Genomic DNA, 576716 nt, shown 5'->3' on the forward strand with positions numbered 1-576716 from the left:
TATACTTTGAAAGTCTACATCCTTGCTGCCCCAAGCGTCCACAACACAACTCCTCTCTGCTTTTCTCTTTCCATGTCTTCTTGCTTCAAACAACTCTGGTGCCTTTTCCTTGTCCTCACCCCATCCCCCCTAAGTCTCCAGGGAGGGCCGGTCTCTCCTCATTCCCACGGCTGCACTTCCATCTTGTCTACCTGCTTCCCCGTGTCTTCTTGCCCTCTGCCCCAGGACAATCACTCAGGCTGTGCAGAGACACCTCATTAGACCCTCCAAGGGTGGGTGTCAGGGAATCCCTTGAAGCCTAGAAGCACCATATGTAATTCTAATACGCGGTTGGGCTGCAAAACACTGTTCTAAGCTGGGATGGCAGCACTGGCCATTTCAGAAACAAAAATCTCCCACTCAGTCTCCCTCTCTGCCCTTCCTTCCCGCAGTCCATCCCCCAAAGTTCCTGAAAGACGCATCCTGCACAGTGTTTCTGACTTCTCTGGGTGTGAGGTCATTTGAGACTCTGCCATTCAGGGGCAGGGTCTGATTCCGTCTATCAGCACCCAGGTGACACTGGTGCAGGCCGAGCACTGTCCGTAAAGTGGCTGCACATCTGTGCCACTGTCCCACAGTATCGAGGAAAGTACCCGTGCCAGTGATCGATTGCTCTCCTGTGAGCAGCCGATTTGCCGTGGGAATTCATCCTCAACAAAACCCTTCTCAAGATTGCTACTGTGGAAGTGCGGGTGGGTGAGGCCCATGAAAAGTGAGTGGGTCTTTATGGGACATTTCTTTTGAGTATGTGATGGTGGGGGCTGGGGTAGAGCTCAGCACTCCCATATGCTGGATTCAGCCACTCCGGTCCTTATTAAGTTTTGAGACAAGGTCTCTTTAAGTTACTCAGGCAGGTCTTGGACTCAGCAAAGTCCTCCTGGCTCAGCCTTTCTGGTAGCTGGGATGACAGGGTTATGCCACCATGTCCAGCTATTGGGAGGGATGGGTGCCTGTCTATTTTAAGTGAGTTTGTGTCTCAGAGAGAAGCTACATGACACACTTTCCTTCTGATGGTGCTCACTAGCCCTTCTGCTTTCCCCCGTGAGTTGGAAGAGCAGTACATCACAGTAGATCAGTGGTTTGCAGCCTGTGGCTTGTGACCTCTTCGAGGAGTTGAATGTCTCTTTCACAGGGTCATCTAAGACCATCTGCGGATCAGGTGTTTACATTATGATTCATAACGGTAGCAAAATTGCAGTTATGAAGTGGCAACAGAAACAGTTTGGGGGTCAGCACAGCATGAGAAATTATATTAAAGGGTCATAGTGGAGGCTGAAGAGGTGGCTCAGTGGTTAAGAGCACTGACTGCTCTTCCAGAGGTCCTGAGTTCAAGTCCCAGCAACCACATGGTGGCTCACAACCATCTGAAATGGGATGTGATGCCCTCTTCTGGTGTGTCTGAAGACAGATACAGTGTACTTATATAGAATAAATAAATATTTTTTTTTAAAAAAAGGGGGGGTCACAGAATTAGGAAGGGTGAGACACACCTCACCCTGGTCTCTCAAGCCTTTAGAATGGAGCCCAAACAAACTGTTTCCACCAGGTATGGTGGTGGGCCAGCCCTCATAGGCAGAGACAAGTGGCTTTTTGTGAGCTCAAGCCCAGAATGGTCTATATAGCAAGTTCCAGACCAGCCAGGGCTCCACATTGAGATGCTGTTTCAGAAAAGAAAAACACAAAAAAAAAAAATTCCACTTGCTTTCCTGCATAAATTGCCCAGGGTTGGGTATCCTGTGCCAGCCACAGATGTCCTTAGGAGGATATGTCCTGGTGGGGAGCCCACACCCCACTCACCACAGAGCCCAGGTTCACAATACTGCCCTTTCACGAAGCACCATGGCTTCTCTGTGTTCTGTTAGGGAAGGCCTGGTGTCGATGCTGCTGATGATAATAATGGTGATGGTGCCCAGAGATGCTGTGAGCGTTCAGCTTCTCAGAGATGCTGTGAGCGTTCAGCTTCTCAGAGATGCTGTGAGCGTTCAGTTGGTTTATACAGAGTTCCTAGTTATATGCTTCAGAATCAGCAGCGTTCATTGTCTATCAAGTCCTGGCAGCACTGGACGCCACAGACTTTCCTGTCTGTGAAGCTCTCTCCTCCCCTCTGTAAACACATCATCTCTTAGTTCGATGGTTGCTTCCCTAGTACCGCTCTTCTTCACAGCCCTTTCCCCGAAGCTCAGACTTGGGTCTTGGCTTTCTCAACTCACCTCCCCCACGGTTCTCTGGATGTGGCCGTGACCAGCGTGTCAGCTCTCCAGAACTAGCACTGTCACTGTCACACAGTGGCTCCTCCCTGTCATCTCCTGTCCCTGTAGTAATTGGCCACTGCGATGCTCTCAGTGGATTGGTCGGCTTGCTCATCACATGTGCTACTGACCCAGATGTTGGGGCCACATAGCCATGAGGTGGTCAGGCCTGGGCCATGTCTCCCTACTCCCCCCAGCTTGCCACCCAAAGCAGAGATTCCACCCTAACTATTGATTTAATTGCAACTGGGAACGGTGAGCAGGCTGCTGGATACAAAACAGGAACAGTGTGAAGGAACAACTTGGCCCTGGACTTTTCAAATGGGGTCTTTCATCTCCCCTACAGTCTGCACCCCTGCCCCAACTTGGGAGAACAGAGAATGAGCGTACGTCACTTCTTTTATTGACGTTGCCCCAGTGAAAAGTATCCTTGAATCCCCATCGTGTGAGATGAGATTCCTTTTCCCCAAAGTGAGAGCCTCCCCCGTTATAAAAGCCATCTTTGCTTGCAATGATTATTGGTTTGTAGACCAGCTGTGGAGACTGTATTACACAAAGGCATGGGTATGAAATGCCTCTGAAGTTTCCCCACACTGGAACATCCTTCTTGTTCCCCAGAACCTTCACTGTACATTTGGGGAAACCCACACAAAAGCACCGGAATCTTACTGCAAGAACACCCAGGAGCTGCTGAGTCAGGGGACCCTGCCCAGAAAGCTGACTCGGAGTGACAAAAAGACCGTAGAAAATATTTTTTAAGGCAGTGTGGGCTTGAGAGACCCAGCTGCAGCTGGGGGCCAGCTCACCTGACAGTCTCCTAACCAACTTGTCTCTGAGATCAGACCTTGCCTCTCCCCTCCAGCTGAACTTCCTTTAGCTTCCTGTACTCTGCAGGCTGCGGAGAGTGCCTGGTGTACTTACCACAAACCCTCTGCCCCAGGCAGCCAGAGTCTGATTGTTTATTTATAACCAAGATGTGATGACTGACATTGGAAAATTCCAAAATGTAGAATGAAAAGAAATCATCTACACTCAGAAAACAAAATGTCCACTAACGCTTTCTCATAGTCTTTTACCTTTTACATATTCTAATATTGTTGTAGTTATATAATTATATAAAAGATGAATGGTAACCTTTTATTTAGTGTGTGTGTGGAGAGAGAGAAGAGAGAGAGAGAGAGAGAGAGAGAGAGAGAGAGAGAGAGAGAGAGAGAGAAGAAGAAGAAGAAGAAGAAGAAGAAGAAGAAGAAGAAGAAGAAGAAGAAGGAGGAGGAGGAGGAGGAGGGGGGGGAGCACAACCAGCTAGAGTCAGTTCTTTCTTTCCACCTTTTGAATCTTGGGAACTGAACTCAGGTTAGAAGCTAGGTACTTACCCAGATGAGCCATCTGTAAGATCCTAGAGCTTTTGACATTGCAATACATTGTTGCAAAATTCCCTCGGAGAATTAGGCAACAATCCATTTAAAAGTGTTTTTAATACATAGTGTTTAATGAGTTTGTTCTGGGCGGCATTCACGGCTCTCCCCAGCCCCACACTGGACATACCTAGTAGCCAGTTGTTATCCACTACCCTGAGCCTCCATGGAGGACTGAGCCGGCTCCTGGGAGTTCTCAGTCTACTTGGCTGGAGTTTCTGGGGTAATTTTTGGGGCAGGTCACTTTCCAAGTACTTTGTCCAGGTAGAGAACATTGTATACTCAACCGATTTCACATTTTTGCCTGGTTTAAATAATGGCATATATTCATCCCAGAAAATCCGAGAATGCAGAAAAAGCTCCAGTCAGTAATCACTGTTGTTAAAAACTTGGGATAGTTCCTAAAAATGATAGCTGAGGATACACTGATTGTTCCCAGTTTTTATGCATAATTAACTGAGAAACTGCCAATTTAAGATGGGGAAAAAAAAGACATGAAGAGGTGTTAGGGGTAATATCTTCCATTTGCATAATGTATTATTCTTTGTCAATTAAGAAGCCCTAGTGGGTTTGGGTTTAAGATGCAGAAAATCATTCTACTTATGTCTTGGCAGCGGAAAAGCCTATTGTGCTGTCTGTCTGTCTGTACTCCGACCCCCCCCCCCCCCCCCCGCTAAATAAAAGCCTCTGCTTTCGGCTTTTTTCCTAGCCCAGTATCCCAAGTTCTTGAAATTCTTGTGCCTTAATGGCAAGTTCTGAACACAATAGGAGTTGTTAGTGTCTTTTGTACCATCAAAGCGGTGCTGATGGGAATATTCGAAAGTGCGGCTGGAGAAAAGCTTTTCCAGGAACTGAGAAATGAGGGGAGCAGAGAAGCAGCAGCTGACAGGATGACTCAGTGGGGTGGCAAAGAACATGAGTCCTCACCAACCTGCTGAGACATGACTCTAGGTTCTAGCTCTTCAGCAAATTGTGTTCTGACCTCAGCTAACTCATATTAAAGTTCCCGCCCCCCCCCTCCACCTCTGGTTTCCTCATCTGCAAAATGAGTAATATCATTTGCAAATGGTTTCTTCAAAATGGGCAGGATAGTGACTAGGGAGATTGCTCAACGGGTAAAGTGCTTAATGCACTTTCATCCCAAAACCTCTGTGAAAAAGCCAGGAGCTGCAGGTAGAGACTCCCAGAGCTGGGCATCAGGAGACAGGAGGCTTGCTGGCTAGCCAGCCAGTCTAGCTGAATTGGTGAGTTCCAGGTTCACTGAGAGACTCTGCCTCAAAAACTAAGGTGGAAAGTGATTGAGGAACAAGCCCCACATTGATGTCGGACCTCTGATGGCACAAGCTCACTCTCTGTGTGAGCACACATGGTCTTAGTTTTCTATTGTTTTGCTAAGACAACATGACCATAAACAACCTGGGGAGGTGTCTTAGTTAGGGTTTCTATTGTTGTGAAGAGACACCACAACCAAGGCAACTCTTATAAAGGAAAACATTTAATTGTGGCTAGCTTTTAGGTTCGGAGGTTCAGTCCATTATTATCAAGGAAGGAAGCATGGCAGTGTCCAGGCAGGCATGCATGGCTCTGGAGAAGGAACTGAAAGTTTTACATCTTGTTCCCAAGGCAAACAGAAGACTGAATCACTCAGGCAGCTAGGAGGAGGGTCTCAGAGCCCACCCCAATAGTGACAAACTTCCTCCAGTAAGGCCACACCCACTTCATCGAGGCCACACCCACTCCAACAAGGCCACACTCACCCCAAGAAGGACATACCTCCTAATAGTGCTATTCCTTGTGCCAAGCATATTCAAACCACCACAGGAAGAAAGGCTTATTTCAGTTTATAACCCTCAAGTTATCACTTGTTATCACTGTGGGAATGCAGGCAGTAACTTGATGCAGGAGCTGATGCAGAGGCCATGGAGAGGGGTGCTCCTTACTGGCTTGCTTGTTATGGTTTGCTCAGCCTGCTTTCTTACAGTATCTAGGACCACCAGCCCAGGGATGGCACTGCCAACAGTGAGCTGGACCTACCCACACCAATCATAAATCAAGAAACTGTACCACAGGCTTGACCACAGGTCAATCTCATGGTGGCATTTTCTCAACTGAGGTCCCCCTGTTCCCAGATGTTTATAGATTGTGCCAAGTTTACATAAAACTACCCAGCACCTATGTGTGTGTATGCAAACAGGCATATAAAAAATCAAGTGAGCTAGGCATGGTGCCGCATACACATAATTCCAAGTACCCACAGAGGGAATCAAGCGTTCCCTGCCAGTCTGGGCAACTGGGTGAGAACCAATCTCAAAAGGACAATGGGTATGGTTATAGTTCACTGGAGACCCCAAATTTAACCTCCAGTATCCCCCAAAAGAAAAGGGGTTATAGTGACAAGAATAATACATATTTCACACAGAACCATTCAATTAAAGAGAACTAAATATATAAAAGTTCTCAGTGCCTCAGAGTAGGAGTCACCCATGACCTAGTAGTATTCAACAGGGACACTGAGTCTGAAGTCTTTATATCAGAAATCCTCACTGACAAATTTCTCAGCAAAAAAAAAAAAAAAAAAAATTATTAAATGTAATGCATTCAGAAAAGTATATGAACCGTAAGCCCGCCGCTTACTCTCTTTTCACTTTTTATTGGTTCTTTGTAATTTTACACCATGCACCCAAATCCCACTCACCTCCCCGTCCCTCCATATCCAACTTTCCACCCTTGCAAGCACCCTCCCTCCCAAAAGAAAATGAAAAAGAAAACAAAACTAAAAACAAAGAAATGCTCCTCCTAACCAGCTATATGCAATTCTGCCCTGCCTGTGGGTGGCCTCCAGTAGAGGCTAGAGTATATAGGCAGGAAAGGCCGGAGGAAGGGGGTTCATCTACGGAGCCACAGGGGAGTTATCCTCAGTGCTTTCTCCTATGGTTGCTTAAGGCCATCCATTGTCTGTAAGAAAGCCTAAGAAACTCTCTGGCTCCCCAGAGTGAGTTCTGAAGGGCTTAGAACTCTCTCTTTTTTTTTTTTTTAAACTGGCACTTCAGGAGGAGGGGGTGACATAGGTTTTAAGTCAGCAGCAGCCTCTCCCTGATCTGATTCAGTAGAGTAGCTGATTTGTAGGCCTCGGGGACCCTCCAGGCTCCACCTCTCCGCTGCAGAGATCACAGGTGCATGCCGCTGCACCCAGCTTTTCACGTGGGTCCTGGGGATCCGAACTCGGGTCCTCATGCTTGTGTGCTCAGCGCCGTCTCCCAGACTCAGCTTCTGACTCTCTAGAAATGAAACCAGCAATGAGCCAGATACTCCTCTTCTGTGGTTCGCTTCTATTGTGTTTCACCACGTTCATGAGGCTCATTTACACGCTGCATGTTTGCAGTATGCTGGTTCTTGTGAATGTTCACATCCAGTTGTATGATTACATCACATGGAATGCTATAGATGAGGAACTGTGGGACTGTGTCTGGCTTTTAGACTAACGGGTAGACTGACGAATGGACATTCTGTGTCCTTCAACCAAGAACATGGTATACCCTTCTAAAGTTAGGACTTTTAAAATGTCCCTCAGTAACAAAATGTATCTGCTCATACAATTTCCATTAGACTTATTCTTAGATACAATTTTAAATTCTAAAGCTGGGACCATTACAGTAACAGAAAGCTATAGTTATCTGGTTAGTAGAAATATTTTTTTTGTATATGTATAGACAATATCCAGAGACATTTGCTAAATTTTACTGATTTTAAAAGTTTTCATTCTGTTCTTAAATTTTCTTTCCTTTTTTAAAAATTGTACAGAGAGACAAAGCCATTTTTGGGCGATGTAATTATGTGCATAGAAAATGAAACACTGTGGCTGGAGAGAGAGCTCAGTTGGTGAAGGCACCTTCTGCCAAGCATGAGATTCCCAGGACCCACGTGGAACAAGTTGCCCTCTGACCTACAAGTGTGCAGAAGCACATTTATTATCAGGAAGACTTTACGTAAGATGCTTCCTTTAAAGCAGGGTGTTACATTGCAGCACATGCCTATAATCCCAGCACTTGGGAGGCAGAGGCAGGAGAATCCCTGTGAGTTTGAGGCCAGCCTGGCCTCACCGTGAGTTCTAAGACAGCAAGAGCTACATAATGAGACCCTGTCTCACAACACAACAAAACAAACACTTCTTTAGTGTTTGGAAAATCTCACTGATTAAATCACATGACCTCATTTTCTTTTCATAAACATTTTAAATAATAAATACATGTTCCTTAACAATTACAGGACCGGGCTCAGCAGTTAAGAGCACTGGCTGTTCTTCCAAAGGTCCTGAGTTCAAGTCCCAGCAACCATGGTGGCTCACAACCATCCGATGCCCTCTTCTGGTGTGTCTGAAGATAGCTACAGTGTACTCATATACATGAAAGAATAAATAAATCTAAGAAAGAAAACAATGACAGGACCATTCATACTTTCCGTTCGTCAGTGTTGGCTTTGATAAGCGCTATTTTTTTTTTCCTTTTAACTTCTTATTGATTCTTTGTGAGTCTCACATCATGCACTCCTCCCTCTCATCTCTCCATCCCTCCATATCTGCCCTTCTACCGTTGCAAACCCCCATGCCACAAAAAGAAAACAAACAAATAAATAAATAAAATAATATCTCGTCATGGAAGCTGCAGTGTGTCACAGTGTGTCACACAGAACACCCTTTTGCCAGTTCTTCACTGGCTTCCTTCTATTTTTTTAATCTTAATTACACACAGACACACACACACAGAGACACACAGACAGAAACACACACACAGACACACAGACAGAAACACACACACAGACACACACACACAGACACACACAGACACACACACAGATACAGACACAGATACACAGACACACACACAGAGAAACACACACAGACAGACAGACACACAAACACACACACACACACACACACACACACACACACACATTTTGCTCTGTAGAAGGCATCCCCTTCTGCTCCCGTTACATAGTCTCTGCAGTGGAGTGGACAGAAAGCTGTACACCACATATGCTATCTCTTTTTAAAATAAAGTGTTTGAATGTCCCCTGTACCTTCTGATTGTCATATCCTTTTCCTCCTCCCAGTCCTTAGTAACCACCATCCTATTTCTAGCTCAGTGGCCTGTTTTAGGTTCACATACAAATAATAGTTACAGTATTTGTCTTTTGTGATTATTTTGTTTATCAGTGGCTCTCTGATTCTTTCCAGTTGAATATATGTCATTTCTTTACCCATTCCTATTAGCTAGTTCTCAGGCTGGTTTTATTTTATTTTTTTTTTATTTCTTTAGTATGGATACTTTGCTTGCATGTATTTCTATGCACATATATGCACATATATGCATATAGAGGCCAGAAAGAGGGTGTTGAGTTCCCTGGAATTACAGACAGCTGTGAGTTGAAGTTATAGACAGTTATAAGCTGTCATGTGGTTGCTTGGAATTAAACTCAAGTCCTCTGAAAAAGCAGCTGGTGTGTGTGTGTGTGTGTGTGTGTGTGTGAGTGTGTGTGTGTGTGTGTGTGTGTGTGGTCCATGCAAGCAGCAGGGAAGCAAACCACAAAGAGGTAAGAAAGGACATTCAATTCAGTTCACCTTAAGCTGGATCAACTTCTAGAGAGTCTGATGCTGGGTGGTTTATTGTAAGCATATTGAAACACAGTACAATTTGGGGAAAAAGTTTCTAGACGACAGCCTTGCCAGTTCCAGATACAGAATAAAGCTCTTGGCGTACTACATAGAAACTTTTTAAAAGTATATATGACCACAAATGTGGTTTCTATGTTATTGCTAAGGGTCCTAGGATCTGGTGTGGTCTCTGGCCAAGACAGCATGGAGATCATTAAGCTATTGCGTATGTGTGACATCTCTTGTAAGGATAGGGTTATTGATAAAGATAGAGATCTGGGATAGAGAGTCTAGGATAAACATTCTGGCTCTACAATAACAAAGGTCACTAACAACATTCACTCCCAGCCTTCTGGGTGGAAAATAGGTACTCTCTCCTTTTAGGAGACATCCATCCCTGCACGTATAACATTCCTGGTTTCCTCAGGGATTTGAGGGCACATGAACCTTTGTGTTTCTAACCACTGAGCCATCTCTACAACCCCAGTTTCATAGCGATGACTAATATGAAGGTTGCCACAGGGGACACTGATTTCAAATCTATGGGTAAGCGCTCAGAACTGGAGTTGCTAGGTCATATGGCAATGGTGATTTTTGTGTTTTGAGGAACCCCTGTTCTCTTCAACAACAACCGTGTATGCCTACCCTCCTACCAACAGCATGCAGGGTCCCCTTCTGTCCTGTATTGTAACGAGTGCCTCCCCAAGTCTCTGGACATGTGTATCTCCAGTTCCCCAGCAGCCCCATCCTCTCTCACCTACAGCCTTTGAACGTGATTCACTCTTGGGCTGGCGAGTTTTAACCATCAACTTGACATGACCTAGAGTCAACTAGTAAGAGAGTTTTAGTGGGGAATGTATCTAGATCAGGCTGGCCTGTGGGCATATATGAGGGGGACTATCTTAATTTTTAATTGAGGTAGGATGACTAGTCTGAAGACAGGCGGCACCACCATATCATGCTGAGTTTTGTGAGGGAAAGCTAGCTCGGCAGGGCGAATGATTAAGCATGCAAGGGCTCCCTCTTCTCTCCCTGCTATGGATGTGCTGTGACTGGGTGCTTAAGTTCCTGCCTTGACTTGCCCTCAAAGATGGGGTACAACCTGGAGGTGCCCTAGTGATGGACTATAAACCTGCGAGTGATCTCAGTAATGAGCTGGAAACCTGAGGGTGACCTCGGTGATGAACTGTAACCTTCCAGTGACATCAGTGATGGAATATAACCTGCGAGTGACCTTAATGGTGGGGAGTATAACCTGGACTTGCCCTCAGTGATGAACTATAACCTAGAAATGCAAACCAAGTCAACTCCTTCCACCCAGAACGTTGCTTTTGGTCAGGGTATGTCTCACAGCAGTAATAATGAATCTAGGACAGCTTGGTAAGCCTGCTCCTTACTGTTCATTCTGCATCTCCAGGAAGCATCCCCACCTCCTTCCGAAAGCTGGGGATCCTAGGGTCCATCAAACCAGTTACCCCACTCTGTGAGCACTTCTGGAGGAAGGCTGTTTTCAAGAGTCTCTCTCTGCCAAGCTGTACCCCGCTAACCGCGTCCATATCTCCATGTGAAAACAGACACTATACCCCACGCCTCACTCTCTTCTGCTGTTCAGGTCTGGCTCTGCTGCACTGAAAATGACAGGAAGTCCTGGCACAGTACCCCTGGGAAATCTGACCCTTGGCTCTGTTGGAGCTGAAAGACATCCTCGTCATCTATGGAAGCAAGCACCTGACCTTGGTATCAGGCTTCCCTGGAATCAAAAGGTGGCTCCACACTTACTGCAGGACCCTATTCCATTACACAATCTCTCCAGACCTCACTTTCCTCCACCGGGAGATGAGAACCAGTAACTTGAATGACAGTGTTGAGAATGAAAAGAGGCAACAAAGTATCAACACGATGCCTGGCACATAATAGACGCTCAAAGACGGCTCTTAAAGTTCTCAACAGAAGTAGGTCATAAATCTCTGAGGAGGTAAATTTAACCTGAATTAATTAGTAACAACTGAGTAAATTAGTAAAAAAAACAAAAACAAAAAACCTGTCTTTGTTTTTGTTTTCCAAGGCACAGTTTCTCTGTGTAGCCCTGGCTACCCTGGAACTCACTCTGTAGACCAGGATGGCCTCAAACTTGGAGACCTGCCTCCTCTGCTTCCAAGTGCTGGGATTAAAAGTGAACCACCATTGCCTGGCGTTCATATGTAGTTTTTATATATTAGCAGAAAAAAAAAAATAGGTTTGAGTGGGTGAGATGGCTCAGAAGCCAAGCCCGATGTGAGTTCAGCTGCCGTGACTCACATTCTGGAGGGAGAGCACTGACTCTCAGTGTTGTCCTTTGATCTTCATGTGTGTGTGCTTGCACGTATACACACACTGAGAAAGAAGGACAAAGCAATAAAATGTTTTCAAATTAGCAATTCGAAGGGCCTGGGAAGATGGCTCAGTGGTAAGGCACTTGCTAAACAAGCATGAAGACTCGAGTTCAGATCCCCAGTGCCCAGGTAAAATTAGCCCAGGCACTGAGGTATGTGTATTTAACCCCAGATGTTATGGGGCACAGGCATGCTGATTTCCAGGGCTTTCTGGCAGAATGATGGGCTCCAGGTTCAGTGAGAGACACTGTCAGAAAATAGTGTTGGATACAATAGAAGAAGGTACGTATCTAAAGTCTGGTCTCCAACACGTGCACACACAGGTGAGTGTACCCAGAACACACATGCACATGCATACACAGACAAGCTTGAACAATACTTACAGTTAATTTAGAAAGTTCCACAAGCAACTTAGGCAGTGAAGGGCTGGGGCTGTGTAGCTCACGATACAGCACTTGCCTCCTATGCATGTCACTTTGGGTTCAGCCCTGGTACTGAAAACTTATCCTTGATCCTGACCTTTCAAATATATGTGTCTATGGTAGGCATTCTCATTCAAGACACCAAACCTCCCTACATCCTGTTTGCAGTGGTTGTCTTGGCACGGAAGTTAAAATATGGCTCTCAGGGAGGCTCAAGGGAGCAGGACACAGCCTCCTGACATAGAAGAAGCAGCTTCCTTCTCAGGATCAAGGCCTCGGGTGCTACCGAGATCCCTCTGACCATGGGTATATGGAGGATCTTTGGCACAAGGGGGCTCAGCCCCTGGGGTACAAGGGAGATTCTGAAAGCTCGTGTTTTCACAGTCATCAACCAAGAAGGGGCAACAATTGCCGAGAGAAGCAAAATTAGCTACACGGCCAGCAGGGCTGTGGCCAGCAGGGTTGAGAAGCCATTGTCAAGCTGAGCTTCCTCGGAAGCCTGGGTAGAGACCAGCATGTTCCAGCCCAGGTTCATGGCTCGGGCTCATGTGGACCCGGGGGAAGCCTGTTTCTTCTGTGTTCCTGCAGAGGGTCTAGAACCATCTTGGCTGGTGCTGCTGTTCAGTGGTAGAATGCCTGCCTTGTACAGAAGACCCTGGGCCCAATGCCTAGCACGATGCGCACAAAACAAATGTCCGATGCAGCTGTGCACAGGTGACCCAGCCTCATGGGCTGTGGGCCCCACACTAGCTTCCGAGGCATTGGCAGTTTTTGGCCCCAGGGTTCTCAGAAAACAGACCCCCACACATACACTTGGGGTTTATACTAAGTAGCCCCTCTCCTTTCTCCAAGGCTTTAAGCCCAAAGGGCCGTGAGGCTTCATACATTCAGTTAAACACATGTGAGGAGCTTGCTACAGCCCAGGCAGGCCCCTAGCTTGCTCTCCTGCCTCTGCCTCCAGGATACTGTGATTGTGAGCACTCTGTGCCTGGGCTTTTGCCCTATCTGTACACAGGGTCACAGTCACCTCACTTTCTTTCTCCTCTCAGCCCCAGGAGACTCTGCCCGTGCTCACAGACAACTAGACGTCTGACCTCTGGGCACTGTTGTTCAGCAGAAATGAAGACTTCTGGGGATGAGGAAAAACTACCATTTCCTAAGAAATTCTGACTCTTTAGCCCATGGAGTCTCCGTGATAGAGAGCCCAGGACATCATGATTGACGTGGGATTTAAAAATGCCTCCTGTCATGTTCTGGGAAGATCTCCAGTTTGGTTAAATGGCTTTGCAAGGAAGTTCCTGGTGGGCGAAAAGGAGGAAAGATGGGGCTGGAGAGGTGGCTCAGAGGTTAAGATTTCAGCTCACAATTGTCTGCTACCTCAGTTCCAGAGGATCCAGTGCCCTTTCTGGCCTCCACAGGCACTATATGCACACGGTGCACAGACATACATGTAGGCAAAACAACTACACACATTAAAAAAGAGCAAGGGGTAAGGATATATATCTATTTCTGACCCAAATAATACTGGAAAAATATACAAGAAATGGATGAAAGTGGTTTTCTGCTTAGAAATGAGGGATGGGGGCATGGGACAGGAGTGCGGTGAGACTTTTGTTTTGATAAGTGAACCTTATGCATGGCTTTAAAAATTATTCTACAGTATCTAGATTGCAGAGGACAAAAGCTGACTCAAGAAACATGTTAACACAAAGATGAGTTAGAAAGTCCAGAGGGTAGTATCTGTTAGGGCTCAGGGGATGGAAGGACAGTGCCCTGGGTTCTAGTCTGTGCATCTGACCCTCTGTCAGCAGGCTCTGCTGCCTCAGCAGGTCTGGGCTTGCCGCTGACTCCAGCCCTGGGGCCAGTAACTCATTCCCCATCAGCAGGACTCTGGTTGGGACAGTCTCACAGAAGAGGACTCAGTGCAGGAAGATTGCAGTTGACTTGCTCGGCTGGGCTGCTGCAAGATGGGTTACTTAAAAGTGGGGACAAAACCTAGTTCGCAATGGGGATCCTTGGGCTTGGGGGAGCAGTCTGAAGACACCCAAGAAAGAGAAAAAGGATGATGAGACCAAGCTCTGGGGTCGGGAGATTTCTCATCTTCTGTTCTCTGGGTGTTAGTTTCCTATCTGTGTGGCAAAGGGTTTGGGCAGTCGGTACTCTGAGATCCCAATCTCTGTGCCAGCCAGCTTCCCATGGCAAATGGTGCGGACTCCATGAAGGCTTAGCATGTAGCTAAACTCATTTACAAGAGCCTGTCACTTTTCCTGTGGTGTAGGCAGTAAGGGTGATGATGGTCAGACAGACAGACAGACAGACATGATGCTGGAGAAGGAGCTGAGAGTTCTACATCTTGATCTGTAGGCAACAGGAAGTGAACTGGAATGAACTTCTAAGACCTCAGAGCCCATCCCTACAGTGACATACTTCTTCCAGCAAGACCACACCTACTTCAACAAAGTCATATCTCCTACTTGTGCCACTCCCTATGGGCCAAGCATTCAAACACGTGAGACTATATGGGCCATTCCTATTCAAACCACCACAGTGTGTATGTCTATCTCGTTGGCTAAAAGACCAACGCTGGTGTTGCTCTTGGCCTGTGATCTTGATTAAGGATCATTGTTTACCACCACTGTGTATACCAGGCTAGCAGGCCCATGAGTTTTCAGGAATTCTCTTCTCTCCTTGGCCCACCTTACCGTAGGAATACTGGAACTGCTGCACCCAACTTAATATGGACTCTGGGGATTTGAACTCAGGTCCTCAGACTTCTATAGCAAGTGCTTTACCCACTGACCCATCTCCATCGCAGCCAGGCAGTTAAATTATTGTTGGCCATTCTGGTTTGGGGAGTTGTTCCTGGTACATCCCATCCACCAGTATCCGCCAAACCACAATGTAATGGCGCACAAAGGGAGCACAGTAAAAATACATCTGTGGCAATGCCCAGCACTGGCAGCTGTGGAGGAGAAACTAGGCTTGAAAAGAGCTAGAAGATAGTCTATGAAAAATTCTTCCTTAAGATTCTCTTCTCACGAACGACCTGTCAAATCCGAGCTCTCTCCTGTCAACAACACATGTAGCAGTGGAGACCAGGCAGTTATAAATGTATCATACTTTTTGGTCCTTTGTAATGGGATTCATCCTGTCAGTGCTCCAGGGTCTAGGGCTAGGGTATGAGAGCTCTCCTATAGCCGGTAAGCGCTCCTGTGTGTGTGAAGGTGGATGCTTTATGCATCTCAATGTATGGAGCCATTTCTTGGGGTCAGTGATGCGTCTTGTCCCGATGGCAGTTTCAGATGAAATGGCACACGAAATTGCCACCAACACAGCAAGATTGCTTGGAGAAAGAAGTGCCCTCGTGGTGAGACTCCCACGTGCACCCGTCAATAAGTACAGCGTGTGTAACATAAGAGAGACTTTATTACACAATTATGTGGCTCAGAGCAATGTGGTAGCAATTTAAGAATGCGTCTGAATTGCCCTGCTTAACGAGCACTATCAATTTAGGGTATTTAAGATTGATCCTTTGCAAGTGAAAACTTGAAACACTCTCAAGTATTATAGTTCACTTATACAAGAAACTTGATGAGGATTCACCCTAATTTGACAATCCTAACAATGTTTATGACTTTACTAATTAGTCATAAAGACAAAAATATTTTTTCTAAATAATTTATAAAAATAACGAATGGAGGCTGGAGAGATGGCTCAGCACGTAAGAGCACTGACTGCTCTCCCAGAGGTTCTGAGTTCAATTCCCAGCAACTACATGGTGGCTCACAACCATCTGTAATGAGATCCGATGCCCTCTTCTGATGTGTCTGAAGATAGCAACAGTGTACTCATATATATACAATAAATAAATCTTTAAAAAAATAACCAATGGCTAATCCAGCTATACTAAGGGAAGGCTTAATTTATCTTTCTATAGTTTCTCTAGAGGACACATCAGTATAAAAAGTTGTATCAGATAATGAGATGACCAAAAGTGCATAGTAAAAAACCATGCTGATTTGAGTTCTGCACAGCTGCTGAGTGTCTCCATTTTGAGGCTTTGATCTCTTAGCTATCAAAACATCTTATAGGTTGATGTCAAGGCAATACATGCATGATTGGACAGTAGAGAGTGGGTGGGGAGAAAGTTTTGGTAAGGAGAAAGAGGAGGAGAAAGTGGGAGATTCAAGGGGGGGGCGCAACATGGAAGCAGATGTGGATGTTTCTCTTGGCGCATCTCTATATGGACGAAGATGTTATGAATATTTATAAGGGAGGAATTGTACAGTATTATTTGACATATCTAGGTGGGCAAATTGAATTATGCCAATTGGATCATTTGGTGTGTTCTTTGATGTGGTGACTTAATTGTGTTCAAAGAGGGGTAGTGGAGGACGCACAAAGCCTGCCATGGAGTTGGGATGTGTGTGTGTGTGCAAGGCTTGGCGACAACACGCCAAGGGAAACTGAGTGAAAACAACATGGTGGGGTGGTCGTGGACCACCCGGGACAGAAGCAGCCGGGATCTATGAGTACTTAGAGGCGGCATGGAGCTGCTAAGATAGAGGTGCCCCACAGTGCCATGTGGCTCTACAGATGCCGGCACTAGTACAGGATAAAAGGTTACCACAACACTCTTTCAAGAAAATTTGGGGTGTCTGGCAAGTTGGCTCAGTGGGTTAAAGTGCTCATGGTCAAGCTGGATAAACCAAATTGTATCTCTGGGACCCTCGTGGAGAAAGGAGATACCTAGTTCTTGTACTTTATCTTCTGATTAATGCCCACCCATAGCAAATAAGTAAATGTAAAAAACCCAAAAACTTTGAGGATTAATTGATTTAATAGAGAAGGGAACAGGCCATAGGTGTGGCCAGTGGCAAAGAACTTACCTAGCATGTACAAGGTCCTGGATGTAAGCCCCAACACTTGGTGGGGGGTGGTGGTCTTGCACTGAACTCACACCTTGGTGCCAGGGTTGAGTTCATGTGCCTTACCACAGAGGACAGTGTCCCAAGTTCATGAAATGTCATCCACTAGGATGCTACATATGGCTCCTCATCAGGTTGTTCTACCTCAGATGACAGGACAGCAAACCCTAGAACCATCACTGGCCTCTCCTGAGCCTGTGAGTTGGGTTCTTGGGGCGGAACAGTGCTGTGTGGGTTGCTAAGATGGTGTGAGGCGTATTTGTTTGCTTCCTTGATGGAGGTGCTATGAGAAGCCCGATGGAGAAAGACGTCGAATTCTACTCCAGTGTATCTATCCCAGGAAAGATAAATTCTGCCCCGCAGTGCAGAAGAGAATTCTGTGTAACTGACTTCCATCAACTAGGCTGGTCCTGCCCATGGCAGCATGATTTCAGATATGCAGAAGGAACTCCATGACTAGAAAGTGAGGCACTTCCTGCTGGCAGTGGCAGCTTCAGCTCTACAGAAACTGGCTAGTCCATCCTTGGATAGATGGTCTCTGTCGCTACCTCTTGCTCTGTACAGCCAGAGAATAATTTAGCTATTATTTTAGTTTCAAACGGGTGTGCCCATTATGCACATGGTAAGCAGAGTATAAGAGATAAACAGTAAGACATGGTAGACAGAAACAGGTAACAGACACTGTGGTGGTGTGAATAAGTATGCCCCCCATAGGCTCATGTATTTGAAAGCTTAGCCATAAGGTAGTGGCACTATTTGAAAGGATTAAAAGGATTATGAGCTGTGACCTTGTTGGAGGAAGTGTGTGAGGTTTCAAAAGCCTGGGCCAAGCCCAGAGTCTCTTTCTCTCTATCTGTCTGTCTCTCTCTCTCTCTCTGTCTCTCTCTGTCTGTCTGTCTCTCTCTCTCTGTCTGTCTGTCTGTCTCTCTCTGTCTCTCTCTCTGTCTGTCTGTCTCTCTGTCTCTCTGACTCTCTCTGTCTGTCTGTCTGTCTGTCTGTCTCTCTGTCTGTCTATGTATCAGGAATTAGGTCTCAGCTACTTCTCCAGCATGCCATGTCTACCTGCTGACATGGAGCCTGATGTGATGATAATGGACCAAGCCTCTGAAAGTGTAAGCAAGCTCCTAATTAGATGCTTTCTTGTATAGGAGTTGCCTTGGTGATGGTGTCTCTTCACAGCAACAGAACAGTGACTAAGACAAGTAGGAAACTCATCAAACCAGGCATTTAAGCAGAGATGACTGGGGTGTTCCGACTGAGTCAATGAGCAAGAGAAACATCAGATAAAAAGTACTTACAACATCCAGCAGAGACCAACTGGGGAGGAAGCAGCCATACTGGAATTCCCAACCATAATCCCTCCATCCACCTGGCTGGTGCCGCAGGACTTTAATCTCAGCACTTGGGAGGCCAAGTCTAGAGCTCTGAATTTGAAGCCAGCCTGGTCTATAGAGCAGTGAATTCCAGGAGAGCCAGGGCTATAAAGAGAAACCCTGTCTCAAAAAACCAAAACAACTCCCTGTCCCCCACCAGCGCAAGAATCTTTCTATGCATGAGCTTTGGGCCTCCCGTTCTCACACTGTGAGATATGAGATAAATGTTTCTATGTCACGAGATAAACATTAGTGATGTCTCTTGGAAAGGCTTATTTCCTCTTGCTGTTAAGTGCACGATATTTTTGTGCATTGGGGCTGTTTTCCTTTCTCCCTGTCATAGGGTTAGGGGACAAACAATGGACTTTGGGGAGCATTTTAAGACAAACATGTTGGTTCTGAAATGGGGTTGTCACTCTGCTGCTAGAGATAATGTCTTAGATTTGAGCAGAATGTGACAATTTACTAGCACAGCGTGTCTTATGCCTGCCACAAGCTCTTTATTCCTGAGGCTGACAGATACCAGCTCAGGATCTGGGTGGGTCATCTCCCTGTTACTGAGACTGCTCCCACACTAGGGTCTATATGTATTTATTTTCTTGTTGCTGGAACATATATATTTTGGCATGCTAGCCCTGCATATAGATCTATCCATCTTTATGTTCCTCATAACTTATCTAACATTCATACCTAACAACTTAAATGTTAGGGTCTGAACACAGGGACTTCCTTATACCAAACCAGTTCTCTATCACTGAGCTACACCCCAGCCAAGATCTGATTTTAAATCATCTGGCATTTATGTTTTGATGGGTTTATCCTGAATAATCTTTTTTTTTTTTAATTTCATTGTATGTGAGTACACTGTCGCTGTCTTTAGACACACCAGAACAGGGTGTCAGATCCCATTACAGATGGTTGTGAGCTACCACATAGTTGCTGGGATTTGAACTCAGGACCTCTGGAAGAGCAGTCAGTGCTCTTAACTACTGAGCATCTCTCCAGTCCCAACAATCTTTTTTTAGTTACTGAACTTTCAGTTCCTTTCTTCCTTCCTTCCTTCCTTCCTTCATTTCTTTCTTTCTTTCTTTCTTTCTTTCTTTCTTTCTTTCTTTCATTCTTTCTTCCTTCCTTCCTTCCTTCCTCCCTTCCTTCCTTCCTTCCTTCCTTTCTTTCTTTCTTTCTTTCTTTCTTTCTTCCTTCCTTCCTTCCTTCCTTTTTTAAAAGATTTATTTCTTTTTATTTTATGTGAGTGTTTTTGCTGCATGTGTGTCTGGGCACCGTGTGCATGCCTGGTACCTAGAGCCAGAAAACGGCGTTTGGATCCCCTGGAATTAGAGTTATCAGACAGCCGTGAGCTGTTATGTGGCTGCTGGACACTGAACCTGGGTCCTCAGCAAGAACAGTAAGAGTTCTTAACCACCAAGCCGTGTCTGCAGCCCTCACCGTTCCACCTTCTTTCTTTTAAATTTTACGTGTATAAGTGTTTGCCTGCATATCTGTCTGTGTACATGTCTGGTGTCCACAGAGGCCAAAAACAGGAATCAGATTCCTGTGACCAGGGCTACAGTTGTGAGCCATCTGAGATAGGTGCTGGGGGCCACCCAAGCCCCCGTCCCAAGGTCCCAGACAGCAAGTGACTGTCTGTCTGTCTGTCTGTTTGCTGACTGTCTCTCCAGCCCACCAATTGCTCTGCTTTCTTGTTTATGAGTCGGGCTCTCATTACCCGTGGCTGGCTTAGAGCTCTATGTAGACCAAGCTGGCCTCAAACTCACAGAGATCTGTGTCTGATTTGGCTGGGAATGGTAGCATACACGTTTCATCCCAGCACTCAAGAGGCCAAAGCAGGTGGGTTCAAGGCCAGCCTGGTCTAAATAGTAAGTTCTAGGATGGCCAGAGGTAAATAGTGAGACTCTGTGTATAAGGGCCTGTGTTTGTGAGACTAAGGCAAGAGACCCTGTGTATAAGGGCCTGTGTTTGTGAGACTGAGGCGAGGGCTCAGTGGTTTGGAGCACTTGTTGGTCTTTCAGAAGACCCAGGGTTGATTCCTGACATCCATACAATAGTTCACAACCACCCTAACTCCAGTTCCAGGGGATCTGTTACCCTCTTCCGATCTCCACCAACACCAAGAATGCACACGATACACACGCACACACGTAGGCAAAACATTCATACACATAAGTTAAATAAATTAGAAAATTAGAATCATAGCTATGCATGGTGACACACTCCTTTGATTCCAGCACTTGGGAGGCAGAGGTAGGTTCATTTCTGTGAGTGTGAGGCCCGCCTGGTTGACAAAGGGAGTTCAAGCACAGCCAGGGCTGATACACGGAGAAACACTGTCCTGAAATACCAATGAATGAATGAATGAATGAATGAATGAATGAGTGAGTGAATAAGTGGATGAACAAACGGACTATCGAATAGAATTCTAAGCAGGATTGGCAGTGGTGGTGAGAAGGCATACGTCTCATCCCAGAGGCTGCTGCTCTGACCACTCTGCTTCCCTGCTGTTCTGGGCTTCCTTCTTACTGCCCAGATTCAGTGTAACTTATGTTTTGCCTTCTCCCTACTCTCCAAAGTAATGAATAAACTAATAATAATATAAATTCTATAGCCTACTAACTCCATGAGATGTTACATAGATGTGTGTGTCCACACAAACATAAAAAAAAAAAAAAAATCAGTGGCTCAGTAAGTTTGTGAAGTGCTGAGTTAAACCAATTACATTTTTTTTGATAGAAGTAACACTAAGTAATAATGAGGCTGTGCAAGAACAAACTGCTGGGGAGAGCATAAACATGTGAACACATACGTGTATGAGTCTGAAAAGTCCTCTTCTAAGTCAATCTTCTCAGGATAGAAGCATGCTCATGACAAATGCGTACACGTTCTTAGTCCTTTTGTGCAAAACAAAACCTGGGAAAGCTCGGATGTTTACCAGCAGCAAAATAAACCAACAGATTCTATTTTCACAAATTATCCTCACAATAATAAAAGTAATGAACTCCTGACATATGGAAAATGAATGGCTTTCCCAAATATTATGCTTGAGAGAAAGAGGCCAGACCTGAAAGATGGCGTATTACTGCAGAATCCATTAGCAAGATGCTCTAGGGAAGAAGGAGTCAGCTGCTGTTTCTGTAGTCAAGGGTATTGGGTGATGGGTTGGGGGATGTTTGTGGGGGGATGGGAAGGAGACAGAGAGGCATGAGGGCTGAGGTGAGCGCCCCACATCTACATGCAGGAGTGAGTTCCATGCTGTAACTTTTTGTCCAAAGTTGTTAAACTGAACGTTTGAGATGTGTAACTGCACTGGGTGCAAATCATACAATGGAAGTTACATCAGGAGCCCTGGGAGTGATTGGCAAATGGACTTACTAGGGCTTTGATTTATGTTTATCAGCAATGCTTCCCAGCCGAATCTGAGCCCTGTTGGCAGGGCATGAGTAGGGCAATCCCTCCTCGGGCACAAACTGAAACCAGTGGCTGCTTGTTCTTATGTGTCATGTGTGTTCCCAGAGACGTGGGGTAAGATGGTCTGTTCTGGCCCAGCTGCTCATCACCCGCCTCCAGCATCTGCTGATGGGGTTTTGGGGTGTCTGTATAGGGGCTGGGCTGAGATCGTCAATATTAGGGGACGTTTCTGGCATCATAGGCTCTGCCTCTGCTGGGCCAAGGCCTCCCTCTGCTTCCCTGTGCAGACTGCCAGACCCCTCACTGCCTCACACAGATGTGCTGGCTGCAGCTGGACTGCCAGACCCCTCACTGCCTCACACAGATGTGCTGGCTGCAGCTGGACTGCCCAGACCCCTCACTGCCTCACACAGATGTGCTGGCTGCAGCTGGACTGCCCAGACCCCTCACTGCCTCACACAGATGTGCTGGCTGCAGCTGGACTGCCCAGACCCCTCACTGCCTCACACAGATGTGCTGGCTGCAGCTGGACTGCCCAGACTGGCCCTACTTAGGGATGCAGTGGTCAGAGTGGCTCTCAGGCTGTGCAGCACCAATGGAGTCTCATTCTCTCTTTTGAAACCCGCTGCAGAACAGATGTTCTCTTGGAGATTTCCTCCTGTTTCCCAGCACTGCCAAAGGGGTGTTCGTATTTGCTCTTTCTTCAGTTAATGGAACTGGTGCATAGAGGCTCTTTATGAATGAACTAGGGTGTGGGTAGGAATGAAAGGTGTGTGTGTGTGTGTGTGTGTGTGTGTGTGTGTGTGTGCGTGCGCGCACGCCTGTACAGCCTGAGACCAGGCAATGGGAAGGGGCTGGATGAGATGGGTATGGACAGCCAAGCAGGCAGTTGACAGTCGCCCCATGAAAGGCCCTTGCTGGCACAGGAATGACATTGCTGTGTGGCGGGGCTGACAGACGCTCCATAGGAGATTAGGAAATAAGTCTGCATCTCCCCTGGGCCCTGATAGCATCAGCGGTTAAGAGGCCTGTCTGATTTCATTACAAATCTCTGGTTCCTAACACCGTGAGCTCAGCTTCCAGCCTCCCAGGTGTGGGAGGACAGCAGGCCACCGCAAGGGCATTTTGCCTTTAATTGTGGCCATTAATCTGACACCAACAGCTGGTCTTTCCTGCAGGAGAAGGGGAGGGTGACAGGAAACCTGTCAGTTAGGAGTCAGTAGACCCTTCTGACTTGTTCTACGGAGAGGAAGTGGCCCTGGGCTCTCCAGGGCCCACGGTCTGGCCTCACTGGCAGGATCTGGGCTTTGGCTCCTTCTGGGATATGTAGGAATCTCATGAAGTAGCAGTTGACAGCTGTTCTCACCTGTCTTTTTTTCCCTGGGACCAGCCAGTGTGGAGTAGCATCTTATCTAGAGCCAGCCGCTGCCCCAGTGTCAAGGGTGGCCCTGTTGAAAGGCAGGTATGTGAGGGACAGGGCACAGGAAGGTGAGAGCCAGAGAGAGCTATGGTGGTGACATGAGGACATGAGGTGACAGACAGGGTTGCCTGTGTGTGTACCTGTGAGGAAGGGTATAACTCTTTCCTTTTCTGAAACCTATAGGCCTTCACCTTGGCAGGGTTGGGCTCCGTCCATGGTGTGGACCTGCCCAAAAGCTCTTTAGCCTCAAGCAGACGTCCAGGGACAGGGTGGAGGCAGATGTCCACAGGAGACACCCAGAGATCTGGCCAGAGGACAGGTAAGTCAGATGGGGCCAGAGAGGAGGTAGCTGAATACAGGCCATGGAGGCGGGGATAGGTCTCTTCTAGAGAAAGGGTGGGCGTGTGGATGAGGAAGGTGTGGGCCCCTGAAGATGCCACAATGGACCTTTCTGGGACCTGAAAATGGACAGGAATTATTCGGGGGTCACACAATGAGTCTGTGTGTTGGAACTGGGCCCTTCATGCTGTACTGGGGCCTTCAGGACAAAGAAGCCCAACCAGGACCCTGTTTAATCCTCCAGCATCAATAAGGAGAGAAGAGATCAGCTCTGAGGGACTCAGACCTAGGAGGATGTTTGGTGCTGGGGAGACTCTTATTTTATCAAAGGATAACCAAGGCCTCTCTCCCAACTGCTCATTCGGGGTAAGAGTCAGGTGAGGCCAATGTGAATGTGCAGCATTGGTTGATTTAGGGTGGATCAGAGGGACCTGGACTCAGCTGGGAGAACCACTGTTTTCCCTTTTCCTAAGCAGGGTGATCTCAGGCAAATCATGAGAGCTGCCAGCCTGGCTTTCCTCACTGGTGTGGTGGGTGGGAGAGGGCGGTCTCATGGAGCTGACCAGACACAAGGTGCTCCCCCCAACCCCTGGAATGAGACCTGGCTGCAGGAAGCTGCCAGAAAAAGCCGTTCTGGCTGTTGCAGGTCTTACCACCTGTAACAGCAACCAGTGTGGGGGTGTGCGCGCGGGGGGGGGGGCATGAGACACAAATCAGGCAGCTAGCTACCTGGGAGCTTGTCCAAGAGAAAGGCCCACCCTTCCCACCCCCCCACTGCTCCCTCTCATGGGTTCCTTGGGACTCCTGGCCAGGGACTGATGACTACTTCCTAGATGTTTTCCATCTCCCCGGGAAGGAGCTGAGGGTGGAGGCTCTCACCTGACAACCCTGCGGGACTCCCCTCTGCTTCTGTGGCCAGAGGGATCGTTCCTATAGTCAAATCTGATCCTGTCTTGTCTCTGCTCAGAGCCTCTGGGGCGCACAGAATTCCAGAACATACTGCTGCCTCTGTCTGGAATGTTCTCCACGTTTTGTCCACCTGGGGAACTTTTGTTTTTCCTTCAAACTCAGCATGACACGTCACCCCTCAGACGTCTCTTCAGGCTGTTCTTCCTCTCCATAGTTTCGAAGTACTGTCCCTGGCCCCTGTGCTGTCCTCTCCCTCATGTCAACAGCTAACATGAGCATCTCTGTCATTTCTTGCAACCTTCTTGAGGACTAGTCTCAGACCTGCCCATAGTCTCATACCTAAGATCTGGCTCTTGTCATAGTTGGTTAACTCAACCTTAATTTGCTTCTATTCGCAGATGCCATGGAACGCAGGTGTTAATGTACCAGGGCTGTGTGGTCCTGGGTACGCTCATCCCCTCTCTGAGCTATGGTTTCCATATCTCTACAGTGAGGAAGCAGCCAAGGACCCCTGACCTGAGTTTTGGTCACTGCCCAGGGCAGCTTGTCTGAGAGTCTCGGTTACCTTGCAGCCCCTCTCAGGTCAGCAGAGCCTGTGGACCCATGGGACCCAGCAGCTTCGCCTCCCTCTGTGACCTACTCTTGGAAGGTTGAGAATTTAAGGCTTCTTCTTTTTCCAAAGAACTGCCACGACTTTACTGAGCCAGGTTGGGAGACCTGGGTCATGCTTTGATGGTGCCAAGCAGGGGCTCCCTTTGGCTCTGAACAAAGCAGTTGCTACATTTGATGTAACAAATGATAGTGCTAGGCATGGTGACATAAACCAGTAAGTCCAGATCTTGGGAAGTAGAGGCAGAAGGATTCCTGTGAGTATGAGACAAGCCTGTTCTACAGAGTGAGTTCCAGGGCAGCCGCAGCTGCATAGCAATACTCTGTCAAAAATGTTTTGTTTGCTGCATTTGCAAGATCACATTATTTGCACAAAAGACCACAGACTCTTGTAAGATGTAAGTCCACATTTAACCTCCCAACTAAGGCAGAGAGAAGCCAACCAGGTCCAAGGACATCCAGCCTACTCAATTAATTAGCATTTATTACAACCAGAAAACAATCTAATTCAATTAAAATGTTTCCACAAAAGTAGTTTAATGGCTTCCCCCTGAAACAAAGCACATTCAACCATGGGGTTTATTATGTCAAGGCAGCGCCACAAGGGGGCTGGAGCGCTAGCCTTTATGTGGGCAGTGCTCACTAAGGCAGGGCCAGGAAGGCAGCCGGTGGGTGAGGGGCCTGGCTGAGCCCTTTTCATAGAAGCAAGATGGGGGGTGTTTGGTAGAATGCTTCTGGATTTAATGACCCTCTAACAACCAAAAAAAAAAAAAAAAAAAAAAAAGACCCTGAGAGCTGCCTTCTCCTTCAGCTCCCCACCATGCCTGATACCCCTCAGGGAAGGGTCTGGGTCCATCCCTGCCTCTGCTGCTCTGTGGCACCTTGAGCAGGAGGGCAGTTGACCTGGCTTTCTGAAACCCAGTGGGGAGGCAACTTGGCAAGCTTGAGAAAGTGCCATTCAAAAGCCACAGTTCTCTCTTCTCCCACGAGGCAGAGATTTGATTCACACTGCCTGCTTCAAAAATCCCTCGTTGGTTATAAAAACAGAAAGCCAAGCCCACTTGGTTCATCCAGCCCTCACATATTTACTTGAACAATTCACCTCTGCCAAGGACTAAACATTGCTGGACCCTGTTTTTCATCCTTATGAAACCCTGAGATAATCCCATTCAAACAAGGATTGGAGGGTGCCTGGGGACACAGGGTTAGGGGAAATTGGACCCCAGGTCCAAACCTGGGCATCTGGCAGCTGCCCTTGGAAACTCATCTCCCAGCACAAAAAAGCTAGCAGGGGCTGGGAACCTTCGAAGAGGGGCTTCGGCAGTCACTGGCTGGTGTGGCCACAGAGGCCCTCTTTTGGAAATGATGTGTGGGGTTCTGGTGTTTGGCTCTGAAAGATGTGACGTCTTTGTGCCATGCTCTCTTGGGGTCAGCATCAGAAGCCGAATTAGGAGACTTCATCCTGTTTAACTGCCCAGATATAAGCTTAACATGGTCACCAGTGTTGAGCGCCAGTCTTAAAATGAGTGCTGTCTATCTGATAGGTGATGGGAGGCCAGCAATCTGATCCTCATTAAAAAGGAGGCAGAGCCTGGGACATGGGCTGTGGATGGTCACTTCTGAACAGGCAGGTCAGCTGTTCTCCCAACTGTCTAGCCGAGCTGACATTTGACTGTTAAGGCGTGCCATCCCAACACCACCATAGCTTTTCATTTCTCCCACTTCTGGGAAGGTTAAACTTGGATTTTCCTGACTTGTCTACCCTGCCTCCTGGTATCTTGCAATCATAATAATTTACATGAGCTCTTTACAACTCCGGATTTCAAGCCTGTGACTTCCGAGTCTGTTCAAACAGCTTTCCTGGCTATTTACTTTTCAGTTTGCCTTCTAATGTTTTCAGTGGGCAGAGGTTTATCATCTTCAGTCAGACCCATTGATCTCCTTTCAGATGCCTCCCATTGCTTTTTAGCTTAGGAAAGAAAAAAATTCCTGTTTTGACCTGAGATGAAACACGTATTGACTTAGAATTCTTTGTAGTTCTTTGTACAAAGTGGTGTGCATTCTGTTTGATGTGTTTGGGTTTATATGGGTCTACAGTATGCAGAATAATTACGTTCTGAACGGCATGTGGCTGCAAATGGCATATCAGAGACTTTCTTTCCTATATTTCGTTTGACCGACCCTTCATTCTAGGTTGCCTATGCTGTTCTGCATGTTTTGTTTCTTCTGCATGCATGTGCCGGCTGGTTTTACGTCACTGTGACACAAACGACAGTCATCTGAGAGGTGGGAGCTTCAACTGAGAAAATGGTTTCATGATATTGGGCTGCAGACAGGCTGACAGGGCATTTTCTTAATTAATGATTGAAATGGGTGGGCCCAGCCCATTGTAGGTGGGGCCACCCCTGGGCTGGTGGTCCTGCGTTCTGTAAGAACAGGTCAGTAAGTGACACTCCTTGTGGCCTCTGCATCAGCTCCTGCCTCCAGGTTCCTGCCCTCATTGCTTTTGATGATAAGTTGTTATGGAGTTGTGAGTCAAATAAGCCCTTTCCTTCCCAAGTTGCTTTTGGTCATGGTGTTTGACCGCAGACATAGTCACCTTAGCTAAGACACTGTACCATAGGGTTTTAGTCTCGAAATCATTTCTGAGCTTCTTGAGTGTCTTCACTGCGACACAATTTCTACGAATCTTCTACTCTCTCTTTCAAGTGATTTGGAGAGCCATTTTGTAATTTCTACTCCTAGCCAGAAACTGATATTCTAAATTTCATCAAGATACTTGAGAGGAAATCTGCTGGCTCATCTCTACAGTTCTCATGTTACAGATCTCGCCAGGTCTCTCATATTTTATTTCTTCATGTCCAACTTTTGAATTTCACTTAAAAAGTGGTGCTAGAAACCAAATACTGGGCCTTGAACATGCCAGGTAAGCGCTGTGCCTGAGCTGTTCTTCCAGGCCCCCTCCTGTTTAACTGTTCAGTCATCAGTCAGCTTGTAGCTGGATGCCCAGGGCAGAAGTGTTAATACAATTCTTCTTTAATAAGGATTTATTTACCTTATTTATATCTTACTTTATTTTTATGTATAGGTAGTATTCTGTAGCTGTCTTCAGACACACCAGAAGAGGGCATTAGATCCCATTACAGATGGTTGTGAACCACCATGTGGTTGCTGGGAATTGAACTCAGGACCTCTGGAAGAGCAGTTAGTGCTCTTAACCACTGAGCCATCTCTCCAGCCCATTAATACAATTCCTATGTGTTATACATATTACTATTTGTAGTAAGAAGGCTGCCTTTCAAGAAGCCTGACATACTGTCAGCAAGCAAAGCACTAGGCAGAGACCTGGCCACAGAAATATTACTGTGTTGTAAGTGGAACCCTACAAGGGTGTAAGGAACTGTGTGTGTGTGTGTGTGTGTGTGTGTGTGTGTGTGTGTGTGTGTGTGTGTATGGGGGGAAGTAGGTGAATTACCCCACAACTACAGAAAGGAAAAACAGAACAATTGGCTACCTGTTTTTTCCTTAGTTGTTACTTGGGTGCAGAAGCCGGGGGTCCCCTGTAGGGAAAACTGAAAGCAACAGATTCCTTCTAGGTTAATGATTGGGATTTCTTTGTGACAAACGAGGCACTTCCCACATGTGGGTCCCTTGCCAGTGCCTGGGTCCTGGCTGGCCGAATTTCAGTCGGGCTGCCCCTCTACCTTCCCTCTCTCACCACCATGCCAAGAAGCCTTGGTTGCCAATTCATCGCTGGTGGAGTGTGAATACCTAACCACTGGAACAAAACCAGGCTACAAGATGAAGGCTTATAACACACTGGTTAACAAGCTGGTCAAGCTTTGACCCTGTCAGAGCTGGGGTCAGCACATAGCACCAATAAACAGAAAACCAAAAACAAACAAAAGAAGTCTCCTTTAAAGCCTCTACAATGCCCTCAGGGCACCTTCCCGGTGTTTCCTGTTCTTGTGTCCTGGATGGCATCTGGCAGCACTGAGGTGGGTGACAAAGTGCCACACACGAGATCTAGGTTCAAATCACCACTTTAACAGAAAAAAGGGGCATTTGCCTCATTTGAGAAGTGATGGAGCCATCATACGGGTGGCTGAGTAAACTTGAGAGCACTTTTGAGAACGCACGTTGGGCTGGAGAGATGGCTCAGCCGTTAAAGGCTAGGCTCACAGCCAAAACCAGCAGGTGTGTGCATACGTGTGAAGCACTTGCATGAAACTGTTAACTCTGGGCTGCAGTGTGCCTCTGTACCCTGTTCTTGGAAGTGGCTACTTGTCGTTGGGAGGCCAAAGAGTGAGAAGAGTCTGTGGGGGAGGCCAAGCTCAGACCCTCCTGCTGTGGAGACAGAGGTGCCCATGGCCAGACTCTGTGCCAGCATCAGGTGGTATCTGTCAGGATGGGTCAAGATGGGATGGGGGTGGGAGGGTTTGTGGCTCAAGAGCTGAGTGCTTACCCAGCATCATAAGGCCTGTGAGAGGCAGGAGAGGAAGAGGAGGGAAAGGAAAGGGGAAAGAGAGAACAGGAGAGGAGAGGAAAGGGTAGAAACCAGGTCTGGAGACACGGGGAGGGAGACGTTAGACATCCACATCCTACCGCCTCACAGTGGTGTGAGGGAGGCTTTTCCTGAGTGGGGAAGACTGGAGAGATGACAAGGCGTGTGTGGGATGCCCTTTCGTCTTCATTGCTTTAAAAGACTTTAAATTATGTGCATCTGTGCACAATGTGAAGGCAGAGGTCTTGGATCCGGAGCTGGAGTTACAGGTAGTTGTGAGCCAACCATCCTGGGCACTAGGAACCAAATTTGGGTTCTCTGCAAGAGCAGTGAATGCTCTTAACCGATTGTCATTTCTCCAGCCCTGCCTGAAGGGTTTTGGCTCTCCCTTTGATTCTGGCTCAAGCACAGATTGCTGAGCAGTGGGTGGTGGGGACTGACCTACCGGTCCCTGTAATCCTCCTCCCCACCCCCACCGATTGAGTTTCTTCTTACAGGTTCCTAGATGCTTTTGCCCATTGATTTCCCAGAGCCCCTGGGTTTGCTCATTTTAAAAGATGAAATTCCATTCTTCTTGTGTTATTGTCATGCAACCCCGAAGCTTTTGTTTTTAATTTTTAACTTTAAATTTTAAATCATACGCCTGTGTGTGGGTGCTCCAGGCAGTTGTGAACCACCTGACATGGGCGCTGGGAACCGAACTCTGGTTCTCCACAATATTACCTGGAGAGTATTCTTCACTGTGGAGTCATCTTTTCATTCCCAACCCCCTGGTTCTTAAGCAGAGACTTAAGGCCACTATGCTTTCTAGCAGCTGGACCGTGGGTGCAAACCGAGGGTTATCTGGTACCAAGAAGTCCTGTCATACCCAGATAACCTGCTTCCTCTTAAAAGTGTTTTGCACATTTGAGTTGGAGCTTAGCAACCAGTCCCTCTCCAGGCCCCACCCAGTGTGAAATTCAATTTTTGAGTTTTAGCTGTAATTGCTATGAGCTGCCTTTAATGACAACTTGTGATCTGCCAAGTGCTGCTCTTGGCTCCTAAGGTGCTAATGAAGCTCCTTCCCTGGAGCAGTGCAGACTCACTTAGAAGGAAGCCTCGTGGTGGGCTGGAGAGAGCACCAGCACACACGTAGTAGAGTCCCCAGAGCTTCAGAGACCTGCGTATTCCAGGCAGGAAATGAGCTTCTTGTAGCATGGGTTGAAAAGTGACTCTGCGGGGATGCTAATGACAAGGGTCCATCTCCCCAGCTGCCTCTCTGGACTCAGGTTAAGCCAACTACAACTGGCCTACCACCTCCAGAGCCTGTATCCTTTTAAGTCCCTGGGGTAGCTGCTTATAGCACAACTAGTGTTAAGCAGTTACCCAATCACTGCACCACATTCTCTGTGACCTATGCTGCTCAAGAACGTACTGTGTGCAAAGCCTGTGTCCCGGGCAGTGTCTGGTCAGTTTGTTGACTCTTCCCCCTGGGTGCAGGGAACACAGGTTATAGTGCACATTCATATGGAGTCTGAATGGCAGCAACATAAAAGCCAAGCCTAGAAGCTCCCTTTCTGGGATAAATCTTAAGACCAATGTTAGCAGCAACAGTTACCGTCACTGCTGTCTTTTTGCCTAAACCACGTGGGCTCCTTTTTTGTTACCTGTCGGCTGCCTCTGGAATGTTGTCTCCTGTGACAATGTACCTTAAGGACAGGCCTGCTTTTGTAGATGATGGTGTACAGGCTTGTCCCTGGAGGAGTCAGCCAAATCTACTGTTAGCCAAGCCTTTCTAACCAGGCAGCCTGTAGTGTCTGGACACCAGGGGGTGATCTCACCCAGCAAACCGAGGAGTTCGCCACTAGCTCTTGGAGACGCCTTTTCTCAAATTACAGAGGCACTGAAGAGAAAAAAAGTCTGTCAGTAAGAAATGGAGTCCAGAGGGCATGCTGGCCAAAAGCTGTCTGACTACTGTTGCCTGTTTTAAGGACAGGAAGCCATCTTGGGAATGAGTAGGAGAGCCACATATGCAGGCAGAGCCACACTAGCATGTCACTGTGGATAAGTCACTGGAAGGACATGGACGCCAAGTCTGTTTTTTAGTGCATATTAAACGGAATTTATTTACACAGTAACGTGAGGCCACAGAGTACACAGCAAAGTACCACAGCAAACCAAAGGGAGGCGCCCTGGTGACATAGGGGCCTGTTGTTGATTTACACAATTGGAAAATATGAAGGGAGATGGGTAAAAGCGCTGGAGGAAGAGAAATAAGATTTTCCAGAACAGAATGTGGGCGTTGCCATGGAGAATTAGAGATATTAGAATAAGGACTGCCATGGTTCAGTTCATTGAGACAGGTGACATCATGCTCTGCCTCCACCTCCCAACAAAATGCCCTCTGTGTCATGAACAGAAAACCCAGCCCAGTGTGTCTACATACACTGCTCTCCAGAACAGATAAGGGACGGGCAATAAGGAAGGAGCAACGTGAGTAGGCTTCCTGAAGCCGTGTGGTTTAATCCTTCAACAACACTACACTGAAGTCACAGGGCTGGCTCAACATTCAAGTTCCCAAGAGTGCAGACACACACTAGCTACAAACCAACAGGCAAAGTGGACTTTTTCTTTGTACCACAATATTCATAGCAAAATATATAACTCTGTGATTCTGCTGGGTTTAAGAAAAAAAAAAATCCCAACTTCTTTTGATTCCCTGAAACTTTCTTGATTAAAAAAAACCCTGGGATGGGTGGGATGGGAAGCAGGACAGGGACGGGGACAGACATGGAGGCTCCTGATGGGGGAATGTATGAAGGATGCTCAGAATGCAGACCCCTGTGGCCCATCTGCATGGGCAAAATGTCCAGTGGCAGCTGATGCTGAAGTCTCTAATTTAAAACAGCTGCAGGGGGTGGGTGTAAAACAGCTGTATAGCACCTTGGACAGTCTGGGTACTTACACACGTTAGATGATGGTGGTGCTGAGAGTCACGACTGTGAGAAGGTTCATAAAATGGTACAGTGGGTTAAGAAATTTCCCAAGAGTTCTTTAAACAAATCTTTTGACAGCACCTCTTTTTAAGAAAAAAAAATCACCGTAAGCCCACACTTAGATGTTACAGATGTGGTGCTCCCAACGCTTAAGGTTTGGGCAACAGCCAGGCAGGGTGAGAGTAGGCTGGTTAAAAGTTCCTTCTTAGATATCAGAGAATTTCGCTGTCTTCTCTGGCTGCTGCCACCCCCTTCACCTTTTCTTCTGGTGTACAAAATGGCCTGCTTGAAACTATCAGGGTGCTTTGTTCTTTCTTTCTGGTTTGGGGATGGACTTACCAGTTGAACACCTTGAACATGGAATGTTTGCAAAGCCCCTTCCTCCTGCATCTGTCACGGCTCACCCCATAATCTGAGAAGCATCAGGGTGAGGAAGGCTTGATTTCTTTGGTATAACCTGTCTAGGATTTTGCATTATGGCTCTTCTGACTTCCCTTGGGGCACTGGTTTTTTGGTCCACGGCGTCCCCCACCTGTGCACAGCTTTGAACGTTAGCAGACGGACTTCAGCAGGAGTAGCACTTGGATTTGTCTCAGCGAAGCACTTTGTGCCTCTGAGAAAATGAGCTTCAATGAGGTAAATCTAATAACCCAGTTTTATGGGCAGCCATCCTGTTCACTTACTAGGCTGGACCAGAATCCCGAAATCCTTATCCACAAGAGGAATGACAAGCATGCCAGAGGTGGCCCAGAGAGCTGAGTTCTTGTCCTGTTCCAAGTGTGTGTATGCTTTATATATCCAGAATTACTGAGACTGCAATGAGGCCTCCTAAATCCACCCCGTTTTTGAGACTAGCCTGTATCTTTTCCGATCACTCTAGGCAAAGGCTACGGGAAATCCTCACTACAGGTTACCAGTTGATATCTGCGGATTTTCCAGTACTGGGTAAATCAAACTTGGAAAGCTTGCATGACCTACTACTGAGTGGGCTTCAAGACCATGCATGGGGATTTTGTGGTAGCAGAGGCTTTACTCCTAGACACATGCCTTCCTAGAGCTTCAGAGTCCCATCTTCATGAACACCCCTGAGCTCAGAGGCAGAATGGGCTCCGCTAAGGAAGGAAGGCTGTGCTGACTGGCTCCTGGGAACTCTCTTCTTGGCCCTCAGCACCAGCAGCTGGGGAGCACTCCCTCCCCATGGCCTCACCCACCTCCTGAGAACAATCCTGAGGCCCATGCAATCGATGTGCCCTCCGACCTAACTCAGCCTTGGAGTTGGGGATTTCATGAATGTCATTCCTTTCCCACATGTCTGTTTTGATTGTTCATGGCTCATCCGGATGCTGTCCTTTGTGGTGAACTTTTGCACACCATGTGGTTGTGTGCATTCCCGAGGAGCTCTGTTGTGCCACGGGAGGCTATTCTCTCCATGGTGAGGTTACTACGAAACAAGGCACTCTGAGGGACACTGACTCTTGCTCTTGCCTGCTCTAGCCACAGTCCTCTTTCTCTAGCACCCACACGTGCCAAGAGACTGTTCATGTGGCTTAGGGAAAAGAAGTTCCAATGGGGCTTAGTTGTTCAGACGCTCAATTTCAATGGAAGAATCTATGGCATAGACTTTAATAGAAAAGAAAAAAAAATCTAGTCAATACAGATGTTACTTGTGAAAAAACTCCAAGTGCTATACTAGTAACACTCCAAAATTCATAATATATGTATATATAAAATGTGCCTGTGTGACTGCAGAAGGAAGAAGTTCCTTCCAGCTAGTGACTGAATCAAGATGAAAGTGTAAAGTTACCTATGATGATGTTATATGGACTGAATGTCATTATTTTGAGAGATGCTAAGAGGACCACCTGATGGACTTCTTGCCTAGAAATGTAGTTCTTGTCTCTGCTCTGACCTAACCTGGACACCTTCTTCCCCGCCCCCACTCCGTGGCCATCCCCCAGACAGAATTAGCTCCTGTCTCTGGAAAGACGTAGGCCCTTTTCCATTAGCTGGCTTTCATCTCTGTCCTTCACTGGTGTGGCCGTAAGAAGAGTGAGAGATGGGGAGGGAAGGGCGCTCGGTTTACCAATTCCCGGAGACACTGGTGGCAGAGGTGTGCGCACTTTTTCTATTACAGCATGGAAGAAAGCTTGATCTAAGAGAAGAGAAAAAAAGATCTCTACAGACGACAGACAGAGGGGACTAGGGAACATTCTGCATTAAGTATGTAACCTCATTAAATAGTCAACATTCAGGTTTACATGGGAAGGCACCACGAGAGCAACGTGGAGAAGGTATGTCTCAGTCTGCAAGCACTGTGGGAAGGGAAGGGCTGGGTCAGCTGACATGGTCACTGGTCTTTCTGCTGCCGGCTCAGTGCATAATTGGGCAGGGAGTTATGTGCGCATGGCTATGTAAGATGATGTAAGATGACTCAAACCCTAGCCTGCTGAGGATGGCGCAGCCATGACTCACGGCTGCCCACTCCATAGTCCTGTCTAGGAGAGACAAGATTCTGTGGACCAACTAGCCCTCTTTCCTGGGAGTCCGGGGCACTAGCCAGGAGCACAAAGCCATCCTCCATATGCAGTCTCACACATCGTTCTCTTTAAAAAATGCGTAATAAAATACATTCTCCTTTTTTTTTTTGATTCTCTTTGATAAAGGCGAATCACGCGAAAGGCTGTTAAAAATGTTAAAAGTCTAGAAATTTCCAAGGCCACTAAGGTGCCACCCAAATAATACTGCACAATCAATCTTGGGTTTAAGACAACTTGGAGATGGTGGATGAGGGCTTCCTGGGTCTCCTCACTGTCAAGGTGCACAGAGCAGGTCTGTCCACCCCACTGCAGGTTGCTTTCCCAGAGGCCTATCCCCGGCATGTGCATGCACACGGTTGCACATACACATACACTTACCATTCAAGTGACTCTTGGGATTTCAAGGCTGAAGTAAACAGAGACTCACAGTTTTGAATAAAACAAGTGTATGAGCGGACATACACACATGGGCGGAAAGGACACGCGCCTCTTAGCACGAATATGTGCCAAGGGAAGACAGGAAGGTTTCTGCAGTCCTCACTCAGGTAAAGTTGCAACATAAACACTGTAATATACAGCTTAAAAATAACATACAAAAATTGCACATAATTCACGGGAGAGCGCAGGCTCCATGGGGAACAACTCTCAGCCGTCTACTGCAGCCATCAGCCTTCCTGTGAGCTGAGCTCCAGACCCAGAGTCCTAGGAGCAATGGCCACTCACTCTGGGAGGCAGTCTTTCTTTCTGGAAGAGGATGGCCCTCCAAGGAACAGGTCAGCCATCTTTGCGGCCTCTCCCACTTCTTCCTTTGCCCTCCGGCCATTCTAATAACCAGCTCTGAATTGCTTTCTAAGGTGATGGTAATGCTAAGTTGACAACCATTTCTTTCAGGGCTGTGGCTGACAGCATTTGGCAGACTAGTTAATACTGGCTACTGACGAAGGAAGCTGGCCAATTACTGCTTGCGGGAGATGGGGGAGGGGTAACTGACTCCAGCACCACCAGCCCTGGCTGCCATGCTGATAGGTCTGACAGTAATCAAAGAACAGTACTTGAAAGTCTGTTTCCTGAGGGCCCCCTGGAGAATTGCACACACAAGGACATTATTTCTTCATATCCTGCCAAACTATTCATAATCTCTGGACTGTATTCCATCCTGTGGAGGCGTTGGTGACACCACCTCCAGTCGGCTTTGTAATGGGCCACAGAACGTGGATGAAAACCCCAAAGTTCAGCAGGTGGGACAGGGTGAAGGTAAAGGACAGACAAGCAGTAGCAGCAGTGGCAGCGGGGCTGTGGCTGCCGGGCCTCTCTCTATGCAGCGTCCAACCTTTGCCAGGAACAAAAATGGAGACGGACCCATGATCCGACGGACGGCAATCCCGTTCCTCCTTTCTCTGTATGCCAGAACAAAGGCTAGCCCCCCAGTGACTAACACTGAACCGAGAAGGATAATGGCGTGTCCTCCTGGGAAAGAGTCTGTCACTGACACCTTGAAGGAAGAGGAATCTGCAGCGAGAGCATTACTGGGTGACAGCGGAGCGTGGTGACATGTGTACTGCTAACTAGTTAGCGCAGGCGAGCTTCAGAGTGATGGAGGAGGTGGACGCAGCTCGCTGAGATCATTCCACAGGAGCCGGTCCTTCATGGATGTGCATTTTCATTTTTTTACCACACATCTGTGAGCCTATTGGGATGACAAATGCTCTGAGGGAAGGTGACTGCGAGTCTGTGCGGCTGAATTGCTGTACAGTAGAGAGACGCTCAGCCGTTCACTCTGAGGAAAGCTGTAGGGGACCTTGCTGAATGGAGCCCTATGTGCCTGGACAAGGGCGGCAGTTGGCTTCTTTCCTTTCCTTGAATTCTGAGTGAGTACCAGGACAGGGAGTGAGGACAACATGAAGGTGGAGATACTTTAACAACAGAAGCAATGCCCAGGCCACATTAACGATACTGCAGGATTTTTACAATATGGCTCAGGGAGTCTGTAGTGGCAAAGGCCAGATACTGAGCACAAAGCCAATCCTCGAGGCTGATGCCCCCCTCCCTGTCCAGGGACTTCTCGGCAAACTTGATCATCAGCAGTGTTCGCTTGATGTCCAGCCAGTTTTGAAGCAGAGCGTTCTTCTGTACTAGGGTTGCAGAGGTGGTGAAGATTTGGAAGAGATCTTCTCGGGGTCCCCAGAGCAGACACTGGAGGATGCCTTTGGCGTCAGAAATGAGGATGCGCTCAGAAGGGTTGGGGTTCAGGAGGCAGCTGGCAAGCTGCTGCAGGCCCCAAGAGTACGGGGAGCGGAGAGGGATCCGAGGCAGGTCTGTGTGCGTGTAATCCTTCTCCTTCAGCTCTGGGTTCTCGTCAAAAGGGTTGGGCAGGTGCAGCATCTCGTAGATGAGGATGCCTGTCTGGAATTCATCACACTTTTTATACTGGGTGGCCGTGATGATCTCTGGGGCAAGGCGGGACTGGTCTCGGAGGATCTGGGGGTCCACCAGATGGCTCTTCTGCTTGGCCTGGGAGAAGTTACTCACAATGAGCCTTGTGGGACAAGCTGAGGCAGGACAGGGGTCTGTAGGTGAAGGACTTTGGGCAGCTCCCCCAGGTTGGTGCTGGACAAGCAGCAAGTTCTCCAGGCGAAGATCGCAGTGAGTGACGTGGTAGGGCTTGAGGTGCTCAAGACCAGAGCACAGCTGTAAGAGCAGCAGACACACTTGCCTCTCATACAAGTCAGGGCTTTTCCCATGATGGGCCAAAGACTCTCGCACGAAGTCGGCCACAGTGAGATGGGGAACCTCCCTGGTGATGACCACCACATGGCTTCTTTGCTTCCTGTTTGTGACGCGTTGGTTTTCTTTCTGGGATGGTTCTGTTTCAGAGCAGGTCTCAGGATTCCCCCCCGCAGTTTCTGCTTTCACCTCTTCCTCGCTGTCTTCAGTGCCATCCTCTGCTTTATCAGGAGCATCAGGATCCTCCCAGGGAAGCAGACGATTAGGGACTTCAGCAAGGAAATGGCCACAATCCTGCTGGATGTTAAAATGCACAGGCAGACTCTGCCGGACAGCCAGGCTGTGGTAATACTGCTGTGACTCCTTAGCTTTGCTCTTACAGATCTGAAAGAGAGCAGGAGGCACACTTAGACTTCCTGTAAGCAGACACATGAAGTACAGAGGATGATTAACTGAAAGGTGACTCATTAGGAACAACAAATACACAGTACGTCTTCAGAAAGGGTCTGGGCAGCCAGCCCATGTAGAGTGACTACTGCTGGTCAAAATCGTTTCTCACATTCAAGGCTGTGCTCAGTGGCTTATGTGCACCTCCTCTAGTCTGCTCAGTGCCTTATGTGCACCTCCTCTAGTCTGTGCTCAGTGCCTTATGTGCACCTCCTCTAGTCTGTGCTCAGTGCCTTATGTGCACCTCTAGTCTGTGCTCAGTGCCTTATGTGCACCTCCTCTAGTCTGTGCTCAGTGCCTTATGTGCACCTCCTCTAGTCTGTGCTCAGTGCCTTATGTGCACCTCCTCTAGTCTGCTCAGTGCCTTATGTGCACTTCCTCTAGTCTGTGCTCAGTGCCTTATGTGCACCTCCTCTAGTCTGTGCTCAGTGGCTTATGTGCACCTCTAGTCTGTGCTCAGTGCCTTATGTGCACCTCCTCTAGTCTGCTCAGTGCCTTATGTGCACTTCCTCTAGTCTGTGCTCAGTGCCTTATGTGCACCTCCTCTAGTCTGCTCAGTGCCTTATGTGCACACCTCCGGCTTTCCGGCTTTCATACAAGCCTCTTAGACTATGGGTTCTGATGAACAGTGCTGGAAAAGTGGATGCACACATGCTGAAGAAGGAAACTGGACCTCACGCTCGCAGCAGCTACAAAACCAAATCAAGATGAATTTGAGACTTAACCCCAAGATGTAAAGTTTATAACAATATGAAGTTATATGTTCTCAGCAGGAGAAACAGGGAAAAGACTTTAGGACACTGGGACAGGAAAGAAATTTGTGTACAAGACTCCAAAAGGATAAGCAATAAAAGCATACATAGACATATGCGACTACATCTAACTAAAAAAATTCTATATCACAAAAAAAACAAACTGAAGACTTAATGGGCGATACATTGGAAACTATACACCTGATTCAGAATACATAAGACATTCAAAATAAAAAACACGAACCCACCCAGTAACCAACCAAAAAACACTAACAATAACAAAAACCACTAAAACTCAAATGATTCAATTAAAAGTAATTAGCACAAGGCATACATACAATGGAACTCTCTCTCTCTCTCTCTCTCTCTCTCTCTCTCTCTCTCTCTCTCTCAGGGAAAGGCAAATCAAAACCGTATACCTCACTTCCATTAGAATGGCTGTTCCTGCTGCTGGCGAGATTGCTCACCAGTTAGGAATACTAGCTCCTCCTGAGTTTGGTTCCTAGCACCCATGCCACAAAGATCACAAGCACATGTAACTCCAGCTTCAGGAGAACTGGATGCCTCTGGGCTCTGAGGGTGCTTTCACTCACTCACTCACACACACACACACACACACACTGGGAAAAAAGCCCTTATGCACACTGCTGGTGGGAATAGAGAGAACAGTCCCTGTGAGGAACAGCAGAGCGGAGCATCAAAGAATGAGACACAGAACCACCATGTGATCTCTCAAGGTCACTGCATAGGCACAGGGAGCGGGAGCAGGACTGTGGAGGAACATCTGCATGCCAATGTTTACTATGGCAAGAAATGGGAATTATGTTAACTGCTGACTGGATAAATAAAATATGGTATGTATACATAAAAAATGACAGTCTGTGCTTGGTGAGGACTCGGATGGGCGTGGAGATCATTTGCTAAGTGAAATAAACCAGGCTCATACAAACAACAGTATGATCTCAGTCAGATGTGGATCCCAAAGAATGGTTTCACAGAAGTTGGGAGTGAGCTAGTGGCTATCGAAGGCCGGGTAGGAAGAGGCTGGGGATGGCTGAGCAGTAGATGTAAACAAGAGGTTGGAGGAATCAATTCAGAAGTTCTGTCTGGCATGATTATAGATAATATACTATTTAATTCAAAGGGCCAGAAGGAAGGATTTTGTTTTACTCCCAAGAAGGCTGCTGGTCCAGTTTATGTTTTTCCAATTAAGAAAGGATAAGCATCCAGACAAATGTTAGCAGTTCGCAGAGTGAGTGCATTGTAATGCCAAAGCTGGTTCTGTTCTACCTTTCGTATACCTAGAAGAAAACAAAACTAGCAAAATAAACCTTTACTTCCTTTCTGTAGGAGTTTCTAGCCTGGTGCTCTTTCTCATCCCTCGCTGTAGTACTAGGGATTGAAGCCAGGGTCTTGTTAGGCTATCTCCCTTAAGAATACTTACATTCATGAACAGGCCTCTTATACCAACGTCAAGCACTAAGACCTCCCAGGAGGAAGTCTATGGAAAGTAGGCATGGTTCAAGGAGGAAGCTCTGAGCTCAAGGGGACATAAAAGCCATACACACATGAAATCACCCCCGAGGGGTCTGGAGGTGCACACAATACAGATGCAGTCCATCCCTAGTTCACAGACCAGCATGGCCTACTCAGCAGGGACAGCACACACCTCAGGCACCACAGACTCCGGGAATAGGTGCTCTTGGGAGTATGGATGCAGCCTGTTTGTTACCGTGATACGGAAAAGAACAAGCTTTAAAAAATGTATCTTATTCATTTTACTTACAAAGAAAACTGCAATTCTCTTGGGAAATGCAGACAGATCTCCAGCTTGGGGAAACAGCACACACAGATGCCTATTCATTAGGATATTAAAAATAAAAGGAAAAAGGACCAGGAGGTCCTGGGGGAAAAGAGCATCTTTCTCATCGCCTGTGTTTATGACAACTGGAGAGTGATAGCCCTGTCCACACGGTGGAAATAAGTCCACATGTGTGTCCTGAGACATCTGAAAACCAGCTCTCAAGTCTTCTGCCACATACTTACCTAATCAGTTTGAAAAAATGCGTTATATTTATTTTTAAAGCAAACTTCTCCTCTTGAAATAGACGTCCTCAGGCGGAGTTCAAGTTCAAACATCTATCTTTCAGAAAAGACTATCTTTGGAAAGCCCTCAAAGTCTGGAGCACACACAGTGCAATATATCCTGTATCCTCATCAATCACAGGAGTCCCTTCTATAATGCGCCAATGGCAATACTTCATGTTTATGTGTCACCAGGTATTTAAAATCCTATACGAGCCATAATTTAGTTGTATGGGGGTTGGAGCTGGCACATGGTGCCATTAAACTCATTGGCAGTTTATAATTTGTTCAATATCATATTACCTGCTGAAATGGAGGTTCCAGGGTCCCAACTCCTCAGTCTTTGAAAAGTCTATCAAATATCATAGAGCTTGGTTGAATGAGACTGAAAATTAAACTCAGTTGACATGTTACAGAAAGGACACTCCCAAGGACTCAGGCCCAGGATTTAGCCTTGTCAATAGCTGAGTCTCCCTGAGCATGCTCATTCAACTCCTCGGGTCTCAGCTTATCTAATAAAGCAAACAGCATAAAGAATATGGAAACCCTACCTCACAGGCAGCTGGAGAGATGAAACGGAATCAAGTATATTGAGGAAATCTCCACATGATTGAGATACACTAATGCAATGTTCACAGCCAATCAGACTACTTGGACGTGTTGAAGAGTCCAGTCTGGCCTGGAGCTCACTACGGAGCTTGAAGTAAGCCTCCCTTATTGATTACATACAGCTACATAAAGTCCTGGGGTTACATATACCCGTGGAAACCACACCTAGCTGAGGTCACCACCATTGATGCCAAGATCAGCACTATGTTCTAATCCAAGGAAGCTATCCTACTTAAGATAAAATGGTTTATCCAAGTTTTTACCCTTTACTATGCCAAGTTACATTGGGAAGAAAACCCTCCACCACCAGGCGTTTCCACATCAAATGTTGAGGAGGCATCCTACCCTAACTGATATTTTAAGTTTATCTGCATGTGCACACAGAGGTAGTCATACATATTCTTATAAGGTTCTCCAGAGTTTTGGGAGCAGATAAGAACATGGGTTCTACAACTAGAATTTATGTTCGGCTTCATAGATCAACTTGAGATAAAGGGTAGGGGTGACTCACAAAGAAGACGTGATAAATTGTTCCACTAGTTTGGATGCTTGGGAGGAAAATGGCCTGCCCAGAGAGCAAGCTGAGGAGGTAGCACTTCCTTATCTCTGTATTTACACAGACAGGCTGAAGAGTAATGGGTCAATCTGGTTTAAGGGCGAATGAAAAGGAGAGAGTGAGTGGAAGAGAGGAGAGCAGTGCGCTTTTAATTGGTTTATAACCGTGAAGCCGGTTACAACCCAAATATGGACTTGTGGAGATTTCCATAATAGGATTTCACATGATAGGTAGCTCATAAATCTTCATTATAGAGGCTGCAATGATGCTAATTTAGGCAGGAATATTGTATCATTCTATGTACTACATAGTAGCCATTTTTCAAATATTAATAACTTGACTCCTTTAGATTAGAAAAATACCTCAAAATAGTCTGACTTCAGATGATAAATTTCTAGTCCAAAAGTTATTTTGGAGAACAAACCACTCTCTCCAGAATAAATGGACAAAGTTCTTACTGCCAGTTTTTTTTTTTAAACTCCTTTACCCGATATTTTCTCAACTTGGGATCCAAGTAAAGTTTCCAGCTTCTCGTTTTCATTTGTCTCTTTTGAACAGAATTCACACTCTTTCCTTATAAGGCTAGATGGCCTGAACAGGGCATCTCAAGGGGCCCTCACAAGAACGATTCCCACAGGGACCCTGGTCTCATCCCCCACACTCTGAAACAGAAACACAGCAGGATGAGGAAAAGTTCACATTCCTAACAAGAGAAAACTGTATGGGAAAGCCTTCTTAAATTGCTGCTAATTTTGGCAGATTCTGTGTTTGTCTACATTTTCTCCAACGGAAGGAGAAATGAGTGACTGTACCCCAGAGACACTAGAGGGAGCTACAGTATCAGCATCCAGGCACCACAGCACACTGCAGCAGGACAAAATTCAGCTGCTGAAGGGTAAGCACATGTGGGAAAAATACCATGGTCTGTCTGTCTGTCTGTCTGTCTGTGGTTCATCAGTGTTAGTGATGCTGAGCTCACTCAGTAAAGGCAGCACTTGATGGAAAGAGCAGATGCAGGTCAGGAGTTCTCCCTGGGTGCAGGGGTTTCATGCTCACCAGCTCACAGGGCATGCCTGCTTGAGCCCTATACTCTCTAGAGGGGGCAGGGGACCATCACAAAGGGCAGCCAGCTGGTCTCTCCATGACCCCTGATCCCAGCAATGATAGTGTACAGGTGCAAAACCAGGGGCTTGAAGGGAAAATGGGTACATGTTTGAGCTGACAAAATACACAGGGGAGGAGCAGAGTCTTGTTGCTATGACTAAGGAGGCCAACAAGACTGACGCTTCTTCAGCAATTACCACCACAGCATCCTGAAGCAATGTGACAAGATTTCCAAATACAAGATGGGGACACTTTAGCCACTGACAAGTTATCTGCTGGGAAATGGAAAAACCAAACCAAACCAAACCAAACCAGAATCAGGGTCAAATTATCCTCTCTCAAGACTTTCTTAAACCAGGTCCAACACACCACCAGGACACAGCCTGGGCTCAGCAGGGGATCTGAACTGGACAATGATTCCTCACACATAATCTGAAAAGTTTAATTCCAAACATTCATTTCAGTCCAGGGGCTCATTTTATGTGTTGCCCATGGCAACTGCTCTGCATACCTTTGAGGCAAATTTGTCATTATAAAGCATTTATGTTTGTAATAAGAACGTCAACCCAGACAGCTAACTTTTATAAAGTAGACTGTGGGGGGCCGTGACTGCAAAGCCCCAGTATGAGCAGCTGGGACAGGAAAGACGGCACATGTCTGTCATTACTGGCCCCTCCAGAACGCCCTCACTGTCTATTACCTAGAAGACCGTCCAGCCTGCTGCCCTTTGGATTTAAGGCACAAGTCAGAAACACGGCGGTGGGTATGGGTGGGTGGGCGGTTGGCGTGCGTATGACATGGAACTGGTCACTTACTAGTATCTCTTGATTCTTTGTCCCCAAGGTGGCATAATGAATAATTTTGTGTTGCCTTATCCTATGAATTCCTAATATTCAGCACAACCGAACCTGAGCTCTTCCCACCCTCATGCTCTGGCCTTTTCTGTTCCTGGTGAGTGACTCCAATATCTGGCTCAGTTTCCCGTTTTCCAGCATCAAGTTCACTCTGGATTTCTTTCCCATCTTTACTCCCTACGTCCAACTGATTTATAGCTCCGACTGATTTTATTCCTAAACAATCTTTTGAATTATCCTTTCTTCATCTCTACTGTTATCACTGCTGTCTTCTTAGACGACCACAGAGGCTTTCCAATGGGACTCCTTGCGTCATCTCCTATGAATTCCCTTAAAAATAACTTTCACAGGGAGCAGAGCCATCTTTAAAAATGGATTACCTGGCAATCTGATACCCTAGGGGTCTCTTCACAACCGTATTTCCAGCCCCTTTCCCATTTGTCCTTACCACTTAGGTCTGTCTGTAGCCAGTCTTCCTTCCTGTCGTACCCTTTTCCGTCTGCAGCCCTGTCTTCATCCCTTAGGTGCAAAGGGATTCCTACCTTTGCTTTTACAGGCTTTCTCAGGTGTTACTTCTGACAGAGATAACGTGCTAACCACTCTAAACCTCTTCTGTACCTGGGCATCTCTCTTACTATAGTTAGCTCACTTTTTTTTCTTTTTTCTTTTGGTCTACTTTAAGAACAGACACTTGTATCTTAGGGCCTAACAGAGAACATGGCACGCAGAACATGTTCAATTTACCCATACAAAACACCAAGAGAAAGCTGCATTGGATCCGGTGTGGTTACCTTGTTTGTTTGCCCAGAGCAGCTAGAGTACACGAGCAGCTTTCATGAAGCAGATGGAGGTTGGCGAAATGATGGGGAGTGGGCAACAGCAGACAGACCCGAGTAATCAATGCTCATGACTGACCTGACTACACAACTGAAGGGAACTGGATCAATGCTAGCTGTCTGCTGAGTCCAGTCTGCCCCAGAGGCTCACCAGCTTTGTGAACAGAGCCACACTGAGCGACAAGGTCCTTCGTCAGTCCCAATTTTCTATTCTCCTCCCCAAAGAAAGTAATAATTACAAAATGCAGGACTCTTCAAAAATAGCCTGCATTAGCTTTTATTTTCCCATTATGGGCCCAGTGCGCCTTCAGCCTACTTCCACTTTATCAGCAGGGGATCTCATTTCCTTCTCACACTCCGAGGTTTCCAGTGCCTCAGTGAGCCTTAAGTGAGGTGGATATTGTAGGGAGTGAATGGCAGACGGACACAGGGAGAAACACTGATGATCACGCACATTCCCCTCTGTGCTGTTCGGCTGCAGCACACAGAAGCACAGCTGCAGTGGGGGTGCAGAATGAAGCCTCAGCCTCCAAACGGATTCCCAGTGATCGGTACTCTAAGGATATGTATAGGTCAATTACTGCTTGACAGTAACTCCTCGGCCTGCTGAATAGTTTCCTTTCCTTCTAGTTACAGAGGTGAGACCCCACACCCCGACCCCGGTAGGCAATGTTGTTAGGACAACCTTCAAAATAGATGAAATGGTAATTTATGAATGTTGTCTGGGCCTCCACACTGTAAATGCTGAGGACTCCACAATCTAGGAATCTGCTATGAGACTTGTCAGGCTGGCTATTTTACTACAAAAATGTTCACATGGCTAAGAAACTCATTTAGAACCTAGGAGATATTTGAGAAGGCAGTGTGTAAGTCTTTACCATTTGATTTGTGACTTAGAGCTCAGGATTCAGATTAGGAATTCAATGAATATGAACCCCAATACGAACCCACTATGTCCTCTCACCTCATCAATATTAAAGCTCTGACTTTTCTCATATTAGGCGATCTATTTTGATTCCAAGTTCATAGAAACTCTAACCTCTCTCTTCTAAGCAAGTCCACAGTTGGGCCTCTGACACTTCTGTATGCATCGAGCCAGGAAGTCAGGTGCCCACTAACCCAGAATGGCCATGTATGTGTAGCTGGCTACTGGTCACCCACTTTGTTATGTTTCAATGTTGGACACATTTGTGTTGAATTAGGAAAGTGGGAATGGTTTCCCATCTAGATTTTTTCCTTCTTACTAAGGTAGTAATTAACTGCCTGTGTAGATAGTGTGAGCTCATTGTAAATTCCTACCAATAACAGCTATTCCCCTTAATGCTTTTTCATTTAGTGTCTTGCTTTCTCAGCATCTACCCAAATAAGACAAATTGGGATTTGAGTAAAAAGTGCAATAAAAGGTGCTGGTCTCCACAATTCACCACAATTTTATTACAAGCTTTTAACAAGGCTGTAGTGCAGGCAGAAAAGTGAGTAGCCCCGCTGGTATTACAGGGAAGTTCCTGTGTCTACTGAGGTGTGAATCACCTGACACTGAGAACAAAGACCTGTCCTATCAAAAGAGAAGATACCCACAGTCTCAACTTTGGACTTCTTGTGGGGGAGGGGGCATTCAGAAAGTTAGTTCTTTATATATGTGAAGCATTAAGCATCTTCTTTAAATTAACTTCATCCAAATTTAACAGTCTTTCATGGCAGCATTTCTTCAGAGATAATCTCATTGAGATAAATGGGGGAAAAAAAAGCCTTAATGAGACCAAGCAATAATCTACCAGGTATCTACCCAATCTCTTCTAGGCAAAGGCACTGCACGAGGGGCTAGCTTACTGACTCAAGTACAACAATGAGAGAGGAGTCAGTCGGCCATTGAAACTGGTGTCTCTGTAAAACTGGGCATCCTCTCTGGCCTCTGTCGCCTTCAGTGAAGGATGACGAAGGCCTTTCTAAAACCGATTTTAGACTACTAGGGTGACTGGCTAGTAGCTACTATGATTCTTTAAAAGACAAAGAAGGCAACAGAGATTTTACTTGGATAGCAGGGAGGTTTAGTTCAAGTTTAATCTTAAGTTTAGTTTTATCTAGAGACTAGGAAGTTAGGGGCTGGAGTCCAGCCAATGTGCAGTTCGCCCAGACAGTCTGGCCGGCTGGGTGGTAGTCTGCCAAAATGAGGGAATAAGAGAAAACATGGAGGAGGAACAAAGAAACATGGGAACTGAAGGGAATCAACTTTGCTTTTCCTTTACTAAAACACTTACTTTATTAAAAGTTAACTATGCTCACTGCCTCCCCATTTCTTATGTCTCTACCTTGCTGAGTTGGTGTCCAACCCCACTATTACACATGGTCTTGTCTTGAAATAGGCTCAAGCTCTGGGCCTGGGGACTTTGCCTTTTGTGACTGGGTTACCAATTGCTTCTGCTTTGAGTCACATCTCTGTGTAGGCTTTCCTTCACATTACAGACCCTTCACTAACAGTCTCATACACCTCTTTTAATCTGAATTAAATCACGATACTGGAGGGATGAGAAAACTCTTTCTAGGCTTCACGTTTTTTATGAGGCGCAAGCCCCTGTGTTTAGCGGTTGAGCCTCTCTACCTTGGCTGTTATTTGCATGTTTCATAGACATCTCATGTTTCGGTGTTTCACAGAATGGCACTGCCATCCCTTTGGGGTTGTCCTTCCTAGAGGTTTATGACTGCTGCCTCCATTTTACATCTGCCACTTACCACACAAGGCTCACACCTTCGGCAGCTCTGAACCACACGCCCTTCCTTTCCTTTGTCCTGTTGCAGTGTGGGTGGATCATTGTAAAAACATACTAGTGACCTCCCAGCTTTCAGTCTTTTGGGTCCCTCCCACTATGATTTTCACCAAAATCATTAATTTTGTGTTAACCCCCATTTGAACCTTCATTATAATGCCTTATAAGAGCTATATTTTTGGCTTTCTCATTGCATTATAAGCTCCATGAAGGCAAAGCTTTTGCCTTATGCATATGTATTGATATAAACCCACAAAATACCATAATGTTTCGTATTATTCTTTGAAAGGCCACCAAATATTTTACACAAGGCTCACTATTATCCCTATCATATATTGTGCTAGGTTCTAAGCACGTAAGAATTAAAAAGACACGGTCCTTGCAGTAGATGTCAAAAGGAATGTTGGGTAAGAGACACAAGAATGTTTCTATATTGTAAAATGGAATTACTGCTTATTTGTACAACATGATAATATCATGCATATATTAAGTCCGGTGGTTTGTTTGTTTGTTTGTTTATTTATTTATTTATTTATTTATTTATTTATTTATTTATTTATTTTAAAGACAGAGTCTAGCTGTGTACTCTAGGCTGGCCTGAAAGCCAAGACCTTTCTGTTACAGCTTCTCAAGTGCTGGAACCACAGGCATCTGACAACCATGCCCAGATATCCTGTGACCCTTTTTTCTCACTATGGCTTTTTTATGGCTTGACTATGAAATGTTCCCATGGGCTCATGCATTTGAACATGGGGTCTCCAGCTAATGGAGCTGTTTGGGAAGCTGTAGAACTTTTGTGGGGCCTCAGTGGAGGAAGGGGTCATTGCGGGGAAGACAGTGAAGTTTACAGCCTGGCCCTGTTTCTGCTTCTCATTGCTCTGTTAATCTAACAAGATATAAACAGGCAACCTCATATTCCTGCTGCCACTGCTGCAGGCCACTCCTATTGCTAACGTGTCTTCCAGTCAACCTGTGAGCTGAAAAAAAACCCCTTTCCCTTTAAGTTCCCTCTGGCTAAGTAGTTGATTCTAACAATGGGAAAAAGTAACTGAAAGAAAGAAAAATAAAACAAAACACCAAATAAACAGTGAGAAGTAGCTTCTGGGAGGAAGCTGACCTCTTCAATTCATTGGAACAGGTCTGGGAGGAACGTGAAAGTTTGGAGCTGCAGGCTATAGAAACCCACGATTCTGTAAGCAGAGGTCAATAGGAGGGTAATATACAGAATTTAGTGAGTCAGTGTGGTTGGGAGTTCAGGAGACCAGAGTGTCAATAAAAATGTGGCAAGGCTCACGGAGTTGCAGAGGAAAACATTCTCTATTGGGAACAGAACAAGACGCCATTTATGTCACATGCCAGCAAAGAATCTGGCTGTATTCTGCCTGTGCCCCAACAATTTGAGTGAAGATAAATTTAAAAGTAACAAAACCAATTTGATTGGAGATTTCAAGACAGCATAGCCCGTGGCCTATGACACGTATATTTGGTCTCTGTCTGGAAGTGGTTAGAGCTGCATAAAGGACAGGTAAGGAGGCCAGGACAAGAGCAGCTCTCGTGGCTAAGGAGATGAGCAGTGAGCCTCGGTTCTCTGCGCTGGCACACGGCATTAGTTGGGAAGTTGCAGACCTTGTAGCGTGAGGACCTCACTGCAGGACGTGTGTCACGAGGGGATGGGTCTGGAGGGTTATAGCAGTCTTGTTTCTAGCCCTAGCCTCTCTCTTCTGGTTCAGTGAGATGTGAGCAGGTAGTATCATATTTCTGCCACCAGAGCCACACGCTGCTCTAGCCATAAAGCCTTCCCTCCATGATACACTGAAATCTCAGACAGTGAGTCAAAATAAATCCTTCCCCACTTAAGCTTAAGGAGCTTCTTGTTATATACTAGGCTATAGTGACAGGGGAAGATATGTAAGTCTTAAATATAAGTCTTCAGAATAAACTGTTTTCTACTTTACAGAGACACTAGACTTAGAAAATACATGTACAAGGCTAAAGAAACATAGCCAGTATGCAACTAGACGCTAAGTTAAACCCAGTGCTTCTGACTTTAAAAGCTAATTCTTAACCGCTTTGTCAAAAGGCCTCAAAAATCCTCTATGGAAGCCACCGTGGAGGTTGCTGCCACAAATTCGGTTTCCCAGAGCTCACTGCCAGCAATTGGAATTCTGTAGGTGAGGAGATGGTCCTGCTAGTGAGGGTCCCTCAGGTGGTTATGGAATAGGTCATCGGTCGATCAGAAGGCTGAAATTCTTCAGTGAGTCACACTGTCTCCCAGGGGACGGGCAGTGCAGACAGAAGAACCAGCATGTGCAAAAGCTGAGGACACGAAATGAGAGCTATTTCTGAGTTATGTGAGAGGTCAGGCCCACAGAGGTGAGTGATCAAGGACAAACTACAGGTACCTGAGCTTTTAGGACCCTCGATGTGATGAGGCCCCTACAACCTCAAATGCTCTAATCTGCCCTCCACTGAATAATCACAACGTTATCTTTTAACAAAATCAAAGTCACCTATAATGAGCGTCGCTCTCACACTGGCTTTGACTGCACACTTCCATTTTAAAGGTCATTTAAACAAAGGTGTGCTCCTAATGTTTGGTATCCTAGGACATATTAAAACCAACATTATTCATCTTACGTAGTCTTTCTAGTCACCAATTTTAATGGTTACAAACATTTAATTGAGATAATGTGCTTTCATTTATTAAACTGTTTACTTAATATCAGGAGCTTAATTTGTTTCTAATTTTGACATCAATGAAATTCTTGAAGTTGCTATGTTCTGTAGCATTCTCTTATAATCTTAAGAAAAAAAAAGATGTTTGCATCTTTGAAGTAATGAGAAAGAAAATATCTAAGTACAGAACCTATGCAAATATGCTGAGGCTGATGGCTGGATTAAAGAATACTAATGAGTAACCCACACGGTGCGGGCTGCTTTTCCTATACACGAACAACACACCATCTCAGTGTATTCTGCGCGCACTCTATAGTTCACGAAAGCAGTTTCTCTACACAGCCATGTGCATTAGAACAACTTCATGATGTAGGCATGGCAGCCGGTTTCTGCCAGTTTCTTTTAGTAAAAACTAAATGAAGTAGTTCCTTGACCTGTTTAATAATAGAGATAAATTTCAGAAGGTGGGACCAGATGACTTCAAAGCTCTTTATTATGTATAAAAAATGCCTTTTAGTTCAAGATAAATCCAAATAAAGTTATTCATGCTGAAGAAAAATTATAATAAATGATAGGAAAGTTTTCAAATTCAGTAAAGTTCCAAATTGAAGACACTCATTTTAGAACACAGGCCAGTATCAGCACTGTTATGAATGGTACTGTTTCCCAGAGGACAAGTCTCCCAGAGACAAGGGCTATAAGGAGGCAGTTATGGTTAAGGTAGTTATGAGCAGGAGCCTGATATGATGTCAGGAATGTCCTCGAAGCAGGGAGACACCTGAGGGCTCAGCTGCTTTCTCTGTGATGTCAGATGCATTGAAAAGGTGGCGGTCTCTAACGCCTATGAAAACCTCACCAGAAACCTAGGCAGCAACAACTCTGACCTTGGGTTTTCCAGACGCTAGAATTTGGAGAATTAAATTATGAAGTCTATGACAGGTTTTCTATCAGCTTAAGTGAACAAAAACCATAAAAGTGCCATTCCAACGATAGTTAAGAATGTTCCAGAAGCAGCCTTAGGACTAAGTAGATGCTGAAAGCATTTAAAATGCACGTTAGAAAAATGCCTGGATAAGTGGGAAGTGACAGGTACAGAAAACTGGGACATTAAAGATGGTGCTGCGGCCTCCGATGGAGACAAGGAGCCCATTATTAGGAACTCCCAGGACGGTGACCCATGCCATAAAGTGGCAGAGAATTGGAGACTGCACTGTGTTCTTGTGGTCTGTCAAGGAAAGCATGCTTGAGAGATAAAATTGGACATTTAGTTGGGATGTTCAAGTCAGGTGGTGAAGAAACACCTTGGTTTCTCCTGACTGCTTACAGGACAGTGGGAAAGGGGATGCAGACTATTTGGTCTGCTCACAGTGTAACAAGGCATGCATGTTTAATCTTATATTTTGTTTCAGACAAGATCTCATGCAGCCTCAGACTCTATGTAGCTGAGCTGAGAAAGACTTGAACTACTGATTCTCCTGCCTCTGCTACTGGAGTGCTAGGACCGCAGCTGTGAACCACCGCACCAGGCTTGAAAACTTGTTCTTTACAGGGCACTGAGGGTGTGTGTGGGCTAGACAGCCATTTGATACAGAGGTCTCAGCAGAAGTCAGGGATGAGGACAAGGTCGTATGAGTGGAGACAGCCAGTTTGGGTGCAGTTTTTGTCTAAAGTGGATTCAGGGAGTAGAAGGGGTAGAAAGACTCCCAGCTATTCTGAATTCTATGGGCCTGGCCCATTGGTAGCCCATGAGCATTATTCTGTAAAGAAGAGGAAAAACATCATGGGGGAGATAAAGAGGTCAACACTTGCTGTAGAGACGGCTCAGAGGTTAGCAGCATTTACTGTTCCCAGCACTCACATCAGCCAGCTCACAGCCACCTGTAACTCTCTGGTTGCAGGGAATCCAGTGCCTTCTGGCTTCTGCAGGCACTCACACACACCGACTGCACATATACTCATGTGGGAATGTAAACATGGCACATATACATTAGAAAAAAAACTTAAAAAAAAATCAATGTTGTTCTTACTAAGGGTCTAGTGGATAGAGTTATTTCCTTTTCGGTGTCAAGAAAGGATGAGCCCGTTTTCTGGATTTAGAGAGCTAGGGGGGGAAAGTGTCTTGGGGGTGGAGAACCTTTTCAAGGAGCTATGAGTGACAGAATATCAGATGAGAACATCTTTATGAGTTACGGGCACTTGAGACTTGTAGATTTGGACTTTGGTACCCATCTCTCCCTTCTCTTTTGCCTCTGATTTCTCACTTTTCAGGATGAAATGTCTATCCTCTGCCAGTGCACAACTGTATTTGGAAAGCAAGTAAGTAGTCTAGCTTTACCAGGATCACAGACAGCAATGCTGCATTAAGTTGAATTATACCTTAAGTTTCGTGCATATCTCATTTAGAGAACACGGAGATGAGATTTTAAATAAGGGCTTTAGAGTTGGTCTTTAGGAATAAGACTTTTATGGCAATTGGGGTGTATTTGCCTGTGATAGAGACATGAGGGAGGAATGAAGGATAGAATCCCATGGACTAAATTGTGTCTCCTTCTAATGTATATGCAGAAGCTCCTAAGTGCAATGAGACCACATCTGAAGAGAGAACCCACAAAGAAAGAGATACTTAGGTAAGTCATATGGTTGAGACCTGGATACAATAGGACCAGCGTCATAAGAAAAGATACCTCTCATTATATGTGAGGACTCAGAATAGTCCTTACCAGAAAATAACCAATTAGAACTCCGACTTTGGACTTCTCGGCTTCAAAAACAAGACTCAATTTCTATTGTTGGGCTATGGGTTTCAATTGGTAGTCAGGTGTTTGCCCAGCACACACAAGACCCTAAGTTCAATTCCCAGACACACACACACACACACACACACACACACACACACACACACACACACACACACACACACGTTTATTTAAGCCACCTAATTAAATCTATAATATTCTATTATGGCAGCCTAAAAAAAAAATGACAGAAAGTAAATATTTTACAGTTTACCACTGCAGAGACCAATGACTCATCTCTGCAAATGGACTTGCTTTGCAATATTTTAAGAGAGAAGCCCTAACTATTGGTATGCTCTAAATCCACTACTATGGGAAGGGAAACTTTAAGAAGACAAACAGTAAAGCGGGTTGTTTGGGCCAACCCTTGGTTTCATTTACTCATCTCTGCAAATGCAGGGGTCTCAGAGTTCTTAGAATTTATCGCTTTAAGATTGTAAATCAATTAGGTACTTCTGGAAATGCCCAGAAAGGCTTCAAAGAGACATTTATATTCAGTGTTTAGTGCAAAACACCCTTTCCCAAACCTGCCAACAACTACCAGTATATAATCACTTGCCACCTGTTCTTTTGAGATTGCTTTTGTATTATTACAAGCAAAGAAATCAATACTACACCATTGATTTAGGAAAGAGACAAGACGGTGTGGCGATAACACATAAAGTTAGTCAAGCCCCACTTCTCAATTGTTTTGAAAGAACAGATAGTTTTATGCCCCTTTCTGAAATAGGTACTCATTCTGTACTGGTGATCTTGTAGCAATAAAGACCCAAGATAGATAAGGTACTATAACCCCAATTGATATAATAGCTCTTGAGAGATACACAGAATCTCAAAATGTCTTTTTATACTCAACAATAATATATTAACTTGGGTCCACATCTTCTCTCCACAGTTTATCCTTTGGTTTAATTTTAAAAGTGTGGGCTGCTGCTGCATCAGGTCAAGACAGTTAGAGGTGGAGGAGAGACTGCAGAATACAGCTGCAGAGCTGGTGGGAATGTGTGTCTAGATAGGGAGGTATGGCCAATTGTTTACCTTACCCATTCATTTACTAAGAAACCATCTGGTCTTTGTAAGCTAAATTAACATGTAAAAGTCATTTAGATTATGTTAATTGGTTTTGAACCAGTGAATAGAATCAGTGAAAGGAGGCAGTGGGAACGGAGGGCATTGTAGGAGCCTGTGCTCTTAGCACCTTTCACTTGTCTCAGCTCACTGGTCACCACTGGAGTCCCACGAAGCACACGGCTTACCACTTCAACATCCAAAGAAGCCCCAAAGACAGCTGTTGTTATTGACAAAGCTAAGATGGTAAGGTCAGGATCAGAAGGCGAGTATTTGGGAGCTCATAGTCCACACCACAGTGGTTACTCTCATGGGACTTGTGGGTGGCTGTTACAGTGAGTATAACTGAACAAGAGTCATGTGGCCTGGGTATCTCAAAGTAGTGGGTTGTCCAGAATGGTTTAAAGAGTAATAACATGGCAAAGTATAGGCTGCACAGTCAGAAATATCTGAGGTGTGTGTGTGTGTGTGTGTGTGTGTGTGTGTGTGTGTATGAGAGAAAGAGAGAGAGAGAGAGAGAGAGAGAGAGAGAGAGAGCGCATGAGTTGGAGTCCATATTCTCCTTCCACTCTTTGGGTCCCGGGGACTGAACTCACCAGACTCAGTTATCAGGCCTGGTAGCCTGGTAGCAAGTATCTTTGCTCAACGAGCCGTTTTGCAGGCCTGATACCTATGTCTAAATCCTCGCTCTACTCCTTGCTGTGACCTCAAGCAAGTTAGTTACTTCACTGAGCAAAACTTACCTCATGTGTCCCTCCATCCATTAAGTTGCTTCTTATTTGGTATTTGGTCTCAGTCCTTCTAAACGCCCATAGAATGTTAGCTTCCCTGTATTTCCTTAGTGTCTGTTTTTCCTTCCAGAACTAAACCTGCTAATATATGAGGCTCACTCACTTTCACACAGTGGAGGAGAGAAAGTGGGAAGAATGGATCTGCTTTGGCAACAAGGTAACAGGAAGAAAACATTTGGGTGAAATTTTCAATATTTTCCTACCTTGACTGCATAGTTACTAAGTGGATCTTTTGCATACGAGGCAGTGTAGTAAACCGCATCTCCAGCTTCGCAGCACGGCTTGTCACTGGTTAACCTGAAGTCTGACCAGCTGTCCACTCCAAAGCGGAGTTGGTCTTTCTGCCCAGCCATGAAGAGGTCTTCACATTTAACTGCCAGTCTCTTCAAGGCGTCTGTATGAAGGCTTCGGAGCTTCCCCACTACTTCCTCCCGATTGTCAAGTCCTCGATAAAGTGCTTGTCTCTGTGGCTTCTGGATGCTTCGAGCTTGTCTACAGGAGAGACCACGTCGGCTAGAGAGTGACTCCATACTGTTGGAAAACCTGTCCTTAACACTGAGAGTAGCTAAGCTGGAGATACTGTTTGCTGCTGAAGGAACAGGTCTCTCCTTATGCAAAGGTCTCTCCAAGGATCCGTAAGACTCAACGTCCAGTCCCTTGAGTTCATAGCTAATTGAAGACCCAGCACTGCTGGCATCCCAGTTGGGATCAATATCATAGGTGGGATTAGCCACGACGCAAAGACTACTCTCCATGGATTTCTGAAGGTCTTTGGAGATTGGCTCTGTATTGGCTCGTATCATTTTCTTTGGCAGTGGGGGTGGTGTGGGTTGGGAAGCATTCAATACTTCTTGGTCTGTCTTCTCTCCAAAGGCAATGGCATCATCCAATACTCCCTTGGGATGCCGTGGATGCTTGGGAGGTATCATAGCTGCTCTAGATTGTCCTGCATTGTTTTTAAAGAAAGAAGAAGAGAATGAATCAAAAACATTGACCTCATTTCATAATCGAAACAGTTAGAAATTCATGATGTAGGCATGGGGAATCTAGTGATCATCAATGCTTTCTCCGACATGAAGTATGAAACCAAGGAACAAGCGCCTGGACACTGAGGGTATTGAATCCAAAGCTTGACTGGAGTAACAAAGATGAATTATGTCTCAGCAGTTCTCTGGCAGAGTTTAGGTGGTGAGCTTTGTTTTCAAAAGGAATCTAGATTCTCCAGTCCTGTCTCCAATAATATTGTTAGCTGTCACCACACTACAGCGCTAGAAAGGAGAGACACTAGAAACATCTGCATGTGACAGCAGAGATGACAGCACTTGTGGATCAGGAAAATACCTGGGAATCCCACTGAAAACAGAAGTGAGACTAGCAATGAGACCACTGCACAGAGCCTGACAAAAAAATTCTTCTGTTTCTTGTCATATCATTCCAACTTTACATTGTATATAGCACCTGCCATTACATAGATGGACATGTAATTTATGGATCTAATAGCTATGTTTAGAGGGCAAACATGCAAGGGTTCAGTGATGCTGTTTCTCACATAAAGACAGAAATATATTATTAAAGTCTATAAGAGCTACTAAAATTAGTCATGCTATTAAAATGAGCCCTTTGCTTGAGAGATAGAGGGAGAATATAATGTCTGGTTATGGACTGTGTTATGTTGCTGTCCTAACCCCTGGTATCTATGAATAGGTCCTCGTTTGGAAATAGAGTCTTTGCTAATATGATAAGGTTGAGGTTAGGGAAGGCTCCAATTCAATATGGCTGGCATCCTAATAAGAAGGAAACACAGTGTGAAGACAAACAAGGAGATCACTATGTGATGACAGGGTCAGAGACAGAAACGATTCAACTGTAAGCCAGGAATGCCAAAGATGGATGGCCATCATTAAATGCCGGGCAGAGGCAAGAACAGATTCTACTCAGTGTCTCAAAAGAAGCAGGTTTTGTGGACAGAAGTTTCAGTTCAGGTCCCTAGACTTTATTAAGTTTCTGTTGTATTCAGCAACCTATTTAAGATGCTTTATTATGACAGTCCTAGGAAAAAATACATTTTCCATTTCTAATCATACAGACTTCAGGTAAGTGGATGGTGTGATGGTTAATATTATCAACCTGACGTGATCTAGAATCACCCAGGAAACCTATGGATACATCTGTGAATGTCTGTATTAGGCTAACTGAGGTGGGAAGAGACACTCCAAATGTGAGCAGCACCATGCCTTGGGCTGTGATCCTGAACTGAATAAAAGAAAAGAAAGTGAGCTGAACACCAGCATTCAACTCTCTCTACTTCCTGGCTGCAGGTGCAAAGCTGCCTCATAGCTCTACTGCCATGACTTCCCCACCAAGCTGGACTGTCCTCTAGACCGTGAGCCAAAACGAAGCTGTCGTCCATGATCTGCTTTTGTCACAGCAGTGAGGGAAGTCACGGATATAGATGCTTCGGAGGATGATAAGGTGTGCTGGCTTGTTTTGCTAAAACCATATCCTTGAAGAAATACCAATGGTGAGAATCAATATAAGCTGTGATAGTCAATTCCACTTCTTATATATAGTATCTTGATAAAGATACCCAGGAGTTTAAATAAACTACTAACTACCACATATATACAGCAAACTGAAGGATCTCCTCTTTCCATTAATAGCACATGACAGTGTTTTTATTAAGGAAGAGAGCGGCATTAAACACAGACATAAATATACAGAGAGAATGCATGGTGGGGGTGGGGAAGAGGAGGGGGAGAATAAAGGGAAAATACATAGCTCTAAGGGAGTGAGGGTTTTTTTAAAGACTTTCTGATTGGGATGTGGCTTAATGCAGTGCTTGCCCAGAATGTGTCAGCCCTTGGGTTTAAACTTTATTAGCATACAACTAACTAACAAACAAACAAACTAACAAACTAACTAACTAACTAGCTTCCTTTTAATGAAGAAAAACTCAGGACTAGATGGAAACACTGATGAATTCTACCAAATGCTTAATATTAATTAATCCGAAGTATTATTACCAATCCTTTGTAAGCTCTTCCAAAAAGTAGAAGGGAAGAGCTTGAATTCTGTAGGAGCAATGTTACCTAGACAACCAAACCAAAGACATCCAAAAACCCTAGAGACTAATGTTACTCATGGATATAAGTGAAAAAACCCTACGACATTAGCAATTGAATCTGGCAACACTTTAAACATCATAAACACAATAATGTGCCAGAACAAATTGGGTTTGTCCAAAGAATGCATGGTTGGTTTAATACCTTATAATTGATCAGTATCTTATACTAACAAAGTAAAGGAAAAAAGCAATCTTATATCATCTTTTCAAAATTGTAAAAAGATAACTGATAAAATCTAATGCCTTCCCATGACAACACTTAACAAATCTGGGGCAGAAAGGAACAATTGACAGCTTCTTTTGTTTTTTTCTCCTGTTTTGTTTTGTTTTGTTTTTTTTTTTTGAGACAGGGTTTCTGTGTAGCATTAGCTGTCCTGGAACTCACACTGTAGAGACCCACTCACACAGTAGCCTCAAACTCAGGGAGATCCACCTGCCTCTGCCCCCCAAGTGCTGGAATTGTCAGTAATACAAGGACTTTGCTATCACCGTCTTTACTCTATACTCTCCTCAAGCATTTGCCATGGGAACAGCAAATAAAAACATCCAGGTTAGGAAGAAGTAAAGCTATTTTATGTATAGATATAACCTTGTGTTTTGAAAAGCACAAGGAACCATACGAATATCTATTAGAAATAACATGCCAGGGCTGGGACTCTAGCCCAGATGGTGGAGCACTTGCCTAGCGTGAACGGTGCCTTGGGTTCAATTCCCAGCATGTTCCTAAATTGAATGAGGTGAAGTGTACATATATAATTTCAGCACTCAAGACATGAAGGCAGGAGGAGCAAGAGGGCAAAGCTATCTTTAGCTACACAGTAAATTTGAGGCATGTGTGAACTATGTGAGAAACTGTCATAAACAATGAAAAGGGAGAAAAAAAATATAACAGTTTAGTGAGACCACAAGCAAATAATAATCAGTATACAAAAATTAATTGTAATGACTAATCTAAAACTGACATTAAGAAAATAACCCTATTTGCAACAGAGACTAAAGTATTAAGGGATAAATTTAATTAAGCAAAAGTTGCATGTTGAAAACTATAAAACATCGTTGAAAGAAATTAAAAAGTACCAGGATAAATGGAAATTAGTCATGTTATTAAAAAATCAGTCACATTATTAAAATGACTAATTTTATGCAGTCTATTTAAACTCATGGATCAGAGACCTTAATATTGTTAAGATGGAAATACTCCCCATATTGACCTACAGATTGAATGTAATCCTCATTAAAATCTCAGTTGGACTGTTTGCAGAGTTGATGTGGGGACCCTAAAATTCATGTGGAAACATAAGCAGCTTAAGGCCAAAATAGTTTAGCTCATTACAAAATTATAGTGATCAAGATGGCGTGGCACCTTGTAGAGGAATGTAATCGGTTTTCAAGGTTAGAAAGAAACCTTTATATTAAGGGGTCAATTATATTGACAAAGGTTGTCCAAACAATTCAGCTGAGGGCAGAACAAATGGGGCTTTGAAAGTGATCACACATATGCAGAAAACAAGACAAAAACAAAACCTAAGTTGGAGCCCTATCTCACACCGTACAGAAAGATAAATTAAAATGCACAAGAGATGTAAATGGAAGAGATAAAACTACAAAACTCTGTATTATTCAGTGCTGGGGATCAAACCCAGCCTCAGGCTTGCTCAACCATTGAGCTATAGCCTCACTCCAGAAATGTGACAAAGCACAGAAATAATTGGTCATGTCCTCGAGTTGGGCAATGGTTAGTTCTGAAGCCCAGTGAAAAATGACAACAGTGTCCTACAAGAGACAAGGAAAACAAAACTTGTATCCTTGAAGGGCATCTTTAAGAAAGCAAAGAGAAAGTTTCAGACATGGTCACACATCCCTGTAAACCTGGTACCTGGAGGCTGAGAGAAGCTTTGCTACATAGCAAGGTCTTGGACAGACACCAGAGGGAGAAAGAAGAGGGAGGGAGGGAGGGAGGGGAGAAAGAGAGATGAAAGGCAAGACGAGATAGGGAAGAAAAAAACACACTGAGAATACATACGCTCACACTGCATATTTGGTAAAAAGCCTGCAACTAGAATATATAAAGAACTCTCTGAAGAGAGCAAGAAACTCACAGACATTTCTCCAAAGATACTATATGAATGAACAATACATATATGACAGGTGTTCAACATTACCACTCATTAAATAATGACACAAAACCACAGTGCTTCATATGTACGAGGATCATCATAATAAGAATAAAATAATAATATCCGTAGGTAACTGGTGAAGATGTGGAGAAATCTGGATGATCTAAGATAAAATAGCTACCTTGGAAAGCGGCCTGAGCATTTCACAAAGAGTAAAACACAGAGTCATCCTCACATGAGCCAGCATATGCACTCCTACAGAGACATCCAATGGAAAGAAAATCTATGTCTACACAGAAACCAGAATACATGCTTATACTGTATTATTCATAACAGCTCCAAAGTGGAAACATCACAAATGTTTATCACCCAATGAACGGCACACAAGATGTGGTCTAGTCACACAACTGAATGTTTTGAGCTTGTTTCATTTTGGTTATCTGTTCCTCTCTGTAGTTCAAATCCAGGGTCTCATACATGCTGGAATACTCTGAATTATAACTGCTGAGTTATATCCCTGGCTGTCCTCACTCACCTTCAAACATTCTGCCTCTGGGGAGTGTTAATTCCATCACCCCCAAACTGACTGATCTTTCCTTTGGAACTCTGATATGCCGTGTATGCTTTATATATATATTGCTCTTGGGTCACAGTCTTGAATTTTCTACTGAATTTGCTCGCTGATGGCAGGGACTGTGTCCTGTTTTTTATACATAAGACCAAGTACGAATCTGGCTGGGAATGGGTGGCTAGGAAAGTAGAGACAGATATAGATAGAAAACATCCCCCAGTTTTTGTCCAGGTCCTAGAAAAGGTCTTATGAGCTGCCTTTTCCAACCACTTCTCCAAATACAGAAAAACAGAATTACTTGTGGCTATGAGAGTAGGATTGTGAGTTCCAGAAGGGCCTTTCTTCTTCTTAAAAGTTCTCTGTGGATTAGGAAGTGCGGCACAGCCTACTGCGTGCAGTTCTTCAGTGCTTATCGGCAGGGCTGAGGGTGGGCCGGCCACTACTTTCAGAATACAGTTCAGACTTTGTACAAGCTAGTCAAGGTTCTTTGTCTTATCTACCACTAATTCTTAGTGACTCTTCAACATGAAGTACTCCTGTCATTGTGCCTTAGAACTGGAGTCACAGATGTCTGTGAAGTGCCGTGTGTGCTGAGAACCAAACCTGGGTTCTCTGAGAGGAGCAAATGCTCTTAACTGCTGAGTTATCCCTCTAGTCCACATTGTCTGTTATTTAGTCAATCATCAATCTCCCCCCCCCCCATCTTTAGTTGTGTGTGTATACATGAGTGTAGTGCCTGCAGAGCTCAAAGACATCAAATTCTCCTTGGAGCAGGAATGACAGGTGGTTACGAGCCACTTGATGTGGATGCTGGGAGCTGAACTCAGGTCCTCTACAAAAGCAATACACATTGTTAACCCCTATTCCAGTGCCCCTACTATTGTATTTTTGCCTTAGTAAGGGTGTATTCTGTCTTTGGCCCAGCCCAACCCTTCTCTGATGTCCTCTACTTTTCACTTCAAAATGGAAGCCATCACTTCTTTCTGTGTTCTCTTGGCTCTCTTGCTTTATTATTTTGTGCCCAGTTTTTTTTTTTTTTTTTTTTTTTTTAAATACATCCTTCCAGAATCTCCTGTGGTACCAGAGAAGCAGCATGTGTACAGTAAATGTCTGCTGAACTGAAGGACAGAAAACCAGCAGGACTGGTCATTATTCCAAATGGAAAGAGACAGCCCAAGTAGCCAGATATAAAAATAATTACACAGCCCTCTACCCCAACAGCAGTCAGGCTCTCATGGGAGCCATGGGCATTTCACAGGAGAATCAGAAACTTGTTCTAAGTGAAGCCAGGAGCATCCCACAGTCCCTGCAAGTAGGTCAAGCTAGCTTCTAAATCTGAGAGTGTTTTGTGTTTTTGTGCTTTATTTCCCCCCCCCCCCAGAGAGAGAGAGAGAGAGAGAGAGAGAGAGAGAGAGAGAGAGAGAGAGAGAGAAAGAGAGACACAGAGAGAGACAGAGAGAGAGACAGAGAGAGACAGAGAGAGGACATCACAAATTCTGATCATTTGGGTCAATGCCCTAAAAGTCTGGTGTCTTAGCTGCGTTTATTTTAAACTTTTAATCCGGCACATTCTTCTGAAGTCTCTGGGATCCAGACACCAAAGCTCAGTTTTCAGCAGCAGATAGAACATCACATACTCTGCATTTTTGTGGCATGCCAGCTTTCTAAATAGAAAGGGAAGGGGAAGAGAGAGATTGATTCTAAGCCTTGCCCTGTTCTGAGTTAAAACGGCCCTCTGGACAATGTTTGTATTGAACCAGCCTCAAGACTTTCTGTCTTCTCCAGCCTCTGCACTCTACTGTAACTTCTTCCCACTTACACACGCCTTCAGGTCGGCAGACAAAGACAGTCCTGCATCTCATCATCTCCCGAAGCAAAGGATGGAAACTCGATGGGAAGGGAAAATGTGATGAGACTAATTCCAAGTGTGTTTAAAACTCACTGAGAATGAAAATGGTTAATACACGGCTCTTATAACTTACAAGGTTGGTATAAATACACAAGAAATGGGGGTATTTCTACAATAAATATCTTAAAAGATGACTGCATACTGAAAAGCTTAAAATAGTGATTACATCATTATAGTGATGGAAATTTAAAGACACGTTAAAAACAAACCATAAGTGTTTGCTTGTGATCTGGTAGCATTAAAGTTTTAAGGCCCTAAATAATGACACATTTAAACAGGAGCTGTCCTTTGATCACAGGTCACTCCTTATTCTCACAAGATATGGAGGCGTGGTTTCCTGACCAATCACACTGCTTCCAGTCAATCCACACGGGGCTCCCAGGATGAGCTTTAATCCTGAGTATGCCTCTTCTAAAAAGGCCTCAGTGCTCTCCGGTTTCTATTAGTAAAAGATGCAGTGTTCTGCCCTAGATTCCTCTAGAAAGAAGCTTTCACGACTTTGCAGCACAGAGCAATTATCACAGGGACTCTGAAAGACAGTAGCCTCATGTCTTCCTCTTCAAAGATCAGGCTATGCGAGTGTTCCCAGACCCTTACCTGGAACCACAGCCTTTGGTCGTAAACAATTGTGTGCTAAATTGAAGTATTAACGCTCCAATTAACAGATCATATCTCCCTATCTAAAATACAGTTTCAATCTTCATAACTAATCTGCACCCCTATCTCAAAGCAAGTAACATACATTCATGTCCAACCATGGAAGCATATACTGCACTTTATATAGATGCTACAGGCTGCTACTGTTCACTGGCTTTGTCAAATGAATAGAGCCTCTCGCTGGCTGGGCCAGCACTCTGTCCCCAGCAGCAGGCTTCTGATGCTTAGGAGAAAAGGCTCTCCTCTGCCAAGCGTTCTGTTCTTACTGTGCTGGGGGCACTGGGCACAGTGAAATAGAAGCAGCAACTGGCAAGTCATGGGGTGCAACAACCTCCTGTCAAATAATAAAACTGGCTGCCTTCCAGAGATCCCTCGCATGCATCTTCAAATAGACCACTGTTAAAGGATGTCAATGGTGTAGCAGCTGACAGGTCCAGTGTTTACCCAGTCCTGTTACAGAAAACCTCCTCAAAGTGACAGATCATTGATTCAGGGGTAAGTTATCTATGCAATTTGAATACTGTACTCTATTAATTAATTCTCAAATATAGAAAGTATTTTAAAATAGGAACGCAACTAACTTAGGAGCAAAAATTCCATTCCTTTTAATAGAAATAATTACAATTATAGGAGGTATAACACATGCTTAAACAAATGTTCAAAACTGCCAACTTCAGCTAGTTTTTTTTTAAAAGTCCAGATAATCTGAACTGCAATTCTTAAAATGTCTTATTGTATTTATTATTTATTTGTTTTGTGTGTGTTTGTGTGCGCCTGTGCGTGCACACCCATGTGCACGGGTTTGGGGCTCAGGAGACAACTGTGGGGAGCTGGTTCTCTTCACCCATCATGTGGGTTCCAGGGATTTGACTCAGAATTGTCTGGCTTGGTGGCAAGTGCCTCTCTGTGCTGAGCCATCCTGACAGCCCCTCACCATCATCTTTGGTTCGCATAACTAACACTCTAGTGTATGGAATGCTTTCTGCTCAGTAATCATTGCGCACATTTGTGAATTGTAAGGTGCTCCTCAGAATGGCTTCTTAGGGCATTTCTAATGGCACTCCAAACTCACACTGAGACCAGCAGTATAAGGCAGGCCTTCATGTATGCTTGTTCACCTCACTTTTGACAAACAATGTGCCACAGGTGCTTCACTTTGGTGTTTAGGGGAAGCTTTATGGATTTGCTTAAATTACCTGAAATGAAGTTTGTGGTCAGACTCTTATGGAGACCCATAGGAGACAGAGGCAAAGTTCATACAGTTCCTTAACTAGGAGATGTATGCATTACGTCCAATAGTAGAAAAAAATAAGCCAGTTCAATGGATTAATAGAGCATGTAAACCATGACATGAAAGTCTCTTACGTGAACTTTCCTGGGAACAGTCAGAATTCTTTCATCTGAAATCTTCAAAAGTCAAACCCAGCAGTCATTCTTAGCTCATTTATTCAATCACATTCTTAGCACCTCCTGTGTGTTTTAGATAATGTGCTAGGCTGTAAGGATACAGAGAGACGAGGAAGCAAAAAATATGTGAAGAGGGACTTGATTGAGCTTTTAAGAAAGCAATGCTGGGTCCTTAGTTACACAGTGAATGGAGGGGGCCTAAAGTTATCAGCTGGGTTTCCACAGAGTAGAACTCCTCACATGCTTCTGATTCCAGCCGGATAACAAAGGAGTCAGACGCACTGCATAAAAGACAACCAGTGGCCCTTCTTCAAGACATTTTAAGATGGGCATAAGAAAGAAAGAATGCCAACAGTTTAATAAAAAGGGATATTTATTCTATTACTTCTTCTGGGAATTGCTTAGGGTGCAGACACGCCCTAAAATCAGATTGAGCCTGATTAAGAAGTCACCAGGTCAAGGCCAGCTCTCCCGTGGTCCTTGCTATCACCATCCACAGTGAAGTCACCAGCCTGTTGGATGGCCTGCTCTAATGACCTACTTTGTTTCCATCACATAGGATCAAACACAAAACCCAGGGTGAGGCTGGCAGCCAGCAGGCCCCGGCAAGCTTCCTGCCCCCATAGAGCTGGGGTTACAGGCATGTGTGGCCCGACTTGGCTTATGTGGGTACCAGGGACTTAAACAAAGGTCTTAATGTCTGCATAGCATTTGCACATATTTTCACTTTCCTGGTCCCCAACCCCTTTTTGTTTTTAAGATAGGGCCCCATGTTTCTGAGCATGGCCTTGAATTCCATACCCACTTTCCAAGTGCCAGGATTACAGGTATGGGTTACCATGTCCAGCTCAATGATATCATTAAAAACAAAGTTACTGGAGCTTTAAAGAACAAATAATTACCCAATGGGGGAGTTTAAAACTGCATGGAGATGATTTGCTGAATGTTTTAAAAAACAGAGTTCCAAATGCTACCTACGTACTTGATCCACCAGGGAAAATGGCAATCAATCCAAACCCTCAGCTTCTAGAACCGACGGAATCAGCCTTAACTATTCCTCCTCCTGAGCAGAATGAAGCACGCACCAGGTTTGCTGCAAGGTCAAGCACAGAGCTGCTGCTGCACTTAAAGAAGGCTTGAAGCGAGTTATTCTTCTAGGTCTAACTTTGCCGCAGATTGTTCGAGTTTTGGTGGTTGATGAGTGCCTCAAAACGTATTTGATGGTTAAGGTGCAAAATCCACCATGAAGCTGGACAGCTTCAGAACAGCTGTAAGTTCCATGAGACGACTAGACTTTAGGTCTGGTTAATTTTGGAGCATGATATTTTTTACCTGCAAGATTTTTGTTTGCTTTTAAAATAAGAATAACAAAAAAAAAAAAAAAAAAATCCCAATGGAAGACAGGATAACATAGGATCATGTAATTATGAATAAAGAAAGTGGTCTGTGCTTCTCCTTTGTTCTGGTGCCGGGCATCAACCCATCAGGGCTTGATGAGAATGTAATGACGGAGAGTGTGAGAGCTGTGAGAGCCTAAGACTCTCCAGGTTCAACCGTCTCTGCTTTGCTTTCTTCACCGAGCAGCGAGAAAACATCTAAGCTTACAGTTAAGCTTGTAAGGATTCCTTTTTTGTCCTTCCTTCCTTCCTTCCTTCCTTCCTTCCTTCCTTCCTTCCTTCCTTCCTTCCTTCCTTCTGAGATAGAGTCTCCTGTAGCTCAGCCTGGCCTGGAAGTCACTACTTAGCAGCTGAGGGTGACACGGAATTCCGGAGCTTTCTACCTCCATTTCCAAAGTGCTGGGATTAAGGCATGTGCCGCCATGCCCCACTTTCTTTTATTCTTCTTTATTTCTTTGGAGGGACAAAGCCTTATTATGAACCCGAGGTTAGTCTCAAGGTCACGATTCTCCTGACTTAGGGTCCCAAGTGCCGGGATTATAGGTGTAAGATGTCACACACCCAGTAGCCAATAGAGAATTTAAAAAAGAGATGTGGTATAGTATTAACTCCTAACAATTGTGATACATGTTACTGAGGCAGTGATGAAAGAAATTTTGGCATAGCAAAGATATCTACTCATATAATTCCTGATATGCTATTTTAGGGCATGAAGTAAGTAAAAACTTCATCTCATAATGTACTTCTAAAAATATAAAGGAATGAGAAAAGCCCAACAAACCATTCAACTATAAAGTTTACAGAAATTAAAGTTAAGTGTTTTCTTTTTAAAAAGATTTGTTGTACCATCTGTACTCATAAAATAAATAAATCTTTTTTTAACATTTATTATTTATTTATTTTATGTATGCGAGTACACTGTAGCTGTCTTCAGACACACCAGAAGAGGGCATCAGATCCCATTACAAATGGTTGTGTGCCACCATGTGGTTGCTGGGAATTGAACTCAGGACCTCTGGAAAAGCAGCTACTGCTCTTAACCACTGAGCTGTCTCTCCAGCCCTAGAAGTCTTGTAGAATATAATTTCAAGTATTCGAGGGTGGTTCTGACTGACTCTCAGACATTAGAGCATTTCTCCTATGGCTTCAATCTTTGGGACTTATAAATTAAGAAACCTGTTTTTCCAGTTTTCGAGTATACTAGTTGGTTCTGATATCACTTTTCCTTAAAATAACATGAAGGAGGAAAAAGACAAAGAAGGGAGATGAAAAATGGGGTCCTTCAGAGGCACACTGAAGGTTTCCACACAGGCCCAGTGGTTCATGCGGATCTTTCTGGCATAGTCCTTGCTGAACACGTCTTCCCTACAGGTGATAAACACCAACCCTCCTCATGTTCTTCCGGGTTTTCCCTTTCAGAAGGAAACTGTGTGATACTCAGAGGAGGGCGATAACTCAGAAGTCACTGGAATCCCAGAAAAATCAGTGAGGAAAGTAGAGACCTGAGAAAGCTCTCAGACACTTGTGATGCAAGCCTGTTTACTCCCTTGCATGTTCTCATTACAGGTCTGTGACCCTACCCGTCAGCCCCTGCCTCAGCACCTCCAATGATAGGACTCATACTTCGAGTCTGCGATACAAGCCAGAAATCCCACCCTTCACGTTATTCAATCCTGTGTATATTTTGCCCTGAAATACACCTTCAGTTTGCCCACTGTTCTCCCAACCTGGACTGAGGCCCCTGTCCCTCATCCTCTCACGTAGTCCTGCAGCAATGGTGCCTGCTACCAAACACCATAGCCTACGAGCAACCATTTTCATTCACGTCAGTCTGTCTTCTTGAAGCCCTTTTATGGGTCACTATAACAAATAACAAAAGGTCTCAGATTTTAACCTGAAATACATCTTATCTAATGCTCCACATTGCAGCAGCCTCAACGGCTGTGACAACGAGCTATTCTGTACCTCATGACCTTGTTCACTCGTTGCCTTTGTCTGGAACATTCTTTCTTCTGAGGGTGAGTTGAATCAGCTCAGGAATGATGTCTGGGAAGGCTTCCTTTGGCACCCTCCTTTGTATACATGAACAATATCCCACGTGTGTTGTCACATTGTATTTAACACATTACCCTCAATTCAAGTTCCCTTCCTTTCTTCAGGTTGAATCCTTCAAGGCAAGGTCTACACCAGCACCTTTAACACATGGCACAGGGCTCATGGCAGCAGGCATTTAAAATCAGCCCGGCAAAAACCTGAATATTGTGTTTTGAAGCAAATGTAGGTTTATAACTCTAATGGTGTGGCTTTTGATCCTCCATGGAAATAGAACATTTAGCCAGTACATAAAAAAAAGACTAGGCTTAGGCACTGTCTAGAGAACCTTTGTACTTACCTAAGTTGCTGTATGTTGCGCTGCAGGGACTCACGTCTATAGGCTCCGAAGTATCATCCTTTTCTCCTTCCCTTTCCAGGCCCGGTGCAGGCAACGTTGGCGTGACTGAAGTGCCATCTGGCCTCCCAGCAGGAGTTCTTGGATCCTGAGGAGAAGGTTCCTCTGCCGCTTCATGGGTCACGCGACTGAAACAAATCAGACAGGCCATCAGATTTGTATTCCAAAGTTCTATTAACATTTAGATTCATGTAGCAGGGTGTAGTGGCATATGTCTTTAATCCCAGCACTCGGGAGGCAGATGCAGGTGTGTATCTCTGTGAGTTCCAGGCCAGCCTGGTGTATCTAGTGTGTTAGCTAACTAAAAAGAATCTGAGACCTTCATACATGATCATTAAGTCTACATTTTTTTTAAAGGGAGAAGAGGTAACAATAAAAGCTTATGAAAACTCAACTGACTAAAGAGGAAAATACTCAAGAATTTATTAAATCAATTGGTATATTTACTATATTTATTAGATTCCTTAATAGTTCTCTACTACTGCAGTAAGGGCCGTGCTTTATTTACTTAGCACATAGTATTTGTTACATGTTCAAATATTTACTGAGGTATTTAGAAAGAACTAGGTGTAAGACTGTGATTATACTATGTGACTGTAAGGATGAGTTAATGGTTTGGTAAGTTAATGGCAGGTAGGCTGAAGATTGGAATAGGAGGAGAGGGAAATGGGAGAGTTTAACCCTTCGGTGAATCTCCTTTAAGAAAACAAGTCTGAAGCATCCTGCTGGCCACAAAGCAGTTAGAGAACAAGCTTTCTCTTTCCCACCACCACTTACTTTTAGCCAACTCTTCCCTGTCTCCCCACTCCCGATATGAAACACATCAATTCTATGTTCACGAAGTACAGGGGGATCAAATTGTCACTAATTGTTGGGGAATAAAACAGCCAGGCCAGCAAATCTCAAGTTGCTGGCCAATGAAATATATTTAAAATCGGATGTCTTTAAAGGTTCCAGGGTCTGAGAAGTGTTCTGAGGCCACCAAATCTCACCATATTCTTTCTGACTTCTTTATGGGCAAAGAGAAAAGAGGATAAGAAATTTTTTGGGAGGCAGGGCCACTACATGTGTGGATGTGTCTTCAGGTCAGAGGATGATACCAACGGTCCTCAATGACTTCTCTTACTTTTTTGAGGCAGGGTCTCTCACTGAACCTAGAGCTCACCGACTGGCTAGCCTGGCTGTCCCTCTAGGAAACACTACACCGAACTGTGGAAGTACAGTGTTGAAGCTTTAACATTTTTTTATTCCTCTCAAAGATGAAAAGGTATTTTCTAGATACACAAATTATGCTGCCTTGAAATTAGAAGTAGTTTGTGTTAACATTCGCACAGCAAAGAGAATTTTCTTTTTCCTTTGGTATGTGCATAACAACACGGTAACATCCAATCTTGATGCGAAGTGTCCCTTGGAGTGGCTCCCAAGTGTCACTTCACTTTGGTTTTACTGAGGCGAGGAAACCAAGCTCCTTGTTATCATGTCCTTACGATGTCCCCTCTCTTGAGAAACCAGCTACGTGTGGAAGCCTCTTTTTGGCTTTGATTACTCCAGTAGCCCAATGAGAAGAGGCAGCATGTTCGCACTGACTGCCGTGCTGACTGCCGGAGGAGAAATTCCTTCCCACGTCTCCCAGCCCCATGAGCCAGAGCCCATGATGGAACTTTCAGTTCACTCTACATTGCCTACACTGCCGCTGTAAAGAAAGACCTCAGGCTCTCTTGGCTTGGAAAACAGTATTACTGAAGTTGTGTAGCCAGTGGATTTCTAGACTTGCGTTTCTGTCCAAATAAAATAAAATTTAAAATAAAAGACTCGTAAGAAGGTGTCCTCAGATTACCTCCTTAAATCTTCACTTGATGTATGTTTTAATGACACAGAAGTAAAACCTCTTACAGAAACTTGTGGGCTGGAGAGAATACTCAGCTGATAAAGTACCTACTGTGTAAGGAAAGGACATGCATTTAGATCCTCAGAACTCATAAAATATTCTGGTGGAATGTCCCAGCACAGGGAAGGCAGAGAAAACCACTGGGACTTGCTGGCCACCCTGGGTTTGGTGGTACGAGTCCAAATTCTCAGCGATTCTGCAGGCTAAAACAAAAGGACTTTAACACCAGGCCTGCCTGGGCTCCGCTGGGACTACAAGAGCAGCCCGGGCAATGGAGCAAGGCAGTCTCGGATTAAAGGAAGTTTATAACGGGCTGAGACTAGCTTGAGAGAAAGTGCTTGTCTAGTCTATGCTAGGTCCTGGATTCAACGTCAGACAGGTTGTTAGGGACCCCAAATCTCTGAACTTGCTCTTGGTTCTTTTCCTTCATTTTAAAGTTAGCTTATTTATATATTTCACATGAATGCAGGTATGTACTTGCATGTGCAGGTAGGTGTCTTTGGGGGACAGAGGTTGATATCAGCTGCCTCTTTCTGCTGTTCTCTACCATAGGTTTTTATTTTTGAGACAGGGTCTCTCACTGAGCTTGGAGCTCACTCTTTAGTCCAGATGTGCTCCAGAGCTGAGGTTACAGTTGTGTGCCTGCCACACCTGCTTTTCTACCTTGGTGCTGGGGATAAACTACCGTGAAAACCACTGTGATAGCAGCTGTCCTTAACCTCTGGAATCCCTGCGTCTGCTCCACACACGTAACACGGAACTCTGCTCTAAGGCTGTGGACAAACAACGCATGGAAGCAAAAAACCGAGAAATATCACAGACTCACCCACTGTGCTCACTCACACAGCTCCCCATCGAAGGGCATTTTCACAGGGTCTCCTCAAACCTGTTAGCCATGTCCTAAAACCGTCCGAGCAGAGGCCACTGAGCTCCGAAGAGGTCCCAACTGTACAAGCTCTGCCGAGACACTCGGATCCTGAGCCTTGGTCACACCCTCTGCACCTCGACCTTTCCTACAGGGGCTTGGTCTTGGAAATGTGCCCAGGTACCTTTGGGGAGCTAAGCATGAATGCTAGACTTATTAACCCTTTGAGGACCAGGGCAGCATAGACTATATAACAGGTCAGAATGCACTGGTATACAAGGTTACCCGTTAAAGTGTCTGTCAACTATAGGAATCTATGCAACAGTTTTATGAATTTGCAGATGTATGCTGAAATGTTTAACCTGCATTTACAGTGACCATCTTAAAAGGAGTAAGGACTTTAAAAATGCATCTACGCTATGTCATGTCTTAAGGCTTGAAAATGAACAGAAGAGCTCTTTGTATTCTTAAAGTAGTAAGAGAGGAAAAAGAGAGAGGATCTAAGAGTTGAAATGTAGGTAGTGCCACAGAGCCTAAAGGCTGAAGAACTGAGGCTTCGAGAGCAAGAGCAACTCATTTCTAAGTACGAATATTAGAAAGAGACAGGGCTGCCAGAAGAAGGGAAAACCTGCCTCTTAGTGTCAGAGTGGGCACATTAATTGCATAAAGGAGTTTGGATCATTTCTTAAGAAAACAAATGATCAAAATAATCAGAAAATCTTCCCAAATTCTAAAGTGATCCTTTATACAGGCTTTATCTCCTGACCGAATGCCACACCGCCGTCTCACTGGGAAGTGTTTAATGTGATGGAACACTTGTGTGGAAATGAGACGCTGGTAGTTGTTTGCTTAGCGCTTTGATCTTCTGAACTAATGGCACTATGAGGAAGGAGATAACAGAGATGACGAGAACTCGCCGTCTTTCTAGAGATGAGTGGGCAAAGTCCTACAAAATGAAAATCATGAAGAATATAATTTGAAAGTCTTATTATAGGTTGACACACATTGAAATCACAAAATAATGACCAACTAGGTATCTTTTCAAGGTAAGTAAATTTCATATTCATTTTTATAAAACAAGACTATGTTTAAGTAATGAATAGCCTGTGAGCTTTTTATAGTTCTGCTATTTAAATTCTTTTCAAAGAGTCTCTAGTCTGTAACAGAAGGTGGGAAGTTTGTAATATGCTGATGATGTCTAAGTCCTTAATCTTTGGGTTCTGTCAAACTGGCTTAGCCTGTCTGTCACCCATCAGTGATCATTCTGTCTTCATGATGGAAGGTGATATAGGTCCGACTGCACAGCTGGCTCTTGGGATCCCTGGGTTCTATATGCTCAGGAAGAAAACATCCAGGAAAAGAGAAGTGGACCACTACTGAACATACACACTTTATTTCTTCCCATCATTCCCCAAACAAATCAGAAAAATACCAGTCACACTGCATTTACACTGCAGTAGGTTACGATAAGTGATCGAGAAAGAAGTTAAAGTCTATGAAGAGACATGCATGGTGGGACACCCGGGTAAGATCAGGCCTTGAACTGAGAGCTCAAGGCCAGATTATGTTACACAGTGAGTGTGAGGGTCACCTAGGCTAGGTGACCAGATTCTGTCTTTAGAAATAAAACAAAATGTCTACAAGAGGTTATATAAAGAGTAAACCCCACATCATTTTTACAGAGAGACTCAGACATCCAAAGACTTTGTTGTGGTATCCAAGAAAACCTTGAAACCAAACCCCAGCAGACCCTGAGGGGTGACTGCACCTAAAATCTTTAACCAACTTTTCTTTTTTTTCCTTCTCTATAGTTCCAACTTTTCATTAAAGAGTGTTTTTTTTTTTTTTTTTTAAATTGCAGTTTGATATGTTTGACCTAACACTTAAAAAACTCATATTTGCTACAGAGATTATTCTTCTGAACTTGTAGGATGGATGTAAGGTGTTCAAAAGCAACAGACACACAGATCTGTCTGTTATCTAATAAATCCCTTGAAGGTTAAATCTCATCAGCCTGCAATATTCATACATAATTCAAAGTTATGGAAACAATCTCTCATGTGAAAGCTCACTTGCTTTACCCAGGTGGTAGGATTAATCATTATAGCATCAAATGAAATAATCTTTTTTTTCCTGGAAAATTTGTTCAAGACAGGTTTTTTGTAAGAATTCTGTTAAATGTCTGAATGTACCTTTTAACACGCAAATCAAATTTCCCATCAGTACAGATTAAAGGCCTTTCTGTATCTAAATATTTCCATAATTTTAGCTCAACTTTAAGTTTCAAATTCAACCATCTTTGTTCAGCTTCAGAGGGGGCAGTTAATGGAACCAGAATTCTTTAGAGACCATCTGTCTCTAGGGAAACAACATTTTACATTTTTCCTGTCATCTCTTTTCAGCTGCTACAGACGTCTCTACATGCTCAAAACCACCAATAAACTAGTGAGATATTTAAAGTGCATTATTCCTAAAATTCAAACATCAGAGGGATGTTCTATGGTTTTGATTTTGGTCTCTTGGGCTGTTTACTTCTAGGGTTTCGAGGGACAACGGCCTTTGCAGAAGTGGGATCAGCTGTCAAGCCTCTAAGGGGAGTCATCATGACCCACACCTGTAAAACCTGTTGGTAGGGAAGAGATGGGGAAAATCCAACCAAAGTTGAACTCCATTTCTTTTAGTATCTCTACTTCTAGGACCCCCATCATGGTGACATTTCTTAATGCTACCTTGGTCTCTAAGTCATCAACTTGATTTTGCCACATTTTCCAATCACTGGCATTCTCAGGTGGGAAAATGTATCTATTGATCACTATCTAGTACATCCAATTTCCCACTAAGCTTCCATAGCCTTTGAAACCGTCAAACTTCTTATCCTTAACTGAGATTAACCTTTAACTGAGATTAGATGAGGTCCTGCTACTGTCTAACAGAATATCGTCAAACTCAAGGAGTCCTGTGTATAAGCCAAGTGCACACAGGATATTGCAGGCAGGTGCAAAGTCTTGAAATAGGCTCTTATTCCTTGACACTCTATGGGGGTCCCTGTAAAAAAAATAAAAACAGATGTGACAGCCATTTGAAGTGTTTTCAAGGCACCGGATTGCATGCCAGCAAAGCAAGGAAGAACACAGGCCAGCGGCGGATCCCTGTCACCTGCATACAGCTAAGAAAAGTTACAGTCTTAAAAGCCCATGACATACAAAGTCAGGATGGCATCTGTGCAAATTAACAGCAGATGAGTCCATTTTGGGAAAGATCACTAAAAGAAGGTTGCCATTCTCAATGGCTATCAAAATGACTCAGCCTTGGCTTGCTTTTGAAGAGTTTGGTGAGAGAGATGCATTTCCCAACGAGACAAACTCTTACAAGAAAATGCCGAGTTCTCACCAAGGATACTAGCCTGGGGGGACATGGGGAATCTCCACGTCTCCATAGGCCAGGAAGCACCAGGGATGGCTCTCCTCTCACTCTTACCTTCCTTTGCTCCACGAGTCAGAGCAGAGAAGAGTTTGTCCACATACCGACTGCAACGGGAATGAGTACTGACTGAGACGAAGCTCTTGGGACAGCCTACTCAGTGCAGTATATGCTGTGCGCGTCCCACGTGAGGCACCATAGTATCAAGACATAGAAGCAAGTCTTTCCATTTCACAGAGGAGAAAACTGAGGCCCAAAGAAGCAAATGACCAGCCTGAGACCACCTGAGCACAGGGGCTGCAGTGTGGGAATGTGAAGTGATGCTGTCCAACTCTGGTGCCCACATTCCTTCTACCCGCTGGGAACATAAGGCAGGGGAGACACACCGTATAGACACAGTAAACGCCTGACTGTGAGAGTGTTTTAAAAGGAAAATTGCTTTCGAAACAGAAGGAGGAGTGGTGTAGTTTGTGGAACAAGAAGGAAGGCCATGGGGTGGGGCAAAGATGTCAAGAGGGAAGAGGAGAAAGAGGGTAATAGAAGACACGTGACATCAATGTAGAGGGGGGGAACACTGTGGGGAAGAGGGGCCAGCTGGGGAGTCCAGGAGAGCTGGAGATGAAGACCCACAAGAGCAAACGGTGTGAAAATGTCCTCATGAAATCCATTACTCTGTATGTTAATTAAAAAAACTAATAAAAATAATAGATAAATTAAAAAATGAAATATGAAGCAATAATGAATACAGATGTGTTCTATTTTTGAAAAGCCCTAAACAAGCCAAAAGAGTAATTATTTACATTGCAAAAGTATTTCTTTCAAATAGGAGCTGCTCTTGCAGAGAATGTTCATAGATAATTGTCCTTCTAATAGTAACCCACACTTGCTGAGTGCTAGGCACAGCACTTAAATACACGTCTAACAACGGCACCTGAGGCAGGTTTATTCTTATAACAGCAACAACTGTAATAACAGTAGCCAAAGCATATTTAGTATTCATCATGTGCCTTTTTAAAGCCATGTTTCTCAGAAGTGGCATTACTAACATTTTTGAGCAAGAGAATTCTGTTGTCAAGAGCCATCCACACACTAGGAGCATTCCAGTATTTTCTGCTTTCTTGGCTGTGATAACCAAAAAATGTCTCCAGACTTTGCCAACTGTCCCAAGAAAGTAGTTATTCCCCCTGAGCCCTTTATATAAACTCAGTCATGTTATACAACAACCTACAAGGTAGGCTATCCTCTGATAAAGGGGCTCACCAAGGATCATGTTCGGCATGCCCAAGAAACAGGAAGCTTAAAACTCTTGAGAATACCGTGGAAAAGGTGAGAAACTGGAGATAGACCAAGCTGGCAGGTGGAGGTCTTAAGCAGAGACCTTGTTACTGTGGATAAACAATGGGATTTAGCCTTTTGGAGTGCTGGGCTATTCTAAAGAGTAAAAGGAGAAGAGACTGGGTAGGAAGAATTAGCAAAATACTTCAGGAAATAAGGTGAAAGACGTTGTAACGCAGACCAGGTAGATGTAAACGAGGGCACAGATGTGGTGTGTACTTTGGAAGTTTAGTCAACAGGATTTAATATTTTGAATCCCTAGAGTTAGGGCCAAGAGAAGAACCACGGACAATCCAGTTTTCTGGCATGAACAAATGGATGGATGGTGGGCCATTTACAAGAAGGGAAGGCTTGAGACAGGACGTATGCCTAGGGAATAATCAAATTCTGTCTTGGACATGTTTCATTGAAAATACACCTTTCAAGTGCATGTAAGTCAAGGGGAAAATGTGATGGGTGAAGATATCCATTTAAGAGTCATCAGACTGTATATGTAAAATTTGATGCCAATGATGTTAAGCCAGTAAGACTTAAAGAATCTTGTTTCAGTATATGGTTAAGATTTTGAGCAACACACTGAAATAAAGATGAAGTGACTCCTGGAATTTGCTTCAATCATGGCATATGGGAAAAGATGAGACGTGAAGGAAACATGATATGTAAACTGATTTATTAAAATTTCCATTTGTATGGATGTTTTGACTGCTTGTCTGTCTACTGCATGTATGCCTGGTGTCCTTGGGGGCCAGAAGAGGGAGTGAGATCTCCTGGGACTGGAGTTGATGATGGTTGTGAGCTGCTGTGTCAGGTGTTGGGGATGGAACCTGAGTCCTCCAAAAGAGCTGTCAGTTTTCTGAACCATTGAGCCATCTATCTAATCCCTACAGTGATTATTTAAAAAACAAAACTGTCTCTCTAGATAGCCCAGGTTAGCTTAGGACTCATGATTCCATTACCCTCCTGATTCAGCTTTCCTGAGTGCTGGGAATAGAAACTGTACTACACCCAGAAGATGGAAAACGTGGCTTTGTGGCTGTAGAAACCATATTGGCTTAGGACCTCCAAGACAAGTTCTGAGCACAAAGAGTAGGGAATAAGAGACAGACAGGAGATGGAGGTTGAGGAAGAAGGGAAGGGGACAAGGGAGAGGGGACACAGGTATTTTTCCTACAGTAGGACAAAGGATTGCCTCTGGATAGAGAGGAGACAGACATGGCCCATAGGCAAATGGCAGTTTATAAAGGTTTAAGAGGGGCTGGAGAGAGATGGATCAGCTGTTGAAGGTAATGGTCACAACCAAAAATAAAAAGGAACAAGAAACCTTGTCATGGGATGAGGTGTTTAATTTTAATTGGGCAGGTTAATTAGGTAAGCCAAAGGTGTCTTCTCATTGCTGGACTTCAACACTGTGATAGCTGGATCTTGGTGGCCAGCCCTAGCCAGAGAAAGGACAAATGAGGGAACAGACCTTGGTGGCTGTAGGGATGCAATTGAATGCCTTTTAGCAAGGCAGAGGGGAATGGGGAGAAAGGCAAAGCCTATCAGAGCCATGCTCATGAACTGGCTAGAGTCCCTTCAGTGGTAAATATCTTTCTATCTAGCTCTCTCTCTCTCTCTCTCTCTCTCTCTCTCTCTCTCTCTCTCTCTCTGTATTTACTTTTATATATGGTTAAAATCTCTCTACTCTAAAAAGTTTTTTCAAAGATAACATGGCCCTTTCAGAGATGGGTTTCACTAGAAGGTAATCCTGTACCGTCAATGCTAAGGAAGCAATATGAAGGCCTTACATGGAAAGAAAGGCTGAGTACCCGGAGGCCTGTGAACAAGAGGGCCCGGCTGAAGAGGTAGGAGGATGGCACGCACGGAGAAAATCTCTGCCATAAAGATCTATATGACTCCTCAAAACAGGCTGCAGGGATGCTCTTCTGTCTGGTTACTTAAGTGTAAACGGGAAAAGAGGCAACTCTCACTATCTATCCAACCAGGTGCTTTCGTGATATCCATTTTGTCTGTGGACCATCTCTGTAAAGTAGTTGTCATTTTCCCTGTTGAATACAAAAAAAAAAAAAAAAAAAAAACTTAGCTCAAAAGTGAAATCAGGCCAGTGGTAAAGTGGGAAGCCAGATCTTTGTCAACTCCAGTGCCTGCATTTTCCTCTGCCACGTTATTCCCTATGTTATGAATGCTGAGTTCAGGAAGAGTCAGGCACGCCAGCTCGAGGGGAAAGATGTGTAAGGAACAATACTGAATCAAGATCCCATTACCGTCACCAGCACCACTGATGAGAACGTTTGTCTTTTAATGTAAAGCTGTTCTGGTATCCAGCTTAATAGATGGCAGGCTGATTTCCCTATCTGCTTCTGCATTTAACCTGTGGAGACACGCTGCTTAGTTAAGGAACATACAGGGAAGCAGTCTCATTAGGCTACAGGTGGGGAGTGGGTACCTCTGAGAACTTCAGCCACTTGCTGGCACTGTGTTAGAGCGCCAAATGGCACTTCATAAACGTTAGTTGAAGTGTGGGGTCTACCAAAGAACTTTCTGTTCTCAGTTATATCAAAATCCATTTGCATAATTTCATAAGGTCACAGGGGCAGTCATTTGGAACTATCCTTCAAATGTAGATGTACCCCACCATAGGACAGTGATAAACAAGCCAGGGCACTGCCAATCTCACCTAGAAAATGCTTAAGGATTAGGAAGCTGAAAGGTCAGTGCTGTAGAGAGGTGTCTGAAAGCTTGAGTTTTATCACAAACAAACATAGCTGGTCTCCTTAAAGTGGTTTTCCATTTGTCCTTTCCCTGGTCAGTAAAAAGGTGCTACTGCGCCTAACTGAGGTAACCCACTTTCCTTTAGGATCTCTGGTCTGCACCTGAAATGAACATGTGTGTTTTCAGTTCAGCACAATTAAACCTAAACGGCAAGTAATCAAAGGTTGAGATTTAATACAGATTTACTACTTAATCTTAAATAAAACTGATTTTTTCCCTTTTAAATTCCCAGTACAATTTGAATTGATGGCCTTGTTTGGGCTTCATAGTAATTACCTTTACCCAGATGTTTCTAAACTGTCAGTACAAAGGTCAACAGAGGGAAAAGAAAATATCAGCGTCTGTGTTGGTTAGTTTTTCCTCCCGTGACAAAATAATCAAGATCATCAACTTGAGGAGGAGAGATTTCTCATGGCTTACAACTTCAGTCCACGATGCCAAGGCAGTATCACTGAGGGTGTATGTGGAGAAAGCTGCTTATGAGAGCAATGGCTAAGGAAGAGATGAGGGGACACAGGAGAAGAGCCAGGATGAAAAATAGAGAAATTGAGACCGGAGTCCCAAGATTCTTTTTAAAGCCATGAAGTTCAGGGACTCCCTTCAAATGAGCCCCACTTCATCATCATTACATCACCATCATCATCATCAATCATTTTACTCATTTACATTTCAAAATGATATCCCCCTTCCCGGTTACCCCTCCACCCATTCACTCACTCCCACCTCACCCCTCTAGTATCCCCCTACACAGGGGCATCAAGCCTCCCTCTCCTCCCATTGATGTCAGATAAGGCCGTCCTCCGCTCCATATGTATCTATAATCCCAGCTCCCTCCATGTGTACTTTGTGGTTGGTGGTTTAGTCCCTGGGAGCTCTGGGCGGTACAGTTAGCTATTGTTCTTCCTACGGGGTTACAATCCCCATCAACTCCTTCAGTCTCTCCATGGACTGTTTCCTTAGATCTAACACAGGGCCTTTTGGGATAGACTCAAGACAGTCTCTGTTTGATCCTACATGGATTGCAGGAGATGAACCACTGAACTACTCTGGTTTTTTATTTTTGATTTTTTAAAAAATATTGACGATAATTTATGGAGTGCAATGTGATATACCAATACATGTGTAAAACACAGATTAGACAAAATTAATATGTCACTCGATACATCATTTTGTGATAAGGCTTAAAATATGTTCTTTTAGAATGTTTGAAATACTGACTGTACTACTGTTGTCATGCAGAAGAATGGGCCACCAAAGCTCATCCTAATGGGAAACCTGTACCCCTAACATCTCCCCAGTTTATGGTACCATCTCCCTTCCCCACTACCCTAACTTCTGGCAAGCGACTCCTCTCCTCTTTGAGTTCCACTTGTGAACATGTCCGGTGCACTCTCCTTTCCAGCTACACTTCCTGCTTCTGTTTCCCTCCTCCTTTAGCCTGCACAGTTGTTACCTGGCTGATAAGTGCCTGTGGGGGAATCGTGTCCAGGTTGGCCTTGAACTCACAATCCTGCTGTCCCAGCCCCCTTACTGATGGAATTACAGATATATGCTGCCCACACTCAGCCTTCTTATTTGTCTTTTAAGACCTGGTTCCAATTTAACTTCAGAGAAGTTGATTTCGGCTGATTTAATCACTTAGGTGTTCTGAGCTACTTTATCATTTCGTGCACGGAGCACTTACCACTTTGAGGACCAAGGGGCTACTAACACTTTTCAGCCTCTAATATGCCAGACCCTGGACAGCCTATTTTATGTCTTCCCATAAAATGTTCAAATTAATTCTATGCGATAAGTATCACTATAGCCCCACGGACTGAAGGAGCAGAGAGTCAACGCTAAAGTCAAACCCAAGTTCATTACCACAGCAACGTCTTCCTCGTTTGTTCTAAGGCTAATGGCACACATTCAATTTATGTCTTTGGAAAGTCAAATGTTAGAAATCGTTAATGCCAGCACAAGGCTCCACCAGGCTCTCATCCTCCAGGCCCCGCAGCACAGCCATCACAAGGGCATTTTCATTCCTCATTCTTTACAGACAGGTTAGATTTGGCATCTTCATTTACTTATGGGAAAAGCGTATTTTCATTTCTCTTAGCTGTGTGTTCTCAGGCACGAGATGATAATTTAATGATCACGCTGCCATCAAACCAGAAACACAAATGTTGACATTTGATTGTAATGTTTTTCCTCTCAAAGTTGCTTCAAGTAAATATCAATGACAATCCAAGTAAATGAGGTAATTATTTAAAAAGCAAATGGAGTATAGTTTTCACTATACATATTCATGCTTTAAACTTTCCACAAGGCTAAAAATAACCTATCGAATGCTTCTTTTTCTACCACTCTGGGACATTCTGAAATGAGAAAATTTAAATGTTCCTCTACAAACTGTTCAGTAGCCCAATCATGGCTTTATTTATGTACCTTTAGAACAGAGTTCAGACTAATGATTCTAAAGTGTGGCTCAACAACTTCAGCCTGCTGAATGTGCAAAGTCAGGATGTACCTCAGATCCAAGAGAATTAGAAACCCTGGGAATTACTAGGTGGTGGTGGTGCACACTCTATCTTCCAGAACTAGGAGGGCAGAGGCAGGTAGATCTCTGAGTTCAGGGACCGCTAGAGTTACACAGAAAAACTCTGTCTCAAAATACAAAAATACAAAAACAGTAAAGTAAAAGAAAGAAAGAAACAAACAAACTCTTGGAGTAGAACCTGGCAGTGTGTTTTAACATTCTTTTGGAGAACTATGAAACAGTCAAATCTTAGTATCAGTGAAGAAATTAACTGTGTCATTTGAATTCATAGACAGTTCTATAAAAAAGTAAAAATTCAGTAGGAAGGGGTCTGCCATGCCCAAGGCTTGGGCTGCCTCATGTCCACACAAAGTGTAGTATAGCCACAGGAAAGAGTCACAAAAGAAAAGCTAAACCGTTATTTGGCTGTTCTCCAGGGCCTGGATCCATCTACCACAGCCATACTTGAACAGGAGAAAAGTCATTTATTGATCTGTAAGAGCTATATGCTATTCCCTCTCCGGTAATGCGGGCTGTGTGCTATGTAATGGCTTCCTTCCTAAATGAAACAGGAATCTGAAGTCTAGCATTGTATTACTACTGGAGCATGCCTGTCTATCACCGAGGATGTAAAAGGGAGCCTAAGATTCAACTGATGCGAAGGCTGTTCTCTGGAATGCACTGCCTTTATTTCAGTTGCTTTGTTAGTAAGTGAATTTAAAGAAAACTGAGACGTGCTAGCATTTTGACAACTATGTGGAAATAAGATCATTTTGAGAGAACACGCAGAAAACTTCCTGGCATTTTGCTAGGAAAACTGAAGAAATTAATGTTCATTTTTCACATATATATATTTTTTACAGAAAAATGGTGAGAAAAATCTGTCCTCTCAATCAGAAGTTGTTATCTTTGCCAGAGAGAAGGCCAGGCTGGGTAGAGAAAGTTTACTGTATGCCAGCAGGAAAGATGACTCAGAAGAATCAAGTATTTGGAGCACTTGCTTAAGACAAAAGTGAATAAGGATTAAGAAGAAATCCTTTTTGTTACAAACTTTGGATAAAGTTACTTGCTGAACTGAGAGTTAATTAACTTTGTTTATTATAGTTATGAGAAGGAAAAACAGGGTTCCTACACATGAACATTTGTATAAATAAAAGAAGACTATATATACATATAGATGTGTGTGTGTTTGTTCCTGTGAGTGTGTACAGTTCTGGGATTGAAGCCAGATTCTTATACATGCTAAGCAAGCACTCTACTACTGCTGGGATACTCTTCTAGTCTTTTGTTGGACCTCATGTTCATTAATAACATAGCATTTTAGGAGGAAAAAATGTTTTAGACTGAGGCAGATCAGGATGTAAATCACAGCTCTAATAAACACTAATTTAGGATTCTGGTCAATTCTCCAATTCTCAGTTCCTCGTCTGATGAACACAATCAATTTATAAGGCTTTAGTAGGATTTCAGAAAAATATTTGGTTGTGCCATGCAGAGAATATGTGATCAAAAACTAGTAACTGAAGTATTTAAGAGGACTGATCATCACCGAGAGAACTTACAGCTGCCTGGGTGGGCTGGGATGCAACCCTTGATCTCAGCTTCAATAGACAACTTTTCTTGTTTCTTATTTCTTCTACATGTTCAAAAAAACAAAAACCCATAAATGGTTTACTCTCTGCTCCATTCTTTCTCTACAACATTAGGAAAGAGACACCAATTTAAAAAAAAAAAAAAAAAACAAAAAACTAAATAATCACTCAAAGATTACATGAGAATAGCAACTTAGTAAAAAAAAAAAAAAAAAAAGAATTTCTTGGAGTTTTATTTCATGTATGAGAGGGAAGGAGCATTCATTTTGCTTCTTCCTTATTCTGTCTCAGCATCCGGAACATATTATGCGTCGGTATTACAGTGCTGTGAATTTGCTTTTCTGTGTTAAAGCCCCTGCATTTACTGGAATGTGATGTACTACTTTAGCTAGGGACTCAGGGCCATAAGCCTTGTTCGTGCAATGAGATGACTTTAATAATATTCTAATCTTGGGATGTAGTTATCAAGATGGATAATGACCAAGCAGTGCTTCCTACAAACGGAAATGGCTGTTGTGCAATCTTAAAGGATATAAAGGAAAACTTAGCACTTGAAAATGTATTTAAAGTCTTTTTCTGCTGGTTTAGTTTACATACCTGCAAGCTCTGTCAGGCATCTGAGATGGGGGTTGGCTACTTTTCTTTTCTTCTGAGTTCCGAAGTAACACATCCTCTGGCCTTCCATTCTCTGCTCCAGCCTTGCTTTGATCCACACTGCGCTGGCCTTGGTCAGGGTCACACCTGTACATGAAGACAATAGCAGGCTTCTCACTGGACTCTCCTTTTGCCTCTGCGAACCAGTGATGGCGCTGCACTGGAGGGGGTGGCAGCATGTGAATGACCGTTCCGTCCAGGCCCACCAGCTTCCCTTTCTCTCGCTCTTTCTCCTTCTCTTCTTCCTCATCGGTTTTTCGGCGGCGGAAGAAGCTTTTAAATGATATCCAACGTTTAGGCTTTGCATCGGCTGCTCGTCTGCTCCCTTCAGAGTGCAGAATTGACTCAGCTTCGGTTGATCTGCTGGGACTGGTTGGCTTCGTCCAGTTGGTGAAATGCCTCTGCAACAGGTTACTCGCATGGTAAGGGGAGGAAGTAGACCGTGGTGGGGGGAAGGGAGGGGGTGGTTCACCCTGGGTGCTGGTCACTAATTTGGAGGGAGCAGATGTCACTGGCTTTGCGGATGGATCTTTCTGAATTTTGGTAGAAGGGTTTTCTGTGGTTTGATGGGCCTCACCTTCGCCACTAGACTGAGATGTAAAGAGAGATTTGGGTCTGACTGGTGTGTTTTTAGGAATACTTTTTGTAGTATCTGCATCTGGAGGAATGGCATAAAGCTCTTCCACACTGCAAGCCTTAGGGCTAGGTTGAGGTGCTTCTGGAGGAGTCTGGGGAGGTTGGATAGATGCCACAATCTGACACAGGACAGCACTTGCTTTCTCCCTGGTGCTGCCGCTGTTGCCCGGTACCTGAGACCCTTGCACACCTTCTGTTTTGCCCACAGGCTCTTGTGTGGGCCTCTGGATTTTTGCTGGGGAGCTGTGGGTGGAACTGTAGCTTCTTTGTGGAGAAGACTGACTTCTGTTGAGACAATTGTTAAACTCCTGAACCTTCTGCGCTACTGAGCCTCTTTTGCGCTCTGTGCTGTTGGAAAACCCTTTAGCTTGGGGACAGTCTGTGAGCTTGCTGGGGGTGCTGTCAGACACTTTGCTTTCAGTTTCTATTTCTTCGTAAGTATGACTTATTACGCTTGTGGTTTTTTCCTTCACAGAGAGTTCTCCACTTGTCCCCAGGAAACTCTTGTAGGTGGCGAGATTGTCATACGCATTTGGATTAATAACAATAGGAACTTTAATGGCGTTTTTGGAACTCCGGGCATAGGATGGCTCGTCATGGATGATAATGGGAAAAGGTGGCATCCCAGCATTGTTGTAACTATTAAATTTTATTTCAGACAAATTAGGTGACTTAACAGGGATGGTTTTGGAGGAGACGTTTGTAGCTGTGGGTGAAGTAGGTGCTGATTTATGACAGTTTTTCCTTGGAGGGACATTCGGCCCAGTTCCTCCACCACTTAATTCTATTTTAGGGATCTTCTGTCGTGGACTGGTGCTGGAAGTCCACACTTCCTGGTACCGGATTGCACTGGATTTTTTGAGATGGGCATTTATTTGTCCTGGTGTCAAGGCAGGTGATGTAACCGGAGAGTTTGGGGTAGAAGACGAACCTTTTACCTTGGGGCGCCCCAGGTGCTCGCTGGCCATGGCTGCCGACACATCCACAACTGTATATGGCTTACACAGCGGCTGTTCCAGATTTACCACGCGGTAGGGCTTTGTCTGTTCTTCTACTGGGACGAGGCTGATGGTGACTGCCTGGCCAGCGATGTCTGGGGAAGCTTTGCTCTCTGGCTTCTCGGTTTGCACTGCAATCTTGCCGTCCTTCTCCTGTAAGCGGAGAGCGAGGACGGCTTTGTGCGTCTCTGGAACTTTCACTGGGCTTTTGGAGGTCAGCGACGAGTCCTCCTCTTCCTTACCAGAAGGACTTTCAGAATTAGTCTCAGCTTCTGCCACACCTTTAGAATTTCCCAGGTTACCAGGAGATACCCCCCCATTACAAACCTTCTGGGATGAGCTGCTGGCTGTTTCAGAACGTGACTCCTCAGTAAAGGAGGAATCTGGGGATGTGCAATCAGATGATACTGTGCTCTGAATGCTTCCTTGGCCATAGGACACCCCAGAATTTTCGTCGTAACCGTTCAGGATTTCATCATAGCTGTCGTCATAGTCTACAGCACAGATCCTCTGCAGAGACTTATTCCGTAAGGGGATTGTATTCCACTTTTTGCTCACAAAGAATCGAACGGGAGAGAGGGTGTTTGCCCTGAAGTTGGCAAAGCGGGGTTGCCCTCTCATGCGGATCTCCATGGCTAAGAGTTCCTCGTCGCTCTCGCCCCAGCTCTCCTGCTCTTCTCCCATGTTACTGAAAAGCACTTCCTCCTCACTCTCTTCCCCACTGGAGAACTCTGGGTAGCAGAACCTGCCCCCTTCATTGCTGATGACCTCGGTGCTCCCACTCAGAATGACGCGCTTGCCCTGGGAGTCCTTCATGGTCCCTGTCATGCAACTGGGTGGGATCTTCCTTTCCAGTGAGCGTTTGTAGCAATCATTTATTCTTCCCAAGAACGTTTCTCTGGACTTGGCTTCGCTTCCTCTTGTTGGAGGGCTGGCATCCAGACCCGCCATCTCCTTCAGCATGTCGGCCAGCCCGTTGTTGTTACTGGGGATCTTTTTCGCACCGTCATTATTGGCACACTGCCGAGGAGCACTGCCAAAGCCTTCAGCATCACCTTCGGAATTGTTGTTGAGTGCTTTCTGGCTCAGAGAAGTCTTGTTTTGGTTCCACCCCAGGGTGACAGGTTTGTTCTCACAGGGTTCCTGGATGCTTAGCTCACCGCACACACTTTGTCCATCTGCCACCATCATAGTGGGCTTCACAGCTATGGTGGGCTTTTTAGCCACAGGGGGCCGGAAATTGCCAGTGTTCCTGACTCGGTGGTTGTTACTTTGATTGGCATTGGTTTTCACGCTGCCATGGGTGATGGGCGTCTTCTCGGAGTCTGGCGGAAGCTGGTGCAAGCTTTTAGGTTTAAAGCAATTCTTGCATTCGCCAGGTTTCCAAACGTGTTCGGTGAAGGTGTTACAAGCAGACATTTTTAAAAATAGAACTTCCCAGACAATGCTTTTCCTTCAGTGCATAGCAAGACTTGCATTTGCATCTGTGAGTTCTCACCTCCTTCTGTTGTCATAGCAGCTCCTCTAGGTACATCAAGTCTGTGGGGAAAAGGAGAGGAAAAAATCTGAATGCGAAACACACCCTGAGAGTTACCACTACGAATGAGATGGAAAAGAATTAGCTTTAATGTCTCCACTTTTTCTTCAAAGGGTTGAGAAAATAATAAACATTTCGGGGCGGGGGTATAATTTTCTATAGTTAATCAGCATCTTGAAAACTTACTCTTAGGCAGTTTCCATGTATATGTAATTTCCAGTTTGATGTGTCTATGGAAATAATAGTGTGACCTCCTCTCCTGGGAAGGTGTGTGTGTGTGTGTGTGTGTGTGTGTGTGTGTGTGGGCGCGCGCTATGGAGTCAGGGATGGTGTGCTGAGAGGGGACCCAGTACCTCAAGTACGCTGAGCTGTACTCTTACCCCCTGTGTTGGCCTTTGATACTGATCTTTGAGTATCAATCAATCTCTGCATGACATACCTTGGTCCCTATGAAGTTCTTCTTTCATTCACCCTTAAAATGTTAGCTGCTTAATAGCCTCTTCTGATCCTGCACTAAAATAAATCCCTCTTTTCTCTAAGTTGCTTTTTCCAAGTTTTGCTCCTTACACCTCACTGGACCCCGTTCTTGCCATCACCAGTCACTGCCAGCTGTTCGGATGCTCATCACCTCTTCTCCAGATTACTGGGACAGGTGACGGTGACTAAGTGAGGCTGTGGTCTCATCCGTTCTAGGCCATCTTGGTTTTGTTTGTTTGTTTGCTGCTACTTCAGGTGTGGTTTTCAGAGAAGCACACCAGCCTCACCGGAACCTGTTAGAACTGAAGTTACTTTAGGTCCAACCCCAGACCTATTACACTTGCAGTTTAATCTCCGCTGAGCGCACTGCTCTCCTACATTGGCAGATGTCACTGCATCACCTTCTTACTAATTAGCTTGAAACTAGATATTCTCTGTCAGTCTTACCTAACGCAGCGCTTCCTAATGTTAGTGTGCACACTGATGAATGCTGCCAGGTGAATAAAGACCACTTGGGGAACACCCCAGGCCTTTCCTAAGTCAAATGTTAGGGAAGAATAGCAAATCTGAATTTTCAACAAAGTATTAGAACCCCTGAGCTGTCAGAGGAGGTCTATGCCTCTTAGCATCTCCCTTCTTCTTGACAATCAACTCTTGCTGTACTATCCAACTGGGCCATTCATTTCTTCTAGGTGTGGAGAAGCCCTTCTGTGTCCACAAACAAGGACCTCCCTCCCTCCCTTCCTGTGCATGTGCATGCAAGCAATTGTGTTGGGTGTGTGCACACGTGCATTCAGAGGCCAGAGGATGACACTGGGTGTCTTTCTCAGTTGTTCTCCGTCTTGTATTTCTGAGCTCACCGATTTGGCTAGGCTGATTGGTCAGCAAGCTCCTGGCATCTGTCTGCCTATGTTCCTAACAGCACTGGGATGATTAAATGCTCTGTCCTTTAAAGTTCTGTGCCGCTCACCCCTGAGCACTGCAGACCTTCTCCGAGAGGGCCACCACAGTCCTATGCTTCCACAAGGAATGGCAATGAAATGTGTTGGAAGAGCCAAAGCTCCTGAGTTTAAGACTTAGAATAAAGCTAAGTACTCCTAATCTTAGGACAGACAAAAGTGTAGGGATTTAATATGGAAAATATTAAAAAAAAAATCCAACTGATTACTTGGGACTCCCTCAAAATAAAAAATGTTGAGTTGGGAATGTAACTCTTGATAGAATGGTTGTCTAGCACACACAATGGTCTGGCTTTAGTGTTCACGTGTGTGTGTGTGTGTGTGTGTGTGTGTGTGTGTGTGTGTGTGTGCACATACACATGCACACAAAGAGGATCTTTTCCTAAATTAAAAAAACTTTCAAAACAGAGGCTATTTGAGAGTGTGAATGCAAAGCCAATGAAAACAAAAGATGGATTTCAGTAGAAACACTGCCACATACTATGTTCATATACAGGTCATATATACTGTACAGCTATGTAATACTGCCTGTCATATAGACAAGCAAATGAGAACCACAGTGGGGCACCACTGTGAACGTCCTGGAATGATTAGTGAATGTATGTTTGGGAGGAAGTTGAACATGTGGAGCACTTTATACTAAAACCAGTATACAGAGATTTACAGAGAAAGACCTGGAGTCAACCCTACACAACTGCACATATTTGTCAAAACTCATAAAACTTGAACACTAAAAGAGGTGAATTATATGTAAATTAAGCTTTAATAAATACAAAAGACAATTTGGGTTGGACAGAAAATAGACTTTGGAGGGAGGACTAAAAGACAAGACATGCTGAAAAGGCTGTGATAGGCATGCTAAGATCTGGTGAGAATCCGGCCTAGGGCGTGGCATCCTATCTGGGCAGGCACGGCAAGCTCAGTGAAAGAATGACTGGACTTTGGAGAGAGTTAAGAGGTGCTGTGGTGGAGGTTATTCCAGCAATGTGCAAGGATATTTACCAAGACAGGAATAGTGGAGAGACATTACTTATGCAGGGAAGATGATCAGAGCATGCTCTGTGAGCCCACATACAAAGGCTGTTGGTGCTCACCAGTCTAGAACACGGGAGAGAACTGTGTGGATCTCATGCGCTTGGGGATTATAGTCTGGAAGTATTTTCTAGGTTAGGATGAAAACAGAGAATGGTAGAGAACACGCTGGGGTATGGCTGGGTCCTGTCACACTTGACAGAACGCATGTAGGATGTACTCTTCTCTGTGCGCTGGTGTAGCAGTGAGGAAGGAATTCAGACTGTGGTCTGAACGGCAAAGTGACAGGACACTGGTGGGTGGCTCTTTGGAAAGTATCTGGGTGGGAAGACTTTAGAGATTCTGAAAGGACTTTTTGATTTTAAGATGGAGAAAGTAGATAAAGCTGCTTGGTGATTGGGGGACAGAGAAGAACAGGAGAGGCAGAAGAGGCCTGGGAAGAGAGCTCAATTCAAATCTGAGAATGCTAAAACTGACAGAGCTCCCATTTTGTCTGATGAACCAGGGTTCTGAAAACCAGAAAAACAAAACAAAACAAAACAAACAAACAAACAAACAAAAACCCCTCTCCTACATTTACAGTAAATGCCAGAGAAGAACTGAGACACAAGGCTACCCTATCTATGTTTTGCTTATAAAATGTATTTTTATGATGAATGTGTATATGCCTGCAGAAGTCAGTTTTTCTTCCTACCCATGCAGGCTGAATCAAGTCATCAGGCTTAGTGTAAGCAAATTTACCTGCTAAGTCATCTGCTGGCCCTAATATATGTTTAAAACTGCTATTTTTTTTTTTTTTTTTTTTGCCCTTTTTGTGTAGGATAGCCTTCCTGAAGTAACCAAAAAAAAAAAAAAAAAAAAAAAAAAAAAAAAAAAAAAAAAAAAATCCAATACAAACATAAAGTAAAAAGAAAACAGAGAAATTGTATAATCCTACTATTCAGAATTAATTTCTATTAGCAACTTGAGGCATTTCCTGTGAATCAGCAAGTCTTCCATTTTAAAAAGCATGTCCTGTAAACTAAACATCATATGACACTGAACAGAAAGGAGTAAGACATCCTGCCTACTAGCTTGTTAACCAAGCTGACCTATTCCTCGTAAGGCACTATAGGCTTTCTTTGTTAGTAGTACAGTATGTTTTATTTTTCCCCAAGATAAAAAATATGAGAAATTATTTCCCATTCTGAGTATGTTAGTTAAACCAAATGACGGCTGTTGAATTGATTAGCAGCTATCACATTAACATGACTGTCAAACGAGATTCGTCAAGAACACGATTAACTCGTCAGCAACAGAAGCCGATCTTAGAGTTGCTGTTTCCTTGAAAGGCCTGTGTACATCTGAATCTATGCTGCCGTGGAAGCCAGAGATGAGAGGAGCACACACCTCCAGTAAGCACCAGATGGAGCTGCTGTCTAAGCCACAAAGCCTGGACTTTGAGGCCTTCGATTTTAAACACTAATTATGTTTGGAGACAAAGATGTTCAGTTAAAGATGCTGTCAAAACTACTTTAACTTAACGTGGGCCCTTAGAGAAAGAAGCTATCTCATACATGGGTCCATCAGAAGCCTAACCTTCTGGCTTTCCTGCCTTTGCAGAATCACTTAAGGGCCGGTGATAGTACCTGAGGCTTTCCCTCTCAACGACAGCACTGTCCAAACAGGAAGCTTGAGTCACTGAAGTTAAGTTACAGGAAAAGTGTCTCCTGAAGTGTGTGTAGAGACACAGCAGTCTGCACCCATGTGCTGTTTGTCAGAACAGGTCTGATAAGGAGTATCAAAATACAGTGTTTCGTTTTACACAAAAGCTCATTTGCTTATGTATTCTTTATCATCTTTTTATTTAAAAAAATTCACAATTTTGATCATGGTTTCCCTTTGCCCAAATCCACCGCAGCCTCTACCTATCCAACCTGATAGTTTTTCCCCTGCCCCCCTCTCTTTCCAAAACAAAACAAAAAACAAAAAACAAAAAAAGAAAAAGAAAAAAAGAAAATCAAATAAAACACACATAAAAAAAAAAAACCTAAATAAAACATAAAAAAGCATCCTTTTAAAAACTCCAGGTCCCATGGAGTCTTTTTTACACTGACTTCCTTAGGGTGTGGTTGATACACCTCGAAACACTGAGCTGGGGAAAACTGACTTTCCCTTTCCTAGCAAGTCTCGACTGCAGATACCATCTTAGGGGTGGGACTTGTGTCCACTCCTTGTCATCGCTGGGATGACTCAAAGGAAACAGTGTCCAGACACAAGAGGACTGAAACACATTTGAACTAACATGGGACCAGCACAGGGTCAAACGAAATAAAATTCCTCATATCCCTAAAGCGAATTCTCCTGGTGAAATGGTTGATGGGAAAATTTAATGGCTGAAGCCGCTCCCAGAAGCTAGCCAGGACCCCATGATCTAAAATTCTATTTCCCAACTGCAAGAGGAAGTCCCTCTGAGCTATGGATAAGGTTTGTTCTAGAGTGGCCGATCTCACCGTGAGTCATGAAGGCCTTTCGAGAAACCACTGTTGCTCTTGGCCCTCTGCTCTACAATGGCTATAATTAATTTGCCGTTTGCCCGACTGTTTCAAGTAGATCTGACACAAAACAAAAAATTCACCCTGGATTTCAGTCTTGGCTAAACCGTCAGCATCTGAGCTCACCAAGAGAGACACAGTTCCTTAAAGAGGGACTATGTGTGTGGGTGGGTCTATTAAACACCACACGCAGCATGCATTCCTTAAAGGTAACCAAAGAAAAGCTGATAATCGTAAAGGAGTATGGGAATAGACTGCTAAGGTCCTCGCCCAGTACTTGAACTCCTAAAGGCCATCACTTCTCCCGATATGTCTCATTTCCACAGTGGCAGAGCCAAAAATCCTTACTGTTGTCCATAGGCTTTTAAGGACATGCTTTGAGGAGCTCAGCCACATGGCATCCCACAGTAGCCAGTCTCTATGATTCCTAAGTAAAATTTATAAAACAAGGTTTTCATTAGGAGTGGTAATGGAATATGTGATCCGCTTATATAGATTTTAAAAAGCAAAGGAAAATGTGACAAATACCCCACGTCATTGTTCCCAACTTTTCCTTTTCCACAGTGAAAAATGCTGACCTGACATGCCAAAGCCTTTAGTACATGACTAAATGGGTGGAGAGGAAGTGGAAGCAAAGCTGCAGGAAGAGGTTTGCAGGAGATAAAAGACAGCTTCACCGTGGATTGCAGATAGAACCTCTGAAAGGAGGCTCTTAAGACCCGATGATGATGATGACGGTAATAATAATAGTATCACTTTCCTGACCACCACAAGAATAGTGAAACTCTAAAGTTCTCTTATTGAAAGAACAGAACAAAGTAGAATATGCTTAATTTGCATGTCCCAAAGTTCTATTATGTGCCAGAAGCCCGTTCACCTTTAGCTGTTCTACGGCCGTTACTATGGCAGCCACCCCAGGTAAGAACACAGCAATTCTGCTTGGTTCTCAGCTCGGTGTCAAAGTTACCCAGCACACACCAGCCAACTATGATTAATATTACTCCTAGTTACAACTAGATGGCAACTACTTTTAATACTAAAGTACTAACATATTCTCTGAACTTCTGCCAAACCTATTCTTAGGCCATTTACCAGAGAAGCTCAAACGTTATCTAATACTACCTAAGGGCTTCTTAAGTTTATTTCGTTCATGCTCTGTCTCTTTTGCCTGGGTCAGATGTCCCCTCTAAACTGTTCACCTGCCCAGACTATTTACCCTTCACCATCTTGTTCAGGGGTTACCCCTGTGATGACCTTTTCTTCTGATTCCCTAAATACCACTATTATTATATTGCTCCATACTATAAAATACAGGTCCCAAGAAGACAGGACTGTGCTACATCCTTTTCTTCTTTGTATCAGTGGATTGTCTAAAAAACTAGATTCTAAGTAAGAGCATGCTGAAGAAATTCTAGCAAGTCCTAGACACAGGGTCACTTTGCCCGTGAAGACTCACAGTTTTAAAAAAGCCTGTGACATATATGATACTATAGGTCCTGCTCTTTGAATGAAGAAACAGGGGTTTTCCAAGGCCACACGAAGCCTGTGAAGGCCAGAGCCAGGGTAAGTGAATGCACACTGTATGTTCAAATGCTCAGGTTCAGCTCCGACCGCTATCCCATGGCCGGTGGAGAAGACACGTGCACAACAAAAGAAAAGGAACGAGGAGAGGAGAGATGTGGGAGACAAGAGGCAGAGGGAAAGGAAAACTGGGAAGAGAAACAAGTTTATTATTCTATGATTTTCACAACATAACCATTCTGAAAACTTGGTTATCTAGTGTGACCTGTACTTTGCTAAGAGATATTATAACTTCAACTGCACTAAAATTTCCTTCTTCAGCTAGAGAAAAGTAAACAATCTTCTGTAAAACATTTATAAGTTAAGCTTTTAAAGAAGAAAATGCTAAATTAATCAACGTCTGAATTATAGACTACTTTGAGAAATACAGATTGATTGCTTCAAGAAACTACTGCAATGTAACAAGTTTTAATTAAAATTATACTGAAAGAGTATTTCCTAAACTGGGATCCAGGGTGTAGTTTTCAAGGGTCTGTGGGTTCTCAAAATAGGTTAGTATCGATCGAAAAACAGTCTCTGTCTAAAAGAAGTTAATACAGGGACGTTGGGGGGGTGGCTCAGAGGGTAAAGTGCTTGTTGTGTGAGCATGTGGACCTGAGCTCAGATCTGCAGCACCCACACACAAGGCGGGGGTAGCACATGCGCATGCGTGTGATCTCAGAACTGATTGATTAGCTGAGCGTTGGAACTTGCTGGCTAGCCAGCCTAGCAGACACAGCAAGCTCAGTCTCAAAGCATACATCATAATACATATATACATTCATACATACATACATATGATGGTGACCAGTAGAGGGTCAGACCTACAGTCAACCTCTGGCATCCATATGCATGCCAAGGTGCACACTCACCTTCATACACGAGTGTATCCACACTTAACACCATACCCTCACTAAATACATTAACATAAACATTCTGGGCTGTTACAAAATGGCCGATTACAACTAATAAGCACATAAAGATTATTTCTAGGTCTGTGTGTACATTTCGTGCTTATAATCTGAGCTGGCACCAAGGACACTATTAATATAAGAAATAACGAGGGGACAAACAAACTCAATTCTTATGTAAATGATTTTAGTATTTCCAAGTGAGGACGAAATTGACACCATGACATAAGCTGTATTTACTGTGCCAATGTCGGATTTTCAGTGTGTTAGAAAGGGGCTGGAGAGATGGCTCAGCGGTTAAAGGCACTTGCTGCTCTTCAGAGGACCCAAGATCTATCCTCAGCACCCAGCACCCATGTAGGGCAGGTCACAACTACCTCTAAGTTCAGCTGGCCTGCAAGGGCACCTATACCCACACTGCACATACCTATACAGACAGTAACACGTAACTACGGATAAAATAGGCCCTGAGAAAGGAACGAAAGACATGGTGCAAGAAGAGCACTCGGGACATGGTGTCACATACCTACAGTTCCAACACTTAGGGGATAGAGGCCTTAGGGTTAGACTTTAGGGTAATCCTTAAATACATTGTGAATTTGAGCAAAACCCTGTGTCAACAAAGAAACATGCCAGTGGTAATGAAAACCGGGGTAAAAGGCAGTTTGTATTCAGTATGAATAACAATTCAGTTTCAATAAAGCATTACCTATCATAAAATATTATCGATAATTTGCATTTCACCGGGTGTTTTGCATGTAATTTTAATCTGTTTGGCTTATAATTAAATAAAAAAATATAGAGAATTTATACCTAATTCTATATTTACATTTAGGTAAAATTTTACAATGTACAAACACTGAAATACTATAGTTACTAATTTTTCTTCAGTTCAAGGAGATTTCTAAGTTACTGAAGTTTAAAAAAGAGCAGTGCCTTAAAAACAATCGTCCTTTATTTTAGGTAAGTATTCCTCTTGTGATCTTATTCACAATACTGACCTGCTAAGCATCTGTTAAGGGGACGTAATTATTTACAGTCTTTATGAGAATGAATTAAAATAACATAAAGTGCTCATTTCTTTGGCTGACTGGTAAACGTGAGTTATTTCCTGTTATTAACTCCGTATCCAGTGGATATATGGAGAGTGGTCTCTTCCAGTCCCTTCTAAGTGTAACTGTGCTCCCCATCTCGACTTAAGGCATTTGGGGAGCTGAATTTGCAGAAATACGGTTAGCTATTGCTCAGGCTTCAGTGATGGTTTCAAGTTCCAACCGGGAAGAGAGACTGAAGATGGCTCTAAGCCCCTTCTTGGGCCCATCCCAGGATGACTTAACAAGATGCAAAATAAAGATGTGGACAATCAAGCTCACACCAGTGACACTCCTTTAAGTGTCACTACAATTTAAGTGGAGCGCACAGTGGGAAAGACAAAGTCAAACGACACAGCAGCAAGACTGAATGGATGCTCTGAAGGAAGACATCAAACACATCCCAAAGCCAGGCAAGTGATTAGGATTACCCATATCTTTAATTTATGTGCTTTTCACACAGACTTGACTCTTAACCTTGAGTCAAAATAATACAGCAGGAGTGATAGGAAACGTACAGGCAGCCAAAGTGGACAGGGAGACAACGGAGGTGAAATAGTGGTAACCCTCTAGTTAGCTTTATTCTACCATAGAGTAAAAGTAGAAGGAGCTGAAGGTGTTTGCAACCCCACAGGAAGAACAACAATATCAACCAACCAGACACCCCCCCCCCAGAGCTCCCAGGGACTAAACCACCAACCAAAGAGTTCACATGGAGGGACCCATGGCTCCAGCCACACATGTAGCAGAGGATGGCCTTGTTGGGCATCAATGGGAGGAGAGGCCCTTGGTCCTGTGAAGGCTCAATGCCCCAGTGCAGGGAAATTCCAGGGCAGGGAGGCAGGAGCAGGGAGTGGGTGGGGAGATACTTTAACAGAGGCAGGGGGAAGAAGGATGGGACAGGGGGATTCCAGAGAGGAAGCCGGGAAAGGTGATAACATTTGAAATAGAAAAGTAGAAAAACAAAACTGGGCAGAGTAAGCGCAGTTATGCGGTCAGTGATGGTAAGAAAGACAGAGGATTCAAACACTCCATATCCTTAAGAAAAACAGCCACAGCCTGGACTTTGGGGGACACATTGGATTTTAATAGAAAAGGAGACAGTCAGAGAAGAGACAGCTAAACCATCTTCAACAAAGTGTGCTGGTCTTCATTCCCATCTCTGAAGATAAATGCTGGTGGTCTATGCCCCTGACCGGGGAGGGCGATGCCTCCAGCCAGTCAGGTGGATGTCTGCCAGCCCTGAATAAGTGCTAGGCTCACGGCTCTTATGGTTAGCAGAGCACTTGGTATTTTTTTCTGTACTTGTTTTAACAACCCATCACCACAAGAACATTTGGAAGCACAAATAACAAAGACTCAAAGATATTCCTAACTACCTATGTAAGGTTATCCAAGTTTCTCAAACAGTTTATGTCTTATGGACCTTATCTTTTTTTTTTTTTTCAACAGGAAGATCATTTATTGTTATCTGGCAAAGAATACCTTTATTATCAATAATAAAGAGGCCCCTGAAGGTGATACCTTCATCAGCCTTTAAGACTCCATAATCCTAAGCAATGTTGCACTTGGGATCTGATACCAAGGGAATGTTCATGAGTCCCAACCCTCCTTGTTTCTTGAGTGTGTTAATCCATGCCAGATGACAGAGGTGAGAATCTACAGAAGCTACAATCACTTGGCAGTTGAGTTTCTTAAAGTCTTCTGCTCTACCTTATCTTTTTTTTAACTAAGAGAAACTTAATTCTTTATAATATAAAAAAATCTGAAAATGAAAATGAAGATATATAGCAACCCTTGCCACTCAAAAAAGAAAAAAAACCAAAACCAGAATCTTGCTATTTGCCCCTTTGGGTCTTTTTCTAATATTCAGACCAAGCAGCACATGTACACAGAAAAATAGATAAATTTCATACAACCAATAGGCTGTTTGGGAACACAAACGCTTTTAAAATATTTTCTAAAATCTGCAATCTATTCTAAATATTACATAAATGCAAATTTGGGTTAAATACAATTTTTAATTATTCAAATAAAATTAAGGCAAAAAATGAAGTTGCATTTAGAGTCCTTTATTAACTTGAGACAATAAAAAACAATTTCTCATGTGTAAAAGCACTTCTGGCATAGAAATTTATCTAGTACCAAAAGTCAACCTTTGACCACCACAAAAAGTGTACCCACCACATGCACACATGTGGATTATATATGCATGCATCACATACACATATAGAAGAAATAAAAAGGCTATGGCATGTGGCTCTGAGGTAAACCGATTACCAAACCTGAATGTGTGATGCCCCAGGCTTGATTCCCAACACTGAAATAAAAAAGAAAGGGAGGGCCTCTAATAATTTTTTCCATTGTTTTGACCATTAGCAAATATTTAAGGATTCGATGGTGCCAGAGTCTACACCCCGTGCTCTTGTCTTCTGGAGCACTGGACATCAGCTTCTAGTTACCTGTAGACCTTTCTTGATAGACAACCGATTAGCTTCCCTCCATGATACACTCAGTCCTTGGCAGTTTCACAACACTGGGAAACTCTCAGGCTGGGTCAACTCCGAATGGTCCATTCATGCAATATCCAAATCTTATTTCAACAGCCGAAGTTAGGTTTTCCAATCTACCCTCTCCTGACTCACCTCCTGCAAACCACATGAAAGGGTTCCAGATTTGCTTTCTGGAATACTGAGATGACATATTGCTGGTTTGTTTCCTAATTTTCCTAAAGAAAAAAAAAAGTCCATTCTGTACCTTATTTCTCCGTAAAATCACAAAGGTCTCAGCTGTCTATATAATGCCCTTGAACTCCAGAGAATAAAAGTTAATGCATGTTCCTGAAACTATGCTATCTTTCATCTTTAAAAAGCATCCTTTCCTACAAATCCACTCCTGTAACAGTTGCTCAGAATTCTACAGCCCGAGTCAAAGTGAACTCCCCTGTGAAGTTGCTCATCTTAAGTTAACTGACGCTTCCCCAAATCCCCATCACGTGCCACTCACAGCTATTTGTTTACTTCCTCCCCTCATCCATTTTGGGTACTTGAAGGCAGAGACATCCCCAGTCTGCTCTAGCGCTGTTAGGCTTCTTGAATAGATAAGTAAGTGGTGCAGTGCCGTCTAGTTTTACTGAAGACAGGAACATTCATACGCTGACAAGGGACTCCCAACAGCAGATGGGGAGATAAAACATGGAAAAGCAAGCTTGAAAACCCAAAAGCATTTCAGTGCAGGGCAAACAGCCCTGTATAAACCTTAATGGTACTACCATACTCTAGCATAGCATTGTGTTGATGTTGACACTAATTACAGCAGACCAGCAAGAAAGGTTAAAATGTTTGCTATGCTATGTTTAATAAGAAACAAAGCAACCAAACTGTGAATATGTTTTGGAAACATTTTCATACAAATGGTTTTTATTATTTATATTTATTAGATTAGAAAATAAACTCATTAGAACAACTTTAAAAAAATAAGAGGAAAAAGCATTCCAAATTGTATTTTGCATAAAAATCAGGCCACAGCAGCACTAAGTGATTATCTAATTAAAATGGTTTAATATTAAATATTTCAAACTCACAAAAGTTAGCCAAAAAATATTGGTAACTGATGCTCAAATCTCTCCAAAGGCAGAGATGGGTGGGGTGCTGGGTTTTTACTGAGCTGACACAAAGGTATTCATTCATTCTCATGGCTTAATGTGTGAATGGGTTAGGGAGGAGATGAAGATGTGGGGAACCCCAGCCACAAAAGGAAGGTAAAAATGGAGAGTGAGAGACAGGACCTCCCAGACAAAACTGTGGGAGGACAACCAGGAGAAGTGAGAGGAGAAACAAGCAAAGCCCAGCACAGGAGCAGACACATCTACAAAACGGCCAGCGCTCCCTTCATTTTCCCCTCTCTTGACTTTCTTTGTTCTAATTGACTTCAGGCTGATGCATGCACCCTGAGATGCGTGCTGAATCCCAATGAAGTCCTCCTACACCTATACTTTATACCAACACAATCCAGTTAAAAGGATTTTAATTGGTGTGCACCATTCCCTGCAATTTCAACATTTAAAAAATGAATAGTCTCACTAAGTACCAGATGGTGACATGTACTAATTAATCAGGACTATTCAATGAATGAGCATATTAAAATGAATGTACCTATTAGACATGTGTTGCCGACGCTCTATCCCGAGGAAGCAGCTCCGTAAATGAGCGCCCACAGAAGGTGAAGCTCTCCAGTATCTCCCACAATGATCTGCAGCAGTAATACCATCACACTTGTGTTTCCCTCTAGATCACTCGATATTTCACGTTAAGCAGTCATGAGCCCTGCCATCCCTCCATGGCAACTCAACCTCCTTCAGCCAGAGCTACCGAAACACCGAGTCTGCAGTTTCTCTGCTGTAGGGAAAGCTCTCGAGAACGTATCAAGGTTGGGTTTGAAGGGACAGTGGGTGGAAGATCAAATAGTGTTCTTGAGTCAATGCCCTTCCTCCTCAATTTGTCTGCTGGGCCGTGGGAGCCAGAGCTCCGCTAACTGAAGGGGTAACAAAGTACGGCAGAATCCTGCCTGACAGTGGACAGATACTTAACCCATCGGTAGGTCTCAGCAGAGGAAGAAATCTTGCAACTCCTTGGTTTTCTGATCTCACATTCACGACTCTTCTGTTTTATCCTTTGCCACCATCATTTCAAACATATTCTAACAGAAAATTGCTCGAATCTCTCTAGATTTATAGGAAGCAATGTTTTCTGATCTGCTGAAAGCACTAAAAATCCAGAGCAGCAGATGAAGAAGGAGGAAGTGAGGCATGGACAGAACCACGGACAAGGTAGCTTGAGGCGAGCTTACTGTCTGGTAAACAGCAAGCAATGACAAATATTGGTCATCTCCCACAGAAACTAAGGAAATGGTGGCAAAAACCTGCTCCTTGAAAAAACTCAAAGAGGAATCTAACTCTAAAAGAAATCTAAATATGATCCCTTTGGGGAATTTAGGGATTATGATAAAAAGTGTGATTTACAATATACCTTCAAAGTTGCAAACAATATACGCTGCCTTCTAAAAGAAGTCCACAAGACAGAACTTTGAGGAACTGGTTCTTGTTTATAACGTGTGGCAATGTTGCTACTTAAAATGGAAGCTATACCCCAAAGAATCCTTAGGAGAGCACAAGCCAATAACAGAAAGAACAAAATTTGTAGTTATAGACCAGAAAAAATCTCCCTAGTGGCAAAGGCAATTTTTATTTTATTTTTTCCCTTGGGCTCTTGCTTAAAATCAAGAGGTAGAGTTTATACAACATTTAAGAAGAATTTAATTAGTTTGAATGTAATTAAAAGTAAAATGACATGAACATTTTCATGATGAGGTTTCTGTGCAATGACTGAATAATCTTTAAAAATTCCATTACTATGGTTTAATAATTTCTGATAGACCTACTGCTCGCAAAGTTTTGGTCATACTAGACAATTTAAATGAAGACTATTTTGGGGTAGCATTCAGTGTAGAGTAGGTTTTCTAAGACTTCTATGTTCTGGGGCTGCAGAAATAGCTCTGCAGTTAAGAACATGGCTGTGCACACCATCTGTAACTCCAGTTCCAGGACATCTGACTCTTCTTGGCCTCTGTGGGCACCGGGCATGCATATGGTGCATAAAACCAAACCCATAAACACTAAAACAAAACAAAAAAACTTCCACAAACCTCATATTTTAAGATAACACCCAGTAAGACAAGATATCAAAACCAATCATAGGTCAATTCAAACGCAAAACCTAACTATGCTAAGGAAACAGACCCCTGACTCAGTGAAATTTCGGAAAGCAATGTCTAAGACAACCTAAGGAGACTAGACAACTTCCAAACTGTTCTGAACAACTAGTCTATTGCATAACTGTGAGCAGTGCAATTGATTAATGCACCATAAATCTACAAAGGAGGGAGGGGGGAGGGAGGGGGGAGGGAGGAAGGAACGAGTGAGCACATCATGGTCCTTGATAGGAAGGACGGAACTGACTTAATGTGAAGAACAGTGTGCTGAGCACACCACCACTCTCGGGTCACAGCCAGCTCTAACCGGAAGACTGCAGTAACAGTTAATACTAAAGCTTTGTCTGGCTTCAAGCAACCCAGAAGACAAAAATAAACACCAACTCCTACAAAAGGCAGATGAATCAGATGCATACGGGGGACCAGTGTGGTCTAAGTGTGACATTTAACATAGTTGTGGTTGGGAATCCAACTCCTGTTTCTGTCTTTAAGATGCAACTCTGAATTAGTCATTCACGCCTTTGGCTAAATGTCAAGCTACTGCCAAGGTACTTGAAATTCTTGGAAAAAGGCCATGAATATATTAAGATAAAAATGGACACCGAATTAAGTTTTTTCTGATGATAAAATAAAACACTGAAGAGACAATATTCAGGATATAATGTGTTCCTTGCTGCTCTCTCAATCCAGAAAGAGGTAGGAATGATTTTCTTCTTATGGCAGAGGCTGGGGATGATGTTTGGAAATGGAGAAGCAATAGAATTAAGACGTGAAGCTTATAAGGTATATAAAAAATTAGAAAATTTGGTGTTACTATATAGACTTTAAAGTTTAATAGATAGTGGTGAAACTTCTTTTAAGAATCTGTCCTTTGAGCAAGAGATCATGATGTTGAAGAAAGGGAAGAAAAAAAAAAAAAAAAGGCAGACACAATAGACAACTATTCCATTTCCTCTCTTGTGGTATTTGGATGAGAATGTCCCCAGGAGGCTCAGATGCTTGAACATATACTCCCCAGTTGATGGAGCTATTTGGGGGATGATGAGGAAGTGTAACCTTGCTGACAAAAGTGTATCTCTGGTATTAGGTTTTGAGAGTTTAAATCCTCAAGCTACTTCCATTTTGCCACCTCTCTGCTTCATGATTTCAGCTCCAGCTATGCCTGCTGCTTGCTGACATGCCTCCCCAGTATCACAGACTCTAACCCCGGGAGCCATACGCCTAAATAAACTCACCTCCTTAATCTGCATTGGCTATGGTGTGTTACCATAGCCACAGAGAAGTAATTAATACACCTCTTGCAGGCAGAATCTCTACAACAATGAAAGGTGATGAAGAGAGAGGAGGGACTATTCAGTAAGAGGAAGGACTAGAGCAGAGGACAACCAAAGCAACACGAAACTAAAGATAGCACAAAAATCTGCTACTTCTGTTCTTTCTTCCTCCCTCTTTTTTTCAATGGAAATAGACTTTTCATACACTATATTCTGACTATGGTTTCCCCTCTGTCATTCCTCTGAGATCTATCTCAGCTCCCCTTCCATCCAAATTCACATTCTTTCTGCCTCTAAAAACAAACAGGATTATACAGGATAATAAAATTAATAATAATTAAAAAAAAGAAAACCAAATGGGAATAGCACAAAATGTTCAAACAGAAGAAAAAAGCCAAAGAGAAAGCACAAGAAACACATATAGACACAGACACACACACACACACACACACACACACACACACACACACACACACAGAGAGAGAGAGTCATGCAGACAGGAATCCCATAAAAACACAAAACTAGAAGCCATAATATATATACAAAGAGCCTGTAAGGTTTAAAAAAGAAAAAAAGCCCTGATCAAACATTATGAAACTAGGAATGCGACTACTGTGTTGGTTTTGCATTGGCCATCTGGGCACGAGGCCTGCCCTAAAGAGTGGTTTTTATCCCTGATGAGGCTTCACTGGAGAGAACTCATGTTTTCATTTGCCAGTGGTTATCAAGTGAAGATAGCTCCTGGGTTAGGAATGTGGGCTTGCGTCCACTTCTCTGTGCTAGGACCCCATCTGCTGGAGAGCTGTGCAGGCGTGTGGATGCTGCCACCGTCTGTGAGTTCGTCTGTCAGTCAATCCTGCATGTTCCCTTGCTGTCCTCCATTTCTCTTGGCTCTTACACCCCTTCTGCCTCCTCTTCCACAGTGTTCTGAGCCTCTCACTCTCGGCACATTTTCTGGCTCTGGGTCTCTGTATTTTTCCCATCTAAATATTTTAAATAAAAAAAAATTAAAGCTTTTATTTCTCTTAAAGAAAAGGAGGAGAATCTGTTCCCAGACACTTCTAACAATAATTTTGAGTTGCTTGGATTTGATACATTTGTTAGTAACTACATAGTTGCTAAGTACATAGTTTCTAACAATGGAGCACCAGTAGCTAAGTACTTGTATAGGGGAATTTTAATTGGACTTTTGGGAGTGGAGGGAAAAGAAGCTAATGCTGAGACAATACAGTTGCTATGCTGAAAACTATGCTAACTCATCTATCCTTCTGACAACCTGTATCACTTTTCTAATTTATCGATGAGCAAAGGGATCCTAAGGTATAATACCAGGAGACAGGAGCTACTATGAGAACCCAGGCCTGGGTGACTATAAACCCCATGCTTTATACAATAATGGCATTTGCAAAATGTGCCACACCAGATGTAACTTGTATGAGTCTTTATAATAACCCCCTTAACATTGGCAGAAAGGGAAAAGTAAAAAGAAACAAGACATGAAGCCATTTCAATACCAAGCGGAATAACATGAACTACACTGAACCCTACCAGAAAACCTTTAGGGTATGAACTGGCGGCCTGGTAATCCAAGCTGCTACTGAGCATGCCTTTTCTCCTCTATTGTCGACCCTCCAACTGTCTGAACAGTACTTCTAAAGGGAGCAGATTCTCAAAACAGGTAAAACTTGGTGCTATTTTTTTTTTTTTTTTTTTTTTTTAGTGGAGGGCCTTCTAAACTTCAGGGTATCTAAATACCCAAGTATCTTGTAAAATGCAGTTTCTGATTCAGTAGGTCTGGGGTAACAGACCATACACACTTGGGAGTAGCAGTTTTTAGAATATACAACATATGGAGTTGATAGAAGTCTGGGAAACAGTAGTGGTAGGAATTTTTAAAATCACCTTTCTTGGGGCCAAGCATTTCTAGTTCAGTGGTAGAGGGACTGCTTGCCAGGAATAAGCTTCACCCTGGGTCTTATAATAGCACTGGGGAAAAAAGATTCTACCAATCGCTAGCTATGTGCTAAAGGCACAGCACAAGGGGAGCTTCATTCTAGTACATAGCCTACTCTCTGGAACAGACCAATGGAAAAGCACAGGGTCCAGAAACAGATGCATATGAACACAGCCAGGACATCGTCGACAAGGAAGCAAAGGGACTACAATGGAGAAAGGATATTCTTCAACAAATGGTGCTGGAATAACTGTATATTCTCATGCAGAAATCTCGACACAGACTATATAACCTTCACAAAGATTAAGCCCAAAGGAGTAATGGATGTTAATGTAAAATGCAAAAGTATTAAAATATCTAGACAATAACAGGAGAAATCTAGTTAGCCCTGGGTTTAATGACAATTTAGATACAAAGCCAAAAGCATGGGCCATGAATGAAAGACCCAACAAACTGGACTCAGTATACACTTGATCGCGTGCGCGCGCACACACACACACACACACACACACACACACACACACACACACACACAGATAATCCACTGCTCAGAGAAAGCTACCATAAAGAGAATTCAAACATAAAGCCATGCACTGCTAGGAACTATCTACAAAGGACACATGAAAAGAGCTATTGCCCAGAGTTTATAAAGAACTCTTACTTGTCAACAATAAAAACAAATAACCCAATTTAAAAATGAGCAAAGGTTCTGAAGAGATGAAAAGATACACAGGGAGTGAGTAAGCCTATAGACGTGCTACGGGGCTTAGTGCAAAGCGCTTGGACAGCACCACCTGCTTATTAAACTGGTTAATGCTCAACGTACTGACAAAGCCAAACACAAGGCAAGAATGGAAAACAGTGGAATGGAGGTCACATTGACAGACAGACTGTTAACAAAAGAAACATAGCCTTATATATTAATCCCCGATGTTTACCGAGTGGAGTTGAAAACTCAGGTTTAAAGGAGCTGCACACAAACAGTTACGGTAGCGATATTCCCAATGGCCCAGACATCCTTCAGCGGGTGAATGGATGAGTACATTTTGTTACACCCACTTTCGAAGTCCACTTCCTATTGCTATAACAGAACACCCAAGAATGGCTGGTTTATATATGTATTTAAGGAAGTTGTCGATTCAGCTCCAAGTTCTGAGAAGTTCAGCATCTGTGGCTACATCTGGTGAGAGCTCCACACTGCTCCATAATGTAGCAGACATAACACAAGACAGGAGGAATGTAGGAAAGAGCTCCAAGCAGAAGGACTTAGAAGACAGAGAGGGAACAAAGGAGCTGACTCACGCCCAACAACATACTTGAGAATTAATCCACTGTCAGAAGAATAACATTAATCCGTCTTAATGATACCACTTCTGGACATCAGTCCTGGCAACCAACTTTTAACATGGGCTTTGGTAGAAGCAAAACCACATTCAAATCATAGCATCCATGTAATACAATACCAGTGGCAAATATACTTAAAATACCAAGCCAAAAATTAAAATAAAGATATGGAGGAATTTCAGATGTATACTATGAGGTAAAAGAAGCCAATCTCCCAGGACCATATACTGTGATTATATCCCTACGACATTATAGAATGAATATACACAATTATGGAGAAGATGCAAGGATCAGTGAAAGAAGAATTGAAAGATAAAATGCAAGTCAGCTTTAGTGCTTTTAAAGACTCTTCTACCTAGTACCGTGATGCTGAGTACATGTCATCACGCAGTTATCAAACCCTCAGAATATATAACACACAGTAAGTCATGAGTCGGGCGATGGTGTATTGATGCCGCTTCCCTTGTATCACACCAGTGCAGGATGCCGACTGTGCAGGCGACAGTATGTGTGTGTCAACGAGGTTTGGTGGCACAGAGAAAAATCTCTGTGTCTTCAACTTGGCAAATAACTGAGAGCTACTGGAAGAAACTATGTGTCTGTATGGCACGCTCGGGGAAGAAGATGTGGAAAGACTGTAACCAACAGAGGCAATGGGTGGCTACAGTAAGAGTTTTCTCCACACAACAGAGGAGCTGCACACGGAAACAGAGCAGCCATGACTGTATGTACAAGACCTGCATGAGAGAGACCCAGGCAGACAAAGTCCCACCCTTAGCAGAGGAGCTTCAGAGGTGACTGAAGACTGCTGGGAGAGGGACACTTTTCTTTCAGGGAGGCAGTCTCTGAGGCTACTGATGTTCCAATGGACACACACTAGAAACATCTATTAAAGTCTCAATCAATAGAAAAGAAAAAAAAAGCACCTATCTAAAACAAAGAAAGTGATGGACTCTAGAGAGGTTAAAACCGAGTACACTAAAATAACTCATTTTGGTAAGATGGAAGGATCTGCTTGTGAAATCTAATTAGTAAAAACAGAAGGAATGGCCTTTAAAACGCCACAACAATTACTCAATTACACACGCCTTTGACCTTCTGCATCACTACCCTGTACAGAGACAGGAAGCACACAAATCACCACCTGAGTGTGGCAGGCCCCACCCCTAGTCCTAATGAGGTGATGAATTCTAGGACTGTCGAAGTTATAATGAGACGTTGTCTCAAAAAACAACCAACCAAATCAATGTAGGCTATCTAAAATTTCATTTTTAGTTACGATTCCTTCTGAAGGGCAGTATCGATTGTTACCAATTTAAAAGCAATTTAATTACTAATTAATTAATTTCTCTGTATTGTGCCTCCCATCATTTATGAAAATAAGAGCAAATTGTCTATAGGCTAGCAAGGACATTCATATTTCAAATCCAATTACTTATTCACTTAATAGAAAGGCAAAAAATTAAGTGTTGAAAAAGATAAAAAGGGGGGATAATAAATTGAAATCAGTTCTAAAAGGAAGATATAGGTTAAGATCACAGTTTAATGTCTTTTAATATGTGGAATTAAACTGTTTGTAACAGAAGAGATACAAAGATTCCATGATTTCCTTATTCCTTGGTCTGCTGAGCTGAGAGGTTTTCCATGATACCTAACTGATGTCCAGACACTATATGCATTTTGTCCTGAATGTGTGTGTGTGTGTGTGTGTGTGTGTGTGTGTGTGTATATATATATATATATATATATATATATATATATATATATATATATATATATATATATATATATATATATATTACCCTTCAGGAAAAGACATCTTTTCTAACAAAAACTATGAAATACCCTAACAGATGGTGAGGGCACTGAACCAAGTCTAATTTGAGTTGAATTCAAAGTCTGCTCATCTGGAGTTGTAGAGACAATGTACCTATCTAACACTGATACAAATGTTATAGAAGCATCCTCTACCAGTTTCAGATTCTGGTGAGGTTGCACACTCTTAATCTTCAACGATAACCAGTCCTTTTAAAGGATAAAAGCACAACATTTGTTTAATTTTTCCTTCTACTCAGCATGATATACAGATCACCAGCCCACACCTTAAAGCCAGAACGTGTGAAGTCATCATCTTCTTCATATTCTTCTTCTTCAGCACCTGCAAAGGCAAACAAGGCTCCTAACCTCTATTCTAGCCCACTGGGACTTGATTCGGATTTCTGATGTCTATGACTGCAGGATAATATACTCGTCTATGGCAGTTTTTTGGGAGCAGAAATGAGAAGCTAATAATACACAAGGCTCAGTCTCCACTTGGATACTCACTGTGCCAATTCGTTCCTTAGCCTGATCTGATGTTTGCATTTCTACTGTTTTCTCATAGAGCAAACAAGGTTTACTGACAGTAATTTATGTGGCACTGAGTAAGTCACAGTGTAAGTATAGTTAGTTGTCCTTATACAACTTTCTTACATTATACCGCAGCAAAATAATGCAATTATGTTTCAAAGCTGACATTCAACTTTTCACACACAGGAGGAATGCTCATTAGTACATCCCTCATTAAAGTTATAGGTAACAGACTGATGTAGAAGGCAGTGGTTTGGTCTTGCCGATTGTAAGATCAAAGATGTTTAGGATCTTAATGTTCCAAAGAAGTACTATGTGTGTAATGATTTTTAAACTCATGCCAGTCTACCATGTCGTGATTTTATACTGATCCTATCCTTGGATTATGTCTTTATCTCCCAGGAGAAGGTACCTTTAAACTGTGGCAAGATGGAGACACACAGGCAATTAAGGGACCCGGGATCTTGTTTGTATTTCCCACTAGCAGAAACAACTGTTTTTGACACAAGGACAAAGTAGGAACTTCTGTAACAATTGTCAGCATTGAGACAATACTTCTTTTTCTGAGAGTCATCTCAAAGACTGTTAAAACAGTTAATGACCTATGCTTAAAGACATACAGCATGTGACCTGAGTGTAACCTTAATAGTACCCATGCCCCCATCCCTACACCACAAAAGGAAATTCTCCAGGACAAGAGAAATAAGTATACCAGCTTATACTGTTCTCCATAATTCAACACTTGGCTTTACTCTTTCAACCCAGTTATAAATTACATCCTTTGAGCAATGTAATTTCGAAACCACAAAATCACATACACATGCCTGGCTCTTGAGAAGCCCACGTGGGAGCTTCTACACTAATTTGCTCAACAAACTCCAATTTTGTTTCACAACTGCTGACTCTTTTCTGTCAAGGTGGTAAGTAGCCACACCTAAGTCTACAGCCAACAGCGTTGCGGTGCCTTCCCCTGCCTGCTACAGAACTAAAACACTTCGGAGACCAAAAGTATTAAAGCTTAAAATAAGAAGGCAAATCATAGATGGACTTCTTTACTTTAGTAATAAGAAAAACTAAAAAAGATGTGTGAAATTGTTTGGTTAGCCATCAAAATAAACATAGTTTATGTCAGAGATGGGGTACTTTTGTGCTGTCTACCTTCAGGAAATATTATAAAAGATCAAGAGTCTCAGCTGGTTGGTCACTTGCTTCCCATTCAATATTGTCTAGAGATGTTTATATGGCACAGAGGTAGAGTTCAGTAGCCAAACAGATTGTGTATGGTATGAGAGCTCTAACATGCTTTAAGTCTGTGAGTTCAGTGACTCTAGTATAATAGCATGTTTTCAAGGTATGTATATTTCATTCATATTAAAACTTACTAAAATAACATCAAACAGAATTTCTCTAGTCATAGTCATAACATTTTTATTAATATTTACCCAATTCCTCATTCTTGCAGGATTAAATACATACGGGGGTTGGGCAACTGGTCGAGCCAGGGTCTCACTGTAGCCCAGGTAGTCCTGACACTTGCTGTGTGGTCCAGGCTGGCCTCGACCTACTGAGTGCTGAGGTTACAGGAGTGTATCATCACCCCAGGCAGGGTTAAGATATTTTCTTTAAGACGAATATTGTTTTACAATCAAGGATGAAGAACTAAGAATTATGAGGTATGAAAATAGCATATGAACTAAAATATATGATTTAAAAATTAAGTGTATGAAGAGACGTTTTTTATTTTCATGTTACAGATAAACAGATCAGGCAGGTGGACACTCCTAAGGCTGTGTTTTTTCATCTGTTAGGTGATTGCCCTGGTACTGTAGCCCCAGATTTGCAGTCCCCAAAGTTCTCTTTGTACTATTTTTCCACTTTATAATTTCTTTAGATTTCTTTGGTATAAAATTTTAAGGTCTTGATCAACTACTACTCAAATCCTCTGGATTCAAAGCTTCTTTTGAAAAAATATGAAAATTGATCTTAGTTACAGAAACCTTTTGGGGACACTGTAGAGGTCCACGTGGACCAAAAGACAAATCAGGCTTCTAAATTTTAAAATAAATTCAATTTTACGTCTGTGTAATTTTGTCTCTTCTGGATTCAATAACACAGAATATATATTTATTCAGAGAGCCTCCTGAGATGATTTTATTTAAAATCTTCATCAACCCCCCCCCCCTTATTCTAAGCTAGGGTATCCAACCCGTGGCTCCCAACAGTTATGGATATCGCCTGATACAAAACTGTAAATCATTTAAAACATCGTTGAGATACTTTCTTTTTACTGTTTGTGTTTCTTTTGTGTGTAACTCAGTTGTGTGGTTCTCTAGGGTAAAGTTTGTAGGTGACGCTGCAATGCTGCAATGTCACACAAAATAAATGTATATGTGCTCTTGCATATATGTGGCATCTATTTGCAGGTGCAGAGAGCTGAGCTGGAGCTATCAGGTATTACAAGTACTTTTGCAGAACTGGCAATTCAACAGTTATTAATAATGTTTAATTACGATGGTAAGCAATAGAGTTTTTTATTTGGAAGACAAGTAAGTACTCTTAGTTGACTGCACCTTAGCTATGTCTCATGCCTGCCCACCAGGCTTTACAAGTGGTTCTCATTGGCAGCTATGTAGAGGGCCCAAGATGTGCTATTTGTGGTCAATTAATTTTCACAATAGTCACTTGTAAATTATTATATTTACATAATATAATATGGCTAGAATGGCTTCTCCAATACTGCAAATAAAACAGGACCCCCCCAAAAGAAAAATTGTGAATGAAGAGCAGAAGGTCAGTGAAAAGAAGACAGAAGACTACCTAATAAATAAGGCACTATTTCATTTGTAAGGAATGTGCTCAGGTTTTCAAAGACTGTAATTTGAAAGGCACTGTATACAAAACATGCTGTCAGATTTAGTGTGCGTCAAGGACTGTATCCTAAGTACAAAAGAGTAAAACTGAAAAAAAAAAAGTCTTCTCAAGAAACTGTCTTTTAAAATTTACACAGAAACAGATTCTATAGCTAAATGATCACGTCTTTAAAGCAAAATAACTAAGATCACTTACTGCTGACTTTATTAAGATTATACATGAAGATCATGGCTCAGTTATATGAATTTTCTAAAACGAGGCATGTTTCAGACTGTGGCCAGAGGAACTGAAGAGACTGGAAAAGCGAACAAAGAAGTTTAGCAAGTGTGAAGCAGTTAAAAAGAGTTTTCTTGGTTCATTGGAATCATTACCAACAGTGCTTTAGAAGCAAGGGAGGGACTAATATATTGAAAACAAAGAAATTCCTGTCCAAAACCTCATGTTTAATGAAGTATTATCACATAGTACATTGAGAAAATTTATGCACAGAAGCATTAAAAATGGATGACATCCATGGAGACAGAATTTCACAGGAGCCAAGAGACTAAACCACTGCTAATGCCAGGGATGCCTTAAAAGTCGTAATGCTGACAATGGCTACTTTTACTCTATGAAGAATGGCTGAATCAAGGACAAACAGTAAGAATTTATGGTTTATGACATGTTATCATATATATATATTTTTTTTCATTCCCAGGACTTGATGATAAAAAAAAACCACCTTACAATTACAAATTTAGGAATTTTAGTGGAGTTAACCACTCATTTAAATGAGCAAACAGAAGTCTCTACGGTGAATACCAAATGGTGAATATGGTGCTTCCAGCCCTAGCAGCATTGAAAAACTGACAGGCTCAAGTCAAGGCGAGTAGTTTTATGTCTTTTGACACATGAAATTAAACGCTGTCCAGGGAATAGCAAAAAAAAAAAAAAAAAAAAAAAAAAAAAAAATCACACAGCTTTGTTTTTTAATTTGATACAAAAATTTCAGACTTTAAATACCTAAGATAACAGACTTCAAGATTCCTGTGAAAACAATGAGTATTTTGGTGTATTTCTGGCTCCAGTTTCAGTTACCTGTCCATTTTTGAGCAAAAATGCAGAGGGCTGGGGTCTGGCATTTAACTTAACGTTTTCTTTAAGTTGATGGTATCTTTACTAGACGCCGGTAGGCTCTATCTTCCCAGAGACAGACGGCCTCACTTCACAACCACCGGATTCATGTCACCACATAAAGCAGCACACATGTAGCATGAGGAGAGAATTTCCAGAGTGAGGCACGTGAAGAGTAAACCGGGAACCCAAATATCTGATGAGCATGTTCAGAACTCATTGAGAATTACAGCTTACTGTCATAAGCCTGATGCCGACGCACTAGTTTCTCAAACACAGTGTCAAGTGTCCGGCTGACTTCATGGCGCCTTCTTTAACTTTTATAATTAAAAACACTTTAAAAAAAACTCATGAAGTTCTATCACTTAGACACGCCCACGCTCATCTTCCTCATTAGTGATCTCAACCTTAGCATCTGCTTAACAATTTAAAGGACTCTCCAAAGGGGACGCAGCTTAATTAAATAAGCATGCGAGGATGTTTTTGCTTATCTGTGGTAGGAGATCATGAAACTTGTATACAGACCTTCTTGTCTTCCTCACGAACATTCATTATTTTGTATTTTTAATGTTACCTGAAGAAAACTCTTTGTCTAATGTGGGCCAGAGAAGCCAAAAAAGTAGGAATGCCCCTGTTCTAAATACAGCATGCTCTACCCAGTGGAGGCTAAACTGGCGCCATCTTATGTATCAGTTCCTTTCTCTGACCTTAACACTAGCAAAGAGACCAACTACAAGCAACAAACCAGGGCAAGGTTATCTGAAAACTCCCTGTGAAAAGCAATCCATCAACTCAGACTTAATGCCACAAACCTATCATTTTAATATTTGTGTGTATGAGCATATGCGCATGAATACATTTGTGTGTATGTGCAAGTGCTCATGAATAAATTTCTGTGCATGTATATGTGCGCATGAATACATTTGTGTGTATGTGCATGTGCGCATGAATGCTGTAGCCCAGTGTGAAGATTAGAGGATGAAATGTGGGAGGCAGTTCTCTCTGTCCACCATGTGAGCTCTAGAAATAGAACTTAGGTCACCGTTCTTGGCTAGAAGCGACTTACCTGCTGAGTCTGGCTTCCTATAGATAGCTTATGTAAGAAACAGTTAATCAGAGAACATTTTGAGCTCTTTTTAAAACCCCAGCCTTAGCTATTACCCAAATGATCCCTTCACAAACACCCACATATTTTCTAGACTTTAGCAGCAGAAAAAAAAAATCTGGCAGTTTTGGAGGTAGAGGGGTGTGTGTATATGTGTGTGTGTGTGTGTGTGTGTGTGTGTGTGTGTGTGTGTAAATCTATAAAGAAACTGTGTTGAGAGATCACAATTCTTTGTATTTAATACATTTTGATATCGGTACATTTTTAAGGCTTATTTGTTTATTTTATGTATGAGTGCTCTATTTGCATGTACACCTGCATGCCAGACAGAAGAGAGCATCAGATCCCATTACAGATGGTTGTGAGCCACCATGTCATTGCTGGGAACTGAACTCAGGACCAATGGAAGAGTACCCAGTGCTCTTAACCACCAAACCATTTTCTCCAGCAGTATATTTTCATTCATTAAAAACCTGGAATGAACTAGAAACTTGTCAGGTACAGTGATTTCGATCCTACGTATTTGAGTGAGAGAAGACATGAGAGCTGGGGAAATGACTTTTGATCAATAAAGTCCCAGCTATGTAAGCACAAGGACCTGAGTTCAGATCTCTGTCATCCATGTAAAACACCCATAACCTCAGTACAGGTGGGGGTGGCGGGGGCAGAGACAGGAACACCCCAGGAGCTTACCAGCCAGCCAACTGGTGAACTCTGGGTTCAGTGTGGGCTATTGTTTTAAACAAAAAAAAAAAAAAAAAAAAAAAAAAAAAAAGAAAGGAAAAAAATGGTGGACAGTGACACAGGAAGAAACTTGACAAATATGCAAACCCCCCTCTCCCCCAAGGAAACCACAATAAAATAAGACTTATATACATCAAGGTTTGGGGGAGGCCAGGGTAAAATAAGAAAAAATAAGACTAGAGGGGACCAGTATACACATGGCAAAGCAGAGGGAATGGTGGCATTTTTACAACAGAGTTCAGAGAAATGAAACTTTGCTCTCAGCAGAAAGAATAAAGGTGGGTTTTATAAATAACACGAGTCCCAGCAACCTTTAGGCCACCCACACTAGTCTATATTTTTAAAGATTAAGCTCTGATATTTAGAATTAATGATTTGGGGGCTGGAGAGATGGCTCAGCCATTAAGAGCACTGACTGTTCTTCCACAGGTCCTGAGTTCAATTCCCAGCAACTACACGGTAGCTCACAACCATCTATCTGTAATGGGATCTGATGCCCTCTTCTGGTGTGTCTCAAGACAACAACAGTGTATTCACATACATAAAATAAATACACACCTAAAAAAATAGGATTAATGATTTACTTTGTGTTACTTTGTTTACTGTGAGGTAAAAGAAAAGGTTGTGTCTTCCTCTGCGCTCCATATAGTCAATTATCCCAGCACCATTCACTGAAGAGATGGCCACCACCCAGGGGCTGGCCTTGGTGTGCTCGTTTAGGAAATGAGTGGCTGGCCACACAGGCTGCTCCTAGTTCTAGACTCTCTATTTCTTTTCTTCTCATCTTTTCTTTCTGTTACACTGCATGGCACTGTCAGGGTTACAGCCACCTTCCAGTGTTAAAAGAAGGTTGCACATGTCCTCTGGTTTTGTTTGCAATGTTGCATTTCTTTACAAACTTTACAGCCAGCTTATTAATTAGACCATTATATTGAAACATTCCTCTTATGTAACACAGGAATATAAAGACACAGTTTTTTCTAGATAAAAACTTTAATACAGTCTACAATTTTGGTATGCTCTCGTTTCATTATCATTTTAAAATATTTTAATTAGCCTATGATTTCTCTTTACCTGACAATTTATACCCTTCAAGTATCACCTTGCTGATCACCTCTACTTTGATTTCACTGGGGTCAGAAAAGAACCTTTAAGGTTTATTCTTTTAAACGTTGAGGCTTGTTTTTTGGCCCATAGTAGATTATATTCTGGTAAGCACACCATGTACATATAAAAAGAATGTGCACTGTGTCATGACTCGATGTTAAATGAGCATCAGCTAAGGCTAGCTGCTGAAATACTCCCATAATTCATATATGCGTTTGGTTGGTAAAATGATGCTAAAATGAAGTATGATCATGAGTCTATTTTGCTTTTTAGTTTTGGCAAGTTGGGCTGCATGCTTTCTGAAGCGATGGCGATGTTAATGATACACTCACACATACTGTTTTAGGCTCCAGTTGAATGCCAATTTAATGCTTTGGATTAAATTATTTGGCTGTTCCTTTAATATTTTTAAATTACATATGTGTGTCTGTGCGTATGTGAAATGAAATGCACATGTGGTAGAAGCTAGAGGCACTGGATCCTCTGTGAGCCACTTCATAGAGTGGCTGGGAACTGAACTAGCACCCTCTTCAAAAGAAGTGTGCACCTTTGACTGCTGAGCATTCTCTCCAGATCCTTTTATATCTATTGTATTTTGTATTCCTTATATAAGTTGTCCAGAGGGATCACAGAAAATTTCCTTAAGCTTTCTAAGTCTATTGTACTTAATAATAGATTACTTTCCCATAAAGTATAGGTATGTAATTACACAGGGCCATAGGATTTCGCCCACAGCATAAATCTCACAATAAGATACAATTTTGTGGTTTAAAATTATATAGACCATCAAGGAATTAAAAGAAGGTTTAAAAAGAGGTCCTTGCCTTTTACCCATATATCTAGTATTTTGCATGTTCTTCATTCAAGATTCAAGTTTCTGTCTAGAATCATCTTCATCTTGGATAAATTTTAACGTTTTTGCAGGGTGAAGGGCTGATGCAGGTCTAATGGGACTGAATTTTCGTGGCTTTCCTGGACCTGAAAATTGTCACTTTGCTTCTATTCTTGAATACTTCCACCAACTATAGAGTTCTAGGCTGACTGTTTTGCTCAGTGGTTTAAGGAAGCTGCTTTCTCTTCCAACCTCAGCGAGCCTCTGATTAGAAGCCAAGCATTCACTACTCACAGTGCACAGTCCCTGTATACAGAGCGTGCCATTCCTTGCTCACTGCATTTCAGATCTGCTGCCTTTTTGCTGCTCAGCACCTGAGTATGATGCAGCTCAGGTAGGCCCCTTGTGTGTATTTGTCTTGGCTTGATTAACATTTTGTCACTGAGAGTTGTCTACTTTCGTCAGATATCTGAGTTCCCACCACTGGGTAGTTAATTCTTTTGTTCCATTTTCTCCCTCCTTTCACAGACACTCCAATTCATGTACATTTGGTCAGAGTTCCATCTGACAGACTTTGAGGATTTGTAGATTTCCCCTTGTTTTGAAGTTTTTTTGTTTTGTTTTTACTTGGATAATTCAAAATCCTTTCTCTGTCCTCTATTGTCCTATTCAGCTGGTGAGCCCACCCAGTGAAAATTTCTGTTCTGTTGAAATTTCCATGCACTGAAACATTTGCTGTTGTTTTACCTTGCTGACAATAACTCTAATAGCTACGTTAAAACCCTGGTTTAATTCCAACATCTGGCTCATTTGGGGGCTTGAGCTAACTGATCATCTTTCAACAGCTCCATTTCCCCAGCTCTTTGTACATCAAGTAATTCTGAGTTTTATCCCAAGCTTCCTGATTCTGTCATTTTTCTCTATTGAGTAGTTTTCTTTGTTTCAGCAGATGACTATAAATCTCACTGCCAATGTTTCTTTTTCCTCACAGAGCAGATGTTTTGCTTTTAGCCAGACAGATCTGAGTCTATTCTGAGCTTGTAAGTTCAAGACTCAGTCAATAACACAGGCAGAAAAAGAAAAGAAAAATAAGCATTAGTTTATTGTCTTTCAGGGTGCATTTTTCTCAGACCTCATAGGTTCCTAGTTCCTCCTTTGGTTCACAAAACCAGGTTCTACCACGGCCCACTGCTGCTCAGATTCCCTGTGGTGACGGATGTAGAAATGAACAAGGTTATTCACGGGGAGGTCTAAAGGTGAGGAGTCGCATGAATGCATCAAATAATGCTGGAACACAAGAGCAGGCTTGAATTATTTAAATTGTTGAGTGGCAGCTAGATCTAGGAACAAAGCCAATCAAATGTATAGTTTAGGCAGAAGGGTAATATAATTATATCTATTATTTTAGAATCAGATTAATATATCTGTATGATATAAATGAACTGCAATATGGAAGATGACTATATTTAGGAGATTAATAGGGAAGAAGTTCTAAAATTGCAGGTGGAAGGTAATAAAATCTTAATTAGGCCACTGGCAGAGAAGAAAATAATGGAAATGAGATGATCCAACAAATGACGGGATGATAGTCCTAAAATTTTTCAATAATCTTTCAACAGAAGATTAAACTTTGCTATTACTATACAGGGAGTATACTCGTCTGTTTAGATACTGAGGGCTATTTTAAAAGCAAGCCAGTATAAAATTTTCTTTGTAAGCCAGTGAGAATTATGGATTGTGGTTATAGGGTTTGGTATCAGATAAATGCTGGTTAATAGGTGACAGAGCTGTATATGATAAACGAATATATGATAGAGCAAATTGAAATGGATCTCTTTTCCCAAGTTGTCTTACATATTGTGAATATAGGTATCAACATTCTCTCCCTCCTCCACAAAACAGTGAATGCATTCAAAGAGATTAACAATTGAAATATGATAAAAGCGAAATATAATTGGATTTTTTCCAAAGGAGGAAAGGGTTCAATAGTCACTTTTACTGTTACCACAACCGCCACCACCACAACCGCCACCACCACAACCGCCACTACCACAACCACTAGTACCACTGTTGCTGGTGCCGCCGCCACTACCACCACCACCACCGCCACCACCAGGGCTCTGATGCTGTTGTTGATTACTACTTAGAATATCTAACTCAAAAGAAGATATAACCCATTGCTTCTGTATTATAGGAGCTGAAGAAATTATGAGAGATTTACCAAAGTATCTCAGCAAAAGCAAAAACCTTACTGAAAACTCACAGAGGTCAAGGCAACAGTGAGAGCCAGTGAGTCAGCTACCAAACTTCACTGAAACTTCTACAAAGGAGTCCACACATGACTGCTGGCCAGGCTGTAAGGTTTTCCACACACTCATAGAACTACAAAACAAATCAGGTTACAGGGGGACAGGTTTTGTTTTGTTTTTCTCCTAGATGCCATGGTGATATGTGTCCAAATAACACCCTTCCCTGTCTGAAAAACAAAAGCAAACAAAGCTCACTGGAAGTTTTCATGCCTTTTGATGTTGCAATCAACTCCCAGGCATTTAGCTTAGAAGGCAAAGATCTGTTCCAAGATTAATCTGCATGCACAAATGTGTCTCCTAATGTTCCTACCGTGCTACTTATGACAGAAAAAGAGAGAAATGTGTCCCATAACGCGTGATATTGTTAAATGTGTCCATATAACAAGATGATAGTATAACATGCCAGAGCATTAAAGTTATTATATCATAACTTTATATTTTACAGTTATTAGTACTATACAGTGGAAGTGATTACTTAATTGAAAACTTCATAAATTATTATTTAGAGTAAAAAAAGACTATACATATTTGTAATTCCAACTTTGCTAAAAATAATAAAAGTAAACTTTTAATTTTAAAGATTAAGAGTAACAAATAATAAAATGTTAAACAGAAATGTATATTTTCACCATAAATATTTTACTCACTATTTCTTGCTTTAATAATTAAAAAAGCACTAAGTTATTAAAAACAGTTGTATATGCCCTTTATCTACAGGCAATGACTTTATATATTCTAGGTCAAATGGTCAAGTATCAACCTTGCTCTGTCTTTCCAATTCTGAATGGATACAGCAAAGATCATTTTGAATGTCCATCAGATAGTCAGTCATGCGGGATAGACTGCATTAAACTGTTATGAGTTTGGGGACTCTGATGACCACTCTGTTGCAAACAGATACTAGAGTAAGACTATGTGTGTCCTATATAGGATTTGTTCTCTAGGGGAGAGAGGGTAGGACATTATCCGGCTTTGATATTAAATGTCTCCATTATTTGTGAACAGCCAGATGGTTGGTAATATGCACAGATATCTTTAGACATAGGCTGACTGATTTCAATTAGCATTGAAGTGAGACAGATGATATCGAGGATCTGCACTGCTAAGCCCAGGGGCACCGAGACTGTATTCTTACAGATGAGGATTCCATCGGCTAGAATACATATGATGTACTATAGCTAACAGATTATTCTGAAATGCATGTGCTACTGAAGACAATCTCTGCTATGAAGCATCTATCTAACTGGATACGCATTTTATGCTCACTATAAGAAACTAGCTAACATAACAGAACAATGGAAATTTCATAAAACAGATTTCAGCTTATGCATGTATGTTTCAGAACGCACTAGGAAATAGCATGAAGGATTTGGGAAACAACTGAAATACCTATTTGAACACCTTCAGTATGTTTGGACCAGATCAAAGAGCTGCTTAAGAGCATCAGCTGATGAGCAGACATTGTCTTCCAAGCATGCCAGCGTGATGTCAGCTCTATGTCACTGCGACATGCAGCTGTGTTGCTCCTGATGACTGCCCCTGACTAGAGCACTCTGGGACAAAGCAACAGTGGCACTGTTGGGGCTGTCAGCCTAACAAATCCAGGGAGAGTAGCATGAACCCAGTGTTCTTTAGAAGAATATGGCTGGGCATGTGAGTGCGTTCTCTTCCTAACACAACAATCCTAGCAGACTTTGAGAAGGCGGGTTGGCTCTAAGTCCTCCAAAGTCACTGAATTACCTGTGTAAATATGGAATAAAGCAAAGTGAAAACATAAATGTAGTCTTTGATTATTTTTAACAGATATCAATTCTCTAGTGCTAGCAGAGGGCGAGGCAGAAAGACTGTGAATTTTAACCTAACCTGAGCAATACATAAAGATTCCATATCAAAAACTGAAACAAACACCCCCCCCCAAAAAAAAATCAACTCACATTTTTTAGTGCCAGACGCCAAGAAAATTAAATCATTACTAATGCTTACTTCATCCCAGTGTTTAACTATAAGCTGTCAAATATTTGCTATTCTGTAGGTCTATATGACACTAGGTATTTAATACATACTGTTTGTCAATCACTAGTTATTCCAGTTATCTTGCTATTTTACAGACTAACAACATTTTCATTTCATTTTGGTTTTACAGAAGAAAAAAATTGAAATGTCAAAGAAATCAAGTTACTTTTCCAAGGTCACAGAGCTCAGGTCTTACTCTGTAGCCTGTGTTTACCAATAAAAGGGGAGAAATCTCTTCTAATCAACTGGTTTGGGTGATTTGATTTTCTTACCCAGGGAAGTGTGAAAGGTACCTTTGGGGCATACCACTGAAGCCCTAAAGCAAAGCACAGAGTTCTCACAAAAAGGAGGTGTAGCTTGCAGATGCAGCAGAAAGAATAAATATTATGAAATAGTTTGAAATGGCAAGCTGAATGCCATAAACAGCTAATACATTAGGAAAGAATAATTCAGAATAAGAAGATGAGAGATATGTGTAACAAAACTAACTGTTTAGCTGGGCACAGCAGCAAACTCCTGCAATCACAGCCAGTTCAACAGTGTTGTGGACGACAGGAGACCCTGTCCTATTAATACTCCACTCAGCCCAGCTGTGCCCATTTAGCCAAAAGAACGGCTAGCCAGACTTCTGGTGGCACCTTTAAGCACTTAGAAATGTCATTTTCTCTTCTCGGGTCGTTCCATGCATCCTCCTTGAGGCCTCCTTGTTACTTAGCCTCTCTGGGTCTGTAAATTGTAGCATGATTATCCTTTACTTTTCAGTTAATATTCACTTGTAAGTGAGAACATACCATGATTGTCTTTCTGGGTCACCTCACTCAGGATGATTATTTCTAGTTCCATCTGTCTGCAAATTTCAAGATATTATTTTTTTAACAGCTGAGTAATATTCCATTGTGCTGATGTACCATCTTTTTTTCTTTAACTGCTCTTTAGTTGAGGGACATCTAGGTTGTTTCTAGTTTCTGGCTATTATAAATAAAGCTGCTAAGAAACATAGTTGAGCAAGTGTCATTTGGTACGATGGAGTGTCCTTTAGGTATATGCCCAGGAGTGGTGTAGCTGGGTCTTGACACAGATCAATTCTCAACTATCAATCATATTGGTTTCCAAAGTGTCTATACAAGTTTGCACTTCCACCACAGGTATTTCAGTAGATGGGGGGTCGGGGGGTTGGGACAGAAGAAACGGGAACAACCAGGCAGGAAAGGATGGAGGAAGAGAGCACTGGGGTAGTCAAGTGAAACTGTAGGGCAATTCTGAGGCAGGGCAGAAACCTAGTGCAATGGAAACTCCCAGGACTCTACTAGGGTGACCCTAGCTAAGACTCCTAGTAACGGGAGGACACGGAGCCTGAACCAGCCACTTCCAGTGGAGGGTTTGGTGCACCATAAAACCCTTGACCTACAATTTGTCCTACCAGCATGGAAATACAATATGATATGCTGGGGTAATGGTAGAACAGAAATTGTGAAAGTGTCTAACCAGTAACAGGTCCAGCTTGAGACCCATGTCATGAGAGGGAGCCCAGCCCTGACACTGCCTGGAGAAACCAGAGGCCAGATGGTCCAGAGACCTAGGATAGAACCAAACATGACTAGCACACGCATGCACGCATGCACGCATCACGCACACACACACAACATCAATGAATAATGATATTTTTCTGCTGTACTCATAGATTGGTGCCTAACCCATTTTGTCATTAGAGTGGTTTCATCCCATACCGGATGGAAACAGATGCAGACACCCACAGTCAAACATTAGGTGTAGTTCAGAGAATCCTGCTGAAGAAGGGGAAGGACGATTGTAGGAGCCAGATGGGTCAAGGACGCAAGAAAACCCATACTATTAACAAATCGGATGCACTGGGACTCACAGAGACTGACCTGACAATCAGGAAGTCTACATAACACAGATCCTCTGTGTGTATTTTATAGTTGGGTAACTTGATGCTTTTGTGGAGCTCCTAACAGAGAGAGCAGGGGCTTTTTCTGATGCCTTTGCCTGCTTTTGGAACCCTTATTCTCCTACTGGGTTGCTTCATGCAGCCATAATAGGAGAGGAGGTGCCTAGTCTTATTGCAAATTGATATGCCATGTTTGGTTAATATCCCTTGGATGCCTGTCCTTTTCTGAAGGGAAAAGGGGTGAATGGGGAAAGAAGAGGTTGGGGGTGGAGGGAGGGAGGGGAACTGCAGTCAGGATATAATATATGAGAGAATCAATTAATAAAATAAACAACAACAACAATGATGATGAAATGTCACTTTTCTTCAGTGCTGCTGATCTAGTCTGGGCTTTTTTGTATGTATACCAAAGACTGAAAAGCAGAGGATGGAGAGATGCCTCAGAGTACTTGCTACTTTGGCAGAGGACCCAAGTTCAGTTTCAAGCACTCAGATGACAGTTCACATCTATCCCTAACTGCTGTTCCAGGGGACCTGATGCCCTCTTCTGGCATCTTGCAGGCACAAGACATGCTTAATGTGCACATACATACATGTCGGTACACACTCATATACATAAAAACAAATTTTAGAGAGCTGTTTTAAAAATTGAAAGCGATTTTTAAATGTAATCTGTTTATTTTTGGTATAGAAGATTAAGCAGAGTCTTGCCCATGCTAAGCACTTTACCACCTGTTTATACTCCTTGAGCCAATGACCTTCACTGTAATGAAGCTGACAGTCACTAAAGGACGCCCAATACTGGCCTAAAGAGATAGAAATTGGTCTACAGCCAACAAAGCCTATGGGAAGAACAAGTATTTTTATTCTCTTCTATTATTTGACTAGTATTATAACTTGTTGCAGCTGGAGCTGTGGCTCAGCAGGGACAGCAGGCACTGTTCTTGTAGAGGACTAAAGTTGGTAGTTCCTAACAGCCATACAGGTCGCACAACTGCCTGGGAAGCCCCAGAAGACCGCACACTATCACCTAACAGTTTCCGGTACTTGTGCTCATGTGACTTTAGTGATGGCTTTTACTACACTTGCTAAATAAACATTCAAGTCGCTGCCCCATTCTTTAAATCCAGTTTGGAAAGAACTTGGTCTCACCTCCTACCTCTTGTTGTCTCTGCTTTAACTTCTACCCAAGTATCAACAGATTAACTCTAGCACATGCCTACTCTTGGTTGATCAGGCCCCAAGCAAGATATGTTCCCTTGGAATAAAATACATTCGTAAGGGTAAGTTTTCTTTGTAATTTAACCACTTAAACATGGGGTCTGGATATTACCACTGAAATATGTATGTGCATGTGTGCATTATGCCCAGTGGCCTCTAACACTATGGTTAAAGAAAGCATTTATGGCTGGGTATAGTAGTGTGTAGAAAGAATATCTTATCTGTATGGATGTGGTACCCGCCAAAAATAAGTCTCATGACCTGTGGCTTAGGCAGGAAATGGAAGGCATCATTCTGGGATAGATCGAGGTGGGGAGATCCAACTGGGAAAATAAAAGGAGACAGACTCATGGTACCTGAACACAGGTAGCCAACCATGTGGCAGAATGTGTGTTAAAATAATTGGGTTATTTTAGTTATGATCTAATAAGAGAAGAGGCTAGTTATATAGTCAAAATAACTGTCAATATATTTTACGTTCGAGTCTTATTTCTGTGAGCATGGGGCTGGGAGGCAGAACCAGACCGATCGTTTACAGTAGTACACATCTTTAATCCCAGAACTCAGGAGGCGCAGACTGGTGGATTTCTAGCAGTTCAAAGTCAGACTGGTTTACATAGTAAAGTTCAGGACAGCCAAACTCAAATACCAAGTCCCCGTGTCTTAGGGTTTCCATGGCTGTGAAGAGACACCACAGCCAAGGCAACTCTTACAAAGGACAACATTTAGTTGGGTCTGGCTTACAGGTTCTGAGGTTTAGTCCACTATCATAACAGGAAGCATGGCAGTTTCCAGGCAGGTACTGGAGGAGCTGAGAGCTCTACATCTTGTTCCAAAGACAGACAGAGGACTAAGATCCAGGTGGCTAGGAGAAAGGTCTCTCAAAGCCCACCCTAACAGTGCCATACTTCCTCCAACAAGGCCACACCTCCTAATAGTGTCACTCCCTGGGCCAACATAGTCAAACTAGCACATCCTGTCTCAAAAACCAAACCAAATCAAACAAACAAAGGAAAAAACCCAATTAAATAAAACATAACCAAACAAGAAAGCATTTATGAATTGTTTTGTCAAGAAAAAGACATAAATGTAACTTACTTGTCTTATGTAGCCAGTACTCAAGCAAGACTAGGGTTTTTGGGGGGCAGGGGTGGGGAAAAGAAGTAATGTATTTGGTCATAGAGAAAATACTTCGATTTATTAAGTAATTGTCACTACTACTGTGCTACTGCATACAAACATAACATGCAGACTGACATGTCCTACATACATGCACAAAACACATAACTAACACATCCTTCAGTGAGAACGACAATTCTAAACGAAGGCTCTGATGGGGTGACAATGGGTGTAGTTTCAGGAGAAATTGAGTCTTACTTTAGAGATTTATAGGCTTGCTTATATTAATTTATTATTTATATTTGTTATTCCTCTCAAAGCTGCTAATTCTGAGAAACAGTGAAGACAGAGTCAAAACTACATCCCTTGGAATATACTTTAACTACACGCAAACCAACTTTAATTTCAGTGTTGCCTTATTTCTGAAGTAGCCTTTTATTTACAACATTAATATCAAAAATGTAACCAAAGTAAAATTCAGTCCCATAGACTGAGACAGTACCTGGTTTCTAACCCTGCTTTCCCACGTTTTAACTGTCAACTAGACGGTCCTGCACTCCTACAAAAAGCACTGAGATCACACCGGCTGACCCAGCTAACACAATGCAGGAAGTGGTTATGATCCAACTCAATGTCCAAATTGTTCAATAAACAGTCTTAATTGCCCCCTCCCCCAGCCCACAGCAGCTCTTTTAGAGCAGCATGGCTGTTGACCTTGATTTATCTCTGACTTCCCAGATGGGCAAAGTCTGATTAAATTGAATAAGCTCTTTAAAAAATAGTGCTGTTTTAGAAGGGTCAGTTGGTTTCAAACAAAGGCTTTTCGTTCAGTAAGCAAGTCCCATAGAGCTATTTCCTCCAGGGATAAGCCAGTGTTTCCTGCTAGGTTCCAGCATACAAAGGGGCAAAGGAAGTGGTTGGTGGGTTAATGCACACACTACCCACTTTAGTCCCCGGGTGTCGGACAGAACATGCAGATCTCCAGCTACGCCAGCGTGTTTTTTGTAGAGCAATATATTTAGGAACACACAGTGAAATCCAGCTGATTTCTCTCTTTTGTCTCCACAGCCATTTGTCTGGTCGTGTCCTTGGTCACCTTCCACACTCTGGTCTCCCTGGCAGTCCACCTGCTGCGTCTTTGCCTGGGGGCCCTCTCCAACTCTATCTATATGTGGTCGCCAAAATAATTTTTCTACATTCATTTCACAAGAGAATTTGCTTTTCAGGAAGCTCACAGTGACTCCCCATTTATCAAAGGCCCGAACACCTTAGGTTGTGTGTCTCCTACAGAGAGCTGACAGTGTGACAGACTGTCCTACAGCAGCACAGTTGTGTAGATAAGTCTCAAGGCCAAGACTCTTGTAGTTTGGAGAGATCTCTTAGGACGGGTGATTATCCATTAGTGCAGACTCTCCTGCTGTGGGTTCTGGTACTGGCATTTTCTACAAGGTATCCCAGCCCATAAATGCTGGCACAGAGGCTTGCAGAAATACACATTTTTATAATCAGTAACCCTTTTCAAAAATAATTTGAAAGGGTTTCAAATGTTAGACGGGGGTGAGGGGGATGTTGAGAAAGTCTGGGATATTTGTAGATATGTAAGATAACTTGAGACTAGGACCCAAGTTTAAGCACAAAATTCACTGATGCTTCTTTTATACCTCATATCTATAGCCTAAAGGTTATGATATTTGGTACTTAAATAACTTCACACACACACACACACACACACACACACACACACACACACACTACTCCAAAGGATACTGGGATACTGAGAACCAAATGACATCTACTCTCTCTGCCCCTTTTTTCCTAAGTAGCCCAAATATAAAGCGATGGGAAAGTTCAAAGGCCAGAGTAAATTAGTCTAATTAAAAGGCATCATGGCTCATGGGGGAGGTTCTGCATAGATACTCTGTGGGATGTGGAAAGGGTACTGTATGGAGCGTCTCACTTCTTTTTTCCTTCAGTTTTTTGAGAGAGTTTCTCTGCATAGCCCTGGCTGTCCTGGGACTAACTCTGTAGATCAAGCTGGCCTTAAATTTGGGGATCCACCTGCCTCTGCCTCCCAAGTGCAATGTGTAGGCCATGCTGGTCTACCACCACCAACAACATGGCGAGCACTTACCACTGCTATCTTTCTGATTCCCACTACTTTATAAAGAAACGCCATTTCTACTCTACAGACCAGGGCAGTGACCTTCCGTCTTGCTCTTGACCTACGCCATACTCTTCCTTACGTTGTGAAAGATCTGAACTTGGACTCATCAATGGCTAACAGAAAAATCTGTTTCCTTCTATTTTATCTTCTTCAGAAGTTCTCGATTTTTAATGATTTTTACTATGATTTGGGATAAACTTTCAAATCAGAGACACGTGAGTTACAGTCCTATCCATGCTAGCAAATGTGAGCTAGAACACAAACACCTCCATTTTTAAGGGGCAGTTTAGAGGGCTGGAGTCTCGACACTGCTCGACTGTCTGCCTAGCATGAGTAATGCACTGAGTTAGATCTCTACCACTGCAACAATGAAAAGGAGGTGGAGGTGGGGGAAGAGGAAGGGAGGGGAGAGGGAAGGAGATAACAACAACAGAATAGTTTAGGTGCTTCTGATGAGCACGAAGAAGGAAACACGTACTTAGAATTAGATTAGGAGAGGGGGTAGCAGGGAAGGGCAGCATAATGTTTTAGAAACAGCACTGTGCAGAATGGCTATGCTTGGCTTAATAACAGGTCTTCTTTCTAATAAGTGTGTGGGAAAGGCTTTCACTGTGTGAGCATCACAGCTTCCATCATAGTGTACTTACATAAACAGACTCCCTAAACAATGCCAATTTATATGGACTGCTACTAAGTATCTGTCATTGACAGAAAACATTAGGCACCATTACTGAACCTGTTCTTCAGCAAATGTCTTCCTACTGTATTTTGCTGGCACACATTACACATACCCATTCTCTATTGGTGAAATCCCTGAGTGTATGGAAGGCTTGGTCTAGTGTAAGAAATACAAAAGCACCCTGACTCCTGAGAAACATCAGAGGACTGACAATATTCCACTGATAATCACAAAAACAGACAATTCATACACAGACACATAGACACACAGACACACACATTCATGTATACGTGCATAAATAACACATATACTTTAAAAAATTGTTGATGATTTTTAAGTTTTTGAGACAGGGTTTCACATAGCCCAGGCTGGCCTTGAACTCTCTATGCAGCTAATGATGACCTTGACTTGATCTTAGTGTCTCTGCTTCTAACATGCTGGGACTGTAGGCACGTGCCACCATGCTTGAGTTATATGGTGCTGGGGACTGAACTCGGGGCTTTAGTGATGCTAACCAAACAATCTACCTGCCTAGCTACTTCCAAAGCCCAGTGTTTCCAAAACTGAATCTCTACTCCAAATTTAACCCCTCCTTCATTTCCCACATGGCTCCAACTGCAGTACTAAATGAAAGCTGGGAAATTTTACCACACATTTAGAAAAATTTACAACAGTTCTGGAAATCTATTCCAAAAAATATGGACAGAAGAAAAAACTTGCAATACATTTGATGAGACCTGCTTTATCCTGTTTTGTCAAGTTTTAAAAAGCCTGCATGAATATACAGGCAGCACCTCTGTGCCTGGTGCTCCCAGAGGCCAGAGGGGGGCACTGGATTCCCCTGGACTGGAGGTACAGCCAGTTGTGATCTTCCATGTAGGAGCTGGGAATTGAACCTGGGTCCTCCAAGAGCAACAAGTATTCTTACTGGATACACTCTCCGGGGGGTGGGGTGGCGGGAGGAACTATTAAAAAAAACCAAATTAATCAAAAGTATAGACTACATCCCACAATATAAACACAAAATTTTCCTAAGAGGACAGTCCAGTGATATACAAAAGGAATCACACATCACAGATAAGTGAGATTCATCTTAGTAATAAAAATTAGATATTAAATTATTATTCTATGTAACCTACCATATGAAATGCTCAAAATGAAAACCTATGATATAGACTTATAAAAAATCATTTCATAAAACACAATATCCATCAAAATGAAATGTCCCCTACCCCACCAGTACCACACATACCCCACTGGGAAAGCCTGTCTTCACCCTGCTGAGAGTAAGGCAATGGTGTTCTTACTCTTGTGGCCATTAAATGTCTGACAGTGCAAAAAAAAAAAAAAACTATTAAAAAACAAGAAAGATGATATTTGTATGAGGCATGACTATATATGTCAACATTTTTCATAATTCTATTAAAAACATTTAAAATTACTAACTGAAGACTTTAGGATACAAAGGCAGGACACAAAAGCCAACTGTATTTCTCCATACAGGTAATACACTAAAGGAAAGTAAAAGTACCTTTGCAAACCTATAATCCCAGGCAGGACCTTTGTAAGTTCAAAGTCAGCCTGGGTGACACAGAGAGACCCTCTGTCAAAAGAACATACAATAACTCCAAGCCAAAGCTGGTGAGGGGGAGCACCTTTTAGATTTTCTTTAGAAAACATGAAAAATAAATAAAGAGTAACTCCTTGGATATACATCAGAAACTCAAGTCCAGGAGCTGCATGCTGAGAAGAGCACACTGCTGAGGCAGGCACCGTGCATGTACCTGGAAAGCTGCCGTTTGATAGGCAGAGAAGGACACACTGTGGGTTCATGGACAGACTAACATAAAAAGATCTGCATCAGTAAATGTGCCATGCATGGAAACACACCACACATAGGCACACACACACACACACACACACACACACACACACACACACACACACATCATCCCTCACACTTCACACACAACACAGTCCCCCACATGTAACACTCCCCCACAAACACACACATGCACACCTGCGCACTACTGAAACATTAATAGAAGTTTAACAACCCAAATAGATGGAAAAACATACTATGTTTTTCAATTAGGAGACTCAACAAAGATGTCAGTGTTCTTCAAAATGATTCATAGATGTGATGGAATACCAATGAAACTTCTGCCTTTTATTACACAATACATCACAGGGGTTATTCCATATGAACAAATATTCTATAGCATCAATCAATTTATATAGGTCTATACCCTTTCATTTCCCAGATTTACCCTAAGATTATATTCACCCATATGTTTAAAGTGTTTCCAATATTTCTCTGTCATAAACAGGGTGTAGTACACATTTTTCTAATTTAATCTTTGTACATATCTTTGTTTTTCTTAAGAAAAACTGTTGGAAGTACAACTTTTGATTTAAGGGATATTTATGTTACATATGGATAATATGTATTTCCATTTTTTCAATATATATTGTCAAAATATGACCTAGAAGGATTTTATTTCCCAGTTTTGACTTAAACCTTATTTTCTCTTAAAAGCTTTCTTCAACTAGAGCCTTCTCATTGTTCAATCTGTACAGCTATTTGGCCTCATTAAATTATTATTATATTTATGGACTATATAGGCAATTACTGCTTTAATAAGATATCATGCCTGTAAGCGATCCACTAACTATGTCTCTGAGAAAATCGTAGAGAGGAAACGCCACCGAGTAGTAACCGACAGGCTGTAAGGCTGGCGTGAACGGCTGAGGTAAGAGACAGCGGGTAATCATCGCTCCCACGGAAAGCAGCCCACGCAGCGTTCTTTGTGTGCCCGTTAAGAGGCATTGGTCGCTGCATTTTCTGTATTATCTTTGGAATTAGTCACAAAACAAGGTTTCTGAAGTTTTTTCCAAATTCTGAAAATCATTTCTCCATTTAGAAAGCATGAAATTTAAGACAATCATCTGGTGAACAAAGGGTCTATCAGTCATTTAGGATTATCTATTGAGCCTCGTTCCCCTGGAGACAGGAAATCATACACATTAATTAAGAATTAACCAAATTATGCTTTTCTGCATTTGAAATTACCAAAAAATAATTAGCTAGTATCAGTCATGTCTAACACTGTGAAGATATTTCAATTAAGAAAAAAAATTAATTAGCTCTGTTAATGATGAAACTCATAGGACAGACAGCAGTGAGCACTGTAACTGTGCGGGTACTTGATTTAGGAATTACCTAATGCTTATTGCCCAAATTTTAATTTCTATACCTCAAGTATGTGATTTCTAAAACACGGCAGTCCGTGTATTTCTAGGCCCCTGCAAACATCAAGCAAATGCAATAAAGTAGGAGCATATTTTACATAAGCATGTGTCAGACTAAATTTAGGCTCAGACAGAATAAACACAACCCATATCTGATTTATATTTGACAAATACATGAATATAAGCTCCTGTTTTGAATGCCTACATGCTGTTTCCATGGCAACCGCATAAACACTCTCACAGCACACAGTCATCTTCATTCTTTACATCCCATTATTTCCTTTTTTTTTTTCAATCTCAAGGGAAAGCCCGATTACTCCCTATGAGAAAAATCAATCAATGGTTTTCTTAATCGGTGGCATTTGAAGAGTAGGTGGCACAGATCTTTTTATGGAAAAGCAGTTTCTACCGATGCTCTGGCTATGTGACAGAAGACAGGGAGTAGAGCACTAGCTGTAGGAAAAGGACGCATGCCCATTACAGTGAGTAACTCTGCAGAGTGTACCCTGGAAATGCACCGCAGGCTGGCCCAATGGGTCACACACGGCTCCCATTTCTGTTTCTCATGTGCTCACTAAATACTGGAGACTGCTTTGGGGGAAATGTCTTTCCTTCTTATGAGTTTTGGTGGTCACAGAAGACATTCTTTCTCCCATTTTCTAATCTGATGTGATTTATATAAAACGGCTAGCAGCTAGAGGCAAGGGAAAGACAGAAGGACAACTGGGGAAGGACAGAGGGATAGATATTGCAGGGCTTCCTGTTTTCTTTGGTAAGCTGGCTGTGGCATCCTTGCCTTGTTTCAAGTCTTAGGAAAGAAGTATGTTCACAGATGCTCATCTTTAAGTATGGCGGCTCTGAATGTGTGCGTGTCCTTTGCCAGGTTAAGGAAATTCTTTTAGTCCTGGTTTTCTGAGGTTTTCTTTTTATTTATTTATTTTTAACAAACTGACCTGACAGCGGATCTAATTATCATTGTTATTGTTATTTAAGACAGGGTCTCATTCTGTATCTCAGGCTGGCTTTGAACTTGTAACAATCCGCCTGCCTAGTCCTTCTAAGTATCTGGATTATAGACATATGAGAAACCATGCCCAGAAATACCTAATTAATTTTTCGAGATAGAGAATTATATTGATTTTTTTTCTCTGAAGATTAAAGGAACCTATATTCTTGGGATAAAGCCCACTTAGCCACAAAGTATTATCAGTTTTACTTATTGTTTGGTTAGATTATTTTTTTAACATTTTCTTGAGGATTTCCTGTTCCTGTGTCCTTAGTTGTTTTTCTAGTAATCTATTTAACATGTTTAGTACAATACCAACTTCATAAAGCGAGTTGGAAACTGGGGCTGGAGAAATGGCTTGGTGGTTAACTACAATGGCAGAGGACCAGGGTTCAGTTCTCAGGACACACAGGGAACTGACAGCAAGTAGTAGCTGTAGCTTCAGGGAAACAATCACTCTCTTCTGTCCACTATGGGCACCAGACATACATGTAATATACTTATATATACTCATGTAATATATATATAATATATATTTTGCCTGTATATATTATATATATATAGGCAAAACAATTTATATACCTAAAATACATTTTAAAAATGATTAAAAAGTGTTTTGTCTTCTCTTGTTAGCAAAATGTGCATAGAGCTGATAGTTTATTAAATATTTTATTGATTTAGATTTCTACTAAAAGGCATTTAAGCCTGGAATTGTCTTTAATAAAACCTTAATGTCAATTTTAATTTCTTCAATACCTATAAGACTTCTTAGAGTCTATCATGAAGTGCTTCTTTTTAAGACTATTAATTTTCTTTTCTTTTTATATGTGTAAGAGCTGCAATAATATTTCCCTATTCATCCTTTCAGTAATTTACGGCTTCCTTTTCTCATCAGTTGGGCAAAAGAGACAGTTTACTCATCTTCCCAAAGAATCATCTTTTGGCTAATTGTACTGTTTTTGTTTTCTACTAATTTCAGTAATTTTTGTTCTTTATTAATTTCTTCTTTTGCTCTAGGTGTAGTTTATTCAGCTTTTTCTATTTTCATAACATAAACACTTAAGTTCTTGGTTTGGTCCCCCCCTTTCTCTCTGCTAATTAGGCACTCAAAGCTTGAAATCTCACACTGCTTCAGCAATATCCTACAATTCTAAGATGCTTAGGTTTCATTTTCATAGAATTAAAAATATTGTGTAATTTCCCTTTTGAGTTCCTCTTAGACCCATGAGCCATTTAGAAGTGCATTGCTAGGGCTGGAAAAATAGCTGAGTTGGTAGAGGGCTAATTTAGGTTGCATGAGGCTCTGGGTTTGGTTACCAGCACTGAAGAAGGCGAATTGTACATGCCTCGAATTCCAACACTTAGGTAGAGGCAGGAGTATTAGAAGTTCAAGGTCGTCTTTCCCAAGAATAAGGCAGGGAAGCTCTAGGCCAATCTGGATTACATGAGACTTTATTTTTCAGATACTGATTTACCATTGGTTAATGCAGTTATCTGCTGATAGACACTAAGATAGTTTCCTTTTTTTTTTGTTTTTGTTTTGTTTTTTTTTTTGATTTGATGAATACTGCTTCTATGAACATTTGTGTAAAATGTTTGAGACCAGTTTTCTTTTTTTTTTTTTTTTTTTTTTTTTTTGATGTATACCAAACATTAAACAAGCTGTGTCGCATGGTAGCATGGTAACTCCATACTTACCTTTCTGATAAAACACCAACCCTTTACATAATAACAAACATTTCATGTTCCCATTAGCAATGCAAGAGTCTTCAGCATCTTTATGTTCTTGCCAAAGCTTATCTTCTTTTGTCTTCTTTCATCGAACATCAAAACCAGTGAGAACTGGTCTTTGTTATTATAGCTATTCTCACCAGTGAGAGGTAGAATCTCACTCTGGCTGTCTCAGGTTTTGAATACCTGCCGGATAGTTGAGGGCTCGGGAATTGCGTAAGTGTCCAGGAGACTTGGTGCCTTTGCATTCTTGGCAGATGTTCGGTGGAATACAGAAGAAACCAATCTGCAAATAAAGATACTGATGGCATTTCCTCCTCTTTGCATCAAAACAAAGGCTCTGTGTCTGGTTTCCCTTTTGGCAAAAGGTGTACACTGACCTATAATACAACACTAGCGCCTAAATGGGTTTTCTCTTTCATATGGCAAACCAATAGAAGGAAACAAAAGTCAGGCCTGACTCCAAGAAAAACAAGTTTCTTTAGTGATAAGCCTTTCATTTTATAATCGGCATTTCTATATGGGTTTGTTGTGATGACCAAGTACCAAACTGTTATTCTTTAAAAGGTGCAGTCCAGAATGAGAATGAGATTTTTTTCCCTTCCTTTATTCAGCTGCTGATACCCATACTATTAGGGTTAGAAGTGAAAAGATTGCCTAACTGCAAGCACTTCTGCAGATTTGCAGTTTTTCACCATTTAAAAGCATGAAAGAGTTCCTCAGAAAATTGGACATAGTAATAGCTGAAGACCCAGTTATTCCACTCCTGGGCATATACCCCAAAGATGCTCCAACATACAATAAGGACACATGCTCCATCATGTTCATAGCAGCCTTATTTAAAGTAGCCAGAAGCTGGAAAGAACCCAGATGTCCTTCAGTAGATGAATGGATACAAAAATTGTGATATATTTACACAATGGAGTACTACTCAGCTATTAGAAACAATGACTTTATGAAATTCCTAGGAAAATGGATTTATCTAGAGAATATCATCCTGAGTGAGATAACCCAGTCACAAAAGAACAGACATAATATGCAGTCACTGATAATTGGATACTACCCCCAGAAAGCTCCGAATACCCAAAAAATAACTCACAGACCATATGAAGCTCAAAAAAAAAAAAAAAAAAAAAAAAAAGGCCAAAAAGTAGAAGCCTCAGTCCTTCTTAGAAAAAACTAACAAACTAACTAATAAGTGTCTAGCACCCTCTCAGAGTGGGGTACATCTAGACCTTAAATCATAAATAACTCAAGAGTTAAGAAGATAGCCTTGTAGCAATTTTTGGTATTTAAAAATCATTATGCTAAATCTATACACACCAAGAAAACTTTGACTATTTCCATGTTATGTTTTGTTTTACATGTACTTTATGCTCATTGTAACTAGTAAGATTTCAATGCATACTACCAAATCTTTAAAAAAAAAATCAAGTACTGACAAAAATATATTCATATAGTTTTATGCCAAAATGCCTTTAAAAATCTGTACATGTATCTCTGTGTTTTTAAATAAAGTTTGTTTTTTTTTTTTTGTTTTTTTTTTTTAATGAAGCATAGAAGATGGAGTAGAGAAATGGCTCACTGGGTACAAGAGCTGGGTGTTTCCCCAGAGTACCTGGGTTCACTTCCCACAACTGTATAGTATAGTGACTTACAACCATCAGTAACTCCAGTTCCAGATGCTCCCTCTGCCCCACACAGGCATTAGGCATGGACATGGTGTGCAGACATACATGCAGGGAAAACACCGTATGCATAAAACAGTAGAGAAACATTTCAAAATGGAGACTGGCCTTCCCTTGCAGGCAGAGATGAAGCAGGCTCTGCACTTACTGTGCTGTTCTAACACGCGAATGTTTACACGTATTCCGACTGTAATCAACATTTGCTCCTTGTTACAGTTGGCACAGTGACTCCAACGGTGAACATGTGCCCTCCACATCCACACTAATCATCTCAGCCACACTGTCCCCGTCACTGTCCCTGTCCCGCCCTCCTCCAGCACTCACCTGAGAGTGAGGCGCGAAGTGAAGACGTCACCTCTAAAGACAACTAAGGACAAGAAGACACCAGACCTAACCAAACGTGGCCAAACATCAAACTGAACCTAACCCACAGAACCTGTCCAGAGAAACCTGACCAATTTCAGGTCATTTTACTATGTTGTTCTGAGAGGGGGAACTGTCCCCCCATAGCATGAGGAGAGTGTTAACGCACAGGACTATTCTGCACGGCCTTGCTGGGCATGCAGGCAGGGAGGCAGGCTTTCTCCCTGATACATCCGTTTCCCAGTAATTTACACTATTGTGAAGGATTTCCGTAGCAATTATCCCAAATTGAAGAGTAGCTACATGTCAACACAAGTGTAGAAAAACACATCTGAAACTAAAGAATGACAGTCACATTCTTCTAAAACATGGGATTTAGGGTACCAGTGGCACACCAGCCTGCAGGAACAAAAACAGAGAATTTCCAATACATGATGCTTCAGAAAAACCAAGTATACATTTTTCTAGCCTGTTTGTGACAAGAATGCTGCTAAGGGTGACACTGCCTCACATGCCAGCTTGGTACAACAGAAGCAAGTCCAGGTTGTGCTTAAATCTTTACAAAGTACAGATGGCTAAGGGTTCAGGGTACAGATTCAGGCAGACCTCACTCTATCTTTAGCTAGTCATTTGATAATGATCAATTTAATTAACTTCTTGAGGAGAAGTTTCCCATAAAAGCAGAATGGCACTCTTCAATAAAACCTAGGTCAAGCAGGGTCAGGATTGTTAGGCATAATGTACACACCACAGAATCAACACTTAGATCTCTCCCACATTCTAAGTTGACAATGTTTTAGTACTTGGAAGAGAGAGGCCTTTGACAGGTAATTAGGTCAAGAGGGTAGCATCCCGATTAATAGATTAGTGCCTCAGCCAAGGAAGGCTAGAAACCTGTTTGTGCCTTCTGTAAGGATACAGAACCAAGATACATGCTCTCACAAGGCTCTAGTGAGTGCCTTTATTACAGACGCTAGCCTTCAAAAGCACGAGAGACAAATTTCTGTTGTTTCTAAGTCATCTAGAGAAAGGCATTTTCTTTTAAAACAACCCAAATGGTCCAAAGCAGCATATGCTGGTTTGAATAAAATGTCCTCAATGTGCAAAGAGCGAACGATCTTGGAACACTCAGTACTAAATGGGATGTCTTCATCAAATTCCTTCCCTTGGGGCTCAGGGAGCTATGCAGAAGAGGACTAAGAAAGATTCTGAGCAACAGAGAAAGGACAACTCCAAGCGACCAATGTGTTCCAGATACCACAGGACTGGTGCACATATGAACCCACAGACTGCGGCAGCAGGAACAGAATCTGCACAGCTTCGAGCCAGATGGGGTCCTGGTACTGAGAGGGGGAAGTGGACACAAGCTCTTACCCCTAAAACAAAAAGCTATCCCCAGCTGACATCCACAAGGGAAGGAAAGGAAACATTAGTTTTCTCCAGTAGAGGCTCAGCAGGCAGATTAGCCATGTTTAAGAGTAGGCTCCATGCCTAGAAGTAGGTAGCCAGTACCAACCAACTTTGGTATTTGTAGACTTGTTTCACACTGCTGTGTTTGGGCAAATTTTTTTTTTAAAACTGGTATTGTGCTTGTATAATATGGTTTCTGATTTTCTGTTGTTAAAGTCTTTGGGGTGTGTGTGTGTGTGTGTGTGTGTGTGTGTTTATTACAATTATTCTGATTTTTGTTTATTTGCCTGTTTGTTTTCTAAAGAGAAGGAGGAAGATATGTCATGGAGTTGGGAGATGGGGAGGTGGCAAATATCTGGGAGCATTTGGTGGAGAGGGAACTATGATCAGAATATATTGTATAAAGATTTTTTTATTTAAAAATATATCTCCCATTGTCTCTGGCATTTGAATATTTGGTCCCTATTGATGCTGCTGCTTGGGGACAGGGGGTATGGCTTTGCTGGAGGCAGCATCTCATGGAGGCAGGCTTTGAGGATTTAAAGACTACCATTTCAAGTCTGTTCTCAAGGATTCCTATTTGTGGTTCAAGATACAAGCCCTCAGCTTCCTCCTCCTGCTGCCACGCCCATGCTCTGGAACCAGAAGCCTAAACAAACTCTCTGTGTATGAATTGCCTTTGACATGGTGCTGTATCGTAGCAATGGCGAAGAAGCGAACACACAGCATGTTCAATGCATGCCGTACAGTAAGCAGTCGATAATACTAATTACTATTATTGTTTAAGTTGTTTTGATGGGACAAATTAAACATGGGCTTCCCTTCACATGGATGATTTTCTGATTTTATGCATTGCAACGGATGTTTCTGAAGCCTATTAAACTTTACAAGTCTAAGGTGCTAAAAGATAGTTTTTCAGTGCGCTCCTTTTCCACCCACAGCTTGCAGCTATGAACTTGAAACTGGATGCTGGACTTAAGCATTAAAGTTAAGCTTGACTTAACCTTAATATTACATAGCTAGAAAGTCACTCTTCATATTTTATCTTCTTTACACAGGCCATGATAGTTTGGTGAACTGAAAAAAAAAATCTAAATTTTTTGTAATTCTTTGATTCTAAGTTTGAACAACTAAATCTTGTTCGTATCTTTTTCGATTTCAATTTCAATTCGTATGATCATTTGGCTTAGATGATTACATATACATGTAGTTTGTTTTAACTCTATGTACCTCCTGGACATCGTACAACTTCAGAGCTGGGCGAGGAGGAAGAAAGAGCACCGTTCTTTCACTTCTTCTGTAAAGAAGTAATGTTTTAAACGCTTTCCTGTTAATACTTTAACTGATAGTGAATTTAGTACCTAAAGCATGCCAGTTAACAATTAGGAAAGCATTATTGGTACTGTGAATTTAGTGATCCCACCCAAAGTTACTGAAAAACATTGAGAAAGATTTAAATGACATTAGGAATTCCAAAAAAAAAAAAAAAAAGAAGAAAGAAAGAAAGAAAGAAAAAGGTAAACATACTACAATAAAACTTGACAACACTGTATAGTTAAAGGTTGAAAATAAAAATTATTAAAGATTATAGAAGTAGATACACTAAAAATATAATAAGCTTATTTTATTAGTGGAGACTTCATTGCTTTCTATGTATTGTTACACCTGAATGAGTGAACGCTGAGTGCTTCAATTTCTGTTGCGTTTGAAAGGCTGCTCTCTAGAACTTAACGTTTGTTTGTTTGTTTTGTTCTGACTAGTGGCTGAAGAGCAGAAAGAGTTAACTGAGCATTTACAAAGCCATGAATGTGACTATGTGGCCATGAAAGACAAGGTCACAGAAAAGCTTTCATTTTAAGTAGAATTGGAGAATGTTTTTAAATCTTTTTTAAGTCAGTGCAGGAAATAGTAATTAGAACACCTATTCGTGCTTTGGTGCATTATTCATGAACTTAAATGATTTCCTTAAATAATCCTACATTTCTTAGAATCATCAGGACTAGTACATAATATTGCCCATTGACAAGCTTTTCACATCCCCCACGTTCCACCACAGGGAAATAGATGTGTCAATTACCCTCATTTACTAATACTCAGTACTCACGCAAGCAAATGGTTACCACTCAAAAGCAAATGACAGCCGGTGACATTAAATGACAGTAAAAGTTACAGTTAGGGGTTAGAGAGATAGCTGAGTTGATAAAGCATTTGCCTTGTAAGCATGAATGTAATACATTCAAATTCAGAGTGCCTGCATAAATGCTACATACGTGTAATGCCAGGCTTGGGAGAGAAACAGAAGGCAAATGGCTAGCCTAGTTAAACTGGCTAGATCTGGATTTAACTGAGAACCTCTGCTTCTGGTGGTTAATTTTAACTACCAACTACAACACAGCCTAGAATCACCTGGAAAGACAGTTTCTGGAACTGTGTAGATCAGGCTAGCCTGTGGTCCTATCTTTGGGGCATTATCTTGACTACATTAAGTGAGCTAGAAGACAGCCCTTCCCACTATGGCATAGCACTATTCCCTAGGCAGAGAGACCCTGACTATGGAGAATGTAAGCTGAGCTGAGCATATGAGTGTGTGCATTCATTTCCTGCGTGCTCTTACTGTGGGTGTGATTAGCTACTCCAGGTTCCTGCAATGAGAGACTACCCTGAAACTGAGAGCTGGAAATAAACCATTTCTTCCTGAGTTGCTTTTGCAAAAGAAATAAAACACACACACACATACACACCCCACACATACACCACACACACACACACACACACACACACACACACACACACACACACACACACACACACACACATACAAAGTATGATTAGGATACCAGAAAGAGCTGCAAACATCAATCTTCATAAACACACATTCAAACAATCTTGGCCCAAGATCAAGAGTTAAGCAACTAATTATCCCAAGTCTTTCCAAATGTGTTCTCAGCCATGCTTGCCACCTAACAGGGTTTTAAATATCAAGAGAAGAAAAATGTTCATAGTATCTTCAAAAAAATTTTTTTTTCTATTCCGGATGCTCATATGCCTTTCCCATTCACTTCCTCTTTTTTTTTTCTTTTAAGGTAGAAGGGGCCAAAAATGAAACTAAATATGAACTTAAAATGTTAAATATAAAAGAACAAATCTGATATCAAGTAAGGAAACTAAAATGTAACTCAGAAAACAACAGTGTATGAAAAAAACTCCTACACCCTTAGGGCATTGAGCTTACTTTTTGGAAAGGGAGAACATGCTTGGCGAAGGGTGGGTGACAGACAGTATAGACCATATATTGTATATATACAGTATAGACAGTATAGACAGTATAGACCATATTGCTTTTCAAATAAGCTTCTGTTGCTTACTGAGAAGCAGGAGGAATAAGGCCCAGCAGTTCTTCTACACAAGCAGTAAGGACCAAAGGAGACAGACACGTTAATCTGTACAATTAACAGGTTCTTCCACAGTAGTGTATGACCATCAGCTAAACTTGGAAAGGCGGCCTTTCAAGTGCACTAAACCATCTGTGGAGCTGCGTGACAGGAGGATTATGGGTACCGTTTAACACTGCAGCACTTCCTTCATCCTGGTGACCAAGGTGGTTCCGCAGCAAGTGCTACATTCCTTTACAATCTCAAAGTGATTCAAATCTTCTTATGATGACTGTCCTTTCTTCCTTCCCTCTCATTCTATAGTCTGAAGGTGCCAAGGTTTACTGCAGGAGAGAGAGAAAAGACTTGTTAGATAAAAGGCAGAGTAATTTAAATTACACTGCATTTGTTTCTTTGTCCTTGGATATTCCCTTATTCAGAGTTATGAGTGATCTAATTAACTTAAGATGTAGCCTCTTTATTCAAGAGGAGACAAACCCAACCTCATACACCTGAGAACTCCACTATCATACTTACAAAAAACAAGTTAACTTGTGGAAGATGACTATTATTACTCTAAAATCATTCCTGGGGCTGGAGAGATGGCTCAGGCATCAACGGATAGGCTCACAACCAAAATATAAAATGATTTCTGATTCTGCTTACTTAGTATGAAATTAAATCCTCCAATACATTTTTAAAATTTAAAAAGTACTTTAAAGAAAAGAGAGGCTTTGGAACATAAGCTCTATCAGAATTTATCTAAATTGAACACAGCTGTGGCATTCTTAATGTTCTTACAGTGTTTAAACATTAATGTAACAATATTAAGCAGGATGTAGGGATTACCAAAATATGTAAGTCTTGAAGAAAGGTGGCAAAATTATTTAGCTGTCTTTCACTATAAGTCCTTAGAAAAGAAAATGTACTTTAAGCAACTTTTAGTTTTAAAATAGAGTATAAAAAGTTCTCAGTGACAGACAAGTAACTTCCCAAGGGCAGGTGTTGATTACTCCTACCGTATCTGCCTGTAAGCCCCCCCACATTATTTTTGCTGAGTACCTTATTTTTGGACTTGCAGATGACCAAGTATAATAGACATAAAATGAAAACAAAGTGGAAAGTGATACAAATTGTGTTTAATTCAACCTTCTCATTTTAAATGTCTGGTCTGTAGATATGACGTAGCCAGGGCCTTAAATCTTTATTTGACTCTTAATGGAGAGTTTAGTCCATTTATACTTAATGTAAATTCTGAAATGCTTGGGTGTAAAATGTTTTTCCATTTAAATGTTTCCTATTCCTACTGTTTCTGTCCCTTTCTAGTTCTGTTTATTTTGTATTGCCTTAATTTCAGTAAAATATTTTTCAGTGCTTTAATTTAACAACTTAGAGATTACTATATGCATTCTCAAATTACCACAACTTAAAGTTAACAAGCAAATAAGAATCTTGAAATATCACCCATATTCTGTAATTCTCCCATTGTATATTGTAATCACAGATTAAACCACTATATACATTATAAAACCACTGTCAACTACCTTTTAACAAAACAAAAGAGATGTTTTATATGTATTACTTGAGAGGTTTCATCTCTTTTATAGAACCAACTTTCTATCAAATACTACAGTCTCTTAGTTTAAAAATTCTCAGCATTTTGATAGCGGATTTATATTGACGAGGAACTACCTAACTACCTAATTTTTCATTTGTCTAAATCTGAATTTGTTTTACCTTTATTTTCAAAGAATACATGTATTGCAAACAGATTTCTGAGGTGAGAGCCTTTTAAAGCTGGGTGGTGCTACTAAAGATGCTGGGATAGACTTTAAGGCTTGAGTCTGAGTCTTGTCCTGGTAACATAGTGAAACCCTGTGTCAAAATAAAGGGCTGCGGGATGCAGCTGCACAGTAGAAGTCAGAGAACATGTTTGTGGGACTGGTTCCATTCCTTTCATCTTTATCGGAGAGTTTGTGTGTGGAGGTCAGAGAAGAACATACAGGACTTCCTTCCTTCCTTCCTTCCTTCCTTCCTTCCTTCCTTCCTTCGTTCTTCATGGGTTCTGGGGATTAAATGCAACACAAGTCTTCAGGACTGGCAGCAAGTTTCTTTAACAACTGAGATATCCCACAGGCCTATTTCAAGTTTCTTAACCACACTTAAAACAGCTGATGTTTATGTTACTGTTTACTGACCTCAACATCTAGATGTTTTCCCTCTTATATGGTAACCTATCTATCTGTCTCGTCACATGCGACATGGAACAGTATGGAGAGTGCGCTGCTGTCAGTAGAGACTCCATCTTTCCTGAATGATGCCCATTTCTCTGCTAATGTGCAGTTAAATGCTGCCTGACACCCTGAGCTTCTGCAAAGTTGAGCTTTATTTTATCAGGGAGGCCATGTTTAAGTTTTCCCCTTAATTCTAGGATAAATCTTTAATGCCTTGGACATTTAGTACTTACTACTAAAGCAGACCATTTTTGAGCTTGAATTGAAAAATACGTTGTTTTTTTAAAAAAACAAAAATCAATCAATCAAACAAACAAGCAAACTCTATCTTCGAATCCCAAACTCCAAATCTGACCAGAAATATCTACTCAACAGCTTCCACTGTAGATCTTATTTCCCGTTAGATCCCAGGAGTGTCCTCTATTACCTGTGAAGGTAAGGGCCAGCCTATGAATTAAAATGAGTATATATGCAGGGTTTTATTTGTTTGTTTTGTTGGGTTTTTTTTTTTTTTTTTGAGACTCCCTGCTTCAAATTCCAGACCTTGCAGAGAGTTGTACAGGAGTAACCTACCAATGTAGGGTTAAACCTTTTTATTGTGTATTGTGTATGTGTGATAACACCTTTTTAGAAAATACACTCTGAAGCAGTGGTTCTCAACCTTCCAAAGGCTGAGAACCTTTAATACAGCTTCACATTTGTGGTGATCCCCCAAACCAAACTTTCCTACTGTTAGGAATTGTAATATAAGAAGTTCTGGAGATAAAAGTTTGCCAAAGGAATTGTGACCCACAGATTCTGAGGTAGTGCCACAAAGTTAGTAAGTTACTCTTAAATCATTCAGGAAATAAATTATTAGTATAACTTGTTTATGAAAGTATATATATATTCATTTCTAAAATGACTGAAAAATAAGTATTGCTGTGGACAGTTATTTACACTGGTAATATCTGATGATTTATATGTTATATTAGATGTCGGCACAAATTATTCAACAGATTCCTTTTACTTACTCATCTTTTAGCCAACCACATATAAGTAAATTATATATTTAGGACTTGCTATGGTTAAAGTCAATATAAAGACAAGAACTAATTCTGTTTGAAACATATTGAAAACCAGGTGGTAGGGGCACACACCTTTAATCCCAGCACTCTAGAGGCAAAGGCAGAGGCAGGCAGATTTCTTAGTTTGAGGCTAGCCTGGTCCACAAAGTGAGTAGTGAGTTCAGGACAGCCAAGGCTTTCAAATACATTTTCTATTCTAATGAGCCAACTGAGATATGTGGAAGGCATCCCAGAGGAGCAGGCAACGATGAAAGTAAGCTTTGGTCCAGGATGGAAAACTAGGAGTAGAAAATCCACAATCTTGTAAGTTGAAATATAACATGAAGCTAAAAATCATAAATGATAGAGATCTTTTTGTTCATTAGGACAAAATCAACTTAATCACAAAATAACGGTGATGGTTAACAGTGACTGTCACGTCAACTGGACAGGTCTAGATTCACCTTGGAGACAAAACTGTAAGGAAATTTCTAGACTCTAAATGTCTGTGTCATCATTTTAAAGACTGGGGTCCAGAACTAAAAGTGAACTGAACACCAGAATTCAATTCTCTCTCCTTCCTAAAAGAGCAGGCCAGCTGCCTTTGTCACCATGCCTTCCTGCTACAGTGGATGACACCTTCAGAAGTGAGACAAAGTAAGTTTGGCCTTCCTTAGGTAGCTTTCATTGGGCATCTTGTATTGATAAAAGTAACTGATATGGTAAGTAAATTTGGAGGAAGTATATGTGCTAATTTCAGCACACTAACAGGCAGCACAGAGGAGAGAGACAAGGTGCATGCTGGTGACTAGATGAACTAGATGTCACTACCCACTCTCTAGCTGGCTGAGAATGCACAGGTGTAATGTTTTTGTCTGGGTTGTGTGTGTTTGTGCACACACAAATGTATGCATGCTTGAGTGCATGGGGGGGTGAGTCAGGGAGACAGACAGATGTGAGAATTTTGGTTTCTTTAAAAACACAGAAATATTGTAAGAATAGGTTTTTCACTTTAACCCCAGGTGTGGGATGTAAGGCTGCGTCAGTGTGCCTAGCAGCTGGCTATGATTTGCCTTGTGCTCTAGCAGAGTCATGGTTTTGCAATATTATTTATATTGCAAATAACTGCAGATAGTTTCTGCAATTATGTGGCATTTGGAATTCTGGGGACTTTTCAGAGGGCATAAAAAGGCTAGGGCCCCAGAGAGGCAGTGCTGGTCATTACTCATTTAGGAGGTTTGGTTTCTGGTTGGTAGTAGTCATAGTGGAAGAGAAAACAAAGAGAAAGAAATTAGATTCAGGGATCTCTTTCTCTCCTACTTAGTGTTAGGGAGTTGAAAGGGTGGAATAAGGGTGAAGGGTAGAAGAAAGAAGAACCCACAAAGTAGCAAAAGACAGCTACTGACAGGGACAAGAGAAGAGAGAAAGAGGGACAGACACGCTGACTGGTTCACTATGTGGCTCAGGTTGATATCAAACTCTACAGCTCAACCTGAGTAGCTGAGAATAGGACACATGCCTGAGAATAGGACACATGCCTTCGTGTCCAGCTTCTCACATAGCTTTTGCTACTATAGTATCTCAAAGGCGTGTTTACTTTACTGTCAAACTTGATAGTAGGGGATAGTTTTAAATAAAAATACCAAAACTGAAACACAATGTATCCAACATCTGGGGAATCCAACATCTCACTGGGAACTTTCATCACACAGAGCAGACATAGTCAAAGCCATGAGCTAGGAGCCAACCAGAACTTACCACCTATTTATTTATAGTCTACAAGCTAAAAATAGCTTTTATATTTTAAAACAATTGAAAAAAATCAAAAGGAGAGTATTTTGAGCATAAAAATTATATGAGATTTAAAGTCCATTATCTATAAATAAGGTTTCCTAAGGACACAGCCAGTTCTTTTGTTTATGTTTCGTCTACAGTTGCTTTTGAACTCTATAAGGACAAGGGTCAGCAGTGATCAGAACACAGTAAGTTAACTGCCTACAAAATCTCCCTTTATAATTAGTGTTTGCCAATTCCTGACATAATCTAAGTTCAGTTCAGTATCACGTATCAAGACCCTCTAATTTAAGAGGAAATATGCTTTAAAATGCTAATGCCCTTTGTGGTTTTTATTTGTTTTGTTTTTTTGTGGGCTCTTTTTTTTTTGTTTGTTTTCTTTATTTTGTTCTGTGTTCTTTGGATAGCATAAGAGAGTGAGAGTGAGAGACAGAGACATTGCAGGGAGGAGGGGAGAGTGTATGAGGAGGGAGGGGACATGGTCATAATACATTCTGAGAAAAGAATTAAACTCTAGGTCAAATAGTTTACTTTAGTCCTTACCCACAGTCACTCTATTCCTTTATACGTCTAAGGAAACATTAAATAGTATTTTTTATATTTACAGTTATTATCCAATAATAGTAAGTCAGTTTTGTACTCAAGAAAACCTTTTTGTTGATTTATAAAATTTATTAGGCATGATACATCATTTTCTACTGACCAGTTCTGATTTAAAGTTGTAATGGGCTCTGAGTTGAAATGTAAATAATATTTCCCATAGCAGAATCAAGATTATTCATAACAATAGCGTGTAAAAAATAGCTTTGGAACTTGAGAGCTTTGGAATTTTGCAAAGGTGTTATAACTCGGTCTAGAATGATTGCACATCTGCTTTCGACCACGAGGGAGTAAACATGTCTGGAATGATCTTCCCACTGCAAACAAGCACCACATGTTAAAGCAAACAGGAAAAGACCATTTCAGACACAGGCGTGGGCACCACGCATGCTAAGAAGGAACAGGTTCCCCCGCAGGAAGTGGTTTCCACTGCGGCGCAGTGAGGAAGAACCAAACAGAGCCTTTCAATCCTGCCGACCTGAACTGAACATGAGAGAAGGCCGATGTGGCTGAAGATCAGGTAGCAGAGCTGCTGGGCGGGCGAACGGGTTCCTGAGTGTCAACTACACAAATACCCGTATACAAGGATAGTGTTTCCAAAAGGATGAGAGTCCATGGAAAAAAGTTACCAAGGAATAAAAACATAGATTCTCAAAGCTGGCACTGGGCAGAAAATTAACAAATTTCCTCTAGTATGAAGGGAATACAAAACAACCAGGAGAACCACAGATGGGCCACATCACAGGCAAAAGTAGCCTTGGGGGTGAGGGGTGGGGTTAGACCACTCCAAACACGTATGGAAGGCATCTGGGCGTAGGGAGTCTACAAAGGAACAGACTAGTGTGCAATTAGCAAGTTGTCTTCTAGGGCAGTCCAATGTTCTTTAAAGAAACAAAATTTAAAACCTATGAATATAAAATTCACAGCTATTTGTCATTATGAAACTACTGGATATTTTAAGAGGCTGTAAAACTGTGATTCATAACTAGAAAAATATCAATCTGGAGACACTAAGAAATGAGAGAATTAGCAGGCAACAACAAATAAAGTCATTCTTCACTTCTGTTCTTTCTGTAGCCTGGGATATAAGCGAAAACAGGAGTATGGTGAGTGTAGGTGAATTTGAGGATTTTCAAAGCAAAACTTATAAATAAAAATGTAAGGTTTAAGAGGAAATTGCACGGAATGGACAAAGAATAGTTTCTATTCTGAAGGAAAGAGACACCCATGAACTTACAAGCAGGACAACAAAATGTATCCAGAGGGAAGTGCAGAGATAAAGAGGGGAGAAAGACTTTACAGACAGAGATGGCTCAGGGAGTGAAGGAACTTGTCACCAAGCTTGATGAGTTTGATGATCAGGACTCACATGAAAGAGGACTCCATAAAGTTACAGTTATCCTTTAACCTTAACAAGTATACTGTAGCGCGCGCGCGCGCGCGCACACACACACACACACACACACACACACCCCAAAATCAAAAGAAAACCCCCAAATTAACATAGTAAAAAAGACCACTCTTGTAAAAACTGTCATGAGGAACGATGTGATGTCACGTGAAGGAAAGAGATGCGCTGTATTCATAGAGCAAGAACCAGAACAACAAGAGCCAAGTGTGTAGAATAGAAAAGAAACTGATGGTGCCCAAATGAGCCACGAGAGAAACCAAATGGAATCTAAAAGCAGTTATTTCAAAGGGATGATTAACAGCAAGCAAACTAGGAAGGGGCCAGATTCAATACAAATCCTATTAATGTACTAAATATAAATTACATGTATTATCTTTAAATAATGTGTATTTATATAAATTAAATAAGTTAATATATAAGTATATTAAATAAGTTGATATTTTTATATAAATTGAATATTTTTATTGAGCTAGAACTAAATCCAAAGCCTTTTACATGTTAGGCAAGTGCTCTACCACAGCTTAGATTTCCATCTCTAAATATTTCACTTAAAAGGCACAGAAGTGGGTCCTGGTGATGCATGTAAGAGGAATGGGCAGTAGAATCTTGAGTTTGGGGCTTGCCTGAGCTACAAAGCAAGATCATGCCGTTACACAAAACAACAACAAAATCCCCAAGTAAATAAATAAGACATATAAAAAGTTTAAGATCCAAATATATGTTATCCTCCTTCCCCCACACCAAAAATAAAGCAGGTTTAACTTAGAAAGACAAAAACCCTTCAGCGTTAATATGCAACAGCCCCATTTATATCAAATATAGTAGAATACAATCACTTATTGTCAGAGATTGAAAGGCATTTTAGAGTCTACAAGAAAATGTATTTTAAAGGTGAGAAAATCCTAAGTATGCCGGCTATAATTCCAGAGGTGCAGAATGAGAGAAGCAAAGCTCTCAGAAGCCACGGACAGACTCCAGGACAGCGAGGACACTGCATTCCCCATGAACTGAAAGAACGAGAGCTCTGAACGCACAGGGGGAGATTCGAGCAAAGCCAGCATCACCAAACACGATCCACAGCAGCACAATGACCTTATGATGACCAAGGCTCAACAAGAACAAGGCTGTACAAAACAGAAGCTCCCCAAAGTCAAGTCAGAAAACAACAAAAGAAAGATTCTACAAACCTCTAAACATTCAGAAATCGAGCACAGACTTCCAAAGTAATCTATCTATACAGTAAATGAGAAAATCATAGGAAATTATAAAATTATTTGAGTCAAATAAAAGTGAAAATCTAAAACCAAAATCTGCAAGATACTTCTTAAAAGATGTTCTGAGCACATTTCTAGTTTTTTCTACTTTTATTAAGGGGTTAAAAGCCTAAAAGCAATTATCTAAGATTCTATGTGGGTGGGAGAGAACTAATTAAATCAAAGTGAATGGACAATAACAAAAAATAAACAAATAGAATAGCCAGCTGAAAACCAGACAAAAATCCATGAAACTAAAGACGAGTGTGAGAATTCACGACACTATAAATCTGTGGCCAGACTGAACAAAAGACAGACATCCTTACAGGAGCGAAGGATAAAAAAGAATCCATTAACAATAATGAGGCTGACACTCCAGGAGCACCACAGAGAAGCCCTAAGAGAACTTCAAGTGAGAATGTAAGCCCGGGATTTAACAGAGGAAGTGTTCCATGCTGAGTTCCTGAGATCTGCACTAGGGATAGAAGATGGTTTATTTACAGTTTGGCAAGCGCTTTGTTTACAGCTACTCACTGGAGGTTCCACAGGCTGCCCCCCCACCCCCAGCAGACAGGGGTAAGGGGCAGTGCTACATAAAGGGATAACAGGACAGTGACAGGATAGGTCTACAGCAGTGTTGGCTCCAGGAATCCAGGCATGAGGAAATGCCACAGAGCTATATACTCATTTATACCAGTATTAGCTTTTTGCCTTTGATATTAAGTCGGATGAGCTGTAACATATGAAGTGTCAATGCGCCTCTATGCATTATGTAACTTCCTAATGTGTGAACTGGTTTACTTACATTATCTACAAGTAAAAATCTTTCTACCCCTCCACCCTCCAAGGCAGGGTTCCAAGACAGGGTTTCTCTGTGTGGCTGGTCTCTAACTCAGAGATCCACCTGCCTCTGCCTCCTCAGTGCTGGGATTAAAGGCGTGTGCCTCTACAGCCCACTAAACATCTTTTTCTAAAAAAGAAAGTCACAGGAAAAAACAAATCAAACTGAACTGACTACATATTGTTTGAATCCAACTACATAACCTAGAAAGGTGTAACTATGGAAACAGAAAAAACAAAACTAAACAATGGGAGAGACCAGAGGGATGACTAAACAGGACACTGAAGATCTCAGGTCATGAAAGCGCTGTCTGACATTATAATAAAATACACATTACAATGTGTCATTATATATTTGTCCAAGCTAATGGAATCTATGGTAAGAATGAATCCTAATAAAACCAGGGATTTGGACTCCCTGATCTTTTTAATAGTCTTTCATTGTCCTTGTAGATCTGCAGAACAGCCACATTTCAGAATACCTAATTTTGAATCAAAATGTTCTGATCATGTATAAAAACAAGCAAAGCTGGAAAGATAATTTATATAATTTCAATGCAAATGTATTCATATGTGGGAAAAACAAACTGTAGTTAATAGCCTTAGGGGGTTTTGTTTGTTTGTTTATATTTGGAGTTGGAGCTACATTTTTCATTTTTAAAAGGCCCAAGAGCAAATGATTATCTATTTCAATAACTTTCAATTGTATGCAGCAGAATAATCTTTTAAGTATTTGTGAAAATAATCTAATTTCACAATGAGAATTAAAAAAATAATGTGGCATAGATGGTACCCAAATGCTGAATTATTATTTTGAATATTTATACTTGATACTTTTTCCTCTGATAAATTCAAGTAACAGAGCAACTGTTTATAAAATAAGCTGCAAAATATAGGTCAAGAGATCCTGCAATTCTTGTTTATTACCTATCTTTCTATTTCTGAAAACAGGACTCAACCCTTTAAATTCTTCCAACAATAGTAAGATGTGGATGATGTCCTCAGTAATACTGAATGGCTTAGCTGTTAAGTGCATCTGAAAGAGGGGAACCAATAAAGATCTTTCTCTAACTCCCACTGCCAAAAATCTCTTCACCATGGGATCAGGGAGCTTCAAAAACTATGGCTATCACTCGTTATAAGGAAGATTATATTAGGATGATGTAAATATTATACTAGTGATGCAATTCAACTACTAATGGTTAAGAATGTTTAAAAGTCACAAACACTAAAGGGCACATACAGAGATGCTTGGACTCAACTGCCAGATCCTGGGCTCATGTGATGTGAAATCTTAATCAAACAGGGATGATGTAACCTGACTAATACTTCCCAGGACAGAGCTTTAATTGTGCCTTTATTACAAATTAACTATATAATCTAGGATAACTTGCTTTATTTTATATCTTAAAGATAAAGCCTAATATGAAGCATGTCACTTGGCTAGTATGATATGAACATGCTGGCCATGTTAAATGGCACAACTGAGTTTAGCACTTAATAAGTACTTATGAGCACCGGCTTGCCTCACTAGCCTTCTAAACTTTCAGAGAACAGAGGACGTTTTTCTCTCTTTGTAACTCCAAAAAAAGCTTCCTTAAATAAAATGTCCTATCTCTCTATCTTGGCCGCAGCCCAGTCAACACATCTGTCTGAATCCTATTGTGACTAAGAGCTTTTGACTTTAAGCAATTTGCCAAACCTTACAAAACTCCCATCATAGAATGAAGACTTTATCTAGCTTTCTTATCATCCTGTCTGTCCTAGTCACAGGTCTCCCACAGACACTGTGAAAAGGGCACGCCTCTTTATCTTTGTCCTTTCCCTGTTACCATGGTAAGGCTTGAAATTAGAAGATTTAATGTTAGGATAAAGCAGAAAACTGATAAAAAGTGATTCGAGACAGGAAGAAAAATGCTACATTATGGAAAGGGGGAAAAAAAGCATATTTGAGTGGCTCTAACTTCTTGCTTCGAACTCTTTTGTAAACCAGCAGAACTCACATTCTTTTCCCACAAGAAGATGAACTGAGAAATACACATAAGTGAAAGATGGGTGACTTACTCTTCTTTAATTTATTATAGGCATAATCAAACCTTTGCTTCCTCTACTTGAGAGACAATTGATTTTGGTTTTGGGTTTGGAGATAAAGATCAAACTCAGTACACACTGTGCAAGTGCTTTCTTGTGGAATTGGTTGGCTTTTCTGCATCCATTTGCCTTGAAAGCCAGGTTGGCCTCAAACTCAAAGACGTGCTTGTCTTTGCTTTCTGAATGCTGAGATTAAAGATGTGGACTAAAGATGCCTGGCTGGTCCAGTTTCTGAAGCAATAAAATAGTCAAGAGGTATTTTAGTTGGTTAATAAAACAAACACCCGAAGAAACTAAATGATATAGGCTAGGTAACTAGTAAGTAATCATTTTCTTTAATGTAAATAAAAATTGCTCTTTACTTTAAAAAATACATTCAAAGAATAATGTACCTTTGCTAAAGATTATTGAAGTATCCAGAGGCTGCACGTAATAAATTGTAGATTTTACAAAAATCTTTCTAAGACTAACTTACAGAAACAAAGAATGAATGTTAAATTTTTTGGAACCAGGAGAAATCAGGGATGGGTCCACCAAGAAGGACAACTATGGACCACATATCTTAAAATGCACAAACATAAACCAAGTTTCACATAATTTTATTTGAGTCATGAAACCCTAGGTGTATATGTTGTATATCTCTAAAACATTTTAGTAGATACCAGGTAAGCATATCGAATTTACGTTATAGTATTTGGGAGCTCTTAAGCAACTTTGGAAACATGAAATACAAATTGTGAATTGAATAATGAAGAAACTAACCAAGAAAGGTGAACAGAAACATGGAAAGCCCCTTTGCATTCAAGACAGAAACACCTAGTACCCATGCTTAGTCATGAAATGACCACACAGAATTTGCCATCAATCTGGGCTTTGGGAACAAAGTACCTTTTATAACCGAACAAACTAAGAGGCTCTAATGTAATTTGGTAAGTGGGTGATTAAGGGGAATCTAAACATATAGATATTCAGTGGCTAACAGAAAAAAGTTATACAGCTATGTAAATATGTGAAAAGTCATACAAATTTCATCTTTCTTATCTACCGGCTGTATAAATACAAAATAGAAAAAAAAATCCACCCGACTTATAGGGTTGTTTTAAGAATGAAATGATAAGAACTAAGTATTTGATGGTGTCTACCTACCAGTTCGCACTTCTAGGTGCTTATGAAAGTATATAAACAGTCCTTATCAAACTTAGAAAGCAACATCCTGTCTAGTATGTAGTACCAAGCAATCACATGCTATTCACAGTGTTGTCAAACATACTAACCAGGAACCCACATCTCCCCATCTCATCCCGAATGCACCATGAAGCTGTAAAAAATTGGTATTTTTAAATGAACTGTTTTATTGTGTCAAGCATCGGCACACGTCAAAGCCTTTGGTGATAACCAGTCACACACAGAACAAGCCAAGGTTCAACCCCAGAGTAGACACTGATGCACTGTAAATTTCTCCACCACCTCGCTCATGCCTTCATGCTCAGTCTCATGGTCCCTCTCCTTCACCAGGCACGTCAGTCACAGCGAACCACGGATGCACCGCAAGCACTACGTCCACTGAGCCATTTCTCTAGTTTTCCCACCCCCTTAAAACCTTAATATGATGAAATTAGGGACTTGAAATCAGCAGCAAACAGGAAAAATATGGCAAGCTTAATTGTAGGTTTATTTGGGGCCTTAACTACAAATCGTTTGCATTCTAAATGCAGTATAAATAAAGTATATCAATCTTTAAGCATGCTACCCAGAGTACAGAAGAAAAACCTATGGGACATTTGCCATGAGAGGTAAAGATTAAAGCCGTTTATCAAAAAATTAGGAAAAGAAATAAATGCTTTCACAGAAGAATTTACTGCTTGCAGTGAAAAGATACTATTTACCATAGCCTAAAGGCAGACATGTAAATCAACTATGTCAAGTTGAACCATCTCCAAATGCTATAAATAAAAATCTCTTATTTTTTATTTTAAACATAGCTCGATAAGGTACAAAGTTCATATCTTCTACACAAAGGATAAAGGGGATAAACATATGCTGGGCGTCATGGTCAGATTTCTAATGCTGTTATAAAAATAGTATGGCCAAAAGCAACTTGAGGAGAAAAAGGTTTATTTCAGCCTACAGCTTGTAGTAGGAAGCCAGAGCAGGAACTCAAGGTAGGAACCTTGAGGAAGAAGCTGATGCAGAAGCCTGGTGGAAGTGGAGGAAGAAGGCTGGAGAAATGCTGGAGGAATGCTGCTTACTGGCTTGATCATTTTGAATTCTTCTAGGAACCTAGCTGCATGGAGTGGGATGAGGGTGATACCACCCAAAATGGACTGTGCCCTCCCCTATCAATCACTAATTTAAAAAATATCCTACTAGCTGGCCTATCTATATTCTAAGAGAATTGCCTCTCCCCAAATGACTCTAACATGTGCCAGATTGACATAAAACTAGTGACCATACTGGGCCAATATGACCCAGCAGGTAAAGGTGTATGCCAAGCCCAGTTACCTGAGTTAGACCTAAGGGACCCACACAGTGAAAAGAACCAGTTCCAAGTGGTCCATTGACCTACATGTATGTGGTGTGACCCTGCCCCACCTCCAATAAATGTAATAAACTTTAAACACAATTTTAAAGAAACACAAATACCAATAGCTACAAAATTATTTTGAGAGGAAAATTCAGGTGGGTTTTTGTCTTCTTACTTTTGACACTGCAGATGCCATTTTTTTCAGCTTTGCAGAAAATTCTTTTAAAAAGATATAAAACTGAATGACACTTTCAGTGTAACACCCTATGTCAGAATAGATGGGTAATTCTCATCTTTATTAAAAACACCTCTACTCATATGAAACAGAAATCACTGAATGAGGTTAAAAATCTTTTTGAGCAATTGCATTCAAGTATGATAAAACATGTATGCTTTCATCCAAGTTTTCAATTATGAGATTTCCTTGCACATAAATACCATTATAAAACAAATCTCAGCAAGGGAGTGGGGCATAAGAAGAAAGTGGCAGTCCACCAGCGCGACACTGACAGCTGGCTCTGCAAGCTCACTGTGGATGGCCGTCGTCCAGATGCTGCCAGTCAACGTCACGTGCGTTGCTTCAGTGTCCTATGATATGAACAGCCTCCTCCTGACTCAGGTTATATGAAATTGTTCACAGAGGTGAAACTGGAAGTTATTAGGAAATGAGCCACACATTTCTTATGGACACAATCTTGAGTGTAAGCCAGGACTGATGTGAGGATAATTTATTTAAAAGGTACATTTTATGTACATACACAGCTACCTCGTGTTATTACGATACTAATAACAACTCCATGCTCCTGCGAAATGGGGAGATGGCTAGTTTCCTACGAGCTGCTGATCTTATGTGTGTGTCTGTCCAAAGATGTGTTCGTCCATACACACTGCTGATTCACTAACACCAAACCCATAGCCAGAGCAGACCGCATGTCCGAGCAAAGGTGACACAATCCACCTTTCTTCCATAAGGCCTGTCAGAGTTTTCTTCAGTAAAGGATACTAGGTAATACTCCACCACATCCCTCAGGAACATTTTAAACAGAAAATGATGAACAAAAAGCACAGAAAAAAATTTTTTTGACTACATGGCATTAGTAGATGGTAAAAAGAATAGTTGTTTACTGTGTGGGAACTAAAACAGAAGACAGAATACCACCTTGTTTGATCTCAGCTCAGAATTAACCACTCTAGGTGATTCAAAGTCTTTCTCAACATGTACATGAATACCTCCAAAAACACTGTAAGTACCTATTTGAGAACTACCGGTACATTTTAGTACATAGATGGAAACAGAATCTGAGAGAGAACTGGCTGTGCATGGACATGTAGCCATATGTGAGCATTTGCCATATCTTCATTCTGGCGTATGGAGTACCTCTACCTGAAGGCCTCAATTACAAATCAAACTTAACCAAATTTATCACCTACCCTTACCCAGATAAATTTTCTGCCACTTTTCTTCTTCATTGACATTGCTATACTCCCTTGGGCTATTCTGTGGGTTACCCCCCTTCTCCATATCCGTATTGGGCACCAAATCATGGATTCGTACTGTAAAATATCTCCTAAGGCTTTCTGACATACTAAAACGATCAAGGGTTTCATTATCATACGCACCATTGCTATGACTCTGGCTTCATGCGCTCTCTAATGCTCTAAAATCACAGGCTGTAATATTGTTAGCACTTTCTTTCTTTTTTTTTAATTTGTGCATTTAAAGTGTTATTTATTTATTTGTTTGTTTATTTATTTATATTCGAAATTTTCTTTAGTTATATTTCAAATGTTAGCCCCTTTCCTGGTTTCCCCTCTGGAATCCCCCTATCACATTCCCCCTCCCCCTGCCTCTATGATAGTGTTCCCCAACCACCCACTCCCTCCCATCTCCCCGCCCTGGCATCCCCCTACAATAGGGCATTGAGCCTTCATGAGGCCAAGGGCCTCTCCTCTCCTTGATACCCGGTAAGGCCATCCTCTGCTACATATGTGACTGGAGCCATGGGTCCCTCTGGTGGGTCTGGTTGGTTGATATTGTTGTTCATCCTATGGGTTTGAAAACCCCTTCAGCTCCTTCAGTCCTTTTTCTAACACCTTTATAAGTTCATTGGAAACCCCATTTTCAGTCCAATGGTTGGTTAAGAGCATCTGTTTCTGTATTTCTCAGGCTCTGGCAGAGCTTTCAGGAGACAGCTATATCCGGCTCCTGTCAGCATGCACTTCTTAGCATCCAGAATAATGTCTGGGTTTGGTGTCTGCATGTGGAATAGATCCTTAGGTAGGGCAGTCTCTGGATGGCCTTTCCTTCAGGCTCTGTTCTACACTTTGCCTCTGTATTTCCTCCTGTGAATATTTTGTTCCCTCCTCTAAGAAGGACTGAAGCATCTACTCTTTGGTCTTCCAATTTCTTGAGCTTCATGTGGTCTGTGGATTATTGTATCTTGGGTATTCTGGGCTTTTGGGCTAATATCCACTTATCAGTGAGTGCATACCATGTGTGTTCTTTTGTGCTTTGGTTACCTTACTCAGGATGATATTTTCTTTTATTTTCCTCTTTCTTTCTTCCTTGTTTTCCTGATTTTATTGGATGTATTTATTTACATTTAAATGTTATCCCCTTTCCCAGATTCTCCTCCATATCCCTTATCCCATACCTCTCCCCATGCTTCTATGAGGGAGTTCACCTACCCCCCCCACCCCTTCCCACGTCCTCACCCTGATATTACCCTACACTGCGGCATTGAGCCTTAGCAGGACCAAGGGCTTCTCCTCCCATTAATTCACAAAAAGGCCATCCTCTGCTACATGTGCAGCTGGAGCCATGGGTCTGTCCATATCTACTCTTTGGATAGTGGTTTAGTCCCTGGGAACTCTGGTTGGTTGGTATTGTTCTTATGGGGCTGCAAGCCCTTTAACTCCTTCAATTCTTTCTCTAACTCCTCCATTAAGGACCCCATTCTCAGTTCTATGGTTGGCTGTGAGCATCCGCCTCTCTATTTGTCAAGTTCTGGGACAGCTATATCAGGCTCCTGTCAGCATGCACTTCTTGACATCAGCAGTATTGTCTGGGTTTGGTGGCTGTATATGGGCAATGTCTAGCATGAATTCTGGACACTCCCAGATGAGTTCTGAGCTTTCGTCTTCATTGTTTCATGCCACAGGAAATGAAACCAGCTATACCTTATACCCACACTTCATTACGGAAAAGACTGCTTCCCAAAATAAAGTCAGTGTTTTGTTGCAGTCACATGTGAAGCCACAGCTCGATTTCAGAGTAGGATATGAAAAACAAAATAAGTAGGTTAATAGGGAACTGTTAAGTTCCCAGTTATCAGTTAACAATGAATGAACAGTGTTAAAGCAGACCAAGGTTCTGAAGCACTCCTTGGTTTCATGATGACAAGGGAAACAGCAAAACCACCAAGTACAAGATTCCCTGAACACCTTGGCCGGCTTATGAAGAACAACTCTCAGAGTGACCTCCTGACTCATCTGCACGGGTCACAGGGGAAGTCACAACTAGTCCTATAAATAACTATCTCAATGGTATATTCTCCAGGTTTTAACTAAGCTCTACACCTCTTCAACTAAAAGAATGTTACATTAAAATAAGCATACGGTGTGTAACATAAACAAGAACTGATGCTAAAGGGGGAAAGAAAAAAAAACATCGACAGCTGGAAACCACTACATTCTCTCTGGAGGTCTCTAGTGAGAACCGGGAGAGCCTCACAGGATTTGGAGACAAGTGGTTTCTAGAAGAGCATTGTCCTCTCAGTCCTCTGAAACTCAAGAACTTTAACTTATTAAAGACTCACCATATTTTCTGACTCATCTGTGTAGGCTACCCTGGCATTATGCATTGAAATGAACTCATCACAATACAGAACACAGCCCTGAGACAGACTGTAAACCAGCACAGCGTATAAAGCATCGTGAGGTTACAGCAGGGAGCTACAGAGATGACTTAGAGGGTAAGGGCACCGATTACTCTTCCTGAGGATCCTGGTTCAATTCCTAGCACTCACCTGATAGGTCACAACTGTCTGCAGCTCCAGTTCCAGGGGATCTAACTAACATCTTTACACAAGCATACACGAAAGCAAAAATACCAACGCACCAAGGGGGGAAATAAAGGAATGAGAGAACTTAGTCTCCAAACCCTGGATGAGACGTATCTGACAGTTGTATCTGAAAGATGAACCAATATTTCAGTGAGTCAAAACTGTCAGGAAGGTACAAGGAAGCTCATGTCTCACATCCATAGCCACCCAGGCCATAGGCGTTTACTTTTAAAACAGGACAAATCTATCTGCGGGATGGGAAGGAAACAATAAGTCTTTCTCCACAATGAAAATTTGGAGAACCTGGAGTAAATACTACAAAGATAACTTGTAAATGTGTTGTCAACATTTACAAATGTTGCTACATTTAGCATAAAAGTGAAACATTTAGCATGAGGTTTATTTTAGTATTTAATTTTATAGATAAAAGGGGAAGTATACAAACTTAAAGACACTGGTTTTTTGAAATACTTTTTACTTTCTGATTTAAAAACTAAAGAGTGGAGGCTGGAGAGTTGGCTTAGAAGCTGAGGGTGCTCTGCTCTTGCAGAGAACAGGGTTCAGTTCTCAGCATCCACATGGTGGCTCAGACCATCTGGTAATTCCAGCCAACCTGGGTTCTAGTCCTCTGCAAGAGCAGTTTGTACTCTTTAATTGCTAAGTCGTCTCTCCCGTCTCTCTACTAGGTTTTTAACCTAGAAAGTCCTAGAGGAATTTTTTTTTTTGCAGAATTCAAAATGTACAGAATTCTCAGACATCATACTTTGTAAACTGTAACAAGACAATAAACAGTAGCAGGTATTCATTATGACCAAGTATGTTGACAAAACAAATGTTCCACACATTGCAATTACTACTGGTCCTCACTTTCTGCATGTGACAAATTCCACGAAATTATTAACTAAAAAGAAAATAAATAGGACGAATCTAGATTAGTAAAGTAAGGGGACTGTAGAGGGGCGAGTCAGATGTTTAAAAAAACTCTACAGTTTGTTTGTTTCAGAAAGGGTCTTAGCATGTAGGCCTGGAACTCATTATGTAGACCAGGCCAGCACTGAACTTAGATGTGCCTGCCTCTGTCTCTAATGTAGAATTATTTCATCGCACACGTGGTAGCACATGCCTTTAATTCCAGCACTAGGAAGGCAGAGGCAGGTGGGTATCTGAATTACAGGCCAACCTGGTCTACAGAGCAAGTTTCAGGACAGCCAGGGACACACAGAGAAAACCCTTTCTCAAACAAAACAAAACAAAACGATTTCTCCTATGACAGTTAAGTATAAATGAGGTAATATAGCAAGTCAATCGCTTTGCACTTGGTAAGCACACTGTGACAGCTTCGTAAATGACAACAGGCTTAAGATGGGAGGCAGGTACCGCAATGACGTATGCCACATTGTCTTAAACTGTGCCGAAGAAAAATGAGTCGTCAGTATTGAACGATTGTTATGTTCTTTCCCTCCTTCATGTGGCTTCTAGATTAATTTGACTTTTGTGCTGTATTCATACACTTTGCTGCGTAGAGAATAAGACTGGAACAGTGCGGGCAAGAAAGTTACTTCTCTCTCAACATTTCACAGGGATACTTCCATTTTTGTTACTATAGTTTAGGCTTCCTGATTTTAAATATTAAAAACAGCCATCCTGGCATGGAGGTGCAAGCCTGGAATTCTGGGACTGGAAAGGAGGAAGTAGGAGGATCATAAAGTCATGTCGGCCTAGACAACACAGCAAATTCCAGGCCAACCTGAGCTACACAACGAGACCGCGTGGCCACAAAACAAAGTAATAAAAATGTCAGCCATTTTAAATAGGAAACGCTTGTGCTACTATTTGGTTCGCTCAGTTCCAGCTGAGCAAAGCTCATGTACAGCAAGATATATTCTTGGTTCAACAGTGATCAGAAGAGAACAGTCATTATCGTTTGTTTTTCTAGTATGAGAAACATAATAACCTCAACAGTATTCACCTCGACTTGTCTTCCTGTCATATTTATTGTCTCTGAAAAGTGTCATATCTCTTGTTTAGCATCCTTAATTCCAACTTCAAAGAGAACCAGTAAACTGTCCTTTATCATGACTCCTACCAGACTCCTAGCTGCCAGATGAAATATAGTGGCTTAAATGGTCCTTTAACGATATCTCCTCTACGTGGTTATAGAGAAGATGTGTCAGCAGGCAAGAACACATACTGCCTTTACGGATGACCTGAGCTCAGTTCTCAACATCCACACCAGGTAGCTCATGGTTGCCTGTGACTCCAGCTCCAAGGGGGAATCTGAAGCATCTATAACATCCTTTCTAAGATAAGCACTATGCTTCCTCTCACTGGTGGTTCCTAGGTTGTAGACAGTCAGAGAAAACCATGCATGTGTATATAAAATGAAAGCAAATGAAAGTGTATGCTTTTGAACTTCCATGTATTTTTTAAAGTTATTTTTAAGGTTTTCAATAAAAGTCCTTGTGAGTTGGGAATGAGAGGAAGAAATGATTAAACATTCGATTATATAAAGAACACACAGGAGGGAGGACGGTGAGAAACGGGAGATTGGGATGGTTATGTTCAATATCCAACCTGTATGAACAATTCTAAATTCAAACTTTTAAATCTGCAGCCACTGAGAAATGAATGGGAGCAGATAAATGGTATACATAAAGTTTTAAGAAATTTATTCAATACTGGGCACTGTCTTCAATTAATGAGGTCAAATTTCAGTTCTTTCCATGCCTCCAAAACCTCTCTCCTGAATGGTTTTTGGTGTTATCAGGCTATGAGAACTATACCTTCAGGGCACTGGGCATCAGCATCTAAGGCAGAACAACCAGATGAAGAAGGTGCTGGTTGACACCTGCATCCCTTTGCACATTCCCTCCGATTCCTCAAGGAGCCGCCAAACTTTCAAAAACTCAAATACAAAGTTCCAAAGGTTGTCTGCATAATTTCTCTCTCTCTCTCTTTCTCTCTCACACACACAAATCTGTCACAATCTCTTCTAAATTGATCTTTTTATTATCTTAGTACTTCCCTGTATAAACCTTCCACTTTCATCAAAGTCTGGGGATCTTTACATAATCATATATTTAATGATTTCTTCCTCTCATCCACAACTCATAAGGGCTTTTATTGAAAACTTTAAAAATAATTTAAAAAATACATGAAGTTCAAAAGCATCAAGAATCCACACGAAGTATGAAGAAGACTGATCCATTTGATAGCACACTGCTGATACTACATCACATCACCATAGAAGCTTAGGTTTCTCATTTTTCCAATAAAGATGCCAATAGCACAGTCAAAGTCAACACATTAACCTGCCCTGTAACTGATATGCCCACTCAAGTTTCACTAACGTCTTCAGTAACAATGGGATCTGGTCAGTCATTATGGGCTGCAATTATCTGTCGTGTTTCTGTAGTCTCCTTATACCTGGAATAGTTCTTAAAGTTATACTGTATCTTCGAAATCTTTTAAGTTGGAAGGCTACTCACCCCCAGCCCCCTACCCCCACTCCAGCTTTCCAGACAAACGCATTTTCTCAATAATACCATTTGCCTTCACTGGCAAAGCTGGGCTCTCAAAGGAAGAGAGGGGCACTAATAATGGGCAGACTTTCCCAGAACACGCTGTCAAGGTAAGGAAATTTTAGTGTATCATATTTGGATCCTTTTATTCCCAAGAAAAGTATTTTTCTTTTTTTTTCCAGATATAATTGAGTCGCTTTAGATATAGTAGTAATTAAATGTGAAATAACCTAAACTTCCTCAGGTTTCCCCCTGATACCCCCCCCTTTCCTGTTTAAGATCTTAGCCAGAGGTACTAATATATTTAGTAAATACATTTTGGACTCTTTGGGTTACTATTGGCTGTGACAGTTTCTCAGATCTTTATTTTTTTTCCCCTTGTGTCTGTGGATGTGTGTGTGTGTGTGTGTGTGTGTGTGTGTGTGTGTGTGTGTGTCCATGTGTATATAGCGGTGTGTATGCTGTACATGTACACTTGTGTACACATAAGGCAAAGGTCATCATTGGCTGTTTTCCTTGGAAGCAAGGTCTCTTACTGAAACCTGAAGCTTACAAATTAGGTCCCTACATCCTGAGAATGAGGATCACAGCACATACCATGACCCCAGATGTTCGCACGGGTGCTGCGGCCAAACTCGGCACCACACACACAAGGACCTGACCAACTGAGCCATCTCCCAGTTTCCGTTCTTGAACTTCATGACTATAGTACTTCCCTGTGCCTATTGAAAGGCATTACCAAAGATGTAATATCTTAGAAAAATAGAAATTTATCCTGAGACAATAAAAGTGGATTCTTCTCCTAGAAAATATGGTCTAGGATCTCTCAGAAGTCTCACGGGAAGAATCAGTCCTTGATCTTCTAACAGTAGCTAGAAACAGGATCAGACCTTGGCATCACTAGAAGTTCCTGACAAGGACAAAGAGGTTGTAGCCAGAGTTTTATGGAAATTAATTTGAATATGGATAGGGTAGAGAAGGATCAGATTGCAGGGAAAAGGCTTTTAGAACAAGACAGGGACTCAAATACTCTAACCTAACCACCTCGCTGTATACAGACTATTAATAATTTTTAATGTAACAACGGAATTAAAGCTACTTTTAACTTGCCTTTTCTGCCAACCATAAGCGATGGACATTGTGCCGGGCTGGTACTGCAGATACACTCCTCAAAGATGCATCTCAGTCAGTATGGGTGCACATGGCTTACAAAGAGGCTCACCTAGGTCAACTGATAGGGACCATAGTTTCACTCCTGAACCTCAATGAAGCAGGAGACATTTTCATGAGACTTGGTGTATGGGCCTTTGTGTGGGCCCAGCCTTAGAAACAGAACTGGTAAGTCCCACACATCTGCCCGTTCCTGGATATCCAGGCCAGGCCGGTGTGCCGGTGTACATGCAGTAGCAGCTTTATCAACATTGATGGATGGGATGAACGGATGGTGCCAGCTCACCTGCCAACAGTGTCAAAGGGTTGCAGAGCAGATAGAAGTAGTCATTTCAGTCACTAGGTTCCACACCACGGTTATTGTGGAAAAGTTAAAAATCCCTATGCCATCTTTAATGACCAGCAGGTGACATGCAGGCTGAGGGTCATGTGACCTCTCCCCTCTTCAGAACTCTGAATCCCACTGCTTTACCTTATCCTCCAGAGGAAAGGGTGACTCCAGCTTGGGACTTACCTAATAAGAGTCACACACACACACACACACACACACACACACACACACACACACACACACACATACACACACACACACACACACACACACACACACACACACACACACCTTCTATAATCCTTTCACCAACCCTGAACTGCTAGGAGATTTCCACTTACTTCTTTCCCTGCCACCTCTAGCACCACCACGTCCACACCCACTCCTCTTTCTCAGGGGAGAATTCTGGTTCTATGACCTGCCTGAGTCCTGATGCCCCAGGGTGGGAGGAAGGGCCGCATTTCCATCTAGTCCTCTGAGGAGATTTGGCAGTGTCATCACAGTGTCCTGTGTCTGGAGGAGACTGTCCTAGTGTACACTGAGGCACACACAGTGAGAAGAGGATCCAGTGGGTGTACCAACTGCCCAGATGAACCCACCAGGAACCCCCACATTCCTGGCCTTGAACCAAGTGCCTAACTGCGAGCTCTACTGCAGGCCCAGCAGGAACTGAGCTGAGTAAGGTTGGTGCCCTGCCACAGGACTGCATCTTCTTCTCTCAAGGCCTAACTACCTACTGTGAATGGTGCTGAGCTAGTGTCTTGGACCCAGGCTAGACAGAAAGAGCAACGTGTCTGCCATCTCTCCCCATCCAGGAGATTGCTGAGAAAAAAAAAAATCTCAGACTTAAGCACTCTGGTTAGACCCCACTCCACAGATGTCCCTTATCCTCGCCTCTCTTCAGCCTCCCTTCTTTTCCTGAGAGGCTATTTCCAGGCCTGTGTCTCCCTCGTGGTTACTAGCTGGCCAAGCTCTGGTCTCCCAGAGAATACAAGGCAGAGTGAGGTTGAGGCCCGAGAGTTCCTGTCCTCAGGCATTTGCACCCCGGATGCTCGGGAATCTCGGGCTGATAAACAATGAATGCACTTAGTCACCAGTAGTGGGAGTTTTGCACAATGTCCCCTTTGTCCCGGAGCTCATCCCTACTACCTCTTCTCAGCCAGAGGCGACTCCGGCCCTCAGTGAACTTTAATCAGTACACATACTGTGGAGGCACAATGGAGCCTTCTCTGTACAGGCAGAGTCAGGAGGCTCGGAGTCCATGCGGCACGAGCTCCGATCTTCTATGGGCACGGAAGTGCTTCTGTGCTATGACAGAGCACGCTGTCAAGCCAAAGCCTGCACTCCTCCAGCCACGGAGCTCCATGTCCCACAGCAGCTACCCCAACTCTGAACACTTTCCTCCTTCACAACCTTTAGAGTTGGGACAGAAATTATAGAATCAACTCAGCCCTCAGGGCAAAAAGCAACTGGGGAGAACGGGGGGGGGGGGCAGAAAAAGGCAGGAAGCTAAATCTAAGAAGGACCAGAGGCATAGCAAAATGGTGAGAGACATCCCAGAGCTCCTGGAGTCCTAGACTTGATCCAGGAGGCAGGTGGGTGAAGATGGGGTTAGGGTTGTCTCCCAGCTCACCAGCATGATTCTCAGGCCTGAGATTGTAGTGAGGCGTGGCTCTGTTACTGCGAGTGGGCTTATGACAGTCCAGACCCTCTCTAAAGGGACACTGGAGAGGAGTTGGTGAAGTCTCTGATAATCCATGAAGTATCCCTGCTCTGGCTCTCTGGACCTGTGACAAGAGCTTGACCAGGCCATAGATGCACAAGAGGGACACTATGACCATAAAGATAAATGACAAAATTCCTTAAGGGGGTCATTCCTAAAATTCCCTTAAAGTCCCATAGGTTTTAAAGGGGGAAAAATAGTGTTATCAATAGATTTCAAGTATTTCAAGCCTAACCTCTTTGGACTTCCTGGGAATTCTAATGATATCTCACTGTCTTTCATATGTCATTTGGTTTATCTGCAAATAGACTACGTGGCCTGTGAGGAAGAGAAGGCACCAAATACTTTCCTGTGCCATCAGGAATACATCCAGAAAGAGAATGGTTATGGCCATTTAAAATCATAGGAAATGGCTGAGTGATAGAATTTGGTATTTGCATTTTGAACCGCTTTATCATCCCTTTATAGACTAGTGAAGGTTATTCTGCCTTACTGGCATTTTCTTACACCCTAGCTGCTTTCCTCTGACATCTGGAACTCGGTTTCAAGGTTGAAATACATTACTGTAATCACGGCCAACCGAAGGCATCCCAATTCAAACTCTCCATAACTCTGCCTGTCCATTGCACTTCAGTTAACAGGCAGTTAAAAGGAGAGCCTGTCAATAAATCCAAGCTTACAAATTCTATGGCCACTACAACCTCACAGTGTAGAGCTTTTTGTTACATTTTCTGCCTTCACACTATATTATACACCATAAAGGTGACATACACACAAGTGTCTTCAGAAATTAAGTGACAGCACATGTTTCTGATGTAGAGGTCCATACTCCACCATCCCCACAGTCCATCTTATTTTTATTATCATTAGGCCCCCGCTGACCTTCATGCCTTTTCCAATAGTGCTGGAGGACAAATAGCCAGCCAAGCCCCTGTCTGACACTCAGTCTTGGCACTGACTACATCATCATGACTTACTTGGGCCTTAGCTTCTTTGCGAACTGAAACCTGACAGCATAATCAATAAATTGGCTTAACTACGTATCAACAATCAAAATGTTTTAGCTTCTAAAATTGATATTTTCACAAAGCACAAAGGACATTTATAAAAGCATTGCCAAAATAAAAGACCTGCACAGGAAGTCATGAAGGAAACTGAAGTAAGTAACCTGTGCACATAAATACTTGAGTTAATAAATGTTAGCACCATAATAAAAGTATTCCTTCGGACTCTGGGCTACACAGCTTCCCTTCCCCTCAGCCCAAATATCACTTTATCTGAGGAAGTCAATTACTAACTATGTCTTCTACATTATGGCTGCACAAAATACACTCTCCATAAAGCATTTCACAGAGCTGGAAAGATGTCTTAGCAGAGAAAAGTGTGTACTGCTCTTCCAGAGGACCAGTGTTCAATGCCCAGCAAACACAATGGACAAGTCAAAACTGCCTGTACCTACCTTCAGCTCCAGGGAAATCCAAAACCTCTACATTCATTCACAGGTACCCGATTCATGTGTGAATATAAAGGTATAAACACATACACGTGGTTTTAAAAAGATAAAACATTTAAAAAGTATTTTGAAAAGACAGTGAAATTTGTTCTATTTGTATTTCTGAATTCCTAAGTCAGGAACATAGGAAATGTCAACTGACTGTGCCTTTTAGCCTTTATCCAAACTTCCTTATCTCAAAAGAAGGGACATAATTAGTCAAGGGTTTATGTATAAAAAATGTGGACGTTCTAGTATTTGGCACTTACATTTTGTATACATAAGACTAAAGCATTGCATTAAAAGTTCCTAATGTAACACATTAGACTTCATTTTACTATATCCTTTATAATACATACTTAAGTAACAAATGGTAGCATGCAAAACAAAATATATTCTAAAAATGTAAAGTTAGCACAGTATAATTTAACTTTTCAAAGTATGCTAACTTTTAAAATGTCTCTTTTAATGCAAGCTTTCATCTGACAAATGGTTGAAAGTATCAGGAAAAAGAACAGAAGCATAATAAACAGGCTGGTGTGACAATGTCTCTGAGGCTCGGTGACCTCGTTTGTAAAGCTGAAACCAACTTCACAGGGTTGCTCTAAATAATACTGGCGTGGAGAGCATTCACCACCCATGCGACCTATTATTCCTTGGTGTAACTTCAGACTTATTAGATAAGGCCTTTTCCACCTTGTTTCCTTTTCAACATATTCCTCGCCTGTATTTAACTCCCTGATCACATGCCAGTTAATAATGTATGCTCTCTCAAATATCAGCTTCACTAGAAGTGGTAAGAGAGAGAAACCTTCAGTATTTTGAGGATAGGGAAAAACTAGTTTTGATAGTTCATTGCTTTTCTAATGACACTATTTATGACAGTGAGCACCACGGTTTATGAAGCAGTAAATAGTTTCCGTGACTGATCAAGTATTTCTGTTTCCCTTCACATGATCTGGTACCAATGACAGTACCCCTAAATTAAATGCTTGTCTATGCTACATTAGGCCTTTTCTAGTCCTGTACCTGACAACAAATATTGCAATGCAGGGAAAGCCGAACTATTGAAGGAGATGTTGTTAATGTTGAAGTTTCTGCTCAAAGCCAAGACAAGATTAGACCATGGGGATGTTTTACATTTTAAGAAATGAAAATATCAAACCAAAAAAAAAAAAAAAGCCCATTAAAAACTCTCCTTTGAAAAGGTAATGAATTATGACTTACATGTTTAAGTTTTAGCACAATCAAAACCACAAATATCAGATAAAAGAACACTCCTTTTTAATGTAGGTGTGTGTGTGTGTGTGTGTGATGTAGTCACATGATTGTGTAGGTATGTGTATGTGTGAGTGTAGGTACACATGTGAGCATGCATGTGGAGGCCAGAGGTTAACATCAGGTTCATTTTACAATCAAGACAGTGTCCCACTGACACGTCGCTCATACATGTCCTAGTAAGCATCAGGGATTTGCCTGTCTGTGTCCTGCATCTCCAAAGGATTACAGGCACGTGCTGACACACCCAGCTTTTATGTGGGTGCTGAAGATCTCAACTTAGGTCCTCGTGTTTGTGTGGCAAGCACATCATCGAATACTGTGTCGCCAACCCCTCAATTTCTTTCTTTTGACTGTCTTTCTCTGTTTCTTTTTGCAACAGTGGTGACAGAACCTAGGGCCTCGAACGTCAGACAGGCACCTCAGAGCCTCATACCCATCTCATTTTCTCATTTTTGCTAGAAATACACTAAATATTTACAAATTGCGTATAATTTTAACTTTAGACTAATATAGGACTTGACTAGAAAAAGGCCATAATAGCAAAAAATTATCACAATAAAGACAGACTATATCTTGTCTTAGCACGGGGGTTTACCCCGGAGTATCACAAAAGTTAAGAGAAAGGTTGAAAAGCCTTCATGATTATCCTCAAGTCTGTGGTTCATACAAAGTTCAGCTGCCACCATTGGTTTTGACTTTTGTAATTCAAAAGAAGCAAAAATTTTTTGCTTTGGCAGAGACAGGAAGATTGACATATAACAATGCCATAAAATATAATTCATACAGAAACTATGCTTTCTAGTAAGAAAACCCTCACCTCTACAGTTCCAAAAACTCAACACTCTACATGAAGTGGGTAGGGAATGTTAAATATATTGCATGTATAAATAGGCTCACATGCTGCCATGTGGCGTGGGTGGGCAGAACATAGCTAGGGGCCGCCTGAAGCATGGCCAGCCAGCCAGGGAGCCAGTAAGGTATGCAAGTATGGTGGGAGAGGTGGGAGAGAAAGGAGAGCTGCATGGCTTGGACACTATGAAGAGATGGAACTGGAGACACAGAGTGGAGAGGGGCAGCCTGGTGTGAGTAGCCTGGCCTGCCACCTCAGGCCATGGTAAAGTCCCGGTCACCGAGGCAGCACAGTAGAGCTGGCCCTTGCTACTTGTGTGTTGTGCGGTAGTGTTGTCAAAGTAAAATCCTACCTGAGGCAAGAAGGAGAGCTGGCCCCAAGTCATGAGAGGGGACAGCTGGTTCTGTCCCTCACCAGCTGCAACAGTCAGGAAAACAGGCTATGCACCTTGCCTGGGTGGCTCAGTAGAGCAGTCCCTCCCCTTACTGGCTGTGGCACTGGGTGAGCTGCTGGGGCGGTGCTGGAGAACCTACACTGGAGGTGAGGCACAGGAGAGCTGACCAACTCAGTCACCTCCTAATCCCAAATCCAGGCTTAGAGGTGGCTCACCCCAACATCTACCCCATCTATGATCTATCACATAAAAGGCCAGTCCTGCAGATCCAAGGCTGCAGGATCTCCTTGACACAGGGCAACAACAGGATATCTGAGAGGAGTCCGGTGAGGATCCAGTACTGATAGTGTAGCAGAAGTCAGAGGCCTCAGACCAGACCGATGACTCATTGCAATGAACATTTGCAAGTAAAGATGTGTGGACAAAAGGGTGTGCTGCGTGACACACTGTGACACACCACAGCTTCCGTGGCTAGACGATTTTGTTTGTCTGCTTTTGTTGTTGTTTTTTGTTTTTCTTCTTTTGGGAGGAAGCAAAAGGGCGGAGATGATGAGACAAGGAAATGAGTGGGGTTGGGGTACATGATGTGAAATTCAAAGAATCAATAAAAATTTTTTTTTAATTAGTAGCTGATCAGATTGAAAATGATGATAAATATGCCAATTTAATAATGTAATGAAAAGAAGTGGTCATGTGGGTGATAAGTCATTACACACCAGTTCCTGTCACCCATGTATTCCCCATTTAAGTCACCAAAAAACTTAGTTTGGTGTTTTTTTGTTTTTTTTTTTTTTTTTTTTTCATGAGCAAGATATAAAACAGTATCTGAATTAGCTATTTAGTTAAAGGAAACAAAGTAATGCCTGCTGATGTTAAGATAAAGTCTCCTTCTTGTTCAGTCTTTCAGTCCCAAACCAAAGTCAACAAAAGTGTTACCTCCATTTAGGGAGACTCTTCCCACTACAATTAGTGCTATTTAGAAATTCTTTCACAGACAAACCCAGAGTTTTGTCTCCTAGATGGCTCTAGATTCTGTCAAGTTGACATTAAGCAGCATAGAATGTAATAGGTTTTCTCGGATAGTTTGCTCTTGCATATTTTTGATTTGCCATTCAAATTTATTAATGTTCTTGATATAAATTCAGTATTATTTGTACTAAGGCAAGAGGACATAGTAATAATCCAAATTATTTAAAAAAAACAACTTTGGAGGGGTTAAAAAAAGGCAAGATAGAGGAATAAGATGAATGTACGTAAAATAAAATCTATGCATGTACAATGCTTTAAAATATAGTTTAAATTTTCAGTCATATATGCATGCATAAATGTATGCAGAATGATTAAAGAATGTAAGCCATGATCTATGAGTAACTAGATCTATTCTACATGGCAAAAATCTACTTACTTAGTGAGGAGAAAACAGTGGCTCTCTTCAAATATGTAAGTTCTTATTTCATACAATGCAGAGAAACCAGAGCATAAAAGTTGTCAGCAGGCTAGGGTTGGTTCAATATATGGAAGACTATTCGGTTATAATGATACCACAGTACTAACACCTGAGGTATATTTAATCTATCTTATTTTCTCCTAAGGACGTGTATAATCAGATATCCAATACGTGTGTGTATTTTAGCAATTGCATAATCAGTGTACAAAAATTAATACAGATAAATGTGTGTGTTGTCATGTCCCATATATAAAGATGCTGCCTTTCATCAGTACACAACCCTTTCATCAATACTTCCTAATGCACATATACACATGCTTAGATTTCAACTCAAAACATACTATCTCTGGGGGCTAAGGTTATGGCTCAATGAGTAAAAGACTTGCCATGCAAGCCCGAGGGACCAGAGTTTGGACCCCCAGAGCTCACATAAAAATGGCAGGGTACAGTGGCCCACCTGTAATCCCAACAGACACCAGACAGAGGGATGCCAGAGCAAGCTTACCAGCCAGACTAGCCATAACAGGAGTTCTGGGTTCAGGAGACCCCTACCTAAATACATAAAGCAGAGAACAATCAAGGAAAATATGCACTGTTAACCTCAGGCCCACACCCACACTAGCACACAAGTGCACACATACCTATACATATGCATAGTTATGGTGGCCAGAGGTTCCCTGGAGTTGAGTTACATATAGGCAGTTGTAAGCCATCTGATATGGGTACTAGGAACCAAACTTTACAAGAGCAGTACCCACTCGTAATCACTAAGCCATCCCTCCAAGTCTCCCTTTAACCATTTTCATAGCACGTCAAACATTGTTCATGTAGACATAGGCAAATGTCTCTGTGGTTTTAAGGGGGAAAGGGAAGTACTTTAGCTATGATCTAAAACAAACAATAGAGTCCCACAGTATGACTAAAGATACATGTAACAACTTGGTTACTATATAACCACCTTTATATTGTTCCATTCTCAAAATCATAAAAGTTCAGAAGGGCACAATAATGACAAGAATTTCCCATAATTTATCCTTGCTTTTGTATTTGGAAACCTTATATTGGGGTTTCACAAGTGTTTAATACAAAATATTAACTCGTGAAAAGGAAAGCAAGAGAATTTATAACACAGATGTTCACCAGTGGAATGATGTCTTAGACAGTAAGCGAAGTGTCTGAACAGGAAAGGTGGTTTTCCAAAGTACAATATGGTTATAAATGGGCTGTGGTTTATTTCTAGACGACTTTCTGACTATACCAAACTTAGGTCATTATACAGACTCCATTCCCTTCCTTCCGAATGTGGAGTGTAGCAACTTCTTCCCAAATGTTCCCTGGAAATTTCCTTTCTGTCCACAGTACTTCAGGCAGCACTATTCATCGGAGCTGGGATTTGGTTTCCTGAACTAGAAAGTACCTAACAATGTAGCCGATATTTCTCTGAAGATAGCAAAACTATCAACCTTAATTCAAAAGGTGGGGCTTTGCCAAAGCTTGATCTTGAACCAAGACTAATAACTAATGGCTCTGGATATGATTCCCTTTAGTCGTGATAACAATCCTGATCATTACACTCGAACACTCCAACACTGACCAAACATCCTGACCCAATGACCTCCTCTCACCTTCTCTCTAAAGTTACTAACCCTTAACCTTCCTCCTGCCTCCCTAGAACCTCACACATTAGACAAGAAAATATGTGTTGTGTAGAGGGGGCAATGTTGAATTCTAGTAAATTGAAAGTAAGAAATCATTTACCCCAAATAGATTTTTCAAAACAAATCACATCCATGTACTTACTTCCTGTCCGTAAACTCAAGGCTTTGATTTTTTTTTTTTTGGTGATCTAAAATTATTTCCATTTCAAAAGAAACAAATTTGTTGAAGAAATTGGTAAAGTAAGATTATACTTAGCAACACAATCATTAGTCCTGAAGTAACTAAAGAGTTCATTGTTCATTGTTGAAAGTTCCTAAATACAAGAAAGTAAAGGAAACTAAAAGTGGCTGCATCTGCCAGACAAGGAACTCTGGATGAGTATTCAGAAAACTCTAGGAGGGCCTATGATACAATGGGAAAGCATACTTCACTTGAGAATGCAGAGATAAAAGGTTCTTTGAGGTAGTTCACCTTCTAAGATGTTTGAGAGAATAAAGGACAATATCAACCACTTCAACCAGCCAACATACAAAATAAGGACTCTGGATAGAAACGGCAATTCAATCTCCCTCAGATGATTACTTCCACCCACATTCTGTCTTGTCTGTCTTGAGATCCCAGGCCTCTCTATAGCAGGTCACAGATGCATTCGAGCCAGAGCAGAGCAACGTGGTCGCCTACTGCTGGCTGGTCACTGTCATTGGTGACCGTTACTATTTCTTATTGGTTTGGTTTGCTTTCTTCATTTGTAAACAAAACTATCACTAAAGGTCAACAAAAAAAAAAGCAGGGCAGATATAAGGTTTTATTAAGAATACCAAATTACCTTTTTCTAACAAAATATACACTACCTCCTCCACCCATTTTAAAAGACGTGCTTATGTTTATTTGTGATTGGTTAGTGTGTTTGTGTGTGGGTATGTATGCAACAGTGTGATAAAACTTGTGTACATGAAAGGCACTCTCATGAAAGTGTCAGAGGCCTAGAGCTAGAGTTACAGACATGTGAGCCATGTGACATGGGTGCTAGGAAATGACATCAGGTCCCTGGAAGGGACCATGTGCTCTAACCCTCTCAGCCCCACAGAATAGGTTTCTGTGTTTTCTAGAGTATGCATACTTTTTCCTTGCCACTGGAATTATTAATACATAAATTTAATATAAAAAAAGGAGCTCATGAAAGATCCTGAATGGCAGGACTGGCCCTCTGTCGTTATCCATGAATTTGGCTTCATAATTTTAGATTCCTCTTCATTTGCCCTTGGTATCACTGCTACCAAGAAAACTCTTGAGTCTCTATGTACACCCTAGGGTCGCTGCTAGGAAGAGAAATTACTTGGAACAGAATTCAACAATAAAATCCATGGCTATTACCAGCGCAGTGCAATTATTTTATATATAGCTCTTTTTAGTACTGGCATCTTAAAGAATAAAATGCATGGCCTCATACATTTCAAATCCCCGGTGCTGAGCATGAGGCTTGCATGTAGTTGGCCCCTAGAGAAATGGTCACAAAAACATTCAATAACCATTACAAAATCGTCCAGAGGAACAATTCCACTGTTTACTACAATTTTATTTCCCAGGGTTTTTTTTGGGGAGGGGGAGGAAGAACGAAATAGACCATCAACACGGACAACTGATGATCTGCCTGTTCAGTTCACTGGTTTTCATAGCTGGGAGTTAAACCATCTCGTTTAGAAGCTGGTTCAGCCTCTTATTTTTCTGTACCAAATTTTAAAGCTTAAAAAGTAGACAATGATATTCTTAGAAGCGGGAATCAAATCTTATTCACCTCCACGCTCCTAGCATCTACTTATGGAATAGGAGTGCAATACATTTTTGTTCAGTAAATGCATTATCAAATTGATCCACAGCATATTTTTCATACTGTTTTTCACAGTGGCTAAGAATAATTTCTAATATTGTATCCACAATCTCTGTTAAAAAAAAAAATCTCTGAACTATGTATCTGCTAGTGTCTGTGAGACAACTTGGTGCAGGGCAATGATGTATCAAATTGAATTCAATTCCTGCGCCCCACACATAGTGAAATCTGAAGACAACACGAAGCAGGGACAGCCACTCACAGCCAGTTCTCTTGAAATACTTTCTCAGTGTGGCCACAGCATGCAGGTGGAGCTGAACAGGCAAGCACATTTATACAGAAGAGACAAGCCAGAAGCAGTAACTTTCCTCCTAACGTTCACATTTTCTTGGCAAGCTAAGGTCCCCAGGGAGAAATGCTACCTTTCAATTTTAGCACTAATGAGAAAATGAAGTTTCTAAGATTTTTCATGTACTTTCCCTCAATAATGCACAAATCAATCTCAACCTATAAGATGAAGGATGTTTTTTCCAACTGGAATCTCATAATCCACTTCCATCTTACCCACTGCTTTTTTTATACCTCTCTCCCTCATACTAAGATTGCTTGATACAATGTATTCATCCTGAAACATATTCAACTTAAATTTTACTTATGCTACATAAATATAAATTAGTTTGAAAGAATAGAGTAAGGTGGGGGAAAATATAAGGTCATTCAGTACAAACAATAGAACAACCACCACCTTTAACAGCATGAAACCTAATATTATATAATTTCAATTTGTTTGCTAAATGTTCTAAATTATAAGAAATCTTGTCTCAAAATACTCCCCACAACTACAGGTAACACAGTTAGATCGCTCCACTCCTAAGCCATTCCCGCCTGCTTTCCTGACGCGCTTCACCACCCCACAAGCCTCCCTCTCACTCCTAGTGGAGATTTTACAGAGTGACATAATGAATTCCAACGTGGCGAGATGTGGAGACAGAGGAACAAACATTCCAACTTCTCTCTCATGTTGACAGGCTGCAAAACCTCGGGTCCTAAAGAGTAAACAAGCAGACTTGAAATCAGGACAAGTCAAAGGCCCAAAATGTCTCCAAAAACTCCAGAAAGCCTAGGAATTGCTTAAAAAGTGAGGCTCACTTCCTAAAAATGAAAAAAATTCAACCTGCATTTCCTCCTGCGATAAACAAAGCGAAGGGATGAAAGCTGCCCTGAGATCCCTCTTTGTTCAGCCCGCCTTCATCTGATAACAGGAGTCGGGATGCAGACTGAGTCCCTTCATCCCTTCATCACAAAAGCCTCCCTTTTGGATCTAGATCCAACAGTCTTCGGAAGCACTCGTGCCTGTGATGTTGAAGAGAGCTCTGAAACTGACATTCAGTTCCCTCCAACACGGGCTCTATTCCTAATTCTATTCTATTGGAAACTGATGTAACATGTGAAATGCATAAAAAAGTGACTGATGACAAATGACCTCACACTATAGGCAGACAGAACAAAGCCTATTTCGTGTTCCATATTTGGAAGGCTTCAGAAACCGATCCTACTGTCTCAACTAAACATAGTCAACAACAAAGCATGTTCACATCTACTTTTACCAAGTATGTTACCTGAATATCATATCATTTAAAGTTTGAAGAAAGCCTTTAGGTACTTAAAGAAAATCCAAACATTCTTAACGAGCCCCTGTGTTTTCCATGGTAATAAACCCAGATTTTAAAAACCAGAAAACAAAGCTTCAGGCTGTACTGTACACAGCGGTCCCCAGTTCTAAGGTAGATCAGATGTTAGAGCGGGAGTTCAATTAGTCTGAACCCAGCTGCTCAAAGAACCCAACAATCATTCTACATTCCAGCCCCAATAAGATAACTCAAACCTGATTTTAATAGATTCTAATTATCAGTCTGAATTTCTTTATCAACGTATTTTATATAAATAAGGAGCAGACAATTATGAGGCAAACTAATTTTTGTAATGTATATAAGTATATGACAGTAATATTCAATATTAGTGGAACTTCATACTAAAAATACTGAAGTACACCAACACCACGATGAAATATTTTCATTTAACAGAAAAGCTATAGATGGGTATTGGGTTGTTTTATGCAAACCCTGAGAAGCAACATCTTACACCAATGGGGGAAAAATCTACGCAAATGCTAGATTATTCTGTTGAAAATAAAAATCAGCCATTAAACATTGCTTAAGAATAGACAGTGTTACAAAAATCCAAAGATAAAATGATTAAAGTTTTTTGAAAAGGTATTCATACTCATACTTTGAAGTCTGAAAATCGATAGGAATGTTATGAAGAAAGAAACTCACCTTGGACACAGTAGCCCAAAAGAGCAATAGCTCACACTGCCTTCAAGATGCTCTGATATCACAAACACGGCTCAGCTCCCTCACAGCTGCTCCAAGACCACTAACGACTCTCTCGTCCCAGTGGGGATGAGTCTAATCGGATAATGCAGCCTTGATTCTCCAATGACAGGCCCGAGATCACTTTACATACACCACATGGACGTTAACCCACTGATTGGCCCATTAGTACATTCACATGTTTGAAAAGCTTTCCCAGTATGACCCCCAATTTCTTTTTCAATGGGGGAAAAAAAAGCACATGCATCATATCCAGACATGTAAGGAGTTGTTAGCTGTACTGAAATGACGTTGCAGAATTTCTGGTACAGTTTTATACTTTAATTTACTATCAAGCTATATGATGAATTTGAGCATTTTGTTTGTTTATGTTTTGTTATTGTTGTGTTTTCTTTTTGTTTTTTTGGGGGGGGCAGGGTTTCTCTTTGTAGCCTTGGCTGTCCCAGAACTCAGTATGCAAACCTCGAACTCAAGAGACCTACCTATCTCTGCCTCCCCAGTGCTGGGATAAAGGCCACCACCGTCAGGCTTGATAAACGTATTTTTAAAGTAGTTTCAAAAATAAGACATAATTATATAAAAAATGATGAGAAAAGGAGAACTGGCGACAGATACATTAAAAAAAAAAACAAACAAACAAGCTCAACTGGAGGTCTGGCATGCTACAGCTACCATCTTCATTCACTATCCAAAGTGCTCACCTTAAACTGAAACAAGTCACCCAAGCAGCCAAACTAAAATACGAATAAAAAAAGTAGAAAAACATCTGTTGTATGGTAGGCATATTGCTGGAGATACAACGCTGTAAGTCTGGCGGTAGGTAGGTAGCTTCACTGATAGGACAACTAAGGTACTGACAGCCAGTCCTGAGACCCTCTCTGTCTGCTTGGTACCAAAACCTGCTCTTACTGGAGCTGAAGAAATGTCTCAGCGGTTACGAGCACTGGCTGCTCTTTCAAAGGACCTGGTTTGATCCCAAGCACCGACATGGTGGGTCACAACAGTCGGTAACTCCGGTTCCAAAAGACCCTCTGACCACTCCTGGCCCCAGACACCAGTCACATAAGAGTTAAATACATGCAATGCAGACAAAATGCTCATTCCTGGGCCGGGGAGATGGCTGCTTCTGTGGTGCCACACCTAGTCTGTGGCTGGTAACGAAGACACTCAGAAAGCATCAACACTACAGACTGGGAACTCGGGAGTTGTGTTCACTTAAATGTTTGTGTAAAAACAACAGAAGCACCTCTTCGGCATCACCAGACAACTGCCAACTAGTCAAAGAAAGACAAGTAAGTCAAACTTAAAAAATATGTAGCCATGACAAGGTGCAGCAACACAGGGGGCACACAAAGAGAAAGACAATGAGGAAAATATTAAGCTGCAAAACAGCCCATGCATTTAAAGCTCTTCAGAATCGGAAGTGTAAAATGAGATATTGTTTTATAAAACAAATTACATTTTTTTATTAATGGACTAAAGTATATCCAACAAGCCATGAAATGATGTTTCTGTTTATAAAACAACTGCCACTGTGAATCTGTAATTCATCTGAAAATGATTTGGAAACAAAATGCAAAGTAAACTTGGCTGGCACAGTCTCCAACTATCCCGGGAGAGGGTCCCGTCTGAGCAAAGCACCACAATCTCCATTTGCTTTCTCACTTGCTGAGTAGGTCCCAAGTCCAATTAGAGAGCTGCTGGCTACCCACAGCGCACCACGCATGCCACTACTGAGCCATCCAAGCTTGCCACCAGGGCTCAGGCGTCATCACTGGGTAGAACTGTTGGTTGCTTTCTTCCTTTGGAAGCTGGCCTGGCTCCTCCATGTACCAGAAAAACTACTCCCCCCTCAGTGAAGAGGCTCCCGGGTCAGTTCCAGGGCAGGAGTGTGTGGCGTTTTCAATGGGTACTTACTTCCACTTCTCAGGGACAACCAGGGGTGAAAGCACAGCCTGTAATTTTTTATTGTCTTTTATTGTGAATTTAGTGATTGGAAAGCACACTCTTCCCAACAATATTTTCTACATTCTTAGCACTATCTATTGTAAAGCTTATTGCTTTGAATGACTTCATGCTTCTAGGTAGATTTTTTTCCCCATGTCTACTTTGCCGATGCAAAGGGACTTGCAAGCATGTTATACCTCCCACTCCAATCAACACACTGTAAGAAGAAATAAACACCACACCCAGTCTTATCCCTTCCTGGGAAATCTTTCACTAGGCTAGAGATGATGGCTGTGGGATCCCGAATGTTCAGTTAATACGGATCTTAATTTAAGAAAGAAAAATAGGAAGAAGAGCGGTGACACAGGCTGGCTGCCATCAAACATGACACAGCGAGAGTGAACTTTGCAGAATGAAAGGATGGCTTTCCAGAAGAGCAGATGAGGCTCAAGTCTTGTACCCACTTGTCTGTACCCACAAGGCTCCTGGGGCGGAGAGTCAATTTCATTGATGTTTCCAAGAACCAGAATGAGCACACACGGAAACCCATTTACAGCTCCAGAGCTAAACGGTCCACATGGCTGGTGGGCAGGCCTTATTTGTCCAGGAGGGCTTGCCCTCATATTTTCTAACCACAAAGTGCCCTTTAGGAAAAATTTAAGACCCAAGGCTTTTGTATTTTATTAGTCGCTTCTGGATGAAGGATTCATCCTAACCTACTCTTTCTTTATCTTATTCATTACAATTAGGCATCTTACCCCAAATCAATACACTCATCTTCCCCTTCCTCCGTATGTTCTGCCAGCTACTATCCGAGAGCCGAGATCACGGGTATGAGTCTATGACACCAGGCTTATGAATACAAGCTCTCCATTCAATTTTGGCTAAATTTCATGAAAAGTGGATTTGTAGCCTAGAAATCCTTAAGTTGTGCTCAAAGGAATAGAAACTATATGGTCATTCTAAAGGAAAACCGGGCAATTCTTAGTGAACTTTATTATGGACATCCAAAAACCTTCCAATTGTACTTTTAAATATGTATCTCTTTAAGGAAAAAAAAAAAAAAAAGACCATTGCAGTGTTGATAAAGTATAGTTGAGGTGTGATAAAGAAACCCAAGAGTCTGCCTGAAGTCTCGCCAGCACAGAATAAAAAATGCCAATGTAATTAACAAAATTTGCTTTTATGGCTGTCTACAAAGAGACCCTAATCCTTTTCAGCAGAGACATTTGGAATGAGAATGTCAAGGCAGTAAGGAAGCATGGGTAAGGTCTCAGTACACACAACCTTGAGTTTGGCCTTGGTCTTTTCCCAGCTGTAATCTACAATTTTCTGGAAGTCTTACAAACGAGACAATAAAGTCAATTACAATAAAACCATAGCTCACTTCCCTGTACAGTTTATGACCTACTGTTGTGCCCCACCAGCCCGTAGTCCCTCCCACCTGCTGCACCTCAGGAACCACCCTACAATCTCACTTACAGAAAAATAGAAAAGGGGAGAGGGTCCCTTAGGAACCCTTTGAAAGACGGAATTTTAGAATCTGCAAAATCATGCATATGAATATCGAAAAGCTCACACCTATACTTAGATGTGTTCTATTCTTCCCTAAACACCTTTCTTTCTTTTCTTTTTTCTTTTATTTATTTATTTTTTACTAACTCTCATGCTTAAATCTACTTAAAGCTATTCCTTAGCAACTCCAGCTTTGCTTCTCCAAGTCCCTCCTCAGTGTAATGGAGAATTCAGCTCCACCTAAGTAGAGGTCTCTGAGAGAACTCGGGCAGCTCCGGGCAGCAGCATGAAGCAAGCTGTCTGTGTCACCTGGTCACAGCACTCCTGGCACATAGAATGTGCAGACAAGAGCCGTGTGTGGAAACCGGAAGCACATATATAGGAAACACTGCCCATTTTCCAATGTTAATATTCAAACACATCAACTGGATCAGAGCTGATGCTTAGAGGAGGAAAACAAAGACAAGGGAATGAGTGAGAAAAAGGACTACAAATGCAGACAGGGCAGCCAGCAGTACAGGACAACCTAAAGTCTGAGGTACCCCAAAGTCCTGGGTACCCCTAAAACCTGAGAAACAAAAAGTAGAAGTCCATTTAAACTAAACTGAGATAAGATAATGGAGTCATGAAAGCAGCAAGAAAAATTAATATTTCTTTGGAAAGGAATCAAAATGACGTAACACAAAATAAAGGAAATGTCTAAGAAAGACAAGTAAAAAGAGTTAGTGAATAGCCACCTTAATATCAAGAAGAATGATCACTGAAACTTATAATCAATAATGGACAGGGCATGACCATGGTGAGAATACTATTGCTTTATTATTATTATTATTATTATTGTTGTTGTTGTTCAATTAGCCTGTTAACATCATCCTGACACCTAAAAATCCAAACATAAAATATCACACAAGAGACAAACACAGTCTGGAGTAGATTCTATACCAACTCAATAGTTTATCATTTTATGTACTTGAGTATTTCACTGCGCCTATGTCTGTGCACCAAATGCATGCCTGGTGCCTATGGATGCTAGACAGCCTGTCAAGAGCCCTGGGAACTGGAATTACAGTTTAAGCCACCACACATAGCTAAGGAATTGAACCTGGATCCTCTGAAAAAACAGCCAGTGTTCTTAAACACTGAGCCTCTCTCCAGCTCCCCATCTCAGTGAATAGGCAGTGGGAGTGATGACGGGGTCTCCCTATGGAGCCCCTGCTAGCCCAGAACTCAAGAGTTCTTCTGCATCTTGCTGGAACTAATGCTAAAACTAAAGATGTATGTTAACATGTCTCCCCCGCCCCCATCTCAAAGTTTAATTTCTGTACTTTCGGCTTTTCATTGTGCTGTATATACATGTTCAAGTCCCCGTCAATTTATCTCGGAAAAAAAGGATGGAGAACAATCCAGGAAGACACCCGAAGCCACTCCTGTTCTCTCAACAACTAAGGTTGTGGAAAAGAATCATTGTAACTTAAAAGTACCACTTATAAAGAAGTCTACAAAAGGTAGGCTTTCCAACTAGAGATACATGTGATATTTAGTCTCCCTAAGCTTCTGCTGATGAGCCTTAAAAGGTGTAGCTACGTAACATCACATACTTAATAATCTATTATCAACTGTGAATGCAAAAAATATGTGTCCACATACATACATGTACACAATTCCAAAAATTAGTATTATTGATGGAATCAGTTTAATAAGGCCTCCTTTTAAATATCCTGTAATAGCTGGGCAGGGAAGTGCACTCTCTAACCCCAGCAGAAGCAGATTTCTGTGAGTTCCAGCCAGACAGACCTACACAGTGAAACACTATCTCAAAATAAAGAAGCAACTAGATTAGTTAATTTGTAAAATTCCATAAAGAAAATATAGATGCTAGTGAGAAGGCTCAGCAGGTAAAGATGCTTGTTACCAAATGGGATAATGACCTGAGTTCGTCCCTGGAACCCACAGTGGAAGGAAAGAACAGACTTCTCAAGCTGACCTCTGATTACAACATGCACACTGAATAGATGAATGTAAAAGAGACTTAATAAAACATTTAGGTCATAAATAAATCATAGATTCCAGAGAAAAACATAAAAAATTTATCTCTTAAGAAAATTGACACTATGGGGCTGGAGAGATGGCTCAACAATTATGAACACTGGCTGCTCTTCCAGAGGTCCTGAGTTCGATTCCTAGCAACCACATGGCCACTTGGCAGCTGTCTGTACCTCTAGTTCTGATGGATCTACCACATGGTCAGACATACAAGCAAAAGAAATCGATACGCATAAAATAAAAACAAGCAATAAAATTATTTTTTAAAAAGAAAAATATTAACACTTATGTAAATTAAACTATGTTAAAACATGCATTTTATGCTTTGAAAACCCTCTAGATCTCAAAACTAATGCTGTTTTAAAAAGCAAACTATCTGCAAAGATCATTGTGTGTTACAGACAGATCTCAACTTATGATGGGCAGATCGTAAGTTTTTAAGCCTTACAGTGGTGTAATGATATATATCCCGCAGCCAGCTGGCACGGCATTCTCTCAGTGAGCCACAGCCCCTCCAACCAGGGGTTTACAATGTTCCCTCGCTGTGCTTTCGTTAATGTTTCCCTATCGTGAATGAGCACCCGTCTGCGCACGACAGTCAACAGTGTTATAAGATTCCTGTTCTATGCTTTTGCCCGACTGTAAACTGATGAGCATTCTGAACATATTTCAGATTCTTTATGCGTTCTAGATATCGATTCCTTATTAAATCTATGATTTGCAAACATTCTGCCTCCTCTTTAGCATGCCTTTTTACTCTGTTGGTCATTTAATTTGAAATAAAAGCTTTTAATTTTAATGAAGTCCAACTTACCCTGATTTCTTTTACTGCCTATGTTTTTGGGATTATAAAATAACTGTCCAAGCTGATGACATGAGGCTTTTCATCTGCAGCTTCTAAAACTTATGTTAGCTCTTACATCCTGGTCTTGAAGCTGTGTTGGGCTATTTTTTAATATAAGGTAAAGTTCCAACTTCAAATTTTATGTTTGGATGTCCAGTTTTCTCAACATCATTTGTTGAAAACATGAACAAATGCTCCTGACATATACCACACTGTTTGGATTATTATAGCTCTGTTGTAGTGTTTAAAATGTATTGTGAATATGTGTGGAACTGTGTCTGAGTGCAGCCGTGTATCTCTCCTTCACTTGTTGATGCAGGGTCTCTCTGGTTTCTGCTGCTCTGCACACTCCAGGCTGTCTGACCTGTCAGCTTCCAGGGAAGTCTGTGTCCACCTCCCATCTCCCTACATGAGAGCCAGGATTAGAGGTATGTACCACAGCATCTAACTTTTTAAAATGGGCTTTAAGGATGCCTTAGTTGGGGTCACTGCTGCTGTGGTAAAACACCACGACCAAGGCAACTTGGGAAGAAGAGGGTTTGTTTTGCTTATGTTTCCACATCACTGATCATCATCAGAGGTAGAGCTCAAAGAGGCTAGGAACCTGGAGGCAAGAGCTGATGCAGAGGCCATGGAGGAGGGTTGCTTCCTGGCTTGTTCCTTGTGGTTTGATCAGCTTGCTTGCTTGCTTTCTTTCTTTCTTTCTTTCTTTCTTTCTTTCTTTCTTTCTTTCTCTCTTTCTTCTTTCTTTCTTCCTTTCTTTCTTTCTTTCTTCCTTTCTTTCTTTCTTTTATTTAACTTTTTATTGGATATTCTCTGTATTTACATTTCAAATGTTATCCCCTTTCCCTCCACTCCCATCCTCCCTCCCCCTCCACTTGCTTCCATGAAGGTGCTCCCTCTCCACCTCAGTGCCTTGGCATTTCCCCACACTGGGAAACACGCCTTCACTGGACCAAAGGCCTCTTCTCCCACTGATGTCAGACAATGTTATCCTCTGCTACAAATGCAACTGGAGCCATGGGTCTCTCCATGTGTGCTCAATGGTTGGTGTTTTAGTTCTAGAGGGTTTGGATCAGCTTGCTTTCTTATAGAACTCAGGACCACCAACTGAGGGTAGCCCCACTCACCATGGGATGGGCTAGCCTCCATCAATCACTAATTAAGAAAATACCCTATGGTCTTGCCCATAGCCCAGTTTTCTGGAAGTATTCTCTCAAGCGAGGCGCCCTTCTCTCTGATGACTCTAGCTTGTTCCAAGCTGGTATAAAACTCGTCAGCACAGGGCACCGAAGTCAGGTTTTCAGGCTTGCACAGGCTCGCACAGGAAATGCTAACGGTACCCGCTTCATCATCCTGCTTACCCAGTCTTAAGTTTTTAATTAGAAAGTGTGAGACTCATTAGTTATTTTCATGAGATTATATTTCAGAATCTTTGAGATTCAATGATCTTAAGATGAATTTTAGTTTCAGGAAAGAAGTCCACAGGGACTTTGATAGGTATTACATTATATTACAATATATAATGTAAAATATACAGAATTATAAGTTCTATAAATTATTTTGTGTAGTATCAATGCCTTCGGATCCATGAATAGGTAATATGTCTCCATTACATAAACAGAAGATATAAATTATGTCTTTTGACAGTACTTGGTGATTTTTAGTGTTTAAAATTTTTTCCTCATTAGTAAAATTTACTCATAATGTTGCACTGCTAATATACAGAAATATATTATTCTGTAGCTAATATGGTATCCAACAAACTGCTGGATTCATGAGTTCTAACAATTTTTTGCATAATCTTAGAATTTTCTATCTATAATAATGTTAAGTCCTCTGAAAATAGATAATGTTACTTTTCCCTCTCCATCTTGGATCAATTTTATTTACTTTTTGTGATTCCCTCTGGTTAGGATTCAGAATACAGTGTCCTTGCTTTGCCCATGATATCAAAGGGAAAGCTCGCAGCTAAAGAGTAGCTGCGAGCACTTCAGAAATGGACTTTATTAGGTGAAATCATTTCTATTTTTAGTGTAATGATAACTTTTTATCATAAAAGAGTATTAAATCTTGACAATTTTTTTCGATTAACTGAGATGATGTGTGAGTCTGGTCATTCATTAGGCAACTGGACAGCTTCTTACCATGCATCTCACAAAGGAAAAGTTATTTAGTGTCCTCATTTTGCAGGGGAAAAAAATTAAAGCAGAATTTAATGACATAAATTTGAGCTTCAAGAAAGGATTTTTAAAAGAGGATATTGAATGGATGACAATCTTTAAAAGAAGCATATTTCAAAACTTGAGAATCATTTCAAGTAAAGTCTATTAAAATGGATCAAAGCAAACCAGCACGTCTGATATCACTGAGGCATGCCAGAACTGATATACTAGTACTGTATAATTTATTTGAATACATTTTAAAAGCCTGTATGTATACATTAATAATGGCATACATCGTGATGGAGACATAACATTTCAAAGGAAACCATGAGGCTGGGAAGATGGCTCAGTAGGAAAGAGAGCTGGCTCTGTAAACCTGACAACCTGAGCCCAAAATCCCAAGCACTCGGGTAAAACGTTGGGCAGAGCGGTGCACACCTGCCAGATCAGGGAGCAAAGACAGAGGGTCCAGAGAACTTGCTAGCCAGCCAGCCCAACGAAAACTCAACGAGATCTGTCTTGAGGTGATACAGTAAAAACGACAGAGGATGACTCCACGTGAGTGCTCATGGACACAAGCATTTACACACATGCGTGCAACACATATGGGGGGGAGAGAAGGAAAGAGAAAGGGGGTAGAGTGTTATTGAATGAAATAACAGCTGCAAGAATGAAATGGCACAGAAACCAAATGGCTTCCAATCAAAACTGCCTTCTCTTTTCCATAAAGTTAACTTAAGGAACAGAAGGACTATAACATGAACAGAAGCTCAGAGAACCACAGTTCGATTCTGCGTGTTGTCACTCTCCTGACCAATACTGAGAAATACCTTAAAGCTAAGCTTTTTGACCTAACAAAAGCTTCAGTGGCATCTCCCAAGAAAATGCACGCTGCTGTCTTGACTGGGAATTCAAGTTGGAGCAGCAGGAATTGTTCTCCTTTATTCTGGTGGTACATTAGCTTACGTTATAAACCTGGAATCATTTCTGTCCCACAGTCCTGGAGAAAGGTGTTGTGAGGAGACAGTTTCATTTTGCTGAACTGACAGGGATAAGCCCTTGGGGGAAAGGCCAACTCTAGCAGGAGGGAAGCAGATGTGACCAGTCAGTTTTCTTGCCTGCTCGGTGCTTTTTTGACTACACTGTACCCGTTCTGACACCACCCAGAAAGCAGTGGACAGACTGAACCTGTCATTTCTCAAGAGTTTGAGAACGATGGGTTTTCCCTTCCTCCAAAATAACCCTACTAAGGACAGAATAACAAACAACAAGAAAAAAAAAGTCAACGATACAGAAGCATTAGTTGAAGAAACCATTAATAGATTTTACTTTCCTAGAAAAAAAGAGACAAAGACACATAGAAATGAAAAGAAGAGAGTGTCCATACAGAACAAATAGAAAATGCATTCATTATTTGGCTACTTAAAAATCATTTACTAGGTTCACTATTATGTCAGATACTGTTTCAGATCCTAGGAATAAGGCAGTAAGGCACACTGTCCCTTGTGCCCATGAGAGATAAATGCAAAATAAATGACAATCAGTGATTAAATGCTAAGAAAATACACAAGACAGAAAACAAACCAGGGTGGGTACACTAATCTCTTGTGAGCAGACAAGGATATCTCATTGAAGAACAGACATTAAACAATGGGAAAGATCCAGCAAATCAGCAGGCTGGAGAAAAACTATTGCCTACAAGGGATAGGTAATATATGACTCTAAAGCTGGATTAAGCTTTCTATATTCACAGGACAGAAAGACAGCTCTGTTCAAGTCTTGTGAATCCTTGTGTTTTTAAGAACAGTACCAACTAAGACCTCAAAGTACCACAACCATCTCAAAGTCATCACTTGGGGGAAAAACTAAAACTATGAGAGCTCAGCTCCTGATACAGAATTTTACACAGTAATGACCACTGGGGAATTTTTAACAGAAATAAAAGAGGACCAGACCCCTCAGAGCTCCCAGGGACTAAACCACCAACCAAAGAGTACAGACAGAGGGACCCATGGCTCCAGCCACATATGTAGCAGAGGGCTGGGGGATGGAAGAGGGAGGTAACATTTGAAATGTAAATAAAGAAAATACCAAAAAAAAAAAAAAAAAATATCAAAAACAAACAAACAAACAAAACCCAGTGATTCAAAGGCAGAGAGAGGTCTGTGGGCCAGAAAAGATCAGTGTGAGGGTCCAGTGAGGGTTGTGCTAAGTCAGTACTGTCATTCACCATAAAAGGAACAGCTAATCTTCTAAGTAAGATTAGTGTCTAGAGCCTGTGTCTAAATGGGGAAGCTTGTGAGCTTCAAGAGCAGCATCAGGATAAGATCTAGACTGAAGCCAACACTCCTGTCTACTTTGTCTTAATTCTTCTTGACAACTACCTCTTAGGTACTGCAGAGGGCTTTTTTTTTTTTAATGTAAACCAGAGATCTATAAAAACACACCAACATAACTGTTTAGATAATGTAGAAAAGTTTCCCCTGTTTAACACATTTCCTAAATGAAATAAATTGAAATATTTCTTTCAGACAAGTTTGCCTCCAACTCAGGTCCCTCTGGTCTCAGCCTTCAGAGTTGAGGATTATAGGCATGAGCCATCACATCTGGACAAACTAAGACCACTATTCACCCATCTTCCTGGTAGAACAGTGGTTCTCAACCTTCCTAATGCTGCAACCATTTAACAATTTCTTCATCTTGTAGTGACCTCCAACTTTAAAATTATTTTCCTTGGTACTTTATAATTGTAATTTTGCTACAGTTATTCATTATAATAAAAGTATCTGATATGCAGGTATCTGATAAGCTACCCTTGTGAAAAAAAAATAATTTGAACACACACACACACACACACACACACATACACAAAGGGGTCGTGACTCACAGGTTGAGAACCATTGTGCTTGGACCATTTGGCTTAGACCCATGCTCCAGCTGCATGTGCAACAGAAGACGGCCTTATCGGGCATCAGTAGAGGAGAGGTCCTTGGTCCTGTGAAGGCTTGATGCCCCAGTGTAGGGGAATGACAGGGCAGGGAGGTGGAAGGGAGGGAGTGGGGGGGTGGGAGAGTACCCTCATAGAAGCAGGCGGATGGGGATTAAACAGGGGGTCTGTGGAGGGAAAAACTAGGAAAGGAGGATAAGATTTGGAATGTAAATAAATAGAATATCCAATTTAATAAAAAGGAAAAAAGAGTATTTGCATAAAAAACATATTTGGCTTATAAGTATATATAATAAAGAGCTCTGTACCTTAAAAATAAACTATACCTATTAGAAACATTAGCTTGGGGATTAATTTAAACAAAGTACAATGACATATATGTATAAAATGCCAGTGTACAACCTATTAATTTGTTATGCTGATTTTAAAACTTAATAAAAATATAAAAGAAAAAAAAACTAGCTCATTTTACCTGAAAGACAACTGTATCTTACAGCACTGAAGGACCCCCATACATACACTCTATGTTATATACTATCAAGACATTTTAATGGTGTTGTAATGTTAAAATTCCCAAGTTATGCTATCAAACATACATTTTTCTGTAATCCCATTTTGTTTAGACACTAACCATGACTGAGAACAAGCAAAGGGGGAGAATGGAGGTCAAAGCTTGCCTTAGATGAGGTACATGGCAATGAGTCTTCACCTATGCCATACGTTTATAAAAATGAAAACTGACTGGCATCATACCTCTAGCATGGGTGGATCGGTAATCTCCTTCACGTTTCCCTCAGTAGGAAAATGAGGCACAACCACCCACCACATTAGACTCATTGTAATTATTAAATAAAACAAAACAGGTGAAAATTAGTGGGACCTGGGCTTAGCATCTGACAACATGTGTAAGAGCAAGAGAAATGAGAATGAGCAGAAGACAAGAGGAAACATGATTCTAAGTTCTACGTTACAAGAACTGAACATAATGTTACCTGTGCTTGGCCAGCCTAGAGCTAAAAGGCTGGCAGAGAAGGAGCTAAGAGCTTGCTTCAGCTCTGAATCTCAAGTCCCCTTATACGGCAGCACTTGTCACGTGCACACAGACTGGTCTTCAGAATGCGACTGACTCAGGAGGTCACGGAAGTCACCAGTGTCAGCTGGACTGGAATCCTGACTGAAGCAGTGACTGAAGGCCTTTCTCACACATAACTGAGTACACAAAGAAATGTGCTTCAGCAAGCAGTCGCTTATTCAATCGATAATCGAGTCACACTCCAGGATACAGTCCCATGCTGTGTTTAGCAGAATCAATCAGCTTCTCAATATGAAAATGTTCATCATAAAAATAAATTACCAAGCTGGGCTGTGGTGGCACATGCCTTTAATCCCAACACTCTGGAAACAGAGGCAGGCAGAGCTGGTCTACAAGTTAGGTTCAGGACAACCAGGACTATACAGAAAACCCTGTCTTGAAACACCTCCCCTGCCAAAAAAAGAATAATTTTCCAAAGACGAGTTTTTTAAGAACATTTTCCAAAGTGAAACTTTAATTAATATTAGCCCAAGACAAGGGAGACAATCATTTTTATTTGTTTACTCATAGATTTCAATCTTATAGATGGGTACTGGGTTTCTGGGTATTTTATTATATTCAGAAAGTTTGCCCATTTCCAGCATTAATGGCTCTACTATTCATGTACTTTAAGTCTCTTAATCAACTCTTTAAATTGCCCTTCCATTATTTCATACTCAGAATTCAAACTAATTCTTCTGCAAATAGGTCAATCAGTTCCTGTACTTAGCCAAGATGATTTACTTTCACACAAGAATCATTTTATAAATACGGCACTATTAGGCAGCTGGGAAACTGATTAGAAGAAAATCTGGAGGCCAGCCAACTAAAGAGGACAGCACCTTAAGTCACATTTCATGAGGAGTGTCTAAATGTCACTAGGAAAACAGACGCCTGCCTGGTGCCAGTGTGCAAAGCTGTACAGGTAGAAAGGGTACCTACCAGCAAAAGGAAGACTTGGTAGGAAGGAAAGGTGAGTGGTGGTCAAAGAGATGCTGCACAGGTGACACAGGAGACTTGAACATAATCTCCAAGGAAAGATGACACACTGAAAGGTTCTAGGTACAAGTAGGAAAGCTACACCAACTTAAGTCTTTTTGGACAGACAACAAAAGGATAGACTCAAAAGACTAAAAGCTCAGACCAGAAAGCTGGCAAGCCTACTGAAAGATTCTGAGCCCACTACTTCCTTTGGACTACGGGAGTAGAACTTGTACTTCCACGGCCACATCTCTTCCTAAGTAGTGAGCAGTACTGAGCACCGAAGGGAGTGCTACTGAGTCTCACTCCCAGAGACTATCCTCCACCTCCCTGGAATCCCAGAATGCCCTGGGTCCACTTCCGAGACAGGATACAAACCTCTAAGGGGAGAGGAATGGCAGGTACTGAGGCATAGTAAGGGGCTGTGCAGACAGCCCTGACATTTGGCCACAGGATACTTGCTCTTTCCACCAGACTTGACCACAGTCAGCAGGCTGCAGCATCTGAAGAGAACTGCAGGGGAGATGACCCACCCCCACCCACCACACGACCCACAGTGACCACACTGTGAAGCATGGCTGCACTCCTGGATCAGGGGCCATCATTCAGAAACCCCTCTGTGGGAGTATGAAAGACTTGGTTCCAAGTCTCCCTCGGCCCCTCCACTCTTATCTCCTGTATCTATCCTTAGCCTGCCCTGGAGCCATGAGACTTCCTAAGGGCCACCACCTCTACGCTGAGCTGCCTGACAGCAGGAACTAATCATAGGTTCAGCCTCTTGGTATAGCCTAATTCAGCCAAAAGGTTAAAGAATTTTATTTTAACCCTTTTAAAAAAGTTAATACTCAGAAAGTCTCTAGTCCAGGGTCTAATATAAACAACAGAATATCACTCTGCTACAAAAGGTAACGGGGTCTGACACATGCTGCAACATGAATGAACCTTGAAATGTTAAGGAATGTGAAAGAAACATCCAGAATGGATCAGCAGCCAGCATGCACATCAACGGCCAACAGAAATGACAAATGACTGTGAATTAGTTCAAGAGGATTGAAATCTTTCAAAATCAGACTGTGGTGATGGCTGTACATTTCTGTAAATATAACAAGAAGTATTTAATTGCATGCTTTAAGTGGGTCAGTTTAATAACATGTAAATTATTTCTCAATAAAGATGTGTTGTGAACTAAACAATCACAATACTCTCTGAAAAGAGTCTAAAACATTATGTAATCCAAAGACACTGAAGGACTCCAAGAATCAGATGGGCAAGATGGCATTTACATTTTAGGAAAAAAATATCATGTTGACAGTGACAAAAATGGCTTAGAGCAGCTGGACTCCAGGTAGAAAGTCTAGACTAGAGATTTAATGGTCTACTTAAATGAAGGAGAAAAGAATTTTGGAGACCAGGTTTCATGCGTTAATCTATCTAGCCTCAAGCTCTCAAGGTAGGGGACCTCGAACTTCTGGTCCTCCTGTCTCCTACTCCAGGTGCTGGTATTGCAGGCATGATCTACCATGCCAGGTTAATGTTGTGCTGGGAAGCAACCTAGGGCTTTGTGAGCATTAGGTAAGTACTATACCAGCTGAGCCTGCCATCTGCAGCCTGCAACCAACCTTTTCTTTTTTTCTCAATAGAAAATCTGGAAATGAACAGGACTAGAGAGAGCCAAGACAGGTAAGAAAACAGACAAGATGTTAGTATTACCTTTAGAGTAGAACGTTATCTACAGAAGCTTCCAGTAAAAAAAAAAACTGTGTGTGGAAACCAATCAGCACACTAATGGATGCACCTTATTACATAAGGCCAATACAGGGAATAACAGAAAGTAATTGAGTCTAAGGGCTAGAGCCGTATGAAACCCTTTAGTAACTGGCCTTTAAAAATAGCAACGGTCTCAATCTGACTTAACTAACAGAGGGTTTGTCTTGAAACATATCAGATTAGGTGTGATGGTGCACGCTTTCGATTCCAGCACTATAGAAGCAAGAAGCAGGTGGATAGCCCTGTCTGAATTCAGGTCATATTGGCCTACAAAGGAAGTTCCAGGCCAACCAGATCTATATATATATATATTGAAACTGTCTATAAATCAATATATAACTATAAATTAAAATTTAAAAACCATCTATTGCCTTTGATTATTTAATGTTACATTAATGCCAAAACTTTCCATACGTGTGTCAGCTCAGCAGCATATACTTAACTCCGTTTCCAAGCAGAAAAAGCAGTGAAACAATACTCCAAAGTATCTTAGCGATGGAGTCAGTTTATTTCTCAGACTAACCCATGAACTGTTAAGTATTCAGACTGCAACATAGCATTACAAAAAAGGTTTGCTTAGAAAAAGATATCATCACCTTTAATTTTCAGGAGCAACTTATTCTCGTTATAAACTATATATAAAGTGCAGACACATTCATAAATATCTCACCTTAGGTTTTCTAGGCAAGTCACCAGGAAATATCTAGAGCATGAGTCCTGGGTTGGACAGACACCTGAAATAAAGAGGGGAAAAAAGACATGGTCAGTAAAACTAAATTGGAGCTGTCATCTGACTTCCTCACAGAAGGAAACCTTAACTTGATTATTTACTCCCTCATTCTTTTGTGATCACAATGTTCTTTAGAAGACTGAACCACGTCCAAAATTAAAAGCCCTTGGGTCTGGTGAGATGAGTCAGAGCATGTGCTGGCTAGTTTTATATCAACTTGACATAATTCACGCTCATTTGGGAAGAGGAAACTTCTGATTGAGAAAGTGTCCCACCAGACTGGTCTGAGGGCAAGCCTGTGGTACATTTTCATTATTGATAATTGATGTGAGAGGGCCCAGACACCTGTGAGTGCTGTGACACTAGCTGGTGACCCTGAAGCTATGAGAAAGCAAGCTTGAGCAAGCTATGGGGAGTTAGTAAGTGTCACTCTTCCATGGCTTTCTATCCAGCTCCTGCGTCCAAGCTCCTGTCCCGGATTCTCTCAGCAGTGGATTTATAAGATGTAAGTTTAAAAGCTATAAAAGACCCTCCCTCAAAATAAAACAAGAAAGGAATGTCAGCCCTTCTATTGCCTTTGATTATTTACTGTTACATTTCTGCTGGGAATGGAAAAGAGCCTCACACATGCTGAAGCCAGCACTCTACCTCTGAGCTACAGTTCCCACTTGTTAATTTCATGTTAATGATAATCCCCGCCATTAAAGCTGTGAGTGCACACGCGTGTGCATGCTGGTATAGTTTAAGAAGTATGTTGTGTGCTCTTATGAGAGGGTCTCTCACAGGACTTGAAGCTCACAGGAAGCTGGCCAGTGAGCTCCAGGGACGCACATGCTTTTGCCTGCATGCTGGGGTCACAGGTATGCTTGTGGCCCTGATCTGCTCTTTTATGTGGGTGCCAGGGATACAAATTAGGGTTTTTGCATTAGTGCAGCAAGTGCTTTCTTTGTCTTTGTGTTTCTATTGCTAGGATAAAACTGTATCAGCTCAGTCCTCAAAAGAAATTCAGCAGTTACCTCTGTACTAGCATCACCGTGGCCATCTCCACGGAAACAAACAACAACAGAAGCAATGTGAAAACGATGAAGTGTAAAAGTAACCCAATAGCATCTTATTTATAATATTAAATAAAAAAGGACATAAACATCTTATAAATATGAAACACAATTCTATTTTATACTGACAAAAAAAAAAAAAAACAAATTAAAGTGAGCTAGCATCATCTTTCTGGAGTTAGAGTGGTTTTTAAAATGCTGGCCACTTATGTAGCTCCAGCCCATCTTACACTTCAAGACAAGATGGCTTGATGGCTGCCAAGCCTGTACCTGAGTTCAGTCCCTGGGACCTCCACGGAGGAAGAAATGACCCCTTTAAGTTGTCCTTGACTATACACATCCACTATGGCATGCTTGAGCTCCCTACCACAAACAAATAAATGTAAAACAAAACAAAACAAAACAAAAAAACGCTTTTTTTTAGCTCACAGTAAGACTGCACTTCAGGACCTTCTTTCTTGTTCGGTATGTCTATGTTACTACCAAATGGTATGGACCTGAGGCATCGCTAGGTAGAAACTTTAAGCCACTATACAACTAGAAGAGCAACACATTTCCACAGGGATTACAGAAGCAACTGACGGTATACATGAAATCTGTGGAGATGACGGTTACCTAAATGACTCCATAAATAAATAAATAAATAAATAAATAAATAAATAAATAAATAAACAAAAATAAATAGCAAGTACAAAAAATAATAAAATCTGTTGTAATAAGTCACAGAGATTGGGGGGGGTTGCTTGCTACTATAGCATAATACAGGCTGTTCTGACTGCTATGGAATTAAATAATGTAATATACCGTAATATATATTAGAATAATACATTTAATGGCTATCTTTGCGTACTGTTGTTGATCATGTAAAGTAGTAAAAGTCTTTCTGGAAAGCAATTTGTAATAGTTAACAAGAACCTTAAAAAGCTCAAGCCCTGGGGCTCGGAAGCCGGCTAGTGAGTCCTTACCCGCTAGCTCTGCACGTGCTCTGCAGGCATGAGGCCGCAAGTTAGAATCCTCAGCACCACACAAGGCTGACATGTGCCCATGACCCTGGTATATAAGGGCAGAAAAGGCAAATTCAGAGCCCACTGCCTCGAGGTAACAAGGCCAACAGCAACTCAGAGGCACCGATCTCCCGCTCTAGCCTCCCCATGCACACGCATTGGCACAAACACCTGCACGCTCATGTGCATTCGCTGTATATACAGACGACGCTCTAAATTCAATCCTTTGAACCAGTGACTTCTCTCCCAGCTTCTCTTTTAAATAAGCAGTAGGGTGGGAGCTAGGAAAAGGGATGGGGTAAGGGGAAGACTTAATCAATATTGAGGATGTATTAAAAAAAAAATCCTATGGTGACCTACTGCTTCATAAGCTAATTTAAAAATATTAAAAAGAAAATGGAAGTATCCCACATGGACAGATAATGTTGCTTCCAGAAGCTGAAGGTTATTAGATAGAAATCCCAATGCTGGGTATGAGAACTTTCCTGAGTTGTCAGTCAGGGAGGTTCATGAGGGTCCTAAACAATACAGGCTCTTGGTTACCATTGCTCTTACTTCCCCACCGGAAATAGATGATAAGGCCATACTGATGAACCACGACACCACACACTACTTTTGCAAGACAGAGACACTGAGCTGGAGCTGAGATGGAGGCCTCTTCCCTGCTGGCCAGCTTTCGAGATATCAGTGGGCTGTTGGGGGTGGGGGGTGGGGGAGCCATCAAGTCTTGCCCAGACGAGAAGTGTGTGCTACAGTACCAACCTGTCAGACAAGATGTACCTACTGGTACAAGAGGTATGACTGTCATCAACCTTCTGATCGGATCTGAGGCCCACTCTGTGGGGAGGAATTCATATCTGACACTAAATATGGTCAAAAGCCCATAGCTGGGAAGGAAGTGGGCCCTATGAGAAAGCAGCTACACACGTTTGGCTGAGTAATATTTATCAAGCTGCCCTCTAAATGTTTATGTTTATGCACACAGGTTAGTGCTGAGCTCAGCCTTGGCCAGAGAAAGTTCTTTTTGCACTGAGGAGTAGTGAATACAAAGACTCAAAGTGATGGGGATATATGGCTGTTGAACGGTCAGCCCGGGACAGGACATCTATGGGCTTAGAGACATCGCAGAAAGAGCAGAAGGGATGGAGGCTGGGGAGGAAGGAGTGCTGGGAAACTCTATCTCCTGGATATGGTAGAGCTATTGAGCACGAGAACTAACACGCTTTTAGACCTGTCAAACACTCCTTTAAGCCTAGGTGAAGAGCTTATCAGGTTCCATCCCTCCTTAAAAAGCTACAGGCATTTAATAGTAGCTGAGGGAAGGGAAGGCAATTCCTCAGTGGTGAGTGTAGCCACTGGTAAGTTGCCTTTGCTCAAATAAATGGTCTCATCCACCCATGAAAGTAGGAAGGGGTATGTTGGGAAAAGGAGGGGTTCAATAGGAAGGAGATGAGAGGATAATGTGGGAGGGAGGAAATAATCAAAACTTTAAGCAAAGATTTATATTAGAACTCACTTATATCTATAAGGAGCTAGAAGCCACTCAATGATTAAGGTATTATTTAAATTATGCATCAAAAAAAAAAAAAGCTTAATGGTACAACAGCAACAACACCTGTGTGAAGAAGAGAGTTTGTGAATTCATGATCAACCAAGTTTTGGTTTCTAAATTCTGTAGGAGTTAAGTTCAGTAATAAATACCACAAGCAACTAAATCAGAACTCAAACGACAGACAACTTGGGAGTCCAAACCCATCCCATGGGCTGCTTTGTCAGGATCTTGAGAGAAGGATGATTTTAACATTTTTAAAATGTTAACAAATAAGAATATAAAAAAGAGGAACTGGAGAGGTGGCTCAACAATTATGAGCATTTGCTGTTGTTGCAGAGGCTCAGAGTTTGATTCCCAGAACACACACAACAGCTCCTAACTGCCATTAACACGAATTGCAGGGTATCTGGTTCTCCTTCCTGGCTTCTGTGGGCAGCAGGCATATTCATGGTGCACATTCATGCCACTCCATGTCTGCTTCTTTCGCTTGAGGTAGCCAGGCTAGTTGCACACAGGCTGAACTGGAGGGAGAAAAGCTTAGCTGAGACCAGTGGGTGCAGGCAGGATCCTGGAACACACACCCAGGAACAGCTTCAGAGACCTGGTTCAGTTTAGTCATGGGACAGGGAGAGAAAGGCAAGTATGCCCTTGGGGAGGAAGACAGGATCTCTGGAACAAGGTTTGTGTGGTCATGTACAACTGGCCAGAACAGGGGTGTCAGAAGATGCTTCATCTGCATACTCAGGGGCTGTAGGCTGGGTGTGTTAACTTTATATGGTCAAACGAGTGAAGCCTGATGCTGTCAGAATAGTAAATTCTGACTAGGGCTGATGGTGGGGCAGCTGGCTTCATGGTGCCAGTTTGGGGGTGGGGGTCAACTCCTGCCGTCCTCATCTGAGGTATCAAAGGTTGAAGCTCTCCTTGACCCTTCTTCCTGGACCAATGCAGCCCCATACATACATACATACATACATATATATATATATGTAGGTAAAAGATACATTAAAAACAAAAGAAAAAAGAATATGTAATATAGATATTCTGTGCCCAGAAAGCTTCAAATTCTATCTGATCCTTTTCCAAAAGAATTTGCTGCCTTCGGAACTATTTCATAAAGAGATGAAACAGGAGCTAGAGAGATGGCATAGCAGTCAATAACACTAGCTGCTTTTTCAGAGATCCCAGCACCCTCATAGTAGGTCACAACCATCTGTAACGCCTGTCCCAAGGGAATATGGCACTCTCTTCTGGTGCTGCATGTATGTGGTGCAAATACATAGAAGCAGGCAAAACACCCACATATAAATAAAAATTTTCATGTAAAGTAGGCAAGTTCCCAGCTAATGTACACACAAGCAAGGTTATCTGTGAGTTAGTTAACACAGGAGCAAATAGGTACCGTGGGACTGAATATCAAGGAGAGAACACCAAGACAGAGGCCCTGGGCTGACGCTGCTTACTCACAGTGGGGCTGATTACAAAGAAAGTCTTCAACAATTCTACTGTTTCACTGATGTCAGAGGACAAGACAAAAAGAACCAGAACCAGATTCTATGACATTTTGACTATTGCTGTTTTGCACGCAAACACAAATTTCTGGACATTCTAGTAATACTGGGCAGAAGCAGTAAACCCACAGCCACCACACTTTCCTAAGACCAAGAAAGTAGCACAGCAACCAAGGAGTGGAAACCCACCCAACAAAGGCAAGACCAGATATCAACACCTACAGACACTCAATCATAATGACTCCAGAAGCCCAGACATCAGCACAAACACAACCACGAACAGCTAAGACCTTACACTTCCACCACAACCCAGTAACCTCACTACGGTAGCCTGGAAAATACAATCTAGCTGAAGGGTAAGACAAGAACTTCAAAATACCAATGATGGATCTGCTCAAGGATCTTCAAGAGTATACAAACAAACTACTCGCTGAAATGTGTGAAAACACAAAGAAACGATGGAACAAAATAACAAAAACAGTCGAGTACAAGAAAGTGGGAAATTGAATCACTAAGGAAAACCCAAACTGCAATAAAACTGAAAATGAAAATTTCAAAATCAAACGAAAACCTATTAAGCTCCCAACAGAGTAAAAAACATAAAAGAGAGAATCCAAACATGGAAGCCAAGGTAGAAGAAATGAAAACCTCAGTCAAAAATGTGTTGAAGCTAAAACTCCCGACAGGTGGAGTGTACTTCTTTACACCAGCACTCAGGAGGCAGAGTTAAGTGGATCTCTCCAAGTTCCAGGACAGCCATGACTACCCAGAGAAACCCTGTCCTGAAAAGCAAACCAAGAGTCTAAGAACTCCAGGGATAGTATGCAAAGAACAAATCCAAATAACAAGAACAGAGGGAGGAGAAAAAAAAATCCAGGCCAAAGACACAGAAAATATTTTTAACAAAAGAAGCAGGTGTCTCTTGAGCTACATAGAGTATAACAGAATGTACGGAACAAAAGGAAGTCAGTAAAGGCTTCGAGGAAAGAAGAGCAAGTGACAAATGATCCATACAATAACACCCGACTTCAGTGGAGTCTCTAAAAGCCAGGATGGAGAACAGCAGAAGTCCTCTCTCCCAGCCATAAACCAGTAAAGACATTGTGGAAAAGTGGGTGGGGTCATCCCCAGACCCCCACTTTTGAGTATATTAAAACCAAACGCACATTTTCCTAGACATTGAATTGTATGTTAACTAGCAAAAATAATCGTTTGAAAATAGCAGTAGGTAAGCGTGGGCGTTTGGATGAAAGTGGCCTCTGCAGAGTCATAGGGAGTCGTACTATTAGGTGTGGCCTTGCTAGAGTAGGTGTACCCTTGTTGTAAGAAGTGTGTCACTGAGGTTTCAAACACTACAGCCAGGCCCAGTGTCTGTCTGTCTCTCTTTGACTCTGTTTCTCTTTGTCTCTGTGTGTATGTGTGTCTGCCTCTCTCTGACTCTCTCTCTCTCAGCTGCTCACACACTCTCTCTCACCCCGTCCCTGCTGCCTGCTGAAATGTAGAACTCTCTTGAGCACCTCTTGAGCACCATGTGTGTCACCATGCTTTCCACCATGCAATAAACTCAACTTCTGAACTGTAAGCCAACCCCTATTAAATGTTGTCCTTTGTAAGAGTTGCTGTGGTCATGGTGCCTCTTCACAGCAATAGAAACCCTAACTAAGTTCAATGATATAGCAGGTTCTAAGTTGAAAGTCTTGAAGACACTCCTCATCAGTGGGCTTTGGTTTCCATGGAATTACATTAAGAACCATATCATCATCACCATCATCATCATCATCATCACCATCATCATCATCATCATCATCATCATTATCATCATCATCATCATCATCATCATCATCATCGTCGTCCTGCTACCAACAATGACAATGGCCCTGATCCTGATCACATCATTTTGCAGTTCTTCCACCAATACCTTTTCTTCAGTTTGACAGCACATGTTCAAAATGACAAGTACCTGCATGTGCATCTGCATGGCCATCTGACTGAGATCTCTGTCCTCTTCCTGACCCCTTATCTACACTGACTCTCATGCCAACCAGCTCTTTACTTGCGTGTGCCTGCTGAAGTCTTCCATTACTGCCAGTAACAGCACTTGAACCTGCATGCATACCTGCAGACATTCAGGCCATGGAGGTTGGCAAGGGTCCAAAATAAATACTTTTTAAAGTTATCAAAACCCTTAGATTTAATATGCAAATTACCAGGATTCAAAGAAGCTAAACCACTTCTGCTTGAGTTCTGAGCCTTTATTAAGATACAAATGCAATGCACCTGCAAAATCAAACAAACCCTGTGTGTTTAAGGTTGAACTATTCCTTTTATAGCATTAAGCACATTAAAAGAGCTAAGACTTTTTCACACGCTGAGTACTTTGGTTTCCTTTTCACTGACTAAATTTATTCTACAAATAGTAACAACTGATATTCCATTCAATCTAATCTAATTCAATGCTATCTAAATATGTGCCCAATAATATTAGGATATGATACACATTTCATTAGGAACAGTCTTTACTAATTAGACTATTGGGAAATAAATGATAAGTAATGTTGATGAATAAAAACGAAGCTATCAGAAAACCTAAAACCAACCACTCCTATTCAAAATCATCTTTGAAACAAACCATTAGCAACTCAAATCTTTACTGTCACCTTTAAGACTCTAGATATAAACACACAAAGACAACCGTTTTCACTCCATAGTTTCAAAGGAGAAAATTCCAGAGAAAATTCCTAATTAGGTACTTAGAAAACCATCACTTGCTTGGTGCTGTACACCTTTAATTCTAGCACTCGGGCAAAGGCGGGTGAACCTCTGTGAGTTCCAGGCCAGACTGCTCTACATAGTGAGCTCTGGGACAGGAGGACCACACAGAGAGACACTGTCTCAAAATAAAACAGAGAGAGAGAGAGAGAGAGAGAGAGAGAGAGAGAGAGAGAGAGAGAGAGAGAGAGAGAGAGAGAGAGACAGACAGACAGACAGACAGACAGACAGACGGACGAACATCACTTGCTCTTGTTCACCTTTGTATTCCGCACACATTCTATCACAGAAAAGATGCTTGCAGATGACTCAGTAAGCTCAGTGTCTTATAGGGTTATCATTGAAACACAATGACTAAAGCATCTTGGGGGGAGAAAATGATTTATTTAGCTTAACGCCCACATCACTGTTCGTCAATGAAGGAAGTCAGGACAGGAACTCACAGGACAGAAACCTGGGGGCAGGAGCTGATGCAGAGGCCATGGAGGGACGCTGCTTCCTAGCTTGCTCCTCAGGGCTTGCTCCATCTGCTTTCTTATAGAAACCAGGGATGGTAGCACCCACAATGGGTGGGCTCTTCTATATCAATCATTAAGTTTAAAAAAGGCATTTTTCAATCTGTGGGTCACTACTCCTTTGGAGGAAAAAGGCCCTTTCATGGGAATCACTTAAGACCATCAAAAACCAAAGATATTTACATCGCAAGTTATAACAGTAGCAAAATTACAGTTACAAAGTAGCAATGAAACTAATTTTATAATGGGGGGTACTGCAACCTGAGGAACTGTATGAAAGGCTACAGTATTAGGAAGATTGACAACCACTGCCCTACAGGCTCACCTACAGCCTGATCTTATGGAAGCCTTTTCTCAGTCGGGGATACCTCCTCTCCAGTGACTCCTCTACTTTGTGTAAATTGGCATATAGAGTCATAGAGAAAACATTTTCTTTTCCCATGACATTACTGCTGTGGTTCTCAACCTGTGGGTCATTACCCCACTGGGAAAGGTCAAGCAACCTTTTCATGTGGGTCTGCATATCAAATATTTGAATAACAATTCATAGCAAAATTAAGATTATGAAGTAGCAGCAATCATAATTTTATGGCTGGAGTCACCACAAACACGAGGAACTGTATTAAAGGGCCGCAGCATTAGGAAGGTTGAGAAGCACTGCTTTACTGTATCTCAAGGAGCCGAGTCATGCTGGCAGTGAAACCAGAACCTGCACGCTACAGATGTCTGACATTTTCCGAGGGTTCTCCGAAATAAAAGAGATGTGCAGAGATGTGTTCCCCAGTCCCTAAAGTGGATGATGCCGTGTTTTGCTGTTGCCGTCTGCTATATTTAGATGGCTTTGAATTAAATTATACAGCATATACAAATGCAGTCTTGAAGGGGTCCACATAATTGCTTCTGACAATCTGGAAACAAAAGCGGCTATTCATAGAAAAGATGACAGGCAACTGGAATCTGACAGGCGAGTTATTTACTGCATTTTCTGCACATTTGAATTTGTAGGCCTCTATAGCCATTAAGCAAAATTAGCTTCATGATGTCAGCCAAAAAGCCTTACAGGCAACAGTTTGATGTCATTAAAAAACTAGCATCCTCAATCTGTTTGCTCATTAGAAGCCTCTTGGTAAACCAAAGAGATCGTAATTGCCCTCTTGCTCTATCAGTGCTCAGCACAGCCCAGACCTCTAACAAATCCCTGTAGTCCCTCCTTTTCCGAGGTAAAGAGAACTTGGATACAGTTGAAGAAACTCCTACATCAAACACTCCAGTAGTTCTCTAAGCAAAAGAAAGCAATTTCTTTTTCTTTTTCTTTTTTTTTTTTAAAAAGATGTATTTATTTTATGGATGCGAATACACTGTCGCTGTCTTCAGACACACCAGAAGAGGGCATCAGATCCCGTTAGAGATGATTGTGAACCACCATGTGGTTGCTGAGAATTGAACTCAGGACCTCTGGAAGAGCAGTTCGTGCTGTTAAGTGCTGAGCCATCTTTCCAGCCCAGGAAGCAATTTCAAAAGTACTAATGCAGTGCCATTTATCTAACTTAAAAAGCAAGTGCCCAAAAGTGTGTTGACCTTTGTGATGGACTGAAATGAGAACAGACCCCAGACTCATATATTTCAATGTTTGTTTCCCAATTAGTGGACTGTTTAGGATGGATTAAAAGGTGTGGTGGCCTTGTGGGAGGAAGTGTGTCCCTGAGGTGGGCTTCAAGGCTTCAAAAGCCCACACGTCCAGTCCCTCTTATTCTGTCACGGGCTTGTGAGTGGAATGTAAAGTCTCAGGTACTGCTCCAACACTGTGCCTGCCTGCCGACATGTTTCCCTCCATGAAAACCAGGAACTAAGCTTCTGAAACTGTGGCACATTCCTATTCAAATGCTTCCTTTATAAGCTGCCTTATTCACAGTGTCTTTTCAAAACACAGCAATAACTAAGATAACCTTCTACTGTCCCTATCATCTCTTAATTCACGGCACATTTTCATGTCCTTAGGCCTTTACCTTTCTACCTTCTACCCCAATTCATTTAGAATCTCCTCAAACATACTTGACAGAATTTTAGTGGTCACTACCCCCTCAAAAAAGTTCTCATAATTCTTGCCCTATATATTTATCTAATTTTTGCTTATTAATGTCATTGGTGTTTTCAAAAAGTTACAAACTCAATTACAGGAATCTGCAGGCAGAGGCAGATAATTCTCTTTGAGTTTGAAGCCAACCTGGTCTCCACAAGTTCCAGGCCAAACAGGATGAACAGTGAGACCCCATCTAAATAGATAGATGGGAGATAAAGATAGATAGGTAGATAGATAGGTAGGTAGATAGATAGATAGAGAGAAAGAGAGAGAGAGAGAGAGAGAGAGAGAGAGAGAGAGAGAGAGAGAGAGAGAGAGAGAGAGAGAGATTAGATAGATAGATATGGGGGGAGAGAGACTGACCAACTGTTCTCTGTAACATTTTCATACATGTATGTTAACATTTTTTGATCATGTTTAGATCCCTCATTACCTTTATTTTCCCTGCCTGCACCTTGTTCATTTCCTCTTAGATAGTCTCCTTTCTACTCTCATGCAAAATGAAAAGCAAACAACAACAACCAAAAAAAAAAAAAAAAAAAAAAAAAGTGCAATGTGTGCTTTCCTGAAGCTGGCTTACTTCATCTAAAACAATGATCAAGATCTACCCATTTTAAAGATTTTAAGCCTCATCTGCCCTGTGTACTTTTTACAGACCTCCATTAAGTACTTCACAAACTAGTTGTGATTGTCTCTTGATAGAAGGCACACTCTCTGTAGATAGTATCTGAACTCCTCCTGACAACGCTAGCATTTAGATGATATGCTACCACATATCTCAAAGAGATGGCCCCAAGTACCTAAATACTTCATAATGTGGTCTGGTCCTGTCATGCCCTCATGTCCCACCAGCTCTAAGGTATATGATCTACAGCCACAGCAACCCAGGAACCAAACAGGAAAGCCTGACATAGAATAAAGATTGGAAAACTTTGACTTCTTCAAAACCGTGATGAAGTGCTAGGGCCATCTTGGCTAGGTGATGCCTCTGTTGTGCTGACTGGTAAGTACTCTAAATTCTACTCCTGTTCCAATGCAAAGAGCACTGCCGTCCTCATAGTCTACTCTAGTAGATTTTTTAGTTCTTTGCCATGATAAATGAGGACATACCAGACCTATCGATGACTCAAGAACCATTGGAACCCTGCCAAACTTGTGTAGACACTAGCCAAATGTGCAAGAAAACTACAGATCCTTAAAAACTACAGAAGAGAATAGCCATGTCTACCTGTTTTCCTTGTGGCCTTTAGCTTCTGGTGAAATAAGTTCTTATTTCACTTAATTTGATAACAAGGACAAAAATCTTCAATATGCTACTTCATAGAGTATATAACTCTAATTTTTTAATGTTGTTAAGCAAAGTTTAATTTTCTTTTTCTTTTTAAGTTTTTTCGAGAAAGGGTTTCCCTGTGTAGCCCTTGGTTGTCCTGAAACTTGCTCTGTAGACCGGCTGACCTGAAACTCAGAGATCCACTTGCCTCTGTCTCCTGAGAGCTAGGATTAAGGGCATGAGCCACCACTGCCCAGACTTTAAATATTCTTTATACCATCTGCAGGGATCACAGAATTCTCATCAGTGCCTCAGTCAAGAAGACAAGTATAACTAAAGAAGAACAGAAGTGATTAATTCAGGAGAAGGAAAAGGTAATAATGAGAAGAGTCAATTAATTATAAACAGCAGGCCTAATTACAGATTTTGCTAGGGGCTCCAAATACTTTCAATTAGTTTTACCTAGTATATTAATTATAAAATAGAACACCACAAGAGAATTTTCTAATCACAAAAATTTACTGAGTATATAAAATCAGAATTTAGGTTATCTTTATAATTTAATAATTAAATGTTCAATAATATAGGATAATTATTTGAAAGTCACTGATTAAATATGTATTACATTATATTCAAGTTAGGACATTACTAAAGAAACAATAGAATCACTTAAAAAGCCATAAGGGAACAAGTGTGCAGCTGAAACATAAATAAATATGTAGCTTCCGTAAGAATTTTATATTGTTCTCTTTCTTTGTTCTTGTTATTTTTGTTCTGTTTATTAATTTATAGACAGGATCTCTCTATGTAGCCCTGGCTGTCCTGGATCTCACCACATAGACCAGACTGGCCTCAGACTCACAGAGATCCGTTTGCCTCTGCCTCTGGAGTACTGGAATCAATGTGTGTATGCCATCACATCAGGTCAATAATAAGAATTTTGAATTTAAAAAATGGTAATAGAACATTTTTAAGCTATTTACTTTCCAGGAGGGAAATAACCTTTCAGATATCCTGTATGCAGTTGCAGAGATCCGTAAGACTGAAGTGTTGTCCCTTTTTAATTTTAAATTAATGAGTGTATCTGCCTATGTGACTTTATGAGCATCATGTGCCTGCAGATGTTTGCAGGGGCCAGAGGGTATCAGACGCCCTGGAACTGAGTTACAGGTAACTATGACCCACTTGGTATAGATGCTAGAAATTAGACCTGGGTTCTCTGTAAAAATAATAAGCATTCTTAAACACTGAGCCATCTCTCCAACCCTACTAAGTACCTATTGAAAAAGTCTTATGAAAATCTATTATCCAGAAGGTTCATACACACACACACACACACACACACACACACACACACACACACACACACACATATATTTTAAACTCTCTATTTAAACAGGACAGTAATGCTCACAATATGCTAACAAAAAGCTCGAGACCAGAAAGGGGTTATTTCTGAGTTATTGGTCAGTGAGGTCACATAGATACCCCCAAAACACTAAGGGCTGTTGCCATTGCTTTGTTTATGCTCTAGAACTTGATGGTAAGAACCTTCTGCTGAAAACACCTTAACCTTGAGTCACAGAACATGGAAAAATCAAGCTGCTACTGACCTGGAAGTTCCATCCTTATTAGCTAGCATTTATAGCATATGGACTACTAGACATGCTAGAGAGGCAAAAGTAATCATCAGCTATGACCTCTGCAACCTACAGTAAATAACTGACTTGGCACAATAGTGGTGCTAATGGAATAGGAGTAACCAACCACTCTCTAGCTGGATTTCAGGCCCACTCCATAACATGGCACCTCTATCAGAGCACTTTATCAGAACACAAAGATTATGATTTTCAATGCTGGAAAGAATAGGAACGACAAAAGCTTACCTAACTTCAACTCTGTCCCATTAATCTAACATTATAATCTTTAAATAATGTGTTATACCCTACATAAAGTATGATATTGACAAATCTCAAGCATGAAGAACCATGTATTTATTTAGGGAAATTAAGAAAGACCATCCAGATTTGAAGGAAGGAATAATGATTGCTTTTGTTTGGCTGGTGTGTTTTGAGACAGGGTCTCTCTACATAGCCCTGGCTGTCCTAGAACTCACTGTGTAGACCAGGCTGGCCTCAAACTCACAAAGATCAACCTGCCTTTGCTTCCAAGTGCTGGGGTTAAAAGAGTGTGCCACTATGCCCAGTTTAGAATAGTTGTTAAATCAGAAACATTAACTCACAGTGTATCTTAGTTGTAAGAAGGGTTTCTGAATTCCTTTAAAAAAATCAATTTTTAGATTTTTATGAATTTTTATTTTGGGAAGGAGGCAGTACTGTGGTACATATGTAGAAACCGGAGGACAACATGCAGGAGTGAGTTGCCTCCTTCCACTACGTGGATCCCAAGGATCAACTAAGGTGGTCAGTCTTGGAGACAAGTGTCTTTACATCCTGGGCCATCTTGCTGGCGCAAAAGTCAGACTCAATTACGGAGCACATTCTGAACCTCCAGCTCTCTCCCTTTTCTGAGAGAGGTTCCCTGAGAGACAGAAGAATGCTACTGTGCGTTTTTAAGTAAGGGACTCACAGTGAAAATCATGCTTTAAGATTAATAACATTTGGAGCTGGAGATGGCCCAGTGGTTATTAAGAGAGCTTATTGCTCTGGAAGAGGACCTACACGGCAACTCACAACTGGTTGTAACTCCAGTTCCCCGGGACCCAGTGCCCACTTCTGACCTCTGCAGGCACCCGCATGCATGTGATGCACATAAACTCACACAGGCACACGCATAAGTAAAAAAGAAAAAAAAATGAAAAATGAAAAAACCAAACCTTTTTAAAAAGATCAAAACCACCACACAATCTAGGAGCACAGCTAGAAAAGAATAGAAGCAAGGAAAGCAATGGGCTACGAGACCGAGGCAGATCCAAATAGAACAGGGGAGAACAGCTGTAAGAACTGTAAAGAAGAACTGAATCTGATCTTTCCAAAGAACTCCCCATTTTGATTACCAATTCAGTTTATACTGGAAATAGGTATATAAAGGTACAGTAATTACTTTTCTAATTTGTCTGATGGAAGAAAGGGAACCTTAAGAGTTCACTTGTGAAGCATAGATCAACTTCTTCATCCAGGTTACAGAGTGTCTCAAATTCAATCACTGGGAAAATTATCTTCTTCAATTACACTAATTCTCCTGGCATTTTCTCCCCAAATACCTTAAGAGCAGATTAAAGGCACTCATTTTGTCTTTACTGCTGCTCTGATGGCAATTAGCTTGCCTCCTCACCTCTGGGTGCACTTACCTCTACCCTGTCTCCAGCCCCCTACCCCTCCCTTCATTAACAGAGGCAGAGCAAAACACAACCAAAAGGTCTAATTCCTTCTGACCTGGAAGTGACACTGAGAGAGGTCACACACTCCTGCCAAAATGACTGAAACTAGAATAAGAACTTCTGAGTGTTGAATTCCTAACATCAGGGGACTGCTGTGTGTTTGACACTCCTCTATGGCCTCTGCTTCAGTTCCTGCCTCTAGGTTCCTGCCCTGACTGCCACTGATGATGAACTGTGAACTGGAAGAGTAGGCGAAATAAATCCTTTCCTCCCCAAGCTGTTTTTGCTCAAAGTGTTTCATGACATCAATAGCAACCCTAACTAGACACTGCCTATGGTTGCTTTTGATCTACATCAGCAGTTGGGCAATCATAGCACACTACCTGGCTCTTTACCAAACTACTTGCCAACTCCTGAACTGCTCAAAATAAATTGGATAAAACTTCCTTACCTATTCATCTGAAAATGAAGTTGACAGAGCTTAGAGAATTCCTTACAGACTTGTATCCAATCAAACTTCTCAATATTTACAATATTTGAACCAGCGTAGATATTTCGTGAACTACTAAACAAAGCAGCGCTAACTCAGCAACCCAGGTGGAGTAAACCGTGGGACTTACAGTGCAGTCGTGTGTAACTCGGCAGCACTCTGATTTAGTCACTCAGCACGGCACTGCCAGAGGCTGGACCATGACAGAAGCCTCTGTGTGTGCCATTGTTGGGACTACAGGATTTTCAAGTAAGAGAAAATGGCTGGAGGTGATTAAAACAAATATACATTAATGTCTTATAATAGAAAACAATTGTTTTTTGTCTCAAGGAGCAAATCAAAGAACTAGGTTCCAAATTAAAGTGTTGATGTACCTAGTCAATAAGTATCCAATGAATTAAATGGGGCGTAGCAATTATTTTGTTAACTCTTTCCACACTCTAAAGTTAAAGTTAAAGAAAAGTAGATCTGTTAAACATTTCCTCTTCAACCTCACCACCACTGTTCTCCCAGCCAAGCCCAACACTTCTCAAGCCCATGTTACAAAAAAAACTATATCAGAACTGGATGCCAGGCTGCTTTGTTTTGTGGAGGAAATGGTCACAAGAGAGGTCACATGGTATAACTATAATCCATACAAAACCCTGAAGCCTGAAAGGCACATCTATAAAAGGGTAGTGGTGATGGCGGGTCAGATCACTTTAACCTGATAGTGGTAGAAACGTTTACTTAGCTATTATCTGGGACTTGAGATTTCTCACACTAACTGCCTCAGATGAGCAGCATTTCAAGTTTCCAAAGGACCAGGCTTTGAGTAGCACAAATGTAAGAGGTTCTGGAGTAAGTCAGAAACATCTAATTTGAGCCATAATTCCAGCACTTATTTCCTATGTGATCTTGTGCCAATTAGTTTACCTCTTTGAGCCTCGGTCTCTCCAGTGAGCATTATGATGGAGTTATGTTCACAGACCATGGCAATTAAAGTTCACATCATAGGTGCATCTGGCCCTCAAATGTAAAATATCAGCCAACTGTAACAGGACCACAGGCCAGAAATATAGTCCTCAGACTTCACTGTCTGATGGGAACTGTCCTTCTAACTTCCAAAGCCAGCTGCAGTTAATAAGGAGCCTGTATCTAAGCTCTTAACTACCACATTGTATAGTAGAAGAAGCATCTCAGGAGTTCCTATGAATGGCTCCATGTAATAGAAAGTATTTTAAAGCCTTCGTCAATAGATATTGATTCCAATAGATATTGACTGCAAAAGGCTAATAACATTAGGGTTATAAATTCAAATTCTGTTTAGGACACTGAATTTCAATCATAGAAGAAAAATAATCCAAGTTCAAGAACATTTAGTCTGGCTTTACTCACACCCATCAAAAGTGGAACTACGTAAGGAAAGCAAAATGTTATAGAACAAAAGCATCTTTTATCCGAGAAGACAACAAAGACCTTTGGTGGCATCATAACACTGAGCCTCTAAGCCAGAAGAGCTATTGGTCAAACTCTCTTAGTCTATAGAGTAGAAACTGAAACCACAAGCTGAGTGTACTATCCAGAGCTAGTTAAGCCAGCATATCTCACCAGGTGGAAGAAGACATTCCACCACACCTGATTCTGGTAGACACCTCTCAACGGTAAACTTGGCACCTCATTAAAGTCACAACTCAGTTAAAAGCCAATGTAAAAGGTCTAGTTACTATGCAGTAGAAACCCAGGAAAGAAGCAGGTGGGAAGGGAGTTCTACCAAATTTTTGCTTTGGTTTGAGTGTTTTGAGACACTTTTGATGGGTGTGAGTAAAGCTGGGCTAAATGTTCTTGAACTTGGATTACTGTTAACCACTGAGCCATCTCTCTAGCCCCTTCTGAGATTTCAATATAAAATAATTCTGTAAGAGAAATTAATTCCCTCTTCCTATATATTCTTTTCGTTTTAAAGATGTGTTTATTTTATGTATATGAGTACACTGTCACTATCTTCAGACACACCAGGAGAGGGCATCAGATCCCATTACAGATGGTTTTGAGCCACCATGTGGTTGCTGGGGATTGAACTTAGGACCTCTAGAGGAACAGTCAGTGCTCTTAACCACTGAGCCATATCTCCATACCCTAAAAATTCTTAAAAACAAAAACAAAAAAACAAAACTGCCTGTAAGGACTTACTAAATTTCTGGTGATCTTTTTCTACAAAAATACCTGTCCTGTTCCTTTAAGTAATATTAATAAATTATAAAAATGTTCTCTTCCTTGGGGGGGAAAATCAATAAGCAACACTTTCAAAATGCTGACTTACTGTCTATGTATAAAACAGAATTAGTGTGCTCCTAAACTCTGTTTCAAAGAATGGGAATTCCTTACATTAGGTTACAAATATTTGTATTCAAATATACCTTTTGTTTAAGGCAAAACAGATGGGTTTATTGTTCAAATTCAAAATGATCACATATGGAAAGTGATTTTATCTCTGTTTAACAGCTAATGCTTTTGACTCCTGCCAACCTTGCTTAATGTGCACAATTTCCTAGAAATGAACTATGGTGCCAGGTGTAGTGGTTTATATCTGTAATCCATTTGGGATCAGAAATTTAGATCCATCCTGGGTTATACTGCAAGTTCCAGCCTAGCCTGAGCTACATGAAGCCCTGTCTAGGAAAAAATAAAAAACAAGAAGAACAGAACAGAGCTGTACCATGGTTACAACAGAGCTGAATCTGCTGGCGCTGCACAAACCTACTAGCAAAATTAAGTCAGATAACTAACCTAAGTAGAAGTCAAAGAGAGGGTGGAGAAGAAACTCAGCTAGTGAGGCGCTTGCCGGATGCCATCCAGCCTGAGAACCTGAGTTCAGACTCCAGAACTCTTAGAAAAGCAAGCTGGGTCTAGGGAGGCGGAGACAGGCAGATCCAGGGGGCTCAGTGCCAGCCAGCCATATCAGTGAACTGTGTCAAAAGTGAACCCAGCCAACGTCAGTCTGCGGCCTGCCCCCACCCCCACGCACATACCTACACAAAATCATATCCACCACACAGATGCATAGATGAAAGAAAAAAACCAAGGACTTATGAGAATTCTTCCCCAAAGCAAACAATTATCTTCTTCTCTGTAGCAAAAATAAATAAAAATAAATGTGTAGTTCTGAAGAGAAAGGAACGATTTTTCCAAAGAGCTACCAGACTTGGCAAGATACAAATAGGAGAGAAGCACTGAATCTAACAGCCACAGTGCTTTGGAGAGAGGACAACTGCACGGGTGGCAGGCAGCTTTCCTGACAAGACAGTAAGTCAGAGGAGAGCTAGCGGAACAAAGGAGAGGACAAGGGGAAAGGTGGGAATCCTACTCAGACCGATTTACACGTGGGTGTGGTTAACATGTATTGAGTATAAACTAAATCCTAAGTAAAACAAAGGTACATAATCTCAGCCCCTTGTAGGGGGCTCACACATAAAATGTTGAAACACTAGGTAGATATGTTAGAAACAAAATGAAGGCCTCAGGGTAATGCAGGTGACATACCAGTATATAACTAAAGAAATGTATGCTACAGACACCTTCCTCCCTGCCACACCCTCTACACATTCCAAATAAAAGTTGGAAGCTTCACACTGGAACCTATTTCTAGACAGACATAATTTAATACTATGGCAACCACTCCAGAAATTGCTCTCCTGCATCGAGGAACACTCACAGTTAACCTTCTCTCTGCATCTGCATAAAGCAGCACTTAGCACACACACCTCTAATGCTCCATCTGATCACTGTTTTGTTAAATACCCTGACAGCTCTGTCTCCCACTCTTAATATCCTTTCTCCTCTATCTTCTAGGCATAATTGTAGTATGAGTTTTCTGAGTTAGCAAGTGTGATCTTATTGTCACCTGGCTCGATTTACAATGACCTAACATATGCTTCTGGGTGTCTCTATGAGGCTATTCTGAGACAGTTGGGGGGGGGGGGGCTTTTGTTGTTGTTGTTGTTTCTTCATTGGTTTTTGTTTGTTGGGGGTAGGGTTAGTGGTGGTTGTTTTTGAGACAGTGTGACTATGTGACTCTGGCTGGCTTGGCACTCCTGTGTAGATCAGGCTGGCCTCAAACTCAGAGATGATCCTCCTGCCTCTGCCTCCAAAGTGCTAGGATTAAGGGCCCATGCCATCATGCCTGGCCCAATCTAGAAACATTAAAGAAGGAAAGAAGATCCACCCTGAATGTGGATGACACGACCCCAAAGGCTAGCACCAGGCTGGAGCTGTAGACTGAATAAAAGGGAGACAGCCAGCTGAGCCTCAGCATCCCCCTCTCTACTTCCCTCGGTGGACACAATGTATCTTCCTCACATTCTTGTTGCTATGACTCCCCCAAATGATGGACTGAGCCTTCAAACTGTGAGCCAAACAAACCCTTCTTAAGCTGCTAGGTACTTTGTCACAACAGTGGAAAATAAATAGTATACGAAGTTAAACGCCACATGCTACCCAAACTAACCATCATTCATCTGATAGGTCAGATCTTCTCAGGACAGTTTCAATACCCAAGTTACCTGAATGATATTTTCTGCTGTTTCAATTAATTTTTAAATATTTATTTTTTATGTGTACTAGTGTTATGCCTCCATTATATATGTGTGCAGTGCCCATAACAGCCAGAAGAGGGCATCAAACCACCTGGAGTTAGAGTTCTAACAGTGCATGCTCTATGAACAGAAGCCAGGTCCTCAGCAAGAATAGCTAGTGCTAGAGAGCAGGACATCTGGCTAAGAGTCTGAGCGGTTGTGCTGTTGACCAGCCCGGATTGATTTTAAAATGGGTGATGTTGAAAAAGGCAAGAAGATTTTTGTTCGAAGTGTGCCCAGTGCCACACTGTGGAAAAGGGAGGCAAGCATAAGATTGAACCACATCTCCACGGTCTGTTTGGGCAGAAGACAGGTCAGGCTGTTGGATTCTCTTACACAGATGCTAACAAGAACAAAGGCATCACCTGGGGAGAGGATACCCTGATGGAGTATTTGGAGAATCCTAAAAAGTACAGCCCTGGAACAAAAATGATCTTCGCTGTAATTAAGAAGAAGGGAGAAAGGGCAGACCTAATAGCTTATCTTAAGAAGGCTACAAATGAGTAATTTCACTGCCTTATTTATTACAAAACAAATGTTTCATGACTTTTAATGTGTACCATAATTTAATTCATACACCAAATTCAGATCATGAATGGCTAACAATGTTTTTGTTGGACAGTCCTGATTTAGGTAAAACTGACTTGTGATGATGTGAATATGGTCTCTTTTAAAGCAACATTCCGGCTGTATGCATGCTAACACTGCTCTTCCTCAAAATAAGATTGGACTTAATTATAATTCACTTTCCATAATATGGGGTCTAGCCCCAAACCTACTGGATGGTTTTATACTTAGATTTATATAACTGAGTATGCGAATGTGTTTAAACACTGGGAAGATTCTATCACTGTCTCAGAAACAAGAAGACTCACCTGTCTCAGTTTGTGCTCACTGGCCTCTCACAGGCCGTGCTAAACACCAGGAAGTAACTAGTGACAATGATGTTTAATTAGGATTCCCTACGTCAGTGATGCTGCCTTTTTCCACTGGAAGGTATTTACTGTGGTTTATGTATGATATCAAAAAATAAGTATTTAACACTTACAAAAAAAAAAAAAAAATAGCTAGCGCTCTTAAGCGCGGAGTCATCTCTCCAGCCCCAAAGTTCCATTCATTGATAGTTGGTACAAATTAACCAATTTAGCCAATTTTCTTTCTTTCTACTTATGTGACTTCTTTTACCTATTCTATTTTAGTCATACCATATATGGTATTTTCTAAAGAAAAACTTAACCTAATCTTGCAATTCAAATATTTGTTGTTTTGTAGAGCAGAGGATCAAACCAGGGCCTTATACGTGCTAGTCAAGGGCTCTACCAGTAAGCCACACCATGAATGTGTATGTGTGTGTACATTTGTGGAGGTTAGTGAACATTTTTAGGAGTTGTTTCGCTCCTTCCTCCATGTAAATCCCAAGGATTAAACTCAGGTCATTGGCCTTGGCAGCAAGCACTTCACTTATGGAGACATCTCATCAACCTAAGTGAATCCCTATGATGTCATTAATATACAGGCAAATTCAGGTAAATTATTTAACCATCTGAGCCCCAATTTCTTCATCTGTAATAGGATAAAATATGATCCTACCATGTACTCTATTGCCCCTTCCAAATTAAAGGGAAAGAAACAGAACTCTAGAGAACTGGTAAACAGTATCTACAACCAATGACTACATAATAAAATGTTTCATTTAAACATTTCCTACTTTTTACTTTAATTATTAAGCTGAGTGGGATGGTGCTTAATTCCAGGATTGGGACACAGAGGCAGATGCAGCATTGTGAGTTCCAGGCTAGCAAGGGCGATCTGGTGAGTCTTCTGCCTCAAAAACAAAATTAAGCAACCACTGAAGGTACTTCCCAAGTCTTCGGTTAAAGAACACGGTAAGTCACATTTTTCCAGTTTTATCTCAGGAGGAATTGATAATGGAAATCTGACCTACAATATCTAGGCAGAGACCGGGTAGGAAAGTCAGATCTTAGATCGCACTGTATTAGAGCATCCTTGTTTGCTGGAGAAGACAGAGGACTTGGAGGTGGCTCAGTCAGTAAAGCACATAAGCATGAGGATCCAAATTCAGAGTCCCAGAACCAACAGAAAAGGCTGAGGGCAGCAGCCAGATCTTTAATCTCAGTGCTGAGAAGCAGAGAGAAGACCCTTGGGCCTGCTAGCCAGTTGTTTTAGCTGAGTCACTGAGCTCCAGGTTCAATGGATGACTGTCTCTGAAGTAAGGTGGGAGGTACCAACATAGACCTCTGACCTCCTAACACATGTGTTCACTAGTGTGTACCTGCAACACACATACACAATCTTGACTATAAAAGAAAGGCTATGGTATATTCCAGCCAAGTAATTATTGCATTCTGTTTAGACTCACAGATCCATGAGATAAATTAATGTTGTCTGTCTGTCTGCCTTTTTTAGGGGGGAGGAGTAAGAAAGTAGAATGGAGGTGTTGAAATAGGGCTCTCACACTGTAGCTCAGGCTAGCCTAGAATTCATTATGTAGCCCAGCCTGGGTCAAATTCATACATAACAATCCTCCTGGCTCAGCTCCTAGCTGGAACTGAGGGTGTGTCCCACCACTCCTGTTCATGTACTATTTCTCACTGATTTGAAACCTAGGCTAAATTCATGGTGATGATAGGTGTATCACCCTCTCAATACTGGCAACTTATTAGGTGTGAGGCACTGTGCTGACAGTTTTATACTCATTACTAATCCTTGCAATACCCTTATGAAATCGATGCTTTTATTCCAATTGAAAAAGAAAAGCAATTCTCGCTCCCTAAATAAGACCTGAAGCTTAGCAAAGGTGGGATTCAAACCCAGATAATTACAAAAACTGTCTAATATGGAAGCGCACAGCAACAAGTTATATGCTGGCAGTAAGGTATCTAATATTCCTGCAGTCAGAGCTATGCTGGTATCTGTGTGGGAAGCGGAGCATCACATCTGCTCAACTGTACAAGCAGAAGCAAGAAAGGGGCAAGAGAAAAAAAAAGGTTGTGCTTCATAGCAGAAAGTTCTAGAACCTTCAAATATTAAAAATTGTGACACCATCAAATTTAGCATGACTTTGGAGTTATCCATCTGTTTTCCACCAGGAATACGGTGATAGGTCGGAGCATTTGAAGCGGATGCCATGTACCACTGGATACACAAGTTACCATGGACACAGGCGGGTCTAGATAGGATTCCCAGCCCGTCGGCCATACCCTCAGCATCTTCAGCTTGCTTAGGGTAGCAAATCAGAATGAAAGTGAAAAATAAAAGAATGAGCTTATTAACTCGAGAGCACGTGCCTCATATGTGCAAGGCCCCGGGTTCAGTCTCCAGCATCACAACAAAGAAAAATAGGAACTTTCTCTGTATCTGGAAAATCTTAATATTAACTAAGCAACTGTGTCACACGTGTTCTGAGCCCTTTGCCTATACTAGTACAAAAATGACTATTAATTAGGTGCTGCGCTTGCTGCATTTTATACATCAGGTAGCCGAGACACAAATAAGCAACTTGCTCAAGACCACACATAATGAAATGGCAGTGCCAAGACTCCAACAGGGAGGTTTCGGTGCAGATCCAAAACTCTTCAACAGGCCAATGACTGCCTCTCTGCTTTTCCTGAGACATGACAGGTAAATTCCAGCAAGTTCCTCCAAGATGCTATAACCAAAAGAATAATTTTGCCTCTGTGAGGGTAAGCTCAAAATGTTTGCTAGAGCTGGATATGGTAGGACGGCCTTTCGTCCCAGCATGCCAGAGCACAGGTAAATGGATCTCTGTAAATCTGAGGCCAGACTGGTCTATATAGCAAGTTCCAGAGCAGACAGATGTACATCCTAAGACACTTCTGCCCCGGCTTCCAGCAGCAGCCTATATAAAGTTCTTGCTATTTTCCTGCCTGCCCTCACTCTCGCTGTCAAGTTCATCCCCTCGGTGCATGAGAGCCTGCTTCTCCAGGATTCTGGCATGTCCTTAAATTAAGATCAGTTGAGACATCCAGACTGTGCCCCGAGGAACCAATGGATTCTTGAATTTGATGTAACTATGGCCACTGCCTGTGACTCTAATAAAGTCATACGTAGATAGATAGGAAGTAGGAAGGTAGACGGACAGACAGACAGACACTCTAGCAGTTCCGTATATCAGGGAGACAGACCTCTAGTCATGTATGTAGAATCTCTAGATTAGAAAAATCAGAGTGAAGAGATTCAGGCTAAATGCAGGGGTGGGGACTAGACTGAATAAAAAGAAAACACACTAAACCCAGCATTCCTTCTCTCTATCTATTTTCTCAATTAGACACAATGACACACTATTTTATGAGGCTTACTTCATCTAAGACAGATAAAAGCAAGTTCCTTTATTAAAAGAAGAAAAAAAAACCCTAACAAATGAAAAATATCCGAATTTTCAATTGCTGCAGATGAGTCAGTGAGTAGGCAGTTATAAAGCCTTAGCTGATGCTAGAAAAAGCTAATGTTTTCATGAACACTGTCAAATGATGGTCTGGATGCATACTGTTACTCACTCTGCATGATGCTGTTGTTTGACTCTGAAGCACTTCTGAAGCACTGCATATCTCACAGCGGGAGAAGATGGCATCGCAGAAAAAAAAGGAAGCCAGTTTATATGCGGCCTTTTCCGAAAATGTGAGCTGTATTCCAAGTACTTTAAATATTGCTACTCCAATGCCACCATTTTGGTATCCCAGGAGTTTGTATGTGCCTCTTAAGTACTGTTGATTTTAGATGGATAAAGATCAACTATAGTAGAAAGCAGTCAAGTTTATTAACTCACTCCAACGGGTACTTTAAGAAACGTTCCGGTGGTGGGGGGGAGATGTTTATGTGCTGGCTATACTTTAAACAAACATAATGTAGGCAGGGTGTGCGCATATATGCTCGGGGGCAGAGACAAGAGGAGGGTGCCAGGCACCCGCTCTTGCACACTGAGACCCTCACTCACCCAGCCTGGAGCTTTCTGTTTCCAGCTAGAATGGTTGGCTGACAAGCCCCAGAAGTTCTCTGGGCTTCACACCCTCCCCTTCACCCTAGCACTAGGGCTACGAAAGGCTGCCTGGCTTTTACACCGCGTTCATGCTTTCAAAGCAAGTGCATCTACCAACTAAGCCATTTTTGACCCTGAAAAGTACTGTCAAAAACACTACAAAAACTCACTTCACGGCCCAGGCCCTCTGAACCCACAATCCTCCTGCCTCACTCAGGCTCTCATGTACTTGGAATTACAGGTTCATGACAGTAGACCTCTCCATGCTCAGCTTCTGAATCCAATGTGGATCTGAGAGCCTTATTCCAGTGAAGCAGTTCCTGATAACTGAAAAAGACAGGGTTGTCTCTAATAGAACCTAAATGCCGTTTTATCAGTGCTACAGAATTTTTTTCACGACTCGAAATAGAAATTAAATTAAAAGCAAAAATTGCTTTTAATATTTCTCTGTTGCTGGGCATAGTGATGCATGCCTGTGATTTCAACACTTAGAAAACTGAGGGGTTTGCAAAAACTCAAGGGCAGCCTGGGCTACATGGTAAGACTGTATCTAAGATAAGAAAATAGATTTTTAAAAAGCCTACTATCCCATTATACAATATAACAGACAACAAATTTCTTAATTGCCAACACATCTCTTTAAATTTTTTCAGGTTTATTTTACTTTTGTTTTGGGTGGTTGTTCTGGTGGTTTAGGTGGATGGGTGTTCTGCCTATATGCACGTCTGGGCTTTGTGCACATGCCTGGTAGCTTCACAGGCCAGAAGACAGGGTTGGATCCCCTGAAAATGGAGTTACACAGAGATGATTATGAACCACCATGTTGTTCATACTGGATCATGTGGAAATTGAACTTGGTCCTCCGGAACAGCGGTCAGTGCTCTTAACTGCTGAGCCTCACCCAATTCATTCTTTTAAAGGACTGCTTTAATTTTTGCCTTTTTTTGAGACAAGGTCTCAACGTAGCAAGGCACGGCTTGAGCAACTGGTGTGGCCTCCACCGTGAGTGCTGAGCTCGCAGACATGCGCACTGCAGGAGCTCCCACCTGGCAGGGACTCTCCCATCTGACCTACATCCCAGATCTAGCTGTTCTTCTTATGATTAATAAGATTATAACGTATGTGCACATCGAACCATAAAGCGTGTGTAGTATGTATATTATGCATTTACTACTTACTCCATGAAGGCTTCCCCTCAAGGAAAGAGCCACAGCACTTTGTGTTCCGCAGGCATCAGTGGTAGGTATACTTGCAAACTCATAGCTATGTGACTTCCTAGAAGATGGGATTCTTCTCAGAGAACATTCTGAGAATTGTACGTAGAATGTCCAACTGGTTTTTAGACAACTGCAACTTTAACACAGATGTGGGACACGAAAGTCTACAAATATGAGGCACAAAAATGAGCATTAAGCATCCATGGGGCAGCTTGGCTTTGCTGTTTGATTCGCATACAGTCCTCCAGAATACCTATGGAGTGATGGTTTACTGTATATCGTAGAGAAAATTATTTGTTCTAGAACTGTGCTAACAGGACCCGAACGTGGCTGAGCACTTGAAACGCAGTTAGCCTGTACTGGGATGGGCTGTATCTGAAAAGCATGTGTCAGATTTTGAAGACAAAACAAAAAATTAAAATCAAAACGTGGTAAATTTTTTATTCAATTAAGATACATTATAAAGATTTGTTTCATCAACACGTACTATTCAAAATGTCAGCCCGAGAAATTAGAAATTACTTATGTGGCTGATATCGGTTCTACTAGACAGCACTGGTTAGAGATTTGAGACAAATATTTTCAAACTATCTATACTAATATATCCTATATGATTGTCAGTCCTTAATATCAGAGAGGTGGAATTTTTTTTAATAATATATTCTCCCAAGGGAAAAAAATTGATAAGGTTATGAAAAGGGGGAGCTACTTCAAGTATTCATTTGACTCTAGCTAAAGTATAATTTATTGAATATTGCTAAAGTATAGTTTAGCAACATAAAAGAATAAAAGAGAAAAAACAAATTATCTAAATGAAAAGAATTCTCCCCAATAAGCATAAATTCATAACTCCTAAATCACTCCAGCTCCCACATCTGTCCCTCAGGGTGGCGAGCTCTTTCCACTGATAATACTGACACATAAACCATGTTCCTTCTTTACATCGTATAATATCAATTAGACATATTGTATTGTATATATGCACTAAAACAAATGAAACAAAACAAAACAAAAACCCTGGGTGGAGAAAGGCACCAAATTATGAACATTAGTTACCTGTAAATGAAAGGACAGATTTACCTCTAAATGCAGGGACAGATTTACCTCTAAATGGAAGGACAGATTTTCCTTATACTCTATATTCTGTTTTACTCTGTAATTTTTCTACAGCAGAAACTTTTCCTGCCTTAAATGCTATTTATTGGGGTAGGGGTTGTAGAAGGGACAGCTCAGCAGTTAAGAGCACATACTGCTCTTCTGACCTCTGTAGGTAACTGAATCCAAGTGCACACACCATCTCCTTGTTCTCCATGTACAGTAGGCTGGCCTCAAACTCTTGGAAATCTCCCTGCCTCAGCCATTGGAGTGCTGAGAGCACATCTGGCTTTTCAAAAGCTATTAATATGCTGGATGGTGGTAGAGGCACACTCCTTTAATCCCAGCATTCAGGAGGCAAAGGTAAGTGGATCTCTGAGTTCAAAGCCAGCTCCAGTCCCAGGACAGTCAGCGTTACAGGGTATCAAAAGAAACTGTGTCTTTAAAAGAAAAAACAGAAAATAATAATTATAATTAATAATAACAATAATAAAAGCTATAATTTTTAATGTGTGGTATAATCTATAATGTCAAACTACATTTCAGATCTTCAGCTAAAAAGGATGCAGAAGATTAGAGGGAAGTTGTTGTGTACAGCAGGACTTGTCTAGCCTGGTCAGATAGCAAGCCCATAAAAACACAGACCACGCAGACCCAGGGGAGATAAGAGAGGATTAGCATTCAGTCCTTTGTAAAGCTCTACAGTTGCCTCTGCAGAGGAATATAAAACATGGTGCTTCCCCCGTGACAAGATTCGTTGCTAGACATTTGGAACACAGAACTGGGGGGGTAGAACTACTGCTCGCATTTATAATAGGAGTCAGATGCCGCTTACTTGTGTTTCATTTAAAAATACATAAAATAAAATGAAAGAATTCAAAAGTTCAACTCCCTAAATTAGAAATTACTGTATTTATAGACTAGGTCTGCTGCTGGTGATGTGGTTTACAGAGTCACAGATGCTACCATTCCTCAAGCTTCATCTGTATGGAAAGGAGCAGGAAAGGAGCGTTTTAAACGTGTTCTTACACGGCATGGATGGGAAAAGGTTATCAAATGACAGGACTCTCCTCCGTCCCTCATCGCTCATTGCACTGACTTCCTAGTGCCATCTGGAAACCAACAAGCTCTTTTAACTTCAAGATGAACCATTCATTTATAATCCAGAAGTGTTTTGTTTTGTTTTTCTTTTTAAATACTTGGTTGTAAAGTTTACCGCTGTGGTTACCACTGACTCCAAAATATAGAGATTATTAATGGGTGGCATTAGCAAGATGCTTTCCACTGCTTTGCCAATACCTTAAGTCTTTCTTTTCACACAAACTCCCACCATTCCGCCTACTGCCTACCCAATAAAGTCCCAAGCACGGCCCCACCTGTGAGCAAGGCAGGCTTGCATCCTTTCAGATGTCTGTTACTGCACCATTTAAGAACTGGATCATCCATCTCTTCCTGTGTGATAAGGTAACCAAATCCACTCCAAAAACTAAAGTGGAAGCCCTAACTTTAAACAATGAAAGAGTGCTACAGCCAACAGGTGGTGGATAAAAATGTAAATGTATACTGGAAAACTACAAAGTAGCATTTCCTTATAACATTGACAAACATGATACTAACTACACTCCTCTTGGCTCTTGAGTAGCTATGGCAAAAAAAAAAAAAAAAAAAAAAAAAAAAAAAAAAATCAGGAAAGAGAAGAAAACTAAGCAAACGATTTTCCCAAGGACACAGCTTACAAATGGCAGATGTGAGAATCGGGGCCCTGTATTCTTCCAGCTTGTAGGCACAATGCTATGCTCCCAGAGGACTCAGAGCAGTGCATTCACCAAAGCCCAGGGAAGCATTTAGTAACAATCTGCTAAGCCCATGAGAGGGGGAAAATGGCAAACACCCCGAAATTCTAGCACACCTCTGTAACTGTGTGACCGTTCCTGTCAGTGGTTTTCAGTGGGTTTTTTTTTTTTTTTTTCTGGCCCACAAATAGGGTCTCTTCTATAATTAACACTCAGCATGGGTGATTTTTAAAGTTCTAAAAAAGCTTAAAATATTAGTCTCAGTATTTTAGAGTAACAGCTTAAGTAACTTCTATTTCAAGTATTTGTTTCTATGTATGACACATATGCTAATTTTCTCTCGACCCCGATAACACAAATGTGAACACTACCACCATCTTACAAATAAGGAGACTGAAGCATTGTTAGGAAACCAAGTTAAAGTCACACAGCTAGCAAAGAGCTAAGCCAAGACAGGTTGACCTCAGAAATTAGAATCCTTTACTACTCCTGGAGGGTGGGTTTATGAGCTACTTGAAAGATAGTAATTGTGTGTTTACAGAGCCTAAAATGAGGGAGTTAGCACGCAGATTAATTTTACTTTGACCAAAGTCTGACTTGGACAACTACAGCTTTTAGTATCTAATACTGTCTCAAACATGCTAATCAAATCTTCAGATCTTACCACATAAGGGCCGAGCATCTATGAGATCCCTTCATTCAACAAGTCTTTATCTATAAGTGCCAGGGACTGAGCTACCTGCATATCACATAGAGTGTTCATTCCAGTCAGCACAGAAGTATGTTTAGGTTTCTCACAACTAATGCATCCAACAAAGCAGGACCTAGAGGTGAGTACCAGCTTTGCCAGCATTGGTGGTAGAACTACGAATGCAGTCCTGTGATTTCCTGCCCCTATCCTACAACCTACTCAAAGCCCTTGTTTTTCTTATAGTTCCTGAAGAGTGGCAGACACCTAAACAATTACCAGATAGGTGGTATTACCCTGCTTCAGACAATACCTCCTTTTAATAACTGTCAATGAATACCTACCCATTTTTACTACAAAGGAACTGAAAGATGTTTTGCAAAAAACCTCAGTTTACTAGGCTGTATGTTTGAATTATTTTCACATTTATAAATTTGTATTTTACACTGACTTTAACAATCCAATGGTAAATGTGAATGACTAAGACCATCTGTGAAAGAAGTTGACAATTTTATCAATAAGCATATCCAATGAAGTATTATTAAACATATTAGTAATTATTAATGTTGAATATTTAATAATTAAATATTAAAGCATATCCAGATATGATATTTAATAAATAAGCATATCCAGAAGATGGTTAATGTTTATGTGGAAATATTTGATTTTATTCAGTGTTAGGTCAAATCTTATTGATTGTGAAAATGTGGCAGAGATCCAACAGTTAGAGTCAAGTGCAAGGGCTGGAGAGAAGGCTCAGAAATCAAGAGCACCTCCTGCTTGCTCTTCCAGAGAACTCAGGTTCGAGTCCCAGAGCCCACATGGAAGCTCACAACCATCTTTAACTTCTGTTCCAGAGAATCTGACGTCCACCTCTAGCCTCCAGCACCAAGCACACGAGGTGCACAAAGATAAATGCAAACAAGATGCTCACACACATCAAACTAAAAAGAAAATGGAAGTCAAGTGCAGCAGAAACCAACACAGTACAATGAGCCTCTTGACTGAAAGCCTCTGAAGATAGGATGGTTATCCAACCAAAGGCCTCATAACAGAATCAGAGATGAGAGAAGAACCCAGAAAGCCAAAACCAAAACACAATCAACGTTTTGCTGGCTGATAATTACTAGTGCATACCTGAAACCAAGGTACATTTCAGAACTGACACACATTTACACTCACTGTCTCACTATGTAGCCCTGGCTGGCCTAGAACTCACAATGTAAACCAGAATGGCGTCAGATTCACACGCCCACCTGTCTCTGTCTCCTGAGGGCTAGGATTAAAGGAGTCCATTGTTCCTTCCGTACTTTACCCTACCAAGCTCCAGCAGTATTTGAAGTCTATGCCATTGTCTGGTATTTTCCTCCTACTGCTATTCTTTGTAAACCCATAGTCTATCTTTTCCTAGATTGTAAATTATGGAGGGAGGAAGCAATGTTAACCCCAAACATACCTCAGTATCTTTGAGATATTAAGTACTGAATAAATGTTTAGTAATGATGGATCAAGCATTCATCTTGTTTGAGACATGCGGCCAAATGGCTTCTCCTCATCTCTCTGACTGAAACAAATCATCGGTACGTCTTTGGATTTCATCTCTTCTTTAGCTACACAAGTCTCGAGATCTCATCTGCACTGAGAACTCCCAAGTATCATTGGCCTGGAACAGGCTACTGTGAATTCTAGCTTGAGAAGTTCAACTGCTGAATCTCCATCTCTAATAGGATGCCTATTAAGCATTCCAAACACTTAACTAGTGTGTGGTAATGCATGCCTTTTATCCCGGCACTGGGAAGGCAGACACAAACAGATCTTTAGGAGTAAGAAGCCAGCCTGGCCTACATAGAAGTTCCAGATGGCCCAGGATACATAATGAGACCTTATCTCAAAAACAAAACAAAACAGCAAAACCTTTAGCTAATCTGCAACAGAATTCCTGGGTTCTCCACAGAAACCTCCTCTGTTCTGCTCTGGACTATTTTCCACTCCAACCTTCTAGGTGCTTAAGACAAAAGTCCTGAGTTATCTCTATCTTTTCACTCTCTGTCCAAAATCATCAGCCAACCTTTTGCATCAAACTATACCTACTCTGAGTCAGTATGCTCACGTGCAAGTTTCTATAGAGAGATTAAAACCAGACGTGAGATTTCACGTGCATTTCTGAGAAAGCCTAGAAGCAGTGACAGGACAGCAGTGACTAGCACACCTACCACTCAGAGCTTCCAAATACCAATCTCCAATGGAGAACTAGGCTCACTGAACAAATGGCTGATCCTGAGCCTAGGGAGGGAGGAACCAAATGAGAGTGGATGCACAGACATTCACAAAGGTCGGGAGCATTAAAGGATACACAGGTCAACCTAAAAGAGCCCCCAAAGGCCAGAGCCAGAATAACTTGAATAATGACAGTATTAAATTATAACTGTAAGTATAAGATACTCATGAATTTAAGCTGATCTACATGATTAGAGACAGATGGGGCAAACAACTGTTACAGAATGACGGCTCAGCAATTAAGAACACTCCCTGGCTGCTCTTCCAGAGGACCCAGCCTTAATTCCCAGCACCCGAATGGTAGCTGTGTACTCCAGGCCCAGGGATCCAGTACCCTCTTCTGGCCTCTCTGCAGACACCAGGTACACGCATGATGCACAGACATACATACAGACAAAACATGCATACACATAAAATAGATAAAATTACTTAAGAGTAATAAATAAATGTAGAAGAAAAAAATCAAAGAAATACAATAGTATCTTCAAGACAGCACAACAATAACTATTCCAAGCAAGGTAGACTGCTGAATGGTAGAATCAGTGGGCAGAAATAAGACAGTGGCAAAGTTTCCAGTCTAATCACGAACCCTGAGCATGGTGGTACACACCTTTAATCCCAACTACTGGGAGGCAGAAGCAGAGTCTGAAGCTAGTTTGGCCTACATAATGAGTTACAGGCCACCCATGCACAAAGCTATAGTAAGTCCCTATCATAAATTAATTAACTAAGTAATCAATTACTATTGTAAGTATGGTAGGAGGTATCACAATTCAGAGCCAGCTGCCTCATGAGGTAAGGCTCTTGGGGCCATGCTTTATAACCTCAGTTTAATGCCAGGATCCCACCTGGTGGAAGGAAAGAACCAACTCTCGAAAGTTGTCCTCTAAGGCTGGAGAGGTGGATCAGTGGTTTAGAGCACTTGTCACTCTTGCAGAGAACCCATGTTCGATTCTCAGCATCCACATGGTGGCTCACAACCATCCAGAACTTCAATCCCCCGTGCCTTCTTCTGGCCTTCGTAGGCACCAGACACATTCATAGTACACATATATTTACGTAGGCAAAACACATGTATAAAATAAACTAAATCTAGGAAAGAAAAATAAAAAGTTGTCCTCTGACTTCCACATGCATGTTGTGGAATATGCCGTGGTATGCACACACAAAATAAATTAAAACAAAAAATAATAAAAATGTAAAAAGAGAAAACACAAAGCAGTCCTCAATTGTAGAAAATCTATTAAACTGCTTGACCAATATTCTTTGTGAATATTCATACATGCAGGTGCACATATGTACATGCAGGTGCACATATGTACATGCAGGTGCACATATGTACATGCAGGTGCACATATGTACATGCAGGTGCACATATGTACATGCAGGTGCACATATGTACATAGAACCCAGAATTCAACATCATTGTCATCCTCCATTGCTTCTCTGCTTATTTTTTTAAATAATAATAAATGTATGATTTCATAAAAGTAATAATATCTGGGAAAAAACATTAATGAGATATATCTACTGAAAGTAGCAAATGGGAAAAAATTTGCTCAGACTATTCAGCGAAGGTGATGCCTTGTTTTTTTGTGAGACAGAGTCTCTCACTGAACCTGGAGTTCATCAGTTGAAAGAGGCTGGCTTTCAGTAAGCCAGTAAGCCCCAGAAGTCTGTTCCCCCCTGCCCCCACCCTCTTTGCTGGGCCTGCAAAGCCACATGCACACTGGATATGCCTGCCTTTTACTTTACATGGGTTCTGGAGATCCAAGCTCAGGTCCTCACACTTACACAACAAACATTTCACCAACCATGCCAGCTCCTCAGTCCCCTCATTGGTACTCTTTAAAAGACCAAGAAACTGCCACACAATAGACAAGATAAAGAACTGACAACCACACAAGATGTGGTGTGAAAAACAGAATGCAAAAAGAAAAACACATGTTGGTGCATCATTCCAGCTAATTTCTTGGCTTGATAAGCTATTCTGACTGGTTAAGATGCTAGCTTCAGAGCATCTGAAGTCGGTGATACCTATTTGTCAATGGTTCATAATGAGAACAATTTTGACCACTGTCTAGAGATATTTCTGATTGTCACAAGCTGGAGAGATGATACTAACATTTAGTGGAAAGAAACCCAAGCAAGATGTTGCTTAACTCCTAGAGTATCCAAGACAACACCCACAACAAAGAATTATCCAGTCCAAAATATCAGTAGTGCTTAGGGTAGCAAACACTGATATAAGGGAACTCTGGGATTTAGGCAACTTCTCTATGATTCTAAATTTTTCTCAAAATAAAAAGCTTTAAAAAAAAAAGAAAGAAAAAAAGGAAGAAAGAAAATAAGAAAAAGAAAAGTCCAGTTCTAATCACTTTTCATTAATTCCCTGGTTGCTCCAAGACACCACAATCTCTTAATTAGATTCTTTTTTTAGCAGTGCTAGAAATCAAACCTAGGGCCTTGAATATGCTAAGCAAGCATGCTACTGCTGAGCTATACCCCAAGCCCCAGTTTAACTAAAATTTCTATTAGTGAGTTTCTGAGACAGGCTCTCACTATGTAACCCTGGTGGCCTAGAACTCTCCAGGCTGACCTGAAACTCACAGAGATCCCCCTGCCTCTGTCTTAGGAGTGTACTGGGATTAAAGGTTTGTGCCACCATAACCAGTTCAATAAGTAGTTTTTAAGAAAGTCTTCTTGCTGGTTTTGTTTCTATTTTTTTTTTTCTTTCTAGATGACAATCACTATAGTAGTGGAAAAGAAGAAAAACCAAAACCAAAAACCTTCACAAACACAGTAAGTTTAGTCACATCAATCCTCTGCTGAGAACCATGTAAGAATCCTAAACTCTTTAGCCCTCAAAGCAAAAGCTGCTCTCAGGCAAGTGAGATGGCTCAGTGTGTAAAGGTGCTTTGTTGCCATAACTGACAACCCCATTTCAGTCCTTAGACCCACATGGCAGGATAATACCAGCCCCCATATGCATACCACTACACACACACACACACACACACACACACACACACACACACACACAAGCACAGCTAATTAGTTAATTAATTAGAAGATTTAAAATGTATCCAGGCATGGTAGTTGCATGCCTTCAGTCCCAACAGCCAAGAGGTTGAGGCAGGAAAATTTCCATGAGTTTAAAGACAGTTGACACTACCTATCAATACCTTTCTCAAGAAAAAAAGTACAAGTCTGCTCTCTTTGGCATCCCTAAGGACTTTTCTTGCTTTATTCTTCTCTCTAGCACAACCATCTTCTAATATAACAATTTTTGGTTAGTTCATTATTAAGACCTTTGTCTCTGAAGCAGTACCAGGGACAAACACTTAATGCTTCACAAACATTTTCTAATGATATACCTCAGAAGTTCCAAATTAAATATGTCAATGTTTTTCCTTCTACTTCCTAAGCTATATAGTTTGGAAAGTCACGATGGGGCTTTGAATACTGGTTCGTTATTTATTTAACCTCTCAAATCCTCAGCTTCCTCATCTAAGGGAATGGCAAAGGCAAGCATGTTAGGATAATAACACACTGTTCTTCAGGTTTAGAAGCAGAATATAGTGCTCAAGTGTACAGCAGATAGCAGGTACTCTGACCACGCCCACCACTAGCTCGGCAGCTTTACGCTCCTTCCATGCTTTCCAAGGGCGGAGTTATAATGGTACCCATATCCTCTCATGCCCTCCAATCAGAAAATCCCTCCAGCTTATCTGCTCATTCTTCATACAAGTCACAATTCAGGGTATCCTTAATCCCCTATCTTTTGGTATCTCTATTAAACTGATACCTAGAAAGCAGTTGGTAGTGACCTAAGCTCTGAAATTTACCGGTAAGATTTGAACTCCCAATGTTCATCTTATGAACAAAGGGTCTCATGAATGCTGAATAGATTCTCCAGATATAATCAGCCTTAATACAACCGAGAAAAATCAAACAGCCACGTCAATAAACCAGGTCTACAACCTCAAAACAGATCCTCGATATTCTGCAGATCCCTGGCCACCATCTGCCTCTCGGCTCTCCAGTCTCTCCTGTAAGTTGTTTCAAACTCACATACTCTTTTCAAGCTCTGCTCCACCCCATCCGTTCTTAGTGGCTAATCACAAATCACCAAGACATGCTACCAAGTCTTTCTCTTCTCTCTCCCTAGGAGTCTCAAACGGACCCCACCTATCAGCCGTTACCTCCTCTCCTGCTCACTAAAAAGTAATACTTCCCATTTGTGATGGTTATTCCTGGTTGTCAATTTGACTCCATCTGGAATTAACTAAAACCCAAACAGGCTGTACAAGCCATGAAGAGGAAGCCAGTAAACACCCCTCGGTGGCTTCTGTGGCAGCTTCCAGCCTTCAGGTCCTGCCCTGTTTGAGTTCCACTCCAGACTTCCTCCAATGATGAACAACAAGGTGATAAAGCCCCCTGCCCCCAAATAAAAGAAAGAAAACCCCTTTCCTCCCCAAGTTGCTTTTGGCCATGGTGTTTAACACAGTGGTAGAAACCTTCACTAGAACTCCCAGGGCCAAATTCTCTACGTCTGCCCAGGATATTCATGTTCATATCTTTCCTTCCCCTCCCCTGCTCACACCTTCCTCCCTATTCCTTTGTGCTCTCCTCCCCCCCCCCCCCTTTTCTATCTCCTTTGATCCTTTCCAGTTCCAAGCATGTCCAAGACACTCTTAATTTATAAGAGCTTTTTTTTCCCAACAAAGTTCTCTTCCTTATACTTTCTGAGTCCTTGGTTAAAAGCATTACTCTGGCTTGAGCCCAGTGATACACACTGGGAAATAGAGGCAGGAAGATCAGCAGTTCAAAGTCAGCTGTGGCAACGGCTAGTTTTAAAAAGCCAGCCAGGGATCCAGGACATTCCCAGTCAGGAAAACCCAAAAAGAAAAACACTGTATCCTTCCCCAGGAGCAACACTGTATCCTTCCCCAGGAGCTGAACTCCCTCCCAGCTGAATTGAACTCTTCACACCTCCCCTATACATTACAATGTAGCTAACTGCTCTAAAGGATTTCAGACAACTTAATCGCCAAGTCTCAGAGAATTCTTTCAAACTTTATCTTACTTGCCCTTTCACTGTAGGTCACAGGTTGATAGTTCCTAGTCCTTGAAACATTCTCCTTCAGCTTCCAGATAAACACTCTCAACCATTCTGGTTGTTTGGTTGGTTAGTTGGTTGGTTTGGTTTTTCCATCCTTGGTCTATCTGGCATAGGTGGCTGTCTCTCTCCCTTAGCTATTGGCTCTATCTACCTAGCAGTTTCCAACACAAACACGGGAATCATGCTTAATCTTCAGTCTTCCTCTATTCATTCATTCATTCATTCATTCATCCATCCATCCATCCATCATTTATTCATTGTGGAGGGAAGTATGTGTTATGTGTGCATTTGGAAGCTAGAGGATAATTTGGAGAAGTGGGTTCACCCCCACCATGTGCATCCCAAGGATGAAAATGTGATGTCCGGATTGACCTTCACCCACTAAGCCATCTCACCAGAACCAATCTTTTCTAGCCTATAACCTATTTGTCCAAATTACTGATAATACTTCAGAAATCTCTCCTACATCTACTCTTCCTCTATACTCCATGTCACTTCTCACCAGGACTGGCTTTTTCACAGCTCTGGCTTCTAATTGTACCCCTTTTTAAATTCAGCTTTCATTTCTCTGTCAAAATGATAGGCCTAAACCAGCTCTGATTTCATTGCAGGATGGCTTGGGAGTGGGAGGGTGTATTTTGGTTTTGTTGTTTATGTGCTTTGCCTGCAGTGTCCTCTGACACCAGAAGAGGGTGTCAGATCCCCTGGAACTAGAACCAGAGATGTTTGTAAGCTACCATGTAGGTGCCCAGAACTGAACCCAGGTCCTCTGAAAAAGCCATCTTTCCAGCCCTATTTTTGCTTTTCAACTAAAACCTCCAGCCTTCAAGGTGAAGCTAAAATTCCTAAGATTGGTTTATAGTCAGTGGTTTTTACTTCATTTGCCTCTGTTCTAAAGCTGTGCTGTCAATGTATAGAAAGGGAGTGTAAGACTATAGCTAGTCTTAATTGAATGTGCTAAAGTGTTAAAAGGCCACCAAATTCTTAAGACTCTGTATGAAAAGGAGAATATTATATATCTTAGTATACCGCTTTACACTGATCTCAATTTTATTTTTTAAAACACAGCTACTAGACATTTCAAATTACATGGATGGCATACGTTTCCTTTTGTTTTTTAATATCATAGCATAAGGATAAATGTTTCCTCTTTCTGAGCATAGTTGATTCATATATTATTCAAGATTAGCTTGAATAACTCACTAAGATTCCAGAACTTCCCCCACAGTCAAGAATCCAAGTGTGAGTCAACAAGCCTTCCTCTGTACCTTCATTCACAGACACCTGTGCACACACCTGTCATATACCTCACCATATCATAATTACCGGTTACCAGCTAGCTCTCCTGCTAAGTATAAACTCCCAGCAAAAACAGCATCATTCCATAGATTCAGGTCCTACCACCAGGCCTAACACTTTAAGAAGACACTCAGATACTTGTCTTTTGTCAGACAAATGTGGATTTAGCCTGAATGTTACTAAAATATTTGAATTCTCCAAGGAAAACCAGCCAGCAGGGAGGAAGCCTGTACTGGAAGTTCTAGACTGGGGAATAGGAATGAATCACAGTAAAAGACAAATGAGAAAATAAAGTTCACATCCACACTTACCTCTTACAGTGGAAGAAAAAAATGGGGATTTGCAAAAGTGATATGGAACCTCAAACTCACACTTGGCATGCCAGGGGCCACAGTGTGTTTCCTAAATTGCTTTAACAACCCATCCAACAAAGGAGTATGATCTGGCAGGTTACAACACAAACAGCTAGAGCCCAGCACCTGTTCCCCTTAAATAGCACATCATTACAGTTAAAAACAACAACAAATCTCTCTCATGAAGCAAATGCTAATCTCATGATGCTTCACCATGGAGCAATTTGGGAGAGTTATTATATGAAATGTGCCAAAACCTGAATTTATGGCTGATACTTCTTTGGCAAATATGGCTAGCACTGTTGGCTGTTAAAAGGCATGTATGCAAATAAGCAAATAAAAGTTTTTAAGCTCTCAGACTTAAATATTTACATTACCATAAATGTACAAAGATAAATGTTTATATGCATTCACATATAATGCATTTCAGGAACGCACTTTTTAATGTGACTGTCAGAAAACAGTTATAAAGTGGCATTATTTCTTTATGGGCCTCAGGACAGACTCTTAAAAATAAATTCTGACAGAATGTTAATGGGGTACAAACACTACTGTGGAAGTTTTCTGCACTATTACTAGACAAAATGAATAGGCAGTACCCTAACAACTCAAACAAGCTTATCTTTTCCTCTCACCAAAACACTTCTTACACCCCTGGAAACCAGCCAAACATAAATGGCAATCCCTAAACAGAGGGTGGGAGAAAGGAGGGCCACAAATCAGAAAGCTTTAAAGAAAATAATTTGCCATTATTCCCACATAATATAGTCATACTACTCTCTCCCAAATAGACAGATGATAAAATATTTTCTCTTCTTCCCCTTTGGCCTCTATGGGAAGGGGATCTTTGTTTTTGCACATAGTTTGTGAGCTGGTCGCTGCCAAAACTCACTGGCTATGGTATGAACTCTGCTTACATTGTTAACTGTTCATCTCTGTGATAAGGCTATTAACGCCTAACTAGGAAGCCAAGAAAATGTACCTCACCTGCAATTATAGTTTACTGGAAAAGTCACCAAAAGCAAGTGCCAGGCACTTTGGAAAGTAACGAGGGGAATCAGTGAATTGAAAGATCTAAACTGCTCTGAGATTACAAAAGAAGCCATCATGAAGTGAGTATCCAAGATTGCTCATGGAAAGTTTTACCCTTGTGGATAATTCAAGTTTGGGCTTTCTGGGTTTTGCCTCCCCCCCCCCCACACACACACACTTTGCAGAGAGCAATGTGTTCTCTTGACTACATACTTAATTTGCTAAGGTAGACAACGGGAGAACACTGGATTTAAAAAAAAAAAAAAAAAAAAAAAAAAAAAAACGAAAGAAAGAAAAGAAAAAGAAGAAAATCAAATCATCAAATAGGCCGCCCCAAACAGAATACTCAAAGCAATTCCGATTCAGGTGAAAAAGCTGTTCGTGTACATCATCCAATGACCTAAAAATAGTCTTTTATGTAAGTCACCAAGTATTTAATTGAGAGTGTACTCTTACCACATTCAACAGAGGCAAAGAAAAATGTACTGGTTTTCTATAGTAAGGCCAATAAAGATGAAATCATAGTTTTCCTCTAACTCATCCCCATCCTTCAGCGCCAGCCATCCAATAACTCCATTCCACAGCTCTGATTCCTAAATTTGGGTCCTTAAAAATTGGACTACAGACACGGGATCTGGGGGAGGGGGACAGGAAGGCGGACTATTCTTTGATATTGCTCTCAGTAGTCGTTAATGTAGTCCAAGAACAAAATCAAGCTCTCCAACGGATGGAGCATAAGATGGGGGATAACGAGAAGGGGACCCAGTTCAGATGACAAGTCCTCTTCGAAGGAGGAAAGGAAATTCACAAGAACCCATAAGTCAAAGGGCAAAGAAAAACAAATGTCTAACCTAGCCTCTCAAAATCCCAAACCCCTGAGCAACCTAGGAAGCCAGAGCGCATTAGGGGCTCACTGGCCAGAGCGCGAAGTGAGCAGGCACAGAGCCACCGGTTCCGTCCTGACTGCTGCTGCAAGGCTGAGCCCAATCCTCCCAGGTCTGGGAATGGGGCGACCATACAGACTTAGGCAGAAGAAGCCCTTCCTGCCCCAGCCTCCGCGTTCCCAGCTCCTCTAAGGCTTCACTTTCCTCTGGAGCCTCGCAGCCCAGCCCCGGGAAGTCCCTAGCCGCCAGGTTCCAACTTTCCCTCCTCTGGGGGGCGCCGCGCTACCGGGACCATCGCAGCCAGGGTAACGAGGCCTGGGCCGGCGGGGGGCATGAGAGGGCTCGCGGCGCCCGCGGGGCGCGTGGGTGGCCGGGGCGCTGCAGCCGGCGCCCCGCAGGACGCACCGGCTGCCGAGCCCGTGCGGCGCCACCCAGTCCCGACTCCCCTAGGTCCGCGTCCTCACCTCTTGGCGACCCTGGCCCCATAAGCCAGCGCGCGTGGGAAAGGGACCTGAGGGTACGTGGGCAACCCTGCCCCCGTTACCTGAGAAGAGCACACGCCGTCGCGATATTCACCATTGCCGCCTGTCCCGTCCCCTTTCTGGTGATCGCGGACGCTTCCACCGAGCAACTGACACAACTAACTAACTACTCGCGGCCGCGGAGTCCACAGCGCGCTCCCGGCCGCTCTCCGTCCGCCCAGCCCACCAGTCCGCTTGCTCCTCCCAACCCTGCACGCCGCCCCGCCGCGCGCACCCTTGCCGCTTCACTTCTTGAGACCGCGCGCGCGTGCCCGAACCAAACCTCGGCGGTCTCCGAGCTCTCTACTCAGCCCCATGGGAGGAGTTGACAAGAGGCCACGCCTCTCTGAGTGCCAATATCCGGAGAACCAGACCTAGAGAAGGTCTGATTGGCTAAGGGGTGGAGCCAAGGATAGAGGGCGGGGCGACCGGGACCTTGCGTCCATGTGACGGGGAATTTGGGTTCTATTAAATGCCAGTAGAAACCAACAGCGCAGATTTGGACTTTTTCAGGGCCGATTCACCTTAAGTCAGCCAGTCGTCAAGTACACAATAACTATTCTCTAAGACTCCAGTATAAAATAATTACTAATTTAAGTCCCACTATTTTTTTTTTGAGCGCCTGAGCAATGAAAATGAAAACTACATTTCCCGGGAACCTTCGCGAAAGTGAGTCTCACCTTGCGTAGTCACGTAGTCCTTCGCCGCATTGGGCAAAATAATCCCTTCATTTCTCTGAAAGTATCGGGTATAACATTTCACGTCTCTCCTCACCGGAACAATTCTCAGTATTACCACGATAAAAGAAGTTACCTATCTGCAGGTGACTAAGTGATTAGGTGACAGAGTAAGAAAAGACACCCAAATAAAGTACTGCGGAGGAATTTCTGTCAAGCTGTGAGACGACGGAGTGAAGAGTGAAGGCGATTGCGAGGGGCTGAGGGAATTGTCCTCTGTGCAAGGGACTTTCATTAGTCCCCAGGCCCCTGCCTGCCCATACCGTCAGCAGGTTAGTAAGCAAGACGAGCATGGGGGTGGCCACAGTCGAGATGTCCTTCCCCTTTGAAGATCATCCCTCTTTTGCTGCTGCTGTTATTGGTTTGTCTTGGTTTAAGGCCCACTGAATGGGGGCGCCTCACTTCCGGTTGGGGGAAGGGAGACATGCTGTCATAGGGGAGGGGGAACTATAACTCACTTCCTGTGGGGGTAGGATGATGTTTGGGGGGTGTCCAAGCCACTTCCCGTGTTGATGAGAGCCAGAAAAGGTGTTGGTTTGTGCCATTCTCAGAGAGAGTTCCTACAGCCTTGGGGTTGTGTTTTCAATTCACAAGCTCGGTTATTCCCCCAAATTATAATAATCGCCAGGCCACGATCAGAATTTATGTATTTTGTTTTTGTGTGTAAACTGAAAATTTCTCCTCAGCAAGATTATCTAATGCTTTTTCCAAAGAATTCAAAACACCTTGTTAAACTTCTCTACAAGACTACTTTGCTTTGTGACTTGAGACTTGCACCCAAGCCAAGTTTGTCCTTAACTGAGTGAAGTAGGATCGTCTCTACTAGACATGGAACAGAAAATCCTTATCCACTCTTATAAGGAGGTAGTTTATTAGCTAGAGGACCTCATAGTTCACATAAACGATGGGACATTTTCATGTTTGCAAAGGGAGAGAGTATCACACCGCAGTACTCCCATTTGATGTTACCTAAGTAGAGGTCATTAATATGTTACATACTTAGAACTATTGCTTAAAGATTGAAGGTTTCAACCTATATGTTCTCCATAAAGTCGAGAACAGCATCATCCACTTTTAACATTGTTTTCATGTAGCTTATGTGTGGTGTTTATGAAAGATGCATTTTATGGCGTTTCCCTGTTTGTAATTTAATTGAGTTTGTCACTGACTTTAAAATGAGATGTATTCATGGTTTTAAAACATGGCAAAACGTTGGCGAGTTCAACTCACATACTGAGTAAGAGGAAAATATCTTGGGAAGAACTCAAGATGAGTAAGAACTTTCTCTTTTTCTCTATTCTGCTTAAAACAAACAAAACCAAGAACCTGTATCTGAAGTAATAAGCAACAATTTTCATCCCTTGGCATCTCTTGTCCAGCAACACAGTATACAAGTCTATGTTTGTTAGCAGAATCAGTCTATTTGAAAGACTTTTTAAAAACTTAAGCTATCAGGTAAACCCAAAATGCATTGTCTTCCAATATTAGGGTGCATGTATTTCTGATTTCATAGTTTGTACTTACAGTAGAAAATGTTTTAAACTAAATGTGAAAATAAAAATATTTTAACCTTAATATGAACATTAAAAAGTATTCTTGGTCATTCTAGAAACACCAGGACTGGCACACATATGCACTCACAGAGACTAAGGCAGCGTGCACAGGGTCTGCACAGGTCTACACCACATGGGATCCTAGAGCAGAAAAGAGAAGTGGACACATGTGCCCATCCCTAATCCAGAAGCTATCTCTAATTCATAGCCACTTACAAGTGAAAAATTAGTTTTCTCCAATGTAGTCTCACAGAAGAAACAAACTACTCTAAAGAGTAGGCCCCGTGTCCAGATGACCATCACAGACTGAATTCAGCAACTCTTAGGAGATTCAGGTTTTTTTTAACCTTATGGGTTCTTGTAAATGTGATGACTTCCAATTTGGGTTCTGTGGAATTCTTCTGTGTGTGCCAGGGTGTGTGTCTGTCTATATGAGTTTACTGTGCTTTTGACTTTTTCCCTTGTTTGTTTTGTCCTTTTCCAATATTGTATTTTATGGTTTTATTCCTTAGATGCCTGTTTTTGTTTTTTCTAATAAAGACAGAAAGGGGGTGAATTCAAATAGGAAAGGAGGAAGAGTCAGAGGCAAGGAAACTGATCAAAATATGTTGTTTGAAAAAAAAAATCTACTTTCAATAACAGGAAAAAATACTCTTGGGCTGGGAGTATAGCTAAGTGGTAGAGCACTTGCCTTCTGTATATATTATGAGTCTCTGGATTTGGAGTTTGATCACCAGTACTGACAGGAAAAAAAAAAAATCAGTGGTGCATGTGTTTAATCCCAGCACTTGGGAGGCAGAGACAAGCAGATCTTAGTATGGTCCAGACTAGCCTAGTTCACATAGCAAGTTCCAGGCCCGTCAGACGTACATAGTAAGACCCTTTCTTAAAAACAAATACCAAATCGCTCTGACAGGATTGGACTGGAGCTGAGTACCGGAGCATCTGCCTCGTCTGAAGGGGCTTCCATTTCAGCACCACCACCATTTCCGAGATGCTAAAAATCGGTATTTGAAAGGCTACAAAATCGCTGCGGTACTGAATTTTTAAAAGAAACAAGAAAAATATTGCCTATGGTTATTGATAGAGGTTAGGGACATGTACACTGCACCACGTGGATATGAATTGAGAAGGAAGTATTCAGTGTCTTCTCCATTAAGGTGACATGCTAGGTGGAGTCACCCTGAGCAGTTAACTCTAGTGTAAGGAACTGAATCACAGAAGATTGGAGAACTAAGCGAGAGAACTAGGAAACCATGCCACAGTGCTGGTTGAGGCACAGTGGTACTGCCTTTTGGGGACAGTTTTGGAAAGCAAGAGTTTATTAAATTGATCCTGAAGATATTCTGTGGAAGACGTGCAGTGTGATAGCAGTAAGACAAATTGCAGTGGCAAAGCTTGTGCAGCTTGAAGAACTATCTGTGGAGAAGAAAGCAATATAGAAAGTGAGTATCAGGAAGATGTTTTGTGATAAGTGACGGTTATTCATTGGTCCCATCAAAGAAGAATTATTAACTACGCTGCTGAAAAGGAGCGAAGCAAAGCCTGTGTGGCCTATTTCTCTTCCTCTCTAAAGAAGCACTCTGTGGAAAGGCTTATCTCCTCCCAGGGGATTTTCCCCTTAATGCCCCTGTCTTGCTTTTTTTTTTTTTTTTTTTTTTTTTTTTAATCTAATAGTGTCAAAATTAGGAAAAGAGAAACCATTTGCAAACATACTGTTATTTCTTTAAGTTAATACATTTCAGATTTTCCTTTCACTCCTTGTCATCTATGGTAGAGAGGTTGTTGATTATTTTTAGAGTATTTGGACTAAGTAAGTATTTTCTTTTCCTTAAAGTAGTCTTGGCATACACTGCTCAGAGCAGTTTGAAATGTCAGAACAATAGGACAGACTCCTGGAGCCAATCTCACTGGGACTTGATTATCTGCACAGATGCTACATAATTCAAAAGCCACTCTGTATCCTTTTGTTTACCCTGTCCTGTAGAGCTGACACTTCACTTGGTGCGCCCATGATGGTGGTTTTGGTTTCTGCTTTGTAATTGAGGGTTAAAAGGCGTGTTCTTGCAGCTTAATGGCTTTACCTATTTCTTTGCTGTCCTTTATTTCTGTACTTTCATATGTATTCAAATGAAAATTTAGCTTACATGGTTTTTCACTATCTCAACAAACACTGAATACTGCTCCGTATCAGTCATGATCTCGCTACAAGTACAGGAAATACAAATACCCTTATTGTCGGGGGCTTACTTCCTAGTTGATAGATGAAAGCTAGAATTGTGCTTACTTGGCGTTTTTAAATGAGATGTTCTCATCTCTATTCAAGCTGGACTAAGATGCATCCCTAAATTTGATATCTCTTGATTTCCGAGCCATTCTAAAACTTGTTTTGAATGTTTCCTTTACTGTTACATGTTTCGTGGGTTTACTGTTTGCCTCGTACTGTGTGTGAGTGAACAGTGGGGAAAACTGGCTCAGACAGGCCTAGATTCAAAGCTTGTCTTTGTGTTTCATTGGCCTCATCAGCCTGAGCCGTTAGCCTCCATGCACCTCAGTTTTCCTGATCTGAATGTGACTCCTTGGTGAAAGGGAATCACATGGGAATCACTTTGGGTAGTCCTGGGGCTTGAAGCTTAATGAATGCTGTTATTTAACCCCAGGCTTGCCTCAGCTTTTCAGGCTGTTGGGATCTGCTCCGTTTACCTCGTTTAAGCCACACGTAGAGTACAGTAGTAGATTCATTGACATCCTGCCTTCTGCCTTCTGTCAGCATGCTCACTCAGTAGTCAGAATTTTGTTTCTTCTGAGAAAGGAAAAAAAAATCACTAATCCCAATTGTTTTACTAATTACACTTAATAGAAACGTTTCCAGGAAAAAAAAATTAGAGTCACCAAAGTAAGTTGTTTTAGGAAGACCTTCAACTCATTTTGCTACCTACTAAAGCCTCTCATACCATGAGCAGGTCTTTCCTTATCTGTCTGTACATTCCAGACTGGATGATGGCTGAGGAGAAGCTCTGTCCCCTACCTGGCCTGTCTCACTTTGCTCCTGTTGACCTCTGACATAATTTCACTTTTCCTGGACATTCCAGCTATCAGTGTTCTGCCCTAGTGCCTTCCTTCTTCAAGAAATGTGTTCTGATGTCCATTTGCAAACTACTTATGTTCTGTCTGTGGGTCCTCGGGAATCTCCTGTGCCTTTATTGTTACATTTATTAATGCATTTTATTAATCCTCGGGCTCCTATTGCTAATTTTTGTTGTTATTATTATGTAGAGACAATGTCCTCCTGGAAAAGCTGTACAAACTACAACCTGTTCATCTCTAGGTTTGTTCTCATCCCTGGAACCATGTTGCTCATGGGCATTGACTTAATATTTAGAGTTTAATTGATACCAGGGTTGTAATGAAATTCATATGTAACTTGTATCTACTATTTATGCTCAGCATGAAGGGCAATGGTCAGTATATAGTAGGTACTCATGTATCTGTAGTATGTGAAGTCCCCCTTTTATTCATGAGGGAATCATGTATTCTCCCTCACCTAAAATTCACATATGAGAAAAATGTGTCATACTTGCCTTTCTGAGTCTGGTTTATTTTGCTTAACATAATAATCTTAAGTGAAAACAACTTCTGTTCTTCCTTATTGATGAGTAATATTTAATGTAGATAGACAGTAGTATGGCTGGATCATGTGATAGTTCTGTTTAGGGGTGGTTGTTTGTTTTATTGTAGGTTTTGAGCCAGGATCTCACTATATGGCCCTGGCTAGCCTAGGGCTCTCTATGTAAACCAGGCCTCAAACTCTTGCAAATCTACCTGTCTCTGGCTTCCAAGTGCTGGGATTGAAGCGTTCGCCACCTTGTGAAGTTGTCTTTGCTTGTTTGCTTTTTGTTTTTGCTTTCTTGATGATAGGCTTGCTGCCAAAGAAAACATGGAATTTCATTTATATTTCCCTGGTGACTGAGAGTTGGCCGTTTTTCAGCATTGCTCACTTCTTTCTTCATGCCTGAATAGAATCCCATCATGTATATGTACCATGTTTTCTTTGTCCGTTCATCAGTTGATGAAGTAGATTGGTTCCATTGCTTAGCCATTGTACAGTGTATATTGTATAGTGTAGCAGTAAACATGTATATGCAAGTAGTTTTAGTTACGTACCCAGGATTGGTATGGCCAAGTCATGTGGAAATTTTGTTTTTGTTTTGTTTAGCTTTGTGTGTGTGTCCATGTGTCCCATGCATGTTTGCAGAGCCAGAGGTCAAAATTAGATGACCACTTCTACCACTCTCTCTCCATCTTTTTTAACTTGTACTTTGTTTGAAAAGGTCTCTCGTCATATCTAGAGCCAGCTCACAATTGCAGGTGGTCAGCAGGCCCCTGAGATCCACTGATTTCTGTTCCTACCGTAAGGCCACCACACTGGGCTTTTTTGTGGTGCTGGGATACAAACTACCTCCTTGTGCTCCCATATCAAGTGCTTTATCCACTGAGCTATATCTTTTAGCCCCTGTGTCTTGGTTTCATTTCCTGTTGTGGTAAATGCTGACAAAAACGATGGTGTGCCAGGTCACAGTTCCAGATACGCCCATCATGGCAGGGAAGTCTTAGTAGCGGAAACTTGAGAAAACCGTTCATACCCTATCCATAAAAAGTAGAGAACAATAGATTACACCTGCATGTGTTTACCTTTTTCACTCATATACAACCAAGAAACTCCTGCTCCGGAATGATGCAGCAAATACCCATAGTGGGTGAGTCCATGGTGTTTACCCTGGGCAAGGTAAACACCATGGACTTGTCCAATGTGAACCTGATCTAGACAGGCCTTCCACGGGGCTCCCTTTCCAGGTTGAGTCTAACTTGTGTCAAGCTGATTATTAAAACTAGCCATCCTGGCCCAGGTTTATTTGTTTGAAGGCCCTCCACCACTGACTTCCATGATGGCTGCACTAGTTTACATACTCACCAGCCCTGTGCCTGGCTCCTTTCCTCACATCCTTGCCAACACCGGTTGATGTTGTCTTGGATGATAGCAATTCCAATGGTGGTGAAATGGAATCTCAAAAGAGATCGCTTTCGTTGTTGTTGTTGTTGTTGTTGTTGTTGTTGTTGTTCTTGTGTGTCTGAATATTTTGCTTGCATACTGGAACTAGGGATACAGACAATTGTAAGCCACCATTAAGTGCTATGAATTGATCCCAGATCTTCTGAAGAGAGTGACCAGTGTTCATAATCACTGACTCATCTCTCTAGTCCCTCAACACAAGTTTGTGTTTTTCTGAAAGCCCAAGATATTGAATTTTTTTCAATTTATGGACCATTCGTATTTCTTTTTAGAAATATCTACTCAGTTTATTGGTTTATTTATTGATTGGATGATTTTATTTTACATTGTTCAATTTTTATAGTTCTTTATATATTCTATGTATTAATTTCCTGTCTGATGTATACTTGATAAATATTTTCCCCATTCTGTAGTCTGTTTTCTTTGCTATACAAAAGCTTTGACTTCTTCCTTTCTTACTTGTATCTCTTCTATTTATTTCTCTTGTCTACTGCTCAAGCTAAGGCTTTGAGTTCAGTATTGAAAAAAAATCAGTAGAAGGGGCCATTCTGTCTCATTCTCCATTTTAAAGAAAGTTCTCTTGGTTTTTCTTTATTTAGCATAATGGTGGCTATAGGTTGAAATATGTTGTTTTGCTGGGGGAGGGGCTTGGTTGGTTTCGTTTGGTTTGGCTTTTTGAGACAAGGTTTCTCTATCTCACCCTGGTTGCCCTAGAACTTGCTCTGTAGAACAGGCTAGCTTTGAATTCAGAGATCCACCTCTCTCTGCCTCTCCAGTGATGAGATTAAATTTCTACTTTGCCGAAATACTGTTTCTTCTATTCCTAGATTATTTGCAGCTTTTATTAAACCTTGTTTAACAGGCCTTTCTTGTGTCTATTGAGATAATCATGTTATTTCTGTCAAGTCTAATTATGTATTACATATGCTAATTTGAATATGTAGAACCAGTTTATATCTCTGGGATTGAACAAAGCTGATCATGATCTGTGGTCCTTTTGCCCATGAACTTATTTGTTTGAGGATAACACAGATGAAGAAGTCAGAAGACATTTTGGAGGAGTTGGTTCTCTCCTTCCACAATATAGGTTCCAGGATTGACTTTGTGATGCCAGGTTTTGTCCTCAAGCATCCTTATCAGTTGGACCTCTTCTGGCCTGTGTATGATCTTCCTACTGTGTTCTTTAATTCAGTACACAGGTATTTTATTGAGAAACCCAGGAACCTTTTGTCTTTGTTGTTGTATACTTACCCTACATTGGCATCAGAACAATGAGAATTTAAAATAAGTTTGGCAGTGTTCCCTACCTTTCTGGTTTGTAGGAAAGTTTAAGCAGTGTTCCTGTGGGAAGTTTGGTGGTGTTGGTACTACCTTACAGGTTTGGTAGAATTTGGTGGTGAATCTCTCCACTGTTGTTCCCTTGTAAGACTTTTTAGTCTTTGGTTATTGTGTGCCCCTCTACTTGTTTGTAACTTCTTGATTTAATTTTGGCATTTCAAATGTGTTTGTGAGTTTATTCATTTCTTCTGGATTCCCTAGTTATATGGAATCTTAGTTTTCGAACTGTGTCGTAATGATCCTCAGGGTTTCACTGGAGTCTGTTTCAGTTCCTCTTTTTCATATCTAACCTTGTTGAGTTTTCTCTTTTGATTAGTTTAGCTATGGATATGTAAATGTTTATCTTTTCAAAGAACTACCTTTTTTTTTGTTTAATACTTGGAATTTTTAAAATTTCTTCCCTGGTTTCTTCAGTGGCCCACTGGCCTTTTAAGAGTGTATTGTTCAGATGTGCTTGTATAGTTTCCAAAGTTTTTACTTCCTATTGATTTTAGTTTTACTCTACTATAATACGATCCCTCAAAATGTTTTCTTTTTCTATTTGTTTAGGTTTGTTTTATGACTCAAGAGGCAGAGGCAGGCAGGTCTCTGAGTTTGAGGCTATTTGGGTTCACAGAACAAGTTCCAGGATGGCAAGGGCCACACAGAGAAACCCTCTCTCAAAAAGAAAAAAAGAAAATCTAGAGTGAAGTAAATTTAGAGAAGGTCCCATGAGCTGCTGAGAAATATGTACATTGTATATGTTTTTGATGGAATATTTTGCATATTTTCTGTTGAGTCCATTTGATCTATGCTGGAAGGGTTTTTGTTTGAGTGTTGGTTAATTGGCTAATTTTTTTTTCTTGAAATAGTTTCATGTATCCCAGGCTTACCTAAGACTCTCTATGTAGATGAGGATGGCTTTGTATTCCTGATCTTACTGCCTATCCCTTCTAATTGCTGGAGTCATAAGCATGCATTCCCATACCTGTTTTATCAAATGATATAACTAGGACCTTCCTTCATTCATTTTGAGTTCAGGTGACCTATCTAAAGATGAGAGTTAGAAGCCAGACAAAATGGAACCTACCTGTATATCAGCCTCCAAGAGCTGAGGCACAGGGATTGCTTTAAGATTGAGTCAGTAGGATATTAAAAGCCACTATTTTTGTATTAGGAACTATGTGATCTTATTGAGCTTTGGACTTTTAACATTTTTGAGACTGCTATAGACTATGAGGATTTTCAAAGTTGGACTAAAACAGTAATAAAGGTCCACAAAACACATTACTAAATGTTCGGCAGTAGGTTAGAATGGCAGCTGGTAACTGAAAATTAGGTTGAACCCTGATGTACCAGATAGGTCTATGTTGCCTGCACATAAATATTTGTGTCCAAGATTTTATTGTTGGGGAGTAGGGAACATAGACCTTTGAAACTATTTATGAAATATATTCCTTGATGATAATGGTATATATTTGTGTTTTATTTAAACATTTAAATTTTCAGTAAAACTAGGCCTCTTCTGTCTCTTCCCCTTCAATTGAAATATTCTGCTTCACAAAAAAAGATATCCAACTACTTCACACTTTTCTTTCTTTACCTCAGGATTCATTTCTCCAACCACTGTATCATTTCCATGTATCCTTTACTTTTATACTTTATAGTTTTAATTTCTGTTCTCTTAATTAAACATTAAATTATCGTTTTTGGAAACATCACAACTACTACAGCTTTTTTTGGGAAGCAGTGTAACTGAGGTATCAGCATTAATAAAATGTCCATACTATTAAGCCAGTAATTCCATTTATACTTTATTCTGTAAAAATATTGCAACAAAAGATGGAAGGCATAAAATGTTAGCGCTGATATACTGTCTTTGAGAAAGAGAGAGAGAGAGAGAGAGAGAGAGAGAGAGAGGCAGAGGCTGAGAAGGAAACAGTAGAGTTCTTTCACACCTAAGTAAAGGCTGGGTGTGTCAGTGCAAACCTGCAGTCCCAGATTCCAGCCTGGGGAAGGAGATAGGAATCCTGGGACATTTTAACTGACTGGATAAACTTCAGCTTGCAAGAGAGACCCTGTCTCAAAATCTTATGTGAAAAGAAATTGAAGAAAATTATTGTCAACCTCTGGCCTCCCTCCATGTGGCTACACATGTTCATGTACCCATTCCTATATACACACACAAATAACAATGAATCCATTTTAAAAGTAAAAACACTTAGGTACAACAAATAGTTAAGTAAATGTCATGCATCTTCTTATTTTCCCCAGTGATTTCTTCTGAAGTACATCAAAGGTGTTAATAAGACATTTTACAAAAGGAGAAAATTAAATATAGAGGATAACAAAATTTTTTTTAAAATGGGCTTAGCATATATTTCTGGAAGTTATATTTTCATATTATAATTAAATACTGGTGTCAGGGAATACTGAAACAACATTACAGAAAGCATTGTTACTGAGAAATCCTGCTCTAGAGTCACATGCTAGCTGTATGTCACTTACTAGTATGTGATCTTGTGAAGGAAAGAGGCGGGGGTGGGCGCTGGCTCAGTATAAAGGTATTTATGGCTAAGCCTGGTGATCAAGATAGTTCCCGGGACTCAGCTGGTGGAGAGTGAGAATTGACTCCTGAAAGTTGTTCTCTTACCTCTACGAATGTGTATAACACACCACACACACACCACACACACACACACACACACACACACACACACACACATATGCACACGAGAGAGAGAGAGAGAGAGAGAGAGAGAGAGAGAGAGAGAGAGAATAAATGAAAACAATGAAATTTTAAGAAAAGTAAAGAGGTAATGCTATTCATTAGATTAATCTGAAATGTCTACTCATCGTAAGCCTTCAATGGTTTTGCTATCAGACATCTTACATTTATTTTTTCATGTTCTCACAAGAAATTTGTGAGGCTGCTATTTTTCATCTTTCATAAGAGAAAAAATTGGAAAGGATGTTTAAATGCCTTGCTTAAACAATCGTTTTGGTTCACAGGGCCCTCTGTAGAAGCAGGGCTTCCTAGGTCCTGTGGACCTGGTATGTTTGCTATTCTTGTTGCTACATCAAAACTCCTGACCAAAGCAGCTTAAGGAAGGGAGGCTTTGGTGCTCACAGCTCCCGGATATGGTCCAACATTTCAGAGAAGGCCTGGCAGCAAGAGCTTGTACCCTCAGATTGCATCCACATCAGGAAGCCAAGAGAGAAAAACTAGTCTGGGATCATGCAGTGGAATTTTGCCTCCAGCATTTGAGTAGGTCTTTCCAACTCAATTAACCTAATCCAGAAATTCCTTCAGGGGCATGCTAGAGATTTGTCCCAGGTGATTCTAGAGCTGATAAACATTCGTCTTACCCATCATAGATGAACAAATACTGGACTGTGGGGAAGGAACCCACAAAAGCAAGGACATAAGAGGTTCGTTTTCCACAGAGAAGAATAAGAAGCCAGTGTTTTCTAAATTTATTTTCTCCTCAAAGCTTTTGTTTTGTTTTGCTTTGCTTTGTTTTTGCTGCACAGGGTCCAGAAATATAAGAAAATAAATCTATGGTTATTTGAGCTAATAGTCTTAAATGATTTGTTAAAGTAGCAATACAAACTATTGCAGAGGATGGGGAACAATGGGAAGTTTAGAATAAATATAAGAGAAAATTAGAGGCACACTTGTAAAGACAGTGAAGACACACCCCTCAAGCAACATGTGAGTTAGTCAGAGCTATTAGTAGGAATTGACGGCCTTGAATGTATATATTAGAGAAGAAAAATGTCAAAAATTAGTGCTTTAACTATGTCATTGGGGAAAGTAGCAAATCAAACCCAAACAAGTTGAAGAGATGAAGTAGTAAAAAGTACAAATAAATTAAATAGAAGGTAAACAAACCAAAAATTTGTTCTTTGAAAGCTTTCAGAAAATGTATAGGTCGCTAGCAATACCAGTCAAGGTGAGGCGGGGGTTGCTTAAATTTCCATTATCAAGAATGAAAAAGGAAACTTACCTTGTTTTCAGTTGTTGAGACAAGTATCTAACCGTGGTTCCCAGAATTATAGACAGGAGCCATGAGCCACCATATGTAGCTGAAAAGAGGATGGTCTTTTACACTTACTACATGTTTCAAAGGTAAAAGATAGGAACAACCTCATATGAATAGATTAGAATTTTTTGGTGTAATGTACAACTTGTTAAACATATGTCTCCAAAATTAGAATATCTGAATACTTGTTTTTAATCTGTTAATTAAATTAAGACATTTAAAATCTTCCTGAAGAAACTACAGCCTAGATGACTTTATCAGTGAGTTCTTAAACTGTCTAGGTCACCCATGGCAGCACAGGCCTTGAGCCCCAGCACTTTGGAGGACAGGTGCAGACAGAGTTCTGTGTGTTTGAAGCCAGCAAACCAAAAATGTTTAAAGAGAATGACTTTGGCTTTACTCTCCTGTGGAATATAACTTGTTTTATTGGATTGACAAAACCTTGAGCCTAAACTACACAGTGATTTGTCTGGTTTTTTTTTTTTTTTTTTTTTTTTTTTTGGTTTGGGGTGGGTGTCGGTTTTTCAAAACAGGGTTTCTCTGTGTAGCCTGGCTGTCCTGGAAATCAGTTTGTAGACCAGACTGGCCTCAAACTCAAGAGATCCACATGCATTTGCCTCCCAAATGCTGAAATTAAAGGCGTTTTTAAAGATTAAATGTTTTTAAGGCCAGTCTTTCTGTAAGTTATGTGACAAGTGGTCAAATGAAGGGTTTGTAAGAATCTCACAAGTAGGTATGAAAAGACAATCAAATTTTAAAATAGGCAAAATATTTAGCCAGGTACTTCACAGAAACTATTCAAAGGCTTATAGTGATCATATCTGTATAAGAAATGCAGTTGTGTGCCACAGTGAGGAACCGTTGCGTACTCATCATAATGTCTAAAATTAAAACGTGTGTCAATGGCTCAAGGCAATGGGGATCTTTCCAAATTTAGAACCAGACTTGTCTGTATGGTGAATTTCAGGCATGCTATGGCTATAAAATACAAAATGAGACTGACAATATCAAAATGATATAGATCAAATGCAACTCGTGCTTCTGGGAAGGTTCATGACGTGTTCCAACTGTTATGGAAATCAGTTTGGCTATGTGCTCTAAAAGTTGGAGCTGTCCTCCAGCTTCACTGTTTCTCAGCGTACTTGTTGGGATTCTGTAAACCCCACCCCTCAGTTACCTAGCAACAGCCAGGTATACCCCACCCCTCAATTACCCAGCAGTGGCCAGGTATGCTCCGCCCCAGTGACCTGACACTATAAAGGAGCTGCTTGACCCCTCCTCTCTCTCTTGGCCTCTCTTGCCCTTGTGCTCCTGCAGCCTTGCTCTCCCCTCTCTCCCACGTGCTCATGGCCGGCCTCTACTCCTCTACTTCTCACTCTCTCTCTCTGCCTCTACCACCCTCTTAACTCTCCCATGACCTGAATAAACTCTATTCTGTACTATACTGTTGTGTGGCTGGTGCCTCAGGGAAGGGATTCCCAACATGGGCCCCTCAGAGGCATTTCCCTTGCCCCCAGGCCTCGCCGCACCTCCATGGGCCATATGCCCCCTACTCTCTTCATCCTTCCCCTAACATTGGTGCCGTGACTCGGATCGTTATCCTCTCACAACATTGGTGCCCTGTGACCTTTCCTTTCATTGGTGCCCCGTCATCTTTTCCTTACAGTACTAGTCTACAGAAACCTATCTCATTCATTCACCGAAACACAGGAATGGACAGGAATGCTCATAGCAGCAGCCTAAATGCCCACCAAGCTAGAATGGGTTAACAAATGCCTCCTGTAATAAAATAGATAACCATCATGTGTATATGTGAACAAAAGAACCCAGACCAAAAAAAAAAAAATGCATACTGTATGAACTCAGTTCAAAAACAAACAAAACAAATCTATAGTGTAAGGCATCATAAGTTTTACTTTTGCAGGAATAATGCATAGGAAGGGCGTAAGCTGGCGCAATCCGCCTTGTAATATTCTCTTTTTCCTGATGTGGCTATGGTTGATACTGTGTGGACTTCATGAAAAACCATCAGGTTAGTACTTATGATGTCAATTGTTTACATTTATATTGTCTTACTTGAACCTCACTGCTCACGTGACTTTAAAGATGATCTCGCTGTGCGTTCCCGACTCCAGAACAAGAGGGGTGATGCGCTTCTGCCCCCATTGCCCCATCGGCAGGTTCTGCTCTTAGAACTCCAGGAACTTCTGAGCTGCCCACCAACAGTCTTTCAGTCTCCTTTACTTAATCCAAAACATGTGGGTGTCTCTGCTTTTCTCCATTGAAATTGTGTAACGCCATTTGCTGTTCAAATACCAACCTCTGTTCATGTCATCTGGGTCAGTCACCTTGTGAACTCCTTATTTGTCTAACTCATGAGTTCCTTAAAACATAATCCTCTTCTTATCTACCTATCCTAGGTCACGCCTCAAAATCATGTAAAGTTTTACCTGTCACACTTAGTAAAATGCCTAAACTATCTTTATCTCAAACATTTCTTCTGAGCTCTGATATATGGCCTCCAACTTGACTTTGGTCGCAAAGTCATCTTAAAATGAATATGTCAGATCTTAAACTGATTTTTTTTTCCTTCTAACAATGCAAACATCTAATTTCTCAGTTAGAAATCTTGGCATCAGAGCTGGGCTTATCAGGATAGGTGTTTGCTACCAAACCTGACAACCTGAGTTCACTCTCTGAGACTCGAATTGTGGAAGGAGAAAACCAGCTTCCACAAGCTGCTGTTTGACCTTCACATGCATGTTGTCACAAACTACACACACACACACACACACACACACACACACACACACACAAATGTAATTTTGATTTTTTTTTGTTTTATTTTATGTGTATGGGTGTTTTGCCTGTGTGTCTGTTCACCAGTTGAGTGGCTGGTACTCATGGAAGCCAGAAGAGAGCACTGAGTCCTCTGGGCAGAGTTGCAAACAGTTGTGAACTGCTATGCCAGTTGCTCCAGGTTGTCTGGGAGAACAGCCAGTGCTCTTCACCAATTGCCTGTCCCTCCAGCCCCAAATGTAATTTTAAAAAAGAAAAAGAAAGAAATCTTGGTTTCATTCCTGAGTCTTCACAAGCACATCTGTGCACACACCCCATCCTGACTGCTGTGGTGTTATGTCACCTCTGCGACATTATCCGCTGTCCCAGTCCTAGTCTAAGCCACTATCATGCTGTGGTAGCTACTGCAGCAGCTTCCTGGCGGTTTGTCTATCATGGGACCCTTGAGGTGGCTCGGGGTAGAGGTGCCTGCCACCAAGCCGATAACTTGAGGTTGGTCCCCAGAACCAACATAGTGGAAGAAGAGAAACCAATACAGATCTTTAACGTAGCTCCATGTGTGTGATTTGGTTCCTGATCTGTCTTTGCTACTTGCCTCTCCTGTTCATTTTTCTCGAGAGTACCAAATTACCCCCCCCCCACTTAAGATTTTCTGGGGTGTGTGTATGTGTGTGTGTGTGTTTAATATTGTGTCTAATAAGCTTGTTCCTCAGTGTGGAAAAATACCTACTTCAGCATTTGGCTCTCCGTGATGTGTTACTTCTTCAGATGGGTTTCATCTAAATGACATCTTCTGCTACTACTGTGGAGCTTCCTATTCTTTTTCTGAATAGGATTTTCACAATTTTAAAATTGTTTATTGACATATGCATTCAGTATCTTGCACCTAAAGGTGAAATTTGTCCTGAAGGCAAGAACTGCCTGTTACTATTGTATTCCTGGCATCTTACTCATGATCTGATATAAATTATGTGTTAGGAAACATATGGTAAGCAAGAAAATGTATCACGGCACATTAAACTGCACTTTGGGGAGCATTTTGTAGTTGTGTCCTGTGCTCTGATCATAAAGAGATCATTTCCTCTGGCCCAGCCCTCCTCAGCAGTGTCCTCTGAAACAGGCACTGGGTAAGCATTGTGATGCCTGGAGACGGTTTGAGATGGTAAACTAGTCTTACCAGTACTGAACTGAACTGGAAGCGTGGGCAGGTTTCGTTTAAGCCTCCACCAAGGAATATGTACTTGCTCACATTGCGTAGATTGGAACTCTTCAAGGGCAGAGTTGAATTCTCAGTGGAAGAATTGGCTCAGGAATTTGTCTTCTTTTTCTAGAATGCAGTTCTTTAGAAAGCCTAACAGCCCCAGAAAGGAAAGATGATCTAGTATATTTGCTTACTACTAATAGACAGTATTGTTTATGTTGGTATCATTATAAGTACATGACACATCCCTTCATGAAAATACAGCGGAAAATGGCCCCATTTCACAGTGCTGATGTCTTCACCTATTTGTAAGACCCAAAGATTTTTTAAAATAGTCTGCATTTTCTTAGACACTTTGTGTTTTGACTCATTCCTTTTACGTTAGAGATTATTTTTCATCATCTTAATTAATTTTCTTAATATACAAAGTAATGATTCCATTGCTGTATTCATGTATTATGTCTTTATTGTTCACATGCACACCGCCCACCCCACCCCCATTTTTCTCGTTTGTTGGTGCCCTTTCTTAACCCAAAATATGTTCCTTTTCTGCTTTCCTGTCATATATATTGTTTTTCTCTTTCTCTCTTGCTCCTCTCTCATATCCCTTTCTCTCATGTGCTGCACATATATGTGCATGCAGGTGTTTATAAATTTCGGTCTGGATTCTTATGAGAGAATGTGTGCAGTTCTTCTGAGTCTGACTTGCTTAATGACCTCCGCTGAGCTGAAAGTGATTTTGTTCTTACCAGCTGAAGAAAATTCCACTGTGTGTATGTACCACATTCTCTTTACCCACTGCCCTGCTGGCGGGTGTCGAAGCTGGTTCCTCTTCTTGCTGTTGTGAATAGTGCAGAAATAATCACGGGTGTGCAAGTGCCTTTGTGGTGTGCTGACTTAGAGTTCTTTGAGCATAGAGCCAGATCGTATGGTAGTTCTATTTCGGGTTGTTTGGAGTTGGGGATGGAGCTTGGGGGAGCTCCATCCTGATTTCCATAGTAGCTGGACCAGATGACATCCCCAGCAGTGCAGAAGTGTTTCTTCCTCCACAGCAGCAGTTGTTACTGTTTCTTGATGATACCCCTGACTGGGGGGAGATAGAATCTCAAACAAGTTTTCATTTGCAATTCCCTAGTGGCTAAGGTTGTTGAACACTTTCAAATATTTAATGACCATTTGTATTTCTTCCTTTGAGAACCACTAGACCTAGTTTTTAATTAAATTCTATTTTTAAAACTGTTTTTCAGTAAAACAGAATGCTTAATTTTACATGTGATAAGAAATTATAAAAGTTTGAAGTAGTTTTAGGACTACTAGCATTTCTTAAAACCCTTAGTAGGGGTTTGGACAGTTTACTACCAGAATAATGGTGTTGGTTTTGTTTCAGATGTATTCGTTTTGTTTCCGTGTATTTTGCATTCATATCTGAAAGCTCACCAATGCTTGCTTGGTGCCGTGGGAGGTCAGGAGAGAGCATTAGATCTCTTGAAAGTGGAGATGCAGATAGTTGTGAACCATCAGTGGGGGCTAGGAATGGAACCTAGGTCCTCTGCAGGACAGCAAGTGCGCTAACCACTGAGCCGTCTCTGTAAGCCCTGCTGCCAATCTTCAATCAAGCAAAGTTCATTCCAAGAAGAAATGTTTGTTTTATTATATGCTTATTATCTGTAGTGGAGTTTTAGAAGCTTTGTTTAAAGAGAGAAACAGTATTTCTGCGGCTGTGAACAGGGTTAGGGCTGTACTGGGGGAGGAGGCAGGGTAACAAGATTATCAATTTTGAGTACCTAGAAAAAAACCCACATTTCTAACTTTAATATTATTTATCCTACCTTTAACAAAATTATTCTTCTCTGTGAATGAAATACTTTTCTAAAACTTCATGTACTTATTGATATTTTCAAATTTACAAGAGATTCATAACTATTCTCAGGTAAGTAAAATTGGAAGCCCCTGAGTTCATAAATATCTGCTGCTGGATATGACTAAATGAGTTTCTGAACTCATAATCCCCTGACTGCTACTGCAGGCTTTTTCTTTGGGTGTTTAAGGTGTGAAATATTGGCTCTGGAGCTGGTGAAGTTATGTCTTTAATACTGTAGTATTATGCAAATGTGATACATTTAGACTGCAGAGTGAGTAGGGGGCTTAAGTCAGAAGCACTCGGCCATGTTTTTAATGTCTTCTTAAGAGGGTTGCCAATTTAAGCAATGTGATGGAGTACTTTTTGTCTCCATTTCCAAAAGGGGGGAACGGGTGGGAAGCAGTTTTATTTTGTCAAAAATGCAGTGTCAGCTGGTGTTTGTTTGTTTACAAGCAAAAAACCCACTACTTACATACGTCTCGTTTACAGATTTCTTCTCCCTAGTGTTTAATTAAGATTTCTAGCAACACATGATACTGAGGATAGACTATTGCTTTATTGATTTTATAAAGAAAGAGTTGGATCTATTATTTCTTTCTAGCTTTCAGCCTTCACTAATTATACGTCTTCTCATATTTATTTTAACAACTTTACCTAACAGCATCATCATTGACAAAGAATAGATGTGTTTTATAGTCTTTCTATAACAATATCCACATCAATAGAGTTGTTTTCTTTCTATAAACAGTTTAGCCAGGCATGGTGGCACAAACCTTTATTTCCAGTGCTTGGGAGGCAGAGGCAGGTGGATCTCTGAGTTCAAGGCCAGCCTGGTTCACTGGATGAATTCCAGGACAGCCAGAGATAGATACCTTGTCTCAAAAGCAAAATAAGAGCAAAAGAGAGATGGCTCAGAGGTTAAGGGTACTTACTGACTAAGGAGACACCTGGTTAAGGGTTCTTCCAGAGGTCCTGAGTTCAATTCCCAGTGACTGCATGGTGGCTCACAACCACCTGTAATGGGATCTGATGCCCTCTTCTGGTGTGTCTGAAGATAGCGGCAGTGTACTCACAAACATAAAATATATAAATATTAAGAAGAGAAAGAGACAGTGATTAATATGTGCTAATTTCAGGAGAAATTGTCATTCAATTTTTTTAATTAATTAATTTTTTAGTAAGGGGAGTTGAACCTAATTCTTCACACGTTAGGCAACTGCTTTACTGCAAAACTTACTGTCCACCTTTAATTTTGAGATAGCATGTCATTAAAGTGTTCAAGCTAGCCTCAAACATGTGATCCTTCTACATCAGCCTCTGAATCCACCCCATCATAAAACTCTACCGATACAAGGGCTCTGTTTACACCTTGCCCTGGAAGGCTGACCACTGGATGGCCATTGCTACTCCAATGTGAACAATTAGGGAGCAACTAGTATAATTGCATCCTTGTCATCAAAGCTTAGAAAATTCTGGTCTGGTAAGATGGCTCAGAGGATTGAGGCATTTGTCATGATGCCTAATGACCTGAGTTCAATCCCCAAAACTCCCATGATAGAAGTAAAGGACCAACTCCTACAAGTTGTCCTCTGACTTCCATGTATGTATTGTGGCATATGTGTGCATGTCCACACCCAGATACACAGTCAGTTAGTGTAAAAACTTTTTAATAAAAGAAAATAACCTGCTCAGTTGGCAAAACGTTAGCAAAAAAATGATTAATGATCATTTTCTATATCGATGATAATATGCAACTTGTTATTAGTTGACTGTCATTCAATAGGATACTTGAGTTAAAAGATTGGAAATTCAGTAAGTGTGGGGCTAGTCTGATCTACATTGTGAGTTCTAGAACAGTCAGAGCTATGCAGAAAGACCATGTTTCCAAAATAATTACAGATTAAATTAAATTCAGGCTGGGAAGCTATCTCAATTCAAAAGCGCTTGCTGTATAAGCATGAGAACCTGAGGTTAGCTCTCCAGCACCCACATAAAATCCAGGCACAGTAGAGCACATCCTAACTCAGCGCTGGAGCACAGGCAGGTGGCTCCCTAGAACTCACTGGCCGGCCGGCCTAGCCAAGTCAATGAGCCCCAGGTCCTGTCTCAGAAAATAAGGGAGAGGAGACACCTGTGCTGCCTCTGGCCTACACATACCTGTGCATGCTCCTGTACAAACATGTACATCAATAGACACACACACACACTCACACACACACACACACACACACTGAAATTCGAATCAAGTAAGTCTATATGTGGGACATTGTCTTCTAAAGCAGTGCACTTAGTGTGATGACTGTGAGAGCCTCTCCCTCCACTACACTTAAATTGTTTAGTAATTGGATTGGGGTTTTGCTTTTTCAAACTCAACTCCTAAAGAGAAAAGAGACTGTGTTTCAGCTGGCATGTGAACTCTTGGTTATTCCTGCTTGCTGTCTAGCACTTTGTATTTCTAATAAAGATAAATCATAGCTGCTGCTGCAGAATTACCCAGCAGTCACCTGTCACTGTCATTTTATACACCGTTTCTTTGTCTTCCATACAGCACATATTTCCCAGAACTTAGAACCCCATTAACCGCAATCGTGCTGAAGGGTTTTGGAAGTGAGCAGGAGACGGAAGCATGGCAGACACCATGGTATCGCAGTCAGTTTCCCAGCATCCCAACCGTACTAGGAATGCACAAGAAATAGTTCTGAGTGCCTTTTGCTCTCCAGAGCTCTAGAGTTGATTGCAACTGAAATGTATTACAGGGAAAAATGATAGATGTTATAATTAAGAGATTATATGGGAGATCAGAAATAACTTGTATCTGATAACCTAGTAATTTGAAGGCCTGAAACATATTTAAATATGATGCTGCTGAAAGCAATGTTCCTGGTATAAGAATTTAGAGGAAATCTTCATCCTAAGTGGTTATATAAATCAAACCTTAAACCTTACAGTACTTATCTTCCTAATTAGTGGGTTATTTTCTGGACATAAGAGATGTGATATATTTTATTCTTCAGTTAAAGAAGGATCGGGCTTACAGGTTTTTTAAAAGAGGATTTTTAAGTTACATTAACTTTGTGTGTGTGTGTGTGTGTGTGTGTGTGTGTGTGTGTGTGTGTGTGTGTGTGTGTTGTGCTTTTACGACCCTTGGCTATCTAGTCTCTCACAAGCTTTGCCACCTTGCAGGTAATGCACCATTATAGATAGATACAGGCTTTGTGGCTGGCTTGGTGTTTATGTTCCTCCTTTGATAACATGCAGAATACTTTCCTGTTTCAAAGATGCTTGAACAGAGGAGTCGATACTTAAGTAGGTGCCATCTCAACATCTCCATGTTCAGTGAGTTGTGCGGGTGTTGTCTTCAGCAATGGCGCCTGTGTTGTCAGTAACCTATAGTCCTGGCAACAGCCTGGGTTGTTAGGGGATTCCTGTTCTCTTTAGCCAACAACTCAATTAGATGTAAACTAATTCAGAACCTTTGTTAGTTTACAAGAGATGGCTAATTGGGACTCTGTCTCCACAATTTATTTGGTTGAGTTCATTTAGATCGCCTAAATATATGTATATGCTTTAATAAGTTTCTACTGTATTAGGCCTTTGTACTACCCTCAGTGCCCCTTAATTTTAGCAGCCTCTCCCCATATTTCCTTCCACATATTTTCCTCTCCTCCCCACTTGAGCCTCCCATTTCACCCCCCACATCCACTCATAACTATTCTATTTCCCTTTCCTAACAAAGTCTATATGCCCCCCAAGTCCCATATACTGTACCTATATTCTGTTGTTCTGTGGATTGTAAATTACTTATTATTGACTTAACAGCTAATACCACATATTAGTGAATACATACCATATTTGTCTTTCTGGGACTAGGATACCTCACTAAGGAATTATTTTTAAAGGTTTATTTATTTTATGTATGAGTACACTGTCACTGTCTTCAGACACACCAGAAGAAGGCATCAATCAGATCCCATCACAGATGGTTGTGAGCCACCATGTGGTTGCTGGAAATTGAACTCAGAATCTCTGGAAGAGCAGTCAGTGCTCTTAACCACTGAGCTGTCTCTCCAGCACCTAGGATGATTTTTCCCCCTAGGTTCATGCATTTGCCTACAAATTTCCTGTCATTTTTTAATAACAACTTGGTAATACCCCATCTTGTAAATGTACCACATTTTCTTTATCCATTCTTCTCTTGAGGGACATCTAGGTCATTTCCAGTATCTGTATATTATAAGTAGAGCTATAGTAAGAATTCAACAGAAATAGAAATGAGCTTTTGTTTTGATCGGGGGGGGGGGGGCTGCTTCACAGCAGCTGACTGTGATTTGCCTCAAGCTCTAGCAGAGGCATGTTTTTGCTAGCCATAGATGCGATTGTGCGACATTTGGACTTCTGAGAACTTTTTAGAGGGTATATAATTGCTAGGACTCCAAGAGGTATGGGTTGTTGTTGTTGGTCACAGTTTGTTAAGTAGTCATGTGCAGAGAAGTATCAAGAAAAAGAAAAAAATTAGGTATCCTGACAGCAAAGATCGAATTTGCCCCAAGGAATTTGATTCCCCAATCAGCAAGAAGTCTAACAACAATGTTGCCTCCTTTCTGACCCCTGACTTTATTCAGAGATCTCTTTTTTCCTATACTTTTTTCTCTCTCTCTCTTATCTGGTGTTAGGAGGTTGAAAGGGTGGAAGATAAAAGAACCCACAAAGTAGCCACAGCAGCTACATAGAGCAACAATGAGCATGGTTGATCAGGTGTCTCTGTAGTAGGATGAAGCATCCTTTGGCGATATGCCCAAGAGTGCTACAGCTGGATCTTGAGGTCCATTAGCATCTTTCTGAGGGACCACCACACTGATTTCTATAGTGCTATACAAGTTTGCACTCCCACCAGCAATGTGTGAGTGTTCCTCTTCCTCTACATTATTGCCAGCATGAGCTGTCAACTTGTTTTGTTGATCTTAGACATTCTGACAGGTGTAAGACACACTCTCCAAGTAGTTTGGATTTGCATTTCCCTGGTGGCTGAGGATGTTAAGCATTTCTTTAAGTGTTACTCAGCCATTTGGGTTTCCTCTTTTGAAAATTCTGTTGAAATCTGTGACCCATTTTTTAATTGGGTTGCTTTCTTGATACCTAGTTTCTTAAGTTCCATATATATTTTGGATTTTAAACCTGCATGGGATGTGTAGTGGTGAAAATGTCTTCCCATTCTATATGTCTCTACTTTGTCCTTATGACAGTGTCCTTTGCCTTACAGATGCTTTTCAGCTTCATGAAGTCCTATTTATTAATTATTGATCTTAGTGCCTGTGCTAACAGTGTTTTGTTCAGAAAGTCTTTTCCTGTGTCAGTGAGTTCAAGGCTACCTCTGACTTCTCTCGTCTGTTAGGTTTAGCTTATCTGGCTTTGGTTTTTGATCAAGTTGGAGTTTTGTGGGGGGTGATAAATATGGATCTCTTTGCATTCTTCTACATACAGGCTTTTAATTTGATTAGCATTATTTGCTGAAGATGCTGTCTTTCCAGTATGTTTTTCGTCTATCAAAAATCATGTGTCTGTGGGTGTGTGGTTTTATGTCTGGGTCTTCATTTGGAGTCCACTGATAAGTATGTGTGGCGTTGTGCCAGAACCGTGCTTTTATTACTATAGCTCTGTGTTTACAAATTAGAGATGTGACTGCAACAAGAGAACACTTAGTTGTTGTTAATATGTTGCTTTAAACTTTTTATGTTATATTTTCATTTAGCATGCCAAGAGTTCCTTTTCTTTAGTTTTCTTTTTAAAAATGATTTAAAAGTTTACAGGACCAAGTTATTATGGAACCAAGTTTGATTGATTATGCAAATGATAAAATACTTTTAAAGGTTCATGGTTTGAACATTTTTTTATTTTGTCCCTCCCCCACCTCTCACTTCCCATACTCTCACCGCCACCACCTCCTGGGGATAGGGCCTGTGCTTGCTAGGTAATGCTCTAATGCCGAGCTTAACCCCCAACCCCTAAACATTTTTTAAAACATAACATTTATGATTTTAAATGAAGAAATTTCAAAAGAGAAAGGAAAAATTTCATATAGGAAGCTGGACCATGATCAGAGCTGCTGAGGAAGCAGAGATGGAAGGATAGCAGTTCAGGACCAGCCCAGGCTGGCTGCTAGGCTGCTGGTGAGTACAAGGCCAGCCCGAGCTCTTGGCGAGACCCTTTCTCAAAAAAACAGACAAAACCCAAAAGGAATGAATGTAACTCAGGTGCAGAACGTTTGCCTAGCACACAGCAGGCCCTTGGCTCAATAACCAGTGTCTTAAAAAAGATTTTAGATCCCACGGAGACAGTAGATAGACAGAATAAGGGAGTGATGTAAACAAGGGGTGGCATTCATAATTACAGCCGTGTTTTAATATGCTCACTGAACGCTCTGTGGAAACAGATTAGGAACAGATCAGACTGAGAGCCGTTAGAGTAATCAGGGCAAGGAAAGACTTTACCTGTGACAATAATGAGAACCTAGAAAAGAAGGTCAATTGTGGGGAAGGGAGTGGGAGGCTTGGTGAGGGATTGGTTATGACGGAAAGGCTCGGCAGTGTTGAAAGGGGCACTTGGGCTTTTTACTGTGAATAAAAGAAAGTACCCTCTAGAGGACAAGGGCAGTGGAACAGATTTTAACAGAAAGAATGTGGATCCTGTTTTTCATGTGTTCATTGTAGTTTCTATAATACATCAAAAGAATACAATCCATTGCAGATATAGGCTCAGAATTTAAAAGAGTGGGTTTAGGCATCAGCAATACAGGTTGCTGTTGAACAGTGGAACAGAGAGAAGTCACTAGGAAAGCGTGCAGAGAGCTCAGCAAAGGGAAAAATAATATATAAAGGTAACAAATGTATATAAGAAGTATATAGGAAATTTAAGTGTACATCCAGTTATACAAGTAGTGGGAAACAAATCTGAAGAGTCATTTACAACCTCAAGTGCTGTTGAGAAGTCAGTAAAAATCAAGTGGCCACTGGACTAGGAAAAGGCTCAGTTGGTATGGTGCTTGCCTTGCAAGAATAAGGACCTGAGCTTGATTCCCAGAACCTACACCATCACAAAAGGAGGTGAGGAGTGGGGCATGGCGCTAGAATTCTAGCTCTGGGGAGGCAAAGGCAGGATCCCTAGAGCTCACTGGGTAGCCAGCATAACTTAACTTTAAGTTCTAGACCAGTAAGTGATCCTGTCTGAAAGAGCAGTAGGGAAGAAAGTGGGGAGGTGGCTCAGTCTCTTAGTCTCATCAGGAAGAAGGCTGGAAAATGGACCCCAGAACTGCATGAGGCTAGGTGAGGGAGCAAGTGTCCATCCATCACAATGGGAGGCAGTAGACTGGCTAATTTGGTTTATGCTGTAAGGATCAGCAAGATAGCAGAGCTCAAATAAGGTGGGTGTGAGGACTGATGCCCAAGGCTGTCCCCTGATCTCCACATTCGTGCACCGCACCGTACTCATAGACACAAGTTCTCACACAGATGAATACAAATACACATCAACACATGCACGGGGTGGGTGCCGGAGAAGTAGTTCAGGGATTAAGAGCACTAGCTGCTCTTGCAGAGCACCAAGATTTGGTTCTGGGCATCCACAAGGCAGCTCACAACTATCTGTAACTAGAAGAGGATCTTGACTCCTCTTCTGTCCACCATGGGCAATGTAGGCACATGGTGTACATATATACATGTAGGAAAAACACTCATATACATAAAACAAAAGTAACTTACTTTTAGTTATGTGTGTATGTTTGTGTCTGTGTACATGAATGCAGGTGCCTGTGGAGGCCGTATAGGATCCCCTACAGCTAGAGTTACAGAATGTTGTAAGCCACATAACACAAGTGCTGGGAACCAAACTTGGTTCCTCTGGAAGAGCTGCAAGTGCACTTAACCACTGAGCCTTCATTCCACCCCCCCCCAAAATAAATAAGTTAAAAAAAAAAAGGTGGACAGCACCTACTGAACCATCCACACCCAGGTTTGTCCTCTAGCCTCCACAGACACAGACCAAACCAACACATGTTAGTACACACAAGTTTCCATCAAAAGGAGCACTTCAGAAGGTACCAGTACCTGAGACTATATCATACAGTTAGAAATAGAAACGGGGTTACTGTGAGTTTCAGATAGACTAGAAGTGATGCCTAGAGTAATCTTTCAAATGTGTAAGTGAAGGGACAGTGATCAGGAAGAAGACAGAAATCAATGGAAGATTTTCCTACAGGCTTTGTTTGGTTTTGTTCTCATTTAGAACTAGAGTGTTTATATCTGAAAAAAAAAATAGTAACAGTAATCCTTGTTACCAGACAAGTTACAGTGGTCGTAAGAGAACCAAGATCCCTGAGGAAGTTAGGTCACTCCAGGCATGGTGCCTTCTATAGAAAACTCGGATACATAAGAAATCACAGCACAAAATGGAAGGCTCCGATGGTAGAGTTTAAGTGCCAAAGGTTACATGAGTTAGAGAGCTGGTCACTCAGGGAATCAAGAAAAGTCAGCTGGCAGATTCAGCAGCATGTCTTCCTTGTTCAGCTTTCTTTGTTAAATCTGTGTATCATGGAGCCACATACACTGTAGCCTCCCTTCGGTTTAATGTTGCTGATTACATTGCCTGTATATGCTTTCCTTGGCTAGTCTGCTGTGTAACCTTCAATGTCTTTAGACATGTTCCCTAGTTCCTATTTGCACGACTCCTTAGAACCATCAATTCCGTGACACCTTCTCTCAGAGAACAGCCAAGAACAAATTTTCCTTGTTGCCACACAACTTCCCCAGAGTCATGAGATGAATACATTTTACATTGGGAGTCAAGATTTACTTCGTATAATTCATGTTGCAAATAACCTTGAATTAATTTTGTCTCAATTATTGTTTCAGTCTATGAAATAAAACAGAACTTTGGTCCTGGGGCTGTGGTTCAGTTGGTAGAGTACTTCCTAGCCTGCACAAACCCCAGGTTTGATCTTCAGCACAGTGTAAATTGAACATGGTAGCGGCACCTGCCTGTTATCCTGGCATTGAGGATGGAAGGAGGAGAGCAAGTTCAAAGTTATCCCTGGCGATATAGTGAGTTTCTGGCCAGTTTGTGCAACATGAGACTCTGCTTTAAAATCAAAAATAAAAACTCATTTTCTTTGCCTTCATAGTTATCTCCTAACCTTTAATTTTGTAAAGACTTTTAAATTTCTTAAAATATATAATTCTAGAAGTTTTTAGATGTCTCTAAGGTCAAGTAAATGCTTTTTTGTCTACTCATTACTTGAGTCATAATCTCTTTTCCTTATTCGTCTTCAAACTGTCTAGGCCAAAATAACTGCCACCGATTTATCGATCAGTTTGTCAGTTTACACTTATCTTTTATCTAAGACATGCTATTCTCATCCTCCTGGTCTAGGCCACACCTTGGGGACTCACCATCTAATGTGGTCCGCAGTGGGTATTCCCTGCTCTTAGAACACACAGGTGTAGTACAGCCGGCTACAGATACTGACATACATTCTAAATTTCTATTTTGAATAAAATGTCTACAAGCTAATTATCTACTCATATTGAAATAAAACTTTAAAATACTAAAGTTCAGCGAGGTGTAGAGAGAAGGTGAATAAACAAAAACTGGAATGTTAAAGCCCAGAATGTTCCCTCTGAAACAGATCTCAGCACTGGCCAGCTAAGTCTTGGGACATGGAGATCTGCCTACTCCTTCCCCCAACAGAATGAGAACCCAGGGACAGAAGCCTCTTAGGGGCAGGTTGGGGTTTATTACAAAAGAACAACACTGTCTGACTGCAGGAGCTTCTCAGAAGCTAAATAAACAGTGACTAGATGGGGTGAGCCTTGGGAGTTGGGGAGGCTCCTGTCCTTTGTAAATCTTAGTCCTGACCTGCTAATCTAAATCAGTGTTTCTCTGAAGATGGAACATTAAAGCCTGGAAATTATTCATAAATCTGCCACTTTCTAATTTAACTTGTTAGGAACCTTTTGGTGTTTGTTTTGGTCTTATATTCTTATGTGTCTTTATAATATACTTCCTCATAAGTATTTCATTGAATGACTCTAAGAGTTAAGATGTAGCTTTTGTGTTTTTTTTTTTTTTTTAAGATTTATTTATTTTATATGAGTACATTGTTGCTATCAGAAGAGGGCATCAGATCCCGTTGCATGTTGTTGCTGGGATTTGAACTCGGGACCTTTGGAAGAGCAGTCAGTGCTCTTAGCCACTGAGCCATCTCTCCAGCCCAGCTTTTGCATTCTTATTTGCAGAGCATATGAAATATTTCATTCTCACAACCTTCATTTTAGGAAAGGGTCCCATTTTAAATGTTGGGGTGCAGGGTACCTGTACAGCATCTCTGTGGTCTTCTGTACAGCCTCTCTGTGGTACCTCAGTATATTTCAGTTCATGACAAAAGGACGTGCTAACACAAGCAAGTAGATGTGCTTAGTGTAGAAAGAAGAGCTATTCAAGCTAATCTGCTGCCTCCAGTCCTCTGGGATCCGGTTCTACCCACTGGACTACAGTAATAGACAACTTGGAAAATAAATGTCCTATCAAATTTTAGTAAACACAGAAAATATGGATAATCTTGGAGTGATCGAATTAGTTATTCTTTTGTTAGAGTTAAAGGTAATGTGATTTTTCTCTTTTTCACCTAAAATCCATAGATTATAAACCGAAGAAGTTCCGTTTGTGGAAAGTGAGGCCTTGGGGAAGTATTCTTGGGAACTGGTCTCTGCGTGCTTTTAATACATCAGACTTAAGTTTTGTAGCTATTTAGTAACTTGTCTTCTTTAGAATTTAGAAGCAAAATACAATAAAAATAATTGAGGGCATTTCATCCATCTATTTAAGCTATTAAGAACACTGTTTCTAAAGAGCCTTTTCATTGTAGTGGTAGTGAAAACAGTACTGTTGCCTCCTTGTTGATAAGTTTGTTTCTTTATCTTTTGGCTGAGGAAATATGAATCACCCGGTGTCCTCTGCAGTGTTTTTAGGTTGTTGATTTTGTTGCTGTTGTTGGTATTGTTATTGTTGGGGTGTGGGGGCAGGGTTTCATGTTGTTCTCAGACTCACTGTACAGCCAAGAAAGGTCTTGAACTTCTGCTCATTTTGCAGTTACTTTCCAAGTGCTGGATGACAGGCATAGACCCCACCACCACTTCCCTGTTTATGAAGGGCTGGAGAGTGAACTAGTCGGTTATACAGGCTGGACAGTCACTGTCGGCTGAGCTGTATCCAAACCCCTGCACTGACTTTTGAAAGATTGAGAATTTCCTGCCTTTAAAAGAAACATCTTCCACAGCTGCAGAACTGAGCTGGCGGGTGTGGGTAACATTGCCGAGTGAAGGTGTGCTCCCTGCACCTCCCAGCACCTTTGCCCTAGAACCTTCCACTCATGTTTGGCTGCGACCTACCTGTATTGCTTTTGCTTTCTGGTGTGTTGCCTTCCTAAGACCTAGCCTTGACCCATACTGTGCTGCTGTTCTCTACCTAGGCATTAACTGGACTTCTCAATAGCTAAGTGCTCCAGGCTGTCATCTGTCAGTTAGCTTGGTTCTTGTCCTATCCTTCAGCTATCCAGTGCATTAATTAAAGGTCGCCTCACTGTTTACCTTAGTCACAAATTCATCTAGATCGCTGTATCATGGTATGCTAAAATGGATATTTACATTTACTGGCCATTACCACCTTTCCACGTAGTTGTTAGCTATTGGCCTGTCTCCAGATTATGAAGTATAACTATAAAAAGACATGAATTTGTTGTTTTTATTCTATTTACTTCTGCCATTCTGCAGTGTGTATTAGTCTTTTATTGACCGAACACTGAGAAAATCAATGTAAAGTAGAACCTTTCTCTTTTTTGGAGTGGGGGCATGGTTTTGGAGGATCAAGCCATGGTTGCTTTAGCTCCATGAGGCTGAGATGAGCTGGGTTTAATTGTAGAGAATGGAAGTAAAGCAAAACTGCTCACCTCAAAGCAGCTGGGAGGAAAGAAAACAGGGAAGGAAGACAAGAATGAGGACCAGGAAGAGGAGGAAAGGGCCAGAAAACAAAGAAGAAAAAAGATGCCTTCCCAGGGAATGTCCTCGGTATGTAGGCCTCCCCTTCCAACACCTCTGCTTCCTAAATGCAAGAGTCACAGATGTGTGCTACCATGCTAATTTAAAACTCTCTAATTCTGATAAACCTTCCTTAAGAACCACCAAGAAGAGAGGCTGGAAAGATGACTCAGAGGTTAAAGCACTTGCTGCTCTTCTAGAGGTCCCAGGTTTGATTCCCAGCAACTACATGACAGCTCACACACATCTAGAACTCCACTTCTAGGGGGTCCATGCCCTCTGCTGGCACTCCACACACCTGGTACACATATACAAGCAGGCCTTGCATATAAAAATTCACATAAAACACAAATGATACAAAAAAGTAGTTACCAAGAAGAGAGTGCAAAATACACATACCTTCACCAAATAAAATGCTTTATTTTTGTGCTTTGCGTAATTAAATGTTTTGTTCTTTTAAAATGTCATATATAGATGTTTAGTTAGATGTGGCTCAGTATTAGAACAGAGAATTTGCCTACCATTGCTAAGGCCCTGGGTTTATTCCCCACCCCTACCAGAGAGAGAGAGAGAGAGAGAGAGAGAGAGAGAGAGAGAGAGAGAGAGAGAGAGAGAGAGAGAGAGAGGAGGCAGAGAGAGATAGGAGTGTGTATATATGAGAGAGAAAATATCACATGATATGCTATAGGGAATATAGTTATTCCAACATCCCCTTTTTCTTTCTTCCTTTTGTTTGTTTTTATTTGTATTTTTGTTTTTAATTTAACAAGCATAATGGTATTGGGTGGTATTGGTACACGCCTTTATTTTTTTTTAAGATTTATTTATTTATATATAAGTAGACTGTAGCTGTGTTCAGACACACCAGAAAAGGGTATCAGATCTTATTACAGATGGTTGTGAACCACCATGTGGTTGCTGGGATTTGAACTCAGGACCTCTGGAAGAGTAGTAGGTGCTCTTAACCACTGAGCCATCTCTCCAGCCTTTGTTTTTGTTTTGAGACAGGGTTTCATTGTGTAACTCTACATGTCCTGGAACTTGCTCACTAGAGTAGGCTGGCTTCAAACTCACAATTCAAATTTGAGTGCTGGGGTAAGGTGTACATTACAAGAGTTCAGTTTAATTGTTTTGTTTTGAGATAGTGTTTCTTTTAACTTTGGCTAGCCTTGAATTCACAGTGTGTAAGGTCAAGAGTGCCCTTGAATTTCTGATCTGCCTGCCTCCACCTCCCAGGTGCTGAGATTACACTCTTGTACCAGCATGGTCAGTTTATGTAGGGTTAAGTTCAGTACCAGCTAAGCACTGTATCAGCTGAGCTCCATCCCAGGCCCTCACGCTGACCTTTTTACTGCTGTAGTATACCAGGAACTCCACACTGAGAAAGGAAAGCCAAATTTTATTGAATTACTGTTGGTCTGAGTTGGTCTTGGGCATTCACTTCTTTGTTGACTGCTAATAAAAGCAGTGCTTAGGTAGGCTGTGTAGGAATCAACAGTTTGAGACCAACAGACACCATAAAACAGCCAAACAAATGGACCGTAAACTCCAAGATAATACCCTGTTGTAAAATGACAAGTTTTGCTTTGGCTGAAGAAAGTGGTGTTTTTATTTTTCCTGTTATCACTGAAACAAACACTGCTTTTTAACTTTTGTGGGGACTTTTTCCCTCCAGTACATGTATGTCTTAATAATAAGAGTTCTACCAAGGGGATACATGCTCGTGTACAGGAATTCACCTGTCTAGAAAGAAACTGAGTGTGGGATTTCTTTTAATTATTTGATTCCTATATTGGCAAAACTGTTACTTCATAAACACCCTAAACAAGATGGCAGACTTAAGTTTATTTCTAACTCTGGCCTCTTCTTTTCCTTTCTTGGTTTGAAGAACATCTCTAGCCCAAGAAAGATTGCATACTGTAAAATGCCATAAAGCTCAGCTGCCCACTATTGATAGCAAGTACAGTCTTGATGCCATGGTGAATAGAAGGGACATGGGCTTATTGTTGAAAATGTATGAGCTGCAAGCAATGTGAGGCTGCTGAGTTATTTCTCCTGTAGCAAAATTCCTATCTGCATTCAAAAAAATGACAAATAACATATTTTCAGTACAGCCAACCCTTTATGAATCAGATCAATAGGCCACAGTTAATGTATAGATGGGGCACAGTTCATAGATTTATTCCTAATTGTATTTGGTTTGTTTTAAACTTCCAGGCTAGCTCCACCTTCAGTATATCAAAAGTCTGACTACTTCACACCCACCTTTACTACTGGTTCCTTCTAAGCCTCTATTGCCTTTCTGGTTCCCTGCAGACACTTCCTTCATGGTCTCTACCCATTTCCCACTCTGCCTGCCCACAGCCAGAGTGACCCCATAAAAATATTAGATCTCATGCCTTATTTACGGATAGTAACTTTCTTTCTAGGACATAAGCCAAACTTTTAATGCAACCTTCAAAGCTTAGTGCTGTGGTTCGCTCTCAAACTACTGCTTTTGCCTCTGGATCTGTCCAGCCCCGATTGCCACCTCCTTCAGCCACACTGGGCGTGGTCCTTCCCTCTAGGTGTTCCATCTGTTTGGCCTGCTCTTCCTTCACATGCATATACACAGTTTCTCCCAAAAGAACTGCACTTAAGGTTAGCCTCTGCATATAAAATACTCCCTCCCCTTGAGCCCCTAAACCTCACTATTTAACATCATATATTTACTCAGTAGTTTTGGTCTGTCTGCCCCAGTGTATTGTGAATTCCAAAAGGGTTAGGATTTTTGCCTGTTGAAATCATCTTATATCCCCAGTGTATAGACAAGCCTGATATGATAGGGGGCCAGTGAGTGTTTGCTGAATGGATGAATAAATGAATGATTTGGTTTTCTGCTCTTATTCTTAGAATTTTTTAAATCAGTAACACTCATAGGCGCCTGAGATGAAATTCTAGAAATAAAGAACCCTGTACACTACCTGTTCTGCCCAGCCTCTAGTCAAAAAATAAGACCATCTCTCTGCCTTATTTTTTGAAGTTTTTGAGACAAGATCTCACTGTGTAGCTCAAGCTAGCCTCAGACTCACTATATAGTTGAGGTTGGCCTAGTACTATTGACCGTACAGCTCCCACCGTACAATTCCCGTGTGTAAAACCATGTGCCACCACACCTGTCTCTGTTTGGAGTGCTGTTGTATTGCTTTAATGTCGAGTGTTTGGCCTGAACCTGTCTGTTCACCACGTGTGTGCACTTGGTACCCACAGAGGCTGCAGGAGGCCATCAGAGCCTCTGGAACTGGAATCCTAAAGATTATGAGCTGTGGTGCCAGTTCCAGGACTTGAACCTGGACCCTCTGCACAACAAGTGCTCTAACCACTGAGTTTCCAGTCCCCCAAGGTTTTGTTGGTTGGTTGGGCTTGGTTTGGCCTCAGTTGTGGTCCTTTTGCCTCAGCCTCTCATGTGCTGGGATTAGCTGCATGCCCACCACCTAAACTGGTCCACCTCACTCTTTTCCTGCTCTTATTTCTTTTCCACTCAGACCTACAAGGCTGAGGTCCAGGGCTGAGGATGCTCAGCTCTCTGTGCATTCTTTCAGGAATCTCTGTACTGATTGCCTCCCCCTGCCTGGGCCTGCTCAGATTCCCATTTAAAAGTCTACAGCAAAAGAGTTCTTTATTCAATCTCATTTAACTGAAGCCCAGTTAACTGCCAAGTAGGATGAGCAGTGTTCTCATCCCCACCTAAAAGATCCTGACTAGTGCCTCCGGCCTGCTGAATATTCTCAGCTGGTAGATGACGCTGTACTTCCGCCTCCTCCACTTACACGTGCAGGCACAGCAAAGTCAGTTGTGTGACTGCCTACCTGCTTATGTGCCAGAAAATGTAAATTATATAATTGCTAAATGTCTAATGCAGTAATTTTTTAAGGAATGAACTCCATTTTTTAAGCAGTTTTGGGCCCACAGGGAAAAATGAGGCAAGTAGAAGTCTATGCATTCACCATTACTGCAAACCCACAGCTGACCCCACTGTCAATATCCTGGCCAGGATGGCACATCCCTTGTAATCAGTACAGAATTGGCACATCACTGTAATCCACACCAAAGTTCTCTCTTGGTGGTGCACATGCAGTGGGTTGTGACGGACATATGGTAATGTCTCCCCTCTGAAGTACCCTACAGAATAGTTTCAGTTCACTGTTCCCCACACCAAAGCCTGGCAACAGCTAGGTCTTTTACTCCATAGGATATCAAATTAGTAGACTTGCGCAATATTACTGAATGTGTGGCCTTTTCGTATTGATGTCGTTTACTTAGTAATGTGTATTATTTCCTCTGTGCCTTGCCATGGCTTGCTAGCTCATTCTTTATATTACTGAATAACATGCTATTATCTGGTTATACCACCCTTTATTTACTGGCTGAAAGACATTTTTATTATATCCATGTTTGGCAGATACCAATAAAACTACTACAAATACGTCTAGCAGGTTTTATGTGGACATAGTTTTTAACTCAATTAGTCAAATACCAAAGATCATGAATTCAGAATGACATAGTAAAAGTACACTTACTCTTGGAAGAGATGTAAATTTTTTCCACAGAATTTACTATTTTGAATTGCCATTAACAGTGGAGATTACTATCACTCCATGTCTTTGCTGGCACTTACTATAGTCAGTACTCCACTAAGCGTCCAGGGAGTTCTGTCCTGCCCTCCGGTCTTCCCATAGGGCTGGGATCACAGCCACACATCACTGGATCTGTTTCTGTGGGTTATGGCAGTCTAACTTGAGCCATCAGGGCTCACACAATAGGCACTTTTTGCTCATCAGGTGCCCATGTTGCATGGCTTGCAGGTGGAGGTCAGAGAACAGCTCCCAGGGACCGGTTCTCTCCTTTACCATGGGTTCTAGAATTAAACTCAAGTCATCAGAGCTGCTTGGCAAGCACTGTTCCTTACCCTGCCTGGTCCAAGGAATATTTTTTAAACATCATCCAATTTCCTTTTTTGTTGCCTTATGTTAACAAAAGCCACATTCCTTTTGCTATTATTTTTGAATATATGCATGTTTGATTATGTATAAGTACATACATATATGCATGCATGTAGAAGCCTGAAGGTGACTTTAGGTGGCTTGCTTTCCTTATTTTGTTTTGAAAGAACCCAGATCTTCCTGATTCAGCTTGTCTTAACCAACTTGGCCCAGGAATCCTGTCTCACCCTCCCCAGTGCTAGGATTACAGGCAGCTATCTGCCAGCTTTGTACATAGATCCTCACTCTTGGTAGGGAAAGTATCCACTAGGCCATCTGTCCAGATACCCCAAAACCATGCTCTCATTATGACTTGGTTCCCCAGCTTACTACACAGAGAGAATGGTTAGTTAGTATGATTGATATAATTTTTACTTTATAATTTATATCAGTTATTAAGATACCTTAAATTAGCTTTTGGCTAAGTGAATAGTTAGTGTTACACAGTTGGGGGGCTTCCAAAGCTAAGGTGCAGACTCAGTTCAAAGCATAAGCCTCAACAGGATTTTTTTAGGACTCTAGCCAGAAGACTTGGGTAGTCCCTCTGCCAGGAAGTATCTTGAAGGATATTTATGTAAACTGCCGTAGAGAAGCAAATTTGTGTATTTTGCTTTGCCTTTGTACACATTTTTTTATCCTTCCAGAGTAGCATTCATTAAATGTCTTAAATGCCTTGCATGGGATTGTGAAGTTCATTGTGACCTCTGTACTGGTACATTATCAGGCCCAGATGATGCACTTGAAGGACTTTTGGCATTCAGTGGCTTAGTAGCTGTGATTCAGTTTGAATCACCCCATCATGGACCAGATGAAAGCTCCTTCCCACGAGATCCAAGCCATATTCTTGAGAATCATTATAGTTTCCAACTTACTGAACTACTTTAGAGGCCTGGTTTTCACTGGCCCTTCCTTCATTTCCTTCTTTTGTTGATCTTGGCCCCTTTATCTTCCACCCACTTTATTACTCATTTCTTAGGGGCCTGACTGCTCAGTGAAACTGAGAAAATATATCTGAAGCCATATGGGTTGAGTAACACAAACTTAAGAGAGTGCAGAGTGGGGTGGGGGTGGAGAGTGTGTTCTCTGAACTTCCTTTGTTTATGTGCTCTGTTTATATGTTGTTAAGGTTGTGTTATCCAGCTGTCTCCCTACATTTCAAAAACTGACTAAGATATCTGAAGAACACTCTCAAGAAGGCCATGTTGACATAGTTAATTTGTTCTCTGCCAAATAATATATCCCTTTAAGAATGTGGGAGCAATGCCAAAAAGCCTCAGATGCCCAGCTCTGGGGTTCTTGAAAGGCCAGTGACTTCTAGGGACACTTTTAGAAACAAATTGACCAAGTCCTTTTTAGGCTGGAGGCTGTGTGGCTGTTAGACTATGGCATCCAACTCTCTCTGTGGGGAAGGAACCAAGGTAAACGCACGCTGACACTGGTGTTGGCCACCTTGGAAGCCCGGGCTCTCATCTGGTCTTAAATAATATGAATTAAAACTTCAGTACATTTGAGTTGGGATCATTCTAGAAAACAAGTGGATTTTATAGTGTTTGTTAGAGGTATCCCACTATAAACACCTTGTCTTTAAGAAAGTGAAAATGACTCTCAAGCCTTCCTGCACATGGCATGAACGCCTTCCTCTGCCTCCCAGGCTCTCGATATGCCCTGGTTCCTAAGATAAATGCAGAGAAACTTTTTCGTCATGGTCAGCTATTTTTGGATCTTGGTCTGCTGAATAATAAATTTGGAAATGAAATTAACTAAGAATGAGAAAGAAAGGGTCAGTTTTAGTATTTGGAAATTAACCCATTCTATTGAACATTGAGAATGTGGGTGGGCATCCCCTAAAGTGGCTTCCTATTCCCCCCCCATGCCCCTGTCTCCCAGGACAAACACTGGCTGGCTCTGGATGCTGTGCTGGCCCCCTCCCCAAAGCCCCTTCCCGGCAGCACTGAGGACTACCAGAGGCCTCCGCAGTGAAACCCATCGCTCTGATTGCAGCCTTCTCTCTTGAGTGCTTTGCAGTTCCACTTAAGTGGCTGATGTTTGGGGTCACTATTGAATGTTTTGTGTGAATATCACTTTCATGATGAATTGGCTGCTGCTGCTTTTAGCTGTATGGGGTGAAGCCCTTGGTGGTAAACCTTGAAAAGGAAAAATCCTTCTCTGTAGAGATATGCTAAATGAAATTACTCTCTTTGTCACTTTGTCCTTTTATCCTTGCAGTCCATACCCTCAGGTTCCTGTGATTTATGTGTTTTCTTCAATTTAGCTGAGCTGTTTGCTATACCAGGTGCAGGCTGTTTGTTGGTGCTGTGGGTTATGGCAGTGAACTGGTGCCCGTTTCTGACCTGGAAGTGTGGCTTCTCTGACTCAGAACCACATCAGTGTGCCTTCCGTCCTCTACTTCCTTTGCACTATTTCCGTTCTGAAGGGCTAGGTTTCTCGCCATTTAATCCAAACATGATTCATGAGGAACTAAGAGCTGGTAATGTTATAATAATAATACTGCATATAGTAATACTCCAAACACATGCTGCCTTAGCCCTTTCTCTGTTTATGAAGTACTTTTGGCTTAATCCCTCTCAGTAAGTTAAGTCAGCAGTTTTGTCTGAGTCTACAGTGGTGGAATTCTAGCTTAAAGTGGTTGGTTAAACATCTTGCTCGAGGTTGCAGCGCTTCTAGGTCACTTCATCTAAAAATCTGGACAGGAAATGCTTACTTTTGAAGGCCTGGGGAAATGGGGCAGTGGGCAAAAATACTTGCTGCACAGACCTCACAGTGGAAGGAGAGCCTCTGACCTCCACACATAAACCATGGGCAAAACACACACACACACACACATGCCAGGCACACACAATAACAATAAGTTAAAGTTGCTTTACTTTCTTTTTCCTTTTTTTTACTGTATAATGTGAATCATCTTTATTTTTTTACTTTTTTATTAGATATTCTCCGTATTTACATTTTAAATGTTATCCCCTTTCTCCCACTCCTATACCCCCTTCCCCGTTGCCTTACTTTCTTAAAGAATACTTTAGAGGTTGAATAAAAGATATTTCAACATATGCTGTGCTTATCAAAACTGGGCTTGTTTACATTTATTTGTCTGCATGTGTAGTGTGTGTATGTGTGGTATATTCTCATGTATGTGCATGTACACACCTATGCATGCAGAGAAGACCATCGGGTGCCCTATCCGATCAGTTGCTAATGGATTCCCTTAAGACAGGGCTTCTCACTGAACCCTGAGTCCAGTATTTCAGCTACTATGGCCTAGCGGTGATCCCCAGTGACTCTCCAGTCTGCCCCTCTCCCCAGCACTGGTGTATGAATGCTGCAGGGCCATACCTAGCTTCGAGCGTGAGTGCTGAGGATTAAGCTGGGGTTTTATTCTTGCACACTGCCTCTTTTACTTACCCACTAAGCCATTTCCTTAGCCCCCGACTTGTTTTTCATCTGGTTAGTTGATAAAGACTATAGTTAAAAGCCCTTTAACCACTGAGTTTACATTGATGTGTCCAAGTCAGGAAAACAAATATTTAGGTCAGTTTCTATTCTGTTGCTGATGTAATAAAGCTAAGAAAGGTGGGGCCCTTAAATTAGTGGAGCTTGAACCAGAAGTAATTAAGCCATTAATTTCTTTTTATGACTACCTCTTCCTTTCAGGGACATGGAGAGCTTGATGGCCAGCTCTACCCTGCCGCCCCTTTTTGCAGATGAAGATGGCTCCAAGGAGAGTAATGATCTGGCTGCAACTGGGTAAGCAGCTGCTCTGGGACACTGGACCTCTGCAGAGGCTTCAGAACACAGCTTCTGACAAAGTATGAGATGCTAACGAGGCAGTTTTGTACCATAAGTGTAGAAGGTGCATTTGTCGGGCTTTTCAAAGAGAGCTGTTGTAAACCGCTTTGTAATGTGCTTTTGGCTGCAGTCTGGTCCCGTAAATTGGTACAGTGGCACCGTGGGCCTGGCAAAGGGAATGAGTACCTGTCACACAGAACACGCTAAAAATCAAATGCAGTTTCTCTGTAAGCTGCAGCAGGGTTTTTTTTTTTGTTTTGTTTTGTTTCTCAAAGATCAGACTCGCGTATGGTTTGTGCATGTATGTGGGCAGGTGGAAGTGAGGTGTGCACTAATTTTTGGTTTATTTTGTTTTGGTTTTTTGGTTGGTTGGTTGGTTGGGGGTTTTATTTGTTTGTTTTTTTAGTTTTTTTGTTTAATGAGTTAGCCAGCAAACTCCCATGATCTTCCTGGGTCCACTTCCTTCAGTGCTGGGGCTACAGGTCTGCACAGGGATCTTGCCAGCATTACATGAGTTCTGGGATCCACACTCTGGTCCTCAAGCACTCTTAGCCATGTCTTCAGCCCAAGTTGTAGCTCTTTAATATGATCCTTTGTTCAAGATGTTTAGAAGCAGGAGCAGAAGAGATGGCTGGGTGGTTAGGGACACTAGCTGTTCTTCAGAGCCTTGGTTCAGGGCTCAGCACCCATATGCCCAGCTCAACAACCTCCTACCACTCCACACATACAGGCACATATGTGTGCACATGTGTGCAAGGGCACACATACAGGCACAACCACCATACACATAAAAATAAAACTTTGTTAATTAAAAAAAGATGCTTAGGAGTTTAGCAAACTTCCTGTTTCTCCCATCACTTTTCCATGGGATCATTAGAGAGATTTGTAAAAGAATTCAGAGAAAAGGTAATAGCCATGTCTACCTCTTACCTTGAAAGTCTCTGTTCCACTTGAGAGGATTTTTGTTGTTGCTGCTGTTTTGTTTTTGTTTTTTGAGGAGTATTGTTTGGTTGGTCGTATTTGTTTGTTTGTTTTTTCAAAACAAGGTTTCTCTGTATATCCCTGGCTGTCCTGGAACTTGCTCTGTAGATTAGTCTCAAACTCAGACCCACCCGCCTCTGCCCCCTGAGTGATTAGAGTAAAGGTCTGTGTCAGTCTGCCTGACAGTACCAAGAAAACATTTACTGAGAATGTAATTTGAGCATTGTGCTCCTCCCCCCCAAAAAAAGTCACTTCACTGGAATGTTACTACCTACAGAAGATTGTTTATGGGCAGAAGAAGCAGTCAAGGCAAGAGCCTTGTAGAAATAGCCAGAGAGGCAGTGCGGCTAAAGCAGCAGACTGAATGGTGGGAGTCCACAAAGGACTCTGTGGTGGTTCTTTAGTGTACTGAGGAAATGCCTTGGATCTTCTTAAAATGCATTCTGAAAATCTATAGACAAGCTGTGTTTCTAACAAGCTGGGAGCAGATGCTCCAGATGCTAATAGGCTGTAACCTGCCATGCAGGGCTGTAAGATCCTTTAACCTCTACACTCTGGAGGGTTTGAGAAGGAGATCTGACTGACTTCTTGCTGATCTGACTTTTCTGCTGTCAGTGGGGCAAAGGAAGGCAGGGCTGGAGCAAGGACACCCACATCCAAGACTCTGGAGTAATTTAGAAGAGAGACAGTAATCTGAAGAACACCACTCATTCTTTGACAAGAATAGTTTTGGTGAGCTTGTAAAGAAAACCTCATCGGAGTGTGTCTCTGGGATGTGGGAATGGAGTCAGCGAGAAGTATTGAACCCTAGAGCTATTTTGATAGTAGGATTTGCCGACAAGACCGGATGAGCGGTGTGAAAGGGAGAAGACAACGACAGTTTCAAAGTTTCGGCATCACCAGCTGGAAAGATGGAGGAACAGAACGGCTGAGGAAAGAGGCCTGGTCAGAAAACTAGAAACTCAGGGGCTCATTAGAGTTCTAAGTCAGTCAGGCAGCACCATAACGAGTTCTGAAATTCCAGACAGTTTAGGCTAGAAAGAAAAAGTTGAGATCATCAGCAAGTAGCTCATATTAAAGCCATAAGACCAGATAAAATCACCAAAGGAATGAGCTCTGGAGGGGAGGGCGGGGTGGGGCGGGGAAGCACCTAAAGCTCTGGGAGGCTCCAGCATCCAGGAGACAGACAGAAGGAACAGTCAGCTAGAATCACAGTGAGAACACAGAGGCAACAGCATAAACAGGCACACAAGGGGGCTGGCAACCGAGTACACGGTATGTGTCAAAGGATGGGAAGGGACTGGCTGTGCCAGGCCCTTCTGCTAGGTTGGATTCATACTGAGAAATGGCATTGGATTTCATATATTTACCGGTGGCCTAGATAAAAGTTGTAAGCTTGCATCTCCTTTGAAATTCGCTTCAGAGAGAATGGGAGAACAGTTGAATTCCGAGAGTCTAACCGGCTCTTTCCAGGGCCTTCGCTGTTGAGGGAAGGAACAAAGGAAGACCTCCACTGGAAGTTAGGTGGAACACAGTATCCTTGTTCTGGTTCCTTTTGCTTTAAGAATTATACAAACACACTTTTAACAGAGTATGCCAATCCTGAAGAAGAAAGAACCCGTAATGTCAGACAGGGCAGAATTGCTAAAAATCTCTCCTTGAGTAGGCAGGAGAAAACAAGATCAAGGTAGAAGTGGGAGGTTTTTTTTGGCTTTAACTAGGACCATGCACAGTGGACACAGTGACCACTCCCTTCCCACCACCTGCCCAGGTCTGTCAGGAATTTGCTGGATTGCTATTATTTCCCAACCTGATAAGCATATTTTGATGGAAGAAAAATGTTTGAAACTGAGGAAGTTTTAAGCTGATAACAGATGAATGGGAGCCTCAGGAGAGCCCTAGTGGCCTAAGACATCCAAATCAATGGAAACATTTGCAAAAGAATGCTAAGATCAAACTAGGTCTCCGGAGCACTGTTTTTTAATTCATGTATTTTATGTGTGTGAGTGTTTTGGCTACATGTATGTAAGTACACCGCATGCATACTTGGTGCCTGGGGAGATCAGAAGAGAAAATTAGGTCCCTTGGAGTTAGAGTTAAGCTTGGTCATAAGCCACCATGTTGGTGCTAATATTTGAACCTGGGTTCCCTGTAAAATCAGCAAGTGTTCTAAACTACTAAGCCATCTCTCCAGCCCTAAGGGCACTACATTTTAAAGAACTTGGTTATTGTTGACTTTGTAGCTGGTTTTTAAAAATACACTTATTAAAGGTTTTCAACAATCTACCTGCTGTAGAAAATCATTGGCATGTCTCCTAGAAGAAGTCAGAAAAGTATCTGTTCCTTCATTTACAATATAATCTGCATTTGTTTTTATTCAATGTTCTATCCACTATAGTCTGGTATTTGTTCCCATAATTCCACTGAAACTATATTCCCCTAAAGCTGCCTAACCTGGGATCCAGATTTAACAATGTTTTTAACGAGTCTTTTTTGTTTCGTTGATTGGTTGGGTTTTGTTGTTTTACTTTGTTTTGAAGACAACATCTGGGGATGAAGAGATGGCTCAGTGGTTAAAAAGCACTAACTGCTCTTTCAGAGGTCCTGAGTTCAATTCCCATCAACCACATGGTGGCTCACAACCATCTGTAATGGGATCTGATGCCCTCTTGTGGTGTGTCTGAGAACAGTGACAGTGTACTTATATATAATAAATTTTTTAAAAATAGACTAGGCACATACCTTCTTATCAAGGCTGGACAAAGCAACCCAGTAGAGGGAAAAGGCTTCCTGGAGCAGGCAACACAGTCAGAGACACACCTGACTCCCACTGTTGGGAGTCCCACAGGAACACCAAGCTACACAACCATAACACATATGCACATGACCTACCTCAGACCCATACAGGCTTTGTGATTGTCACTTGAGTCTCTGTGAGCCCGTATTAGCTCTGTTTAGTTGGTTCTGTGGGCCATGTTCTCCTGGTGTCCTCTATCCCCTGTAACTCTTAACCTTCCTCCCTTTCTTTACAGGGGTTTCCTAAGCTCCAAATAATGTTTGGCTATGGGTCTCCGAATCTACTCCCATTAGTTGTTGGGTGAAGCCTCTCTGATGATGATTGGGCTAGGCTCCAATCTATGAGTATAGCAAAATATCATAGGAATCATTTCATTGACTTTTTTCTTTTTTAGCCAGTTGTGTTTGATATATCCTAGTTCTCTGGGCTGTCCAGCCTCTGGTTCCATCTAGACAGCGTCAGGTGTGGGATCCCTCTCGTGTCATGGGCCTTACATTGGGCCAGTCATCTGTTGGCCACTCCCACAAGCTCTGCTCCAGCACATCTTGCAGGCAATACAAATTGTAGGTCAAAGGCTTTTGGCTGGGTTGATGTCCAGTCTTACCAGCAGAAGGCTTGCCTGGTTACAAAGGATGGCTAGTTCATGTTCCACATCCCTACTTCTTTACCTCGGGACATGGCTTCCAGTTGTCTGTAGGGTGTCTCCATTTAATATGCTATAGGAATTTCAAACTCATCATCTCAGCCGTGTCTGTCTCATCCATACACGCTGTTCTGCTCGTGATTGATAGTAAGTACCTAATCCCTGACTGGAAGCCTCAGAATTACCTTGGACTGTTGCTTTTCCTTCCTTATTTATATTTATGCTCTTCATTCACTCATTAATTTCTCTTCAAGCTCCGCTTTTTTATGTCTTTGCTCTTCATCTTGCCTGTGTTTAATCTCCTTCCTGTGTCTTGTAGCTCTTAACAGGACTCTTTCTTCTCATAGACCATGTTCTTTCTGCCTAGGATGCTAGTGTTTACCTGATGAATACCTTTCAAGATCTCCTTTGTGAGATGTTTTCTAGCAGCTGCTGCACATATAGAAAATGTATCTGACCGTCTCCAGCTCCCCTCTTCTGACACTTTGTGTAGCATCTATTACAGCACTTAGGTTGTGATCGTTGCTGATTGTCTGATGGAATATGTGTTCTCTCAGAGTAATAACTGAATATTACTCTGCCATCTATATTCCTGCCTCTCCTACCTTTCCAGTCCTCCTCTTGAAAAAAAATAAGTAGATACCTTACTAGCACATGCAAGTTTAAGGCTCAGTCACCCAACATCTGAACCCTCTTTGTCCACTTCCTAGAAGAACTTGTTAGGATTATATTATTAGCTTCCAATAGCCTATTAGACTAGACTATTGCAATTGTTAATTAATTATTGTTAATTGATTAATAAATAGTGAATTAATCTATTAGAATGGGAGACCTGCCTCACTAACATTTATACTTGGGCTATGATTGTAGCTCAGAACGGAATACTTGTCTCCATATTACATGAGCTATTTTCCTTGCTAGTTAAGAAATGGCTCCTACATAATGAGTCAAAGTGCCTGGACAGCCCCATTCATCTGGTCCATTACTAGGGTTTCCTCATCACATGGGAAACACATAAAAGCCAGACTCTGTTGCATGCTTAGATCTAAAACATGCAGTCTATATTTGGGAGGAGAGATAATTGTTTTGGACAGAAAGTAAGAGTTGGTTTTGCTAGGAAGTGTCTGTCAAAACATCATTATATAGGTTGCACTGGTAGAAATAACTCAAGTACTGACTTGTGGTTTTGCTGGCAGGAAAATTTATCTGCAGCATGATAAGAGAAGGTTTTACTGCTGTCCATGCTGAACATATATACTTCTGCCTGTTGCTCAGGTTAACACACCCCGAGGGTCCATATGGCAGTACAGCCACATCAACAACCAACAACTCAGAATTTGTGGAGGATCTCTCCCAAGGCCAGCTGCTTCAGAGTGAGTCTTCCAATGCTGCAGAAGGCACTGAGCACAGGCCTGAAGATGAGGTAAGCTAACGTCTCCTGTCACTGTCCACTGGAGCTTCCAAAGCAGCAGGCGTCCAAGGAGTTCTTGTGTGAAGTGATTGCCATCTCCTGCCTTAGTTTCCTGGGCTGAGACTTGCCAGCTTTCTCACATGTATCTCTTGTCATATCTAGAGCCATATCAATGGTTTTAATGACAGAAAGACAAGTAGAATCTGATCGCCCTCGGTCTGACTAAATGTAACTACTGCCTGTAATGTTCAGCAGTGCTCAGGGAGTTGTCTGTTGTATTGTTGGGTTTGTTTGCTTGTTTGTTTTTATTGTTGTTATTGCTATTTTGATAGAGGGTCTCAGGTAACTCATGCTGCATGCTAGAATTGCAGACATGCTCACCACATTCAATCTTGACAAATACTTGTTTTGTGAGTGAATGGTTTAATTAAAACTACTAAGAAGTCTTCATGCCCTTGTTCATAGCTACACTCTATTCACAAGCCCTGCAACACAACATCACATATGCCAGATCACTTAATGACTCCTTCTCCCTCCCATAGGGTCCATCTTTCCCCAAATCACACAAAAATTCAGTATGGGCATGGGCAGTCTGTCCTTGGACCTTCAGTTATAGATAACTTCATGACAGATGAATGATCACATTCCACTCTTCTATTTTAAGACAAAAAAGAACAGCATTGTCAGTGTTTGTCTTTTCTCTTGTGTGAAAAGACTGATTTGTTCATTTACCCCATTAGTACTTTTAAGGATAATACATGCTAGTAGCTTTTCCTTAACTTATTATGTGTTTGCTGTGAGTGTGGAGTGATGTTTATGTGAGTGTATAATGCTTGGGGTTTATGCTTAAACACATTTGCACTGAGCCACACCCCCAGGCTCCTTGGTAACTTCATGTTTCTAGGCTTCCAAAAAGTAAAACAAAAAAACTGGAAAGCTAATCTCTAATATACTATTTACCAAATGCAGAACTGTCATCCTTCACATATATTTGGAGGAGTAAAGTTCTACAGTTAATACATAAATGCAGGGCTGGAAAGATAGCTCAGTGGTTAAGAGCACTGACTGCTCTTCCAAAGGTCCTGAGTTCAATTCCCAGCAACCAGATGGTGGCTCACAACCATCTGTAATGAGATCTGATGTCTTCTAGTGTGTCTGAAGACAGCTACAATGTACTCATAAATAAAATAAATCTTTTAAAAAATACATAGATGCATTTGTTCCTTTTTGAATCTTGTTTATCTTCCTCTTCCAGAAATAAGAATTTTTGTATCCATGATACATTAACTGATAAGACTATGCATGTGCTAAATTATGAAACACAAATTCGAGGTGTCTCATTTAGAAGGCAAGACTGTGGTAAAATATTAGTGATACCACAAGGGTTTTATGTTTTGGCTGGGTGATTTTTGTGTTTGTGTTTGGATTTGGGTTTAGGTTTGGTTTGGTTTGGTTTGGTTTTTCAAGACAGGGTTACTTTATATGTAACTCAGCTGTCCTAGAACTCACTCTGTTAACCAATCTGACCTCAAGCTCAGATCTGACTGAGTCTACCGAGTTCTAGGACTAAAGGCATGCACCAACATGCCCAGCTGACACTGCAGTTTTTAAAAGCATATTAAAAGTTGATTTGATCTGCTTTATCTAAACCCAATATATAAAGACTTTTATTTCAAAATCAAAAAAAAGGCTGACTTTATAAAATATACGTCTTAATGAACAATCATCAAGCCAAAGAACTTGTCTTCTTCATTTTAGATATATTACTGATAGTTTCCTGAAGCTAAATATTAATTTAAATATCTGTCTGCTGCTTGCTGTGGGAAATTAACTGTTCTTTGGTATCAATGAGGAATGCCTTCATGGATTATTTTTAAGCCTCATGCTGTGGCTCTTCCTTCACTCAGTGCACATGACAGCATCTTATCCTGACTTCCTGTGACAGCATCTCCTGCTCTGACGAGGGGCCATGTGCAGCTGGGTGTCTCATGTAGAGCATCCCTGTCGGGAAGTATAGAGAAAGGCCAAAGTTTGCACACTCACAGTGCCCTTTATCATCTTTTGGGATTAGGACCAAAAGAACCCTTTAGCCTACAAGGGTGGTGATGCCTTCCTGAAATACCAGCACTCAAGGAGCTGAGGCAAAGGATCACCGTGAATTTGAGTGTACCCCAGAAATCATAATGAGTTTCAACCCAGCTTGGGCTACCTGGAAAGACCCTGTTTCCAAAAATATCATTTTAATAGGACTTTATTTCTCAAATTGGTAGTATGGTGCCTTATTGTTTCTGAACCTTAATGCTGTATGACCCTTTAATATAATTTCTCATGCTGTAGTGACTCCCAACCATAAAATTATTTTCATTGCTACTTCATAACTGTAACTTTGCTATTGTTATGAATCATAATACAAATGTCTGATATGCAGGAATCTGATATGTAACCCTTATGAAAGAATTATTTGAAGTCATGACCCACAGGTTGAGAACCACTGCCGTAAAGGTTCTGCAGTTGTAATGTCTGAAACTTTGTATTTCGTGCTGTGGTCTCTGGCATTTGACTGGTCTGGAGAGCTCTGAATATCACGGCCCCCAGGACAGTGCAGCTCACGACCTCTTTGGGTGTTGGTGTTTGTTACTGTTGTTGATGGCTTCCTTGGGTGATTATTGTTCAGGTTTTGGTTTTTCATTTTGCTTTGTTTTATAGCAAAGAAGTAAACGAGGAGGTTGGTCCAAAGGGAGAAAAAGGAAGAAACCTCTTCGAGACAGCAATGCCCCCAAATCCCCCCTTACAGGATATGTTCGATTCATGAATGAGCGTAGAGAACAGCTTCGAGCAAAAAGACCAGAGGTCCCGTTTCCAGAAATCACAAGGATGCTGGGCAATGAGTGGAGCAAACTGCCTCCTGAGGAAAAACAGGTGATGGCTCCTGCTTCTGCTGCTTTTCTTGGTTTTGATTATATCTCAGAAATTACTTGGGGGCTGGGAAGATTTGGGGCCTGGCTCCCTCACTCCTCCTCCAGAGGAGTCAAGTTCATTTCCTAGCACCCATGTCAGGCGGCTGACAGCTGCCTGTGACTTCAACTTCAGTTGATCTGACACCCTCTTCTGTCCTCTGTAGGTACACACATGGACATGATATATATTCACAGACACACACACACACACACACACACACACACACAGATTTTTACCAAAAAAGCAAAGAAGATGGACAGTTGATTCTTACTTGTGTTGAAGTGCCTAGATCATCAGAGGGCTGAGGCAGAAAGAGCTCAAGTTCAAGGCCCATCTAGACTGTAGAATGAATTCAAGGCTAATCCAAGCCACTTAGAGCCTTCAACTAAAGCAAAATACAAAAGGTGGTATCTCAGAGCGGGTCACTTGCCTGCCTTACACAGGTCTGGGTTCTGTCTCTAAGACTGCAAAAGGAAGGTGAAAGGTGTACAAAGCAAGTTGTAGAAACCTGGACTAATAAAGTAAGTTGACCACGACCCACTTAGCTAGTGCCATGTCACGGAGAAGGATTCAGACTGCTGGCTTTGTGTTCTGGGTTGGAGAGCAAAGTCTATGCCTGCAGTCTCAGAACAAGATCACTGTAGCTGTAACTAGCTAAGGAGAGGTAAGACTGATTCATGTGGCCCTGATCCAATGACTGGTATTCATAGGAGAGAAAGACACTGGTGGAGAGGGAATTATAAAGAGGGAGGTAGAGATAGGAATTATGTTTCTGTGAGGCCATACACAGCAGAACCACCAGAAACTCAATGGGGAAGGAAAGGAAGACCGAATAGCAGAGTCTTTGTTGTTCATGTGTCTAGCACAGTGAGTAGAAACTGTCCCAAGACAGTTGTCCTAAGGATTGTGAGCTGAAAGGACTCTGGAATCCACCCCAGCCAAAGCAGCTACATTACTATTTGATATGTACACTGAGTTCACAGAAGAATGTCTTCAAAAGTGGTTCAATAGTAAGAAATTAAGAAATCTATCAAAGTAATGTATTCCATTGAGCTAAATGAAAGTCATGAATAAAAATGAGGGGAAAAATCATTTGCCAAAATTCTTCAATTCACACAAGAATGTTATTTAAGAAAAGGATTTTATTGCTTTACTGATTGTTTTAAGTAGAGTTCTAGCAAATTTAACTACTATAGAAAACAAAGCAAGGACCATCTGATCTGTCTCCTCTAAGACAGAAACTAACCCTGTTGCCACAGTGAAAGGAGAATTCCTTTGTTAGAGAGATTGGAGGGGAATTAAACACAAGCTGCCATGCACAGGGTAAAAGGCCACTGAGGCAGAGGGAGGCTGGTGACCGGGCTGACAGGCTTCGCATTAAAGCCCCTGCTTCCCGGCATCTGAAAGATCTATATTTCTTTTATGCCTTAAACTCTTTTATGACTTGCACTCTTTAAAATGGATTCCAGAAAGACTGAAACCAAATTAAAAAATACTGGCTCGGGAATTAGTCTAATTCAATTTTTTTTTCAAAGAGATGAAATTAATTCTCAATTTGAAGCTCCATGTTTGTGGTGGCAAGCCAATAGAAAGCAGTTTATAACTAGGGGATCATCAGCTGGACAGACCAGGTTATTATTTCCTTTTTTATCTTTAGTGCAAAGTTAATGCATGCACATGGTTTTTTTTTTTTTCTGATAATAGCAAAAAGTAACAGTGGTTCTCTAATGACAGCCACTGTCTGCTGATGAGGACAGGGCTTTGTATGTGTTCGATCAGCTTTTTATTTTGAAGTCATTTCAAATGCACAAAAAGTTACAAACGTAGGAACAATACAAAGAGCATACAGAAATCCTTTAAACAGCTGTTACTAGCACATTTACCTTTTTTTTCTCTGAATCATTTAAAGGTGACTTAGGTATATGCTGGCCCTTTATCCCCAAAAGATTTCTGTATTTCCTAAGAATAAGGATCCCCGTTACATAACTGATAAAGTCATCAGGTTCCCTCTTCCGTGTTAACATAGTGAAGTGCTCTTGCCTGCAGACACTGAGGTGACGTCTCCCTGTACAGCATCCCTTCCTATGGCTTTAGCCTAGTACCAGGCTGTGCTTAGTCAGATGTGCATGTAGTCACATGAGTTTAGTCAGATGTCTGTTCTCCTCAGGACGTTCCCCAGCGAGTCTTTATAACTTATACCTTGGTATTCTTAGAGAATGTGAACCCTCTCCCCAATCCTGACCCTTCCTCCGCCCCCATGTCTCCCTACATGTGTCTCTTGTTTTTACTTTTAAGGAAACAATCTTCATTTTCTGCTTATCTGACATCCCTCATGATTAGACTGATGTGCAGTGCAGTAGAGCGTCACGTGTGCAGGCACACCAAGGCCCTGTGGTTTTTGGTTTAGTTTTGTTCTTTTGAGACAGGGCTTCTCTGTGTCGCTCTCACTGTCCGGAAATTTGCTTTGCACACCAGGCTGGCCTCAAATCAGACCTGCCTGCCTCTGCTGGGCTTAAAGGCTGGCCCTCGGCTTTTTAATCTATACAGGAGTTTTACTCCTCCACCCCTTGAATACTTGTTTGCATTCTGTATTGGTATGATCATAAATAATTCATATCATAAAGTTTATTTATGATATAAATTTCTTTTTTCCAGTGGTTTCTAAATTAGTACTGTAGTTAGTTGCTTAAATTGTCCCAGATTTGGGTATTCCTCATATCTACTGGGTAGAGGACAAGATTTCTGACATAACCTGGGTCTGGTTTGTTCGTTTACAGTATCACCTTGTATACTTTCTTATATCTAATTTTATAAATGAAATGGACACGGCATTAAGCAAAACAGTTCTGGAGATCAATGGACTTGTTTAAATAATTAATAGCACAAAATGACCCAGCACACAGCAAAAGCTCTCCTAAAGTGGTCTCTTCTAGGCCACAGGATGACGTCATGCTCTCCAGCTTTAGTGCTCCACTCTTCTGGCTCTTTAAAGGCCAATGGATGTATGAGATCATTCCCTCAAAGTGAGTTGAAGGTAGAGAAACAGACTAATTCCTTACCCTCCCCTGGGAGCATGTGCCTGCATGGGGTTCAGACCTCTGAAGAACGCCAGTAGCCCTGTGAAATTCTATCTGCAAGGCTAAGGAGATGGCGGGCTATAAGCTTCATGAATGTTTTATGATGGCTCTCAGTAGACCTTACCTTCATTAAACTAGGAAAGATAGTACACAGTTTAGAGTCGGTCACCCATTCATTTGTTCTCTAAATGATGTGTTTATTTTGTCATGTGTGTATGTGTGCAGAGGTCAGGACAACTTTCAGCCACCGCTTCTCCCCTTCAACCATATGGGTTCCAGGGATTGACCCGAACTTGCCAGAATCAAGAGCAAGTACCTTACCTACTGAGCCACCCCACCAGCCGTTGTTTATTTTATAATTGAAAGAATTTTTCTATACCTATCACTATGTTCAGATTCTTTCCTACAACATACTGACTGTATAATTTTTTAATGTTTTAATTGCACTGGTTTCTTTAAAAAGATAATTGATACTTTACCTAACATCTCAGGTTTGGTTTTTTTGTTAGTTTGGTTGGTTGGTTGGTTTGGTTTGTTTTCAAATAATCCCACATTTCCTTCCTAGCGCTACCTTGATGAAGCAGACAGAGATAAGGAGCGTTACATGAAGGAACTGGAGCAGTATCAGAAGACCGAGGCCTACAAGGTCTTCAGTAGGAAAACACAGGACCGTCAGAAAGGCAAATCGCATAGGCAAGGTATCAGAACTAAGTGTAGTCTGTCATATGTGATGGATTGTTGGAAAGCCAGCTGTTACAGTGGCAAACATGAAAGGTGTGTTTCTGTCATCTCTCTATTATCCTGGATTCACTTACAAGTATCACTGTAGAATTTTACCAACATCGTACCATTTGGACATTTTGCTTGGTTTTCCATATCTAAGATTAACAATCTGGTTTATGCACCAAAACTATTATTAGCTACCTACCCTTCGCTGTCTAGTTTCCAAATTAGGCGTTTCTCTGCCTTTAAACAAGTCTGTCACTCCCCAGCCACAGAACCCTCTCCACTTGCACACCTAGGCTAAGACCTTTGGCGTGTGTTTGCTAGCTACCCTCCCACCCTCTTCCCTCAAAGGTGAAAGTGTTGGCTGTTTTCTGTCTAGTTGTGTGGTCTCCAGGTGTGGGTTCCAGTTAACTTAAGTTGACTAACAATTAAATATCAATGAAAATACCATATGTTGTGAAAGTCCACAGCAAGTTTTGAGGTGGGCAAAGTCATATACTTGGTCTTGTTACTGTTTTCTTTTTCAATTTAATGTTTTCTTTATTCTTATATTTTTAGATGCAGCCCGACAGGCCACTCATGATCATGAGGTAATTAGCATTCTTTGTACATATTGTGTGTGTGTGTGTGTGTGTATGTGTGTGTGTGTGTGTGTGTGTGTGTGTGTTGATGCTGTTTGAAATGCTGTTTGTGAATAGTACAGAATTTTTACCTCATAATTCAGACTGAATAAGTTGCTTTGGCTCAAAGGTTCTTAACATATGGTAGACACTTATGTCATGAGTCTGCCTTTGAACTACAGTCCCTAACCCCAATCTGCTCCTGTAGTCTAAGAATTCTATTAGTTTTAAATGCCAAAAATGGTTGGAATTCTGAGTAAGACACAGAAGTGAAAACCATCCAGTGACTGCAGACTGGCCGTAGTTTGTCATCCACAGATGCTGCCACCCCAGAAAAGTCTTACTTAGGAACTCAAGCAGCATTCGGCCACAGGATCCTCAGCTAGCAGGAGCTCACAGCCGATGGCAGCTCCTTTCCTCTTCCCGTCTCACTGGCTTGGGCTTGTTTATCAGCCTCCTCTCTCTGGTTTGCTTCAACCCGTCAGCAGGATTTAAGCCTGCATTCCTGCATGTATCTAATATATACATTAGCCTGTACATTTGGCTATGGTGCTTTTATGTGCTTCAGACATAGATATAGTCTGTTAAATATATGCTTACAAATAAATAATCTGTGGTCATTCCGAGTTTTAAAATGTCAGGGATACACCTTTGCTCAGCAAATCAGATTCAAACTCCGCAGTCAGGGTCCTCCTTAATAAGTCCCAGCTTCCCACTTGAACTGTCTTCCAGGTCCTGCTCTCCTCTGCCTCTTGTCCGTTCTTTTCACAGGATAATCTCCCTTCTGCACACATTGTTCTCTGCATCCTCCTATTTCTGCCTTCAGAGTTGAAGTCCTTCCTCAAGCCCTGTTAGGTTCTGTTTCCACCTTAGCTGTTTTTACTTCTTTGAGCTTACTTTAACCTTTAAAACTACTATACTTCTGTACAGATAGCTCAGCTGGCCTGTCTAGACTCTTCTAAGCAGTTCACATTGTTCACAGTTCTGGATTGTGTACGGTCTCCCTGGGAGAGCAAAGCTGATCCAGTTTCTATCCAGTGCAGTACCACCTGTCATGATGCTCTTGCATGAAGGACGTATTCTAGAAAAACGTATTTTCTATAAGGATCCAGATAAGAAAGCTGTGAGAACTCGAAATGGTTTTCAAGCTAGGAGATAGCTCAGTGGGCGGTGCTTACTGTGCAGGCATGAGGGCGTGAGTCGGATCCCAGCACCTCTCTGTGTACAATAGCACACTCACCATATTAGCACTGGGGAGGTGGAGCCTAGCCTAATTGGCATGTTCCAGTCAAAGAGAGACTCCATCTCAACAAACACAGTTGATGGCTAATTCTCAAGGATCATACCCAAGGCTGACCTCTGATGACCTCTGATGTTCATATGTGCTGAGGTATTTGGAATGTTTCAGCAAACACAAGAGTTAGTAAAAAGAGATGTGTCTTGTAAAATACCTAAAACATCATGGATTCTAAATACATACTCATTTCTTTTATAAGGAATAATTGAGCTCCCTACAAAGAACAGATTTCTAGTCTGTATTAAAATATTAAAGCCTCAGACTCAGTTCAGCTGCCTCATCTTGCCCATGAAGGGGTGACTTGCCTAGGATAAGAGAATTTATTCAAGTTAAGTTAGAGGGAGACTGGAGGGATGGCTCAGTAATAAAAAGCACTGTCCTTAATAGAGGATCTGGGGTTAATTCCCAGCACCTACACGGTAGCTCACAACTGTCTGTAACTCCTGTCCCAGGAGAGCTCTCTTTTGGCCTCTGCAGGCCCCAGACATACGCATGATACATGAAAATACATGCAAGCAAAAGACTCATACACATTAAAATAAATTAAATTAAAAAAAATTAAAAGTTGAGCTGGGCTTGGTGACACATGCCTTTAGTCCCAGGACTCAGGAGACAAAGGCAGCCAAATATATGAGTTTGAAGCCAGCCAGGGCTGCTACACAGAAAAACTCTGTCTCGAAAAAACAAAGACGATTGATAGGTAGAGTAGGCAGGCAGGCAGACAGACAAATAGAAAGTAAAGTAAAAAGTTAGATGTAGAATGGCTAAAACCTAAGTTTCCTGCATCTCAGGTAAGGACTGTGGACAGCATGTGGAGTGAAGTAGATGCTGTTGGAGGGAAACCTGCAGTGTCGGTTCGATGCTAGTAAAGACAGATGCGCCAGTTTCCATATAGGAAAGAAGCTGGGTTTCTTTCTAAATTGACTGAGATTCCCTAAGTCAGTGCTGCCGGACAGAGCAGCTGAGTGCATCCAACAGCTGACAAATGCTCCTGGAAGCCATTCTGCTGAACAGGAGGCTCTGCATTCTGGTTGATGATGATGAGAATGGTCCTCAAGTAAAAGGCACTTGAAAGGTGCATGGCCTATTTCTGTGGCTCTGGTCCTGAAGCTCGCCCTAAATCACAGGCTGAAATAGATTGTGTTCAAAAAGCCCTCTGTTCTGTTCCCCGCCAGTCGGTGTACAGGATGGAAATCCAAAGTGAGCAGTACTCCTGCCATCTAAGATCAAAATCCGGCCCACTAGACAGGGAGCCAGTGAGCTTTGCTCTCTGGAAAGTGTCTTCATCACATGAGTAAAACAATAATTTTGTTTCTCCTTTAATTTATGAAAAAATGACAAAATGACACTCCAGCTGAACAAATTAGCCCCTTTCAATGAGGAGTAATGGAATTCTCATGATTTTAATCCCTTGAGCAATCCTTAGAGCGTTTAAGTATCTCCCAGCCCCCAGGAGGAGCCTCTCTGTGCCAAGTAATGTACTCAGTAATGGAAGAGTGCTGGTGGTTTTCATTACCACTCTTCCTTTAAGCAGAAATTCTCCATTGCATTCAGAGACTGAACAGTTTCATTTAATTGCTTTAATGTTTCTTATTTTGTTCTCTAAGAATCTGTACCAAGGGGCAGTCTATATTGCACCTGGCTGTCGCTAGCCTCTGCCCTTACATAATAAGTTGGGTTTGGACTGTTCTGGCAAAGAACAGAATGGAATTACCATTCTGAGAAGAGTCAAAACCTTGAAAAAGGCCCTTTGTGCCAGGGTAATGGGAGGCAACTAACCCCTTATCATTCTGAATGGGAAATACGGGGCCGTGGCTAGGTCACTGTGCAGCTGAGTAGGAAATTGAACAAGGCAAGATTGCTGAAGTTACAAGGCTCAGTCCCAAGTCACTTGTAGATTTAGGATTGGACCTAGTGTGTGCTGTGCATGCTAGGATTGTGTGGCCTGGCTTTTCCTGTCACAGCTAGGTAATAAAGTTCAAGCATATAGTCAGCCTGCATCTATAGACAGCTTCTAGAAAAGCAGTTAAGACCCCTGTCAGAACCAGTCTCTCCTGCCCACACATTAATTAGTTCTCATTGAAATTCACTAAGTGCTGTTTTGAGGAAGAGGTGTGCATGTCAAAATGGGAAGCTTTACTGCTGTTTTTGGGGGGATTGTTTTTTGGGTTTTTTTTTGTTTTGTTTTGTTTTGTTTTGTTTTTTTGTTCTAGAAAAAGTGCTTTCATTAGGAAAACAAAAAATGTGGTAAAAATTAGGTTTTCTGAAATTAACTGTTTCTCGGGTGAACATAATTTTTCAGATTGCCACCTGTTTTTTAGAGAGAAGATCTCACAAGCATTGGATTCCCATCTCAGTAGGCAGTTCCTGCAGCCAGTCCCTTCCTAGGCAAACACCAGTGACAGACTTCTGACTGTGGTTCCCTCACAGCTGAACTGTTCACTGGGCATGAAGCCAGTTGTTGTTGTTGTTGAAAGATAAAAGTTAGTGGTAACAAGTAGAAACCTTTTTTTCTTTTGCGTGGGGGTGGGAAGGTTTCACTCTGTATCCCTGGCTGATCTGAAACTCAGAGAGATGTCAGAACCACCATGCCTGGCAAAAGGACACATCTTTATCCTTTACCTTATCCATTTTATCTCTTATCTTAAGTGTTTCTATAGGAGTGGATCCCTGGCGCTTTCTTTACTGCTTTCCTGTTGAGGTTGTGGAATCTTCAGATTCCACACAGTTCTCACTTTCCACTCTTCTCTATTTCTGCAAGACTGTGAACACAAACACCTTCGACTTCAGACTTATTACAGAAACGGGAGCCTAAGAAAGTTAAAATACTGGCTCTGCTCTTAGGGCTCAAGGTTGGAAGTGTTTTAATGTAGTCTTTTGATACTTTTTATCTTCATGGTTCATGGGTGGATTAATTGGGGCTTTGCTATTTTCAGCCTCACATAATTCTTAGATTTTTTTTTTTTTTTTTAATTTGTAGAACCTGGCTATTCTAGCTGCTTGGGTCTGTTTTCCCTGTGTCTGAAGAAAAGTCTTCAGGAGCCCCAAAGATAAACTGCCCCTTGTAAACAGAGAGCAGTAGCAGCGGAATGCCACTGTGATTGCTCACTGGCAGGCAGGCAGGCCTCTGCTTCTGAGTCTCCACTCAGCAAATCTAGATTGCATGTTCCTATTTCAGACCATGCTGCAATGGGAAAGCAATAGGAACGTGAAATACCCCTTTTTAATTCCTAACCCAGCCACACTCACAGCTCTTCACTATTGACTATTCAAAGCTCAGGGCTAAGAAAAGGCTTCTGTTGTCTTCATTAGTGAAATTCATGTGGGTTTGTTTTAAAGCCCTTCACTACCCAGCAGCCATACACCTAAGAGATCCAATACTGACTGTTTCAGCTCTGTGTCGTTCCATTCAAACCAGGTGAATGCGTTTCTCTCCCAGGCTCTCCTGGTCTGATTCCTGCACACCAGCTATTTCTCTAAGGAAGACATGGTCCTTGTGTCTTGAGCACTAGTATTTAATTTATCTTCTAAAAATTAATTCTTGTTCTTGATTCACAGAAAGAAGCGGAGGTAAAGGAACGCTCTGTTTTTGACATCCCTATATTTACCGAAGAATTCCTGAACCACAGCAAAGGTGATTGCTGCAGTAATTTGTGTGTTCTCATATGTGTTTCTTGGGTCTTTCATTGCTCAGAAGCACAGGCTCATAGCCCTCCGTAGGCCTGGAGAGGACTCTGCTGCAAAGAATGGCTGCTGTTTCACCATGTGACCAGTAAAAGAAAACAAGAGCAGCGCAGCCAAAGTTTCTTTGCTCTCTGGGTCAAAAGAAATATAAATCACTAATGCTTTGGCTTTTTGATGGTAGCCTAGAACCCTCTGTTCAAATGAAAGTTTACGTGGGAGTCCAGAATACAAGGAAACTGCAGAGTCCGGAGGCCTGAAGGGATGTTTTAGTGGTTAAGAGCACTAGCACCTCTTCCGGAGGCTGCGGGTTCCGTTCCCATATGGAAATGTGTAATTCCGGTCCCACAGAATCTAATGCACTTACCCAGGTCTCTGTGGGCCCCAGGCACATATGTGGTACATACGTACAGGCAAGATACCCATACACATAAAAATAAATAAATATTGTTTAAGAACAAAAGAAAAAGAAAAGAAATTACAAATTGATCTCACTGCAGGACAGATAGGGAACCACAGCCATGCTTAGCCAGTCCTCCTGGATACCCCTGCGTGGCCCTTCAGGCGTCTCACTGCAGGATTTTAAAAAGCAAAATCTAACCGAATGGTGGGAATTACCACTGTTGGTTGCAGTCGTGTGTATAGAATGTGTAGCTTTAAGAATTAAAATCGCTCTGGGGAGCCACATATGGTTGTTGAAGTTGCTTCTGGAGGGTCATAAAGAGACTTGGGAGATGAGGGGGTAGCTGATGAGAGACAGCTTAGCAGAACTTCCGGGAGTTTCTGGGACTCATCAGATGCTCCTCCTCCTACCACACGCTCTGGGGGTGGCATGTGTCCTCAGCTCGTGAGGCAGAGCTCCGCCAGCTTCGTAAATCCAACATGGAGTTTGAAGAAAGGAACGCAGCCCTGCAGAAGCACGTGGAGAGCATGCGCACAGCAGTGGAGAAGCTGGAGGTTGATGTGATCCAGGAGCGGAGCCGAAACACTGCCCTTCAGCAGCACCTGGAAACCCTGCGGCAGATGTTGACCAGCAGCTTTGCCAGCATGCCCTTGCCTGGTAATGTAGTGGGGAGGGCGGGGATGGGGCGCTGTTTACATTAGTGTCAGTGTGGAGAAACAGCAGTGTCTCCCGGGAGGAAAAGAGAAGGCGAAAAAGTCCTGTCAAGATTTTCAGTGTGGTCTGGGTAGAGCATGGTAGTTCATGCCTTTCATCCCAGCATTCAGGAAGCAGAGGCAGGAAGGTAGCTGTGAGTTCGAGACCATCTTGGTCTACCCAGAGAACTCCCTGACAGCCTGAGCTACATAGACGCAGGTGGATCCTATGAGTTTCCACACTGGCCTGATTTAGTTCCAAGATACCCAGGGCTACATAGTGAGACCCTGTCTCAAAGAAAAGATTCTCAGTGAGACGCATTATAAATTTTTCATATTTATTAAACTCATCCAAACTTTCAGATTCACTGATCCCTTAACCATCTGTCCACTTCTGCTTTTGATATAATCCTTACCGTTAAACCTAATTTGATACTCAGAACCACGTGGGTGGTCAGGTGACAAAGCCTTTCTTCTAAATTGTCTGATTTGTATTTATTAATGCTTTAGCGGGAAGGAAAACAACACTAGCCTTTCTTACAATCAGAGCAAGACTCTGGCAATCACAAAGCTTTTGCTATACAGCCCCTCATGCAAACTGTTATATTCCTGTCTGTCTAGAGCAGTGGCTCTCCATCTTCCTAATGCTGCAGCCCTTTGATACAGCTCCTCACGCTGTGATGACCCACAGCCATAAAATTACCTACTTCATAACTGTAATTTTGCTACTGGCATGAAATATAATGTAAATATCAGTGGTGTCTGATGGACTTGGGTGACTCCATGAGAGGGTCACTGAGTCCCTCCCCCCACAGGCCGAGAGCTGCTGGTTTGGCATGTGCATTAGTTACTTGTTGTCACTGTAATAAAACCTCATGACCAAAGGAGACTTAGACAAACAAGACTTTACTTCGGTTTATGGCTATGGAGGGTTCATCATGGTGGGAAGTGGAGCCAGGCCAGGTGGCCAGAGCGGGAAAGCCAATCACGTCTACAACCAAAACACCAGGCAGGGAGCCAACTGACATGGGACAAAGATACCGACTCAGGAGGCCTCCCCCGTATGGCCTCCCACAACTGTGCTGGGAACCAGGGGCCAAAGACTGATACGTGAGCCTGTGGGGCCGCTTCTCACCCAAACCATCACAGAATGTAAAGATTAGCTTCCGGTCTTCCGGGTCTGAAATTGTCTCCTAAGAGACTAAAACCTGTCTGTGGAGCAAACTACACTGGTGTCATGATTTCTTATTTGCATGGGTTTGCTAAATGTCATGTAGCTGGACTGCATGGGAAAGTGCTCTTACGGTGTCTTCTCACCTCAGGAAGTGGAGAAGTACCAACGGTGGACACCATTGACTCCTACATGAACAGACTGCACAGTCTAATTTTAGCTAATCCCCAAGACAACGAAAGCTTCATAGCTACAGTCCGAGAGGTGGTGAACAGGCTGGATCGCTAAGCACTGGTGAGTGCTCACCCATAGGACACTTAGTGCCAGCCCTTCAGCATCAACTGCTAACACCTGGAACTGCACTGAGTAACGGAGGTGGAGGCTTGACTTAGAGTTCTGCTGTGTAATTGCTAGAAGTCTTTCTCTGTGATATTAAGAACAGACTTGAGGTGGTTCCTTAGACATGTGTCAGCCTTGTTTAATGGAAGCAACATGATCTTTGTTGTCAGAACTCAGTTCTAGTTTTGCCCCTTATTGGTTTCCAAAGAGTCTTGAAGACTCTGGGAAAGTTTAATGGAAATCACTAAAAAAAATCGTTCTCAAAACAAAAGAAATAGCATTCACCTGTTAGTCTGTCTCTTCCCTGATGAGTAGGTCTAATTTATAAATAGGTAGCAGGAACTTGTATGTTTAATCCTATATAAATAAGAAGTGTGTTTATTCGCCATCTGACAGCAGTGTGGCTGTTGTATGTTAAATGCTGATGTAAACTAAGCTTCAGTGAAGCGATTCATGTCTTAATTATAAAAAGTTTAAAAAAAAAAAAAAGCCAGTCACAGTAGCACATACCCTTTTGAGGCTGAGGCAAGAGGATTGTGAGTTCAAGGCCAGCATGGACTAGCACCAGTAAGACTGTCTGAAAAGCAAAAAAAAAGGGTATGGAGAGGTAGCTCAGCTGTTAAGTGTTCTGAGGTTTCATCCCAGAACCCACATAAAAGCCAGCTGTGGCGATGTGCCTTTAATTCCCTCACTGAGGAGGAGGAAGAGACAGTGGCTCCTGGACCTTGCTGGCCAGTCAGCTTAACCTAATTGGTGAGTTCCAAGCCAATGAAAGACCTTTCTCAAAAAAAAGAATGTAGATGGCTCTTGAGAAATGACAGCCTTGGATGTGAGTCCACACAAACACTCACCCACATATCGTAAAACAAAGAGTAAAGCTGAGCCTGTAATCCTAGCACTTACAAGATCAAGGCAGGAGAGTCACACAGGTTCAAGGTGAACCTGATCTACATAGTGAACTCCAAGACCCAGGATGATCTCTGTGAGTTCAAGGCCAGCCTGGTCTAGGTAGTGAGTTCCAGAACTGTCTAGGACTATATAGAGAAAACCGGTCTTTAAAAAAAAATTAAGGGAGACTGAGGAGATGACTCACCAGTTAAGAGCACTTGCTGTTTGTCCAGAGGACCCAAGTTCAATTCCCAGCAACCACACATATCAGCTCAAAACTGCCTGTAACTCCAGCTCCAAGAGATCTCATACCCTCCTCTAGCTTCTGTGGACACCGGCCCTCACATGTACATCACACATACATGAATGAATGAATGAATGAATGAATGAATGAATGAATGAATGAAAGGCAACACATGAGTAGCAACAGGTGTTACATTCTTTGAGAGGAGGTGAGCAGAAAGTACATTTCCAAAAAGGAACTGCCCACAGAGACTTTCTTGTACTAATGGCTAATCATCAGATATCATTTCTTTTTAAGACAGTCTCACTGTTTAGCCCTGGCCACCTTCAAATTCAGAGATCCTCCTGCCTCTCCTTCCCAAACACTGGGGTTAAAAGTGTCTTGTACTGCCACGTCTAGCCAGACAACATTCTTAAATGAAAGCAGGGATGGGTCACTGTAACTCCTAGAGATACGGTGACAAGCAGCCCTAGAGTCTGATGATTAAGTTGTTTCTTATCTACAGACACCGACTCTGGGTGGAAATCTTGGAGTTGGACATTAGTGATAAAGCCATGTGTTAAACACAGGTGGGGGGCTGGAGAGATGGCTCAGTGGTTAAGGGCACTGGCTTCTCTTCAGAAGATCCAGGTTCAAGCCCAGCTCCACATGCACCTCACAACTGTCTGAGATCCTCCAGGGATCCTCCATCCTCACACAGACACACATGCAGGCAAAACAGCAGTGCCCTAGAAACAAAACAAACAAACCAAACACACTCACAAATGAGTAGCAGAATACTCTTAAGGAGTAGTGTGTTTGAATCTCTGCCCTCCAGGTACAGGAGCACCCTTATCCATACAGCCTGGGCTCTGCCTTGGTTTAGAGTTTGAACAACACGTGTGAAAACACGTAAGGCCCATATCTCTCTATCTAATGAGGCAGCATTTGCTAGCAGAGAAACAGACAATATAGTCCTTCCCGTCTTGGTTGAGCCTTTGGATGGTGACCATACAAGATTGTTCATTATTCTTTAGTTTGGGCCGCGCTTAAATGAGAACAAGATTATCGTCCTTGTAGCAAGCAGCCAGATGGGATGGACTGTACTTCTAAGAGCCGGCTGGCCTCCCTGGAGACCGGAGACCAGCATCAGTGCTGCCACTTATGAAGGGAACAGCTTGTAAATCTAGGCCTGGGATTCTCAGGAGCGCATCTTCCTTCTCATACAGTGTTTTCAATTAGCACTCGTGTAGACTTAAAAAGAGAGAGCTGGGAGACGCAGCATGGAAGACTGTGAGAGAAATCAGTAATTGATAACATGGAGTCTTCTCACCTAAGGAGAGGGCAATGAATTCGAGTATGCAGCCAAAAGTGGCTTTTCTCTTTGAGCAGATGCCAGTAAGACTCTCCTAAAGCTGTCTACCATAAGGCCATAGACTGTAGTGGCTGCTCTCTGAAGAATCTTTGAAAAACCTAGGCCATTACCAGTCTCCTTGATTTTAACCAAAAGTATTTTGTCCTTGGAATAAAAATGTCTGAAGCTGTTCTATTACCACAGATCTTACAATTTCCAGTGCAAACATAACCAAGCCCCCACCCCAGTTGTCAAATGGAACAATTAGAAAGACTGTGATTAATACTAGCTTGGTCTCATTATACAAATCTGTATAGACAGACAGCCAGGCCTTGTGGTACAATTAATTACTCTGACACCTGCTTGGCAAAGGCTTCACTCTATTGTCAGGAGCCAGTGACTAAAGTGAAGCTCATAGGCCACAAGTTTACAAGTTTTAGGGGAGCATATCAGAGCTGGAAAAGACCTTTAGAAATCTAACTGCGTGTGTGTGTGTGTGTGTGTGTGTGTGTGTGTGTGTGTGTGTGTGTTGAAGATGCCCATGTAGATGATTTCAGATGCCAGGACTAAACATGATTGTGTAAGCTGTCATTCAGGGGCTTCTGAACCATAGCCCTAAATGAAAGGATGGTGGTAAAGCTAAGGTACCCAAAACTTACGACAAAGCATCAGGGAAATAGTGATTATGATCTTAGTGAGTTTGGGTCAGCCATTTTAAAATTTATTTTTATAGATATACGATAGAAGAATTACCCTAGCTGCCATTTTTCTTGTGGCTAATTAGCATCTAGAGTCACGAAAGAAAGTAAAAGGGTGTTTCTGTAGAGATGTGATCACCTGTGACTGTCGGAGTCCATGCATTTGCCCAGTTTCTATTCTTACTACATTTTATTCATTGTCTCTGCCTGTCTTTGTCTGTGCACATGGACATGCCACAACGTGGGTATGGAAACCACAAAACAACTTCTGGGAGTTGGCTCTCTTCTTCTGCTCTTGAGTCTCAGAGAATGAACTCAGGCATGGCAGGCAGCTTCTTTACCCACTGAGCCATCTTGCAGGTCTGATGACTGTTTTTAATCAGTAAGAAAATGAATTGATAGCATATGTAAACACATTCCTGATCAAGCAAATAGCCTCAGTTTTATCCTTAAGGAAAACTGGCTTTGATTGGCCGTACATCCTGTGGACTGAAGTGAGTCGCTAACTTCCCTCATCAGATTGCTCTGATCATTGCTTTCTGATGAGCAACCACTGATTTCTCAGCTTTCTTGAGTCCAGGACTAGAGCAGGACCATATTTCTCATTGCAGTGTCTGTAGCATCTCACTACTGCCTGTCTGCGGCTTTATAAGGTCTTTATTTCATATTCTTCCCTGTTAGAACCCTCTCAAAAGTCAAACAAAGCATTTTTAAACCCATAACCCTAATTTCTTCTGATTGGCAGTTACCTTTTTGGTGTTTGTTTGGTTTTTTGTTTTTCTTTCTCTATTCTACAGATCTTAGTGCCCCAAGATGTAGTGTGTGCACTTGTGCAGAATGAGAAGCCGCCCATGGACATTTGAACTGAGATAGGGCAGAGGACTACAGATCCGAATTGTCAGTACGAAAAGACTTTCATCCCGGAAGCTGTGTGAAAGAGCAGCAAAGACGGATGTGTGAGCTCTCTGTAGGAACGCCCTGTGGGAAGCTCTCAACGTGTACAGCCCCTCGCTCTCCCAAGTCTTCCTGGAGCCCTCTCATTTCCATGTCTGCTGAAGTGCATCTGCATACACTCTTCTGACAACAGCGACCCAGAGACTGACATCTTCCTTCTCTCCACAGCAGAAAGGAAGATTTCTCATTGTTACAATCCCACTCCAGCTTTCTCACCCAGATGTCACTTTTTTAAATGCCTCTGGGGGACTGCTTTCCTTCACTCCCACCAAGCTACACATCTCCATTTTCTGACCTCTGGGTTTTGTTGCTCAGCGGGGCTTTGAAGGAGAATTCTCATTGGATGGGCCCAATCTTCTCCATCACTGCCCTGCTGTGACTCCAAAGAAGGGAGCCTCTTGTTGACTGTGCCCTGTGGAGCCGGGCTGTGTTTCCTGCCCTATGTGGTGCTCAGTGGGTGCCAGCCCCTCAGCAGGCTCTGTGATTGCTGCCCTGAAGGACAATGCTCCCTCCTTCCTTCCTGGCCCTGCCTGCTGATCTCTGAGCTTTACTCCTGCTCAGACATGGAGTCCCAGCCACCACAAGACTCTTCAGTCCCCATCTGTTGGCAGTGTCTTGTGGAGCACTTTTGCTCGGGAAAAGGTCATTGGTAAAGAGGGAGGAGGAAAGCAGCCTGACATCTGACTAAGTGAAAACTGAGTTACATGGCCTTCAGTGCACAGACCCATGCATTAAGATGGTGGGAACTTCTTTGGAGGAAGTCTCTTGAGTTCACACACAAAGGCACAGTGGAATCCACTTGTTTTTTGCTTTCCTCTGTAGCCATTAACTGCCGAATCTGTGGAATCTATGTGGAAAAGGCAGCTTCCTTCCCTCCCTCTCCTTACTAAGGAATTTTGTTGTTCTCTAGTCACAAAATCAAGCAGGTTCTGTTTCTCTCCTCAGGGTTGGTTTTCGGGTTTTGGGTTGGGTTTGGGGTTTTAGGTTGGTTTTGGTTTGGTTGTATGTAGATTTGGGGTTTGATTTGGTTTTTTATTTTTCTTTCATGCTCTAGAGCACAAGGATAGAGGTGGCAGCTGAGATCTTTGGAACCAAAGCAGAGGGTGCTGAGCCCATTATCTAGGCACTAGGCCACCAAAGGCAGGGGGTGAAGTGTGTCCCCCGTGCTGAGGCCGCACCACCCTGTCTCCGCACTGCGGTCTCTCCTGTGTGCTTTATTAGATAGTCCAAAGGGAGCAGCAGTAGTAACAAGAGCTCTGTGGGCACATTGAAATTCATGCACTGAAGCCCACACACACCCACTTAGAAAAAGACCCCTTGTCACTGCTGCACAGCCAGCCAGCTCTGTCCCTGCTCCCTGCCCTCATCGGCTGTTTCTGCTTCTTAGATCGCTTGCCTGCTAAGCCCGTGTTAGAACTCACTGTCTGTGGCAGAAGGACACCCAAGCCGGTTCTGGGAGTTTGTCTGTCTTCAGCCAGATGCTTCCTTTCCTCTCTTCCTTCTTCCTCATATTGCCGTTTCTGTACGCAATTCCGCACCGTTTCCATAGCACTGATCTCAACGGGCAGATAAAGCTACGGCTTGGTCCAAAGATCATCATTCTCTCCTTCACAGATGTGACACCTCATCTCGTCCTAACACATTCGCATAGCCAGAATTCAGAAGTAGAGCAAGAGAATCTGCAGGATGGAGTCCTTGTCACAGCAATGGCTTTCTTTGAAACACTGTCTCTCCCAACAGCTCGACACTTGCCTCAAGTGGCTGGGGTTCAGTCAAGTTGTGTTGAGCTTGGTCTGTTCCACCTTGTCTCACCCCATGCTCAACACAGGAGGAGATCAGGGTGCAGGCTGGCCCAAGGGTTTATTCCCCGGAAGGTTATTGCTAATCCTGCATCTACGCGCTCTCCTGGAGAAGGAGGCAGTTACCAGTTCAGTGTTACACATTCCATTCTGGCTTTCTATTAAAACACAGGAGCAGCTGAGGACGGGAGATGAGGGGCTTTGTTTCTGACAAGTTTTAGGAAAAGAAATACTGTGTACATGTGTTTGGGACTGTTGAATTGCCAGGTTTCTATACAAGCATTTTGTAATTAAACTTTTGGATTTTCTTTAAGAAGTTGATGTGCTTGCTTGACATTTGTCTCATTAAAACTTCTCTGTGTTGAATCCATGTGACCCGTTTTGCTTTTGTAATGAGAAAGGTCTGCTTCTGCTTTTTTTCCTCTGAAAGTCTTCGTCAGCTCTCCATTAATCAAGTCTGCCAGGCTTTGGGAGCATTCACACGTTCATTTTCCTAACTACTGACTCACGACGCCTTTACCTGTTGACCGCAACTCGGCCAGCGTTCCCTAGAGCAGTACTGTGCGTTATACTTCATGAGGCAGTCCTTATTCTGGAAGCAACTTGAATGTTTCTAGGCTGGTGACTCTGAGGTCCCTTGCCAGTTGCACTTTTGACAGAGAAGTGTTGTGCTTAAATTGCCTTTAAAAAATAACCACACTTACCAATCAAAATATTTTCAAAGGCTTTGAAATCTTTAGGGTGAGGCAGCTTTGGCTTTCAGAGCCCTCTCTCCTCCTGGAGGACAGATGTGTGGCACTGAACAAGTCTTGCATTGTGTCACCTCAGGCCTCCTCTTCTGACATCACAGGTGCCTTTACTTTCTTATCATATGGTTAGAAGACTAGAAATTGGTAAAAAGAAACCACTAGACCTTGAAAAGTGCCAAGAATCATGGTATCAGGGGTAGGGCTGGGTTTGAGTACATTTAACAAAAACCCAAATCAACCATGTCTTAAATTAGAAGTGTGTCTTTCTCATAAAACAGTATGCCAAAACAAAACAAAAAAAAAAAAAACTGTCCAAGACTGACAGAGGTTTCTGTACCACAATGTAGCACATCTTTCAAGGTCACCTTGCGTTCCAACAGAGCTGCTTGGCCATCGGCCATCCCTTTGAAATTCCTGGCAGCGTGAAGAGGAGGCAAGGACAAATGGACAAGCCTGATTTCCCAGTCTTCCCTGGAAATCACTCTCGGCACTTGCAGCCACATCGCCGTAGTGGGCTGTAAATGAATCCTAGAAGCACCATCGCCGTGTGGACTTTACTGCTGGATTACAGAAGTTTTAGTAGGAGAGAGAAACGATCATAGAGTGGGCAGCAGAAATGTTCCTATATATATGAAGGCCACATTGTTTCCCCTTTGCTGCTTCACCATTTAAAAATGACCTCATAGTTCTTAGAACTTTATTTTCCCAAACAGCTGGGAAACAAACCGATTTCGGTGTGAGTTGGCACTTCCGGTTCGCACCTAACCTCCCCCCTCCCCCCAGCAGCTGGTAGCCAGGTTTGGTAAAAGTCAACAGAAGCAGGTGGTAATGCCTGTCCAGATCGGGTGCTCTTACCCTAACGGCTCTTCAGTCATAAACACCAGGATGAGTGAGCGCTCCCTGAGGGTGGGGCTGTTGAAGTATTGTTTGGTAGAAAAGCTATAACTGTTTCCTGGTTTGTGAAATAGTTTCCTGCCTCACAACCAGGACTTCCAAGTCAAGGGCAAGTCTTTGAGTTGTTTTATCCTTGTCACAAAGGTAATATATCCTTGCATTCAGATATATACTTTAAAATTCCTACAGACAGAAGCATTAAGTCGCACGCCAGCTCATGAAGCCGGTTGAGGGTCAGAAGTCTCTGAACTTGCTGTCTGCCCACTCGGGTAGAAACTGTCTGATGGGAGTATGTACTTCAGGGAGACTCTGGCCAGAAACAGGAATGTGAGTTCCTAAGAGGAACCTGGGGACACAGGGATGGCAGTGGAAAATGAAGAGCAGGCAGTGCACGTTGCCGGAAGGATTTTTTTGTGAGTAATCCAGTGCTGGGTCAGTGGGAAGCTGTGAAACAGAGAGGGGTGTTCTCCATGCTCCCCAATACTTAAGAGCTTCTCCATGTCACTTTAGGTTATTGAGTGGAGCTACAGAAGCATTTATAAGATCTATTTCTAGGGTTTGGAGAGCTGGCTCCTCGGTTAAAAGCACTCACTAGCTGCTCTTCCACAAGGGGTGAGAGTCCCAGAGCCCGCACACTAAACTCGACCTGACACCCTCTTCTGCCCTCCTCACAGGCATGCAGGTAGTGCACATACATGTGGGCAAAACACCTGTATACTTAATCAAAATTGATAAAGATTCCTGGGGCTCAACAGAAATGAACTGAAATAGCTCTGGAATGGAGCAGCTTAAATTAAGCTTCAAATGAGGAAATAACTATGTGTGTGTGTGAGAGAGAGTTTGAGTGTGTGTGTGAGAGAGAGAGACAGAGTTTTAGTGTGTGTGTGAGAGAGAGAGTGTGTGTGTGTAGGCCAGAGGTCAAGTGCAGGGTCTTCCTCTGCTACATTATACATTATTATTATTTTGAAAAAAAGGACCTATTTTTCCTAAGCCCAGAACTCACTAGTTAGTTGTACTGGATTTGATTACATTCAACAGAAATCCAAGTAAACAGTGACTTAAAGAAATGTGTCTCTCTAAGCCAGACCAGGTACATGCCTGTTGTCCCAGCAGAGGCAGGCAGATCTCTGAGTTTGAGGTCTACCGAGCAAGTTTCAGGACAGCCAGAGTTATGGAGGAAAAACCCTGTCTTGAAAAACAAAGAAATGAAAGTATCTCATTTAAAGAGAAAAGTATACCAAGGACGCCCTGGCTGTATTACAAGGTCTTCTCAAGGTCATGCAGTGTTCCAAAGTAGCATTTGTCAGGCTCTGACTCTACCTGTCTTTCCCCAAAGCTACAGACAAGCACCATGGTACCAGGGCTTTTACATGGTACTAGGGATCTGAAAGCTCAGGTCCCTGTGCAGGTTATCAGTAGGTATCGAGAATGAGTTAGTGCTCCTGAGAGCTGGACGTTGAATGTCTTTGCATCACCACCATTCCGGGCCCCACACCCTATAGGCTGTATATGCTGCCTGAATGGGAGATATGTAAAATAGTTCATCTGCCCCAGACATTGTCAAACATGAGAAGTGATAGAAACTGAGGACTTATGGGGAGGTAACGCCCTTCTCAGAAAGTATCTTTTGGCCAGATGTGGTAGTCCACGCCTGTAATCCCGATACTCGGGAAGCAGAGGCAATTGGAACCAAGTAACCTTGAGGCTAGCCTGGTCAATGAAGCAAATTCAGGACCACAGAGAAATCCTGTCTTGAAAAGAGAGCGAGAGAGAGAGAGAGAGAGAGAGAGAGAGAGAGAGAGAGAAAGCAAGAAAAAGAAAGAAAGAGAATGAAAGAAAAAGAAAGAAAGAAAGAAAAGAAAGAAAGAAAGAAAGAAAGAAAGAGAGAGAGAAAAAAAGAACTATCTTCTGGGGGAAAATTGATTTGAAAGAGCCAGTAAGACTGGGAGAATCAAAAGATCACAGCCCTGAGGCAGGAAAGGAAGAAGGAGAAGAACAAGCCATTGAGGTGTGAAGTGTGCTGACAGTCACGCAGAGCCTTGTAAGGAAGGAATGGGGAAGATCTTAACTCAAGTGTGAGTGCCGCGTGCAGAGGCTTCGACAGCAATGCGGAGCAGATATATTTTTAAGGATTCTTCACTGCTATGAGGAAAATTTCAAGGAAACGAGAGAAGAATCAAGACCTTGGTTACAAAACTGGCACAGAGCCCGTAGGGACGGCTACACATAACTTCAACCCCAGCCAGAGCCAGTGGATCGCTGCAAGTTTGAGGCCAGCCTGGTCTCCATATGAGTCCCGGGACAGCCTGAGCTACCTGGTGAGACCCTGTCTCAAACTCTCAAACGGGGATGGGGGGCGGGAGAGGGAACAAGTTGACACAGTCCAGTAAGCAGCAACAGCAGCTCAGCTGTGGCAGTAGGGCTGGGAAAGAGCCAATAGAGTCGAGATTTAGTTTAGAATTATAAGGACTTAATTAAATGTTTAAGAGATTGTATGCAAATTAGGGTGGTGGGACAGAAGAGTCAGAAATGCTCCCATAGGTGTGACTCAACAGTAAAGCATTTGGGTAGCAAGCACAAGCCCTGAGTTTGACCCCCTGTAGCACCATGTACGCATGCGCGCGCACAAATTTCTACCATTTTGGACTTTAGCAGTTGGGCCAAGGACAGGGTGCTATTGCCTGAGATGGGGCAGATTTAGAGACAAAATTTTGTGAGGGAAAGATCAAGAATTGCGTCTTAAGTCTGGGGTTGGAGCTCAGTTGCTGGAGTGCTTGCCTAGTGCCTGGAGTTCTGGGCCCCGTCCCAGCTGTATGCACACTGCACGCACTACTGCACCGCTGTAATCCCCGTACTCTGGAGGCTGAAGCCAAAGGACCAAAGTTCAAGGTCATCCTCGGCTAGAAAGAGTTCAGGGTCAGCCTGGCGAATTATATAGTGAGATACTGCTTTAAAAACAAAGCAGCAAAAAAAAAAAAAAAAAAAAAAAAAAAAAAAAAAATGTTCTTTTTAGACTAGCTAAACATGAGATTAGCCCTGAGCAGCTGGCTTAAATCTCTCAGCTATCAGTTTATAAAAAAAAAAAAAATTCCTTTCAGCTCCTAAAAGCCTGTGGTTTCCCTGAGCTGCTGGCGGCGGGTCACTGTTTGAGGACATTCCTTCCGTGCTCAGTAGAGGCATACATAGGCTCACTTACTCGAGCTGCTCACTGAACTATGAAATTAAGGAACGGACTCCTTTTTAATTTTTCAAGCTCCTTAGGAAGAGAAAATTTAAAACCTCGCATCTGCCTTTGTTTAAGATTGGCCAAGAGCAGCTGAGTGTTGTAGGATATAAAAATCGTACCATAAGCTGATGGCTAGCGGAGACTGGGCAGCAATGGAAGCGTGTGGCGGAGAGACTGGCCAGAAATACATTTGGCATCATTCAAAGAAGGGTAATACGAGAAGACACAGGAGATGCTGCCCAGAGCAAATGGCTGCTGAGATGATTTTACCCTCCTCACGTCAGCTGGGTCCAAGCAGTGGAACGTGAGATGGTAACCTATTTTTCTCCAGGCCGGTGGGTGTTTTAAGTAGCCTTCTATTTATGAAAAGAAGTTCTCGGTCTTTTTAAGGCCGACTAATGTGGTCACTGGGTTTCGCTCAGGGCTAGGGAGAATGAATGTTTTAGAAATAGTCACCCATTTCATTTGGACGTTTCCATGCACTTTGGGTGGGAAGCTGAGGAAGTCCCTCTCTGGGAGCTCGCTCACTATACAACAATAAAAACAGAGATACAAAAGCTAACTACAATGGGGTCCGGTAAGTGATCGAACAGCTGTGCGCAAATCGTTCTGGAAAACACAAAGGAAGAATTCGATGGTTGTGATACAGGGAGATTCAAAAACAGGCTTGACCAAGATAGCGTCTTTAAGCTGGGCGCTATGGCGAGATTTTTTTTTTATTTTTTAAAGAAACAGGAAATGGCCAGGTAGTTCTGTGGTAGAGCATTTGGCAGAGTGCTGCAGGGCCCCAGATACTGCAGAGACAGGGAAGTGTTTGGGAAGTGGGTTGTAATGAGCTTCAAACGCCAAGCTAAGGGACCTTAATTTGTAGCAGAGGGGAAAATAATCACAGCTGGTTTTGCAAAGCAATAGCAGGAGAAGATAATGAACTAGCTCCAAGGATCATAGTCTTTCTTTTCCTTTTTTGTCATGAATCCCTGTGGCAATCTAGTGAGGTCTGCAGACAAGCCCTTCTAGAAGCAATGTTTCCAACTACATTAAGGAAAAAAAAAACTTTACCCGATGTCTAAGCACATGCATTTAATCCCAGAATTCAGGAACCAGAGGCAGGTGGATCTCGCCAAGTCTGAGACCAGCCTGGTCTACAGCCAGCTAGGGCTATGCAGTGTCTCAAAACAACCAGAACAAAGGTTAAAAAATTCATTATATTAAAAGGTAGCTATCAAACTATTTAAAATGTGTCATATAGACATGTTCGTGGTCCCTCTCGAAGCCATAAATAACGTGGCTAAGATGGGCATAGTGGAGAATGCCTGTAATCCCAGAGAGAGATAAAGAACAAAATGGAGCACGTTAGAGGTGGGAGGAATGCAAACATGGGCTGTGACGGACGGGCCCACTCGAGAGCGAGGGAGAAGGCAGGCTGGGGAAGATGGGGGCGGTAGAAGGTCTTTATCACGTGCTCATTTGCCATAAAGAAGTGCTGAGGCATCTCTGTTAATGTGCTGCCTCTTGACAGCTAAATTGGTAACATGGTAAACTTACAGGGAGCTTAGGCCAGGTCTCCCATGAGCTCTACTGCGCTTGGGTAAAGGTTTAATGTTAAGACTTTGCCTTATGACCAGCCGTGACTTTTTTCTTCATGATTCCAGAAGAGCTCGTGGGGAGAAGAAGCTTTTCTAGCTGGCTTAGATCTGTTGACTTCTCTACAGTTGTTAGAGCATGTTCTTGCATATGCTTTCTGCAAGAGATTCGGCAAGGGAACCATGCATCTGGAAAGAAGACTCCAGATGTTCCTCTGGTGTGGCAGTGCCTGTTTATCTCGGCTGATTTTATAGTAAATGTGCCTGGGACATTTCCTGTTTGTCTCTTGGAACTGTAGGAAAAGCTGGTCATGGCGGGATAGGCTTAGGATCCCAACACTCCTGAGGCTGAAGCAGGCTGAGCTCTGCGAGTTCAAAGCCAGCCCGGTCTCCATAGTGAGTTCCAGGTCAGCCAGCGTCACAAAGTGAAACCATGTCTCAAGATAGAAAAGATCTGGGTAAAGGTAACTGGACAAGCCAAGCACAGGGCAGCAACCAAACAGGCAGGAAAGGCTGGAGATTACAAAAAGATTATCAACTGTGGCCATACCACGAGGGGTTTCGCTCTCTGAGAATTTGACCCACAGCTAAACCGGGTCAAGATTAACCATGCCCTAATCTTCACTCTAAAGCAAAGGATCTTTGCTGAGGCTCAGACTGTTAAAGCAGTGAGGATTGCTGCAGGGTCTGCAGTAATGAGCTCCAGGTATTTAATGAGAGACAAGTGCTGTTGTTGCAAGGGCCCGGTGCTCAGCGTCTCATCTGAAAACCAAGAGGGTCGGTTAGCTCTGCAAAAGGAGCTCCTGTTGAGTCCTTGGGTTGAGAGGGTAGAGAGGAAGCTCCCATTTTGAGATTCAGTGTTGCCAGGAAACACAAACTCATCAGGGAAAGACCTTTGTTTTTGTTTTAATTAGGTAAAGATTTTACATGCAGGGAGCAAGTAGCTGACTCCAGGCTCCACACTGTCTCCAGAGGAAGAAAAGTAAAAAAAAAAAAAAAAAAAAGTCAGCGTGAAGGAACAAGCAAAGACATCTGATGGAGGTAGAGAGGCTTCCTCCTCTTCCCCAGCCCCTGCCTCACCCTGGTCCAAAATCCACACCTATACGGGGTCATCACTCTCCTCTAGCCCTTGTTTGTCAGCTCCTGGTGTCCTCTGTACGGTGTCAGCACCTAGTCTGAATTCAGCAGGAAAGGCCGGATGCAGGCCTGGCCCCGGCCCTTTTCTCCTAACTTGACAGGAGGAGGCCTTGACCTGCCTACAGGATGCGGGTTCACATCCTGGATCTCATCACTGGATCCGGCTTCGCCTGCTGCTCTGGTTTCTTCTTACAATCCCAGGAGACAGGAGGACGGCAGGGCCGGGAAGGGACCCAATCCCACACTTCCAGGCAGAACCCTTTTGGGATGCCTGAGCCTCAGCTTGTCTGTCTTTCAGGGGAGGGCAGGGGAAGGCTCTCCACTCTTTCCCAATGCCCCAGTCTTAAACTCGTGCAGTACAAAACAAGCCAGTTCATTGTGTTCTTGGATATAAATATTGATTCTGGTTGATGTTAACATTCTGTTCATAAAAGAATGTAACATATTTCTCTCACACCATATTAGACTGATGTGTTGTTTGGCCAAGAGAAGTAGAGATTTCTGGCTTCTGCAGAAAATGTGGACATTTAAATGCATGCAGCTTTCAGAAGCCTGGGGAGCAGACTCAGAATAGCAACTAGGGCTTTTGGCTGGCTTCGGCCCTGTCTTCCATCCTTGGCTTGTCATTTTGGCGTTCCTAATCTCTTGTAATTAGGAAGCTGCTTGGCCGTCCACATCTGCTTTCATCAGGAAGGCCTATAAGGTCAGCGCTGGACATTTTTAATTTTCTTCCCTTGAGAGAAAAATCTGGGAGGTCTCCTATTTTTTCTTCCCCACTCCACGTGGGAGGGGAGGGCAAAGGCTTCAGACCAGAGGGTGGTCCATCCAAGCATTCCAACCTGGGCCAGACAAGCCCAAGAATAGGGTGTGCTGGCCGCCTTGGCAAGGCAAATTCCCCACATTCCACAAGCGCTCTTCACGGGAAATCTAACTCATGAGAAAGTGGAATTCATGATGTGTGTGCGTGTGCACTCGGGTGCCAGCACGTCTCACACAGACAGATCCCCGGCTCTCTGGTATTTCGTAAGAGTGGTAGAGCCCATTTCCAGATGTGGGAAGGCAGACCCGGTCGCTGTGCTGTCAGAGGGATCAGCGCCCTCTGCTGTTCGGACCAGGAAGCACCGCGGTGGAGAGAAAGGACCCGAGGGGTCTGGAAAGCAAGTTCCTGGTGTAAACCTTGGCTCACCGTGGCATGCTGGAGGCCTTGCACCCCCTTTCTCTTCCCACTGCGAGCCTGCAAGAGGCTGGCTGCCCTCGGACTAGCTGGTTCTTTTGATGTTCTGTAGCTGTGAGCCAGCCAAAAATGAGGATTTGCAATAAAACCCCAGCCTCCCGCAGCATCTACTGAGCTAGTTCCGAGGTGAGAGGCAGTGACGCTGACTTCTGCAAGAGAACCTAGCCAGCAGCCCCAAGCCAGGCGAGACAATAAGGGCAGCGTGCCCACGAGGAGGCCTCCGGCCGAGAGGCAGCCCTGTGGCCTCACTGTGCCCTTGAAAGGCGCTGGCAGAGGCCTGGCTGCCTCCGAGGCTTCCAGCAGAGTGGAAGCTGCCATGGCTCAGCTCAGGCATACTGGCATCTCCACGGCCAGGAGCTGGCAAAGCAGACAGAGCGCCCCCCCACCCCGCCCTCTGCCCTGCTTCCTGCCAAGAAGGAGGCTCTGCAGCACCACCAGAGCTGTCGCCCGGTTGAGGAAAGGGAAACGACAGGGAGAGGGGTGAAGAAAGGGAGGAGAGAGAACAGAGGTAGAAAATGGGAGAAGAAAAGGGGGTGGAGAGAAAGAAAGAGGGAAGAGGGAAAGGAAGAGGGAGATAGGAGGAAGTGTAGGAGGAAAGAAGGAGGGAAAGGGTAGAAAAAAAGGAAAGAAAAGAGGAAGAAAGAGGGGAGGGAGAGGAAGAGAAGTATGAGTGTGTCATGAGACAGGGAACAGTGTGTATGTGTGTGTGTGTGTGTGTGTCTTGTGTGTGCGTGCGCCCCAAGCCAGGTGCAGAAAGCTACTGAAGCAAACTTATTGGACAACCTTTCAGTTTTGCAAGAGAAAAAAAAAAGCATAAGATAATCAGACAATCAGTTTCTGTCTTGAGAAGATTTTATTTATTTATTTATTTATTTATTTATTTATTTATTTATTTATTTATTTTTGGCAAACTGAGCTCCTGTCTGCTGGGAGAACTGAAAACCCAAACCACCAAGCAGCCCCTAACAACAATGCCCTTCTCTCTCTCTCTGGGACCAATTTCCAGACAGCACAGCAGTCCTGACAAGGTCAACAAGCCGAAGCTGTGAGCGCAAGATCTTTATCTACGTGGGAAATAAGAAAATCATTTGACTGATAAAAGGCAATACAATAAATAGCATCTAAATTCCTGGCTGCATTCCCCCATCCCCTCCTCTGCAAGAGAAAGTGCCAGGGCTGGAATACACCCGCCACTACAGCAGGTTTAAAAATAGCACACTGCACACGGCCCTTCCTACCTTCTAGAAAGACTTCATTACCAGGTCCTCAGCCCTGAGCCTGCAGAGCCGCTGCCGGCGCTTTCTTACCCCTGCTCTGGATTTTTCTTCTTTGGAAGCATGAAGGCAGCGGGTGTGATCCATTTCCCTCCCGCTCAGCTAGTTTCAGTCCTAGCACGTCTGGCGCGCACGGCGAAAGTCCATTGTATTTAATGGGGTGTTAACTCTGTTTATTCTCTAGGACTTGTACGGTAATTTTACACTCTGCAAAACTAGCAACTTGAACCTGAAGTGCTTTTCCTCCCTCCTCACGCCACTCGGAAGGGCCTCTGGCTCCCGGTCCCTTCACAGGCTTAGTTAGGTTTGCCCGACTGGGACAGCCAAGGCTCTGAGCATGGTGCGAGTTGCTTCCCGCAGCTGTTAACTCTGCTGTGGCCTGAGACTGGTCTGCATCCGTTACAGACTCGGTTTAGGCCATCTATTGTGTTTTGTTTTGGCGCTTTTGACTCAGGGTTTAAAGCCTGGAACGGTGAAGGCGAAGGCAATCGGTTGGAGCATACATCCCCCAAAGTTCTACAGTGTGGCTGAGGACTTTGAGGACTTTGATTGTATATATATAGTTATATAGTTATATATAGTTATATATATATATATATATATATATATATATATATATATATATATATATAGTTTTTATAATCATTCCAAGTGTTCATGAAATATATGGTTATAGGAAGTTTGTCACCCTAAGAGGAAGATGGCCGAGTCCATGCCCTGAGTCCACACTGGGGAAGGTGACAGCATTGCTTCTGTGTAAATTACATACTGTGAATTAAAAAAAAAAAATCTTCTGCCTTAATACTTCATTTTTTGTTTTGTTTTTTAAGGATTTATTTATTATATATGAGTACACTGTAGCTGTCAGGGCATCAGATCTCATTACAGATGGCTGTGAGCCACCATGTGGTTGCTGGGATTTGAACTCAGCACCTCTGGAAGAGCAGTCAGTGCTCTTAACCACTGAGCCATCTTTCCAGCCCCCATTATTTTTGTTCTTAATTTCTGAATTGTCAGCCATTGTGGCCCCCTTTTTCTGCCGCCCCCCCCAACTTCATGTATAAAACCTTTGGTCTCCCTGGCAGTGGGTTGAGGTGTCGAGGCAGCCAGGGCTGGCCTGTGCACACTTTACGGGGGGGGGGGGCATTTGAATCTGCCTTGGGTACCTAGAAAAGCTGTTGGCACTGGTCCTCTGGTTCTCGGCTGGTCGCTATTGTATCTCCTTAGAAAACTGTTAACATAAGTAACCAAATGATCCCTGCTAGCCTAAATCTCTGAGTCTCCACCAAATTAAAGGACCCAAGGTCATGGAAGCAATTACACCTTACAGATTCATAATATAAATTCAGGTCTGCTTTATCTTTCAAACACTAATTCAAAATATTTAAGGAACACCAGCACTTGGGAGGCTGAAGCAGGAAGATCAAGAGTTTGAGGTCAACTTCCGTTACATAGTGAGACTATCTTAAAACAAAACAAAATTAGGCAGCTTGATACCTGGGATGCAGCTGGTGGATCCAGACTATTTTCCATGTATTTCCCTCTTTTGAAATCTATATAGAGGACTGGAGAGCTGACTCAGTGGTTAAGAGCACTGACTGCTCTTCCAGAGGTCTTGAGTTCAATTCCCAGCAATCACATGGTGGCTCACAACCATCTGTGATGAGATCCTATGCCCTCTTCTGGTGTGTCTGAAGACAGCGACAGTGTACTCATATACGAATAAATAATTCTTTTTTTTAAAAAAAGATAGATAGATAGATAGATAGATAGATAGATAGATAGATGGGCAGGAAAGATGGCTCAGTGGTTAAGAGCACTGACTGCTCTTCCATAGGCCCTGAGTTTAATTCCCAGCACCACATGGCAGCTCACACTTATAACTCCAATATTCGACACCCTCACACAGACATACATACAGGCAAAACACCAATGCACATAAATTAAAAATAAATAATTAAAAAAGTATCTCTCTATCCCTCTCACTTTTCTCTTCCCTTCCTCCCTTCCTTTCTATCACACACACACACACACACACACACACACACACACACACACATGATTCACAGGGTCTTGTGTAGCTCCAGCTAGACTCGCTTCTTAGCTGAAGATGACTGAGCTCCTGACCCTCCCACCACTGCTTCCCAAACTCTGGGGTGACAAAGACGTACAGCTGTACTCAGCAGGAAGTGTCACTAAAGTACAGAGCATGCAGGCTAAGTGGGCAGTTGGTAGTGAGTGCTTCACTCCTTAGATTCATCTTCTATAGCTCCCTCTGCCCGTTATCACCCTGGAGGCCACATTTAACCCCCTGATATTTCTCCTCCCTCCCCCTCCTTTCGTTCACAGCTTTATGGTTTTAGAAGCCTCTGCCCCATTGCTGAGCAAGGCTTTTCTTCATCTCTCCGTATCTTCAAGCACCGGGTCTCACAGTACCCACTCTGGTGCTGAGCCAAAAGCTATGACATCCCTGTTGCTGGCCCACTTGTTGTTTATGAGTCTCTGGGTTAAGCATATTGGAGTGTGGTTATTCAGGCCTGTCTCCCCAGCCTTTGCACTCTGGGACCTTGGCATGGTGCCTGGGACACAGTAGGTAGGTGCTCAGTACAAGTTTGCTTAGTCCGATCCTTCATCTTTATGACTAATGCTTCGTTTTGACCATTTTGCAAAGGTTACAATGTCTCTGAAGACTTGCTGATGTCACCTCCTTCCTCTGTGGCTCCATAGCCACTTTCCCACTGAAACCACCGAGAGTCCTCCCGATTACCATCTCCCAATAACGCTCGGCTTCGGAGCCTTGGCAATGCTGGGCACAGTTAGCCCCTTCTGCAAGGACACACCTTCCTCCTGGCTTTCAGCAAGCATCCGGCCGTGTGTTCCTGCTTCTTCGGCTCTCTTGATCCTCTGAGTGAAACTCAGCTGCTCCTTCTTGACACTCTTTTCTGAACAGAGCTGACTAATCCGATGTTTAAAATACCTCCTCCAACTTCAGCTCCAGCTCAAGGTCCAGATGTTCAGTGGTCTGCCTGACATCTTACCTCTGTGGTTTTAGCTAGTTCAAGTTTAAACCTCCAGCCTCTCCTCCCTCGGTCCTTCCCTTTCAATAAAAGGTACAATCTTTACATACACCCTCCCTGGGGGGGTGACAGCCACTCTCTTGGAAGAGTGGTCCAGTCAAGGAATACTAAATATTACAAATTCCAGGCCATGGGAACCTGGCTTCTTTGACTCATTACACTAAGGACCAGTGTTCAGATCTCTAACACCCACCTAAACACTAGGTAGGCATGGCAGCCCTCCAGTGATCCCAGCACTTAAGAGGCAGCAACAGGAAGTTTGGAACAATTTGGTTAGCTAGACTAGGTCAAATTGGCCAATCCTGGGTTCAAGTGAGAGGTCCTGACTCAGTATACAAGGAGAAATGCAATTAAGAAAGACGCGCAATGTCAACCTCTGGCTTCCACATGTTCACACATGCAAACACATCCATACACACGCATTCTCTCTCTCTCTCTCTCTTTCTCTCTCTCTCTCTCTCTCTCTCTCACACACACACACACACACACACACACACACACACACACACACACTAATACACACTAATTAAATATTATAGATTCCAACCTCTAAATTGAAATAAAACTAAATTTTGTTTTCGTTTTTGTTTTTATCTTGGACTTAGGTGCCCAGCAGGGTCTAGCCTCAGCACCTTCCCAGAGCAGTTTCTATTTTACCTCTAGAGCAGAAATGGGAAAGTGAGGTTTTCTAAACCATGTTCTGTACAACTCACAAGCAAAAACTGATATTCTCTCTCTCTCCCTCTCTCCCTCTCTCCCTCTCTCTCTGTCACTTTGATGCTTTGTGAATTTCACCTCACGCACCCCACACCCTAATCCCACTCCTCTCCCCATCCATTCATATCTACCCTCTGCCCTCACAACCTACCCCCACAAAGAAAACAAAAAAATAAAGTAAATCTTGTTGTGGAGGCTGAGGTGTGTCACACAGCACACCCTTTTGCCCACACATCTTCACTTGCAAATGTTCATTACAATGAGTCGGTCTGGTTCTGGGGCTCTGGCTTCTGCTACACTATCAGTACTGAATTCTCACCAGGACCCCTCTCAGATATCCTTTTTTGACCTGTGTCATGGAGCCTCTGCAACTTTGGATCTGCAGGATTTTAGATGGGGTAGATGTTGGGCTGGGCCAACTCAAAGCCCTGGATCTGGGCCTGGGTGGTAGCTAGGCTGGTCAGTCCGCCAGCTCTCCTGTGCCTGCATCACCAGGGAAAGCTCTCCTGCTTTTCCCAGGCAATGGTTGGGGCCAGCTTTCCAGTGCCCATGTCACCAGGGGCAGTTCTCCTGCCTGACACAAGGGGTTGATGGGGCCAACTCTCTGGTGCTCATGCCCTTAGACAGACGCATCCAGGCCACCAGGGTAGCTCTACTATGCCCACATGAGGTGCTGGGTCACTCTTTTATTTTCTTTTATGATACAAAGTCTCACTCTTCAGCCCAGGTGAGTCTGAAATTCACTCTGTAGCCTTAGAACTAACTCTCAGGGATCCTCCTGCCTTAGCCTTCCAAGGGTAGGGATTACATGTGTGAGCCACCACGCCCAGGTTAGGTATTCTATTTCAAGAGAGGTTTTATTTTTGAGGTTTTGTTCAAGCTTCCTCTACTTAATACCCACCGGTGCTGAAGACAAGACAGGGGCAGGTAAATGGCAAGGGCAGTTTTGTAGATCTTCAGGGGACTGCTGGGAGTGAGAAGCCAGGCCTTGGCTCTGCCCACACTGACATCAGCTTTGCTACATCAACTCCTCTTTCTTGATTTTATCATTTGTAGAACTGTTGAATGAAAGCTGCTGTCTGGAGCTGGAGAGATGGCTCAGTGGTAAAGAGCATCAGGCTGCTCTTCCAGAGGAGTCTGTGCCATCTTCTGGCCTCTGTGGGTACCAGTACACACATGGTACACAGACAGACAGACAGACAGACAGACATGCAGGGGAAACCTCATATACATAAAATAAAAACTTTTTAATAATTAAAAAAATGTATCTACTTGACTCCCTGGGATCCTTTTCAGATTCACAGGTCAAGGATTAAGTTTTCTTGGAATTGCTTGGGGCCAAGAGGAGTGCAGAGCTCCTCTCCAAGAGGAAGTGGTTTTTGTCAACCCAGCCATTTCCTTTGGTCCTCCACAGAAGCTTTGTCTACCAGGACTCTTTAACAGGACCATCATCTGGGGGACAGACAGGAAATGAGAGCCAGAGAAAAGGAACTTTTCCCGACCAGGCAGAGCCATATCATAGAATTCCAGGGGTGCTACCCACACCATGGCCCTGGGATCATACCACCTCAGCGACTCTGAACTCAGTGACACCTTAGTTAACTCACCTTGGTAAGACAGTCTTGACTAGTAACAAGGTTCTGTGCTGCACCTAGGCAATATGGGGCTGCCATCCTTAGACCCCACTTCAAATGGCCAGCTATCATACAGCCCGAATGGCTAGCTCTCTGTGACACTCCTAACATACTAGCTCAGAATCAGCAGAGGTAGGACTTCAGTTTAGACCTTTGGACTCAAGAGTAGTTATTTACAAGGCTAAGCCAAGACTTGTCCAAAGTGTCTCCCTGGTGGGGATGTGGTCCCTGAGATCTGGAGGAGGCTTTGAAAGGGGATGCATATTGCTGGCCTAGCAGGTATCCTCAGCTATCCATCTTTGGATCAGACAAAAGGAGATATCCGCACAGCTTGGGGAATTATTCTGTGAAGGCCAAAGACCTATCCACTTAGCCGGATGGGTTTGGCACCCAAAGGAATGAGGAAAGGCATCTACTCCTGGTCTATAGCTTCCAGGGTGGTCAGTAAGGAGGCTCCTCACTCACAGACTAAGAATGGGCAATGCTTGAGAAAAGAGGAGGAAAGCTGAGCCTGGGTAACCTTAATTCCAAGTTCCCCAGAGGTCACAGCTGAGCCTATCCAGGGCCAGTTTCTGTTTAATTGGAACAGTCTGACGTGTTTTTGCAAGGAATTCTTAGCCCGTGGGCTTGCCTTCTGGCACTGACCGAGAGGGGCAGGTGCCGCTGGTTGAGGCTGAAGTCACACCTAGGGAAGTCAGAACAATAAGATATTGTGGATGGAGTTGAACATAGGGTATGCCCAAATACCGTGGTCCTGGGGTAGAAGGGAGATCTACAGTAAGGGATGGCTCTCTGGTGAGCTTGCTGGAGGGACATCTGCAAAAGGAAGAACTTTTGCTGAGAGACTGTCAGGGAACTAGCAGCAGAGAACTTGGCATTCTGGACAGAGGAGGTGGGAAGGACAGGAAACTTGCAGGTGGGGACCTGGACTCAGGCCTTGACCCTACCATCATCGGCTACAAACAGTTCTTCGGCTCTTTGCACTGGTTATCTCGTGAGTATGTGGCATAGCGAAGCTGGGGCATCTCTGCTGGGTTGTTGTGACTTTTGCTCATACACAGAGGTGCTTCATTCTATGTGTAGTTTCGTCTCTAGGGCTCAAGAGGATGTGCCTGATAAAATGCCTTCCTCTTCTGTGCCTCCACAGGATGAGTAAACCAGGCTTAGAGAGGGGCCAACACTACCCTAACACAATTTTGACAAGGTTTCACTATACAACTTGGGCCTGAAATTTGGTATTTATTAGATCAAGCTGGTCTCAAACTCACAGAGATCCATCTGTCTCCGCCTCCCAGGTACTGGGATTAAAGGCCTATACCACCATGCCTGGCAAAACATTTTTTAAAGGTGAAATTCAGAGGTTGGAGAAAAGACTCTGTGGCTAAGAGCACTGGCTGTTCTTTCAGAGGACTCTGGTTCAATTCCCAGCACCCAGTGAAAGCTCACAACTGTAACTCCAGTTCCGGGAGCTCTGACACCCTCACACAGACACACATTCAGGCAAAACCTCAACGCACATAACATAAAAATAAATAAATCATTTTTTAAATGAAACTCAACTTTAAAGGGGTATCTTGTATTTTTGTCATGCAAGTCTAACCTCTCCCCCTCCCCCTAGCTAACCCCTCTCTGGGAAGAACTGCAGAAGTTGTTGTTGTTGTTGTTGTTGTTATTTGGTTGGTTGGGTTTTGGTTTTTGTTGTTGTTGTTGTTTTGTTTTGTTTGAGACAGGATTCCACTATGTAGCCAAGACTAACCTAGAACTCATGTAATTCAGCCTGACCTTGAACTCGGGCAACATTTCTGCATGTGCTATGATTCTGTGTCTAGAACACGCCTCCCGGGTGCATGTGCCACCACAGAAGACTAATGCTGAAATCCTTAGCAGGTAGCCCCGAGGGCCACCATCCTGCCTCCTTCCTGGCCAGTGCTTACGTCTTCACTGTGCTCCACATGGCATGTGTTCGGCACAATTGCTCCTCCGAAATTGCAGGCTCACCCTCTTGACTCCTGTCCATTGCTATTCATTATGGCTACTTGGCCTCTTTGCCTTTGGCGATGAGCACCTAACATGGTTTGTTCCTCTCTAGATCCCTAAGTAGGTACGTGAGGAAGGAAGCCATGGGCTTGGGTAGGGTTACTGAAAGGCAGAACACAGCTTAGGAGGACTCCCGCCTGCCAAGGACACCGAGTCCTGTTTTTGTGCCTGTGGAATGGGTTTGTGCTGAGACCGGGATGACAGTAAGGCGGGTGAGCGGTGGCTGGCAAGGCTGCAAACCAGTTACCCAAACATTTCACTTGCTAGGACCAGGGATGCCCAGACACTTGGCTGAGCACAGCTAAGTGTTTGGGAAGTTAGCGGTTGGATGGGAACCTGGGTGAAGTCAAAGCTTCCTTGGGGCAGATGAGCTCAGGGACTGCGGCAGGCCCAAGTAGACTATCTAAGCCGGAATGTACAATCTGCTGTGTCCTTTTTTTCCCTCACACTCAACTCTCAGATTAGCTTTTATGCCACAGTTCTCCTGGGGCCTTTTTTGAGCCTCCATAATCTTGAGAGTCAGTTCCCTCTGTCCCCTCCTCTGTGAATGTGTGTGTGCATGTGTGTGTGTGTGTGTGTGTGTTGTGTGCATGTGTGTGTGTGCGTGCGCACACGTGTGCATGTTTTACTAGGTTTAAACCCAGGACCGCCTTTCACATGCTTGTCAAGTGCTCTGCTACAGGCCTGTATCCCTAGTCCTTGGTATTTTGAAACAGGGGTCTCACTATTTAGCTCCAGCTCCTGCCTCCACTTTCCCAGTGCGGGGATTACAGCTGTGCCACCATGCCGGGCTCCAGTCCCCTATAATAAAGATGTCTCTGTGTTTATGTATATGACCCTAGATACTTAATTTAGGCCCTTTCTCTCTGCTTTCATTCACCTCCCGTCAAGTCCCCAGTTCCTTCCAAAAGCCAAATATATGGCTGACATCTTCCAGACACCTCCCCTTACTGCACTCGGTCCTGTGGCTGGGGGCAGTCTTAGGTCAGATGCTCCTAAAATAGACTGAAATTTTTACTAAGAAGCTGAAAGGGGAAAAGACAGCAGCAGGAGACAGGGAGGTAAAAGACATAACAAGGGCATCACACAAAATGGCAGATAAGGAGGGTTTGTCCTCATGGTACAGGGAAGCCTAGGCACATAGAGATGTTGTCATGAGAGGTAAGACAGTCGGAACACTAATTCTTCTTCCCTTCCAGCCACATGGGACATACCTGTCTCCATGTTGCCTTCTCTGTTTGGGAGCAGGTAGAGTGGTTCTGACTACCTGAGTCATCCTCCAGCTGAGAGACACAAGTGCTGTGTGCTGGGAAGTGCTGTGTGTGTGAAGGTTCAGAGATAGCCAAGGGCAGGGAGCTTGAGGAGGGACTTGGACAGGCAGGGGAGATGCTAGGCTATAGGTGAGGAGAGCAAGGGAGGGATCGCCTTTGAGTGGCCGACTCCAAATATACCTGAAGTTACCCTGAAGAAAAATAGGCTCCCCAAAACTGTGACAGGCTATGCCCATCCCCCATCCCACCCGTCTGCAGTCCCAAGCTATTTTTGTCTTCCTCTATTAACAATAAGCCCATTGTGCATACTTCCTGACTAATTCCCAGGGTGGCCAGAGGAGGGAGGGGCAGGTCCAGGGATTGAGGCCTGAACCTGGGCCAAGAATTAAGGCTGAGCCACTGAGCCAAAGCAGGGCTGGGAAAGACTGTGATTCCCAAGCTGGCCACTGTGACCTTAGCCCATCCAGTGGCTCCCAGGGCTCTGCCCTGCAAGACACAGAGAAACTAACGTCCCACAGCTCCTGGAGAGCACTCGGGCAGCAGGTGCCCCTGGCCACCACTGTGCCTCTGGGCACCACACTGAGCACCTCACTCTAGTTCTGTGTGTCCTGCTTCATTTCTCCACACACCACACCTGTGCCCTGTGTGCTCATGAAGCAACTACTAGGAACCTGTTTATTCAGACAAGGAAACTGAGGTACAGGAAGCAAGTGTCTGATCCCAATGTCTCTAGCAGGGGATATCGGGCAAGTGACAAATGTCCCGTTCAGGGCCAAGCCCGTTAGGCCCTGCCTCTGAAGATCTTTCTGCTCCTCAGAGACCTTGTGCCCTAGGGTCCCCAGGAATTGATCAGTAGCGGTGGCACCAACCGAAGACTGGGTAGGTCATTAGACAGGCTCTGCGTGTGCTCAGGACACACCCTGAATGAGACATTTGGAGAAATGACCCATCTTGAAGGGAAAAAAAAAATCTCTGCAGAGTCATAATGGAAAAACTTTGAACATTATATCTTATTGGGTGGTTCAGGCCTAGCTTTGTTTTGATTTCAATATGGTCACTAGGTGTACCTTATGTGCTTCCAGGTTTACAGCCCTGCCCAACTATGGCTCACAGGAGGACTGTGGAGGGGCTGTTACTGCCAGCCAGGCTCGCTCTTTCTAACTCAGCAAAGATGAGTTGCGAGCCTTCCGTCTGCCAGGTTCTCTGCAGCATCTTAAGAAGTAGTGGATATGCATGCACCCTTCCAACCTGCTCTTGGAGGTGATCACGTCTACAGACTAATTTGTGAACTGTAAAATGCCGAGCACCTCTGACTGATGTTGAGCCCCTTGATGGGATAGCTGGAACCCCAGGGACCATAGTACTGCTGAGTGGTCACCTTCATTTCCTAGCGTAATAGGTTCCACCTTTAAGGACAGTGCCTTCAACACATGAGCTCCTGGTGGACACTTCATGGTCAAACCTCAACACTGGGATTATTAGAACACAATACATTAAAGTAGCCTGGTATATAATCTGTGTGTAGCAGCGTGGTAACAGAGGAGCGTGTACGTATTAGAAACCAAAGGACAACCTGGGATGTTGCGCCTTAGCAGCTATCCATCTTGGTATTTTTAGACCATCTCATTAACCTAGAGCTTTCCAATTTAACTAGACTGGCTGGCCAGTGAAGCCCAAAGAGCCTCCCGTGCCCTCCTCCCCAATTCTAGGATGAGAAGGCGCTCTTTTACGTGGTGCTGTGGCTCAAACTTGGGCCCCCATGTTTACAGGGCATGAGCTTTACCAACAGTATGTCTCCGACCTGCCAGACCTGCCAGATGTATAACTAAAGTTCAGCATCTCTTTCCCCTACACAATCTTACTCCTTCCTTCCCTGCTTTCTTCTGTCTGTGCTGTGTGCTTATTAAGCTCTGTTTCCACTGGAGACAGTTATAAGGAAGACATCTCACCTGCCTTTAGGAGCTCAAAAGTGAACAGAATCCCAAACTCTGCAAGGAGGGTTCTGCATCATCATAAATTCTAGACAGGCAGGCCAAGGGCTCCTCTGGGTAAGGAGATGTGCCTAAGTCAGCTAAGAAGGCTTCTGTTTCAAGGCTTCCTCCAAGGTCCTCTACCAAACTTTGCATTCAAATTTGGTTTTTTTTTTTTTTTTTCTCTTTCATTTCCTTTGGGGGGGTGGCTGGAATTCACCATATAGACCAGGCTGCCCTCAGACTCAAAGATCTGGTTACTGGTTCAGTTCACTATGCCCAGCTTGTTATTTTTCTCAAAGGGCTCCTCAGGTTACCCACATTTCAAACTCCTCCGACTGCAGTGTGCCCGGAAGCTTCCTAGATCGGGCCTGCTACCCTGGGAGATTTCCACCCAGGTTTCTATCATCCCTGTCCTCCCTGTTTCCAGCACCTCCAGGGGTCTGCTGAGTTGGCTGTGGCTCCAGCAGGTAAGGGTATCTCAGGTGCATAGGGCCCTGCTCCCTACCTTGAGCGAAGCTTGGTGATCCTAGAAAACCTGTGAGTCCTCTGCCTCTGGGGCTTACAGCTTGGTCAGTAAAGTGCCTGCTGCCGACCTGGGTTTGATCCCCAGGACTCAAGTCAAACGAGCCAGGTTTCTTGGCCCAAGAAAGCATCCAAGGTTGTCCTCTGGCCTCCATACAAGCACAGACACATAGACACATACACCATGTACAGGAACATGTATGCACATGGACTACATACAAAGAAACATGCATGCATGCACACAGGTGCACACAGACATGTGCACGATATATAAAGAAAGATGCATACTCACAGGCACAAACATGAGCCACATGTATAGGAATATGCATGCATGCAAATACACATGTGTACCACATGTATAGGAACATGTATGCATGTGCACATGCAGATACACCATATGGACAGGAACATGCATACATATGCAGATGTGTACCATGTGTACAGGAGTATGCATGCACATGCATATAAACACACTAGTGAGAAGAGAAAAGCTCTTACTTGAAGCTAAATACAAACAAAAAATACGAAAGGAAATAAAAGAAAAAGCAGTTTTTCACGATTATAGAAATACTTGATTCAAGCAAGAATCATAATGTTCATCTGGAAATGTCCCCCAGAAGGCTCATGTGTTAAAGAGCTGATTGCCAGCTCCTGGGGTGTGGGGAAGTGACTGGTTGCTGAGGGCTTTGGCTTCATCAGTGAGTTCAGCCATGGAAGAAGGCATGGTCTGATAATGTTTGGGGGAGTCAGGGAGGGAGCAGGACAAGGGGTACGCTTTTGAAATGTACATCCTACCCCTCACCCCTTCCTTTCTCAGTCTCTCTCTGCTTCCTGTCTTCCATGAGCTCCTCTTCACCAAGGCTCAACACAGACCAGAGAAAAGTGAGGCCAGTGACCCGGAACTGAAACCTTGGAAACGGTGAGTCCTTAACACGATTTTTCTCAGCATTGTGCAGCACAGATGTGAAGGCTGCTGGGTGATATGATGGGAAACAGAATATTCACATAATCTCAACGATTTTCCTATAAAACGCTTATCAGTTACAAAGTGGTAAGTGTAAAATGTTAATTAATTAATTATAGTGAAACTTGTATATATCCTCTTAATTGAAGAATAATAGTTAATACAACAGTGCTGGAGACATGACTCAGCAGCTAAAAGTATTGACTGCTCTTCCTCCAGAGGACCAGAGTTCAATTCCTGACACCTAGATGGTGGCTCACAGTTGTCTGTAACTTCAGTTCTGGGGATTCCAATGCCCTCCTGTTACTCCCCTGAGCACTTGGTACACATGTGGTATCCATACACATAAAATAAATCAGCTGGGTGGTGGTGCACGCCTTTAATCCCAACACTCCGGAGGCCGAGGCAGGGAGGTCTCTGTGAGTTCAAGGCCAGTCTGGTCTACAGAATGAGTTCCAGGATGGCCAGGGCTACTTGGAAGAAATCTTGTCTTGAAAAATAACCAAAGTAGATAGATAGATAGATAGATAGATAGATAGATAGATAGATAGATAGATACATACATACATACATACATACATACATGCATACATACATACATGCATACATACTATATATAGATGATAGATACATAGATACATAGGTAGATAGACACATACATACATACAAGAGAGAAAGAGGGAGAAATAGGTAGATAGATAGATAGATAGATAGATAGATAGATAGATAGATAGATAGATTGATGAGTAAATCTTTATAAAAAGTCAGCCTCAGGCCAGGTGTGAAAGCACATATGCATTTAACTCCAGTACTTGGAAACAGAGGCAGGTGGAACTCTGTGAATTCAAGACCAGCCTTGTCTACACAGTGAGTTCCAGGATAGTTAGAGTTACACAGTGAGACCTGTCTCAAGATAAACAAATACCATCATTAGTAATGGGTCAAATCGAGCGCACACAGCCTCAGTGTGAAGGGTACCGCTTCATCTCCTCATGCTCCTCTGAACCACACAGAATCAGAAAAACTGAAATCGAGGGACCAAGAACAAAAGAACCAGCGTGAAATCTTTACAAGTGTCAAGGTCACAAAAGTAGAAATTGAGGAACTGCCAGGGACTGAAGGCGACTAAAGACACTTGACAACTAAATCAAGGAGTGGTCGAAGGTGAGCCTTTCCATGGGATGGCCATCATAGTGAAACTGGAAAGGAGTCTATGGATTAGATGCTGTTAGCAACACGATGTCTTGACTTCATTTGCTCTCAAATGGCACCCCCCCCCCCCAATCAGCCTTTCCATGTACTCCTGGAGACAACTACACAGGAGAAAGCACCCGTGTCTTTGGGGAGGATATTCTAAAGAGGCTTTGCTTGCCGTGGCCCCAACGCTACCTGTATAACTTTACTCAGGCTGCCCTAACAGAATGCCACACCTGAACAACAGACTCTCCTGATGACTCCGGAGGCTTAAGTCCCAGATCAAAGGACCAGCTGAGCTTCCGATGAAACCTTTCTTCCTGACCAAGTCATGGCTGCCTTCTCTCAGGGTCTTCACGGGGCCGTAACTCTGGATGTGTGCGCCCTGGGCCTTTCCCTCTTCCCATAAGGACACTCACATCAGCATTTAACCTTAATTAACTCCTTAAGCATCTGTCTCCAAACAGAGTTACACCAGATGTACGAGTTTTGTTTATACACTGTGAGAGGCCACAACACAGTAGTATGACTCAAATACTCTTTGACAGTAGAGTAGTGTGACCATGAATAGTGACGTATCTATACAAGGGGCCACTAAGCTTCAAGGAGCTAGGATGGATTGAGTTGATTCCTGTTAGATATGAATAACGTTTCCCACAGATTCCCAAACAAAGAATACAGACCAACCAAACAATAAAAAGCAAACGCCATATGATTTCACGGCTATGCATAAGACCAGAGTTCCTAAGGTCACAGCTTGGTCTTCCTCAGCTTTTACAAGCCCTTGGTCACACATTCTCAATACACCAATTAAAGAGATAAATAACAATGAACCACAGAAAGAAGATGTTTTTTTCTTTTTTAAAAAAAAAATATTTATTTATTATATATAAGTACACTGTAGCTGTCTTCAGACACACCAGAAGAGGGCATCAGATCTCATTACAGATGGTTGTGAGCCACCATGTGGTTGCTGAGATTTGAACTCAGGACCTCTGGAAGAGCAGTCAGTGCTCTTAACTGCTGAGCCATCTCTCTAGCCCAAAGATGTTTTTTTCAATGTGGTCACACTGGAAAGGGGGGAACAAATAAGGAGGTGCAGTTACTTCAAAGTCCTGACATGAGGGTTAGATTTAAATAGAGGGCAAGGGGCAAGAGGTATGTATGGCTAAGCAGCCCTGGTCACGGTGTGGATTCAGCCACGGAGACCCATCATTGTCTCTGCTCCAGTCTTTCCCTAAAGTGCTCTAGGGAGTGGTCAGAACTTCATGGAATCTCTTCCTGAGAGACAGGTTCCTCTCCTGGCTAGTAGCAGGCTTCAGTCCCTTCCCTTCCCTTTCTTCCCTTCCCTTCTCTTCCCTCCCCTACCCTAAGCATGAACTTCCTGGAGAAATTCTGACTCCTTGGGGAACCTTTGTTTCAGTGGTCTCACTCTGAGGGTTGTACATGGTTGGGCCTTCCACAGAAGGTCCGGGAATGAAGTGGCCATGAGTCTCTGCCAGTTTTTACCCGTATTTCACAGTTAAGGCAGTTGGGGATGTCACAGGGTCATCCCAGAGACCGCACTAGTGTCCCACATCTCTCTCATGCCCCTCACAAAGTTACAGACCAGTGAGGCTGACGGAAGGCGTCTCTCCTGGGGAGACAGCTCCGTGCTGCCACTTTGAGGATCCTTTGCTAAAAAGCTAAAAAGCACTCCTCACTTGGGTCCACAAGGTGACTAAAACCAGGGTGAAGGCCTGGCTGGCGTTCCTGTCGCATTCTGTGTCTGTCTCCCTCACTCTGGCTCAGGTTGCTTCTTGACTCTGCACAGACATGATAATCATCAGGGATGTCTGTCTGAGTCACTATCTTCCCCTCAAGGAGTAAGGCCCTAAGGGTCATTGTCTCCTTGGGCTCTAGGAACAGCAAAGCACCTTAGACCCCAGCAGTCAACTCATGCTGATAAAGCCGCACCTGGAGAAACCAGATAGCTCCCTTCTCCCAGGACAGCCATTAACAGCGCCCCAGCTTCTTGTGTGACCACTTGCAAGATCTGACTGAGGCAATGATGAGTTAGGAGAACCCTTGACCAGGATCACTTCATGGCGCATGCCTTTGGTCTTCTGCCCCACTCTTCCTCTGTTGAAATCTAAAGCACATATCTATACCTGCAAAAATGAACTTGGGGGATGCTAGACCCCTTCGTATTTCTCTTTCCAGTTCAGAGATTAAATTTTCTTTCTCTGCTTTGTCTATGTTTTGTTGTCTTGTGTGTGTGTGTGTGTGTGTGTGTGTGTGTGTGTGTGTGTGTGTGTATGAGTGTATGCATGAGTATGGGCATCTCTCTGTGTAAATGTGTGTGTGTTTGACTGTGGTGTGTTTGATGTATGTGTACGTGAATGTATGTGTGTGTGTGAGTGTGGTATGTGTGTGAGTGTGGGGTGTGTGAAAGTATGTTGTGTATACATGTATGTGTGTGTCTGTGTGAGTGTGATGTGTGTGTGGGGTGTGTGGGAGTGTGTTGTGTGTACATGTATGTGTGTGTGAGTGTGATGTGTGGGGTGTGTGTGTTGTGTATACATGTATGTGTGTGTCTGTGTGAGTATGGTGTGTGTGTGTATGTGATTGTAGTATGTGTGCGCAACAGGTCTCTCATATGACCCTTGGCTGCCTTGTCCACCCTGCTAATGCACAGCAGTGCCTCTGCCTGGCACCAAAGTCTCAGATTAGAGTGTGGGTAGAGTGATGCACATACACACACAGCATGTACACACACAGTATATACACACACAGCATGTGCACACACAGCATATACACACACAGCATGTGCACACACAGCATGTGCACACACAACATGTGCACACACAGCATGTGCACACACAGCATGTACACACACAGCATGTGCACACACAGCATATACACACAGCATGTGCACACACAGCATATACACACACATAGGAGGCCAAGGACAACCTCGGGAGTCATTCCTCAAGTATCATCCACTACCTTTTTAATTTAATTAATCAACTTTTAAACTTTTTTTTTTTTTTTCTTAGACATGGTTTCTTGCTAACCTGAAACTAGGTTAGCTAGGCTGGCTGGCCAGAGAGCTCCAGGAATTTGCCTGTCTCCACCCCTCACCCCACCCACCCCCAACTGTTGAGATTACAAATGTAAGCTACTACACCAGGATTTTACATTTTTAAATTCTTATTTTAGACAAGCTCTCAATACTTAGTCCTGGTGAGTCTGGAACTTGCTGTGTAGACCAGGCTGAGCACAAACTCACACTGTGAAGGAAGGTCACCACACAGGGCCTTAGGCTTTGTTTTCATGAGAACTGGACTCAGGTTCCTGTGTGTTCAAGGCAAGCCACTCCATCAGCTAAGCCCCCAGCCTCCCAGCACCCCCACCCTCTTCACAGCTGAGTCTTGGCCTTTAATAGCTGCAGAATCTTTCCAGCTCAAAGCCTGTGGGTTTTGTTTTATATTTGGCTGAGTTTATATCCCCTTAGTGGGCATTATTAAGACTGTGTATTCAGCAAATCCCTTGGGAAGCAACCTTTATTATATCATCAACCTCCTGAGTAGTTACTAATGTTTTTAACATTTTTGATTCACTGTGTGTGTGTGTGTGTGTACAACTTCTGGGAGTAGGTTCTTTTCCTCCTGCATGCAAATTGTAGGGATTGAACTCAGGTCTTCTGGCTTGGAAGCAGATGCTTTTTACCTGCTGAGTCATCTCACTGGTTCCCTTCTGGTTTCTTTAAATCTGTGGTGTACTGGGTCAGGTGACTGTTGGGGCTATTAAAGCACAGCCTTTTTCTTTTCTTTCTTTCTTTTTTTTTTTTTTTTTTTAATTACAAACAGTATGTGCATCTGTGTATAGCCATGTGTCTGTGTAGTTTTATGTATACACACACACACACACACACACAAAAGCATGTCCCATGGTGTGTGTATAGAAGTCAGAAGACAACTCTTTGTATATTGTGTGGGGCCCAGGGCTCAAACTCAGGCTGATGGTGATGGGCTTGCCAGCAAGGGCTTTAGCTTGCTGATCCATTTTCCTGGCCCTGGAGCATAGAGTTTTGCTCCAACATTCTTTATAGTGTGAAGTTCTCCTACAGGCACGGTTCTGGGAGAGGAGGAGGGTAGAGCTGAGTATTTGGCAGTTTATAAGGAACAGAAGAATGGGGTAGGGAGCACTGCTGGAAGAGAGCACAGCATGAGCAAGGTCTGGGATAGGGAGCACTGCTGGAAGAGAGCACAGCATGAACAGAGGTCTGGAAGTGAGGTGGTTCAGCCTGGTGTCGAGCCACCAGCTAAGGGTGATTGTAAGTATGTGTCCTAGTTAAGGTTTTACTGCTGTGAACAGGCACCATGACCAAGGCAACTCTTCTAAAGAACATTTAACTGGGGTTGGCTTACGGGTTCAGAGGTTTAATCCATTATCATCAAGTCGGGAGCAGGGCAGCATCCAGGCAGACACTGAGCTGGAGGAGCTGAGAGTTCAACATCTTGTTCCATAGGCAGCGAGGAGAAGACTGGCTTCCAGGCAGCTAGGACTAGGATCTTAAAGCCCATACCCACTCCCACAGTGACACACCTACTCCAGCAAGGCCACACCTCCTAATAGTACCACTCCATGGGCAAAGCATATACGAACCACCACAGTAGGGTATAATAGAGGTATACAAGGCTGGGGTGCTGGACTGTGTACTGGCAGGGCAGGTATGGCTGCCATATACCAAGCAGGGAGTACCATGGACAATCATGCCCTCTAGGATGGAGGCCTCACTGTCCAGAGCACTCCAGTATTCTTTGCTCTGTCTAAAGATTGCAGCTGGAATTCCTCTCCCTACTCTCAGTGCTCTGTGTGTGTGTGTGTTTGTCTGTGTGTCTGTGTATGTCTGTGTATGTGTGTGACCTTCATTCCAGAAGACTACATGTCCCTTGAAGGCTCCAACTCCTGGAATCATCCACAGGGACTTATGGCCCCCTTACCACTCTGCTACTGAGGAGTTAATCCTGGATTGCCCTGAGCCTGATTAGTAACCTCCTAATCCTTAGACTGACTGCCATCCTCTGTAGCCACTGAGCATCTTGTGGGTCTGGATAGGTCTCATGCACTGTGTTCCCTCACCCTAGTACAGTGCAAGGCATGTAGCAGATGTTTAGTGAATGTTTCCAGAATGAATTTGACCCTCTGCATCAAATGTGTCCAACAGCATTCCTGTCTGTGACAAAGGTGGGAATAATACTTCAGCATTTTGGAGACTTGATGGTTGCAGCTTAAATGCTGCAGATGAGTGTCATACTTGGTCTCCACTGGAAGCAGAAGACAGAATGCAAGAAACATGTGTGTGTCAATGTCTTAGTCAGGGTTTCTATTCCTGCACAAACATCATGACCAAGAAGCAAGTTGGGGAGGAAAGGGTTTATTCAGCTTACACTTCCACATTGCTGTTCATCACCAAAGAAGTCAGGACTGGAACTCAAGCAGGTCAGGAAGCAGGAGCTGATGCAGAGGCCATGGAGGGATGTTACTTACTGGCTTGCTTCCCCTGGCTTGCTCAGCCGGCTTTCTTATAGAACCCAGGTCTCCCAGCCCAGAGATGGCACCACCCACAATGGGCTGGGCCCTCCCCCCCTTGATCACTAGTTGAGAAAATGCCTTACAGCTGGATCACATGGAGGCATTTCCTCAGCTGAAGCTCCTTTCTCTGTGATAACTCCAGCTGTGTCAAGTTGACACAAAACCACCCAGTCCAGTCAACTTTATGCACAATTTCCTTCTCTGTTGATGTCTTTGAATGTAATCCTGCAGCTTCTGGGCTGGGACTGAACAACTGGGGAGTCATAGGGGAGGTGAGCAGGGAACACTGCGAGCCTCAGAGCTGTATGTGACAGGTCGAGAAGACATTGGGGACAGATCTGATGAGGCTCACTCTCCTTGCCTGATGCACAGGAAGAGCTCACGGTTGGTGACTTCTTTACTGCTGAAAAGATGGCCTAGCAGGTACAGGTGCTTGCCTCTAACACAGACAACCTGAGTTTGATCTCTGGAACCCATTTGGTAGAGAAAGAAAACCAACTCTCACAGGTCGCCCTGACTTTCACATGCATGGAGTGACACTTGTGAATTACCACCACCCACAAATACATTTAAAAATATAAAGAGAGAAAAGCAACAACAACCCCCCACCTGCCCAAGCCTTAATTTCTTTGTCTTGTAAAGTGGAGATAATATCTTCCCAATAGAGTTGTTGTAGCGTTCCATTGCTATGACAAAATACCATGGAAAATCAACTTAAAGTTGAAAAGATTTATTTTGGATCATGGTTTCAGAGCCTTCAGTCTACAGTTTCTTGGTTCTACTGCTTCTGGGCCCATGGTGAAGCCAATCCTGGTGGGACTACATGGTAGAACAAAGCTGACCATCTCATAATACCTGGAGAGAAGAGGGAGGGGGCAAGGGGAGAAAAAGAAGAGAGGGGGAGAGGGAGGGAAAGAGAGGGAGGGAAAGAGAGGAAGGAAGAGATCGAGAGAGGGAGCTAGCTCAAACAGGAGGTAATATATGTAGCACTCAGTGGCATCCCCACAGTGACTCACTTCTTCCAACTATCCCAGGTCCTCTGTTTCATCACCTCCCAATTGCCCATCAATTTGTGAAGTCATCAATGAATTAATCCATTGAGGTAGTCATAGTCATTATGACACAGCCATGTCCCAGGAGCTCCAACCTTTAAACCCTGAACATTGTAATTAAGCCTTCAATACAGAAGCCTGTAGGTGGGGTTGGGGGCAGAGGTGGGGCTGTTTCAGATCCAAGCCACAACATAAATGGAAAATGAAACACGGAATGTAATGCCCTTAGAATCAACAAAATCTCCTGTCCTTAGTGACCTTGTCTCTGGAATCAAGTCTTTCTGAGGATGTTGGGCTGAGCAGCTGACCCCAACAAGGTTTGAGTTGTAATTTGGGAAAGACCATTGGAATAGGAAACTCTTTTCATCCCTAAAGAAGGGAGTTCAGATGATGGAAGCCATCTGGGGAGACAGGGTCAGGCCTTCTAGGTTGGCAGCTGGTTTAGTTTGGATGACCTCACCTCTGTACCAAGCCTCTTTTAAGCCCTAAAATCTACTACCCAAAGGATATAATCCAATCCTGCGATGACTAATCTTGGTTGTCAGCTTAACACATCTGGAAAGACAGATCCACAGTGGAGAAGATGTTTGCATCAGATTGGCCTGTGGTTGCTAATTGATGTAGAGATTCCAGCCCACTATGGGCAGTACCGTCCCCCAGCAAGTAGGCCTGGGCTGTGTACGACCTGATCGTGGGCCAGGAGGCAAGACAGTAAGCAGCATTGCTCTGTGACTTTTGCTTCCGTTTCTGTGTCCAGGTTCTTAGCTGACTTCCCTCTATGACAGATTATCACCAGAAAGTGTAAAAACTTCCACCTCCCCTAAATTGCTCTCAGTCGGATTTGTTTTCTTAAGATTTTATTATATATATATATATCTGGTTTTCCTATATGTACATAAATGTACATGAATGCATGGAGCCTAGAAGAGGCCAGAGGAAGGAGTTGAGTGCCCTAGAACTGGAGTTACTGGACAGGTGTGAGCTGACTTGCAGCTTCTGGTCTTCCGTAAAAGCAGCAAGTGCTTTTAACCACTGAGCCATCTCTCCAGTCCTCTGTTAGTATTTTGTCATGTTTGCAGGAGAGAAACTTCCAGACCCTGACAGGGTCTTCTCTGGGAATGCCTGAGGCTGTCAGCCATCTCTACGTAGGTGTCTTTAGCTTTGGCTGGTCTGACATTTTATTGGAAAGACATTTACTAAACATCTTCTTTCTGGCCAGAAGGTATATATATGGATTGTGAGTGAGAGGATGCGTTTTCTGGGTTGTCTATATTTTGGTCCCTCTGACTGTGTCTCTCGGAGTCATCATTCCTTGGGTCAAACACTCAACTTGAGCTGAAACATCGTTAGTTGGCTTTAGCAACTTGGCCGCCGGACGTGTCTATATCCGGACAGCCATTTACCCGGGTCTCTGTATCACTGAGTCTCTCAGGGTTCCCCAGCATGTATGGGGTAGCCAGGGCTATGTGTGTGGCCAAAGTGACCAGCTTCACTGGCCCTCTGAGCAAGCATCTTCCCAGATCATTGGTTAAGCCAATTTTCACCTCACCTCAGGATTCCATGGGCTTTGTATAAAGGGATTAAAGCTTTAGCTCACTCCACAGGGAGAAGAGCTGTAGATGCTGAGTCCTGTGGCAGCTTGTCCCTGCTTCCGTGTGGCCTCGTGGACTGGAGAGGCACTGGCTCACAGGGCAGCTTGGGCTGGGGCTGGAAAGGGGAGGACCTGGGTGAGCAGCCGTGGCACACAGGCCTTCTGCACCAAGCAATACTTCAGGTGCTTAGGGGTAAGGGGATGTGGAGAACACTAGGGGGAAAGCCTGAGACCATACAGACACTGCGGTTATGTCTGACAGAAGTCTGAAGCCCAAAGAGGATCAACCCACATGCCATTGCACAGATAGGCTCCAGTCCAAAGACCGCACATCTAGCCAGTAATCACCCAGCAAATTAGATACTACCCAAGCTCAATTCTTGATTGCTCCAGCTGAACCTAGTTGTTGGCAGGGTCCTGCCCTGTTTTCTCCATTTAACATGGCTTCCCCCTGACTCTCAATCCAAGGGTCCTGCTGATAGGGAGCCTGGGCATGATCCTTTGGACACGTGTGCATAGGGAGATGGAAAGACAAGCCTGGCCATAGACCTGCACTTGCCAACCAGCCCTCTCCTCCAGGACCTGGGTTCTGAACCCTGTGGCTACCCACGGGTTCTGCTCTCGAGTGTCTGGCCTGGAAAGTGTGTCAGGTCACCTTAGCTACAGAGAGACACACGTGGAGGTAAAGGGAGAAGCCAGGGATAAAGATCTCTGGAGGTTGCTTCTGACTGGCCCAGCCCTCAGTCTCTCTAGCAGTCTGTAGGCCTCCGCCGGCCTTCAACTGGCCACCTAGTGCCATGTTCTAGGATGAGTCTTTTCACTTAGGGGAGACCACAGAATAAGAAAGACTGGGCCAGTGAGATAGCTCAGTGGGTAAAGGAGCTTGTCACCAAGTCTGATGACATGAATTAGAACCCTGGGAACAGGTGGTAGAAGGAGAGAACTCTCCCAAGTTGTTCTTCAAACTCTACATGTGCACAGACTATACACACACACACATACACACACACACACACACACACATACACACACACACACACACACACATTCAAAAAAAAATAAAATGTAAAAACCAAAGCAAACCAATCAAACAAACAAAACCCCACCAAGGAGCTGGGAGGGTGGCTCGGTGCTTAGGAGCACAGGATCCTCTTCCAGGCTGAGTTCCCAACACCCACATGACAGCTCACATCTGTCTGTAACTCCAGCTCCAGAGCTTCTGACGCCTCACGCCTGACACATGTGCAGACGAAACACCAATGAACATAAAATAAGAATAATTTTTATATATTGCCAGGTGATTGTGGCACACATATTTAATCTCAGTCTTTGGGAAGCAAAGGCAGGAGGATCTCTATGAGTTAGAGGGAAGCCTGGTCTACACAGCAAGTTCTAGGATGGCCAGGGCTGCTACACAGGGTAACACTATCTCAAAGAAGAAGAAGGAAGAGGAGAAGGCAGAGGAGGCGGAGGGAAAAAAGGAAGGAATGAAGGAAGAAAGGAAGAAAGAAAACAAACATCAAATTTTTTGTTGTCTTGTTTTTTTAGATAAGATCTCCCTATGTAGCCCTGGCTGGCAAGGAACTCAATTGCTATATTGACTAGGCCGGCCTTGAACTAATGGAGATCCACCTGCCGCTACTTTGGGAGTGCTTATTATAGTAAACAGTTTGTTAAAAAAATAAATAAATAAAAAGACCATGGAAAACAGCAGCTGTCTTGTGTTTGTTGGGGGAGGGTAGTGAGGACAATGGGGAAGGGCAAGCCTGCAGACGGGCTGATACTGTACCATCGGTGTTTTCTTTGTAGAAAGCAGAACAAGTCCTCTGGTCTGAGTGGGAAGACAGAGACAGGAAACAGCTGGCTGTCCCCTCAGGGCCCAGGGCCAGCTTAGACAGGCTGCCTTCCCAGAACAGCTCTATGACGGACCCAGGGCCTCCAGGTCTTGGGGATGAGGCTTTCGGTTTACTTCCTGCCTGGCTTCTGTGGGCACTATGTGAACTGGCCTGTGTGGGCCCTGCAACTTTAGGCGGAGAGCCACCATTCCGCCCCTGATTTCCAGTGGGTCAGCCTCAACGCACCAGCTACCGTTGGAGTGCACTGTCCTAGGGTAGCCAGGTGGCCAGGGTGCCAGCCAGAGCCACCTTCTAGCCTAGATTCTTCGTGTCCAATTGCACAGATGAAAAAACTGAGACAGAGACTACAGTTAGTTGTGCCAGGCCCTTCCTAGCCAGTGGTAGTGCCCAAACTGGGCCAAGCACCTGGTTCCCAGCTCGACTGACAATGTACCTCAAGTCCTTGTTTCTCTGGGCTTCCCAGAGCTGGGGTAGACTTCAGGACTTCTCTCTGGGCTGGCTGAGGTAGGAAGAGTGAGCAGAAAGGGGCATGGCTTTTCCACTGCCTGTGCTCCTTTATTCCTGAGAACCTGACCCAGGCTCCTCCTCAAGCCAGCTTGGTTGCCCACAGCAGAGCAGCCGCTGGGAAGCCATGCCAGTCCTCTGTCCCCATCTGTGATACGGGCTCATAACACCCCTGCTTTGACCGACAGAGAGAACTACGCCATTCATTTGCCCAAGCTGTGGCTGAAGAGGGGCTTCTCTCTGGATAAGTCTAGGGAGCAGCAGCCAACAGGGGTGAGTGCTTGTGCTCTCTAGGAAAAGCTGCTGAGTGTGGGTGGTCTGGCTGGTGGCCCCACACTGCAAGACCCACCCAGTCACGTGTCTTCATAGGAACTGCCCAGACTTTTATCCATCTTCTGGACAAAGGAAATAGCAGGTCCTCACAAGACCGACTTTGTGAGTAGAGGGAGCGGCCTTCATGTATCTTCCCAGCCAGTCAGTTCCAGGGCCATGACCCTTTTTTTTTTTTTTTTTTTTTTTTTGGCCAGTGACAAAGAAATGTGTCTGGGTGTGTGTATGTGTGGCGGGTGTCTCTGTCACTATCTCCAGCAAGATTTGTCCCCTTGTCCCCTAGTTTGCCTCTTTAAGTAGCTTAACACCTCCTCCTGATTTTTTTTTTTTTTTAATGCTTTTTCTCAGCTTAGGCCCCTAGGGCCTCCTTGACAAGCAAGAAAAGGAAAGACCTCATGGTCCCCATCCCAGCGGCCCCTGGACTGTTCCCTGCCAGCTACTGGCTTCAAGGTCAGGCTGATGCTGAATGACCTTGAAAGCTTCCTGCAGCCCGTGGCGCGCCTCCTCTCTCAGAGCTCACTGAGCCCCATCACATTAAGAGGCTGTTAAAAGCGCGTGTCTGGTTGGCTGCCTCCGTGGCCGGCGATCGATGGATGGTGGATCCGGAGGGCTAGTTCAGTTCAGGGACAAGCCTCTGCAAGAGAGTGGATCTGCCCAGGGCACTTCCTGGCAGCTTCTTACCCAGATATTTCTACAAGGATGGTCTTGGGAGGGAGGGGAAAAAAATGTCAGGGTGGCATTGTATCTCTAAAAGGTACCTCCGACTGTTGTGTTATAGACAGCAAGAGTCACACTAAACCAGGACCAGGCATGAGTTTAAATGAGTCAAGTGGACGAACTCATTTGCCAAGGCCTTCATAGCAGTCCTACCAAACGTGACTACTACCTACGGATCTTGTGTTGCAGTTGGGGAAATGGGACATAGAGAGGTTAAACAACTTATTTTGGGCCATGCGACTGGTTAAGGGCCAATAGAAGCCAGGAAATCTAATTTATAGACCCAGAACTACCGGTAGAGACCCGGGTGGCTCAGGCTACTCCTAGGACAGAGGCAAAGATAACACCTTCATAGCAATGCCAAGAGAAAAGCAGAATCCTTTTTATATTAAATCAAAGGACTAAGGGTCAGAAAGTTTATGAGCGGAGTCTAGGGGATGAGGAAGTCAGAGGGAGCAGGAAGACAGACCAACACTACCAGCAGTAGCCGGAAGAGTGCTCTTCCCATTTAGGTACAGCCTACTCATATATTTGAGGATACTGCAGAAAAGAATTCCAAAACGCATGGAGGGGAAGCAAAGTCAGGAAGTTTACAAAGATAAGATAGAGCTTATGTTAGGCTTTGGATGGGGCCTGGGTGGGGGTCAAGAAGACACTGGGCAGGGTTACTGGGTATCAATAAGGAGTTTATTGGAAGAATTACCATGTGCAGACAGACAGCATGGCAGGGCCTCTGAAGAGAGTCAGAGCCTGCATGGCAGACAGAGCCTCTTCTTACACTTTTTGAGGGTGAAGAGGTCCACAGAGAAAGCCTGAAGCTACATGCTGGAGTTTCCGGAGGAGAAGGGGGTGGGGAGCAGGATGTGGCGACCCGTGGGATGTACACTCACTTTCCAGGTGAGGTGTTTTTGCACCAGCAAGTGGGTTAGATCAGGGACTCACTCACAGCGTCCCAGCTGTGCTGTCAGTAGCTATGTGGTGGGGGGAGGGGCTTCTGCAGGAAGAGGCATATTTAAGGTCTCTCTACCTTGGGTATAATATATGTTCTGTGGAGGTTTTGTTGTTTTTCATTTGTTTGTTTGTTTTGTCTTTTTTCTTTCTTTTTCTTCTGACAGGGTTTCCTATATCTCAGGCTGACTACAAACTTTCTATGTAACCAACACATGACTTTGAATTCCTGTTCTTCCTTCATCTCTCTCCAGAGTGCTGGGGTTGGAGGTTCTTACATCCCACAGTGTGTCACTCTCTGACTCTTTAAAGATGTATTTATTGTATGTACCTGAGCACACTGCGGCTGACTTCAGACACACCGGAAGAGGGCGTCGGATCCCATTACAGATGGATGTGAGCCACCATGTGGTTGCTGGAAATTAAACTCAGGACCTCTGAAAGAGCAGCTGCCTGGAAGCCAGTATTCTGTTAGCAGCCTCTAGATGAAGATGTAGAACTCTCAGCTCCTCCTGCACCATGTTTCCGACTTGATGATAATGGACTGAACCTCTGCACCTGTAAGCCAGTCCCAATTAAATGTTTTGTTCTTTAGAAGAGTTGCCTTGGTCATGGTGTCTCCTCACATCAGTAAAACCCTAAGACAGACCCAAGTCTTACCCACCAGCTACTGTGAATCTGACATGCTTCTGGAAGGTTCCATCGCACGGCGCTCTGTGTGTCCTGAGGGAAAGCATTGATCCTCTACTTTCAATGAAGAAGCAGAGGCACAGAGAAAGGCCACTCCCTTTGGTCACTGTGACAAACTCCCTGAGCAAATCAATATGAAGAGTCAAAGGTTGATTTGGCTCATGGTTTCAGGGATTTCAGTCCCCTGTCAGCCACTGCAATTGCTTGTCACTGTGGTGAGACATGTCCACCATTGCAGGATACGATATTGAGAAGAAAAACTGCTTGTCCCTTGGTGGGGGATGGGGGTGTGGTGTGCAGAAGAGATCAGAGATGAGTATATCCCATAGGACATCCCTCTGCCAATAAGATCTTACCTTCTCCAATGAGATCCCACCTCCTTTGATGGGACTCTACCTCCTCCAACAAGACCCCAACTCCACCTAGTTTCCACCACCTTCCCATAATACCACGGAGCTACAGATCAGTCAACAGGATAATCTACTGATAAGATCAGAGTTCTAATGATACACATGCTTTCTGAGAGCCCTAGTTCTCAACACTGCATGGGAACAAAAGCCCACGGATTAGGGAACAAATCATAGTAAACCGTCACAGCAGTCCTGGGTACTTCAAGCAAGGAAGTAAAAGCCAGAATAGGAACCTCTTCTGATAGCCCCTTGAGTCTGCAGCCTTCTCTGTTTAATTATAAATTGCTGGCCAGGCAGCGGCGGTGCATGCCTTTAATCTCAGCATTCATAGAGCAGAGGCAGGAGGATCTCTGTGAGTTGGAGGCCAGCCTGGTCTAGAGAGTGAGTTCCAGGACAGTCAAGGCTATACAAAGAAACCCTGCCAGGGGTGTGGAGATGGGCAGGGGAGAAGTTGCTGTCTCCAGAAGTGATATCAGATAAGCTTAGAGACTCAGATCCCTGAGGAGGGACAGTGAGCACAAAGCAAATCCAGGAATGTGAATCTTGTGATCATGGGGGTTGGAGGGAACATTCTGGAACGCTTTCTAGGAGCCAACATCCTGCCTGGGTGCTTTGTGGGGTTTATCTCCAACATTTGGGAGTATCAGCAGTGGTGTAGAAACCCACACTTTTGGCTAACTGGTAGGATTTAGCAGTGTGAACCCACTTTACAAGAGGAGGCTTCAAGCTGAGAGGGGAGACTGTGTTCTTCCTGAGGCTCAGCTCCTGGTCACTGGGTAATGTCCGTGTCTAACCTGGGTATGTGCCTCTGAACCGTGGCTGATTGTGGACACCGCTTTCAGATTGTTCTAGCACCATATTCCTAGTGTTCCTTCTGAACGTCATTCTTCCTACCCTTTTATCAAGTCATCTCTACCGTCCCTGTGGATCCAGGCGCCTGAGGCTGAACAAAAGTCTGCCGTCTCGAAGGGAGACAAAGAAAGATCTGGAGAAGGAGGTCCTGGAAGTAGGTCCTCGGCCAGAGCCAAAGAGAGGAAACACCCGGAATGTAGGACAGCCTTCCAAAGTGGATGCTTGTGCTGGGGGGATGGGGTGAGGGTGGGGACCCTCGAGATGCCACAGTTTCCACCCACCCACTAAACACACTGAACCACCACACATTCCACACAATGACCCAGATGCATGTTGACATCAGCAAAAGCATTGGAGGTCGGGAAGAGGGACCACCAATCTAGCCACACAGCACTGCACGTTTGGTCCTCAGTTTCCCCTTTGAAAACAGAGAGAGTTGGCCCTTCAGCTTAGTGAGGATTTTCACTCCTAGGTGGTATCCAAGCAGGAAAGATGGATGTGGATCTTTCCTTCCTTACCCAGAGTATGGATTGGTGTCACCAACGCCCTTCCCCCACCTCTCTTCCCCACCTCAGCCTGAAGTTATTAGTTTAGGTTCATTTAGGATGAGCTTAGCAACCCCACACCCCTGGAACCTGGAAGCTTAGCGCGCAAGCTGTCTGGCAAATGGAAATTCAATTGCTTTAATATACAGACTATTTTGCTGCAGCCGAACTCGAGCCTCTTATTAAGAATCTGATGGAATTTCTAAACAGGGAGAGAGGCCCTGAGGAGGGGGCATCGCCCAGCACACACCAACATTGCTCTTGACATATTTATGGCTCCAATAAAATCTCCCATCTGGTATATTTTAAAATAAAATTGAAAATTTATCACTTTCCCGGAGTCGGTTTGTCGTTCTCCCCAGGAGGAGATAGCAGGCTCGAGATTACAGGCGGGCGGCTGCTAGCAGGCGGTGAGAGGTTAGGCTGGGCTTGGATTTAAATTTCAATACTTTCCCTATTACAGCTGTCTGGACTACGAAAATTACTAGAGAGAAGCTGGCCAGCTCCTTCTGTTTCTCGGAGTGTCCACTTGACTCTCTGCTGGGTCCACGGGATGCCTTTGCTCTTTGTCTTACTCTGCAAGGTCTGGAGGGACTGGACCCCTCCAGCCTGGAACTCAACCTTGTCCCTACGTGCACAGCTAGAGCCCAGAAGTCAGCTTTCCTTGATAGGTTCAGGGAGCAGAGTCAGAGTTTAGAGTGGTCCAGGAAAGGGTATCAGAGTTCATTCTAAAGCTAAGATGAAGTCAGGTGTAACAACACATGCCCGTGGCCTCAGCACTTGGGAGTGTAGGTAGGAGGATCATCAGTTCAAGAGCATCGTCAGCCACAGATCAAATTCAAAGCCAGCTGGGGTTACAGAAGACCCTATGTCTCAAACAAATAAACTGCTAAGTAAATATAGATGCCTGGGGGCTGGAGAGATGGATCAGTGGTTAGGAGCACTGACTGCTCTTGCAGAGGTCCTGAGTTCAATTCCCAGGAACCACACGGTGGCTCACGACCATCTGTAATGAGATCTGATGCCCTCCTCTGGCATGTAGGCAACTATGCAGATAGAGCACACATGTATAAAATTAAGTAAATAAAATCTAAAAAAGAAAAAAAAAGAGTACACTGTCTTCAGACTCACCAGAAAAGGGCATCAGATCCCATTTCAGATGGTTGTGAGCCACCATGTGTTTGCTGGGATTTGAACTCAGGACCTCTTGAAGAGCAGTCAGTGCTCTAACCACTGAGCCATCTCTCCAGCCCCTGACAGTGTACTCTTACATATAAAATAAATAAATATTTTTTAAAAATACATGTCTAACCTAGGATGGTGACATATGCTTTCAATTCCAGAACCGAGGAGGCAGAGGCAGGCAGATCTCTTCGAGTTAGAATAGCCAGAATTACATAGAGAGACCTCGTCTCAAAAACAAACAAACAAACAAACAAACAAACATACACAAACAAGTCCGAAGAGATTACTCGGATCCAAGCTCTGTTCCCAGCACCTACACCAGGTATCTTGCAACTGTCTGCAACTCCAGCTCCAAGGATCTGCCACCCTTTTCTGGCCTCCAAGGACACCTGTATACACACAGAGGCACTTACAAATAAACAGATACGTAAAATAAATAATTTTATAATTAATTTAAATTTTATTTTATAAATAAAATCAATGAGCGTTAAAGAAATGGAAAAGATAAAATTGAGCAATGCCAGCTCTCAGGTACTGTCTGGATCAAGTTCAGTCCACAAACAAAACGAGGCTCATATTTTGTCACAGTAGAAGTTAATCGATATTTCTGAGACCATTTCCTCTTCAGTTGAAATGTGTCACCTGCCTGATGCTTGAGGCCATGCAGAGGAATTTAACCCTCACCACAGTCTACATATGAACATGAACATATAATGTATATATTTGACTTGGGTTCTTATCCCAAGCTGGTCTCCAACTCGCTAAATAGCCAAAGACGACCTTGAACTTCTGTACTGTCGGTCTCCACCTTCCAAGAACTAGGAATAAAGACAAGAATGCAGCAGAAATTAAGGAGCCCATTCAGCCTTGGGTCAGGATTACTCCTGCCTCAAAACCCAGTTCCTAGGAGACAGCAGAATGAGGGAGCAAAGGCAGATGTCCTCACAGTAGATTCTGCATTGTAGGTCCCAGGCTACCGGACGCTGTGAACTGCCACACCCAGCCCACAAGTCCACAGTAACTAAGTGGGCCACTTCTCACAGGCCATTCCTACCCTCTTAGTCACACAGTCTTTTCTTGAAATGCAAAACCCTTCTGTCCCCAGGCTGACAAGATGTGGAGAACCGAACAAATGACGCTAGGGCACGTTTCAGGGACAGGTCCCCCATGTTCTCTCTTTGGACCCTTAGTCTCATTATTAAAATGATTTAAGAAGGGGCTCATGGGAGGAAAAAAAGCTCATAGCCAGGCATGATGTTATATGCCTTTAATTCCAGCACTCCAGAAGCAGAGGCAGGAGGATCTCTATGGGTTCAAGGATAGCCTGGTCTGCATAGGGAGCTCCAAAACAGTCAGGTTTCACAGAGACACAGTCTTAAAAATTCAAAAAGGAAAATAAATAAATTAATTAATTAATTAATTAATTAAAAACCTAGGCCAGGAAACCTAGAAATCTAAAATGTGCCCAGAGAGAAGAACAGAGAAGAAAGTCATGCCATCTGTACGTGTGTGTGTGTGTGTGTGTGTGTGTGTGTGCGCGCGCGCGCGCACGCGCGCGTGTGCGCACACGATCATGGGAGGTGAATAACTATATAGAACAAAGAGTGCAACTCTTAAAGTATGCTTCTCCCAGCATCTGAAAGAAAGAGGCAGAAACAAAAAGAAAAGGAAATGTTATACCTACTGAGTTAGGACACACGGTTGTGTAGATCGAACAGAACCTCATGACAGCCTCATAGTCTCATAGTCACCATTCAGAGGGCAAGGATTCTGGAAAGAAAAGTACATTATCTCCCTAAAGGAGCAAACATTCCCTCTAAGTCTTTAGCATGACTCAAGACCAATCAGCAGCTGAGCTATAGTCCCTTGGCCTGGTGATTGAGCAGTCCAACTGGATTCATTCTTAGGGGAGGTGACAAAGTCTCCACCCGACCGAGGGGTAGATTCCTTTAGACTAGGAGGAAAGGAATGCTATTGTTCTGGAGTGTGGCCATGACTCCACCCTGGACCCCCACCTTCATTTCCTCCACACAGCTCAGAGGGCAGTTTCTGAGCTGCTTCAGCTTATGAGTAGCTGCTCTTGGCTGTGGCTTCCCTGTCTAAGGAGAACCCCTACTGAAGATGTAATGGGATACGGTAATAAAGCCCAGCTACTCTGTTTAGGTGGCTAAGAGTGGATCTCTGCCCCCAGCAGGCCAATCAAAAAACAAGGCAAGATGTTCTATTGTTAGCACAGGCTAGCACTCCTGGTTTCAGTTCCTGAGTATAAGAAGGGAGGAAGGGCCAGACAGGGAAGGGCTAATTTGGGGACAAGGCCAGGAGAGCTGTCTGTATAAGAGGAGATCCTAGAGATAACTGGGGCCTTTGTTCACAGGTTTGGGGCTACCACGCGGAGCCCCTCACATAAGATGTAGGGCTTGGTGCAGACTCAGTGAATAGTGTTTGCTGCGTAAGCATGAAGAACCAAGTTTAGCTCCTCAGCACCCAGATCATAAAAAACCCAGTTCTGAAGAGGTAGAGGCAGGAGCCCTAGGGCTCCCTGGCTGGTGAGTCTAGCTGAATCAGTTCAGTTCCAGGTTCAGCAAGAGACCCTGTCTAAAAAAGTACAGTGTAGAAAAAAAGCATAGCGTAGCATGCCCTTACTAGCAGCACCTGGGAGGCAGAGGCAGGTCGACTCTGTGAGTTCAAGGCTAGCCATGGCTATATAGTGAGACCCCTCCATAGGCATCTGTGCATTCATACACATGCAGACAGATCCCCTACACACACACACACACACACACACACACACACACACACATGATACAGGCAGTCCTGTACCTCCCCTATCAAAAGCTCCTGGACCCTCAGCCAGCTCCAAATGTCCCAGGTCAAGGGGCTTCAGCCATCTGGCTTCAGACATTTAAAAACAAACAAACAAACAAAAAAAAACAGAGGCAGCTGCTGTTGTCTAGCTGATCACTACACTCTATAGGCGACTGTCCCTTCACCCCATAGGGGACTGTTACCATACCCTATAGGGAACTGTCTCTGTATCTTATAGGGAACTGTCACTGTGATCTATAGGGGATCGTCACTATACCCTATAGGGAACTGTCATTGTACTCTATAGGGGACTGTCACTACAGCCTTATAATGGACCAAGTCTGTGGTCTATTTTTGGAAGAAAGTGGTTACCAGAGATGGAGGTGGAAACCAGGGCCTCTTACATGACAAACAACTCTTTTCCCACAGATTGTCACCGTGGAAGTCCATTGCTTTTTCATCAGAAGTCATACTTGGACAGGAAGGCCCCAGCTGAGGGCTACTACCCAGTGCTAGGCAGGACAGGGACTCTGTCCACAAAGTAGGTGGAGGATTTGATGAAGGCCCGTGGTGGAGTCATCCATGGTGTCCAGAACCCTTGACTGAGGTTTACCTTGAGGCTCCTGAACCCAGTTCTGTTGTTCAGGGCCCAGTACCCCCAGACCTCAGTCTGTCTGTCCATGTTAGAGAAACCCGGCCTGGCCTCTAAAATCTTGTTCAGCGTCAGGTTCCTAAGATTCTCTTCCTGTTAGCTACTTCCTAGAGCTGTGATAAAATGTCTTGAGCAAGACAATGGATGAAGAATTTGGGGGGGGGGGGGGCTTACAGTTTCAGAGGGAACCCTGACCCTTGCCCTTCATATCTGGAATCAAAGCCTATCCCAGTACTGTACAGCCTTCAGAGAGGCTGCACCTGAATCTTCCTAAACAGTTGTACCCACCGGGGACCAAAGGCTCAAATGCCTGAGATTTGAGGGGCATTTTCCTTTTAATCACCACACCAAGTCTGTTTTTTTCCCAAGGAAATGGCTGGGAACTGGCAAAGGCCAGCACCACCCTCTTGGAAGGCAGGAAGTTCCAAAGGGTGAGATTCATGTCTGTCCCTCCCTCAAGCCCAGAACCGGCCCTTGGGACATGAGGGGGCTGAGTGGAAGAGCCCCTCCCGTGACCACAGTGCAGGAGATAGGGAACCGAGCAGGGAAAGGATCCAGGCTGGCTCCTGCTTCTGTCCAGAAGCAATGCAACATCTCAGCTCAAGAATGTCACAAGCCCAGACCAAGTCTTTGCCTCAGGAGGTCATTTAAATGGCAACCCTCTGAGCTTGCCCAGGGGGCTGTTTGTGCATAGTATGAGTGCAGGTGGTCCCAGCAAAAAAAACTGGAAGTTGTCTGCTGTGGGTTTAGTGAGGCTTCATCTGCATTGCTGATGAAGCCTCTGAGAGCCTACAATGAAAACATGGTTTAATTTTTACAAAGGCCAATTCAGAGGCACATTTCCGGTTCTGCCAGAATGCCAGCATCTGTGTGGGAGACCCTGATTCTCAGCTGGCCAGAGAACACACAGGTCCTGCCAAAGTCAAAGGGGTGTGTACACATGCCTACTAGCAAACTCCATGTATACCGGTGTGCATGTCCACAATCAAAAGGTCTGGGCCTAGATCTGAGTCAGGAAAATGCATCTATTTTGTGAGACTGTTGAGCTGGGAGTTAGTGCACTCTGGAAGAAAGGACTCCTCATAGAGTGGCACAATCTAATGTAGCAACCGTCAACCAAACGTATCCATTTATGTTCAAATTAATGAAACAAACTTCAAATTCAGTTCCTCAGGCTAGGGAGGTGGTTCTAAAATGCTTGAGGAGCAATCATGAAGACCTGAGTTCAGTCCCCAGCATCCATGTAAAACTCACAGGATCAGCAGTGTGTATGTGTACTCTCAGCACTGGAGACGGAGAGAGAACGTGTGGAGTTTACCAGCCTGTTGGGTTAAGTTGGTGAGCTCAGGATTCAGTGAAAGACCCTGTCTCAAAAAACAAGGTGAAAAGCAGTAGAGGAAGATACTGACTTGATGTTGACCTCTGCTCTTTTTTTTTTTTTTTTTTTGAAAGATTTATTTATTTTATGTATATGAGTACACTGTAGCTGTCTTTAGACACACCAGAAGAGGGCATCAGATCCCATTACAGATGGTTGTGAGCCACCATGTGGTTGCTGGGATTTGAACTCAGGACCTCTGGAAGGGCAGTCAGTGCTCTTAACCACTGAGCCATCTCTCCAGCCCTGACCTCTGCTCTTTACACACATGTACAAACAGACAAACACACACTCGAGCACAGAATGAGAGCACACACACACGTGTACATACACACACATGCACGCACGCACACACACACACACACACACACACACACACACACGGTCACATGCTTCATTTCCTCAGCCATATTTTAAATGGCCAGTGGTTACCTCATTGGGTAGTAAGAAAAAGAATGTACCCTTTTCCAGAGGACAACTTAGCCATCAGTTCTATGAGGTCAGGAAAAGGTGTCCCTGTCCCATAGAACAGCTTCAAGATCTAGAGGGTCTGAACCCTGAGCACGGGTGTAGGGAGAAGATGGGTGCACAGGGCTGCATAGCAAGAACTCAGATGGCAGAGGCAAGGCCAGGTTTCCTCATTTGAAGTTCTTACTTGGGAAAATGGCCTTCCAAAGCCAGGGGGTAGGACTTACAGGAGGGTTACTGCCAGTAGAATCTAGGGCAGCCAGGAGAGAAGAGGGTCTAGCTTGGACTTATGCTGGGAGGGTCTGGGCACTAGAGTACAGGACTCTGGCTTGAGTGTGGGGTGTTTGCGGGTTGCTCTCAAGGACAGGAGAGGGACCTGGTGTGGCCTAGACTGGTGGGAAGGGGAGGGGCTGTGCCGAGAGAAAAGGGAAATGAAAACCACATGCCTGGCAGGTAGGTGAAAGTACCTCTTCCTCTGGAAAGAGTCAGGGCAGAACCTACTGACTACAGACATCAGAAAGAGACTGGTGTTCAATTTCTGCAAACATTGAGCTCCAGAGTTCTCAGCAAATCACACAGGCCAATGGGTAGTCAGTCATGGGGCTTGCGTACAATAATACTGAGGGAGACAAGCAGCCCAAGAGGCATAGTGCACTCCCCTTGGTACATGGGAACTACAGCTGCTGGTACAGACAAGGTTGCTGGAGGACACAGGGCAATGCCTGACTCCAAAGCTGACGGAGAATGAATGTGGTAGTGAAAGCAAACAGGGCTGCAACCACTGCCCCGTCACCATTCCCACAGACTCTTCAACCATGGGCCCATCTTCCCCTTTCCTGGACATGCACAGGTCTGCATCCCTCTTGACACAGTCAGGACAGTGCAGAGGTGTCACATGGGATTTCTGAGGCCAGGCCGTCAATGCACTATGACCCCTGCTCTATGTGGGTCACTTGTCTTGGAGCCTAGCGTGGAAGCGCCCCAAGGAAGTCTGGGCTGGGTCAGGATGCCCTTGGCAGGTTTTCTGGGGGGAAACCCAACCCATTTGAGGGTGTAGACAAGTTTCTGCATGATCTTGATCACAACCCCTGAGGCCCCAGATGTCACACAGCAGAATAAACTGTCCCTTCTGGGACAAATGTCTGATCTGTGGAATCCATGAACATAAGGAAAGGGGCATTGTCTACTCCTCCTCGTTTTGGGGTGCAGTGACTAGGAAGTAGGCAGGAAGCAAACAGACGGGTCTGTGGGCAGTGTTGGGGTTCTAATACTAACCGAATGTGGGATGGAGACTCAAAGTCTTGGGGAGGGAGGGGTGACTTTATCTGGTCAGTGGGTCAGGCAGGTGAGGTAGAGCCAGCTCTGATGTTCAGGGACTGGCCATATGGCAGCTTCTGGTGTCAGCAACATGGTGGAGGTGTGTCTTACACCTCTGTGTTTAGTTCCTTGCTCCCCACTTCCCCGCTTAGCCAGCTGTCTCTAAGCCTTGGTTTGCAGACCTGGAAAATGGTAGTGTTTATTGCTCTCTGCTTTGCAGCAAACACCAGGGGGAATGTCTGTTCCTCTTATCATTTTGGTTCTTCGATTTTTACTCTTTCAACAAGAGACCCTTCCCTGTATGTGACTTAAGTGTTGTAATAAAGAATGAGATTGTATCATTCTATAGTTAGAGACTGAGGTGGGAAAGGTCGGGGAGTAACCAAGGCCTCAGAGGACTAGCCTTTGGTTTGTGTCACCTAAGTCTCTCTTTACAATTTGGTCCTTTACTGGATCCTGGCAGGTGGGACAGCTGACATGCTGGGGCTCAGACTGGAGTCCTGTATGGTCCTGTGCTGGGTCAAGCATGCTTCCCCAGCCCCAGCTCCTCAGAAACCTCTGGAATTCTAGAGACCCAAAGACACTGTGGTCCTGAAAGCAAAAACAGCTGTAGGAATCTTACAGATGTAGAGGGGACGTGGCTCTGCCCCCCCCCCAAATACTTGCCATAGGTCAGGACAGTACTGGAGAGCTCCCACCAAAGCACACACACACACACACACACACCCCATATACCCACACCATAACAAACACACTCTAACAAACACACTCGAATGCACATACACACATACCACCCCCCTCAACACCTCACACCACAATACCCCACAATACTATACACACACACATACACACACACACACACACACACACACACACACACACACACACACACACACCTCACATGTCCCACCCTCTTTCTTTCGTGCTCCTCTCACCCCTAAGCCTGCAGAGCTTTGAATCAGCTGCCCTCCTCAGCATCTGGTTCCTCCTCAGGATGCAATGCTGTTGCCCCTAGCAACTGGGTTCCAGCCTGATCCTCTTCCCTCCTCCCTCTCTCTGGACTTCTGCTTTCTTCTTCCTCCTCCCTTCCCCCAACCTTGGAGCCAGTGCACAGACCCAGAACTCTTCCAGAAGATCATGTGCTGGGTGACCAGCCAAGCTCTCTCTGATCTTTCCGGCTTGCTGAGTGTCTGGTGAACACGGTCAGTACCCTACCTGTCTGGCTGACTTGGAACTAAGCTAGCTGGAGACTAGTGCTGGAGGCACTAGGGTTGCACTAGACTTGCAAGTGGGGGCTCTCTGCACACCAGGCACAGAATCAGCAACTAGAGAGAAGGGAATCAGCTCCAGAGATAACGAGAGTTCCCTGGGGCTGGAGGTATGCAAGAAGAGGCTTTCCATGAAGATGGTTCTGGTATGGCCCAGGACAGTGAGACAGGCAGCCCTCATCTGCCTGGCTGTCCCCCACAGCCATGGTGTTTTGTTTTGTCTCATTTTGTTTTCTGTCTCCACAGTTCCTTCTTTCTTCACTCTCCCCCCTCCCAGATGAGTGGCAGAGAGGACAGCATTAGGGAGAGGCTCTTGGAGAAAATGACATCATCGACTTCAGGGTAAGCCCGAGGCTGGGTACAGGGGGACATAGCAGGGCTCGGCAAGACAATGGCCACCAGGCTCACTACTTTTTCTTTAAGACACTCATAGCTACCCTGTGGTGTCCAGCTCTGCCTGCCTCCCCTTCTCAGCCCCCTCATGCTCTTGCCTGGGCCCCTCCACTGCTTCTCCCTCTCCTGGGGAACGCACTGCTCTACTTTTCACCAGGATTCATCTTAAAGGTGTCTCCTCCAGGAAGCCTTCCTTGACTATTTAGGTTGCTTGGGGTATGCCTATGCCGACCTTCTGTCCCAACCTGTCTGTCTGTCAGCTTTCTCATTCTCCCAGCGGTTACTGTTTGGTTTTAGTTTTCTCCTGAGGGCACCTGGGCGGTCGTTAGGCCAGAAATTTGGGGTCCCATGTTTATTAACAAATGCAAAACAAGAAGACTAGGATAACAACACCCTGACATCCTCTGGGTCTGCTTCCCCATCTGGAATGTGAGGGAGACAGGCCAGGACAGGCTCCTATTGAATAGCCAAGGCTGGGCTGTTAGCAGGGTCAGAGACCGTCTGACTCAGCTTCCTGTCCAAGTCACAGGACTGAGCAATGGGACCTTGAGCAGTGAGGGTCAAGCAGGAACTATGGGGTCTAGCATAGCCTGAGCCTGACCAGCCCTCGCTCTGGGGTCCCTGGGGCTCTGCTGCCCTCCAGTGGCTGGAGGCCCCCCGGGCACTTAGAATCTTCGGTTTCTGCCTATCCCACATATATCTAAAGTAACACGGGGCATCAGGTTAGGCAGGAACATGTTACTGTCACCCAGAAAGTAAGGAACAGTTACCAGAGCAGAGCTTGGGGATGGTTCCAGACCCCAGCACTTCCAGACTCTGAATGGGGCAACGTTCTTTGGCAAGAGTCAAGCCTTGGTGTGGGGGTGGGCGTTTCTGCACCTGTCAGCTGTGACACATATGGTAGCCTTTCTCCAGCAGCCACCATTCTCAGCACAGACTTCGCTAACCCTTTATCAAGTGCTCTCTGACTCCTGCTCAGGGTCCTTTCAGGTTCAGGGAATGGTGCTGTGGGGGTAGAAGGATGCCTTAGTCCCTCCCTCCTTAATTAATAAAATACTTAAAATAATGGCAGCCATGATGATTGATGGACAGAGCCCAGCTAATTACCCTGGGGATTAAAATGACTGTTTCTGTTTAAAAAGGCTGCAAATGAGTTAATTATTTCCTTTGCTCACCTCTCTAACCTTGTTACACTTCTAAATGAATAGCGATATTGATCTTGGAACTGATTTTGGTGTTCCACTGCCCGAGCGGGTTTAATTAGGGTTTGAGAACGCTGCAGCGCCTCCTCCTTCTGACCGGGGAAATTAGCCTTGGGTTTTACTTACATTTCATGGCCGTGTCCTCCACACAAACAGAAGGGCTGCAGCAGGGCACGCAGTCTGCCAGCTTGCCAGTTTGGCACTTCCCTGGCTTTCAGCTCCGCTCTGTCCAGAGAGGCCTGTGCTGACCCTTGCCTGGGATCTCTTGCAAGATTCTGCAGGAAGGCCCTTGGGAGTGGCTCGCTTTTGTCTCCTCTGTCACACCTGCAGGCCTGCGGGCTTGGATGTGACAGGGGAGGGCCCAGTATCACTTGGTGAGGTGGGGGCAGGTCTGGGACCCAGAGCTGTCACAGTTTCACGGCTCTGGGCCTTGATGGCAACCGAGCTGAATAAACAGTTCTCTGTCCCTGCTCAGCTCTTCGGTCACAAGCCCAAGACCCCTGTGGTCCAACCTCACCTCGGCCTCCCTCTGAGTCTCTGCTCCTCGTCTGCTGCTGGAGCAAAGGCTACCAGCCCAGAGCAGGAGACCTGCATGCCAAGCCTGGATTAATTGCTGGCATATGGGTGACCTTGAGCTAGGCAGGTGACCTTGAGCTAGTCTGGCATCCCTCCTCTGAATCTGGCCATCTGTTTCCTGTCACTTCCTCTCACCTCCCCCAGCATGAGCCTTCAAGGGCACACAGGTGGGAGCTGGGCACTGTTGGGGGTGGAGGGAGATCAGGGCGGACGTGCGTGTTTGCTGGGATCCAGGACTAGAGTCTATTCCGGCCCCACCTCGTTTGAAATGAAGCCCTCTTCCAGCCATGTGCCCCTTTGCCACGGCCAAATCTGCTTTCGGCCTGGCCTCTTCACTGCCCCAACCCCAGCTCTCCTCTCCTTTGCATGGTTGATGTCTCTGGCTAAAGAATTACCACTGAGCCCATCTGTGGCCCAGAGATGCCGGAGAGATTGGGTGTGGGCTGCTCCTCCTCTTCTGCCTCTGGCTCTGCACTGTGCTATTTCCCCCTCCTTGATCTTTCACACGGGTCTCTTGAACCTTAAGAGCTGGATTTTTTTTTTTAAAGGACAAAATCATTTATTTTCAGAAAAATGGTTAGGACTGGAAATCATGATGTTAAGTGAAATAAGCTTTATGCAGGAAGGCAAAGAAGAGTGTCACACATGTTTTCTCCTTTGTGTGGACTACACCTCACACTATATATGTACATATACAGACACATGCACATACACATATACTCACCTACATATTTACTTACACATACACATATGTTCACCTACATATACACACACATACACATATGTTCACCTACATATACACATACAGACATATGCACATACACATACTTATACACATATACATATATTCACCTACACATACATATAAATATCCACACTGGGAAGAGAAAAGGGACCAACAGATAGAAAAACTGGAGAACAAATGAAAAGTGGGTAAATATGATAAAGCTACATTACCTCCATGTGTGATATGGAACCAATTATTTTATACATTTCATATTCAGTAATGGAATGATTGAGGTAAAAAGCCTCAGGGCATATCCAGAAGCTTTACCCTCCCTCCCCTCCCCTCATCTTCTTGCTTTTCGTAACTGCCCACCCTCCCTTTCCTTGGGAGAAGACCCCCTCCCTCAGAGATGTGGAGAAAGTGTGTCCCAGAGAGCTGACTTAGGTTAGTTCTGTTTGGGTCCCTCCCGGGAGTGATGTGGTCAGATGGACACTTGGGAAAGGGTGCTTTGTACTTCAGAGAGCAGCAGGGGAAGAAGATGGCGGACAGAGGCCTGTGAGGCAGCAGTTCAGTCTAAGAGAGAACATATTCAGCCTGCTGCAGAAGGGTGGGGGAAGGCCTTGTGGGGAGGGGTGCTAGGCCATTTTCAAGTTGGACTATCAGGTGCCTTTGGTTGATACCGGTGATGTCAGGGAGAAACAGGTTTCCAGGGAGCGTTCAGTCTGTGCAGCTGAGGCTGAGATGTCTACAGGAACATCCAGGAGCAATGGGATTGAAGGAAGGCAGGGGGATTTGCCCAAACTGCCATAGCCAGTTTGTGTACTTTTCCTGGTCTATTTACATACAGACCCTGACCCTGCTTGGACACTGAGTTAGGTCTTATTTATATACTGAGATAGCCCCTCAGTGCACACTGAACTCTGGTCCTTGATCCTTTCCAGAAGAGCAGAATTTGGTGATTTCTAGGGCTGAAGACTGTATAGTGAGGCCCATCTTTCTCCTTTGTCTCCCTGGGGATAGAGGGGAGCTGGGCATGTCAAGGACTGTCCTGGAACAGGAAAGCCACCTGTGGTGCACCAGCCCAGCCGGTCTCAACATTCTTACTGCTAACGGCTTAAGTATGAATGTCTGAACTTTTAGCGGCACAATTAAGATTCACAGTCACCCTAAAGCGGGTGCACGGAAGTCATTTCATCACTACTGTGGCTTCAGAACCTCCTAGGCCTGCCAAAGCTCCCCAGTTATAGCAGGAATCAATGGGGCAAGTGGCCTCTGGACATAACTGCTGTCTTGACTGTGCTGCTCCTTTGTCACTGCATCCTGTCACCTGCTCAGCTCACCTGAGCCTCCTGGATGCAGACAGTGTTCCTTGGCAGGCCCAGCATGATGGGAAAAGCATCCAGATTCTGCAAACAGACTCCTTGCAGATCAGACCTTGGGGTCTGTGTTTCCTTACCTGTGTGATCACTGGCCCCGAGTCTTGTCAAGTATGATGGGGGTGAGAGGAGCATTTAGCCACAGGCCTCACCTTAGGACTGACAGTATTAAATCAGGGGCCTGGCGAGTGGTGAGTACTTGAGTTGAGTTGGGTATGTGTTAAGAGGCAGATGGAAGGCTGTCAGGCAACATTTCAGGTGGGTGAGAGATACTGTACCCCCCTGCATCTCCTGCCCTGGACTTGCTTCTCCCACACAATTAGCTGCTCTTGTCTCTAATTGATTCCTTTGGTACTCACAGGACAATTAGAATTTAAATTGCCTTTTACAAAGGTCAGGAAAACATGATCAAAGAAGAATCTATTAGAGGGGCTGGGGGCCATTCCTCCCAACCTCCCAAAGCCTGGGGGTGGAGGCCAGACCTTGAGGGGCCATCAGCACTTAAAGCTACCCTTCTGTCACCCCCAAAGTCTTCCCCAGGGCTCTCTGCTTCCCTTCTTCCCCTGTGAAGTATAGGAAAGGGCAAAGTCAGTCCCCTGCTGAGTTTTGCGGACTCCTCTTTACCCCATTCACATCCCCTCCTTTCTGTCACCCCTTCATTGTCATAGGCTCCCCCAGTACTGTTGCACCAACTGTGTTTCAGGAGTCCTGGCCCCGTCTCCCAACAGCCTGTGACGCAAGGCACGTCTACATCTCATTCCCTAAGTATGACTGGTTTCCCGGGGTTAGGGGGGAGGAGAGGGCTTGACCAACACTTCTCCCATTTCTAGATCTTTTCTCTTCTCTGCATCCATCAATTTTTTCTGCCTTTACATGGAAGCTGGCTCAGGATCTCTGTCTCTGGGCCCTTCATCCCCCAACTGTGGCTTTTGTTCTTCATGCTCCCTACAGGTGAGGTAGCCTGTGTCTACATGAAGTCCGTGACAGACACTTCCCACTCCCTCCTCTGCCTCCTGCAGAAGCCTGTACAGAGCTGGCCACACAGGGAACAGGGTTCATGTTACAGGTCCAGATAATAGATTCAGAAGCTGGCTAGAGGGGACCCCAGGTCCCTTCCATACTCCCCACCTCTTACAGACGAGACCAGCTTATCTGAGCCTTAGGTCTGAGGGGAGATACTCTGGGTTCTCCTGTCCTACCTTTACAGAAGATCATTCTCTTCTCTGATGCTTTAGATAATTGACTTGGGTCTGTGTGAGCTTAGTGGGTTCTGGCTGGGTGTGGTGGGGAATTCCTTTTCTACCAGCCCTTGGAAGGCAGAGGGAAGCAAATCTCTAGAGAGTTTTGGGTAACTGGGCTATGTGGTAAGACTCCATTTTAAAAAAGAAAAGAGATTGGTAGGTTGGTCAAGAAGCAGAAGGCTGGACAAGCTGACTTGGCAGCGTTTGGGAGGTGTGACCTGGCCCACCTGCTGGGCAGTGAGAAGCCAGGAGAAGCTGACATCCTGGAGGTCTCCAGAACTCTGTCTCAGAGCTTTGTCAGCCTCCGAGGCTCACCTTGCTTCTCTCCCTGGGAAAGAATGCCAGTGTCTACCCAGCTAGCCAGAACAGTGATAGTTCAGGTGGTCTGATGGGAAGTATCGTACCTGGTGACTCCGTCATACTTTGCGATGGGGGCATTGTCCACTGAGTACCTACGGTATTCTAGTACCTGGGCTGGAGGTCTTGTATGCATCTCATGGTACAACAAACCTCACCTTCCAACCATCTTATGTCACCATTCCCTAAGAGAGGAAACAAACTCAGGATAGCAGATCGCTTTGTCCAAGGTCATACAGCAAAAGGCCCACACATCTGGGACGCACGTCTAAGCTTGCCTAGTTCAAACAGAAGCCCCTCAAGGCCCAGCTCCATGCTGACACGATTCGTAAGGGGTACCACTGTCAGGATGTCACTCTAGGAGAAGGGCGTCAGGAGCCTCTTGTAACCTTAGGGAGGAACAGTAAAGTATTATTAACATTCCTGGTCTCTTTGTTGTGGCCCAAGGTCAGGAGACATCATTGTTCCTCATTTAGAAACAGGCGTGGGGCCTTGGGATGGAGAGGATTATTTCGATAATCCAGCCTGATTAGCAGACCTGGTGGAACTTCATTTGGATGCCCGAGGAGCTGCTGCGGGTCTCCGGCTGCCAGTGCAGTCAATGAATGTTCAGCTCCCTGACCCAGCGTGACAAGGGTCTGCAGCCCCCTGAGGAGGATCACATTTAAGTGGAGAAGCATGCAGGGAGTGGGGGTGGGGTTGCAGAAGGCCAAACCCATTTGAGATCCCTGGAGGAGGTGGGAGTAGTCCCCCAAATACCATGTACCCCAGGATGGCCTGGCATAACTGTCCGAATGCACCTCATCTTAGAGAGCTTCAGTCCTTCTGTAAGCAGCAGGATGTGGTTAGAATTGGGGACACACTGAGGCACCTCAGGAGCAGAGGACTGCTCTTGTCCAAGACACCCTGAAGGGCAAGATTTTAGCCTTGGCAGCTCCTGGGTTCAGTGGGACAGGCTTTCAGTACCGGAAGAGCAAGGTCTCTCTGGGGTCATAAATTCCAGGGGCCTGGTGAGCAGGCCCACAAAGCTGTTGTGACAGTGATGGTTAAATTAAGTGCCCTTGCAGAGCAGGACAGGGCAGGATTTACGGCCTTCCTACCCCATTTGCTGCCAATCAGCCTAGCTCTCCCAAGCCTGTCTTGTGAGGGAGGCCTGTGCTCCTTTCTCCAGGAGCTGCTCACCCTCAGGGAGCCAACAAGGGCTGCCTAGCCTGGGCTATAAGGGTGAGAGTGTCTCTGTGACTGGGACCCCAGAGACACACCACTGCCATCTGGGCCTCCAGGAGAGCAGGAGGTGAAGGGAGGCAGGAGGCTACATGGGGTCTACTCTTTCATACTTGACTTTTAACCGTGTTCAAGCTGTCCCCTCCTCTGCAGAGGTTACCCCTGCTGACACTACCTTCTCTGATCCTCTTCATCCACCAAGCCCCAGAGGGAGCTGCACCCTGTTGCTTCTCTCTGGATGCCACTAGCTGTGGGGTCCTGGGCTTTCCCTTTAGTTGGAAGAGGCTGGCCTGGGATGAACATAGGCATGGGGCCATTTTGTCCTGTGAGATCCTCGAATCTGTAAATTAAGATATCAGTCCCACACATTTCCCTGTTACCTTACCCCCATGCTCTCCCCTGTTCACTGTGGTCCCCAGTTTTATGTGAGGGGATGAGGGTGCCAGTTGAGTCACCCTGGCTTTTGGAGGCAATGGAAGGTTGCAAAGGGGGTTGTGTCTGCACCAGAGATCATAGACAAGGAGGGTTTTATGGGTGAAGACAAGGATAGGTGAGTTCTACAACTAAAGCCCAGGGGGTGCAAATGGCACATTATGTGCATACGGTGTGCTGTGTGAATGCTAAATGTATGCTGTGCACATGTGAGTGTGTATATGTATCTGTGTGCATGTGTGTATAGACATGACTGTCTAGTGTATGTGCATTATACATGTACAAATGACTATGACCTGTATAGCACTGTACATGCTGAATGCTGGGAGTATCCCCAGAGCACACATTATTGGGGTGACCCTCTATCTTCCTGTCCAAGACCTTGCACAACCCTCTCAGGAAACCTTTTGGAAAGGCCCTGGTTGGGGCTGAAGGAATGGTTCAGTGGTTAAGAGCACTGACTGCTCTTCCAGAGGTCCTGAGTTCAAGTCCCAGCAACCACATGGTGGCTCACAACCATCTGTAATGAGATCTGATGCCTTCTTCTGGTGTGTCTGAAGACATCGACAAACCAATACCTAGCAGTCAAGAAGAGTCTTTGGGGAGGCTGCTCACTCCCAACTAAAAGTAGAATTGGTCCCAGGCTCATCTCAGGACTATCCTGGAGCCTTCTGTCCTTCAAGTGACTGTCCATCTGCTCCAGCCCCTCTGCTCGCTGTCTGCTTCACTGGAAAGCTGATGGCTGGGAGGCAGGCAAAGGGTCATCTCACCGTTCCCAATCTGGCCATCCTGTCTCACCCTGGTGTGTCAGCTACCTTCATTCTGGGAGCATGATTGGGCCTAGTCTACCAAGCAGTGGCTATAGCTCTTGTGACTTGGCTTTGCCCCAGTTTTTAGGGTTTCATTTGGGGCCCTAAAGCCTCATTTCCCGATTGTTTCCCCAGGACATATGTAGACTAAGGGATGGTCCAACGAGGAACTATCTAAGTTGGTCCCACGACTCAGGACAGTAGAGCTGGGCAGACGAAGGGAGAGAGGAGCAGATCATACAGAGGACAGCAGCTGAGGCAGTGGAGAGGGAGCAGGGACTGCTGCTGGAGGCAGGGCCAAGTCAGCAGTGCTGGACATCAAAGCCTTAGGTATGTTCCCAGGATGCCAGTTCCCTCCCATGGAGAAACAGATGTCCCTTTGATGGTGAGAAGAAAGGAAGTTGTACAGGCGTGGGTGGAAGGGGCAGGGGGATGGATGATCTTCTTGTGGCCACGGAGGAACCAGAATCCATCATAAATATCATGTCCTCTACTTCCTATGATCTGGGAAGTCAAGCCCACTGGTTTCCAAGGGAGGGGGCGCCAGAGGGAGGTCTATGCCCTGGTTGAATGGGGGATGATTAATCTTGCTATGGTCAGACAGCTACATGGTATACTCTCTGACCGCTTTATGTGACCCTGAAGTGCTCAGTGAGGTGGCTCCTGAATACCTTGGGAGCACTCTTCCCTGGCCCTCCAGTCTTCCTGGTCTCCCCACTCTAGTAAGAAAAAGCCTTGTATGTCAAAGTCTTCTGGTCTCTGGTGCTGCCAACTGTGCTCTAGGTTCCTATAGTGTCTCTGTCTAGGTCATCTGCCCACATCTCTTTTAAGACTCTAGGACACTTTTGTAATAATTGCCATCAAGTGGGCCACTGACATGGCTCAGCAGATAAAGGTGCTTGCTGTTCAAGCCTGGAAACCTGAGTTCAATCCTTGGGAAGGTAGAAAGAGCAAGATTCCACAAAGTTGCCCCCCCCCCGCCACCGCCCTCTACATGAGTGCCGTGGTGTAAATGTCTAAACATATTAATCATTCCCCAACACAATAAATAATAATAATGTTGGAAAAAAAATTCCCACAAAGAACCTCTTTCTCCAGCCACATTACAGTGACCTGCTGGCAAATGTCTGTTGCAGTAAATATTATAAATATAAATTGTTTATCTCTCTATTGGCCCTGAGGTCTCACTCCTCAGGCCCAACCCTGTGCACATCTCAGTCGCCCGGTCCAAGCTGCCACCCGGATCTCACTCCATTCGTACAACTTCCTTCCCTGGCGATTTTCTACTACCCGTTCTCCACCTCCGTCCCAGGGTGTTTCTGTACCCCAAAATCCCACATAAATACAACTCTGCAGCCCATAGCTTTTCATACAGGTTTATATATTCAACTCTCAATCCACAAACCCTCTACACAACAAGATTACATCAGATAAACAAAGATACAAATTGCCCTTCTATATGAGATAGTAGATCTATAAAATCGTTAATGTTTATAGCTATTTAACGCCAGTCAGTCCCACCTGGGTCTAGCTGGTCCTTGGGAACCTCCATGTTGCAAAGACCTTCACCCTTCTCCCAGACCTCTCAGACCTCTCTTCTTTCCACTCCCTCACCCCACCCAGTCACTGGCTTTCCTTTATTTTACTAATTAAAATATGAAGGTTCACCTCAGGAGTATACAACTAGGCAGCCCTTCTTGGGGAAGTGGAATTAACATTAAAATACAAACATCTTCAGGACAGTTTACAAATGTCACAGGAACTGTGTTATCCAGGGTGAACACAAAGTCAGTGGCATCATTGGGGAATGTAAGCCGAGGACTTGGACCCTGTCCCTACCCTTCCTCTTGCTGGTCCTTGTTAACCACATTCCTCACTGAAGTCCTCTAGAGGCTCCAACCTGGGACCTTCAAAACCCATCAGTTAGAGCCTGTGGCCAGAGCTTGGTGAGAACAGAGGCGGCCTGGTACATCATCTAAGAGCCTTGATTCAGGGGTGGGGTGAAGAATGGGCTGTCCCTGGGGCCTCTCTGCACTCCATTAGCACTTTCCAGAGAACCAACAGAAGCTCTACTGGACACCCAGGATCCTGAGGTACTGAGGAGGCTGTGGTCTCTGTGGGAGATCATTGGCTGCCTTGCTAAAGTGTGATTTGGGGTCCGGCTGCTTCAAGCTGCAGGAATTGTCTTCAGGAGAAAATATTCAGAAGGGCCCTGTTGTAGTTCAACCCTTTGGGCCTCTTGCTCTTTCTCCCCAGAGGTCTCTGAGAAGGGTGTCTACACCTACAGGAAGGTGGATCCAGCACAGGGACCTGGAATCCTTTTGCCTCACAGCTGTCTTGGCAATACAGGTTATTCTTTGCAGCCCCATGGGGTTCTAGGTCTCTACACCTCCAGCTCTGTGGTGCTTTGGTATATGCTTCTGGAAGTCCACTTTGGTGACACTAGGGCCTGTAAGCTTTGTTCATGTGTCAGCGAAGCCAAGATTTTCCAGAGACCTTTGGTGGTCTTCTTTCTGGCAGACTGCAATGTGTTTATCTCCTTGTCTGCTCGCTGGAGGGCCCAAAGCACAAGGGCAAAGGGCCAAGACTGAGCTGTGTTCCTTCCTTTAGGAACTCCTTACTGCCTTTCACTTGGGCCCACTCTATCAGCCACCTGGTGAATAAAACCAGCCTGCAGTCACTCTAACCGTTTGGGAACGAAAGAAAGAAATAAAGCAGAGGTGGGGGTTGGGGGGGCACTGGAAAATAAATTTGCAAACCCTGTCTGTGATGGTGGCATCCCAACGTCCGCTGCTGATGTGGAAAAATAAAAGTTGCTCACTTGTTTTCTTCGCCCTCTCTTTCTGAATGATTTGATGTTTTATTCCCTTCCATCAAACTCTCTATTCTCTGCTAATGGCAGAATAATAAAAAATTATCCCTCATAGCATGCGAGCGAGAGGACAAGCTGAGAGCCCAGGAGAGGGAGGAAGGAGAGGAAGAAAAAGGTTATTATAAACGTGTCAGCCTTGTTTATGGCCTTTTATCAGCTGGGGAGAGGCAAGAGGGAGAGACGCCGTCGGTGCACACTCTAAAGCACTGCCAGCTTGGTTGGGGGCTGTAAATAATTTTTATCTTCAGCTGCATTTAGATGTTTTAAAATACACACCCGCCAGCCATCATGGGGAGCCGGCTGAGCCTGCAGGGGCAAAGCAGGGCGAGCACGCCCACCTTTTGGCCCCTTTGAAGGAACCATATTTGACAGTCAGGGCTTTCAAAGGCAGCTTTTCTGATAAAGACCACATCCCAGGGAGCTTTGCACAGGGAGAATGAGAGGCTCATCTGGTGGCTGCCAAACTCCACTGCCTGGCCCAGGGCTAATCTAACAGGGGAGGTTGTACAGGGCTGAGTAAGGACATGGCTACCCTGGGGTAGCACTCTATCCTCAGTGTCAGGTACCCCACCTCCATCCTGGACTAGGCATTCTGTAGCCCCAGAGCCTGCAGCCAGCCTTATTCATACTGCCGCTTGTAGGCCAACACTTACTGATCACCTATTACGTGTCTGAGGGCAGAGGAACTCAGATTACCTCAACTGGTCCTTTAATCTCTCTTCCACTGACTCTGCTTGACCTTTGGAGACCAATTGCAGTCTAGGTTTGAAATATGCTGTCTGAAGGTAGTATATACGAAGGTGACTCCTGGCCTTGAAATCTGAGCAAGTAGCTCCCAAGGATCGAGCCTCTACTTTCTTTTTTTAAAAATGGGAATAACAATAATTCTAGCCTTACAATGCGCGGATAATGAGATGATGTTACAAACACTTTGGAAGCAAGATAACTCTATAAAAAGACTTTTACATATCTGATAAATAGTGTGTACTAACAATGTTTCCATTTAATTAATTAACTAATTAGCTAACCAACTAATTAACTAATTAGCTAACTAACTAATTAACTAATTAGTTAATTAGATACCCATGGGTGTGGAGATCAGAAGGCAACTTGTAGGAGTTGGTTCTCTATTTCTGCTATGTCAATCCCAGGCATCAAACTCAGGCTGCCTTGCTTGGCAGAAAGTACCTTTACTCACTGAGCCTTCTTATTAGGCCGTGTCCCTTGTCACTTATTGTGTATAGCAATGGACATGTTAAATTCACCTGATAATTTCTGAATGTCTCAGTGTGCCCAAAACAAAATCCAGAGCTTACAAGATGCTTAACTCTGTTTTCTGGGACCTCAAGAGAAGGGCAGGATGGGAGTACTGAGCCTAGAGCAGGCATAGTTCCAGGGAGCTGGTTCCAAGAGAAGGACTTCTGTCAAAATAGGAAGATGAGAAAGCAATGGGAGGAACCTAGCCCGGGTGGAGAAGTGGATAGCCAGAAGCCAGATGGCTCTAGGACCTCTCCAGGTTGGCTCCCAAATGAGTTCAGAGAGGGGTTGAGGCATGAGAGCTACATACCAGGTTCAAGGCCAGCATATTGCCAGCTTCTGCAGCCTGGGCTTCAGTTCTGAGTGTTCCTTGAATGTTAGTCAGGTCTGTCTGTAGATGTGGGGACAACTTGCCATCCTCTCAGCGCCTCCAGATTCTCAGGACTGAGTCTGTAGACTCCGAGCATGGCGGAGCTCAGAAATGCAAAGGATAAAGTCAAACCAGATTGGCACAGTGCTGGTCATGCGAGAGCAAACATCTTAAGCCCTTTAGTAAGTTCCTGCTGGAGAGATCAGGGTGACAAGATCCTTGTCCAAGAGTACAAATATTAACCTGGCACTAAGCTGGATAGCATCACCCTAGGGTTATGTTGGGCCTTGCATAGTGTCCAAGTTTAACTGTTACATCCTAGAGTTACTATTATGTTCAAGTGTTACTGTTGCCACCTAGAATTACCATTATATCCAAATGTTACTGTTGCAACCTAGAGTTACCATTATGTCCAAGTGTTACTGTTGCATCTTAGAGTTACCATTATATCCAAGTGTTACTGTTGCATCTTAACCAGGGTTACTATTGTGTGAGGAAATACCACGTCTAGGGTGGAGTCAATATTTCCTCCCCAAGGCAACTTGGGGAGGAAAGTGTTTATTCAGGTTACACTTCCATATCACTGTTCATCATCAAGGAAGTTAGGGCAGGAACTCAAACAGGGCAGGAACCCGAGCCAGGAAACAATGTAGAGGCCATGGAGGGGTGCTGCTTCTTACTGATTGGATTCCCATGGCTTGCTTAGTCTGCTTTCTTATAGAACCACCAGCCCAGGGATGACACCACCCTCCATGGGTGCTCCCACATTAATCACTAATTAAGAAAAGCCCCTACAGGCTTGCCTACAGCCTGATGTCACAGAGGCATTGTCTCAATTAAGGTCCCCTCCTTTTTGATGCCTCTAGCTTGTTTCAAGTTGACATAAAACTAGTGAGTACACACAGTATCAGACAAACAGAAGAAAAAAAGAAAGGAAGGAAGAAGCAAGCCAGTGAGGTGCTTGCTGCCATGCCTGAAGACCTGAGTTCAATCATCAGAACCCACATGAGAGAGATAACTGAATCCCATGAGCTGTCCTCTGACCTCCATACAAATACCATGGCATAAGCCTACCCTCTCTATCCCACAAAATAAAGAAATATGAAATAGAATTTTGAGAAGAATCGTTAGGACCTGAAGATAATGGCTCAGCAGTTAAGTGTGCTCTCTTCTCTTTCAAGGGGCCCAACTTTGGTTTCTAGTACCTATATCTGGTAGCTTACAACCAATTGTAGCTCCAGCTCCAGGGGATCCGATACCCTCTTCTGGCCTCTGTGAGCTTGTGTACAGACACAAAATATACACAGATACAAAGTTATTAATTAAAAGAAATAAATCTCTTAAAAAGGAAAGCAAGAAATGAGAGAGAGAGAGAGAGAGAGAGAGAGAGAGAGAGAGAGAGAGAGAGAGAGACAGAGAGAGACAGAGAGAGAGAGAGAGAGAGAGAGAGAGAGAGAGAGAGAGAGAGAGAGAGGGGAGCAGCTAGCTAAGAGTACCCCCCCCCCCCACTTCTTGTCCTTGCTTTAATTAATTCTTCATGCCACAGATGGAATACTATCTCCTCTGGGTCTGGTACTTAAATCAGTCACAGCCACAAGATGTAAACAGGTAGGTAAGCAGCCAGGATAAGTCAGTCTACGAAGTCATGATCTAAGAGCAGGGAGTGGGCATCAGGGAAAGAAGAAGCACATAGCAGGATAGACTTGAACAGGTTTCAGAAGCTGGAATCAATGCTTTCTAAGGAGACTAGGTAGGGAGAAAATGTCTTACTGAGAATACAAATGAAAAAGTCCTGAACATCTGGCCCCGATAAATGAAGGGAGGGAGGGAGCAGGAAGGAATGTGTGGTGTGGGATAGATATGATAAAAAATGTATTGTATATACATATATCAAAATATATTGTATATGTGTATGAAAATTTCAAAGTCTACATTAAAATATTATTTAAAACATAAAAGTAAAAAGGGTGCTGAGGTTATGGCAGAGCACTTGCCTAATTTATATGAGCTCAATTCTTAGTAACACACACACACACACACACACACACACACACACACACACAAATTAGCAACAACGTAAAACAAACAATCCAATTAACCTGTGCATGAACATCTCTAGTAGCTTTCTCTATAACTAAGAAACTTTCAGGCAGCTAATATAGTCCTCAGCAGAGGAATGGGTTAAACACAGTACAATCAGACAACGGAATATTTGTTAGTGTTCAAAAGAAGTGGTTAGAGGGCTGGAGAGATGGCCCAGCAGTCGGGAAGATCTGGGTTCAATTCCCAGCACCCACATGGCCATTCACAACTGTCTGTAACTCCAGTTCCAGGGGTTCTAACACTTTCACACAGACATACATACATACAATGCACATAAAATCTATCTATCTATCTATCTATCTATCTATCTATCTATCTGTCTGTCTGTCTATCTGTCAGTCAGTCAAATAAATAAAATAAGAGGTGGTCAGAGAAACTGAAGAGATGGCTCAGTGGTTAAGAGCACTTGTTGCTCTTTCCTAGGACCTAGGTTCAATTCCCAACACCTACATGGCAGTTCATAGCTGTCTGTAATTCCAGTCTGAGGTGATCTGGCTTTCTCTTCCTACCTCCATGGGCAGCAGGCATGCATGTGGTGCAGAGACAAGCATGCAGATAAAACAGCCATACAATCCAAAAGCATTTTTAAAAGAAGAGATCGGTGCTGGCGAAAGGAGAAGCTTCAGTGGGTAGAAGTGCTTCGCCCAGATCATGCTGACCTAAGTCTGACCGCCAGAATACAATGGAGTAAGAAAAGAACCAACTCCAGCCAGTCGTCCTCCGACCTTGCCATGGCATAAGGAAAAACCCCTTAGCCCCATAAAACATAAATGTTTTAAAAGTTTATTTACAATAAAGCTCTGTGAAACCATGGGAAAGTGTCTAGTCTATTTTGCCAAGTAAAAGGAGCCAATCTGTAAAGACTACAGCTTACACAGTTGCAACCAGGTGACATTCTGGTGATGGCAGAACTGTAAAGACATAAAAAGGGCAGCGTTTGCTGGGCTTGAGAGGATAGTGGAATGGAGTGTGGAACTTAGTGAGTGTGAAACCATTCTGTATGGTACTGTGATGATGGGTACACATCAGTTCCCACATCTGTTCAATGTCCGATACCAAGTATGACCTTAATCTGAACTATGTACCTCAGTGTGGGCTCATCAACTGATACAAATGCACTGGCGTGGAATGTTGATGATAGGGAAGGTTGTGTGTGTGTGTGTGTGTGTGTGTGTGTGTGTGTGTGTTGAGATCACATGGGAATTCTGTACTCTTTTAATTTTACTGGGAACTTGAAACTGCTCTGAAAAAAATTCCTGTTTAAGGGACCTAGAATAGCCAAAATTATCTTTTAAAAAACAAACAAACAAACAAGTTGGCAGACTTGTATTTCTAGATCTCAAAACTCACCACAAAGCTGCAGTAATCAAGCTTGTATAGTACTGGCATGAGGGAAGACATATGGATCAATGGGACAGAAATGAGAGTTCAGAAATGAACTCTCACATTTACAGTCTATCGATTTTCAACAGAGAGCCAAGAAAATCCAGTGGGGGAAAAGAATAGTCTTTTCAACACACAAGCTTGGACAACTGGCTATCCAACAACAAAGGATGCCGGAACTCTTTCCTTGTGGTATATATTCAAATTATCTCAATGTTAACCAAAAGATCTGAACACAAGGTTAAGGTTGGGAAAGGTCAAGCTATAGTGACTGAAGCCAGAGAGTACTAGATTAATAGCCAGCTTGTCTGTCTAGGTCTCCATTGAGGTAGGATATTCCTGGTTTTCCATCCTTCCTTCAGTTTATCAGTTTTTAACTTTGGGGTAGACTTTGGTATAAACTTTTGGGAGGGATGGCTTTGCAGTGGGTATTACTCTCCCTACAGAATTTGAGAGCAGCAATGTTCCATAAGGCCTTCCTTGGCATCTGCAGAAACACCACCAGCCTGAAATAATGGCAAGCCATGGGTACAAAATGATTTGGAACAACCTCTTTGACAAAATGGCAACAATTTGCCAATCTCCCATCAGAATTAGGGTTAGGTTTTTCATCCCTCAACCCTGGACTGACTTCTTGACTAGCACTGGCCAAGGAGATGCTGTGGTGGGTGTGGTCACACACAAGTTTCTAGTGCACACTGCAGAGAGATATTCCATTAGCTCCCACCATGGGGATGAGCTTAGGCAGGGCTGAGATGCTATGAGATAAGAGTCCTAGGGAGCTGGAGAGATGGCTCAGTAGTTAAGAGCACTAGGTGCCCTTCAAGAGGACCTGGACTCAGGTCTCAGAATCTGCATGGCTGCTCCCAGCTTCTGAAACTCCAGTTCCAGGGGATGCGGTGCCCTCTTCTGGCCTCTGCAGGCACCAGAACACATGCAGTGCACAGACATACATGCAGGCAAAACACTCTTATTCACAAACTAAAAATAAATCCTCAAGAAAACCCCAAACTAAAGTTCTCCTACATAGGAGCCACAACCATTCTTCCCACTGACCACAGACCTGTGAATGAGCCCCCCTGGGAGTCGACCCAGCCCGAGGCTGCCCTTGTAGACTGTGAGCAGAATTAATGCCCCTTTAAGTTTAGGGGCTGTCAGATAACTATTATTTATAGTTTCAAAAAAAAAAAAAAAAAAAAACTGATATAGTTCTAAATTGGAGACAACCCAGATGACCATTGATGGCGGTCCAGCAGGACAGTGGAGCACCCCACCGCCATTAAAAAGCAAGTTCGATCTGAGTATAGTGACCTAGAAGAAGTCTATGATATATTGCTGAGGGATAAAGCAAGTGGCTGATCAATATGTAAGCCATGACCCCATTTTGATTCTTAAAAAAGTCTCTGTGTGTAAATATATAGAATAGATCTACCTTGGCCAAAGTTGGCAGGGATTAGTGATAGACTTCTCAGAGGTTGCCTCTGGAGGAGACAAGACAATTTGATGAGTTTACCCTTTCCGTTTTCCTTTTAATATTTTCGGTTTTTTAAATTAGCATACAAAGTAATGAGTTTCGTTTTGTCATTTTCATATAGGCTCTTTCTGTCGACCCTCCTCTCCTCGGCTCCCCTGCATTGTCCTTTGCCCCTTGCTGCTGCCCTGCCACCCTGCAGTAACCCCTTCCAGTTCACGTTGCACTCCTTCTGTTATCCCTTTCTTTGCATACGGTAATTTTTTTTTTTTTTTTTTTGGCAAAGTAACAAGCTCGGTGGTTTTGGTGACAATGTTTGTGGAAACTGAGGCGCACCTGACTCATAAAGCATCTCCCTCTTTCTCTGTCTCCCTGGCCCTATGTCCTCTCCTGACCTGAGTGTCCTCCTCTTACAGCAAAACCCGGCACCCTGAGCATCTCAGTCCCACAGAGAGATACCCCCAAAGAGAGTCTTGATGGCTTTGTGTCGCTCGTGGTCCTCAACCCTGAGTGTTACCGCCGGGAGAACTTTGGGGTATCAAATCTCTTATGGCACAGCTTTAGAGAAACGGAAGCACAGGAGGGAGGTACATGGACTGACAGAAGGGTCCCGTGAGACCTCAGCAGGGCGAGGCTCAAGGTCCCTGTTCTCAGGAGTCCACGGCCAGCCCAGAAACTGCTGCTCCCATTTTCCTCAGAGTGGCCTAATGGATTGTCCAAGCTCCCTCTGTAGGACTGGTGGGGGAGGGGCTGTGAGGAGGAGTAGAAGGGCCCGAGCCCAAGAAGGAGGGGTGGGCATCTGTGCCAGCCTCAGCCCGGAGCCTTTGGCAGCAGTAGATACAAAGCAAGAATAATAAAGGAAGGAGAGCAAAATGTCACGCATGCTCGGCTGCCATTAGCCAACGGAGAAGGGAAATATCCCATAATTAGGGCTTTTGTTTGCTTTTGTAGAGTGGAGGATGAGGAGGACAGCAGTGGGTGGGAGACTGTCCCTCTGGGGGCACAAATATCTTAGGGCCAGGGCTCTGTAACCTACATCTCCCCACCCCTGTTCCTGGGTCTGATGTGGCTTGTGGCTAGGAGGGGGGAGGTAGAAATGAGGACAGGGAAGGGATGGAACGCCACCCCTTGGAAGCCTGCACGTGCAGCTCCCAAGGCCTCCCCGCTAAACCACTGAGCCGTTGTTTGTTTATATTTCTCTCATTATTATCCAAGTCACAGAAACACCCGGGTAATAGCTGTAAAATTACACACTCTCAGCTAATTCGGGTACGACTCTTGGCATAGCAGCCGTGTTTTAAGGAGAAATAAACAAGGCCTGAAATAAAAGTCGGCAGGAATACAAATCTACAGCAATAAGCAGGGAACATCCCTCAGGGCGCATGCGCATGTAGTTGCCCCCACCCCCCCATCCACACGTGCGCATGACAAGCACCAGGCTGTTTTCATCACCTTGGCTGCCTGCAGTACAGCCCCAGGGCCTTTTTTCATCACTTGGTTCCCTGTAGATTGTTCTGGATTGGGCTAGCCCTGTCTTTAGAGAGCCAGGCTGCCCTTACCATCTTGATTCCCCTCATCCTTTGGGTGGGGTACCTGTAGTCTTGTCTCTTTGACCACTAGCTTACCATTTTTTTCTTCCTTCATTTCATGAGCAGCTACTTGCGTCAGGCACTTTGTCTTTTAGTGATCAGTAAAAGGTACAGCTTGATATCTTCCTCGGTTCTGGTCTCCATCACAGCATCTTCCAGGTGCAAGAGACAGAGAACAGAAAACAACAACAAAAACGAAACCCCCAAAACCCCACAAGAATAAACATACAAACAAAATAAACAGGAAACTATGCACTAAGTGGTAAATCACTTGATTGGCGACAAAGACATGGGCAGCCATAACCAAAAACTGCCTAATTGTGGATAGATGTCAGCCAGGACAGCAGTTTCTCAAGGTGATTTATGGGAATCCAGACTTGATCCTCTTTTATTGTCCATGAATACAATTTGTTTATAAATTTGAGATCTGGGCTCCATAAATGTATAGCTCAATACCGTCTTGAATTATTTAAGAGTGGGGCCTGGAGAGATGGCTCAGCAGTTAAGAGCACTGGCTGCTCTTACAGAGGACCCAGGTTCAGGTCCTAGCACCCATATGGTGCTTGTAACCTTCTGTAACTCCAGTTCCAAGGGATCTGATGCTCTTTTTTGGCTCCATGAGCACCAGGCATGCAAATGGTGTACAAACATACATGTAGGCAAACCATGCACACACAGAAAATAAACCTTTACATTTCTTAAAAATGCTCTGTAATATAACTTTGTTAGATGCCTGAAATAAGCCACAAAAGCACTTACAAAAGAGATAAGAATGAATACACAATAGGTTAGGATAAGTGCTCTAAAGGAAAAGAATGCCACAGAATGGGAAGGAACTGGTTAGATGGGGTTTTAGAAAGGCCCGTGGAGAGGGGGGAAAGTCAAGCTGAGAGAACACAAGGGCAGAAGGCAGCTCTGAGGCAGGAGGGCCAGTGCTGCCCTGGGAGCTGGGGCTGGGGGCGAACTGGTCTGGAGAGGTACACAGGTTCCTGGGAGGGGGGATGGGAAGAGTCAGGAAAAGTACAGCAAAGTGAAATCTGGGCTTTTGGAGGTAGGGTGGGGATGGGGGGGGGTGGAGGTGTCTCTCTGTATCTCTGGGGGAGTTCAGAGAAGAGAGTGGGATACAAGAGCAGGGACCTGCTGCTGTTGTCCTGAAAGGTGCTTCAGTGGCCTCAGGAAAGACAGTCATAGCACAGGCAGGGATGTGGGAACAGGCAAAGGCAGGTAGGACTTGGGCATGGGGAATGCAGAAATGTGGGGTGTTTGGATGCTAAGCACTTTCTGTGATTAGCATTTTAAAGGACAGGCAGCTTTGGGATGTGAGACACAGAAAGCACCTGGAGACATGAGAATTGTCTGCTGGAGCAGGAAGAAGAGTCAAGAGAGTTTGTCACTTGAGACTGAATGCAACTCTGTGACATCACTAGACAGTCAAAGTTTCTGTCATAGCTGATCTCGAAGGTGTTAACCCTGACAGGTCTCGCTCACTGGGGTCTTCTGGACAGACACCGTAGGGCTGTGATCCCATCCTGAGAGAAGCTGAGGCAGAGGCTACTCAGTCTACCCACACCATGACCACCCTGGGGACTATTCAAAGCCAAGTATTTGTGGTCTGGGATGTTTGGGGGAATATAATCCACATTCTAGATGGGACCCCTGTTGTGTTTATAAAGAGATAAAGAGAGGGGGGTATGTTCTATAAAGGTTTGGTGAGGTGTGGGGGAAGGGGGTGCCTTCGGCAGACCCATGTTGAGGCACCCCCCCACAAGATGGTATAGTATAGAATAGAGTTTATTCAGGGCATGGGGAGGGGAGTTGAGAGGGTAGTAGAGGCAGAGAGAGAGAGAGAGAGAAGAGGAGTAGAGGTCAGCCATGCACACATGAAGAGAGGGGGGAAGGGAATGGGGAGAAAAGGGGCAAGGGGGAAAGAGGGCAAGAGAACAAGAGAGAGAGAAGAGCTAACAGCCCCTTTTATAGTGTCAGGCATACCTGGCTGTTGCCAGGTAACTGTGGGGCGGAGCTTAGACAGAGTGCTAACAACCCCAAAGGGACGCATAGAAATTACCCAAAGGTGAGAGAGCCGACATGTCAGGGTCAGAGCAGGAGAGGTTAAGAAGAGGAAATGGTGGGCTTAGCAGAGAGCACAGAGGAAAGCAGGAGGCAGCCAAGGAGGTGGATGGGCAGAGAGGTTGCTTATCCCTCCAGGCGCTCCAAGGCTCTGGAAACTAATTAGCATAGATCAATGCTAGCTTAGAGCCTCTGGCTGAATCCACAGTCCACACTGCAGAATGTGAGGGGTTACACATGGAGGGTGTGTGCTTAGAGGACACTGGATCAAACTCCCCCTCTCTTCTGCCTTAAGAAACCAGGGGTACAAATGGAGCTGGGAAACAGGACAGGATTTGCCAAAATCCCCAACTCTGTCTGAGGATTCTTGGACCCCGGGAGGTGGCTAAGCCCCTCTAACTCCAAACCTACCTGCAGTCCACTCTATGTCCACCAGTGTGTGTTGGAGGACATGTATTTTTCACATTCCTGTGCATAAATCAGAGCACACTGTAAAAATATGACCACGTTGAGCTGGTGGCAACACATCTGCAGTCTCAGCATTCTGGAGGCTAAGGTAGAAGGAGCTCAAGGATGTCTCACGTTCCAAGGCCAGCCCAGAGTTATGCAGGAAGACCCTGTCTCAAAACAACAATAAGAAGGAACAATAACAAACCCCCCCAATGGGGTGGGAGGAGAAGGCTCAGCAACCAAAAGCGCTGGCTTCTCTCACAGAGGACCCTGGGTTGATTCCCAGCATACACACAACGGTTCACAGCTACCCATAATTCCAGTTCCAGGGAATTATATACTCTCTTTTGACCTCTGTGGGCACCAGGTACATGGGCAAAATAAAATATCCATACAAATAAAATAACCACATCTTTAAAATACAAAATAACGCTAGACATACACATCTTTGATGTGTCCGTGTGTCACAGGTACAGATGTGAGAGCTTGTATGCTCAGCGCCTCTGTCCTTATGTTTCTCTCTGGGGGCCTCAGAATGACAACTCCCTCCCCAAGCGCTCTTCATTCTTATTGGGCAGTTCAGGAAGCCTGGTGCACACAGTAGCCACTGAAAAGTTGGGTGATGATGAGGTAGAGGTCTGAGATACCCCAACATGAAGAACGGAAGCTCCTGGAACACCGGAAGCTGTGTCCACAATGGCTCGAGGCTGCTGAGGAAGCCACCACTTCGACCACACCTAGCTGAGGCCACTCCTGAGGTTACCTTAGCATCATGGTAGAGCTTGAAAACCTCCTCCTCTACCCACCAGGACCCGTCACGGTTCCATGTGTGTAGCACACAGAGCCTGTCCCACAAAGGTTTAGCATCGCTTAACAACTGTGTTTATCTGAGCTCTGGGCATCTCAGAGCTCACAGGGATGCAGGGAGAGATGTATAAGCAGTCACAGCCGAATGCTGACACAGTAGTTGGTGTAGAAAGCTGGATCACCCCTGCCCCCACTTGAGTACTCTTGGTAGAGTCCAATTTCCTATATTGTCCAAATTTTCATGATATATCTAAACAGGACCAGAGAGATGATGGCTCAGGAACGGTTTAAACATTTTTATTTACTATTTTGAAAAAAGAACACACTTATATGTTTAAAAAAACAAGATAGTCCAGAATAAAGTAAGAAATCTTTCCAATCCACCCCCTCCCACCAGTCACTCCTTCCAAGTCTCATCCTACTTTGACTTCCGGAGAGAACAAACATGCATAGACTAAATCACTTAGGGGATCTTGTGCTGCGGGGGGGGGTTGGGGGCAGCCTTCTGTCCCTGCCCACCCTCAAACCCAGGGCTACAGCCATACCAGGATGATAATCGATAGGACACTTTCAAATATTTATGAAACCCGGGTGGATTTTCTCAGTCTGGAGTTGCAGCTTTCATGGAACTTGGCATTAGAAGCTAGAAGGTCAATATTTTCCCTGGGCCACTGATAACTGGCTGAGACGTAAGCCTTCTTGGCTTGCCTCTGGTCCTTTGGGTCTGGCTGCTCTTGCCCTGTCAGCTTCTTGCTGATGGTTCTTGAATTTTCTGCCACAGGAAGCTGGTAAGAAAAGGACACAGAGAGGCCAAAGCTCTCCGTGGACTGCGCAGACTCACTATGAGGACTTGGGGAAGTCTTGAACCTGTCAGCCATCTGCAGAATGGGAAGTCAGGCCAGTCCTTGAGCTCCCTCCCAGGTTTCCACAGAGCTCTCTGAGTGCAGGTCCTCACTGTCTCTCCATCACACCAGTCCACAGGGCAGTGTTGAATTGGGCTCCTTCCTCCTTAGAGAACTGAGTGGTCCTGCTTATTGTTGAAGGAGCTGTTCCCGGGTTACTGAGGGATCTGTGGACTGAGAATCTGGGCATCATCAGAACTTGTCCCTGCTCCATAGCTTCTTGTTGGTGCCCAAGGGAGGGGACGTTACAAAGCTGATGGCATCCGGTTTGATCAGGATTGAGAGATGGCCACCCGCTCAGCTGATGGAAGGTTGTGGAAATCAAGCTGACAGTTCCATAACCCTGAGGGCAGAGCCAGGGCAGCCAAGACCAAATGAGCTTGGCTGGGATGGGGCAGGGGAGGGGCAGCCAGGGGGAGCCGGGGCAGCCAGGGGGAGCCGGGGGAGCCAGGGGGAGCCAGGGGGAGCCAGGGGGAGCCAGGGGGAGCCAGGGGAAGCCAGGGGGAGCAAGGCAGAATGAGTTGCACGGTTCTTCCTCACCCCTATGTAGCCTTCAGAGGTGTGGAGAGAAGGTATTTATTTCATTTTGTATTTGTGTTCATTGAAAAGTATTTGAAAATTACTGTGCTTATTATTTTAACTACAAAATTCAATCAGTGTACCTACCGCTTTACCACACGGGTCCCCTTCCCCCTTAGCCCGCTTACCCCTATTGTTAGCCCCGAACTGGCCATCTCTCAGACCCTTCCACTCACTGAATGTTGAGCCAAATACCTGCATGCAGACAGAGCCTTGTTTGGGGGTTGTCTGTTTGTTTTCTTTTGAGACAGGGTGTTTCTATGCAGACCCTGTCTGGGTTGGCCTGGAATTCACAGAGATCCCTCCCTGTTTCTACCTTTGGAGTGCTGAGATTAAAGATTTGAGCTACCTTATCTGGCCCAAGCTGTGTTCTTTTTAAATTACTTAAATAGCCCCCCCCCCCCCGACCATTCTCCTGTACAGGAAGCAGCCATGGCGCCCAGCCAGAATGGCATGATCCTGAAGCCCGGACACTTGGTTCAACCAGCCAGACGCAAGATCCGCAGACGCAAGGCCCAGGAGGGCAAAAGAGAGCTGCATTGCTCCTCGTCCCACATCTGGTCCCATCAGGCCCATCGTGAGGTGCCCTACAGTTAGATACCACACCAAGGTCCAGGCTGGCAGGGGTTTTAGCCTGGAGGAACTCAGAATGGCTGGTATCCAAAAAAAAAAAAAAAAAAAAAAAAAAAAAAAAAAATGGCTCGCACCATCGGCATCTCTGTGGACCCTAAGAGGTGAAACAAATCCACGGAATCACTGCAGGCCATCTCAGCGCCCGAAGGAGAACCCCTCTAAGCTCATACTTTTCCCCAGGAAGCCGTCTGCTCCAAAGAAGGGAGACAGTTCTGCTGAAGAACTTAAATTGGCCACCAGGACCTGTGATGCCCATCTGGAATGTGTACAAAAAGGAAAAGGCCAGAGTCATCACAGAAGAAAGGAAGAACTTCAAGGCTTTTGCCAGCCTTCGCATGGCCCGTGCCAATGCCCAGCTTTTTGGCATCCAAGCAAAAAGGGCGAAGGAAGCTGCAGAGCAAGATGTTGAGAAGAAAAGGTAATGCGCGGTTGGAGAGTTGTAATAAATTTTCCATAAAGAAAAATAAATAAATAATAAAAATAAATGACTTAAATAGGATTCTACTTTATAGAACTCATTCTGGAACTTACCTTTCCTGATAGGTGTGAAGGAATCTAGCCATGCTAGAAACCAATCTTTACTCCTTTTAGCTGCTTCAAGGTTACTCCTTAATTCTGCAAACAGTTTTTTTTGTTTTGTTTTGTTTTGTTTTTGTTTTTGTTTTTTTGTTTTTTTTGTTTTTTGTTTTTTTTTTTTTTTTTGTGATGGGAGATGGGCAGTTTCTGGCATTTTGTTATTATACTAAGGATCCTTGGGGATATCTTTTTGTAAACATGTCCTTGTTCGTGCATGTTTAGGAGTGTCTGAATGCAAGTTGAGGCCAGAGGACAGTCTTGGATGGTGTTGCTCGAGACCAGTATGTGTGCACATACTGGGGTAGTCCAAAGGTTAACCTGTTTCCCTCTATTACACTCTACCTCTTTTTTGTTTTTTGTTTTTTTTTCAAGCGGGGTCTCTCTCTTAGCCAGAAGCTCACTGATTGGCTAAGCTGGTTGTCCAGGGATGTCCCAGACATCAGCAAGAAGTAGCTTTTAGGAAATGGTCTGGCGATGAGGTGTGCAGCATTCTAGCCTAGGCTAAAGTCTCCAAGCGTTGAGATCAAGGCACGGGTGGCAGGATGGCCAGGGATCCCAGGGCCTCCCTGCCAAGTGCTTTTATCTCTTAGTCTTAGGAATTTCCTCCAGACTCTCAGAAGTGTCTGTGGCCCTAAGAGACATTCAACACTTGGCAGAGTCCCCAAGTGTAACGAGGACATTCAGGACCAAAGGTTCAAACCTCACCTCTACCCTGACTTGGTCTTCGTCTGTAAGGGACTGGGCCTGAATATCTCTAATGGTCCCCTGGTTATACCCCATTAAGGCTCAGGAAAAGTGTTTCTGGAAGGTCCTTAGGTTCCCAGGAACAAAGAATCAAAGAGCTAAGTACCCAGGAGCAGGAGATGTTGCAAGAAGAGTTTAGTCTGAGGTCAAGGAAGTCCCTTGTCCTCTGTCACTGTGCAAATAGACTAGAATAGGCAAGGATCATCAGACATGAAGAACCCTGGGAAAGCTATCTAGGCATGGCCTCCCTAGTCTCCTCGGTAGCCCTCCCTCAGGCTCTACATCCAAGTGGCCCACAGTGGATGATAGAGGAAGGAAGACCCATCTTATCTTTAGAGAACCCTTTTCAGACCTCATGAGCCAATTCCAGATTAAGCCACTGGACTCGGGCTGTGGGATTCAAGAAGAAAGCAGCCCTTAAGGCTACAACAGTCTATGAAGGAGGTTTTGAAATTGACCAGTGGCTTTAGGATTACAGTCAAGGTGGACCTCCTGGAGGAGAAGGGAGTCTGAATTGAGTGGGTCTCCTAGATTTGTGCCCTGGCAACCGGCATGCCTGGGTAGGGCTCTACCACCTAGATGGGTGGCCATGAATAACTGACTTGGCATCTCTGCTCACTGGTTCAGTTGTAAAATGGGAGTAATAATAGATTCTGACCTAGAGGACCTCGATGAAGATGCTAAATGTTCATGATGGTGCCTGGTACAAGGTGAGCACGCAACAACAATGGACCATTTCTGTTACTGTTTCCATCACTGTGATGAAGGGATGGGAGACTTTGAAGAAGATAGGATGAACTGCTTAGCCAGCCGTGAGGAGCACTAGGAACATCCAGAAGGAGGATATACCTTTTTGTGCACAAAGGGGGTGACCTTGTACTTTCAAGGTGACGATTGCATAGCCCCAGTTCTGATGTCTCTATCCTAGGGAACAAACGTTATGAGCCCTAAGTTCTATAAAGACCGGGACACAAATGGTAGCATTCCAGGTGCAGCAGCAGGATTAAGGAAGTCTGTGAGGTTGGGGTTGGAAGCCAGGAGATACTGCTATTGTCACCATGCAGAAGGTCAACTCTTCTGGCAGGCAAGTGTCAACTACAGATCTCCACAGGTGGGGCTGCTGTTTCTCCAGGTCCAGGTCTCTATTTCCTCATCTGTAACATGGGAAGGGGAGGTTGACCAGGTTACCAGAGAGTACTGACTGTGCAGCCGCCTCTGGGGAGAAGAAATTAGGTATGGAAGGTGAGTTGGAGGGTCACTTGAGAGAGGTCCCTCCAGGAGGGGAAAGGTAAGCAGCAATCTTGAATAAGCCAGACCCTGTGCCCCCCCAGACCCCTCTCCCACTAGCAGAGGTAACAGCTCCCCTACTTCCGAAGCAGAGGCTGACTGACTGATGAGGAGGCTCCCGAGCTAGCCTGTCAGCGAGTGCCCCCTGCCACCTTTGCATGGCTAATTTGTATAATATTTGCATAAATCTGCATAATTTAGGAAGCAGCTAGTTCTCTTGGGCAGTCAGCGCTCTGTGATTTTATGAGCTTTGAAGTAGCCCTTTCTTCTTCTGCCTACCCCCCTCCCTGTTTTCCTTTCTTCTGCATCTGGCCTGTCAGGTCCTGTTGCCTCTGCCCACCTCTTTGGGGTGGTAGTTGGACCTCCATGGCTTTTTCAGTCCCCAGAGAAAGGCCCCCTGCAACTGTTGAGAGCTGCCTCAGCCTCAGCTCAGCCCTCAGAGTGGACTACAGAGTCCAAGAGTGTTCAGGATCCAGGACAGACCCTCTTTCCTGATGGTCTGGGGAGGTGGGCAAGTGCACCTAAGTTACTGAGGTAATGTGCACCTACATTCCTTTCAGCCCTCGATGGTAAGGCTAGGATTGTGCCCTGAAGCTCAGAGACTTATTATCCAAGCAGCTGTCCCTGCCTTCACCATGTAGGGCCCCCATCTTGTCCTCTCAACATTTTTATTCTTGGGCCTGTGAAGACTCTCTTGGGTATGAGTAATAACCAACGTTGTGCCACATAGCTTAAGCAAAGCCTAAATGTCTGGCTACAGTTCAGTGGCAGCAGGTATTCAGTGGCAGCAGGTATGTGCTTAGCATGCACGAGGTCCTAAATTAGGACCCCAGACATGGAAAAGAATGAAAAAGAAGAAAGAGGTGGTGGGCGAGAGAGGGAATCACTGTCCTGTCTCACATAATTGAGCCATAAAGGGAATACAGGGATTTCAGGCACAGCTGGTTCTAGGGGCACAAACACTATAATGAAGGCATATATATATGTATATGTGTATGTGTATGTATATGTATATATACATATATACACACGCATATATACACATACAAATATACATGCATACATATATACACACACATACATACATACACACATATATACACATACAAATATACATGCATACATATATACACACACATACATACATACACACATATATACATATATACATACAAACACATATATACAAATACACATATACACATATATATACACACACATATATACACATACAAATACACATACACACATATATACACACACATACATACATACACACATATATACATATACACACACACATATATACAAATACACATACACACATATATATACACACATATATATACATACACACATACATGCATACATACACACACACACACACACATATATATAAACACATGTATATAAAATTTGGTCCTCCTTTGCTTGGTGGCCTTTACCCCGGAAGCTCTGCAGTTATGTCCTATTGGCTTTAAGTCCAGAAGTCTAGCCATTCCAGGATCAATCGTATTGATTCACTTGAGCATATGCCCTAATGCACATGTGGTCCCTCACTGACCAGGCTCAGGTCACATTTCCAGTCTGAGAATGGAGGAGAGGGTTCCCTAGAGAATGCCAGGGGCTCATAGGAGTGGGCTGGGGTGTTGGGTTTCTGGTGACCACTAGTGCATCCCTAGTGAATGCGTGAACGTGAAGAACTGGAGGTGGGTGGGGTGAGGCTGTGGACAGGAGCACAGGGCCTCACAGTGAGAATTCTCTTTCCTCCTACAAGGTAGGGTGTGATGCTTTCACCTCCCAGTGACCAGAACCCTGAGCCAGCTGAACTCTGAAAACCAAAGGTGGTATAGAAGGGACTGTGGAGGCCATTTCGATAGAGGACAGAAGACATTGTCATTGAACTGAGAAGGGAGAAACACAGCAAGCCTGTCTCCTTAACGCTGGGGATGCAGAGAGATGGGAGACATTATGGACTCCAGCAACTCCCATTTCAACACAGTTCCTCAGCAGCGGTCCCGCCTCTGCCCCATCAGAACTGCTGAGTCTCCAGCTCTGCCGGAGGGGGGGGGGCAAACTTGGCACTTGTCCTGCTCTGCAGGCCCCCAGCTGCTCAGTCTAGACTCACTCTGAGCTCCTGCTGAGCCCCACTCCCTGCTGCCAGGCAACCTGCTGATCCTTCCAGTTTGCCAGAGTGCTGGAGTGGGCTCCTGTTCCTCAAGACTGTGCCCGGGAGCAGGGTCACCTGCTTCCTGGGAACTCCTGACTGCCAGTACTGGGCTAAGAGATGGACTTACTCATCTTCAACAGCGCCACTAGGAGGCTGGGGTTTTCATTGTTACCTGCCTCCCTGAGCTGAGACATTTTATTAAGGTGGCACACCAGCAAGAAGCAGGGAATTTGAGACCTCAATGGTCTTTACAATATATAGCACCCTTTATTCTTCTTCCTGTGCCTCAGTTTCACTATCTGTACCATGGGTCAGTGTTTCCTGCACATTGACATGCGTGCTGTCAGAGGTACTTGAGTACTAAATAGGTTTTTAGAAGACTTAAGCAAATGTCCTTTAAATCCTTGTCTTTGCTGCCCGTGAAGGGCGGGGGAGCCAGGAACCCGTAGATCCTGAGGAATTGGGCAGAGGGTATGCATGAACAAAGGGGGGAAGTTCATGTCATAGAGAGGAAGCTGCAAAAAAAATGAGGCTTCCGGTGAGCACTGCAGGTAGGTAGGACAGCTGCTCAAGTTGGAAGGAGCAGAACAGCCTGTCTGTTGGAAGAGCAGGGGTTTTGGTACTGGACGGAGCAGGACATGCATGGGCCTGAGCACAGGCCACTCGGGTATGGAAAGGGGACAAGCAGAGTCCCTGTAGCTCCTCTTCTGTATCCCCTGCTGGGTCAGGCTTATCCAGGCACACTCCCAGTTCTCCCAGTTGGGATGCTGGGTCTGGAGCTGTGCCCCCCATGTTCCACTTTGTGTTCTACCCCAGCTCCTGTCTCCCACCCTCTGCTGCTACCACTTCCTGCAACCTATGGTCTGAGGCACATGGAGGCCACATTTCAGTTCACTTCAAAGCTAGAGCCTCCACAGGCTTGCAGAGAAGAAAGGAAGCTCATGGGGGGCGGGGCTCACAGCCTGACAGTAACTGGTGTTTCTCCTACCCAGGAGGAGCCAAGCTCTGGTTCTGGAACTCTCTACGCATCACTTCTGCCTCTGAGATAACAAGCTGCTTTATTTGTTTTTAATTTTAAAATGACATCGGTGTATGTATTTAGTGTGTATGTGTACGTGTGTGCGTGTGAATGCACTTGCTCTCACATGCAAGCACATGCCTCGGTGCGCATATGGAGATCAAAAGACAACTGGCAGAAGGCAGTTCTCTCCTTCCACCATATGGGAGATCAGGCTCGGGTCATCATATTTGGCTGCCTGTGTCATTATACCCCGGGCCATCCTGTCAGCCTCACAACCTGCCTTGATGGTGGCATTTCTGGCAGATTAGTGACGTGCACACGGAGTAGTCGTCCAGTTCCCTGAGGTGTGGGTTACCTGTCTGAGTACGCTTCTCCCTGCCTCAGGTTTTCACAGAGAGAACTGAGGAAACCAGAGGAGGCTAGAAACAGGCTGTGCTCCCTTGTAGCCAACCATGGCAGCTGCCCAGAGCAAGAGCTGAGGGGAAAGAGGCAAGGGTCCCACACTGGAGCACCTGCCACACAGCCCGAGCCAGGAACCACTAAGCCTCATGGTTGAGCTGGTTCCTGCAGCCCGGTGGCTCTCCCTGGGAAGCCACTCAGTCCTTCTCACCTCCCCACCTCCTGGAGAGTAGCTTCCAGAGTATGTGGACACTCTCTCCCAGGAGACTTTTGGGGAGACTTCCCCACTCTGTCTGGTAGTCTCTGGTCCTAGGCCCCAGGTGCCTGTGTGAGTTTCTTTCCAAGTCTTTGGTTGCAGAGATGCAGGCTTACAGAGCTGACTGATGGTTACCCAGCAACGCAGCGCATATGTGGGTCAAACAGCCCGGTCCTTGCCCTCGTTTTTTGATTTACTGGGACCCTAGGAGGCAAGCAACCCAGTGGCTTTGCCTTCTTTTAAAATGCTTGGGTACTTGGTAAAAATAAATGTTTCTGGGCAAAACCAGGCAGCCTATCCCCTCTACAAAGCTTTCTGTGTAGGGGCCGGAATGGTGTGAGCCATTTGAGTAAACAGACCGAGTGGCTTGGATGACAAGGTCCAGGTCTCACGCTCCCGATCCTCTGCTGACGGATTTCAAAGGACCCCACAGACAGCCTTATACTCCCGCATTTGACCAGGCACCACATCACACCCCAGAGCTGCTCTGAGCTAGCCATGTGCCCCTCTTCAGAGCCCTGCTCCCACACCCTCCCCCATTTCCATCATTATCCCTGTTAGGACTCTGTTTATCCTTCCCTATTGGAGAACATTCTCTGTCTCAGCAGTAGTCACACTGAGCATGCGCTCTTGTTTTACCCTGAACCTCATCTCTCCCATGAGTGCCTCAGTGGTCCCCTGCTTCAACCAACTCAGTCTCCACACTAGAGTTAAGATAGCCACTAGAAGTGCAGATTTGATCCCCTCAGACACTCGTACAAGGCTCACTCTACTTCTGACCCCAACCACCCTGCTCCCCTCAGCTGGGATCCTATGCCACCTTCCTTCCCAGACTTCCACCATTCCAGGTATTTGTGGCTGTCTGATCCACACTCTCCTAGGCCTCCAAGCCCTTGTTAGGCTTGCACCGTGGGTGACACCTTTCTCTGCCCTTCCAGTCTGGATAGCTTCTCCAGGCGCCTTCTTAGATGCTCTGTTTGGACAACTTTTGTGTTCCTGGCCTGGTACCTGCTGTTATGCTATCAGTAGCAAGCCAAAGCCACCATTTTCTCTGTTCTAGATGCACGCCCACGATCCCCACTGGTATTAGGCACATGCCCCAAACGGCTGTGTTAAGGGAGAGGGGGCCACCACTGGGCAGTGATAGCACACTCCATTAATTCCAGCACCTGGGAAGCAGAGGCAAGTGATCTCTGAGTTTGAGGCCAGCCTGGTCTACAGAGTGACCTTCCAGGACAGCCAGGGTGACATAGAGAAACCCTTGAAAACCAAACAAACAAAAAATAGGAAGAAAGTTCCGATTCCCAATAGCATGTGCATGCTTTGTCTTCCTGGCCCTGGGTACTGTCTAGTTACTGCCCACAGAGAGGCTCCCCCACAGTGGGCCCAAGCTGGCACATAGTCAGGCCATGCAGTCTTACCTATCCACTGCTCCATGCTCCTTCCCCATGGACTATTTTGATCAGACCCTCTTCTTGTAGAGAATCCCAAAAGCTAAGATTGGACTTGAGGCTAGGGTTTCCAGAATTGATATGCCTGGTCAGGTAAGGGGGGGAGGGGACCCTGCGGCCCAGCCAGGCCCTGCTTAGCACCGCTTCACTGTTACTGCAATCTTCCACACCTCAATTTGGGAGTGGGGTTGTCACAAGAGTCTGTAAACCTGGCCTTTCTACCTCATGTCAACAGAAGGTAAGTACCCTGTGGCTGGGGCAAGGCAAAGGTCCCTAAGCTCTCACCCAGGTGATGTGGAGGAACATAGCTCTGCGGGAGTTTGTGTCACACCTGGCAAAGCCAAAGATCTCAGAGAAGCCTACTCTGTCATACTGGATTGGCTCTGTCTCCTCCCTGACTGCTGTACACTGTCTCTCCCCCTTCCCACCACCACCCTCCCATCCCCCAACTCACTCTGCTCCCAGTCATTGGTCTCTTTGATGTTTCTCTACATGACAGACTGTCTACCTCAGGGCCTTTACACTTCTGAGTTTCAGGCAGAGGGCTGGCAGTCTGCAGGCCTCAAGACTTTGTATCTATATCTCAAATACTCATTCAGGGAGGGTTACCCTCCTGCTTGGTAGATTACACCCCCTGAGACCTTTTCTAGTCTGAACTTGCTTTTTTCCATCTCACCTAACACCATCTAAGTTCCCCCCCTCCTTCCTTATCTCAGGTGTGCTGTTTTGTTGTTATTGTTTGTTGTTTGATTTCTTTTTCTGATGGGATGTCAACCTTAAGGTCGGAAATTTGCACTGTCAATCCACAGTACTCTGGGAAAGGTGAAACTGAAGGAATGTTTGCAGCAGAAACGAGCAACTGAGTTACAAAAGGAGACAGAAAGAGCAGCTACGAGGTTCAGGTATTTACCTGAGCCAGACCCTTCAAAAACCTCTGTGATGTTCTAGAATCTCTCCGAACTTCTGTTGCTCAGAAGAAAACCAAAGATGAAGACACTGAACAACTTTCCTAAAGTCACTCAGCCAGTGGTAACAGAATCAGACTAGTGACTCTCTGCCTCTAAGTCAAGCTGGAAGTCTGGGCTCCTATAGCAGCCAGGAGACCCTGAGGCCACTTTCACACAACTCCCTTAGCTTTGGTCCTTAGCCTTCAGGGCATGTGTAGACTGGCGTTCTCAGCTCAGCAATGGAACCAGAGCCTTGGGCTGGGGAGGGAGAAGAGAGGAAACAGCGAGTGGCCATCTGTCCCTGCCACTGGGTCCCCTCCCATTTTCTGCTTCACAGAGTAGAGTCACCTGAATTCCTCTTACAGTTAGAGATCTCACACCAATGCTCCAGCCGGCAGCCTCCCAGGAGCCGAGCATAAACCTCACAACCTCCCCTTCGAGCTGGCTTTTGCCCATCCCATCAGAGACACATGAATTACTTTCTGACTCAACCTTTCTCAAGTTGCCTGTCACTCCCTCTCCTTATATCGGCCCCCAGACTCTCATTTCCCATGGTCCTGTGCTGTCAGCTCCTCCAGCTGAGTCCCTGGGGGCATGTTGTATATAAAATTATTTTGTGAAATTCAATAAAAATTTTAATCAGGTCAACGCCATTACAGGAGTGGAGAAGACAGCTCTTCCCTGACGCAGATGATGGGGAAGAAATAAAGAACAAACCTGTCAATCCAGACACTTGGGTACACTTACTAGCATGTGTCAGTAACTCCATGTGTGTCCACTGGCACCATGCATTTACACACACGAGTGTGTACATTATTAGACAGCCCCTGATAAACTGACCATGGATATTGGTTGATTGATGGACTCAAGTCCTCCTCCACTGGGAGGTTGCTGCCTGGTTTCCGTTGGACCTACCATTGGCTCACAGCATAGACAGTGAGTTGACCCCACAGGTGAGAGATGCTCACCTCAGAGAAGCCTAATGCCCACAAGCTCTAAATGACACGTAGCAAGAGAAGACCCATTGGGCACTCCTAGGGGTTTGGGGATGTCCTCAGAACCTTGCCCGGGGTGCTAGAGGCTGCCAGAAACCTGCTTTAGAATCACTGGGATCTGGAACTCGCGAGGAGAACCCTGACTGTCACAGAGGAAGATGAGTCCCTCAGGCTCTGACATCCCTGAGTTCAGGCTGATGGCACAAGTACAGGTGGCTGCCCACAGCGATTTCTCTGTATATTTAAGATGCCTGCCTGCATGTACTCCTTGGACTTTGAGTGTGTACTTTGATGAGCCCAGGAAAGAAGCCCATGCTGGCTGAAAATTCAAAGGCCCTGGAACCTGAGAACTCTAGGAGAGGGTGGAAGAAGTGAGAGGTTTCTTCTGGGCACTCATGAGGCCCAGGGCTCCAGCATCCGTGGGTGAGTTCTGAGTCTCTTCTCCTTCTACTCATCAGAACCTTCTAGATGGCTGGGGTTAGGCTTTGAGGTCCATATCAGGAAATGGTGATAGGCATGTGTTCATGGCCCAGTGTGATTAGGGGGGCTCTGTACCTGCCCAGTTCCATGAGCTGCATCCTTCAGGATTTGAGAACTGAATATGGTGGGTGATGCAGATGGAGAGAGGTACCCAGGTAGGCACTCGAGGAAGGGCAAGCTCTAGATGGCACATAGCAAGAGAAGCCCACTGGGCACTCCTGGGGGCTTGGGATGTCTTCAGAGCTTTGCCCAAGGTACTAGAGGCTGCCAGAAACCTGCTTTAGAATTGCTTGGATCTGGAACCCACAAGGAGAACCTGACTGCCACAGAGGAAGATGGCTCAGGAAATTTCCTATTCATGACTGTGACAGCTGCTGCCTCTTGAGACTGGGTGGGAGGGGAATTCCTCCTAGGATATAGGACAAGGCTGCATTCCTAAAGTGTCTGGAATAGACAGTAGAGACACCCTACTGGGCTTCCTCTCTCCCCACTCCCTAGTCCTACTCTTTCTGGAATCCAGGATGCTAAGTCAACTCCATCACCTCTTGCTTCCCTCTCCTTCCAGATGGATTTCAGATACCCCACTCCATCCAGACTGATGGGGTGAGTACAGTGAAATTGGATGGCCAGAAGGGTACCCTATGGTGCCTCTTTCCTTACTCATACTTGTATCTAACCTCCAGGCAAAGAACAACAAATAACCCTAGACAGACCCATTATGGCTTCTCACTGAGCACATCCTTTTATCATCATGGACCTGGCTTGTTTGATGTGCTCAGCAATATGTCTTCTCTTCTCCTTTATCTTTCTAGCAATAATCTGTAGACCCCTTGAAAGTTCAGCACCCTGGATAGGAAAGAGGCAGTCTGTGAGCCCCAGGCCCTTGGCCTTCCTGGCCACTGTCTGTGCATTATAACCTGAGTCTTCATAGTGACACACAATGGTATTCAGAGGTGGAGTCTGAGGTCTTCTAGTCCTTCTACTCTGAATACGCAGGGAGGAAGAAACCAATTATGAGGAATGAACCCTCACCAGACACCTCATCTTCTAGTTCTTGGGTTCCCAAGTTTCCAGAATGCTAAGGAGTCACTGTCCATGGTCATGGGTTACCCAGCCTAAGATATCCTGTTACAGCAGACAGGTCAGACCAAGACACTATAGACTACTGAGTAGAGAGAGAAACGAACAGAGCCACAGGAGAACTTCAACTCCCAAGTTGGCCACATGCCCATTGGAGGGTAATGCCTTTGGAGAGTAATTATCTGTGTCTTTGTTTGGGAGCCCAGGGCTCTGTTGGGGATTGCACCCTCTGCAATTGCCTATGACTCAACCAAAGAACTCTTTTCCTGAAGCTTAAAAATGGCTTCTTAACTGTCAGGAATATTTCCAAAATAAAGGCAGTCTTTACTGAGTATCTACAGTGGGCTGGGCACTGTGCAACTATTACCTCATTTAAAGCTCAAAGCAGGCCAGGAATGATGGGACTTGTAACCCCAGCTACTTCAGTTCCTGAAACAGGAAGATGGTCAATTTGGAGCAATACATTAAGACTTTAAAAAGAGAGAGCAAGCTAGGTCACCTTCGTTGAGTATGGTGGCACACACCTGTATTGACAACATTGTTGGGAAGAGGAGACAGTATGAAGAGAAATTCAAGGTCAACCTAGTCTACATATTACATTGGAGGATTAGCTTGGGCTCAATGGGTAAAGGTGCTTGCCACTAAATTTGATGAACTGGGTTCATATCAGGCCTCACATCATGGAAGGAAAGAACTGACTCTGATAGGTTATGCTCTGATCTCCGGAAGTGTGCTTCTGACATGTAAGAACACACACGCTAACACACACTTGCAAACTCAAGTACATACTCACACATGCTCACACGTACATACACACTCAACACACTCATGCATAAACTCATGCACATGCATGCTCACACACAAAATGCACACACTTACATGCACACACATACACACAAATATACATACTCTACATACACTTTCACACACACAAAAACCACACAAATATACATACTCACACACATACATTTATACACAAAAACATTCACACACACAAACACAAGATATGCATACACTCATCACTCACACGCATGGACATGTACAATTCACATGCACACACTCACAAACTCACACATATACACACACTTACACACACTCACACAAACACACATGTAATAGAAACTTTAAGGGAAAGAAATTACCCTATAGAGGAGTTAACATTGTCTCTCTTATAGGAAAGGAGATTAAGGCTTAGTAGAGACATGGCCGCTCTACAGTCACTGTGGCAAGCGCTGCTTACCTGCTCACACCTCGCTGGTCTCATTGTGTCCCCACCAAGATTTCCAGCTTGAACACCTGGATCCTTTGCTGGCCACTTCCTGTGGCCCAGGAGCTGGCTGAACCACAGCTGGGTATCCCAACAGGGTTAGGAGCAGCCTCAGTGAAGAACAAGGAGAAGGAGGACAAATGCTTGGCTTCCTCTACAACACCATGGTGGGGACAGCTCAGACAAGCACCTTGCAATCCTCCAAAGGTTCCCCAAGGATCTAGTTACCATAGCAACCTTCTTTTCTCCATTTCCCCCCTCATCTTCCCTCCTAGTACTCCCAGAGGTCACTTCCCAAATAAATTCACTACCTGGACCCATGTTCTTGACTTAGGGTCCACTTCAGGAGCACCAGCCTTAGACCACCCCATGTATGATTGGTGCCAGTGGCTCTGACCTTGGAAGAGGACAGGACATCTTCAGTTCCACAAAGTAAAACCTGGGCTCTGATTGTGGATCCTCCTGTGAGGCCCTTGTTCCCTCAGGACAGTGCACACCCGTCCTGCACCAGCGTGGCCTCTGGCTTTATGGCTCCCGCAGAGGATAAGGATGCTGGTTGTGTTGCAAGAGCTCAGCTTTGCAGAGCAGATGCTTTTCCCTTTCTAGCCCAAGGGAGCCATAGTCATGGGGACAGCAGTGTCGCTCAGCACAGTGACCAGTACTGGGCCACTCTTCCTCAGTTTCAACAAAGAGGTTTCCCAGGGTGGGAAATAAAGGCAGATCAGGGGCAATAAAGGGGGGGTCTCCCTTGGGGACTCTTGTGGGAAGTTGGGGACATAGCAGTGAGGCTTGTCACTGGTGCAGGTAACTCAGCCTCCAAGCTTGCCATGGTGCCCTACACCCAGAGGTCAGCCTTCTCCCTGCCTTCCTGTTTGCCTCAGTCCTATTCTGGGGCAGGGCCCGCAGTCACTGTCTATCAGGAGGAACCCGGACAAGGTGATGTTTTAACAAAGGCACGGAAGTCTTTCTTCACAAATGCCTGTCTTCAAATCTCTGACCCTTATTGACTTGTGATCTTGACCTTAATTTTCCCACCTGCCATATAAGGACACTAGCAGCAAGATGGAAGGACTGTGTTGTTCATTCCCAGAGCATCAATCTACGGAGCACTTTACAGGTGCTGAAGCCAGGGACAGGGCCAGGACCCCTGACTTCCATCTTGCACCGTTTAGAATATGGTTCCTTTTTTACAGTTTGCATTGTATTTTCCTTTCTGATAACACCTATTTATGGAAACTGAGATTCTTTTTCTTTCTTTTTAGGTACCGACAGGAGTTATCTTTTCAAATAAACTTTCTCCACAAGTAAGTTGACTAGAGAATAATAGTACAGCAGTTTGACAACAGTTTCTGAGGTAGGTGCTGAGGGCATGACTCAGTTGGCAGATCACTTGCTGAACATGCTTGAAGCCCTAGGTTTGGCCTCACACTGCATAGACCACTGTGATGGCAAGCTTCTCTAATCCCAGGTGAATGCAGATGTTCAAGGTCAGTTCTGGTTCTATAATGAGATTGGAAACCAGCCTGGGTTACCTGAGACCCTGTTTCTAAGAGAAAATCCTTAGGTGGACCCCCAAAGGAACGTGAGTTGGGAATCTCTGAGCTGACATGCAGCCAGAATGTAGTTGTGTTGGACCCCCGCACCTCACAGATGCTTAGTGAAGAGGCCCCGTGGCTCTCAGTGGTCTTCTGTGACTTCCAGTGTTTCTCCGATCCCCTACTGGCCCTAATACCTCAAAATCGCCTCTCCTGACCCATCCTGCCCTGCTGATCTCTTCCCAGACTGTACTTTGGCTAAGGGAAGCAGACACTGGGAGGCCGGGTACCAGAACTTGGGCTTCCTCCAAAAGAACGGTCTAGACCCTCTATTGCCCTTGTATAACTGAGGACTGAAAGTCGTTGCCAGCTCGTCTGAAAGAGCCCCGAGAGTGGAGAGGGAGGCCAGGAGAACTTTAATCACCATGACTGTCACACCCTGAGCCAGCCGCCCCGCTCCTTGCCTGCCCCTTGGGAGCTGAACTGTTGTCACATTTTCTTAGCCCTCTCTCCAATCTCTGCTTGCCCTTTCTCTGTGCTTGGCCATAGATCATCCTTAAAGGTTGGCATGAACCAGTGGGAATGAGGAGGCGGGGGTGCTTGGGGATGTCCCCAGGAAGAAGGTTTACTTTGGCCCCAGTGCAGCTGTCTGGGCCTCCGATGAAGAAGGGTGAGTCTGGCCAGCTGCCCACCAGCCTGGGCCAGCCTAATGCGAGGCTGATTATCACAAGGTGGTCACAGCCACCACTCTGACCCTGCTGCCTACCGTGCATTCTGCCTGCTTTGCTGGCTGCGGTCTCATTCCGTTCACCTTCAGACTCATGCATTAGTAACGGGCCCTCGTGGTGGAGTGAGACACTGAATCCCTCCTGGACGCTTTCATGGATCCCATCTTTTCAGTATCTCCATTAATTGAGACCAGAGATCACAGTGGTCCAGCCTAGTGTCACTGCCTGCCTGACCGTGCTGTCTTGGCTGCACAGCTATGTCCAATTCTGGTCCTTGGTCCCATAACTAATAACATAAGGGATGTCCTTATCTTGAGGATCACGGGGACAGAGGCTGAATGGCTTCTCCATGTGTCTTTGCTGAAGCTTCCCTGCCCAGAAGCCTTCTCTTTGGTTCTTCGGCTATGAAAAACCCCATATTCTCCCTCCCAGCCAGAACTCTTTTGAATTCCGGGTCTGTGTGGGCTTTCTGCATCATTGTAAGTATAGGGAAGGGTGAGGCTGGCCACTGGGCAGATATATCAGTCCAGAAATGTCCAGGGGTGACTGCCCTCCTTACTTCCATCTTGGTCTCCTTATAGGCTTGCCTCTGGACTCAGCTTTGCTTTGTCAGTTATTTTTCAGGGTCTGAGATATCTCTGCTCACTATTGTGATTCCAGATAAATCAGACCACATTAGTGAGTAGTTAGGACTGTCTCCCCGCTACCCCCTTTTCCTTCCTTTCTTCCTTTTCTACTTTCTTCTCTTCTTCCTCCCTCCCTCCCTCCCTCCCTCCCTCCCTCCCTCCCTGCCTTCCTTCCTTCCTTCCTTCCTTCCTTCCTTCCTTCCACCCCTCCTCCCTCCCTTCATTTCCTGGCACTGACCTCTTGAATGTAAGTCCAGCTCTTTACCGTTCCTGAGTCTTCTTACTGTTTGTTTAGAGGAAGGGTCTTATTAAGTTGCCTAAGCTGGACTTGCATTCACTCTGAAGCCCAGGCTGGCCTTGAACTTTCGATCTTTCCCACCGTAGCCTCCCCTGTAGCCTGTATCACAGGCTTGTGCTGTCAGGCCCTAGCTCCTCTGGGATTTATGATGACAGAGTCAGTATGTTTGGTAATCCTACCTCTGTTTTCTGAAGGGGCGGGGCCATTCTCCTTCATTAGTGCATTGGGCCGGGCTTGGTTCTCATTGAGGGAGGGCCGTGTTCTTGTTGGGGAAGTTTCTGGTATAGTCTGATATCAGATCAGGCATGAGGTGGACTGGACCCCGGGGAACACTCATTCTCTTTGTGACTGCTTGGTCTGCATGTATTTCTACCGGCCAGTAGGGTTCCTGACTTCTCTGAACACAGGGCTGCCTATGTAGAAGCCTAACATTCTCAGGTGCCAACAATATGAGTCCCCCCCCCCAAAAAAAAATTCATTTATTTCCTGTCAGCAAGTTCTGGGTTTGAAGAGGACCATGTAATGGATGGAGAACGTTCAAGATGGAGCAGGCTTGGTGACAAACTATCTCAGAATCTGTGCCCTCCCTAGAAGCCCTGGGCAGGCTTGTCTCACTATACTGGGGCTCTTGATGCTCAAGGGCCCTAGAGCATACACTGCTTGGACTTGAAGTCTACACCCTACCAATCAGCTGGAGACACTGGGCCTGCTCTAAGTCTGTTTTCCCATCTTGAAAATGGAGTTAAGAGTATCTAGCTCCACAGGAACTAGTGAGAATCTGGTGGCTGGTGGAGTTGAAATCATGCATGGCACACCCAGGCAGGGCTCAGCAAACTCAGCTAGTGCCTTATGCCTGTCTGGCTCATTCAAAGCCCTCAAAGGAAGAGGCAGGAGGGCATGGCTGGGCAGAAAGAACCAAGTCCCCCTTTCTTCAGTTTCCCCTTCTCTTGTGAAGGTGACCAGACACTACTGGCCAGGGGCAGGCATGAGGTCTTGAGAGTATGTTCCCTCCTGAGATGCTTGCTCACACTTGGAGTCGCACACTAGCCTGACCTTCTGAGGGAGGTGACCTTGAGGGTCCAAAGGACGGAGTAAGCCAGGCCTGTGAGGGACTAATCACAGGTAGATCCAGGCTTGGCTCTGGCAGACCCTCTGAAATTCTGGTCTTAGAACCGCTGGAAATTCTTAAGCTGGGATTTCAGTTTAATTACGTATTGATTAAACGGAACAAAGGCACGGGGGCTCCAGGGAGCAGACTCTGTGTGTGCCTGATGGAATTTCAATCGTGCAGTCCCTGCCTCATTCTCACCTCCAAGCTCTCCCGCAGAAGAGGACTGACTCCCCACGGGCTCTGCCGGCTTCACAGACACAGTCTGAGAAGAAGAGGAGCAGGTGGCCTTTGGCCACAAAGCATGGGGTTTACTTTCCTGTCTCAGCTCCCAGCATCTCCTGAACTACTGAACCAAACCTGTCATGTGTGACCGGGCCAAAGTCAGAGACAGACCTATGACTCCACCCCGTGCTCAGCACTGCTCTCCAGAAGGCACTGGGTAGACAGGCACCTTACTCTATCTCCAAGCCACTAAAACCCCACACTGAAAAATATGCAAATTCCTATTTAACAGGATTGACTTGATGTCTGCCCAATACAGGTTCTTGTCTAGGTTCTGGAGGTGTGTCTGCTGATGTGTCCGTCCTTCCCTGAGCCTCAGTCTTATTTGGGGACCAAGCATAGTGTCTCTGCAGAGACAATGTCTGACCTGAATCTTTGGGGAAAGAGAAGATAGGCATTGAAGGCAGGGCGGTGTCCCACGGAGGGTAAGCCTTCCAAGGGGAGGAAATAGCCTATGGGGAGAATCAGGACATAGGTGGTGGGAATGCTTTGTTGGAAGGGAGGAAGTTGGATCAGGGAGGTAATGTGGAGTATGAGCAGAGTCTATCACAAAAGGCTTGTGGTTGTCACTCTGGGCCATTGCCACATCCTTCCCACCCTCCTCTCACAGTGTAGTTTGTGGAGTTGACTCTCATTTACCAACTGATGATTCTGTTCCCAAACTGGTGACTTGTTCAGGAAGGGGATTGCGATCTAATTCTGGCCAATGAGAGGTGAGGTGGAGGAAGAGCATCTTTGTTGAGCCAACCAACTCTGAAACCCGCTCGTTTTTGGAATTCATATGGTTTCTTTATTGAATGAACTGGGACCAGTTGGATATTTCGTTGCTTACAGGCAAACGCCTCCCGACTGATAGATTCATGCACACCATGGTGAGGACTCCAAACATCACTCTCCCTGCACCCAGAAGCCACAGGAGAAGTCCGACGTGCAAATAGTTTTCCTTTTAAAAGTATTGACTTGTTAATTTATCATGTTAATGCGTGTGCATGTTGTGTGTGTGTCAGGGGAGCACACGTGTGCCGGTCAGAGAACAACGCTGTGGAGTTGTCTCTCTCCCTCTGCCTTCACATAGTTTCCGGAAATCAAGCTCAGGTCTTCAGGCTTGCTCAGCGAGCACTGATATCCACTGAACCAGCTCCCTGACCTTGGCAAATAATTTCCTTATATAAATATTACTCCAACAATATAAGGATAATACCACTGGCCTACATACCTAAAACATTGAGAGAAAAAGTGTTTATAATATTTTTTATTAATTAAGAATTTGGTTCTATGTATCTTGATTATATTTATCTTTTCGCTGCTCCTTCTAAATCCCCATCAGATCCATTCCTTATCTCCCACTCCTTCCCAACTTGGTGTCCTCTCCCTTTTTTTTTTTTTTTTTTTGTTTTGTTTTATTTTTTTTTTTATTTTTTGCTCCCCCCCAGAGCCAGGCCCAAAAAAGGCATTCTCTCCCTTTTTTTAAAAAAAATGACCAGTCAAGTCCAATTTGTGGTGGCCATCTACTCTCGGGTGTAGGGCCATTCACTGGAGTGTGCTCAACCTGCCTCATCCTCAGACAGAGTAGAAGCCATTGCCTGCCAAGACTTCTCAGGTTAGGGTGGGAGCTCTCGACACCTTTCCCCCTTCACACTAGAATGTTAACCAGCTGGCCTTTTGTGGGTCTTGTCCAGGAAACTGCAGTTGTGTGAGCACGTGTGTAACACTCCTGTCACAGCCAGAAGACACTGTTTTGCTTGGGTTCTCCCCAACCTTTGGCTTAGAATCGTTCTGCCCCATTTTCCATTATGAGGGTGATGTGTGGATGAGTATTTCTTCCTCTCTGCACTCTGGTCATATGCGAGAGTCTGCGCTAACCACTGTCTCTAGTACACACCAACTTCTCTGATATCTGTAGCAGTTTGAAAGAAAATAACCCCCATGGGCTCACAGTGAGTGGCACCATTAGGCCTTATTGGAAGAAGTGCGCCACTGGGGATGTGGGCTTTGAGGTTTGAGATGCTCAAGCCAGGCTCAGTAGCTCACTGACTCTTCCTGTTGCCTGTGCATCCAGATGTAGAACTCTCAGCTCCTTCTCCAGTATTATGTCTGCCCGTGTGCCACCACACTTCCTGCCATGATGATCACAAACTAAACCTCTGCAACTGTAATCCAGCTCCAATTAAGTGTTTTCCTTTATAAGAGTTGCTGTGGTCATGGTGCCTGTTTGCAGCAGTAAAACCCCTGATAATAGCGGAGAGCTACACTATGGGTAGGGAGATATGAATTAAAGACAGTTCATTATTACGTCCATTCAGCATAATAATGGTAATAGGTTCACTCCTGTGACTGCAAGCTCCCAACCATGGGTTCTTGGCTATATGTGCAGTACCAGGCATTTGAGTAGGCCTTAAATCCCAGCAGAGAGCTGTTGTTCACCTTCATAATATCTGTGGCAAGATAGGAAATTCCATGTGTATCTTGTTGCAATAAGTGGAGAAAAGCATCTTGCCCTAGATGCAAAATCAAGACTGTCTAGTATCACAACAAGCTCCCATTAGGAGGTGGCTAAGATGGAGTGGAGAGATGGCTCAGTGGTTAAGAGCACTGACTGCTCTTCTAGAGGTCCTGAGTTCAATTCCCAGCAACCACATGGTGACTCACAACCATCTGTAATGGGATCTGATGCCCTCTTCTGGTGTGTCTGAACACAGCTACAGTGTACTCATACACCTAAAATAAATAAGTCTTTTTTTTTAAAAAAAATCTCTTATCAGAGGACTGTAGTAGTACGATAAACCCTCAAGTTCTTGCTCACTCTATGGTTCACAGCATTGTGGGTCACTTGGAAGATCCTTGGTGTAGGCTGGGTAGATGGATCAATAGGTAAGCTGCTTGCACATGCTAATGTGAGGACCAGAGTTTCAATTTCTAGAACCTGTATAAAAGCACAAAAGCACAGCATATGTGGAAGCTTCTGCTAGACAAGGCAGAATATGTAAGTTCCACGTTCAGTGAGCAACTCCATGAATAAAATGGAGAGAACAATCAAGGAAGACACTTGTCAACGTTGGGCTTCCACATGTTGTACACACATACACACATACACACCATATACACACACATATACACACATGTACACATACATCACACACCACATACACACATATACATACACCACATACACACATGTACACAAATGCATATACCACATACACACACATATTCACACACATACACAGACAGACACGCCATACCATATACACATACTTGAAAGAGAGAGAGAGAGACGCCTACTCAGAGTTCCTTTGCTCCCCTCCCTCTCCACTCTGTCTTCTTTCATAGCGCTCATCACTTTCAAATATTGCCACACCATACCATATACACATACTTGAGAGAGAGAGAGAGAGAGAGAGAGAGAGAGAGAGAGAGAGAGAGAGAGACGCCTACTCAGAGTTCCTTGCTCCCCTCCCTCTCCACTCTGTCTTCTTTCATAGCGCTCATCACTTTCAAATATTGCCACAGGGTCAGCTTTAGCCCAGGCGATTATCATCAAATATTGCCACAGCTGACTTATTTATCTTGTTTATTGTCTGTTTCTCCCACTCAGCCCGTGCTGTCCAATATGGGGGCCACTGGCCACAGGGGGCTGTTTGGTCACAGGAAATGTGACTGGTCAAAACTGCCATATGCTATAAGTACACAATACACATCATCTTGTGAAGAGTTGGTGCTAGAAAGTGAACAGAGGATCTCGCCTTTAATTTTAATAAGATCGCTCACTGAAGCCTGTGCCAGTAGAATTAATCTCACCCTACCTTTACAAAGTAGCTGCTAGAAATTTAACACGAACTCTGCGTCTCATGGTGCTTTGCTGCAGGGGAGCGTCACAGCACACCCGGGACTGATGCACTGTGGCCTGGGTGTCGCACGTAGCCAACCACCTGTTTGGGGGTGGCCCGGGAATAAGAATAGTCAGTACATCTCTAAGGGATCATAAGAAAATAAAGAAGTTAAGTATACTCGGCAAATCCACAAAGCCAGGGCTGCTTGCTCTGGCAGGAAGTATCTGTTGTTGTTGTCGTTGTTGCTAGGCTTTGAGAGTGGCCAAGGCAAGGACTTTTGTCAGTTCTATTTTTCACTGTGTCCCTGGTGCCTCAGACAGTATATACACTGTTGGGCACATAGTAGTAAACATTAGATAAGTGGTTGAGTGAATGGCTATACTTCCCTGAAGGCTGTTGTTCTTACTGCTTCTAAGGGCTTATGTGTGCTCAGGTCTCCTACCTCCTACATCCTTTAGGACATGGGACCCAGCCATGCACGCGGGGCGGGGGGGAGGGTGTCATCCTGGAGACAACACACTGAATATTGTCTCTTGCCATCTGTTTTGAGGCCAGAGTTACCAGCATCCTTTCCAGCTGTTGCAGCTTTGGGGTGGGGGACATGGACAGGAAGTCACCCACTCTCTCACCTCTGAGCAACGCAGCTTGTGGAAGAGAAAGTTCTCTGTGTGGGAAAGGGCATTAGTCCTTGCTAGGAAGGCAGGTTCGGAAGAATTCGTCTTTGGGGTCAATCTTCTCCTGGGAGTCAAGAGGCCTGTCCATGAAATGCAAACTGGCTGCAGCCTATAGGGAGAGTGCCAGCCAATGCCAAGTCCTGCCTCTGTGTGTAGGCGGCTGTGGGTATGATGGATTAGAAACTAGAACTTACTCATGATACATGTTTTAAAGTAGGTTTTTTTGTTTTGACTCCTTTGTGTTTACCTTTTATATCCTTTGTGATAGAATTATTTTATCTTTTAGATTTTTTTTTTTTTTTTTTGAGACAGCATCTCTCTGTGTAGTTCTTGCTATCCTAAGTGCTAGACTTGCAGGTGTGGGCTACCACACACCAGTGAGATGGCTCCAAGGCTTGAGGCGCGCTCTCTGCGCAAACCTGATGATTTCAATTTGATCCTGTATAAAGGTGAAAGAGGAGAAGCAACTCCATAAAGTTGTCCTGTGACTCACACACACTCTCTCTTTGTCCAAGAATAAGTCCTTCTTACCCTCTGTATCTTTCATGGCTAACAAAGTCAAAGAAACAGATGGTTTTGGCATCTGCCTTTTCATACACAGTCCAGAGACGGGACACAAAAGTCTGTAAGAAATACTCAAAGCACAGGCTAGAAGGGTTTGCTTGGGCCAGAGGACTGTTTAGTGGATGCCTGGCCTTTACTATCAGACACACTTTCCAGGGGGACACCCCTAGCCTTTCTGGAGCTCATTTGCTCCTCAGTAGAATGTCTAACAGCGATAAGATTGAGAGGGTCAGACTAATGGCTGAGGGGAGACCCATAAAGGGCCCTGGATGAGTAGCCACTGTCCCCAACTACTCAGAGTCTAGATGGCACCCATTTGGCTGGTGTACACAAGATCTCGGAGCTTGCTGAGCCCCAGCAACACAGCTGCAGGGATTGGCAGCTTCACTGTGAGCTCCTCTTGGCTCCTGCCTCTCTTCCCTCTATTTACTTCTAATTTGTTAAGTGGGCTGTAATGAAGGAGGAAAAATCTGAAACAATTAAGCCACTCTGAGGCACTGAGAAAAGATGGGAGGGCGCAGGGGCTGTGTCCACACTCATCCACACCTGTGGGTAAATGTTCTGATGGCTCAATGCCTGGGACCCCCATATCTGGAAATTTCTATCATATACTAAGTGCTAGGGATGCAGACCTGGCCTCCCTACTGGGGACGGCAGCCTGTGGGGAATAGACATCTAAGCAGACAGCTATACTGCCTGGGACAGAGAAGATTCTGTTCTCAGCAAATCATCATAGGGAAATAGCTTTGTTTTTTCTTTACTTAAAAAAGTATATTTGAGTCTGGCAGTGGTGGCCTGTGCTTTTAATCCCAACACTTGGGAAGCAGAGGCAGGAGGATATCTGTGTTTAAGGCTAGCCTGGTCTACATAGTGAGTTCTAGAGTAACCAGGACTACATAGAGAAACCCTGTCTCAAAAACAATCAAGCAAGCAACCCCCACAAATTATTTGTTTATTTTTATTTTATATGTGTGAGGGTTTTACCTGCACGTATGTGTAGGCATACCTCATGCCCTAGGAATGTCAGGGCCCTGGAAGTGAAGTCACAGATGATTGTAAGCTGCCATGTGAGTTCTAGGAGTCTCTTCTGTAAGAAGAAGCACTGTTCTTAACCATCAAACTATCTCTCCAACTCCTTCTTTTCTTTTATAAAGATTTATTTATTTAATAAAAAATGATGTGCATGCATGTGTGCCCGTGTTAGCTTGCATGCAGGTGGCCTCAGAGGCCAGAGTGTACCAGGTCCCCTGAAATAGGAATTGTAGGTGGTTGTGAACAGCTTCGTGTGAATGCTGGGAATCGAACCTGGGTCCTCTGTAAGATCACTATGTGTTCCTCCGCCCCTTCATTCTTTTGTTTTGAGAGATGGGGGGTCTCCCTATGTAACCCTGGCTATCCTGGAGCTCACTATGTAGACCAGGATAGCCTCAAACTCAGCTTCCTGAAGGCTGGGATTAAAGGTATATGCCCCCATGCCCAGTGCACAAAGAGCTCTTAATCACTGAGCCCCCTCTCCAGACTTTTAATTTGTCCAAAACATAACTTCCATCCTGGGTGGCTCCTGAAGCCACAAAGAAGGAGACTATCCAGCTCAGCTGGGAGGGGAGTTAGGGAAGTCTCTCTGGAGGAGGTGACTTGGACACTTTAAAAAGTATTATACTTTAGGGAAGACATCCCTCAGGCCCCACCTACCCACTGCCGTGCAGGGCAGGCAGGCATCAAACGATGAGCAGGTATGTGATGGGAGACAAACAGAAGTGGGAAGGGCTGTGGAACAGGAAGGTGGTGAGGAAAAGCCTGGTGTGAGGAGCCTGCACTGTCACCTGAGGCCATGTCCTGGCTCATGCTACCGCTGAGGGCCATGTCTGGGTTCTTGGCCTAGTGCAGACGGGGTCTGTGTCCATGTCTGTGGCCCATGTTATCACCAAAGACCATGCAGATGGCCTTGGTCTGGGTGCCACCTGGGGCCATGCTGATGTCTGAGGGCTGTGCGGAGCCTGCCCCACCCCTCACCAGCTGCAGTTGGGAGAACTGAGCCTGACCTTCCACTAGACAAAGCTGGAGAGTTGGCTCTGGGGATGCGGGTACAGGGGAGCTGGCGGGCTGACCAACTCGGCCTCCACCCAGGCCCAGATCCAGGTCTCCGGGTTAGCCCACTCCAACATCTACCCCATCTAAGAACTGCTGGAGCGTGGGAAGGGGCCAGTCCTTGAGATCTCCATGACACAGGGCAACAACAGGATATCTCAGAGGAGGCCCAGCGAGGATCCAGTATCTAAGTGTAGCAGAAGCCAGAGGCCTTGAACCAGACCAATGACTCATCGCAGTGAACATTTGCAAGCAAAGATATTTGGGCAAACACATATGCTGTGTGACACACCGTGACACACCACAGCTTCACAGTGAGATGTTTTGGTTTTGTTTTCTTTTTTTTTCTAAAACTATCATTATTTATTTATTTATTTATTTATTTATTTTTAGGGGGATGTTGCAAGGGCAAAGGGTGGGTATGGAGGGATGCAGATATGAGTGGGATTGGGGTGCGTGGTGTGAAATTCACAAAGAATCCATACAATGTTTAAAAACTCATTATACTTTATTCATTTTGTGTTTGTGTAGGGGGTATGTACATGATATGGTGTGTGTGTGTGTGTGTGTGTGTGTGTGTAGTGTGTGTGTATAGTGTGTATGTAGTGTTGTGTAGTGTGTATAGTGTGTGTATAATGTATGTAGTGTGTGTGTGGTGTGTGTGTGTGTAGTGTGTGTGTAATGTGTGTGTGGTGTGTATCTGTAGTGTGTGTGTATAGTGTGTGTGTAGTGCTGTGTAGTGTGTATATAGTGTGTGTATAGTGTATGTAGTGTGTGTGTAGTGTGTGTGTGTAGTATTGTATAGTGTGTATAGTGTATGTGTAGTGTTATGTAGTATATATAGTGTGTGTATAGTGTATGTAGTATGTGTGTAGTTTGTGTGTGTAGTGTGTGTGTAGTGTTGTGTAGTGTATATATAGTGTGTGTGTATGTAGTGTGCATGTGTAGTGTTGTGTAGTATATGTAGTGTGTGTATAGTGTATGTAGTGTGTGTGTAGTGTGTATGTGTAGTATGTGTGTGTGTAGTGTGTGTGTAATGTGTGTGTAGTGTGTGTATGTGTGTAGTGTGTGTGTATATAGTGTGTGTATAGTGTGTGTATAGTGTTGTGTAGTGTATATAGTATGTGTGTAGTGTGTGTGTGTAGTGTGTGTATGTAGTATGTGTATATAGTGTGTGTGTAGTGTGTGTGTGTGTGTGTGTGTGTGTGTAGGCCAGAGACAAAGCTTTGGGAGTTGGCTCTTTCCTTCTACCATATGGGTCTTGGGGATTGAATTTGGATCTTTCAGTTTGGTGGCGAGCACCTGTTTTATGCTGTACCATCTCAAAAGCACATTTATTTAAAGTGCTGACAGAAATCTACTCCAGCTATTTCTTCAGCATGGGGCTACAACTTGGGGCTAGCCCAGTTGGTAGGGCGCTTGCCTAACACGCATGAAGCCCTGGGTCCCGTCTCCAGCACTGCATAAGCCAGGTATGGTTAATGTATGCCTGTAATCCCAACACTCAGGAGGTGAAGGCAGGGCATCGGGGACGCAAGCTCACCCTTGGCTGTACAGAGTTCGAGGCCAGTCTGTGATACAAGACACCATGTCTAAAAAGATAGAGCTGGGTCAGGACCAGCATTTAGGCAAGTGCTCTACCACTGAACCACTCTTCCCCGCCATGCCATAAGGTTTTCAGGGTAGCCCGAGCATGGTGGGGGGGAGGGGAGGTTCCATTCAGACGGCAATGTGGATATGAAAGAGTTCGGGACCAAACTGCACTTGAAAATCCAGAATCCTCCTGCACAGGGAGGCATCTACTATAGAGGGAGCAGGGAGGGGGTTGGGTGGGGAGGATTTGAATGCCCACCTCAAAAGTGAAGACTAGTGTTGGCCAAGTGATGGGGAACCTTCAGGGGTGAGAGAGAGTGTACTTCAGTTTCAGATGAGAAACCCCTGGCTTGGAGGAGTGCAGGTCTTGCTCCATAGACTGAGAGCTAGATCCTGAGCTCTGGGGCAGCCACTGCAGGCCTTTGATAGCAGTGTTAATGACTCTAACTCACTTTAGTCTATTAACGAGTCTTTATTGAGCTGGAGCAGGCGCCAGGAGTGCGTGGGTGTGAGCTGGTATGCAGGCGCCTCTAAGCCCTGCCCCCACAGGAGATGGCCATCTGAGCCTTCCTGGACAGGCTCAGGGCTGAGGGGCTGCTCTCTGCCTCTCTCACCTCCTGTGGGCTGCAGAGCCACGACACATCCTTGGGACTAGTGAAGTCTCTGTTCCAGGGGTGGGTATTGGGGCATGGTCACTGTTGACACTTGGGACTAAGCTTTAGTCTTTTTTAGGGTTGCTTGTTTCCCAACTCCCACTGCTGCCACAGGTAGGGCAGTGTCAGGAGAAGTTGGGGGGAAGCCCAGGAACCCTGGCTGATATTCCTCACAGAACTGAGAGCACAGAAAAGAGATGCTATCAGGAAGTGGTCCCAAGCTCATCCTGGAATAGAATAATTCATGCATAGTCATGAGCCCTCATGACTATGCATGCATACACACACAGAAGGGGGAGGGAGAGGAGAGAGAGAGAGAGAGAGAGAGAGAGAGAGAGAGAGAGAGAGAGATGCCCCTATGAGGTTGACTGAGCTAGGCTTAGGAGCTCCACTACACCATTTCTCTGGCCATATGATCCTGGTTTATGAAGTGTAGAGTGTAGAAGGGACAGGTGGGGGACTCCGCCCTGCCTTGCTTCTGCCCCCCCCCCTTTCTGTCCCCCAGCCAATCCCCATCTGCGGTAAACCTCAGCTTTTCCATCTGCCTACTGGTCTTCTCTGTGCTTGAAAGACCTCATAGGGCTGTGCAGAAAGGCAGAGCCAGGCAATCACTTCTGTAGATTTTCTAGGTAGCTTATAGAGAAGTTTTGAAAGGCAGACGTTGAGAAGTTGCCTGGGCTTTGCCTAAGACCACAGCCCTGTTGCCTGATCCTTGCTCCAAGAGATGTAGGAGCCCTGGGGTCCATAATTGTCTGTCTGTCTGTCTTCCTTCCTTCCTTCCTTCCTTTTTTTATATTTGAGATAGTCTTAACTCTGTAGCCTAAGCTGGCTTCAAACTCACAGCGGTCCTTCTGCCTCAGCTTCCCGAGTGCCGAGATCATAGACCTGTGCCTGGCAGCGAGGCATTTGTTTTTATGTCTGAACGCGGGGTGGCTTGTGAGCCGGCTGCTGTCCGCCTTTGAGTAGAAAGCTGACAAGAGGCACTGGCAGAGTGTGGAAACTGTCAGCAGAGCAGCCGCCTGTGAAATTAACATGATATCAAAAGCGTCAATGTTTATTTACTGGAAATATCTGGACAGGATGCAGATCGGACCTGCAGCTGGTGCCTGAGGGTGAGGGTCACCCCTACTGGCGGAGCCAGATGAATCCACCCCTGAGACCTCCACTCTCTCTAGCTTTCTGAGAATCAGCACCTCAGGGATATTTGTCCTACCGTGGTGTCAGCTTCTAGTAGGCAGCGTGGGTCTTTGTGAGGCCTGTGCTCTCTAGGAAACTAAACAGTTGAAACAGACTTCTGGCCCTGCCAGGGAGGGTCCGCTTGTTTCCCAGACATCCGCGGTCTTAACAGATTGGACAGGTGAACATCAACTGACTCAATTCAGCCAATCGGAATGGGTCTTGTAGGACTTTGAAATCGTGGGGTGGGGGCTCTAGAGATTTGGTTAGTAATTGGGAGCTGAGTTGTGTCGAACGAAGAGTAGAGCTGAGGTACTCAGGTAATAAAGCCCAGAGACGGCTCCCAAGTGTAGACCCCTCCCCCACGTGGGCGGTTTCCAATTTGGGAGAGGGAAGACTGGAGATTAAATTTTTTCTTTAAAAAACAAACACACAAACAAACAAACAAATGTATTATCGCTGGGCATAGTGGTGCATGTCTTTGATCCTAACATTAGGGAGGCAGAAACAGGCCAATCTCTGTGAGCTCGAGGCCAGCATGGTTCTCAAAGAGGACCAGTAAGGGCCACATGGTAAGACCTGGTCACTAAAAAAAAAACTATTGTTGTTGTGGTTGTCCTTGTCGTCCTCATCGTTGTTGGGGAAGGAGGTGGCAAATGCCGCAGTGGGAATCGAGGTCAGGGTGTAGAGGACAGGGTGTAGAGGCTGTTCTCCTTCCAAGGGTACACGGTTGGGTGGAGGGTAGGGGGATTGAATTCCTTCCTCAGCAAGTGTCTTGATTCACCCAGCCTCCTTGCTGGCTCCAAAGACTGGCAGATCCTTCTGCAATCAAGGTTCATTCTAACCTTACCTTCACTGGCCCTGGGAAAACCCTGACAGTGAGCAAGGTGGCAAGACACTGAGTTATTTGGGAAGGAGTAAAGAAGCCACTCACCATGATATGTGGGCAGATGGCTGAGGTAGCTATTTAACATAGCAACACAAACCCCGCTGCCTGGTTCTCCCTGCATCCCTTATCCCCTCTGTCTTACAACACTCTCCTAGCTGGCATACCTGTCCCAACCCTAAACTTCTCCAGCCTAGGGTCTGGGCTGCCTTTCCCCAGCTGCCCTTCCTAGATAATCCAACTATTTTTGGTTACCTGGCCCTTGTGTCTACACTCTTTTGAGCTTCCTGACTGTTGCACCTGGTTCCCCTATCTCCTCTCTCTCTTCCCCTCCCCCCTCCTCACATGGCTCAGGGTCACATTCACTGTGGACTCTCCCAGACATCTCTGGCTCTGGGAGATGCTGTCTCCCAGATAAAAGGACTATGCTGTCCCTTTTAATCTACAATAAACCTTCTCCTCCATACCTAGGAGCAGTCATGTCCTTTCTTCTTTGTTTCTTTTTTCATTCATCTGGTGCCAAAACCCCGGACCATTCCCGTCGCTTTTCCTTTTTTAATTTCTTGTTTTTCATTCAGCGGCAAAGCCAGGAGTTCTGCTGTGGCCTACAGACCTGCAGCCCACAGAGAGCCAGGCTCAAGGGACCACAGAGGAAAACACAGCCAGTGTTTCATTTCTCGTAGGGACATTCCCTTGCTGGCCCCTCCTCCTCCAGGGGTCCATAAATTCACATGCCTTCCCCCAACCTTCTTCTTGACAAAGCCGAATTCAAACTTCCCAGGAAAGGGTTTTAATCAGCTGCACATGGTTCAAGCAGCAAGGCGGAGCTCAGCAGCAAGGGCGTGTGCAGGTGACCAGTTCAGTGTGGGTCCAGGGCTCTCTCAGAGAGTAGGCATATATCCAGGACGGGACGAACTGTCAGACTGTGGATCTCCTGTAACTGAGGCTCTGATCAGACAGGGCAGGAGCTGTCCACTCTTTGTCCAGCACAGGAATGGGGCTGGGGGTGAGATCGGGCCAGAGGAGGACCTGAGAAAATGAACTGGCCTCTAGCAGAGGGAAGTGCAGCAATTGGTTGCAGGCTAATGCTCTCTCTCCTCTGCTGCATGAACATTCCTGCCTTGGGCTGACTTCCCTCTGTGATCGGATTGCATGCCTAGGATGCTGATGGGGTGGGAAAGGTCCTCTGGAGTTGTTCTGATCCAGTAGGGCTGGGCCTGGGCTGGGAATCTGGATTCTTACCACGTGTTCTAGAGCTAACACTGATTTAAGCAAGGAGAACGAGCCTTTAATGTAGCCTGAATATGATCAGAAGAGTGGAAATCCGCAGTGAAGGACTAGGCATGGAGTATCTCAGTATCTCAGTGAGCTCTTGAGCTGCCTGTCGTCCATGCAGGAGTCAGGTGTGTTCACGTCTGCCGGTGACTTCATCAGGCAGCTGGAGCCAAGCCACCAGTTTGGGGGGAAAAATCATTTTTATTCCATCCATATTTCTACTTCAAGACCTTGTCCTTCCCACAGTCTACAAGAGAAAGTCTTTACTGCCTCCTGGTCCTGTCCTGGCTGATTGGACCAACACTAGACACTTGACCTAATCCTGGCCTGACAGCTCCCTCTGGGAATCTACAGCTAAACAGGATAGCTGGTGAGTTGTCCCTAGGGGCTGGGGAAGCTGAGGCTGCCATCCCAGGGTAACAAGCTTAGTCATGCATCTATTCCCCCTGACAGGACATCTGAGCAAAGCCACCTCTACCTACCGAGAGGGACAGGTGGCTTGAGTTCTGTGCAGTCACACGCTGAGCCAAGGGGAAAAAGTACAACCTTGTTCCTTTTCGCTACACTGGACTAGGCTTCCCTTGAGAGCCTCTGTTCAGCAGGAACACACTCTCACCCCAATCTCCCCTGCCCCCCCCCCCCCCCCCCCCCCCCCGTCCCCAGTTCTAGCAGTCAGTAGTAAGGGAGCACAGACAGCCCAGGTGGCCAACACAAGAGGCGTCCAGGGCTCTTACTCCATTTCCTGAAGGGCCTACTGTAGGGCAGCAGCTAGCACCTACTGGGCACATCTCACAAGTCTGGTACTTTTCCTGGACATGGTGTCTAAGTTTGCCAACAGCCCCGTAAGGGAGAGCCATGATCTTCAGTTCTCTTTTTGCTGAGAAGAGCAGTAATGTGCCTCAGGGCGCCTGCAGATTATCTCGGAGCAGAGCAGAGGCTTAAACTGATGCCAAATCGCTTCCAGCCGATCTCACCAGAAGCCAATTATGTAAAGCAGGGCTGAGGGCAGGTCCTGCTGTGACAGACGAGTGGGGGGCTGCTGCTTGCCTGTCCCCCAGAGTGAGAGCAGGGGCAGGGGACTGAGCATCAAGGAAACTCCTTTGGGCCTGTGTCCGGCAAAGGCAGCAGCAGTAGTGGAAAAGGTGGGGCACCGTGGGTTGTCTGGGACCCAGGAGTTCTGGCCCCTCCCTTTGATTGTGGTTCTAATCAATGAGTGATTGACAGGCCACAGAGTACTTTTATGACTCACAGCTGCTCCTACCCTACCCTGTCTTGTGTGATTTCTCACAAAGCTTGGTACTCATCTCTTTCTTAATAGTGTGTGTGTGGGGGGGGCAGAGGTCAACTTTAAGTGTCATTCCTCAGGAGCCATGACCTTGTCTTCTGAGACACTGTCTTCGTTGACTTGAGTCAATGAAGAGACCAGCCTGTCTCTGCCTCCGCAGAGCTGGGTTACGGCGAGTCATTGCTTCCGGGCTTTTGTGTGGGTTCTGGGAATTAAAGTCAGGACTTAAAGACTGCATAGCAAGTACTTTACCACCCGAACTATTTCTCTAGCCCTCTCCCGGTAGTTTCCAATGTTTCCCATAAGCCACTGGTTGCTCTCTCTCTCCCCACTCTCCCCTCCAAGCTTCCTGAGGTAGGATCCGGCTCATCGCTGTCTTCCTAACCGGCGCCTCTCTGTGACTGGTGGAAGTAGGTAGTCAATGGAGGGAACAGTTCTAGAGCAAGCGATATCCCATTTCCAAATAGGGAAAATGCAAGGGTCACACAGGACAGACAGCTGAGTTGAGCTAGTACCTGACTCTGTGGACCACCCAGGGTGTGTAGAGGCATATACTGTCCTGGGACAAATCCAGATTGGATTAGGATGGGAGGATCTAAAGCCTCATCCTATAGCCGGTGCCTTCTTAGGCAGGGAACAGGTCCCTTTCAGGCAGGAGCAGGTGAATCTTCCTGGAGCTGAAGGCAATGGGCCATGAAATAGAGAATGTGCCTCCATACAGCGCCCTGCCTAAGAGCCCAGGAGAACCATGCTTGCTTTTAACGTAAGCACCCAGTAGGAAAATGACAATCAGGATTGCTAATTTCACCCCAATGGGACACATCTCGTCTTTTGGGTAGGGTACCTGGTGGTGTTAGGGCTCTGACTCTGTGGTGAGGACAAACCATCCTCCTGTGCCTATGAGGCTCTTGCTTTAGTAGTCCATGGCTGTTCTGCATGTTTCGAACAACGACTGGGCACTGAAAGCCGTGGGAATCTGCATGAATCATAACAGTAGGGGCAAACATTTATTGGCCACTTATTCTGTGCCAGACCCAGCTCTAAGGGCCTCGAAGGCACGATCTAATTCACTCCTCACAAGCTGAATGGGCAGCTTGCCACAGCCGCACAGCTGTGTGGTGGCAGAGCCAAGATTTGGACCCAGCTCTCTTGGCTGCAGACTCTGTGCTCTTAAACCCCTATACTCAGCCCAATTTCCTGACGGACTATATTTCAATGGTCAAAAGTTTAAGGTATAGTCTCACCTGATCCCCATGTTGGCAAGTCTAAAATTAGAGGATTCATTTGTGGAAGACTCTTATTGCCATAAGTGTGTGTGTGTGTGTGTGTGTGTACAGGTACATGCAGTCAGGAGAAAGTCAGCCACCTATGATTTCTCTGGCCAATATGCTCACCCAAGCTCATCTAGAAAGATTAGCACCATTATGGTTCACTTTTGTCTGGGTGCTCTAAGCCACCATTATCACTCCAGCCCTCAGTCTCCCAGCCTTTTAAGAACAAGGGCCAAGGCACATGGGTTCGAAAGGCAGTGTATGTATGTGGTCCCCGTAGCCATGCCCCCTCCTCAGCCTCTCCTAGCATAGCTAGATAGTTCAGGCTGGTTGCCTAGGAAACAGTGCTTGGAGTGTTCTCATTGGTTGTCCCAGACTCTGAGGGTGAGAATGAGGAGGTTCTAGGCCGAGGCTACCATGTATGTAAATGTTAAGTTCAGCCTCACGTGTGTGTGTGTGTGTGTGTGTGTGTGTGTGTGTGTGTGTGTGTGTGTAATCTGCTGTCCTGTCAGTGTGGGAGAAAGGGGAGGCTGTACAGATGTTGAGTGCTTTGCTGTGCACGCGTGCTTGCTGGAGTGAGGGGTATGTGCGTGTAGAGGTGCAATGCTCTCAAGAACATTCTGCCTCAGCCTCCCTAGCCATCATCCTTATCTGGCTTTCTCTCTGTGGAAACATCAAACACCGGTAGGAGGGAGGATTCTGTCTAATGCAGGGTGATCTAGAAAGCAAGGCTGAAGCTTGCAAGTACATTTTCATTTTCAATCAGGGGACTTGGAGATTCTGGGACAGGTTGAAAATCTCTTACCTGGTTTTGGTCCCCTCATACTTTACCCCAGCCTACCCTGCTGGTGGGGCTCTGGACTTCATAGCTAGCTACACATGATGCAGTCCCTAGGTGAGACCCCCCTCAGGTAAGCTGGGAACACTGCTCCGTGGGTCCAGCTGGAGCCTGGGAACCTTTCCTGGTCTGCTGGTCCCTTCTGCTGGTGTCTTCACTATTGGACAGTTCACCCAGCCACCTAACCCACACCCCTGGAAGGCCTTTCTGTCTAGGTGACCGTGGGGACCCATCAACTTGGCAGTGTTCCTGTCCTTTCTAGCTGCCCCACACAAAGAAAGGCAGTAACTGTCCTAGCTCTTGGTCACCAGGTCCCAGCCCTCACTCTGGTTGAAGGGTCTGTTACCCACCCTACTCTCTGCTGGGGCTCTACCTGCACTTACCAGTGTCCAGAAGATCCTAGCTGCTTCTCACAGGTGAGCTCATCTGGTCCCCCCCTCAGCTGTACAGAGAAGAAAGAGAGGCGGGGGGCAGGACAAGTCCCAGGTGCCAGATGGTTAGTAGGTTTTGAAGGAAGAAAGACATGGGTAAAGAGACCTCCAAGGTATACGAAGGGCTATTTGGATGAAAAGCTTCTGGGGGCTCTCCACTGAGCAACATTTAAGGCATTGTGGAAAATAGACCAGAAGGGATGCCAGGGCTGGGGAGGTGGAAGGGACCTAGCTCCCTGTTGTCCAAGGTGACTGTCACCTTGAAGATGGGGATTAATAAGCCAAGCACATTCCTAGAGAGGTTGTAATTGTTGCTTCCGTTATCCCGGGCAGGGCAGGCTGGGGCATGATTGGACCTCACTGAGGTCAGGGAGGAAACTGAATGCTGAAACAGATAGAAGGCCCAGATGCTGCTGGCTTCTCCCAGGCTCATGGGAAAGATAGGTTCAGAAATGTTTAGCAAGGCCACACCCCCAAAGCATGTCCACTTCTACTGCTGGGCCCCGGACGGGGCACAGGAGAGACGAGACCTGGCCTGCTTTGCCTTGCAGCACTGGGTGCTGCTGTGGAAACTGTTCCATGTTCATTCAGCTGTGTTCCTTGTGTCCTTGGAGTGTCCCTTACGAAGCTTTGGAGCTGGCAGGTAATGGAGGGCCAAGCTTTACAGTGCTCATGCCTCTCTTTACGACGCCATATTTTTTTTAACAAGCTATGTAAATGTCTGCGACTCAGAACAAAGTCAGGGCCTCCAGCTGCCCCCTCCCCCACTTGCCTGACCTTGCTCGTCCCATGGGGGAAGTTTTCTGAGGGCCATGGTGGTAGCCTCCGTGTGGCCACTTCCTGGTTCAGCTTGACTATTGCTGATGCTGTGACCTTGCGCCTGTCACTTCTCTACCTGTTCTTCATCTGCACAACGAAATGCAGAGCATTTCATGCTTTCTGACACCACCCTGCACAGCAGCTGGGCCCCTCTGAGACTTTGGTTTCTTGTTATCAAAGCAGGTTGGCCAGCTTTAATGCTGTCAACCCTGGGCTTTGTGCAATGGGCAAGGGATGGTCTCAGAGTGAATGCCTGTCCCTAACTCTTCCCTGGCCTTCCCTTCCTTTGACTTCTTCTTCCTCTTGTTCCCTGGGATATTCTACAACACCATTCTCAGGAAGGTGTCCCCACAATACCGAGGGGCTGGAGAACAAGGATGAAGATGATGAACAGAGAATCAGGCACGGTCACTACTGATGTCCTGGTTGGGATGAAGGCTGGACTCAAAGCAGTCAAGGGAAGAGAGGCCTGGGATTGTGCCGGGGCAGCCTTCAGTCTCTGTGTCACCAGGGGCCTCCCCAGCCCTCCCTTCATAGTAACAGCCGGAGTTGTGGATGCAGTAGTATACCATAACAAGGAGGCCATAAATCTCTTTGCAGACTGAGCAACCAAACTCCCAGGAAGAGCTCTGACCACCTAGGACTGTACTGCATGGCCTCTGTGTCCCCAGCTCCTAGTAGATGCCAAGACCAGATGGCCAGGCCTTCAGTACAGCTGGAAAACCTTATGTCTTGTCTTCTGACCAGAGTTCTACACTCTGCAGAGGTGCCAGGGTGGCGGAGGATTGACTGGCATAGATTTTGACCAAGGGGTTGATACTCACTTTGCTAACCTACCCACACCAGACTTGCCACCAGCACCTCCTTCATCTGTGAAAGAGAGATTGCATGAGGTGGTGAAAGCTTCATCCACCTCATGGATGAGAAGCCTAGAGTTGAGAATGGCTCAAAATGAGTCTTGGCTTTCAAAAACCTCCCCGGAGATGGGCCTAGCTATCCTATCTACCTCCTGACTCTCCAGATTTGCCTCAGAAAGGGTATAAGTTGGATATTCTTCAGAGTGGGATTAAAGAGAATTCGGGGTTGGCTTGTAGCCTATTGCTCAGCACAACCCTGGATAAACTGCAGCTGACAAGATTACTGCCCCTACCTCTGCTGCAGCCTGCCACAGAAACAACGGACATTGTACCAGAGGACAACAGCAAAGCTAGTCTGTCTCAGGAGTCCCCTACTTCTGAGCAAACTCTAGAGTTCTGTATTTTCAATGGATGCATCCAAAGGGACTATAGATGTTCCTGTAGAGTAGCGGTTTTCAACCTGTAGGTCCTGACCCTTTAACAAACCTCTCTCTAAAAGTATTTATAGTACAATTCATAACAGTAGTAAAATTACAGTTATGAATTAGTAATAAAATTAATGTTACAGTTGGGGGTCAGTACATCTATGTTAATGGGTCGCAGCCTTAGGAAGGTTGAGAATCACTGCTGTAGAGGGTGACTCCCTGGGATCTGTGGCTACTTCTTGTCTTCCATGTCCTCCAGTATGAACAGGCAGTTTCTCCTGGCAGGTGTTAGACTTTCTTCTCAACTTGAAGCTGAGAAGCCTGCAATGTGCCTAGACAACAGAAGGAGCCCAGACGTTCATATGGGACATTCTAGACCAGGCCTCAGATGCTTGATGACTTCTAGTGAGCCTCCAGGATGTTATGCTGGTCTGAACACAAACCAGTTATCCCCAGCCTTTCCAACCTCCCCTGATAGGCAGCAGGCACTGTTAGAAGCTCCCTTGGATCTTTTTAAGCCCCACTCACATCTCCCTGGTAGACAGACATCCAACAGCACAGAGATAGGCTGCTGTCTTTCCTGAGCTATACACCAATTCCAGAATGAAGATTATCATAAACGGTTGTGCCTCCAAACCACTCAGTTTGGGAAATAGCAAAATTCTGTCCCACCTTAGTCCCTTCTGTGACTTCTGTACCCAAATTTGGCCTCTGTAACTCCTTAGCTACAGCTGATTGGACAAGAGAGGAACACCTGACTTTGAGGCATCCAGTGCTTTGTCTGGTATGTGACCAGCCGGATTCATTTTAAAAGAAAGGATGAGAGACTCCAATAGACACACTAGGAAGATCTGGAGCTGGAGATTTCCTCAGGGGGATGGGAATTAGGGAGTGACTTTCAGTCCAGTATGGGCTGTTAGAGCAGGAGGACACTCACCTCTGCTGGGTCTGTGCTGTCCTTGGTTTTGCTGGCTTTATATTTCCCCCACAGGGGAAAAGTCTTGAGCTCACTACATAGCTGAGGGCGACCATAAACTCTAGATCCTCCAGCCTCTACTCCTGGGATTACAGTGTGTACCACTATGCTTATTTGTGGCACCGGGGATTGAACCCTGTGTACGCTACATAAACATTTTCCCAAGTGAACTCTCTCCCCTACCTTGGTCCTTGTCTTGTGCCACAGGGACCCTGACATCAGCCACAGGTCTCTTCTGCTTCTTTCCTTTGTTTTCTGTAGCCCCTTCTCATCGTTATCCACACGGGTGGCCCTGTCCTTTAGGACCCTGGGCATAGCTGTTCTACTCTAAGCAGGTAGACTAATGGCTGTATCTGTCATTAGCCCCCCATGCACTTCGACCTCTAGGAACCATATAGACTAGGTGACCAGGATTGGTTCCTAACTGACCCCATTTGAAGACCCAGGACTTCTGGGTCCCCACCAGGTCCTGCAAAGTCTCTGACACACTAGCCTCTGGGTTCAGCAACTATTTTCCAGCTTACCCATCAGGCTAATCAAAACCATCACCAGTGTACCCCAGATCACATGTGATCTTTAATACTCCCAGACATCCTGAGAACCAGATTTGGAATCTTGCTTTGTACCAGCATCTCAGCGGTGGTGGGATTTGAACCAGAGCCACCCTGACCCTAAGGTTATCTTCCTGCCTCTGTTGTGTAGGTCTGGTGGGTTATTCTCTCTCTCTGAACCTCGTCTGACATGTCAGGAGTGAGCAGAAAAGGGAGCTTGCCACTCCAGCCAGTGCTTCCCTCCTGGGTGTCAGCTTGGGCACAATCAGTCCATTTGCTTTGTGAAGGTAGTCCCTCATTCTTTCTGTCATACCCCTGCTCCTGAAAGTGGCTTTGGTTGCATCCCCTGGAAAATGAGCAGACCCTCAGGATCCCAGATCTTGTCCTTTCTGCTTTAGTAACATCTTAGCACTTCTTCTCTTGGTCCCAGGTGGGAAGGTCAGCTGGGCACAGCCACCTGCAGCATTTGGGATGGCAGGATATCCTGGCAGGTTCCCAGGTGCAGGTCAGGACCCGGGGTTATGGCCAGAAAGACTTAGGTTCTGTGTGCCTCTGAGGTCAGGTTCCAGGCCAGTGCCTGTGCATCCTTTGTTGGATTTCCGCTGTCCCCTCCAGAGGCTACTGGGCGCAGAGAAGTAGACTCCTCAGCGTTCCTGAGATGCCCCTGAGCCCTAGCAAGGCTTACAGTGTGATTCACTGGCCTCTTCTGTGGTGACCCTTCCGCAGTAAAAAGAGGCTGTATGAATATCCATCAGCCTTTTAGCTTCCAAAGAATTCACTCTATTCTACGACCTTGGGTACTCCTCTCCCAAACTGACATTTTCCAACCTGACAACAACCTAAGAATTTCCTGATGCCCCTGAGTTTAGTGGGAACCATTTCTGCACCAGTAGCCAGGAGTAAATTAGTGCCTTGACTCTGTTACTTTCAGTGGCACCTGAGATGTCCCAGAGATCTTGTGACAATTCTGTCCGCAGCCCCTCAGAAAGGAAGGAGGATGTACTAACTCAGCCTCCAGATTGGGAAGCAGAGGGCCTGGGTTCTGGTCCCTCTCAGGAGATGGCAGGCCTGCAGGGTTCGCGAAGCTTCGTGAAACATGACTAATGTCTAGGATGCAGATCACTTACACGCTGCTTGACTGAGAAGGCCCTGGTCCTGTCACTTGAAGGTTAATGAGCTTCAGTTAAATTGCTGGCATTCCTGGTCCTCACTCTCTGTATGTGCACAGGAGCTGGATGTTAACAGTGATCAACATTACCACCACAGCACCAGTCAACAGACATCTCATCAGATCTTTCTCAACAGCAAAAGTAGGCAGATCGAGGCTAGGCATGGTGGCACACATCTCTAACCTAGCACTCAGGAGGCAGAGTTAGGTGATATGTGGGTTCCAGGCCAGGTAGGGCTACATAGTGAGACCTGACTCAAGAACAAAGTACCTTTATTCTGCAGGTGAGAAACCAGCTTGGAAGACAATCAGGCCTAGCTACTGAGTGACAGAATTAGAACTTGAACTCAGACCTGACCTTGGACCTCAGCACCTTCTAACCACCTGTCTTAGCCCCAGGAATCTCCGCTGAGTCCTGTAGAACATCACCAGAGGGCTCAAGCCTTGTTCAGAACCAGGGCAGTCTTGGCCAGTGGTTGGGAGAACAGGTCGGGATGAGGCTGGCTCTAGCCTTAGACATCAGCTAAGCTGGAGCAGGACCATGGCACCAATGCCTGAGGAATGAATGAATGAATGAATGAATGAGTAAAGGACTGAGTGCTGACTCCTGGCTCTTCCACTGGTCATGGTCCTCACTCCCAGGCCTTGGCATGGATGTGGGAGCCCACTGGACACCCTGCACCCTGGCAGTTTCCAGGTTCTGAGGACTGGCTTCCCTATTGCTCTCCTGTGCAGCTTGGTCTATGCTCCTTGGTCCCTGTATTGCTGTAGATTTCCTTTAGCCAGAGGATGAAGGGAGGCAGGTCACCTGGGCCTACTTAGGGCCAAACCAAAGCTATCCATAGGAAGAAGCATGGAGCGGAGAGGCCAGGTATCCCGGGCCTGTGCCCTCCCTGCCACAGACACAAGGTGTTGTGAGAAGTGGGTCTGCTGCCTGAGTTGCTGTTGGCATTTCAGACAGGGCCCAAGGATGCTTTCTAGGGAAGTGACAAACCACCACAAACTTCTCCCTCTGTTGCCCAAGGCTGAGTTGGGGACATTTTGAGTTGGTTTGAACTATATGGTCCAGGTGGAGGTGATTGTCTGGCTCTCCTGGTCAGCTCGAGGGTGGTTGGGTCCCAGACCCAAATCCAAGAGACCCTTGCCAAGCCCAGCATAGGCCCGGAGCATGGCCTAGTGGAAGGACTGATAAAGCCGGTGACAGGCTCATCTGGGCTGTATCTAGGCTGCCTTAGAATGGCCTTTTACCCTGAGGTCTGTTCACAGGAAGCAGCATAGATCAGATATTCAATAAACACTTGCGGATAAGACCTGGAGAGAGCTGGAACTCCCAATTTTGTACATGTCCAGGCCATCTAGGGGCCCCCCAGCCAGAGGTAGAAGGATCTATTAAGTTCTCTAGCCCAGCCAATGTCTTAGGAGGAGCCAATAGGAGCCCCAGGAGCTGCACCTATCAATCCCCAGCCCCTAACCCCATTGGGACCCCATCCCACGGTGAGAATAATGACCATGAGAGCAGTCACCCACACACATGTGCACAGCGCTTTACAGATTACAAAGTGTTTCACATACATCATCTCATCAGAGTTCCTCACAACAGCCCTGTGAGGTAGGCAGGGCAGGGGCAATGTTCTCATTTGTACAGATGTGGAGACTGAGGCCCCAGAGGGCCAGCGACCTGCTTGAGGTCACACAACAGTGAGCAGCAGAGCTGGGACCAGAGGAGAGGAATCAGCCTGCCTCTGGCTCCTGACTCTTTCCACTGACTGTGCTGTTCCCCAGGAGGACCCCAGCCCGTCCCAGTTTCAGCCACACCCGAGCCTGGCCCCTACCTCCCCTTGGTAGTGCTGCCTGGCAGCCAGCAGACAAGCCCCACCCCCTCTGGGCAGTCCTACCCCCTCCCCTACTTCTTGCAAAAAGCCAGCTAGAGCTGGGCCCTGGAGATGAGCTGCCAACCATGGCTCCAAATGGCACCTAGCAGAGTGGGCCAGAGGGTGGGGCTGGAATCTCCTTCCCTGTTTTCCTGAGTGATCCCTCCCCACAGGGGAAGAGAAGAGAAAGGAGGAAGAGGAGGAGGAAGAAGAGAAAAACAAGAAACTGAGTTGGAAGAAGGCCCTGGAGCCATCAGGACGTCAAAAGTTTGCATTCCGACTAGCTATAGGAAATAGTTTTTTTTTCTTTTTATTATTTCAAGTTTTCATAAAAATCCATTAATTATGGAAACCCAAGTTACAGAGGAAGTTTGTAACTTTTTTTTTTAATTGAATTATTGACTCTGCCGCGTGTCGGTTCGTCGGCTTTGGATTCGTCTGTGAACTCTGGCCCCTGTGCAGGTGGGGTCCTCAGGCCTGGCCTTCTGAGATCCTGGTAGAAGGAGGGCAGGCGGTGAGGGCGAGGTTGGCGAGGCAGCAGGGGCGCGTGGGCGGGAGGGGGAGAGTGTGTGAGGAGGGCAGGGAGGAGGTGGGAAGGCCTGGACGTGAGAGGGCAACCTTCCCTGCCCAGTGTTCCCCCAGAGGTGGCGGAGGGTCCCTGTGCCCCCACCCTGCCCCATCCTCATATCATCTTCATGTTAAACTTCCGGGGTGCATCGGCTGAGCTGATGCCTGCGTCCGACTTCCGGGGCACATACTCAATCTCGATGTTGTGCTTTGTGTTGCCTTTGCCCCGGCTCCATAGAAACAGCAGCACCAGGCAGAATAGGACAACGCCCAGGAAGGAGATGAAGCCCATGGTGGTGGCGATGATGAGCGTCTTGATGTCGAAGGGGAAAGGCACAGTGGCGCGGGTGCTGTTGGCCTCTCCCTCGCCTGGCTGGTTGGAGATGAAGGCGAAGGTCTTGTTGGGTTGATGGGGCCAGTCAGGCGAGTAGCTGCGCACGTGCAAGTGGGCGGGCATGGAGTCGTTGCCGCCTGCATTGGCTGCGATGCACAGGTACGTGCCGTTGTCCTGTACCTGGGCGTAGCGCACCTCCAGCGTGCCATCAGGGAAGACTGTGAGCCGCCCATTGCTCTTGGCCGAGACCAAGTGCTTGCGGGGCGAGAGCCAAAGGATAGCTGGTGGAGGGTCACCATCTGCCCGGCACACAAACTGCACCGTGTGGCCCTCATCTACAAACACCTGCTGTGCCTTGCGGTCCCGGATGTGGGCCCGGCGGCAGGTGAAGTAGTTGGGTAGGAGCACATCGGGAAAGTCCTTAAACTCCTTGCCCTGGACGAACTCGGGCGTGGCGCAGGTGGGTTGCTGCCTGTTGAAGTTGAGCCGCCAGCGGCGCCGGAACACCCACAGCAGCCGGCAGTCACAGGCCAGTGGGTTGGAGTCCAGGATGAGCGTCTCCAGGTTGCCCACCGAGTGGAAGGCTGACTCCTCCAGGGTGGTCAGCTGGTTGCCAGAGACATTGAGCACGCGCAGGTAATTGAGCCCACGGAAGGCATAGGGCTCCACCACAGCCAGCTGCCCACCCACCAGCTGGATCTCTTGCAACCGCAGCAGCTCATGCAGCATGGAGCCCTCGATTGAACCGATGGGGTTGTAGGAAAGGTTGAGGAAACGGAGATAGACCAGGTGGCGCACTGCCAGATAGGGCACGGCTGTCAGGTTGCAGTGCGTGATAGATAGGGATGTCAGGTTGAGGCCGTAGAGGCAGTTGGGGGTCATGGTGTCCAGGTAGGGCCAGTGGGAGATCTCTAAGACCTTGAGCCGGTACAACCTCTTGAAGGAGTAGTCCCGGATGGCATTGATGTTGAGATGTCGTAGCCGCAGGACGATGAGGCCATGCAGGTGGGAGAGTGCCTCAGTGGGGATGGAGGTCAGGTTGCATTTCTCCAGCGTCAGCTGTTCCAGGCTGTTGAGGCCACTGAAGGCTCGATGGGAGATGTAGACGAGGTCATTGTCGCCAACCTCCAGCGACTTGAGGTTGTATAGGTCTTGGAACATGTAGTCTAGCAGGATGACGATCTTGTTCTCGCTGATGTCCAGCTTGGTCAGGTTGCTGAGGCCCGTAAAGACGCCCAGCGGGATGAGCTTCAGGCGGTTGCTGCGCAGCCCCAGCGTCCTCAGGTTGAAGAGGTTGTTGAAGGCGCCCGGCTCCACGGCGCTCACGATGTTCTCATTGAGCTCCAGCTCCTCCAGGTGTGGGAAGCTGGCAAACTCGTCCTGGTTGAGTGTCTTGATGCGGTTTTTGCCCAGGTCCAGCAGGCGAGTCTCGGTGGGGATGCCCTCGGGCACCGCCACAAAGCGCTTGCGGTGGCACAGCACTGCTCGGTCCTGCGCTGAGCACTCGCAGCGGGGCGGGCAGCCTGTGGCAGAGCCCGACAGCACAGAGCCCAGTACCAGCAGGAGGATGGGCTGCCAGCAGGCCAGGAGGGGGCTGGGCATGCTTCTCATACCCCCTGCCAGCATCCTCTCGCTCACCTGCAGCGGGAAGCAAGCACAGGACAAAGGTGGCCATGAGCAGGCAGTGCTTGGATAGACCCCGCCCCACCCCCATCCCAGATGGAAGGATTGCGGGGAGGAGGGGCAGCGCCATCTCCTTTAGGGGTCACAGGCAGTTCACTCTAGGCATGTCCTGAGTCTCAACCCACTCAGGGCTTCCTCAGGGATAAAGCGAGCCTTGGTGAGCCACTCTGATTCATAGAGGATCAAAGGGCTCAAGGCCAGGTTTCTGGAAATAGTCCTGAGGAGGAAGGGAGAACACAACTGGGCCCAGCCCACAGTGCACTCCTCCTTGCCAGAACCACCCAACTTTCCACCCAACTCTGCCACTGAGTCTCGGGTGGCCTACAAACCCTGGGTACCTGTAGAAGGCACCATCCAGAAGCCAGGACCCAGTCAGAAAGCCTCAGCAGAAAGATCCCACCTGGGGTCCCGTGGGTCCTGTGAGCCCTGCAATACCCTCTCCTCTACAAGGGTGTAGCCCTGATGGGATCAGCTATTCGGCCCAGGGAATGAGTGCTTCCTGCTTCCTGGTCTTAACCCCATCTTTCTTCACAGACTGTCATTTCTCTAGACTGCAGGAATCCTGGTTTAAAGACCCAGCTGAGTCTGGGATTGTCCTGATCCCCAAGACGCAGGCTGTCTCCTTCAGAAGCCCAGCCCATTTGCCTCTCTGGGTTTCCATCACCTCTTCCCTCCACAGGGCTCCTCTTGACACAGCTTCTGCCCTCAAGCCTCAATTTATCATAGTTGTCACCCATGCCAACTGATAAGGTGACTGAGGCTCAGGGAGCAGTGTAGACTGGGCACTCTGGCTCCACACACTTTCAATGCTCTACCGGTCTTCAAGAACTGACAGGTACTTCCTGGCTGTTGATCAACTAAGTGACTGATTAACCAGAGAGAACTCATGGTGTCATTGACATGTTATGGAATCTGCACAGTTTTGTTATCCCCAAGGGCTTTGTCACACAACTCCCCTTCCTCCCCCTCATTCTCTCTCCATATTCTTCTATGTCTGAGCCTTTCCCTACCCTGCCCCCACAGGACCATTTCCCACAGTCACACACGCTCCAGTGACCCACCAGAAAGCAAACATCCTGACAGGTGATCAGTAAGTAATTGGGCCAGCAGCTGGGTCTGGTGTGGGGGTGAGGCTGGGGACCTCAGGAGGTAAATAGGACTTTTAGCATCCACCTCAGGCCTGGGCTAGCCTGGGAGCTGCCAGAGAAGAGGCTGAAGTCGGAAGAAGGGAACAGTAATGAGCCTGAGGTGTTGGCAAACCCTTCATGCACATGGGTACAGCATCTGAACCTACCCATCGCCTCCCACCCCGCATAGCCACACCCCCCACCCCCCAACTTGGCTCTGCACACCCAGCTTCTAAGCCATTTCCTTTTGGAGAACTGTCCTGAAGGCCTCTTCATCCTTCCACCCCAAAGATCACCTCCCCAACAAAGTCATCTGTGAGTCGCTCAGATACCATCTCTTGCCTTCAACACAGACACACTTGATTTCTTCCCAGTAGTGGCCTGTGATTGTGGTGTGTCACACCTCATTTCAAATGACAGTCGGACTGACTGAGAGAAAACTTAGGGTGAAAGAGGATGGTTAGAAAAGAGGAGGGGACAGTTTGGGGGTGGATGATGCCATAATGCCCCGTGTAAGGAAAAGAGGGGCGCGTGTCCTGGCAGCTGATCACGTCAGGAAGCATATTCCAATGCCTCGGCCTATGGCAGCTCTTCTGCCACCATGTGACCTATGTTAAACTCTGGGTCACACTGCCACTGTCCCTGTGTGAATTGCCCAAGAACTCATGTTGTATGGGAGGCAACGTGTGATTGAGAGAAGGTGGCTATAAGGAATGTAAACCCCTCTGCTGGGCTGGCCTTGATGTAGGCCCACTGAACAATGAAACCTGGGGTATTTAAAATTTGTGGGATTGTAGCTGGTACGATCACTCTGGAAATCAGTCTGGTGGTTCCTCAGAAAATTGAACATAGTACACCTGAGGAACCAGCTATACCACTCCTGGGCATATACTCAAAAGATGCTTCAACATATAACAAGGACACATGTTCCACTATGTTCATAGCTGCTTATTTATAATAGCCAGAAGCTGGAAAGAACCCAGATGTCCTTCAACAGAGGAATGGATACAGAAAATGTGGGTACATTAACACAATGGAGTACTACCCAGCTATTAGAAACAATGACTTCATGAAACTCTTAGACAGATGGAACTAGAAAATATTATCCTGAGTGAGGTAACCCCATCACAAAAGAACACACATGGTATGCACTCACTGATAAGTGGATATTAGCCCAAAAGCTCAGAATACCCAAGATACAGACCACATGAAGCTCAAGAAGAAGGAAAACCAAAGTGTGGGTGCTTCAGTCCTTCTTAGAAGGGGAAACAAAATAATCACAGGAGGAAATACAGAGACAAAGTGTGGAGCAGAGACTGAAGGAAAGGTCATCCAGAGACTGCCCACCTGGGGATCCAGCCCATACAGCCACCAAACTCAGACAGTATTGTAGATGCCAAGAGGTGCTTGCTGACAGAAGCCTGATATAGCTGTCTCCTGAGAGGCCCTGCCAGAACCTGACAAATCCAGAGGTGGATGCTCACAGCCAACTATTGGACTGAGAAGAGTTAGAGAAAGGACTGAAGGAGCTGAAGGGGTTTGCAACCCCATAGAAAGAACAACAATATCAAACAACCAGACCCCTCCCCAAGAGCTCCCAGGACTAAACCACCAACCAAAGAGTTCACATAGAGGGGCACATGGCTCCAGCTGCATATGTAGCAGAGGATGTCCTTGTTGAGCATCCGTGAGAGGACAGGCCCTTGGTCCTGTGAAGGAGAATGCTAGGGTGGGGAGGCAGGAGGAACTGTGTGGATGAATGGGGGAGCCCCCTCATAGAGGAAGGGGGACCGGGTGGCATAGGGGGTTTCTGGAGGGAAAACCGGGAAAGGGGATAACACTAGAAATGTAAATAAAGAAAATATCCAATAAAAGAAAAGAAAAAATGTTGATGGAAAAGCTAGGCAGCCTTGCCCTATAGTGCAAACACCCCAACCCAGGTAGTTAACCACAGAACAATGGGCCATGCACCCTGTGGTCATGTGGAGGCCAGAGGTCAACATCAGGTGACCTCCTCTCTCAGGTTTCCCCTTGCTCCTTCACACATCTCTCGCCCAGTCTGGAGTTCACCAATTCAGCTAGACTGGCTGGTCACTGAGCTCTGGGGACCCCTGTCCTTACCTCCCTAGCACCAGGATTCCAGGTAAACACCACGGTACTTGGCATTTTTATGTGGGGTCTGAACCCAGGTCTCATGTTTGTGTGGTTTTACAGACTGAGCTACCTCCCAAGCCTCTGTCTTTTACAGGTGGCTGTCCTGAAAGGTAGGGAAACTGAGAGGTTAGAGGGCCTGCCCATACCAGCACGGCGGGCTCCTCCTACTGGGCAGGTCGTATCTGAGGGGGTCACCCAGGCTGTCACCAGGGTTCTGGCAGTCCAAGGCTGTTCCTGCACTTTTCAGGGTGCTTTATGCTTTTTAATTAGTGCTTTCTTTCGGATCCTTGCCCCCCTGAAGGGCTTCTCATGAGGGCAAGAATTCAAAATTGGAACAATAAATATGAAGAAAATAAACATCAAAGACAGGCAGGTAGCAGACAGAGGACAGCAGTGCCCAGGGCACGCCGCCCAGACCCTGCAGTCGTCTGAGTCCTCCCTGGAGCTGGGCTGAGAAGAAGCTGAGCGATCAGTTCAAGATGAGGCTCCGAACCTTTCCTGCAGTAGGGTTGCCAGCCACCACCCACACCTTTCCGAATGTCCTGGGTAGACATGGCCAGCTCAGACACTGGTCATTTGCAGTTCATTACCTCTTGGGTGCCCTGGAAGTGTGCTCTTCCTAGCCCTCTTTACTGGCCATCAGACACTGAATTTCAGAGTCTCAAGGAACTGACACCCAAAATGCTGGACAGTGAAACATCTTTGTTTGGAGACAAAGGCTGAAGACCTGAGTGGAAGTTTCATCAAGGCTGGGAGGATCTCTGTGAGCCCTGGGCTGCTCAGCTCCCCTGACTGGGACTTCCTTCACACTGGGACTCTGGTGGGGAGAATGGCTGGTGGTGGAGGAAAAGGTGTGGGATTCCTCATGGGTGGGCTGGAGTCATGTTGTCCCATAGGCAGTGTCTGATGGCTCCTGGGTACAGCACGGAGGAGCCAGGCTCCCAAAGCTTGTAGGGTGGAGGTGGGGGGGGAGGGGCTAACACTGGACACCAGCAGCTGTAGGATGCATGGGTGGAGCTTTCCAGGCTGTCTCAGAAACCCAGGGAACAGGGGTCTCAAGGGGGCATTTTACACTCATTTTGCAGAAACCAAGGTACAGGAAGGGAACTCACTTGCGCCAGCATGAAGTCACAAAGCCAGAGGCAGCAGCACTCTGTTTCCTCTGGTGGGTCTGCAGGTCTTTGGAAAGCCAGCTGCCTGGTGTGTGTTTGTGTGTGTGTGTGTGTGTGTGTGTGTGTGTGTGCGCGCGCGCACGCAAGGGCATGCCTGAGGGTCCTATTATAATGTGACTTGGGGAATCGGGAAGCTGCTGGCCCTCAGAGAGCCATGTGCTTAGCCCTTGCAGTACGCGGGCCACCTGGCCTGTGTTTGATGACTTTCCACTTGGCTGCCTGTAAACCACGCCCCTGTTTGGACCCAAGTCTCTTCTCATTTGGGATGAGCTTAGGAATGCTGGGCTTTCTGTCGGTATCCCACGATGTTCCCACCCAGCGTTCCTCAGGGGTGGCGGTCCCCTGGACTTCTGGGCACATTGCTTTGAAGCCCACTATCCCACAGGTGGGTGTGCAGCATAGCAGAGCTGGCAGGCTAGCTAGAGAACTCCCTAGAGCACTCAGCCTCGATATCCATAAAGGACCCCGTGGGAGGGGAAGAGAGGAGAGGATGAGGATGACAGAAGATAGTCAGTCACATGGGCTTCATAGGCTGGGTCAGAGAGGCAGAAGGACAATCGGGTGGAGGGCGACAGGCACAAGGACAGGGAAGTGGCAACAGTCAGGGAGAGTTCAGGCTTGATGGTGTGTGCCTTTAATCTCAACACCAGGGAGGCAGAGGCAGAAAGATCTATGGGAGCTCTAGGCTAGCCTGGTCTACATAGCCAGTTCTAGAGCAGCCAGAGTGACACAGTAAACCCCCCCCCCCCAAATGTCAGCAGTAGATGGGGCCAGAGCCTGCATGGGAGCCATGTGTCCAGCCTCTGCCTCACATTGTATGGCATCCGGTTGTCAGTGTGGGGCCTGTTCACCTACCCTGATCTCACCACTACCCCTGTAGTGGATCTGATCAGCTAGCCATCTTTAGATGGGCAGAAAGAGGCTAAGGAAAAAGTGAGGGGATTCAGTAAAGCCTGGGCCTTTCAAGGCAGCTTTGCTCCCACTTGCTGGCTTTCTGGGGCCTTCCTTGGTCTTTGGCCTCAGTGTTGCTGGATTCAAGTTACAGCATCATAGCGCCAGTTACATGTTATCTGTTCACTGTCAGCTAGGACCAAGAGGCTGGGGTAGTACAGTTCCCTTCTAGAGACATTCCACAGCTGTTGGTCCCCCTCTCCCATGACATGCCTGCCCAGCTTCCATCGCCAAGCTGGTGGGACCTCTTCTCTTGGGGGCCTCTCTGGATCGTTGCTCCTAGTCTTCCTCCTCTCTTTCACTTTGGCCCCTAGACTAAAATACTAAGTTAGATTTCATTCATCTCTGCAACCCTAGCCTCTCCCACCTTAACTAATCAAAGAATCATACCACTGTGAGGACAGCCCCTGAAACACTAGGTTCAACCCTGTCCCCAGACACCCAGTTTGGGCTTAAGAGGCTCTTCCAGAAGGGAAGTGGAGAGGGCAGAGAAAGGAAGCTGGCGAAGAAGGAGGAGGTGGTTTGAAGCCAGGTCAATCTGAAAGCATGTGAGAGTGAAACTCCCGTTGGGGCTCTTGTGCCCCAAATCCTGGCCCAGTCCCTGGGCTCCTTCAAGACACTCTATTCTGGCTGTCCTGACTCATCCCTGCCGAGGTGCGAATGGCTGATAATGGTTTAAGGAGGGAGCTGCTAATGGGGGAATGTAGTGTTAGTCTGCAGTGCTAGGCTGAGAGCCCAGGAGCAAGCCACCTGGGTACAGGGGAGGGGACCCTGAGAGGAGGATCAGCCACTGCGAAGGAAGTGCCCTCTTGGCAGGCTGGAACAGCCCAGTGTGTCCTCTCCTGGATGGTACTCACCTCCAGCTACACCCCCGCCCCCAACAGGAGAGAAAAGTCAACCTGGAAGAAAATTGAGGTCACATCCTTTGTCGTGCATACCTCTTTATTTTCCTCTAGCTCTTGAGTTGCTCGGCTCCCTGGGTGTATGTACACACGGATAGTATGTGACACACATGGAGAAAACACCAGTATGTATGTGTGACCAATGTGTTTGTGGGGGAGGGATCACGTGGCCGGGTGGCACCAGCTCTGCCTTGCCGGCACCCTGAGAAATTCAGTCTTTTCCCTAGTGTGTTTACCTGGCCTGAGACTGGAGGGCACCAACCAGGTGGGCTGCTTTCCTATCAGCCTTTTAGGTTGAGTGAGGTCAGGCCAGTCTCCAGGCACCTTATCTGCCCTGCACTCCCTGGGCTAACCTGGACAAGCATCTGGCCCCTGAGTGCAAGGGAGAGAGGCCCCTGCCCACTCCACCCAAGCACAGCCTGTCTCAGGAGCTACCAGCCTTCCGGCAAGCTCACAACCTCAGGCCATTTGCGGGATAAATTATGAATTTTAATTGTCAAAGCATCTTAGTGTTTAAAGGTTTCTATATATAGGGCTAGAGAGAGTGAACTATGGTGACCAAGGGCTCATGGGCTGTATCCTGGATTCAAGCTGGGGCACCACATCCTGTTGTGTGATCCTAGGGGTGCGGCGGGGGGGGGGGGTGGTGGTTAGAGCTTGCCACTCACCTTACAGGGTCACTTGTGCTGGGCCTGCCTCATTAGACAGCACTCCCCTTCTTGAATGGGAGCTGTCCCCTAGGTGAAGAGATGCTGGCCAGGGCTTTGTGACATGATGATAGAGAAACTTGGGAAACCCAGGACCTGCATCTCCATGTGACCCTTCTTCTGATCTGAGATGCCAATCTCTACTCTCAGGGACAGAAAGGCACCCATGAAGCCTCCTACACTGCCCTCCATGCAAGCAGGAATACTCCTGTTCTGCCCTGTCACTCCTTGGGGCCCCTCAAGATGTCCCAGCTTACTGCTATCTGCGTAGCCCCAGGACTTGAGAAAGATGAACACAGATCTACAGATTTGAGCAGGGACAAAATGGAGGGAAAGCATCAGGGCCTGGGGTTAGCTAGCAATTTAAACAATATGGTGATGGAGGTTGGGAACCCTCTTAGGGGGGCCCTGGCATCAAGCATCCTATGGAAACACAGCTAGTCATCAAGACAGGTGGAATTATTATTCCATTCCAGGGGTAGAAAATTGGTAACAGCTAGTTACATCAGTGCATGCCTTTAATCTTAGCACTTGGGAAGCGGAGGCAGGGGGATCTCTGTGAGTTTGATGACAGCTTGTTCTACAAAGTTCCGGGCCATCCAAGACTATATAGAGTGACCCAAAATATTGGAAACACAGAGAGATGCTGTGAATTTGTTCAAGGCCATAGCATGGTTAGAACGCTCGCCAGAGAGTCTAAACTCTGCCTCACCTTCCGTAGTCTCTTACAGAATGTACGGACATAGCAGAGTAGCTCACACACGGCTAGGCAACTGGTTATCTTCACAATCACTTCGGAGGCTGGTATACTTATGCCTGTTCACCTGACGGGGAAGCTGAGGCACAGAGAAGTCATATTGCTGAAAGTCACACAGCAGCAAGGGGCAGAGCTGGGATTTTTATACCCCTGCTTGTCCTGACAGTTCTTCTAGGGACCCACAAAATCTTAAAGCTCTCTTATCCCTTGAGACCATAATCTCTCCATTTGCAAAGGGGCTGGAAGATTCCATGCTGCCTCACCATGCTGGACCCAGAGAGCTCATGAAGATGGAGGAAAGTTGTTTACTCTGAACACATACTAAGCATGATGGCCTCACTGGCCCTCAGCATATCAACCCACTGAACGGATGAGCAAACTGAGCCTGGGCTGTTAGGTCAAGGCCCTGAGCCAGTCTGAACCCAGAGGAACCGAATCTTGGAGACCACCATACAGATGAGGAAATTCGGTCTAAGAACGCCAGGGGCTCACAATCTCAGGCTGTTACCTTCTTTGTACAACCATGTTTGTACAAATTTCTCTGTCATTCCAGTGTGCTCACACATCTCATGGTGGCACCAGTTCATGGGTGAGCAATGGCTTTGGATATTTGTGCTTCACAAAAGGGGGAAAGCAAGATCTGCTGAGTTACTTATGGCTAGACAAGCTTTGAATACAAACAGCACACTTTCCCTAGCATTGGCTGCTCAAGCCCTTTCGGCTCGGCTGAGTCCCAGCCAGCCCCTTGCAAAAGCCCATTCCTCCAACATGGTAAACTGAGCTCATGCCAGGGGGCTGGTAGATCCTCTGCTCAGACACAGGCTATGCTGGGCTCTGCACAGCTGAGTGACCACCAAGCTGCTATTGCAGAAGTCCACAGGAGGTGAGAACCACTGCAAATCTCTAAGAACAGAGTCAAGGCTGAAGACATCAAGTGTCCATGTCTTTGTACCAGAGAGCTGAGCCAAGACCGTGGGTGGAACGAGACAAAAGGGAGGTAGATGAGCAGCCTGCCCTGGCCTCCCTGGGAGCAGCCTGGCTTAGGATGCATGCAAGCAGAGGCCTTTCTGAAAGCTCTATCTCATCATCGGCCTCTCTCGGCTCTGAGAGATCCACATCTTGGATTCAAGCCAAGGGACTAGAGATAGCCAGGCCCCCAGCTGTATCTGCAGGCCTGCTCAGGACCACGTAGAAAAGGGACGCTGGCTAGGCCCCTGCCTCCTTTCCAGGCTGAGAGTGACGCTCTGCAGAGGACAGCAGAGGACATGGCAGGGAGAGATTAATTCCCTGAAATGGAAAAAAAAAATAGAAAAACACACACACCACACACCCTAATAACATGTAATAAGAGGTTGGAGATGAGGAACAATGCCCTGGTAATGTCACCCTGGCGGCAATCAATTTGGGTGTCACATGAAATAGGCATAATTATTCCGCCAGCCCTGGCGCTTGTCTCTAACCAGCTCCAGGGGCCCAGGCCTGGGCAGAAAGGCGGGTGAAATCAATTTCGGGTACACCAGGCTGGCAGGGAAGTTACTCCAACTTAGCCTGTCAACACCTGGCTTCTTAGATCCTCCGGTGGGCCTTGCGGTTTAGCGACCCTTGGATACCCAGGAGCCATCTTGCTCGGTCACCCTTCATTCATCGCATGGGCAAGAGGGATCAGAGAGGGTGCTTCAGAAAGTCGTGAATGTTGGAACACACACATGTTTATCCAGCAGTTGTTCACCACACTCTTTCTATCACCAGTGCCAGGCCTCATGTCAATGTCAGGGTGCAGGAAGGGGATCTTCAGAGAGCCGAGCACTGGCTCCCTGTATCTCCTGAGCCTGGGCAGCCCTATTGGGTCTCCCAGAATCGAGCTCCTTTTGTTTTTGCTGCCTAGGGACATAAGCCTTGCTCTGTCTTCATTTCCAGTTCCTTGGGGGGAGGGGGGGTCTCCTCCCACCACTCCTGCCCTTGCAAGCTCAGATTTTATACCAGCAATATTCCCTTGCAGGAGGAAACTGACTTTCATGGGGGGAGGGGGGGAAACCACTGAGTGAGCATCGGACCCACACTGGATACTGCCTGCCACCCCCCCCTTCATACACTACAAACCTTAAATCCCAGAAACACAAATCAAGGCTATAATGAAATCCTATTTTACACCCATTCAATCAAGAAAAAAATCAAGACAGCCAACAGACAGTGTGGAGTCGTGGTGGGGGCAGTGGGAGGAGCCGCCCCCTGTGAGGGGGGCATGGAGTGGTCCAACCAATTTGGAAAACACATTGGCACAGTTCCAGGGAAGCCCAACATAAACACGTCCCACAGACCAACACTTCCCACACTGCCTCGGGAGACAGGGAGGGGGGGTTGTGGCAGCACTATCAGTAAGAGCCAGCAAGAGTAACAGCCCAAATGCTCATCAATAGGAGGGCCAGGAATACACTGTGTTACATTCAAGCGACAACCAAATCCATCAGGGAAAAATGAATGGGTGCCGAATATCCACTATCATTTGCAACAACATAATAATGAATGAAAAAGCCAGTTCCTCGGGACTATATTTGTTTATGTTTTATAGAGACAAAAAAAAAAAAAAAAAACTAAACTAAACATGCCAGAGTTTATAATAAAGAGATTATTTTATTTTTGGTGCTGGGAATTGAACCCCAGAGCATTATGCACGCTAGGCAGGTGTCCTACCACTGAGCTACAGCCTCAGTCCCAAATGCCAGAGGCAAGAGAAACTTAGGTACATAATGTAGGGTGGTAATTGTCTCAGAGCTGAGGGTGAGGTGTGGAGTGCGCGGGACGTCTGAGCGCTACAGTCGGGGAGTTGGATCACGTGATCACTATGCTATCACAAGCACTACTACGATTTATTTTGTTCTATTTATTATTTGTGTGTGTGTGCGTCCCACTGTGTAGCCTTGGCTAGCATGAAACCTACTAGGTAGACCAGGTTGGCCTTGGATCCACAGAGAACCACCCGCCTCTGCCTCCCAAGGGCTGGGATGGCAGGGGTGTGTCACTATGCCTCGGCAAGTACTTCCGTCATTAATACAAATGCTAGACCTGGACCAGTGAGCACGGCTGCGCCCCCTCCCCATGGTCAGGAGGAGAGCACTTTAGAATGAGCTCACACCTCCAAGATGGGGGCTTTTGACAGGTCACCCCCCTTCTGATTGTTTCCTTGGCTATAAAACCACATCTCGGCACCACCTACAATGAGAAAGTGGGAGGCACATTGCTGATAGAAATGTCCGAGAAGCTGGCCCTCATTAAGCACTTACTGGGTGCTCCGCACCAATCTAAGTGCATTCATTGTATGTGTCAGCACACTTAATCGGCACCACCTCCACTAAGGTAGAAACCAGTTAACACCACTTCCCTGGGAAGGACATGGAGGCCCAGAGAGATTAAGTACGTCACCCCAAGTCACAGAACTCGGTAGTGGTGGAGTTGAGGCTTGAACCAGGCCTCTAGTTCTCAGGTCTGCTGTCACAGGGAGGTGGCACTGGGGATGCTGGGCACTCTGCGGAGCTGCTGGATAGGCACTTATCCATTCCTACACAGAGGTCAGAATCAAGAGGCTACAAATGTGTTTGGGAATGACCCTGCCTTTTCAAAGCTTCCTTCAGAGAGCCTCCTTACTCTAGAACCCTGCCCTCACGTCCCTGCAAAGCCTGATGCTACTTCAGGGCTCAATCAGCCATCTTCTCCTAAGAGCCTGACTACACCCTCTCCACAGAGAAATCCTCACTTCTGGAGCACTCTGCGTTGGCTCTCTCCGGTCTACCCGGGACATTGTTGGTGCATATTAGCTCCACTCATTCATGCAGGTGAGGGCTCTATGTCCGCTCCAGGTTGTCCTTGCCAGGAGGTCCCGTGGGCCTCATGGTATCTTTCCCACGTCCAGAGGGTTGCCTAGGTGCTCAGGGTAATCCATAAGAAGGTCTATCCAGGAGCCAAGGAGGCAGCTCACCAGGATGTTCAGAATAAACGCGTGAATGAATGGGCTGCTGCGCCATCTGTAAAACCACTGTGGTTCCTTAGAGCTGGGGATACTAAGAGCAGCTAGGGGAGGCTTTTGGAAGGAGAGGGCCTTGTAAGGAAGGGATGCTAGATCAAGTCAAGAGAGGATTCAGGTATATGGGGAAGAAGTGGAAGGGACAAGTTACAATCAGTAGTTTTGTCCCCGGAGGGGAACTTGGGGCTGGAAAGTCCCACACAGAAAAGCCAGACCAAGATTCTAGCCTGCAGGGACAGCCTTCCGCTTTCACTGGGGGCACCTAACAGTGGCTCAGCTATCAGAACATAGGTCCTGTTCAACTCAACTCTCTCTCTCTCTCTCTCTCTCTCTCTCTCTCTCTCTCTCTCTCTCTCTCTCTCTCTTTACTAAGCAACAGCTCATTCTGTGGGAGGAAGCCCATAGTCCTCTAGAATGCTGAGTTCAAAAATAATAATAATGAAAGAAACAGAGAATTATCTAGTGTAAGAAATGGATGCTTAGAGACAGATGGAAAAGATGACTCCCCAGAATCAAAGAGGATCGTGACAGGTAAACATCTCTCTACATTCTTCTCAGGACCCCTCCACTCACAAAGCACCAAACCTCAGCATGTGGAACACGCCCATCCCATAAAAGCTGCTTCCTAACCATCACATGCTCCAGGTCTAGGGAGCATCGGGGTCTTGATGGAGCCCACCCAAGGCCGTCTCATACACATTTTAGCTAGGGATGGGGAAAGGGACATGGAGCCAAGAGCTCCACCAGGTGTGGGGGGTCCTGTCCTTCTATGGCTGAGGCAGTTGGGTGTTGCCCTCTGGTCTTCTCAGACCATATGCCCACCCACAGCATGGCTCCAATGCTTTCTTTGCCTCTCCTTCCTACAGTCTCCCTCTTGCCTTCCAGCAAACCATGTGCCAGCACCCTCTCAGTGGCTGAAGACTCTGTACCCCTCTTGGCCCACACAAGGACAAAGGACCAGAAGCAGTAGAACACCCATCCCACTCACTAGCAGTCCTCGGTGGGGCCAGGGAAACCCCAGGCTCTCTACTGGCTTGGTGTCACCCCCCACCCCAGCTCCCCTGGCACCGAGGCCGGTGCTAAAGTCGTTGGCATAATGGCCAGCAGGGCTGAGCCCAGAGCTGGGAACCAGGAGAGCTGGGCGCCCTCTGGCTGTCCAAGTCCAGCCAAAGACTGAGGAAAGGTTGGGCTGGCAGAAAGGGGCTGGCCCAGATGGTCCTGCCCCCACCACAGGCCTCTTGCACTCCCACCCACCAGGGTAGAGCTGCTCGCATCGTCCATGTGCCCCAGTCGCCACTGCACCCACCCACTACAGGGCATTTGAGAACAAAGGGGAGGTGCTGCCACAACAAGAGCTGGTCAGGGGCTGGTCAGGGACCCCGGCAATAAAAGACCCGAGGGACGGCCCACCTACCTGGCCCCACCCCTCCTCAAAGCGGGACCCACCCAGAAACATCTGGTTGTCTTAGAGGGCATGGAGGAGCCCAAAAACCCACCCGAATAGGGTGTGTTTGGGGGCACACACAGGAGGCTCCTTCCTCACCTCCCCCCTAGCAGCAGGCTCCCACTTCCCATCTATTTCCCTCGGTATGAAAAGTGGGGCAAGAGAAGGTGAGAAGCCCGGCTGAACGAAGACAAAGGGGAGCCCCTAAGGTTCCCGGGTCTTCCTCAACTGGACTCCCCCCCCTCCCTTTTCTTCCGCCCTCCACTTCCCTTTCACCCAGGAGGAGCGAGAAAGGAGCCAGAAAGAGGCTGATAAGGCTCCTGTGGAGAGAGGGGGCAATTCTAGCTGGAGCTTGGGGAGAAACTGTTTGCTAGCTGTGTCTCCAAGCTTAAGGGCTGGGGGGTGGTCTCTGGTCTACCGAAAGACACCCATCCAGGGCTGAGAGAACATATTCTTTTGGGCGGTCAGTGTCCAGAATGGAAGGATGATTTAGGGGGCACCAGGGCAGGAATGGAATGGAATGGAATGGTAGGGATCTCTCCTTGACCACGGGTCCCAGCTTGCCAACCTGGGATCTATTAGGACCGGCGGAACGGAAATGGGAAAATCATTTGAAACTTGAGGGTCAGGCCTGCGACCCCAAAGGGGGTATGGGTGGTACAAGGTGTCCTACATAGCCCCGGGAGGGTGAAGCCTGGGCCGACAGCAGCTCCCAGAGGCACTCGCCGCAGGGCTGCCGCCTCGGGCTCGGCCAAGGCGGAGGGGCTCACCTGCATCTCGGGCGCGCTGTCCGTCCGCTCGGCTTGGTCACCAATCGCATGTCTCTCTTGCCGGCGCGGCCCCAGCCCCAGCCCAGCCCCCCTCCTCCGTCTCCTCCTACAACACCTCCGCCCGGTCCGCGCGCCCTCGCAGGGCTGGCTGTCCGTCTGTCTGTCCCACGCGGACGGGAGCCCAGCCCGCCCTAGGGCAGGAGCTCGGGAGTCGGGGGCGGAGGCGGAGGCCGCGGCGGGCTGAAGAGCAGGAGCTCTCAGGATGCGTGTCGCGGGCTCCCGAAGCCTGGCTCTGTCCCTCGGGCCGACCGGGAGCGGCCGCCACCGCCTCTACCGCTGGGGCCGGGGTCGAGGCCGGGCGTTCTCCGCAGCGGGGCCGGGGCCAGGGCTGGGGCCGGTGGGCAGCTGCCGCGCATGCTGCTCTGAGCCCCGCGTCGGGAGAGGGGCCGGAGCGGCGCGGGTGGGGACTCCGCGCGCTCCGGGACCGGGACGGGTCCGGGTCCGGCCGCCTCCTGAGCTGCCGCCCGCTCCGGCTCCCGCGCCGGCTCCCGCTCGGGCTCCGCGCTCTGCCGCGGCGCGGGGAGGGAGCGAGAGGAGCGAGCAGCGAGCCAGGGAGGGAGGAGGGACAGAGAGAGGGAGGGAGCTAGTGAGCGAGCTCTGGAGCCGGGCGGGGGAGGAGAGAGAAGGCGCGGCCGCAAAACCTGGGTGGGGGTCCTTCTTTCAGAGAACCGGGTGAAGCTCGAGGAGCGCCCCGGCAGCTGCCCAGCGCCCAGGGGGCAGCGAGAGTGGCAGCGGGGCGCAGACGAAGAACGCTCCCGGGCCGGCGCCCCCGCGCTCCCGTCCTGCACCACGCAGCGCCCCTCTGGGTCCCAGGCTCCAGCAAGTCTTAAGCCAGTCCAGCCCGCGGTCTTCCCAGAGTGCGAGCACCCACTCGCGTGTGATTTGTCTCTGGCCACATGCGTGTGCATGTGAGCGCGTGTGTTCACACGTGTTAACTGGGGTCACTGCATACTGCCGTGTGGACCGACACACGCACGTGGAAAGACAGTCCCCTCCCGCACCCCCCCCAACACAGTTGTTTAGAGGACGGCTTGAGGAGGGTCAGGTCTTGACCTCTCCTCTCAAAATGTCCAGAACCCCACCCCAACCCCCCAACACACCACCACCATTTCTAGGGATCTTAGGGCGATGCCGGTCGCCGGGAATCACAGGAAGGGGACGTGGAAACCGAACTGGCTAAGTGGGTCTACCCGGAGGCCAGGTCTAGAATCTGCTTTAGCCTCCTAGTCCCCACCCCGTCGGGTTTCCTGTCCAGCAGAGGGCAGCAGGTCTATCTGGAAGGCTCCAGAGGATGGCACGCTACTAAGTGACCAGCAGAGGGCAGTATAGATCCTCAGTCTGGGCTTAGCTATTTACCATCTAACTCTCTAAGATAAATACTGAGTTTGGTGGGTACCACATCTTCAGATGGCTCCAAAGAATAAGACCTTTATATAGAGACTCAGACTTTCCTTGGGCCACAGATCAGAGACTAGCCTGGCAGGGTGGCTGCGGTGTAGGCAAGCAACCCACTGGGACCTCACATCCTTCTACAGTACCTCTTCCATCTGCTTGAAGCCAGATGCCCCTTAAAACCATGCCAGCTTTATTAGAATAACCATCAATGAAGACACCACAAGGCAGAGTTCCCTTCTCCCCATTAGCACCTTAGCACTCCGGATAGTTTGTAAGCAGGCAAAGAAGGAATCTAAGCAGGACAGGAAAAGACCAGCACAAGGCCTGTGCCTTTCTGGGGTGGGCAAGGATCCCGTTCCCAGTGCCTTGCTCGCCTTCCAAGGAGTCAGACTAACATTTCAGAGACACCTGGCTGGCTTGGAGAGGCCAGCTTCTCGTCCCCACCCACAGCACTGCCTTGATTTCCACAGACCAGCCTCACACACATAGTCCAAAGAGTTGCACAAACCTGTTCCAGCGAAACCGATCCTGGATACCTCTCAGCCTCACTGGCACACCACTGCTTGGGACATTCCTGCCTTCTGTCTATATTTATCCTTAGCTCAGACCTACCTAGAGCCCCTTCCCCGCAGGTGTCGGTGATGCTCCTTGCATCTTATATTCTTCCAACAACCTCAGGAAGAGGCACTACTACTCCCCTGAAATAAAGAGCAGGAACCCCAGGCTCGGAAAGGTTATGTGACTTGGCCACGGTCACACAGCTTGTAAATCGTGGAAAGGGAATCTGAATGGCTTTCCAGGGCTGAGTAAACCAGTGGGAGGCAGGCTTGGCAGAGGGACTTACTGGTAGGAGGGGAGGTGGGGCGGCCACACAAGTCCCCTCCCTTCCAGAGCCTAGCGCAGGCGGCTCATGGGTCCCCCGATTCCGTGATCCTTGCACCCCCTTCCCAGTCTCTCCAGCTCCCCCACCCCGGCTGTTTGTGAGTTACCGGTGAGCTCCCGCCCTCCCTCGCCGCCTCCTCCCACAGCCCGACAGGAATAGACGCTCCCCAGCTCCTGCGTAAAGGCTCTGCCAGACCCGATGCGGGGCGGGGGGGCGGGGGCGGGGGCTATTCCTGGTGCGGCGACTGACGCAGGCAAGGCGCGGCCACCGCAGATCTCCGCCCCCGACTCACCTGCTCCCTGCCTCAGTGATCTGGTCGGAGAAATGGGGGAGAGCCCATCGCCCCCATCGCCAGTCTCTAGTTGCTAGATGAGGAAACTGGTGTCCTAGGCTGGGATCTTGTGGTGCCTGTCTACCCATCTTCCCTCGGTGTCCTGGGGCGGTGGAGGTGACACCACAGTTACCTTGAAGCCTTACTCCTCGGTTGTAAGGTAGCCCAGCTCTTTCTCTATGTCTCCTGAAGAAATGATCCCTCTCAGATTCTCCCTCTCACTCCAGCAGAGGAAGCAATGGGAAAGGGGGATTGGGGAGGGTGAGGACACTATAGCCTGAAGAAGCCTTTAGGAGGGCTCTGCTGGGACCTGGTCCCTGTCCTTATCATTCTGACCCCAAAGGAAGGAGGCTAACACTGGGTCCCCTCCTTAGTCGATGACTGGGGGAGGGGGGATCTCAACAGTACTCTCACAGATCCCAGGGCCACCTGTGGAACATCGGGTGGTCCAGTCTGGGGACTTTGCTAGAAACATGGAGTGCTCGCTGATATCTGCAGGCTCTTGCTGGTCTACCTCCTAGGTAGTAAATCTTTCTTCTAGTTTCCATTGCGTTTTCAAGAACAAACGAAGATCCATCTCTCCTATGCCCACCTCCCTCCCCAGCTTAATGGCCTTAGGCAAGGCCTATCCCACTGTTGCTCTCTGTCCATCCACTAGGAGCTCCCAAGAGCAAACGGGTACCAAGGAGCTCGTGGTCTCCATGTGCAACTAGGAAAGTCCTAACAAAGCCAATGGCTTCAAGTAACCAGTCTTTTGTAGCCTGAATTCTGGCCACCGGGCAGTAAACTTTCCAGGGCAGGTGGATGAGAAGGCTGCCTTCTAAATCACATCAAACAATCTGCAAGGGTTCTAAGGCTCTGTTTTCCTTCTTCTTATTTCAAGAAGGGCATGGCCGCCCGCTGTGGTGGCTCACACCTGTGATCCCAGCATCCAGGAAACTATGGCAGTGGGGTGTGTGTGTGGGGGGGGGGGTAGGGCTGCTGCAACCTCCCAAGACAACTGTCTGTCTCAAAATCAAATAAAATAAAGGCAACAAAGAAGGATTGAGCTTGTTGACCGTGTCATACAAATAAGAGAACAGAAGCCTGAGTGGATTGCTGCATTGCGCACGTTCATCCTGCTCGAGAGAGGCCAGACTGGACTGGGGTCACTGTGCACGCCCCAGCTCTCTTCTTCTCTGCCCCTTGTGGCTGAGGTTTCCGGAGGCAGGGCCCTAGCAGGAACAGGGATCCCCTGAGGCACAGACTGGAGAGGGTGGCACACACAAGCCTGCCTCCATGTCTGCTGGTCCTGCCTGCTTGCATCCCAGCAGCTCATAGGGTTTTACGATGATGGTTATTTCTGAAGGCACTTGAAATTAATGATGGCTCTAAAATGGCCGGGACAGCAGAGTCATTGCTGAGACCTCTAATTAGCAAGACAAACGGAGCCGAGGAGCCAGGAGTCGGTGGAAGCTGGATGAGCAGCAGTAGGCATGGGATAGGGGCTGAAGAGGTAGTACCCACACTCAAAGCCCTTGGAGCTGTGTGCTCAGGTGGACCTCATATTCCGTTTCATGTCACACACTAACTACTACCTTGCTGTGTGATCTTGCCCCTCTCTGGGACAAAGTTCCCTCAGTTATATACCAAAGCCTCAGGGCTCTTCAGCTCTGCCTAGCCTATGGGGGCATTGGAATGGGGTTCCTGAGTTCCACAGAGGAAAATGCTAGGCCCCTAGAAAGCTGGATTCTATAATCAGGGGCTTTGTATGCCTGGGAGCTACAGCAGAGGCCCCAGACTGCCCCAGGCTCTGCAGCCCTTTATGCTGGTATTGTGGAGTCCACAGCACAATGAAGTCCTAGAGCAAAGTGGGTTGGGACCTGGCAGCTAATCCATAGGTCAGAGTCCTAGGATGGTGCAGTGTGAGGGAGAAAAGGGAGTGGGGACCTGAGGGAGCTGGACAAAAAGTCCCCACTTGGAAGTAGGCCTGTGGCCAGGCTTTGAGCCCTTTTGGCCACAGCTTTACCCAGGGCTGGGGTTGTGGTGCCATAGCTGGAGAGGAGCAGTCAGCAGCCCTCTGGGGGTTGCTAAGCAATGAGGGGAAGCTGGGAGGCTCTGAGGTTTCAGCAGAAGCCCTTGAAGGGTTGGGAGGCAGCCTGGCCCGAATATGTCATCCATGGGGGCTGAGAAGTAAGAACTTTGTCTGAAGTCAACCAGTGAGTACCCTGCCCACTCCAAAGCTCCCAAGGAAAGACCTAATGGTGTTTCTGACCCTGAGTTACCCTGGAATGGGAGGCACCAAAGAAGTGTTCTTTCCACTGGGGATAAAAAGGTTAAATTGGGAGCAAAAAATAAAATGCAATTTGAAATAGCAATTTGTATAGAGGGACCACTCTGAAGCTCTTTGGGACCCTGGGCTCTCTGCTTGGCAGAACAACTGCTCCTAAGGGTCCGGGTTTGCCAGTCCCCACGGAGACAGGAGGAGAAATTTGAGCTAATGCGTGCAAACAGGCAGCACTGTTAGCAAATCCATTCATTAAGCACTCATCTTGAGTCCCGACGTGCCGGAGCCTTGTCTATTAACTTAGCTCAGAACCTGTTATTATCTGAGGTCAAAGGCAGTGTAGTAGATTCAGAGGCACCCAAGCAGCCTCATGGTCTAGTTCTGATACTCTCTCTAATTGTTATGTGACCCTGGACCAGTCACTTCACTTTCCAAGCCTCAGTTGTCCTGCCCTTAGGCAGACCTAAGAGGACTCCCAGTGACTCTTGCCTTACAGACTTCCGCTGTGTCATCCCAAGCCCCCTGAATGCAGATGGACCAACTGACTCCTGCTCCCTTCCCTCCTGTTGCCCCAGACATTCACACATGCCAAACAAGTGCTCTAACCCTGAGCGACATGTCCACTCCCCAACTCTCTTCTGAGTTAGAATACGGCAAAGGGACAAGATGTAGCTTGCGTTATAAGATTATAAAACAATGCAGCTTCCATCTTGGATGTTCTTTGTCCATGGTTGGCTTGCCTATTCTAAGGGAATCTGCTGCCACGCCACTAGCATCTCTGATGAGAAGTCCACTTGGAAAGAAGCAATGTTCCCCAATGGGAAGACCACAGCTCTCTGGATACCTTGACTGGAGTGCCCAAGAGACCCTGAGTCAGAGAAGCCAGCTCTACCTTACTTGGAGTCCCTCCCTGAGCAGTCTATGAGGTCATATTTATTTGTTTTAAGCCACTGCAGGTGTGGTTTGTTACAAAGTAGCACCTGGCTAATGTATGCTCTACCCGCTACATGTGAGCAACAATGCCTTGGTCCTGCCACCAGTCAGGCAAAGTGCTTCCTGCCAATCGGGTGAAGAATTGCACAGGAGCTAGGTTGCCCCTTGATAAGGTTGAAAAGATGCAGTCTGTTACTCAGCAGCATCTTGCTGGGTACACTCCACAGAGAAACAAGAGGTCCCCCGCCCCACAAAAGGTTTTTGTAACAGCAAGGGTCAGAAGCCTTGGATGTACCTCTCAACGGCAGGATGATGGACAGAGCGCAGTGTGGTCACACAACGGAATGACAAATGATGATGCAGACAGACACCAGTCACGCGAGTCAGCACAGGCAATCCTATAGCGCAGCCTGCAGGGACAAAGCTAAGAAGCAAGCAAGACCACAGCATCGAGTCAAGTTCCAAAGCATACCCTACCACCCGAGCACAAATCCCTGCACATGTAGGAAAAGCATCTCGACAGGAGGATGACCGCCACCTCTCAAAAACAGAAGGGAGTCAGGCTGACCCCACACCTTGTGTTCCCTCCACCCCCAGCAGCACACAGCTCCTGCATTAACTGTTCAACCAGCAACTCATTTGATCTTTCAACAACCACACAGGGGTGGGGGTAGGAGGCATCCTATTATTGGCTTTTATGAGAGACTGAGGCATGGCGTCCTCAGGGAAATAGCTCTGTGCTTGGTTGTTACTTTGCTGTCACTATGGGAAGGGCATGGCCTCTGCCTTGTTTTTGGTTACATGGGGCAGGGGGAGGACTTTTCCCCAGCTTCCTAAAATCACTAAGTAGTGTAGGCTAAGATGTGGCAACATTTTGATTAATCAGTCTGTGGTATGTGTGAAGCCTCAGGAGCCTAGTCTAGCACCAGCCATGAGACTTATGGGGAGAGTGGACAAAAGACCGTGAGAATGAGCCCATCAGATTCAAGACGGCTCAAGTTTCTGCGGGCTCAGTTCATAGATGAAGACTGAGGCTAAGGAATAGGACTCAACAGTTGTGTCTCGATAGGTCCTAATGTAAGCCTCAATCACATCACAGAGGGACGGTTGTCAGTCCCATTTAACCAATGGGGAAACAGGATCAGAAAGGGCGAGCAACTTCTCCAACCCACACAGCAGACATGAAATTGAGGGGTGGGCTCTCACCCCACCCTGCCCTACCCTCATGTAGACGAGAGTCCCCGACTTGGCTGCCCACAGGGCAATCTTGGACTAAACCAGGATAATGTAGGAGGTCTGGGAGGAAGCAGACAGGCTGGGAAGGATGTGCTTGCTTGGGATGTAGAGGCAGATGCTTCGGTGGACTCAAAGTGACAAGCACCCAGCCACCCAGCCACCCTTCTATCCATCCATGTGTTCATTTATCACCCAGCAAACATTTGCCATAGCTTTCTCTGTACCTCCAGAGCCCATGGTCGAGCAAACAAGACTCAACCCAATATGATACAAGCTGTTTGCACACAAAGCAGGCACCGGGGAGTCGGGGCAGGCATTCATCAGGTAGGCATGGCTGTTGCTGAATCAGACAGTGAGAAGAAGACAGATATGTGTACAGAGGTGGGGAGCTATGTCACATGGACAGCAAGGGTGCAGAGGCCCCACCCTACGGTGGGGAAGACCACAGCTGGCCAAAGACTCAAGAGGGTTTGAGGCAGAGCTACGGCCACCTCTCTTGGTCTGCAGGCAGCTGGGTCCCTGGGCTACGGCAGCCCTGTGGGACAGGCTGGGCCCTGCTCCAGAGGGATTGAGAGCAGCAGAGTTCAAACCATAACGGCGTGTGTAATTATGTGCAAAACTGAAGGAGGGTGTCTTAATAATTGATGGTGGGAGAGAGTAAATATCGGCAGAGGCACCCGGCTGCATCGCCCCGTCCCGTCTGGCTGGGGCCCAGGGCAGCCGCCAGGCTGCTAATATGCCTATAAATTATTGAACTTATAAAGAAGAAAGCAGGTGTCATGTCGTATCCATAAACAGCTTGTTAGCTAAGACTAACGAAGGGGTGGTGGGTCCCTTGGCATGGCATCCACTCCCCTAATCTGATTACAGAGGGAGCGGGGTGGGGGGGGGGGAGAGAGAGAGAGAGAGAGAGAGAGAGAGAGAGAGAGAGAGAGAGAGAGAGAGAGAGAGGTCTACCCCATATCTGGCCTCCCACCATCTGACCTACTGTGGCATCTGGTAGTGGTGGGTAGAGACACTTTAGTGGAGGTCTAAAGACAGATTCATGGGTAAGATCTAGCCAAACTGTGGACAGTAGGCAAATAGGGGGCCATGTACCTGCCTTAGAAGTTGAGGAGCATGAGATATTGTGAGGCCTGTAGGGTGCACTTCCTAAGGAAGCCCTTATTGATTATCTCACCCTGGCAAATCCCCCGCCCTCTCTGAGCAGCTTTCCTTTGCAGCTGCTGCCTGGGACAGTCCACTCTGGTAGGCCATGGGGAGGGTCCTAGGAACCCACACGTATGACATTTCTGGTGCAAAGCAAGCTTTGGGACTGGGTGCCCCTCCCCACCCACCTCCACTGCACAGAGCCTCCTAATTAGATCAGACCTAATGAGGCTTCCCTCTGCAGGCTGTTTACGCTCCATTAAGGCCTGAGTCCAGGACAGCAGCCTGGGAGGCACAGTGGAAGTGGGGGAGGAGCTGGGCTGCCAGCACCTGGCCCACCCAAGCACAGGCATCCCATTCCAAGGAGTAGAGAGGAAAGTGGGCTATAGCTGCCAGAATTGGCTCTCAGGAGTCTGTTGTGTCCATGGTGTGCTTAGCTCTGTCAGGGGAGGCATCCAAATCCCTAGGTGGCCTCCAGCAAATGGGGTGCAAGCCTGGCCCACTTCTTGGGCTGGCAACCCTTACCAAGTCCTGATACCCCCAAAGGGCATATTCCTTAAGTGGTTTCCTTCTTCTGGAGGTAAGAAGAAAATCCTAAAAGCCTTAGCTCACTAAATAAGCCTCTGGCTGGCCTCTTCTCCCAGGGTTGGGGGTATCCTCCTTTGTTTTATCTTCTGTAGTCTCCCGCTGCCCTAGATCCACACAGAAGCCCTGGGGTGATCCAAAGCCACATAGCACTGAAGCATCTACAGCCTAGGGTTAGGGTTAGGGTTAGGGTTCTCCCTCTGACTTGGATCTTAAACTTAGCCTTGGTCAGGTAGGCAAGCAGGGAATGCCCTTCTTTCCTGGGTATCTAGCCCATACCCAGAGGAGTTGGGACAATACTAGTGTAGTCAGAGAACGGTGGAGAAATCCTTAAGGTACAGCCTACTCTGGGCTTTAAGGGCATGCCTTAAGAGAGGAATCTTTAGTCTGGGACCATAGGCCATTTGTGAAAGATGGGAACTATCAGTCTAATTGATATCAACTTACATCAAACTGAGTGGCGAGTGAACAGACACCTGTCAGAGTAGCCACTAGGGGACAGCAAGACAGGTCAGACCTCTGGGCAGTTAGCAGGGGTACCTGAATTATTGGATAGGAATGGCCGTGGATCAGAGGAGACCCATGGATCTGGAGCAGGCTAAGGCAGAGGTAGCTTAATTCCAGTGTTCATCCAGGCAAGACCTTGGTAGTGCTACAAGGAGACACTGGGAATCACACCTTGGGGACAGTGGCCACATGAATTAGGTGACAGGAGTGAGGTCAGAAACTTCTGGTCTGCAGTCTCCATGGGATCTGCTCTGCCTGCATAAGTCTATTCTCCGTCACTCTATCTGCCAATCTCAGGCGTGCTCTTTCATACTGCTATGGACACGTGTGAGAACCCCTCACCCCAGTTCAGGTCCCATACCCCAGGAGTTACGGGTCTGGCCCAGACTCAGAAGGCAAAGGAAAGTTTCCAGGGAGCTGGCATTGTTTCCTGGTGGGCTGAAGAGCTTTCTAGCATGGGGTGTGGTCTATTTGTCAACAAGGCAATGTTGGGCATGATGACTGGGTGAAGCTTCTAGAACATGGCCTTTTCTGGAAATGCACATGTTCTGTCCTTCCCTTGCCTGCCTTGTTTGATCTCAGCACTCACAGATTTCAGTGAGAGAGCCCTACTCTGATCATTCTGACCCTTGGAACAGAGGGCCAGCATACCTCATCCTCAGGAGGATGAGTCATTAGGGTTAGGGTAGGTCAGCTACAGGCCTTTCTACATCTTTATCTGTTCTTCAAGACCCATCAGCCATGGGCAAAATTTCCCAATCTCCTATGCAGGGTTTGCCTTCTGGGAAGAATAGAGTCATAAACCCTTGGTGCAGCTCACTCTGCTTGTCCCAAGCCCCACGACATGCATGAGAGCATCTGGGTGAGGGAGGATGCCCTGACATAGGGATCGCTGAGGCAAACCTACGCATCTTCTACCCCTTTCTGTCCCTACCCCTTCCACATGTGCCGTTTCTGCCACTAAAAAATGAACTTGGCATTTTGGGGGAGTGGGGTGTGGGCCTCAGAGCAGGCACAGGGGCAGGCTGAGCCTCACAAGGCCTGGCCTTCTTACTTGTTTATTTTTGGTTTGCTTGAGACTGATTTTCTTTGCATAGCTACTCCTGGTTGTCCTGGAACTCACAGTGTAGACTAGGCTAGCCTCAGATTCAGAGATCTGTCTGCCTCTGCCTGCTGAGTGTTGGGATTAAAGGTGTTTGTGTCACCATGTCCTGTTCTTACTTATGCTCTTACTGGCCACTTTGAAACGATGGGAAGATGTTGCCCTTCAACTTCACTAAGAGATAAGGTGACTTCAGTGAAACCAGGACCTGTAGCAAGCCCTGACCCTGGCAACTGTCATGGAAGTTTGAGTTCGGACAGGGGTTCTCTGGGTGGGATCCTCATCCTGAATCCATGGAATGGGATCAGATGGCAGCCTGAGATTTCAGACCCCAAGAAAGCTCCCTGTAGTCTCAAATTTAAACATGGGTGTGCACATTGAAGCAGTGTGTTCACACCACCTGCTGAGGTGTGAAACCAGCCAGAAATACCTGTGCCGTTGTGGTGGCTCAGCAGGCAAGTGGGGAGACAGGCCTGGTATGCCCTCAGGAAGTTTCAGTGACTCAGACTGCATTGCACCCCACCCCCTGCCCCACACATCCAGACTCCCTTCCTCCCATGCACACAATCTAAGAGTAGGTTTGTCCAGGAGCCTCGATCTTTCTCGATCAGGGGGTAGAGGTGTCTGGAGCTAAGGAGTCCTGGCTGCAGCCTTGTAGCCAGGAAACTGGGGTCAAAAGGTCCCCATCATAAGGTGGTATGGGTAGGTTAGACTCGGGGCTCACTCATCCCTCTCTCTAGAGTCATCCAACCTTGTGGCTACTCATCCCAGCAGCAGCCAACTCTTCACACTTCAATCTGGCTGTGGCATTTTCACCTCAGTGAGTTGGCGGTGGAATGGGCTGTCTGTGTGCCTCATAGGTAGAGATAAATACCAGCTCATGTCTGAAGCATGGTGAACAGACAGACATATTGGGTTCCTGTATGTGTCCTCCCATCTCCATGCCTGCTGGTCTCAGACAAGGACATGGTTGCTGCCTCTGAAGACCCTCAACTGTGGGCCTTCCTCTCTCGGCATCTCACGCATCTCACCAGCCTTCCTGGAGATCTGGCTCCAGACCTACCTAAGAGGAGTTCACAGACGGTTCTTTAGCCAGCGTGTAGTTCTGAGGATGTACAAGTAAACAGGGAACCTTGCTCAGCTCCTCTTGTGGTGGACATTGACCATTCTTACTGGGGCAGCGAATTGAGGAAGCCCAGGGCTATAACATATCAAATGCCTCTCAGATTCACAACTATCTGAGGACGCAGGAGGCCTAAGAACAACCCCAACTTGAATGAGCAGGTACAGGGGAAGACCTCAGTTTCCCAATCTGCCTATCCTGCCTGACTGCCTGCCTCCCATGGCAAAGTGACAGCGGAACATTTGCATGAGCTTACTAAGGGAGCAAAGGAACAGGCACCCCACTGAAGACCCTGTCACCCTCCAGCCCTATCAACAAAGTAGCAAGTAAGCAAGACTCTGATTATCTCTGCATGTGCTCTAGTTATGTGTCCATGAAACATGCATGAGCCAAGAATGTGCCCTGGAAAAGACCTCACCCAAACACACAGCCCCCAGCCCCACCCCACAGCAGCATGCAAGGGGACACCCACCTGGGCAAATACACTAACACACACATGGTCTCACTCTGTTTCTGTCCTTCCAAGGAGTCCTACTTCCCAGGATTCTGCTGTCATGGCAACCAAGAGAGCTAAATGGGGTGGGGGGTGGGTGGAGGAGAAAGAGGTTGAGGGACCTTGCTGTGGCTTAGAACGAAGCTGGAGGCTTTAGCTTCTTACTCTTCTTTACACAACAAACACAGGTCACACTTCTGTGGGCAGTGTGGATGGGCACAACTGGGCAGAACTGTCCCTAGGGAGAGTCAGATCAGAGGCCACCAGCCCATGTCATTCCCAACAAACCCAGATGTCTCTGATAAAGGTCAACACAGGAGCAACACCACCCTCCCCTGAACTTCAGAGGCTACTTTGTCCACACGGAAAGACTAGAGTTGCATGGTTGAACATGGTTATCCAATGGCCAGGGAAGTGTGGGCTCGTGTACATGAGGCAAGAGGGACCCTGTGACCCTGGGGGCACTGCCAGGCCTTTATTCTGTGCCCTCGGGTGCTATTTTATACTTCCCACAGCTCCAGGAATCCTGTGCTGGCATCCTTACAACATAGATGAGGAACGGGAGCCCTGGGGAGGCAGCAAAAGTCACTCAAGGCCACTGAGAGGTGAGTGGCAGTCAGGGTACTCATCTCTTGAAGAAAGCAGGGACCAGGGCCCATGTGGGTTAACTACTTGTGTTACTGACATGGAGTCTCCCCAGTGGCTATGCTAGTCCAGAGGTAGGCATGGTAAGGAAGGCCAGGCGAAAACACCAGCCCCCAAGCTCTTGATCCAGGTCTTGCCTGTGCCAGACCTGGCCGGATGGCACCAGGATTCAGAGCTCAGGGCACTCAGGTTTGTCTGTGGAAGTATGGGTCAAGGCAGGGGTAGCCTGGCTTATGGGAGGATCTGACAGGAGGCAGACAGTGACCAGAGCTACAAGAAGGAGAGGCAGTTTTGCAGGGAGGAGTCTAAAGGCTTTCCTAGAGGTGCTCATGGGAGGGACAGGACCCAGCCTGCAGACAGGAACATGGGCATCTGAAGAAATGAGAAGAGCGAGTAGGAGGGTGGGGAAGCCATGTCTGAACAAGGCCCAGGGAGCCACCGAGGTAGTCCTGAGTGGTCTAGGGGCTGAGTAAGCATGAACATTCTCCTCGGGACCTCCCTTTAGGTGGGGTAGGATGACTCACAAACATAACAATGGCAGTGGTGACATGTGTTTTCCTCCATTAGTGTTGCCTTTGAGCCCAGGTCCTGCAGGGCAAGCACACTGGTGACTAGTGGGTCCCAGAAGCCTCTGGGCAAATGGCAGCCTCGCTGAATGCTGTTCCAGGTGGTCCAGGAAAGGCCCCCGGCTAACCCTTGCACTCCATGCTGCCCCGCCCCGTGCCCTTCACTTTTCTCTTCCCTCCCCCACCCCACCCCCACCCCACATTCCTGTCTCTAACTGTTGTTTTTGTATTTTCAGCCCTCAGCAGTTTTCCTGAAAGAGAACAGCTGGGCTTCTGGAGTCAGAGGAAATATTTTTTTTGACTACTTTGCAGATTCCCCTCCTCTATGAAAACTGACGCCACCATTGCAGATGGATTGACAGACAGACAGGAAGATCTCTATTTTCTTGCCTTCCTCTCCTGGGGTTTTGTTCTGGGGAAGAAATGGTGATAGAGGGCTTGGTATTGGGTCCCTCAGTACATCATCAATCCCATTTTACAGATGGGGAGCCCAAGATCACTTAGATACAGTAGCCATCACGTTTATATTGGCCAGCATTTAAGGAGTGCTTACTGTGTTCCAGGCACAATGGCTGATGGGAACAAGCAATGGTTCTGAGTCCAACACATTATTGGTGACACTTTGCAGAGAGGAAAACAAGGCTCAGTTGTGCACATGGCTCTTCTGAAAGATGTCCCTTCCTCCCGGGCCTTGGACTTAAACCATTATCCCTACCAATGTCCCCAGGAGACTTCACAGCTTCTGCATCCCCACAGAGATGCAGTCTCTCCCCTCTGCACCCACTTTAGGTCTTTGTGTTGTGTGTGTGCATGTATGTGCACACGTGTGTGTGGCAGTGAGAAGTCCGCCTCAGGTACTGTTCCTTAGGTATTGTCTACCTTGCATTTTGAGACAGGGCTTCTCATTGGTCCCTGAGTTAGCTGGTATGGATGGCCAGTGAGCCCAGGGAACTGCCTGTCTCTTTCTCTCTTACTTTGGGAATGTGAACATACTTCCATGACAGATTTTGTAACATGAGTTCTGGGGATGGGGCTCAAGTCCTTGCAAGCACTTTACAGTTTGAGCTATTTTGCCAGCCTTGTGGTAGACCTTGACCTACACAAACCGAGTCCAAAGTGGCTCTATGACAGAGAACTTGCCTAGCATTGGCAAGGCCCTGAGTTCAATCCCCTGCACTGGAAGAAAACAAAAACCATATACACGCAGGTTAGGAAAGTGCCTTCAAGACACATCTGTGGAGTTCCCTTCACTTGGGGCAGTTATGGGAGCTACAGGGACAGAAGTCTGAATCTTCTGAAGACCTGGAACCTTCCGTGTCCAGTGTTTTAACCACACAGTGGGAATCCTTTTGGCACATGAAATTGCTCACAAATCCAAAACAAACAACAGGCTATGTGGTGATGCCTATGTTCAACGTCAGAGCTATTCGTCGGCATGACAGGAGTCTGCTGAAGACATGTCAGGAGGAGAGGCTTGGGGAACAAAAATGATGGCATGGCAAGGAAGGACTGAAGGACATGGAGTGGGTGGGTACAGAGCAAGCTGGGGACAGGCCGTTGCTAATTGCTCGGCCTGCTGATGCCAAGAGCATGGGTAGAGAAGACTCCAGAGGAGAGGTCAGAAACCAAGGCAACCAGGAGAGTTGTAAGAGCTTTGTGTGGTCCTCTAAGTAGCTCCCAACACTGCTCATGGAGGGGCAAACAGGAAGGGCAAGAGAGGGGCATTCACTCCCCACTCCAACGCTATCATGGCTCACACAGGAAGAGATGGGAGAACAGAACAGGAGGGAATGGAAGGCTTAGTTCCAGCCCTGCCCAGCCACCAGGTGACCCCATCTTCTCATAAGAAACTATAGAGGTGAAGGGTATACATATGGACCTACATTATTCCAGGTGGGGGAGGAGTTTGCAAACTGTAAAGTGGCGTGCAGATGAAGAGAAGGGGCCGTGCCTTCGCTGCAGCTCTGCTGTTGAAGCATCAGGAGGCCAATTTGCTGTCTCCAGAGTGGTGTGTAAACAGGTGCACAGCATGTGCAGCTGTGTGTGTATGTGTGTGTTTAAGATCAAAGGCTCTAGGAGAATATGCCATGAGGCCTAAAAGTGAGGGGGGATTTCAAGATAATCTTAAGAGCAAAAAAAAAAAAAATATTATGTGTCAAAAGGAATTGGGAGGCTTAAATGGCTCCCAGGTGGGACATAGAATAAAAGAGTCCTTGCTGTTATTTTTTGATTGTCTCCATGCTGGGAAGACTGGCAGAGGGTCGCCATGGCAACTCTGGGCATCCAGCAGGGGGCAACCTGGACCCTGCAGGTTTTGTCTGGGCTGAGCAGTGAGTCATTCTATTGGAGTCCAGAGGCCAGGTCTAGATCCAATCCTAGCAGAATCTGTGTCCTGAATTCCAGTTTCCTCCTGTTCTGGAAGTCAGCTGAAGGGTGAGAAAAGGGCAGACAGAAGTTGTCTAGGGAGAGGCCAAGTCAAAGATGAGGTAGTCTCAGGATGAGGAGACAGTGAAAGCAGTCTGAAGGGTTCTCACAGGAGAAGAGAGAAGCCATGTGTGGATGGCACAAAGGATCGGATGAGGATGAGGGAGAGGAGGTAATGGGCAGGCTGGAGTGTACACGTTTAATTCTGATGGCCATTCTCAGCCACCCCTGAGCCTCTGCTGAGCTAGTATTCTCTACACTGGATCCAGAGTGTATTTAGCTTCAAAGGTGGCTTCACAGGTCTGGACCAGACACTCAGAACAGAGAAAGACCGCTTTCATTGGAAAGACAGCTATGGTAGATCCATTCCTGCATTTATACTCACACACAAAAGCAATGCGTTCTCTGCATGTGTAAGTGCATGCATGTATGTCCACATACGGAGAGGCCTGAGGTGGACGTCAAAGGTCTTCCTTAATTTCTCTCTGCCTTACTTGAGGCAAAGAGTCTTTTAGTTGAATCCAGAGGTCGCTCATATGTCTCGATAGCCAGCTTGCTCCGGATCTAACTAAGCCTTCTACATCCTGGGCAGGGATTATGGCCTTCTCATAGTTTCTGGGGACCTGGACTCTCCCTCACACTTGCATGGAAAGAACTTCATCCATAGAGCTATCTCCCCACCGCAGCAGAGGCCATGTTTACGGGATAGACTGGATGAAGAGTGAGCTCTCTGTTTATGGAAATGTAACGGGCAAGTTCTGCCTCCTGCCTCCCAGGGCGTGACACTCAATCAGCAAGTTCTGTGTAATGAATGAATGACAGAGGCTGAATGAACGGTGCTCAGAAAGCTGCATGGGAACCTAGGAGGCAGTTAACACCTTCCCTCTGCTAATTTGCAGGCTGGTATTGAAAGAGCTAAACAAGCTAATGAAATCCAACTGATGTAAAAATGGCAGGTGCTGGCGTTGCTGAGAGGCTAAGGGAATCTGATGGTTGCATGGTCTTCGCTGTACCCAGACCAATGGACAAGCTAGACCTAGAAAACATGACCTGGCTTCTGCTGAAGGTCAAATTACTAAACCTCACGTGTGTATAAAGCCGTGGTTCGTATTGGCACCACCTTGACCCAGGATTTCTTTAGTTCATGGTCGGCACCTAACAGGCAAAAGACCTGATGTGTGAGCCATCTCCCACATAAGAGTTTTGAGATCACACTATGCAGACAGTTTTGAATGGTGAGCGAGAACACCCAAGCTTCAGGGTGTTCGATCAGCAGAATTCCCCCAAGAGAAAGAAGATGGTACCAATCTGGTCAATGCCATGCTGACCCCTTTACCTGGTGAACTGGCTACTTCTGTCCAGTCTGTGTCCAGGGAAAGGGGCTTGATGTTTTTAGGTCTTGAGGTCGTTGGGTTTCTGAGTTGATCCTCAGGAATTCTGGGCTGAGGTTGAGCAAGAGATGCCTCAGGATACTTCTTAAATTCTGGAGAAGTCAGGGAGAGCCAGAGTGGAAAATCCAGAATCCATTTCTCCTTCATGCCAGATCCCAGAGGGATGCTCACGTGAGTCCTGAAAGGCAGGAGCAAATAGACCAGCATGAGGGCAGGCTGTGACTCATTGACCTCAGGCAAATCTTTTGCCTTCTCTGAATTAAGGACTGAATTATGGGACAGAAGCTTCCCTCACAGGGCTACCGTGCAGATCAAATAGGATGGCAGACACGAAGCGTTTCATCAACACAAAGTGCCAGAAGGAATTAGTACTGCTCCTGCTGCTGATAGGGACTCATTAGGTAGAAGGGGGTCTTGTTCCAGCATCCCCAGAGACTCAGGAGCCTCTCTGGGCTTCCAGAACTACACTGAGAGATGGCGGCTGACAGCTATTCCGTCTTCTCAAACAAGCCCACCATCTATTGCCCGTGGCTGCAGCTGGAGGAGACACGTGGTGTGTGTGTGTGTGTGTGTGTGTGTGTGTGTGTGTGTAGAACAAGGAAATCATTTCCCCCATGTCAATCTTCTGGGTGATGTCTGCTTCTCATCTGCCATAGATGCTCAGCCTTCTGTCCTTTCATGACTGAGCGCCCGCAGGGCAGAGTAGGGTCTGGCATATAGAGCCTGGTTAGTGGAAAAAGGTCAAAAGGAGGGAAGATGTAGAAGCCCTTACTCCCACTGTGGTCTCTTCTGTTTAAGGAGAAGTGCCCTCAGAACACTAAGATCAGAGGTGGGGATGGGGACTGGGCTGATCCCTGAATCGGACGAGACCGAAACCCAAAGAGAAGGAGTTGCCCAAGGTCACACTGTCCCCTACACACCAGGCCTTACTCACCAAACAATCTTAAACTCTAGAACACATCTATGCCAGGGAGAGTGGCACCTTTCCGTGACTTGAGAGTCAGGTCCCCAGCCAAGTGGGATACCCAGACCCCCTAGGTCCTCGTGGTGCTGAATGGAACATTTTGTTGAATTGAATCGAATTTACCGTTCGATTGCAGGACATGTAATTTGATCTGGGTCTTATGAAGTCCTTAATAGAGTTAAGGTATTACCAGGATCTGCTGGGCTTTTTTTCTTCCGTTTGTTAGAAGAGGTTCTGGGCTGGAAAAGGGACTCTGCAGAGTGAGGCACCTGTCTGTTCTTCCTGCCCCAGCTTCCATTATACCATCCCCTAGGGAAGTTGCCATCTGTCTCCATTCCAGAGCTGAAGGTCTTTATCTCTGTGATAAGGATTGTCAGTGCTGGTGATTTATCTAAGGGACATGGCCAGGAAAGAGAAGGGAGGTGGGTCCCCTCAGACTTGGGGACCCAGGGGAGAGGAGCTCATATTCATTAGGTATACTCTGTGTGTTCCCTTTAGTTCACTCGATGCTCATAGCATCCCTGTGTGGCAGGTGCCTGAGGCCACCATGGAGGGATGTTTACCAGTTCTTTGGGTGATTTTTCCCCCCATTAAGCATGTGGTTAAGGGTTGTACTTCCTTGTCCCCTTCGGAGTTACATGTGGCTCATGACATGTTTTGAACAATGGAACTTCAGTGGAAGTTACATGAATCACAAGAGAGGCCGGCCATGCCTCTTCCTGCTGCCATGGCAACTGTGGATGAACATGTTAAAATGGTGGCTAGCCGTCAGCCTGGAGTCCTGAGTGACAAGGAGCAGCTAGTCCATGTAACAGGCTGAGAAAGGAGCTGGTGTTGTTGGAACTCTTAGGGGTTTAGTCATCTAGTTTGGCTGGTACAGTGCCACTGTGGTCCCCCCCCCTTTTCCAGATGAAGAAATGGAGGCTAAGAAAAGTTTAACAACATGCTGTGGGAGCTGGGGTGGGGGTACTCCGTAAAGACAGGATTGATTCTTAATCCATGTGAGGCCAGGAAGTGCCCCTTTCAAGCTGGGTTTTAGCGGCTAACCCAGACAGGATGTGGTCAGTGTCCCTAGGCGGTGAGGGCAGGGTCCGCCTCTCCTCATCTCCCTGCAGCCTTCACAATGGCCTCCTGGAGATGGTAAGTGAGGCCTGAAGGTCAGAGGCCAGCAGTCGGACGCCCTGGATGCTACTTCCTCTAGTAGGGTGGCCTTGGTAACTTCTAAGTCTTTTCTGAGCCTCAGTCCTTTTAGGGGTCAAATACCTCCATTCTGGTTATTTCAGGAACTAAGTGGAGATTCTGGCACTCAGTGGGACTCCACACCCAGACTCTGTGTGTCAGGACCAGGGGCTGTGGTGCCCCACCTCTCTACCCCACCACATCATGGGAGGAAAGTCAGATGTCCTTCTCCTGGACACCCTTTCATCTCATGGCTCCTCCCTGGCCCCTAAAGACAGCGTGGCAGTGTGGCAGGACCTGCCTCATGTCTGGAGCAGTGGGTGCCTCAGATCTAGCTCTCTCCTCTGCTGCAAGTTGCCTACTCGTTGGTCACCTGACTCTTCCCCCTGCCCAGGTAGTACCTCCCCAGAACTTAGTCACATCAAGTCCTACATCATACTACTTCAGGTGGACATCCCTTCCAGGATTGGGATGGAGTCTCTAAGTCATCTGCGGTCAGAGATATGTCCTAAACTATTATGTAAAGTACCATGTCAGAATGAGCCCTCCTCGGGCCTCCCCCCAGGTCTATGGGACCCCCTCCCCCATTGGTGCTATTAGCCCATTGCAGGATAGGGTTTATACAGCGAGGCCTGCATGCTCCACTTTTAGATGTTCCCTATGCTGTTTTCCACTGCTCTGAGCAACTGAGGACAGGAATGAGAGAATACAGACCTCAGAAAGGGTCCAGGGAATTGAGGGAGATGCCAGGCATGGGAAAAGGCCATGTGATTTAAGGGGAAAAATTACTCAAGGCCATAACTAATGATCAGAAGGGAAAGGATCCCAGCTTTGAGCCCAGGAGAAGAGTAGCCCCTGATCTGTCCTCGACAGCCCAGACAGACAGCTGCTCTGAGCTGTCAGTCTGACTCCGACACAGTCTCTCCTCGCCTTCTTCCACCCCCTTCCCCTGCCCTTTTTCCCTTCCTAAAAACACAGAGAGTTGGGATTCAGAAGCCCACACTGCCTGCAGAACATGGTTCAGCCTCCCAAAAGAGGAAATGCCAACGTGCGGGTTCTCATGGTAACTCCAGCTCCACCCCCCCTGCAGACGCCCAGCGCCCATATGGTGAGATTCAAGCATTGCGCAGCGACTCAGCCGGCCCTGGGGCTGCCTGGGGCTGCCACAAGGGGCATGTTGGATTCTTCTGCTGTCCTTTGGCAGCCTGTGCAAGGGGTCGGCATAATACTCTCTGTGGGCAGCTGTGGACTGGTGCTTTCTAAGGTGGGCCTCACCTGCCTCCTGCCCCTCTCTGCCTTTGCTGACTGATATAAAGGCTGGGCTTGGGAGTTCCCCATGAGGTATGGAAGGGCGTAGGGAACAGAAGTGGAGCTCACTGCTGTTTTTCTTGTCCTTGGCAATGGTGCAAGACCTCCCCACCAAGCAATTGTGAGGGCACCAGAGTCCTGACCTCTAAGTCAGGGAATGAAGAAGCCCAGGTCTTAGCTGAGCTGCCCTAGGGCACTGCCCCTCCCCAGTCACAAACCTCTCATGCCCACCAGGGCAATCCTGCCAGCCTGCCTTATAGACAATCCTGCTTTCCTAGGCCAGCTAGCATTTCCATGATGAATGTAGTGGAAGCTGGTGCCAGGGACGGTGGCTAAGGAGCTATCTTCTGGAAGCAGGGCTCAGCACCCATCCTGCATCCTTTTACTGGGGCCCTTTGGTACCAGACAGAACAGAAGAAGTACTTGGGTTCCCCCATCTCCCCACTTAACCTCAAGATGTCAGCTAGCCCTGGGTCATCTTCTCTCTTGGGTGAGCATGGCAGGCTGCTGCTGAGATGATGATGAGGAGGAGGAGGATGAAGAGGAGGAGGAAGAAAGGCTGATCAATTTCCTCCCATTGCACATATTCTCTCTGGAGACTATGAACCCCGAGCTTTCTGTGTAAGTTCTACTTTTATCTTTCACGTTTCTAACCCTTCAAGCAGACATTTCTATGCATGTCAGAGCCAGAGAACCCACAGGTGGTGAGCCAGACCTGACAGGAACACATAAATGAGGGCACAGTGTGTAGAAACGACACAAGGTCACACAGCAAGCCCGTGTCTAGCAGGACTACAAAGCAAAAGCTGTTGTCTCCCTGCCTAGCCTGTCTACAGTCCCAAGCCGCTGCCTTCAATTATGTCTCCTCTTTGCTGAAAGGGGGTGGATGGGGGCAGGGAGCAGGGACTGAGGAACAGATGGGCTTGAAGGCTCCATGGGGAGGGGGAGGCCGATGGAGGGAGGAGCCCTGGAGAACCTGGAACTCTTACAAAGTTGCGAGTTGAAACATTCTTCACACTCCCGCCTCCTTTACTGTTCTGATGAACCAAGACGTGACAAAAATGTGTCAGATTTTGTAAAAAAACCACACACATACACAAATGCCAGGCCTGTATCTGCCGCCCGCCCAAGCTTGGCCCATCTGCTTCATGGGGGTGGAAGGGAAGGGGCCTTAGAAGTCGCACCTCACTCTGGTCACCTCGGTGCTGGCACTCACATGGCACAGGCCATGGTAGAAGGCCTTAAGGGGAAGGTCCTGCTCTGCCCTACTGCCCATGCCTCAGCTGGGCTCACCCTGGAGTCCAGGATACCCCCTCTTCACTCTGTGCTGGGTGTAGCCTCGCTCTCACCTGCTGCAGCTGGGGCCCAGCACTCGGAGCTCTCCCTCAATGTACCGATCCAGAAATGGAGGCCCAAAGAGCCGCTTCACTCAACAAACACCAGATGAGCCTGCGTTTGCTCAGATCCATGGGGCAAAGGGGATTCAGTGCTGGCCAGAAACACAGGCATGCTCCCTGGCAGAGCAAGGGTAGAGAGGCACAGCTCAGCAGCCTACAAGATCACGTAGATAGATGAGCCTTTGAGGAAGAAGACAGCCGGGCAGTCAGCAGGACCCAGACCCTGTGCTGTGACAGACTGTGGGCTTTAATACAAAGTTCAGCACCCTGGGACATAGGCCACTTCAGTAGCTAGTGTCATGGGATCATGGGATCACATGTGACTATGGACACGGAAACAGATTAGAGAGCGGCAAGGTGCAGCAGCCACAAGTACAGAGGACAAAAGAAATTCCTCAAGGATGTTGAGCATGGGCTAGGGTGGGGACTAGAGTCTGCCGGGCCTGGCCAACCTCTGAGGGGACTGTTGAAATGAGGGGACTCAGGCCAGGCGTGAGCGTGGGCTTGCTGTGGTCAGCTGTGCAGAGAAGAATCATCACTTCGAGCCGTTCACGCTTCACCCTCCTTTCCCTCCCCTCCCCCTCATTCTGAAGGCCAGCCTGGCCCAAGACCTATGTCAAGGAGATCAGAGCGGCCACTCTGTCCCTTCCCGTTTTCACTTTGATATCAAAGTCATACGACCAGACACCATCCTAGGTGTGGACACAGTTCATGGAGGACAAGGAGTTTGTCTCACAACACACAGCAGTTGATAGGTTGGGGTCAGTTCGAATGGCGCCATCCCTGTCTGAGTTCAGAGGCTCTAGGGTCCCGATGCTGAGCAATGGGTAAGCTAGACAGGGTAGGCTGTTACATGGAGTGCAGGGCAAATGGGAAAAGCTGGCCATGGCTGGGAGATTTCTAATGGACGTCTCTTGGATCAGTTACTGGATATCCAGGCAGCCTGACCTTGAAAGCTGGTGGCTGGGAGATGCTGTGGGCAGCCTAGCAGCATATGCCTAGTCTCCAGAGGAGGACAGGGAGATGGAGACAGCTTGATGGAAGGCAAAGGGGGCCTGGCAACCTGGCCTAAGAGGGGTGAGGGGGTGGTGGGGAGGGGAAGTCCCATAGAATTAGAGGCCCCCTCCCAAGCCCAACTGGGGCTATTCGGGGGCAAGCTCTTTTCTAAGGAGCAAGAATGGTCCTGGTTACATCCCCCAGACCTCAGCCTCCCCATTGCATCATGGGATTTCTGTGTCAGTTCCATTTGAGGCTGAGAGACAAGCCCCAGAGGATGTTCCACAGAGCAGAGTCCCACGGCCCCTGGGGTCTAGGAGGAATCAAGTGTCTCTGATTTCTCAGTGGGCCTGTGTGATGATGATCTTGACATCCAGATTTCTAAGGCCCCCTGAGGTACTGGAGTGAAGTCTCACCTGAGCCCCACCTTCCCACAGAAGACTTCAAGCCCCAAGCAGCAACTATCCCTTGGTAACATCTGCTGTGGCTAGAAGTGCTCACAGAGGGGCTTTCTCCTCAGTGTCAAGCAGGAATGGAGGGAGAGGTGGGCGGGACTTACCTCCTGCCTCCCCACCTCCCGCTTCACTCCCCTTTCCCTCAACATTCTCCCTTTTTACTCATTAGAGAGTCATCTGAGTTGATGGATTAATTAAATGATTTAATACATGCACAGTGTTAGAACAGTGCTTGACACGGTAAAAACTGAGCACTGGCAGTCGAAGGCGCTATTGTGGCGACGCTCCTCCCTCATGTTCTAGTGTCACAGTCTGGAAAAAACTAGCAGTCATATACTACTTAGTATGAAATAGTTTTGAAAAAAAAAAAAGACATCTTGTTTTCCAGATCACCTTAACCTGAGCCTAGTCAAATGTGGTCTGAGAGCTGTTTTGGAGTTTATTACATGGAAGGCACATGGGCTTCTGAGTACCCCATCTATAGTGACATCTCTAGCTTGGGGGGGGATGAGTGGCCTTCAGGGACAAGATATGCATCAGTTTCCAGGGGCTGGGGCTTGGGGGCATGAACAAATAGAAAAAAGTCCCCTCCTGATGCACAGGTGCACCCAGGGCAGGCAGAGGGAGTGGGGAGAGACTGGGAGGGGGTGGAATCAGCTCCGCCCCAAGGTGCCGGGCATTGCAGAAGAGAGGGTAGGCAAGGGCAGTTACACATGGACAGGGAGGAAACAGAAGCCCTCTGCTGGCATCCAGGAAGTGAGATGGGAAGTGTGTAGAGGATTGAGACGGGGGAAGAGGGCTAAACATCTCTGGGAGGAAGGTCTTCAGGGGTGTGCCAGGCTATGGGAGTTGGTCTAACCCCCAAGATGGACAGCCCCAAGGAAGCAGAGCCACAAAGGAGAAGCCAGCAAGCCTCTGGGTTGACGAGGTTTCAGGAGAGCAGTAGGAGGAAATTCTGCGATCAGACTTACAGAAGTTCTTGGACATTTGGAAACCAGCAAGGGGGGGGGGGATGAGGGAAGCCTGGGGTCCAGAAGGGAGACATGGGCATCTCTTAGCCCAAAGCAGCAAGTACAGCCTCCTTGGGCAGGAATGCAACTGTAGATGGCCCTCCATCCACTGTGGAGATGCCATACACACTCCAAGGCCAGCCACACTTTGCGTCACAGATTTTGTTCATAAAATGGGTATAATAGTGCCTACTGCGCCATCTGAGGCTCCAAATATGATCCAGTTTGGTCACCGTCCAGTTCCCTGGCTGGGCTAGCTTATAGGACAGTAATGTCCTCAATACAACATACAAGGTACACACCAGCCTCATGCCTTCACAGGCCCTGGGTCCTTTGTCTGGCCCACAGCTACACAATGGGAGGGTCATGAGTCCTTCCAGACCAGACAGGCCAGTTCTGTGCGTGCCCGCCTCTCTGAGCACTTCCTGCTTTTGACAATGACACAGCCACATGCCCACCCACTGCCTGGTACCCTGCCTGCACGGCCTGAGGTGAGGGATGGAGGTGGGCCAGTCGGGACTGGATGACAGACACACTCACACCTTTCACCCTTGGCCTCGTGATCAGGACAAACTCTAGTTTCCCTAGCCTGAGGGTTCCCGAGGCTCACGGTGCTTATGACAAACAAGGTCAAGTCTGCAACTCCCGGTCCTCTCCTCAGCTGTACCAGCCTGGTCCAAACCTGTCCGGGGAGCCTCTGAGAACAAGGTACAACCTGACTGGTTGGTCTGCAGGGAGTAAGAAAAGGGATTTTCCTGTGTGGCTCATCAGGCAAGATGGATGGAGCTGGATACGGGCCTCAGGGACAAGAGGGTAGGGAACTGAGTCTTCACAGGACTAACTGCCTGGCAGCTGAGCTCCCATGCCCTAGACCAGGGTGTCTACTCCTAAGTGGTGGTGAATGAGGGGCCTGTCTGCCTTTTCGTCTAGAACTAACGCTTCCGGTCCTGCAGAGTCTGCGCTCCCTGCTCCAGATTGTGACGTTTTGAAGCCAACAAGCCTACTCCTGGGTTAAGTACATGTGTCTTCATTATCACACAAGTGGACACACATCCTGTGCTGGGAGAAGGCAGGTGCCACACGGGGCTGTTGGTATAGACACACCAAGCTTGTACCCCTTCCCTCCCCCAACTTATAGCTACCTTAAACCAAATGCACCGCTCTTTCATTCAACAGGCCGCACAGCTGACACCCGTGATTGTGCCCTGGCAGGAAGAATCCGAGATTGGCTGAGTCCCCTGAGGGCTGTGCCAGGGTGAGGGTTGGGGGTGGTGAGGCTTTCAGCTGAGAACTCCCCTCTGCAGTCTCCCAGTTAAGCAGGCTGGGCTAGCCAAGAATCCCCTCACCCTCTCCTAGAATACCACGGCTCCGAGCAGAGCCAAATCCCCACTCCAGGCTCCCTTCTGAAACAGCAGTGGCTTCTTCGGCCTCCTCTCTACTTCCTCCTATGGGAGCCCCTTCCCTGAGGCAGCTTAGCCAGATACTTTACCACCAACACATCCTCCTACTTTGTGCTTTGGACATTGCTATATGGCTCTAGGGCCATAGACTTCAGCTCATTGGAGAAAGTCACAAACCCTTGTCCCTCAGATCCCAGAGGCTGAAATGGGAGTATCCTGAGGGGCGAGAGAGTATCTGTCACCCTCTGTGGTGTAAGTGTGAGGAGTGACCCACTAGTGCTGGGGCCCTGGTCAGAGGAAATTCTCAGGGCTCCTCCCCCTATGGGGCCAGCGGGAGGAGGGTCAGCCTTGGCCTTGGACTGCAGCCAGGATCTGCAGCACTGCGCATCTGTTAGGAGGATGGGGGAGGCTGAGGAGCCCTTTCTGGAAGAATGAACCAGATCTATCCCCACCTACTCAACCTGGGTGTGTAGTGTGTGCGCGCGCGAGTGTGTGTGTGTGTGCAGCCCCAGCAGTTAGATCAGGGAGGGAGGAGGCTTATTGAAAGCCCTGAGAAATGAAAGAGAAATCCTTCCAAAGCCCCATCTGCTATTACTAATAGCTGAAATATGCTCCCGACAACAGGTGAAAGGCCCCGGATCCTCTAGCAGGGACTCCAGGCCTAGTGGAGAGGAGGGGCTGAGGCTGTGGCTGGTCAGGGGTTTGTGGGCCATGAGGCATCTAGAGGGCATGCAAAGGTATATTTACCAGCAGGCTCTCAGAGATGTCTGGGCAAGGTCTAAACCTAAGCTGTCCCTTCAAGGCACATGCCTTTCCACAGTGCCAATCACTGAGAGGTAGGTCCCCAGCAAGTTGACTGGGCCTGTCTCCAGGACTTGAGAGGGCCTTGTGAGGCACCAGAGAGAGCCAGGCCCAGGGGTGACAAGTCCCCATTGCCTCTGGCTATGGAGGGAGAGACGGAGGTATCCCTGTAGAGCAGGCTCCTGGTCAAGCCTGGGCATACATGCCCCTGTGGGAACCAGGCCTGCCTTTCTGAGGAAGGGCTGTGCAGGCCTAAGTGAAGCCAGCTCACAGGAAGGGAGGACATCTTCCTTGTAATGAGGACAGAGGCTGGGTGGACATTCCGTCACCTCCAGCAATCCAAGAGGTCCTTGATGGAGTCTTCTGGGGCTACGGGGTCCCCTACACAGAACAGCTAGGACTTGTCCAGAACCATGGAAGCCGCTCCTTAGGCCAAGCCATCTTGGAAGAATGGGGGTGGGTGAGGTAAATGGTCCAGGAAAGGGCAGGATGGTGGATTAAGGGTAAGCTGTGTTAAGAGGCCGCACGTGTCTGTTGGGAGAGTGGAAGAGCTATGTGCAGAAGAGGGTTTGGCTTTTTTCAGATCAGGCCCCTTACTTCTTCCCCCCTTCAGCCCTCCGTGAGTCTGCCAGTGTGTGACATTAACAGCTGACATTCATAAGCCACAGCTCTTCTTCTTGTCTGCCAGACCAAGCTCAGCCAGGCAGAATTGCTAATTACAGCCACGACCAAGAAATATCAATGAGGGCTGTACCGCCCTGGTACCTGCTTGTTAGAGATGGGGAGATGCATGTGGCCATTTCTCCCAGACGCCGTGACTGGGAGGAAGGAGGAAAGATGGCTGTGGGGAAGGGAGCATCCTTTAGCTTGGGTCATCTGCTTCCCAGGAAAGGTCTTTTCTCCCAAGGGCCCGGAGCTGAGTTTGTCCTAGCCCCCATCCATCAGAACATCAGGCCTGTCTCTGCCTGTCTAGGCCTCAGTGATAACTTTTACCATATAGATAAAATAATTCTAGTCCTGTCTGGAAGGTGTGAAGGAAGACTCGAATGAGGTGTAAGAGCCAGGTGGGGAAGGGGGTGACCCATAAGCAAGTGTAGGAGGCTCAGAGCTACAGGTGTTGAGGCAGAGGTGCCAAGGCTACCAACAAAGGGACAGGCATGTCCCAGTTTAGTGAACTCTCAGAAGAAAATACCATTAACACCCTCAATCAAGTACTAACCTGTGATCACAATGAAGTAGACACCGGGAGACCCCACACCAGCAGTGGTCTGCGACCCTCGAGCCAGGGAGGTGTGAGGGCTTTCAGGACTTTCAGGCCATACACGGATCCTGGCCAAACTCAACTGCAGGCCAGCCCTTTGCTTGAACCTGAGAATGCCACGTGTAGAGTTGGAAAAGCGGGCCCACTGAGAAATTTCCAAGATGGCTGACAGCAAGTATGGGAAATATACATGCTGGATAGTCACATGTGAACCAGCATGATCAGGGTTATATACTCTGTCACATGTGAACATGTACAGACAAGAAAGAGGCAAATGCACAGATACACACACTCCAAACACACAGACACAGGGAGGCACATATATATAATTAGATGTCCAGCACACATACACACACACACACACACACACACACACACACACACATACACACACACAGGGGAGGGGTATTTGAAGTTCCACGCTGGGCTCTCACAGGCCCTTGAGGCCCTCTCTGTCTGCTTAGAAGGAAATAAGAAGCCCTATGCCGCCTCTGGGTGCACATGGCCTCTCTAGCCCTGGCCAAGCCAAGCAGCAATGACTAGGCTGGCTGGGAGGCAAAGCCCAGCGTGGCCTGAATATTTCGCAGCAGATTTTGCCTCACAGAAAATCCCTACTTCTCCTCTGTGCGTGTCAGGGTATAATTACCCATTAAGTGGCCGGGCAGAAACCTGGGTGTCGGCACTGCCTCTGGCTCTGCAGAACCCTGGGAGCTCCTGGCCAGGCCTGTCCCAGCTTTCAACCAGCAGAGAGGAGAATGCTGTGTGTCATCTTGGAACATGGAGTCACCTCATTCCGGGCTTCTCAGACTGGCGGCTGCCAAGTGAGAAAGAGATGGTGCTAACCACTGGGATTCCCTTCCTCTCCAGTCACTATCTATTTCCTGGGAACATGGCAGGGGATATAGAGTGAGACAGAGGCACTGGAAGAAGGGACACAGTGAGGCCGGGCCTGGTGACCCTGATCCTGCCCTCAGAAACTCTCTTCTTTCCTCCCCAAGCCCTAGAAAACACTCGGGGGGGGGTAGTCAAGTTCAGCCCAGGTGGACTCCCTCCAGAATGCCCTCTAGGACCACCAAAGTCAGCAGCACTCCTCATCACTGCCTGTAGCCAAGGCCTGAGCCAGCAGGAGGGGGCAGTGCCCAAGAGCCTATACCCAGTGCACCCAAACTAAACATGGCGCAGGACCGGCAAGCCCACAGTTTAGAACAGGCCCAGGAGACCCAAAACAAGGCTGGGGCACACATGTTCACAGCAGCACTATCCACAGCAACTCTGAAGTAAAGACTCCTCAAACATCCTCGAACAATTGAATCAACAAACGTGGATCACTTAGAACTATTGATGTTGAGGGCCAGGGTCAGTGGTTGCCAGGGCTGAACCTACAGGAGAACGAGGAGGCCCTGTTCATAGGTACAGGGTCTCTTTTGGGGTGACAAAAACACTGCAATTAGATAGGGACCATGGCTTCATAATCTTGTGCATATCCTAAAGACTATCTATTTCAAAATGGCAGCTTTTATGGTAAATGGATTTTGTCTCACTTAAAAATGCAACCAAGTTGTTTTACATGGAACTAAATGTACACACACAGGGCCTCTAACACACACGGGGCCTCCAACACACATTTGTGACCTCTAATGCTTTGCCTCTCGCTCACACGTTCGTCTCCCTCCAAGGCATAGAAACAGAGCCCAAGGCCCAGCCACGTTCCTGGAGTTGCCCACCCAGGCCAGGCACTGGGCTGGGACAGTGACCACAGCAGGACATATTCATGTAACCTTCAGGCTAGCACCAGTCCACAGACGTAACCCATGAGGCTCGTGGGCTTTTAGCTCATGCCCTAAAGTCAGGTGGCAGTCTGGAGGCAACACTAGGAAGAAAAGCCAGGCCTTGTAGGACTCAGGCTGTCACAGTGTTGCTTCCTTCCCTGTCCCCACAGATTCCCAGAGTCTCTGCATCAAGTCAGCTTGCTAACCTGGTACCACCCAGTCCCTTCTGCCTTTCCATTCACACAGGCTCCTTTTGAACTCTCGCTCAGTTCTGCTCTCCGGTTAGGCATGTCCTCCCTTCCTGGAAGTCTCCATGGCCTGACCCTCCCCTGGGGAGGATGTCCTCCTCTGAGCATGCGCAGTACTTTTGGGAACTTGAGTGAGCCTGGCTACAGGCTGACCCAGGACCTGCCAGGCCTCCAGCTAGAAGCAAGAAGGGAAGCTGGTGACTCAGGGCGTGGTTACCATCAAGGATCACCAGGCCTTGGGAGGGGGCAGGTGGCAGGGAATGGGGTGCTGGTGGAGAGGTTGCTTTTAGTCTCAGGGTCCCAGTAAGACTAAACAGAGTGTGACACAATAACAGTTCGGTATCTGATACTTTTACATACGTGAGGGCCACCTGTAGACAGAGACCTGCCATGAACAGAGAGGTGGAGAGAGAAATCCCTCCTGTCCTCTTCCCAGAGCAAACTAACAATAGCAATTCGGCGGGGCAATTGTACCCCTGGGCCATCTTAGCCGCCAGCTTCGGTGAATCCAGATCCTCTGTATACCTTGAACTGGACTCTGGTGACAAACTAAACCCTCTAGGCAGGAGTAGGTGGACTGGCTCTCAGGGAACTGGAGGAGATTCCAGTTGGCCCACTCTCTCCGCCTCCTCTGCAGGGTTGGGTGACAGATCTGAACTGTGGGTACTGGAGATGGGTCTCAGCTAAGGGACCGCTGATAGCTCCACGGTGGATCATGAGCCGCTGATTTTCTGACCTTCTGGGCACTCGGGCAGCCTGTAGCAGGTGTCTAATACATGCCAGCTCCCTCTCTGAGCCCTGCCCTTGGAGTTGTTGCTCCCCCTCCCCCACCTTCCCTCCTGTGGTCCAATCACCCCCATCTCCCGACAGAGCCAGGAGAGACTATGAACCTCCTGCTGCAATCCCCAGCCTCTCTTAACCCAGATACACCTCACCAGGCGCCATTCAGAGCCCTCCGCTGGCTGCCAGCTAACCCCTCAGAGGTGTCAACTGATAATGAAGACGTTAGCAGCAGGCTGAAGTGTGGTTCCCTGCCAGGAGTATTTTGGTCTTTCCGGGTTGGTTTTGGAAATGGGAAAACCTTCCCGACCCAGCCAAATGGCAGGCAGGGATTCGGAGGGAAGCGTAGGGGACAGTTGGTGCTGGAGCCTTCCACATCTCTGAGAGGAACAGAACAAAGGCCTTCTAGTGTCAGAAGCACCCCAAGAAGGTGGCTCACTAGCTGAGGTATGAAGCACCTTTGAGCCTCAGTTTCCTTGTGTGCAGATGAAGAAACGGCATCGCAGCCTCACAAAACTGTGTTGCCAACCGACCTTAGCGAAGCTAAGGATGAATGCTGGGCACAGAGGAGCAAACATCTTGCCCCCTGACTTCCTGTCCTCCTTTCTGTCCTATCAGCCTCCCCAGCCCTTGCTCCTCATGGTGCTCCCCTTCAACCACTGACTCTACTGTCCCAATTTCGAAAGTCTCATCCCAGGCAAAAGGATGGTGAAGGGATGGATGTGAGGGAACTCAGGGGGACATCTGCAGAGGCTGAAGATTGCAGCTCCGGAGGAAAGCGCCTTCCTCACTGACCGGCCTCCTGTTGTGGTCTGAATGAAGGGTGTCCCCCACATACTGAACATGGTTTCCAGGAAGTAGTGCAGTTTGGGAAGTTGAGGGACCCTCGGGAGGTGTAGCCTTATTGGGTGAAGAATGACACTGGGGCGGGCTTCCAGGGTTCGTGACCTCATCCCACTTCCGTTCTCTCTGTTTCCTGTGAGTGGTAGACCTGTGATCTCTCACTTCCTGTTTCTGGTGCCATGCTGGGCCTATCTGTGGTCAAAATGTCCCAAGATTTTTGGCCTATAAGCTCACATAAACCCTTCCTTTGGTAAGTTGCTTGTGGTCATGGTGTTTATCACAACAACAGAGAGGTAATTAAAACAGATCCCTACCACAAATCACACACTTCACATGAACCAAGGGTTTAAATATAGTTGCAATCTTATAAACAACTAGAAAAGGTATAGGGAAATTTAAAACACACACACACACACACACACACACACACAGAAAATTTCAGGGAAAAGAGCGACCTGTTAGACCCTAGGAAAATGTTGAACTTTCAAGGGATTAAAACAAACCATAAATCAAATGAAAAAGAAAGTATACAAGAAACAATCAGTGAAAAACTATTTACAACACAAATCTGAGTGGTGCTCTGTAACCTCTCACCCATCAGTAAGTTTACTGCCTCTGCCTGTCCCCCAGCCGCTGACAGGGTCTCACTGAGTCAGCCCATCTGACCATGCTGGGACCTTCAGGAAAACTCTCAGTTCCCTTTCTGCTCCTAGCCTCTAGCCGGCAGACGGTCTCGGGTGAGTCGTGGGTTTCTTGTCTGTCTTTGCCAACCCCTGTTCAACTCTCGCTTAATCTCAAGGCATTAATTCGGCCTTTAAGCTGAAGACTAGAATTCTGTCCCCACTTCAAAACTGTCCCTGGTTCTACAGCCCTGCACCTCTGCCAACCTCACGTTCCTATGGAGGTCTGTTGGTGTCACACCCTTTACATGTCCATAGTTAGAACTGGAACACAGGTGTATCACTCGAGCCCCACATGCAGAAGGGCCCTATGCTTGGCTAGGGCCTGTCCCACATCACTTGGAAGTTAAATTAACCAAAGGGCCGTCTATTTTTAGTTTTACTCTGGGTCTCATACTTAGTATAGTCAGTCCATTCTTTCCATAGCTGGATCCCTTCCCTACAGCTTCCCCCCCTTCCATTCTGGCTATGAATTGAGCATCTCTAATCTCAAACACCAACATCCCAGACTTCTGAGCCGCTGACATAAAACAATAGAGACGTCCATAAGGTGGGCCTGGAAACAGTCCTTGTCTGGCATACACAAAGCCTTGAGCTCAGTCTCCAGCATCACACAAAATCAGGCACAGTGGTACATGCCTGGGATGCTAGCACTTGGGAGGTGGAGGCAGGAAGATCAAGTCCTGATGTTATCTAAGCTACCAATGCTTCCCCCCATCTCTCCCTCTCTTTGGTGTTTTGTCTTTAATTATTTTATGTGTAGGTGTTTTGCCTTTATGTATTTCTGTGTACATGTGTGTGCAGTCTCCTGGGTTCCAGAAGAGAGAGGGCATCAGCTCCTCTGGAATTAAAGTTATAAATTATGAGCCACCATGTGGATTCTGGGAATGAAACCCAGGTCCTCTGGAAGAGCAGCCAGTGTTCTTAAGCAATGAACCCCCTCTCTCTTGCCCCTCCTCCCTCCACTCCTGCACCTGTAATCTTTCATGCTCCCATTTGGTTTTCCTCCATGAAGGCATAAGCTCCATGGAGAAGGTGTTTGGGTCAGTTCGGTTCGCTGCCATGCTCCTAACTAAACCAATGTTGGAAACAAACAAGGCACCTGACACACATCTACCGATAAATGAGCTTGGGAAGAGAGAAATAGGCAGAAGGCCCAATAAAGCCAACTCACCAGCGGAGACTCAGAAATGGCCAATGGATACATGCTCTGTATCATTAGCAACTGGGGAAACGAAAAGTAAAATCAGTTTCTCCTCTCAGATGGGCAGGAACGTAAGTGGCTGCTAGTGAAGGTGGCTGGGAAGGACGACAGCCTTGTGAATGCTCTGTGGGAGTGTGAGACGGCCTGACCTCCCCAAAGCGGATCTGGCTGTACAGAACAGATCAAATGTGGAAATATGTGGAACAGTCTCTGACTTGGGTAGAGCACTTCCAAAAACATCCTGAAGGTCTCGCAGAGCAAATGTACAGTGATGAACAAACCCAGAGGTTCCTTGAGTGAGGTTTATAAATAGCCAAATGTGGGAAACCACCTAAATGGGCCCGACAGGATTAATAATTGATGAAGAATTTACAGACCATCTACACAGTGGATGTGAAGGGAAGATTTGCATGGATAAACCTGGGTGGTCCACATGTTTGGCCAAAAAAAAAAAAAAAAAAAAATACTGTAATGGAGTCATATACCTGGTATAACCATGTATTTTCTGTTGTTGTTGTTGTTGTTTTTAAAATATGCTTGCAAGCACAAGGGAAAAGATCCAGAAGGACAAATATCAAATTCCTTAGCTGTGGTTAGTTTGTTCCTGGGAGGAAGGGCTCCAACTGCATGCTTTTAATTACCCAGGTAGGCAGCTGGGTAGGAGACATACTACTTTAATCCTGGGAGGATGCCTCCATCTAGGATAAAAGCATCCTGTATCTCCCGTGCATAAAAGGACGCCGAGGGCCCTTCCAAGGCCCTGTAACCCTTGCCTGTCTCATTCCTGTGGCCTTTCTCCATCTCACACCACAGACACTCCGAGCTCTTTCTATTCCTGATTCCCCTCACAGCTCCACGCCTGCCCGTCTGTCTCACAGCTCTGTTCACAGGCACATAGGCCCAGCTCGCCTTGCCCCGTGACCTCCTCAGCCCACCTCTGCTGTTAGTGACAAAGAGACCAGCCTTTCTCTCTGTGTAGCCTTGGCTGTCCTGGAACTCTCTCTCTCCATAGACCAGGCTGGCCTTGAACTCATAGAGAACCATGTGCCTCTGCCTCCCCAGTGCTGGGATTAAAGGCATGTGCTACCACCTCCCAGCCAAGAATCCTCTTGGGTTCTTCATTACCAGAACTACAAGCACAGCCTCAGGGCTCTGCCATGGGGGCAGTTTGGGGGCCAGTGATGGTGGCCCAAGCAGGTCAACTGCCTGTAGATGAATCAGGTCAGAGCAGAGAACAAATGGCACAGCTAGGCCATACCTGGGACTGAGAGAACCCTCCCATCGAGGAAGGAGCCCGCCAAGCATTTGAAAGCCAGAGTGATATCGAGGGAGATGCAGGAGCCGAGCCTCCAGTGCTTGGCACACTTGCGTGGCATCTAGATTCCTGGGACTCAAGCTGGGCCTCTCTGAGCAAGCACCTGCTTCAGGGACTTTGAGCCCGGCACTGGGTATCTTTCGATCACTGAGTGCTGTCTTGCTCAGGACCCTCATCCTTACTCTGAGCCTTCATACCTAGGACAACACAGGCCCGGTGAGATGCCTTGCTCTCTCCCTACCAGGGTCAGATGGTACAAGGAGCCAAGCAGAGGGGCTGCCAAAGGCCTGGGGCACAGCATGCACTTCGGGGGAAGAACAGGAAGATTAGCGTTGCAGAGATGGGCTTCTAGCTACCCTGGAGTGGGAGGCCCTGAACAGATGCCCACTGCCTAGCCCACAGGGTTTTCATACTGCACAGTATAGGCCTATTCCCTTGCCCACTTGAGCACAAGTACCCACGCTGAGTGGTCATAGCCTAGGAGCACAGATTGCCCATCCAGCCTTTTCTTCCCTCCCAGTCTCCCTCCATGTTTCATGGGTCCACCCACCTTGGCTTTATTGACACAGCGCACAAAGGGACAATCCCGGCCCCAACCCTCTTCACTATTCCCATGTTGCCCACCATGGAACCTCCTGCCTGCCGGAAGCTTCACTAGTTTGTCTTCAGCCCTTAGCACTCAGGATGCCTGGCCTAATCCACCATCTCACAGTACTAACAGGGAGGCCCACTGCTGACCACCAGTTCTCCTGCCTTGATCCGTGGGCCTGTGGGTCTGTGGCTGGCCAACATCCTCCTTTGGGACTCACCTTCCCATACTGCAAGGCACTCCCTTCCTCTTAATCATGGCCTCAGCATGGCTTCCTTTCTTGTCCTCATGAGCCATCACACTATGCCTCAGTTACTCCATCTGTTCCTCACTGGTACCCAGAGCATGGTCCTCCGGCCCTGTCCTTCTCCCTCAGCCTGGATGGCCTCAATGCCTCTACATAATTCCTACTCACCTGGGTCCCAGCCCAAGGCACCACCTCAAAGAGCCCCTGCCCACAGAGCAAGGAGGGTGTGGGGGGCCTCTGTGACATGCCGCCTTCCTTCACACGTGTGTCGCCTGTCCCTGTTTCAACAGTTTCCTAGAACGCTGTCTCTCAGGCACAGTAACTGAGGTATAGCTAACATGCAGTTCAGTGCACCCTTTCTAGTGCACACTTCTGTGACTCTTGACTACTATAAACAGGCATGAGGCTACCTCCACAATCAAGGTAGAGAACAGCGTATCTGTCCCAAGTATCTACGGTTATCCTTCCGTAACCAATGTCTCCTGAACTTCTGGCCACGGTTGACCTGTTTCTGTCCCTGTAGCTTCGTACTCTCTGGTGTCAATGAAGAGAAATCTACACAGAGCCTCCTGTCTGGCTCTGTTCACTTAACGCAGTGCGTTTGAGATTCATCTGTGTTGTCTTATGTCAGAATCTCGTCCTTTCCACGGCTGAGTAGTATTCCATTATTTATCCACTCACCAGTTAAAGAGCACTTGCGCTGTTGGCCAGCTTTTGTAGACTTAATGCCACCATAAATATTCAGATGGGTTTTTGCATGAGTGAAGCTGCTTCTCTTGGCAAGTACCTAGCGGAAGTACTGGGAGCTTGCGCGGAAAGCTCTCTTTGTAAAAAATAACCGCCATTTTTTACCCCAACGTGGCTGTGCTGTCTTACATTCCCATGAGCAAACCTTGAGTACCCCAGTTTCTCCGAGTGCTCTCCAACACTCATACTGTCACTTTGTTAAGGCACCGGTGTAGCAATGGTGTGGCAGTGTCTTGCTGGCGGTGCGGTTTGTGCCTCCTCCCACCCCCACATGCTGCCCATCAATGTCTCCTGTGCCTCGTTCACTTTCTAGCACCAACCTTACAGGCAACTTTCTTCTTAGTTTAATTATTTTATTTTCTTTTATGTGTGAGTGTTTTGCCTACCTGTATGTTTGTACATCATGTGTGTTCATGGTATCCATGGAGATCGGAAGAGGGAATCAGGTCCCCTGGATCTGGAGTTACAGATGGTCACAAGTCTCTTTGTGGATGCTGGGAATCAAACCTGGGTCTTCTGAAAACCGTCAATGCTCTGAACCTCTGAACCATCTCTCCAGCCCCCGATTTAATTATGTACTGGTTTGTTTCCCATCTTCCCTATCAGTATCTGGCACAGGGTGGTGGCGGGCGTGGTGGCGCCACAGAGCCCTTTGCACTGTCTAGTACTTTACAGACACTAGCTCAGTTAAGCCTTACAACCACACTAAGAGACACTGTCAATAGTTCCCACTTGATTTGTTCCTTTTGTGGTGTACCCAAGACATAGCCTGGGTCCCTGAACGTATTAGACAGGCCCCGTACACTGAACTGTACCCCACACCCTCCAGTATTCTATTTCTGCAGAGAAGGAATCAGCCCATGGCTACACAGGTACCAAGAGGCAGAGGTGAGTTTTCATCCTGGTGTTCAGGACTCAGAATCAATTGTCTTCATCGGGACATTACATGGACCACAACAGCCGTGCAATAAACTCTTAGGCAGGATGAAGACACAGGAAGCCACAGTCTTGGCTTTTGTTATTCTGACTGACCTTGGGAGCAAAGTGTGTTCCCACTGAAAGCACGTGCTCTCTGCCCTCTGTAGTCCTCTGGGCTGTGGGAGAGGCTTAGGCCAATGGGCTATGAACAGAAGCAATGCATCACCCCCATACCCCCACATCCCCACCGGGCACAGCGACTGGAACTCACAGGTTCCCAGGGGTGAAGCCAGATTACTAGGTAGAGCTTCCTGAGTGGCTGGGTGCACATAACACACCCCCCCCCCCCGTATCCCTAGTACTTGCTTCTCAGTAACCAAGGGGAGAGGCAGGGAGATGAATGACTACCTAACCTTGGGACTGGGGCAAGTTCTCAGAAAGACTCCAAGACCCCAGATCAGCTGCCGGGGGTGGAGGGGAGAAACCCACAGGGCTTTGGTACTGCTAACTTAATTGTAGGCTCCTATTTCAAACTCATTGGTGCTTTACTGACAATTATCACTTTAGATGCGGTGTGCTCCTATGGGAGCACAGAACAGGGAGAAGAGGCAGTCTGCCCACCCCAAGATAATGTGAGAACTAGTAGCACGTGTGCGCGCGCGCGCGCGTGTGTGTGTGTGTGTGTGTGTGTGTGTGTGTGTGTGTGTGAGAGAGAGAGAGAGAGAGAGAGAGAGAGAGATCTTATATATGCCCCGCCCCTTCTTGCTTTTTCTAAGAATCGAGACAGAGTGCAGTGGAATACCCCCTCCTCAAAACAGCAGGTGACACCTGGCTCCTTATAGGCTGTTAGAATGACCTTTGGGGCCAACTCAGCTTCGCATGTGACTGGACACTGATCTCCACACACACACGCCTCTTTGCCACAACCCTGTTGTGAACTCCACTGTGGTGTCATTTGTAAAGCCCCGTACAGGATTCAGGAATGTACTGGCAACTGGGTGGGAACGAAGGCTGTTTAAAGTGAAGATTCCCCTGGAGCAAAGGGCAGCTTGAGTAGAACCCTGAGGTCTGGGGGCAGGGTTTCCTGAAGATAGCTGTGAGGAAGCCTCTCAGGGGCTGTGGAGTGATGGCTTCTGCTAAGTATGGCCATTTAGGGAGGACCAAACGACATCCCACCATCTTTTAGTACTGACCTTGTAATCCTTAAATTTTATTTTTATGTGCATGTGCATCTGACTATATACTACAAACAGGGCATGCCCAAAGTGGCCAGAGGAGGGTGCTGGATCCCCTGGAGCTGGAGTTACAGAAGTTGTGAGCTGCCATGTGGGGCCCAGGAACCAAACCCAGGTCTGAGACTGGTGCTCTTAACCACTAAGCTATCTCTCCAGTCCAGTACCCCATCGTGGTTTTGGTGAAGAACAAACTGGTCTGTAAAGCAGACATAGCAGCAGCAGCAGCGATGACCACTCGGGAATTTCCCTGCTTTGGAAAATCCAAAAATGCCGTGGGCCTGAGAACTCTGAGGTGAGACACCTGGAAGCCATGGCGAGACCACGGGGTCCCCCCTCCCCCAAGCAGTGGGTCAGGAGCTGTGCCCTGGATTAGCCATGTGTCCTGCTTCTGGTTTCTTGCTAAGGGTGTTGAGAGGGATTTTTCCTGGGGTCAGGTTTCTGGAGTAGCTTGGGCCTATAGCGGCCAGGCTGGGCCAGCTCAGACAACGTGCAGAGCATACTCAGGGAGTGAGTGTCTTCACCTTGGACGTCATGGTCTGGTTCTCAGAGACTGGGCTGTGACAGATAAATAGTCAGGATGAAATGCCTGGCCAGAGTGGCCTCAAGAAAAGCCCCAGAGGCCACCCTAACTTCTCTCCTGTGATTTTTTTTTTTTTTTTAATCCTGGCAGCTTGGGCTTTAATTCACAGTCTGGCAAGGGTTTGAAACCAAAGGCAGAGGACAAAGGTTTAAAGGCAAATGCTGACAAGAGTCCTAGGGGGACTGAGGAGCATAGAAATGAGGTCAGTGGTGGAGGGATTGTGGAGGGACAGGAGGAGGCAAAAGCAGTGACAACATAAAGGCAGCGGCTCCACTGCCAGAACCGTCATTGTCACCACCGTCATCGCCACTACAGATACACCAATGAGACCCCATGTGAAGCGTACTGACTCACACTGCCCACAGACACCCGAGGAGGTGGCTCTGTGATCATTCACTCTCAGGATGGAGCACAGGACAAAAAGATGAAATGTCTCAGAAGAACGGGACCACACATCAAACGCAGGCTCCATAATTGTCCTTAAGAGTCCCCAGTGACTCCAGTTGGCCACATTAGAAATGAATGGAGGGGCACGGCAGGAATTCCGTATGGGGGAGGTTGGGTTAGAGTTACCTAAAACAAAACAAAACAAAAACCCCTTTTTGCACCATTTAGTAACTCTATGACCCTCAGTGAGTAACATGATGTCTTTGCATCTGGTTCCTTATGGAAAACAAAGTGACAAGAGGAGAGAGAGGGGAGAAAGAGGAGGGGGAAGAGGGAGAGGGAGAGGGGAGGAGAAACAGAGAGGTGATACATATACTCCACGAACGGAACACCCTTTCCAACCAGGCCATAGTTCAGATGCAGCACCATCCGGAACCTCTGGCATATACATAAAGCATGCACATGTGTACATGTATGTGCTTATATGTCCGAGCCCTGCAGAAGTTAACGCATACACACCACACACATTTTCCTCCCTAGTCCTATCCCCTACGGAGAGTGGTGTGGGCACCAGCCACTCCGTCTCCAAACCGAGCGCCCTGCTATCCCTCTTTCTCTCCCATCATCACACCCTGTTGCCAGGGCCACTCAGTTCCAGAACAACCTCTTCAACCCCCCTTTCAATCTCCCACTGTCTTGTCTGGCACAAGGGCCCCACTTGCAGTCGAAGGACCATGTCAGTCACACCTGACCTTGTCCCTGCTCCTCTGAGAAAGCCTTACAGGAAGTCTCCCCAAGCCAGACGTGCGCCTAAGAGGCCCAGAGAACCCTGACAGACTTGACTAAATAAAGATGTAAGGCCGCTTCATGGCCAAAGATGCCATAAACAGAGCTAAAAGACAAACAGCCGGCTAGGGAGAATATTTCCAATGCAAGCAACAGACGAAAGTTTGACTGTTCCTAATGTGCTAAAAGCTCCTCTATATCAATAAGAAAAAGGCAAAAAGAAAAGAAAAATGGGCAACGGATTTAACAGTCAAGTAACAGAGGAAGAAGCACTCGCGGCCAATAACCACATGAAAAGATGGCCTCATTGGGAAGGCACAAAGTGAGTGTTGGAACCACAGTGAGGCAGTTTTCTAGATTGGCAAAAATTAACAAGACCGACAGTGCTGGGTTTAGAAGGTGGTGGGGCAGCCACTCCCCTCACCAAGGACCAGCAGTGGCTGGCCTTATCTTTTGGAAGAGCAATGGAGCTGTCAAAACAACATCTGCACCCCTCCCCCCCCCCCCCCCCCCGCAACTCTACGCCAGAAATCCATCCTACGGAAATGCCTACATGTTCCAACCAGATACACGCACACGGATAGTCTCCGAAGCATTGTTTGCAGGAGTGAAGAATTGGAGGCAGCCTAAATATCTATCAACTGGGGACCTGCTACATAAATCACACTGTGCCCAGACAATGGAATATTAGGTAACGATTAAAAAGGATAGCATAGACCTGTGCTGTGATGTTGATAGATGTCCCTCCACCAGTAAGTGACAAACGGGGCGTGTGGAATGATATGTAGATATGACTCTTTTCTACAGCATCACATGATAAATATGTTTATAAAGGCACAGGAAACATCTAGGAGACACACCTGACCACAGCAGTGAGGTGTTGGCAGAGGAGGCTGTGGAGCAAGCAGGGCTTTGTCCTGTGACAACATTCCTACGTGGGTACAGCTCTTTGCTTTTCCCCTGGCATGTCCCCTCCTACCTGTGTGCCTCACCCTGTCCCCTTACACGTTTCTTCTTTGTCCCTGTCTTCTGAAGCCTCTCCCAAGTGCCATCCCCCAAACTCCTTCATGGGGCCTTTGCAGCAATAGTGGTGGGTGGCGGTCATGCACCCATGTCCTGAGTGCACGGTAGGCTTGAACCGTACTGAGCCACCCCTCCTTGTTGCAGTCTATAGGAGGCCTGCCTATAGAGTGCCTCTTTAACAGAAGAGGAAACCCAAGCACAGAGAGGTTGTAGGATCTTCTCATAATCACACAGCCAGGGTTAGAAAAACAGGTGAGAGAACCCAGACACGGCCCTGTGTAGCCTTCCACCTGCCTCAGCAACCCAAGCAGGGATCCCTTGATAGTGGACATGTTGTGCCTGAGCATTTAAGACTCCTCTGAGAGCCCCTGGTGCCATTGTCTCGATCCTTCCCCAACAGGTGGGCGTGGTGGGGGGCATGCAAGGAAGTGTACTGAAACAGGAAGCCAGCAGCCGCCCCAGAAATCACTGGATGGGGAAGGATTGGATCCCGTGGTGTACCCACCATGAGGGACTCCTAAGTCAGGATAGAAGAAGACGGGATTTGGGGTGTATATGGGACCTCAGCTTCCTCTTGTGTACCTACTGTGTGGCAGGCTCAGGGGATGACTGGTCTAGGACCCTGGGTAAAGATGATATTCTCCACTCCTCATGTGGCTGATATCAGAAGAGAATGCCCAAGAGCCCAAAAGGTAGGCAAGTCAATAGCAATGAGACAGTACCCACAGGAAGTACCTGGCACTGTGCCCACAGCCAGGGGCTACGAAGGAGGCATCTGGGCCCAGTCTGGAAGGCTTCTGGGGTGCAGGTGGAAAAGGCACTCAGAACAGGAACACCAAAGGCAGAGGCTGGGAGGAGAGGCATGCAAGAACTCAGGGAAGAGCTCTGCTTCTGGATGGAGGACGGTGAGGGCAGAAGGCCATGGGATTTTGGCAGGGGTTCTAGGGACCGTCTGAGAGGAGTGGTGGAGAAAAACTCTGGTAAAGGAGGGAGTAGATTGATGGAGGATCTGAACAGACTAGCCCTGAGGATCTGACCTCAGTGCAGGGCCTTGACGTCACATCCGTAGACCTGGCTGCCCAGGCTGCAGATGACTAAAAGAGACAGCTGAGGGTGGATGGCCCGTCAGAACACGCATCTTCCTGGGGTTCCTGCTGTGGAGAGTGAGCTTGGGTGAGCACATGCCCTTCAAGGCCCCCACCCCAGGGTAAGTGTGAAGTGTCAGGAGGGAACTAAAGATCCCTTGATCTCAGATGCTGAGTGGCCTTGAGAGGTCCCCCACCTCTCTCTTACTTTCCCTTTTCTCAGATGGGTAGCTCCTGCAATCCTAAATGTTCAGGGATGGGCATGGGTGAGAACAATGGGGGTGAGGGTGCTCAGAGGGGTGGGATCTGGGAGACAGAGAAAGCAGAGAATAGAGACAGAAGCCACCTGAACCCCATCCTGGCTCTGGCTAGCACCATGCTCTGAGTTACTCAGATAGCTCCTACCCATCCCTGCCCAGCTGAGGGTCCCCACACTTCCCCAGGCCAAAGGCCCAGCTCTAAGTGACAGTCGAGTGGCTCAGGCTCTCTGACTGGCTCCCTAGGCTCTGCTGGTGCCCATCCGTGTCCTCTCCAGGGAAGAGGAAGGCACCTGCGCCTACGCTCCCAGAGTGAGTATCCTCTAGTGTGCGGCCCTGGATGCCACAGGCCCAGCTCATACCAGTGTGACTGTGTCCACATGAGCATCACCTTGCCTGTCCCCAAGTCTTCTAGGAAAGGGACACACAGGGCTTCTTAGTAAGGTGCCACCACCAGCCCAACACCAAACACACCGCCAGCCTTCCCCTCTGTGAGAGGACTTTGGCTCACTGTGAGGGTCACACAGCTAGTCCTAAGGAAGAGCCATTTACCCAGGGGCCCCAGCCTCTCACAGGTGACTTCCTTTTCATACTCCTTTCCTTGCTGTCCCCACATCCAGCCCCCCACCTCCCACATGCTCCAAGCCAACGCTCTAAGCACAGATTCATGGATCACCCCAGCCAGGCCACCCCCACCTCAGCTCTGATCACTCAGAGCTGTTGTTCCTGGGTTTTTTTTTCCACCTCCCCCACCAGTCCTGTGGGCAGGGACCATGTCTGATTCATCTAGGCCGTTCTGAGCAGGGTCTGGCACGGGAGTCCTACCCACGGGCAGCAGAGCTGGCAGTGCAGATGGACAAAGAGGGCCACTCGGTCCTCCCACCTCAGCACCTGCCCCTCTGCTGGAAGATACACCACAGTGCCTGGTGCATATAGGTCTGGAGCCAGCACAGTGAAGACACTGAGTCCTTGGGGCTCCACACCCTGCCTCTGTCCTGGGACCAGTCTTCTGGCCTATCTAGTGTCCAGCCTACACAACTAGCGTGGCATTCCCAGACTTTTCTGCCCCAACACAGCAAAAGTGGTTCTAGGGGACTACTTCCTTGAAAACATAGTAAAGAAGCTCAGGCACACAGCACTAGGGTCACCAGGGCCACCCTGAGCCCCAATCCACTTAGCCTTACCCACTCTCCTATATATTAATCCACTGCCTCTGTTACCAGAGCTGGCTTAGCCTTAACCAGGGTCTGGCTAGACATGTGGGAGAAGGTGCTACCCCTAATGCCTCTGCTACTGAGGTGCTGGAAACCCTCCTGTGTGTTTTCATCTGCTTTGCTGTCTCTCTCGTCTGAATTTCACATGGTTTGGTGTTGGCTCTTTGAAGGTGGGGACCCCTGGTTACTCAGGCTTCAGATGACTCAGACCTGGCCCTCCCCCAGTTCAGGAGCAAGCACTGAATGGGTGATGAACCTAAGCAGACATCACTTCTGAGGGCAGCTGGGCCAGGGCCTGGGCTGCCACTGCCCCGAGCCCCTACTTATTTAGGCGGATCTCCCACTGTGTACCAGTTGCTCTCAAGCACAGGGTCAAGTTGGCTTTCTGGCAAGACACACAGCTCTCATTTTAATTAATTAAAGAAAAATCTAATCACTGCATTAAACTTCTCATTACTCCACTTGAATACCCGTTAAGTAAATTTAATTACCAGAGGATTGGGTTTCCAGCCTCTTTCATTAGCTTCTGATAAGCCAGGGAGGGAGGAAGGACTGGGAGCAGAGCAATTCTCTCCTGAGGCCACAGAGTGCAGGACGGGCACTGGACAGGGCCCCCATGGGCAGGCTATGGTGTCTGTCTCCTTGGACAGGAGCCCGAACTTGTGCCAGAAAGACCCTCTTGCCAGGCTGCCTCTGGGAATGTCAAGGGCCAGCATTTGTGGGCCCAGTGCCTTCCTTTCAGCGCCTCTTGGTTAGCTCTGCCCTGCCTCTTTCCTAAAGAGTCTGAGGCTTCTGAGAACAATGTCAGCAGCACAGCTTAAAAATAAGAAATCAGGACAATGAAAAGGGGGGGGGGGTCAAGAAGGCAAAAAGCAGGAAAAGGTTTATTGAGCAGTTGTGTCCCGGAGGCTTAGTAGAAGGAGCTACAAACCATCTATGAGCGTCCTAGTGGTCAAGGCAAATAAATCAGTGTACTTTGGCGCAGACACAGTAACCAGTGGAGTGTTTATGAGGAAATGCATGCTGGGTATCTGTCCTCCCATAGGGAACATGGACCCTTGGAGATAACCACTGCCTGGAACATGAGGAGAGACTCCCAGGAAGTGAAGGGACCGGAAGTGGGCCTTGGAAAATGGACAAGAGTAGAGAACAAGGAAAGGCATAGGGACAGGAAAGAGAAAGGCTACTGGGAACCAGAGGGGGACAGCATCCCCATGTCCCCTGACTGGAGAGACCTGCAGCAGCTCCCTGCTCCCTTTCTCCAGAGAAATGCCCTTCAAATAGCATTTCTTGCTTGAGAAATGCTGGGTCCTACTAATGCAGTGTGGAGAGACTGCCTCTTTAGCCAGGGACCATTCTGAATTATGCCGAAGGACAGAATAGATTTTGTCCAAGACCATGGCCATGCTAGATGTCCATTTCTGCCTGCCTCAGTCTCTCCTTTTCTCCCCCTCTTCTCCAGAGACCCTGCCCTCTACATACAAGTCCTTGGCTCAAGCCCAGCTTACAGGATTCTGACCAACACACTCCTCCAGCAGAACATTCTAAGTTTGAAGAAAACACAGATGTCTCAGACGTCCCCAAAATAGGGAAAGGAAGAGAACAAGGGCATCTTGAGCTCCTGCCAGGTGCCAGATGCCAGGTGGCTCTCTTGGTGGCCCTGACAGATGAGGAAACTAAACCCAGAGAAGAGGTGCAGAGATTTGTCTGAGGACCCATAGTATGGTCATACCCATTTGGCCTGGCTTCAAGCTGTCCTGTTGAGAAAATTCTGTCTGTATTTGTTATTTATCTCTTTCAGTTGTAAAGTCTCCACTCTCCTGCAGCAAAGTTTCAAGTTTTCTTTGAGAAACAACTTTTCCTCCATCTTGGTTACTTGCCTAAGAAAAGACCAGATCCCGGCCCCCAAGACCACCAGTGTCTTTAAGAACTGTGGACCTAGTTAAAGACCCAGGATAGTCCAAATCCTGCCAATGAGGACCAAATAGTTCAATTCTAAAACTCTATTTTGTTTTATCATCAAATAGTTTTTTTTTTTCAACCCCAGACTTAAATCTAGAAACACATTGGCCCAGGTTGTGTCAAACACCTCTAGGTGTACAGCCATTACCAAGAAAGAGGCAATAAAGTACATGGACAGAAGCCAGAGTCTTTCACATTGTTTGAATCACTTGACCAAGCTTTGCTTGAAGCCTACTCTACCACTGGATATCAATGGCTACATGAGCTGATAACTTTATTTTATTGAATCAGGGTTTCCCCAACCCCTACCTATAATTCTGATAAGAAGTGTTTTAAAAGGTGTCCTTTCTCCTGCAGGACCAAGAACACTCAGGTATCTCTAGAGCTGGGGAGAAGGGGTGATTGGGATGTACCTACTGTAACTGGTCCAGTGCTTGACTGAGTCTTGAAGTACAAGGAACTCCTGTGACCCAGGTGGAGACAGGAATCAGCGCGAGGCTGATCAGGGCTGGGCTATCTCGGAGCCCCGAGAGTTGTGCATCCCACAGACTCAAAAAAAGCAGGATATTGCCTTAGGATCCCTAGAAAAGAGCAGAAAAAGGGAAGAGCTGTAGGGGTCTTATGAGGAACAGAGGGGCTGGGTGGGGATGAAAACCAGTGTAGCAATATTAGAATAACAGTGTAAATCCGAGGCAAGATTGGCCAGGCTTGCCTTTGCTTTCCTAACTAGGCTCCTCCCTGAAGCAAGTACCTCCCACAGACTGTGCCTTTACCCTACCCTACTGACCCATTCTTGGCTGGGGTTCACGGCCAGGGACCACCCCCTCCACCTCACCTCCAAGCAGAGATTCTGACTGAGAGACAGGGTGCAGTAACTATACTAACAGACCCTAGCCTCTGGCAAGTCACCTCCTCAGGAGTCTGGCTTCAAGCTCAGAGCTGTTCCATTTTGTCCCGGCCCTATAACAAGATCTGAAGGCAGAGGCCTACAATGGTGGGGTCACAGCTCACTAGGGCTCAGTAGGCCCCAGAAAATACCTCCAGATCTGTATGCCCAATAGAGTCTCGGCATTGAGAGCAAGAACCAAGGTTCTACATGTGTGTTGTAATGTTCAACATGGCGGCCACCAACCAATTATGCATATAGATGCGTGGATAGTGATGTTAACTGATCTGTGGGGGGGTGGATTCTTTCCTGCTGTAGGTCCTGGGGACAGAACTCAGATGTCCAGTTTTTATAAGCCCTTTTAGCCTTAGAGTTATATCCCTGGCTCATTTTGTTTTATTTTAATTAACTTAAATTTTAATTTGCATATGGCTAGTGGCTATCATACTGGACAACACACTAGACCAACCCTTGCTGATCTAAGCCACAGTCCTTAGGAAATCTGAGGTCCAGAGAAGGCAAAGGATTAGCTGGAGGTCATACAGTTAGCTAGTAACAAAGGCAAACCCATAAACCAGCTCCATCAAGTCTGCTCCTAGCCCCCCCAGGAGCCCACCATCCTTCTCAGGAAGGGCCTCAGGCTTGCCCTTCACAGCACTTAACTGTTTCACAGTCCTAAGTTCCATGCTTCTGCCCCAGGACATGCCAGGCCACCCTAGAATGGCTCCACCTTTCCAAGCATCTACATAGCAGCCTTGAGAGATATCCTTGAGATTGCCTGGGAGAAAATGCTTTTAGGGAGAAAACCCTTTGGGTACAGAACTGATCTCTACCCAAACATTACAACCAAGACAACAAGGAGACTCCCAGCTCCTCTGCTCAGTGGAATAGTACTCAGCCATTAAAAATGACCAACAGTCGGCGAGCAACAACACAGCAGTGATCCCCTGACAGTACTAGGTAGGAAGACAAGGAAGCAAGACAGAGTCAAGGCACACAGACTTCATGCTTCTGGAGCCTACTCATCCCTGCTGACTCCACCTGTGCAGAGTCTCACTTCCAGATTACAGACCCACGGCTTAGGTAACAGCTGAAGTCTGAAGCAGCCACACGCGACTCTGGTCCCACCAGAGTTGGGGGCAGAAACTTGGGTTCCTTCCTCCAAGGAGACACCTCTCCATCTGGCTCCCCCGCTAAGATGGCAGCATTCATAATGAAGGAGTGACCCCTTTCATGGGTCAGAGGAGGAAACCAAGGCATAGAGCGAGGATACCATCCACCTAAAGTCAAGAGCCACTTGGGCCACATCCCAGAATCACCTTCATGGGAAAAGCCCAGGGGACAAGACAAGAGCCACCTTGGCTCAGTGTAATTGAGGTGGAGTGGGACTTTTTTTGTGTTCTTATTTTTATTTCGTGGGAAATAATGCATAGCAATCAAAAGCTAGGAATTCAAGAAACAAACATTTTAAAGAAAGTTCTTGAAACACAAGGCCATTCACAGAAAAACCTATCCAACTGAAGCTGCCACTGTGTCTAGAGACCTTGACTGTGAATGCAGTCTGTCTTCCAGTAGTGAGATGCAGGTAGGGTTTCCAGCAGCTCTCTTGGCCCGGGTCTACACTCAAGGAGCAGAGTGCCAAGGTGAGCTGTCATCCACACCTGACTCATCCCTTCCCTCCTGGGCTGGCAAAGAGGACCTCAGAGACCATGGCTGCCAAGTAGACAGCATTCAGCCCACAGGTGGAGTAATGACCTCACATGACAAACAGGAAATGTACCCCCACATCTGTGAGCATCCTATGCATGCAGAGAGCTTCAGGCCAGGGTCTCCCAAGCCTGTTGTTAAAAGGGCAAATGATCCCATACACAAACACACATGCACACACATGCACACACACATGCACACACAGTCATCAACTGCCAACTAGCTTTATCATCTGCATATGCCTTTATCTCTTTCTGCATTACTTGTTCATTCACAAGGTGCTTTTGAGGAAGTCCTGAGTGCTAGGTGGTCTATAGGTACCACAATGCACAAGTGTACAAGGGCATGAGATAGAGGAGTCTGGCCCTGTCACAAAGCCAGGTGATAAGCAAAGAAACAAGACACTTTATAAGAGTGGTGACCAGCTCAGCGGCAACCCTAACATCCAGCCACAGAGAAGGGAGCAGGAGCCGAACTAGGGGTGCTATATCCAGAGGGTCAGGGAAGGTCTCCCTGAAGGGGGCCACAACTGAACTCAGGCTTCAGGAAGTGAGGCTTCAAGGAGCCTGAGGCACTGAAAGTCAAGATGGGAACTTTGGCTCTGATCCCAAGTACAAGAAAAGCCACCGGAGGGCTTTAACCAGATAAATGCAATGATGTTTTTTTTTTTTTTTTTCATTGTTAAAAGTCCTCTCAAGCTGCCAACTGGAGCCTAGGCTGCTCCCCCAGAGCAGGGGGGGGGGAGTGGGCTGGCTGTGACAGTCACCCAAGGAGGAGGGGATAAGACTGGAGAGTTTGTGGGGGAGGCTGCCCGCCTCAGCAGCACCAACAGCAGTTGTCTGATGCCTGGGATGAGGAGGCGGGGTAAGGAGACAAGAGGAAGAGGGTGAGTCCAGAGCCATGTCTACAGACGCGTGCTGCTCTTACAACCAGACCACTGGCTTAAAATAACTCTGAAAAAATAAGAAGCAGATGTGACACCCATGGAGCCGCCTACCCCTCCTGAGTCTCAGTCCCTGGGGGCGCATCTTCCTTCCCGAACCCCTTTTCTGTTCCTTCATCCTGTGCAGGGAACACAGGAAAAGGCATAGTGGGCCTCACCCTCAGACTGACAGGAGACAAACCAACCCTCAGACAGGACCAGATGGGTGGCTCAGAAGAGCCCCAGCAGGCGCTTGCACAAGGCTACTCTGGCTGAGCCTGGGAGAAGGGACAGGCAGGAGCGATTTGGAATAGTGTGGGGCTGAGGACAAGGACAGCATGGGGCAGAACTTTGAGTTGGGTCCCGGAGCATCCTAGATTGGAGCTCCCACCTGCTCTCCCGTTGCTGGTGGCGTGATCTGAGTTGGTCATCTGATTTCTGAAGGCTCCATTCCCTGTCTGTGCACACACCTCATTGGACAGAGAGTCTTCAGGAGAGAGACATCAAGGATAGGCATTGATAGCTATCAACATCCAGCTCCTTTGGCTCCCTGCAGAGAGCAAAAAGGCCAACTAGGCTTGAGCTAGTTAGCTTCCAGGCTGCTCTACAGCGCCCCAGAAATGCTATGCAGAACACCGAAAAGACATAGGTGGGCTGGAGGAGTCTGTGAAGTTTGCTCCAGACTCACGGGGTGCCGGATGATGACAGAGACTCCAGACACACACAAGCGAGGCCTTTTTTTGACTTCCTCATGGACAAAACAGAAACCCAGAGGCCAGGAATCTCAGTGATTAGCCGTCAATTCCAAGTCTGTGACCGAATGGCTCTCATGGGGAAGTGGTTTTAAGTGGAGGAGGTGGTCAGACTGGCTCCATAGAGGCTCTCTTGGCACTAGCAGATCCTGACAGAAACAAGATTGACAGACTCAGATGGAGCTTTGAAGGTAGACCTAGCCTAGGAGGGCCAATAGGGAAGGCAGAGATCCCTGCTCAAGTCTCTCCCCTTGCTATATGAATGGATAAAGTAGACAGAAGAGTTTCTAGAACATGGGTGGCCCCTATGATTAGCTCCAAGAACCAGATGCTGAGTGGAGCCTACATGAGTTACCTGGTAGCTTAGAGTTCTTGGAGTCACGTGATCAGCCACTCCCACCCTTTTAAACTTAAATTGAATTAATCAATTAATTATTCATTTATGCACATATTTATGTTGTTTATATTATGTGTTTTGCCTACGTAATACTTGTGTACCATGTGTGTGCCTGGTGCCTGCAGAGGCCAGAAGAGAGCATCAGATCTTTTGGAACTAGAGTTATAGATGGTTGTGAGCCGCCATGTGGGTGCTAGGATTTGAACCTGAGTTCTTGGCAAAAAGCAGCCAGTGCGGTTAACTAGTGGGCCACCTCGACAGTCAACTATGAGCCTGACAACAGTTCTTGAGATGGACTAGCCACCTCCAAAGAGCCATGCTCTACCATGCTGTCAGAAGGGCTTCTCAGAGAGACATCAATGGGATGGGATGCCAATGTCCCCAGCAGAAACCTCAGGAGCCTGGACAGAAGAACTTCAGGTTTCTGACAAAGCAGTGTGGCGTTCATGGTGGTGAGCAGACCCCTGTCTTGAATGAAGAGTGCGCTCTGCCCCGGAAGGCTGCCAGGGAGTCTGAGATGCCCACATACTGAATGAGGATTTGCACCAAACAGGCAAATTCTTCCTGCCCTGCATTTCTTAGATTCTGTTTATGCATCAAATCGAGGCTAGACTGCACAAGTCAATGGGAGTGTGGCAGAAGGCAAATAGTGCTCAGGACAGCCGCTAGTCACGTCACAATACTCTAGAGCCCTATTCTCCAATCCAACCCTCACCCACACCAGGGGCAAATGCCTTAAGATACATAGTCCCATTTAGCAGATGGGAAATTGGGTTCCAGAGAGGAAGTGGGATCAGTCAGTCCAGGACTCTACAGCACATCAACCACAGAATCCATCAAGGGCATCTCACCTAGAGAACTTCTCAACTCCAATCCCCAAGACCATCCTACCATTGCCTGCCTGGAAGGAGCAGAAATCTCCCCACACGGAAGTGCTCCCCTGCTGCCAAGTCCCCCTTCCAGCATGTCACGGGCTGCTGGGGGTCCTGATCCTGAAGACCCCTCCTCCAGTATACACAGACCTTGGGCTATCTTCTCCTGGAGTGCGCACCCACACTCAGCACTCGGTGAAGAGAACAAGCCAAGTCTCCATAGGCCTGGATCTGGGTAGAGAGGGCGGAGATTATTTGCCAGCCTCTCTGCCTGTACCCAGCTAGAGGATCAGTCACCCAGTGTCCTCCAGCACCACACGGTTGAGCTGGTGTTCTGGGCCAGCTAGGCGCTATGATAGTTAGCGGCTGAACACCATGAGCCTGTCTCCAGAGCATGCAGGGTTCAAGCGATAGCCTTTCAGCTGAATATTTAAGAAGAAAATCGTTAGAGAGAGAGAGAGAGAGAGAGAGAGAGAGAGAGAGAGAGAGAGAGAGATGGAGTGGGGTGGGAACAAACCCAGCAAAACAAGAGGAGAAGAAGAGGGAGATAGGGAGGGAGAAACCTACCCCACCACTGCAGTCAAGGTCACAGGCACCAGTGCAGGGCGGGCATGGGCAAGGAGTCTTTAATCTAGGAGAGTTCAGGCTGAGGAAACTAACCGCTTGAAGCTGGAGTACATTACTGCCCTGAATGATCTGTCGGCTTCTATTAGGTTAAATATCTCTGTATAATGGGGAATTATCCTCTGAATAGGCAAAGTGCCTGCCTCGGGGGAGGGGCCATGGAGCATCTCATGTGAGAGCTCTCCCGCAGTAGGTGGTGCAGGGGACAAAACCAAACTGAACCCCCCCCCAAACTCACTGTCAGCAGCTACTTTGCCTGTCTGTGGAACGTGGCAGGTACCAGGCTCCCTCCCCTCTTCCAGACTCTCCTCTAGCTTTCTCTTGTAGGAGTCTGGGATGACAATGTCTCTTTAAGCTTCTGTTTCTCTAGCTGTTGGTTGAACCTGGTTATCTCCCCACTGACCATGCTGGTGTCTGGTGTGAGGCTGGTGTGGAGCACAGCACAGAGCAGGCAGTCGTGCTCCCCAGTGAGGACCTCATTGTCCCCTCCTTCTCATGTGCCCACCCGGATACCATAGCTTCCTCCAGTAAGCCCCTCATCCCCTCCCTGACCCTACCTCTTCCACTCCTGCAGTTGGGGTCCCTCACTGAAGATGCTAATGCAGGGCACAAGCTGCCCCAGAAGAGCCGTTCTGGAGGCACATTCAGGCAAGATGCCAGTAGGTTAGAGGACCCAGAAGCAGCTTTACCTCTTATCTGCACAACATGGCCTGGCACACAGCACAGACTTACAGTTATAAAGCAAGGGTTGGCAGGAGCTGGGAACCAAATATGCAAGGCCACAGAATGGTAGCGTTCATAGGGCAGGGCTCAGCCCTGCAAAGCTGGCCAGCAAGCCAGAAATGGAGGAATAGGGAGCTGGCCAAGACAGGCCTGGGTCAGTGAGGTCAGGCCAGAGAGACATGGAAGTGGGGATGGATGCTGAATCCACACACACACACACACACACACACACACACACACACACACGAGAGGAAGGCAATAGTAAAATGGTCAAGGGAAAGGAGAACCTGTGTGTGGGGTTCAGGGTCAGGGTCCCCATGTCTTCCGAGGAAACAGCTCAGGACCCCTCTCTGAAACCACAGCTCCTGCTATTGCAGGGCACACCCTGTACCAGGAGGGCCATTCTGGAGGACATCCAGGCAAGATGTCAATGGGACGTGCACAAAGGAAGACCACTTCCAGAGTACACAGAGACACATTATGTTGCCCTCATTCCTCCCAACTCTTACCCAGGCAGGTGTAAAATTTCATCCCAGAATCCTTGCATCCTGAGAGAGCTGCTTATCCACCCATCCACCCATCCATCCATCCATCCATCCATCCATCCATCCATCCATCCATCCATCCATCCATCCATCCAGCTAATGTCCACTAATGCTTTGTGAGAACTAATAATACAAACACCCAAAATCTAATCTTAGGGCACACACAGGCTAGTGAGGCCAACCTAGAAGATAGAGACAACTCTGGGGTTGTGTAAATGGAAGCCCAAGGGACTTGGCAATGTGACAAGGGGTGTCCAGTTCATATTTTGATTCAGAGAAGAGCCCCAGGGGAAAAGTTTGAAGGGATTTGGAGGAGGAAACAACGGGGAGGGGGCTTTGCAGACAGAGGCAGGCTAGAGCAATGGATCGGAGAGGGAGGCCGTCCCCCTCCCTCGGGGTCTAAGGGGTTTAGCTCTTATCCTCAGAGCCATCAGGAGCTTGAAGGGCTTTAAGTGGGGAGTGACAGGGACCAATTTGTGCTTCAGAAAGATCTTGCTGGATGCCACCAGGTGGAGGATGGATTGCCAGGGAAGAGGCAGCAGTGAGCCAAGCTGAAAAAGAAGCAGAGGGCAGGCGAGGGCGGGGCCTATGGATGGCGAATGGATGGTGAGGAGGGGCAGTCTGTGCACAGCAGCAGTGCTTTCAATACAGGGCAGCAACATCCCCTTGTGCACCCTGGTTGCCTGCTGTCCATACAACACAGTCAAGTCTTGCCAAGCCCTGTAAGGCATCAGCTTCTCTGATCTCCACAATGCTCAGGTGGTGCTCACAAGCCGGAACTCACTCTTTTGCTTCCACAGTTCATCAAGCATTAATTGGGAACCCACTAGATTCCGGCCACCATCCAAGCCTGCTCAGTAGACAAGGAAACTGAGACCCTAAAGCCCTGCCCAGAAGTTTTAGGGGGCCATCAAAAAGTCTGGCTTAGAGATGCTGTTCAGAGCTGGGGAGGGAGGTGGATGTGAGGCAGAAGCTGTGGAAGAGGGCATCTGGGGAGGGTTAGCCCAAACACAAGGCCAAGATGAGCCCCAGATGGAGAGGGAATTAGGTGGAGACATTGGAAAAGAGGCATGGACATGGTGGAGGGATGCCAGAGCTGAAAGGATGCCAGAGGCATACATTGGGAATAGCAAGGTCATTAGGTCCAAAGGGGAGAGCATGCAGGAAGGGTGTAAGAGGTAAGAGTAAACATGGAACTGGACTGAGCCCCATAAGGCAGCCATAGGGAGAGGGGAAGTGGAGCCACAGGGAGCTCTGTAGACCAGCACATACCTCATGGGCTGGACTGATGGGTACCCAATGTTTTGAACTTAGACCACTCGCTCTATACTCTAGCTAGGTAGGGGTACTTAGATGTCTTCTGGCGCTGTGGCAGCCACCTTCATGGGAACCTCTAAAGTCAGCTCCACTCCCTTCAAGCCCAACCTTGTCACCTTGGACATTTGCTGCTGAAGACTGTAAAGTCTCCTTCATTCCTGGGTCCTCCTCTTACCATCAGCAAACAGGGAGATTCCTAACTCACAGAAACTAGTCTAGTGCCTGCCAGGCACATAGGTGCACACCAAAGATTACCTCATATCCTATCCTGGTAATTGGGCCTTTTGGAGTCTGTCCCTCAGCATCCCTACTACACTGTTTAATTAACTCCCATTGACCCAGGTTTAATAGTCTTCTAGTTGGTAGCCATGAGACCAGGTTAGAATGCTATCCAAGAAGCTGGAGCAAGGAGGAGACCAAAGCCAAGGTCACAGGGTCAGAAGCCTGGCTCTTTCCCCACACATCAGAACTCCTGGAGATGTATCAGGCCCTCCTGGGAGTCTGGTAGGATGGCCGGGGATAGCATATACTCAGGAGGGCCCCTATACCCTCAAACTTGGCCCCAGGTCTCTGTGTAACAGCAGCCCCGTGGGTTACTTCCCTCCCCCAACATACCAACCCCCCATCCTGGAATCCACCTCACTGTGTGCCAGGCTTTGTCCAAGGGCACAGGAAATAAGTCATAGGAAGGCACAACTCTGGGAGGAGAAGTGGAGACTGGAGAGCCTCATGAGGTAGTGGCTTTCTACTGATTGAGGATCTCCTATGACAATGGCTCTCACCATGAGGATGGTTCATTACTTATACTCCTAAAAACAACAGCTAAAGCATTTGGGGGTGTGTCTTGGGGTTTCTATTGTCGTGATAAACAGCATGGCCCAAAGCAACTTGGGGGAGAAAGCGTATATTTCATCTTACAGCCTGTAGTTCATCATCCAGAGAAATTGGGGCAGGAACTCAAAGCAGAGACCTGGAGGCAGGAGCTGATGCAGAAGCTGTCAAGGGGCATTGTTTACAGACTTACTCCTTATAACTTGTTCAGCTTGCTTTCTCATACCGTCCCAGGACCACATGCCCAGGGGTGGCGCTGCCCCCATGAGCTGTGACTAATTAGGAAAATGCACCACAGGCTTGCCTACGGGACAATCTGGTAGGGGTATTTTTCTCAACTGAGGTCATCTGCTCCCAAACGACTATAACTTGTGTCAGTTTGACATGAAACCAGCTAGCACAGGGCACCTTCTCTATGACAAGCTCGATATGTGTGCTTTGTATACAGAGATGTCAGCGTGGATCCGAGGCCAAGGTTGTCCTCCTCGAAAGCTACTAGTTTGGCTAGGAGGTGAGTGGCTCTGCTGGCTGGGGTCTGGATCTTCAGCCAGCAACAGAGAGAGGGCAGTAGTCTAGGTTGGTACCACACTGATGCAGAGTCAAGCTGAATTACTTCAAGGCTTTTTCAGCATCAGTCTAAGTGGCTGCTGTTGCTGAGTTGGGATAAGTGGAGAATGGCTAGGGGAAGAAACTTTCCAGAGGCAAGCAAGCCAGAGGCCACAAAATCAGAAGTCGCACAAAGCACCAGCAGCAAGCCTAGGACTAAGTTGTGGGGAAACTTGAGGAGTTTGGCAGGAGAGAGTGAGAGAGGTCTCTATTTGGCTTCCAGTGGCTCTCTCCCCTTTCTACCCCCACCTTAAAGCATTGCATTTCCACGGTGGGTGAATACTCAGGGGTCAGGAGCCTTATGCTGAAGTGGAGCCTGAACAGGCTTAAACAGAGATAGAGTATTGTAGGGATAGGCAAAGAGATGGAGCCCAGCATAGAACCAGGATGGCAGCCAGCACATGGAGTAGAGAAAAGCCCAAGAGGACAGGTGTCATGGTGTCACACCAGACCTTCGTTCCTTAAGCCCCACAAAAAAATGCATCATCTACAACTATTGGCAGTGGGAGGTGAGACTCTGGGCGGTGGGGGGGGGGGGATGAAATTTTCCAAATGAGTCACAAACGGAAAGACTCTTGTTGCTCAGAAATGTTAGAGCAGTCTGGTCCCACTCAGAAAACAGTTTTTTGGTGCACTGGTAGATTTTTCAGCTCCTGCAAGTGGTTTGGACCTGAAATGGGAAATACTAGCAGCCAGAAGTAGAATGCTCAGGTCCTGGTTCCCCTCTTCTACTAATATACCTTGTGTCTGGGTTCAAATGCAGCAGGAGCTACGCATGACTATATAGAGGAAGGGTAGTTATCATGTCCCCATTTCCTAGACGCAAAGGAGGGGATGTTTATGAGGCCGTCGGGGGCACTAGGAAGAATCCTTCACAGGCCAGTGTCCCAAACGTCTCTAGTGGGGCTGACACATCTCTTTACCCTTTGTGGAAGATTGAACTCCAGACCCTGACTCCTATGGGGTCTGTAGACAGGCTCTGCCCAGTCCCAACTTTGAAAGCACAAGATCTGCCCATAAGCCTCAGACCTTGAGGGGGGTCTCCTGGTCTAGGAGCACAGTTGGCATTCCTAGGGAAGGCTAAATTCATAACCTGAGTTCATGTGCAAAGGGTAAGGGGAGTCAACAGGCGTCTTGCTGGGCAGGGTGAGCGTGTGGAAGGTCCCCCTGAGCTCCAGAGGATGGTAAATAGGACAAGGAGTTGGAAACTAAGTGAAACCAGTGATCTAGCTGGGCAGCTTTAGAGAGCCTTTTATCTTTCCCAGTTCCTTAATCTGTAAATGGTGACATGAATCGCCACCCCTCAGTATCCACGCAGCATCCACCGTGTGGGAACTTTGCGGATGACTGTCAGTGTCATCACCAGGCTTCTTCCCAGGGATTTAAGATTTGCTGTTAAGGCTCGGAGTCTGTGACATCAGCCTTGGACATCTAATAAGCCCCATGGGGTGACAAGCAGGGTGTGCACAGGGAGCCTGGAAGAAAGAGAGCACCAACTCGGGTGACACATTAAGCTCCGAGTTTGGCCACACGCTGAGCCTTGACTCTTGTCAGACACTGAGCTCTGAGCCTCATATCGCATTGGAACTTGGCCTGATTGTACACCGAGCCGTGGTTCATGGGACACACTAGTCTTGACCCTGGTCCAACACTGGGCTCTGATCCCAGTCACACACATTCCCCAATTCTGGTCACAGACCTGGCTCAATGTCCCCACAATGAATTCTAGCCTTGTTTGCAATGGAGTCACCAGCTATTGTGACCAGTTTGTACTAGGAGCCAATGTCAATCTAGGAGACTATAAGACTCCATATTGTATGAAAGCCGCAGCACTTACCCTGCCGACCAAAGGCACTTCCGTACGGACTTTAGAAGACAGGACATGCTGAGTTCAGGGGTCACCCTGGGTGAAGCCTATGGTGGAAGTGGGAACATGGCAGGGCCAGCAATACTTCCAAAAGCACTCCTTATCCCTCCTTCTGAACTTGCTTATCCTTGTGGAAGGGAACCTGGCTGTCACTAAGTTTCCTCCTAGTCACCACCTGCACTATCTCTTTCCTTCCTTCTGTGCTGGCCCCCACCTGAGGCTTTCCCTAAAGCATGCAGGCCTGTGCACACACGTGTACTCAGACACAGATATATGCAGAGACAAGGACGTGCCACACAGCTATCAGTTCTGCCACATCTTACACATGCTTTTGAGCTCTGCTGGGAAGGCAGGAGGCTGAAATCCTTGGTGCCCAAAGGAAAGGGGCTCAGGTCTCACCATGTGGTGAGAGAAAGTCTATGGCAGGTTCAGGACATCAGCGGGGACATCAGTCCCATTTCTGTCCAAGTTTGGGGCCATCGAGGAACTTTGCTCCTCTCTGCCTGGCTCAGAGAAGGATTCTAGGTAGAGCAGGCAAATTCCACTCCTCCTCCAAGTCCAGGGAGACCCAGCAGTCTCAGAGCTGCTCTGCCACAAACAGTGGAAGAACATTGTTGGGCCCTTCCTCACACAGTGAGGCCACAGAGCTGATTTGCCCCCATGCCCCAGGGTTCTGAGGCCTGTTAGCCAAGGGCACCCTCATGGGGACTTAAGGGATAGTGTGCTCTGAGTTCAGAGATGGCCTTGGGTGAACATTAAGGATGAAATAGAGAAATGCTGGCCCAAACAACACTAATGCCACCACCCACCCATCCTCTGACCAAGCCCTGTTTTTCTCGTGTGCCAAAGATAGAGGAAGGGCATTGGAAGTTGGGAGCTCTAAGTGTATAACCTGGTTCTAAGCAATGGAAGACGTGGCCTCGGCAGGAATATGTCACCTCTCTAAACTTCATGTCCCTGATACAAAGAACGGGGGGGGGGGGTGGATAACATGCAAACTTCCTAGTGGCTACAACCAAGATACTTGTCATCTTCCTGAGGGAACTGCCAACCACTCACCCTCTGTCTTCTCCCAATCCTCTTCCTACCCAGGACTCTGTCTCTGAGCTCAGATCTGTTTCAGTCAGAAGCCCGGGAACCACTGCCACTTCCTAGGCCAAGACACAAGAGTCCCCAGCCCACCCTGCACTAAGCACCCATCTTGGCCAGGCCCACCTCCACCCTCCAGAGCACAGAGCTTCTCACCCCGTTCTCTGTGCCTGTGTCCACCACTCAGCCTTCCCCTGGCAGAGGGACGAAAACAAGTTAGACTAGGTCCTTTCCGGATATAAAGCTTAACTCCAAGGGACTCCGGTTAAGAGCACTTACTGCTCTTGCAGAGGACGAGTTCAGTTGCCAGCACCCACATCAGACAGGTCACAATTGTCTGCAACTCCAGCTCTCGGTGATCTGAAGCCCTCTTCTGGCTTCCCTAGGCACTGCACCATATGCACAAGCGCACGTTCACACACAAGGCACAATTAAAACTAAAGATAAAATATTAAAAGGTTAACTTCAACAATGTCTCCCATGTTCTTTACCATGACCCAGACTCAGTCTGACACAGCCCTGCTCTTCTTCCCAGCTCCATCTTTCTCCTGCTCTACCCACACCAGAGCCCTCTGAGATATAGAATGTTCTGTCTTCTTGGTGTGCACAGCTCTCCCCCCACCCCCCACAGCCATCTATGGAGTAAGACACCTTCCCAGAAAAGCCCTCACAGAATGTCCTGCCTGACTCTCTTCATTCTCTACCGGTCCCTTGCCACCATTTGCAGCCACATAATTTTACTTTAAAATACGTCCTCGTCCCTGAATTTCCCCAAAGAAGGAGCCACAGCTGTCCTGCTGGAGTCTAGCACAAAGCTATCACACAGTAGGTGCTCAATGTGTAGAAATCCCCACTCCGCACACCATTAAGAAGCCGACGGAAGAGTCTACCCTCCCTCTTCCCCGCAGCTACAATCCGAGAAAAGGATCCTGGGAAGTGGAGGTTTCCAGTGCTGATCTGTGCCCAATATCAACCATGTGTGGCCACAGCCATTGCTCACCACCATCCTTTAGGAGACATGGCCACTCTGTAGATAGAGGAAGAGCTCAGAAGGGTCATGTGACTTGCCCGTGACCATGCCATAAAGAAGAGATGGAGCTTGAGGCCATGTTAGTACTAAGACAGCAGAGGTTTTAGCCAGACATCAGGGAAGCCTCCACACAGATGGGGAACAGAATGGGCTCCTGTTTTTAAAAGTCCTGGGAAAAGACTAGATACATGGCTGAAGGCAAGAACTAATTTACTGACCTCCAGAGTCCTAGTTCACTGTTCCATTCTGAGTCACTGGACAAAGCTCCTCCTTCCTCCTGACAGTCAGGAAGAGGAAGGGCTGTCGAAGTGTTTGCAGGATTCTAGCTATCAGACACTAGGGAAGAGTGCCCTACTAGAGGCAGCTCTGATAACTCTATGAGAGACTGTCCTCCTAGAGCCACCAACAGGAATAAGGACCCAAGTCCCAGCCCAGTGGGGCCTGCAAGGCTGACTCAGTGGAGGAAGGCGCACACACTCCTAGTGGCCAGGCCAAAGCCCGGGGAACCTAGTCCTGACAGCAGCACCGACTCGTTCAGAATCTGTCTTGTGCGAGGTAATTACAGTTCTTCCTGCGTAATGAGATGGTTTTTAAAGGCCATTCAAGAGAAATTTCCTATAATGAGGTGAAGGGGGTTTACAGTGTTAGACATCAAGGCAGCTGGTAATTGGAGGGACCCAGGCTGAGCCCTCGAGTGAAGTGTTGGGAGTTTGCACATCTTAAAGGTGTGAGCGAGAGGGACAGGAAGCTGGACGGGGAGTCCTGGCAAAAGAAGTTTCTGCCATCGCGGTAGCCTGGTGTGTGGTGTAGAACAGATTTGGCTATGAGGAGGCTGGAACCCTGTTGGCAGATGTCTGGGCTGGGGGGATGTGGGGGTGGAGCTTGTGGAATGGAAGGAGATGAAGACACTGGGCTTCAACATCCCACGAATCTCTGCAGACAAACTTTGGTAGGGGTGGCATACTAAAATAGAGGTGGGGTTCCAACCCAGTGCTGATAGTCAAAAGCAGACACCTTGTACACACACATACACACACACACACACACACACACACACACACAGAGAGAGCTACAGGAAGACAGAGGCAGAGACCAAGGATCCACAAATCAAAGCGCCCAAAGAAAGTGATCAGCCACCAGAAGCTGGATAGGGTGAGAACTCTCCTCTGGAGCCCCAGGCTATCAGCCTGATTTCAGACAGACAGGCTGCACAACAGCACAGAGTAGATTCCCTTGTTTGAAGCCATCTTGTTCGTGATAACTTACGGCGCCCCGGTAAACTAATGCAACGGCCACTCTAATGGTTGCCACCAGCCGATGATGGGAATGGCTGCCATGAGAGAGAATGAGTGTCCCAGCTCCAGAGGTATGCAAAAAAAGCCAGCAGACCCTCATCGGGCTGAACATCTCATTCAGTCTCTCATCTGAATTCATTGCATATAGCTTGGAAACAGAACACGACAGGGTTATCACCCATGTCCCATAAATTTGGAAACTGAGGCATATATGCTACCAAAAGCACAGAGAGACAGTTGGATCCAACAGCAGGCCTGGCCTCCAGGAGTCCGGAGAGCCAGTCTTTGGCTCTCTACTGCATGCCTGATATTTCAGTCCTTCTTTTGAGTGCCGCCTGTCTCTAATTCAGTGATGGCCCAGCAACCTGAAAGGCGGAAACTTTCAATCTCCCAAAACCCAGTGGTTTTCGGATAAATGAATCTTATGGAAAAACCCTTCTAAGCCAGCCATTAGTGGTTTACATGAAAATGGGCCACATAGGGTCATATGCTTGCACACTTGGTTCCCAGTTGGTAGTACTACTGGGGAAGGTTTAGGAGGCATGGCCTTGTTGGAGGAGGTATGTCATGGGGTTGGGCTTTGAGGTTTTAAGGGGCTCCTACAATTTCCAGGACTCTTTCTGCCTTGTGGTTGTGGGTCAAGATGTGAGCAATGAGCTAGCTCTCCCTGCCTGCTAAGCAGTGAGCTAGCTCTCTCTGCCTGCTAAGCAGTGAGCTAGCTCTCCCTGCCTGATAAGCAGTGAGCTAGCTCTCCCTGCCTGCTGCCATCATGCACTCTGACACTCTGAAACCATAAGCCAAATTAAACAACCATTTCACCCCCAAATCACCTTGGTTATGGTGTTTTATCTCAGCAATAGAAAAGCAATTAAGACCCCACCCCCCTAAAAAATTTAAACAGCACCATTGGAAGCTTTAGCTCTGTGCCTTTTGTGGATTCACCAACTTCTCAGAGGGCACTGTCCTAAGAGAGAAGCTATCCTGGACAATAAGCATTTACTAAGCAACTATTATGTGCATAATGGAGGTGCTGCCCAGGGGAAGGCAGGAGTCAGCTTCTTTTTCGGACAAAGACCCACTGAGTTTCCAGAGCAAATCTGACCTCTGTCTGGGCATCTAGAACTTTCCATCAAGGGGACAGAGATGATGTCTTGGGATATTTTAGGCTGCGACAATAAGGAGATCAGAGCGCCAAGACAAAGGAACAAGCCAAGTATGCCCTGAAAAATGTCACTTGCCTCTACGGAGATGACAGGAACTTCTGAGGTCCCACAGCCCACCCTCACAGGGCAAATGTTCCTCTGGTGCTTTATAGAGGCGTGGAATAAAAATGGTAAGACAGAGGCAGCCTTGCTAACCAAACAGCCTCACCAGCCCAGGCAGCCTGGCCCTAAATGGTGGCTAATTGGCCCTGAGTGGCCCAGGGACCTGAGGAGCAGACTTTGAAAGCACCTGGTGTGACGTGTCCAGCAGGAACAATGGGCCACCCAGCCTAGAGTTGCAGCTCTTTCTAATTAGATGTCGCTTTGAACAGGAAGGCATCCGATTAATGAGGTTCACAGCGCTCTCCCTTGCTGCACCATGGCGGGCTGCCTCTGTTCTCTGATCACAGTTTGATGCCAAAACCTTGTTCTCTAAATCAAAGGTTCTCCCCAAACTCTACTTTCTGCCATGCCTTGGGTTTGAGCTGGCATCTCTCCCACGGAGCTAAGCCTTCCCCTCCATGCCTTTCCTCCCAGGACCAGCTTGCATGTCACTGGGAGAGATCCCACAAGGCTGGTAGGGATCCTCCTTCAGCCCACATGAGACACCAGACATTGCTGGGGTGGCCCCATCTTGCAGTGCACAGTGCTCAAGGACATACAGCAAGCTGACCCACCACACTCCCAACTGAGGGCCCCTCTGCCTCTGCTCGTGGCAGCTTGGGACATGTGGAGCCTTGGGGGACCCACTGGCTAGTTGCCCACTGCTGGCATCTGCTCGCCAGTCTTCAGTGCGGTTGAAACATCTGCAAGAGCCAGCATGCTTGGCCTCTCTCACTCTGGCAGCTTGCCTCCTTCCCTGCCCCCTCTGGGCCTTCCTTACCAGACTCTCTTCCCTTCTTACCCAGGATGCCCCCCCCTCTTTCTTTTCTACTTCACGATCACCTCCACCCCTTCAGAGGTCAGCCCCACCTAGCTCTTTTCTTGTCAGCAAAGATTGTGGATCTTTATTTACTTCTGCAGGAACTTCCAGTCCCTAATCTTTTCCCTCGAACCTTTTGCCCTGCATCCCACTGGTTAATGCTACCATCTTTGCTCATTATTTCTCCCCCCCCATTTCCTGTGGCCTAAGGCCAGGAGCAGCATCTATGACACCTCCCTGTCCCCTGCAGGAAAGGCGGACCAACACAAGATCCCGTCCTCCTTCGATACAGTGGGACTATAGGGAGAGATACCATCGTGTTCTTAGTTTCTCTATATGCCATACAGGGATGGTGCCCTTGACCTACCTCCCTTAGGATGCTGCTGGACCACACATAGGGACACCAGCCAAAAGCATGCATGATGGGTGTGTGGCGCTCTGAGGGGGTACCTAAGAGATAACAATAGGCTTGAATCAGGGGCAAGTCAGTGCCAACTACTAACTTTAGCACTTGGGAGGCAGAGGCAGGAGTAGCTAGAGTTTTAGGCTGGCCTGGGTTTACACAGCTAGATCCTACCTCTAAAGAAACAAATGCACTCAGTCCATCCTCACCTCTGGGGTACACACTATTAACTGACTCTGTTTTACAGATAAAGAAAAGCCAGGCCTATGGTTGGAGGGCCATTGCTCAAACCCAGCAACCCACTGGGGCTAATGTCTGACCTCTTTACTGCCCCACTAGCCAGGCAGCCCTTTCAAGCTGTGGCTGGGTCTGCTGTTTCTGACTCTGAGTCTCTGTTTTCCCACCTGAGAAGCAGGCTCACAGCCATGTTTTGTGGATGCTTCTGCTGAGCCAGGGCAGTTCAAAGCGCCCCCTGCTCCCTTAGAAAAGTCATTCCCTGCTGGGACAGATGACCCAGGCCTGTAATCCTGGCTACCTGAGAAGCTGAAGTAGGAGGACCACATGTAGTTTGAGGCCTGCCTGTCCCCAGAGTGAGTTCTAGGCCAATCTGGCAACTTAACAAGGATGTCTCAAAGCAACAAGCACAAAAAAGGCTGAAGGAATAGCTCAGTAGTAGGGCACGTACCCAGAATGTGCAAGGCCCTGGGTTTAATCCCCAGAACTTCAATGAAGAAAGAGAGAGAGAGGAGGGAGGAGGGAGAGAAGAAAGAGTAGGAGGAAGAGAATGAAGAGAAAGACAATGTCTCAAACCAAACATGGTGATGCATGCCTATTAGCACTCAAGAGGAAGAGGCAAGGGGGTTGTGAGTTCTAGGTCAGCCTAAGCCACACAGTGAGACCCTGTCTCAGAAACAAAATAAAAGAACAACTCTGATCTCAGGTTATATACAATTTGATTTCACTTAGGCAACACTTAACAAAACAACGACATTATGCAAGCGAAGGGTGACTCCATGGGGAAAGGTAGGCATGGTGGCATTCATAACCTTGTCATGTGCTCCAGGGTTGTTCTGAGGTGGCAGTTGCATAGAGCTGTGGCAATGTCTTTAGAGAATACACACACCAGCGAATGCCTGTCTACCTGGTGAGATCCAGGTTTGACTCTAGACTACACAGGGTGTTTCCTGGACCCCTCTGTGCTAGGGTTTAAAGAGGTAGCCCCCGAGAGAGGCAGATGTCACTGCAGACATCTCTGCCTTTTTTGATGGCACCTCTCCTGGCTTCTGGGATACCATATCCCCTGGGCTCTCAATGTGTTTCCTTCAACCCTCTTGTGGCTCCTTCTCCCTCAGCTCTGCACAGACCGAGCCAGTGTTCAGGTCTAGACTGGTGACCTTAGCTATTTTGGGCTCTTCAGCATCATGCAAAGTAGCAGCTCCCGTTTCTCAGCCTTGTCCCAATCCCTCCTGAGCTCCAGTCTTGCCAATCCAGCAGTCCATGGGTCAACTCCTGGTGAAGAAGGCATCAAAAACGAATGTTCCAGGACTGGACAGATAGCTCAGTGGTAAATAACACTAGTTGCTCTTACAGAGGACCTGGGTTCAATTCCCAACACCAAGTGGTGGGTCACAACCACCTGTAATTCTAGTTTCAAGGATCTGACACCTTTTTCTAAACCCCATCCATAGCCATCAGCCATGCATGTGTTACACATACATACATACATACATACATACATACATAATACATATAAGACATTCATACATGTAATAAGTAATAAATCTTAAAAATAAAAAAAAAACTTGTCCTTCCCAAACTTTGGCCTCTCAATTCTCTGGTCTCAGTTAAAAGCTACAGAAGACCAAGCAAAAACTGAGGGTAACTCCTTTGCTTCCTACACAGCCCTCTCTGCCCTACTTTGCCTCAACAGTGGCTCTAAAATCATTTCCCATGACACCTTTCTGGTAAAAACCTCCATCTCTTTCTATACATCCTTCCCTACCCTTCTGTGGCAGCCTCTTTTCAAAATGCAATTCAATAACCTTCCCTGTTAACAGACCATGAGCTTGTCACTGCCCCGCAGAAAACATGGCCTGGTCCTCAGAGAGCCCTCTGTGTCTGTATGTGGTTCCCATCTCACTGCTTGATCCTTGCTGCTGAGGCTCTCTCACAGGTGTTCTCTAGCAAGGGATCCCTGTGTCCCCATCACAACCCACTACCTGACGAGTATACACATAATGCTCGAGCACAGTAGGCACTTGGTCATGCTAGATAAGCATCTCCCAGCATCCTCTCCTTCCCCCAGTGAAGCTGCCTGGCCTGTGCCCAAAGAAAGGTACATGTATGCCTCTCCAGACACCTACATACTTCACTTTCCTCCAAACAGTAGCTGAAACCCAGTGATGAGATGGCATAGTAATTTCCACCTCTTGGCTGAGAGCTGCCTCCAGCAATAAAATCTACTGTTATGGTCCCAGGGAGGACAGCAGATGTAACATGCTACAGTGGTCAATGGGTAGAGTCCTGTTTAGATACCAGGGAGTTGGAGACCAGGGGGCTGCTTCTCCATCCTGAGTGCAGCCACAAGCCTGAGTTAAGAATGAGTTGTTGGAACCAATCTGTTCTCCCTGTTGGGTCCAACCTATGGACTCAGGCAGGGTCCCAGGTTTTGCCTCTGGCAAGCTGGTACACAGTAGGATCATAGGATGGAGTGCTGTCTTCCCTTCCACCCAAAGCAGGCACTGGGGATGAACACATTAGTAACATTTGGCATGGCCTGCCACACTAGGCTTGGTATGTGACATAGCCAGGACAAGCTAAGGGATGAGTACAGCTATGAGAGTCTGGCTAAGCCTGTCTCACTGATGGGATGAGTAGGGTCCCATGAAACATCACAAGTCGTCCCAAGAGACAGTAAGCTCCCCATATACAGAGGTGCCTAGGAAGGGAGGCACATGGTGCGCAGATGGTGTGGATGGCAAGCCACCAACAGCCCCCAGTGCTGCCACAGCCCTATGTGAATAGAGCTCCAGGGTTAGATGCATATTCACTCCAACCCAGTCTCTGCCCCGGCAGCCTGGCTGGGCTTGCATGAGTCTGGCCATGCTCAGTTGCAGACTTAGTTCCCTGGGAAGAATAATACAGATAGATGACTGTCAATAGCTGGTGCCTAGTGGACACATTGCCCGTCCTCTGCTGTGCTGGGGCCTGTCCCATTCCCTGCTCCCTTCTTAGTCAACACAAATATCCTCCTGGGTGCTTACTTAGTACTGCCCGCCCCTTAGCTCCATCCACCTCCCTTTCACCCAACTGTCCAGCAATGGCTGCTGGCCTCTTTCTTGCCGGCAGGCAACCTACACTTCACGAGTTTGAGGCTGATGTGCCTGGCAAGATTCTGGTGTCTTACAATCACTTGTGTCATCAATAATGGCCACATTTTTGCTCCATGCTATGTCATTTACCAGCAAATAACTCATCTAATCACTATGAGGTTCTGAAGGAGACACTCACTAGTCTTGCCTCCTTCCATTCAATATTTTGTTTGTTTGTTTGTTGTTTATTTTGGTGTCTTGGTGTGCATTTGTGCTAGTGAGGACATTTGAGCTATGTCATCCTCTCTTCTCTTTTTACTTTTTATTCTCTATACGGAGTCTTCTAATGTAGCCCATACTGGCCTTGAACCTCGTCTCCTCCTTTCTCTGCCTCTGGACTCCAAGGCCTCCAACACCAGGCACAGCCAGAGAGATATAATTCTCACCTTCCTGATACAAATGGGAACTAGAGAAACATAAGCAATGTGTCTTAAGCCACAAAAGAAGAAGCTCAGAGTCCCATGGAAGGCTGAGGACTGATTCTCATGGTTATCGATAGACCCCCATGACTGTGTGGAGCAGCACACGGAAACACATGCATGTAAACACACACAGCCATGCAACACTTGTGAAAACACCCAGACCTTTATGACACACGAGTGAAGAGCCATGAATGCTGCTCTCACACATGCCAGACTCTTTCCTCTCCTCTCCTTCCCTCAAGGTACTTCATGAAGCAGGAAGACTCAGGCTGCTGGAACTGACGTCAAGGCTGTCCTCCATGTTGGATTTCAATTCTGATACACCCATGTGGCAAGATCCTTTACCTAGATGGTGGCTTTGATTCCCAGACAGAATTGAATGGCTCTGCCTGATCACAGAAGCCAGGGCTTCCAGAAGGCTGATAGTAAATACAGTGTTCCCACAGTATCCCAGGCGCTCCCAGAATCCCCAATTTCAGACCTTCCCCTATCCCCAAGTGCTCTGAGAAGGCCAGAAATAATAAGATAATGATGAAGGGGAAATGAAGAAAAGGGCAGAAGAGACCCTGGAGGAGAGGAGATGGGAGAAGGAGGGAGGGGCAGAGTGACGAGCTGAACTGCTATGCCACTCAGCAGCCTGTAAAACCCTCAGTGGCTCCTGTGGCTGCCAGTGAGAGCTCGGTGAGGCAGGGGTTAACGCTCTGCCGTGGAGCAGAAAATGAGGTTCCAGTTATTAGTTGATTTATTGCTCTGTCCTCAATCTGCGCTCAGGTCCTGGAAGGAAATGTTCCACTCGAAAGCATTAAGCGTCTTCAAAGAGCAGAGGCATTAAAAATTGAAATCATAAAATAGACACGTAAATACAGTGGAGGTGAGAGGGGGCAGCCCCAAGCAGGCTGGGCGGAGGCAGGCTCAGATACTACTAGACCAGGCTTCTACATGTATGTAGGAAACCACCAGTGTCTGGAGACAGGGCTGTCCTGTAAGAATCCCTGCACTAGCACCTCATTCTGAAGACTTGGGGCTGCTCCGTCTGAGAACAGGGCTCTCTGGGGGTCAAGGGTCATGAACTCAGCAGGAGCATGAGACAATATCAATATCAAATATCGGGGAAGATGAATAGTGCATATACGAGCAATCTCCGGCCCAGAGGAGTAAGTTTGGAGTCCTATGGAAGGCTGGGGGTTTGCTGGGGAATAGTGATAGAAATTCATGACCATGCAAAGCAAGCACATACAGAAACATGTGCATGCTAAGCACACACACACACTCAAAATGCTTGGCCTTGAACTCTGTCCCATATCTTCCATCCATGTCCTTTTGCACAAGTGATCAACTACTCCAGGAAGCCACCCTGGCTGATTGGATGGGTGCTGGCCTTTTCTTGCCAGCAAACAGCTTACACATCAGGAGTTTGAAGCTGGGGTGTCTAGCAAGATTCTGCTGTCTTACTAGGTCCTCAGATGAAGGGGAGCCAAGGGCTCCTGCTCTGTCACTGGCATGAATGTTGGGTGGGAGTCACTGGCAGGTCCTCCAGGGACTAATCCACTCACACATCAGGCCAGGACCCAGGCATCGTCTGAAGATGGCCCCAGATATACATGTTTAAAGGCCACATGTATATATGTACAGAAGCAGGCCACAGACCATGTACATGTGTTTGATTTTCAAAACATATACATGTTATACACATGTGTGTCAACACCAGCATGTGTGGATAGGCAGTATACCCCCTCCCATAGGTCCTCAAACATGCATGACAATGTACATTCATGTGGCCCTATCCAGATACCTACAGTTTTACATATCTATATCTATATATCTATAACTATATCTATATCTACAACTATGTCTATATCTATATACACACACATACATGTGGAAGCCTCTAGGCCCAGCCTGTCATAAAGGTCCAGGTATCTACTAGCATGGCCTTCTTTAGCTATGGAAACCCCTTTGCCTTGGACACCCTTGCAAATCCCCAAGTCAGGAGGACTGGGCTCAGTGTGATCTCCAGACCCTGATTCTGCACTGTGGGATCTAAACAAGCCCTGTGTTCAGTGGCTACCAGGACCAAAAGCAGGCTCTTCCTCAGCCAGTAGCCTAGCTGAGACTTCTACCAACTTTGCTTCCTCAGTTCTAACAGCAAGAGAGGCTGGGTAGGATTTTAGTTAAGGGAGGCGAAGGAGGGAACTGGCAAGGCCTCAAACTGGATCTAGAACACAGGGTACTGGCTGGCATGAACTGAACAAAAGGTCAAAGCCTGAGGAATCGGGAGAGTAGCCAGGAAGGGACAGCAAGAAGGAGCTGGGAGGGGGCTTGCCACACAAGCATAAAGACCTGAGTTCAAATCCCAGGAAGTCACATAAAAGCTGGGACCACAGGACTAGCATCTGTAATCACAGGATTCCTATGGGGAGCTGGGAGGTGGAGACAGGAGGATCCCCAAAAGCCCATAGGTCAGCTAACCTAGTACACAGTAGGGAACAAAACAAAACAAACCAGAGATCCTGTCTAAAGGTAGAAGGAGAGGACAGACATCAAGTTGTTCTCTAATTTCCACATGTGTGAATAACACTCATGAACTACACCACATACACACACACACACACACACACACACACACACACACACACACTGGAATGGTTGGATGTAGATGTCACAGCGCCTCCCGCCAGCACCAGAGACCTCTGCACTGAGACCCCATCTCTGTGCAGCCACTTCAGAAGGCATGGTGGACAGCTGAAACACCCCTCCTGCTTTGAGGCCCAAACCCTTCATTTTCTTTGGGTCTGCTCTCTGCAGCACTGACAGGCCTCAGAGATCAGGCCTGGAGCCACAAGCTGATAAAGGAGGGCAGGAAAGGGAGAGGCCCCGCCCTGTCTGCTGGCTACTCCAGAGCTCTAGCAGCCTGACATGGTTGAGGGAAACCACCCATCTTCCCACAGCTGTGAGCTGAGATTGCTGCCATAGCTACTTCGTGTGTGTGAGCATGCGCACACACTCGTGTTTGAGGGCACACACATACACACACACACCATATGTACTTTTACACTCACATTCACACATGAACATTTAGGCACAGTCACATAGTAACATATATTCTAACACACTCATAACAGGAGTGATTCTAACTCCTGCATAACATGCTCTCCAGCCACTTCCTCTAGGATATGTGGGGCAGAGCTTCTACGGGATGCTCCAGCATCTGCATCCCTAGTCCCTTTCTCCGCCCAGTCACAAGAGTCCCCAGTCTCTCCCAACCGTCTGTGCAGACACGGTTTTGGCCTGGGCACCTTGCTCCCCAACGTGTAAGTTTTCTTAACTGGGAGTTTGTCAACTATCTTTATGCCATCCATAGGAAATACACATCAATTAGAGAAACGAGGGGTGTTACCATCCCGCTGCCGACTCAGCAGCGGTGGCTCATCGGAGGCTGCCCATAGCTGGGCCAGCTGCCTGTCTGGTCCCTCTTCTGTCCCCTCTCCCTGTACCCACTCTCACATGTGTAGAGCCAAGCGCCCACCACCAGGCCACCCTGGCAGCAGGTTGTCTCTTGGAATCAGTGTGAAGAACCATAAATTGCTGAGAAAGGGCCTCCTTCCCTGTGTGACAGAAGGTTAGAGTGTTTAAAGAGAGCAGTGGAGCTGTTTTTATTAATCAGAACTGCTATAAAGAAAGCATTTTAATTAACATAATTATCCTGATTGAGAAAAAGCAGTCCTTATCCCATAGATACTTTTCAGACTAAAGATACAAGCTGTCAACATCAGTCATAATTAAGGAAAGTCTGCTTGCTATTTTCCTCTCTCCCCCTTCCCCTCTGGGCAGTGGCTCCTCCCTGGGTTAGACATCACAGAGATGACACAGAGTGACCTCCTCCACCTCGCTCTCTTGTCCCCAGCTGCAGCTCCAGCTGCCTCCACAAAAGAGCTCCCCACTATGAGCCACATGCTGGCCTGACTGGCCTCCCAAGCTGGTGAAGGAAGAAGAGAATCCCTAGGAAAGGGAGTTGCCTCTGTGGCTGGGGAGAGAATGCTAAAACAGAGAAAACCAGTGGGTCCAAGCCTCCACTCCTGCTGGATGCTCACCCCCACCCCTAGCTACCTACCTCCCAGGGGCAATCCTGACTTGAATCTATTTCCCCATGTAACAAGCAGAAATCTACCCACAGCCACACCCAAGTATAGAGCACTCCCCAAGTCAGTTAACTCCCCTCATGGACTTCCTGGAGTCCAGACTCCTTCAGGAGCATCACACTGCCTGCAGAGTTCTGCCCCAGCCATGTTGGCCTTACAGAGTCTCACCGGAACTTCCACCACAGGGCCTTTGCATATGCCAGCCCCCCTGTGATGTTAGTCCAGCCACGACCTGCTTCCCTCTGCACATACTCACCCTGTAGGCTCAGACAGGCTTGTCTGCTCAGGAAGCCTCCACGCCCACTGGGTGGTAGATACAACCTTGCAACTCTGCCCAGACTCTATTTGCCCCGAGACCGAGACCATGAAACTGGAAGCTCAAGCCCAGCCAGCCAGGGACAGTTTCCTTTTGTTGCTTTTTGTTGTTGGTGGTGGTGGTGATGATGATGTTATTTGAGTTTAATAGTTTTTCTTCTTTGATAGTTTGACTGTATTTTTGCTCATTCCCTGTTGTTCACTCAGTGTTTGGCTTATTCTAACCCTAGGCCTATCCTGGTCCCAGAATGTCTGGCTTGAAATTAAGAACAGGAGGGAGACACAGGAACAGCTTCTGCACCATGGTCCCTTGGGCTTGGGCCAGGCCTGGGGCTGCTTTTAGGACAGTTGGATGTTTGGATTTTTACTGCTGGGCCTTGGCTTCTCCATTTGAGAAATGAGCAGCCCACAGCCTATTCATTTCCTCTGCTTCCCACAGTCCCAAGACCCCCCCCCCCAAAGCTGCAGACCTCCCTTGTGTCCCCTGACAGAATCAGAGGATCCTAGCTCACCAAGCACCTGTCACCTCCCAAGGCCACCTGGGAAGGGTGAGGCTGGGTGCTCTCTGATCCCACTGCCACCGCCCCCGGCCTCAGGGTAACAGGTTTGCAGGTGACACCATGACCATATTTCACCCGCCAGGCTGCCGCTTCCTCCCTGGAAAGGTGCTTATTTTTTTTAGTACATCTTAAACAGGAGGCTGCAAAGTGTGCTGTCAGCGCTTTTTAAATGGCTTGTTAATGCCTCCGCAAAGCTCAGAGCTGGCCAGAGAAGACAGCTCACTCTCCATGACACAGTCACAAGCACAGCCTTAGCTTCACATAGCCACCATGAACCCCGGCTATCAACGGGCCCAGGAACAAAAGCACGCTCCAAGCCCACCCAGGGCGACTATCTGGGGGATGCAGAAGGCAGACCAGCACCCTGCTTAGTAGAGAAAAGGTAGCAGATCACTGACATTGTAGCTTGGTGGCCCATGAGCAAATCTTTAATTGGCCACTTACCAGCTGTGTGACCAAGGGCCAGTGAGCAAACCTCTTAGAACGCTAACTCCTACCTCATGGTTATTTATATAGTAAAGCAGGTAACACATACGGGGTAGCATCTGATCTTTAAAATGTTATTAAAATTGTTTTGCTGGGCATAGAGAGATGGCTCAGTGGTTAGGAGCACTGACTGCTCTTCCAGAGGTCCTGAGTTCAGTTCCCAGCAACCACATGGTGGCTCACAACCATCTGTAATGAGATCCGATGCCCTCTTCTGGCGTGTCTGAAGACAATGACAGTGTACTCATACACATAAAAATAAATAAATTCATCTTTTAAAAAGAATGTCATGTCACTATTTGTTTTGTTCGTTTGCCTGTTTTTGTCAGAATGTCAACACGTATCCATGGCTGGCCTGGAACTCACAGAGCCACTCAATCGTGCAGGGAGCCTGCTGTAGGCTCAGTCCGGCCATTCAGAGCAGGAGCAGAGACCAGGAGCTGCAAAACTGTGATGACGTGAGGAAGGGGTGTTCTGTGCGGGAGCCTCTTCAGACCCAAGAGAGGCTCCCACATCAGGAGAAGAGAAAACCACAGATGAGGTGCCCTATGCCTGCCCACTTGGGGGCTTGGGGTATGTGTGAGGGGGGAACGGAAGCAGTCTGTTTTCTTAACCCACCACTTCAGCTGTGTGATCCAGGAGACATGGTGTTCCTCTCTGAGCCTCCCTGAGGAGGATAAAGACCCAGTCCAGCCACACAGCAGGGTGCAGCCTGAGGCAGCTCAGGTAACCTCACTCCTCTACCTTACTAGGTAACTGTGACCACCCCCCCCCCACAACAACTGTTGCTGTCGACGAAAAGCCACAGTGGGCACACACTTCTGGGCACTAGAGGACAGACTTGGGCTGGCTTGCCCTGTCCTTGAAATGCTCCCAGGGTGGGTGAGATTCCATGAGCAGGATAAAGATGGGAAATGCTAGGGTAATCATGAAACCCAGGACTAGGTCCAGCATACTTCGTTGTGCCTGGCCCCTTGCTACACCCTCATTCTTATCTATCTATTAGAGGCTTGCTTTTCATTATTAAGGGGAAAACTAAGGCTTGAGGCAGAGTCTTGACCCCAGTTCTCTGGGGCTACAGCCAGCAGATTGTGTCTCTGTGCATCCTAAGGGACCAGAAGAGATTAGTCTCAGAACCTGTGGCTCCTCCTGTCTCTAGACTTCAGTGTCTCCAGCCCCATCCCCCTGGGCACCAGGAGGCTGTGATGGGGTGAGGAGGAGCCACAGCCTGATGGCACCCTCAAGGCAGAAGTGAGGTAAGTAGGGGCGCGGGGGCGGAGGCGAGAGAAGGAGACAGATCTCGGGTGCGGCTCAGCGCTGTGATATTTTTCCCGGTTATATTTTTAGATGGACTACTTTCTCTCCCCTCCCCCTGCCTCAGTAGGAGGAGGAACACAGAAATAGCCGCTGTGCGTGTCTGAGCCGGGCTATATATAGTGGGCACAAAACCCAGCTGGCCAGGGCTTCTCCCACTCACTGCCCTGAGCAGGATCAGAGGGGGAAGGGGAGGCCTTGTCCTCCAGTTCAGTCACCATGTGCTTGCTCAGTGCCACTAGCTTCCACAGACGTTCAAGTCTGCCAGCACCCTTGGGCACACACATGGCTGCTGTCTCTCTGCTGACTGCTCCCCCACCCCCCTCCCGACAAGGGGTATCCTCTGGGAGGCCTGGAGTGTCCAAGAGGCTTGATTCATGGGAGATAGGGAGATGGCAGAAGAGGCTAGCCAATGAACATGGTCTTCTCTGCCCCGCTCATTCTTCAGCCTCCTTAGCAGAAGGCATAATTCATATCCAGAACATCTCCTCAAACGTGTCTGTCTGGTCCCTGTAATTTTGATGGGAAAACCAGAGTCCAGGACTAGCCTAAGGGTACCTTCCTTCTGCACTAGGCTTCATCATTTATAAACTGGAGATGGGGTCAGCACAGGCCACTGTAGACCCAACGAGGCAAGCACATAATGTCCCTGAGGGTGGGCATTCCCAACTAAGAAGAGATTCCCCAAGTTCCCAAGTCAATGAGCACCTACTTCCTCCTTTAACCAGAGCCCCACTTGACAAAGTGACTGTCCAGTGGGTGAACTTGTCACCCACCACACTGCAACTAGCAAGCCTCCAAGATGCCTCCGCCTCCTGATTGGCAGATATTAGGTTGATAGTGGAGGCTCACTGTAGCCCGTTCCAGCAGAGTTGAGCTGGAGGCCAGGTCTCTTAGGGGGTCTTCCGACAGACCACACTGACTGTATGAAATATCATGGCAAAGGGATCACCCTGCAACCACAGGACTTTGGGGAACTCCAGAATGTCCCGAGCTGACTTAAGTATGGCTCATCCAGAGGCAGGTCCAGTGAGCTCCACCAGCTTCTGTCACAGAACTCAGGCAGAACAAAAGCTTGTGCACTTTGGGGGTGTCATTTTCCCCATCTTGCTCCTAGCACAGATCTAAAGACACCATCTTGTTTAAGCCTACACTTCCCCCATTATAAAGAGAACAATGCTCATTTTACAGACAGAGAAACGGAAGTCCACGGCAAGGATAGGCCTGTCTGGGTCACACAGAAAGTGACAAGCACAGCTTGTGAACCCTGATTCCCAGGTCACCCCAGCATAGATAAACCTGTGCCTGCCAGACGCATGAAATATGGGATTCAGAGCAGTGTGGACTCCTGTGTTGGCTATGCTGAAACTCTCTCTCTAGACCAGGATGGCTAGGCATTCATAGAGATCCACCTACCCCTGCTTCCTGGGTATTGGCATCAAAGGTGTGCGCTACCACTGCCCAGCTGAGACCCTTCTAACTACAAAGTTCCCTTTGGTTTTCAAGAGTTGGCTGAGCATCAAGATGAAAGCCAGCCATCTCTCAATGGTACATGTGGGACTCTTTATTGTCATGTGACTTCATCCAGAGCCCAAAAATGCTCACTGAAGCATTAATTCCAAGTGCCTAGCTGATTCTGAGCTGCTGGTCTTGCATAAAAACTCTCGAGGCCTCTTCTTTGTCACAGAGTTCCTGACCACACCCATGACAGTAGATATTTGGAGGAGAAGCCTGCCTCCTTGCAAGCTCACACCATTCTAGTGGACTGGGAGCAGCCTAGGCTGGGAAGGAGGAAGTGCTATGGCCCGTCCTCAGGAAGGCACTGAGATGCATGGACAGACACTGTATGAAAAGAATAGGCAAGCACTGTCAGCCACTAAAAATGTCTGAAGAACCTCAACATCCAACCAACAACAACAGAACTCCCAGAAGACAGCAGATCAAGGTTTATGGGTTGGATTTGGTGATAAGCTGGTCATGACACTAAGAGCTGCTACTCAAAGAAGGAAGAAAAGATCCAGGTAGAGTGTGTGAGGGGGTTGTTGGGTGACATGGCAGCCCACAGCTGTGAGCACAGCAGTGGGAAGCAGAAGCAGGACGATCAGGAGCTCAGTTCATCTTCCACAGCATGGTAAGTTCAAGGCCAGCCTATGCCACATGAAGACTTCTCATTCTGAAATCAAAAAAAAAAAAAAAAAAAAAAAAAAAAAAAGAAAGAAAGAAACAAAAAAGGTGGTGACAAACCAGCCCGGTGGCTCAGAGGCTCTGGCTTTGCTAGCCTGGACAGCTGAGTCCAGCCCTGGGAATCACACTAAGGGAAAGGACAGTATTGATTCCACAGAGTTGTCCTCTGACCACAACACAAGCCCCATCCTATGTGTGCCCATGACTACACACACACACACACACAATTAAGTAGTGAAGAGCCATCGAGCCTGGTGGCACACACCTTTAATCCCAGCACTCAGGAGGCAGAATCAGGTGGATCTCTGTGAGTCCCAGCCTGGTCTACAATGCAAGTTTCAGGACAGCCAGGGCTACACAGAGGAACTTTGTCTCAGCAAATAGTAGCGATGGAAGAGGAGAGTGATGGCCAAGAGCTGGCGGTGAAATTCAAGTTTTACACATTGTTGGTAGGATATAAATCAGTGCAGGCGACTGGGGAGTAGCAGAGGGGGTGTGCCTTCAAAAATCTAAAATGGAATTATCTAAAGAACCAGCAATCCACCTCTGGTTAGATAACTAAGAGAAGGTGTCGCAGACATTTGCCACCCAATTGCTTCAGCTCTGTTCCTCAGTGGCCAGGACGAGAGAGCAGTGTATTATCAGGAAGCAGTGGAGCGGCAGGATGTGCCCATAGGGTGGAATAGTATTCATCTTTGAAAAAGGAAGAAAATCATGCCATATGGCACAATGTGGAGAGACCTTGGTGGCATTATGCTTCTTCTGAACTACAGGAGATAAGTTACAAAAGGGGTCGGGACACCATGAGAAGTGGGCCCCTTCCCTGTACCTTTCCACTGAGTCCAAACTGTTTGATTTAATCCCCTATTTTGCCCCTTACAGATGGTTTAACTTCAGGCAAGTTACTTAACCTCTCTGTGCTTCTGTAATAGCAGCTCATGGGGTGTGGCGGGGATTAAACCAATAAATATCTGTGAAATGCTCAGAACAGCACCTGGCACACAGCAGGAACTTGGAAGCCTCTGTTATTACTGTTGCTATGCCATTGCTGTCCTACTTTGCAGGGCTGTTGTGAGGTCTGGGCTTGGCCAAGTATGTGGAAGGCATTCCTAACACTGGGAAGCCCACCCACTATGATGCTGATGGTCCATCCTCTTTCCTCAAAAGGCTTTAACACACACACACACACACACACACACACACACACACACACACACCCCAGGTGACACTGGACAGACATGAAGGGACCCACCAAACTTTGAGGGGCTCCACACCAGTGGGCAGCAAAGCTGCTCCACCCAGACCCCAAGCACCTGTAGAGTTGGAAGGGGCACAGAAAGGGTTGAACCAGCTCTGGTGTGAGCCTGGAGGCCAGACCCAGGCTGTGAAGAAAGCAGAGGCTCTCGATAAAGAGCCAGAAGGAGCAACAATGGCTTGGGTACCAGCTACAGATGGCCAAGCCCAGCTAGGTAGGTAAGATAGAGTCAGGGGCAAGGGATCTGGGAGCCGAGGCTGATCCACACTTCTGGCCAGATGGCCTCCGCCTGAGGCAGCAGAGTGCCCTGTGCAGAAAGAGCTTCCTTCTCCCTGGAGCAAGCCCAGACCCAAAGGGTGCCTGTCACAGTGCCCTGCCTCCCCAGGACCAAGTGCCAATGACTAGATGGCAAAACACCACTGAAGCCTCTGCCCAGCTCCAGCCAAGGACTCCAGTTCCTGTCCTCCCTTCCCCAAGCTGAAACATAAACCTTCCACTCCACAGGTCAGGCTGTTAGGGTGCTCAGGAGGACAGAGGCTGGTAGTCACCCACCATGTCCCTGTTTCCAGTGTCCTTCCTTCCCATGAAGCCTGTCCTCAGGGTCGCTCTGCTGGTATTCTGCTGTAGGCAGCACAAACGCATGACCCCCGTTTCCCTGTTTCGCTCCGGCCACCAAGAACCACAGGGGCATCCTACTCCATGGTCCCACGTCCTGATGTCTCCAGCCTCTCTGTTCTCTACTGCAGACTGACGATCTTTGAGTCTCAAGTATGCTGGGGGGGGGGTCCCCACAAATGCACAACGGCATAAAATGGGTATGAATGTGACTAGATCTGTGGGAATTTGGCTTAGTGGGTAAAGTGCTTACTGCAGAAGCACCAGGACCTGGGTTTGCATCCCCAGTACCCACACAAAATGTGGATGTGGTAGCACATGACTGTTACTCCAGCCCTAGGAGTGGTCACAGAGACAGCTGGATCCCAGGGGACCTCGGGTCAGCCAATCTGGCCAAAGTGATGGATTCCAACTCAGTGAGGCCTGTCTAAAACAGTGGAGAGCGATAGAGAAAGACACTGGGAGTTGACCTCTGGCCTTCACATGTTCACACTCGGGCAGACGTATGCACCCTCATACTTGTAGACACACTGCACACACGTAATTTCTAAATCCATAAAATGTCAGTCTTCCACATCCATCCCAGATACCCTGCTTGGTCAGGCATAATCTACAGCCCTGAAAAACAACTCTGACCACTTCAAGCTCACCGACTGTATAGAAACACACCCAGCATCTGCAGGATGTGTTGAGGCTTCGAGGAGGCCCTCTGTCAGGTACAGCTCCTCTGCCTCGGGCTTCTTAGCTCTAGAAATGTTACAAACAAGTTTCTTTTCTTTCCAAATTACCCAGTCTCTGGAACCATGTCACCAAATGGACTAGGTGTCACAGACGATGTCAGCAAAGTGGGGTGCTACCCTGGCAGAGCTAAGATGGGCAGGGGTGAGGAAAGTCTGCAGGGAAGAGGAGGAACAGGCCAGAGAGAGGCTTTTGTGAAGAGAGAATTGAGGGGAGAAGAGGGCTGGATACCACAGAATGTGGATGGCAAGGGTCATTCTGATGGGACCTCAGAGGGAACTGGGATGGAGGTGCCCTGGTCACAGTAAGGACTTGAATTACCCTGGTCACAGTAAGGACTTGAATTACCCTGGTTATGGTAAGGACTTGAATCACCCTGGTTATGGTAAGGACTTGCACTGTGTCTGTGTTCTGGGACTTTGTGGAAGGTGGACCTAAAGTCAATGGACTGTGATCTTTGGCAGAAAAATCAGGGCCCAGAAACATCTGGGGAGCCGCACAGCATCTGCTGGATCATACCTCAGAACGTGGGAAGGAAAAAGAGAATGGAAAGAGAAACTGAGCATCCAGAGGAAGGTGGGAGTAAACCTGAGACTCTTCAACTCAGGCGGAGACCATGGAAGGACTTTGAGAGAAAGGCTAAGGGCCAAATGAGGCTGTTTAGGGCAGAGGACCATGAAGTCTGTGAGAGTGACATTTCCAGAGAGGCACTTTAGCAACCACAGCCCTGTAGCACCTCAGGACACATCCGAAACTCCACACATCTCTCCACACATCGGCACAAACCTGATGACCGTCCTAGTCACGACTCCTGTGGACCCAGATATAATTCAACCTGCCACTCCAGAAGGTACAAGCCAGGAGGCCACCCCTACTGCACCTGCAGGATCCATGTGAGATTCAAAGAATGCTGTGGACTGCCTGGGAACCTGGCAGAGAGCTGTCACAAGCATAAAGCCCCCAGAGAGTGGCAATTTAGGTAATGCCTACAGAAGAGGCAGTGCGGCAACTTTCAAGCTCCTAGGACCAAAGGACCATTGCTTGATCTCCCAGGCTCAGGGATGGAATATGATGCCTCACGATGGCGTCTGCTCTCTGTGTATCAGCAATATCTGACTCAAGGGACACTCTCAGCTTTGCACCTTGAAGGTGATACAGGAACAAGTTGGGGCTTTTGGAGGGAAAAAAATGTGCTGTGCATTTAAGAAAAAAAACACAGATTCAGGGAGAAAGGAATGCTGTGACTTGGTTGGACCCCTAAGCTTTCTATGTTGGCAATGATCCCCAAAAGCAACCACGTGGAGCCTTTGAGGGGTGCCACAGTCACTAGCGCGTGTACCTTTCTGGGTTGTTCCATCGGGTGACACAGCACAAGAGCTCCGTCTTCGTTGTGTGTTTTGTTGGTTTTATGCTGGAAATTGAGCACAGAGGCCAGGCAAGTAATCTACCCCTGACCTGTATTTCCATTCTCCGAGCCCCTTCATTTTTTACATCCTAGCCTCCAGAACTATAGATAATAGGGTATTTTTTTGGTACTGGGAATTAACTCAGGGCTCTCACAGATGATAAACAAGCACTCTTCTACTTATCCACATCCACAGCCCTTTTAATATTCTTTTATTTTGAGATAAGTTGCCCTCATGATCCTCCCGCCTCAGCCCCTAAACAGCTATGATTATGGGTCTGCGCCAAAAGGCCCGGCTACATTTCTTCCCTCACAAATCCGTAGCTAGTCTCAGACTGGGGAGAGGGATCACTGGGCAAAGTGCTTGCCAGGCAAGTACATAGACCTGAGTTTGAATCCCCAGGACCCACACAAAAGCCAGCCATAGTGTTTTATCACTCCAGGGCCAGGGGGTATCCAGGTGGATCCCAGCAGCCCGATGACTAGCCGGCCCAGTCAAAATAGCTCCAGGTTCAGTAAGAAACCTGTCTGAGAGAGAGAGAGAGAGAGAGAGAGAGAGAGAGACAGACAGACAGACAGACAGAGAGACAAAGTCAAAGAGAGACAGACAGACAGACAGACAGACAGAGACAGAGAGACAAAGTCAAAGAGAGACAGAGAGACAGAGACAAATAGAGACAGAGAGAGAAGGAGGGAGGGAGACAAAGAGACAGAGAGACTAACAATCTTTTAACAGCCATACAAAGTGAGCAGTACTAACATTCCCCCTCTTTGGATGCAGAAGGCGAGGCAGAGACTTCACGTCACACGTCTGAGAGCACACAACCTACACAGGAACTGGGCTCTACAGCAGGGTCTGAGATCCTACAGACAAGACCCTCAGCAGCTACTCAAGTTGCTTTGGATGGCAGAAAGAAGAGAAAACCCCCGTGTCTCTCCCTCAAGTGCAGGGACAGACCCCGCCTTTGCCTGCTTACACAAGCCTGGTTCTCCTTTCTCTCCAGTTGCATAGGAGGTCCCTAGGCCTGGGGTGGCATTGGACACATATACTCAACTTGTAGCGGTGGAAGAATTGGCCAGACTGTCACTATATGTTCTGGATCAAGAGGATAAATGCCAGATTGACTCTCGAAAAGCCTGGATCCCTTCCTGGTCTCAGCTTCCACATCTGGAAAATGGGTCTGAAAGGACAGGTGGCAGGGCTATCACAATGGGTGTCTGGTGCCTCTCTGGAGCCTGGCCAGAGCAGAGAGGGAAATGGTGGCTAAGGTGAGGTCTTTGCCTGCCAGAGACCTAAGGGACTGCTCAGACCTGGACTGCAATGGGCCCCTCCCCACACAAGGTCAGCAGTGTGACTTTGGGAGCACTCATCCCACACCCCCGGCTGCAGTTTCCTGTGCTCTGGAATGAGGGAGAAGGGAGGCTGATGTTCGCCATGCTTGACATACAGTGTTATAACAGCTTTTTTTATCTACAGTATCCTCCTGCCCCTCTAGGGCACCTCTCCCCCTGGGAGACAGGTGACAGGGACCTGGAAAGAGTGAGGAGGCAGGTGTTCAGGGAGAGCACACAGGACCCAGGTACCAGGGTAGGCCATGGGAACTCTCCAGGGCTCACACTGTAGAAAACAGAAGAAAGCTGCCTGCCGCTCAGTGTTTCCTGCAGGGGAGAAAGAACACACACACACTTGCACGAACATGAACACGCACATACACCCACACAAATACACTCACACAACACACTTTCACAAATATAGGCATGAGAGTGCACACACACAAATATACAAATGCATACACACACACACACACACTCGAACATACATGCATACTCGCACTCACATACACCCACACAAATACACTCACACAACACACAAAAATACATGCACATGAGTGCACACACACACAAATATATACAAATGCACTCTCGGACATAGACACACACACACACACACACACACACACACACGTGCGCGCGCAGGTCCATCTCAACCCATGTAGGTCCATATCTGGGACAGCTAGAGACAGATGTGAGAACTGTCTTTGTTCCTGGGATCCTAATGCACAGCCCCTGCATGGCTCCAGTGCTCTCTGCCCCTGTGGTCAGCATCTTTCCCATGGCCCCCCATTGTGCATACAGAAACCCCTACCACATGCAGAACGTATGGCTCTAACTCTCTCCTCTCCTTCGTCTGTGGGTAAGGTCTCTCAGCCCCATCCCAACATCTCCAAGGATGCTTCTCTCCATCAAGAAAGGGGAGTCCGTTCATCTTGCTTCTGGACTCTACCCTTCTGTGTCACCTCTACCTTGTTGGCTGAGGACATCTGTCTCTGAGAGAAGTAATCCTTCTCACACAGTGCTCACGGACGCTTCTCCGCAGCTGACATCAAGAGGAAGATAGAGAGGTGAGAGTCACCCTCCCCTCCTAAACCACAGTACCCAGTGTGAGGACCCACCCGGAATTCACTCCTACCTGTACTGGCTCTGATGCACAGAGACGCTGGGGAATACACCCAAGGTCACACGGTTTCCACGTGACAGTATGAAGCCAGGCCCAGAGCCCAAGCACTCCCCTCTGGGCCTGCAGCTCAGATGCCGCTCCCCTAACCCCAGGACCTTGGAAAAGCCCAGCACAGAAGGCCAAGCAGGAGAGGACAATGGGGTCTCCGAGGGGAACTGAGGTGAAAATGAAACCGGAAAGCTGCATTTGATGCAGACACGGAATGAGCTTTTAAAGCTAAAAATGTAGCTAGCACTGGTCCCACAACTCCTCCGCTGCTCTGTTCCTGTTGGAGCAGGAATGTGACTCTCCCTTGGCCTGTAGCTCAGTCCCACACAGAGTCAGGCCAGGAGAACCAGCAACCCCACCTGCCCTTCCTCTAAGCCTCCTGACCTCAGCTGCCTAGATCAAACTCTGGTTCCCCTCAGACAGGTGTCCACCTGTGGAACCTGTGTGGCTTTGCCTAGGCCAGAGTACTGTCCAAGGCTGGTACAACTCATGCCCAGCCTTGGTTGCAGAGGAGGCCACGCCCCCACCTGCCCCACCCCTCTCCGCTTGCCCTAGCTGATGCTAACGGAAGCACTCCTGGATTTTCATAGCACCTCTTCCCAGGCTTCTCTCAGCCCACTCTCACACACTGCTCACTTGGGCGCTGTCCAACAGGCAGTCTAGGGCAGAGGTCTTCCAGGGCCTGCCCACTAACTGCTCAGAAGCCCTATCTGGCAATGCGGACAGTGCTGTAGACTTGAAGCTGTCTCTCCCCTGCCTCCTGGTCCCAACATCCTCACTTCTGAATCCTGCACATCCGTAGGCTCCCCAGCTCCTCACCCTGCCCATTTCCATCCTTCCCACGGTGACCATCATCAGCCCCACCTGCGGCAAGTGTCGTTCAGCCACCCTAGAAAGGGACACCAAGGGCAGTGACTGCAAGTTGGCCTATTTGAGGAGGTACACTACAACTGGAGGGGTGGCAGGGTCCAAATGCAGAGGAGAGACAAGCAGGTCACATCCATGAAGGCCAGAATGCTGGCTGGCTGTGGCATCCTGGTTCTGCACACCCCCACTTTCTTGAGGATCTGACAGCCCCAACTCCCACACACCCCATGGCTCCAAGCCATGGGTAGAAGTGGGTCTAGGAGGAGGGACCCAGGCCACAGTCTACTTCACTACTGGGTTCCATCCCTACCCAGTCAGCCTTGGCTCCCCCACCTCTAAGAAAGGAACAAACTGCTCCTTCCCAAGACTGTTGTTGCTAAGATGAACGAGCTAATTAAAGTCTGGAAAAGTTTCCCGTGACTGAGCATTCAAATCAGTAGCATTTACTGCCCCTCCTCCAGGCAGGCAGCCTGGAATGTCTCCACAGGGCGAATCTCTGCTCTGGAGTGATAGGCCCTGGCAGAGGGCTCAGCTACGGAAGGCTGTGCTTTCCCCGACCCTCAGGTCCTTGCTCTTTTCTCACACCTCTGCTGCTTAGCGACTGGTGTGTGCGCTTTACCGTTTATTGAGCACCAACTGTGTGCATGGCCTTCTTTATACAGAGTAACGTCCAGGAGGATTAGTTTTTAGAAGCACCCTTTGACCTCTGAGAAAATGAAGGAAAGGGTACCACACAGAGAGGCTTGAAATCTGACCTATTCATCCCTGTCAGGCTTGAGGAAGACTAACTTCACAAATGCTGCACTCCACAGCTTCTCCTGCTGTTTTACCTTGTGTAGGTGAAGCTGACTCAGCAGACACATTCAGGCGTTGATGAGAAATTAAAATCCAAAGTCTGCAGGAGAGTTCTGGGTATCAGGACTAAAGCCCTGCGAAGCGTCTGCCCCAAGTCTGGGGCTGTGCCTCAGCCCAGGCCAGCAGTGCTCATGGGAAGGAGAATGGGATCCCCAGAGTGTTTACCGATCTCAGCACAAGATGTCCCACAAAGCCAGTGTCTGAGTTACCAAATAATCCTCAGCCCCAACTTCCTCACCTGCTTTAACCTCACCCGGGGGCTCACAGCTTTGCTCTCTCCTGAAATGGGAAACCTTGCTACTGTCTGCTGCCCTGAATACTATAACCTCGGCCTCAGTAGATGACAAGCCACCTTCTTGCCCTCAAGCTGATCCCTAAACCTTGCCCTCTACGTCACTTGGTAACTCAGCAGACTCGACTGCTATAACCAAAGCAAACCCTCAGCAAACCCATGTGGCTGCAGAAGCAAGGGCAGCTTCCGGGAGATGGAAAAAAGAGAAAGGACCACAGTGGGCTGACTGCTCACCTCTCTGAGGCCTCACTCCAGGCTCACAGCTTGTCAGCAGGACTCCTGCAGAGAAACAGCAGGGAAGAGGTGAGCAAACACCCAGGCATACCCTGTAGTCAGCTTCATCCAAGCCTCTGGTTAGCCTGGACTTCCTGTGCCCCAGGGCAGAAGAGGCAGGAGAGGCTGCCCAAAGATGCCAGCTAAACCTGTTTCCCAGAGTGAAGCCAGTGTCAGGTCAGAGCTGCTGGTGACTGGTATCTAGGGCTTGCTCTGGCCAGCCCAGGCTCTACGTGTGCCCTGAGATGTGTGAACTACACACACCACTGCACCTACTACCCCACCCTAACTACCCATAGCAGCAAGGACAGTTGTCTTGTGGCTGGACACAAAGGGCTGGGCCTTACATTCCCTTTCAAGGCCAAATGTGGACCACAGTCCAGCAGGGTTTGGGAGATCAGGGATTGGGAGAATTGAGGCCCACATATGCCTGGCACCCTGACCCAGCCTCATTCATCTATGTCACTGGCTTACACTGTGACTCTGGGCTGGTCCTTTATCCACTAGAATGAGCAGGTACCAGCAGGTACATCCAAAACCAGAGGGCTTGAACAAACATGGCTGCAATCCTCAGTTTCTGAACAGTGGGTCTGGGGGGCAAGGTGCTGAGACTCTGCATTTCAAGCAGGATCCCCTGGAAGATGACACTGCCATCTGGGGTCCTATTTCAAGAACTTCTGGTTTTGAACATTTATCTAACCTGAAAAATATATAGTCTGGACTCAAGAAGTTCATACCCTGAGGGTGCACACACACACATACACACACAAACACACATACACACACAAATGCATACATACACAAACACATACACACACAAACACACACACAAATACACACATACACACAAACACACATACACACACAAACACACACATACACACACAAATACACACACACATACACACACAGACACACATACACACACAAACACACACAGACATACACAAATGCATACATACACAAACACAAACATACACAAACACATACACACACAAACACACATACACACACAAACACACACAGATACATACACACACAACCATCTAACTCAAAGCAGCCATGGAGGTGGGATGGGGTCGCTTTCCAAACAGACTTGACAGTAGAGAGCTCTAGGCTGGTGCGGTCCTAGAAGACTTCTAAGAGGAGGTAAACATTTAAATGTCCAAGCACAGGTGGTGCACTCAGCACTCAGGAGGCAGAGACAGGTGGATCCAAGTTTGTGGCTGCCTGGTCTACAGAGTGAGTTCTAGGACAGCCAGAACTACACAAAGAAAGCTCTGCCTCGAAAAACAACAATCTAGCTTTCTATCACTGCGTAATATTGTTTTGTTATTCAAGTACAATAGACTAACTCCTGTTCCAGAGCACTTCTCCACGGTAGAGTGCCCTCTGAGGTACACGAGAACCTGTAGAGAGGTGTGCATGCAGGGTCTACACCGCGGTGCACCAGCTCCTGTGTTCTCCCACAATGCAACATAGATCTTTTCACCTCCTCACAGAGCGCCAACTGTCGCTTGTACTCACTGAACACCTCCTTGTGCACCAGAGAGCAGGCCAAGAGCGCCACCGTTAACCCCACGGGTCCTCATAGCATGGTTTTGGCATGGGGCCACTCAGCCTGTCATTCTCTGGAGCAGTGGGTCTCCACCAGTTCATTGCAAGCCCTTCGCAGGTTGTATATCAGACACCTGCACGTCAGAGATTTACACTATGGTTCTTAATGGTAGCAAAACTGCAGTTATGAAGTAGCAATGGAAGTAATTGTGTGGTTGAGGGTCAGCACAACGTGAGGAACTGTGTTAAATGGTTGCAGCAGTAAGAAGGTTGAGAGCCACTGCTCTTGAGGATATTGGGGTGCTGATATTGGGGTGCTGAATGGTAATCAGTGGCTCCTAGTTAGAGAGAACACAGAACCCTAAGCCTGGAAGTACCATACGTGCTACACTGTGCTCCTCCACAAGGGGGCACACCCTCGCCAGGTGACTAGGAACCCCAAGGAAGTTTGCCTGGAAGGTTCCAATTCTTTATTACCTCCTGGGTGGTGGTGCATGGGGAATCCCGTTTCCTTGTATAATACAAGTATTTGTCTAGGCACGTTCCTAAAGGGTAGATCAAAGTGTGTACCTAGTCCAGATTTTTCTAATTGTTGCCAAATGCCCTCCAAACACTTTTTTGGGCTGACACGTTATCTAATTCCTCATGACAGCTTTTACTCAAGATTAGTTCCAGCCAGGCACATGCCTTTAATCCCAGCACTTAGGAGGCAGAGGCAGGCAGATCTCTGTGAGTTCAAGGCCAGCCTAATCTATATAGTGAGTCCCAGAACTGCCAGAGCTATACAGTGAAAAAAAAAAACAAAACTAAGAATCAGAGAGATTAAGTTAGTTGCCCGAGATCCAATCTACCACAGTATGGTGACAGGAAGAGTTAGATGGAAGGAAGAAGGGAGGGAAGAAAAAGATGCTCAGCTCTCAGTGTTGTCCTGGCTAGTGTCTCGCAGCGCTAGGCTCTGATCCCTTCCACTCCACAAGATGCTCATAACAAAACACTCAGATTGACCAGACCAATGGTCCTGCTCTATGCCCTGGTCCCCAAGATCTGAACAGTATCCAGTGTGCTGATGGCTTCTTCCACATGTACACACTTATCTCTGGTCTCCGGGGACTAGTCTCCTCGGGCTACTCTCACTCCAGACACCGGAGGTCAGTACCCTCTTCCCTGTCCTGACTCCTCACTCCTTAGCTGTTTTCTCCAGTCTGGGCTTTCTACACAGTTGCCTCCAGCTTTCCCGTGCTAGCCCGGGTCTCCTGAGCACAGGTCCAGAATGAGAAGCCGATCCGTCATCCCCAACTTAACTCTCCTAGCAGCCAACACAGAACACTTCATTGTTAACCCCAAACTACAGCTCCCTCCAAGCTCTCATTTATCCCACACACCCACACCCAAGCCATCACTAGCCATGGTCATTGTTCCTCAAACATATCCAGACCCTGAGTTCTGTGCTCCCACTCTGCCCCTGCCCTGCTGCATATGGGCACCCCGCATGGACAGCGGCTCAAAGCAGACCCAGGACATGCTGTGGCTGTCCTCACCAGCAACACTTCACAAAGGCTCCAGAATCCGCCCCGCTCTCAGAACCCCCTTCCAATCACTATGGCCTCTAGCCTCTTAGCGGGGGCCAGCCTCAGGCTACAGACATCTTACTCCTGATTCAAAGCCTCTCCCTCCCCTCCCAAGGATAATGCCTGGACACACCAACCACTCACCTTCACAGCATTAATCCCACCTGACCTTGCCCTGCATGTGCATGTGTGTCCCTGTCCCTTGTCTGTCTCTTTCTCAATACAGACCACAGATAACTTTGTTCGCCGCTGAACTTCTGTGTGTATTGTGTGCTGCCAAGTATGTGCTCAGAAACTTATTTGTTGAGTGAATGAATGTTGAGTGAGCTGGTGAATAAACAAATTAGTGGGCCCCCCCCCCCTGCTATCAGCGACTTAACTCTCTGAAGGAGAAGTCTCCCGTGGGAAGTAGGAGGGAGTCAGAGGGCACCGTTATCAGGGCAGGACCCTGAGCATAGGCTGTTCCGTGGTAGAGGCTGAGCAGTGGGGACCCACAGGTACCAGCGGGGCTTGCAGCATCCCAGGGATGCCATGCTCAGCAACCCCAACCAAGGGGCACGTGGGGCTTTCACACCTGCCAACCCACCCCACTCGGGAGGGAGCCCTGGGGCAGCCAGCAGCTGAGAGAGGCTGGCAGGGGTCCAGCATGCCTGCCAACAGCTGGCGCTGCTGCCTGGCAGCCGGGTAATCGTGTTAGCCAGCGGAAATTGGTCCAGGGAGTTTTTTTCCTTCGCCTCCCATTTTCTTTCCCTTCCCTTCCCCCTTGGAGCTGCAAGACTCGTAAGATTGATCTTCGCCTGAAACGGAGGAGATAACTCGATATAATGAACTCCACTGTCCCTCTTGCTGTTTGGAGCTTTTAAAAAATTTAACAGGGCTGGGGACAAAGGGGGGAAAAGCTGTTCTCAGGGCTCTCGGGAAGCCCCCAGCCCTGCTCTCAGCCCCTCCCCCAACTTGGCTTCTGCCTCCTTTCCTCTCTGCTCCCCTGGGATGCCTTCATGGAACAAGGTTAAAAATATCCCCTTTCTCTTGCAGGTTTGAAACATAATTTTGGCGAGGTCAGGACTGGAGCCACCAATGTCCCCGCTTCCCACAGCCCCCAGCCTCATGGCTGGCTTCACTCCCCAGAGTCACCAGCCTGCCTGGGGGCTGGGGGAGGGGTGACACGTTGGCTCAGCCCATTGCTCCTTAACAGGCCAACCGCCCACTGAGGCACCCACAGCTGTGTGCCTTTTGTTCCTGCACACAGCTCTTTAAAGAGATGCCTAATGACACAAAGGAGCCGGGCTCACTGAACCCAGGCACTGGGCACATCTCACTGGACAGCCCTCAAACCCACATCTTTTAGCTCGGTAGCTCCTCAGCTGGTGTCCTACCCATCCATAGTCACATAGCTGTTTAGTGAGCACCTACTCTGTGTCAAGCACTGGGCTGGGAGCTGAGGCCATCATGCCCTGTGTTTCCTAACCTAAGAACCTTATAAAGACTGGTGACAGAGGCCATCATCTGTCAGTGACCACACAGGTAGAGGACACATTGGAAAGAGTTTTATAGGAAAGGCTAGGGAGCCTCCAAGGGTATGGCAGTGACCAAGGATGGCATCCCCTAGGAAGTGTCCTTCTAGTGAGAGCCGAAGGACAATTAGACTACCAGGGCTGGGAAGGAGTGAGGATGCTATGAGTCACATGCTACTAAATGGGGCTCCTCATCTGGTGTTCGAAGCCAGCAGAAAGAGACCAGATCCAAGGCTTGGCCTCACACGCTCTCTGCCTGCCAGACCTCGACAAACCAGGTGCACCTTTCAAGATGCAGCTCAACGCTTCCTTGGTAGCCCTTAGCTCAATGGATGGCTCAGGTTTTCAATTCTCTGCTCTTAAACCAGCTGAGGAGCAGCTCAGTTTCTGGGCCCCTCAGATCCAGAATACAGAGAGACAAGGGCTGAGGTGGGGGGAATGGGGAAACAACCCAAATCCCCTTCCAAGATGTCCTCTGCAACCACACAAGCAGAAAGTAGCAGGTCTGGCCACCCAGGAAGATCTGCGTCCTGTGCTCTCCCTAGGGCCTCCTCCTTTTGGCAGGAAGAAGAAACCAGTCTGACCTTGCAGTTCTGAAGGCAAGTACCTTCCCACCTCAGCTTCCTGGTGCAGCCTCCTGGGGATGACAGGCATCAGGGAGACCCGGAGGTGCAGGAGGCTCAGTGCAAACCAGCCCTGCTCTGCTTCTGGAAGCTTCCATGCGGACCTGGAAAACGTACCAAGACCTCAGCAGAAACGGAGACCATAGGAGCTTAAAGGAGCCCTGGGTTCAGAGGAAGGAAGGTGGCTGGTGAGGCAGAGGCAGGGAGAGGTTTGGGCCCTAAATCAGGTGGAAGGTGCTGTAGTACTACAATGAGACAGTTTGCTCCAGCTAACCAGCCTAGCTGAATCTCCCATGCCAGCCTAGAGCAGGCCATAGGTGTTTGCAAGCATGAGAAGGCTAGACATACTTTTAGAAGCCTCTGAATTGGGAGAAGACCCAGCCCTGCCCACAACAGCTTCCAACAGCCAATATGCAAAGAGGCAGTAAGCCTTACAGGGTACTGTAGAGAGAAGGGGGTAACTGCCCTCCCAGAGCCTTTCTGAGATAGGCAGCTGTATCTCCCTTTATAGAGGAGTAAACTCAGTCTTGAGTCAGAACAGCTTCCCAAAGATCCATGTTAGATCACGGTAGGGAACAGAACAGAGCCCAGGACTGTGTGAATAAATGCAAAGTTGCTAAACACAGTAGCAAAGCTCCCAGCCCGAACCCCTGCAAATTCCAAACGTGTACTTATTAGCCCACAAGATAGGATGAGGTCACAGCAGAGTCAAGGAAAGCTAATTCCAAGGATGACATGCTGTTGAAGGAGACGAGGACTTGGAGGTTTAAACTTTGGCAGAGATTGGAGTAAAGCTAGTCACCGGAGAACGAGGAACCACCTTGGTGCTAAGTGTGGCCAGCCCCACCTGTCCCCCCATAAGGAGTTCCTTGCTGCCAGCTCATCCTATGAACCTCATGGGCTCACAAAGAAGCCTAGAGCATGGAAACGGACTATAGGAAGCCCTGCAGAGGTACGTACGTAGGGCCAGAGCTTCCCTTGCCTATAGGAAAGAGACAGAACCCACGGGAAGGTAAAAGACTCAAGTGAGTATTTAAGCTGGCCAGGGGGAGCACTACAGAGCTTCCCGCCTCGGCTGGCCTTCTACACCAGCACATCCTCTAAACAGAAGGCTCCTGAAAAGGAGTCAGGGTTCCCTTTCTCTCTAAGCTCCTCCCCTCCCTCCTTTTGCCCTCCCTCATTCATCACCAGCTCACCTTTGACACATTTGCCCACCTGTACCAGGAACAAGCACCTGGAATCCCTTGGAGACTTAAAAGAGGGACAGAAGACACTGCCATTTCCTGTGTAAAAACAGCTGTGCAATTCTCACCCTGGAGATGCAGAAGGACCAGAAGAGGACCAGACATAGGAGCAGGGGGAGCCAGGGCTCAGTCTTCCCAGCCTGTGGACCCTAGTCTGCCCTGCGTGCCTCTCTAGAGGAATGTGTAGGGTCCAAAGAGCTCAGGCTGAGGTTCCTGGGGAGCCTATTTGTGACAGAACAGGGAACATCTTTGCTGCTCTCTCCTCCAAGCACCTTCCCACAGGCAAATTACAGTTCAACATGAAAGACAAGGAGTCTTTAAGTGGCTGAGGACTTAGTCTCGCCTTAACGAGCTATTGGGAGGACAGCTGAAGGCAGGGGAGAGGCTGAGATCTGTTGCCACTGCAGTGAGAAGCAAAGCCTCAGCTCCCAGGGAGTGGAGCTTCATTGAGACAGCTGGGTGGACACCAGAGTCTGGAGAGCTGTTGCTGGAACCCAGGTCTGGGCTCCTCCCACTGGGCACATAAGGGGTTTAGTAGGTTTGTCCAGGGAATGCTAAGAGCCCTGGGAGCAAGCAAACAGTCCCATTCACCTACCAAACTACACAAGCTCCTGCTATGGAGTCCTAGTGATCTGGGTCCCATTGGAGCCATAGGTGAGAGAAGGTCTTGCCCTTGGCTAACCTCTGCAGAACGTCATCTGGACAAAGCCTGGTCCAGTGCCTCCCCAAGGAAACTATGACACTTGCTGGACACCAGGTGCTTCTAATAGACACTGAGGCCTCCCCAAGCAGAGCTATAGAATCAAGCAAGTGTTTATCTGGACCCTAAGCCTTCCTTTCCAGCCAGTCCCCAGCCTCAGGCCACTCCCCTGGCTCGCTGAGACTGCTAGTCCCTGGCTCTTTCTGAGCTACTTCATCGTTATCGCTGATCGAGTGCCCCACTGTTCTGATCTCATTAACAAGCGAACTGCGAAGTCAGTGCTGTGTAGACCCTTTTCAGGAGGGCGGAGGGCGTGGGGGATCGAGACAGAGGCTTCATGCCTCTAGCAAGGTCAAGCACCAAGCGCACAATGCTGCTAAATGTTGCAGCCAGAAAGCATAGCCACACAGCTGCTGCACAGCTGGATAGCTGCTTTGAATCCTACAACCAACGCATCATAGTTGGGCCAAGCCTTCCTGCCTCCATCAGTGGGAGAACCCCCAGGGTGGGGGAGGAGAGCCACATACACCAGGACCCTGCTATGAGCCAGGCTGTTCGCCCATCATCTCATACACAGGAATCTGGGCCCAACTTGAAGGCTCCTGAGGCTCAACAATTATCAAGTGGCTTTCCAACGTCACCTAGTTGCCACACTCAGTGTGCATGTAGCAGGGCTCGGACAGTGGTGGCGGTGCAATGGGCAGTCTTTGTAAATGGGGGTCAGTATATGGTCGCCGATGGCTCCGGGGCCTCCTGGGAAGGGTGTAGAACTCCTGTGCCTAAAGAGAATACAAGGTTGGAGGAGAGGCTCAGTCAGTCAGTCAATAAACATTGCCTAGAACCCTCTATAAGTACATGTGAACCAAGAGTGTCTTCAGTTCTCTGCCTGGGGACCACCGTTCCCCCAGGCCATGCTGTAAGCAAACCCTCCCTTTCTTCCTATCTGATTCCTGCTCAACTATTTATTTTAGGTTCAAAGCCAGGACTGCCACCGCTTCCAAGAAGCCATCCCTGATTGTCCTCATACTCCTCTGAGGACTCTGTACCTGGGGTCTGACTGGGGTGCACCTACGAGACAGACCTACCCCCACACTGCTGAGGTAAAAAGTGGTCAGATGTAGAAACACTCCTGTGGGAAATGGGAATCCTCCCTGGAAAATAACAGGCCCCTGCCCCGCATGAGCTCAGCGGGGCAGGCTGGCTGGACCTGCTGGCGGAAGAGCTGCCATGATTGATGGTCCCATTCAGGAAGAAATAAATCCCGGGGCTCGTGTGCCAGGTGAACTAGGGGGTGTATCCATCTTAGAGATACTTAATGAATGTGCTGGCTGCAGCAGACAGCGGCAAATACATCTACCTCCCACCCCCTTAATGCCTCGGGCCCCAGGGTGCACCCCAGGTTTACCCCGTTCTCCAGGTTTTCATAGAATCAGGGATGGCAGGTGCTGACAGGGTCCAGTGATTGGCTGATACAGCCAGACCAAAGCCCGCATCACAGAAATGGTGAAACTAAAGCCAGAAGAGATTGCAGGCTTACCCAAAGACACACAGGGAAGCAGAAGCCAGGCACCAGTCTCAGCCTCATGGCCCTGCCCTTAGAAAGCGCTAAACAAGTTGTTTTCAACCTGTGGGTTGTGACCCCTTTGGGAGTCACCTAAAACCACTGGGAAGCAGAGATAGTTGCATTACAATTCATAACAGTAACAAAGGCACAGTGATATGAAGTAGCAATGGCATAATTGTATGGCTGGGGGTCAGCACAAGGTGAGGAGCTGTGTTGAAGGGTTGCAGTGTCAGGAAGTTTGAGGGCCACGACTCTAAACCTTCCCTTGCCCAAACTTACTGACACTCCAAGAAGAAATCCTGACCACCCCATCTCCTGGCCCAGGACTGATCTTCCACAGCACCAGTCCCAGATCCCCATGTCCCCTGCTCCCTCACCAGGCCCAGGATGGCCCATGTGTCTGTTCTACCCATACCTTAACAGCCAAGCATCAACAGACACTGGGGCTTAGAATGTCCTGAGACTAACTTCCAGGCTTCCCCACCCGAGTCTATCTCTCTTCTGCCTTGCCCAGTGATGCCGTCCTGCTTCAGAAGATGGGATCAGAGGCCAGCCTTGCCTACATGGAATGCTTGCCAACTCCCAGGCCTCAGAACAAATCCCTCAATCAAATTAAGGAGACAATGACCTGCCCATGAGCAGGCCCTAGGGGTTCTGAAGGAGGGAGTGGGGCCAGAATCCACCCTTCCAGCCCTCCCAGCAACTCCTTGCACTGTCCCCATGCCTAAAATGTCACCATTAAAAGGAAACATAGCTCTACTCAGGGTTCAGAAGCATTAAAGTTTCTCAACAAAGTGTGGCCATCCCAGAGAGAAATGTGCCCTCAGTCAATGCTACCATCGTGCTTCAGCAGAAGAGGGAGAAAGCGACATTTGCATTCACTGCCAGACTCCAGCCACAAGCTTCTAGCCAAAGGCTACCACTAGTGAGGGGGGAGGCGGGGTTTAACTCAGGTGCTCCTTCCTCCAGTGTGACTCCAGACAGTGGGTCTGGTGCTGCCCAGAGCAGTGAGATGGGCCACTAGCCGCAACTATGGGAGCTGCAAGACCTGGGTGGGTTTGCTGTTCCCTGAGGTATAAAATCCTCCCGAGTCCAGACTCTGAGAGCTCTTCCTAAGGAGGTCATGTCCTTCACACCACTTCACCCCCTGAACAAGCCGCACCTCCCACACTTCTTCCAGAGGCTGCCAGAGTTTTCCAAGGAGCAAAGAAACTGTCTTTAGAATCAGGTAATAACCCAAATTCGTGTCTCGGAGACTCAGTTTCCCCTCTGTATCACGAGAGAGAAATCCACTTCGCAATATCACAGTGAAAGAAGACTCAGCATGAGCCATTTGCCTGCGGGTATGGCCAAGCTACCAAAGCCCCGAAGCCCTCGGGGAAAACCTGGGAACAAGAAGTGTTCACCACCAAGGGGAGTCCTGTACAGGGAGCAGGAGCCAGGGACCATGGGGAGAAGCCAGAGAAGAGCTACTGCAGGAAGCCTTATGGCTCCCACCCAGCCCCACTGTTGGGAAGGAGTCTAAGACCAGTCTCAGCTGCTGGCCCCAACCAGGCTGCTCTGAGGCTTTTACACACAGAACCCACAGCTCTGCCCTATGTTACACCTCAGTGGAATCTGTTCCTGATTCTCTGAGAAATCTCCCACACCTAGTCTCATGCTCCATTTGAGAATATGGAGAGACGCAGGCTGGGTTGCCAGCTTACCCAGGGTCTCTGCAGCTCAGTGGGGCCTGGAGCAGGGGACCCTAACGCCTGATTTGTCTCCCCCAAAGAGACATTTAGGAAGCACCTATGTGGGCCAGGCCTGTGGTCCTTTCTCAGGTAGATGCGTCTTTCTCTACTCCCACAGTGCTGAGTGAACCTCCACTGTTGCCTGGGAAGGCTGCTTCTGAACCACTCTGAGGACCTACCGTTGACCATCTGATAGCCCAGACTCCCAGCCAAGTCATGAAAAGGGGAGCAGTCTCCTGGCCATTTGTTGGATTGGCCACCTTGGTAGAAAGTCATCTTCTCTTGACTAATGAACAGTAGGCTGGCTGGAAGCCTCAGGGCTGTGAAAGCCCACTAATGGCCAGCTTCAGAACAGAGAAGAGTAACATGAGCTCAGGAGTGAGTGTTTCTCCTGCATCCTCTCAGAGCAGGACCACTAGGTCCATGCAGTCTTCCCAACAGCCCTGGGGAGGATGGAATCATGCCCACTCTACAGAGAGAATGAGCCTCCTTGGTCCAGGCACATTGCTATACTTAACCAATAGGCTTGACTTGGGTGCTGGGTGTTCTTGTTCACTGTCCTCCCCATCGCCACAGCTGGGAAACACAACCAGAGCTGCCCTGGGTGTGAGGAGAGAACCAGCTAGTGCCCCAGATGCCTTCTAAAATAACCTTGCCAACTCAGTCTGATCCCAGGGCGGGGCTGCCTCCCTCTCCCTATCGCTCCCACTCACACTAGCAAATGAGTAAGAAGAATAGAATTACAGTTTGGCTACACAAGACACAGAATTAGCAGGATTAAATATAAATAGCTATTAAAAGTGCCTTATAATTAAATTCATTTTCCAGTTATTTGGTTTACACACACACACACATACTCCCACGCGTGTGCACACACACATGAGCTTGCGTCCCCAGTTCTACACAGAGCGGGTGTCAAGGCCCCCGGATGATAACCAGCCTCCTCCCACCGTTACCTCTTCCTTAGAGCTCTCGTGTCTGTGCTCCCTCTCTCCCCCCTCCCTGGTCCTCTTCTGACTCCCCCCTGCAAGCCTTCCCAGAAGAACAAATGCCAGCAATTACTGCTACAGCGATTCCCATGTGCTGAGCTAGACACTTGACACCCATCACCCCCTTTGATTATGCCCAAAGACGTTTTGTTACTCAATAAACACTTGGTTGAGGGCCAAGTGCTTAATATTATTTAATCCCCATAATGCCACTCATCCTCCATTAAGCAAGTACTAGTTGAGCATCTACTACATTCCAAGGTTTGGTAAACGCTAGAAACACTTGGCCTGCAAGATTCGCCTCCTCTTTCCTCAAGAATCCCACCCTACAAAAAGCACAGAATCAGATATGGGAACACTCAAGAGCCAAGAGGGAGGAGGCCAGACGGGTCAGGGAAATTGCAGAAGGTTCATGCTGTGGTGCAGTCCTGAGGACTGTGAGAACTTGGCCTGACCATGGTCCTTCTCAGTCTGTGTTTAGGGCAAGGACTGGAATGGGCATGTCACCAGACTAGATTGACCTGTCCTAAGCCAGATATGTAGATTGTCCTGAAGCTGTTTGTATTTTAATGTTAATTCCACTTCCCCCAAAAGGGCTGCCCAGTCATATACTCAAGAGGTGACTTCTTCTGAACCTCCCAATTTTAATTAGTAAAGTAAAGCCAGTGACTGGGCGGGGCAATGGAGGTGGAAAGAGAGGAGAGGTCTGAGGAGGTCAGAGGATGGAGGGTGAAGGTCATGGCAACATGGAGGTTTCCAAGGACCAGCTAGACCCAGGTGGGATTGATTGGTGTTAAGAAGCTATGAACATTAAGGATTTTATAGGTTTCATATCTCATATAGAAGGGCAGTTTGTATCTTTGTTTATCTGATGCAATCTTGTGTAGAGGGTTTGTGGATTAAGAGTTGAATATATAAACCTGTATGAAAAGCTATCGGTTGTCGAGTTGTATTTATGTGGGATTTTGAGGTAGAGAAACACCCCAGGACAGAAGCAGAGTACAGGCGGTAGAATACCACCAGGAAAGGGAGTTGCGCTGATAGGGTTGGGCCATGGGGGCAGCTCGGACGGGGTGGCTAGGGCCGAGCAACGGAACTGCGAGGGGCTCTGTATCAGGGTTGGGTCTGAGGAGTGAGACCTCGGGCCAATGAAGAGATAAACCGATTATATTATTTAATATTTATTACAACAAGATACACTTTTTTCATGACATACTATGCTTCTGTGTGGCCCTGGAGAGTCTGCCCCTGTCTGGTCGGCATCACAGAGCTAATACTCAAATAGCACTTTGCACTGGTGCAAAACTCAAGATCAGTGGCCTCCTTCAGCATCGCCACTTAGGACTCCTGAAAGGACATGGAGTGCTGTGAAGTCACACACAGGGAAAGGGGACAAGGCCTATGATGGAGAGGGCACCCTTGAAGGGTGACAGAAAGCCTTGGAGTTGGATAGGGAGGGCGTCTAGTCGCCAGCACCTCAGGCCTTTCCTTCAGCTTCTTGTGCTCTGATAATTTGGATCTTCAGACCCTCCCTGTGGGATGCAGGAAGACCAGGCCCAAAGCCTGGGGAGGCTCACTTCCCACACATTATTATTTGAATACAGCCATTCAGCCTGCCACACAGCCTTCAGGGCCCTTGGCAGAGAGGTGTGGGAAGAAGATCGCCCTCCTGGTGGCTGGGGAAATGTAAGTAGACGGCCATGCACACAAGACAGCACCAAGGTAAAGGTCTTCAGAAGTAACCGTCAAACACCGAGTCCCAGTGTGTGCTGAGCACCCAGCTCTGTCATGTCACCCAGAGAGGTCATCTATCCTTGACCAAGGTCACAATGCCTACATGTAGGAGATCTGGGGATAAAACACAGATCTATGTCCCAAGTCTCTCTGCTGGGGACAGAAAGCCAAGGAGCCAGTTCCCTGGGAAATCCCTGGCCCTGGCTGTCTCAGCTTCCATCTTCCCACTGTTGCTCCCACAGCAGGCTGCCCGTCCTGCTGACTTCACACCACTCTGCAGCCCCAGAAGTCCAGCATGAAGACTTTTGTCCTAAAGGAGGTGGCTGAGCTAATAGCAGGGGCTCCAGCCCTTCCTCAGTGAGGACATTATTTTATTATCCAAAGGCAAACACAGCCGCATGGTGTCCAGCAAAGCGACTCGGGAGGCTGGCAGAAGCAACGCAAATCGATGGTCAGCAAGAGGCCTTCTCTGGCCCAGCCTTCCCACAGGGCACTGGGGCTCTGTTCCATCTTTTTGACAAATGCTGAGGGAAAGAAAGGAGCCTGTGCTGGATGGAACAATTACAGGCAGGGTGATAAGGCACAAAGGCCCTGTCAGATGACCATGGCCTATTGTCACTTCCAGATGAAATCAGCTAACCCCAGGTAAGGAGGGGATGGCATCAGGCCAGACTACCCTTGAGATTGAATGAAACAGTCCATGGTGCCCATGTCCTGGTGGGCTGTGTGGCTTCAGGACCTTGAGTAGCCCCTTTGCAAGAACAATACCTACCTTCCAACTCACAGTTGCTATCTGCCCTCTGCCCACCAAGGGTTTCTCACCACTACCCACACAGCTTCTTCCTCCTTTCTGCAGCCCTAGGTGTCACCTCCTCCTGGGGACTGTCCCGAACTGCTCCACCCTGTAAGACCCTGTTCAGCCTCACAGGGACTGTAGAATCAAGCCCCCAGTTGCTGGTCTGTGACCAGCACCCCACCAGAAGGTGAGAAATTGTTTTGTGGGTCTTGTGTTCAGGAGAGAAGAGAAATCCTCTGTCTCCACCCCTGAGCTTGTCACAGTAGGTGTTGTGCTCTCTGTGACTGCTGACATTTAAATGTCCCTTTAAATTTCCCCCATGACAGTAGGGATTCAGAAGCCAAAATATATGAAGTTCAGGTCTAAAGCTGAGTTTGTGTGTGTTCAGATGTCTCCTGGCTCTGGTGTCTCCACGTCTGTGCAAGCAGAGCCAGGGTCAAATTGACCTCTGAGGCTGTGTTCTGCTGAAAAGAAGGCAGCAGGTGAGGCGGGCGCTGTCCGTGGTGCTGAATCTCTCTCTCTCTCTCTCTCTCTCTCTCTCTCTCTCTCTCTCTCTCTCTCTCTCTCTCTCTCTCTCTCTCTCTCTGTGTGTGTGTGTGTGTGTGTGTGTGTGTGTGTGTGTGTCTGTCTGTCTGTCTGTCTGTCTGTCTGTCTCTCCTCCTCTGTGTGTGTGTCTTTGTCTCTGTTTGTCTCTCCTTCTCTCTCTCTCTCTCTCTCTCTCTCTCTCTCTCTCTCTCTCTCTCTCTCTCTCTCTCTCTCTCTCTGTATTGTTGTTTGTGAGTACTGCAAAGGACTTTTGGCATGGGGGCCACTCACTCAGACTGATGGAAAAAGCTTCTGCCTCAATCATAAAGAATCAACAATCCAGCCAAAGACCCCCAAGCTGTTCTGTACTGAAAACGCTGCCTAATGTGGGGAGGGGCTGGAAACACAAATACACCATGTGTGTATACACAAACACACACGCACAATGTTTATGTAAACATCATATGGCCGATCCTTGCAACATCAAGCTTGCCAACCCAGAGAGGGGCATTGCCACACTTGTGTCTCATACCCAAAAAGGCACAGGACACGCCTCAAAGATCCCCTGACTTCAGCAAGGGGAAAGTGAATTCCCACTGCTGCGTCCTTCTCCTCCATCATTCAGAGGGCTACTGTCCAATCTTCGTTCTAATAGTGCCAGGTGCCCGTCTCTATGAGAGACAAAGAAAGCATGTGTGGTGGGGAAAGTGGGCAACAGGCCCAGAGCTGGGAGAGGAAGTGGGAGAGGGAGGGCTGGGAGGAGAGCAGGGAGGGAAAGAAAGAAGGGGAAAGAGGGAACAAGGAGATGGAATAGGGAATAGATGGAAGGGGATGCTGGGAGCAAGGGGCCAAGGGAGGAGAGGAGGAAGAAAGGAAGGGAGGAAGGAAAAACTGAAGAGAGGAAGGACAGAAGTAAATAAAAAGTGATTTGATTGGTCGGTGGCTCGTTTCCTCTACCACTGCAGAGCAGATCTTGGCAGGCCCAGACACCGTCCTCTTCTGAATAATTTCTCCAGCAGAAACTCCATAATTATGGGTAATAACAATCACTCTGATTTGCATGTATTGAGCACCTTTCAGCCTAGGATCTCCAAGTACTTCACCAACATTAATTAATTCATTAGGCATGCCCGCCTCTCTGGAACAGAGAGACAGGCTGCTCCACCCAGAGCAGCACAGCTGGCTATAGGGTAGACAGCAGGTGGCAGTCCCAGCAGGGGCTGTGTACAGAGGCCTTAGAGAGAGGCTGTGCTGAGTCTGGACTGTACTTTCTGCCCCAGATGCCCTGTACCCTGCTTTTGGCTGTTTCTTTGGAAGTCAGGACACCCTCTCTGTGCCTTTCCAGGACATTCCGAGACTAGTCAGGAGGGCATTAGTCTGCCTACTGCAGCTCTGACCTCAGGCCCACTTCATACACTTCTGTGAAACACAACTTCACCTGTAAAATGGGGCCTCCAGCCCCGCAACCTAGAAGTAGTTATGGTAGTTGTGGGTCCTTCAACCTTGTCATGGCTGTGCACAGGAAGATTCAGCTTTTCCAAGTTCACCCCCTCCTGGGGGCCACGGGGAACATTCCCTACCTGGTTTTACTCCACCAATGTCTTCTGACTTTCTATTGTATGTTGGGGGCCGCGGGGAACATTCCCTACCTGGTTTTACTCCACCAATATCTTCTGAGTTTCTGTTGTGTGTTGGAAACTCTGCAGTCACCCTTTTAACCTCTCTCTGCTCAAGAACCTTATGGGCCACCCCAGTTCATCCTTCAAGATGTCACGTGTCTACCTTGCTGTTCCTCCACCTAAGTTGTCTTCCTTCCCCTCTGCCAAGTTTTAGACCCTGCCACCCTCATGGCTCAATTAGCCCTTTCTCCAGTAAAGTTCTCTGTGAGCCCTGGTGTGGTTTATCATTTATCTACTTCAATACCCTCCCTTAGCTCTGAGGCCTTGCTGAGGTTTGGGTCTCTCCACCAAAGTTCCAACCAAGTCTCTTTCCCATCCTATAGAGACAGTGTGGCCAAGCATAGGCTCAGTAGGAGGATCTGGGCCTGGCATTGGTAACAAGAAATATGAGAAACAGCTAGGAGAGACCGTGACCCAGGCAACCCAGTTTATCTCCAAATAACTCTATGCGTGTGGATGATGCCTTGCAGCTTTAGAGCCCATGTTCTCCTTAAGCCTACAGAACTCAGCGCGACAGTCACATTTGCAGACATGGCCACAGACCATAGCGGGTGAACAGACAATGACCCAGTCAACATAAATTCTCACACACATATATTTACAACAAAATATACAGGTACTCACACGTGGTCACACTTACCAGCCAGCGTCACAAGGCATAGGCACATCTCTGAACACAAGGTAGCAAACATTCTCATACCACGCACCAAAGAATGTCAATTCCTGGGCCCAGTCAGTGTGCTCCTGGCTGGTGAGGTAGTGGCTTTCGGTTACTTTTGCATGTTGGTCTCTTGTAAGAGCCCCACATGAACATGCTAACTTGAAAAGACAGCCACAAAGTCACCACCTGATGAGGACGGGTGCTCTGAGACAGTCTCCCCTACTGCCTCCCTGGAGGGCACTGAATACTTCTGTGTGTGTGTGTGTGTGTGTGTGTGTGTGGTGTGTGTGTGTGTGTGTGTGTTATTGACACATGCCTTCATGTGTGCTGCACACTTGGCCACATTCATCATGTGCTCAGCCCACAGGGTCAGCCACCATGATTCTAGTTCAGGTTCCCTATGCATAGAGACTCCCAGGTCTGCAGCCTGTGAGACATGAGAAGGAACGATAGGAAAGAAAAGCCAGTTTGGGTGTATGTCCCACCACCCTTAAACAGGGGGAGATCCTGAAGTCCCTACCCTCTCATCCCTTGGCCAGGTCACATCACTCCTGATTCAGGAGCCATACTTTCCAGGAGGCCTTCTGGTCCCTCAGGAATTATTGTGACTCAATGTTTGTGACTGTGTCTCAGAGGAAAAAAAAATGGGGGCAGTCTTGCTAAAGGTTCCTGGCTCTGGTCTGACTAGAGCACTCAAGACTCCAGAACAAGAACAGCTAGGGTCTGGCTCATCTGGCATTGACTAGGCACAATTATTAGCGGACCTAAAACACAGTGCCTAGGGCTGGGAGGACCCTGTCAGCCACAGCAGAACGTGGTGACAGGAACAGTGCATGGGCAGAGGCTGGGTCCCTGCAGTCAACTTGGTGTTTCTTCCTCAGCTTCCCTGCTGCTCAGGGGTATTGTGAAGACCTGGCCAGATGTCTCCAGGTAAGAGGTATAAAGGTCTCATTACCCCGCTGGTTTTGTTTATGAGTGGTTTTTGAATGCAAAGTTCTATCCTCTCCGTGGATGCTGAGTTGTGTTTCCTCGAGTCCCAGAGGACTGCAGGTAAGTTGTGGAGACAGGTAGAGCGAGCCAGCCATAGGCAGAGGCTGCTCTGAAGTAAGGAGCAGAACAGAGAGAAGCAGCCCAGGTCTTGTTGCCCAATCCAGGCCAATACAGAGGAAGCTGGGACTCCCTGATTCTGGAGTGCAGCCCCTCACTGTAGCTTGCACCCCAAATCACAGCCTGGTGAGGAGCCCAGTGTGCAGCTTGTTAGCCCCAGATCCGCTCGTTACTCACTGCAGGCTGCCTCTGCTGGCCTTGGCTGTGTCAGCCATAATAATATATGAAGAACATTCATTTATTCACCAACTTCCCACTCAGGAAAAGATAGATGATGCTGTGGGAAAGGATTTATCCTGACACCCAGCTTTCAGCAAAGTGAAGCTAATTTAAACATTTAAGTCAATGACTTGCCCCGCCCCACCCTCCTAAGTTATCTTTCTTCTTCTTCTTCTTTTTTTTTTTTTCTTTCTTTAATGACACATGGGAGAGAGGTTGGAAATGTACCAGTCCACGTGGCTTGAGGTTGGAGGCAAAGGAGAGGGAAAGGGTGGTTAGTAGGGTTCCCTCTGGCCTTTCATCAAGCATCCCCCCAGCCTTTACAACCAAATCCAGGAAAGAAGTTGTCAGGCTTGGGTAAAAGCACTGCATGAACCTGTTTGCTCACATGCACCAGAGCAGGCGGCTCCCCAGCTCCCAACCTCTGCTGGCTAATCCGTGAGGATTGTACCAAACTGATGGGGCCTCACTTCCGCCACTTCCAAACTGGTTCTTTTGTTCTTCCCCAGGTACCTGGCTTGCTATGAGAATAGCCAGGAGACCGGATGCAAACCTGTGCAGCAGGGTGTGGCTGGGGGAGTGGCCAGGCCTCCTGGAACTCCACCTCTGGGCTCCTGTCCTTGCTTTCCCAGTTAGTCTGTGACCCTGGCAAGCAACTTACCCTTTCAGTGCCTCAGTGACAACCAAAATGTGCATTCCTATTTCATGGGAATCTTGAAATATCAAACAAAGCCACTATCCAAAAACAAAACAAAACAAAAACCCGAAAAACAAAAACCAAAAAACCAAAGCCGTGGGACTTCACTTTTCGTAAAAAGAACCAAGGCAATGTAAAGGTTGCAATCGGTGGGGAGGGGCAGAGAACATCCTGGCTGGAAGACATCCTGAATCCTGACCCAAACCTCAGTGTTCATCCCCTCTTCAGGCCGGACCTGTCAGGCATATTCCAGGGTAGGCTGTGTGCCACTCAGCATGCAAGGAGCTACCCCAAGCTCCCTGAAAGAGGCTTCGAAATCCCCTGTATTCAAGACTAAGCAAACTGCCTGTCCCCTTGCAAGAAGAAAAGGTAGTCTCAAATGGAGATTTGCTTGGCACCTGAGGGCAACCCCGTAAGGTAAGGAAGGGTCAGGTACAGAGGGCTGGCAGCCTGTGGCCTAAGAGAACTCAAGACTGATACGCTGCCAATCGAGCGAGAGTGTGCACATGCGTGCGTGCGCGCGCGCGCACACACACACACACACACACCACTTTCTATGGGCCCTCCTTTTTCTTCAGTGGTCTCTGGCCTGAATTACAAAGTCCTAGGAGCTCTTTTGAGACAAAAGATGAATGTCACAGAGGGATTTCTGCCAGAGGCAAAGGTTGGTTAAGAGCGTAGGGACTTGTACGGTCTGGCAACCCATACCTTGTGAGAGCCAACTCCACCCAGGCAGACCTGGTCCCAGTTGCTTTCTAAGATTCTGTTTCCTTGCCTGAACAAACAGAGCCCAATACACGGACCTCCACAAGTGGCTGTAAAGTACAAGGGAGCTCAAGTGCGGAAGGGCTGTGACGAGCATGGTGCCTAGCACCCAGCAGGCACTCAGAAACGTTCCCCCCATTGCCTTACAGCCTGTTTCTAGCTCCAAATGTGCAGAGAGAGCCAAAAGGAGCACCAGCCTCATACCACTGAGGAGTAAACCATGCTAGACAGCAGATGGCGTGGCCGCAGAGACTAGCACTGATTTCTGAGGGGTGTCTTACAAGTCTATAATTCTTGCTCAAGCTGAGTGTCCTATTAAAGTATGTCAATTGACGACACCGTTGTTTTAATAAAAAAGACTCCTGTGTTATTTCTGAAGCCATAACTAAACATGCTGAGCCATCGGCCCTAGCCAACACTGTGGGGATCCAGGACCCCACTATTCACATGGTGCCGGCCGGTACCTATCCCAGAGGGGGACATGCCTCAGAAAGTAACTACCCGGCCTCAGAGGGCACCCTCCCCGAGGGGGCCTAGATGACAATTCAAAAGAGGCAGCTTCTTTTTCCTCCTTAAAGGGGAGCATGGTGGTGACTCACTCCTGTTTTCCCGAAGCAGCCTTGTTTCTGCTTGTCATTCAAGCACACCCAATGGCTTCCTCCTCTGTAGGGAAGGAAGACAGCCCAACTGCTGCGAAGGATCACAGAGTCTGTAGTGGTGACTAAAGCAAAACTGGAAACACTGGAGTCCCCACAGCCTCCACCCAACCCTGGGGTCTGAGTCTCCAAGCTTCCAAGGGTAACCTCCCGTTCTACAGATGCACCAAGACCCCTGCTGGGGCTGGGAGGACCTGGGACACAGGAAGAACAGAAAGTGGGTGGCTCGAGAGAACAGGACTCCTAACAAGATCCAGATTATGACTGCCACCAGAAACATACAGCCACAAATACTTTATAAAAGTTTATGTTGTTATTGTAAACCGGTACTGCTTCTCAACCCAGGCTGCCCCATCAAACCAGACTCCACTCTGGTGCATCGGTTGGGCCAGTGTAAGTACTAGTTACAATCTGAGGGTCAAGGCCATGGCAGCCCCAGGTACAAGACCACATCAATCGCAGGGCACGGGAGTTAAGATGGACATTCTCTGCTTTCATACTCACTGACAGTAATGGGTCTAAAGGGCTGAGGTGTAATCGTGCAAATACAGGTAATGGACTAAAAGCCTTCCCGTCATCTCTGTGAGCTCCTGAGTGAAGATGTCTAGACTCTGGCGAGGTCATTCATCTGCTCCAGGTCAGGTACAACACATTCCAAGTAAATCACCCCCTGCTGTAATTAAGTGCTTGGAGAAAAACCCCAGCATCTTCAAACAAAAGGTCTGGGGACATAGCTGCTTTCTGACCTCAAAGGCACAGAAGAGAATCCCTTTACTCATTGCTTATGGTCCTCTGTTCCAAGATGTCCTCGGAGGGAGTAGGGTCAGAGAGGAAAACCCCAAGGAGCCTGCCAGAGCACTGAGACACAGAGCTTCCACTTCCTTCCACGACCTTTGCCCTTTGGTGTGGCTTCTCCATCTGTGAATCGGGCAGGGATGCTAGAACAAGACTCATCCTATCGCGCGGTGCTTTTATATCCTTGAGAAACAGCATGCCAGCCACTAGGGACCCGGTCCTAGGATGCCTGGCTGTCCCCCATCTTTAAAAAGTGGGTTGTATGCTCTCCTGGGTCTCTAGAGTCCTAAAACTTGATAAACTGAGCCTGAGTTCATCCTGGCAGGTTTAGCTGAGGCCACAGAAGCCTGAAGCCATTTAGTGCCTGAAGAAAAGGATGGGTAGCAGAAGGCTGCAGCCCAAGGTCAGCCCCCAGCGGAGATAGGCAGAGTGAGAAGTTGGGGTTAGGGACAAGGGCTTGAGACCATTCTTACAGTATCGAGATACGGCGGTCAAGCATAGATCCACCTGGGTTATGGCATACCCCACACATATCCTATGCTCTGAGATCCAAGTGCAAGGAAACAGGATCTTACCTCAGATTAGAAACTGGGGGAGACAACCAGAAAAGGATAGCACCTCATTAGAGCTACACAGGAGACAAGATTTTGATTTTACCACATATCACCAAAGCTGGACCCTTCTCTGACACACTAACCCCAAAATATGAACTGCGCTTCTCCCTCTAGCTCACCCTTCTCCAAAAAGTAACCCCTCACCAGCCTATTTCTGCCCCCCCCCAGGGGCCTAGGCTTCCCCAAATTGGCCTTACACAGGGCTGGGTACTTCGTGAAGGACTAGGCCAGGTCCAAGACATCACCCGGCACACAGTAGGCACTTCACAGATATCAGAGAACTGAATGAAGGACTTGAGTAAGATCCCTGGGAGAACCACCCAGAAAGGGAGGCCCCTGCCCCGCCCTCGCCAGGCTGGTGAAAGCTGCAGAATTAAGCACAAGTTATAATTAAGATGGGATGTTTGAAGAGAAACATAATCCCGGTTTCCGTGGGATCCGCGGGCACAACAGTAATTAACGTCTCATTAACATTCGCCTAATTAAGCAGTTTATGAAAGTGTATGGATTTGCATACTGCCACGCCAGGCTTGCTCAGACACATCGAAATTAACTCTTTCAGTCCAGGAGGGCCCAAGGGAAAACCAGCTTGGCCTGGGGTAAGCAGAGGGGGACAGATGCCCAGTCAACAGAGGCTGGGGACAGTATGACCTCAGCAACTTGGGGCCTAACACACACATACCGGATCCTCACCCTGCAGTCCTCCTCCTCTCTCCCTATGCACTAGACCACGGTCAGTCTCAGAGAGAATCATCCAAGAGGCAATAGGGTCACTGAACCACCGCCACCTCTGGTTTTGCCCACCTCTGTGATAGCCCCTGCTCCTGTCTCTATCCTGAGGGCCTGCCCCTCCCTGTAGCTCTTGTAGAACAGACTTCATCTGAGAGCCTTTGAGCTCCAAGAACTCTGAGCTATATTACCTCACGTAGTCCCATAGCTCTCTGCAAGCTGCCTCAGCATCATCCCATCCTAAGAGGCCAGAGAGGCTCCAAGCCTGCTCAAGGTCACAGAGTTCACCCAGTGAAACAGAATCAAAGGGGCCCCTCCCACTTCCCCTGATTTTGGGGTGTGCACACTCCAATGCCAGCAACTACATCCCACCGGCTCCCAGCATCCCACATGGGAAAGGCCCTCTGTGGCTTCTCTCCTTCCCTGGACACTAATTAGCCACCTTCCCTAGAGCCTCTACAGCTCCCAGCCAGACGCTGCTGCCACAGCTGAGCTTGAATCAAAGTCACCTGTGACCACCCTGTGGGAAAGCCTCAGTTCTCCAAAGGAGAGAAAGACAGGGGCCTTTTCGGATTGTGTCAGGGATCAAGGGAGGCTTTCTCCTCTAAAGCACTCGGAAGCCCTGCGCACGTCAAGCGCTTTAGCTGCTTATTAACGACTGTGTTCCTTAACGCCCACCTCTGCTGCACTCCTGCGCCACACTTGCCTATTCCAGAGGCACATTAAGGCAAACTTTCCCCGTGATAAGTTAGCAATACACATCAAGGGGCTTCAAAACAGCCCCAACAATCTATTCAAAGCATGAGCAAACAGGTGAGAAATTTGACTTTGTTGCAATTTAAATCATCAATGTAACAAAAGCCATCACAAAGGGGCAGAGACAGGCCAGGAGACGCTGCAGCACCTAGAGCTTTAAAAAAAAAAAAAATGTTTCCAGGCTATATAAAGAACTCATCAAATCAATAATAAAAGAAAAAGACAAATCACCTTCATGTTTTAAAAGGCAATTGTCAGGTGAGGAGACTTGAGGCCAACAGGCACATGACAAGGCTCAGACATTCAGCAATTCAGCCTGAATCCTGAGAAATGCCAAGGGAAACCAAAGGTAGACCTCTGCACCCATGCAATTGGCGAACACCTGAAGTCAGGTGTGCCAAGTGTTGGCAGGCAGGCAGGCAACAGGACCTTGACGTGTAGCTGGGGGGTGAAAAGTCACTCCAGCAATTTGAGGAAAGCATCCAGCATCTTGTAAATCCAAAAGAGCATATGCCTCCAGACAAGCAATTCCAAACCAAGATGGCCTCCACACGGGTGTGGACGGCTTAGGAGGCTCACGAAACCTGCTCCTAAGAATCGGAAGAGGAGCGGTTCTACACATCCCGCATCGGAAGAGCTAGTCAACTGTGGCTAAGCTAAGTCGCTGCAGGTGAGGAGGATGCATTCTGTTTGCCTCTACTCTTTTACAAAACCCTGTTGCAACAAGAAAGGATTTCTCTTTGGCACATAAATTCACAAGGACTCTGACTAGAAGGAAAAGCAGCAACATAATGTTGGAGTTGGAGAGCAGATGGGTGGATGGTAATTGATTTGGCATGGCTGACAGGGTTGCATCCTAAGGCCATCTCCTATCACCTGACAGAGCACAGGCTTGGGAACTAACTGCCCCAGGCACCCTTGGCATCCCTGGACACAGGGATGGAGGGCTAGGTGAAGGCTGTGTAAGAAGCAGGCAAAGCCCATGAGAAGCGCTCTCTCTCTCTCTCTCTCTCTCTCTCTCTCTCTCTCTCTCTCTCTCTCTCTCTCTCTCTCCCTCTCTCTCTCTCTCTTCCCATTTTTGTGTCTCTGTCTTTTCTATTTCTATCTCTGTATCCCCATCTCTCTATCTCTGTCTTCCCCTCCGTCTTTCTTTCTCTTTGTCTCCCTCCCTCCCTGTTTCCTCTCCCTCTTTCCCTCCCTCTCATTCTCTGTCTCTCTGTCTTTATTTCTATCTCTGTCTCTCTGCCTTTGTCTCTATCTCTGTCTCCCCCATCTTTCTTTCTATCGTTGCCTCTGTCTCTCTCTCTTTATCCCTCCTATTATCTGCCTCTATCTCTGTCTCCCCATCTTTCTTTCTTTGTCTGTGTCTCTCTTCCTCCTTGTTTTCTCTCTCTCTCTTTCTCCAGCTCCATCACTGATCCTTCTGGAGAGGCATCCAGCTGAGTGTTTCTCTGGGCCTGTACTGAAAGGACAAGAAGTGAGAAATTGCACGGAATTCCAACCGGGCCTCCCCCTCCCCCCAACTCAGCACCCAGGAGACGGAAAACCCTCTCAGGAGATATTGTCAGTGGGGCTTCTGGTGAGCCAGCCTAGGAAAGCAGACTAGCCACAGGGTAGCTTCAGGTAACAAGCTCAGCCATGCATCAGGGACACCAGCCCTTCCTTAACACCCACAGTATCTATCACCAGGCCTGGGTGTCCTCCCCAGCAGCTCAGCAATTTCTCCACTTTGTTCAGGGCTAGAGAAGGGGGCTGGCTACCAAGGGAAGCGCTCACCAAATGCTGCAAAGTGAGTCAGTGGAGAGAATCTTTATTATGCAGCACAGAGTCCCAAAGAGGGAAGCAAAGAGAAAAAGGGAGCAGCTTAGAGAGGAGGAGACACAGAGGGAAAAATAGCATTTTTTTAAAAAAATGCTATCATAAATTCCCCCAGAGAAACAAATATAGTAGTCCCCAACATAAACTGCATGGAGATGAGGCAATCAGTGAAGAGCCAGAACCCCAGCACCTATGTAAAAGCAGGGTGCAGTGCCCTGCATCTGTAACCCTAGGCTGCCAGTAATGGAGGCAGAAAGAGACCTGGGGCTTGCTGGTCTGCAGACGAGCCAGTCAGCAAGATCCATGTTCAGTGAAAAGAACTGCCTCAAAAAAAAATAAGGTAGAGCACAACAGAAGTGGATGCCCAAAGTCTACTCGTGACCTCCACATGCAGACACAGATGCACACGTGTGCACACACACTACACACTCACACACGATAAATATTTTCGGAAGAACTGGATTGAATAAAGGATGGGCTAGAGGGATGAAGAGATATCTCGGTGTTTAAAAGAACTAACTGCTCTTCCAGAGAACCTGAGTTTGATTCTCGGCACCCCCATGGTGACTCACAACCATCTGTAATTCCTGCCCCAGGGGATCCAAAACCTTCTCAGGCTTCTGCAGGTACTGCACACACATGGTACATAGACATACATATATGCACAATGCCTGTAACTTTAAAAATGAATTAAAACAAGGGCTGGAGAGATGGCTCAGTGATTAAGAGCAGTGGCTACTCTTCCAGAGGTCCTGAGTTCAATTTCCAGCAGTCACATGGTGACTCACAACCATCTATAATGGGATCCGATGCCCTCTTCTGGTGTGTCTGAAGACAGCTATGCCATACTCATGTGCATAACATGAATAAATAATTCTTTTAAAAAATAAATTAAAAATAAAGGAAAAAATTTAAGAGATGAAGGCGAGCAGTGCTGCCTACGATCCTATGAAGTGGAAACTTCTGGTTTTGTTGGAAAGTCAGTTATGTCCAATGATGTTTTGCTGGGGCACACAGGCGAGAGGATCTCTTGCTCAAAGGACACATAAAAGAATGCTTTCCTGAAGCATGCACAGGTGAAAGGATGTTTGGATATAGCAAACATGTGAAAGGACCAGTGATGAAGGGTTATAAATATAACCCCATAGACGGTGGGGGAGGAGCACTGAGCATTGGTTTGGTTTGCTCTACCTTGCTATTCTTTGCTAATGCCGTGCATGTGCTGGGTTACCTTACATAGTGTTGTTGAGCTCAACTTGTAGTAACACCACCATTGAGAGAAACTCCTCCCGCTTGAGGTTCCTGCTGCAGCTTGCTGCTTCCACAGCCTCACCTCAGGCCAGTTGTCAAGCCTTGAGGTTATTTCAGGATTGAATCACATCTGCTGGTTTGCTCCTGGTGTGTGCCTGCCTAGAGGGCTGGACTGCAGCTGCTGGTTTGTGTGTTCTGTCTGCCTGCCTAGAGGACTGGTCTGGAGCTGCTGAGTCACATTTGGTGTTTGTTACAGGACTAAACTGCTGAGAAAGAAGATCAAACTCACCCCCAAAAAACTATTGAACAGGTACACTTCCTCTTTATCCTAATAACATTTTTCTTCTGCTGGAGAAGTTGAACTCTTTTTAAAAATAGATTGAAAGATAATTTATGCCTATAATCCAAGCATCCAGGAAGCCAAGACAAGTGGATCACAAATCTGAGGCTAGTCTTGGCTTCCCAGAAAGACTATCTCAAAAAAAATTTTAATTGAAATATAATATGTATGAGACAGAAAAATATTTAAAATTCTATAGGAAAGGCAGATTGATATAATGAAGGTGGTCTAAAAAAAGAAGCAAAAGAAGATATGACATAAGAGAAGGGTACCAGGGTCCTTGACATGGAGTTTGTTGGCATTTCAAAAAGAAAGGACAAAAAAAATGGAGGCCAAGAAATAATTAAAGTAATGCAAAAACGTTGCAGAGCAATCTAAAGTTCCCAGTTTGGAATAGCAGACCTTCTCCAAGGCTTGTAATGTATTGCCAGAACATGGAGAGTAAGAGTTCTATATGCTTCCAGTAATTTCAGGTGTCAAGTGTAATACACACCAGCTTGACAAACAGTGGAATTAAGACAGGGTTCCTTTGAAATACTCAGGGCAATAGAACCACAAGGAATTTTATACCCAGTTAGACTATCAGCCAAGGCGAGAGACACAACAAAGACTTCCAAGTAACATGTCTCCTATGCACCACCTTTGGGAACTATTAAGAAGTCATTCAGTCCAGGAAGCAGAAATCCAAGAAAAGAACTGATAGCTAAATCCAAACTGGAACAAGTCACAAGGTATTTTCTCAAGAAGATAAAAACCAGCCATACCAGTGGCTTATGCTGGTCATTCCAGGCCTCAGAAGGCTGAGGTAGGAGGATTTAAAATTCAAAGATAGCCTAGGTTACACATTGAGACCATGGCCTGAAGTGGAAAAGAAAAAAGGGGACAGGTGGTAATAAAATTCTTTTTGTGTCTAGTTACACTGAGAGCAGACTCACCATTAGGTAAATTAGGAGGAGCAATTATAGTGTTTAAAGCTAGCCTCTCTTAAAGAAAACCAGTGTTAATGGTACATCAGACAGAGTTTCAAGGAAAGGAAAAGCCACCAGAGTGTAACCATGTGGCTCTGCATGAGGCTCAGCCAACCACAAGCTGGGCAAGTAGGTCTAAATCCCCAAGGAGAACAGCCACAGTTCATAGTTAATGCCTGGACTGGAAGCTCGGGAGCAGCAACAGGATTTCCTTACTCAGAAGCAGGGATGTCCATATGGGAGTGACCAAAGAGAGCCTACAGAGGCTGTCCCAGGAGAGTAGGAAAGAAGTATAGATAGATGTCTTAGGGACTTGTGGCAGAAAACTCAAGACCTACCTTACTTTCAGTGGGACCACCTTGGACTCTTAAATGGCTCCTTCCTTTCCCTGGTGAATGAGGAGGTTCACTGTCCCATGCACTCCACCCACCAGCATCTCTGGGCAACTCCTGCCGCCACCACCCACCTCTAGGTTTTATGGAATACCATGGCCCCTGAGCAGACAGGGGAGGAACCTTTGGCTTCCTCCGCCTTTTCCTGTGGGAAGAGATCTGCCCAAGCCTGAAGCCTACTGACTGTTCTATCGTTCATGTAACAAATATTTATCGAACACCTCCTCTGTACCGGGCACGAGGGACAGGGCTGTGAACAAGGCAGCCGCAGCCTCTGGCCTCACATTAAGCAAATAAAGCAATAAATACAGATTGTGTGCAAAGCCATGAAGGGAAAGAAGCAGGTCTTTACAGACAGCTCTGGTTTCTCCATGGGGATGTTGAGGGGCAGGCTGTGATGGAAACACAGACCCAAACACTGGGGCTTAGAAGAGAGGGAAAGGGACAGCTATGGGGGCATCATGCGGGTCTCTACTCTTCCCTTCCCACCCATCACACAGGACAGGTCCAGTACCTGGCCTGTCAGAGGACAGCAGAGAGAGAAATTCACAGTCCTGCTTTTTAATGGAAATCGATGCCCACTCGCTGGGTGATCTACACCAGCGATTCATCTCTCGCTCGGGTCAGATGAAGCACTACAGGACTGGCAAAGAGCAGTGAGGAGCTATCCCCCTCGTCTGGGGATTTCTTTGGGCCTGCTGCAACAGCCCCATCACCGTCTTCCCTGCTCCAGACCCCTCCAGACCCCTCCATGACCCCCAGTGCTCTCAGGGACACCTTACGGCCCTGGTATGCAGACTGGTATACAGTCACTCTGGCCTTCCTAACCCAAACCTGAGCTGTAGGCACAGTTAGGTCAGACTCAAAGCTGCAGAGCTAAACTCAGGCTGAAGAGCACCCTCCTCCCTGGAAGAGGCTACCCTTGGTAGAGTGGAAAGTTCCATCTGCCACAAGCCAACAAAGGACTCCAGCAAACCGCATGGAAGCTTAGCTCTGGAACAGCAGAAATTCACCAAGAACTTAAGAAAGCAACCCGATATGGTCCAGTCCCACCTCCAGACCCTTGTACTTCCTGGGTTTCTGGCCTTAGGGCTTTCCCTTGTCCTGCACAAGTTAACCTATATCCAGCTCCACCGTGGTCCCTCCTCTCTTCAGCCTTCCATACTTCTGCTTCTCCTCATGCTCCCTCCCCCTCCCCCAGGGGGATCTGATGGCCAAATGAGTAGGCAAGGTCACACCAAGGTAAGGAAGTTATACTCTGGTGGAACAAGGCTGGATGCACCAGGACCAACTAAAGAGAAAGATGGAGGCCAGGGATTTCCATGGAGACAGGAAGAAGAAAAGGCCAAACACAGCGGCTTTCCACCCTAGCACCTGCACCGCTAGCAGAGATGTCCCTGGGAAGGAAAGTCCTGCAAGGGCAGTCACCAGTGGGCACTGCCTACCTGCCAACTAAGATCTGCCAACCTTTACATGCTCACTTAGCTCACAGGCAACCACTCTGACCCCCTGGTGTCCAAAGGCTTGGTGACTTCCCTGCAGTCACACTACAGTTAGTGGTGAGGCTTGGGGAAGGAGTGTACTTCTCTCACAAGATGGGGATCCTATGAGAGGCGGTGACATTTGGCACCTCAGCCTCTAAAAAGAGAATTCATCCTTCTTGGTTGGGGCAAAGCTTGCTCACCAAAAGAGGATCAACCTCAGAGAAGCAGGCTGTGAAAGGATTTGCCCATGTGACCACTCCCCACAGGGACAAAGCACTACTATCTCTAAACATGCTAACACAGGGAAAAGGCTGTGTGAGGCCAAGAGCTCAGACAGGTCACAGCAGAAGGAGTGTCACTGTTTACGCCACAGAAACATATCCATGGTCCCCATGATGAGGCCTGGGCTCAGACTCTGATGACTGAGGCTGCTGGGTGCTGACCCCATGGCCTCTGTCCTCGGTCCACAGTCCCATGTAGGTCAGGCGACGAGTTATAATTGATTCTTCTAGAAATCTAAGAGTTTGAGTTCCATGAAAACGCAGACCTAGGCTCTTCGCCATGAGTTCTCAGGTCACAGAAAGGAAACCTGGCCTTGGGACCACTGCCCCTCTATATACAGGAGCCCCCTATGTTCCATGTAGACAGAGTTCCCCGGCCTCACAGATGCAGCAACCCAGGATATCTAACTCCGCATACATCTATCTGCTAGTGACCTTGTTCTGGTCCAAACAGTCTCAGGGGCAGTCTGTCCCTCTAGATTTAATAGGATGGGTGCTCTCTTCCCAACCAGGCTCCTAAGTCTGGCAGACTTCACAGAGGGACAACTGCCCACCGATTTAAACACCACAGGAGAGACGGAAATCCTACTTGAGCTTTGCAAACACGTACACAGCAAGCACCCCTCAGATTGTTCCTTCATCTCCTCTTGGCCAGGGCTGCTCAGAAATGGGAGCCCCTTTGTCTTGTCCCTGAGAGGGGACATTTTCCCTCCCTTGGATCCAGCAGTGGCATGAGATGAGGGGTAAGTGTTAAAGATCAAGGCTGCTACCAACACATCTCCAGTGACTCGGGTAAGTCCTGAAAGCTCAGTTTGCTCATTTCTGTGTGAGTTTATGTCTGTGATGCCCAGAGTACCTTGGATGGAAACAGAAGGCCATGTGAGCTGAAGCCCAGGACTGAGGTGGGAACTCAGCCTCCCTAAGCCCCTCCTCGTCCCAGCCGGCTCATACCTAGGCCTCCACTTCTGCTGTCCCAAATCTACTGGGTGGAGGCTGTATTTAAAACCAAGGGGAAATTGCTTCTCATTAAACTGAAGTTGGTTAGCTCTCTTATAACCTGTTCTTCTCGGCTGCAGAAGAGGCCCATTAACACAATTTTTTTTTTCCTTCTTCAAATGAGGCAAGAGTGGGTAGGCCTGAAAATCCCCATGGACAGTGAGAAACCTAGAGAAGTCCTCCCCCTCCAGCTGCCCCCCAGCAGCCAAAACCTCATTGTAATTATCTGTCTGGGAGCAGGCTCGGGAGTGCTCGCAGGAGCACGGTTCGTTAAGGCGCTAATTAGCAGGAACCTGCTTCCTCTCTGGGAACTGGGGGCTGTGGTGGGGGTGGGCTTCAGTCTCCCCCTTCCCTCCCAAACCCCACTGTCTGATCACTCAGAGTCACCAGTGTTGCAAGCATTTGCTCTCAAGTGACACCTGGTCAGGGGCTAAGGGGGTGTTCCCTGCGGTACAGAGCATGGGCCAATGAGGAAAGAGAAGATAGCTATGGGGAGACAAGAACAAGGACTGCCCTAACATGGGGTATGCCCACCCCAACTGTGAGTCTTGAACACACAGGAAGCTACACGCGACTCTCCAGTGGCACCTTTTGGCATCCAAAACTATGACTGTGCCCACTGCACAGAGGTGAGAGCTACAAACCCTTATGGTGCCACAGGCTGAGGAAGTGAGGACTTCAAGTGCAAGGCCCAGCCAGCCCACAGCAGCCTCGTCCCAAGGCAAGCCACGTCCAGCACATTCAGCCCCGGAACCTCCCGAAGGAATGTCCTGCCTACTGAGGTCTCTGCCAACCTTGACTGCTAAGAAGACCCCTCTGCCTCCTGCAACCCCTCACAAACACCTTCTCCCCCGCCCCAAAATCCCCTCCAGAGAGGACCTGAGTCAAGAATTCTCAGAAGAGAGCAGAGGCCCTGAGGGCCATTGGCCTCTACTGTATGGCTCCTGAGGAGAGAGATCCTGGGGGAACAAAAGCCTTCCATGAGGGAGAGCCCAGCACCCTCTAAGAAGGGACTGTCTAGGGAGAGGCAAGAGGGTGGTCGTGGGGTGTTCCTGTTCCCAGGAAGGTCTCCCAGATACGCAAGTGAGCAGGAGAGAGGAGTTGTTCACTCGGGTGGCACAATGGGCAGACATGAGCCTCACCTAACTGCCAGATGCCCACATAGACTCTGCTCCACCTCTAGCCCCTTGCCCACATTACCTAGACCCATTAGCCAATGCATACCTTCTGCTTGGATTCCACCTCAAAGTGGAAGCACATCCTGCCAACCCTATTCATTCATAGTGTACCTAGATACAGGTACACTATCCTTCAGGTCCATCTTATGCAAGCTGGATCAGGATAGTTCCTCACACTCACTACACACACACACACACACACACACACACACACTCCTTGTGCCTAAGTCTGGACAGAGTACACAAACCACAGGGAGCCCACAGGGTTAGTCCATATACCTCACACAAGCTCACAAGTGCACTAGGCAGAGTGAGGTATATAGATTTCTGATCTCACATAAGCCCTGGGCCTTCTCAGGGAAGGCATGCATCGGCGCTCTTGGGTGTGGAGAATTCTGGGCGGGTCCATCAACCTTCAGAAGGAAGCACCACCTCAGAGTTGTCAGCACTCAGGGTCAATAGCCAAAGACTCCCTCCACAGCAGGTCCTCACCCTCACAGACCTCAGTGCTCTTGACTATTTCCACCAGAGAGGTCAAGGATTTTACTGAACTCACACAGCAAGGGAGGATAAGCTGCTCAGATGAAATTTATGCTTCAAGTAGAACAGAGCCACAGGCCCAGTTCTCAAGCCATGGTTTCAAGGGCAGGCCCCTGACCTATCCTCTCGATAGAAATGTTCCCTCTACTCTTGTGGGCTGGTCTTCAAGATGGTTTGCACAGTTCTGTGGTGCCCATATGCGGCTCTAACTGAGGTGACTCCCCTGACCTGGCTCTCCAAGGGCAGTAGATACGAAGTGCAGGTCTAAGACTTGGGGAGACTTCTGAACAGCAAGTACAATCCCTGAGCCTGCTGTTCCCCAGATGGCATAGCGTGGTCCCTCTGCCTCTTCCTCCTACCGACATCTCTGTGGACCCAGGGAAGGCCAAGGTGGGGCAGCAACTGGCTGGTGGCCAAAGATCAGCTCTCGAATTCAGAACGTAAGTGAATCTCTGGCCCCAGTGGCCTTCAGAGCGTGGACTCATCACACCCAGCCCTGTACAGATCCTATTACCAGGTATGGCTGAGCCTCCCCCATCAACCCTCCAGGTAATATAGTTTCTGTCCCTGAGAAAAGGTTTGCTATCACTCCTTGACATGCTGTGTTGCTTTGAACAGCCTTGTGGGGAGGGTCTCCTGTGTGTCGACTGCTAAAGAGTTAGCTTCCTAACTCTGAAAACATCTCTCTGGTAAGCTGGCCTGTCTCTGAGGTTGGCCCCAAGCCGTGGGACAGAGGCTGGAGGGTATCCCCTAGCTTCTGATGACAGCAGGCGTCTCACTGTCCCCTCAGATGCCTGTTTCCCGGCCTTTGTCCTTCCATAAGCCTCCCTAGCATCCCCTCATTAGTGCAGTTGGCAGTCTCTGAGCCTCCCCCCAACCCTGGAATGGCGAGTTACAGCCCATCCATCCCTCTGAATATCCTCAGCACCGCCTCCGTGGGCCCATATTACAGCATACACATCTGTCAGCCTGTGGCTGCCACTGCCACTGCTGTTTCCAGGGAGACAGACTCCGTTTATGACATTATCAAAAAGTCCAGCCCCCTTCCTCCCCCTCCCAGACCTTCCCCTCTTCGCCTCCCTTTATGGAGACAGAGATTTGGGCTGTAAATATCGCCACATGGCTTCCCAGCAGCTTCTAACGGGCCGTAAAAACACCGCTGTTCCAGAGGTCACTGTAACCACAAGTCACAGCCTGGTCTGATTGTCCAAGCATCTTCCCTGCCACTCCCAGGCTGGGGGGATAGGGGAGGCAGGGAATAGGGGGGCTCAGTCTACCCCCCCTCGTGTTCCCTCCTGCCTTGACAATCTGCTCATAGAAGGGGTAGCAAATCTAGGGATTTGCACGAGTAAGGAAGGGAACTGACCCCAGCAAAGGTCCAGTGTTGGGGTCCCCCAATATGGCAGGTCTTTTCATGTTAGACAGCACGTTCTCCCAATAGCTGTATGAGAACCTGGTAATCTTCATAGAAAATCGAGCCCCTGTCTAAAGATGGTACAGGGACTGTGTGGTGGCTAAGTTCAAAGTCCTTTCCTGTTCAGAGCCCAAGCCTGGAGGCAGGGCTAATATGTAGTGAGTATTTCATATGTCCGTGAATGTAAACCTCACAGTGTCTCCAGATAAGGTCAGCATTGTCACTGTGCCCATTTTACAGCCAGGACCACCCAGCTAGCATGTGGCAGAACCCAGCACTCAGCTCTGCCAGCTCTGCCCGACTCTTTGACAAGTCTTTGAAAGACTTCCCTTTCTTAAGCCGGCCCTGCAGATGGCCCTTGCCATTGCTGAGAGGGTCTGTAACCAGGAAGACACACGCAAGTGCTCACCCTATCCCAGACCCTTTCACATCTGAGACAGGGATCAACTGTGCAATTGCTGTTAGGGTACTGTCTGGGACAGGGCGCTGATCCCATGTTGTGGCTGTTTTAACTGCACACCCCAGGGCACTGGCATTAGGACACTGAGCTCCCTCCATTCCCCCTCCATGTTTCCGTACTAATGTTCTTTAACTGCCTTACCATCAACTTCGTGGCTTAAAAGCAACGCAGCAACGCAAATAAGTCTCTCACCGTCCTGCAGACAAGCAATGCGAACAACTGCTTGGGCTGCAAGCAAGGCACAAGAAAGAGAGGTTTCCCTCTCGGGCTTCTGGACAGATCTATTCCTGCTTCAGACCTTCTGGTGGTTCCACCACACCTTGACTCCAGGTGACATCTCTGTCCCCCTGAGTTGTGCCACCTGCTCATTTCCTATAGTCAGAACCCCTCCCCAGTCTCCTCCTGGCCCACCCCATGCTCCAGACTTAGCTTACCCACGTATGCAAAGATACTTTTCATCCAGAGTAACTCACAGGCATCAGGGGTGAGGGTCTGGTGTGCTTGGGAGTCATCTCGACATCCACAGTCACCTCTCTAGACACAAAGGACACCAAACTCTACAGGCTCAGAGCTGTCCACATGGCCTCACCTGCTGACTCCCCATCTTAGGAAACCCCATCATCCCAGCTGCCAGGTTCAAACTCTTGGAGTCAACCCTTTCATCTGCTCTGCCTCACTGAGCTTAACTCCATCCAAAATCTAATCCCTCCACCCCACAGCCTTGCCTGGTCCAGGTACTCTCCCCCCTCCCCCCCCCCATCATTATGCACCCTCTTGAGTCGCCCGCTGTGTTTTGCCCTTTCCCCAGCTCCCCCTCAGTATACTTAACACAGAAGCGAGGGAACTTTGAAACACACTCATAGCATGTCTCTTCAAGCCCTGCGATGACCCCTGTCTCACTCAAAGCCAAACCCCTGGTCCTCACACTACAGCATACATTCTGATAGGTCCTGAAGCCTCTGGACACCAGGGACCTTCTTAGAGGCCAGGCATGCTCATGCAGAGATGGGGTGCTGACAGAGGGGAGGAGGGGCTTCTATGAAGGAGGGTCTCTCATGGAGGCGGAGTGCCCATAAAGGAGGGGCTCACATGGAAGAGGGGGTTCCTACAGAAGAGGGTCCTCCCACAGAGAAGGAAACAGAGGAGGAGCTGCCATGGAATAGGAGCTGCCACAGAGGAGGGGCTCCCATGGAGGAGGGGGCTCACACAGAGTGGGGGTTCCTTCCCTCCGGAGCTCTCTCTGTGAATCCATTGTGTCTTTCAGGTACTAAGAGTAACTTGCTCTCTCACCAACCCTGCTGACTCCAGACATATATCATCCTTATCACTACTACGATACAGTTAACTCTTCATCCGTGTGTCTGCCTCCCTAACCAGAATGGAAGCTCCTTGGTGAGCTCGAACCTATATAACCCTGAGGTAGCCCTGGGCCACAGGTTTGGTCAGTGTTCATTCACTTTTCTGCTTGACCACAACCACAGATAGGTGGGACAGCACCTGGACAAGCTCAGCACACAGGGAGTGCCAGGGGTCACTGTGTTGAGGGCTCCCCGGCTGGTGGAGAGGCAGCTCCATACCTGGAAGAAGAAGCTAAGAAGCTGCAGGTTCAAAAGCTGGGAAAGAAAGAGTGTGTGTGTAGGGTGGGTTGGGGGGAGGGGTAGGAAGGAAGGAGGCTATGGAGGTTGAATAGGCCTAGTTATGAAGGGCCTTGGAAAGAGTCCCTTTATGGGAGGCGACCAGATGTATATATAAGTCATGACACTTGTCCATCTCCGAGGGCTACTACACAGACTAGATGCAGAGAGAAGTTGTCCCTGGGGCTACCCATCACCCACCCAGATAAGAGAGTGAAATTTCACCAGCTGTGGGTCATCCAGGAGTCAGCTCAAGCCCGGATGTTACTGTGCAGCCCTGGGGTGTTTAATTTCTCCCAGGTCCCTTCCAAGGCCTATGCTGGGATGACCTCTGGGAGCAGTTAAACACTACAATTTGCAACAAAATCTATGCAGCTGTTATATGGGACAGGAGCACAGAGGTTCCTGCCACTGAAAACAGAATTGTATCTCTAACCTGAAGTTCTGACCCCCCCCCCAGAAGAACCATATGTAGGAAAAAGAATGAAGGTGAATGAAGTCATGAGGATAGACCCCTAACTGAATAGACTAGTGTCCTTACAAGGAGAAACTGACTGTGTGTTTCTATGCCTTTGCTTCTGCCTCTGCCTCTCTGTGTATTTCTCTCTGTGTGTCTTTGTCTCTGTGTGTTTCTGTGTGTGTTCCTTTCTGTCTCTCTGCATGTATCTCTGTCTCTATCTCCCTCTGTCTCCTCTCTGTCTCTGTCTCTCTCTCTCTCTTTCTCATGTGTACGATCTTGTCTGTGCACATGATTAGACACTGCCACCCACAGAAAGGAGAGAAGCCTCCACCAGAACACCAGAACTAAACCACGGTCTCAGTTTCCAGCCTTGCTGTGGAAAACGTCTTGTTTGCTCCCCCAACTCTGCAGCACATGGTTGGGGCTGCTTACTCCAAGTATAGGAGATGGAAGAGCCAAGACCCCTGGCCAGTGGCCCTCCTGCCCCTACAGCAGGCCCTTAGGCCAGCCATTATTACAGCAGTGTCTTATGGGTCAGTCACTCTTCCACGAGGCACGGGCAGATTCCCCAAGGCTGTGAAAAGAAGCAGGAATGTTCTAGATCCTGAGCGCAGAGTAGGGCTTTCCCTGTGGCCTCCATCAGGGTGACTTAGCCTGGCTAAAGCCACCAGAATCAATATGCAGAGACTCCCCACAACCTAGCTTCCACTCCACAGGAGGCTACCGGGAGATAAGGAAATAGCATGACAGAAAGATCTATAGGTGAGCGGACTTTCTGTAAAATGGCTTTCACCAAGTGGAGTTCATTTGTTTTAAGAAAATTCGAAGTGCTCTGGAGTATTTTAGAAGAGGGCAAGGGTCCCTTAATCCGGAGACTCCCAAACAGGGGCTGTGGCTGGGGTGGGGGATCCTCTCATCTAGCCTCAAACATCACGCCATCAGGCATGTTCATGCAGAGACAGCAGGCCCTATTTTGACAGAAAGGGAAATGACTGACTCAGTGCCACACAACAAGCCTGCTGCAGTCCCACTGGATGCCACTGCTTTATTCTGCCAGCCCTGGCCGATTTATTCACCCAACTGTCTCACTGCACCAAAAGCCCCTTGACATCTCTGTGGCCCGGTCCAAGCTGCTGTCCCACCCCAGCTGGGCTTCCTCTATCTGTAAGGCCTCTCACTATGACAACCTGGCTCCTTCGAGGCCTGGCATGGGCAAGGCAGAGGGAAGCAGCCTGGGGATGGGGACAGGAGCCAGCAAGGGAAAAGACCCGAAATCAACAAGCGTTCCAGAATTTTAAGCAGTTTTTGGAGGAAAATGAGGAACAGGTTCAGCTGTTGCGATTTGCTCCAGGGGAAAATTATGTTCCCGTGCTCTATTATACAGAACAGAAGGAACATTTGGTGGGTTGAATACTTGTTAATTTATTTCTCTGTTTGTTAATGGGCTCGCCACACGCGCATGCTCAGGAACACGAGACACACACACATACACACTAGTGAAGCATCAGCAGGGGGTGGCACAGGCTCCCTGTGTCTCCCTGCCATCTTCCTGTCAAGTAGCACTGGGTTCTTGGTCTCTCTTCTCAGCACAAAGGGTCTAGAAGGATGCTGTGGGCACTTAGAAACTGCACTGACCATGAGGTGAGCCAATGGGTTAGGACACCTCTGACCTTGGAGAAGTGAGTACACTGAGGAGTGTTCCTGTGAGGACTGAAGAGAACAGTCTTGATAAGGTTTCTGTTGCTGTGATGAATACCATGACCCAAAAGAACTTGAGGAATGGCTTTATCTCAGCTTACACTCCCAGTAATCAATAGTCAATCCCTGAGAAAAGGCAGAGCAGGAACTCAAGGCAGGAACCCGAGACAGGGGGTGATGTAGAAGCCATGGAGGGGTTCTACTTACTGGCTTGTCTCCCATGACTTGCTCAGCCTGCTTTCTTACAGAACCCAGGAAAGCCAGTTCAGTGCTGGTACTGTCCAGCGTGGGTTGGGCCCTCTCACACCAATCAGTTAAGAGACGCTCCACACAGTCTTTGCCTACAGGGCCAGCCTTTTGTTCCCTCCCTATAGGCTAATCTTACAGAGACATTTCCTCAATTAAGGCTCCCTCTTCCCAGATATGTCTAAGTTTATGAGAAGTTTGGCAGCAAATCATGAACACTGGCCCAGTAGATGGTGCTTGCACTTGGGCCTCTGGATTTGCCGCAAACAGAGCAAGCCCAGTGTAAAGGTTCTGGGGGTTTCCACCGCACCAGAGTTCCCAACTCCGTAAACAGTTACCACCTCCATCCAGGTTCATTCCCTAAAGCTGACAAAACTGACTTCACCCAATCCAGACTCTCAGCTGCCCACCACCCACCCACCCAAGCGCTGGCCTCTTTCCAACACTCACTTCCCCCAACCCCCAGCTATGATCCATCCCCACTCCTCCTGGAGATGCTTGTACTGGCCACACTTTGAGACTCCAGCTCCCCACCCCCATCCTCCACACTGGGTCCATTCTCTCCCAGCAGAGGAAGGCACAAATCAGATCTCCCTCTCTCCTGCTGAGCACTCCCTAGAGCTGTGCTCCCAACACCAATCTCCTTGCTCAGCAGCATCAGGGTCCCTCTGAACCACCTCTCCCTCTCTGCTCAATCTAATCCAGTCACCCTGGGTTTCTTCTAGGTCTCAAGATACGTCCAGCTCCCACCCCCCCCCCGCCCACACCCACACCACCACCATCTCTGGGCCCTCATTTTGTCCCCTGTATTCAAGACCCCGATATACAAAGGTGTCTGGGCCCCCTCAGAGCCTCTTACTCACCCCATATTTTGTGGCCTTTTTTTCTTTCCAAGCTTATCATAGACTGAGGTTACCTGAATTCTTTATCATTTGGCTGGATTTCTCCAACAGGAACTAGACAGTGTGAGGGCGGGGGTACCGGCAGAGCCCAGAACAGCAACCACACTAAGTAGCCAGTGTCGATTTAGTGTGTGAAGCAATGAATAGACAAACAGGTCAGTCCCAAACAAGAGAGCCCGTGAAAATGGGCTCCACATCCTTCAAAGCCTTGGCCACAGCCTCCAGGGCTTATGTAGAAAGCAGGGGTCTGAAAACCTTTCTCTGTGCGTTGAGCTTTTCCTGTGTTCATCTGTGCTTCTGGGAAAGGCCGACTACCTCCCTTTCTATTCATGTCTGCACACAGACATGTAAGAACCTAAAATAGTGGGCTACACAGCTGGGTTTGAAGTACCTGCACTTAAATAACTAAACCGAGGCCAACAGACCCTGCTAGGCTCGGAGGTTCCTTCCTTGGAATAATACACGGGCCTGGACTTTAGGAGGGCTGGGTAAGAAAGGAATCGGGCTTCCCTGAAAGCAGCAGCAGTAGAAGGTAGATTCAGAGTTAGTTCACCCAAGGGAGGATACTGAGACTGGCACTGAAGGTCTGACACCTGGAGGTAAGGCTGCCCTGGCAGAAACCCTGCCTGCCCAGCTGATGAGGGATGGTGCTGGCCAGGGCCAAGGTGCCCTCCCCCTCTTACAGTCCACATTAGAAATTATTTCTCTCTGGAGCAAATGATTTGTTACAATATCCACCATGCACCTTTCCAGGCTGGGCGCCCTCCCATAGATCCTGGATTAATCCCGGAAGTCGCTCCATTCATTTAGGCTCTGCCTAAGTATTGCCTCCTCTTTTATTAGGCAAATTTTTCATTGTTTTGAGGAGCTCATAGGTTTTAATTTGGTGCAGAAATTTCAGAGCCTCCCTGGGTTACTCTTGAGGCACAAGTAGGCTTGTGCCTAAGAAGACCACCTGGGTCCCCAGAGCCAGGCAGGGGGCCATCAGACTTCAGGAAGGAGGTGTCATAGTCCCTCCTCCAGGGACCAGGAACTCATCCTTTGGTGCTGTGTGACATCAGGCCGACCTTTAAGGTCCCTGATAGGTGAAGCCAAGGAAGGATGCATTATTTGGGTGCTGATGCACCGAGCTTGTCCAGGGAAGTCTAGGTGTCACCACCACCAGGGACCAGTGAAAAAGAATGGTGATTCAAGTTCAGATGGAAAGGCACTGGTGCAGAGCAAGCAAGATACTGGTCACCCAAAGCCTAGCTGCAAACCCTCTAGAATATTCCTGAGAGTCTGGCACTGCTCAGACTGCTGTACAAACCCAACAAGCCAACTGGAGAGGTGTGCCCTGGGCCTGGGGTCCCTAGGCTACCATCGACCCTCCCCAACTCATTCTCTTGTAACCCTCAAACAGCCTAGCCCTGGGTTCCTTTGCTCTGGATGACAGCTGCCTCTCACTAGCAAAACTTGCCCATCTGAAAAGCTGACATGACTCCTCACAGCCCTTGCATGAGACCTTCCTACCCCTTACCCAAAGCCTTGAAGTCTGGCTATTCACTGACACTACAAGAACCCTTGACCCTCCCCTCAGGCTGACCCCGTTCCGGGCCCACGCCATGTGCCTGCTCCCTGTCCTATGTGAAGAGATACCCCCAGTTCTTATGTCTTCATCCCACAGACTGCATCTGTCTGTCTCCCTGTTTCCACCACTCCCCCTTCTCCCTACCATTGCTGCCCTTGGGCAACTCACGCTGTGCCCCAGGCTTACTCATGCAGCCAGATCTTTGCACACACTGCTCCCTTCCAGGCAGGATCTCTGCCACCCTCCTCCCTTCACAGGCTTCCCACAGTCCTCTTGAATGCCAAGGACCAGACTCCACCAGGGAGTGCCCCCCTGACTTCCCAAGCTCTCTCTGCTCCTCTTCATTGAGGTTCAAAGCATTTCTCCTCAATCCTATAAACTTTAGGTTGTTAACAGAGGTGAAAGTTGTTAAACCTGAAAGTTAAGAGGAGAAAGACCAAATCCATGGTTGTCTAATTAAAGCAAGCTTTATTTAATGCCAGCCAGGATGATAGACATTGGCCAGGTCCGTACCCAGGATACCCAGAGAATGGTGCTGAATTAGGTTATCCAGGTGCTCATAAAGGCTAAACTCACAAATGCTTCCAGCCTTCATCCAGTGGGGGCATGCATACATCCTTAGGTACTTCCTGCCTGTGTATCTCCTACCTATGTGTGATTAAGCGCATCCGGTGCAGCTGGGGCAACCAAGCTTGTTTACAAAAGTGAAAAACACGTGGTTTGTTATCTTCCATAAACAACAAACCCCATGTTCCAGGAAGTTACCTATTCTTGGGCAAGTGAGGCTTACAGGTTAGAAGCATTTTTTTGTTCTGTGGATCTCTTAAGCACAATAATTTAAACTTAAAACATAACTCCAGCCCTCACAGACTGTCGCCTGTGCAGTCTGTGATAGCCCCCTGGGTACTCAAGAAAGTTCATTAAAGGACTCCCACTAAGGAAATATAATACTTCACTGAAGGAGGTGGTATTGTGCCCATTCTGCAAATGGGAAAACTGAGGACACTGATTCTCTTGCTGAAAGGAGCAGAGCTGGGAATACAACCAGTTCCACCATTCAGAGCTCTTAGGGTATTTTCTATATGTGTCTCTGTTCTACAAACAAGTACTCAACCAGTCCTGTGGGGTCCACCTTGTGAACAGAGATCCACAGAGACCAGATCACTCACTCAACTCCACATTGTAACCATGTGGCTTTGCTGGGATCTAAATGCAAATTCCCTCAGCTTCCAGCCTCTGATCAGGACTCCCCAACCCACTTGGGGGTCTGTGGAACCTGCTTTTCCAGAGGCTCTTGGCTTCCATTCCCCCAGGACTCCCAGGAGTGCCTCATGGTTGGTTGACCTTTTGGAGAGCCAGGCTTTCGCAGTTCTGAGTGTTTACACAGTCGGCCTGGCTGTGACAGCTCAAGAAAGTAGGACACTCAGAGGAGGGAGGGGGAGGGCAAGTGTGGGCTGCAAAGGCTTCCACTACTTTCCTTCCATCGCCTGGACAGAGGAGCCACCATGGCACAGGATTCCTCAAATGACCTTGGCAGCCACTGGACACAGCACCCCTGGACTTGGGGTAAAGGCCTAGATTGCCTACTGGGAAGAGGGGACATGGCCAATAATCCCTATAGCCCCTCACTGCTTAAGGACTTGGAGGACCCCAGGAGACATGGAATGGGAGAACTCTTCTAGCAAGAACCCCTCTGAGCTGAGAGTCACTTCAACCCTCCTCGTCTATGAATGGGGTCTTCATCACGGCCCCCTTTACAGACATCAGGGAGCCAGAAGGAACCCAGTGGGACCCAGGAGGCATGTGTGCCTGTTCTGGAGCACACAATAGTCAGAGTCAAGCTGGACAAATTCTAGAATCTCCCAGAAAGCCAGCTGGGTAACACACAACAAAACCACACCCATATATCATCAGGAAAGCTGGGGTAAGCAGGTGTGCCTTGGTACTAGGGACCAAGAAGATGATCCAGGCCTTCTAACTATACCGTGCCCTAAAGGAGACTCCCAGGACTCCAGGCTCTGAAGGCTTCCCCAAACTTACCCAGGGCTCAGGAGGTGGTCAGGACACAGGACTATGGATTCATGGACAGAACTGAACAAGCAAGAACAAGAAAGAGCAGCACGGGGGAGCACCTTGGGCTGGCCTGGCGTAGGGTTGGCTATAAGGGACGGATCCCTAGCACAGCTCACAGGTCTGTGAGCTGGAGGCTTGAAGCTAAAGGTGGCTTACTAGCTCCATGGGGTGGGGGATCTCCCAGCCCATCATACAATCTGCCCTGTGCCTTGGCCAGACGCCCTCTTCAGCGCTCCTCTTAGCAGCTCCGCAGCACTCCAAGCCCAGGAGGCCTTTCACCATACAAGAACCTCTTGACTGAAAGGCCTCTGAGGCGCCTCACCGCTGTGTGTCCCTTAATTGGGAAATTGTTAGCTTCTCCAAGAGGAATTTTAATTTAACTCAACAGAAGGCTGGCCAAACCAAAGTACCAGCAACACACACATACACACACACACACACACACACACACACACCCTCCCTAATCCTCAATCTGCCTGGGCTAGCACAGGGCCAGGTCCTATTGACTTCCAGGCTTTCTGCCTCTCCCCCCCCCCACACACACACACACTTTTTGGTGCAGCATGCCTGTTCCATGCCTCAGAGACAGTTCTGTCCCATCATCCCTCTTTGACCCACCATGTCTAATCACAGGAGTGGCCCAGAGCCCTTCATGTCCTCCACCACACTCCCCTGGAGCTGAGTCTCTCCAGGTACATTTGTTGAATATTTGCCATATGCCAGCCCCTTGTGTGCGTCAGACTAGTTCATCTGCACAAGGGAGGTCCCACTATTGGTTCCAATTTGCTGGTAACAAGACTGAGGTCCACCCAGCTGAAGTAAATTGCTTCAGTCCACGCCGATGGGAGTAGCAGAGCTGAGAAGGGAGGGCTGATACAACTTCTAACTGCCACCTATGACTTGCCTGCTTCAGTCATGGCTACGAGTATCACCCTTGGGGACCATAGTCACTTCATCTCTGTGTCCCTAGGTATAGCCCATCCTAGGCCACAGTCATGCTTCATAAATGTCTGCAGAGTGAATAATAGATAGATGGATGAAAACAAACACTTTGCTACTTATTTGCTCCATAGGATCTTAACCTTGTCTATGACAAAAACAGACCAGCACCTGGGGCTGGAGAAATGGCTCTCTTGCAGAGGACTGGAGATTGGTTCCCAGGGCCTACGTGGCAGCTTACAACCATCAGCTAACTCCAGTTCCAGATATGATGCCTTCCTTCCTCAGCCACCAAGCATGCATATGATATACTTACATACATGTAAGCAAGACACTCACACACATAAAATAAAATAAGTCCTTTTTAAAAACAGACAGGTGATTACTGATTCACAGGCAGGTAGACTGAACTTAATGGTAAATGCAGCTGCCCCAGGGCACCCAGCTTCTGGGTAAAGCCCTGAGGAGTCGTACCCGCCTACCTGCCTGTGCCTAGCTGCCCTTCATCCTGAGAGTGTATGGCTGCTCTGGGAACAGCATGTAAGAAATCCCGAGCACAGTTCCACTCCCAGGCTGACAGAGGCTCCTGAGCGGTCCCGCCTGCTGTAGGATTTCATCCTCTTCCTGGTAACTTGGGGTCCACTTGCACACCACAGACAAGGTGTTCATCTCAACACAGCTGCCTGCTCCATCTTGGGACTGTTCGCTGCTCTGTAAGTCAGGTTGCCAGTCCCTTGCTGCAATGTATGGCCAAGCATTGTGGTACACACAGGGACATAGGCAGGAAGATCTGGATTGGGGGGGGGGGCAGTTTCATCTACATATCAAGAACCTGTCATGAGAGCTGAGGATACAAGGCAGTAGTTGATCAACCTAGCACGCACTAAGCAGTGGTTTCCATTCCCAACATGAAAACATATATGTGCTGAAACGATGACCCCCTAAATATGGTCAAAATGTGACCATGCCTTTATTTGGAATGCTGGATGTTGTGAGGCAATTAGCTAATTAGGATGAGGTCACACAAGAATAGGATGATGGCCTTTAATTCAATATAGTTGTTTGATATATATATATATAGATATATATATAGATATATTCCAGTAAGATGTCTCAATGGGTAAAGGTATCTTCTACTAAACTTGATGAACTGCTTGATCTCTGGAGAGAAGAAGGAGAGAATCTACTTCAACAAGTTGCCCTCTTACCTCCGCATGTGTTCTATGGCACACAAAGTAAGTAAATACAGCCTAACGTTTAAAAACTATTGATTCACATAAACTATGACAATCGGAACTAAATCAGCTAAATATCTTTGTAGGACAATTTGCCAACATAGCATCCAGGGAGGCACTATGTGAAGGGACATGGAGAAGTCGGGCCTCCCTCCCAGCCTGCTGGCCTCCAGAGCAGTGATACCTTACTACATGATGATCCAGGTAGGTGTGCAGCTATGCCGTGCAGCCTATTAATACGCCTCACACTAGGGTTCAAGGGATGACTCCTCATGGGTTGTGTGGCTTTGACAGGTTCCTGCTGTCTCTAACCCCAAGATTGCTTATGTCATCCCTAGAACACTGCACCTAATGCCCAGGTGAATAGGCCAACCACATTCCTCTTCCCTGTGCCTGTCATACAGGTCTAGTTTGTTGGGGGATGGGCTGTGCTCTGGAGACACCAGCTGTGACACCGAATCCACAAACAGCCATAGAGATGCATGTGTCGGGTACCCTGTACTGCTTCCTGACTCTAAATGAGCAGAGGTTTAGGGAGGGAGTATTCTATATATCAAACCCAAGACTGCTGAGGCCCCTTCAGGGATGGCTCCCCTACTGGGCTCTGACTTGTGAGAGGAACTGTCCAGGGTACCAAATGCATCCTCTGTCCCACAGAGCCTGGACCCCACCTCAGGGAGGCCAAGTCCCCTCTCAGAGGAAAGAGCCTCAGCAGAGCTGTCCAGGGGCTGAACAGAGTGATGTCATCAGTCTTGCAGCTGTGTGAGGAATGGTCAGATGGACACCTGTACTGCCCTGGGAACAATCATCCAGAGGTAACCAGGCGGCTAAGGAGACAACTCTCTAGGCAAAGAGCTTGCATATCAAGCATAAAGACCTAAGTTCAACCTCGGAACCAAAAAAATTTTTAAATTAAAAACTAAAGTGGTGGTTTGTGCTTTATGATACAAGTTCTAAGGAGGCAGACAACTCCTAGGACTTGCTGTCCAACCTGCCAAGCCTACTCAACACACTCCAGGATAAGAAGGAAACTTATCTCAAACATTCAAGGTGGGTGGCCTACATAACAACACCCACGGTTGACCTCTGATCTCCACAGTTTCACACACACACACACACACACACACACACACACACACACACACACAGTTACTAGGCCTCCATCTACATTCTTAGAGCTCCCAAGCAAATCCAGATCAGGAGGTCTAGATGGACCTCAGAGGACCCCTGTCTCTAATAACTTCCCTGGGTGACTGTAGTGGTTTGCATGAAATATTCCCCCATAATCTCAGGCATTTGAATGTTTGATCTCCAGTAGATGGAACTGTTTGGGAAGGCTTGGGAGGCGTGGCCTTGTTGGGGGAAGTGTATCACTGGAGGAGAGTTTTGAGAGTTAAAAGACTTGTGTCATTTTGAGCTCAATCTGCCTGCTTCATGCTTAGGGCTCCAGAATATGCTCTCAGCCCCTGCTACTGCACCATGCCACTGCTCAGCCATCGTGGACTCCTCCTTCTCTGGAACCATAAGCCCCATAAATCCTTTCTCCTGTAAGTTGCCTTGGTCATGGTGTTTTATCACAGCGATAGGAAAGAAACTCATCCTGTGTCCTAGTGCCCAGCATGGCTTGAGCATCCCAGTCCCCAGAGCCCTGTGGCTGGGAAGAGCTTTGACAATGACGCATGAGGTGGGAACAGCATACAGACAGGAGACAAGAGGAACAAGAGAATGAGGACAGCAAGATGAAGACAGGTTGAAGATGATGGCAATATTGATGAGCTGACATGATACAAAAGGTTAGGTCAGCCATAAGCCATCACCATAAGCCATCAGATCTGGGGAGGACCAGGAGAAAGTACCAACTGGCTAGCAGAAGGGGCCAAGAAGTAGGTAGGGTCCTAGAAGCCATTTTAGTGAGGTGAGACTTAGCTAGTTGTGAGAAAATCATCCCAGAAGGAGGTGAAGGAAGTGAAACTGAGCTTGGTTGACAAGTCATCTACAGAAGAAGGGCTTGGCCAGATCATGACAGAATTTACAGGACAGGGACTTCAGACTTCAGTCTAAGGCAAACAGGGAATTACTGCAGGTTCCTGGGGAAGGGTGACCTGAAGAAAGAGGGGAGGTGCTCAGAGGGACCTGAGCTGCTGCAATCTCTCCTCTCTCTCTCTCTCTCTCTCTCTCTCTCTCTCTCTCTCTCTCTCTCTCTCTCTCTCTCTCTCTCAGGGGAGGTAATAGAACCAAGCCCAGTGCTAGCAATCAGCACACCTCCCTGCCCTGACAAATATCATAGAAAGTTCCCAGCATTAGGTCCTGGGGGAGAACGGCTGGAGAGTGGACTGGCAGGAATTTCTCCGGACTGAAATCCCTCATCTGCAGAGCTGCAGTGAAAGGGCAGGCTGCCCTAGGGGGCCTGGATGGCTGCATTCCTGTTGGGCAGTGAGCCCCGGATTCCTTGGTACAAGCTCTACACTAGGCTCTGAGGGTTTCCCAGCCGCCCGGCTCTTGACAGTAGCCATGTGTCTGCATGTGCAGCCTTGGCCCTTTCCAGCTGCTGTTCACAGGTCCACCCTGTCTGCCCCCAGATTTAAAACACCCCCCATTTCTATCTTCTCCAAGCCTACCCAGAGTCTGCTCTCCCATAACCTACAGCCATCTTGCAGATGCCCCTTTAAAAATTCCCAGGTTAATCCTGCTATCCCTGGTCCAAAACGAGACTGGGGTCTTTAGGCTTGCCTTCCAGCTTCTCTGATCTACACACCTGTCTCTACCAGGGAAGAGCCCGAGAGCTGAGTCCCCTCCACTGTGACTTCTGGGTCTGCTTTGTCCAGAACCTCAAGCCTCTATTCTTCCTCCTGGTCTTTGTTCAGAGAAACCTCTGCCAGGAGTCTTTTCCCAGCACTGGAGGCCCCCATTTCATGTCATCCCTTGTCCTTGCCTTCCTCATCTCCATAACTCATATCCCTCCCTGGCTTGACCGCTGAACTGCTCTAAATGTCCCTGTCTGTCCCGTTTGAAGGTCAGTTCTATGAGGATAGGGATTTGTCTGACATGTCCCTAATAGGGACACGTGGCTCTCCAGACGTGACGCTGAGCACAAAGAACCGCACCTAGTGTACAGTGGACATTCAGCCAGTCAGGAGAACGGGAAAGGAATCAGCCACTGAGCCAACAGTGATACCAAGGAGCACGCATGGAGACGTAGTACACTCCATATAAGGATAACTGTGTGACTCAGGCGACAGTCTTCCCTGAGAATCCCACAGACACATACCCATGTGCCATCCCAGCCTCCATGGGAAGAATGCAAGAAAGAGAACTGGACAGGAATCCCCCAACTACATAGGGGGTCCCATGGAAACACCACAGACCCCCACTTGACCCCATCTCATGCCAAGAGGTAGAAGGCAGTAACACCTGCCTGCGCTTTCTCCGGCCTGCTACCCTGTTCCTTCCCAAACACAGGAGCACTTCGAGAAGTACCAGCCAAGGAGGCAGGGGAGAGAAAGGAAAACCAGGGGCTCCTTCAGGATTTCAGGGGGGTCACTAAGCCAGGTGCCTGCCTCTCATCACCGCTGGCACCAGCCCCCTTCCCAGCTGCCTAAGCCAAAACACCATCCAAGGGCCCAACCTCCACAGTGCGGCCTATGCTGCCCTCCCTACCTCAGCCCCTTCCTGCCAGCACCGCCCTCCATTCACTGTTTTTATCACGCAGGCCTTATTATAGTGACAAAACACTGGAAACCATCAAAATACACAACGGAGAACTAGTTAAATGAGACACGGCAACACAGGCTGGAACATTATGCTGCCATTAAAAATCACATTATAGAAGAGTATTTAATGGCGGGGAAATGATCTTGGTGTAGTATTAAGTGCAAAACGCGGGTTAGAAAACAGTAAGTACAGCTTGATCCCAATTATGTCATAAATACATATTTTGTAAAAGACTGACGGGCAAAACACCCAAGCGCTTGCATTTTTCTATTGAGAGCACACATTACATTTTATAACCAAAAAAAAAAAAAAAAAATAGATGGCTTTTAAAGGACCCTACAGGCTTCCAGCCTTGGCCTGGAGTCATCCCCTTCATCCAGCCTTGCCAGCCCCCAGCTCAGCCAGGCTCCCCCTGCCCTGCACTTCCTGGAGTGATCCCATCTTGTACCCACCAGTGCTGCCACCCTCAGGACAGAGGTGGAACTGCAGCAGCCTCCTGACCAGGGTGAGGCAGAACCCAGCACCCTGTGCCCCACCTGGAAACCACCACAGGGAACCAATCCATTCAGGACCAAACAGTTATCAGAACTGTTTTGGTGGGGTAAGTGGACTGCAGAGTGACACCTAGCATGAGGGAAAGAAAAACTGGATGTGCTACTTGCCCAGCCACACAGTTGTCCCCAAGGCCCAGAAAGGGATCTTCAGAGCCCACACTCCCACTGAGCCTAGAACAGAGGGCAGCATGGTCTAGCTTGTACCACTGTAACAAAGTACCACTGCAGCCTTACCACTGTCTCAGACATGGGAGTAAGGTGACCAATCTGTCACAGTCAAGCCGAGTAGCACCCCAGGTTCCTTTCCTGTCCCGTCTGCTCCCCTCCCATCTCATCTATTAGAGCATAGCTTCCACACATCCCCTCACTTGGGACACGGGGTGGGAGAACCGGTCTCCTCCCACACTATGGTTGCCTTGCTCCTGTGGTACAGAGCAAGAGGCAATCTGCTGTGTTCACAGAAGCCAAGGTCATCTAGCTGACAGTGACCGTCACAAATACATACACGTAGGATCTGAGCCTTGTCCTGCCCTGAAGGTGTCTAGACCCAAATGTCAGCTGAAGAGCCCCATTAACTCCACACATCAGAGCAAAGGCTGCCTCTTGATGGTTTCTTGGGCATTGACTGTCTCCGTCCACACGTTCCCACTCCCTCCTGACCTGGAGTCAAGCACACTTTTGGTCACCAATGTGACAGGAATAAGGGCAGGGTGCTTCAGCTTGCCTTTATAGACCCCACCCTCTACCCCCCATGCCAAATGAGAACCTATTAACCAGCACTATCTGTAAAACCGTGTGTCTGAGAAAAGTGCCTTAGGCCTCTGAGCTGGCTATGGACCAGGACTGGCCACAGCAAGGATACTGGGGTTTGATTGCAGAGGAGAGGGACAGATGGAAGCATATAGAAAGAGGGCTCTGAGGCAGCCCTCCCTGGAAGTCCCCCTAACCCACAAATGTCCTCTTACCTGTGACCGGGTAGTGTCAGGTGCAGCCAAGCTGCGATTAGCCTGGGCCTGGCTCAGTTGGCCTTTTTGCCCATAGGTACCAGAACCTCAGGACCTGTGAATACAGGAGGCTGTGGGAAGAAAGAGGAGGAGGCAGATGTCAGAAAGGATGAAGAGGATGGTATGGGAGGGTAAATATGCAAATGGGTCTGAGTGTACCCAGCTGGGAGATTAACACTGTACACACACACACACACACACACACACACACACACTTTCTATTCAATGGCACACGTGCACGTGCACATTCATGACACCAGCTGGGTCAGGGAGGCTCTGGGAACATGGTTTTCTGGCATCAGGGTGATGGGTCTGGCTGCTTGTTCTGTGATCTGGGACCAGTCAACTCTCTAAGCCTCACTTCCCCCATTCATGAAATAAGGGTTTCTTCCTTCTGCCGAGACAGCAAGAGAACAGCAGAGGACAGTGGGTGTCCATCAGCAACACTGTTTATTCCTCCTCCTCAGCCACTAGATGCTAAGGGGGGGTCCCAGGCTAACCCCACAGTATGCTGTCAACAGAGCCCAGATGCATCTCCCAGCCCGAACCCCTACCTGTCCCCAAAGATCCCTGCAGTTCCTACTTATTCTCTCCCTGCCTTACTTCCTCTTCAAGAATCCTCCAAAGTTTCCCCAGACAGGAGCATAAATGATGCTAAGGTGTCCAGCCTGGAGTCTCTGACGTGACAATACCAGAAACAAGGCAGGTACTCCTTGTTCTCCAGCTTTATGATTCCGTGGCCCTGAGCAAAGTTGAGTTTTTTTTTTTTTTTCTCTCTCTCTCTCTGCCTCAGTTTCTTTAACCTCTCAAAGTCCTGAATCCCATTCTGAGTTACCGCCGAGGGGTCCCAGATCCGTGTCTCTCACAGTGGAGACACGTGTCTCTGGGTTGCATGGGAGAAACTGAAGCGGGACGCAAACAGTTTTACACTCGTTGGTTTGCATTTATTTTTCTGTGTGTTAGAGACAAACATGACAGGCACATCGCAGGCGTGATTTCACCGTGTGTGACTCAGGGAGCACTGTGGTAATCCTCCTTCAAACAGTAGCCCACGAAAGGCAAAGATCACAGTGGAAAGCTCAGGAGGGGAAGTACCTAGAAAAGCCAGCAGCCTTCACCTGCCTTTTCCTGGGGCCATCCCCTGAGCTCTCTGGTGTTTCCGTGTGGGACCATCCGGCACAGGCCTGATCCCCAGAGCCTCTCAGAGACCTTCAAGAGCTGATGGATAGAAGGATGTGGCTCCAAGACGATGAATGCAATGAGAACAAAAAAAAATGGCAAAGCCCCTCCCAGAATTCATGTTCTAGCAAGCCAAGGATGTAAGTGTGTGCAACTTTCAGCCATACGGCAAGTAAGAGGGCAAGGCCTGGAAGGTGGCATCTTCCTGCCTCCTGGGCTGCAGATTCCCCTCTTAGAAGGAGGCAGAGAATTAGGTGCCAAGCAGGATCTTGACTATCCCAGGACTATCGAAAAAGGACCAGACAAGAAACAGCCCACTAGCCTACACAGCCCTCAGCCTTAAACTGTGCCCATTTTCAGATGGCCCTAAAGATATCTCTCAGTGACTGAAGATCCTGGAGATAAAGACCAGGACGCCATGGTGCCAGCTTAGCCCAAGTGAGTAGCAAGAGCCTGAACAATTCTTCAGGCCTGGGTCTCCCAAACCAGGTCTAGCCAGGCAGAAGTGCCCTCAATGCTTGCCCAAGCTGGCTCCCAGTAGACTAGCATGAGCCAGCCAGGCCCAGGCCAACAAGGACAGCCATGTCCCTGGCAGGCCTCCAGACCACCTGGCTGGCAGCCCTGAGCCCAGCTCTACCTGAGCTGGCAGGCCATGTCCATGAGTGTTTCTCAAGCCCCTGCTGCCATGCTCCCAGACAATGATTGGGTCTCTGGCTCCCTTCCCCCAACCCTTTTTGAAGCTCCTGCTCTCCTCGAAGGCATCACAAGAAGTTGCTATGGAAATGGGACCACAGGCAGAGCATGACAATGATTTGGGGCAGGGAGGAGCTGCAGTAGAGGCCAGTGCACTCCTGGACATGAGGCCTGCCCATGTGCTGAGTCCCAGGAAGGAGGCGAGAGCTCAGCTAAGGAGAACCAAGGGACTAGAGCAGGGGCAGGGATTCCTTCCAACCTGCCCTGCTGGAACCTTTGCCCCTCAGCAAAACATATAGAGCCTGAAAAAGCAAGTGCCTGTTCTGCAGCAACTGCAGGATGTTGCCAAAGTGGGTGCGGCCCTAGGAGAAGGGGAGAGAGCACTGCAAATACACAGCATGTCATAGACATCATATTCCTGTTCTGGAAGTCACCTCACAGGAGTGGAGTCTGAAAGGTTTCTCGTCACACAGACTGGGGACAGAGCTGCAAGGGTTGACGCCCCTCTGCAAGTCAGCCCACAGCCAACCCTGAAACCCCCTGTCTCCTCTAACCCCAACCTGATCCCTGCTGAACACACTGCCTTCGTTCTCTCAACCCTTTACACACTTCCTGTTAGGAAGCCACTTTGCGCCTGGTGACTGAGATAGATGCACAGACAGAGAAGATCCGGGGACAGAGATGACCCACCATGATTGGAGAGAGGACACTCAGACAGAAATGCAGCACCCATGAGTCAGGGATGGCAGCCTTGGGGTTTTGGTTATGCACTTGGGCCATGTTTTAGAGAACTCCCATATCCTCTGACTCACTTCCATGCTGTCCTCTACGGCCCACCAGGGCCTCATTTCCAGAAGGCTGTGGGGGGTGTTTCCACTAGCATCTCACTATAGTTTGGAGCTTGTGTGTCCCTCACAGGCTCCTGTATTAAAGGCATAGGCTCCAGGGAAGCGCTGTGGAAGAAAACTGAACTTTGGAGGGCTAGGGCCTAGTGGGGGGTCCTTAGGTCGATCAGGGTGTGTTTTCATTGGAGATTGAGGCCCCACTCTCTTCGGCAGTAGGAGCTTTGATGCACAATTTTTTTACCATAAGGTGCTACCTTATAGGCCTGAAGTAATGGGGACTAAGCAGTCATAGACCAGGATCTCCAAAGCTGTGAGACTCCCTTGTGTTCAGATGACCTTTTCACAGGGGTCACATATCGGGTATCCTGCTTATCGGATATTTACGTTATGAGTCATCACAGTAGCAAAAGAACAGTCATGAGCTAGCAAATGCATGATAGTACGGTTCGGGGTCAGCACAACATGAGGAACTGTCTTAAAGGGACACGGCATTAGGAAGGTTGAGAACCACTGCTCTAAAAGATGGCTATTTTGGGGTATTTTGTTATAGTCATGGTAAGCTAGGCCTTGCAAAGTGTTCCCTTTCCTACCCTGAGAACAGTGCCTATCTAGAGGTGAGGTGGGGAGAATTTGCATGCTGCTGAGAAAGAAGCAGAGACTTGAGCTCTGTCTGTAGACAGCCAGTTAGACGCTGCTCGGGCCCAATGCAACGCCTGGCAAGTTCAAGGTGACCAGGTAGGTGAGGAATGGAATAGGTGTGTGGAACCATGGAGGGGGTGACAGCTAGGCACATGCTCTGAGCACCTCATGGTTCCTAGCTGGCCGGCCAGCTCCATTGTATCCTACATGGGCTCTAACAGTAGCAAGTAGAACCGCCATGGGCCTGCGTTCGATGGGGGTGAGGGGGAAGGGGCAGGGAACCAAGACCTGAGAAGTAGCAGTTAGAAGGAGCACTCCCGGCACTGAGATGCCAAGAGCAGGAGAGAGAAGGAGAGAGAGAAGGGTAGGGCCTGGTCCATGACTATGGAAAAGAGGAAAGAGGTCCTGAGGGCTTCCTGGTAGAGGCAGGACTAGGGCTAGCTCAGAGCCTGCCCTCCATAAAAGAACAGTTTTTCAGAAAACAGGGATAAAGCCTATTCGTCAGTCCACATGACCTGAAGCTAGACCCGCAGACAGAGGGAGAGAGGATCTCACTCCCTGACAGCTGCCACCCTGTCCCCACCTCACCAAGGCAGTCCTGGCCACTGCTGCCAAATGAGAAAAGAGCTGCTGTGGATCCCAGGAGAGATGGAAGAGGGGCGGGGCGAGGGGCGGGGCAGAACATCCATGGATGGAGGTGCAAAGACAGAGTTACCTCAGACCTAGATGCACATAGGGAAGGACAGAGCTGAAGGGTGGATGGATAAGGCCACTGCACCACATTCCTGCCAGAGATGGTTCTGCAGCTGCTGAGAGGAGCAGACAGCTGGAAAGGAGCCTGCAAACACAGCTTTGAGGAGATTTTCAGCAATAAAACTCATATTTGAAATGAGACTTTGTGCAGTGGGGGAAGCCTTCCTATGGCAAACATTAAATCCAGACGCTGTAAAGTGAAAATTTGACAAATCCAACTACATAAACATGTAAAACATCTGTACAGCAGAAGACACCATAAACAATGTTAAAATGCAAGTAAGGCGCAGCAAGAAAATACCACTAATATGCAAAGAGCCCCTACAAATCAATAAGAAAAAAGACAAAAAGAGAAAGACTGGGAGTGAATTAGAAATCCACAGAGGAAGAACTAAATTGGCCAATAAACGTATGAAAAGATGTTCTGTCTCACTAGCAATCAGGCAAATGCAAATGGAAATGACACGATACCATTTTTTGCCCATCAGATTGGGAAAAATTAAAATGATTTATAACAAGCAATACTGGCAAGGATGATGGGAAATGAACACTCATAGACCATTGAAGGGAGAGAAGTTGGCTCAACCACTGCAAGGGTAATTTGGCAGTATTGATTAACATTTGAAACCCACACACCCTACAACCTAGTAATCCCATTTCTACCGTCTATGGTGGGGGAGGGGAACAGTGCAAGTACACACATAAAAATACTCAAGGATGCTCATAGCAGCGTTGCCAGCAAGAGTAAGAAAGAAATTGGAAATGGCCTAAGTGTTTATCAATAAGGAAATATTCAAGTAAAACATAGCACATTCACACTGTAGAGCATCCTGCAGCCGTCCGACAGTGTGAGCCACAGCTGCATGACAACAGGGGGGAGTCAAGATGTTCCTTCAGAGTAACTGTGTTTACAAATAACAGCCTAGCTATCGGTGGATGGGAAACGGTGTGCCGGGCCTCCCGGTGATCACCTTTGAGGGGTGGTACAGGGTGGGACAAGGGGGCTTCTGTGGCTTCTGCATTCCACAAATGTAGTGTTGGATTTTCTTTGGTAATCAGAAAAAGCAAAATCAATAGGGAGCTAATGGATTTCTTTTTTAATCTTGCCCAGACCCTAATATAAAATGCAGATCTAAGCAGCACTTCTCTTGCTGAAAGGCAGGAGTCCACGCTCCCACCGGGGCCACAGGCGCCGACCCCCAGGTCTCTACTGGAACCCTGGGACCTATTTGAGACCTTGGCTGGAGAACATGGAACCAAAATGACAAGGGCAGAAGGTCACCCCAAGTGCACGGGGTGGATGAGGCCCAAGTCCAGGACTCTAGCCTATGAATGCTGGATAAAGGGTTAGGGGATTCTCTGGTTAGAAAAGAGTCACCGCCCTGGGGGAACGCTGGGCTGAGGCTCAGAGCGAGAGGGAACACAAAGGGCCCCTTTGCAGAAAGCCCGGGGTGAAGGGAGATGGGTGTGATTTTCTCTACACTGCAGAGAAGGTTGCAGAGCTGTGTGGTTTGCAGACACCAGTGCACACATGAGAGGTGTCCATACAGGGTGAGCCTCAAGGGTGTGTATAGCCCCAGGAGCATGTCTGTCTGTGCAGTCAGTGGGAGTGTGGGTCTGTTATGTCCCTGGGTGACCGCAGAGAGTGTGTGTGTCTCAAAGGAAAGAACCCCACAAGGCCTTGTGTGTATCTCTGAGAGTTCTCATGAGTGAGGAGACTCTGTGTGCACATGCTTTCTCCCCCTACTGACCCTGTGTGTATGCGCTTGTCCCTAAGGCTCCTACCTACAGGGACACTGGGTATGAGAGCACATACGTTAGGATGTTTGAGTACCAGCAGGTCTGCTAAGGCTAGGAGCAGATGGTGAACCCCAACACCCACACCATGGATCTTCCCAATAGCCCAGGCCCTACTTCTCTCACTGAGAACCATCAGCAAAAGCATAGAAAACCACTTTGAAGACCAAGGCCTCTACAACTCTGGGCTCCTCTCCCTTCAGTGTTTATTTACAGAACTAATATCCCACTGACTCCCACATACCCTCAAGGAGGCAAGTTGAGTTATGTGAGGCAAGGTCAGGAAGGACCTGCAAATTTGTCCTGGGGTGAATGACACTCATCACCCTGGTCTGCCCCACCCACGTCACAAGGATTTTTCTAAAGACTTTTAAAGTCTCTCTCTCTCTCTCTCTCTCTCTCTCTCTCTCTCTCTCTCTCTGTGTGTGTGTGTGTGTGTGTGTGTGTGTGTGTGTGTGTTTCTGTGTGTGTGCACATAAGCACAAGTACCAATGGAGACCATAAGAGGGCATCAGACCTCCTGGAGCTAGAGTTCTAGGTGGTTGTGAGCTGCCCAACATAGGAGCTGAGAACAGTGCACACTCCTGTGTCCTGAACCATCTCTCCAGCCCCTTCTGGGGGTCTTCTATCTCATCTGCAGGAGCCAAGGGCTGCATTTCACAATAAGGACCCAACCACCTGAAGGGCCTGCTCTACACTCTCTAGATGGGGAGATGGCCTTCACTCATGAGGCCCCGTCAGGCCCGTGGTACCCATTCCCAGCTGACCCTCAGCCTCAAGCAAAGCCCCAGTGTCTCCTAGCTCTACCTCACTCGGTATGAGAGTCCTGTCCTCGACACAGTCAGGCTTAGCAGACCTGCACCTACTGTGCCCTCTGCCAGGAACACCCCCCCTCCCCGGTCAGTTCCCAATATCCTTCAAGAAGCTTCCATGGGATCAGGGGCCACATCCTGGTGTCCCTGACTTTGCCAAGTCCTGCTCTTGCTCCTCCTGCTGTGGCTAATGACAGTTCTGACTGCCCCAAGGAAGGGGTCCATCTTGTTCTCTGCATCCCGGGACCCAGCCCAGGCCTGATACAGAGAAGAGACCAGGAATAGACGATGTGGGATAAAGTAATGGGTTATCTGGCCTAGGCACGCCATGAGCCTTCATAAGGTGGCAGGGCAGAACAGAAATGTTATAGCCTGGGCACAGATGCCCACCTTCTTGTCCTGTGTCAGCACATTAGGCATCAGGCATTAAACACAGCACTTGGGCAATTAGAAAACAGGAGCTCCTCACTAGGGACCCCAGGAACCTGTGATCACTGAAACAACACAGACCCGGATCTGAATATATGCTGGGGCTTCTGCACACACATCACGACCTTTCGGATATAGGGTGTCTGTACCCCAAAGTGATTGAGAACTGACTACCAGGCAGGAACTGAGTAAGGCTGGTCCCACTAAGAGGAGGCTGTGGCATGCAGTGAACCCCTACATATCAGGTACCAGTTACTGGCAAGATGGTGTAGGAGTCATGGGGAGAGCATGCAGAACCGGACATGCAAAGGAGCCTTTTGGTATGGAGGGAGCCTCGCTTCAAGGAAGAGAGACAACACTGGTTGCATGGGGCAGAGGTCAGGAGGGACTAGAAACCTCACTTGAATTCTCTGGGCCTTGGTTTCCCCCACTGAAGTCCCTGGTCACATATGGTGCTCCTTGGGAGTCCTGGGCGTGTGGGGGGGTGTGGCCGCCCCCACACAGCAGGATACAGGTCAAATCTGTATTGTCCACTTGGCAGTGGCCTGCATCTCTTATTGCTTAGCTTCCCGTTGTCCTGACTGGGCTACGAGAGCGAGAGCGGATGCCCCAGAGTGTTAAATGGCCTTGCTGAGCCCCAGGTCCCTCCTAAAGACTGCAACACCACTTTCCACATTAAAAGGACAAAAGGAATAAGAAATGCCATTATGATCGGGGTCAGGTAATAGGAGCTGAGAACCAGTCAGGAATGCTGAGCATGCAGGCCAAGGCCACATGGCCTGTTGTCCCTTCCTCAATGTCTTCTGACTCCTTCCTCCAGGGGCTCTCCTCAGCTTGGCCTTGGTTACACTGGGATCAGGTGACAGATCTGGACCAGGGTCTCCCTGGTACAAATATGCCCTGCTCCTCAGTGCCTTTATGTAGTCTTGGGGCCTCCTGATCCCTCCAGAACCAGCAGCTGACCTTCGCTCCAGAAAACTGACTCAAACACAGGTCTGCAAAAGCCCCCATTCCAGCCGCCCTGGGCCATGGTCTCCTCCCCTCTAAAAGTCAGGCACAGAACTACCCTCCATCCTGATCTGGAGATCGCTGAGGACCTAGCGGTACAGTTTGCTTCAAGCAGAACAGGGGAACTTTCTTTCGTCTTTAGGCTTCAGTTTCCCCACATCGAAGCTTAAGACTAACTCGTCATGAATGATGCTTAAGGGAGCCTGCCGGGTGTCAAACCCAAACTCCAAAGATGGAGATGAGTCCTGTCCCTCCAGCAAAAGTGTAGCCATGGGGAGGAGCCACACACAGCAGGGCTCCAAGCTGGAGATGTCTGATCCTCTCTGACACCACAGTCTCCACCACTCCTTTTCATGTCACCTGCTAGAACCTCTCATTACCTGCCTGGCCCCTTTAAGTGACAAAGATCACAAGCGGCCTGAAAATGGAAACCCCAGTAAGAGAGCAACGGTGATCAGGGAGATGGGTAGGTCGGCCAAGTTCACACAAGGGGTCTAGAAGGACCCCAGCCCCTTAGGAGCCACTGTGGTTTCATAGCTGCCTGACCCTACCTGCACATAAATGTGCAAATCTGTGACTGTGTATGAGGGTTTGGGGGCAGAGCTGAGCTCCAGCTCCTGTCACCTCCTCTCTATAGTCGTGAACTATATACACAACTCAGTCCCGAGAAACCAGTCCTGACTAGTGATGTCCAGTGGCTGCACAGACTTCATTGCAAACAACTTTACCACTGGTGAGTACCGTCTGGCCAGGCAGGGCTCCCTGGCAGATTAAGGCCAACGCCAGCTCCAGACTCATTCATATTCCGGTCTGGCTGCCCGCTTCAATATGGCTGAGAGATGCAAGGGCAGAGGCAGCCCTCCGAGAATGCCCAGGGATGATTCCTCTCCAACTCCAATTTACTCTCTATCATTAATGCTTTTGAAAAGCCACACACACTCTGCAAACAGGGAAGGAACATTGTCTGGAGAAGCGGGTGGGAGGGTGGAGGAGAGAGGCTCAACATAGGTAATGCTGGCAATAAACTGGGAGCTCTGAAACCTGGGGTTGAAGCCCAGTGGGGCCTATGTCTGTCAAGGACACTGGTCCCCGATCTTCCATCTCTGCTGTCTCAAGGGATTGGCCCAGGTCAGCTTAGAGTCAGTGGTAAGTAGACTTAACTGTGAAGGGCTGTGCCTTGAAGAACACGAGGAAACAAACCAGGACCTAGATGCCTCTTAAACCAAGGGACCTTGTGCCAGGGTTCAGGGTAAAACCTTAAGCCCCTCACCACAGTATAGAAAGTAGATGGTCGGTAGGATGCCAGCCCCCTATCTTAAACACACAGCTATCAACTAACCTGTCTCCCAGACTTACCTCAGTAGACCCCAGCAAACATCCCTACCCCACCAGCCCCACTGCAAACCCAGAGGAATCCTGTCAGAACTTATCTCCTCAGACCCTTTCTATGTCTCTCCACTCTCCCTTGGGCTCCTGCCCCTAGCCCTCTCCATGATGCAAGCCGTGTTTCTCATCTATGTAACTCTCTCCGACTCCCCTGGTACATCCTGCCCTGAACTCTATAACACAAAAATTATGTCCAGGTGGTGCTTCCTCTATAACCAATGAGCTCCCAGCATGGGAGCTCTGTCCAGCTCATCCTGTACACTCCCACTGTGAGTACCTGACTCATAGTAGGGCTATTCCTCCAGGCGGTCAGACTTAACTGAGTACATACTATGTGCCACATTCTGCTGGGGATGCAGCAGCTGATGACCAAGGTGTACTGGCTCTTCAGTTCTCACTGTGTATATACTCAGAAAATGTCTATTGGAGACTAAAGGACACACGGCCACTTTGTAATGGCCCAGAGAGGTAAAATGTTCATCTATAGATGCTCCTGCTTCAAGCTCACTTCTCTGCTATTCCTCCTCAGGACTGTAACAGCAGCGGGGAGTTGGGAGGGGGGGTGCAACTCAAAATGAAACATTAGAGTCAAAAAGGGAAGAAAATATGGTGGCTCCTCCACCCTTTCTCCATAATGTAAAGAAAATTGCGTTCTGCCAACTATCGCAGCTTAAAAGCAATTAGAGTTTTTGGAGGGGACTCTGGGCACGAGCAGAAGCGACAAAGCGAGCGCCCGGCACGGAATGGTTCCAGCATTCATTCAAATCAAGCAAGGGGTGGGGGAGGTGTTAAAGGCAACAGTTTTGAGCAGCAGAGATAGTGAAGATAAAATATTTACAGCCTCAGATGGAAGGTCCTGGAGGGGCCAAGGACCCCCTGCTTCCTTCTCACACCCTACATTGAGGGAGAAAAAGGGTCTGATGTGGTGAAGAGATGAACCACCCTTCTGCCTGTTTCCAAGGGAGAGACACCCCTAGAGGCTCCCACTCTTACCGGATTTCCACTACCATGCTCATAGCCACAGGCACCATCTCTGAAAACCTCAGACCTTCTAATCCTGAGGAAAACCAGCAACTCCAGGTGCTGCTCAACTGTGACTAACTGTACGGCATTCATTGGTGCGTGACCCACAGGCATGATTCTCCAGGCCTTGGGATGGCCGACGTACATTTCCAGATCTCCCTGGACTTCTGCATTTGGCCACCCCTGCGTCTCCTGCACCCCAAACCTTCACAGGACCATTGACATCCTCTTTCCAAACCCAGAGCGGCTGCCTCTTCCTGTGACCTTGTCTGCCTGCCTAGCTCCACACTGAGCGCCTACTCAAGACAGATACAGCCTCCTAGAGGAGCAAGTAAGTATTCCTTCTTTCCTCTCCCCGTGTGATCTGCAAGGCCCTCCATCTCTCTGAACCAGCTTTCCTCAACTATTACATAGGGCAAGCAACAAACCAAAGCCCATGGGCCTGTTAGGAGTGAGTGAGGTAATCTGAAGTTGTGAATGCTATGACTAACAGGTGTTCAGTAAAATCCTGCTTTTACCCATGCCTGACTCTCCAAGCCTCGGGATGACATATATGACCTCAGGCCACCATGGAGAGTCACCCAGCAAGTGCTCACTGGGAAGACCAGTGACAGCTGTTAGCAATGGGTATAGAAAGCTGTGGAAGACTTTGTGCACACAGAGACCTAGTGAGTGAGTTTGGGGTCCATGACACCACTGCATAAGAAAGACATCCTTGGGACCATGGAGACCTGTATGTTGAGCCCTGAGAAGCCTCTAGCATAGGAAAAGGAAGAGAAGAAATAACCTGTGTATTTCACAGCTTAACCCTTAATGCCTCCCCTCCTGGAGGCCGATGGGATCCAGTCAGGAACCAACATCAGGAGAGCAGCAGTTGAGGATAAAGCAGAGATCAGAAGCCAGGCCTCATGATCCAACAGTCAGCTCTGGGCTCAAATTCCCACTCC

The 576716-nt window shown here is 45.9% G+C and overlaps 3 protein-coding genes and 2 pseudogenes across 7 annotated transcripts; 3 read left to right on the forward strand and 2 right to left on the reverse strand.

The window, feature by feature from the left end:
* Positions 1–31761: 31761 nt before the first annotated feature.
* PEAK1 (pseudopodium enriched atypical kinase 1) lies at positions 31762–233937 on the reverse strand. Of its 3 annotated transcripts, none has more exons than XM_080930101.1 (7): positions 233811–233937; positions 192231–192294; positions 140521–140677; positions 83845–87074; positions 68801–68985; positions 55430–56172; positions 31762–38272 (listed from the first exon to the last, which is right to left on the reverse strand). In XM_080930101.1, exons 4-7 carry the CDS (start codon positions 86952–86954, stop codon positions 37109–37111), a joined length of 5202 nt encoding a protein of 1733 aa, XP_080786227.1. In that variant the 5' UTR covers positions 86955–87074; positions 140521–140677; positions 192231–192294; positions 233811–233937; the 3' UTR covers positions 31762–37108. The 3 variants fall into 3 exon arrangements, 2 of the variants coding, with proteins under 2 accessions (XP_080786227.1, XP_080786228.1); XM_080930102.1 differs by having other exon boundaries at positions 233731–233842; XR_013975366.1 differs by lacking the exons at positions 140521–140677; positions 192231–192294; positions 233811–233937 and having other exon boundaries at positions 31762–34779; positions 35543–38272; positions 83845–86969.
* On the forward strand, positions 212677–212993 carry LOC308431064 (cytochrome c-like; annotated as a pseudogene). The gene has a single exon. The product of its transcript is annotated as a cytochrome c-like (transcript).
* A 614-nt stretch (positions 233938–234551) lies between the features above and the next one.
* Positions 234552–299130, forward strand: HMG20A (high mobility group 20A). Its single transcript, XM_080929874.1, has 10 exons — positions 234552–234796; positions 273146–273238; positions 278977–279124; positions 281819–282031; positions 285713–285845; positions 286432–286463; positions 291349–291424; positions 292316–292531; positions 293889–294031; positions 298037–299130. Exons 2-9 carry the CDS (start codon positions 273150–273152, stop codon positions 294023–294025), a joined length of 1044 nt encoding a protein of 347 aa, XP_080786000.1. The 5' UTR covers positions 234552–234796; positions 273146–273149; the 3' UTR covers positions 294026–294031; positions 298037–299130.
* A 73115-nt stretch (positions 299131–372245) lies between these two features.
* LOC308431241 (large ribosomal subunit protein eL13-like) lies at positions 372246–372868 on the forward strand (annotated as a pseudogene). Its single transcript has one exon. The product of its transcript is annotated as a large ribosomal subunit protein eL13-like (transcript).
* A 40744-nt stretch (positions 372869–413612) lies between these two features.
* LINGO1 (leucine rich repeat and Ig domain containing 1) lies at positions 413613–429620 on the reverse strand (the record flags this gene model as incomplete). The annotated part of the gene is made up of 2 exons (XM_080929767.1): positions 429517–429620; positions 413613–415469 (listed from the first exon to the last, which is right to left on the reverse strand). Exons 1-2 carry the CDS (start codon positions 429520–429522, stop codon positions 413613–413615), a joined length of 1863 nt encoding a protein of 620 aa, XP_080785893.1. The 5' UTR covers positions 429523–429620.
* Between the last annotated feature and the right edge of the window lie 147096 nt (positions 429621–576716).

Source organism: Micromys minutus (genome assembly GCF_963924665.1).
Source record: "Micromys minutus genome assembly, chromosome: 16".
In the NCBI taxonomy this organism is placed as follows: Eukaryota; Metazoa; Chordata; class Mammalia; order Rodentia; family Muridae; genus Micromys; species Micromys minutus.

Excerpts from the sequence above, each read along its gene's own strand:
- PEAK1 (XM_080930101.1), bottom strand. The coding sequence starts at position 86,954 with ATGTCTGCTTGTAACACCTTCACCGAACACGTTTGGAAACCTGGCGAA. Across the intron at positions 68,986-83,844 it reads ATGCCTGACAGAGCTTGCAG|TCGCGTGACCCATGAAGCGG; the intron begins GTATGTAAACTA and ends GATTTGTTTCAG. Across the intron at positions 38,273-55,429 it reads TTAGTAACTATGCAGTCAAG|ATCTGTAAGAGCAAAGCTAA; the intron begins GTAGGAAAATAT and ends GCTCTCTTTCAG.
- HMG20A (XM_080929874.1), top strand. The coding sequence starts at position 273,150 with ATGGAGAGCTTGATGGCCAGCTCTACCCTGCCGCCCCTTTTTGCAGAT. Across the intron at positions 273,239-278,976 it reads AATGATCTGGCTGCAACTGG|GTTAACACACCCCGAGGGTC; the intron begins GTAAGCAGCTGC and ends CCTGTTGCTCAG. Across the intron at positions 286,464-291,348 it reads AGGCCACTCATGATCATGAG|AAAGAAGCGGAGGTAAAGGA; the intron begins GTAATTAGCATT and ends CTTGATTCACAG.